This window comes from Heteronotia binoei, chromosome 7, assembly GCF_032191835.1.
Source record: "Heteronotia binoei isolate CCM8104 ecotype False Entrance Well chromosome 7, APGP_CSIRO_Hbin_v1, whole genome shotgun sequence".
Classification (NCBI taxonomy): domain Eukaryota; kingdom Metazoa; phylum Chordata; class Lepidosauria; order Squamata; family Gekkonidae; genus Heteronotia; species Heteronotia binoei.
In genome coordinates, this window is record NC_083229.1 from 26,346,418 (window position 1) to 26,834,004 (window position 487,587).

A 487,587-nucleotide genomic window follows, 5' to 3' on the forward strand; every position below is an offset into this window, starting at 1 on the left:
CCTACGGGACATTGGATCCTCATTTCCATGCAGCAGGACACGGATTCAGCTTGACAGTTATGGGATTCTCTTCTTAGGAAGACTCACCATTTTGGGGTGCTTTTGTTCAGAGCTTTCTTTTTGTAACAGGAACTCCTTTGCATATTAGGCTACACCCCCCTGATGCAGCTAATCCTCCAAGAGCTTACAGTAGGCCCTGTAAGAAGAGCCCTGTAAGCTCTTGGAGGATTGACTACATTGGGGAGGTGTGGCCTAATATGCAAAGGAGTTCCTGCTACAAAAAAGCCCTGTGTTTTGTTTTCGACAGATAATTAAAAACATTTTGTTTCTACCTAATTTTCAAGGGAAGACTGCTTTTGCCATTTATTTATTTGCATCATGCTCAGAGTTTTTTTGGTAGAAAAAGCCCAGCAGAAATTTATTTGCATATTAGGCCACACCCCCTGATGCCAAGCCAGCCGGAAATGTGTTCCCGTGTGTTCCTGCTTTTTAAAAAAGGCCTTGTTTGTACCTTTTCATCCCCCCTTCCTCTACTGAACTCAATGTAATGTACATTGTTTGGTGCTTCTCTAATAATTATTATTATCTTATGGCATTGTGTGTAGAATAGCCAGGAGATCCTATGGTTGTCTGGCAGCCAGAAGTTCTAGCTCTTTTATCATTATGCACCACTAAGTGGTGAGCTGGACTTGTTTTTAAGGCAAGAGACATTTCAGAGGTGGTTTGCCATTTCCTGCCTCTGTGTCACAGTGCCGGTATTCCTTGTAAATTGCCCATGCAAATACTAGCCAAGCCAAGACCAACCCTGCTTAGCTTCCAAGATCTGATGAAACTGAGCGATCCAGGCTACGGCTTGGACTCCTCTGTTTCAGCCTCACAACAACCCTGTGAAGTAGGTCAGGCTGAGCAAGAATGACTGGCCTAAGGTCATCTAAATAGCTTCATGGCAGAGTGGGGATCTGAACCAGAGTTTCCCAAATCCTAGCCCAACTCTGTGAATCATTACACCCAGGGGTCATTTTGTAGAAAAAGAGGTGCCAGAGCTCATTAGCACAACTCATTTGCATATGCCACACACCCCGGACATCACCGGAAGGGGTACTAAATTTTATCACCTCAGCATCTACCTTAAAATGCTTCTTGAATTAGAATTGTCACAATAAAACCTTACTCCCCAAATACTTTTAAAATTATTTTCTCCTGTGTGGTCACAGTGGCACGATGAAGATTTCCATTTGTCTGTTTGATATGTTTTGGTTATTTTCTACTTTTTTGTGTGGGGAAATATTAGAAAGTTTTTCGAATCTCAGAGTTCAGCAAAATTCTCACAGGGGGTTTGAGCAATGGAGCTCAGTATTGTGGGGAGGGGAGGAGGTTTTTTAAAAAAGAAAGACCACAATAAAATTTAGAGGTTCCGGAGCTCTGCTGCTGTGAGTTCCTGCCCAAACTGAGGCCTGATTACGCCCCTTTATTATTGTTGCTGAGGTCTGCTCATCACTTCATATATTTGAGATTATATCCTTATGAAACAGATGGTTTACAACTATTAGGGTACAGATAGGCTCTAATCTTCTTTAGTGTCCTATTTGTAACTACAGCACTTAGAGCTCATTGATTGAAAATTAGAGTTTAAAAAATGGTAAATCAATTTCTCCTGCACTGTACCTGACATGGCATGGTAGCAGTTGAACTATCTTTGCCGTCTACATGTCAGATCAATTAAACATTTTTTGTGGGGGGATAGGCACACAATCCAGCGCAGGATTAAATGCATTTAGCCAACTGAAACAAATGCCAGTAAGTATGCCTGCTTAATTCTGTGTTGTCCTAATTGCATAAACCGTTCGCTTTAAAACCCTGTCTCATTGAATGGAATCTAAGTGCAAGAGAAGGCAGAATAATGATGTGCGATTAACCCAAGTGTGGCAGTTTTTCATATTGAAGGAACAGCTACTAGTATGAAATTTGCTTTATTCCTCTTGCGGCCTCCCGAGCCAAGTTACACAACATTTCGGCAGTGATCACGAAAATCTGTTTTCATTTAAAAGCAACCAGCCCATGAGATCGAAGCACAACGCTGAAACTGTACCTGCTCCATTACAAGAAATTTAGAGTAATCCAGCTGTTCTGTCCTGATGTAAATGCTGTTCTCTCAGCAGTGTGTGAGTTCCCTCTTATGCAAAGCTGAGATCATGTTGAAATGGCCAGAATATTTAGGTGGGAGCTGATCCAATGGGTTTACCACACCAAGCTGGCGGTCTGGAGTGAGGCTAGTTTATGAGAAAGGCCCTTGTGATTGGCCAGCACTGAGCTGCTAGCATCATAAGAACATAAGAGAAGCCATGTTGGATCAGGCCAATGGCCCATCCAGTCCAACGCTCTGTGTCACACAGTGGCCATGAATGCCCACGAATTCTTGTATTGTGAGAAGGGGAGAAAAGTACTTCTTTCGCTACTTTCTCCATCCCATGGATAATCTTGTAAACCTCTATCATGTCACCCTGCAGTCGACATTTCTCCAAGCTAAAGATTCCCAAGCGTTTAACCTTTCTTCATAAGGAAAGTATTCCAAACCTTAAATCATTCTAGTTGCCCTTTTCTGGATTTTTTCCAATGCTATAATATCCTTTTTGAGGTGCGGTGACCAGAATTGTACACAGTATTCCAAATGAGACTGCACCATCGATTCATACAGGGGCATTATGATACTGGCTGATTTGTTTTCAAGTTCCCTTCCTAATCATTCCCAGCACAGCGTTGGCCTTTTTTATTGCAATCCCACACTGTTTTGACATTTTCAGTGAGTTATCTACCACGACCCCAAGATCTCTCTCTTGGTCAGTCTCTGCCAGTTCACACCCCATCAACTTGTATTTGTAGCTGGGATTCTTGGCCCCAATGTGCATTACTTTGCACTTGGCCACACTGAACCTCATCTGCCACGTTGACGCCCACTCACCCAGCCTCAACAGATCCTTTTGGAGTGCCTCACAATCCTCTCCGGTTCTCACCACCCTGAACAATTTAGTGTCATCTGCAAACTTGGCCACTTCACTGCTTACTCCCAACTCCAAATCATTAATGGACAAGTTAAAGAGCATGGGACCCAGTACTGAGCCCTGCGGCATCCCACTGCTTACTGTCCTCCACTGCGAAGACTGCCCATTTATACTCACTCTCTGCTTCCTATTAATTAGCCTGTTTTTGATCCACAAGAGGATCTGTCCTTTTACTCCTTTGTGTCCCTGAAACACAAGGAGTTTCCTAGGGTTGCTAGGTTCCCCCCTGCCCAATGGAGTCTAGGGAGAACAGGGACTTCAGTGGGGTACAATGCCTTAGAGTCCAGTCTGCAAAGAATCCATTTTCTCCAGGGGAACTAATCTCTATAACTTAGAGACAGGGCTTTTTTTTTGTAGCAGGAACTCCTTTGCATATTAGGCTACACCCCCCCCCCCCGATGTAGAGACCCTGTAAGAAGAGTCCTATAAACTCTTGGAAGATTGGCTACATTTGGGGGGTGTAGTCTAATATGCGAAGGGGTTCCTGCTACAAAAAAAGCCTGGCCTAGAGATAAGATGTAATTCCAGGGGATTCCCAGGTCCCACCTAGAGGCTGGCGTCCTTACAGCTTTCACACATGCTGAATAGCACACCTTCAATCCACTTGCAATGGACTTTAGCAATCATTTGCAAGTGGATGTTGCTTTTTACACAGTAAACACCAGTTGCAAAGTGGATTGAAAGTGCATTTTTCAGAGTGTGTGGAAGCGACCTAGGGTCGCCAGATGTGGTCATCATGCTGCTAGGGAGATCTAAATAGGGTGGTCCAGGAGTGGGCAGGGATGTCCTTGACATGATGACATCACACAGACGTGATGTCATTGTGTCAACAATGTCAGGGTGACACACTGCTTTTTAGACAAACTCTATTGTTAAAATTTGGGTTTAACCATAGAGTTTTGCCCCCAAATCAGAGCGTTCTTGTGCAACATTGCCAACGCGATGACATCACGTGGAAGTGATGTCGTCACATCGACATTGCTGTGAACTGTCGCTGTTTGGGGGCAGGGCTTCCCCTGATACCCAGCTGGCCGGCAGCAGGCAGAAGCCCCCCAATTTGGGGTCTGGGAACCCTACTTATATGACTTGGATCTAGTATGGTACAGTCTCTGGAAATATCTGGGGACTTTGAGGGTGGAGCCAGGAGACTTTGGGGGTGGAGCCAGGAGACATTGGGGCGGGGCCAGGAGTAAGGTTGTGACAAGCATAATTGAACTGCAAAGGGAGTTCTGGCCATCACATTTAAAGGGACTGCACACCTTTTAGATGCCTTCCCTCCATTGAAAATAATGAAGGATAGGGGCACCTTCTTCTGGGGCTCATAAAATTGGTCCAATCCTTTTGAAACTTGGAGGGTGTTTTGAGGAGGAGCATTGGATGCTATGCTGCAAAGTTGGTGCCTCTATCTCAAACAACAGCCCCCCCCCCCGAGCCCAGATACCTGCAGATCAATTCTCCATTATATCCTATGGAAATCAGTCTTTGTAGGGAATAATGCCCAGCAGACATTTTCCTCCTCCCCCTCCAACCCGCTTTCTGATGACCCTGAAGTAGGGGAAGGGTCTCCAAACCAGGGGATCTCCTGGCCCCACCTGGGGATTGGCAACCCTACTAGAAACACTTCGTTGAATCCTAGCCATGAAGACCCAGTAGTAATGTATGGCTGTGAGAGTTGGACCATAAGGAAGTCCAAGCGCAGAAGCATAGATGCTTTCGATCTGTGGTGCTGGAGAAGAATCTTGAGAGTCCCTTGGACTGCATGAAGATCAAATCCGTCAGTCCTCAGGGAAATCAACCCTGACTGTTCCCTAGGGTTGCCAATCCCTAGGTGGGGGCAGGGGATCCCCCAGTTTGGAGGCCCTCCCCCCACTTCAGGGTCATCAGAAAGCGGGGGAGGGGAGGGAAATGTCTGCTGGGAACTCTGTTATTCCCTATGGAGACTTATTCCCTTAGAATAGGGGTGGGGAACGTCAGGCCCGAGGGCCGTTTGTGGCCCTCAAGATTACTTGGTCTGGCCCTCGGGGAGCCTGAGTGGTGAGCATTGTGAAGGACTGCTGCTGGGGTATGTGGGTGCCTTTAAAGGTCTGCTGGGAGCAGCTGCAGTTCCCACATAAAGGGTGGCAGGGATGGGAGGTGGGAGCCAGCTACCACCAGTTCAGTTTGCATTTGATTATCCCAAATGGTGTGGCCTAATATGCTAATATTAGAGGATGTGGTCTAATATGCTAATGATTCCTGCTGGGGTTTTTCTACAAAAAAAAGCCTTGGATCTAGGCATTTGCCTAGGGCAGCTGACCAGGGGGGTGCGCCAAATTAGGCTTGCCCCACATGACTTCAAATAGAAAAAACAATTATTTGCATTAATTTTGCCAGCCTGAATTGTTCTCCCTCGGCAGAGCACTCTTTTTAAAACTGATAATTGTGTATGGCCCACGAATGATGCTATAAACATCCAAATGGCCCTTGGAAGAAAAAGGGTTCCCCACCTCGGCCTTAGAAAATAGTGGATAATTGATCTGCAGGTATCTGAGGCTCTTGGGGGGTTGTGTTTTGAGGTGGAGGCACCAAATTTTCAGTATAACATCCAGTGCCTCTCCCCAAAATACCTCCCAAGTTTCAAAAAGATTGGACCAGGGAGTCCAATTCTATGAGCCCCAAAAGAAGGTGCCCCTATGCTTCATTATTTCCTATGGAAGGAAGGCATTTAAAAAGTGTGCGGTCCCTTTAAATTAGATGACCTTGTTAACCGGTTTTGGGCATAGCCCTGAACCTCAAAACAATTTTCCAGGCAGAGACAGGTTGCTCAAAGCCAAAAGGAGTTTATTTCACTCTGCAGCAGTGGAGAGAGAGGCGTCACGGCTGGAGGCAATCTTTCTGCCCTTTCCGCCCAAGCTATTGCCTTTTAAAACTTCCCGATGCTCAGCCCCTATCTGTCCCTGTGACCAAACAGGTCATCGGCGCAGGGTGCACAATCTAAGCCAACCACGGCCGCAAGACAGCACTTTTCCCCTTATATGGAAACTCTATACACAGATACGTATTACTTCATTACCTTATCTCTCCTGAGTGAGTCAAATTTCACACTAATTGGTTAACTCTGAGGTTTTTCTCCTTGTGGAACCCACCAATTGGTGGGGCCCCCTCACAATCTGCCTAGTAATAAGATACGCATGCCCAAAAGCATCTTAAAGCATCCCGTCCCAGCAACCCCTCCCATTGCATTCCTGTAGTTCCCCTTATCTTATTTTCACCTAACGGTTTCTAGCCTCCCTTTGTGACTCATGATGCAAGATGCTTCCAGTTATGTAACTCTGTATTTCTCCCTTAGACTAGAGTTAAACAACAGCCTAGTGTTTTAACATTGTTTCTCTAGTCTGTCTTAATAATAACTGCATTCCCTGTCCTTAGCTTAAAAACTCTACGTGCACAGATAAGCAATTTACAAAACAACATACAAAAATTCCAATACACAAGAATAATATGGGTAACATTGGTTTTTCTATTTGGGGGCTTTCCTGAGTGAGCCAGACTTTGGCCTTAATTATTTTAACAGCCAGAACACTCTTTAAAGTTCATATATGCTTGTCACACCCTTGTTCCTGGCTCCACCCCTAAAGTCTCCTGGCTCCACCCCCAAAGTCCCCAGATATATCTTGAATTGGACTTGGCAACCCGACCGTTCCCTGGAAGGTCAGATGCTGAAGCTGAAGCTCAAATACTTTGGCCACCAAATGAGAAGGGAGCACTCACTGGAGAAGATCCTGATGCTGGGAAAGACTGAAGGCAAAAGAAGGGGGCAGCAAAAGATGAGATGGCTGGACAAGCATTACTGATGTAATTAACACGAATTTGAGCAGACTTCGGAAGATGGTGGAAGACAGGAGGGCCTGGCGTTACTTGGTCCATGGGGTCGCAAAGAGTCAGAATCGACTGTGCAACTGAACAACAAAAAGCCATGAAGAAGGGATTTGGAAAACTTGCTCATGTGTGCATTTCTTTGTATGATTATTTGTTCTGGAGACAGGGTGTGTGACAACACATGCAGAGAGAGTGACCTTAAATTTTATGATGTCTTACTTCTTGGTCACATTTCTATTGTTTTCCCAAAGTGGATAACCGGCATCTCTGAGATGAAGCCCACCTCACTGAACAGGATACACAGCTATATTGCAATATTTGCACGCCACACTCTTCAACAAAGTTCTCAAAGCGGTTTCCAAGCATCAGTAAAATGTAATATACCCACAAAATTCAATAAAGCCTAAGGCAATAAAATAGCAGCTTAAAATGAGACCTAAACGTTAGGTTTAAAGAAAACCCGCTGAAATGATAAAGAGTTCATTATAAGACAACTGGAAACAGCAATGAGGATCAAACATTTTTTAAAAAGCAAAATGGGGAGGCAGGAAGAGAAATGATAAATAGTTCGCTATAAAACAACTGGAAACGGCAATAAGAATCAACACTTTAAAAAGCAAAATGAGAAGACAGGAAGAGAAAATACAGCAACTGGCATAATAACAAATTCAGCAAAATCAGGGGTGGAATTCTAGCAGGAGCTCCTTTGCATATTAGGCCACACAGCCCTGATGTAGCCAGTCCTCCAAGAGCTTACAAGGCTCTTTTTTGTAAGCTCTTGGAGGATTGGCTACATCAGGGCTGTGTGGCCTAATATGCAAAGGAGCTCCTGCTAGAATTCCACCCCTGAGCTAAACTCAGCCACCTGGGAAGACCAAACTGCCCAACAGCTATATGGAGCTCTGTTCACTGTACCTCATTGCTTGTCTGAAGAAGCATGCATGCACATGAAAGCCTACATTCTGAATAAAACTTTGTTGGTCTTAAAGGTGCAACTGGACTCCTACTTTGTTCTAAGTCTCAACCTGGCAACAGAACTTCAAGATATTGGATACCAGGTGGTGAGTTACAGAGAGGGCATTCCACAAATGAAGTGACATGACAGAAATGGTCCCATCCTTACCAATTGGCTCCCTCGCCTCTCAAGATGGCGGACACACAGCAGGGTCTCTGATGAAGTCCGTAACTATTGGGCAGAATCTTTTGGGATAGGGGGGACCTGTATAAAGTGCACCACGATTTCCACCTCAATCGTCTCCAAAAGTAGAATACTCTGGCTGTGATCACACATACTAAATAATACACTTTCAATCCATTTTCGATGCACTTTCCAACTGGATTTTACTGTGTGAACTGGCAAAATCCAGTTTGAAAGTGCACTGAAAGTGGATTGAAAGTGCATTATTGTGTGTGCGTGATCACAGCTTCTGCCTGAGAGGTTCAGGCGGGTCGCTCCGTTGGTATGAAGCAGCAGAACAAAGTTTGGCCGTTTTCGCACTCACGTTTTACTGGCGCCACGACCCTCCTGACGCCGGCAAATCTGCATGGATTTCGCACCAGAAGCGCCGGCGCTCCCAGAAGCGCCGGCTACTTCCGTCGCTAAGCCAGCGCAAACGGAAATCGCAAAGATGCAGGAAAACGTTTGCGCTGGCTTAGCGACGGAAGTAGCCGGCGCTTCTGGGAGCGCCGGCGCTTCTGGTGCGAAATCCATGCAGATTCGCCGGCGTCAGGATGGTCGTGGCGCCAGTAAAACGTGAGTGCGAAAACACCCTTTGAGTCTAGTGGCACCTTTTAAGGCCGATCAAGTTTTACTCTGGGCATAAGCTTTTGTGTGCATGCATGCTTCCTCAGATTTGGCAACCCCAGTCCCAAGTCATTTCAGGTCAGGAAAATGGCACAGGGGAAAGTCTCTCTTTTAAGCCCTGTCTCTCCATGCAACATGGTTGCAATCCAAATTATACCCATGCCCGGGGCTTTTTTAGTAGAAAAAGCCCAGCAGGAACTCATTTGCATATTAGAACACACCCTCTGACATCACCATTGTTTCACACAGGACTTTTTTTTGTAGAAAAAGCCCAGCAGGAACTTACTTGTATATTAGGCCACACCCCCTGACGCCAAGGTAGCCGGAGCTGCGTTCCTGCTCAAAAAAACCCCTGCCCATGCATACCTGGGAAACTACAGAGCATATCTCTCAGTCCAACCCACAGACACCTCTAAGGGAAACATCACGTAACTAGGGCCCTGTAGACACAGACAAACGCAGAGAGATCACTGCCTTTTACTGGACGGCAGGGCTGGCTTTGCCACTAGGCAAACAAGGTGACTTCCTAAGGTGCTGGTCTTCTGGGGGCACCGAATTGGGCACCCCCCCATGACTCGGTGAAGTTATCAGTGCAGGGGGAGGGGCTCCAGAAGTTAGCCTTGCCTAGAGTGCCAGACAGTCTAGGGACGGCTGCTGGAATGGTATGGGGGAAGCTGCAGGGTAGAGAGCAGACTGCTGCTTTCAGAATGGATCAGCAGAACTACTGCCTACCATAGGAGCGTATTTGCTTCCCTGATATCCTGCTTGTACATTTGTAAAGAAACTAGATATTACAAAGAGGTTCTTAAGTCTCCAGTGCGCTGTCATCTGAAGGCAATTAAAATTTGTAGTGTTGCTCTTGGACTTGTCGCTGCTTTGGAGAGTGGGAAGTACTGAAGAACATTATATAATATTGCTAATTGAATCTGTTAGCACAGGAGTGTTTTCTCTGCAGACTTGCGGTGTTTGCAGAACAGATTTAATATGAGATACAAACACTGACTAATCGGTTCAAGATGTCTGCAGATCCTTCTCTTTCGTTTTCATGGGCTCCCCTGCCATTTGGCTCATATTTCTCACTTCCCTTCAAGGTTTCGTGTGTCTTCATCTGCTCTTTGAGAGACGCAAACCAAACAAATGAATCTCATTTTGGCTCATTGTTGTTCTAGACAATGGGCCCTAAAGATGTAAGTTTGTCATTTGAATGAACAGGTTGCTGATTGTTATACTAAACATGAATATTATTCACAGTGGGGCAGGCCACATCGCCAGCCAGACTATCCTTTTCTAGAAGTGGGTACCTGCCCCGCTCCACCACTGATATTATTGGGATATTTGGTGAATATAGCAGAGTTTTGCTTAGTCATAGACATGTGATACTAATAGGCTTCCCAACCCCCCAGCCCTGGTGGGGGATTAGGGTGACCATAATGTCTGAAGGCCAGCCAGGGACACCTGGGGGGGGGAAGGTAGGGGTGTGCGCGCGCGAAGCGCGTGTGCCGCCGGAAACAGGAAGTGATGTCACTTCCGGTGATGGCATGTCACCGTCGGAAGCAGGAAGTGACGTCACTTCCGGTGACGTCACTTCCGGTGGTGTCATGCCACCGCCGGAAGCAGGAAGTGACACCACTTCCTGTGACATCATTTCCCCGCGTCACCTGCCGGAAACGGGAAGTGACATCACTTCCTCTGACATCACTTCCCCCAAATGACATCATTTCCCCCAAATGCCACTGCCGGAAACAGGAAGTGACTTCACAGCACTTCCTGTGACGTCCCCAAAAATCCCCCAAATATCACCGCCGGAAACAATTTTGTTCTCAAATCCTGTATATACTTCATCAGTATATGGGATAAGGCACTTTCTCAACTGTGCTGCATAATGCAGCCTATTTATTTTGTCCTGTTTGCTCTATTGGCTCTATCTGCGCCACCTTCATCACTTTCGGGGTGTGGATCCCCCAGTGGGGTGGTCTCCCGACTCCCTCCGCCGGCTGTTTCTGATAGCCCTGCGCCCCCTCTTTCATTTGATATGTGTCCCGTGCGGGTGCCACCCTCCCGCCGGGAGATGCCGCAAAATGAGCCCCCTTGAGGCTTATGGCGGCAGGGCTCGGGGGAAGCGAGCTAGACTGCTGTTCTTTTGAGGGGTTATAGAGTGTTTCGAGCCCGTCCCTGTGGCATCGGTCTCATCGTTGTGGGACCCAGGGGGCCGGCGCAGCGGCCCGCCGAAGCAGCCTGTCACTAATAACACAGGTCGAGATGCAGGACAGGAACCCGGAAGTGACCAACAGGCTGCTTCAGCAGGCCGCTGCGCCGGCCCCCTGGGCCCTACAACAATGGGACCGATGCCACAGGGACGGGCTCGAAACACTCTATAACCCCTCAAAAGAACAGCAGTCTAGCTCGCTTCCCCCGAGCCCTGCCGCCATAAGCCTCAAGGGGGCTCATTTTGCGGCATCTCCCGGCGGGAGGGTGGCACCCGCACGGGACACATATCAAATGAAAGAGGGGGCGCAGGGCTATCAGAAACAGCCGGCGGAGGGAGTCGGGAGACCACCCCACTGGGGGATCCGCACCCCGAAAGTGATGAAGGTGGCGCAGATAGAGCCAACAGAGCAAACAAGGCAAAATAAATAGGCTGCATTATGCAGCACAGTTGAGAAAGTGCCTTATCCCATATACTGATGAAGTAAATACAGGATCTGAGAACAAAATTGCACCAGAAGACACAAACACAAAGCTCCCTTACACTGAATCAGTGCTTGGGTCCACCAAAATCAGTATTGTCCACTCCAGTCACAAACACAAAGCTCCCTTACACTGAATCAGTGCTTGGGTCCACCAAAGTCAGTATTGTCACATAAGAACATAAGAGAAGCCATGTTGGATCAGGCCAATGGCCCATCCAGTCCAACACTCTGCATCACATAAGAACATAAGAGAAGCCCTGTTGGATCAGGCCAGTGGCCCATCCAGTCCAACACTCTGCGTCACATAAGAACATAAGAGAAGCCCTGTTGGATCAGGCCAGTGGCCCATCCAGTCCAACACTCTGCGTCACATAAGAACATAAGAGAAGCCCTGTTGGATCAGGCCAGTGGCCCATCCAGTCCAACACTCTGCCTCACATAAGAACATAACAGAAGCCCTGTTGGATCAGGCCAGTGGCCCATCCAGTCCAACACTCTGCGTCACATAAGAACATAAGAGAAGCCCTGTTGGATCAGGCCAGTGGCCCCTCCAGTCCAACACTCTGTGTCACATAAAAATATAAGAGAAGCCCTGTTGCATCAGGCCAGTGGCCCCTCCAGTCCAACACTCTGTGTCACATAAGAACATAACAGAAGCCCTGTTGGATCAGGCCAGTGGCCCCTCCAGTCCAACACTCTGTGTCACATAAGAACATAAGGAGGGAGGGAAGGGAAGGGGAGGGAAGGGGAGGGAGGGAGGGAGGGAGGGAGGAAGGAAGGAAGGAAGGAAGGAAGGAAGGAAGGAAGGAAGGAAGGAAGGAAGGAAGGAAGGAAGGAAGGAAGGAAGGAAGGAAGGAAGGAAGGAAGGAAGGAAGGAAGGGGGAGGAAGGGGGAGGAAGGGAGGGAAGGAAGGAAGGAAGGAAGGGGGGAGGGAGGGAAGGAAGGAAGGAAGGAAGGAAGGAAGGAAGGAAGGAAGGAAGGAAGGAAGGAAGGAAGGAAGGAAGGAAGGGAGGAGGGAGGGAAGGAAGGAAGGGAAGGGAGTGAGGGAAGGAAGGGAGGGAAGGAAGGAAGGAAGGAAGAAAGGAAGGAAGGGAGGAGGGAGGGAAGGAAGGAAGGAAGGAAGGAAGGAAGGAAGGGAGGGAGGGAAGGAAGGAAGGAAGGAAGGAAGGAAGGAAGGAAGGAAGGAAGGAAGGAAGGAAGGAAGGAAGGAAGGAAGGAAGGAAGGAAGGAAGGAAGGAAGGAAGGGAGGGAGGGAGGGAGGGAGGGAGGAGGGAGGGAAGAAAGGAAGGCCGCCCCCGCCCCCCCCCCCCGCGCTTTCGGCCCCCTTACCTGATTCCAGGGCGGCGGAGAGTCCAGCGGCGGCGGCGAGTCCTGCGGGCCTGCGGCGGTGGCCTCGCGGCGAGGGAGGGAGGGAGCTGCCGGCGCTGGCCTCTGGAGGCCTCCAGGGACCAGCGCCGGCTGCTCCGCGGCTTCCCCGCGGCCTCCGCTGGTCCCTGGAGGCCCTCCAGAGACTCTGGAGGGCCTCCAGGGACCAGCGGAGGCCGCGGGGAGGCCTTCGCTGGCCGGCGCTGGTCCCGGAAGGCCTTCCAGAGGCTCTGGAAGGCCTTCCGGGACCAGCGCCGGGTGCTCCGCGGCTTCCCCGCGGCCTCCGCTGGTCCCTGGAGGCCCTCCAGAGACTCTGGAGGGCCTCCAGGGACCAGCGGAGGCTGCGGGGAGGCCTTCGCTGGCCGGCGCTGGTCCCGGAAGGCCTTCCAGAGGCTCTGGAAGGCCTTCCGGGACCAGCGCCGGGTGCTCCGCGGCTTCCCCGCGGCCTCCGCTGGTCCCTGGAGGCCCTCCAGAGACTCTGGAGGGCCTCCAGGGACCAGCGGAGGCCGCGGGGAGGCCTTCGCTGGCCGGCGCTGGTCCCGGAAGGCCTTCCAGAGGCTCTGGAAGGCCTTCCGGGACCAGCGCCGGGTGCTCCGCGGCTTCCCCGCGGCCTCCGCTGGTCCCTGGAGGCCCTCCAGAGACTCTGGAGGGCCTCCAGGGACCAGCGGAGGCCGCGGGGAGGCCTTCGCTGGTCGGCGCTGGTCCCGGAAGGCCCTCCAGAGTCTCTGGAAGGCCTTCCGGGACCAGCGCCGGCTGCTCCGCGGCCTCTCCGCGGCCTCCGCTGGTCCCTGGAGGCCCTCCAGAGACTCTGGAGGGCTTCCAGCGACCAGCGGAGGCCGCGGAGAGGCCTCCGCCACCGCTGCTGGCCCCGCGCGCGGGCGGGGAGGGCGGCGAGTGAGGGAGGGAGCGTCCCTGCACGTGCGCAGGGGCCCTGCGCAGGCGCAGGGATGCTCCCTCCCTCCCTCGCCGCCTTCCCCGCCGGCGCCCGCGGCCCACCGCCTCCGGGGCTGGCTAAACCGGGACCTTTAATGGTCCCGGTATAGGCAGCCCGGGAGCCGGGATTGGGTGGCCAGAACCGGGAATGTCCCGGGAGACCGGGACGGTCTGGCCACCCTATGGGGGACCCTGATATTGCAGCCTCCTGCCCCGCTCTCCAAAAATCCGGAAGGGGGGGTGGGAAACAGCGCAAATTTTGGTGCCACTCGCACTGGGCCAGTGAGAGAAAAGAACATGCAAACTGATCTGTTTGTAAAATGTGTGCCTTTAAGGCTGTGCAGGAAACAGGAAGGGCTTCATTGGAAAGGGTCAGTAATAGTTTCCATGGAGAACGGCCCCTCCCTTTCTTTTGTTTTCGTTTTCACAGCAAGGAAAGTTCTGCAGGAAGAAGATCTAGTAAGTATTTGTGTGTGTGAGAGAGGGAGGGGGCAGGGGATTCCCTGGTTTGGAGGCCCTCCCCACCTTTTGAAAGCATGGGGGGAGGGAAATGTCTACTGGGCACTCTATTATTCCCTATGGAGAACAATTCCCATAGGGAATAATAGGGAATTGATCCGTGGGTATTGGGGGCTCTGGGGGGGGGGCTATTTTTTGAGGTAGAGGCACCACATTTTTATAGCATCTAGTGCCTCTCCCCAAAATACTCCCCAAGTTTTGAAACGATTGGACCAGAGGGTCCAATTCTATGAGCCCCAAAAGATGGTGCCCCTATCCTTAATTATTTCCTATGGAAGAAAGGCATTTAAAAAGGTGTGCTGTCCCTTTAAATGTGATGGCCAGAACTCCCTTGGAGTTCAATTATGCTTGTTACACCTTTGTTCCTGGCTCCACCCCCAATGTCTCCTGGCTCCACCCCAAAGTCTCCTGGCTCTGCCCCCAAAGTCCCCAGATTTTTCTTTAATTGGACTTGGCAACCCTAGATACTGAGTGTAGTAAATAAATCTCCCAGGAAACATATTGGTGAAAAAAAATTTAGTTGAAGAAGAAAAAAGCCTGACCCAAAGAGTACTTTCCCTATCACAAATGGCCAGCTTGTCCAGCATCATGTGTGTGAGAGTATGAGGCATTGTATCTGTTATGTATTGCGTCTCACTGGGTTCTTGTTGCCTGAGCTTGAGACAGGCACTCCTTGCAAACCAAGATCCTGAAGCTTGGAAGAACTGGCCAATCAGAATGCTAGGCATATAACAACTTGTGACAAAGAGATACAAATGAAGGATTCTGGAGTGAGCCAATAGGAGTAATTGTTGCCTGCTAGTGGGGCATGTTTAACTCAGCCATAGTGTATATAATGAGTGAAGTGCCTGTGCTGTTTGTGACAGTTTCTTCTTGCAATAAAGTGTTCTTGGTTGATTCAGAGCTGGCTGAACTCACTTTATTTCAGTATATACAGGAGAGATCCGCAGAGACACGTGTCTCCGTGGAAGGCCACATAAAGATAGTGAAAAGACAAAGAGAGAGAGGAGAGCGGTCAGAGGGTAACTCCCAGGTTACAACAAAGAGAGACATCCCATTCAAGGAGATAGCACTTATAAGCACTCCCCCACCCATGTCCAGGCATGTTGAGTTGCTCCAACACATATATCATAACATGAGATGCAAACAATCTATGCTGAAGTCCAGTTTCTGAAACATTTGCTGCCTTTTCTTGAATGAAGAAGAACTGCACTATTTGGGGCATTTGTGGGCAAAGTTTCCCCCTGCTGGCCAGCTGGCCACCGGTAGGGAGGAGCCTACAAAAGTAGAAGAACCTCTGCCCGAACCAGGGGATGACAATCCTATTCCTATCCATTATTGCACCACATTTTGGGGCATTTGTGGGCAAGGTTTTCTCCAGCAGCAGGGAGGAGCCCATACATTATATAACCTGTTCTCCCCCACAAAAGCAGGGGAAACCCCCACCCAAGCAAGGGGGCTGGCAACCTTATTCCTATCTGATGAAGCGGCTTTTGAGTCTCCAAAGCTTATATTCTGGGAATCTTGTTGGTCTTTAAGATGCTACTGGACTCAGATTTTGGTCTCCATATGCCTCCCTGGATGACTTTGTCCTAGTCACTTTTTCTCTCCCTGGCCTCCCTCACAGGGTTGTTTTTGTGAAGATTCTGGTTTTGGTAGGGTTGTGGACAGATTGAGTAAAAAATTCATAAATGAGGATAAAATGGAGAACCACATTATAAACAGCTTTTGTTCCCAACTGGGGAGACAAGTTGTGACAACGTAACTGCTTTAAAAATCACCCCACTAAAAAGATCACCCTGTCATTGTTTCAGTTGTCAAAAATTTCCCTTCAGAAAATGGCACAGTAGGCACAGGTAAAGATTTAAACAACTTTTGGTTTATTTGAACAGACTGGCAGGGGAGGGAACCAATATTTACATAGGGTTTGGGATTAAGAATATGTAGGCAGACAGTTGAAACTAAACACAGAACTGCATATGAGTTTGCTGACTTCACAAGTGACGGTTTTACACTTAAAGTTGTTTGACTTTCACTAAAGGTATTGTAGATGTTAAAATGTTTCTTCTTAGAGGTTGCTTGGCACTGAGGTTAGATAGGGCAGCATAGCTCATGGTCACCTTATGGGGCGCAACAAGAAGCAGAACCACTCTGCTGTGTTACTTTATTGTTAAACATTTGGTGTGCATAGTAGTTCACTAAGAATTACCAAAGCAGTGCTACAGGATGCAGGGCTGGTGATTCAGGTGCCAACCACATGAGCCAACAGGGAAATGGTGACATCATTTTGCTTGGGTGGGGCAGGGGGCATCATTTTTCAGGTACATTTTTTAAAAAAGAGGGATAGATCCTCCTGACTCCAAAGCCCCTTCAGATCCCCAGGAGAACAGACAGCACAGTTTGCACAAAAAAACAGCAGCATCCGCCCTTTTCTCTGGCCACATTACCCTGTGGAAAAAATCACCTCGCTTCTCCTGTTGCTTTGATTGGCTGGCATTCTCTTTTTTAATTTCCGTCCCATCCATTTGTGGTGGTATTGTTGGCACGGCCGCAATAGCCGCTTTGTCTCTGAAAGAAGCCGGCTTTGGTGGAGCTCAAGGGTAGCTGGCTGGAATTGAGGAGGTGGCAAGGCGATTTATGGACCCCCCTCTGTTTCAGGTTGCAAGCTTTTCAAAACAAAAGACAGTCCTGGTTTGAGTTGTTCTAGGGAAAGGGCTAGCTGGGAGCTCTGAAGGGCAGCTACAATGAGCCATCCTATGGATGCTTTCACATGCAAATGTTACATGGGGGCATTTCTCAGATGTCTGTTTGATTTCTGCAAGATCCCAGATACAACTCCACAAAAGCTGGTGCTCTCTATATAACAGCTTCTTTCTTGGAGAACTTCTTGGGATGCCAGTCTCCAGGTGGGACCTGGGGATCTCCTGAAATGACAGCTCATCTCAAGAGTACAGAGATCAGTTCCCCCTGGAGAAAATGGATGCTTTGGTGGGTGGACTCTATGGCATTGTACCCCACTGAGGTCCCTGTCTTCTTCAAGATCCACCCACAAATCTCCAGGAGTTTCCCAGCCTGAAGCTGGCAACTTTGCCCCTTTACAAATATTTGACAGCTCTGAGCAGTCCATAGGAAACAGCCTTAAGCAATATTCACACTTGGACACAGCTATGTCCTGATTAAATCTGCCGCAAGTTCCCAAGGAAATGTCAGTCTTGTTTTATAGAAATGGGCAAACATGAAAGTCAACATTATAGAATCTCCATTAGTCAAACTTCTGCATCGGGTTCAAGACTATAATCCTATTTGTAACGTGATGGTTTGTAGGGAAAGGAGCACAGTGGCATAAAGCTTTCCTCAACATATGCAGCCAATAGTAAGAGTCACTGTGAATTTCCCAGCATTCCACGCCTCCCTTACCCAAGGTTTACAGACCACAGTTCTTGGAACCGAGAACACTATTTGAATTCATGCTAAAACTGGAGAGCAGAAACTAGGGTTTAGTCACTTCAGTCATGGCTATTTATAACATCTATTTGTAGAGGACACAGGTGGACTCTGACTCACTACACACAGTCGCTAAATATAGCCAAGATCCATCTTGGAAAATCCCATAATGAGGTCTCTCTGGTAACCCTGGATACCAGCTACGAAACTGACAGATGAATCCAAAATGCACTACACTTAGGTGGAACCTTGTGTTGTCAAGGGTCATGAGGCCAGGTGGAACAAGCCAAAAAGGCAGAGGGTGGAATACACTTGTGTTGAGCCATCCTTTGCAATTCCTCCCCTTTTCTTTTTCTGAGAACGCACCTGTGTTTGGGCTGCAATTGTGGTCGCTCATGCACATTATGTTTGCCAGGAAAGGGAGTTTTCTCTTACCCTTTTGACTCAAGGAAATGAAAAAAAAAATGAAGAATGTCTGGATGGTGCTTGCTTAGGGGATTGCTTGTTAGCTCAGCTCATCCTCACCTTTAAAATGTGCACAGACTTTGGCCTCTGCTGGTTTCCTCCCTGTCTGCATGTCAATACCCCACATCAAAAGCCATGAGATGCTTTTTCTTACAACCAACCCAAAGAATAGGAGTGCCAAACTTCACATAGGTGGCTGGAGATCCCCAGGGATTGCAGTTGATCTCCAGATGACAGAGATCATGGAGAAAACAACTGCTTTATGAACATATGAAGCTGCCTTATACTGAATTAGACCCTCGGTCCATCAAAGTCAGTATTGTCTACTCAGACTGGCAGCGGCTCTCCAGGGTCTCAAGCTGAGGTTTTTCACGCCTACTTGCCTGGACCCTTTTTAGTTGGAGATGCCGGGGATTGAACCTGGGACCTTCTGCTTACCAAACAGATGCTCTACCACTGAGGCACCGTCCCTCCCATTTTAGAAAGTGGACTCAATGGAATTATAACCCACTGAGGTCCCTTCCCTCCCCAAACCCCTCCTTCCCTGGGCTCGTACCCCAAATCTCCAGGAATTTGCCATCCCAGACCTGGCAACCCTCAGAAACACAAAACACTGTGCAAGGTTTATTCTCAGGCTGGATTTTAAGATCATAACTGTGTGTGTGTTTTGAACTCTGAACTTAAGGCTCCTTGCCTGTATGTTTTCCCCTTTTCTCTCTGCATTCCATTCTTCCCTACCTAACATTCCCAGTGCTGATTCCCTTTCTAGCCCCTCATTTGTTCCTGAGATGCACTGGAGGTTGCTTAGACAATCAAAAACGCTGAAGGAGGAGCTCTTCTCCATAGGGTCTACCCTATGCCCAGCATAGCTCTGTCAACCTCCAGATCTCCAGGCTACAGAGACCAGTTCTCTTGTAGAAAATGGCTGCTTTGGAGGGTGGACTCTCTAGCATTCTAATCCTCTATAGTCACCTGATCTCTTTAATGAGCACTGAACAACTCAAACATCTCATAAACAGATTTGCCCTGGGCTTTTTCAAAATCATGCATGCACAAAAGCACCATTGAACCAAATAGATCAGCCACCATTAATGTTGCTAAGGATCATTAATGTTGCTAAGGACTATATAGAGACTTGTGCGTCAGGGTCAGATCGGGGGGGGGGCAGATGGGAGTGCTTGCCCCAGGTGCCGATGGAGAGGGGGGGGTGCCAAATTGGGTATGGAGTCCATTGTATTCTATGTGACCATAAGATAGAATGGGCCCATAAGGAGGCGTCATTTTTTAATTTTGCCCCCCCCCCTCAAAAAACAAGTAGATCCAGTTCTGTTGTGCGTTTGTTTGTTTTGTTTAAAATGTTTATTAGCCTTTTTTCTTTCATTGTGGAGCTCCAGGTGGCTTACAACATAGATGTTTTGTTTGGACCCTCAAGGCATTTTGACAGCTTGCTTTTCAGGTGCATGCCGTCTGATGGGGGCTGAGACTTGCCACGAAGGGAGAGGTTATTTAAGTCTTCCTTTTGGGATGTTTTCCCAGCCTGAAGTGCCCCTGCAGAACCACTGTTTGCAGATCTCAATGAAGCCCACAGGAGATCATAAAAATGTCGCTTTTATCCAAGTAGGAAACATTAATCAGCTAGGGCAATTAACTGATTCATGGACTGGCAAAACATTACAGCTCAACTCCAGCTCTCCTTGAAGCTGTCCCCTCACACATCCTTATGCTGATTTAAGCAGGGCTTTTTTCCTGAGGGACTGCACCAGAATGGAGTTCTGAAACCTCTTCATGTAACTAATATTCTCAAAAAATATTTAAAAGTTCATGAGGGGCACCGAAGGAACATGATGCCACTTGTGATGTCACAAAAATATTCAAATAACATTTTAAGAATAAGATTTAAATGAGGGAAACTGCTTTATAGAATCATAGAATAACAGAGTTGGGAGGTACCCCCAGGGTCATCTAGTCCAACCCCCTGTACAATGCAGGAAATTCACAAATACCTCCCCCTAAATTCACAGGATCCTCATTGCTGTCAGATGGCCATCTAGCCTCTGTTTAAAAACCTCCAAGGAAGGAGAGCCCACCACCTCCCGAGGAAGCCTGTTCCACTGTGGAACTGCTCTGTCAGGAAGTTCTTCCTAATGCTGATGTTTAGCCATTGAGAGGTATAGCCAATGAGAATGTTTGCACGTACTTCCCACTCAGGCTAGGTGTCAATATGTATAGTGACCATTGAAGGAAAGCCCTAATAGGCTAATCCATATATTTGGGAGGTGGTCTGGGGGAAACCATTTGGTCAGTTTTATTGCCCTTTGTGTAAAGCCCTCAGATCTCCATGCAGTTAGAGTTTGGACTCAAGAGAGTCGAGATGTAGTCTAGAGACTAGATAGGATACTGAATCCTTCTTTTGTTTTCTAGAAATCCCAGTAACCCTTTCCTCATAGTAAAAGTAAACTACTTTATTCCTAAACTAAAACATCTGCCTGGCTTGTTTACGTGTGGTTCTCTCCACACAACTCTGCTAAAGGTATCTGTAAACCCCAACAGAACCAGAAACTCTTTTGATTTAATTTCAACCCATGGGTTCTGGTCCTACCCTCTGGAGCCACAGAAAATAATTCCACGCCATCCTCTATATGATAGCCCTTCAAGTGCATACATCTTTAAAGTAGAGATCGGTCTGTAGCGCATGACAATACTATTGTTTCAAAGAATCCCATGTGTTTCTTTCATTTCCCTCTTGAGAGTTCCAGCACCTCTTTTTCCAAAAAAAAAAAAAAAGCCCTGGATTTAAGGCATTTGTTGAAGGAGAGTTCCACTTGGGCTGACACTTCCTCAGCCACTCTAGCAATGGCTCCTCAGACAGAGCAACCCATTCCTTGATTCTAGATCAGGGGTGGCCAAACTTGCTTAACATAAGAGCCACATAGAATAAATGTCCGATGTTTGAGAGCCACAAGACAGGAAGGAAGGAAGGAAAATAGATGGGGAGGAGGGGAAGGGTGGTGGAAAGAAAACAACTTTAACTTTAAATGCATTCTCCAAACCGCCAGCTAGCTTGGCTTGGAGAAATGATTTAAAGAGAGAAATACTTTCTCCAAGCCGATCAATGGGGCATTGGGGGTTTTGAGAACCACACAACATGTGTGAAAGAGCCACATGTGGCTCCCGAGCCACAGTTTGGCCACCCCTGTTCTAGATGAATCAACTCCAGCCTGTCCCTGTTTTATTTTAGGTTTTTTTTTTAATCCAGACTGCCAGCAGAGAGCTCAGAACCCTTCCCTCAGACATGTTTGCCTTTCAGAAGTGGGGACTAGATAACATATGGAGCAGAGGTCCATCAGTGGCTATTAGCCACAGGGTATTGATGGAACTCTCTGTCTGGGGCAAGTGATGCTCTGTATTCTTGGTGCTTGAGGGGGCAACAGTGGGAGGGCTTCTAGTGTCCTGGCCCTACTGATGATCTCCTGATGGCACCTGGTTTTTTGGCCACTGTGTGACACAGTGTCGGACTGGATAGGCCATTGGCCCGATCCAACATGGCTTCTCTTATGTTCTTAAGTCATGATGCTTTTCTCATTGGGAAGCACTCAGACACGCAATCCACTTAGCAAGGGATTTAGGAAGACATGGTTTTCTGGCTGTGTCTCCTTTACGGTATAATCGCTGCATAGGATACTCCTCGGTTACAGCCACACAGCCGTTCTGAGACCCTCCCACCACAGAACACAATTAATGTTGTTTGTTTACATCTTCCTGGCAGTGGTGAATATTGTTAGGACCACCAAGGGAGCTCTAGAGACTATAGCAGTGCCGAAGAAGGAGTTATAATAGGCCCTGGCAGCTTCTGAAGAGAGCACGTTGTGCCAAGGTAGCCTCATTACAAACATTTAATTACAAAGACCACACATGCCAGGGAATATTCAATAAGGGGTGCATGACTAATTCTCCTCTATTGTGGGTTCCAAAGATTTTGCTCTTTCTCGGGCTGCAACTAGGCAAGATGCAGTAAACACAAACGCTTGCATTCTCAATAAAACTTTGTTGGTCTTAAAGGTACTGCTGGACTCCTGCTTTGTTCTTTCATATTTCTCCATTAGTTATCTTTTTTTCTAGGCTGAAAAGCCCCAAACTCTTTACCTTTCCCATGTATGGAAGGTTCTGGGGGGAAAAAACATGGGACTTACCTATGAAACATCTGGAAAGCACTGCACAGGGCTTTATAACACAAATGACTTTTCAGACTCTAATAAAATCCTCCACTGCATCTGCTGCAAAAGACACAGTTCTGCCCTTTATTGTGTCTGTGTTTAGTCCGTGGTAAACGAAAAAGAAACAGTGTTTACGGGCAGCCTCATAAGTCACGAGGCCGGTGTATTTTTTTCTCACTGGCAGCAACGATTTTACATGAATTTTTCTTTTGTAACATAACAAGGCAGATGGTTTCCCAAAACAATCCATTACTAGTAAGACATTTCTGATCACTGTTAAGCATAGAACGTCACTAGCAAAAATCAAACAGCAGCAACAACAAAGCCCCCTTTGTCAGTTCGTAAGACTGAATCACAAAAGTCTGGTAAGTGCAAACCTGCACAGACATTTGGATAGCTACATACCATGGCGATCTAGGGGCTAAAGTGTTTGAGTGAATGACTCGGCATGCCTGGACATTGGAGGGCGCTAAGCTCTAAGTGTTTATAGGTGCTATCTCCTTGAATGGGATGCCTCGCTCTGTCTTAACCTGGGAGCTGTTCTCTGACTGCTCCTCTCTCTCTTTCGCTTTGTCCTCTCACTCCTTCTTCACATGGCCTTCCATGGAAACACAAGTCTCTATAGGTTTCTCTTGTAAAAACAATGTCTTTATACTCCCACACATATGATGCTGGAAAGTCAGCCATTTGTATTAGGGTAAGTACTCTTAGACAGCCCCGTGGCCCAAAGTGGTAAAGCTGCAGTACTGCAGTTCAAGCTCTCTGCTCATGACCTGAGTTTGATCCCGGTGGAAGCTGGGTACAGGTAGCTGGCTCAAGGTTGAGTCAGCCTTCCAAGGTCAGAAAAATGAGTACCCAGCTTGCTGGGGGGGAAGTGTAGATGACTGGGGAAGGCAATGGCCGTTAAAAGTCTGCCGTGAAAACATTGTGAAAGCAACATCACCCCAGAGTTGAAAACGACTGGTGCTTGCACAGGGGACTACCTTTACCTGTTTAGCAGAGATATAAACTTTTTAAAGGGCAGACAAACACAACGAAAGATTTTTTTTTTTAAATTCTTAAATAAAACATACTTAAAACATTAGCACTTGTTGGCCTTAAAGGTATTTTCTTTGTATTTCTCCCATGGGATCCAGGGAACTGGGCAAAGGAAGCTCTGGATCTTTCCCTCCCTCCCCAGGGGACGAGGAGGAGCCTCAACCAATGGAGAAAATTGAGGCTTTGCTCTGCAGCACCTGTGTGATTGAGCAAGCCTTGCAAAGCAAGTTTAGATGCAGAAGGAAGCAAGAGAGAGGGAGAAGGAAGCAGACAAGAGCCAGTTGGTTGGGGGCCTGATAAGAGCCCTCCAGGGGCCTGATTCAGTACCTGGGCTGCATGTTTGACATCCCTGCAGGGCTTCCTCAGTGTACAGTGCTTCCTGGTGGTGGTGTTCTGGTTGGTGCGGCAGGCGCAAAAGAGGTGATGGGCCTTTTAAGAGTGGAAAGGGCCGACAGAGCACAGCTGGAGGATGAGGACTGGGGAAGCTTAAAACAGGGAAGTGACACCTGGGCTGTTGGCTGTTATTCGGAAGAATAAAGGCACGAGCACAAGCGTGTCTGGTCTGCTTATTCTGTCACAGTTGGCCTACGATCTGGGACACCCAGGTTCAAATCCCAATGTTGCCTTGGAAGCTTGCTGGGTGACCTTGGGCCAATCACCTACTCCCTGCCTAACTTACCTCACAGGATTGCTGTGAGGATAAAATGGAAGAGAGGAGAGTCATGTAAGTCATGTAAGACAGGGGATAAAGGTGGGACACAAATGGAGCAAATAAATAAATGACTTCTCAACACTAGACTAAACTTCAGTCTTGGCTCCTTGACTTGTTTTCAGGGAAGTGTGATGGCTGACCCTATTGTTGTGACAAACGGACACAAATTGCTGTTTTTAAAAATGCAAAGAAAAAAGGCAATAATTTGTACTCTGGTATTATTCTGAGTAATTGAGCAGTCTTTTTGAAACATTTTTATTGTTTACATTCAAAACATAAGCTACAAACTACAACAATCTCTAAATCATATATAAATACATAGATAACCATCTATGATTATCTACTACAATCATCTACATTATCCTGATCATACTTGAAATCAGGGCTTTTTTTTCAGCAGGAACTTTTTTCAGCAGGAACCCCTGATTTAGCCAATCCTCTAGGAGCTTACAAGGCTCTTCTTACAGGGCCTACTGTAAGCTCCAGGAGGATTGGCTACATCAGGGGTGTGTGGCCTAACATGCAAAGGAGTTCCTGCTACAAAAAAGCCCTGTTTGAAATATAAACATATATGTAAACACATCATCTATTTCTTCTTTATCATTACTTATACTTATTTAGAACTATCTTGAATATATTTTTAATCCTCTGTTTAATGTGTCTTTATTCTATCCTTCCCAATTATCTGACAGTTTATTATTACAGAAATACTGCCTGACTCTTTCATTTTCTCAATCTACATCTTGACTTAGATGTGTTCTTAATTTTCAGCTACATAATAATAATAATAATAATAAAAACACATTTCCCCATTGTTCTTGAAATTCTGAAACTGGTTTATCATATCTATAAGATGTCAATTTTGCCGTTGTCGCATATTCAGATAATTTCCTCTTGCTGCCCCCTGCAGGGGATTTATTTCCTTCTCTTGTGTCACAGGCATTGCTTACTCCAAAAAAATGCTACAGCAGGTTGTGATCGGCAGGCAATGCCAGAATACTTACTAATGGAGAGCACTAAGGCACCAAAAACCAAAACCCTAGCGAGACCAGTCCTATGCAGTTCTTGAGGAGGAAATAGTAACAACTTTTTAAGCGTTCACTATGCATCACAGACACAAATATTACTTTTGTGGTGCTGCGGATACTTGTGACCAGCTCTTGACTGGAGCAGTTTTGCAGCTGACTCTACCTGCTGGATCCTGAAACTCCAACTACAATGTATTTGGTCTCTTTAATAACACCCTTATTGCAACTCTCCGAGTCTCCATTTCTTCATCTTTGTGTGCTGCAGGTCTCATTTTGTAACAGGAGCTCCTTTGCATATTAGGCCTCACACCCTTGATGTAGCCAATCCTCCAAGAGTTTATAGGGCTCTTCTTACAGGGCCTACTGTAAGCTCTTGGAAGACTGCCTACATCAGGGGGGTGTGCTATTAAATGAGCCCTGAGGTGCTGATGAAGACTTTTTTCCTGTGTTTTCTTCATTGAGTATGCAATTGTTTCTGAACTTTTAGTAAATTGACCCTAAGTTTATTTTTCTTTAAGCAAAATAAAAAAAAGTTTAAAATTTCAGGATAAATTTTGAGTTATGGGTATGAAGGGAGAGAAGGAAAACTGCATTGAGATTTTGCATCTTTCTGCATATATTTGCCTAAGAAACTAGATGCTTTCCCTGCCCTTATGAAGATTTCGCTTCCCGTGACCTGGGAGGTAAAGGATAATACATGGCAACCTCCTCCCACTATTTGCACAAGTAAAAATCTGAAAAGGCATTCCTAAGATTCCATCCCCCAATAAAAAGAAGACAATAATGCAGTGCCAAGAAGAAGCCCCTCAAACCTCCAACATATGGAGCAGAGGTCCACTCCATCAGTGTATGTATATGGATGTACATGGATAAATATATGGAGCAGAGGTCCATCAGTGGCTATTAGCCACAAGGTATAGATAGAACTCTCTGTCTGAGGCATGTAGTGCTCTTTATTCTTGGTGCTTGGGGGGCAGCGGTGGGAGAGCTTCTAGTGTCCTGGCCCCACTGGTGGACCTTCTTATGGCACTTGGGTTTTGGTCACTGTGTGACACAGACTGTTGGACTGGATGGGCCACTGGCCTGATCCAACATGGCTTCTCTTATGTTCTTTTGTTCCTCTTTTTTGTTGTTGTTGTTGAGGAACACTGCAGCTGGTTCTTTTCAGCAAACAAGAACAGCATGCAGTAAGTCAGAAAAATGCAAGGTTCATGATCCGTTTTGGGACAGAACTGTATTTCTGTCAAACGCGATAACTCTAAAATCATACGGGGGAAAACAAGTGATTGCGTTTATCCACGGCACGAGAGCGTCGTCTGTTTATGCCTAATACAAATCTTCAAGGAATGGCTAGATCAGCTGCAGAATGACTTTTCCCAGATTATGGGACTTTGGGGAAATTTGCTGAAGTGCATCGTCAAATCACGAAACCCTGCAGTCTGCTATGCACGCATTAAGTTGTTCGTCTCTGGGAGAAGACTACGGACTGAAAGAATTTGCAGAGTTGGAAGGAAGCATAGCCCTTTGGCATCAGGGCCCACCCCACAGGAACAAAGAAAGGCTTGTTGTGCATCAGGATGCCAGGTCGTTGAGGGAGAGCAAAGCAGGGATTTCAGCATTGGATCAGTTTATTACCCGTGTTTTGGTCAAGAAGCAGCCCAAGTAGCCCAGCTTGGTCTAACCTTTTCAGGGCTTGGGAGCTAAGCAGGGTCAGCCATAGTCGGTGCTTGGATAGGAGCGGGGCTTTTTATGTAGAAAAGGCCCAGCAGGAACTCATTTGCATATTAGACCACACCCCCTGATGTCACCACTGTTTCACACAGGGCTTTTTGGTAGAAAAGGCCTAGCAGGACCTCATTTGCATATTAAGCCACACCCTCTCACACCAAGCCAGCTGGAACCATGTTCCTGTGCGTTCCTGCTAAAAAAAAAAAAGCCCTGAATAGGAGACCACCAAAGAAAACTTGGGAGAAAGGCAATGGCAAACCAGCTTTGTTCATCTCTTCCCCATAGTTGGAGTTGCTGTGCCTTAGTTTATTTATTTCTAAATTTGATTTCTCCTCCCCCCCACACACATACTTTTTATTGTATATTCAGTTCAGACAATTTCAAACATGGTATGGGTATTAGACAATTCAGCATTGTATCAGAAGCCTGGTGTGCAAAGGACAAACACTGATGAGTTTCCACTTCACCTTCTCAAGATCAATTGACAGGGCTTTTTTTTGTATCAGGAACTCCTTTGCATATTAGGCCACACACCTCTGATGTAGCCAGTCCTCCTGGAGCTTACAGAGCCTACTGTAAGCTTTTGGAGAACTGGCCACATCAAGGGGGTGTAGCCTAATATGCAAAGGAGTTCCTGCTACAAAAAAAGCCCTGGAATTTGATTTTTTTTTTACCGTCCTCCACCAATACTTGGGGCTCAGGGCAGTGTACAATGTTTGAATACAGTGTAATTAAAGACATGAATACAATTACAAAAATCATTCCAGAAGGCGCCTAGAAACCAATTATTCTTCCCCCAAAGGGGGCGTTGTTGCAACTCAGTGGCACATTCTCATTCTTATTCTTCTAACCAAGACAAGAGGAATGCGGGCTGAGTATGATACAAAAAAGGAACTCCCTTAGTGCAAGCAGTTTAAACATGTATTTGCAGAAGAGAGTCTCGATAAGTTTACAATTGCATACTTAGAACAAAGCATTTCCACATTTCTGTCTGTCTGAACCATAACCTGATTAATCCAGGTCAGTAGGAGTGTCACAGAGCACAGAGAAGGTTTTGAATGTCCAAAGATGTAACCAGAAAGGTACCTGATTTAGAGCTGTGAGCTGAAAAGCCTTTGATTGTTTCATCCTAGCAAAGGATGCTTCTGAATATAAGACCAATTGGTGAGGAGATGTTATAATGGCAGCTTTAGGTGCCAAATAGGAGATGCCCAAGAGCCCTGTGGCGCAGGATGGTAAGCTGCAGTACTGCAGTCCAAGCTCTCTGCTCACAACCTGAGTTTGATCCTAGTGGAAACTGGGTTCAGGTGGCCGGCTCAAGGTTGACTCAGCCTGCCATTTTTCCGAGGTCGATAAAATGAGTACCCAGCTTGCTGGGGGGAAAGTGTAGATCTGGGGAAGGCAATGGCAAACCACCCCATAAAAAGTCTGCCAAGAAAATGCCATGATGTGACGTCACCCCAGAGTCAGAAATGGCTGGTGCTTGCACAGGGGACTACCTTTACCCTTTTTAGAAGATGTCTTCCCATTTGCAGTCAGGCGTTCAAAATGAAACACAAGAGGCTTGGCCCAACACAGTAGAAATTAATCAGGGGTGAAAGGAGGTGAAAGGAGGTGAAAAGAACCCTCAGCCCATTACTAGACGTTACTGAACAAAGCTTATGTTGTACGAGTTCCAGTGCTCTTAACTTAGGATCATTTTGGAGAGAAGATTTTGCTGCCACTTTTGGCACACTGGCCTATAATTGAAGGAAATGTCGATACCGTACTGGCATCAAGCAATTTTTTGCTTATCAAATAAACTGTGAATACTGAGCCTTTAATGTTGAGCTTCATATTTGTACAAGCAATCAAAGCCGTCTGCATGGACCGAGACGTTTTGACTGAATCGTGGCTCCTGGCCACTTCAATCACACACATTACAGAATGCAAACCGAGAAGATCAAGAGGGCACTCCGTAAACACAAGACCCCTTTCTCTGGAATTCGGTTTCTTGGAGTCTTGCGCCAAGTTACCAAGGCCAGTGAACTTTCCTGATACATAGCTTGAAAAAGAACATTCTGGAAGATGGCCCTTCCTCTTAATTTTTGTCCCTGAGACTGCTCTGCAGAACTGAATTCAACCATATCGAGAGAGTTCTTGGATGAAGAACATCTGAGAAACTATTCGCTTTTCAAGAATGAGAACATAAGAGAAGCCATGCTGGATCAGGCCAATGGCTCATCCGATTCAACACTCTGTGTCACACAATGGCCAAAAAACCCAGGTGCCATCAGGTCCATCAATGGGGCCAGGACACTAGAAGTCCTTCCATTGTTGCCCCCACCCCCCAAGCACATGACATACATGTGAACTGCAAGCTTTAGCTTCTTAAGTAGACCATGGCTCTGGACTTGTAAATGAATGGGCTCCACTTAGGCAAAAGCCAAGTCTAACCAAGATACAGCATTTCTCCAGCTGGCATCTACGTTGGATTTTCTTTGTCTTTCATTAACATATTGTACATGGACATAGGTGTGATTCATCCAGCCTTCAGTCTGTAGTGACTATTTCTTGGTTGGTCCAATTGAAAACCTAATTAGCCCCTTTCCACATTACCTTAATTGTATGGGATTTACTCTTGGAAAGTGCAGCGCTGGAAAGGACCTGCATTTATCTCCTGGGTCATATGGAGCTGCTGTAATTTTTAAAGCGGTACAGGAAGAACAAGTATCGCAGCAATGGCTTCCGTGCTTCTAAATAGACACTGAAAAATGACAGCGTCGTTGGCACATCATTGGCAAATGCAACCTGAAATTTTCAAAGTTCCCACAAATGGAATATGTACTTTACGTGTTCAAAAAACAGAAGCCATGGTGCTGAGGGTTCTGCAGGGAGATTTCTGGAGGTTCAGAAAAACACAAATACACCAAATGTTGGAATCACCTGCCTTCCCCAAATCTCACCAGTGATGCCTGCACATATGCAACTGTTGAAAGAACTAAACCACCTAGAATCTGGGCACCCTATAGGGTTGTTAGAGTAACCACAAGCCCAGGACTTTTTTGGAGCAGGAGCACAGTTCTGACTGGCTTAGTGTCAGGGGGTGTAGCCTAATATGCAAATGAGTTCCTGCTGGGCTTTTTCTACCCCAAAAGCCCTGCACAAGCAGTGTTGGATATAGCAGGGAACTTTGGAGAAGGGGCTTTGTCTTCTTTGGAGAAGAAGCAAAAGGAACTTCTGTTTGATGAAACCACAGGTTACTTTTTTTTAAAGTGCTGTATTTAGATTCAAATACAAATGGCCATATTTAGCCTGGCAATTCACCAGATGGGGTGGGGAGAAGGGAATGGAAGAGAGTAAAGGAAGTACTCTGGGCCAGGACAGAGGGAGAGGGGGTAATCCACATTTGATTATTGATTGTGTTTCCTTATAAGGAGGACTCCTTAAATACCTGGTCAAGCATCCATTTTTCTCTTTCCTAGGTACTGTGGGAGGATGGTAGGGGGAGTGATGGGGAACTTCTCAACGGATGTCTACACCAGCAGCTGTAAGCCAGCAATCTCTGTTCCTGTTATGTTCTAGACTTGAAGTATAACAGAAAGTATATCCCACTGTAAAGCTGATAACAATTCTGTAAGAAATTGTTGTTTAAAATAAGACCCTTGATCACTAATAATGTTTCTGGGAAAGCCATGCACATGAAGAAAATGCTAAAAAAAGTTATCCAATGTTCATTTGGTTGTAGAACCCTGTAGCTCAGAGTGGAAAGCTGCAGTACTGCAGTCCAAGTTCTGTTCAAGACCTGAGTTCGATCTCAGCAGAAGCTGGGTTCAGGTAGGTGGCTCAAGGTTCGCTCAGCCTTCCATCCTTCCAAGGTCGGTAAAATGAGTACCCAGCTTGCTGGGGGGAAAGTGTAGATGACTAGGGAAGGCAATGGCAAACCACCCCATTAAAAATCTGCCAAGAAAATGTCATGATGTGACATCACCCCATGGTGATAATGATAATGGTGATAATGATAATGGTGATGATGATGATATTGGATTTATATCCCACCCTATACTCTGAATCTCAGAGTCTCAGAGCAATCACAATCTCCTTTACCTTCCCTCCCCACCCACAACAGACACCCTGTGAGGTAGGTGGGGCTGAGAGAGCTCTGAGAGAACTGTGACTGTCCCAAGTCACCCAGCTGGCTGTACGTGGAGGAGGGGTGGGGAATCAAACCCAGTTCTCCAGATCAGAGCACACGGTTCTTAACCACTATGCCAAACTGGTTCTCAGAATCAGAACATATTCCACTTCAATATTACACTGAGAATTTAAGCTAGTCAACCAGTAGTAAATCTAAAGTGCGCTGACCAGCTACCAACTGCAAGGGCTCCTTCTTCTCAACTCTTCTGCCATGTATGAGGTACTTTCCATTCAGATTTCAGACAAACTGAACCAAGAAATTGTCTGCCTAATTATAACTTCAGCTTTCTGTCTCTAATGTTCACTTCCATTGTACAAATTTCTTATCACCCACTTCATCTTTGGATACCATTTTGCTCTCTGCATTTCTTTGAGTTACATTCAGAAACTTATCACACCGATAACCCATTCTTAGTCTCCGGCTGATCTGTTTGCAATGTTTTCAGTTCCCTTCAGAGGCAGAGACTGGACCTTTGAACTGTATCCACTCTGCTAACCTCTTTAGAACAAAATCTGTATTATGCATTTTCAACTTCCCCAATGCACTGGTTTGATTTACGGTGCACTGAATTCTCAAATTAAAAAGATAACACAAATGAACCAAATTCCTTGGACTAGTGATGTAACCAAGCATCTCAGCTCTGACCTGGTTGGCCCAGGCTAGCCTTATCTCATCTAGATCTCAGAAGATAAGCAAGGCAAGCCCTGGCTAATACTTGGATGGGAGACTTCCATGGAACTCCAGGGTTGCTACACAGAGGCAGGTTTTTTTGCCTTGAAAACCCTACAGGGTTGCCATAAATCAATGACGACTTGACAGCACTTTTCACCACCCAAGCAGTTCAATCAGTTTTCTGCACATCATCAGGGAGGGACAGAAACCTAAACAAAAGAGGCTAATGCACTAATCCCTTCATTTTCCAGCTCAAATCAGAAGGGTTTTTTTAAAACAGAAAACATCCCATCTGTTGGCAAAATTGCGCCAATCGTTCTAGACCAGGCGTGGTCAAACTTGCCGAATGTTAAGAATCACTTGGGATAGATATCGAAGGAAGGAAGGTAGGTTTGGGATGTTTTCAGTTCTGTAAATTCTGTCCCTTCAGAGGCAGGGACTGGTCCTTTGGACTGTATCCACTCTGCTAACCTCTTTAGAGTAAAATCTGTATTTTAGGAAGGAAGGGAGGGAGGGAGGGAGGAAGGAAGGAAGGAAGGAAGGAAGGAAGGAAGGAAGGAAGGAAGGAAGGAAGGAAGGAAGGAAGGAAGGAAGGAAGGAAGGAAGGAAGGAGAGGTGGAAAGAAAGCAACTTTACCTTTAGATACATTCTCCAAACTGGCCAATGGGATGGTGGGGGCTTTGAGAGCCACACAGTATGTGTGAAAGAGCCCCATGTAGCTCTCAAGCCACAGTTTGGCCACCCTTGTTCTAGACATTGAAAATTATTTCTTGGGTGTTGTTTTCTCCACAAAATGCTGGACGAGGGTGCCAGTGTTATAGAAACCTATGGGATTGTGCCTTTTGTCCTCACCCCTGGCATTCACGCACTCAGTGGAAGGTTTGCAGAGAACTCTATGTACATACAAGAGTGCATGCTTAGAGTCTGTGCATCCAGTCTGGAACTTTCTTCTGCATGTTTCTGATCACATGGAAGACACTGCCTATGAATCTGGGCTCCCATTCCACTGAAGGCAGAGATCAGGGCCAATGCATGGCCACAAATCCATCCATACATCTTCATTACATACATGTAAAGAGGACTCCACTCTGTTCTTCTGCTTCATGATCCTTGTTCTATAGGTCTTTACAAGCTATTATGCATTGCCATTACCATAATCTTATTTTGCATACAGGAGTACTTATTCAATCATGAACACAGTCATGTGGAGTTACACATAATTTTTGGTTTGATGAACATTTAAATATTTTTATCCTTCTTTCCCTCCTGCATCCTGGGGCAGAATGCCATCTTGGGAGCAGAGATCTTGGTCATTTTTCTTCCCTGCCATTTTCCCACAGACAACCTCTTGCACCTGTGCTGTGGGAAAAGTAGAGGTACCTGTAATCCCCTTCCTCAGCACATGTAAACATGGTGGTGGTGTTTTTTAGTGGGAAAATGGTTAAATTGCCCCTCTTGCTTCTTTGCCTGGCAACAAGCAGCTCCAGTAGCAGTATATGTAAAAGAATTGGGAACCGTCTTCAAATGTTCATGAGCTAAATGTAGTGTGCAGTTTTGGCCCCAGTTCATCGCTAGCCATTACTGACAGTGGTCCATCATCAAAGCTAGAATTAAAAACATAGGAAGAGCCCTGCTGGATTAGACCAATGGTCCATCTAGTCCAGCATCCTGTCTCCCACACTGGTCAACCAGTTTCACTGGAGGGACAACAACAGGCATAGAGGCTGAGGCCTTCCCTTGATAAGAAATCTGAAGAGCCCTGTTGGATCAGACCAGTGGTCCATCTAGTCCAGCATCCTGTCTCACACAGTAGCCAACCAGTTCTTCTGGAGGGTCAACAACCAGACATGGAGGCCGAGGCCTTCGTAAGAGCATAAGAAGAGCCCTGGTGGATCAGACCAGTGGTCATCATAATCCAACAACAGCATATAGAGGCCAAGACTTTCCTGCCAATATTGCCTCCTGGCGCTGGGATTCAGAGGTTGACTGCCTTGAAAGGTTGAAGTTCCCTAGCCACCATAGTCACTGTTGTATCAGTCAGTTATTTCTGCTGTTTGTGATTTTTCCTCCCCCTCTAGTGCAGCTTCCGTTTCAGACATTTTTGGTATTCTATTCCATACATGGCCGGCGTGTGGGAGAATTTCTGTACAGTCTGTGCACGCAGCTGCAGCCACAATTGTCGTGTGGTTAATTAAATCTTCCACTTACAAAAAGTGGTCACAGAACAACTAAATGTAGTGTACAGGGTGTGTTCGGGGGCAATTTTGTCCCCAGGAGTATAACTTTCAATGAGCTCATTCTCAGGCTGTCTTGGCAGGGCTGACTTGATGTCCGTAAACAGAAAGATTATGGAGAGATTATAAATGTTCTTGTCAAAACAGACCTGTCCCATAATCAGGTAACCAAATTATGGCATCCGAAGCAAAACTTAACCGGAGATGAAAGAGGGAAAAGGGTGAAAGGGGGGGGGGGACCCAAAACCTCTCCCAGTTACCAAAACCTACTGATTGAAGCTTATCTTGTACAAGTTCCAGTGTTCTTGACTAATTTATAAAAAGAACACTTTGCTGCTTCTTTTGGAATCATCGGCCTATAATTGAAGGAAACGTCGATACTGGTATCGCTTATCAGATAAGTTCATAAATATCGAGCCTTTTATGTCAAGCCGCATATTTATACAAGCAATTAAAGCTGTCCGCATGGATGTAGGTGCTTTGAATCCCATTGCAACAAAACACTTGCCCGCTTCAAGAGTGCTCATTATAGGATGCAAACCAAGGCCAAGAAGATCAAGTGGGCATTTAGCAAACATAAAAGAGCTTCTCTCCCCACCTCTGGGATCTGTGCCTTTGGAGACTTGCACTGTAATGCGCCACGACCAACATCTAGATACATAGTTTGGAACAGAACGTTCTGTAAGCGCCCTTCTGCTAAGGGCTCTTTGCTCCCAAGTCTGTTCCGTAAAACTGTATTCAAGTCTCCACCATAAATCGAGGTCAACCACATCAAGAAAAACATCTGAGCAACCATTTGCTTCTCAAGAGCAAGAGGTCACACTTGACATACATGCAAACTCGTTAGATTCAATAATAGGTCACAGTGAGCTGGGAGGGGAATGGTTATTGCCAGGGGTGGAATTCTAGCAGGAGCTCCTTTGCATATTAGGCTACACACCCCTGATGTAGCCAATCCTCCAAGAGCTTACAGAAAAGAGCCTTGTAAGCTGTTGGAGGATTGGCTATTGGAGGGGTGTGTGGTCTAATACGCAAAGGAGCTCCTGCTAGAATTCCACCCCTGGTTATTGCCCAGGCGAAAGCTAAGATTAGTATTCCATAATGCATTTTATGATGCATCTATATGTACTTACTCTGCTTTTTGCCATCATAGACTTGGTGTATGGTTGCCAGCTCTGAGGTGGAAAATGGCTAGAGATTTGGGGGTGGAGCCTGGGGAGGGCATGGGGTGGGGAGGGCAGGGACCTCCTAGCAGTTCAGTGCCACAGAATTTGCCCTCTAAAGCAGCCATTTCCTCCAGGGGAATTGATCTCTGTGCTCTGAAGATCAACTATAATTCTGGGAATTGATCTCTGTAGTTTGGAAATCAGTCATTATTCCAGGAGAGCTCCCGGCACTACCTGGAAGTTGGCAACCTGACCTAGGTATGATTCACAGGGCCTTGGGTTTTCACTCTGTGGTGACTTTTGCTGGGCTTGTGCAAATGGAATTAGTGAAATGAGATACATTCCATATTACCTTACCGATACGTTTATTGCTTCTGGGAACAGCATAGTTGCCAAGCAAAGGAACTGTGTTGCCATCTCCTTACACGGAATGCAACATGTCTATAATAACTGGAACGGTGCAGGAATAATAAATTCAGCAGCAGCTCTTACTAGTATAACAATATTGAAAGGAGCCCCCAAGATAAGCAAGTGGTGTATCTGTTAAACATCTGGACCCAGTAATTGTCATCATTCTCTCATTGACTTGGATGGAAAATTGGAGGGGATCTGCAAATGACACAAAACTGGGAGAAACAGCTAATATCTTACATTACAATAGGCTCTACATTTATTACTCTTCACAGTTAAGAAACCTAATGACATAGACATCAATCTCCAAGTCTGATATCTTTATTGCCTTTGCTATCCGCCCCCCCCCCCCCACAAGCTGGACATAGATTGACAATTACCAGACTTGACCTTGTTATTCCTTTAACCTGTTACAAAACATTTTCAGTATTTTGCCTACTATATCACAGCACACTTTCTATATATGTAGGACCACTAATTCCATTTCATACTATTGTCTGATGAAGTTAGGGTTGCCAAGTTCCTGCGGGGGGTGGGGGATCTCCCCATTTGGCAGGCCCCAACCCGCTGGCAGGGAGGAGGCTGCCAGAGGGATCCCTGCTCCCCACAAGAATCCCTTCACAACACGGTGTGTACAGTGCCCGGAAGTGATGTATTACACCAGGCATGTTGTGCGGGGATTCACAGGGAACTCTATGGTTTCATGTAGGGCCGCTCTAGCAATTTGGGGGGGGACTCTGTGGTACCATAGAGTTTTCCCTGAACTGCTAGAGTATCCCTGTGTGAAACCATAGAGTTTCCCACAAATTCCTAGAATGTCCCTGCACGACGTGCCGGGTGTGATACATCACTTCCCAGAAATCCTGGGAGTTGCATTCAGTCACAACTTGAACAGAGGCAGCCGCAGAAGAGGTTAAAGTAATTTCAGGCTGTGTTAACAGAAGCATAGTATTCTAGCTGTGAGAAATTGTAGTTCTGTGCTACCTCACCTGGAATTCTGTGTTTTGAGCATCACATTTTAAGAAGGATGTAAACTGCAATGTGTTTGGAGTTCAGTGAAGGTGGTTAGGGGTCTGAAAGCCAAGTCTACCTGGGTAAATTTAGCCTGGAGAAAAGAAGAGCTGTCACATAGAAGATGATATGAACTTGTTCTCTACTTCTCCAGAGGGCAAAGTTAGATCTAAAGGGCTTAAGGGTAGATTTCTGCTAAATATTACAAGGAACTTCTTAAAATAAGAGCAGGAAGAGAATGGTGGGTTCTCCCTCACTACAGGTTTTCAAGTTCAGTCTGACGTGTGTTACAAATAAAAATGGCTCCCCATGCTGACTGTGTGATCCTTGGTCAGGCTGGACTGAGTGTGGGCCAAAAGAACATAAGAACATGAGCCAAAAGAGAAGTCAGGAAGGGGATTTTGCTTCTCCAGAACCTCTTTTTGGCCATAATTTTTTTGTGGGTGAAACCTTGCTTCAACCATAATTAGCTGCCCTTTAGTGATCTCATTCATATTTTCCCTGGTTTTAGTTATACCAGGATATATAAATGCCAATTTTCTAATTTATCTCCAACTTTATGGCCGTGTCTATACTATACCTTAAGACGTTATGTTATTTATACCCTGTAGTACTGTAACTACTCTGTACCACTTTCTTTCCTTTGTTTCCTGTCCCAAAGCAACTTGGTGGTGGTGTTTCTGCTTCTGGCCTAATTTTAAGCTGCTCTCTTGAGGTATGGATGGATTTCATTGGATTGTTGTTGATGATGGTTTGTAAACCATCTTGGATTCCCTCTTGGTTGAAAGGCAGTACAGGCTTTTAAAGAAATAAATACATCCAAATAAATCTTGAGGCCTCTATTGGGACCTTTTTTTAGTGGTCTCAACTATCAGTGACAGAGCTACCAAAAAACCTGTGGAGGAGGTAGGAATATAGGGTTGCAGCCAGTGGGGAAAATCCTGGGCCCTTTCCAGGATCTTCTGCTGCATGTGCTTTGCACATGCATCACAATGACATCACCTGGAAGCAACATCATCACATGGCCAATGCCGAGAGTAATGCTCTAGCTTTTGAGCAAAGCTCTATGGCTTGTAGCCGATTTTACAATAGAGTTTTGCACAATTACTAGATCATTGCCTCGTGACATTGTTGGCGTGATAACATCACTTCCAGGTGACATCATCACATCACCTTTCAGGCTAGTTGGTGGTGGGATTTTCCCCCACTAGCCAAGTGGCCAGTGACAGGGAAGCAGCCCACAAAAGTGAGGTTTCCCCCACCCCAGTGGGGGTCTGGCAACCTCACAGGAATATCAAGACATTCTTGAGGGAAATCATGAGTGTTGAACCAGTATCGGGGCAGTGATTGTCTGTATTTCTTTACAGACATCTCTATGCGCCCCCTTGCCCAGATTGCACGGAGGTATGGGCTGGGTTGCCATCAATATGCAGATGACACCCAGCTCTATCTATTGATGGGCGACCGGGCTGGTGATGTCCCTGCAAATCTGGACCGGGCACTACAAGCCGTGGCTGACTGGCTCAGGCTGAGCGGGCTGAAGTTGAATCCGGCGAAGACTGAGGTCTTTTGCGTGGGCCGCGGCGGACCGGGAGGGGAGATTACTTTACCGGCCTTTGACGGGGCGCCACTGGTACCGGTGCGCAAAGTCAAGAGCCTGGGAGTGCTACTGGAGTCCTCCCTATCAATGGAGGCCCAGGTAGCTGCCACTGCTAGATCCGCCTTCTTCCATCTTAAGAGGGCGAGGCAGTTGGCTCCCTTCTTGGAGCGCACCGACCTAGCAACTGTGATCCACACAACGGTCACTTCGAGGTTAGACTACTGCAATGCCCTCTACATGGGGCTGCCCTTGTACCGAACATGGAGACTCCAGGTAGTCCAGAATGCGGCGGCCAGGCTGTTGGAGGGACTACCACGGTGGGAACCTGCACGGCCTGGGCTGTGGAATTTGCATTGGCTGCCGGTTGTCTACCGTGTTCGCTATAAGGTGCTGGTTATCACCTATAAAGCCCTATATGGCTGAGGACCTGCCTACCTAAAGGACCGCCTCTCCCCATATGTACCCCGGAGAGCACTGAGGTCTGGTTCCCAGAACTTACTAACAATCCCTGGGCCAAGAGAAGCTAGGTTGAGGGCTACTAGGGAGCAGGCCTTCTCGGTGATAGCCCCTCGTTGGTGGAACGACCTTCCAGAGATGGTGCGAGCCCTGCGGGACCTGAACCAATTCCGCAGGGCTTGCAAAACATTTCTTTTTCAGTTGGCATTCGAGACAGAACCTGATTAACTAACGAGCAGACACTTAGCCATCTTATGTACATCAGGATTACAACATTTTAGCACCTATTTTATATGTTTTATCTATTTTAAATAACTTATTTGTAACTGATATTTAAACTGTTATGTTGTTTTATGTGAATCATGGGACTCCCATGTCTGTTATGCTGTTTTATGTGAATCATGGGATTCCCATGTCTGTTAGCCGCCCTGAGCCCGCCTGGCGGGGAGGGCGGGATATAAAAATAAAATATTATTATTATTATTATTATTATTGGTGTTTGGGGGGCAACAGTGGGAGCGCTTCTGGAGTTCTGGCCCTGCTGGTGGACCTCCTGATGGCACTTGGGTTTTCGCCTCCGTGTCACATAGTGTTGGACTGGATGAGCCATTGGCCTGATCCAACATGGCTTCTCTTATGTTCTCATCCAAGCATTTTTTCCAGTGCCATCCCAAGATCAATTCTATATTTCTGGTTTCACATATGGTCTGTTTAACAAATTATGCCATGTGACTCTGGAAAACTGAATACTACAAGAACTTTCTGTAAACCCGCTTGGCAAAACTGCACAACATGCTCCATCTGAGCTAGTCCTGCCTCATAAAAGTTATTTTTAAGGATGCGGTTAGAGCCAGGAAAGGTTATGTTTTGCCGCTGTTTGTTGATAGGACACTACAAACACTCCCTTTTATTTAAAATCCTGAATTGCCTCAATTATACAAGATTCACCTGCAGCTCACTGAGTCACTGTTCTCAGCTTTCTTGTCCTTGTTTTATTTTTTCAGATCAAAAGCTGGATTAAAGCATGGATCCATTTATAGGTTCAGTTATTATAATGACAGCCCAGATGGAAAATGGATTTATAACAATCATAGGCAAGACGGGAAGTCAAATTCTGAAAATAAGAAGACAGGAAGACAAACAGAGGCTTACTGGAGAAGATGGATAGTATTGAATCAACAAACAGTTTCTTCTACATGAAACGCTTCACCCCTGAACGGCATGTATCGGGAAATTCCAACTTCCACCATTCAAGCAGTTTCTCTATAGTTGAAAATAAAGAAGAATTTTTGTTACCAACATTGGGTTTGCATTTTGCAATCATTGATTCCATGTAGGAATGCCAGCCTCTAGGTGGGACATGGGGATAGCCCAAGAATTACAGCTCATCTCCAGACTATGGATGCTTTGGAGGGTGGGCTTTGTAGCATTGTTCCCCACTGAGGCCCCTGTTCTCCTTAAACTCTATCCCCAAATCTCCAGGAGTTTCCCAACCTAGATCTGGCAACCCTACTGCTCATCCCTTGTTGGTGGCCAAGGGAAAACTGACAACCCTAATTCCATGCTTAGACTATGCTGTGTGCAATGGCAAAATAAGGAATCTTTCCTTGTTCTAAGGCACTTTTGCATTACAGATAGGGCTGCCAGGTGTGACCCAGCAACCAGTAGGAGTTTGGGAGGGCAGGACATTTTTATTTTTGCTGACAGCAACCATGTGACATCATTTCTAGGGAAAACCCAGAAATGACATCACATTTCTCTAGGAATTTCTACAGCAGACAGCCATAGCTTCTGGGTTTTCCCCAAATGTTATGTCAGGTCATCTCCAACAGCTATATATATGTGTGTGTGTATATACACATACATATACACAGGGCTTTTTTTGAGCGGGAACACACAGGAACGCAGTTCCGGCTGGCTTGGTGTCAAAGGTGCCAGGGGTCGCTTTGTAGAAAAATAGGTGGTGGAGCTCATCCAGGGATTGTTATGCAGCTGCAACTACTATTCAATGGACAAGGTGGGAAAGAGGAGGTGGAACTGTCAGAAAGGTTCAGGAGCTGTGCTCCTGTGAGCTCCCGCTGAATCCGAGGCCTGGGTGTGGCCTAATTTGCAAATGAGTTCTTGCTGGGCTTTTTCTACAGAAAACCATGTGTAAAACAATGGTGACATCAGCGGTGTGTGGCCTAATACACAAATAAGTTCCTGCTGGGCTTTTTCTACAAAAAAGCGATAGATAGATAGATAGATAGATAGATAGATAGATAGATAGATAGATAGATAGATAGATAGATAGATGATAGATAGATAGATAGATAGATAGATAGATAGATAGATAGATAGATAGATAGATAGATAGATAGTGGAATATGCTAAACCCATATTCTGCTATATCTAATGTATTCTTTTTTATATTGGCAAACTGGAATGATGTTTATAATGTATGCTACATGTTAAAAAAAGAAAATTAGGTGGGCAGGAATGCCTCTGAGAAAAACATGTTCTCAGTTTAATCCAGGCTCAAGGAGCAATAGAGCAATTAACATGCTGAATTTATTGCCTTAAGAACATAAGAGAAGCCATGTTGGATCAGGCCAACGGCCCATCCAGTCCAACACTCTGTGTCACACAGTGGCAAAAAATTTTATATATACACACACACTGTGGCTAATAGCCACTGATGGACCTGTGCTCCATATTTTTATCTAAACCCCTCTTGAAGGTGGCTATACTTGTGGCCGCCACCACCTCCTGTGGCAGTGAATTCCACATGTTAATCACCCTTTGGGTGAAGAAGTACTTCCTTTTATCCGTTTTAACCTGTCTGCTCAGCAATTTCATCGAATGCCCATGAGTTCTTTCACGATCATTCTCCAATTCTGACATGTTACTGCCTTTCCCACGCAAATGCTATCAAATGTTAATTCAATTTGTTAATTTCACAGTTTCGCCATTGGATTCTAACTTGTACCAGTTTGCATTCTTAACCACTGCCCACCAGCTATATGTAATTCTGCTTACTGTACCCCGTTTCATTGTCTGATGAAGTATGCATGAGTATGAAAAACTCACATTCTGATTAAAACTTTGTTGGTCTTAAATGTGCTACTTTGTTCTATAGTGGGATGTAATTCATCAGTTCAGAAATGGCACCTGTTTATGTGATCGTGCTAGCTCATGTGATCCATTCTTTGATTCCCTGGGGATCCATGAGGAATGTTCCATGATGCTGGCTTTTGGCATGACATCTTCCCAACTTCCAGTCCCTTACTAATAGCATAATATCCCATGTCTGCAGAAGTGGAAGATATGTGCAGATGAGTCCCAAAGCATATCCAGCAGTATCCAGTCTTGAACTGGGTTCCTCTAGGTTGGGGTGGCCAAACTTGCTTAACATGTGTGTGTGTGTGTGTGTGTGTATACACACACACACACACATATTGGCAACTTTGTGACACAGAGTGTTGGACTGGATGGGCCATTGGCCTGACCCAACATGACTTCTCTTATGTTCTTAATGTAAGAGCCACGAAAAATAAATGTCAGATGTTTGAGAGCCACAAGACATGAATGCCAGATGCTTGAGAGCCACAAGACAGGGAGAAAGAGAGAGAGGTGGAAAGAAAGCAACTTTAACTTTAAATGCAATCTCCAAGCTGCCAGCTGGCTTGGCTTGGAGAAGTGATTTAAAGAGAGAAATGCCTTCTCCAAGCTGGCCAATGGAGTGGTGGAGGCTTCGAGAGCCACACAACATGTGTGAAAGAGCCACATGTGGCTCCCGAGCCACAGTTTGGCCACTCCTGCTCTAGGTTTTGTCATCATTAAACCAAATTAACATAACTTTGAAATAGAGCGTTGAAATATATGGCACTGAATAAGTTAAGAATAATAATTTATCATGCATCATCTCCCCCGCTTTTGTGAATAATTACTGCTAGATTAGACTGGCGACATCAGTTCCCATTTTCAGACTTCCCAATAACTGCTTACAAAACAAATGACATTGTTAATGTAAGTTCCTCCCGCTGTGAAATTGTGCACCGGGTGTTCCAGGGCGTAACCACCAATGCCTGGTTCATATTTAATGAAATCTTGGCAGAAGTTACTTCTTGTAGCTTTCCGAGAGTGGTTTTCACCGCGTGACAGATGATTGTGAGGTGCTGCTTTTCGTTCTGCTTACTTGAACTGCAAATTGCCTTTGCAAGAACGTAGTAGCACAATTCCACCTAGGCAACTTATCTGTAGAGTCTTTCGCTAAGACACAAGTGCTAAGACACATGCTTCCCAGGAACTCAGTGTGGCCCTTTCTACCCAATTATATAAAGGATCCACCAACCAGTCTCTAGTTCCTGTTTTGTTAGGTAATTTCAGCAGAGGTAATAAAACATCCCGTGCTCTCCTTTAGCACAATACCCTCCAACTCAGTGGCAATAGCATAATATGCCATGTCTGCAAAAGTAGAAAGAAATAGCTATGTTGCTTTGGTTTCTTTGGTGGTTAAGGTAGATATGGGCAGTCCATTGTTCATGGTCAGAAAAAGCCTAGCAGGAACTCACTTGCATATTAGGCCACACCCCCTGATGCCAAGCCAGCTGGAACTGCGTTCCTGTGCATTCCTGCTAAAAAAAAAAAAAAGGCCCTGTTTCTGGTCATACAAATTGGTGTATTACAATATGGATTTTCTTACATAATATTAAGCTCAAAATGTATTTATTTAACCTCCTTTTCCTCTCCAGGGGGGGTGTGGGTGGGGGCTCAAAGCAGTTTACAAAATCCAAAAATCCAATTTATATTTTTAAAAAAATTAAAACAAAACCAACAAGCAAATGAAACCATACTCCAAATCTTGGCCGGTCTTGGATCCAATGACCTGGCTCATTTCAGAGTCTCAGGCTGTGAGCCAGATACCAAGAGCCAAGAATTTGACTCTTTGTCCTTTGCTTCTCATCTCTGGCCACACCCAGGATAAATACCTGCAAGACAGGTGGAACAGAAGCTGGGCCCAGATCTCATTCAGCCAGCAAAGAGATGTTCCTGACTTTCCTCCCCTTATCATATCCATACATTTTTTTAAAATCTTATTCCTCCACCAAAGGGATCAGGACACCACTGAAGTTCTTTCCCATTTTAGTCTCACAACAACCAGATGAGTAGTGTTAAATGTCAGAAACTTGAATGCTGGCATTTGCTGTTTGAAAACAATCTTTACCTTTGTGTTGTGAAGCTTCCCTCCCTCTCCACCCACGTTTCATACCATTTGGATAGTAAATATCCCTTACTGTTAAATGATGGAAAGGAAGGATGATGTTTTAATGTTTGCTGAAGGCTTCCATGGCTTTTGGGTCTACTAACAAAATGTCACCATTTCTTGTGGGCCTCTTAAAATCTTACTGATAAAAAGCCAACAGCTCACACGCACAAAGTTTATCGCAAAAACATATAAACAAGAGTAGCAGTGCACTGATGTATTAAGGATGGAGACATATGTAATATTTTAAGATTGTTTTGATGGTACCATCATTCCCTGGAATACAAATGTACAACATATCCATTCTCACCGCCATGTCCAAGAAAACTGGTTATGTGGGTTTTCAGTACATTTCATGTTTTTGTTACACTGCAGGTTCATTAGATTTCAGGTGGAACTGAGTAAAACTGTATTCCTTTTATAAGGAACAGAAAGTCAGATGATACCCTAGTTGGAATAAGGATCCATTGGCTAGTGACCTTGACTGGAGACAGGACTTTTTTTGTAGCAGGAACTCATTTCCATATTAGGCCATATACCCCTGATGTAGCCAATCCCCCTGGAGCTTATAGAAGGCCCTGTACTAAGAGCCCTGTAAGCTCTTGGAGGATTGGCTACATTGGGGGAGTGGCCTAATATCCAAAGAAGTTCCTGCTACAAAAAAAGCCCTGACTGGAGGTAAGAAACAGATTTCCTCCCCAGTTCTGCAACTATTTTAAAGACTTTTGTATTTTAACAGCTATGAAAATAAGGAACATGTACTAATGCTTTTGTCGTTCCAGTATTCGTCTTGAATTTATTGGGGATCCAAAGGTACTTTGTCCATGCAAAATTCAGTGGATTTCCCAACGGAGCTTCAGACTTCTGTGGCACATCCTACCCAATTCCAGTGGATTCCATCCAACTCTCAGGGAGGGGCTGTGGCTCAGTGGTAGAGCGTCTACTTGGTATGCTGAGGGTCCCACGTTCAATCCTAGGCATCTCCAATTCAAGGATCAGGTAAAAGGTGATGTACAAGACCTCCACCTGAGATCCTGGAGATCTGAGTAGACAATACTGATTTTGATGGACCTATGGTAGCATTCAGTATAAAGAATCTTCAGGTGTGTTTGAGCATGTGTGCATGCATAAGTGTGTTTTCAGCTGGCACAGAGAGCAACAGAAGACAAGGGAGAAGAGAATAATCAATCACAAGGTTGGGGGTGGGGGCAGTCCTATCTCATATATGGAAGGGAAGGTGGCATGGTGTAGCCCAACTTTGACAGATTTTTGAAGTTAAGCAGGTTTGGTACTTGGAAGGGAGACCACCATGGAAGACTGCCATGGAAGCCTCTAGAGGAAGGCAATGGCAAACCACCTCTACTTCTCATTTGCCTTGAAAACCCTTTGCTGGGCCCACCATAAGCCACCCCCCACCCCCAGATATCGTTGTCCTCCTCCCTTAACTGTTAACATCATTTGTAGTTGAGGATGTTTCTCCATTGTCCCATTTTCTAGGATGCCAATAATAAATTAGGCTATTTCTTTCTTTCTTTTCCAATGAGATACAATATTTAGGTTTTTGCCAAAGCTTAACAGCAAAACAATAAATTCTAAAACTGTTATATCATTGAAATATCCTAGTAGGAATTCTTTCTGGGTCATGAAGTATTTCAAAACTTTTGGCAAGACCCTCTTTCCAGTGTTTAGTAAACCTCAGGTCATTTCCAAAAGATGTGAAAGTATTTTCCATTTGTTGTGTGCATCTTCAACAAACATCACTTAAAACTTTTATAATCTTGTGTACCTTGAGTATACTAGTACCATAGATACAGGGTTCTTAAAATAGGTTTTTTTAAATTGCATATTAATTTTTGGTACATTTTCTTCTAAATCTGAACATTTTCTTCATTAAACTAGGACTGATTCTGCACTCACCTTTCTCCGGGGCAGGCTTCTGTTTCTGGGAGGAGCAAACTGGTGATTTCACACCAGTTGCTCTGCACTGGCATTTGTGTGGGGCAAATCACGGGTTTGCTCTGCCCAGAAATGGAAGCCTGCCCCAGAGAAAGGTGAGTGCAGAATCACCCTAGAACACATATGTAGCCTCAGACCGTGCATCTATTAAAGTCCTGGAGAGCCAGTTTGGTGTAGTGGTTAAGTGAGCGGACTCTTATCTGGGAGAACCGGGTTCGATTTCCCACTCCTCCACTTGCACCTGCTAGCATGGCCTTGGGTCAGCCATAGCTCTGGCACAGGTTGTCCTTGAAAGGGCAGCTGCTGTGAGAGCCCTCTCCAGCCCCACCCACCTCACAGGGTGTCTGTTATGGGGGAGGAAGGTAAAGGAGATTGTGAGCCTCTCTGAGACTCTTTGGAGTGGAGGGCGGGATATAAATCCAATATCTTCATCTACCTCACAGGGTGTCTGTTATGGGGGAGGAAGGTAAAGGAGACTGTGAGCCTCTCTGAGACTCTTCGGAGTGGAGGGCAGGATATAAATCCAATATCTTCTTCTTCTTTTCATTGTCTACTCAGACTGGCAGTTGCTCTCCAGGATTTCAGGCAGAGGTCTTTCAAATCACTTCCTGCCTGGTCCTTTCAACTGGAGTTGAAAGTGATTCAACCAGGACTTTCTGCATGCAAAGATGATGCTCTACCGCTGGGTCATGATCCCTCCCAAAATATATCCTGTATATCTAGGGTTGCCAACTTCAGGTTGGGAAATACCTGGATATTTCGGGAGTGTAGTCTAAGGATGGTGAGGTTTGGGGAGGAGAAAGGTTAAATGAGGAATAATGTCACTTTCCAAAGTGGCCATTTTCTCCAGGGGAAATTATCTCTATTGCCTGAAGATCTCAAGCCACCACCATCTTCGACTTATTTGTTAAGTCAACCATATGTATATATTTGACTTGTTTGTTAACAGTGCCACCTGTTTTTGGTAAAAACATTACAGATTTCCCAAACCAGCCCTTTATTATGGAACAGATCTTCAATCAAATTTCTGCTTGCACTAGAGCTCTTGTGCAAGCAGAAAAGGACGAGGCAGACTATGGTAACTGCTTGTGCTAAGTCAGATTTATTGCCTCCCAATTGTGCAAGCTCTCCCACATAGGGTGGAAAGCACTAGATGTTGCACAACATGTTGTATAAGTGGCACCATGCAGTCTTTTTATGTGTTGCTGGGTCCAAACCATAGCCTGCAACCAGATACAACAGCAGATCATGGTTTGTAACTATGGGGAAAGGTCAGATTTGTGGGTTCACAATGAGCCACAAACTGTGCCCTCTCCTGATCTTGTTCTGTTGGCCCTCCTGGAACTTATCCACTTTATATTTTATTGATTATTCATGAATGCCCGCTGTCTGATTTTAATATCTTACATACGGTGTATTTTTATATCCAATTGTTGTTTTATTGTTGTAATCCATCCTGAGCCTTTGGTAAAGGGTGGAATAGAAATCTAATAAATAAATAAATATAAATAAGTACATAAAAACCAGGATTCTAAACCACAGTTTAAGCCCTGTCATTATCTTTGAAATCAGCCATAACCTTATACTGAATTCCACCATATTTCTTAATATTAATCTGCAAACTGCAGCAAATGTGAAAGTACTGGAACCATAAAAATGTTGCATTTCTTCCATTTTATCTTTCATGTCCTGATATGTAAAACCATCTTGCCTACAAAATTCCCAGTAACAGCCATATCAATCTGCAAATTAGCGAAATAGATTGCAACGTCAGGATGATAACGGACTTCCTTTACTGGTTTCTTGTAAGCTTGCATGCAAAATGGGATGAATGCTGGAAAAAAAGCAGCACAGAGATCCACCAAATATAAATTGAAGTTAATGACACGCTCAGACTCAATTTTACCTTAAACGTCTTCCAAGAATTTATTGCTAAATATTTTAATGGGACGAAGGATGAACACATAGGGGCCTCTTTTAAAAAAACTATTTCATTCCAGCTCTGATAATTGGAGTGTCAAATGTTAATAGTACAATCCATAGCCTAAATCCCGGTTGAAGCATCCAGCATGAATACTAGGCAGTTGCTGAGGCACTGAACACAAATACGATATACAACCAAATGGGAGATAATTACTCTTCGCCATGACAAAATCATCCATAATCCTTAGCATTTCTGACAGTGTTCATGGTAGATTAATACCCTGTACTCATTCATACATGGCCAATCGTTTTCAGAAAATGGGCACTGCCTTTTTTGCCAAAAAGGAAGGCTACGTGCCATGGTGGTACCATCTGGTGACTCCCATTACAATCCGTCTGTTGTATCAAAACAGGGAAAGTAAATACTTGGTTATCTTCAGTTTTTGGGCGAACAAAAGGTAGGCTTTTAGCATCTTTGGTTCCCTGAGCAGGCTGCCTCACCCATCTCTAGCAAGAACAATCTCCTTTGCATTATTTATAACTCAGACAACTGAGAATTTGCTCTTTGTAATGCATGCTTCAGCTATGGAGGAAAGAAATGTGAAATATGATGAAGGAAGGGAGTATAAAGGCATGATTAAGATTCCCTGTAAGCCTACCTGTGGGATCCTTTCTTGAATTGTTCCAATGTTTTGTTCAATCATTGCTATCCATGGGTGTGATAAGTGCCCTATGAATTAATGTACTTCCAACATCCTGTTGTAAACAGCCTTGCTCAGGTCTTGCGGACCGAAGGCCATGGCTTTCTTGATTGAGACAATTCATCTCATGTCAGGTCTTCCTCTTCTGCTGCTGCCTTCCGCTTTTCCTAGCATTGTTTCCAGTGAGTGTTGCCTTCTCATAATGTGACCAAAGTATGATAGCTTCAGTTTGGTCATATTAGCTTGTATTGAGAATTCAGGCCTGATTTGATCTAGAACCCATCAATTTGTCTTTTTCGTGGTCCACGGTACCCATAAAACTCTTTCCCAACACCACGTTGCAAATGACTTGCTATCCATACCTTGGCATTGAAACACTAGAGCAGTATTGACTCTAGGAAGGGCTCTGAGGAAAACTTCAAGCACTTTTGTCCTTTAGAGGATAGGGAGGAGCGGAAGGAGGAGATTGGATTTATACCCCACCCTTCACTCAGAGTCCCAGAGTGGCTTACAGTCTCCTTTCCCTTCCCCTCCCCACAACAGACACCCTGTGAGGTAGGTGGAACTGAGAGAGCTCTTTTGAGAGCTGCTAGTGAGCAGAATAGCTCTGAGAGAATTTGTGGCTGACCCAAGGTCACATCAGCAGGTGCATGTGGAGGAGTGGGGAATCAAACCTGATTCTCCCAGGCAAGAGTCTGTGCACTTAACCACTTCACCAAACTGGCTCTCCTAGTTCTTTTACCTCTCAAGTTCTCCCTGGCGTCTACGTCTTCCCCTATTCTGCTTTTTATATACAGCTCTCCAACATGTTTGCCAACATCCAGGTGAAGCATGGAGTTCTCTTGGAATTACAAGTGATCTACTAGAGAGATCCATTTCCCCAGAGAAAATGGCAAAGTCAGAGGATGGAGTCCATGGCATCACATCCCTGTTGAACCCCCTCCTGTTTCCCAACTCTGCCTCTCCAGGAACCACCCTCAAATCTTCAGGAATTCCCCATGCTTGAGTTGGCAACCTTCCAGCCATATTCATGCATGCATAGACCTTTATTTATTTATTTATGGGTAGGCCTAATGGAAGTTGGCATCTCTCTTCAAGTTTGTATCAACAATGGATGATAGTGATGTGTGCACTGAGCATGACCTGGCCAAAACCTGAAGGGATTTTGGATTAGCTGAGCTTCAGTTTTCTCATATAGGAATAGTATCACATCTCAATCATTACATTGAGGAGCACCATTGTAGTAGTTTCCCTTGCTGGTGCTATTGGTCTGTTATATTATTAGCACTAGCTGAAAGACTTGGGAATGGGTAAAATCGATAGCTCCATGCTGCAACCTGCATGTTTGGAGATGGACTTGCGGTTGTCCTCATAGGGTTGCCAGCTCAGGGTTGAGATGTTCCTGGAGGTTTGGAAGGTGAAACTGGGGAAGGCAGTGTTTGGGGAGGGGACCACAGATAGGAATAATTCCAAAGAGCTCTCCCTTCAAAGCAGCCATTTTTCTCCAGGGGAACAGATCTCTGCAGTCTGGAGATCAGGTATAGGGTTGCCAGGTCTATGGGACCATAGAGTTTCTTACCCAAATGCTAGAGCGTCGCCTGTGTGACATGCCCAGCAAGATGATGTCACTTCTGGGTGATCAGCTGTAATTCTGGGAGATCTTCAGGACCCAACTTTCTCTGTGGTATAGACTGAAGAGGTAGGAAAAATAAACCATGGGTGAACGTTGGTTGTTAGATGCAAGAAGAACAGTTGGGGCTGGACTCTGGAAGAATCCTTTCTGTTGCTGCATATAAGTTACTGGACATTGCTGACATTATGGTGGTAGAAAGGGCCATCAAGTTGCAACTGACTTATGGTGACCCTGTAAGGTTTCCAAGGCAAGAGATTAGGTGGTTTGCCATTGTCCGCCTCTGCATTGCAACTCTGGGCTTCCTTGGAGGTCTCCCATCCAAGTACTAATCAGGGCTAACCCTGATTAGCTTCCAAGATCTGATGAGATCAGGCTAGGCTGACATTGCACTTCCTGAGAATCTTAAGATAGCATTGGGAGGAAGCTCTCAGGTTTCTTTTGCTCAGAAACAAATGCTACTTATACATTATTGGAATATCCATCCAGACGTCATCAAACTGAGGAGGACTAATTTTTTTCTTATTTTTTGAAATAACATGGCAAGGAATTAAAACAATCCCATTCTATTTATTTTCCTTTTCTTGGAAAGGAGACATTTACAAAATCTGTATGTACAAATTATTTAATAGGGATTAAAGAGTGAGTGCATCTTTGACGCATAGGCAATCCTCTTCTACAAATCCACAGTCACTTCCACGTAAGGATAGGATTCCAGATCCCATATAGAAGGGCAGCCCTGTGGTATGGGAGGCAAAATTTTGGCAGTAACAGCTTCTTCCTCCATAGCCAGGGGTTTTTTTGTAGCAGGAACTCCTTTGCATATTAGGCCACACCCCTGTGATATAGCTAGTCCTCGTAGAGTTTACAGTAGGCCCTGTACTAAGAGCCCTATAAGCTCTTGGAGCATTGGCTGCACCAGGGAGGTGTAGCCTAATATGCTAAGGAGTCCCACTACAAAAAAGCCCTGACCATAGCTATAGGAAAACCAAAGTGGAGGCTACTGAGAATCATTCTTCCATGCCTCACTAGAAGTTTGCACACATCAACTCTCCGAAGAAGGAAGAAGAAGAAGAAGCAGAAGAAGCAGAAGAAGAAGAAGAAGAAGAGTTGGCCCTTCACTAGCCAAAGGAGTCTTGGAGTGGCTTACAATCACTTTCTCTTCCTTACTCCACAAGAGACGCCTTGTGAGGCAGGTGGGGCTGAGAGAGCTCTTTCTCCCAAGGTCACCCAGTTGCCTTTCAGTGGAGGAGTGGGGAATCAAACCCAGTTCTCCAGGTTACAGTCCGTTGCTCCTAACCACTATATCAAATTGGCTCTCTTTGCCAGAGATGCTTGGTCCCTTGATTCTCCTTAGTCTCCATCACTTGCTATTGGAGCAATCAATGGAATCAAACCCAGTTCTCCAGATTACAGTCTGCTGCTCTTAACTACTACATCAAACTGGCTCTCTTTGTCAGAGATGTCTGCTTGGCCCTTCGGTTCTCCTTAGTCTCTATCACTTGCTATTGGACAAATCAACGGAAAACACAGCAACCCATTTATTGGTACTGATCCACTGTGACTACTTGGGATGGCTAGCCATCGATACAGAAAACTCTGTGGCAAGTTTTATCTCCTTCCTCTCCCTCCTCAGACTCCACAGCTTCCAACACTTGGGAAGTGTAGGGAAGCTGGTTTGTGGATGGTAGTAGAATTCCCTTCCAGATCTTCACTTTGTAGAAATGACAATTACTTCATTATTTTTGTGAACTGGTGTTTATGAATCCTGGATTTTATGTAACGTGTTTATGGAACCTGTGGTTGTCCAAGTGTTTGCCATGCCTGCCACAGCACTGAGAATGTACACTTGGATTTTAATAGAAATGAATGAATGAAAGTTTCAAAGTTAGGAAAGTGAATTTTTAAGAAGTTGGTATTAACTGGTACATACACACAATTCTAAATCAAAATTTCCATCGGTTTCAGATACAAGTGATAGTCATCTCCAGAAGCCCAGCATTCAGGTATGGTTGAATCAAGAAATACCACCAGGCTTGTAAATTAAACACCAGGTTGCTCATGGCAAAAAGAGAAAAAAAAAACCCTTCCTCTGAGCAACTGAGTAAAAAGCTTTTGCATGTTGGAAGCCAACTGCCTCTTTTTCCTTTTCATCCATCTGCCAGAAATGACTAACAGAGGTTATGTGTGGGCCGGTGAGTGAGCAAAAATGTTTGCAAGCTAGCCACTTGTGGGCTTATTTACAAGGCTGAAATAAACTTGGCCGGGCCAGTCAAACCTCTCGTTTCTGAAGGACCATTTGAGCCAACTAAACAGAATGGTAAACAGTCCACAATGCAGACTGGCTGTATCAATGGGAGAAATGTAAGGTGCTAGGGCTTGTTTTGTAGCAGGAAATCCTTTGCATATTAGGCTACACACATCCTGATGTAGCCAATCCTCCAAGAGATTACAGTAGGCCCTGTACTAAGAGCCCTGTAAATTCTTGGAGGATTGGCTACATCAGGGGATGTGGTCTAATATGCAAAGGAGTTCCTGCCACAAAAAAAAAAAAGCCCTGTGTGGTGATATCTTAACCAGAATTGCATTCTTAGAAAGGTCTAACTCTGATGAGGACAGCACTGATGAGTTCCTAGTGCCATGGTTTTCATTGATTCCCTGTCTGGCCCTGATAATAACAGAGTTAGCATTCGAAAGACAGTTCCAGCAGGACGTTTGCCCAGAGCATGAATGCAGCTTTCCAATTTATGTTACAGTCAAATTAGCAAGCAGAATGCTGGATTGTCCAGTTCCTTCTTATGCCAAGGAGATGTGTTAACTCATAGTCCAGATGTTGCCACTCATGAGCACCACCACCCTTACCTTAAAATATTATAAATTGTGTGTACATAAATATTAAATATATGTACCCACTTAAATAAATAAAATCGAATTTGTACAGAGAAGTGTGTGTAGGAAGGTTGTGCGGGAGGTGCAGTGTCATTGGAGGAAAATGTTTTTAAAATGCAGCCTTATGTACATACTGGAAGTTCTTACTGAAAATGACAAACGGTAGCTCTAAGAATTACCTGAAACTCTATTATAAAACCACAAAGTTTCCAGTGATTCCTAGAGCTACCCTTCCAGTAAGAACTTCCAGTTCACAAGGCTGCATTTAAAAAAAAAAAAATCTACCACCACTCTTCTGAGTAATGTTGGGCAGTAGGACCTGGGGACATGAGATCCCCCTACCACCACTGGGGGCTTTGTAGTTCAAGGTATCTTGGAAATGGCATTGGCATTAGCCAATAGGTACTCAGCTTTTCCCTAGCTCAAACCAAGGGAAAACTGGTGAAACTATCCTGGCACACAAACACTGTGCTGCAGAACAGTTCATTTATTTGGAGACTGAAACAGCACCATCAAATGGCCTCCATGGTTTTTAGTGTTACAACTGTCATCAATGTATTTCATTTCATTCCCAATCTGTAAATCATCTCCGTTCCCAGTTTGGGGGATGATTAGTGGCTTATGTTAGAGCAGGGGTCCCCAGCCCCCAGTCCGTGGACCAGCACTGGTCTGTAGCCTGTTAGCAACCGGGCTGTGAGTTGCGTAATTATTTCATTATATATTACAATGTAATAATAAGATGACATTGGATTTACATCCTGCCCTCCCCTGCGGTTCTCAGAGTGGCTCACAATCTCCTTTATCTTCCTCCTCCACAACAGACACCCTGTGAGGTGGGTGGGGTTGACAGAGCTCTCATGGAAGCTACCCTTTCAAGGACAGCTCTGCAAGAGCTATGGCTGACCTGATGCCATTCCAGCAGCTGCAAGTGGAGGAGTGGGGAATCAAACCCGGTTCTCCCAGATAAGAGTTTGCACACTTAACCACCACACCAAAATAAAGTGCACAATTGTATCATTCCAAAACCATCCCCTCACCACCACCGGTCCGTGGAAAAATCGTCTTCCACAAAACCAGTCCCTGGTGCAAAAAGGTTGGGGACTACTCTGTTAGAGGATTATGATGTGAGTGAATATACGTAGACAGCTATTTTGTAGAAACTGCCCAGCAGGAACGCATATTACGCCACACCCCCTGATGCCAAGACAGCCAGAACTGCAGTCCTTTTGTATTGCTTTTGTGTTGACATACTCAAACAAGGGATATTGGCTGTTTATCTCATTAAACCCATCTTCCACTATATTTTAATGTATTTTTTCCCAATGGCAAACTAGAATAATATATATATATATATATATATATATATATTTATGTTACATGTTATAAGGTAAATTAGTTGGACAGGAAAAACTTCTGGGAAAGAAATGCCTTCTTTTTGACCCAGGTTTATTAGCAATAGAATAATTAACAGGCATTCTCACATTCTGACATGTTACTGTTTTATGGTTTCCCATGCTAATGCAACCCAGATCAAAGGTTTTCTGAATTTGTTAATTTTACTATTCTGTTATTGGATTTTAACTTTGTACCACTTGGCATTCCAAACCCCACCAGCTATATGTAGCTCTACTTACTGTACCTCATTCCTCATCTGAAGAAGTGTGCATGCACATGAAAGCTTGTGTTCTGAATAAAACTAAGTTGGTCTTAAAGGTGCAATTGACTCTTATTTTGCAGTCCTGTGTGTTCCTGCTAAAAAAAAAGCCATATGCGGTATATATATACACATATATTAACTGTACACTGTAGGAACAGGTAGAAAATATTGAAAAGAGGCTGCAGAGAAAAAGCCCTCTGTGCTGCAATTCGTTTTTTAAAAACTTAATTTTTAATTTATTTTAACAGTGCAATACATTAGAAATATTCAAAGCAATTCTAAAATAAGTAAACTCTTAAAAGGGCTTTTTTGTAGAAAAAACCAGCAAGAACTCATTTGTATATCAGGCCACACACCCCCTGATGTCAAGCCAGCCGGAATTGCGTTCCTGTGTGTTCCTGCTCAAAAAAAGCCCTGACTCCTAAACAAAAATGTATCCTTTAAAAGGTTTTCGATAGAAAATAAAATCCTTATATTTAGAAGTTAATTCACACACATATTCATAAAAACAAACCATTTCCCCATAAACAAGTTTGAAATCTGAGGATTATCCATCTGAATTAACTGAGTAACTAGTTTATCTTGTACTATGATGCCCCAACCTTTTGCAAACCAACATTCAAGAGCTGGGATTACCCACCCCCCACCCCGTTTTCCAACAACTGGGCCAAGGCCAAGCTTCAAAACGGCATTCCTAGCAGGCCCTTGGAAGATATTTTATACCTTTTGTACTAGGATATTTTTAGACTTTCGTTTCTATAACAGACAGGCTGCAAATAACTCAGTCTTCTGGAGGTGAGTCTGTTTCAGACTCCCCCTCTTTGCCCAAAAGGACAGTGGGTGGGAGACAGTAATTAGTTAACCCCCAGCTTGACCGGATCCTGGCTCTCCATCCTGTATTTTCTCCCCCCCCCCCCAGCCTGTGGTTAAACAGTGCATGAAATCATCAACTTTTAGAGAGAAGTTCCTTTTTTCAAGAAAAAAAAATCAGAGTGAAATTCATCTGGGGAGGGAATATCGCAGCCCAGGGTTTCCTGTTGCACCCACCATAGATAGATATATAAATGCCTGGGCAGTGATCGCAAGGCTGCTACAAGACAGGAGCACCTCCTCACTGCCTGGTTTCCTTCCCAGAGCCCTGAGGTTTTCAAAGCAACCACAATGAACAAGTTCCTGTGCTGCACGCTTGTGGTAAGTCCTTGCCCAGAGACAAATGATTTCTTTGGAACTGACAAGATCAGCCTGCCGATATCATTCTCTCTGTTCTCTGCTAGCTTTTGTCTTTTCCCCTTTGTTGGGTTTTGAGCTTTTTAGCACAATGGGGGGTTTGTAGCCAGGCTTTGACAACGAATGGAGTTTTTCCAGTTTCTGAGGGAGGGAGGACGTCAAGCAGACACATTTCGAAGGTATTGGAATCACGGAAATATTATAGCTCGGACCTCCACGTGAACATACTTATGCCACCACAAATGTTATAGCCTGTTTAATACTGTCAGCAAGAGACAAGGCTAATAGGGGACAGGAGCTGGGGTTGGACTGGGTGGTGCAGTTCCCCTAAATTTCTCTCTCAGTTTCACAAGGCTGCCTAATGCGAAGTCAAACCGCTGGTCCACCTAGTCCAGTTTTAACTCTAACAACTGGCAGTGGCTCTTCAGGGTCTCAGGTAGAAGTCTTTCCTACCCTGTGATCCTTTCAGCAGAGACTTCAGGAACTGAGCCTGGGACCTTCTACTCTGCTGCCGAACTATGGATCCTTTGTAGGGCGGGATATAAATCCAATATCTTCTTCTTCTTCTAAATCTTTGTGTGGCTGCTAACTCAAGTGCCGGCTGTCCCATGTTGGAGAAACCTCCACTCCCGGAGCTCATAGGGCTCGTAGCTCAGGGCCTACTGTAAGCTCCAGGAGGACTGGCTACATCGGGGGGGGGGGGGTGTCACCTAATACACAAAGGAGTTCCTGCTACAAAAAAAGCCCCGTACCACAACCATTGTGCGCACAAAGCAGTCTCCAATGTTGACTAGAATGGAGAAGATCTTGTCCGCATGGATTCCCGTTGAACATCTGTTTTATGAATTGCTCTGTTCTTTTTTGTGTTTCCTCCATTCTCAGTTGCCCTCTTTCTGACTTAAAAGTGTAGGTGAACAAGGAATCGCATGTTACCCCAGGGTACAGGCAAGCTATACTTCAAAATCTAACAACAAATTTTGAAATAGACCTTAGAAGACACAGCAGAAAATCTTTACCATGTGACTAATAAACCTGCATCTTCACATATATGTAAGAGAGAGGAGGAAAGAGATGGAATAGTTTTCAGTGCTGGTTTTAGCCTGTTAGTTTTGCTTCCTATGCACAACTGGTAGGTCATGCATTGATTGAATTATGGATGGCATTCATATAGAAATGGCTGGGATAAGAAGTCTTGTTGGTTCTCTGTTTTCATAGGGTCTGTATTTTCTGGATTTAAGCCAATGCGAGGATTTCCTGCTGAAATGAATAAACTTCTTTCTGGATTCCACATATTTTAACAGTGATTGGGGTGGAACCAACCAGAAGAAAGATCCCCTTTGACCACTTAAAAAGTAGGCAAAAGTTGTGGTAAACTGGGGAAGTTGGGTGAGATTGAATGGGAAAGCTGGCTGGATCCACACCTCAAAAAGGTTCAGGAGTTGTGGTCCTGTGAGCTCCTGCTGAATTCAAAGCCTGGATAGATGTATGGATTAAGCATGGTTAAAATGTATGGATTAAACAGGAGTCCCATCGAAATACAGTAGCTTTGTTAATATCCCATTGGTTTCAATGAAAGCTTTCAGTACATGCTTAATTTAAAATGCTTATATTTAGCTGCATTGTGTCTGTTATTTTTAATATCTATTCTGACCAGCCAACATGCAATCTATAGGGAACTCTTCTTTTGTAAAGGAGCAGGGCACTGTTATCTTAGGCTCTCCCAAAACATGGATTGTGCATTTTATGAATGCACTTCCAGTGACGTCCTGTTAATGACCGGCCTTCCATTGAGATGTTTTTGAGTCAACAACATTCATGAGAGGGCCATTCATTAATGGGGTACCACCAGAAATGTTTCCATTAGACTATTCCAGGTGGTGTGAGAGTTTGCACTATTTATAATTTATGCAGTTATAAGAATCAGCAGCCCCCTGGCTCCACATCAGGCAAAAATCCTTGTATGTATGTCCATACATATGTATGATAAATAAAAAGAGCTGGCTTTTATACCCTGCCCTTCACTACCCAAAGGAGTCTCAGAGCAGCTTACAGTCTCTTTCCCTTCCTCTCCCCAGAACACACACCCTGTGAGGCAGGTGGGGCTGAGAGAGCTCTGAAAGAACTGTGACTGATCCAAGCTGTCACCCAGCTGGCTGCATGTGGAAGAGTAGGGAATATATATACATATACATACATACACACACACTGTGTATATATCTTTCTTATTTACATTGTTCAAATTTGAGTTGAGCAGCACTTTAAAGACCATCAAGATTTCCAATGTATAAGCTTTCAAGAGTCAAAACTCCCTTCATCAGGTATAACAGAAGGACTTATGACGCTTGAAACTCATTTTGTCAGTCTCTAAGGTGCTTCTGGACTCGAATCATGTTCTATTGAAGACTAACATGGTCACCCACTTGAAATGTTCAAATTGTTAATTAACCTTTGTAAACCACCTTGTACAGAAAGGCAGCTTGAAAATGGCTTAATAAGTAAGTTAATCTTCAGAATGGGTGCCATGATATAAAAATTGTCCTTAATGTACAGTGTGATTTGTTTTGCCTTGATTTGAAGGCTGGTTGTCCCATTTGCTTACTAAAACTAAACAACCCGAAAGGTGTACTTGCCAGAGATTATCAATGGTCTTAGAACAGCTTTTCTCTCTCTAATACTTGAAATCCAACACCCAAGGCAAAACCTCTATATAGTGCATTTCTAGCAGTGTACGTTGCACTAATGTAAAAAAGCAAAGGTGCATTTCTTTCTACAACGTAAAGCCACTGCAAGAAACATGGCCAGCTGCTGCAAGAGCACTGGGTCTCCCTGTCTTGTCATTTCCCTTGGGTAAGGAGTGGGTGGATTCTTGGGGATTCCCTCAACCCCTTGTCAACTCAGCACTTTAAGAGAGCCAGTTTGGTGTAGTGGTTAAGTGTGCAGACTCTGATCTGGGAGAATTGGGTTTGATTCCCCACATGCACCTGCTGATGTGGCCTTGGGTCAGCCATAGCTATCACAGAGCTGTCCTTGAAAGGACAGCTTCTGTGAGAGCTCTCTCAGCCCCACCTACCTTACAGGGTGTCTGTTGTGGGGGGGAAAGGTAGAGGAGATTGTGAGCCGCTCTAAGACTCTGAGATTCATAGTGTAGGGTGGGGATATAAATCCAATATCATCATCATGTTCTTTTTCTTCACTATCTGCATCGGGCACTGAGAACTAAGTTTACTGGTGGTAGCAGGCAGCCTGAGGAAAATGATGACCTCTTTTCTAAAGTCGATTAAATAAAGGCTGCATCTTCCTACACTTAAAATTTGAAGCCACACTTCATTTTTAAAGGGGCCTTCATAGCTTCATACAGTTCACAGACCTCGTCCCCAAAGCAGAATGACATGAGTGCAAAATTTAGCATATGCAGAAATTCCCTAGTAATTTAACATACATTCCATTATCCTCATGTCCTCCCCAGGCCTGGTCCAGGTCCTAGCAATCAGATGTGACTTCTGTAGTCAGAACTCCAGTCCCAATTGTTCAATATCCATTCCATCAAACAAATGCCTGGAGGAGGGCAAAGAAGAATGTTCTAGTCTGGTACCTGAAGATTAGAAGATCAAGAATTGAGGACAGTTGGAATAACAGTGTTCCTAATGCTAGGGGGGGAAAAAACTACGATCTTTGCAGTAGAACAAAGTTTGAGCCCAATGACACCCTCAACAAAGTTTAATTCTTGGTATAAGTTTGCGTGTTCATGCACATCTCTTCACACACATCCATACAAAATCTTACATAAGAACATAAGAGAAGCCATGTTGGATCAGGCCGATGGCTCATCCAGTCCAACACTCTGTGTCACACAGTGGCCATAAAACCCAAGTGCCATCAGGAGGTCCACCAGTGGGGCTAGAAGCCCTCCCACTGTGCCCTCCCAGGCACGAAGAATACAGAGCATCACTGCCCTGGACAGAGAGTTCCAACAATTCGCTGTGGCTAGTATCTTGTACCCAGAATTAAACTTTGTTGGACTTAAAGGTGCCCTTGGACTGGTTCTGTTGCTTCAGACCAACACAACCACCCACCTGAATCTATCTCTTTGAGGTAGCCATTCATCTCACTTCTGAAGATGGAGGCACATCAACAGAGGCCTCAGCAGTCAGACAGATTCATATGGGAGCATATAAAGTAGCTTCCGCTTTGACTTTGGTCCATGGAAGAATGCATCCCCCCCATGATATTTAATGCACCCCTAAAAACTGGCCATTTTACAATCACAACTTCTAGACTGGAGCAAGGACAGAGTCCATGCTGTCCTTTGCCCTCTGTATATTGAAAGGTGGAAGATAGTTTACGAAATATTTCATGACTCCTTAGGGCTTGCAGCAGCATCTAGTGGATAAAAAGCTTAATATGACTCAGAAATGGATTACTAGGCATGGTCATGAGGAATCAGCTACAGCTTGCACCTCCATGTACGGAGCAACATCAGCTGCTTAAACCAAAGCACGAAGCCTGCTTAAACTCAAGCGCTGGCCTGATCCTATGCCTGCCTACTCTGAAGTACATCCCACTGTATGCAGTGGCATTTACTCCAATATAAATGTGTATTGGATTGTAGGCCGGTCTCTAAATGTACTAGTGAAAACAGTCTTCCCTCCACTTTCATAGTTAAAGATTTCACACACACAGCCTTATTGCAATCCCTTCCATAGCAACATAACTCAGATGACAAACTGTGAACTAGCCCCTGGTTCAATTCTTGCCCTGGGGCCTGAAGATTTCCAGCTTTTACAACTGGTTTCCACCTGGCAAACATCTGCTCCCCTGGAGAAAATGGCTGCTTTGAAGTGTGGAGTCTATGGCATTGCACCATGCTGAGGCCCCTCCCTTCCCCAAACCCCACCTTCTCCCAGACCCACTCCCAAAGTCTCCAGATCTGGCAACCTGACTTTCACGATCCTGGTAGACTAGGCTTCCCAATCCCCAGGTCTCAGCGGGGGATCCCCGGTTTTTACAGGCTTCTCCCCGCCCCCAGCCAGCTGGCCGCCCCCCCCCCCCCCACATTCACCATGTAGTTTTAGAGCTCCTGCAGGTCTGTTTTTAAAATATGTACCTTTAAGGCTGAGCAGGAAGCAGGAAACAGGAAGGGCTTCGGAGGAGGGCCCCTCCCTTTGTTTTGCTTTCATTTTCAGATCAAGTAAAGTTCTGCAGGAACAAGTCCCAGTAAGTATTTTTGTGTGAGAGAGAGGGAGGGGGCAGGGGATTCCCTGGTTTGGAGGCCCTCCCCCCCCCGCTTTAGAAAGGGAAATGTCTACTGGGCACTCTATTATTCCCTATGGAGAAAGATTCCCATAGGGAATAATGGGGAATTGATCTGCGGGTATTGGGAGCTCTGGGGGGGGGCTATGTTTTGAGGTAGAGGCACCAAATTCTTAGTATAGCATCTAGTGCCTCTCCCCAAAATACCCCCCCCCCCCAAGTTTCAAAACGATTGGACCAGGGGGTTCAATTCTATGAGCCCCAAAAGATGGTGCCCCTATCCTTCATTATTTCCTATGGAAGAATGGCATTTTAAAAGGTGTGCTGTCCCTTTAAATGTGATGGCCAGAACTCCCTTGGAGTTCAATTATGTTTGTCACACCCTTGTTCCTGTCTCCACCCCCAATGTCTCCTAACCCCCCCCCCCAAAGTCTCCTGGCTCTGCCCCCAAAGTCCCCAGATATTTCTTGAATTGGACTTGGCAACCCTATGGTAGACTTAGGCAAGCACTTACCTCTCAGCCTAGTATCTGCAATGTGGTGCTAATAGGGCCAAGGTTCTGTTACAGAGATAATGTATATAAAACACTTTGAACTCAAGTAAAGTTCTCCTTGCTTTTGCCTTGTGGCTTAACAGGTGCTTCCTGCAACTTGTATTAGGGCCACATCAAAAATTTGCATGCACATGAAAGCTTATACCCAGAGTAAAACTTGGTTGGTCCTAAAGGTAGCACTGGACTCAGACTTTGTTCTGCTGTTTCAGACCAACACAGCTACCCACCTAATCTAACCAGGATCTTGCATTTCTGCCCAGAATGTAAATAGTTAGCTCTATCTATCTGAAGGATGACACAAAGCAAATAGAACCTCCCATTCTTATATCAGTTGGGGAGTTCCATTTTAACAAAAATAATCCATGCCCCTCATTAAATTTCCTTGTGTTCTTATTAATTATAATCTTTCTAATAAATTATATTTTTACTTATACTACAATGTATTGGCTCCCAGCTCTTCAGTCCTAGCACACTGCATTGTTTTGTTTATTAATTATCTGTGATGTTCAATTTAGTTTGTTTGTTGTATCTCATAATTTAGCTTGCATCTCAGTAGGAAAGGCAAGCTATAAATGAAATAATAATAATTATTATTACTATTTATTATCTCCTCTCTCCTTTGCCCCTACCCCCGATGCAACATCTAGTAATCTGAACACGTAGCACTTTAATGACACACCATCGGGATCTGTAATTTGTTTTAATTTAACTGTTTTTTATTGATTTAAATATATGCATTTTATTTCTTTGTTTTACATTGCCCAGAGCCAAACGCTAGCTGAGATGGGGCGATTCATTAAGTTGAAACAACAACAACAACAACAACAATAATAATAATAATAACAACAACCACTACTACTATCATGAACATTATAATCAATAGTAATCGTTTACCAGTAGAAATTGCCATGACCCAATCAAATTAATTGATCATACATTCATGAATGACAAAAAAAAAGCCCATCAAATGAATTAACTTTTCACCATCACAAGCGGAGATGGCTCCTTGGCTGCTTCCATATGGAGCTTTTACTCAGGTTTTGTGTCTAAACTGGAACGAGTTCTCCCCTGATTATCTACCTGGAGAGCCAGTTTGGTGTAGTGATTAAGTGTGCGGACTCTTATCTGGGAGAACCGGGTTTGATTCCCCACTCCTCCACTTGCACCTGCTGGCATGGCCTTGGGTCAGCCAGAGCTCTGGCAGAGGTTGTCCTTGAAAGGGCAGCTGCTGTGAGAGCCCTCTCCAGCCGCACCCACCTCACAGGGTGTCTGCTGTGGGGGAGGAAGGTAAAGGAGATTGTGAGCCGCTCTGAGACTCTTCGGAGTGGAGGGCGGGATATAAATCCAATATCTTCTTCTTCTTCTTCTACCTTCCATGTGTTCCCAAAGCTGTATGGTATGATTTTTTTAGGGAAGATTGTTGTCAAAGCACCTTTACACACTATGTGGATGAGAAAAAGCACATTTGTTCAGGTCCCATCTGCATCTGCATCAGTATCATTGTCCTTCCCTTAAGTCCCCAGTCCCCATGGGTGCCAACACCTCCCCCCCCGCCCCCGGTAAGGGCTTTTAAAATCTTTTTTTTAATATACTACCTTGTTGCTTGAATGATCTCTCCACAAAACCTGCTAAAATAATCTCTTGCGGAAGCCTTTGCATTTACAGCTACTAGCGAAGGAATACAACAAATCATAGCCAGGTGGATACAGCCTAATTCATAAGACTTTTAAAACAGAGTAGACAAATTCACAGAAGATGGGCCTATGAGCCAGTAAGCTGCAGTGGTCCAAGTTTCAGACCAGGACTGGGAAGACCCTGATTTGAATCCTCATTCTGCCAGGGAAGCTTGCTGGGGTGACCTTGGGCCAGTCATACACGCAGCCTAACCTACCCCCACAAGGTTGTCATGAGGACAAATTGGAGAACAATGTAAGCCACTTTGAGCCCCTATTGAGGAGATAGGTAGGGTATAAGTGCATAAACAATACATTAACTACAACAGTTAAATGGAATATTAAGTTCAGAGGCGTTGTTTGGATCTAACCAGCTTTTCCATTAGAGAAAAAGGGAGGAGGGGACTCCTTTGACCAATAAAATGGCCATGCTGGGGATTGTGAGACCTGCAAGAATCAAAACTATGGATGACAGGGGTTTGGCAATCAGAAATAGAACTGGATGAGATTCAGTGAAAAAGCTGGCTGGATCTAACCTATTGTTTCTTAATACCTGAATGGAAGCAAACGGCAGGAGTGGGTCATAACTTTTTGTAATGTATGTGAGTTTCCATCGGGCAGTTTTGATTTGAATGTTGTTACGTTCTTGTAGAAAAGCAAACAGCAGAATGCAAAAGATCTGACTTTGGATCCCTTCCAGACATTGGCAGCGGTTTCCAAAAGAAAAACAGTCTTCCAGGATGTGTTTGGAATTCCAAATAGAGGCAGCTTTATCTGGTTCAGTAAATTCAAACATTCTTCTGTGGTCTATGTGAAACCTCAAAGGCCAAGACATAGAGCAGGAGTGGCCAACAGTAGCTCTCCAGATTTTTTTTGCCTACAACTCCCATCAGCTCCAGCCAGCATGGCCAGTGACTGGGGCTGATGGGAGTAGTAGGCAAAAAACATCTGGAGAGCTACCGTTGGCCATCCCTGACATAGAGTAATATTTCAAGATGCCGAAAAACTAGTTTTCTTCAATTACATAACAGCGTGACAGAAGGGAAGGAAGCCTGAAGGAATCTGAGCTGTCATTTGCGCTGTCATCTAATTGCTTGTGTTTCATTGGGGGCTTGCAGCAAACAGTGCTTTACCTGCTAGTTGAAGGTCACAGAATAGGTGGGGCATAATTTTATTTCCTTTTTAAATTCCACTTTTGAAAAAAAAAAAGAAAAAAGAGGCTGTACAAAACTTCTTTAGATTTTTTTTTAAAAAACCATGAAAACATGAAGAAATGTTCAAGCATAGCTTTTCCTCACACAGCTTTTATTATCCGCGAGCTCAGCAGATGTCGGGAAATGCTAGAGATAAACGTGTTCTCAGAGATCTCCTGATGAAGCTGTGTGCGAAATGCAGAGAGGATTTATTTTTTAGTATCCATATAACAAACTTTCACTTTCCCCCTGTCCTGTTGGCATTTGGCCTTGTCTTCTTGCCTCTGGAGGACTGGTGCTGGCCGCTTTGTTTTCTTGTTTCAAGCCTTGCTTTTAACAGAAATGTCACAGCCCCACTGCAGAGCCTGTTGCAGGCCATTTATAATATTGCTGAAGGGTATATGAAGGTCATTTCAATCCTGTCCTAAAGCTTCTCTCCGGAGAGGCGCTTGGCTTATCTCACAGCAAAGGTTTTCCAACTTCCTGTCTTCAGAGAGCTCTCCCCCCCATTAATTGGTCTGCCAAAGAACTCCTGCACACCTCCCGTGGAACCCTGTGTCTATTATTATACCATTCCTCAAAATACTCTGTAGGAACACGCAGGTTGTATGGTATCTTCTGTCTACACAGTCGTACTTTTTAAGGCCTCAGTGTTAAGCCTCAGTGTTAAGCACAGTAACAATGGTGATGTCACGGGAAAGGAAAGGAAAGGAAAGGCCCCCTGTGCAAGCACCAGTCGTTTCCGACTCTGGGGTGACGTTGCTTTCACAACGTTTTTACAGCAGACTTGCCATTGCCTTCCTCAGTCTTTTACACTTTTCTGCCAGCAAGCTGGGTACTCAATTTACCGACCTCGAAAGGATGGAAGGCTGAGTCAACCTTGGGCCGGCTACCTGAATTCAGCTTCCGCCAGAATCGAACTCAGGTCGTGAGAAGAGAGTTCAGACCACAGTACTGCAGTACTGCTGCTTTACCACTCTGCGCCACGGGGCCACTATGTGGCCTCATATACAAATCAGTTCCTGCTGGGCTTTTTCTACAAAAAAACCCCTGCCCAAGATGAAATGAATTGATTCTATAAGGAAGCCACTGCCCACCGTTCGCAAGAGCTGAGCAAGGCTGTTAACAATAGGACATTGCAGAGCTTTTTTTGTAGCAGGAACTCCTTTGCATATTAGGCCACACACCCCTGATGTTGCCAATCTTCCAAGAGCTCACAGGGCTTTTCGTACAGGGCCTACTGTAAGCTCTAGGAGGACTGGCTACACCAGGGGTGTGTGGCCCTCATGAATTCATAGGGTCACCATAAGTCGGAAATGACTTGACATCAGTTCACTCCAGTGTTCCCTCTAAGCTGAGTTAGCATGAGCTAGATCACAGTTTTTTAGCCTCCAGCTCACACATTTTTTTACTTCGCTCAGAAAAAAAAAGGCCCCAGAGCAAACTAATTTATGCAGTAGCTCACAACTTTAATGCTAGTAGCTCATGAAGCAGAATTTTTGCTCACAAGACTCCACAGGTTAGGGTTGCCAATCCCCAGGTGGGGGCAGGGGATCCCCTGGTTTGGAGACCCTGCCCCCGCTTCAGGCTCATCAGAAAGCGGGGGGAGGGGAGGGAAATGTCTGCTGGGAACTCTGTTATTCCCTGTGGAGATTTATTCCCATAGAAAATCATGGAGAATCATGGAGAATTGATCCACGGGTGTCTGAGGCTCTGGGGGGACTGTTTTTTTGGAGTAGAGGCACCAAATTTTCATTATAGCATCTAGTGCCTCTCCCCAAAATTCCCCCCAAGTTTCAAAAAGATTACACCAGGGGGTCCAATTCTATGAGTCCCCAAAGAAGGTGCCCCTATCCTTCATTATTTCCTATGGAAGGAACGAATTGAAAAGGTGTGCTGTCCCTTTAAATGTGATGTCAGAACTCCGTTTGTAGTTCAATTATGCTTGTCGCCCTCCTCTGGACCTATATTCTTCTTAAAATGTAGTGCCCAAAACTGAACACAATACTCCAGGTGAGGTCTTACCAGAGCAGAGTAAAGCGATACCATCACATCACGTGATCTGGACACTATGCTTCTGTTGATACAGTCCAAAATTGCATTTGCCTTTTTAGCCACCGCATCACACTGTTGACTCATGTTCAGCGTATGATCCACTAAGACCCCTAGATCCTTTTCGCACATTCTACTGCTAAGACAAGTCTCCTCCATCCTATAACCATGCATTGGATTTTTCCTACCTAAATGCAGAACTTTACATTTATCCCCGTTAAAATTCATTTTCATTATTTTAGCCCAGTTTTCCAGCCTGTCGAGGTCATCCTGTATCCTATTTCTGTCTTCTTCTGTGTTTGCAACCCCTCCCAATTTAGTATCATCTGCAAATTTAATAAGCGTTCCCTCTATTGCTTCATCCAAATCATTGATAAAAATGTTGAACAAAACAGGTCCCAGGACAGATCCTTGAGGCACTCCACTTGTCACTCCTCTCCAAGAGGATGAGGAACCATTCACAAGCACTCTTTGGGTGCAATCTGTCAACCAGTTACAGATCCACCTAATGGTAACAGGATCCAAACCACATTTTACCAGCTTGTCAACAAGGATAGTATGTGGAACTTTATCAAAAGCGTTACTGAAATCAAGATAAAGATAAATGTGTAAACTGCCCTGAGCCTGATTTCGCAGGGAGGGCGGGATTTAAATGGAATAAAATAAATAAATTATAACATTTACTTATTATTGCATATTGCAGAAAGGGAATAGCCGAACCCCTTTGCATTCTCACTTCCCACTTCCCTTTCCCCCTTTTTCTTTATAAACTGGATAAAAATATTTAAAATCTAAAATATTCTAGAAGCCATCACTTTATCTTAAAACTAAACAAAAGAAAATGTTTTTTGTCTCTGTTCTATTAGTTGTTGGACATCTCTGTGAAATGGACTGTTCAGGAGACTATCGCTGCTCCCAAGCATCCCTATTATGACCGTAGGACCAGACGCCGGTTGATGTGTGACCAGTGCCCTGCTGGGACTTACGTCAAAAAGCCCTGCACTGCGACATCACCGACTGAGTGTGCTCCGTGCCCAGAAGGCCATTATGAAGATGACTGGAACTTTGATGATGAATGCTACTACTGTAGTGAGTTTTGCCGGGAGCTGCAGTTTGAAGTGCAAAAATGCACCAGTACCCAGAAACGCATCTGCCAATGTGTTGAAGGGCGGTACTTCGAACTAGAATACTGCGCAAGGCACACAAAATGCCCTCCAGGGTTTGGAGTTGTTGAGAAAGGTAAGTGCCCATTGTCAAGACCTGAGTTGAGTGACTAGGGTTGCCAGCCTCCAGGTGGGGCGTGGAGATATACTGCTTTTACAACTGATCTCCAGTTGACAGGCATCAGCTTCCCTGGAGAAAATGGTTGCTTTGAAGGGTGAGCTCTATGGCAGTGTATCATGCTGAGGCCCTCCCTTCCCCAAATCCCAGCCTCTCCCAGATCCACCCCCAAAGTCTTCAGGTATTTTCCAACAAAAATCTGGCAATAGGGTTATCAAATCCCCTGTGGCTTCTGGTGGGGGACTTGCTTTGCATGTGCATAGCATGTGCAGCACAATGACATCACTCGCAAGTGACGTCATTGTGCCAGCAACTTTGCATTCCAGCCACTCTTGGAGCTTCCTGAAAAACTCTATGGTTTCCCCATACACTCTAGCAATTTGGGAGGAAAACTCTATGGTACTCTATGGTAATAGAGTAGAATTTTTGCTCACAAGTCTCTGCAGCTTAGAGGGAACACTGTACACGACCCCAAACCACACATTCACCATGCATGATAGCTTTGCTACAGGCTCTGTAAGCCTTCTGTTTTAGCTGCCTGAGCAGGACTGCAGAATACCCAAACACTATTGTGGAGCTTAAAGTTCATGGAAAGGAAAGTGCCCAGAAGAAACTGACGGGTAGTAAATTTATTGCGAAGCTTGTGGAAAAACAGTCCCTGTCCTCCTCACAGCTCTCTGGACGGTTGCCAAAAGTAATGTTGCTCAGCATGGCAAAATGTTCTGCTCTTACTGTAATGGGTAATTTAATGGCGGCAGCAAATTGCATTCTAATGAGAAACATGATGGATTGCACTCTTTTACAGGGACATTATCTGGGATGCAGTATTTATGGGTTATAACTAATAACATTTTTCATTTGGAAGAATGCCGTTTCAAGCCTCCGTGCACCTTGACAAACAGCAGAAGTGTTAACTGATACAGCACCCGGAGAGTAATTATAACAATATTAGTGTAGCAGCAGAGTCGTCGCAAATGTCTGGCAGTAATTAATTACCAGTGTCATAAATGAATACTCACAGAGAAGCCATTATCAATATAAAGAGAAGCCGATGACTATTCCCTTGCTAGGCAAGCTTGTAATACATTGTATTTCCAGAAGGGAGAAAGAGAGTAGCAATGGGATGTTTTTCTTTAAAGGCTGTATTTTCCACAGACAGAAATCCAACTCTAACACTGAAAAACACTTTTAAAATACTTAAAAGTTAAGTTTTCATCTACTGCCTCCCCCCCCCCCCCCCAACAACAACAAAGAAACCTTTATACGTTATCTCACAAGTGACTCAGTCCAGACTGATGCTATAGCTTAGTTGGGATAAGCAGAATTGCAGGCTACTTTTCTGCCAAGATGTGCAGCCTCCTGACATACTTTTTGCAAGGCACATTTTTTTTTCATATATCCTAACACTGAAAGAAATATTAGCTCGTAAATAGATAGAGTGGCTTTCCAGTGTTTCCAGGAGAATTCTCATAATTTGGCTTTTAAAAAATGCAAAATGCATCAACAAACTTCATTCAAATGCGAAATAAAATACTTTCGCCAAGGAACATTTCAGATGTGAAATATAAGGATATTTACATGGAGCCACAATGTTGTTTCCAACATAAAATATTAAATATATCCCTTTGATAATGACTTATTCATGCAAGTTATATCGCTTTGCAAGGTTAAGTCCTTGTAAAGAAGTAAAAGAAAGAAGGCATATTTATTTAGGTAATACAGATTGTGGGGAAAGTTACAATTTGTTGATCTTTCTCTGATTAAATGTCTACATGAGCAGCTGGAATCAGCCTTCACAGTAAAAATAGCCTCTCTGGGTGACCATTTTGAAGTATCTACACTGAAGACACGTCATTTTTCATTACTAAGATGCTGCCTCTTTCATTGGTCAATGATGCTCATGAGAAAACATTTGTATACTTGCTGAATAACTTAACTGATGACATTTAGCATTCCTAGAAATAGCTGTTCATCATTTACACAATATAATATCCCTAAATATGATTTTGGAGGAAAGGCAGCTTGGTGTAACCTGATCTCATCAGATTTTGAAAGCTAAGCAGAGCCGGTATTTGGAAAGGGAGACCAACAAGGACGATTCTGCAGATGCAGGCAATGGCAAACCCCCACTGCCTCTCACTTGCCTTGAAAGCCCATTTCTGGGGTTGACCTAAGTCAGCTCCAACTTGATGGCGCTTTACATGCACAACTATAATTTTGTGGCTGTGGCCAACCTAAGAATCTGAAAGAGAGTGGCATTCCCCAAACTGAACATCTATTAAGTTAGGAGAAAACTGTAGGGCAGCACCAGTCACGAAGAGATAGAAAATAAGGCAAAGGCCAACGGTGCAAGTATAAATTATATTTTATTACTCCACTAAAAATTCTCTATGCATTTCATCAACAGGCTTCTTTCAGGGGAATCTGTTAGTCTTTCAGTGTTCCATCCAACAAGAGTACAAGATCAGTTGCCTTATAATGATCTGTTGAGACCAGTTATTGACCAGTTGGCTACTCAGACTGGCAGCGGCTATCCAGGATCTCCCGCAGAGAATCTTTCACCTCACCTACCACCTGATCCTTTTAGAGGGAGATGCCAGGGGCTGAACCTGGGAACTTCTGCATGCCAAGGCAGATGCTCTGCCTAAGAACCACAGCCCCTCCCAAAGCTGCTATAACAGGTTGCATCAGAGGGCTTGATTAGGCATGCAAACAATACAGAGGAAATCAGTACAGTTTCTTCATTGTTACATGACCAGGGACTCTGATCATTTTGTTGCATGAAAACTGTCTTTTCAGATAGCTGTTGCATAACCAGAAAAAGCATTACTATGTTGTACAGCACTTTAGGGTTTTCCCAAAGCTCTATGGTAAAAACCACAGAGATCAGAGAAATTCCCAAACCATCACATGATGTAGTAATGTCACTTCTGGGTTCCACACAATGCCATTCTCCCCGCTCCCATTTCTTCTCAGAACCTCCAGTGCAGAGAGCGCCCCAAGGGGTTCCTCACCAATGCTGGGCAGCTGGCAATCCTAGTACCTTGTTTTGTGTATAGGTGAACTAACTGTGCAGTTTTTGTTATCCTATACGAGAGCACCTGCACGTTTATTATTAGATAAGGTGAGGATAAATCCAGAACAAAACTGTTAACAATTGTGAGAAAAATAGGCAAAGATTCAGGGGATAAACGATTCAGGGATCATGTCTGACAAAAAGAATTTTGACTCTCAGAAGCTGATGTTGTTGTTGTTCAGTTGCACAGTCGAGTCCGACTCTTTGCGACCCCATGGACAAAGTCACACCAGGCCTTCCTGTCTTCCACCATCCTCCGAAGTTTGCTCAAAATCATGTTAATTACATCAGTAACGCTGTCCAGCCATCTCATCTTTTGCCGTCCCCTTCTTCTTTTGCCTTCTGTCTTTTCCAGCATCAGGGGCCTCTCCAGGGAGTGCTCCCTTCTCATTTGGTGGCCAAAGTATTTAAGCTTCAGCATCTGACCTTCCAGGGAACAGTCAGAGCTGATTTCCCTTAGGACTGACTTTTTGAGCAGGAGTGCCAAGCCAGCAGGAATGCAGTTTCGGCTGGTTTGGCATCAGGGAGTGTAGCCTAATATGCAAATGAGCTCCTGCTGGGTTTTTCCTACAAAAAAGCCCCACATGAAACAATGATGATGTCAGGGTGTGTGGCCTAATATGCAAATGAGTTCATGCTGGGCTTTTCCTACAAAAATAGCCCAGCTGATACCCAGAAACTCTTGTTGGTCTGTAAGGTCCTGCTGGACTTAAAGTTATCTGTCCAACTGCAGACCAACACATCTGCTCTCTGAAACTATTTTCTTGTCCACGTTTTCTGAAAACGTATCTGTATATCTGATGAAGGGAACTTTGACTTTCCAGAGCTCATATCTCGAAAATCTTGTTGGTCCCTAAGGTGCTACGGGATGACTTGAATCGAGCTGCTGTACTGCTACAATCTGAAATTATCTGTATAAAGTATCTGCCAACGCGATCACTTTATCATATCAATTAAAGAAAATATTAATTCTACATTAGTTTTGTCTTATTAAATATTAGCATTGTATTCGGGGGGGTTATGCAAAAATGTAGCCAACTGAAAGGACAAGGATCGATATGTAATCTTCACTTGGTTACATTAATAAGCAATTGCTTACCTCTAAAATCTTTGGAAACTCATTTAGTGTATCCCGTAGCGTAATTTATCTATAGATTCATACTTTCATTGCTGCATTAAATCTATATCAATTAAATGCAAGGAAGGTGTTATTTACCATGGAAGTGCACAAATGTGCATAATGCCAAATTGATCGGGGGGAAAGTAAGAAGTGTTTGACTTTTATTACTTTTTATGCATAGAAAGGGGAGCTGGTCTGAATAGATTTAAAGCAAGATTGCCAGCGTTGTTGCTTCCAAGCTGTCTGTAGCATGAAATACAGGTCACCAGGTGCTTGGTAAACCTTTCATTTTGTGACTCCAGATGGGTGGCAGCAACAGGGGTGGAATTAAGCACTCAGCAGGCTACTATAACTCTTAGTTGACATGCCACATACTGCCCCTGAGAAGTGAACTTGGCAGCTCTGATTTAAGGGAAAAGAAGAATTCTGCTGAGTTAACTAAAAGATGGATTTCAATTACTTGACTGCGCAGTGGGAGGAGGAGGAGGAAGAGGAGAAGAAGAAGATATTGGACTTATATGCTGTTGTTCACTCTGAATCTCAGAGTCTCAGAGCGGTCACAATATCTTCTTCCCCCACAACAGATACACCCTGTGAGGTGGGTGGGGGCTGGCTGAGAGAGCTCTCGCAGAAGGTGCCATTTCAAGGACAACTCCTGCAAGAGCTATGGCCATTCCAGCAGCTGCAAGTGGAGGGGTGGGGAATCAAACCTGGTTCTGCCAGATAAGAGTCTGCACACTTAACCACTACACCAAACTGACTTGGGAAGAATGCTCCTTGCCCCAGCCATCTGAAAAACTTGTTTCTGCATGAACTTCAGGGTTGCCAGCCTCCAGGTGGAGTTTGGAGTCCTCCTGGAATTACATCTGATCTCCTGACTACAAAGGTCAATTCCCCTGGAGAAAATGGCTGCTTTGAAGAAGAAGAAGAATTGCAGATTAATACCCTGCCCTTCTCTCTGTATCAGAGACTCAAAGTGGCTTACAATCTCCTATATCTTCTCCCCCCACAACAGACACCCTGTGAGGTGGGTGGGGCTGAGGGAGCTCTCCCAGAAGCTGCCCTTTCAAGGACAACTCCTGTGATAGCTATAGCTGACCCAAGGCCATTCCAGAAGGTGCAAGTGGAGGAGTGAGGAATCAAACCCGGTTCTCCCAGATAAGAGTCCACACACTTAAGCACTACACCAAACTGGCTCTCAAGAGGTTTTCCCTGAAAGGGCAGCTTCTGGGAGATCTCTCTCAGCCCCACCCACTTCACAGGGTGCCACATTATGGCATTGTATCCGACTGAGGCCTTGCCCCTCTTCAAAGCCCCCAGGCTCTACCCCTGAATTTCAAGGAATATCCCAACATAGTAGCCCTCCATCTGTGGGGAGAAAAGCTGCTATTTATTAATTCTTTATCCATTCATTCACTTATTTTTATATATACAAACATATATCCCTCATTTTAGTAGAATTGTTGAGGAAGCTTACAATAACACCATTTTAACAACAAGAATATAACAATATAACATCAAACCACTCATTTGGATCCCAATGAGAATATCTGTCTTCAGAGAGCAACTCTTCTCTGTCCCCCATCCTCAGTGTACCCTTCCAAAATGCTGCTTGTGGGGGACCAGGAGATGCCCAAGGTGCAGCATGAATGGGAGTTCAAAGGTCACCAGCAAGAGAAGAGAATTAGTAAAAATCCCTTGTGATGTTTAGAAGGATCCAGCCCCTTGTATCCAAAACAGTAACCATGACTTTTTTTGAGCAGAAACGCAGTTCTGGCTTGCTTGGTGTCATGGGATGTGGCCTAATATACAACTGAGTGCCCACTGGGCTTTTTTGTAGAAAAAGCCTTGTGTGAGACAATGGTAACATCAGGGGGTGTGACCTGCTGGACTTTTTTCTGCGAAACAAGTCCTGACAGTAACTAACAATTACAACAAAAAGACATTGAACGCACCAAAGCCAGGATAAAATCCTCAAAGATCTAACAAAATCTGTGAGGTCCAAATGCCTGGTGAAAAAGAGTTTTTTACGGATATCTTGAAACTCTGAAGGGCGAGCAGCAGATGTACAGCCTAGGGGTGTGAATGTCAAAATCTTGCTGCTCCAGCTGAGGAACAGTTGTTGTAAGCATGTGGGCAGATTAACACTGAAAAAATCCGTCCTTGACGTATCCTGGCCTAAACTCTGGTAGCCCTTCAGTCTTCTGTAACTTTCTGAGCACCGTTTATCTTGGTCCTTCCAAGTCAATGCACTGTGGTGAATTCTGGATTTGCTAGGGTTGCCAACTCAGATCTGGTACTTGTTGTGAGATTGCGGGGGGCAGGAACAAACGATTTGGCACCATGCACCATGCCTTGGTGTGCTGTTGATAAACCATTTCCCCCCAACAACCTGGCAAGCAGCAGTGGGGGTCCAAAGTGTTCAGGACTGGAGATCTCCTGCCTTAGCAGGAACTCTAAGATCAATTCAGTTAGAATCTGGGCTGGATCTAGATGGCTTTTTCACTATTGAAAAAAGGGAGCAGCGGTCCCCCTTAACTATAGGGATGCCAGCCTCCAGGTGGGAACTGGGGATCCTCTGGAATTGCAGCAAATCTCCAGACTGCAGAACTCAGTTCCATTGGAGGAAACATGTTTTGGAGGGTGAACGGTATGTCATTGAACTCCATTGAGATCCCTGTCCTTCTCAGGCTCCTTTCCCAAATCTCTAGGAGTTTCCCAACTTGGATTTGGCAACCCTTCTCCCTCACCAGTGGCCAGGGGGAACATGGCAGCCCTATGGGACCTTGATAGATGGAAGCCATGTGGGAAACCATTGGAAGGGGTCATGGCTCAACGCAGAAGGTCCCAGGTTCAGTCCTCAGCATCAGTTAAAAGGATTAGTCAGTAGATGATGCGAAAGACCTCTGCCTGATCTTAGAGAGCTGCTGCCAGTCTGCGTGGACAATTCTGACCTTGATGCGCCAATGGTATGATTGGTATAAGTGGAAGGGGGTGCTGTAGTGAGGTGGGGAATGAGGAAAAATTGAGTGAAAAATTGGCTGGATCCAACCCTTTGATTTTTGCCAGTTAATCACTACAAAAGCCTACATCATTCCTCCTATTTTGACAAGTTTGGCGCATGTTCATTATATGAATGAGATATCATATTGGGTTGATGCCTGATGTCAATCTTTCACTTCCCCAAAGTATGCTTTTGAATGCCCCCTTTGGTAAAAACTGCCTACCCATAAAGATAAGCAAAAGACCTTTCCCTGGTATGCTAATTTTTCTGTCTCCAGTGAGGATTTGAGCATTCAAATAATGTGGTCACCCAGTTGTGTTTTGCAATTGATGGCTGTACCACATGGTATTTCTGGAAGTGTGGTTTCTCCCTTGCAAAAATCTGAGAAAGGGGAATTTTAAAACATTAATCTAGTTTTACTGAGACACAAATGTTCCTCTATAAAACATACCCTTTTGAAGATACACAAATCAAACAATTGTCTGAAGAATGGAAATCTATTTTTTTTTCAGTCTTTGATGTCTTCTACAGGGTAGGAAATCTATACATGAAGTCCTTGCTAAGTGTCGTTTTAAAAAACTTTGCTGTCCTTTTTCTTAAGGTACCCCTTGGGCCGACACTGTTTGTGAGAGGTGTCCAGAAGGTTATTTCTCCAGCGAATTTTCATCCACAGAGCTCTGCCAAAGCATTCAGGCATGGCGCGGAGACACGAAACAGGACGTGTGGCAGGGAGAAAAAGCCAACAAATCAATTCAACAATGCGGAATCGGTGCGTGTGAGATTTAAAAGGGGTAAAACTGAATGGCCCAGTCTAAGTTTATTTCGTCAGATCTTGGAAGCTAAGCAGGGTCAGCCCTTATTCGCACTTGGATGGGAGACCACCAAGGAAGTCCAGGGTTGCTGTGCAGAGGCAGGCAATTGTAAACCACCTCTGAAGGTCTCTTGCTTTGAAAACCCTACAGGGTTGCCATAAATCAGTGGTGACTTGAGAGCACTTTCTCCCACCACAGCAACTAGTGAAGATAGAAGGATGGAAAGATGATATAGATAGATAGATAGATAGATAGATAGATAGATAGATAGATAGATAGATAGATAGATAGATGATAGATAGATAGATAGATAGATAGATAGATAGATAGATAGATAGATAGATAGATAGATAGATAGATTGATTGATTCAGCCCTAACCCGGATGGCCCAGGTTAGCACAATGGGAAACCACCTCTGTATGTCTCTTGGCTTCAATTGACAACACTTTCCACCACCATATATACTCATTCTAAAATAATCCTCATCCTATCCATCCTAAAATGGAGCTTCAAGAGGGGATTGGATAAACATACGGAGCAGAGGTCCATCAGTGGCTATTAGCCACAATGTATTGTTGGAACTCTCTCTCTGGGGCTGTGATACCCTGTATTCTTGGTGCTTGGGGCGGGAGGCACAGTGGGAGGGCTTCTAGTGTCCTGGCCCCACTGATGGACCTCCTGATGGCACTTGGGGGTTTTTGGCCACTGTGTGACAGAGGGCGTTTTCCCACAGAGCTTACCTCGGAGCGACGTCCCTCTTCACCGCGCAGCGTCTGCGCGGATTTCCCACCAACTGCTCCGTATAACCAGGAAGTGCCGGACCTTTTGCGTCGCAGATGTAAACCGCTAAAAACCAGTTTACATTAGCGATGCAAAAGCCGCGGCTCTTCCTGGTTGTGCGGAGCAGCTGGTGGGAAATCCGCGCAGACGCTGCGCGGTGAAGAGGGACGTCGCTCCGAGGTAAGCTCTGTGGGAAAACGCCCAGAGTGTTGGACTGGATGGGCCATTGGCTTCTCTTTATGTTCTGCTAAGTGGACTATATGACTATCCAAGCCATTTTGATCGTGATATTTTGCACATATGGAGTTAGTGGTACCATCACACTGCACCGCATGGTTGGTGGCACACCATTGCCACATGTACCAAACTAAAACAATGCTGAGAATTTTAGCCACTTTTATAATTAAGCACTTGTGAAATTTCAGGGTAATTGGTCAAGTCCAATCAAGTTTTAAAAGCTCAGATATACTTATGACTGTTTTTCAGATGTATCCTTATGTGAAGAGGCATTCTTCAGATTCGCGGTTCCTACCAAACTCACCCCCGACTGGCTCAACTCATTAACAGGCAGCCTGCCAGGGAAGAACGTCTCTGCGGAAGCCTTAGAAAAGATTAAACAAAGGCACAGCCCGCAGGAACAGACTTTTCAGCTCCTGAAGTTATGGAAGCAGCAGAACAAAGACCACAGTATGGTCATGAAAATTACACAAGGTACTACTTCACGAAGCAGAACAGTAAAGCAACCTACTCAGAGCCAATTGACACGAGATGTTTGCCTCTGGCAATAATGTCAACAATGCCTCGATCATTACCCAGTCAGAGTAATGGGCTGTGGCTGAAATCTGAAGGACACTTTCCTGAGAGGAAGCCCCACTGAAAAAAAATGGGACTTACCTCTGAGTAGATCTGCTGAGTAGATTCCTAGCAGTATTTGCCACTAAAATCAAGGATCTCCATTTAAGAACATAAGTCTGTGCACAGTGCATTTATACCCACATATTCCCTGCTGCTAATTCCTTATTGCAGTTATGTGCAGAAACTAGCAGAGATTGTGATCGTTTCAGCGGGTAGTCATGCTGGCCCAAAGTAGAAAAACTAGACTTGAGTTTAGTAGCACTTAGAGACCAGCAAGATTTTAGGGGTGCGAGCTGAAATTGTGAGAATCCCAAACTTAGGTTTGGTGACCACACACTGGAGTTCAGTAGCAAAAGCTCATACCTTGGGTTTTTTGGCCACTGTGTGACGCAGAGTGTTGGACCGGATGGGCCATTGGCCTGATCCAGCATGGCTTCTCTTATGTTCTTATGTACCTATGGGGGTGGGTGGGAGTATATTAAACAGAGGAGAAGCATCTCATGGCATACAGGCTTCTTCTCACTATTAGCAATGGGCGTGGGATGAAGTACAAACTAAGTTGCCCTGGCATTTTCTAAAGGACCCTGGGATTTGTAGGTCTGCAAAGACCATTAATGGAATTATCAGCAACACCACAATTGGAGTATATTTCCCTTATGCCAATAAAGGTCTGAACTTGAAGTGAGTATATTTCCCAGTGTTCTCTTTGCTATTTTCAGTATGAAGGTAGATTTGCAAGAAATAACAAGTTTAAGCAAGGGTCTAAAACAGCCACAAAGCTGAAAGATTCTTATCCATGATAAATGCCAATATTCTGGCTTTCATCTTTTGCAGATATTGATCTCTGTGAGAACAGCGTCTCCAAACAGATTGGCCATCTCAATATCACTGCGGAGCAGCTCAACATGCTAATGGAAAATTTACCAGGGGATAAAGTTGGTAAAGAGGAAACTGAGCGTATTATGAAAGTGTGCCAATCCACAGAACAGATTCCCAAACTTCTCAGCTTGTGGAGAATAAAAAACCGGGACCAAGACTCCATTAAAGGTCTGATGTATGGAGTGAAGCACTTGAAAGCGTATCACTTCCCCAAGACAACAATTCAAGGTCTCCGGAAGGTGGTGAAGTCCCTCCGCAGCACCACCATGCAAAAATTATACCAAAAGCTATTCTCAGAAATGCTGGGAAACCAAGCCCATTTGGTGAAAGGGAAATTGGTGTAGTTTCCCCCAGTCTTCTTTCACCCTTCACTTGCTGCTAGTAGTAATAATTCAGTCCGGGGGTGGGGGACGTGTTTTGCTGTATTAAGCTTATTTATATGTTTACTGGGGTGGCTGAGAGCCACCCTGGACCTTTTGGATCAGTATTGTTATAACACTAAAATCCTGTTCTGGAATCCTTGTACAGCCAAAAGTCCCAGTGAATTCAGTGGGTGTGCAAATAAAGACAAATTCCAGAATAGGTTTGCACCTATATTTGCTATTTATATTCACTGAACTCTAGAATGTTACGTATATTTATTAATTTAAATTGCAACATTATGAGACTAAGGGCTGAAACAGATGACAGGTTACTAAGCTATGGTCTTAGCGGATGGTTGGAAGGTACCTGATATAGCAATCTTGCTACAGCTAAACTGGTCTGATTTTGGTCAATTCCTGGGTGGGAAACCTCCTTGGAGCTACTCCACCTTCTATTCTGTGATGGAAGAAAGGTGGGAGAGAAGCAGCTGCTGATAAAATATCTTATAGGGCGATGGTTTAAGAATCAAGGGCTCTCTTTAGAACCACCTAGGTTTGCCAACCACCAGGCAGGGCCTGGAGACCTCTGGGAATTGCAACACACATGCAGACTACAGAAATCAGTCTCCCAGGACAAAATGGCTGCTTAGGAAGGTTGGATTCAATGGCATTGTACTAGGGCTGCCAAGCCCGTGGTGGAGGTGGGGGGACTCCCTGCCCCCAGGTTGCTGCTAGAAGTGGTGGTGGAAAAATATTAAAAAGAAAAATAAATTCTCATCTACTTACAGAAAGTTCTTACCCCAGAGTTCCTGGTGATTCCTAGAGCTACCCAGAAGTGAAAAGGGCAGGTCTAAGTATCACTGGCAGCTCCGTGGTAAGAATTTCTTGTTTTACCATTGAGCTTCCAGCAATTCCTAGAGCTACTCAGGGTCTTTTTTGTAGAAGCCCAACAGGAACTCATTTTTATATTAAGCCACACCCCCTGATGTCACCATTGCTTAGCATAGGGCATTTTTGTAGGGAAAGCCCAGCAGAAGCTCATTTGCATATCAGGCCCCTGATGCCAAGCCAGCCGGAACTGTGTTCCTGTGCGTTCCTGCTTAAAAAAAAAAGCCCTGGAGCTACCCTTTTCACTCTCAGGCAAATTTAGGACTCTTGAGGATCTCTATGGTCTGAATTTCCTGTAAGTAGATGAGGCCTTTGTTTTCCTCTTGAATTTTTCTTCAGGGATGCTGCTGTCCCCCCACAGCCCTCCCACTGGTTGCCAGGTACAAACTTGACAACCCTACATCATACCCCACTGAGACCTGTCCCCTCCCCTCCCCTCCCTAGGTTCTACTCCCAAATCTCCAGGAATTCCCCAACCCAGAGCTGGCAACTCTAGTGCCACCATGTTTCAGACTAGGTGTAGTTATTCTTCAAAATCATCTATATTTCTGTTTACTGTAAAATGTATGTCAAGCAAGCACCACAAATGCTTTGAAAACAACATTCTCTTTGGAATGGCTTTTTTTGTAGAAAAGGCCCAGCAGGAGCTCATTTGCATATCAGGCCACACCCTCTGACACCAAGCCAGCCAGAACTGCATTCATGTGCATTCTTGCAAAAAAAAAAAAAAAAAAGTCCTGCTCTTTGGCAAACATACCCCAAAGGTAGGCCTTTGAATCTTGCTATATGACCTATCGCTGAAGTCTTCGGTCCTTTCTACAGCCATGAAATGGCAACGTGTGTATGGGCATCATGTGCAGGGGTGGAATTCTAGCAGGAGCTCCTTTGCATATTAGGCCACACACCCCTGATGTAGCCAATCCTCCAAGAGCTTACAAGGTGTGTGGCCTAATATGCAAAGGAGCTCCTGCTAGAATTTCACCCCTGATTATGTGCCATCTTGTGTACAGCTGCACGGAAACAAGATAATGCCCAATGCATTGCGGGGACAGAGCTGGAGCTGGAATGGCCACGAAGGATGATTTTTAAACAATATGTGCACAGCACATGAAAGGGGCCATAGCCAAGTAGCAGCTCACATGCCCAGTATACAGAAGGTCCCAGACCCTTGTCTTCAGCATCTCCAACTACAAGATCCCAGGTGGCAAATGGGAGGAAAGATCCCTCTCTCCAAGACCCTGGAGAGCCACTACCAGTCAGAGCAGGCAACACTCTTGCATCAGGAGCATCCTGTGCTGAAGTGGTCATTTGTTTTCCACCCATCCTCAAATCTAGAAAAGAAATAGGGTATACACTGTCTGTCTACAAGCTAAAAGGAATGAGGAGGTATATTTATAAGCCACACGCCTGTTACATTTCAAAAATAGATCCTCCCTTCATTCTTCTGTGGATTTTTAAAGATTGTTTCTTAGGTTTGTCTGTATAGGTTGTGATATCATTTGGAAGTAATTTTTCCTAACTTAGCCAGTTGTTATTTTTTTAAAAAAATAAAATAAATTAAAAGTCGCACAGTGAAACTGTATTGCTATCATTAAAGTGTAAAATGTTACATTGAATATCGTTTTAGAACATGAATGTACCATATTTAAATGATTGGTTTTCAGACTGGATTTTGATCATGTTTAATAAAGCTGTTACATTTTTTTCCAGTTTAGCCAACTGTCTGTTTCTTTGGTCATTGTCATCCAAAAATGAATGTATGTATTTGCTGAAGGAAATGTGACATGTCATTCTGATTAGATTAAGCAGATTGATTCTGAGGCGTTTGAACCAAAAGGCACTGGAGAATTTTAAAAAAAATGTTATCTCTGGGTAGGAAGAAATGGAAAACTAACAATATCCAAGATTTTGCTATAAGCCTCTGAATGAACAAACCTGCACAGTCTCATAGTCCAGGTGGGGGACTTCGTGGGAGGATATTGGGGGGGGGGCGGGATAAAGAGGACAAACTTAACCCCTTCAGTGCTTGCTCACTTTTCTCTTCAAATCCCACGTGAAGCAGCCTTATATGGAATCAGACCCTTGGTCTGTCAAGGTCACTATTGTCTACTCAGACTGGCAGCAGCTTTCCAGGGTCTCAGGCAAAGGTCTTTCACATCACCAATGCCTGGTCTTTTTAACTGGAGATATTGGGGATTGAACATGGACCTGCAGCATGCAAAACAGATCCTCTGCCACTGTTAAATACTGGGTTCAATGCATGAGGAGGCTCGTTGCATAGCGATTAAAGCTCTTTATTAGTGATACAGCAATGTTTATTAAGTGACTACAAACTACATCCAAGCACTCAGAACATGCAGCAATATATACAGTCGGGGCAGGGGAAACCCAGTCCCCATGAAACAGAGAACACCCTGTGATTGCACCCTTTTTTGGATCCTTCATTAGAATATGCATACTCATTGGCAGATCCTAGGATCCTCTGATACTGCCTCCCAGTTGGCCAGTTTGAATTATGCAGCCAATTGGGATGCAGATCATTGGATCCTCTCAGTCTATTGTGTTGCACCTTCAGCTCAGGACACAACACCCAACATGTTCAGGCATGCCTTCACATACATAACAGTCACTGAGCCATGGCCATATCTCTCCACCCAGTCAGGCTTACTTCCAGCCTCAGAGTGCCCAAGGGGGAGAACTTGTAAAAGGTTATACATGTGTTCTTGCCTGTTGAATCTCCTCTACAAATGACCTCCCCCATCCCCACGTCTTGATGGGAAAACACCAGATTTCCCTCATTCATTTATTTCATTTTACAAAATCTATATCCCACCTTTCTGCTCTCCTCGACATCAACAGATTGGCTAATGAATTAAAACACACATAGTAAAAATCACATCTTAAAAACCATTAAAACCAAAAAGAAAAGTGTCATTAAAATAATTAAAACCAGAGCTAAAATACCTTCAAAAACATAAGAACAACTAAAAGATTGGGTAGGCTGGAGAGATGGCAACTGTTGGGGACAGACGAGTCTCCCTGGGGATAGAGTTCCAGAGTTTTGGTGCCACGACAAAGAAGACCTTTTCCTGGGTTGCCACCCATGTAGTTTCAAAAGGCGGGACCATCTGAAATGGCTTCAAAAGAGGACTGGAGTAGACTGCAAGTTCATAAGGAAGCAAGTGGTCATTCAGTAAGTTGGTCCCAAACAGTATAGGACTTTAAAGGCCAACTAGGGATCCCAGTCCCCCATTGGAGGTAGGGGATCCCCTGCTTTGGCAGGCTCTTGCCAGCTGGCCGGCAGGGGGAAATACTGTCCCCAATTGACATTTTGACGGGACTTCCAGTAAAAACAGAAGCGCCATCCTTGATGTGAAGTCACCCACAAGTGACATCATCACACTGGGCATGATGCCCTGGGTTTTGAGCAAAAAACTCTGGTTTTGGGGCAAAAACTCTATGGTTTGAGGGCATATTTACCATAAAGTTTTGCCCAAAACCAGTGTCACCCCCCAATGTGATGATATTACATCTGGTGACATCATCACCATGGGGACAGCACTTCTAGTTTTACCAAAAGTTGTGCAAGGTTAAAGATGTCAGTAGCCCAACCAGCCAGATAAGTGGACCTGGAAGCCCTAAAGCCAACACCTTGAATTGTGCCTAGAAACAGCTTGGGAGCAAGTATAGATGGGCCAAGTCTAAAGTCCTATGGTCCCTGACCCACTCCAGTCAGCATCCTGGCTGCAGTATTCTGCTTCAATTGAGATTTCTGAACACTTTTGCAAGATAGCCCCACATAAAGTTTCTGAACACTTTTGCAGGGTTGATTGTTGTTCAGTTGCACAGTCAAGTCTGACTCTTTGCGACCCCAAGGATAAAGTCACGCCAGGCCCTCCTGTCTTCCTTTGCAGGGTAGCCCCACATAATGAGGGGAAGGGAAGGTGATTATAAGCTATACTGAGACTGTTTTAGGGCAGAGAAAAGCAGGGTACGAAAACCAACTTTTCCTCTTCTTCTACCTTGTTAAGTAACAAATTCTGTACTTACCTCCAATATCCCCAAACCGTAGGTGTCAAAACAAAGGCATTGCCACCTGGTGTCACTCCAATAAATCTGGGAGACACCAATGTGCAGTCGGTCTATGGGGGCCTTCTGAATGATGGTTGCACATGGTGCATTTCCTCTGGAAACTGCTGATTTGAGACTTTTTCCCAGGCAATGCTGGGCCTGGCTATCTCAAATGATTGCTTAGTCCCCAGGAAACGGCAGAAATGAGAGAGATAAAAGGCCATCTGCGGCTGGCTTAACCCCGAATGCATCACACATTATAGATGCCTCAAGATGTCTTTCTGAAAGCTTTAATAAAATCCATATTGATTCATTGTCACAAGACATTAAAGTTGCTTTCTCCCCAAACTGCACTGTATAATCTTCGGGGAGTTTTTAAACACTGTCTTGGCAGAAGGATGGATGTCTTTAGTGGGAAGTGACATTTATTGAAAAAGTGTGAGAAGAAGCGTGGAGGAGGTGAAGGTGCTGGGGGGGAGTTGGGGGTGGCAAGTTGAAAGATTGCTCCACTCTCTCAATCTTTCCTTTCTCTTGTCTAGAATGGTGCAAAGAGTTGTCTCAGGAGAAAGAGGTGTGGAATGGTAGCAAGGAGACATTCTGTGTAGTGTGAAGGAGATAAGAACCTGCTGGTTTGTTCAGGAGCAGAGAAAGGCCAACGGTTCAATGGAGAAACACATGCTTTGCGTGCCAAGAAGTTCCAAGTTCAACTTCTGCTTCAAATAAAAATAGTTCAGGCCTTGTCTACGTATGCAGCAGCATGAGGGGTAGATTTCTGAGGTAGTGTCATGGAAAGTACCACTTCAGAATACAGGAAGTGGATAGGGTTGCCAGCCTCCGGCTGGAGGAGGGGAATCCCCTGCCTCAGGGCCCCAGCCCCTACCACCGATCAGTTGGCCGGCAGGGGGACTGACCAGGAGCAGGAGGAAGGCCCAAGTTATGTTGCCAGCAATGTGGCAAAATCACTTCTAGCATGTACCAGAAGTGACACCATCACATGGGCGACACTCTGGTATTTGGGCAAAAAACTCTATGGTAGAAGCCATTTTTACAACAGCGTTCTTGCCCAAATGACAGCATCACCTGGACATTCCAATGTGATGACATCACTTCTGGTACACATTGCCACATCACCAGTGACATAGCCTGGACCTCCCTCTCATTCTTGATAAGTCCCATCTATCCCCCACTAGTGGCCAGGAGAGATCTGGCAACCTTAGAATAGGATCACATTTTTTAAAATGTTTCCCTTGTTGAAAAATTCTTGCAAGTAGAAAACTGGCATGAGAGGGGGAGAGTTGGTCCCCTTAACATGCTTCCTTCTTTAATATGCAAGGAGTGTTTGGTGGGCATTAAAAAGGATATTGCCCCTACAACAGATTCCAGGAGCACAGTCTACCTAATATTCCAGGATTCCTGCTATGGTTGCTAGTTGAGGGATGGTACCTGACAAGATACTTAAGGGGGTGAGGACATTGGGGGTTGGCACTGACATGATGTTATGATTTCACTTATAGCACAAAACTGGAAGTGATGTCATTGCAATGCTCCATGATTCAGCTGAAACTCTATGGTTCCAGTAAGCACCACCCATTTCTCCACAATCTCCACCTCTTCCCTCCATTATAATAGTGAAAGCAGCAAAACCAAGTTACCCACAGGCAGGGGTGTGTGTCTCTATATACTCAGAGAACTCCCCAGGTCTGAAGAAAAATATGGCTTTGTAAATTAAACCAAAGGTCAAAGACATATTAAAAAATTGGTGAGTGCTGAGCTTGCTCGAGGAAACAGAACATGTTGAGATCTGTTTAGAGTTAGTTAAAAGGAAAATGGTGGAGGGAAAATAGCTAGGGTTGCCAAGTCCAATTCAAGAAATATCTGTGGACTTTGAAGGTGGGGCCAGGAGACTTTGGGAGTGGAGCCAGGAGCAAGGTCATGACAAGCATAATTGTACTTCAAAAGGCCATCACATTTAAAGGGACTACACACCTTTTAAATGCCTTTCCTCTATTGGAAATAATGAAAGATAGGAGCACCTTCTTTTGGGGCTCATAGAATTGGATCCCAGGGTCCAAACTTTTTGAAACTTGGAGGGTATTTTGGGCAGAGGCTCTGGATGTTATGCTGCAAATTTGGTGCCTCTATCTAAAAAAGACCCCCCCCTCAGAGTCCTAGATACCCACTGATCAATTCTCCATTATACCCTGTGGTAATCAGTCTTCATAGGGAATAATGGAGTGACCAGCAGGCATTTTCCTCCCCCCACCCCACTTTCTGATGACCCTGAAGCAGGGAGAGGGCCTCCAAACCGGAGGATCCCCTGCCCCCACCTGGGGTTTGGCAACCCTAAAAATAACCTGTACAAACCCTTGCAAGTTCAAGTCACAGAAATGAAAAGGCGGAGTGTAAATTCTCTCCCCACCCCACCCCCTGCAGGCTTCCAGTTTGTATCTGTAAATGCCCTAATGAGGCAATCATGGCTTCCTTCATTTGTTTCAGTCCCAGCCCTGCTTCCTCCCATGGCTTGCTGCCTGGCTTACATAAATCCTGTCCAGTAAGGTAGGCGGGGAGAGGGGTAGAACGCAAAATTAGAAGAGGAACAAGTGCAAAGAAGATGTGGTGGACGTTTCCGTTCCCACGGCATCAGGGAATTCACAGGCAGGTGGCTCTTCCCTAGAGGCTTCATTTATTTCAGAGCAGTGCTCCAGAAAAAGAATCAGGCTACCAGACACATCAATCTTCAGGCAATTGTCTTAAAACGATGTGCAGATATCCCTTGTATTATTTTTACAAACTCTATATTAGGGAAAATTCCATTTTTTTGCAAAGCAGACAAACCAGAGTTCAAGGTAAGTTCAGAAGGGCACTTTCTTTAGTTGTCAGTACTTCAGTATTTTTAACAACTGTGGGGACCGGCCTTCCGTCCAGGGGGGCACAATTCATTTCCTGTTGAACTCCCACTACTGCTATTATCACAGCAGTGTCTAGTATTCATGGGTTAAAGATTCCTATATATAGGTACACTTCTTGGATATAGACATATGCATTATTTTTAAGTCTTATTTTTCAGGGGGAAGGGAACTTAATTGGAATTAATGTTATGTCTGTAATGCCCCAAAGGTATCAAGCTGTGTTTATCGGACATGTGCAGAATTATATTATTGTTTGTTTTCAGGTTTCTTGAAAAGCCCCCTAAATATAGTGTTAACCAAGCACATCTCTCTTCCAAGGCAATACTTATTTATTCCTTATATATACAGTGGGGCATGCATGTTTGGACGACATGTTCTTCCAAACTGCAGTAACGCAGAGTAGATATAAACATGGGATGTAGCAAATTAAATCATGCAAGAGTCTCTTCCAAACATTCAGTGCTTCCACAGGCTCCCACAGTTTATTGAGCATTTCTTCTTTGCAGAGTACAGTCTTCATCGGTCCTCCTAAGACTGTGCCTTTACTGTGGGATTGCATCTTCTGGGTATTCGTCAAGTAGTCTTTTGCACCACACAAAATGCACCAACCCCTCCTTCATAGTTTTCTGCTCTCATATCCCAGTATATTCCTACTTATGATTTTGCTTTTATAGCTCTACCCTCCTGACATAGAAAGGTGTAACACTGCTTAAGATTGTGCTGCTGCTTACCCAGAGTTGCCTCATTCTGTTAATATCATCTGCCCATTCTTCCTGGTTGTCTCTTATCTTGACTCCCCTACTAAGTATTACTGTGTTTTCGCCCTCCCTCACAGGGTTTCCCTTTATCTTGTTCTTTGTTAAACAGCCCCTTTTTCCTTTTTCTTCTTTGTTTTTCTCTGGTTGCCCTACCCAGTCATTTGAATGTGTATTGGTAAAAGCTGACCCCGCCTAGGAAACTGGGGGGAGAGACAAAAATCCCTCTTATGTCCTGTTTTGATAACCGCACCAGGGCTGTAGCCAGGATTTTAAAAGTCAGGGGGCCTTTTAAAAACTCGGGGGGACACCCTTTCTCATCCACTGTGGAGTTTGCCAATTCTCAGAAGCTTTCTGGGCAGGAGCAAAAGCTGGAAGCTCTGAAAGTGGACAAGTCAAGGCAGTCAACTAGGGTTGCCAATCCCCAGGTGGGGGCAGGGGATCCCCCGGTTTGGAGGCCCTCCCCCTGCTTCAGGGTCATCAGAAAGCGGGAGGAGGGGAGGGAAATATCTTCTGGGAACTCTATTATTCCCTATGGAGATTTATTCCCATATAAAATCATGGAGAATTGATCCACGGGTATCTGGGGCTCTGGGGGGGCTGCTTTTTGGGGTAGAGGCACCAAATTTTCAGTATAGCATCTAGTGCCTCTCCCCAAAATACCTCCCAAGTTTCAAAAAGATTGGATCAAGGGGTCCAATTCTATGAGCCGCAAAAGAAGGTGCCCCTATTCTTCATTATTTCCTATGGAAGGAATTGAAAAGGTGTGCCGTCCCTTTAAATTTGATGGCCAGAACTCCCTTTGGAGTGCAATTATGCTTGTCACAGCCTTGATCTTGGATCCACCCCTAATGTCTCCTGGCTCCACCCCCAAAGTCTCCTGGCTCCAGCCCCAAAGTCCCCAGATATTTCTTGAATTGGACTTGGCAACCCTACAGTCAACCCTAAGACTGGAGTCACAAAGGGACTGCACCCTGCATGCAAGCGGGGGGGGGGGGGGTTCCTTCCATCTCCGTCTCCTCAGCCCATTCCACACAGCTTCCTCTACCTCCTGCTCCTCCCTCCTCTTCACCTGCTGCTTTTGCTTCTTCAGTGCACTATGCCCTACTCAGCTCTCCCCGATCTGGCTGCTGCTCATGACAAAACAAACAAAAAAATGTCTGCACCCCAGAGGGCTCCCTGGAAGTTGGAGGGCCCAGCCTGGAAGTCGGGTGGGGGGGTGCCCCCACAGGCCCCCCTGTGGCTACAGGCCTGAACCGCACACAAAAGGCTGATGGTAAGTGAAAAATAACACACTGTTTTTATTTAACTTTTAGGTGAAATGATTGGGTAGAAATCAGGTATTGAATTTATGAGGCAAACAGACAACAGGAATGAGGTGACTATGTAAAAATAAATTCCAGATAACTTGTCACAGATAAGTAACTCTTTCTGTTATTCAGACAGGTCTTTAAAACTTGAGAGAGATTTCTTGGCGGTCTATGCTTATGTAAATAAGAATAAACGTCTTGGTATCAGATTCTAAAGTTGGTGAAGGCAGGAACATTCACACAAGTTCCAGCTTCCTTCCTTAGCCACTAGCTAGGAACCACCCCATTTTTTAGGAAATAATTCCCTCACACTTGTTAGGGATGGGCTATCCCTAACTCATTGATCTTTTCCAGTCTGCTTCGCTCTCACTGTTAACTATCAGCTCTCAACTGCCACTCCTAACGGACTCTCTCAACTGAAGAATTCCATTTGAATCTCATGTCACTCAAGGTTCTCAGACCAGGTTGCAGCATTAACAATGTACTGTCCATCACAGTCACATTCTCTTCTTATTAGGGTTCCCAGCCTCCTGCTGGGGGCAGGGTTTCCCCCAGTTCCAGGATCTCCAACCTGCTGCATCAAACTGGCCAGTGGGGGGAGCCCTGCCTTCAAAGAGCACTGGCGTGCTGGAAGCGATGTTATCTATGATAATTATAGAGGTCTTTCCCCAAATGCTAGAGTGTCCCCCACAACATGCCTGGCATGATCACTTCTAACTTAAGTGACATCATTGTGCTGCATACAGCGCACACAAAGAAAATTCCCCCTCCAACAGCTAGGTAAGACCTGACAACTCTACTTCTTCTTTCAGTCTCAGCTGTGCATCTACCTTTTCTGTGAAATCTCCTTTATTAATCTTCTGTAAGCTCCCCCCTTCCCCATATAGTATAGCACAGTGTTTGAACACAAGGACATACGAACCCTACTAGATTGGACCAATTTCCATCTACTCCAGCATCCTGTCTGAACCATGGTCAACAATTTCCTCTGGAGGTCCAACAACAGGGTATAGATGCCAAGGCCTTCCCCCAGTGTTGCCTCTTGACTAGTTCCCTCTAAGCTGAGTTAGTGTGAGCTAGCTGACACATTTTTAGCCTCCAGCTCACACATTTTTGTCTTAGCTCAGGGAAAATGGCCCCAGAGCAAACTAAGACCGATTTCTCACTTGCCTTACACCACTCTCACATTCCTCTTCTCAGCAGCGCTTCCTTCCGATTTCACACTATCTGCCCCGGGACTGCAGCTAGCATCAGCTTTTTTGCATGACAAACAGAAACTAGTTTTAGAGGTTTCTGTTTGCCGCGCAAAAAAGCCAACACTAGCTGCAGCTCCAGGGCAGATAGTGTGAAATCGGAAGGAAGCCCTGCTGAGAAGAGGAACGTGAGAGTGGCGTAAGGTAAGTGGGAAATCAGTTTAACTTATGCAGTAGATCACAACTTTAATGCCACTAGTTCACAAAGTAGAATTTTTGCTCACATGACTTCGCAGCTTACAGGCAACATTGCTCTTGACACTGAGGTTCAACGGTTTATTGCCCCAGAACTTGGAGTTTCCATCTAGTCACCAATATTTTACCTCAGAATCCTGTATATCACAATTTGATATATTTCTAATGTTTGTAATTTAAGCAAATTTCAATAAAATAAAACTCTTTGTTGGAAAAAAAAGTCACTACTTATTTATGGTGACCCCAGCAACGGGCTTTCAAGGCAAGGGAGAAGCAGAGGTGCTTTGCCATTAGCTTCCATTTTGGTGTAGTGGTTAAGTGCATGGACTGTAATCTGGGAGAACCAGGTTTAATTCCCCACTCCTTCACATGCACCTGCTGGTATGATCCTGGGTCAGTCATAATTCTCTCAGAGCTGTTACTCTCAAGAGCAGTTCTTGAAGAGCTCTCTCAGCCCTACCTATCTCCCAGAGAGTCTGTTGTGGGGAGGAGAAGGGAAAGGAGATTGTGAGCCACTCTGAGACTCCAAGGGAAGGATGGGGTATAAATCCAATCTCTTCTCTTCTTATTTTCTCTTCCTCTGCAGAGTCTTCCTTCCCATCCCTTCCTTCCCTGCTTAACTCCCATGATCTGAGGAGATAAGACTATACCATGCCACCTTCCTTCCTACTTAACCATCCTACCATGATCTGAAGAACATAACAAATTGTTGTAGATATTGCAGAAGACTAAACTAGACAAGACTAAAGTAGACTAGATTAGACCAGAAGGTCTAAATTGTCTTTCGGCATCCAAAGAGTACGAGAGAGAAAGAGAGAGAGAGAGAGAGTGTTCAGGTTAAATGTTCAGTTCTTGCCACAATTTTGCCAAACTGAAATAAGAAGTCTGTTATACTGTTGGCTAACCTTTTTAAAAAATCTTGCTTATTGCATAAGCGTATAATTTTGTTTACTAAAACAAGAGAGTAAAAGCTATCATCAACTCATTGTTACTGGGCCAAAGTCAAAATTGTATTTCTACCAATGGATCAACGTGATGTCCTTTTAAAAGATCATTCTGTTCCAGCTGCTACAATGCTGTTTATCTGGTGCACCTAATTATATATTGTAACCTGCATCTGGAGAGCTGGTTTGATGTTATTATAGCTTCTTCACAGACAAAACAAAAATATTGGCTTAAACATACCCGTTGAACAAAAGTGAGCACCTTTTAGATTTGCAACTGATTAAAAAAAACACAAATTCAAATGAAAAATTTGACACAAGCATATGCTCACACAGAACAGCTGGCATGACAGAATAGGATCAATACATGCAATGTTATCATTGTTTTGGCTTTTTAGGGCTTGATGGATCATCAACTTTTTGGTGATCCATGTGAAAAGAGATCACTTATATAACACTGCAATTTTTTTACACCACCAAACAGCCCATCTTTAGATTGGTGTGCCCAGGGCTTATTTTGTAGAAAAAGCCCAGCAGAAACTCATTTGCATATCATGCCACACCCCCTGATTCCAACGGCGTTCTTGTGCATTCCTGCTCAAAAAGAGCCCTGGGTGTGCCAGATTCATACAGGGGAGATATGCGGACAAATTCTAAAGCAGGGGTGTTGAACTCATTTGTTATGAAGGCCAGATCTGACATAAATGGGACTTTGTGGTACCAGGCACGTGTATCATGAAATGTAATGCCAGGTAGCAGAGATATAAACTTTATAAAAGATACAGAGAAAAACAAAGATTTTTTACTTAAAATACAAACATGCATAAAACTCTTGCAATATTTTTTTTTAAATAAAAAGGTGGGGAAACAGTGGGACTCGGCAACGCAAGTTTAAAAATAAAACATAAAGAAAAAGCACAAGGATCACAGCAGAAACTAAAAATATAAACCAAAAACATAAAATGCTTTGGGCTTAGGAAATGGCTGGGCATTGCAAGCTTTCCCCCCTGCCCCCAGGTCTATGAAGATTGGCAATGGCTCTTTAGTATATTATACATTGGATTTATATTCTGCCCTCCACCCTGAATCTCAGAGCAGCTTACAATCTCCTTTATCTTCCTCCCCCACAACAGACACCCTGTGAGGTGGGTGGGGCTGAGAGGGCTCACACCAGCTGCCCTTTCAAGGACAACCTCTGCCGGAGCTATGGCTGACCCAAGGCCATCTCAGCAGGTGCAAGTGGAGGAGTGGGAAATCAAACCCGGTTCTCCCAGATAAGAGTCCGCGCACTTAACCACTACACCAAACTGGCTTTCTCCCTTTGGCTGTGGGTTCCCAGGTTAGAGTACTCACTAAGTACCAGTTCTCAGGTCCATTCAGCAGAGACATGCTGACTCAAAGCACCAATCCATTATTTGTGAGGTCACACAACTCCAGCAAGGAACAGCTTCTAACTAGCCATAAATACTGAAAAGTGAAACTGAACTCCACTCCACTAAAATACATTGCAGCACAGATAAAGCTGCAAGGAAAACACAGAATGAATTTTCCATTAAGGTCTCTGTCCCCAGATAGACTACTAGTATATCTGGGTACAGAGACCTTAATGGAAAGTCTATTCCACATTTTCTTTTGCAAGCCCAGAACTGCTTCTCTCTTCAGCCTGCAAAGACAAGGAAGGAGGACCTGGGAACTATAGCAGCCTCAGAGCTTCAAAGGGTGAGGACAGGAAGGGGTGGGAGAGAAAAGAGCCCACAGACCTGATTAAAGCCCTGGGCAGCCCAGTTCTGGCCCATAGGCCAGATATTTGACACCCCTGTGTCTATATTTGTGTCTTTGATCTGAAGCAATAAGGGACTATATTTGATCTGAAGCAATAAGGGACTATATTTGTGTCTTTGATCTGAAGCAATTATCCTTTATAAATAGTTGACTGATATTTAGGGGCAGGTTTCACATCAAGACTTGAGATGCAAAGAGGAAAAAACATGCAGTTTTCACAGGTTCCAAGGGTTTACTAAATTCCACCCTCTTCTGGAAGCACTAAAATAGCATTGATACCCCATCAGCAAGTAAGTGAATGAATAGCCCAGTGAACCAGTAAAACCCAAGCTTCTTAGATTCAGTTTGGTCAATGGGTGGCTCATAGGATCTGTGTGAAAGAATTAAATTTCAAAACACTTACAAGCTGCAGAACAAACTTCCTGGCCTTTCATTATCTGAATATTATAGCAAGTTCAGGTCTTTTTTAAAGCAGGAATGCAGCTCTGGCTGGCTTGGTGTCATGGGGTGTGGCCTAATATGCAAATAAGGCCCTGTTGGGCTTTTTTCTACAAAAAAGCCTTGTCTGAAACAATGGTGATAAAAGCTTAGTGTCATGGGGTGTGGCCTAACATGCAAATAAGTTCCTGAAACAATGGCCTAATATGCAAATGAGCTCCTGCTGGGCTTTTTCTACCAAAAAAGCCCTGAACAGGTTGCTTTGTTCACAAAAATCTGAAGCTCTGATACATGGATATTTGGACATTGAGTCATAATGTTTTAAATCTTGAGAACTTGAAGAATTTATTGCTTATATTTAGCTCTTGTATTTGTTGCTCTTACAGTATACCCCTTTAACTTTCTAGAATAGTATACCCCTTTAACTTTCTGCATTATTAGTATGTATATACTAACCATTTGATGTTTTGTTGTTGACCGCTAATATTTCTTAACACCTATTTAGTAAAATTTATGTGTGTTACATATGACACACACACACACACACACACACACGTAAATAGGTTCAGGTAGATAGCCATGTTGGTCTGAAGCTGCAGAACAAAGTTTGAGTCCAATGGCACCTTTAAATTTTATTTTGGGAAGGGCTTTTTTTTAGCAGGAATGCACAGGAATGCAGTTCTGGCTGGCTCGGTGTCAGGGGGTATAGCCTAATACACAAATAAGTTCCTGCAGGACTTTTTCTACAAAGAAAGCCCTGATTCTGGGTATAAGCTTTCGTGTGTGTGCACACTTCTTTAGATACAAAAATACCATGGTATTTGAAGAGGTGTGCATGCACACAAAAGCTTATACCCAGAATAAAACTTAATCTTGATCTTAAAAGTGCCACTGGACTCAAACTTTGTTTCACTTGCATACGTGTTATTGTTAACTAGCTGTGCTGTTACTATGGAATTTCAGCAGCTGCTGCCTCAGCTGGTTGTGTGGCTTTCCCCTGCTGCAAACCCAGCTGCTGCTCTTCCCGCAAGTACCTGCCTTTTGATTTTTGCTCATAGAACATCAGCTGTAGAAGCAAATGCTCACCGGTTGTTTGAGGAGTCTTTTGGGAAGGTCAGATTCCATGTGTAACCCTGATCCCACAAGGCGGCTCAAGAGTTGAGCTATCCCATTTAAGGGGGGAAAGGCACAATTTCCCCAGAGCCATATAAGGGGAAAAAGGTACAATCTTCCCAGAGTGATTAGAGGGCCTGAAGTAGCAGGTAGTTTACCTCAGAAGCCTCTAGCTGTACTATAACACCATACATTAATGCTTTAGAGGTGACAGGAAACTTCTGGAAGGAAAAAAGGGGTCAGAAAACATTAGGGTTGCCAAGTCCAATTCAAGAAATATCTGGTAACTTTGGGGGTGGAACCAGGAGACTTTGGGGGTGGAGCCAGGAGACATTAGGGATGGAACCAAGATCAAAGCTGTGAAAAGCATAATTGAACTCCAAAGCGAGTTCTGGCCATCACATTTAAAGGGACGGCACACCTTTTCAATTCCTTCCTTCCATAGGAAATAATGAAGGATAGGGGCACCTTCTTTTGGGGCTCATAGAATTGGACCCCCTGGTCCAATCTTTTTGAAACTTGGTGGGTATTTTGGGGAGAGGCACTAGATGCTATACTGAAAATTTGGTGCCTCTACCCCCCAAAACAGCCCCCTCCAGAGCCCCAGATACCCGTGGATCAATTCTCCATGATTTTCTATGGGAATAAATCTCCATAGGGAATAACAGAGTTCCCAGCAGACATTTCCCTCCCCTCCCCCTGCTTTCTGACGACCCTGAAGTGGGGGGAGGGCCTCCAAACCGGGGGATCCCCTGCCCCCACCTGGGAATTGGCAACCCTAGAAAACATATCAATGCAGAGCAGAGCTGCAAGTCCATTAAATGTCAAAGGACTGGCTTGACTAAAGTCAGGAGCAACTTGTGAAACTCTGGATCTGCTTGGGCATAACAGACCTGAACTCTTTTATGTTGATCATTGTTCTATACATCTTACTTATTGTTCTATCTAACATTTTCTGTATGGAAAAAAGGAGATAGTTTCAGAGGGTAGCTATGTTGGTAGGATTGCCAGACTCCAGGTGGTGGCTGGAGATTTCCTGGAATTACAGCTAGAATCCAGCTGATTGAGATCTTTCACCAGTCGCGGATTAGCGGGCGGGGGGGTGGGTGGGGTGGCGGTACTCATACGGGAGGGTTACTCCTTCCGGGCTCTCCTGGCCCCAAAGATCGACGGTATTGAGTGCGTTGGCCTTGCGTGGGATGTCGGGGAGAGGTTGGCGATCTGGCTGGTGTATCGTCCGCCTAACGCACCGGCCAGCGCCTTACCATCCCTGATGGAGGCGGTGTCCGGCTGGGTGTTGGAATACCCAGGGCTTTTGGTCCTGGGTGACTTCAATGTCCACGCCGATGACGCGGCCTCCACTCAGGCGATGGACCTAGTGTCTTCCATGGCGACACTGGGACTCTCCCAATTTGTCATGACTCCCACGCACCAGGCTGGGCACACATTAGATCTGATCTTTGCGACCGGGATTCTAGTGAACGAAATCGAAACGGAGGCGATACCATGGTCGGATCACTTAGCCCTCAAGGCTCGTATGGAGACGCTACCACAACCCTGTAAGGGCGGAGAGCCTATTTTGGCTCGCCCATGGAGCCTGATGGACCCGGAACGGTTCCAAACGGCTCTTCGGGACCCTTGGCCCCCTCGCGATTCCCTTGATGCCCTGGTTGATGCCTGGCAAGATCGGCTATCCGGGGCAATCAACGAGATCACACCCCGATGTCCTCTGCGTCCTCGTTCAAGGCTGGCTTCTTGGTATACCTTGGAGCTACGCCGGCTGAAACAAGGACTCCGACGACTAGAGAGGCAGTGGCAGCGCACTCGTGGCGAAGCGGCGAGAACATCCTACAGAACGCTTATGAGGTCTTATGAGATGGCAGTCAAGGCCGAGAAGAAGAAGTACTTCGCGGCCAAGATTGCGTCTGCAAATTCGCACCCGGCACAATTGTTTAAAATAATTGGACACTTAACCACACTGCCCCAAAGCAGACCAAACATTAGAGAATTGGAAATAGGCTGCGAGGCTTTTGCAAAAAATTTTGCAGACAAAATCACGTCGCTCCGTCGCTCCAAAATCACCTTGGATACAGTATATGAGCCCGAGGCCCCGTGCCTGTCTTCTGATTTAACCCTGGATCACTTCGACCCACTCAGCCTGGAGGAAGTTGATGGAATCCTCTCCTCTGCGCGCCCTACAACTTGTGATTTGGACCCATGCCCCTCCTGGCTAATTAAATCCTGCCTGAGGGAGCTTGAATGTCCTTTACGGGACATCATAAATAGATCCCTCTTGGAGGGGCGTTTTCCATCATCTCTAAAAGAGGTTTTGGTCCGTCCCCTCTTGAAAAAAAGTACAGCAGACCCGGCCGAATTGGCAAACTACCGGCCGGTCTCTAATTTACCGTTTTTAGGTAAAATCATAGAGAGGGCAGTGGCGTCACAGTTGCAGAGCTTTCTGGATGACGCTTCCATCCTAGACCCTTGCCAATCCGGCTTTCGCCCAGGTTATGGGACGGAGACAGTACTGGTCGCCCTGGTAGATGATCTTCAATGGCATCTGGATCGGGGCGGTGTGGCGGCGCTGATGTTGTTGGACCTGTCGGCTGCGTTCGACACAGTCGACCATCGGCTACTGACCCGCCGCCTCGCCGACGTAGGGGTGAGGGGGTCTGCCTTACAATGGCTCTCCTCCTTCCTCGAGGATCGGGGACAAAGGGTGGCAATTGGGGGCAAGCGGTCCCGGAGGCGCACACTGGACTGTGGAGTGCCTCAGGGGGCAGTTCTCTCACCAATGTTATTTAATATCTATATGCGCCCCCTTGCCCAGATCGCCAGGAGACATGGACTTGGGTGCCATCAATATGCAGATGACACCCAACTCTATCTGCTAATGGACGGCCGGCCTGACTGCGTCCCAGAGAATTTAGACCGGGCCCTGCAGGATCTGGCAACTTGGTTGAGGAGGAGCGGGCTAAAATTGAATCCAGCGAAGACAGAAGTCCTTTGTCTAGGTCGGGGCGCTCGGGGAGGAAAATACCTCTCCCTGTCTTCGACGGGGTGCCGCTAAAAGCGGCGCACCGGGTTAGGAGCCTGGGAGTTTTACTGGAGCTTGCACTATCAATGGAAGCCCAGATTGCAGCCACTGCCAAGTCAGCCTTTTTCCATCTAAGGCGGGCAAAGCAGTTGGCTTCCTTCCTAGAGCGCCAAGATCTGGCAATGGTGCTTCATGCAACGGTCACCTCGAGACTGGATTACTGTAATGCCCTCTACATGGGGCTGCCTCTGTACCGAACCCGGAAGCTGCAGCTGGTGCAGAATGCAGTGGCCAGACTGTTGCTAGGGCTTCCTAAATGGGAACACATACAGCCTGGGCTGCGCGAACTGCACTGGCTGCCAGTTATATACCGGGTTCGTTACAAAGTGCTGTTTATTACCTTTAAAGCCCTATATGGTCGAGGACCTGTCTACCTTAGGGACCGTCTCTCCCCATATGAACCCCAGAGAGCACTGAGGTCAGCCGGGAAAAACTTGTTGACTATTCCCAGACCGAGAGAGGTGAAGCTGCAATGTACCCGTAACCGGGCCTTCTCCTCTATAGCTCCGAGCCTATGGAACCAACTTCCAGAGGAAATGCGGGCCCTGCGGGACCTAGAACAGTTCCGCAGGGCCTGCAAGACCTTCCTCTTCCGACTGGCTTTCGCTGATGAAAATGGAAATTGCTAAGGAAACCGCCATCATAAAAGCAAACATAGCATTAGCACTTTTACTAATTTAATTTAATCTAATTTTAAAATTTAAGAAGATTTTTAATTAAATGTTCATGTTGTTTAAATGTAATTGTATCTATTTGTATAGTTAAACTTGAATTGTGTTGTTAGCCGCCCTGAGCCTGCTCCGGCGGGGAGGGCGGGATACAAATAAAATTTTGTTGTTGTTGATGTTCCCTTGGAGAAAATGGCTGCATTGGCAGTTGGTCACTATGGCATTATACCTGCTGGAGCCCTTCTCCTCCCCAAACTCCACCCTCCCCAGCAGTGTCCCCCAAATCTCCAAAATCTTCCCAACCTTGAGCTGCATTGGTCTGCAGTCAGGTTACCAGCTCCCAGGTCCTGTGCTTTTGGGGGCTTGGGGGTCCAAACAGGGACATTGCTGTATGACATCCAGGTCTCATTTTGGGCAGGAGCTCACAGGAGCAGAGCTCTGGAACCTCTAAATTTTATTTTCTTTCTTGCCCCCCCCCCCCAATACTTGCTTCTGAGCTCCATTGCTCAACCCCCCTGTGAGAATTTTGCTGAAGATCTGACAAACTTCTAAATAGTTTTCCCCACGAAAAATGGGAAAATAATCAAAACATATAAAACAGACAGATGGAAATCTTCATCATGCCACTGTGGTCACATAGGAGAAAGGAATTTTAAAAGTATGATGGGAGTAAGGTTATATTATAACAACAATTATAATTTAAGAAGCATGTTAAGGTAGATGCTGAGCTGATATAATTTAGTACACCTCCCGGTGATGTCAGGGGTGTGTGGCATATGCAAATGAGTTATGCGAATGAGTTGTGATAATGAGTTCCAGGACCTCTTTTTTACAAAATAACCCCTGGCGATGTCCCTGATGTGACGCTGGGGATATTCAGGTATTTGGGAAAGATCCCCTAAAGAATTTTGTCCAAATACCAGAGCGTCCCGGTGAGGCGCACCCCCCCCCCCCGAACACCCCCCAAATTCCTCTGACTGGACGGATGAGGGGACCTGGCAACCCTAGTCTGCGTATAACACCTAGATTCGAATCCGGCAGCACTTTAGAGACCAACAAGATTTTCAGGTAGGGTTGCCAATTCCCAGGTGGGATCAAACCAACAGAGTAATGTGGTAATGGAAACAGGAAAGAAAGCCCATAGGCATCCATGTAAACAAACCCCCAGATTTTCCAATTATTTTATACAATCAAATATCCTCACAGAATCATACAATACCAAAGGTGCAAATATAAGACACACCCATACACGAAGTCCATATGCTTATAACAGTAGTCTATTTCTTTGGAATAAAAATCTTTGTAATAGTTCCTTAAAGCTGGGACTCCGAGACGTGGTGTGATGAGCCGTGAAGGTGGAGTCCTGTGCTCCAAATCTTCTTGTAGCCAATGTAGAGATGACAAGCAGCAAGGCAAAAGAACGCAACAGGGATGCGCTTGATGCCCTGTTTCACAATAGGCTTCTGCGAGCTGCATATACAAAAGGTTAAAGTTCACTAGCAAATAGATAAGTAAACAATTTGAAATTTACAAACACGTCAGGCATTCCTATACATACCTTCAAAACATTTTTACAACTTATGTGGGAGACCAACGCTCTAACTGGTTTCTTTTTTGGATACTTTGGTCTTTAAGCGCAGTGATAATACGCTGGCAGTGAAATCTTATCGCAAATCAATAGATAAAACCATGCCTTTAAGATTTGACTCGTATCATCCTAGTCATCTGGAAAAAAGTTTACCTCTTTCACAACCTATATGGACAAAACGGAACTCTACATGTCTGGAAGATTTTGAAACCGAAAAGAATAGAATTTGTAAACAGTTTGAAGCTCGGGGATACTCAGAGTGTACTTTGCAGCTTGTAGAAAAGTTAACAATATGCCAAGAAATGCTATGTTAACCAAAGACACTCGCCAGGAGGGGGCAAACTCAAGGGTTAAAGATAAACTGACCAGTGCATTTCAATTTTCTCTACTTTCTTTTTCTATCCAAAACACTCTTAAAAATTTTGTTTCTTGTTAAAAGACTTACCTGGGTGTAGTAATTTTCCAAAAATAGGATACCGCAGGACAAAAAACTTATCCAGCACTTTGGTGAGATCTGACTTTAAGATCTTTCCTACTTACGTTGGGGGGGGGGAGGGCACCATAAATGCGGGACATGCTCTGCTTGCCCTTTATCTTTGGAACTCAGAGAGTTTCAACATCCAAGATCAGGTTTTAGAGTTAAATTAAAAGATACAACAACATGTTCAACTAAAGATTGTATTTATATAATTTTGTGACCATGTCCAAAAATATATTGTGGAAGCACCAGACAGGCGGTACGTACCCGCGTCTTGGAACATAGGTCCCGTGTGAAGAATTTTGTGCCTGAAGCTCCTCTCAGAACATTTTTGTGATTTACATCATGATCCAAATGATCTTAAATTTTTTGTGTTGGAAAAAATTCCCGTTTGGCTTTATGGGAAAGTGGATATGCATAAGTGGCTTTTGAAGCAGGAAATGCGATGGATTTTTAAATTAAACTCCTTGGTTCCCAATGGATTGAACAGTGATTGGAATTTGTTGTGCTTTTTGTAATCTTATAAACTTTGTATTGTGATCTGTGGGAAATACCACTGTAGATATTTTAAGAGAGCATTTGATTGATTACACCTGTAGCTCATAAGTGTAGTGGATTTTGTTATTCGAAGCCGTCTTTGTCTGCAGAATAGTTGGAGCATTGGATTCCCTATTGTGAAACAGGGCATCAAGCGCATCCCTGTTGCGTTCTTTTGCCTTGCTGCTTGTCATCTTTACATTGGCAACAAGACGAGCACAGGACTCCACCTTCACAGCTCATCGCACCACGTCTCGGAGTCCCAGCTTTAAGGAACAATTACAAGGATTTTTATTCCAAAGAAATAGACTATTGCTATAAGTATATGGACTTCGTGTAAGGGTGTGTCTTATATTTGCACTTTTGGTATTGTATGATTCTGTGAGGATATTTGATTGTATAAAATAATTGGAAAATCTGGGGTTTTGTTTACGTGGATGCTTACAGGCTTTCTTTCCTGTTCCCAATCCCCAGGTGGGGGCAGGAGATCCTCCGGTTTGGATGCCCCCCCCCTGCTTCAGGGTCATCAGAAAGTGGGGGGAGGGGAGAAAAATGTCTGCTGGGAACTCTATTATTCCCTATGGAGATTTATTCCCATAGAAAATAATGGAGAATTGATCCGTGGGTATCTGGGGCTCTGGGGGGGCTGGGTTTTGAGGTAGAGGCACCAATTTTTCAGTATAGCATCCAGTGCCTCTCCCTAAAATACCTGCCATGTTTCAAAAACATTGGACCAGGGGGTCCAATTCTATGAGCCCCAAAAGAAGGCACCCCTATCCTTCATCATTTCTTATGGAAGGTAGGCATTTAAAAGGCATGCAGTCTCTTTCAATGTGATGGCCAGAACTTCCTTTGGAGTTCGATTATGCTTATTACATCCTTTCTCCTGGCTCCACCCCAAAGTCTCCTGGCTCCACCCCCAAAGTCCCCAGATATTTCTTGATTTGGACTTGGGAACCCTATTTTCAGGGTATAAGATTTTGAGAGCCAGAGCTCCATTCATCAGAAGAAAGAAGATATGTTAAGTCTGCTTATTGTTATCTTCAGGGCTTTTTTTGTAGAAAAAGCCCAGCAGGAACTTATTTGCATATTGAGCCGCACCCCCTGATGCCATGCCAGCTGGAAATGCGTTCCTGTGTGCTCAAAAAAAAGCCCTGGTTATCTCCATTAATATATGTGTCACAAGGCGGGATCACACTGTCAACTGCTTGAACTCCCTCGATTCCTTAATTGAAAAAAGGATTTCTTTTGAGATCCCTCTTTGAATTGGAATTAAATACAGGTTACACATGGAATGCCAAGTGCAGTCATATCTCGGCCAGCATCACTCTTACAACAAAGTGAGGAGGGGGGGTAGGGTGACTTTTAAAATGTTGGCAATAGTAAAAGGAAAGTGGGTAGATAAAACAAACTCTTTAATTCACAGGCCCTTACTCAGAGGCTTCCCGTCAGGCATGGTTTCCTCTTTATTTAGAATCAATACTAAGTAAGGAAAGTATAAATATATAAATCGAAAAGCTGCTCTTTCTGTGGGTGTATTTGGTGGCCAAAGTAAATTGTCTGAGGTTTGGAAAGGCCGCATGTGTTTGTTTTGCAATTGCTCTAAATTTCACAAGTGTTACAACGCTGCACCGTGTTATCCTTAGAAGGAGATATCTCCAGATTGTTCGAAGCACTGGAATACCCATCAAACGCACCCTCCAAGGGCAGAACTCACCCTAAAATGAACTCACCCTATGCCTGGTTCATGTCCAGTGAAAAGTTCAACACATTCTGAATTTCACAGTCCTAATCCACACCATTGACTTTTGTGGCAGAAGTCAGAAACTCACTAACTTTGTGCCATAATAATACACAGGGAGTTTTCTAATAGTTTATAGAGGAGAACAAGCCATGAGTATCGATGAGTGATGTCTAGTGTTGTAGATCTCCAAGTGGATGGTCCAATAAGAGGTAGTCACTCCAGGTCCCCAAACACTTCCTGTCTGCCCATGAGGCTCCTGGCACTTGTTTATATAACAGCCCCTTGTTGGGCTCTGAGTTACTACTGAAGAAGACACCACTTTGGGTATCACTCTATCTACTTCTGGTGGCCATAGCAAAATCTCTAGCACTAGAGTTGCCAATCCCCAGGTGGGATAGGCAATAGAAGTTAAACAACTACTGTGATGGTAAACAAAGACTATAATAACCAATTAAAAAACTCTCATATATTTTAATGCTCAACATTTTAAAATTTACAAACTTCATATCATAATAAATATTCATTCATATATTTCATATTATAAATTAGGCACACTTCATATTCCAATAGAGGTCCAGTATTAACATTTCCATATTGCAAAAAAGTCATGTTTCATATTGTAAATTAGGCATGCTTCATGTTGTTAAAGAAGTCCAATATTAACATAACCATATTGCAAAAAAGGGTCCATGAGCACCCGGACATAGGCCTATTTAATCAATAGACTTCCTCAGGAGTAATGTCTTTCTATGTTTTTTCAGGAGTAACAGCCATTAGTACTGACCCATGTTCATAATTCTTATTACATCTTTACTCTCAATTTGGAATAAACCAAAATAATGGCAGAACAAGATAGCACACAGCTGAATGGAACCAAACAGTCAAAAGTAAATATTTCAGTGAAAAACTTACCACTACAAAGTACTTAAGTGTGTACATTTTTCATATAGGAGCCACAGCCAGTTCAAACTGATACATTCAACCAGATGCTACGAGCCTTCTGGAGTTTGCTGGCCTAAAGCTTCCTTGAATATTATAGGAACGCTGTTCTTTAGATGGTCATATGCTCTTATTTTCTTAATGATTAATATATTTTTTTACATGAAATAGATTTATAATAATGCAATTAGGTAGAAGAAGGAGGAGGAGGAGGAGGAAGATATTGGATTTATATCCCGCCCTTCACTCCGAAGAGTGTCAGAGCAACTCACAATCTCCTTTACTTTCCTCCCCCACAACAGACACCCTGTGAGGTGGGTGGGGCTGAAGAGGGATCTCACAGCAGTTGCCCTTTCAAGGACAACCTCTGCCAGAGCTATGGCTGACCCAAGGCCATGCTAGCAGGTACAAGTGGAGGAGTGGGGAATCAAACCTGGTTCTCCCAGATAAGAGTCCACACACTTAACCATTACACCAAACTGGCTCTCCACATATAAATTCATATACATAATACATTCATTCTCAGAATAACTTTGTCACAGTAGCCCCTTGATACTCTGTTTTGCCTAGGAGTTGAGCTCTAAAGTCTGCCAGATGTCCAAGGTACACAAATATTTACAGTTTCAAAGGGTAACACTTAGCACCTGAGAGACCAACAAGGTTCTGGGGATATGAAGAAGAAGAAGAGACTCAGAGTGGCTTACAATCTCCCATATCTTCTTCCCCCACAACAGATACCCTGTGAGGTGGGTGGGGTTGAGAGAGCTTTTACAGAAGCTACCCTTTCAAGGACAACTCCTACGAGAGCTATGGCTAACACAAGGCCATTTCAGCAGGTGCAAGTGGAGGAGTGGGGTATCAAACCCAGTTCTCTGAGATAAGAGTCCACACACTTAACCACTACACCAAACTGGCTCATACCTCCCAAATCTTGTTGGTCTGTAATATGCTAAGGGATGCCCTGACCTGGATAGCCCAGGCAAGCCCAATCTCATCAGATCTCAGAAGCAAAGTAGGACCAACTCTGGCTAGAACTTGAATGGGAGACCTCCTTGGAATACCAGAAGTTGAGAAGCAAGGGCAGGCTTTATTCAGCCGCCTCCCTGAATATCCACCAGTAGGGATCAGTAACCAGAGATCCTCATGACTTCCAGGTACACACACATACACACTCACATACACATAAAAATAGAAATGGAAAAAAAGATGCTAAGGGACGAGAATGCAATTATTTATGATAACCTTGGTGTCAGCTGTATTTATTTTTCAACCTTTATGAAAAGTGGTGGGGTTGTTCTGATGGGCATCCTGTTCCCTGGCTTCTTCCACCATTCAGCATTTTGGAACCGGCATAAAATGTCCATCTTGTGTGTGTGTTTAAGGTCTTTATCCAAAAATGCATGCCAAAAGTTTTGTGGATGTGGGGGCCTGGACCAACCCCTTAAGTTTCATATGAGTCACAGTCAATGTTCTCAGAGGCAGGAAAGATTAAAGTCCTACCAAAGCTTTTCTTTTTTTCCACAATTGCTTTTCTGGGAGACAAAAGGGAACTGAAACAGTCATGCTAACCCAGAGGAGACCAATATAGTAATGTTCTTTGGTTATTCCTAGCACTAATAGCCACTTGAAAGCCTTTTGTCGGAACTTCATCTCAAGGACCAAAGGGAAAGGAGAGGAAATAAGAAAAAGAGGGCGCCCACGGAACAAAGAACGCTCCTTGGACTGAGCTGGTTGTCTGAGTCAAGTCAGAAGAGAAACGTAATTAGTTTTTCTTGCATTGCCTCTATGGAAAATGTCACACAATGATTTTGAGCTTGGGCGGGTTTGGGGATAACATGAGTTTATTCTATTGTAAGGACACTGCTGTTCATATACTTTGGGGGGGGGGAACGTACTTAAAGGTACCTTTTAAGGCATCTCTCGATATGGTACTCATTGCTGTGCGAACAGATTACTGCAAAGATACTAACTGGCATCTGCAGGAACAAGCTGAACTCTAATCTCTAGGCACTGCATCCAAAAGTTTTCCTTGGCTGCCCCCCTGTCTGCCACCCAGCCCCTGGTCAGTCATCTGGGTGGGTCAAGTATTGCCTTGCCTTGCAAGCCTCACCCACCCTGTCCAGGCTCTCACACTACCTGCGGTCCAGTGGATGTGAGCAAAATATCTGTCCCTGTGAGTAGCAGACACAGTGCCGGAATAGCTTGAGATTAAACTGCTCTTTATACGTATGTAAGCAGGGCCAGCCCTAGACTTTCTGGCACCCTAGACAAGGCTAACTTCTGGTGGTTCTAGGGTTGCCAAGTCCAAGTCAAGAAATATCTGGGGACTTTGGGGGTGGAGCCAGGAGACTTTGGGGGTGGAGCCAGGAGACTTTGGGGGTGGAGCCAGGAGACATTAGGGGTGGAGCCAGGAGCAAGGCTGTGACAAGCATAATTGAACTCCAAAGGGAGTTCTGGCCATCACATTTAAAGGGACGGCACACCTTTTCAATGCCTTCCTTCCATAGGAAATAATGAAGGATAGGGGCATCTTCTTTTGGGGCTCACAGAATTGGACCCCCTGGTCCAATCTTTTTGAAACTTAGGAGGTATTTTGGGGGGAGGCACTAGATGCTATACTGAAAATTTGGTGCCTCTACCCCAAAAAACAGCCCCCTCAGAGCCCCAGATACCCGTGGATCAATTCTCCATGATTTTCTATGGGAATAAATCTCCATAGGGAATAACAGAGTTCCCAGCAGACATTTCCCTCCCCTCCTCCCGCTTTTTGACGACCCTGAAGCAGGGGGAGGGCCTCCAAACCAGGGGATCCCCTGCCCCCACCTGGGGATTGGCAACCCTAGGTGGATCCACTTGGCTACTTGCAGACTTTAATTCTGGGTTCTTGTCATAATAGCAAGTCATATCATTGGATTGTTATGTGGCAGAAGGTTACTGTCAGAAAGTTAGGAATGTGGTTTGATGACATATGACATAAATGGAAATCGTGGGAAGTGGCCTTGTTTTAAGCAGCAGAATTTTCTATGTTGTTAAAGCTGGCATTATTACTTTCAGAAAGGTAGCCATGCAGATCTGCAGTTGCACATTTTGATTCACATTCAGTACCTCCTTAGACAACAAGATTTTGTGGGGTCAGAGCTTTCAAAAGACAATGCTTATATACTTTGAAATTTTTGCTGATCTCTAAGGTATTACTGGACTTGAATTTAGCTGGTATTACCAGCGTTGTCGATACATTTAGTTATTACTGCCAAATGCGTTTTTAGCAAAATCCAAAGCATCCCTAATCAGAATATAACCAAGGAGCTTACAACCAAAAATTTGCAGTAAGAGAAACTACAAAGGGAGGTAGTGGTGAGGATTAACAAGGGAAGAAAATAGTATGTACATTTATACATGGTCGTGGTTTCCCAGATGTTATCTATCCAGATACTGACCTCTCTCAGGGAATATCTGTAACCCCAAAGGAGATAGGAATCAAAGCATTCAAAAACTGAAAAGTGCATCAACGCTGTTTAGTAATCTAGTGAAGTGTGACTATGACAATCATTGCAAACCCACATTTCCAAACAATGGGTGTGTTCACACACATAACACACAACACAGCTGCTTTGCAACTGGAGTGTTACTATACAAGAATAGCAAAATCCAGTTGCAGACTGTTGGCGTGTGAAAGTGCCCAACATTGCTGTAAGTTTTGCCCTGGCCTAGATAACCCAGGCAAATTCAATCTCATCAGATCTCAGAAGCTAAGCAGGGTCAACCTTGGAAAGTACATTGATGAGAGACCTCTTTGGAAAACCAGGAGCGGGAGGCAGAGTCAGGCTGTAGCAAGCCACTTCTCTGAACGTCCTCTATGCCCTAGTAGGGGTCACCAGAAGTTGCCATGACTTCCAGGCAGGTGCACACAGTAGAAAGTTAAAATGTTGCTGCAAGTTTTGCAAAAACAGGTGTTATTTTGAATAGATTGTATCACCAGATTTTTTTTAAAAAAAAAAAACAAGGGGCTGACACTTGTGTTAAATCACTGAAAACTATGCATTCCTGGGCCATGGCAATCTGATCTCATTGCATCCGTGCTTAAAAGGGATGCTTCCAAACCCATGCAGACGCAGCCAAACCCAGACCACTTCCTAGATCAAATGGGCCCTTTTACGTAATGAAATGATGGGCTCTGCCTTTGTGCCTGCTGTCCTTTTCCATGGGATGATCATATCTGGGCTTTGTTTTTGAACTGTATAATCATGGTCCACGTGCCATTTATAACCACCAGGATGTGGCGCAGCTTTGGACAATATCCATGTTCCAGTTCTGTCGCAATAACCTGATAAAACGGTTACAATCTGAAAGCAGTTCAAAGCATTGATGTTGTTTCTAAATTCTGCTGTGGCTTCCCCCACCCCTTTGTGGATTTTCATGGATGCATCTGAAGTTCCTGTCTTCTCTTTCCCCCTACCAACAGCAGGGGTTCGTATCAATTTTCTTTGGTGGCTACTGGGGCGTGACTAAGAACTAGGTTTGAGTCCAGAAAGGAAAGGTCCCCTATGCAAGCACCAGTCGTTTTCGACTCTGAGGTGATGTTGCTTTCACAACGTTTTCACGGTAGACTTTTTATGGGGTGGTTTGCCATTGCCACTCACTGAATTGGGATGGAATCATATATGAACCTATAAAGACTGTCCAGGGCTTCCTTATACAAAACCAGACCACTGGCCCATCTCACTCAGTACTTTCTCTGACTGGAAGCAATTTTTTGGAATCTCAGCCAGAGAAATGTCTTTCTCAATACCTGATTCAGATGGGTAGCCGTGTTGGCCTGAAGCGGTAATACAAATACCGTTTTCGCACACAGCTTACCTCACAGTCACAATCGTGTTCCTTCCGCAGCGTCCAGTCAGATTTCCCACCATCTGCGCCAGAGTTACAGGAAGTGCTGCAGCTTTTGCGTAGCAAACGTAAACAGCTAAAACCCAGTTTACGTTTGCTACGCAGAAGCTGCGGCACTTCCTGTAACTCCAGCACAGATGGTGGGAAATCCAACCAGACGCTGCGGAGGGAACAGGATTGTGACTGCGAGGTAAGCTGTGTGCGAAAACGGTAAAAGTTTTACTCCGGTGGCACCTTTAAGACCAACAATGTTTAATTCTAGGTGTACACTTCTTTAGATCTGAATTGAATCAAGCAGATGAAGTGTGCATGCACATGAAAGCTTATACCTAGAATTAAACTCTGTTGGTCTTGAAAGTGCCTCCATCTGGACTCAAATTTTGTTCTATTTCTCAACACCTGTTACCCAGGATCCTTCTAATTCAAGATGTCAGGGATTGATCCTGGTAGCTTCTCGATGTAGAACATGAGCTTTGCCACTGAGCACCCCTTTGATGTGCATCAGAATACAAGAAGATGAAATATCTTCTGGTTTGACTCACATCTTGTTTACCAATCACAAGCAGGGACTTTATTTTTCAATGATCAGTTCTGTATCATGAAGCCAGTTTGGTGTAGTGGTTAAGTGTGCAGACTCTTACCTGGGAGAACCGGTTTTGATTCCCCACTCCTCCACTTGCAGCTGCTGGCATGGCCTTGGGTCAGCCATAGCTCTGGCAGAGGTTATCCTTGAAAGGGCAGCTGCTGTGAGAGCCCTCTCAGCCCCACCCACCTCACAAGGTGTCTGTTGTGGGGAGAGAAGATATGGGAGATTGTGAGCCGCTCTGAGTCTCTGATTCAAAGAGAAGGGCAGGGTATAAATATGCAATCTTCTTCTTCTGGTAGAGAACTTTTATAAACCTGATCCTTTTAACTGGAAATTCCTCTTTGCAGAAGCTGTTTTTCTATTTTTTTTTTTAAATCACAAACCCAAAAATACTATATGTTTGCCCATAAGGGGAATTGATTCCCAGCTCAGGCAAGAATGTGACTGAAATGTTGCTATGGAAATGGACATCAGTGTTGTTGGGTTTTTAATTCTGGCTTTGTCAATGAAACATTCCTTCAGAAAGGGTCAGAACAACATACAAAAGCACCAGTTAAAAAGCATTCTTTAAAAATAATGGGCCAAAGGTGCTTGAAAAGACATTCTACAGCTTGAACATTCAAAGCATCAATGCCATAAAAAACATGACTTCGTCACAAGAAAACCCAGCTTCACCCCAAATTCTAATTCTATTGGTTAGTATGTTAGTTAGGCAGTGTGGTATAGTGGTTAAAAGTGGCAGACTCTAAACTGGAGAACAGGGTTTGTTTTCTGACTCTTCCTCCATATGAAGCCTGCTGGGTGAACCTGGGACAAATCACAGTTTTCTCAACTCTCAAAGCCCCACATTCCTCACATGCCTGTTGTGGGTCAAGGAAGGGAAGGTGATTGTAAGCCCCTTTGGAGACTCCTTAAGGTAGAGAAAAACAGGGCATAAAAACCAACTCTTCTTCTTCAACCAATGGGTCTATAGCTAGTCGGAGCCTCAGGCAATTACTATCCAGTGCAATGCTGGATTAAACCCTTCGGAGGCCCTTAGGCGGTCAAAATTTTGCAGAGCCCTTCACAAATCTTCTCAGAGGGAGCACCTGCCCCGTGGCCCCTGCTGCAGCCTGCAGGCACCTTCTCAAAAGCCCCTTTGACAAAGCTGTGGGGGAGAGGCAGAGAGGCAAACTTGGTGACGATGCCAGCAGCAGCCGCACCAGGCAAGTTGGGCAAAGAGTGGCTCTGTTGCTGGCTGCGCGTGCAGGCTGGGAGGGCTGTAAGTGGGGAGCGGGGGGGGGGGCAGGGGGAAAAGCTGGCCCGGGGCCCCTAAAGGCATGGGGCCCCATAGGCCAGTGCCTACTTGGCCTAATTGTTAATCTGGTCCTGGTGCAGTGTTCCGGAACCCATTACAGACAGAGGTTCCAGGTACTCATGTTGGGGAAAAAACCCAAAGCCAAACCATGAAATACCTTTGCAGAAAGACAGCATGCGACCATGCAGTCTGACTGCCATCTACTGGCCAGTCCTTGTTCTCATGATGTCATCTAATGTGACATGATGCTGGAAACTGAAGTAGCTATGAAAAAGCCCTGACACCACTTTTCTTTCTTTTCTTTTTGTTAAAAAGAGCATCTATAGAATAGGGCAATTTAGGACAAAGACATAATGAGGAGGAAGGATATGCTTAATATTTCACCACCACCACTTACCACTTCTGCACTCAAAGTCAAGTTGCAGTCCTACCCACAAGGATAACTTATCTAAAGGGGGGGGGGGGATAACAGATCAGGAAAGGGTTAAGCACCTTCCTTTCAATATTGCAATTCTACCGCCTGATTTAAATAGGATGCTTGCCAAGGAGAAAGCATTCACCCGTGGGATTTTGCACATCCACAACACCTTGTTTAAACTGTTGCTACCTGTGCAAAGCTCTCCTCTCCCAAAGCATCTTTTCTTTTTAAAATGCACCAACTGTTAGAGTAAATAGTGGTCTGTCCCTTCCAATGGAGCCATTCTTTACCAAGCGATGCTACTTCCATGTCATGAAAAGATTCTGCTGCCCATTTCTACATATTAAGCCTCTGTTAAAGAGAGAGCTCATTTTTCTTCAGCCCTGTTGGCAGTCCTAGCAGCACTCTGTTACACTTGTTGGGAGTGTGATATAGAGAGAGCCGTTATCCTTCTTTTGGAGCTAGAAAAGTCCTGCTGGTGAATTGCTGGGGGTAACCTGAAATGATGGGGCTTCTAGATGTTGTGGTGGGAGAGGGCTGGTATGATATAAAGTGATCTCATCAGATCCTGGAAGCTAAGCAGGGTCGGTACTTGGGGGGGAGACGACCAACTTTGCAGAAGAAGGCAATGGCAAGCCACCTCTGCTTCTCACATGCCCTGAAAGCCTCTTGCTGGGGTCGCTGTAAGTTGGTTGTGGCTTGATCTATATACACAAATGTTGTGGTTCATGCACCTGAACCCTGACATCAAAGTCACCCAAAGAAAAAGACAATATAAACAGGGAATTCTATACTTCCCATAAGTCTCTCTACTTGGATAATGTGTCTGTTTAATGGACAGTGTACGAAAACATTCTTCAGTCTCCTTTGGCAAGATATAAAATGCCTTGTTTATTATTTCTATCTATGCGCATTCTCCACTTGGAGATTTTGCACAGTGAACGGGGAATGCACAACGTCTCAGGCAGATCCAGATTCTCTGACATCATCGGGACACTGTGCATATCGACTGATTTGTTTATTTATTGGTTAGCTGGTTTCAGTAATTTATTGCATTGCTTCCCCACCCCAGCCAGACAGGCAGCTCACAGCAACACCAAATTGAAATAAACACCATTTTAAAGACCAAGTACAATTACTAAAGGGAAAGATCTAACACAAAACCACCAGCACCTCTGATGGTCAGCTCACTTAGTGGCCACACCCAGGATTTATATGTGCTAAAAGGAAGGAGGGGAGTGGAGGCAGCATGGGATAGCCTGATTTGATCAGATCTCGGGAGCTAAGCAGGGTCAGAACTCGGAAGAGAAAAGGTCAAGGAAGGCTCTGCAGAGGAAGGCAATGGCCAATCACTTTCCTCGAAAGCCCCTTGCTGGGGTCACCATAAATTGGAAGCTAAGCAGGGTCAGTACTTAGATTGGAGACCACCAGGGAAGGCTCTGCAGAGGAAGGCAATAGCTAACCACCTCTGCTTCTCACTTGCCGTGAAAATCCCTTGCTCCAACCCTTTACAATCCTTGCCAGCTATTTCTAGCCTCTTGTCCGAATTTGGTAGGTTGTCTGGTCTTTGTGTTAATACCTCCAAATCAATTCTTTACCCAATCGATCTACTTCCTCTTTCTAAAAAAGCCGTAGCTTCTAACTATCCATTTCACTGGGTTAAAGAAACATGGTCATATTTAGGTTTGAAAATTCTGCTAAATCTCCCTGACCTGTTGAAGGTAAATCATCGCACTACTATGTCAGATGTTTCCAAAACCCTAAAGCAATGAGACAAATTACATTCGTCTTGGATGGAAAGAATTCAAGTCATTAAATCTTTTATTTTCCCGAGACTTCTATACTTATTCTGGGCCCTCCCCATAGAGATACCTCAGACCACTCTGAGATCCTGGCAACAATCACTGACTGCTTTCATTTGGAATTACAAAAAAGCCAGAATAAAAATAACTACTATGTGCAGGTCCAAGGCAAAAGGAGGAATGGCGGTTACAGGCATTATACGCTATTACAAAGCTACAATTTTGTCTCAGCTGGTCAAATTACTATACCACCATCCTCCGCCCCCTTGGGAGTCTATAGAAGAGGCTCATTTTTCTCCTCTCAAATACTATGAAATATTATGGCTCAAGAAATCCGAACGGCCACTTTGGCATTTTGTAAATCCTTTTCTTAAGGCTCTCTTATCCATTTGGGACTTCGAATGTTTTTATTTAGCGCCGGGATACTCTATCATTTCTTCCCATATAGGCCAAAAATGGTTTCCCCCAGCTCAGCTACCATCCTCTTATAAAATCTGGAGAAGCTCTTCAAAAGTTTTTCTTTTTGATCTCCTCTCCACCTCAAGACAAGTTTTACCCAAAGATAAATCAGACAAAAAACTAACGCCTTCACCATGGTTTGAATACTTCCAAATCAGACACTTACTTCAAGATCTTAGAGTGAACCAGTCCATTTCTCGTCCCTCGACAGATTTTGAACACCTGATCCTTCAACTGCCTAAAAACAAAACAAAACAAAAGGTCTCATCTCACGGCTATACCAAATCCTTTTAACTAAACTAGAATTCTCTCCACCTTCATATACTATCCTTTGGCAAAAGGATTGTAATGTTACAATTTCCTCAGAACAGTGGGATTCCATCTGGGCTAGTGAAACACTTCAATCCAAAATTATAAACATTTCTCAACAAAACTATAAGTTAATTGCTCGCTGATACCATACACCTTATCAACTCTCTCATATATCGCCCCATGGATCCTCTGATTGTTGGAGGGACTGTGGCTTCAAGGCATCCTATATTCATTGTTGGTGGGACTGTCCAAAAATCAAATCTTTTGGGTCACTAATTTGTACTCACATTTCTTCCTTAACAAATATTTTAATACCCGTTACTCCAGAGGTAATACTTCTTAAACTCTGGTCGGGTATACAACTAACTACTTCTAAAAAATCTTTAATTGTCAAATTATTAACAGCTGCAAAAACGACGATCGCACAAGCCTGGAAAAACCCATGTAGCCTGTCACTTGACTCTTGGGGCGTTTTCCCACAGAGCTTACCTCGGGGCGACGTCCCTCTTCACCGCACAGTGTCTGCGCAGATTTCCCACCAACTGCTCCGCATAACCAGGAAGAGCCGCGGCTTTTGCGTCGCTAACGTAAACTGTTTTTTAGCGGCTTACATCTGCGACGCAAAAGGTCCGGCACTTCCTGGTTATGCGGAGCAGTTGGTGAGAAATCCGCGCAGACGCTGCGGGGTGAAGAGGGACGTCGCTCCGAGGTAAGCTCTGTGGGAAAACGCCCTTGGTTTCTTAAGATTTGGGAACATATTGCAATGGACAAAATTCAGGCAGTCTTGGATCAAAACGATCCCCTCCAAGCTTACACCAATTATGTTGCAATATGGCTACCTATTTTGGAAAAACTAGATAGCGATCCATTTTATATCAACTCTCTTACCAAAAGTTTGATGTACAAAGATCTCTTGTTGTTGTAAGTCTCCTTTTGATGTATCCTTTCCTCTTGGATATTCCAAGATCCACTATAGCCAGTTCGTTATGAGCATACCATTTCCTTTTCCCCTTTGTTGTTGTTGTTATGCTATTTTTTGTATTGTTACATTTTACAGACTGACCTGGATCATATCTCAGCATTAGCTGTGGTACACCAATGATAAGTTTGGTATGTTTCGGCTATATACTGCTGTTTGCTAAAACTATACTCACCTTATATTTGTAAGATCCTTCTTACATTAATAAAAATATTGAAACTTAAAAAAAAGAAAAGAAAAGAAAATCCCTTGCTGGGGTCACCATAAATTGGAAGCTAAGCAGGGTCAGTACTTAGATGGGAGACCACCAAGGAAGGCTCTGCAGAGGAAAGAAATGGCTAACCACCTCTGTTACTCACTTGCCTTGAAAATCCCTTGCTGGGGTTACCATAAGGCTTGGAAGCTAAGCAGGGTCAGTACTTGGATGGGAGACCACCAAGGAAGACTTTGCTGAGGAAGGCAATGGCCAACCATCTCTGCTTCTCACTTGCCTTGAAAGCCCTTCACTCGGGTCACCATAAGTCAGCTACAACTTGCCCGTACTTAACACACACACACACACACACAAGGCAGGAGAGAGTAACACAGCAGAGATGTGCAGCTGGCAGTGTTTCTGTCTGGAGCTCTTCCGTAATGCATTAACCAGGCACAAGGAAATATTATTTACATAGCAAGTAATTCAAATGTGGTATTTGTCTATCTGTGATGGCCCCATGGAGGATGGGTGTATTAGAGGAAGTAGACCTCTGAACCCCAGTGCCAGCAGGAAACATCAGGGGAAGGCCTCTATGCCTTGCTGTTGGATCTGTAGAAGGACTGGCTGGCCACCATGTGAGACTGGAGATCCACCATTGCTCTGATCCAGCTAGGTTCTTCTTACATTCTTGAGGCCAGGGGTGGAATTCTAGCAGGAGCTCCTTTGCTTATTAGGCCACACACCCCTGATGTAGCCAATCCTCCAAGAGCTTACAAGGCTCTTTTTTGTAAGCTCTTGGAGGATTGGCTACATCAGGGGGTGTGACCTAATATGCAAAGAAGCTCCTGCTAGGATTCCATCCCTGCTTGACATTGCTGGCCAGGATCCAAGGGCAACGTTGGATGCCCAGGCTGAAGACCAATGTGATCTGGAAGCCTTCAGATTGCACCTCCCCCTTGCTGATCCTTTGTTTTGAAATTCAGCCTCCTGGGATGTCTTTCATTCTTTATTTTTTTTTAAAAAAAGGCCAAAGAAGGCCAAAAAAAGCCTGCGTGTCACAGGCTGCTTACGACTCGGGCCTGATTTTAGGTATCAAAGTCACTTCCCCTTCTCTTTTCTCCAACTTGTTTTCCCCCTTGGACCACTTGCCTGGCTTGGCATGCCACTGCAACATAAAAAGGGTAGTTAAAAATAACTTGGGGAGAGCGGGATTGCCATGGAGCGACGGGTTGGAAAAATATTGACATTTGAACAACTTCAGACTAGAAAATCAATAATGCATGCTGCACTTTGGCATGTGTTGCGGGGGGCGGGGAGTACTAACTTCATATAAATAGGATGCTATTTAACGATGGCAAAAAGTATCAATAGTATTTCTTTTTGCCCGGAACGGCCTTGGTTTGCCCAGCTTTTCTTGGGAGGGCCAGAGTTGACCTTTGCTGAGTTATTAGTTCTGCGAGGGGTCTGTTGTGGGTTGCAATCAGAACGAGCAAAAGGCCCAAAAATCAGATAAGAAGAGAGTTTATCGATTGGAAAACTCAGCAGCAGCTCAGAGGAGAGCCCTGACAAGCTCCTAATAGTGAGTTTCCACTGCGCCCCAGAAGCCAACGACAGGAGAGCTTGCTCCGTGCATCAAAGGGAAAAGCTGCAGGAATTCCGTTGCGACCTGGTTACCGAAAGCAGCAGCCTCATCAGCATGGGAGTGACAAAATGCTTAGAGAAGAGCTCCCATTGAGAAGATTAAACATTCTTTTCTCACTTTGAAGCTGGGCTTTGCGGGGATATGAGCTGGTCAAAATGCTGGTTCTCACCAGCAGTGACTGAAAGTTTTCCCCACTATCAAGCAACCAGGCCTGGCTTAAGTCCTGGATGCCCAGGCTAAAGTCCAACCTGATAATTTCACACACATCTGGGGAATGGACGGGTCATTATGGCTCAGTGGCAGAGCATCTGCTTGGCATGCAGAAGGTCCCAAATTCTACCCTGGCATCTCCACAGTGGTTGATGATGTAAAAGGCCTCTGCCTTTGAACCCTGGAGAGCTGTTGTTAGTCAAAAATAGACAATACTATTATACTAACCTTGATAGACATATAGCCTGGCTCAATATAGAGCAACTTTGTGTGTTCTTGTAAGGAAAAGGGCTGTGGCTCAGTGGTAGAACATCAGCTTGGCATGCAGAAGGTCCCAGGTTCAGTCCCCAGTATCTCCTGTTATAAGAACCTGGCAGTAGGTGATGTGAAAGACCTCTGCCTGAGACCCTGCAGAGCTGCTGCCAGTCTGAGTAGGTGATACGTTACTGACTTCAATGAAACAATGAGCCAATTTGGAATCGACTGATGGCAGCTTCATATGTACACATGTCTCATGGCAAAGGACTCTACTGTCAAAGATGGATTCTACTGAGGGCAAACTGGTGGTCAAGGCAGGAGGCAGACAGGCATATGGGAAGCCAATGGGGTATTGTAGGCTTGGACAGAGAAGGCCCCATTGAGCTTCATGGCCTTGGACCAGCAATCAATCTCATAGCCAGTTTGGTGTAGTGGTTAAGTATGTGGACTCTTATCCAGGAGAACCAGGTTTGATTCCCCACTCCTCCACTTGCACCTGCTGGAATGGCCTTGGGTCAGCCATAGCTCTGGCAGAGCTTGTCTTTGAAAGGGCAGCTGCTATGAGAGCCCTCTCAGCCCCACCCACCTCACAAGCTATCTATCTGTTGTGGGAGGAGAAGATATAGGAGATTGATAGCTGCTCTGAGTCTCTGATTCAGAGAGAAGGGGAGGGTGTAAATCTGCAGTCTTCTACTTCCCTTTGCCTAACCTACCTCACATGGTTTCTGTTGCCCCAGTAGGTCAGGCCAGAACCAATGGGCTGAAATTAAATCAGAAAGTTTTCAACTAAACATTAGGAAGAACTTCCTAACAGTGAGCATGGTTCCTCAGTGGAACAGGCTTCCTCAGGAGGTGGTGGGCTCTCCTCCTTTGGAGGTTTTCAGGCAGAGGCTAGATGGCCATCTGACAGCAGTGTGTATTTGGCAGATCATGAGAAGGGGGGCAGGAAGGGTAGGATCAGTGCTTCGTTCTCATGGCCCTTTCTTACACATCTAGGGAAATGCTGATTGCCACTTTGGGGCCAGGAGGCAATTTTTCTCCAAGTCAGTACGGCCAGGGGCCCTGGAGGGTTTTTGTCATCTTCTGGGTATGGAGCAAGGGTCACTGGGAGGAATTCCCTGCATTGTGGGTCTGGGTCTGAATTTCCTGCATTGTGCAGGGAACTCGCCTTGGGTGGTTTTAAAGTTCTGCTCTGGTCTAATCCACAATCTCTATCAGCTGCTTTTAAGCAGAGATGCTGCCAAAACTTGAATGGCCATGCTTGGAACATGAGCTTCATAATGCTCACTTGCCATATGAAGGTGAATAGGTGACCCTGGAGGTCCCTTCCAACTCTATGATTCTACGGTTGCATTACGGATAAAATCAAGGAGGGAAGAAAAGGTATGTTACCCTGAGCAGGTTGGAGGATGAAAGGGATAAAAATGGCTGAATTGATTGATTGGTTGGTTGATTGGCAGACCGAGGAGTCTGGCTTGAGAGTAGGGGTGTGAATTCGGTTATGCCGAACCGAATAGACTGCCGAATACCCCCTGATTCGGCCGTATACGGCATTGTATATTTCTGAATCAAATTGGAAGGCATTATATGGGAGCTGTATACGGAATCAATATTTGGAAGTATACGGAACTCAATGTAAAAGGCGGGAAAGGAGCTTCTGCAGTCTCAGGTTGCCTCCTTTCCCGCCTTTGGAAGCCTTTTCCCGCCTCTCCCATAGCCTCCCTGGGATCAGGGAGGGAGAGGGAGGGGGAGAGGAGCCCCAGCAGCCAATCCAAAGTATGCATTTGCAAAATGCATTGCAAATGCATGCTTTGCAGGGCTGTTGTGTAGCTGATGGCTGGGCTAATCCCACAGCCATCAGCAACATTGTTGTTCTTTTGTTTACTTGGGTATCCAAGTAAACACTGTTCTCTGGCCAATCACAGAGCAGTGGTATTTTTTGAAACTGCTCTGTGTAGGACCAGAGAGTCTGCCTGGCTGGACTCCATTCCATTGCTGCTGTGTTGGTGTGAGGGAAAGATTGTGCTGTGCTGGCCCTTGGCCTCAGCTGCTGCTGCTGTCTCTCAGCCTTGCCTGACCTGCCTGGAGAAGACAACTAAGGTAAGACAGTCTTGGGGTTCTTGTTTTTATTTTAGTTAGGATAAAAGTAAAAGGACTTTTTAAGACTCAGAGTCCCTTTACTTATGCAGATTTGGGTGGGTAGCTTATTTGGGATTAGGGGGTTCTGCTGGGGGTGGGGGCCTGGGGTGGGGAAATTACCAATTTGCCTGTATCTTACTTTAGTGAGAGGACTTTTAAAAGTGCAGTGTGCTTTTACTTTTCCTGATTTGGGTGACTTGGATTTCTTGGGGTTAGGATGAAAGTTTTTTTGGGGGGAGGGGTTGGTTAAGTACCTGTATTGTTAAAAGTCAGGGTTTTTTTTTTACTGTTTTAAAAGGATTCTGTGTTTGATTTGTTGCTGCTGTGTTGTGCTGCTGTTGTTCCTTTTCTCTTCTGGTTCTTGGGGGGGGGGGGTGCTGTTTGGCCTAATTTTTATTGTTAATAAGTTCAGTTGTTTAACAGTTGAGTTTGTTAACCTTTTCTCAGTTGGATTTATTTGGATCTGTTGCTGTTGGTTTTGCATCCTGTCCTGTTGTCCCTTTTCTTGGTTCTGGTTTGTTTTTGTTTGGGTTTTTTTTGGGGGGGGGGTGTTGACTGATTTGGCCTGAGGTTTTTTATTGGTAAAAGTTGAGTTCAATGGCCCATAGGGTATAATGGTGGGGTAGGGGCACCCTCTTTGGGTGCTGCTGGAATGGGAACTCCAGCCCAATCTTTTTGGGACTTGGAGGGTTCGTAGGGGAGAGTCCCCTGCAGGTCTCCTGCAAATTTCGGGATTCTCCCTCAACCCCCTCCCCTCCAGGCGGCTTCCAATATACCCTATTTTGCCATTGATGTCAATGGCCCATAGGGTATAATGGGGTTGTATATTCGGAAATAGCTGTATATCTCCAGTATATACGGTTATTCCGAATACTGGTATTCAGAAATATATGGTATTCCGAATATTTTGGCCCTGTATATTTCCGAATCCGGTTAATTCCGGATTTTTTTTTGCACACCCCTACTTGAGAGCGCAGACAAATGAAGTAGAAGAATTCTGCAATTGGATTTACTGACACCTTCATTTTAACAAAAGTAGCAATGTGGCAAATTCAGTTATTAATCTGCTTATGGCTGCTAAAGTGAGCACTCATTCTTTCTGGAAACCTGCTGATCAGCCTTCACTGAATGACGGGCAGGAGAGAATATATTGGTTGTTCTCATGTCTTTGCTGACATATTTCAAGAGAACTGGGAGGGGGAGCTTCAGGCAGATAAAGAAAAATGAAGTTTATTGGAATAATAATTTTCAAGATAATATCTACCCATATATATATATATATATATGATCTATTATAGATACTAAATGCTATAGATATTCTGGGAGTTATTTATTCTGCGTATAAAATGGATAGCACTTGTGTTTGTTTTTCTTACTTTAGTATATATTATAGTCCTATATTTTTCAAAGTTTACAATAAAAAAATAAAAATAGGATCAGCAAACCCCTCTAGGCTTAAATCAGAAACAACTCAGAAAGACTGAACTGCTTCTGGAGGAAAACACCCTTTTTTCAGAGAGCTCACCATTTGCTGGTAATGCCTGAGCCTTTCCCCTGTTTGGTGTAGTGGTTAAGAGCACGAACTCTAATCTGAAAGAACTGGGTTTGATTCCCCCCTCCTCCACATGCAGCCAGCTGCGTGACCTTGGGTCAGTCACAGTTCTCTCAAGAGCAGTTCTCTCAAAGTTCTCTCAGCCCCACCTACCTCACAATAGCTCTGCTGTGGCTAGAGGAAGTGAAGGAGATTGTAAACCAGTCTGAGTGAAGGATGGGGTATAAATTCAATCTCTTCCTCTTCTTCTGTGCCCCCAGCCATCTAGATCCCACCAACGCCCCCAACCTAACCACCTCACTGGCCATTTACTCTGTGGTCCCTCCTGTTGTGCTCTGCTTTAGGAGACAGGCAAGGAGTAGGGTTGTGTCTTGCTGCTGGAATCCCAGCTTGCAGGCCTCTGGCACCTTGCATCCAGTAAAGATGCAGCATCCAAGTAATTTATTTATTTGCTTGTTTGCTTGATTTATTACCTGCCTTTCTCCCCAGCAGGTACCCAAAGAGATATACATCGTTCTCCTCCCCTCCATTATATCCTCACAACAATCCTGTGAGGTAGGACATGTGTGACAGGAACAAGGTGACCTCAGCAAGCTTGCAATGGCAGCATGGAGATTTGAACCAGGGACTACCAGATCCTAGTCACTCTAAGTACTACACCATACTGGAGAATACTCCCCTGGGTTCTCCTTTCGGACACTGAGCTCTGGTTTGCTTTTAACAATACTTCTACCTGCTCGGAGTTTCCGGGACTGGGAAAGATGAAAAGCTAGAGACGGTAAATATGAAGAGAGGGAGGGGGAGAGAAAGGGTGAGTGATGGGCCAAAGGTGCTAATTAGTGCCAACCGTGATGGTAATCATCACCCTGACATACAGAACAACCTCATCAGTCTCCGTGGCCTGTGGGTCATCTAAGCCATTAGATGTCGTTTCTTGTTAAAGTGCTTTTCTCAGACAGCTAAATGTGAGATGCACAAAAAATCCAGAGAACCAGAGTGACCATTTCCTCCATTTTCAACGGGTCTCACTTTCAAAAGGATATGAAGGGAATATGAGTGGGTGCAGAGGAGTGTGACGAGGATGGTCGGGGCAGGACCTGGAGATAGGGTTGCCAGTCCAATTCAAGAAATATCTGGGGACTTTGGGGGTAGATACAGGAGACATTGGGGGTGGATCCAGGAGCAAAGTTGTGAGAAGCATAACTGAACTTTAAAGGGAGTTCTGGCCATCATATTTAAAGGTACTGCACACCTTCTAAATGTCTTCCCTCCATTGGAAATAATGAAGGATAGGGGCACCTTCTTTCGGTACTCATAGAATTGGACTTCTGGCCCAATCTTTTTGAAACTTGGAGGGTATTTTGAGGAGAGGCATCGGATGCTATGTGGCAAATTTGGTGCCTCTACCTCAAACAACAACACACACACACACACGGAGCCCCAGATACCCATGGATTAATTCTCCATTATACTCTATGGGAATCAGTCTCCATAGGAAATAATGGAGTGCCCAGCAGACATTTCCCTCCCCCCCCTTTCTGATGACCCTAAAGCGGGGGAGGACCTTCAAACCAGGGGAATCTCCTGCCCCCACCTGAGGATTGGCAACCCTACCTGGAGACCAAGACCTACGAGGAATGGCTGAGGGAGTTGGGAATGTTCAGTCTGGAGAAGAAGAGGTTAAGGGGGAAACACGATTGCTCTCTTGAAGTATTTGAAAGGCTGTTACTTAGAGGAGGGCAGGGAGCTGTTCCTGTTGGCAGCAGAGGAGAGGACTCACAATAATAGGTTTAAAATACATTACAAGATGAAAAGTGCCAGCTGGATATTGGGGGGCGGGGGTGTGTGGATTTACATTAAGAGCAGTCCATCAGTGGAATCAGCTGCCTAGGGAAGTGGTGAACTCCCCCTCCCTGGCAGTCTTTAAGCAGCGGCTGAAAAAAAACACTTGTCAGAGATGCTTTAGGCTCATCCTGCATTGAGCAGGGGGTTGGACTAGATGGCCTTCCAGCTCCGTGGTTCTGTGCTCTTGGAGACATGACAAAATAATATCTGGAATTTATATAGCACTTTAGAGTACCCATAGTACTTCACATTCTTAAATTCAATAATCCTTACAACAATAGGTCTGTGTTATTAACCTAAGCTGCAGATGATGGACTGAGACAAGCCCTTTCAGACATTGCAACCACATATACCAGGAGCTCCATGGTGCAGAGTGGTAAGCTGCAGTTCTGCAGTCCAAGCTCTGCTCATGACCTGAGTTCAATCGCGGCAGAAGCTGGGTTCAGGTAGCCGGCTCAAGGTTGACTCAGCCTTCCGAGGTCAGTGAAATGAGTACCCAGCTTGCTGGGGCTAAAGTGTAGATGACCAGGGAAGGCAATGGCAAACCAACCCATTAAAAGTCTGCCGTGAAAACGTCTCCATGGAAGATGCCATGACCAAATTTTTAAAAGATTGGTTTTTTAAAAAAACCTAGGTGGGGCAGACCAGTCCTCTGGGTGGGGCATTGTACCCAGCAGCCTCACTCAAGCTACCATCCTTACTCTTGAAAAAGAAAGACAGCTTCCCCAGCGTGCTCCACTTCCACACTTAGGAACAAAGTTCAAAGTTATCTGGGGAGAAGTTGTCCCATCTTTTCACAAGACTGAGCTTTTGCAACATGCAAATATATTTAATTTTAACAGACTGATAGAGTAATTGCTTAAAAAGCAAGAGACAATATAAGAAAAATCATTTAATCACTCAACAGATGTAACAGATGTATATATCAGTAATTAAATACTTAAAATTTAACAACATTAGAGAGCCCTGAGCTTAATAGCCTGTACGGTGAACAAAACCATATAAAGCAGATGTACTGTCCCCCAAATTAAAACACCTTTTTTGGTTCCTCCTAATACTTTTCTGTCACTCTGCCATTGTTAATAAGCTTCTGCTGATGCTCCATCTCATCGAGAACATTAATCCTTTGACATAGGACCAATTATTACTAAATTCTGTCCAGGAGTTAAATTTCCAAATCAGTATTGAGAACTCCAACCAGAGTTTAGCTTGACTTTCTGGTCATTTCTTTTAATGGGCTTCACTCTGGAGTGAATTATGGTCTGTGATTCTTCAGCAAAAAAAAATAAAAAAATTAAAGCTTGGTTTGATGAGATCAGAGAGCTGAAGTTCTACAAGTTCCTCTTAATGCAGGCGCTATGAACACATCTGGCCATAGTCGGCTGGCGTACAATACGTTCTGAAACCTTTTATTAGTTGTATTAATTTTATTGTTTCCCAGCATTCTCTCTCTTTGGTCAGCTTCTCAGAAACAGTCAATGAGGGCTACGTAAACCAGTGTGGGATAATGGTGAGAGTACTGGTCCAGGTCTGGTAGGGTTCCCAGCCCCTTGAGGAGCATAGAGGATTCACTCCCCCCATATAGGAGATACATAGCTGGGGGCAGGGGATCCCCCAGTTTGGAGGCCCACCCCCCTGTTTCAAGGTTTGAAGAAAGGGGGGAGGAATGTCTGCTGGGCACTCCATTACACCCTATGGAGGCCAGTTCCCATAGGGTATAATGGAGAATCGACCCATGGGTATTGGGTGCTGGGCACTCCATTATACCCTATGGAGACTAGTTCCCATAGGATATAATGGAGAATCGGTCATGGGTATGGGGGGCTGTTTTTTGAGGTAGCATCCAGTGCCTCTCCTCAAAATAACCCCCAAATTTCAAAAAGATTGTACCAGAAGGTACCCCTATCCTTCATTATTTCCAAATGAAGGGAAGATATTTGAAAGGCAAACGGTGCCTTTAAATGTGATGGCCGGAACTCCCTTTGGAGTTCAATCATGCTTGTTACACCCTTGCTCCTGGCTCCACCTCCAAAGTCCCCAGATATTTCTTGAGTCAGACCTGGCAACCCAACCCCATATGATGCTCCCCACTGTTGCTCAGCTGGTGTGTGTGTGTGTGTGTGTGTAAAATGGTGCCAAAGCATCAGGAGCATCCCAACTCACTGATGCCACTCCCTGTGTACCCTGAAGTGACATTAATGCATCCTTGGGGGCTGTCAGGGATGCTGTGGTATTTTGGTAAAATTCCACAATTAAGCTCTATGGCCAGTTCTCCTGTGCATGGGGAGTGACATCAGCCCATCACTAGCAATGTCAGCATGTTGTCAGCAGGGCTTTTTTTTGTAGCAGGAACTTCTTTGCATATTAGGCCACACCCCTCTGATGTCGCCAATCCTCCAAGAGCTTACAGCAGGTCCTGTAAGAAGAGCCCTGTAAGCTCTTGGAGGATTGGCTACATCAGGGAGGTGTAGCCTAGTATGCAAAGGAGTTCCTGCTACAAAAAAAAAAAGCTCTGGTTGTCAGTGGGATCTCCCCACCATCAGGTAAGTCCCTCCTGCTTCCCACTGGTTAGCAGTTCTAAAGTCTAGGGAAACCTGGGTTTGAATCAACATGAACCTCACTGGGTTCTCGGGGCCTCTCCGTCTAATCTACCTCACATGGAGGTGTGGTTGTGTGGCTAAAATGGAAAGGCCAAGGAGAAGAGAACCATGAACACTTCCCTGTAAGGTGAGATGAAAATATAAGGTCATAGCCTCCATGCCCTGTTTTTGGCCGGGGGTTGCCAGCCTCCAGGTGAGGCCTGGAGATCTCCCACTTTTACAACTGATCTCCGGCTAGCAGAGATCAGCTCCCTTGGAGAAAATGGCTGCTTTGGAGGGTGGACTCTATGGTATTATACCCTGATGAGGTCCCTCCCCTTCCCAAACCCCACCCTCTCCCAGATCCACCCCCAAAGTCTCCGGGAATTTCCCAACACAGACCTGGGAACCCTACAGCATCACCAGCTGCAGTGGCTTAGGTTGCCAGTAAGTTCTTTCCCACCCCGCACTGGTTGCCAGGAGCTACTGGGCAACCCTAGTTATAAATATAGGAAATAAATGAATGTTAAAAACTGCCTTTGAACCATCCACTTTCAGACTACAGATAAAAACTCCAAGCCTGCTGACACGTGCCTGAACTCTGTGGCAATTACACATGTGAAAGACTGGCTTGCATATCTCATTGAACTTGGAGGGCCTTCTTTGAAAGCAGTGGTGGAGTTCTAGCAGGAGCTCCTTTGCACATTAGGCCACACACCCCTGATGTAGCCAGCCCTCCAAGAGCTTACAAGGCTCTTTTTTGTAAGCTCTTGGAAGACTGGCTACATCAGGGGTGTGTGACCCAATATGCAAAGAAGCTTCTGCTAGAATTCCACCCCTTCTTGAAAGTAACCACACCTTTGCATTGGACTGTAAGTGCTTCTATTCATTCTAACGAAACAAATGATGCTGCCAATAATTTGAGAACCTTCCAAAAGCTCATCAGTCCCTCCAGTTCCACTGCCTGTCTTCAAAATGAAGGGAGCATGTGTTTACAGAAAGAAACCAATTTGGCCCTCGTGTGTTTTATGATCATCAGGAAAAAGAGGTAATTGCCGTTAGGCATGATATACCAGGGGAAGGAAGAGAAGACCATCAGAAGGTGAGAATTCGTTCCAATTCTTCCTCCTGCCCAGCAACACAGTTTTAATAACCTTCCCCGTTTTGGGTCCCCTAAAGCAGACAACTCTCTAATATCACTCTTCCTGCAATGGAGAGTCCAGATTTGAGCGGCAAGGAGCAAAAAGAGACAGAAAAATATTCTTGAGCTCATTTCTCCTGGGGAGGTCCAGATGGCCAGTCTAAAAATCCAATCAAGAAAGGCCCCCAGCGCCGATGGCTAGCAGGCATATTTTAATAAAAATTTATCCAGCCATTTCCCCCCCTTCCATGTTGGCAGATCATTTAATTTGAGCTTGGAAGAGCAATCTGTCACACAATTTCGGTTCATTTCTGTCACAGATCATGAGGATGCGCCAACAAACTTGGAGGCCAACTTGTCAGAGTTGTGTCTGTGCTTTTTTAAAGTGTTCCCAGACAGTTACGATTCTGTGATTTAAGTTGTCTCCGTTGGTTTCTTTAATGCCCCTAAGCACAGCAATTGTGTTCTTCAGGAATTCACTTGTGTTCTTAAGGAATTAAGCCTGATTTAGAGGGCGTCCCATGACATAGGATTGCCAGGTGACCACTAGGAGACTAGGTGAGATGGGGACATAAAGGGGACATATGGACACTAGTGTGATATCGCTTTTGGGAAAACCCAGAAGAGACACCTCATCTCTCTCAGAAATATTAAAAACTGTATGATAAAATCATAAAGATTTTGGCAATTCCTAGAAAGGACTGATATCCTTTATGGGGAAAACATAGATGTGATGTATCCTCTAGGATTAGCCAAACAAATCTATAGATTCCATAGTTTCCAGTGATTCCTCTAGAGGAATACCATTGCTTCTCTGTTTTCCAAAAGTGACATCACACGGTTGCTGAATGCTGACAATGATTGAGAGTCAGTGCGGTATAGTGGTTAGGAGCGTAGACTCAAATCTGGAGTCTTAGGTTTGATTCCCCACCCCTTCAGAGTGTGAAATGCACACTGTGTGAAATGCACACAGTTCTCTTGTGCAGTCTTATTGATTCATTCATTTCCTGATCTCTTCAATGAGCTTTTGTGGAAGAACTTCTCTGTGAATTGTGTTCCTGTGATAATTAGCAGGGGAGAGATGATGATGTTACATTTCCCATCTTGGATACCAAAATGTACTTACTGCCACTGAGCTGCCAAGGTTAGGACTGGATCCAGTGCCAAAGGAAGAAGGAGAACAGGTAAACAGACAGAAGGCACCTTGAGTCAATAGCAGAACAAGAAGGGATAAGAGTAGATGGTTGCCAATATCTGAGTGAATCTTTGACCACTAGATAACAAGTTGGTAGGTATCAGGGCATATTTAGCTCTGTGCTATGGACGTGCATTTTTAATGTTTTGCATTTTCAAAAAAATTCCTTTACCTTCATTATCTGTTATTATTTTTCAGTTGTTCCGTTTCTTTTTGTTTCCATTATTTTCAGTAATACTAATAGAAAACATTTCTGGATGCAACTTCTTTGTTCTCCACCCAGTAGATAGACGTTTCAGGGATCTCTCTCAGTTTAACTTATCTCACAGGTAGGGTTGTCTGCTCCACATTGGGAAATACCTGGAGATTTTGGGGGTGGGGCTTGGGGGAAGGGAGGGACTTATACTGCTATAGAGCCCACCTTCCAAAGCAGCCATTTTCTCCAGTTGAACTAATCCCTGTTGCTTGGAGTTGTCATTTCAGGAGATTTCCAACCACAACTTACAGGCAGGCATCCTTAGGACTGTTGTAAAGATGAAACAGATTGTACTGGTGCTGCTTCCCCAGGAGGCAAGGGCTGGGATTCGGCAAGGCAAGTCAGAGGCAAGGTTGCAGAGAATAACCAAAGTCCAGTCCCCAAAAATCAAAAATTCCAGAGAGCAGGTTTACCAAAGTCCAATCTAAGGTCACATAGCTTCAGGCAATGTCAAAGTCCAGCCAAGGTCAGGAGTTCCAGAAAAGCCAGTTGTCAGGTCCAGTTCAAGGTTACAGAGGTCTGATAACAGTTGGTAGCAAAGTGCACTTGTAAGGTCCACAAACTGCTGCTTCTGTTGGCTGAATTTATAGCCAAGTCTTAATGACCTAAACTCCCAGCCAGTTCCTTGGCAGTCATCCTGAAACTACTCACTCAATTCTTCAACTGACAGCTGATAATGGGCCTTGAGTCTAGACCAGGGGTAGGGAACAGTGGCTCTCCAGATGTTCTTTTGCCTACAACTTCCATCAGCCCCAGCCAGCATGGCCAATGGCTGAGGCTGATGGGAGTTGTAGGGAAAAAATCATCTGGAGAGCCACTGTTCCCTACCCCTGGTCTAGAAGAAGAAAACTGCAGATTTATACCCCGCCTTCTCTCTCTAAATCAGAGACTCAGAGTGGCTTACAATCTCCTATATCTTCTCCCCCCACAACAGACACCCTGTGAGGTGGGTGGGGCTGAGAGGGCTGTCACAGCAGCTGCCCTTTCAAGGACAACTCCTACGAGAGCTATGGCTGACCCAATATCATCCAGCAGCTGCAAGTGGAGGAGTGGGGAATCAAACCCAGTTCTCCCAGATAAGAGTCTGCCCACTTAACCACTACACCAGACTGGCTCTCCTCCTGTCTTGCAACTCTAAGCATCTCATGTAGTATTGAATAAGTAGTAAACAGAAGTCGTATAGAAGTCATATGAGTCACATTTAAATCACAATGATTTTATAAGTCGCTACAAGCTTTAAGACACGTTTTACAATGACAAAGTGCTAGTGCAAAAGTTTGGAAAGTCTTCTGGACACATTTAAAGTTGTGAGTAGATGTCTTGAGAGACCCTCAGCGTGGGTAGCCAGCATATTCTGCACATTTCAATGAAACCACATCTTCATCGAGGAGGAGTAAGTTGGACAGTTCACCAGGCATTCATTGTTGAATGCCTGGTGAACTGTCCAACTTACTCCTCCTCGATGAAGATGTGGTCTCATTGAAACGTGCAGAATATGCTGGCTATCCATGTTGAGGGTCTCCCAGCCAGGACGTCTACTCACAACTTTGAATGTGTCCAGAGGACGTTCCAAACTTTTGCACTAGCACTTTGTCATTGTAAAATGTGTCTAAAAGCTTGAAGAGACTTGTAAAATAATTGTGATTTGAATGTGGCGTATATGACTTCTATATGACTTCTGTTTACTACTTATTCAATATTACATGAATTGAATATAAATTGTATGAGTGATTAGAATGGCATTAGAAATTTGTCACAAGTTTGTCTTCATTTCTGGACCTACAATGAATGGCTGAGAGCCGGCTGCAGGCAGCTCTTCATCTGATGAATCTAGACAGACTTATGACCAGGGGTCGTTTTGTAGAAAAATAGGTGGTGGAGCTCATCCAAGATTCGTTATACAGCTGCACCTACTATTCAATGGACAAGGTGGGAAGGAGGAGGTGGAACTCTCAGAAAGGTTCAGGAACTGCACTCCTGTGAGCTCCTGCTGAATCCGAGGCCTGCTTATGACACAGATGGAAGAGACTGTACTAACTCCCTTGGAGAAATGACGAGAAAGAGATAAAATCCCTGCTGTGAGCATATTAGGTGGCTTCAGTAGGATTCCAACCTTTCCCTATCAGGGTTCCTGAGGCATTTCCAAATTAATAATAATAGCTAATATTGATTGGCATTCATTACAAATTTAGATTGTAAATTCTTAGGAGCACAGAACTGTCTTACTTTTATTTAAGGTTATGAAACACTGTAAAATATTGTGTCACGGGTGTCACTGTATAAATCCATATTACAGTCACCTCACATTGCTCTGTTGCACAGACACCAATCTGTTGGCAGAGTCTCCTCCAAATGGACAGGGTGCATATCTGAAGATCAATCCATCAGATATCAGTGCTGAAGTATAAATAGAACCTGGGACTTCTTTTTTCCTTTAGCGCACTCTAGAAAGACATGAAATTGCTTTGCAAGCCATCTCTCAAACTGTAGGTCAACCACCTCTGGCACAGACTTTGAGAAATGGCTTCTCCCACAGAATATTTCAAAAATTAATGCCTGCCAGTGTCAGGGAAAATGGATAATTAACCTGTGAAATTTATGGCTTCAAAATACCAAAGTCAAAAGTTTAGTATCATTAAGAATGGACGATCCACTGATGTGGATAATAAAATTCCTGTGCTGAACACACAAACTCATCTGTGTCAGCGGATATACCAAAACTAACATCATGGGCATTTGAAGGGCTGATCCATTTTACACTTATATTTCTCACAGGTGCAGATTAAACAATTGGCTCAGTGTGCTATGGGACACTCATTAATTAATTAATTAATTAATTCATTCATTCATTCACTCACTCAAATATTTATAAGGCCACCTTTCTCCCAGATAACTGAGATCCAAGGTAGGTTTTTAAAATGCTATTTACTTTATTTGTAGTCCATCTTTCTCATCGAGTCTCTAGGCAGATTACATAGTTTAATCCCATGCAATCAATAGGAAGAGACATCTAATAAGCAATGCAATAGGACTAGGATTTCAAAAATCTGCAACAAAGCACAAAGTATTAGACATGATAGGTTAAACAATGCAGGAAATGGTTTTATGGAAGTACAAAACAATGCAGCGGATTCTACCCCTGTCCTGCCACTTCACTTAGCAATGTATTTGCTCAATACAGTATTGAGGTGTCCAATATTTCACCACCTCACAGCATGAATATCTTAATCCGACCCAAACAGAAATGGAAGGCGCTCAATAACATCCAATAGCGTCACAGTAAACAGTGCTAATCAAGAAGGAATAATAACGGCATCTAGGGATTAAAATTGTATATGTTGAGATGTTTTAATAACTCATTATGATTTTATTGTAATTTTATGTTGTTTTAATTGATGTTAGCCGCCCTGAGCCCATCAGGGGAGGGCGGGATACAAATATAATAAAATAAATAAATGTTTATTCATTGGTTTATTCAGATATTTTTATCTCACCTTTCCTTTGGGCTCAAGTTTTGAATCTTCCTCAAGACTAAGGAGGCTGTTATGTTAGAGGAACAGCCCCTTAAGTTGGAAGAAGAGCCACTGAAATTGGAGGAAGGCTACTTAGAGGATGGTTGGGTCCAGGGCTGTGAGAACAGGATAATACATGCAGCTAACAGATAATATGTACTGTTCATCATGATAAAGTCCACAGTACCATTCCTTTTATAAGAATGACCTTTTGAACAATTCTGTTTTATCAAAGATTTCAGGTTTTCACGGCTGGTAACATCATTAGGGTTTGTAGAATCTTTCGGGCTCAAGTGCCGTGTTCTACTGGAAAACGTTTTCCTTCCAGACGTGTCGTTCTCAGCTGCGGATGTTCTCCGCAGCTGAGAACAAAACGTCTGGAAGGAAAACTTTCTCCAGTAGAACACGGCACTTGAACCCGAAAGATTCTACAAACCCTAATTCTGTTTTACATAGTTTGCAGAAACATGAGCCTTTGAAAAGTTCCAAGAGGCACACCAGATTGAGTTTCTGGGCAAAAATATGATCAATAATCAATCAGGGCCAGCCCTGCCACTAGGCAAACTAGACGATTGCCTAGGGTGCCAGCCTTCCGTGTGACTCAGTGATGTTATCAATCTGGGGGGGCGGGGGGTTGGACATCAGAAGTTAGCCTTGCCTAGGGTGCCAGACAGTCTAGGGCTGGCTCTGAATTCAATGTAGGGAAGAAGAAGAAGAAGATATTGGATTTATATCCCGCCCTCCACTCCAAAGAGTCTCAGAGCGGCTCACAATCTCCTTTACCTTCCTCCCCCACAACAGACACCCTGTGAGGTGGGTGGGGCTGGAGAGGGCTCTCACAGCAGCTGCTCTTTCAAGGACAACCTCTGCCAGAGCTATGGCTGACCCAAGGCGCCATTCCAGCAGCTGTGAGTGGAGGAGTGGGGAATCAAACCCAGTGCTCCCAGATAAGAGTCTGCACACTTTACCACTACACCAAACTGGCTCTCAAAGGCTTACGTCAAGGATCTACAGCTTCTTAACAATAAAGTAGGTTTTAAAAAAGAAAATCAAGTGGTATTTCTTAGTTCTATTTAAGTCCCATGACCTTCGTTGGAGGAATCAAATTAGTTTGAGCTTTTTACTTTATAGATTTTTATGTGTATATGTTTGCATTCAAGGTTAACTTCTTGCTCGATTAGACATGAGCAAATGCTAGCAGAAAGCAAACGCAGTGGTGTGTAAGTAAAATAGCACGTGCAGTCAGAAATGTTAAGGACTTTGTGGTTAACCAAAATTAAAAGCAGTATTTTTTTTTAAAGTCCCCGTAATAACATAGAAACCAAGTGTCTCATTTCTTCACCTGAAACACCCATTGAGCAATCTTGGATATAAATACCTGATAGAGTTGTAATTTGCTACTAACCATTTTTTTATCGCCCTGGATAAGTAGGCGATTCTTTTAGCAGAAGATATGTTATACTACATTGTAAATGTGAATAGAAGGCTAAACTAGATGTAATAGCACAGGGGTGGCCAACGGCAGCTCTTCAGATGTTTTTTGCCTACAACTCCCATCAGCCCCAGTCAGCATGGCCAGTGACTGGGGCTGATGGGAGTTGTAGGCAAAAAAACATCTGGAGAGCTACCGTTGGCCACGCCTGTAATAGCAGATGATCCACTCATCTCTATACTAGCCCAGCTGTGTATGTAGCCTTTTTTGGAGAGAAGATCCTACTTGTTAGGTGGAAAAGGAGCCTGGGGGCGGGAAGAACTGAACCACCTTTGCATCTTCCACTTACATCCCCACAGGTACCTTCCCCTTCAAGCCAGGGCCGTATCCAGGATTTAATGTTTGAAGGAGCCCTCAGCAGGATTTGTTCTTTGAGGGGAGGGGGCACCCAGTTTGGTGGTCTTGGGCTCTCAGCACTGTAAGCTGCCTTGAGTCCAACAAGCTAACCCCCCTTCGCCTGGGCAGTCACAGCAGCTCCACTCCCCCCCACCCCTTTCTTATATGCCCCTCTTGACTCTACCCCCCTCCCACCCCTTTGCTCTGCACACTGTGTTAGGAAAGGGGAAAGCAAAAAGCAAAAACACCAGCAGCAATGCTACTACATACTTAGAATGGCAGTGAGCAAAGGGGACAGATTGGGGGCCCTCCAATTGAGGGGCCATATAGTTGGATGGGGGGGGGGCTAGAAGGATGGGCTTGGCCCCTCCTGGGCCCCACTGTAGCTATGGGCCTGCTTCAAGCTAGAGAAAGTCAAAGGCTGCAATCAGACGTACTAAATCATGCACTTTAGATCCACTTTCAATGCCCTTTCCAACTGGATTTTACAGTGTGAACTGGCAGAATCCAGTTGGAAAGTGCAGTGATAGTGCATTGAAAGTGTATGATTTAGTGTGTGTGATCGCAGCCGAAGTATACATGAAGAAGATCAAATCTCTCTTAAAGGAAAATAATAGCCGCGTAGAGACCCAACTCAGATCATAGATGCAAAGGTTTAGCTTTTCCACTCCTGCATGTTTTGTTAATCAAAACTCCCTTTCCCATTCTTATTAGCTATTTAAAGGGGGGGAATTCTCTCTCTTTTGCCCATGTTCATGGAAAGGACAGTTTCAACTAGCAAAACTATGTAGAATCACTCCCCCCCCCCATTCTGTGTGGTCCCCACATTGCTGTAACTGCACTTAAAATACTTTGGAAGATCTTGTCACATATCTCCTTGTGTCCTGTCCTTTAAAACTCTTCAAATAGGAGCTGGATGAGCACAAAAGTGCCTAGAGGGACAGGCTTGTGCGGGTAACCATAAGTGTTATCTTTCCTTACTTATGTACCCCACTGGGGGAAGGTTCAGGAAGAGGCAAATATTTCAGTCTATATTGTGTCTCATTTGGGTCCCACAGTCCTGGGCATGATCAGGAACACAGAAGAATTCACAAGAACTCCATGTGCCATTCAGAGCTCCATGCATGGAGGTGCAGAGATTTCCTGTGCTACTCGCAATCACTGCAGTGCCTTCCAGTGTCTGGAAAGACCGTTCCAAGGGTCATATGACCCACACATAGGAACAGCAGCAGGTGAGGGCTAGAAGGAGATAAGCATTATTAAGATCTGAAGCTAAGGGGCTAGGTAGATCAATGGAGAGCCCCATGGTGCTGAGTGGTAAACTGCAGTACTGCAGTCCAAATTCTGCTCACAACCTGAGTTCGATCCTGGTGGAAGCTGGGTTCAGGTAGCTGGCTCAAGGTTGACTCATCCTTCCATCCTTCTGAGGTCGATAAAATGAGTACCCAGCTTGCTGGGGACAGGGCTGGCATGCTCACTAGGCACATTAGGCATTTGCCTAGGGTGCTGAGAGAGGGCGCCAAATTGAGCTCTCCCCCCCTTCCCGGCACCCAAGACACCCAAGCCTAATTGCTTTCCTGCAGTCAACAGCTTGCTGGTGCAGGCAGGCCACCCTTCTGCCCGCGCACGCTCAGGAGCAGTGCCAGCCTCCTGCTTATCCACCTCAGTGGGCATCGCAGTAGGGCATTCTCTCTTAATAGAGAACAGGAAGAGGCTTCACTCCCCCTCCCTTTCTGTTCCGGAAAGGAGGGGGGAGCGAAGCCTCTTCCTGCTCTCTATTAAGAGAGAATGTTCTACTGCAATGCCTGCCAAAGTGGGTAAGCAGGAGACTAGCATCGCTCCTCTGAGCACACTGGGGAGGGGGGCAGAGGCCGCTGGCAGGCCACCTTCCCCCCCCCCACATGCTCTGTTGCACCACCACAGAGAAGAGGGAAGGGGGCCAGCCCAGGGGTGCCCCTGCACTCCACTTACTGATCAGCATTGCCAGACAGGCCCAGTGTTGAGCATGACCACAGCATGGGGAGGAGGTCACGTTTAGTTTGTTCCTGTGGGTTTTCAGATCTCTGCCATAAAGGCAAGGATCAGAGCTTTTTTGTTGTTGCAGGAGCTCCTTTGCATATTAGGCCACAACCTAGGCTTCCCAACCCTCCCACCCTGGCGGGGGACCCCAGGATTCACAGCCTCTTCCCCCGCTGTCCAAAAAACGGAAGCTGGGGGAGGGGGGAAACGGCGCCAAGGAGCATGGCGACCCGTGAGTTGTCCGGACACAAGACATAAAAGGACACGCCCGGGTCGGCGTAGAAATCCATCCTCCTCTCGGTCTTTTTGGTGGCGATGAGCTCGAAGGGGGTGTTGGAGCACCATTTATCCGCAATGTCCGCCAGCTGCTGGAAATCCATCCTCGCCTCCTCCTGCCCTGGCTGCCTTCAGCCTCCTCCCTTCCTCCTCCTCTCTCCTCAGCGGGTGACTGTATCCAATTCCACTCCCCTCTCCCTCTAGGAAACTGGGCACTCGGCCCTTCGGAGGAGGGGGAGGCAGGACGGGGCTTAGAGCTGGGGGGATGCTCCAGGCGCTCCGCCGGCACTTCGGGCTGCTGTCGCGGCTCCCGGCCTCAGCATTACTTGCAAACTTCCATGTATTGTTTACATGTTGGGTGGCCCGGGCGGCAGGCTGCCTCGCTCGCCCTCTTCTCTCGCTCGTTTCCCCCGCCTCCTGCGGCCACTCTTCAGCAGCCTGACATTGATTCAGCGTGGCTGCGTTGCTGTCAGTGTGGGTCACTCGGCGGGTATGGGTAAAAGCTGGAGCGTGGCGAGCCACGAGTCCGGGTCCTTCTGAGTCTCAGAAGGACCCGGACTCGCGGCTCGCCACGCTCCTGGCCTGCCTCCACCCTCCCCTTCTCTGATTTCAGAGATTGGGTGCTGGGGCGGGGGGGGGGGGAAACAAGCAGCTCCGCAGCCTGCCCCCCTCAGCCTTGGTGGGTTGGCCGCTGGAGAGAGGCAGGCAGCGAGTGGCAGAGGAGGAGCTCTGAGGGAACCACGCCCGGCCTGCAGGACAGGGTGGAGGAAGGCCGTGCGGGCAGCTGAGAGCTGAGTTGCCTCCCGCTCTGCCAGACGGTGTGGACCCTGGTGGGCTTCTTTTCCCCACAGCGATGCCTTCTCTGCTGCCGGCCTTGCTGCTGCCCGCCGCCTATTCCGCCCCTTTGCCGGCAACTGCTTGGCACACGGTGGGTGGGGATGAGGTTTCTTCAAAGTCTGGGGGGGGGGGGCGAGAGTTTGCAAAAGGTGCCCCTATCCTTCATGATTTCCTATGGAAGGAAGGAATTGAAAAGGTGTGCCATCTCTTTAAATGTCATGTCCAGAACCCCCTTTGGAGTTCAATTATGCTTGTCACAGCCTTGATCTTGGCTCCACTCCTAATGTCTCCTGGCTCCACCCCAAAGTCCCCAGATATTTCTTGAATTGGACTTGGCAACCCTACCACAACCCCTGATGTAGCCAATCCTCCAAGAACTTATAGAGCTCTTAGTACAGGGCCTACTGTAAGCTCCAGTACTTACTCCAGAACTCAGGTTGTGTGCAGCCTGATATGCAAAGGAATTCCTGTTACAAAAAAAGCCGTGACAAGGATCATCTGCCTGGCTATGGGAGAGCCATACCCGACAAGAACGTGCAGCTGGAATGAGCAGAAGGCTCAGCTTGTTGGCTTTACTGGGAGATCCTCTGTGCGAGAAGCGTATTGATTTCCTCGCTTCCAGCTTGAAGGGAGATGAGCTCAATTTGAAATCAACGGAGACACCTTTGAAGTAACCTTGGTGGAACAAGTGGCTGTTATACATCAGCCTAGAGAGTGCGCTTGACAAGAGAGTGTGCACTGGCTTTGTCTGATGCTCTTGAAATGGGCAGGCTTGAGTGAATCACCTGGAAATGCTCAGACATAGATCACTTGAAGAATGAATGTCGTCAAGCTCGGTATCCTTGTCCAACTGCGCTTTTAAAAAAAATAAATAAATCTTTGCTGCAAAGTCACCCGTTTGCACCACTCTGAAAAAACTTGGTCAATATTATCAGCTTAATTCCCACTGTCTCTGAGGTCTCTCCAGGCAGGCTTTGAAGGGTGGCATGAGTATCAAAAAAGCCAGTTCAGACATAACTCTGGTTACACAAAAGCTTGTTTACTAGCAATGCAGAATGAGTGAAGCTGGTCTGTTGAAAAGGATGGTCCTTGCCCTGACCTGGATAGCCCAGGCAAGCCCAATCTTGTCAGATCTCAGAAGCTATGTAGGGTCAACTCCGGTAAGAACTTGGGTGGGAGACCTCCGAAGGAACACCAAAAGTCAGGAGGGCAGGGGCAAGCTATAGTCAGCCACCTCTCTGAATATCAAAGAATCATAGCATTGGAAGGCGCCATGCAGACCATCTAGTCCAACCCCCTGCTCCATGCTGGATCAACCTAAAGCATCTCCAACAAATAATCATCCAGCTGCGTTTTGAAGACTGCCAATGAAGGGGAGCTCGCCACCTTCCTACGCAGCTGCCCCCATGACCCCAGTGGGGGGTCAGTTACCAGAGGTCGCCATGACTTCCAGATGCACACGCACACACACACAGGGACATAAAAATACAACCCCCCCCCAAAAAAAGAAAATCAAAGAAGGAAAAGGATTGCACTAGAGATCATATGTAGGTTTGTTTGGTTGTGTTTGATCCACGATGCCTCACCCACACATGGAAGCCAGCCTCTAATGCCCCATCAAGTGACATTTCTATAAAGGTAATAGTCCTTAATGGAACGGTTCAGAAAGGGGCTTATAAAAGGAAAGGGACAGTGAACTGTACCACTATGTATAGGGCATACTATCAGTTTGCTGTCTGTATTATCTTTCTGCTGCTACATTTTCTTTCTGCTAATGTAATACCATTTTTCCACATTGCCTCTAATGCCATAATGCCATTTTTCTGTATTTTGTCTGCATTCGGAATCATGTCTAATAATCTGTGCTCATTTCAGATTTCTGTAATCCTAGTCCTACTCCATTGCTTATGAGATGTCTCATCCTACTGATTGCTTCCATTTACACTGTGCAATCAGCCTTAAGTGGGCCATGAGCACGGTTAAGTAAACTCTGAAAATTTCCAAGTCTGAATGAGCTATCAACCTTCCATCACTCAAACATAATGCTTTTTAGCTCAGTTGGTTCACATTTTTAGCAGCAGCCATCTAGCAGTGAAAGATGAAGACATGTTCATGCATGTGTGAACTGTGGGTAAGCATGGCAAAGTGGATCATGTGGAAGAGGAGGAGGAAGAAGAAGAGGAGGAGGAGCTGAATTTATACCCTGCCCTTCACTCGGAGCCTCAGAGTGGTTTACAATCTCCAGTTTGGTGTAGTGGTTAAGTGTACAGACTCTTATCTGGGAGAACCAGGTATGATTCCCCAGTCCTCCACTTGCAGCTGCTGGAATGGCCTTGGGTGAGCCATAGCTCTGGCAGAGGTTGTCCTTGAAAGGGCAGCTGCTGTGAGACCTCTCTCAGCCCCACCCACTTCACAGGGCATCTGTTGTAGAAGAGGAGATTGTAAACCGCTCTGAGACTCTGATTCAGAGAGAAGGGTGGGGTATAAATCTACGGTCTTCTTCTTCTTCTCCTTCACTACACACAACAGATACCCTGTGAGGTAGATGGGGCTGAGAGAGCTCTGAGAGAACTGCTCTTGAGAGAACAGGTCTGAGAGAACTGTGACTGACCTAAGGTCACCAAGTTGGCTGGATATGGAGAAGTGGGGAATCAAACCTGGTTCTTCCAGATTACAGCCCACACTCCTAAACCACACTCCCTCTGGGAAGGAGACCCATGTCTGAATCCCCTCTAGCCATGGGTGACTTTGGGTCAGTCACACACTCTCAGTCTAACCTATTAAAACTGGGCTGTGTCAAATTGCCCCCCCCCCCCGCAAGTCTTCTGAAAATTCTTCTTCCAGCTTTTCTAACCTGACTTAGAATTCATTTTTCTTTTTCTTCCAGGCTGAAAAACCTGCTCAAAGGACAATGGATCACCCCCTCACCAGAGGAGTAACTGACAATTGATCTATAGCTGGACAGTTAGTGGCTGTGGAAGATAATTGCAACGTTGCGAAGAGGACACTGAGCTGAAGCTCCTGAACCATCTGATGTTGAGTGTGAAGGGTTAACATGAAATCCAAGCTGAGAAGAGAAACTGGCAGGCAGATTGTCAAACATGAGCAGCTGGAATGTCTCCAACTGCATCAAAAACAAGGACAGAGGGCAAAAAAAGCATTTGAAGACTGGGAGGGAAAAGGTTGAAAAAACTTTGCATCAGTGTGGATGATAACGTTGAGCAACTGCTGCGGAGCATGAATTGGGGGAAATTAATTCAGTAAGGGCATAGTCAGTTGGGAGGCAAATGGGGTACCGCTCAGCCCCAGACCTGGAGAACCCATTTTTCTATTATGTGAATCTACAGAGTGGGGGGACTCCATATGAATGGTGGACTACAAGATCCTGCCTACACACCTTCTCTGCACCAGCCTTTGTACCCTTCCTTTGCCCACTTGCTTGGATGATACGGTCAGGGGTGGAATTCTAGCAGGAGCTCCTTTGCATATTAGGCCACACGCCCCTGATGTAGCCAATCCTCCAAGAGCTTACAGGGCTCTTGTAAGCTCTTGGAGGATTGGCTACATCAGGGGTTTGTGGCCTAATATACAAAGGAGCTCCTGCTAGAATTCCATCCCTGGATATGGTTTTTACAGAGTTGGTTCCAGGCTCCTCAGATTCAGATATCTCTCTCTGCAATAGGGTTGCCAAGTCTGACTCAAGAAATATCTGGGGACTTCGGGGGTAGAGCCAGGATCAAAGGTGTGACAAGCACATTTGTTCTCCATAGGGAGTGCTGGCCATCACATTTAAATGGACTGCACTCCTTTTAAATGCCTTCCCTCCATTTGGAAATAATGACGGATGGGGGCACCTTCTTTTGGGGCTCATAGAATTGGAACCTCGGGTCTAATCTTTTTAAAACTTTGGAGGTGCTTTGAGGAGAGGCATCAGATGTTATGCTGGAAAGTTGGTTACTCTACCTCAAAACACAGCCCCCCCCCCCCCCGAGTCACAGATACCCACAGATCATTTCTCCATTATACCGTGACAGGACTTTTTTTGTAGAAAAAGCCCAGCAGGAACTTATTTGCATATTTGGCCACACCCCCTGGCATCACCATTGTTTTGTGCAGAGCTTCTTTGTCAGAAAAGCCCAACAGGAATTCATTTGCATATTAGGCCACATCCTCTGGTGCCAGGCCAGACGGAACTGCATTCCTGTGCGTTCCTGCTCAAAAAAAGCCCTGCCCTGTGGGAATTGATCTTCATAGGGTATAATGGAGCTTTCCTTCCTCCCCCCCTTCCTCCCCTCGCTTTCCTTCCTCCCCCCCTGAAGCAGGGAGAGGGCCTCCAAACTGGGGATCTCAGAAGGGGTGGATGCGTCCAAATGATGAGGTTGCTTTCAATAGCACTGGCGGTCTGGGCAGAACACAAAGGAATGTTTTTATGGTTGAAATTTCCACTGGAGGAAAACACCGCTGTTCAAGAGAGAAGATATGAATCCATTCTCATTTTGTGTCCTGATATCAGCATGCAAACCATGTGCCATTAAAAGGCTGGTGTTGTGATAGGCACCATTGAACTGCTATTTAAAACATAATAGGGTCCCTTAAATCTATGGGATTACCGCTGGTCGCCAGCATGAAATTTTTATTGCTGTTAATACATAGATAGGAGCCATCCCTTCCAATGTAGGGGTGTAAAGTAAATCAGGGCCGCTAATTTTAATGATTCAAAGACCTAAGCAACATAGAGCTGCCAACAGACTTTCATAAATAGCTCTTCAAAAAATTTTTTGTCATGAGGATGGCCAGAGCTCCTAAAAGTCAGCCAACTGGGTCTTTTAAAGGCTACCTGTAAATATAACAATAAAACCTTCTCTTTGCAAGAGCAAAGAAAGACATCATGCAAATAAAAGGAAGCCAAGCATAAATGATTGCAGTCTTGGAATAGTAGTTATATTAGCTAGAAGTATAACTTCACAACATAAAGCCACAAAATCTAAATTAGCAGGTTCAGCATAGTGGATCGTATGAGAAACCATGGATTAGGAATACGGTCAGTTGTTGAAACCTAGGAAACTTCTTTCAAATGCCCTGCTGTGGAACTAAAGAGAAACCAGAAAGATGAAAAATAAAATGCATACACAGTAAATTAGTATCCAGCTACATTTGCTATTGTATTTTAAAGGCAGGATTCTGAGTCAGGAAATTGAATTTCTCAGTTTAGCTGTAAGAAAAGCCGCATTTGGTGAGTACCACAGTGGATCAAAACTTGATTTCATTATCTGAGGAAGGGTTCATAAACACAATAGCTAGGCTTACTATTTAACTACTCATTGGCAGGTAAAAACCCCATTCTCAGCCCCAATTCCCTCACTCTCAAAAAACTGAGTGGTGGGAGGAAAAAAAATGACAGGAAATCAGTTTCCAAAAATTTTCCCATGTCTCTATGGTCTTTACCCCGGAGATCAGGGGAAATTCCTAGAGCGTCATCTGATAGTAACATCACATTCTCTCCAAACTACACTTTCCCCAGGCACCACCTACATTATATTCTGGCATTTGCCAAGGCAGTGCTGGCTACTCTACCCATAGTGGCTATTAGTCACGGTGACTAAATGAGACCTCCTTAGGCTTCCCAATCCCCAGGTCCCAGCGGGGGATCCCCTGGTTTTACAGGCTTCCCCCCTCCCCCAGCCAGCTGGCCAGCGGGGGAAGCTCCACCCCCACAGCCATTATGCACCTCCAGGAACGATTCCCATAGGGAATGATGGGGAATTGATCCGCGGGTGTCAGGGGCTCTGGGGGGGCTGTTTTTTGAGGTAGAGGTGCCAAATTTTCTGTATAGCATCTAGTGCCTCTCCCCAAAATACCTCCCAAGTTTCAAAAGGATTGGACCAGGGGGTCCAATTCTATGAGCCCCAAAAGAAGGTGCCCCTATGCTTCATTATTTTCTATGTAAGGAAGGCATTCTAAAAGGTGTGCTGTCCCTTTAAACGTGATGGCCAGAACTCCCTTGGAGTTCAATTATGCTTGTCACACCCTTGTTCCTGGCTCCGCCCCCAATGTCTCCTGGCTCCACCCCCAAAGTCTCCTGGCTCCACCCCCAAAGTCCCCAGATATTTCTTGAATTGTACTTGGCAACCCTAGACCTCCTTGTTCATTAGACAGTGATCCTTGAATACCAGTATTGGGGAAAACCACAAGGCCAGTTTGGTGTAGTGGTTAAGTGCATGGACTCTTATCTGGGAGAACCGGGTTTTATTCCCCACTCCTCCACTTGCAGCTGCTGGAATGGCCTTGAGTCAGCCATAGTTCTTGTAGGAATTGTCCTTGAAAGGGCAGATGCTGTAAGAGCTCTCTCAGTCCCACCCACCTCACAGGGTGTCTGTTGTGGGGGAGGAAGATAAAGGAGATTGTGAGCCGCTCTGAGACTGAGTGGAAGGTGGAATATAAATCCAATATCTTCTTCTTCTTCGACTGCTGCTTCATGCTTTTTGGCAGGGAGATGTAGAAAAATTAATTTTCTATAGTCCAGCTCACATTACCAAGTTCAGATAGCCTCATGGTCAGATTATATGCCAGAGGTCATGTGAAAAGATGGTCATGTGAAATGATTTGAAAGGGGATACAGATTCGTGGAGAATTGGTCAATCTATAGGTACTTGCCAAGCCTCCATTTTTATAGGTAGTAAACCTCTGGATACTAGGAGGCAACATCAGGGGAAGACCTTAACCTCTACGCCCAGTTCGTTGGTTCTCCAGGCTAATTAGCTGGCCACTTTGCTAGTCAAGATGGATCACTGGTCTGATCCAATAGGGCTCTTCTTCTGCTTCCATTTGATTGTAGCACTGACTGACGCTGACCAGTCTTAGAGGAGAACAGGCAAGGTAGCTGCTCTTGGCCATGAGTGGAGGCAGCAGCAATGGAGACTGCTGTGGGTAGGTAGATGGGACAGGAGATGGAATGGAGATTGCTGCTGCACAAAATCATGGCAGACCCATGAAAGGGTCTCCCTCTCCTAACGATAAGTGATACCCATTGAAACCCTCTTAAAAAAAAAAGTCCTCTAATTTTTTATTTTTGCAAAAACTGTGAAGGAAAGACCTCTTCCAAGAAAAAGCACCTCCTCCACTTCAGATTCAAGCATGCCAGATGTACCAAGCTGGCCATCACATCTGGCTGGCTTCATCTAGAGAGGATGCCCTGCAGTTTTCAATCGTCCTTTGAGGCACGGTGACGCAGAAATCGAAACAGGCATCAGGTCCCTCATAAGCCGCTCTGTCTCTCATTGCTCAACCAACCAGATTCAGATTGGCACTGTGCTAAATTTTCTTTCCTGAGTCCATTAGGGATGTCAATCTCCTGGGCTCACACAGCACCTGCCATATAGTTCTGCAATATTCCATTGGAGGAATTGCTTTCTCCTCTGCACGCAGCATCTTGTCGCTCATAGCCTGTGGGGATTGACAGATGGGAACTCCACCACGGCGCACATGTGTCCACTTCTGACAAGGACAGAACGTTAATGTTCCCTGTTTTGTTTTGCACTAACCATGGGAGCCAGCATTTAGTCGAATGGCTGTGTCTCTGTGGTAGAGCATATGCTTGGCAGGCAGGAGGCCCCAGGTTCAATCCATGACATCTGAAGCTAAACAGTCCCGGGAATAGGGGCTTTTCCGCTTGAGATTTTTGAAAAACAGCTGCCAGAGAGTAGACAGTACTGGGCTTTGATGGGACAGTGGCTTGAAGGTATAAGTTAGTTTCATATGGTTGTTTCCTAGTATACTGGGAGATGTATGGATTTTAGTATTATGAATTTCCTTGAATAGTGAGATTTTCAAAGATGGTGCTTATCAGTTTTAATTTAATTAATTAAAGTTATTTTTTTTTGGTTTATTCCCCGCTGTATCCCGCAAGCGGGCTCAGGGCAGCTTACAATATTAAAAACTTTACAGCAAGATTAAATAAACCACATCCAAGCTAAACAATATCACAACGTCATAAAGCCACATATAGGCTGGTAGTATTCAGCATAATTTGAGCACCTAGGTAGCAAGGTGCTGGGGGAAGCGATGACTTCAGGGGACACCCACTGGATCCATTAAAAGCCTGGCAGAAGAGCTGCATCTTACAGGCCCTGTGAAACTTGAATAAGTCCCGCAGGGCCCGGATCTCCAACAGGAGCTCATTCCACCACGTAGGGGCCAAAAAGTCCCTAGCCCTCATTGAAGCCAGTAGGGCATCCTTAGGACCAGAGATCACGAGAAGATGTTGTGCAGCTGACCTCAGAGCCATGGGGGGGGGGGGGCAGGGCTCGTATTTATTTATTTATTCGATTTATATCCCGCCCTCCCCACCGAGGTGGGCTCAGGGCGGCTTACAACATAAAATCTAAAACAATAAGATTAATAAATATTAAAATGCATATACAATAATTTACAATAGTTAAAACAGTAAAACAAGAAAAAACAGTCTTACAGTTCGGTTCTATTCTCACAGTCTTCCTTCGCAGTTTTTAAATACCAGTTGGCTATATGCCAACCGGAAGAGAACCGTCTTACAGGCCTTGCGGAACTGCCCAAGGTTCCGAAAGGCCCTCACCTCCTCCGGTAGCTGGTTCCACCATCAGGGGGCTGTGATTGAAAAGGCCCTATCCCTGGTTGACTTCAGATGGGCCTCCTTCGGCCCGGGAATTACTAGATTTTGGGAACCAGATCTGAGTACTCTCTGAGGAACATGTGGGGAGAGACAGTCCCTAAGGTAGGTAGGTCCTAGGCCATATAGGACTTTAAAGGTAATAACCAGCACCTTGTAACGAGCCCGGTGTATTATTGGCAGCCAGTGCAGTCCCGGGAGCCCTGGCTGAATGTGCTCCCACCTAGGAAGCCCTAATAACAGCCGAGCAGCAGCATTCTGCACTAGCTGCAACTTCCGGGTTCGGCACAGGGGCAGCCCCATGTAGAGGGCATTACAGTAGTCACTCGAGGTGACCGTTGCATGGATCACTGTTGCCAGCTAGCTGTGTTCCAGGAAAGGGGCCAACTGCCGCACCTGCCTAAGATGAAAAAATGCGGACTTAGCAGTGGCTGCTATCTGGGCCTCCATTGTCAGGGCAGGCTCCAGTAGTACCCCCAAGCTCCTGACCCTGCGCGCCACTGTCAGTGGCGCACCGTCAAAGGCTGGTAGGGGAATTTCTCTTCCCAGACCACGCCGACCCAAGCAAAGGACCTCTGTCTTCACTGGATTTAGTTTCAATCTACTCAGCCTGAGCCATCCAGCCACGGCTTGCAACGCCAGGTCCAGATTTTCTGGGACATAGTCAGGCCGGCCGTCCATCAGTAGATAGACCTGGGTGTCATCAGCATACTGGTAACAACCCAACCCATACCTCCGGGCAATCTGGGCAAGGGGGTGCATGTAGATGTTAAACAACATTGGGGAAAGAACCGCCCCCTGAGGCACCCCACAATCAAGCGTGTGTCTCCAGGACAGTTCACCCCCAATCGCCATCCTTTGTCCCCGGCAATCAAGGAAAGAGGAACGCCATTGTAGGGCCAACCCCTGAATCCCCGCGTCGGTGAGACGGCAAGTCAGCAACCGATGGTCGACCGTATCAAATGCTGCCGATAGGTCTAACAGCATCAGTACCACTGAGCCGCCTCGATCCAGGTGTGGATGGAGGTCATCCACCAGGGCAACCAGCACTGTCTCTGTCCCATGGCCCAGGCAAAAACTGGACTGGTGGGGATTGAGAATGGAAGCGTCCTCCAGAAAGCTCTGTAACTGCAATGCCACTGCCCTCTCAATAATTTTACCCAGAAAGGGTAAATTCGAGACCGGCCAGTAATCTGCCAATTTGGCCGGATCTAGTGTCGATTTTTTCAGGAGAGGGCGGACCACCGCTCTTTAAAAGGTGCTGGAAAACACCCTTCTGTAAGGGATCTATTTACGATATCCTGTTCAGGATATCTGAGCTCCCTCTGGAAAGTTTTAATAAGCCAGGAGGGGCAAGGGTCCAGATCACAAGTTGTAGGGCGTGCAGAGGAGAGGATCCTGTCAACTTCCTCTAGGCTGAGAGTATTGAAGCAATCCAGAACACAACCAGAAGACAGCCACGGGGCCTCGAGTTCACATACTGTCTCCAATGTGACAGGAAGGTCATGACGGAGCGATGTGATCTTATCTGCAAAAAAATTCGCAAAGGTCTCACAGCCGATTTCCAATTCCTTAGAATTTGGTCTGCCTTCTGGCAGCATTGTAAGAGTCCGAATTGTATTGAACAATTGTGCCGGGCGTGAAGTTGCCGACGCAATCTTGGCCGCAAAGTATGTTTTCTTTGTGGCTTTGACTGCCATCTCATAGGACCTCATAAACTCTCTATAAGATGTTCTAGTTGCTTCGTCTCGAGTACGCCGCCATTGCCTCTCTAGTCGTCTGAGTCCTCGCTTCAACTGCCGCAACTTCTGGTTATACCAAGGTGCCAGCTTTGAGCAAGGGCGCAAAGGGCGCCGAGGTGCGATCTCATCGATGGTTCTGGAGAGTCTGTCATTCCAAGACTCCGTCAGGTCATCCAAGGAATCACCAGGAGGCCAGGGATCCCATAGAGCCATCTGGAACCATTCTAGAGCCATCTGGCTCCGCCGGCGAGCTAAAATACGCTTGCCGCATAAATGGGCTTGGGGTGGAACATCCACACGAGCCTTGAGGGCGTAGTGGTCCTACCGTGGCACTGCTTCAGCAGTGATATCATCCACTGAAACTCCCGCCGCGAAGATCAAGTCTAACATGTGCCCCGCCTGGTGAGTGGGCATTGTAACAATTTGGGAGAGTCCTAGTGTCGCCATGGATGACACTAGGTCCATCGCCTGACTGGAGGTCGCGTCATCGGCATGGACATTGAAGTCACTCAGGATCAAAAGCCTTGGGTACTCCAATGCTCAGCCTGTTGCGGCCTCCATCAGGGACAGTAAGGCACCAGCTGGTGCGTTAGGTGTTCGGTACACCAGCCAAATCGTCAACCCCTCCCCAACGTCCCACGCCAGACTGGCACATTCAATGTCCTTAATCTCCGGGGTCAGGAGAGCCCAGAAGGAGTAAGCCTCTCGTATGAATAGAGCCACCCCTCTTCCCTGCCCGCTAGTCCGTAACTGGTGAAAGACCGAGTATCCTGGGGGGGGCATCTGGGAGAGAGCTACGGTCTCTCCATCGCGCACCCAGGTCTTGGTCACGCGAGCCAGATCCACATCCTGCTCAAGCAGGAACTCCCGAGGGTAAAGGTCTTATTGTTTATGGACCTGGTATTGCATAACATCAGTGACGGAGGCGAGTAGTTCAACCTGGCTCCACTACCTGCCACCATTGGGATGGCACGCAGGCTGGAAGGGGGCCGAGCACTATCATGTCTCGACCTTCTTCCCTTATAATTCTGCCTGTTCCCACCGTCATAACTTCCTCTCTCCAAGAGTACTGGAATCCCCAGGCCAGTCATCTCCTGCTGGTGTCCACCACAGCCTCAGACTAGTTGTAAATAAGCTGAGTTCACCACCCTACTCCCTCCCCAACCCTTCCTTCTCCAGCCAATCAGTCAATTCCCAATTAAAGCTGACCTGCCAATAGTATCTAATAGCCATTTAACTAAAAGCCCCCACCCCGCAGCCTACCCAGCCTACCCCGAGGCCTATGGGGAGAGGCGGTCCCAGAGATTTCCTTCCGATGAGGAAGCATAGAGACCTTCAGCCATTTGCTTTCTTTGCAAATGTACAAGTCAAGTATTTTTGTTGGGAGCAGCTTTGGTACCCCGCATCAGGTCTCCCGGAGAGAGTGAAACCCTGCTCTCCAAGTTTCTTTTGTATTTAACTGACTCCCAGCTTCCTCTTTGTGTGGGCTCATGTGCACGAGTTTTGGGAACAGACAACTGCCAGCATTTGCTTTCTAAAGATCAGGCCTACAGGGTCTCAGTTTGGATCAGAACCAGACTGCAGCTGGGAGTTAAGCTTCCAAACCATGGCAGTTTCCTGAGAGTGGCTCCTCAGGTCTGTTTCAGATCAGGAAAATGACACCGAGAGAGAGAAAGACAAATTGTCAGTGTGTTTAGGGAGGCCAGGTCTGCTGCTTTGATGGGAGACCTCCCACTACCCCTGCTGGCTCTGCCCCCTGCCACTTAGATGGGCAGTGGGAGAAAACTGCTGGAGGAAATGAGGAGTAATCAATGCCACTCAATGCCATGGCATCACTTCCAGGGCAACCTAAAATTCAGAGTGGAGAGCGGGATATAAATCCAATATCATCATTGTGTTGGGCAATGTTCTTAACATTTGCTCAAGTGGGGCAAATGCATTGTGACACCACCTTCAAGTAGCACCAGCAGTGATGCCATGGCTTCACAGAGAGGCCATGATGCCACAGAGGCCCTCCCGCCCCTAGGGTGAGTCTCTCACCAGTTGCCAGCCTTGGGCTGGCAAGCATACCTCAGCCCCTTGTGTGCGTGCCAAAAATCAGACTTCTATCTCCTGTATAATTTTTTTTTTTTTACAAAATGTATACCCTCCCTCCCTTCCTGCCCTCTTTAGACCATCAAGACATATGAAGCTGCCTTATACTGAATCAGACCCTGGGTTCATCAAAGTCAGTATTGTCAACTCAGACTGGCAGCGGCTCTCCAGAATCTCAAGCTGAGGTTTTTCATGCCTACTTGCCTGGACCCTTTTTAGTTGGAGATGCCAGGGATTGAACCTGGGACCTTCTGCTTACCAAGCAGATGCCCTACCACTGAGCCACTGTCCCTCCCCAAGACAGCTTACTGCCTCCTCTCATTTGGGAAGAGCAGCTGAGTTGGACTGGATCACCTTTGACCACACAAAAGACTATGCAGGGGACCACTGGAGCGGCATGGACAAAACCATGTGGGGTGGAATCAGAATCACAGAGTTGGAAGGGACCTCCAGGGTCATCTAGTCCAACCCCTGCCCAATGCAGGAAACTCACAAATACCTGCCCCTAAATTCACAGGATCTTCATTGCTGTCAGATAGCCATCTAGCCTCTGTTTAAAAAACTCCGAAGAAGGAGAGCTCAGCACTTCCTGAGGAAGCCTGTTCCACTGAGGAACCACTCTAATGGTCAGGAAGTTCTTCCTAATGTTGAGCCAGAAACTCTTTTGATTTAATTTCAACCCATTGGTTCTGGTCCTACCTTCTTGGCCCACAGAATACAATTCCACACCATCCTCTAGATGACAGCTCTTGAAGTACTTGAAGATGATGATCATATCACCTCCCAGCCACCTCCTCTCTAGGCTAAACATGCCCAACTCCTTCAACCTTTCCTCATAGGAATTGGTCTTCAGACCCCTCACCATCTTTGTCACCCTCCCCTGGACCCATTCCAGCTTGTCTATATCCTTCTTAAAATGTGGTGCCCAAAACAGAAAACAATATTCCAGGTGAGGTTTTATCAGAGTAGAGTAAAGCGATATCATCACTTCATGTGATCTGGACACTATACTTCTGCTGATACAGCCCAAAACTGCATTTGCCTTTTAAGCCACCGCATCACACTGTTGACTCATGTTCAGCGTATGATGCACTAAGACCCCTAGATCCTTTTCACACATACTACTGCTAAGACAAGTCTCCTCCATCCTATAATCATGCATTGAATTTTTCCTATCTAAATACAGAACTTTACATTGATCCCTGTTAAAATTCATTTTGTTAGTTCTAGCCCAGTTTTCAAGCCTGTCGGGTCATCCCGTCTCCTGTTTCTGTCTTCTACTGTATTTGCAACTCCTCCCAATTTAGTATCATCTGCAAATTTAATAAACATTCCCTCTATTCATCCAAATAATTTATAAAGATGTTGAATGAAACAGGTCCCAGGACAGATCCTTGAGGCACTCCACTTGTCACTCCTCTCCAAGATGATTTAATTTAATTTAATTTAATTTGCGATTTATACCCTGTCCTATCCCGCTAGGCAGGCTCAGGGCAGCTTACAACATTAAAACATTACAGTAATAATAAATAAAACATGAGGATGAGGAACCATTCATAAGCACTCATTGGGTACGCTCTGTCAACCAGTTACCAGTTACCTCAAAAAACAGACCTGATGGCACTTTGTACCACCACCAGAGAACTTTCCCACACTGGTGATCCCAGTAACACACACAGGCACAAATATCTCTCTTTGTACAGTACACAATTAACTTTCAGAAGACTTAGAGATAGATATTGCTTTAGATGGCATAAAAGAGGATCAGAGAAACACAGGAAGGAAGGGGCTATAGAGCTACTATCCATCTGAGACATTAGGGTGTCTAGTCTGGTACTGACCGAGTTTGGGTCCTTTTCCATCATGGCTCCCACTCTAGGGAATGGCCTCCCTGAAGAGGGGAGGAGAGCCGCCTCACCGGAAATTTTCAGGAGGCCTTGCAAGGTTGATTTGTTTACCACAGCTTTTGGTGGGTTGTGAGCAGTGGGTATCTCTTGGGAGAGGGAAGGAGGTATCAGGGGTTTGTCACTTTATTTTGGCTTTAACTACAATGTTTTAATTATTACTGTAAACAGTGGGGTATAAATATTTAAATAAATAAATAAATTACATATCTGTGTGACAGGAAGTCGCCCCTGAGGTAAAGTGCAGTGTTGCCAGAGAGGCTGACAGAACTATAGACCCACAGTTAGAAATTTTATCATGAGGAACCAAGGGTAGACTGGGGGGAGTAAATAAATCTGTCACATCTCCAGTATCCTAGACTCTCAGAATCCTTTAGTGGTGCTTGATGATGTCATGTGTGAAGGTCCACTGATGTCACAGGCTCGAAATGGGTGATGTAATGTTCCACAAACATCTAGGTACGTAACTCACAGAATTTGTGGGTCATTTCAGTCACACGGCTTTGAAGAGAAAAACTCTTTGCCACGCTAAAACTTTAAAAAAAAAAGATGTGAAAATTAAACTATGTGTGTACCACAAAATGGAGTTGGCCTGTCAGTGCCTGATTGCTGCCTCCCCTCTCCCATGTACATGCATAGTACTTATCAGAGGCAGGCTTGTGTAGAAGAAAGCCATATATTCTGTAATATAGCATACTAAACTATCCAGGGGGAAATGATTTGCTTCTAATGATACCATGAGTCCTTGGTTAATTTAATTTGCATACCAATATTCTTCTCTCAAGTAATAAGGCTTGGGGAATGATTCAAAATTGGGTTCAGAAAGCTTGTGGGGGGAGTAGATAGTTCTGGTGTTTAAACCTACTAGAGCATTATGTCTCTTCGGTCTTTCGGCACTAATCCCATATATTCAGGGAAGGAGTGACAGGGGATTGACCATGGTTATTCATTCTTCAGTGCAGCCGGAAACAAAAAAGTGATTAAAAAACAGATACTGGTCTGAGTGAAAGTGGGTAGTCATTTTTCTGATCTTGCAAAGAAAAAAGGCAACCCTCAAATTAATATAAATCTCACTCTGATTTTCTATCCAGTGTTCTAATTTGTCACCATGGACATTAAAAGAGGGGGGGGGGGACCTAAAGAGCTCTGGCAGAAAAAGATTTTGCCTAGAACAGTTTTTCCAAGCTTCAGCTGGTGCATCAGTTGCATCCATTCCTGGGTCAGTCAGATCTAGCCACAGTGATCCATGCCTTAGTTACATCTAGACTGGACTACTGCAATGTGCTCTTGGGGCTACCCTTGAAGAATGTTTGGAAGCTGCAACTAGTGCAGAATGCTGCGGCTACACTGCTGGTTGGGGCCAGCTATCAGGAGCATGTGACCCAGTGGTTACCAATCCACTCCCAAGCCCAATTCAAGGTGTTTTTGTCCTTTAAAGCCCTTATATGACTTGGGGCCAGGGTATCTGAAGGGCCATCTTCTCACATATGTTCCAACCTGGGAATTAATATCACAAGAAGGGTGCTCATTTGGTGAGTACATGAGATAGGATCTTTTCAGTGGCAGCCCCAAAATTATGGAACCACCTGCCCAGGAATGCCCACCTGGCCCTAGGGTTGCCAGCTTCTAGGTAGGGCCTGAAGATCTCTCACTTTTACAACTTTTTACAACTTTTACAGCTCTCCTGGAGAAAATGGCTGCTTTGAAGGGTGGACTCTATGGCATTGGACCATGCTGAGGCCCCTCCCCTCCCCAAACCCCGCCATCTCTCAGATCTACCCCCAAAGTCTCCAGGTGTTTTCCAACACAGACCTAGCAACCCTACCTACCTACCTCCCCCTTTCAATCTTTAGGACACAGCTAAAGACTGTTTTATTAAGATTGCGTTTGATCAAAGCAGTTCTAAATTGCTATTTTTAGTTTTAGTCATCTTACCTGTTTTTTAAATGTTTTGTATTTATTTTATTAATATTGTAAGCCATCTTGAGCTCCATAGGAAGAGAGGAGGCTAACAAATATTTTAAATAAGATCAATATGTGATGTCTCTGCCTGAAGCTGAGACTATGAACTACTAGTTTGCATTCCTCTGCCAGAAGGGAGAAGGAAGACATAGATATCCTTGAACGTTATCCCTTCCCTTTCTGAGACACCTCGGGACAGGAGGCAATAAAAAGGGTTTGATTCGGGCCAAACGTGACCTTTCTGGATTAGGGGGCAGGCCTGCAACTTAGGTTGCCAACCTCAATGAGGTACACAAAATATACAAGAGTTGCTGTAATAGCACTACAATGAAAAAGTTCTCACAATAATGTTTATGCATGAGAGTATAATTTTCTTCACAATAAAGTCAAATAAAGAGTCCAAAAGTCCACAGTAAAATTAAGTATAAGTTAATTTTACTTAATTTTACTGCGGACTTTGGACTCTGTATTTGACTTTATTGTGAAGACTATTGTAATAAGTAAAATTGTGGTGTTTGTATTCCTTGAAGAATGGTATGATTGTCTTAATAAGACACAATTATGAAGCAGAAAATTATACTCTCCCCATATGTTCCCCAGAGAGCACTGAGATCTAGTTCTCAAAATCTTTTAAAAATCCCTGGTCCAAGAGAGGCTAGATTGAAAACAACGAGGGAGCAAGCCTTCTCAGTAATGGCCCCCCGATGGTGGAATCAACTTCCAGAGGTAGTGCGAGCCCTGCGGGACCTGAACCAGTTCCGCAGGGCTTGCAAAACCACCCTCTTTCAGCTCGCTTTCAAGATAGAACCCGGCTAAACTGACTTCTAGCCATCTAACCATCTTATATATGACTGTGAATTGTAGCACCTTAATTATTAATTATTAACATATAACAGCCGTTTTATCTAATTTTATCCTAACTTATAATGGTAATTTAATTGTATTTTAATTTGTCTTATTGTATTGTATTGATTATATTTTACTGAAATCATGGTTGTTCCATGTCTGTGAGCCGCCCTGAGCCTGCCTTTGGCGGGGGAGGGCGGGATACAAAAATAAATTTACCTTACCTTACCTTACTCATATACACATACATTATTGCGAGAACTTTTTCATTGTAGCGCTATTATAGGAACTCTTGTATATTTTGTGTACCTCATGGAGGTTGGCAACCTTAGTTGCAGGCCTGCCCCTAATCCAGAAAGGCCACATTTGGCCCGAATCAAACCCTTTTTATTGCCTCCATTTGCTGTAATCCTTCTGATGTTCCATTTGCTGTAATCCTTCTGATAATTGCAACCTCCAGATGGTGGCTGGAGATCTCTTGGCATTACTTACAACTGATCCCCAGACAACAGAGATCAGTTCACCTGGAGAAAATGGTCACTTTGGAAGGTGGTCTCTATGGCATTACACACCATTAAAGTCCCTCCCTTCCCCAAACCCCGCCTTCTTCAAGGTCTGCCCCCCTCCCAATATCACCACCCTGAGCCTGCTTCGGTGGGAAGGGCGGGATATAAATAGAACCAGGGAACTCCTTTGCATATTAGGCCACACACTCCTGATGTAGCCAATCTTCCAAGAGCTTACAGGGCTTTTAGTACAAGGCCTATTTTAAGTTCTTGGAGGATTGGCTACATCAGGGGTGTGTGGCCTCATATGCAGAAGAGTTCCTGCTACAAAAAAAGCCATGAACAGAACTAAATAAATAAATCTCCAGGTATTTCCCAACCTGGAACTGGCAACCATAACTGTAACCCACTCCCAGAGAGCCTTTGGGCAGTGAACAGAATACAGTCACAGAATACTTCGGGAAAACACTGGAAGACGATGGCTTCCATGTTTGCACATACACTTAGGATAAACATTAAAAGATGGGCTGTCATGCTTGTGTGTATCTAAAAGCATCTGGCCGGTCTCTGTTAGAAACCAAATGTGGGACTAATTAGGTCTTGATCTAGCAAAGCAGTCCTTATGTTTTTATGAAAGGCAACACAGCCCAGTCCTGTCATTCAGAAAATCTCTTAGGATGAGACATTTTAAAGCTTTCTTTTCTCCAGATGAACTACACTCATTTTCTTGACATCGTCATAGTAATGAAATACGATTAGTACCAAGTGCCCTAGTCTTGATGCGCAGATAGCAAAAACAGATTTTTTAAAAAAGGTAAAGCATATATTACGGCATGGCGGGGGGGAGAGACAGGAGGCAATTTGAAGATGCAGCCCAGAGAGGAGAAATGAACAAAGAAAGAATTGAAAGCATCGCTGAAATTATATTGGAGCATCGTAATCACAGATGGCTTACCTTCAGGGAACCGGTATTCCTAAAATGGACTGACCTTCCCTTAATTATACATTAAACTACTGACAAGGTGACCTGAGTAGAAATAGGATACATAATTATTTTTCATTTTTTCTTAATTAAAGTAAAATGACAATCCATTTATATTTCAGGATTCCCGCTCCCCCCACATCTCCCCATTAACAGTTATAGGGGAGAAATTGCTTCAATGAATGGGCCTTTTATGTCCTTGAAGAGATCTTCTGTTCAGTGAAAATGCAATTTGTCCTAAGGTGCTCTAAGAGTTTGATTAATTAAAGGCCCAGAGCATGGAAGTGTATGGAGCGCACATCAGTAAGAGAAACAGTGATGAGCTTTGCACTGGGTTACCTGAAAAAAGACCATACTGGCAAGCGCTGTATGAGTTGTAAATGGTGATTCTATTTTAATTAACACCTGAGCATTTGCAATCTTTTACACTCAGGGAACATCTAGCAGCCATTGGGTTGGATCCAGCCAATTTTTCACACAATTTCTTCAAATCCCTATTCTTTCTTTACTACAGACTTCATGCCACCTGGCCTTTGTCCCATGCTTTCAACCCCTAGAGACTGGTGGGACAGAACGGTATAGCACACCACTGTGATGTCAATTCTGTTTTGTAACCAGAAGCAATGTCACCATCTCAAAGTATGCTAGGGTTGTCAAGTCCAATATCTGGGGATTTGGGGGTGGAGCAAGGAGACATTGGGGGTGGAGCCAGGAGACATTGGGAGTGGAGCCAGGAGACATTGGGAGTGGAGCCAGGAACAAGGTTATGACAAGCATAATTGAACTCCAAAAGGAATTCTGGACCTCACATTTAAAGGGACCACACTCCTTTTAAATGTCTTCGCTACATTTGGAAATAATGAAGGACAGGGGCACCTTCTTTTAGGGCTCATAGAACTGGAACCCCAAGTCCAATCCTTTTGAAACTTGGAGGGTGTTTTGAGGAGAGGCAGTGGATGCTATGCTGAAAAGTTGGTGCTTCTACTTTAAAACACAGCCCCCCCTCTCCCAAGCCCCAGATAGCTGCGGATCAATTCTCCATTATACCTTATAGGAATCGGTCTCCATAGGAAATAATGGAGTGCCCAGCAGATACTTCCCTCTTACCCACTTTCTGATGACCCTGAAATGGGGGGAGGGCCTCCAAACTGGGGGATCCCCTTCCGCCACCTGGGGATTGGCAACCCCTAAAGTATGCTCTGGAATTCACCTGAAATTCTATGGTTTTTATAATAGACAATTCCTAGAGTGCCCTGCAACATGGTGATGTCACTTTTGGTTATGCAGATGAGAGTGATATAGTAATGCTGTCTGACACTGTGTGACCATCTCTACTCACTGCGGCCAACCTTACCATCCTATCTTCAGCATACTTTTTAAAGATGGCGCCAGGGGGGCTTTTCCTGCCTCTTTCCACAATGGAAAAAAGTGGTTGGATCTAATACATCTTAATTACAGGTGGCACATCCAGAGAGCTTCTCATGGTAAGCTTCTGAAGCATGTTTTTGAGCACTGTACCTCCTCACTTGTGACTTTTGCATGGTTGTAGTACATGTGCAGTCAGGATTCAAGTATGCATTTTGCCTCTTTCAGAGGGCAACTATGGTATTGGTTAAGATAGCATGGAAAGCATTCTCCCCGTACACAACGTAAAAAGTAACAACAGAAAAGAGCTGTTCTTCCTCAGCATATGCCTTCAGCCTGGAGTTTATTTACTGATGTTTCCTAGCTCCTTCCAGCCTGTCTCTGTTGTCTGCCCATAGCCACCCACCTCCAATATATCTGTCTGCCCCGAGGCCTTCCTTCAGAGCAGTGCCCTCCTGTTGACATATCTGTTCCTTGCAGAGACCAACCATAAAGTGATGAGGTGGGTGGAAAATCTTAGATAAAAAGAGCCTAGGGCATCATAAAACCTGCTGCAACATGTATTTCTGGTTTGGAATCCATGTTATCAGATGCATGAAATGCATCAGTAGTTGTGCTTATATATGTACAGAGAAAGAAAAAAAGGCAAAGTTTAAACTCAGTTTAAAAATATACCGTAACATGCCTCCTTTCTCCTTTGCCCATATTCTCAGAGCCTGACAACCAATGAGAGGGTGAAGGTGGCAGTGATATGAGGAGGATATGTTAAGTTAGTGACTTCACTTCGGGCTTTTTTTGTAGAAAAAGCCCAGCAGGAACTTGTTTGCATATTAGACCATGCACCCAGATGTCACCATTGTTTCAAGCCAAAAACAATGGCTTGTTCCAATAAACAGAAAAGGCTTTGATCCTGCTCAAAATCAAGAATGACTTACTCTTTATACAAATTTTGTATCATTGCTTGCAACTTGAGAGCATCATACCAACTTTAGAATTGACGTTTCGGAACCAGATAAAAGAGATATAATTGGCTTGCTCCATATAGAATTGGAGCAACAATGATTGCAACAATGAGTGAGTTTTAAGAGTATATGTCCCTGTAATAGCTAAGTTGAATAATTTAAAGTTTTTTATTTCATCCTTGGGTCCTAAAAATGCACCATATTTTTGATATTTGTATTTTTAAGGTGCTTCCTTCAAGAAGCCTCAGTGCGTGTTTTGGCCAGCAATGAAATGGAAGGCTTTGGACATGCTTTTAGTAAAAAGAACTGGCTTACTCCCTCATTATATACAGCTCAAGAAGTGGAAGATAATATCAATACTGATGAAGTGGCAACACGAAACGCGTCTATTATTGTAACTAGTTATTGTAGTAACTAGTAACTAGCACTGCGATCAGGGACAAAAAATCTGCTCTCTGCCCCTGGCCCAAAAGAAGCCAGGCTATGTGCAACAAGATCCAGGGCTTTCTCGGTGGCAGCACCAGAACTTTGGAACACCCTCCCAGAAGCTATAAGGGCCCTGCGGGATTTGTCGGCGTTCCGCAGGGCCTGTAAGACCGAACTGTTTAAACAGGCTTTTCTGGTTGACTGAAAATGGGCTGCCACCGGACATCCTACAGAAGCTGGCGATCATAGTCAGAACCCAATACCGCCAGACTGGACTGAGACAGCGCAAATAGTTTTAAATTGATAAGTGAATTATGGTTTTATATGTTTTATGGAATTGATTGTTTTTATGATGTTGTAAGCCGCCCTGAGTCCGCTTGCGGAGAGGGCGGAATATAAATGTAAAGTAATAAATAAATAAATAAATAAAATTTGTATGCTGTACTACTAAATTACTATGGGATCTGTTGAAAATGGTTTAATTGTTTCTTATGGTTGTTACTGTGGATTTTTCTGTCAAATATATTTGTAAATCCTCATTTGGGGGCAGGAGATCCACCAGTTTGGAGGCCGTCCCCCCGCTTCAGAGTTATCAGTAAGCGGGGTGGGGAAAATGTCTGCTGGGCACTCCATTATACCCTATGGAGACTGGTTCCCATAGGGCATAATGGAAAATTGATTCATGGGTATCTGGGGCTCAGGGGGCTGTGTTTTGAGGTAGAGGCACCAAATTTGCAGCATAGCATCTGGTGCCTCTCCTCAAAATAGCCACCAAGTTTAAAAAAGATTGGACCAGGGGATCCAATTCTATGAGCTCCCAAAAAGATGCCCCCATCCTTCATTATTTCCAAATGGAGGGAAGGCATTTAAAAGGTGTGCAGTCCCTTTGTGATAGCCAGAACTCCCTTTGGAGTTCCATTGTGCTTGTCACACCCTTGCTTCTGGCTCCACCCCCAAGTCTCCTGGCTCCACCCCCAAAGTCCCCAGATATCTACTGAGTCGGACCTGGCAACCTTAATTCATGGAAGTATCATTTGGGCCACAAGGGCCAGAAATGTCAGAAGATTAGCAATGTCATTCTTATGCAGCATTGGGTTGGCTCCATTTCAGTGTCAAATGGCATATAATATGGGGGCTTAATGACACAGCAAAGCAAACTGCCTTCCCAACTGCACAAATCAAAATAAATTGGATTATTTCAGAAACAAGATAATATGATTTTCTGGAGAAAAGGGCAAACATAATTAAAATTATTTCTACTCCAAAAATTCAGTCCTCATCACCAGCACTGCTGCTGCGTATTCCCAATGCAATTTTTATTCTAAGTCAGGAGGAAGATATCCGTGCGCCCTGAAAACTAAGTTGACCGTGGAATAGTGAGCATGTTGCTCTGCGAGGTGGAAGGGGTATAAATTAGATGCAAAATTTTGATTGTATCAGGCAACATCCCATCTTCTTGCTGCATTATGCGCACTGGGACAACCAGCAGTGATGTTTTGACATTGGAGACTAATTACTAAATCTTAAATACAGTGGTTAAGCCCTGATGGGAAAACATCCTTGCTTGAGGGATACCGAGACTTCTTTGAGACTGTAGGGTAACAGATGCTCGAGAAAGTCATCAGAATACAAATGTTATTTCACTGTTCAGCAAAATTAATTCCCCTCCTTTTGTTAGTTTTTAAACTGTCGCGCATGAATAAAAACAGAATTACAAGATATAAACAGAGTACAACTTTCAATCAACACATATAAATAAGAAAAGGAAAATGATTGATGGGAAAAGGTTGGAGGAATACCTTCACTGTTAATTTTAATCCTGGTTTGCAAAGAAATTATTTAATTTCCACAAGAGAAGGATGGCTAGATGGGATAGCTGCTGCCCTGTCAGAGGACCCTGGTGGATGAGGCTGAAAGAGCAGGGAGGAGGGTCCCAGGAAGACATTGGTTGAGTTGCTGTGATGTCATGGAATGTCCTGGGAGATCCTGTTTCCACTATGGTTTTCTGTCAATGGGAGAAAATTAATCTAAAAAATGGCAGTCAGGCAACAATGTGACATCAGTGTTGGATAAAACCTGGAAATGGCATCAGTCCTCTCTAGGAATCGTCAGAAACTCTTATGATTCCTGGAGAAGTATGATGTCACTTCTTCTGGAAGTGACATCACACCACCATTGATGGTGTCTCCCCAGGGTCATTTCATAGAAAAAGAGGTGCCAGAGTTCATTAGCACAACTCATTTGCATAACTTATTTGCATATGCCACACACCCCTGACATCACCAGAAAGTGTACTAAATTATATCAGCTCAGCATCTACTTTAAAATGCTTCTTGAATTATAATTGTCATAATAAAACCTTACTCCCATCATACTTTTTAAATCACTCTCCTATGTGGCCATAGTAGCATGATGAGGATAAGGGAGGGGCGGTGGCTCAGTGGTAGAGCATCTGCTTGAGAAGCAGAAGGTCCCATTTTCAATCCCTGGCATCTCCAAAAAGGGGTCCAGGCAAATAGGTGTGAAAAACCTCAGCTTGAGACCCTGGAGAGCCGCTGCCAGTCTGAGAAGACAATACTGACTTTGATGGACCAAGGGTCTGATTCAGTATAAGGCAGCTTCATATGTTCATATGTCCATCTGTCTGTTTTATATGTTTGTCGCATCTTAGAGTTCAGCAAAATTCTCACAGGGGGGTTGAACAATGGAGGCCAAAAGCAAGTATGGAGGGGGGGGGGTAAGAAAGAAAGAGCACAATAAAATGCAGAGGTTCCGGAGCTCCGCTCCTGTGAAAGGAAAGGAAAGGAAAGGAAAGGAAAGGAAAGGAAAGGAAAGGAAAGGAAAGGAAAGGAAAGGAAAGGAAAGGAAAGGAAAGGAAGGGAAAGGAAGGGAAAGGAAGGGAAAGGAAAGGTGCCCTGTGTAAGCACCAGTCCTTTCCCACTCTGGGGTGACGTTGCTTTCACAACGTTTTCATGGCAGACTTTTTACGGGCTGGTTTGCCATTGCCTTCCCCAGTCTTTTACACTTCCCCCCCAGCAAGCTGAATATTCATTTTACCGATCTTGGAAGGATGGAAGGCTGAGTCAGCCTTCGGCCGGCTACCTGAATCCAGCTTCTGCTGGAATCGAACTCAGGTCGTGAGCAGAGAGTTCAGACCACAGTACTGCAGCACTGCTGCTTTACCACTCTGCGCCATGGGGGCGCTCCTGTGAACTCCTGCCCAAAATGAAGCCTGGTGCCCCCTCATGCCCACCCCACCCCCAGTCTCCTTCTGGTTGCAAAGCTGTGCCTGGCAAACCTATGGGGTCAAAATGTAAGAAAGAGTTGCATGGATGCAAAATGCAGTGATCTGAATCTGACTTGTGCTTTCTGCTTCTTTGGGGATGATAGTATCTTCTGGTAACAGGTGTTACAGTATAGAAAAATCAAATACAGAAGTACACTTCAGCATGTGTATATTGACAGCTGATTAAGTAAGATGGAAACAAAAGGAGGGCTCACCTTTGAATAAACAGATTACATTAAATCTCTCTGCAAACATTTCCAGACTGCCTTGCACTTGAGGGCTTTAGGACTGGGGTGTTTAGTGGTTAATTGCTCTCCCACGGTGATGGTGGTGGAAAGTGATATCATATCGCAGCTGATTTATAGCAACCCATATGGTTTTCAGGGCAGGAGATATTCAGAGGTTGTTTTGCCATTGCCTGCCTGTGCATAAGCAACCCTGGACTTCCTTGGTGGTTTCCTATCCAAATACTAACCAGGGTCAACTCTTCTTAGCTTCTGAGATCTGATGAGGTTGAGGTAGCCTGGGCCATCTGGATCAGGGCTTCTCCCATGGTACAGAAGAGTGAATGCTGGAAAGAAGAATCCCCCCCTTCCCCCAATCATATTAGCACCCTGGAAAATTGGTAGCATTGGGAATTCAAGGGTTTGACAGGAGAGAAGAATAACTCCTCTGAAACTCTTAAATGGTAAGGTGGGAAGAGGCCAGAAGGATTTAGCATGTAACTGTGTGAAGCTGGGAAGACACATATCTGTGAGACATATATGTGTGAATAAGGCCGCTTTCGTTGTTTCCTCTGAGGAAGCCAGGAATAAGAGAAAGATCCTGGTGGAATATGTTCCCCTTAGAGATCAGGGCCCTATCACACCAACTACCTTTCTGTAGGGCCTGTAAAACAGAGCTGTTCTGCCAGGCCTTTGGTTGAGGCAACAGGCGTCCATAGTATTATTTATTTATTTATTCCGTAACTTATATCCCGCCCTTCCCACAAGTGGCTCAGGGCGGCTTACAACAAATAATAAAACAATAAAATCGGAACAAATTAATACATTTAAATTCAAACATTTAAAACCTAAAAACCTTAAAATTTTACAATTTACATTAAAACTGTGCAGTATAATCACAAAGATCTAAGATCTAGAAAGCTTAGCCTTCCCAAGCCTCCCGCCCTGGCGGGAGAATACTGGATTTTCAGCCTCTTTTCCCGCTTTCCATAACTCTGGAAGCGGGGGGAGGAGGGGGGAATGGCGCCAAGGAGCATTTGCGTCGTCCGGGGAGGAGGTGCTGAGCCTGGCAAGGGAAATCTTGAGAAGGGAGGCTGGCTCGCCAGCGAGCGGGTGGAGGTGGCTGCCGAACGCAGGCGGGTCTTGACGGACTCCAATGCCCGATGCTTCTCCTCCTCCCTTCCCTTCCCACCCAGCCCCGTTGCAGCAGCCGTTCTTCCTTTTCGCAAGCTGCTTCCCGCGCCCAGTCAGCTGGCTGGGGGGGGGGGGGAGGAGAGAAGCCCCGCCTGCAAAGGACCATGTGCCTTTGCACCTCCGGAGGCTTGATTGCAAGGCTCCACTTTGGGATGGTGTGACTGCTGCTGTAAAGAAGCTGGCAGCAACTCGTGAGTAGAAAGGCCAGTCCCTCGCTTCAGTTGCCAGAAAGGGGGGGGGGGGAGGGAGGAGGAGAGGGAAACGTCTTCATTATTCCCTATGTGGAGATCAATTCTCATAGGGTATAATGGGGAATTAATCTGGAGGTTTTGGGGGCTCTGGGGGAGCTGTTTTTTGAGGTAGAGGCACCAAATTTTCAATATAGTATCTAGTGCCTCTCCCCAAAGTACCCTCCAAGTTTCAAAACGATTGGACCAGGGGGTCCAATTCTATGAGCCCCAAAAGAAGGTGCCCCTATTCTTTGTTATTTCCTATAGAAGGAAGACATTTTAAAAAGTGTGCTGTCCCTTTAAATGTGATGGCCAGAACTCTCTTGGAGTTCAATTATGCTTGTCACACCCTTGTTCTTGGCTCCGCCCCAATGTCTCCTGGCTCCACCCCCAAAGTCTCCTGGCTCCTCCCCCAAAGTCCCCAGATATTTCTTGAATTGGACTTGGCAACCCTAAGAAAGCTACATTTGTCTAGTCAGGCGTAGGCTAACCGGAAGAGGGTCGTCTTACAGGCCCTGCGGAACTGAGTAAGATCCCGCAGGGCCCTCACCTCTTCCGGTAGCTGGTTCCACCACATAGGGGCCGTTGTGGAAAAGGCCCTGTCCCTAGTTATTTTGAGGCGCACTTCCTTGGGCCCGGGGATGGTGAGAAGATTTTGAGTCCCAGACCTCAGTACTCTCTGGGGAACGTGTGGGGAGAGACGGTCCCTCAGGTAGGCAGGTCCCAGGCCATATAGGGCTTTAAAGGTAATGACCAGCACCTTGTACCGGACTCGGTATATTATTGGAAGCCAGTGCAGAGCCCGAAGACCCGGCCGAATGTGCCCCCATCTTGGGAGGCCCAATAACAGCCGGGCCGCGGCATTCTGCACCAGCTGCAGTTTCCGGGTCCGGCACAGGGGCAGCCCCATGTAGAGGGCATTGCAGTAATCCAACCTCGAGGTGACCGTAGCATGGATCACTGTTGCTAGGTTGTCGGGATCCAGGAAGGGGGCCAACTGCCTTGCCCGTCTAAGATGAAAAAACGCGGACTTGGCAGTGGTCGCTATCTGGGCCTCCATATTTAGGGACGGCTCCAGCAGCACCCCCAGGCTTTTGACCCTGTCCGCCGGCCTCAGCGGGACACCGCCAAAAGCTGGCAGGGGGATTTCCCCCCCCCGGCCCCCGACGGCCCAAACAAAGGACCTCTGTCTTCGCAGGATTCAATGTCAGTCCACTCAGTCTGAGCCACTCAGCCACGGCCTGTAATGCCCGATCTAAGTTATCTGGAGCGCAGACCGGTCGGCCGTCCATAAGCAGATAGAGCTGGGTGTCATCAGCATACTGGTGGCACCCCAGCCCATACCTTCGGGCAATCTGGGCAAGAGGTCGCATATAGATGTTAAATAACATCGGGGAGAGAACCGCTCCCTGGGGCACCCCACAGTCGAGTGAGCGCCTCCGGGATAGTTCCCCCCCAATCGCGACCCTTTGTCCCCGACCTTCAAGGAAAGAGGAAAGCCACTGCAAGGCCAACCCCTGAATCCCTGAGTCGGCGAGGCGGCAAGTCAGCAACCGATGGTCGACCGTATCGAACGCCGCCGATAGGTCCAACAGCATCAGCACTGCCGAGCCACCCCGATCCAGATGCCGTTGAAGGTCATCTACTAGGGCGACCAACACCGTCTCCGTCCCATGACCTGGGCGGAAGCCGGACTGAAGTGGGTCAAGGATGGAAGCGTCCTCCAGGAAAGTCTGTAACTGCCTCGCCACTGCCCTCTCAATGAGTTTGCCCAAAAAGGGCAGGTTTGAGACCGGCCTATAGTGTGCCAATTGGGCCGGGTCTAAAGATGGTTTTTTTTAGGAGGGGACGGACCACCGCCTCTTTGAGTGGCGCTGGAAAAAGCCCTTCCGTTAGGGATCTGTTTATGATATCCCGTATAGGATATCTGAGATCCCCCTGGCAAGATTTAATAAGCCAGGAAGGGCATGGGTCCAGTTTACAAGTTGTTGGGCGGGCAGATCTGGCCTCCCTTGTATTCCATCTTCTGTTGGGCCTATTGATGTATCCAGGATTTTTTTGTAGCAGGAATTCCTTTGCATATTAGGCCATACCCCCTGATACTCCCATAACTTACAGTAGGCCCTGTAAGAAGAGGACTGGCTACATCAGGAGTGTGTGGCCTAATATGCAAATGAGTTACTGCTACAAAAAGCCCTGGATGTATCATTGGTTCCAGCCTCATCTGTACTATGGTTTGATTAGTTTGGCTACTGCCTGAAATTGACTATTTTATTTGTTTAATTGTTTTAATTGTTTTACTTTATTGTTAACTGCCTATTGTTTTATTGTTATTATTTAAATAGTTGTACTCCAGCCTGAGCCCGCTTGTGCGATAGGGAGGAATAGAAAATAAGTGCTACAAAACTGATCTTCTGCGACCTGCTGCATTAGGTTTTAATGTCCAGTGCTGGGGAGCAGGGAGTGATTAATAAACAATCTGAGGGTCATTAAGCAAAGAGATGCACCTCTTAGGCATGTGAGAATGGAATCCCAGTCCCTGGGATTGCCTTTTTTGGTTTGGAAATGTGCTATAGACAATAGTGCACCGTGATTGAGCCAAATCATGAACAATGGTTTTTAGTATCTTAATGGATCAATATCTCTCTGCGTTTTCCTCACGGCAGTTTCTGACTCTCTGAGCTTATCATGTTGCCAATGAATACCTCTCCAGTGGCCCATTATATCTTCATGACTATCAGGCTTGGATGTCTCTGCTCCTGCCTCTTCTTCTGCCAGCTTGCTTCTTTCCCCCAACCATTCTGCAACTGGCCCCAAATTGCATTTCATGAGTCTCAAGTGTGTTGTAGGTACCAGCTGCTCATAGACTCAAGATGGATGCTGCTAGAAAATGAGGTCAACAAAATGGAAGGGTGCATTTGGTAACTATGCACCCTGGAACATAATAATTGCCTGTATAGCTTGAAAATGGCTGAAAATTGGTAGATTTTTGTATCAGCATTGGGAATGTAAGTATACCCCTAAATTGCTGGGATTAACTCTGTTGTGTATGATGTGTGTTTCTTGTGCTGCTATCTAGGAGTTCCTGCCAGGCTCATTGGAGCCTTTAGGACTGAGCTTGGGGATAAAGGAACAATGGGCAACAGGATCCAAATCCCTGCTCCCCTGGTCCAATCACCGTCCCCCTGCTGGTTCAAATGACCCAAGGACTTCCTAGCGCGGGAACTTGGGACTGTTGTTCCAGTTCAGTAGTCTTTAGTTTAACCGTTGCCATGCTGTAACAGAATAAAGAGCTTTGATCACTACAACTGTCTCTCCACTATATTACAAACTTCACATTAGTTTAAAAGATGAAATTTGGCATATAAGGCAGTGGTTTTCAGCTTTTCATGTGTCACTCTTTCAAAGAACATGAGCCTCACCAGGATCCGGCCCATTATCTCCTTCCGAGAATCTACCTGCCAAATCTCCAAGTATTTCCCAACCCACAGTTGGCAACCGTAGGAGACTGAGGACCAGTGAGAACATCAATGTTATGAAAACTCTGTGTCCCACTGGTGGTACATGTACCACTGGTGGAGAACCACTTGTCTAATGTAGCTTAGTCTGCAGTTGAGCCGGAGGTTTTTTTTTATAAAATCATACACAGCCCTGTACTAGATGGGATTATGTCATGGAAAAATGGCTCCCATGCAATTGCAGTTGTGTGTGAAGGGCATCCAAGACATCTGGTGTGCAGTGTACTAGAAGTCTAACTATTGGATGATTGCATCTCTTCCATGAAATGTGCAACGTGAATTTTGTTCCAACATAAAAAGCTGTCTCCATGTCAGCTGCAAAGCTGAAATATGAATACCTAGCCAAAGACACTGGAATTATTAAAGAAATATTTTGAAAATTGAACATTTTAACATCTGATAGTCAAAACTTGGGCACACAGTCTGCAGTTGAATCTAGATAAAGGGGAGGGACGGTGGCTCAGTGGTAGAGCATCTGCTTGGTAAGCAGAAGGTCCCAGGTTCAATCCCTGGCATCTCCAAAAAAGGGTCCAGGCAAATAGGTGTGAAAAGCCTCAGCTTGAGACCCTGGAGAGCCGCTGCCAGTCTGAGAAGACAATACTGACTTTGATGGACCAAGGGTCTGATTCAGTATAAGGCAGCTTCATATGTTCATATGTTCATAGATCAAAGAAAACCACCCATGGAATGGAACACTGGCCTCTCAGACTGTCCATGGTTTAAGAACATAAGAAGAGTTGGATCAGATCAGTGATCCATCTAGTCCAACATCTTGTCTCACACACTGCCCAACCAGTTCCTTTGGAGGTCCAGCAACAGATCATAGAGACTGTGGCCTTCCCCTGATGCTGCCTCCTGGCACTGGGATTCAAATCCTGACTGCTCTTGAACATGGAGGTTCCTCAAGTCACCATGGCTAGTAGCCAGTAATAGACCTATCCTCGATGCATCTGTCTAATCCCCTTTTAAAGCCATCATTGCCTGTGGCCATCACTATTTTCTCTGGCAGCAAATTTCACATTTTAATCTCTTGCTTCTCGTACACACATACACACACAACATGTATTTACAACTTCTGTATTTTTAAGGTTATTGTTTTGTTTACATTGTAAGGCACTTTGAGATCCATACAGTAGAAAGGTGGCTAAGAAATGTTTTAAATAAATATAGAAATATTAGTAGGTATAAAAAACCTTTTATAAAAAAGTTACAAAAATGTAGGGTTTTTTCCCTCCCAGAAGCACGACAATATATATTGCTGAGAATCTTTCATTCTAAAATGATGCACACATAATTTCTTCTGCAAGTATCCTCACACTTTTACATATCTACATATCTTTCCTGCATTAAAATCTGGATTTTATAGTGGTTCTTTCCCCCCAGAATCATTGTGGACTGCTAGAAATAATACCTTGAACTATTTAAAAGCAGTGCAGATGATGTTAGAACTTGCTGTGTGAAGACATTAGGAAATGGCTCAAAGAGCACAATTATGGAGGATCTGAAGTTGAAATTAAAGTTAAAAATACTTCTGTGATTAGAAAGAGGTCCCTTTAAGACAGGGGCAAGCTCAACAAGGTGTTCAGAGGACACTGATAGAGAAAGGTCTTCTGGGTTTCCTGATGGAGCAATTAGAGAAAGACAGGCTGGCAACAGATATAAGGGAAGTTCTGCAAGGGAACAGGGGGGTGGAAAAGAGGTTGATGTAGACCAAGGATTTCTGTTACTAGGAAATCCTACTGACCCATGTCAGGGTTCCCAGGGCTGGACTGAGCATGAAGCAGGAGGAAGTTGAATGGCGAGTGAAGGTTCCAGTGGTTGGCTCAGGAAAGCTGGAGGTAGAGTAAAGGCTGGGGTTTGTCTCTGTTTACTCACTTGTGAACTATACCCCAGTTGAAGAGGAATAAAAGAATGCGGGTATACTAACTGGTACTGACTGTAGTTGTGACAGCTTCCTCAACAGTTAATGTGTAAGTGCAAGATAGCTTTCCTTTTAAATTAAACACAAACATATTGGCTTTAAGGTAAGGCCAGTGGCCTTAACTTGGTAATATAACCAACAGCATGGCTGTGTCATAGATGGGAAAAGTGGGCAGTAAGAAAAAGATTGCATTAGTCATGTATAATATATTACTCCCACTGTACTACATGGCTGGGCTTCTGGTGAGGATTGGAGAGTACTTGAGGATGTTATGGTTGCTTTTTAGCTACAGTTATAGCCCAGCTTGGCTTGAGCTCACCAGGACATGGGAGCTAAGCAGCTTAGCCCTGGAGACTCCTTGGATGGGAGACCACCAAGGGAAAACTGGGATTGCTGCAAAGAGAAAGGCAATGAGAAACCACCTCTGCTCATCTCTTGCCTTGAAAAGTCCTGGGGTTGCCATGAGTTGTGACTCAATAACATATTCTTTTATTCTCTGTTTTGGTCCATTAATCCTCCCTTACCCTTTGACTGCTAGGGCCAATTAACTCAGCAAAGGGTTTACAACTGTGAAGACTTACTTGGGAGTAAGCATCATCAAAAATGTCTTCCCTAATAAAACTTTTAAACTGGAAAAATGGTAGGACTCACATACTTTTGAGTAGGCGTAAAGACCCACTTTCTCCAGTTTTGACCAAATGGTAACTGTCTGGAGGGTCTCTTTGGGCTCCAAAGTAGGTACCTGGCTTCCATGGGGTGAATGCAGGGGTTTTGGGGGGCAAGAATGCACAGGAAGGCAGTTCTGGCTGGCTTGGCATCAGGGGTGTGTGGCCTAATATGTAAATGAGTCCCTGCTGGGCTTTTCTACAAAAAAGCCCTGTGTGAAACTATGGTGTCATCAGGGTTTGTGGCCTAATATGCAAATGAGTTCCTGCTGTTTTTTTCCTACAAAAAAGCCCTGGGTGAATATTATATAACATGTGCTGAAACACTCTCAGGGGGTGTTATTTGCCCTACTGGCTCTGTGTGTACAGATGGTATACACACAGGTTTCCCCAACAGGACAAAAAGAGCTGCCACTGTTGGAAAAATGGCACGAGCCAACCTGCCCTTGAGCACTGCAGTCCCCATCCTTATCAGACCCTTGCAGCAGACCTGGGAACTGAGTGACTGGCAGGGAATTTTCAGCACATCTGGTTGAAAGTTCTCATGGTGGATCCAGATGTGATCCAAGGAACCAGTAATGTGTACATGGGGGAGGTTGGTAGAAAAAGCTCAGCAGGAACTCATTTGCATATTAGGCCACTCCCCTGACACCAAGCCAGCCAGAACTGCGTTTCTGTGTTCCTTAAAAAAAAAAAAAAAAGCCCTGTGTACATTACACATTGTTATATCCTGAGATCTAACATGAACTTGTCAAACTTAAGAGAATTAGGGGGTCACATTGTAGGCAGGGCATCTTGAACATGATGTTTTGGAAGAGAGAACATGACTTAAATGCCCATAAAATGTTGGCTCTTCTCTTCTGTGCTTATCTTCTATTACTGGATCTAATTCTGGATCTAATCCAGATAGCTTGCAATGTTGAACTTTGAACTGGCCTTTTTTTAGTTTGACTTTCTGGTGCTGGTAGGGTATGTAATAATGCTGAAATGAAAGATTTGATTGTATAATACAGGCAAACAAGTTGGCAGAGTCCAGACTGGTGTGGGAAGTTTAATTTTAGACTACCAAGTTGTAAAGCCAGGCAGCTAAATTGTGCTAAAAGGGTATTATTGGAGAGGCCCCAAATCAGTCATAATCATATAGAGATAACCTCAACAGTCCATACAATAAGTAAATATCCGCATAAGGGCTTTTAATATCACATGATAGAGCAACAGGAAAATTTGAGAATTTAGTTTTTTAAAACATTTTTTGGAGGTATAGAGAAATGAAAGACATTAAAATCTCAAAAGAAGTTATAACAAAATAGGCTCTTTGTATTTGTCCTGAAAACCTTGAAGCTAAAATAAGTCCCGTAATTTCATAAGAATACAAAATGGCAAACAGGCCTCTTTGCAAATAATTGAGTTTAAAAAGGGCTGCTTTGAGAACTGGAGAAGAGAAATGGCTTAAAACAAGAAATGGCACTGTGTGTTCTTTGACTTGTTCCAAAATAGTTCAGTCTTTGTGTCTGCAACTTAAAAAAAAAAAAAAACCAGCAAAAACTGAACAGCGCAAAATAGAAGAAGGGACATTCAAAGCATGTCCCGCTAAAGGGCAAGTGCCCCCTTCGCCAACTATACTGAAAGGCTGATGCAACATTTGGAGAAACGTTAATGTCAGCTCAGCAGGTCTCAAAAGTCCATCTGGGTGCTTGCTGTAATGCTAATGATGGATCCATTCCTTGCCCCTAGCTAATATTCTCAAAGGTCTGGAGTAATCCCAGGCTAGTAAGCCTCAGGATTCACAGCGCAGATGTGGAACCAGAGAGCAGCCTAAATATATTGATGTATTGGACCTAGAGTTGCCAGGTCTGACTCAATAAATTTTGGGGGTGGAGCCAGGAGCAAGATTGTGACAAGCATGATTGAATTCTGCATTCTGGCCATCACATTTAAAGGGACCATTTAAATTAGAAATAATGGATGGATGGAGGCACTGCTGAGATATTAGCTCCAATTGGATGTCCAAGAACACTGAATGCATCCTAAATTATATGGAATTAGCACCAGCTTATTTAAACTGCTTTAAACTGTTTATTTTTATGTTTAACAGTTTTTATTGTTATTTTATTATGTTTGTGAGCCGCCTTGAGCCTGCTTTGGCGGAGAGGGTGGGATATAAATCAAATAGAGAAGAAGACTGCAGATTTATACCTCGCCCTTCTCTCTGAATCAGACTCAGAGTGGCTTACAATCTCCTATATCTTTTTTCCCCACAACAGACACCCTGTGAGGTGGGTGGGGCTGAGAGTGCTTTCACAGCAGCTGCCCTTTCAAGGACAACTCCTGTGGTAGCTATGGCTAACTCAAGGCCATTCCAGCAGCTGTAAGTAACTAAACCTTCTTTGGGGGCCCATAGACAGGGCCAGCTCTGCCACTAGGCAAACTAGGTGATTGCCTAGAGCACTGGCCTTCTGAGGGTGCCAAACTGGGTGCCCCATGTGACTTGGTGATGTTATCACTGCAGGCGAGAGCGCCAGAAGTTAGCCTTGCCTGTAGTGTCAGACAGTCTCAGGCTGACCCTTTTCGTAGAATTGGACCCCAAAGAAGCAGAAAGCACAAGTCAGATTCAGTTCACAGCATTTTGCATCCATGCAACTACGCCTTCTTACATTAAGACACCATAGGGTTGCCAGGCACAGCTTTGCAACCAGGAGGTCCATCAGTGGGGCCAGGACACTAGAAGCTCTCCCACTGTTGCTCTCCCCAAGCACCAAGAATACAGAGCATCACTTCCCCGGACAGAGAGTTCCAACAATACCCTGTGGTTCATAGCCACTGATGGACCTCTGCTCCATATGTTTATCCATATGTTTAAAGAATGAGGGATTCTGTAAGTGCTGGATAATTCTTCTTGGGGTTCCAATATGAACTGGGAAACTTGCTGAAGGTTATTCCAAACCTAGGATTCTGGAGGGTATGAAATTATTTAGGGTTCCTGTTGGTTTTGCTTTCTGTCTTAATGCAACGGCTACTTTTCTGAGGTTGAGATGAATTACCTTGTACAATACACTCGACTGAGCAGCTGCATTATGCATTATTTCCCCCTTTCAAAGAGTGCTGTTTGCGAGTTCATGCTTGGATCACCCCAAGCACAGCAGGCAAGTAAAAAATTGCTGGCCTGTCACCTTCCACACAGTTGCTCTGAGCAAACATGCTTCGTCCCAGCCCTCCCGCGTACCTATGATTGTTTGCAAATAAGCACAGCGTCGAGAACAAAGCTAATGCTGGGAAAACAAGGAGAGGTATTTCTGCTTGGGTACCACCTGCATGGCTTCCAAGGGAGGTTTCATGCAAGGAAAATATCAGTGCAAATGTTTGTGTGGAGAGGAAATCTAGGACTAAGAGATGAGATACAGGAATGCTGAGATACAGGAAACTTAGAGGGACAATGCCTTTCCACCCAATCAGGGTCCACAATGCAGGAAACCTAAAAAAAGCCCAATAAAACATTCGAGCAATTAAAAATACAATAAAATTATTAAATGATTCAATTAAAAGCACATAAGCTGCACTTGGAGGGCCAATAACTGTTTTGGGAGTGCACCAGATGAAACACAAAAGTCTTCATCTGCTGGTGAAAGACACCAATAGAGAGAAACAGACGAATCTCCCTTTGAGTGGGAGTTCCAAAGTCTTGGTGCCGCTATGAAGAAGGCTCTTGCGTTAAGCAAGTTTGACCACCCCTGTGCTTGATGAATAACAACTTATTTAGCGATGGGGAATGTCATCAAGTCATGGCTGACTTAAGGTGACCCCAGAGGGTTTTCAAAAAAAGAGATGTTCAGAAGTGGTTTTCATTGTCTGCCTCTGCGTCATAACCCTGGACTTCCTTCCATGTACTAACCAGGATCAACCCTGCTTAGTTTCTGAGATCTGATGAGATGGGCAAGGATCCATCCTGTGCTGCGCGAACTGCACTGGCTACCTATTGAGTACCCGATCCAGTTCAAGGTGGTAGTACTTACCTTTAAGCCCTGTACGGCCAGCGGCCAGCATACCTTTGGAACCGCCTCTCCGTGTATGAGCCCCATAGGTCTTTATGATCAGTGACCCAACACCTTTTGATGATACTCGGCCCCAGAGATGTCTGTCTGGCCTTGACGAGGGCCAGGGCCTTTTCAGCCCTGGCCCCTGCCTGGTGGAATAAGCTCTCCAGGCCCTGTGGGATCTACTTCAATTCCGCAGGACCTGTAAAACAGAGCTCTTTTGCCAAGCTTTCAGCTGAGGTAGTGGACGTCACTTGTTATTGGCCTCCCCCCCCCCCCCCCGCCTTCCATTCCATCTCAGTGCTATAGGACCTGCTGGACCTGGACAATAGGCCATGTTTGTGACACAGAATTTACCATTTTAGTCTCTATTGTTCTGAAATTTTAGATTTTAAATATTTTAATTGGTTTTACCTGTTGCTTGTCTTTTATGATATAACCTGCCCTGAGCCTGTTCTACCGGAAGAGTGGTCTAAAAATCAAATTAAACAAATAAAAAAAATGTTGTGAGCTGTCCTGAGCCCTGTGTGCAGGGAAGGGTGGCATATAAATCGAAACAATAAATGAACAAATATTTAAATGTATTTAATTTTACCTATTTGTATTATTTATAGGCCACCTTTCTCACTGAAAATTGGGTTAGATAGCACAGTAGAAATCAATGAAGTCAATAGGATAAGACTTCCAATAACTAGTGTAATAGGATTAGAACTGCGTAAATTAAAGTCACGTGAAAATCTGAAATGAAAGAAGGAATGAGGCATAAGGGGAAATGGATGTCTGTATCAGTTATTCAAGGACATCTTCAGCCCCCTCTTGAAGATTAGCAACCATACTCCAGTCCAGCCTTGTGCACCTGCTACCTACTAAATTAGGGTCACCAGATGTCCCCTTTTTTAATCCTCTTTTGGGTTGGAAGGTTAGGAATATTCTTTTTTGTTGTTCAGTCACACAGTCAAGTCCGACTCTTTGTGACCCCATGGACAAAGTCACGCCACTCCCTCCTGTCTTCTACCATCCTCCGAAGTCTGCTCAAATTCATGTTAGTAACATCAGTAACGCTGTCCAGTCATCTCATCTTTTGCCGTCCCTTTCTTCTTTTGCCGTCTGTCTTTCCCAGCATCAGGGTCTTCTCCAGTGAGTGCTCCCTTCTCATTTTGTGGCCAAAGTATCACAGTTTAAGAACATAAGAACATACAAAGAGCCCTGCTGGATCTGACCAGTGGTCCATCTAGTCAAGCATCCTGTCTCAGAGTGTGGTCGACCAGTTCCTCTGAACAGCCAAGAACAGGGCATGGAGGGCAAGGCCTTCATAAGAACATAAGAGCCCTGCTGGATCAGACCAGTGGTCCATCTAGTCAAGCATCCTGTCTCAGACAGTGGTCGACCAGTTCCTCTGAACAGCCAAGAACAGGGCATGGAGGGCAAGGCCTTCATTAGAACATAAGAGCCCTGCTGGATCAGACCAGTGGTCCATCTAGTCAAGCATCCTGTCTCAGACAGTGGTCGACCAGTTCCTCTGAACAGCCAAGAACAGGGCATGGAGGCCAAGGCCTTCATAAGAACAGCCCTGCTGGATCAGACCAGTGGTCCATCTACTCCAGCATCCTGTCTTGCACTGTGGCCAACCAGTTCCTCTGGAGGGCCAAGAACAGGGCATAGAGGCTGTGGCCTTCCCCTCATGTTGCCTCCTGGCTCTGGGATTCAGAGGATGAATGTGCCTATGAATGTGGAGGTTCCCTTCAGTCATCATGGCTACTAGCCATTGATAGACTTATCCTTCGCAAATCTATCTAATTACCTTTTAAAGCTGTTTATTCCTATGGCCATCACTACATCCTCTGGCAGCAAATTCCACATCTGAATCACTCTCTTAAATAGTGGGGGTTTTTAAAATGAGATTTGTCATAGTGATGACTTTTTTTGAAGTAGTCACTTGGAAAATATAGATTCAGGTGAATAGCCATGTAGGTCTGAAGCAAGTTTGAGTTCAGAACAAAGTTTGGGTCTAGTGGCACTCCAGTGGTACCGTTAAGGCCAACAAAGTTTAATTCTTGGTATACGCTTGTGTGTGCATGCACACTTTTTCAGTCGGGAAATATATTTTCTTTCTTTGCTGTTCAAAATATGGTAACCCTATTCTAAAACAAATAGATATAATTTATTGGTTTATAGATACCTGAAGGGGCAAAGGGGAACCATTTACGGTTGCCAGTTCCCAGGTAGAGGCCGGGAATCCCCCAGTTTGGGGGCCCTCCCCCCGCTTCAGGGTCATCAGAAAGCAGGGGGGGCGGGTAATGTAGGCTGGGCACTTAATTATTCCCTATGGAGACCGATTCCCATAAGGTGTAATGGATAATTGATCTTGGGTATTTGGGGCTCTGGGTTGTTGTTTTTTTTTTTTAGGTAGAGGCACTAAATTTGCAGCATAGCATTCAGTGCCTCTCCCCAAAATACCCTCCAAGTTTCAAAAGGATTGGATCAGGGAGTCCAATTCTATGAACCCCCAAAGGTGCCCCTATCCTTCATTATTTCCAGTGGAGAGAAGACATTTAAAAGGTGTGTTCCCTTTAAATGTGATGGCCAGAACTCCCTTTTGAGTTCAATTATGCTTGTCCCAACCTTGTTCCTGGCTCCACCCCCAGAGTCTGCTGGCTGCACCCCCAATGTCCCCAGGTATTTCTTGAATTGGACTTGGCATTATTACCCTCCCCCTCCATGACATCTGCAAAAACTCTAATGTATTGCAACCATTTTGCAGATTAGCAGCTGCAGTGGCTATTAGCCACTGTGTGTGTGTATATATATTGGCCACTGTGTGACACAGAGTATTGGACTGGATGGGCCATTGGCCTGATCCAACATGGCTTCTCTTATGCTCTTATGAATGCACCTGGAAGATAAAGGGGCTCTTTTAGCTGAGTGAGATTCCTCCCCCCCCCCGCGCTTTGCTGAGGCAATCAGCGGTGCACTGCGCGCGCACCCAATACTGCCCTTTCCAGCACCTTAGCCTCTACCTGTCTCCTCCTTTAGTTTGACAAGGAAGTCCTCAGTCAAATAGCCCTATACTCAATCTCACCTCGTTGCATTTCGGGATTTGTAGTTTTCGTCTCTTCGCAGGCCGCCCTAAGTGGCAGAGGCGCGACAATGAGGGACTTGTTCTTTCTCCCCAGGGCACTGCTCATTCCATTCAGGGTGTGTGCGTAGAGGGAACTGCCAGCCTGGACATCGTGCCGTAGCCTGACAGGACTAACCCCCCTCACCAAAAAAACTACATTTCCCAGCCTGCTAAGGGGGACGGACTACCCCCCCCCCCCCTTTCTTACTGCAGGTTGATCGTCTTGGCTGCAGATGAGCGAAAGAGAAAACGGTGGAAAAGAGAAAGAGAGAGAGAGAGAAGGAAGGGAAGGAGGGGGTGGGGAAGAGGGAGGAGGAGAAGCACCTCTTGGCTGGCGAATTATGCATGCACTAAGCGAGCTCTGAGAGAATGGCTGTGGAAGGTAAGGGCTACCTTTTCCCTTTTGCAAAGCCAGGGACGCCCCCCTGCTCTGGCGGGCGGGCGCCCCACCTTCCTCCCGCACCTGCCTCCATGTCTCCTCCTTACCTGAGGGGGACGAGAACGGAAGAGTCGCTGGCTAGAAAGGGTGAAGGCATCAATCAGAGGGGGAGACCTGGAGGGGGGAAAGAGAGAGCGAGGAGGAGGAGAAAGCGGCCAGCATAGATTGCTTTTGCAAAAAAAAAAAAAAAACCGCACAGGGCTTTGCAGAGAGACATTTGCATGAATGGGCACTGGGCTGCGGAAGGATATGGAGAGGAGCTACCTGACATCAGCCAGAGAGGGACCAACCACTCTGTTACCCTCATCCCACCATTGCATGGAAGGTTGGACCTGCCCACCTGGCTGAGGGATGCTCATGGCCAGCCTTCTCTTTCCACCTACAAGGTTTCACTCCACTTTCTTTGAAAGCAAGGTTTATGGTCAAGAAGGGTCTATGCAGACTGCATGGTTGATTCTCCTCCCCCCCTTCTGCCCTGCCAATATATATGACATGAAGTCTTGCCTCTCCTTTAATTTCCTCCCCAAATGTGAGTGTTTTAGTGCATGATCCTCAGCCTTGTTTGGGTTTATGATTTATTTTTTTTACAGTGCTTCTGCAATGTGACAAAAAGCAGGGGTCCCCAACCTTTTTGAGGCTGTGGGCGCCTTTGGAATTGTGATCCAGCGTGGTGGGCACAGCTGCCAAAATGGTAGCTGTAAAATGGCTGCTGCAGGAGGCGGAGTCGGCTATGAAAGGTTGTTCCAGCTTTACCTTCAGTTTTACAGTTGAAGATCCTTTTGCTATGCTGGCAGCTGCTGCCAAAGCAACGTTTTGAAAAATCTGCATGACCAATCAGAAGCCTCAATGGGCAAAAGCCCCAATTGGCCCCACCCACTTTCTGAAAACACTTGACAGGCACCAGAAAAGGTGTTTGCAGACTTCCTGATGTCCATGGGCACCACACCATGTTGGGGACCCCTGGACTAAAGTATTCTGTAATTCTTATTTTGTTACCCATCTCTCCAACTGCAGCTTAAGTTGAACTCCAGAACCTGTTTTTTAGTGCTAAGTTTTAAACAAACAAAACACTAGTCTGAATGTGTGACGTTTAAGAAGGGTGCTGTTGAACATGTACAGAGGGCCACTTCAGTTAGGGGATGTGGCTTTCAGCCAGGTCTATGCTTGGATCCTATGCAAGCCCAGCAAATAGGGTTGCCAGGTCCAGGTTGGGAAATACCTGGAGATTTTGAGGCTGGGGTTCGAGAGGGGAGGGTCCTCAGTAGGGCACAATTCCATAGAGTTCACCTTCCAAAGAGGCCATTTTCTCGAGATGAACCAGTCGCTTGGAGATCAGTTGTAAAAGCAAGATATCCCCAGCTGCCGCCTGGAGGTTGGCAACCCTACAACCATGCAGCATAAGCAGCAGCATTGTTCTCTTGCACAGCAGTGTTTCAGCCCCTCCCATTGTGTCCCCATGGGTCAGTGGACCTTCAGGAGCACCCTGGAGGTTGACATGTGAGGCTACAGTGAGAGAGGGGAATTTATGAAACTGGCCTTCTTTCCTAATGGCATTCAAGGTAATGTATGAAGGGTTTCCAGAAGTGTCCCATCTAGATACCTAGAGGAGAGGCCTTGGCTCAGGAATAAAGCATCTGCTTGGCATGGAGAAGGTTCCATCTCCAGTTAAGAATGATCAAGCAGGAGGTGATATGAAAGGCCTCCGCCTGAGACCCTGGGGAGCTGCTGCCAGTCTGAGTAGACAGTAGTACTGACCATCATGGACTTCTGTCATTAGACTTAGCCTCTGAAGATTTTGGGGGTGGAGTCTGGGGAGGGTATGATTTGGGAGGGAAGGAACCTCAATAGGGTGCAGTGCCATAGAGGTCACCTTCCAAAGAGGTTGCCTTCTCCAGGTGAACCAATCTCTATTGCCTGGAGATCAGTTGTAAAAGCAGCCATACTATTGGATCCGTACTATGAGAACTAATATATGCCCAGGGTCCTTTGTAAACAATGTGGTGCTGGGTGAGGTGTATTCAGGGCTTCCTCAATGGACAGGTGGAAAGGTTTTCTCAGGGTTGAAAGCCTGAACACCATTGGGTTATCTATCTATTTGTTTATGGCTATTTTTAATCTTAAGGAGCTCAGGGTGGCACACAACGGTTTCCCCTTTTCCATTTTACCCTCGCATCAACCTTGTGAAGTAGTTTAGGCTGGAAGAGAGTGAGTGAGTGAGTGGCCTAAAGTAATAGTGGGAATTCAACCCTGAGGTTTTCAGGTCCTGGTCCAACTTTTTAACCATGATGCTGAGCTGACCTTGGCTTCATTGCAGAGGTTCCCACCTTTGTGAGTCCACAGGTACCTTTGGCATTCTGACTTGAGGTAGTGGGCACTGTCACAAAATGAAGAAGAATTGCAGATTTATACCCCGCCCTTCTCTCTGAATTAGAGACTCAGCAGTTTACAATCTCCTATATCTTCTCCCCCCAACAACAGACACCCTTTGAGGTGGATGGGGCTGAGAGGGCTCTCACAGCAGCTGCCCTTTCAAGGACAACCTCTGTGAGAGCTATGACTGGCCCAAGCCCATTCCAGCAGGTGCAAGTGGAGGAGTGGGGAATCAAACCCGGTTCTCCCAGATAAGAGTCCATGCACTTAACCAGTACACCAGCTTTCTGAAACTGGTGGCTATAGGGGGTGGAGCCAGCCACACAGAGGAAGCCCAAGTATAGGGGAAAAGAGGGGTAATTTAAAAGATACACAGGGAAGGAGGAGTGAGAATAAAACTTGCAGTGTGGTAGTAGTTGCTGCTGAAATGCTATTTTAATCTGCCACAGCCAACTGGATCTCCATTGGCCAATCAGAAGCCCTGCAGGTCAAGAACTCCACCTGGCTCTGCCTGTTTTCTAAAAATGTCTCATGTTTTTGGTACCATGCTGTTTCCTTTTCAAAGAAGGGCAGAAGGTGGAGGGAAAAGCCCTTGAATGTTTAACCTAATATATAAAAAATTATTTGAACTTTCTAAAATGAATTTACCTTCTCTTTCTGTCACTAGTCATCCAACCCTGTGAGAGAAATGTCTGAGAAAGACCAAAACAATGTTCATTTTCTATTCTTTGAAACCTTGCCTTGTTTAGTGTTTTATTAATTCCCATATGCCCAAATACATATATTCACAACACCATACATATTTTTCTCCGCTGCACAAAATATGTCCTCTTGATTTATTTTCTCAGAAACCCTTTTGATTCTCCCTTTCCAAGATCTCTCCCCAACCTGCAACCCTTCCCGTATACTTGTAACAACCTTTAAAATATAAGAAGCCCCAGGAACCTGGCATTCAAGTTCTGGATTTTGGTGTTGCTCCCACAAAGGAAAATAACAGAGGGATCTGTCCTTTTGAAGCCTGAAGACACCTTTATCGTTGATACTAATTTGTTAATTCCACAGCTCTTACAAAGATTGAGACAGCCTACAGAATTGATTAAAACCGTAATGCAAAATGATACAATCAATTAAAATAAACCCAAAGAGTTGCTTTTGCCACACCCAAGGGCTTTCCAAATCCCTGTGGGATTTTGGACTGTTTCTTCTTTGAAGATTAAAGCAGTGTACTCGCATGCCGTATTACAAAGAACCTTCAAGCATCGAGGTCGGGGTGGCTTCTGTCTGCAAGCCCCAAGGCCTTTAAGCATTCAGAACCAGTTGCTTGGTTCTGACGATCCTGTCTTATGAAAATAAACAAGAGAAGAATTAAAGGAGCCGCCAGATAACAGTAAAAGCAGCAATACTGTGCATAAAGGTAAAGGTAGTCCCCTGTGCAAGCACCAGTTGTTTCCAACTCTGGAGTGACATCGCATCATTATGTTTCCACGGCAGACTTTTTATGGGGTGGTTTGCCATTGCCTTCCCTATTCATCTACACTTTCCCCCCAGCAAGCCGGGTACTCATTTTACCAACCGCGGAAGGATGGAAGGCTGAGTCAATCTCGAGCCGGCTACCTGAACCCAGCTTCTGCTGGGATCAAACTCAAGTCATGAGCAGAGAGCTTGGACTGCAGTACTGCAGCTTTACTACTCTGCGCCATGGGGCTCCTCAAATACTGTGCATAAGCCAGTCTAAAAACAGACATGTGTAAAAGAACATTACTCTTTTCTTTTTAGAAGTGATACTCATCTGAAAATTAAACTGTTTAGAAAAACCCTTTAAAATCCTACTTACTGAAGAAGAAGAGTAGGTTTTTATACTCCCTTTTCTCTACCTTAAGGAATCTCAAAATGGTTTACAATCTTCTTCCGTTCCTCTCCCCACAACAGGCACCTTGTGGGGTAGGCAGGGCTCAGAGTTCTGAGAGAAACTGTGACTGACCCAAGTTCAACCAGCAGGCTTCATGTGGTAGAGTGGGGGAATCAGGGCTTTTTTTTTTTGTAGAATAAGCCCAACAGGAGTTCATTTGCATATTAGGCCAAACCCCCTGGCACCAAGCCAGCCAGAACTGTGTTCCTGTGTGTTCCTGCTCAAAAAAAGCCCTGGGGGGGGGGGGGGGGGAATCAGCCCAGTTCTCCAATTTAAAGCCACTGCCGCCCCCACAATCTAGAGGGACGCATCTCCTAGGAGAGACTGTTCCATAGTGTCAGGGTTGCATGAGAAAAGGTAGTTCCATTGGATGGAAACCCATAGAAGAGACATGCCTTTGATTATCGCAGCGCCAGCTTCACGGCCTCACTAGATCTCTAATTTTCAGTCTCTTCGGGGTATTTTACTTGTTTCGATGGATGGGACCACTGCAGCTTTGTGGTTTTTCTCACACAATATAGGCTCACGAGAACTTGAACTTAAAACCACAGATTTATTGTTACAAACAGTCTTAAACTGGGGATATGGGAGATATTTACACAGGTTACTATTTTGTTTCAGGCTTCACGATTACTTTTTCTTTTGTTTTGAGTCTTTCACCGTTACACAGTTCACCTTCAACTCCCTCTCCACCTTTTGTCGAGGTCTGGCCTCTTGGGATAGATGTGTCTAGTCACACCCCTCGACTGAAGACTCTTCTCTCAGCCCTTCTTGGTGTCTCTGACCCACATCTACTCCCTCAACCTCCTCACTAGGTCTTTAGAGTAGTTTCCTGGTGTCTGCGACCGTTCAGGTCTTTAACTGACTCACACACACACACACAGCCCTCTCGGCTGGTTAGGTCAAGCTGGCAGTCTCTGGAAGACTTCCCCGTCTCCTCATCCAGCTTCTTCTCAGGATCAGCTTCTTCTCAGCCTCTCTCAGGCCCGAACTGACCCTCTCAGTCTTTCTGTCAGGCTCCCACTCTGACAGACTCCTGACCGAACTCCTGCCTCAGCAGTCTCTTGTCACCAACTCACTTTTTTCCCTCCCTGAGAGCTCTGAGCACTTAGCCCCCACCCTCAGGTCACCTGACGCAGCCCTGTGCGTCTTCAGTTTATTCTTAACCCATTGCTTTCCGTCACACATGCCTTTGATGGCCATAGATATACATATTTTCACTGTTCTTGTTTCCACTTCTAAAGAGAGTTTTAACTGTAGTGGAGTGGCCACTTTCTTTAGCAGCAGGCCTGAAATTGTGAAAACAGCAAGGCTATTAAGCATTCTGAACAGGATTTCTTTGTATCCTGTTCAGAAAGCTTAATATCCTGAACATCTCCTGATTTCGGTGGGATAAAACAGTGCTCAATTTTCTGTAAACAATACCTTTTCTGTAGCGGCCCTAATAGCCCAGGCTGACCTGATCTTGCTAAGCAGGGTTGGCTCTGGTCAGCATTTGGATGGGAAACCTCCAAGGAATACTCGTGTTGCTATGTAGAGGAAGGCAATGGCAAGTCACCTCTGTTCATCCCTGGCCTTAAAAACCCCACGAGGCTTCATGGCATGGCCACGAGTCAGTTGCAACATGATAGAGGATTTTACTTTTAGTAAGTTGTACGCAGGGCTTTTTTTGAACAGGAATGCACACAAATGCAGTTCCGGCTGGCTTGGTGTCAGGGGGTGTGGCCTAATATGCAAACGAGTTCCTGCTGGGCTTTTTCTGCCAAAAAAAGGCCTGGTTGTATGTACAAGTGTATTCCATTGCAACCAGTGAAATGTAGTGCCAGATATAATGGCATGTACCTGAAATGATCTCCATTGCTTAGTTACTCCATGCTTGAAGGTTTGTAATTGAAGGTGTGAAAGGGCTTCGTACAAAAAAAATCTCTTTTATGGAGAAATGGAACATAAGAACATAAGAGAAGCCATGTTGGATCAGGCCAATGGCCCATCTAGTCCAACACTCTGTGTCACACAGTGGCCAAAAATATATATATATATACATATACACACACACACACTCTGTGGCTAATAGCCACTGATGGACCTCTGCTCCATATTTTTATCTAAACCCCTCTTGAAGGTGGCCATGCTTGTGGCCGCCACCACCTCCTGTGGCAGTGAATTCCACATGTTAATCACTGGAAGTACTACCTGTGATGTTTGATTTGTGAAATCTCAGTGTGACATGCAAGCAGGGGTGGAATTCTAGCAGGAGCTCCTTTGCATGTTAGGCCACACACCCCTGAAGTAGCCAGTCCTCCAAGAGCCTACAAAAAAGAGCCTTGTAAGCTCTTGGAGGATTGGCTACATAAGGGGTGTGTGGCCTAATATGCAAAGGAGCTCCTGCTAGAATTCCACCCCTGCATGCAAGTGATATGCACATATGTTCCTTTGATGCCAGGTCAGTGTAGCTGTGGCACAGGGGTCATTACATTACAAAGTTACCTCAGCTTTCTGGCAAAAAATTGGCTGCTTTCCCATTTCACCTGGGGACAAGTTAGTTCAGAAAACGTACCTTATTTCCTGGTTGCTTGAATCCATGTGGTAATAACGCTCCTTACTAAAGAGTAACAGGAACTGTTTTGGGTTGACATTCAGGTTCCTGTGGTAAGACAAAAATGTTTATAGAGAAACTTGAGATGTTAGAGCAGTGATTCACAATGTGTTGTGCTTTAAAGCAGGACTCATGATCATGTTGGATGCAACGTCCACCAACAATTGAGCAGAGAGGCCTGGCCTGCACACTTTAGACCTTTCCTCTCTCTGCTAATATTTGAACTGTGATATAATAAAAAACAAGAGTCCCACTGGATCATAGCAGTGGTCCATCTAGTTGAGCACCATCTCTTACTCAATGGCCGACCAATTCCTCTGAAGGATCAACAACAGGGCGTAGAGGTTTCCCTGACATTGTTTCTTGTGGCCCTAGTATTCAGAAGGTTATGGCATCTGAATGCAGAGGTTCCCTTTAGTCCCCATGGCTAATATCCACTGATAGATCTGTCCTTGAAACTGTTGAACCCTCTTTTAAAGCTGCTTATGCCTGTGGCTACCATTGCATCCTCTGGCAGCAAATTCCACATTTCTTTTTTCTTTTTACCTAGCCCACCTTGCAGAAGGCGCTGTGTCGGGGGAGGGATCCCAGAGTCAGGGCTTTTTTTTGTAGCAGGAACTCCTTTGCATATTAGACCACACACCCCTGATATAGCCAGTCCTCCTAGAGTTTACAGGAGGCCCTGTAAGCTCTTAGAGGATTGGCTACATCAGGGGTGTGTGGCCTAATATGCAAAGTAGTGCCTGCTACAAAAAAAAGCCCTGCCCAGAGTCATCACAGTTGCCCAGAAAGTACTGAGCAGTGTTGGGTGGTGGGATGTTGGAAGCAAGATTAAACTAGATTATCTTGTAGTTACAAGAAAGATTCCTATCTGTTACTCTGGGATGGAGACATTACATACACTTGAGTGTCAGTTAATGTGTACCTCCAGTTTTAATCCAGAGGAAAGCCCTGGTGTTTGAGATACTATCTGTTTGGAAGACATTGAACTGGACAATAAGTTCTTTACGTACAATATGGACAATACATTATGCATGGGCAGTGTATTATGGTGCTGATATGCTCAGCTTTGCAATTATAGGAAGAGATTGGGGTGATTATCTCTAAAGGAGATACACTCAGCGTTGGTGAGGTGTTTGCAGTTCCTGTTTTACATTTACAAAAGGATTATTTGGTAGGCGGTTGAGGAGAAGTGTATAGTCAGTCTTTAAATACAAGTCCATTGAGACAGGAGCAGTGCCAGGCTACAGTTATTTTTAGGCCTTAGAGTTTCAACAGTGTTCCTTTAACGGCTTGCTTCCTTCAAATCGGAATGAAAGAAATAGGTCAGAGCCAATAACGGAAAGCATTTTGATCTGTGTTGAATATTTGCCGCCCCCCTGCCTCTCCTTTTTGGTTTGTGTATAGGAGAAAAGAAGTTGTCTGGGGAGATACGTTTGAATATGTGTATTCTTGCTCAAAATGTGAGCCAGGCAAAGATAACTCAGTAGGGTATTTGGTACAATTAACTCCATGAATTTTTGTTGTTGACTGTCAGCGTAGGAGATACAAGCCCTATAAGAATGGCACTGGAGCTCAAAGTGAATTGCAGTGGGCGTTGCGATGGTATGTAGGAAACCTGCACAGGGCTGTCAAAGGAATTCAGGCAGAAGATGGAAACTGTATTCAGATATCATGCTGAAACATGGACCGTTTTCACACACAGCTCACGTCGCAGTCACAATCCTGTTCCCTCTGCAGCGTCTGGTCGGATTTCCCACCATCTGCGCTGAAGTTATAGGAAGTGCCACAGCTTTTGCATAGCAAACGTAAACCGCTAAAACCCAGTTTACGTTTGCTACGCAAAAGCCGTGGCACTTCCTGTAACTCCAGCGCAGATGGTGCGCTCCTGTAACTCCGGCGCAATCTGACAGATGCTGCGGAGGGAACAGGATTATGACTGCGAGGTAAGCTGTGTGCGAAAACGGTAATGATGTTATCAACAGTGGTTAGTTGTGATGTGTTTTGTTAGTGGGTTCCAAAGCCAGATTTCAAATTGTGGTTTTGTAGCTGGTTTCTTTTTTTTTTTTTTTTTAATAAAAATTTTTAAGTTTATTTCACCAAGGTGCATGGACAAATTACATCAAACAAGAACAAAACCAAAACATGACATACAATACATACATAGAAACATTCCACCCTTCTCAGACATCCTAAAAATAAAGAAAAAATCCCTCCACCCCTCAAACATACTCCCAAACATCCCGGGAGCGATTGGAGATTAAATTATTCTATTTCTATTATTCCAATATCAATCCTTTACTTTTAACCCAGCAGTAAATTGGTTCCCAACTTTCTTTACATTTTAAAATATCACCATTACGGACTCTAATAGTCATCAAATCCAGTTCCGCCGCTTCGGTAAGTTTAACAATAAATTCTTCCCTTGACGGAATTTGCGGGGATTTCCAGTACTTAGCAAATAATATCCTCGCAGCAGTAACGATATACATCAATATCTTAATTATTTTAGGTGGAAAATCTTGCCTACATACATTTAGAAGATATAATTCTGGTGAGTGTTCCAATTTAATCTTTAGAATTTTTTGGGTCCAAGTATGTATTAAAGCCCAGTACTTTTTGGCGCGCTCACATTTCCACCATATGTGGAATAGTGAACCTTTAGTTTTTTTACATTTCCAACATTTATTGGAGTAACTGGGGTATATCTTAGCTAACCGGTCTGGTGTCAAATACCACCGATATATCATTTTGTAGAGATTTTCCTTATACAAAGCCGGGGTCATTAGTTTAACATTTCGCTTCCATATTTTCTCCCAATCATCTAAACAAATATTAAATCCAAAATCTCTTAACCATTTTATCCATGATTCTTTTACCTGCTCTTCCTGCATTTTTTCTCTTAGTAACCATTCATATATTTTAGAGATTAATTTCTGGTCTCCTTGCATAATTTGATCAAAATCATTTAGTTTCTTGGGGAATCCTCTTTCCTTATCTTTTTGATAACATGATTGTATTTGACATTTCAACCACCAGTCAAGTTGGGTCATTTCTTCCATTTTTAAGTTCTTTTGCTTATCTAATAGACTTTGGTAATCTAATAAGTTTTTCCAATTATACAAATTGGGGTGTGTATGAGCCTCAACCGGCGATAGCCATAATGGAGTATAAGAGTAATATTTTCTAATTTCCATCCAAACTCTATATAGGGATTTTCTTATCTCATGTCTCCAAAACAAACTGTTTGGAGGCGGATTCTGATACCAAAGATATCCATGCCATCCTTTCCCCAGATCTGCCCCTTCAATGGCTAATGTCCTCTTATCTTCCAATGTAAACCACTCTTTCAACCATACAATACGACAGGCTTTATGATATAAGTTCCATTCTGGTAGAGCAAAACCACCTCTGAGTTTACTGTCCTGAAGTATTTTTAGTCTGATCCTAGGTTTTCTGTTTTGCCAGATAAACAATGAAGTTATTTTATTAATCCGTTGGAAGAAGGACTTCGGCAGCATAATAGGAATCATTTGGAAAAGGAATAGAACTCTTGGCAATACGTTCATTTTTATGGTTGCGATTCTCCCTAGAAGCGATATATGCAAATCTTCCCAATTTCTTAAGTCCTCTTGAATTTCTTTTATTAATTTTTCGTAATTGTCCCGGTACAAGTCTTTAAGCTCATTAGTCATTTGAATTCCTAGATATCTTACTTTTTTCCCATATGTGAATTCCGATAAAGCTTCAAATTGGTTGACTTGCTCCTTATTCATATTCTTTGTAAAAAATTTCGTTTTTTGCAAATTGATCTTTAGTCCCGAAACTTGTCCATAATGTTTAAATGTTTCTTTAAGTTGTCCGATAGAGAGATTGGGATCTTCTAAGATACATAACAAATCATCCGCGAAGGCTCGAATCTTCAACTCCTCTCCTCTAATTTTAATCCCTTTTATTCCATCTTCGTCTCTTATTCTTTGCATTAAGAACTCCAATGTTACTATAAATAATAATGGTGATAGGGGGCAACCCTGTCTTGTGCCCTGCGCTATGACAATCGAATCTGTTTGAATATTATTAAAACTGATCTTTGCATTCTGTTCCGTATAAATGGTTTCCACCAGTCCGCAAAAAAATTCCCCACAACCTACTGCTTCTAATGATTTCAAGATGAACCTCCAATTTACATTATCGAAGGCTTTTTCAGCGTCCACAAATATTAATGCCACTTGCTTTTCAGGGTGTTCTTTATAATATTCTATTGCATTCATTAAAAATCTTACATTTTGCTTCATTTGCCTATTTGGAACGAAGCCAGTTTGGTCTTCATAAACAACCGCACTAATAATTCTTTTGAGCCTATTCGCCAGTATAGTAGCAAAAATTTTGTAGTCACTGTTTAACAGCGAGATAGGCCTATAGTTTCTAGCCTCCGCTGGATCTGTACCTTCTTTGTATATCAATGTAATAAAAGCCTCTTTCCATGATGCTGGGATTTCATGATTATTTTGTGCGTTCTCAATTACATTTTTATACAGGATAAGTAGTTCTTCTTCAAAGTTTTTATAGAATTCTATTGGAAGACCATCCGGCCCCGGTGCTTTATTCAATTTTTGATGGTTGATCGCCTCCACAATTGTAGCTGGTTTCTTAATTACAGTTTGTAGTAATTGTGGCCCCATGTGATGATTAAATTCGCAAATCACAGTTTGTTGAGTGGCAGTTCCCACTGTGGCTGCTGGGCCTAGGCTTCCCAACCCTCCCGCCCTGGCGGGGGACCCCAGGATTTCCAGCCTCTTCCCCCGCTCCCCAAAAAAATGGAAGCGGGGGGAGAGGGGGAAACGGCACCAAAAAGCGTGGCGAGCCGCGCCATCTCGGAGCGGGGGGTGCCGCTGCGCTGCTGCCGCCTCTTCTCCGCTTCACCGTGGCTGCTCCTCCGAGATGGGCTCAGGCTGGGCCCATCTTGGAGGAGCAGCTGGGATGGGGTGGGGAGGGGGCGGCGGCGACACAGTGGCATAGCCCGCTCCACTCCTGAGGTGGAGTCAAAGGGGGGCCAGGAGCGTGGCAGGGAGGGGGGCGGGAGAGAGAGTGTGCCGCTCTAGGCTGCGCTCGGAAGTGCCTCCTCCTCTTCCTACTCGGTCTCTGGGGCAACGCCAAGTCAGACGCCTTAGCTTCCCGCCCGCCACCTTCTGGCGCGGCCTCCTGGGGTGGGGGGGAGGAAAAGCAAGAGGGCCACTCTAGGCCGCGCCCGGAAGTGCCTCCCCTTCCTGCTCTGTCTCCGGGGCAACGCCAAGCAGAGGCCTTCGCTACCCGCTCGCTCGCCCTCCACCCGGCAGCTGCTGGCTTGGCCTCCTGGGGGGGGGGTGCAGCTCCCAGGGAGGGTGGGTGGGGGTGGCTTCTTGCCTGCCCCCTGGGTCCACTTGGGGTGGGGGTGGGGCGCTGGTGGGTGGGCTGCTGCCATGGCTGGTCCTGCCGCCGCCGCCATCCAGATTGGGGACCAGCTCATCTTGGAGGAAGACTACGACGAGACCTACATCCCCAGCAAGCAAGGTGTCCCCTCCTCGCCCTGCCCAGGGGGTGGGGGTCGCCCGAGGGGTTTTTTTTGAGGTAGAGGCACCAAATGTTCAGTACAGCATCTAGTGCCTCTCCCCAAAATACCCCCCAAGTTTCAAAACGATTGGACCAGGGGGTCCAATTCTATGAGCCCCCCCAAAAGGTGCCCCTATCCTTCATTACTTCCTATGGGAGGAAGGAATTGAAAAGGTGTCCCTTTAAATGAGATGGCCAGAACTCCCTTTGGAGTTCAATGTTGCTTGTCACAGCCTTGATCTTGGCTCCGCCCCTAATGTCTCCTGGCTGCACTCCCAAAGTCTCCTGGCTCCACTCCCAAAGTCCCCAGATATTTCTTAAATTGGACTTGGCAACCCTAGCTGGGCCATAGAGATTTATTTATTCGATTTTTAGCCTGCCCTTCCCTTAGAACAGGCTCAGGGCGAGTTACATCATAAAAGCAGTCAACAGTAAAAACAGTAAAACACTAATTTAAAATATACAAAATCTAAAATTACAAAGACTAAAATGGCAGACTCCACCTCACAGACATGGCATATTGTCCAGGTCCAGCAGGTCTTGTAGCACTGGGTTGGAATGAGGGGGAGAGGCTGGTAACAAGTGATGCCTACTGCCTCAGCTTAAAGCCTGGTGAAAGAGCTCTGTTTTACAGGTCCTGTGGAATTGAAGCAGATCTTGCAGGGCCTGGATCTCCAGGGAGAGCTCATTTCACCAGGCAGGGGCCAGGGCTGAAAAGGCCCTGGCCCTTGTCAAGGCCAGATGGATGTCTCTGGGAGCGGGTATTACCAAAAGTTGTTGGGTCACTGATCATAAGGACCTACAGGGCTCATACAGGGCGAGGCAGTCCCAAAGATATCTGTGTGTTTTCCCTGTTGGAAGAGGACACAAGAAGCAGATATACTTGGAAATTAGGATTTGTTCCTTATGATTGGCAGAATAACCAAGTAGATTCAGGGAGATGTTGGTCTGAAGCAGCAGAACAAAGTTTGAGTCTAGTGACATCTTGAAGACCAACAATATTTTATTCAAGGTATAAGCTTTTTGTGTGCACACGAAAGTTTATAGCTTGAATAAAACTTTTGTTTGCCTTAAAGTTGCCACTGGACTTTAATTTTTTTTTTCAGAATAACCAAGAGTTTATTGCATTAATAGTCATTATTTGAATATTGTTCATCCATAGACTGGGGAGTGGACAGGAAAGCTTGAAAGGTACAAAACCAGTCAAGCCTGTTGCTGAGATAAGGCCTGACCTATAGGTATTTACAGTGATGTGGGCTGTCTGGGAAAATTTGAATTGGAAAATTTTCTGGGAATTTTCCCCCAGAAAATTATCCCATTCAAATATAAATAAGTAATTGAAATATTTAAATTATATTAGGAAACTTTTATTAATGTTAACAAAAGAAGGCAAAAATACTATGTACAAGCCCTGTGGTTTGTCATGTTCGTATCTCACGGTTAGCCCATGTAATCTGATTGATTTGCTGCACAAGAAACTGACAACTGTAGAGCTACAGACTGCATATGTGGGGTGGAAATCCCCCACCCCTCAGAAAAATATAGCATTGGACAATTTTTTGTTTTGGAAAATTTTCTGCCCCACATCGCTGGGTATCTTGTAGCCAGGCCAGAAGGAGGCCAATGGACTTGCCTGCATTTGTGGATGATGGAAGAATAATAACAAGTTTCTCCGCCTTCTATCTGCAGTCCAGAATAGTTTGCCGAAAGATCAGAACGTCCATAATTTTAGTCCTTTTTGCTCAGAAGGGCCCCAGCAGGTCCTGCGTGAGATGGTTTTCTTCTTCAGTAAATTCCCTATCATTTGTATTGTTTTCAGACCTCTTGTGACATTGATGTTTTGCATGAAAGAATAATGAAATGAGCGTGTTGGCTGTGTAGATCTCTTGACAAGTGATTAAAATCAGAAGTTTTAATTCTCCATTGTCCCCAAGCTTTTTGAAATGATTTCAGCAGCCTAAATGAGGTTTCAAAGGCAGTAGGGACCTGTACAGCCACGCACACCCTTCCCACACCGCCTACGTGCACCCACACCTTATATTTACATTATATAGCTACAAATAACTCTTGGAGAAAGGGAAGTCCCTTCTCTCCACCGGTTCCTGCTGCCTCTGCTTCTTGCTCCCTCTCTCCACCACTGTTTTCTCCCCTTCCGATCTGCTGCCATAGTCAGAGTCTCTTCCCCACCCCTGCCTCTCTTTAGGGCTGCCAACTCTGGGTTGGGAGTTGGAGCTTGGGAAGGGACCTTAGCAGGTACCATGCCATAGAAGGCCACCCTCTGGTGTAGCCATTTTCTACAGGGGAACTGATCTCTGTAGTCTGGAGATCAACTGTAAAACCAGGAGAGCTCCAGACCCCACCTGAAAGGTGGTAACCATATCATTCTTGCCCCCATCTCCATTTCTCTCCCCCCCCCCCAATTCCACTGATTTGGGGTTTTTTTCCTGCTGCTGCAGCAATGTCTAGTGGGGTTGCTAGGTGGCCTCCAAAATGGCAGATGTGACGCAGCATTATAAGAGCTCTCCCTTTCCCTTAAACTGTGATGGGTGGTGGGGGGGACCAAGACAGTCAAATGTGGGTGCAAACTAAGGCAAGGTGACTTATTTCTTTAATTAAAAGATTTGTAACTAGCCTTTTCTCATGGTTCAAGGAGTGTAAACTGTATAAAACAGTATCTGTTTTTTGTTGCCTCCATTCATGTTGCTCCCCCTCTGTGTGGGATATTTGAGAGTTGTTTTGGAGGTGCCGAAAGCGCTTTCCTAGTCAAGTCACACTCCACCTCAGGCTAAGAACGATGAATTTGAGCTCTCCTCTACTTTCTCCTGTACTTGCTTATAACAAGTGTATTAATTTGTCATCCTTGTCTGTCTTCCTCAGCTTAACAGCTTCTTTATTACTTTATTCTGTGCTTTTATTAGGTGTTGTCTGGATGTGTTTTCTTTTGGGTGTAGAACATGCAGTGATGACTAACAACCCCGCCCCCCAGCTTTATGAACAACCATGTTGTAGAAGTGGCAGAGGGGTCTCTTATATGGAGCTTCCTCACAACATTGTCCATTTATTGGGAGTTTTCTCATCATTTGTCCTTGGTTTCTCAAATCATCTTTGATAAGATTTCTATCCACAGTGAGGGAATGGTAAAAATAATTTGGTGGAGCAATACATGGGTTTATGCAAAATGACCGTGGGAGTAGTGTTTTTTTTAAAAAAGAATTAATCTTAACAGTTCTCTTTTGGTCTTCACATGATGATTTTCATCTGGTTTGGGTGCCGAACTGTGGTTGTTTCTCTCCGAGCGTCGTCACAATATTGCAGTCAGTGTGTTGCCTTTCCTTGGTTACCTTGTCATTCCTCCATACTTTCTCAATATCAGATAAAAGGTTATTTGAGAAAAAAGAGAAAATCACCGTAAGATGCTGTCTTGAAGAAGCTCAGAACTGGCTGCATCTGAGCACCCAAACCACAGGAAAACCAATATATGAAAGACCCAAAGGAGATGGTTTTGATGTTAAGGTGCTGAAAAAAGCCCACACCATGGCCATTTGATGTACACCAAAATATTAGCCCCTCCAGTCTTTTTTATCCATTCCCTCATCTTGGGCTGTCTGATTTGTCATGAATAGAAACTGGGCTTTCTCAAGTGAGGATGACTGAAATTATGGAATAGTCTTCCTGACACTTTACCTCAGATCTTTCCCTCCTAACTTTTAGGGAACCATGCATAACCTTCCTGTTTTGGAGAGACTTCCTGCTTATGTTTTTTGAGGGTCAGTGACTCTTTCAGTCTGCAGTTAAGTATATTATTGGCAGATGGCTGTAGTTAAGATTTTGTGAATTTATTGATTTGTTTTCTGTGGTGTTAAGTGTTTGCCATCCTGTATTTTTATTGAACTCACCTCTTGTTGTTAGCAGCCTTGACACTTTTGAAAAGGCAAGGATTACACAGTTGAGATTAAAAGATAAAAGTGGGCTGTGTTGTCTCCAAGAGAGTTGTATACTTGTTATCAACAATAATATGTACAGAAGGTAAGAACTGAAAATGTTGAGTGAATGGGTACAGGGGGTGGGTGGGTGAGTGATTTTGAAGAATACCAGTATGACATTGACTTTTAAGGAAAATTTCTGAGTCTGGTTCCTTTCATATGATTTGCAAAGTGTTAAGTAAAGGTTGTCTGTTCCGCACTTCAGCCTCTTGTGTCATCGTTCTGTAAAGTTTGTAGCAGCAAGCTAATTCACTGTTGGCTTTTTAATAAAAATAGCTTGGAGAGTGGGATGTAGTGCAGTGAATAAGCTGTAGGAGGTGAGGAATTATTCTTTGGAAAGGAATTTGCAATCTTAGTGTCCAATATGTACAAGAGTTATTGAAGGCACAAAAGAAAGAATCAACAACTTGGTATGAATGAAGGGCACTAAAGAGCCAGGAGTTAAAAATAAAGCCAACAACCAGGACTTTTTTTTTAAGCAGGAACGCCCAGGAACGCAGTTCCGGCTGGCTTGGTGTCAGGGGGTGTGGCCTGATATGCAAATTAGTCCCTGTTGAACATTTTTTCCAAAATCCCTATGAAAAACAATGATGATGGCAACTCATCGGACGGTGGCAACTCAGGGATTCCTGGAGGACACTTCCGCACTGGATCCATTCCAGTCCGGCTTTCGACCAGGTCATGGGACAGAGACGGTTCTGGTCGCTCTCATAGATGACCTCATGTGACATCTGGATCAGGGCGGCTCAGCGGTGCTGTTGCTATTAGACCTGTCAGCTGCTTTTGATACAGTTGACTATCAGCTACTGACTAGCCACCTTGCCGATGTGGGGATTCAGGGGTCCGCCTTATAGTGGTTGACCTCCTTTCTCCAAAATCGGGGACAAAGGGTGGTGATAGGGGAGGAAGCATCCCAGAGGCACTCTTCTCAGTTGTGGGGTGCCACAGGGAGCGGTCCTATCCCCGATGCTATTTAACATCTATATGCGCCCCCTTGCCCAGATTGTCAGGAGGTATGGACTGGGTTGTCATCAATATGCAGATGACACCCAGCTCTATCTATTGATGGGCGGCCAGTCTGACTGTACCCCGGAAAATCTAGACCTGGCTCTTCAAGCTGTGGCTTCTTGGCTCAGGCTGAGCCGGCTGAAGCTGAATCCGACAAAGACGGAGGTTCTCTATCTGAGTTGGGGTGGTCCGGGGGGGAGAGGTTCATCTGCCGGGTGCCATTAATACCGGCCCCTAAGGTCAGGAGCTTGGGCATGCTCCTTGAGTCCTCCCTTACAATGGAGGCCCAAGTAGCAGCCACTGTTAGATCCGCCTTTTTTCACCTTTGGCAGGTGCGGCAGCTGACCCCTTTCCTGGAGCACGACGACTTAGCAATGGTGATCCATGCTACGGTCACCTCAAGAATAGATCACTGTAACGCTCTCTACATGGGGCTACCCTTGACGCTAACCTGGAGACTACAGCTAGTGCAGAACGCTGCGGCGCGGCTGTTAATGAGACTCCCTCGATGGGAGCACATTCAGCCGGTGCTGAAAGAGCTGCCCTGGCTTCCTGTTGTGTTCCGAGTTCGTTTTAAGGTGTTGGTACTGACCTTTAAAGTCCTTTATGGTCAGGGACCTGTCTATCTGCGGGACTGCCTTTCTCCGTATATCCCCCAGAGAGCACTGCGTTCAGGAACGAAAAATCTACGTCCATCCCTGGACCAAAAGAAGCCAGGTTGCGTATGACACGAACCAGGGCTTTCTCGGTGGCAGCGCCAGAACTCTGGAACGCTCTCCCAGAGGCCATAAGGGCCCTGCGGGATCTGCCTACGTTCCGCAGGGCCTGTAAGACTGAATTGTTCCGACAGGCCTTCGATATCTAACTGAGAGAGAGCTGCCACTGGACATCATATAGAGCACCATGTAGAGTACTGGTGGTCACCACCGAATTTTCAGAACCGCCTATATTGTATTATATTAATACAGGACCATGAAATGGTTTTAAATAATTTAAATATGTAATTATGTTTTATATGTTTTATTAGTTTTAATGGTAGTAATGTAATGTTGTGAGCCGCCCTGAGTCTGCTTGCGGAGAGGGCGGTATATACACACACACACACACACACACTTGATCTTAGCCAAAAGGCCGAGAAGCGGGATATAAGCTTAATGTAATAAAATAAATAATAATGTAATGATACCAGGGGGTGTGGCCTAATGTGCAAATGAGTTTCTGCTGGGCTTGTTCTACAAACAAAGCCCTGCCAACAACCATTTATTTTTAAAAATCTAATTTAGTTTAGAGTTTGTGATGCCTACCTCCAGATGGGGCCAGGGGATCTCCTGGAATTACAGCTCATTCCAGACTACAGAGATCAGTTCCTATGGGGAAAATGGATGCCTTGGAGGGTGGACTGTATGGTATTGTACCCCACTAAAGTGCCCAGGCTCCATCCCCAAATCCTCAGGAGTTTCCCAACCGAAATCTGGCAACTCTAACCCCCTATCCTCATCCTGTGGCTGGGGGGAACCTAGTAACCCCATTTAGTTGTATGCTAGATTGTAATTTGTTGTATGCTAGATCGTAATTTGTTATTATTGCTGCTGTTATATGGTATAAAACCATTAAAATCAAACCTCCCTCCCGTGCATATGTCATTAAAACATCTTTTAAAACAGTTTAAAACAGAATCTTTCGGGCTCAAGTGCCGTGTTCTACTGGAGAAAGTTTTCCTTCCAGACGTTTTGTTCTCAGCTGCGGAGAACCTCCTCAGTGGCGTTGCAGCTGGAGCAGGCGCTCTGACCTTCTTGGCTGCTGTGCATTGAGTGGGCCAGGGCTGCTGGAGAGCTGCTATTTCTAGGCTGGAGGGGGTGTGATGAAAGGGCAATTGGTTTGTGGATGTGCCCATTGTTTGGTGGGGCTTCCTGGAAGGGTAGTGTTCACAGAACAACCAGCACATTACACAGAACAATCAGCACAATCAACAACCATCTTCCTTTTCTTCACACCCCTTCCAACCCTCCCAGCAATTAACACAGAACAATGGTCACATTCAACAGCCAGTTTCCTTATCACTACCCTTCCAGGAAGCCCCACCAAACAATGGGCACATCCACAAACCTATTGCCCTTTCACCACACCCCCTCCAGCCTAGAAATAGCAGCTCTCCAGCAGCCCTGGCCTCACTCAATGCACAGCAGCCAAGAAGATCAGAGCACCTGCTCCGGCTGCAACGCCACTGAGGATGTTCTCCGCAGCTGAGAACGAAACGTCTGGAAGGAAAACTTTCTCCAGTAGAACACGGCACTTGAGCCCGAAAGATTCTACAAACCCTAATGATGTTACCAGCCGTGAAAACCTGAAATTTTGAGTTTAAAACAGAGTTAATATATACACAGAATGAGCCATCTTAAGGTTGGAGATAATTGCTACCGAGTTCCGTGGCTTTTATGGATAGGGCTCTTGCATAGATGAGCTGCAATATGACCCAGGTTGCCTTCTCACAAACAAATGATGGGCAATTTTCTGGAGTATCAATGTGAGACTTTGTCAGTGTCCATCTCTGAAATACACTTGAAGCACCAGGTAGTTGCTGTTGATTTTTTGTTAACCAGGAATAAGGAATATAAAATGATGCTGGGAAGGGCTGACGGGCATGTGATACAGCACCCTTACCGAAGCCATGCACTTTTGGGGCTGGGCAGTGTCCGGATGGGAGACTTACTGGCAGGGCTTTTATTGTAGAAAAGGCCCGGCACGATTCTTTTGCATATTAGGCCGCACACCCCTGATGCCAAGCCAGCAGGAACTGCTTTCCTGTGCGTTCCTGCTGATAAAAAGCCCTGCTTACCAGGATCCCCACACCACAATATAAATGAAACCTGTGACATCTTTGCTGTCTAAGCATTGCTGTTTTAGGATACTGGAAGCCTTCACAGCGTTCATATGCTTTGGGTCTCAGTATCTTCAAAAAATATGTTTGTTGTGGCAGAACGGGAACTGCTAATCTGGAAAGAACAGATTTGTTGAAAGAAATTTGGAATAACGCAATGTAGAATGTTTGACAAACCCCTTACATTGCTGATCCGTGATGGCATGTTGCATTCGGCGGGGAAGCGACTTGTATTTTTTTTTCCTGTTTACTTTGCTATGATTTGGGCTCTGGGTGACTATTGCCAAGTCTCTTTGTGCTTTTAATTAATGTGTTTTACAGTTATTGTAATGAGCCATTTGCCTCGTAATTCAGATTCCACGACCATGGAAGCAGACGCCTGGTGTTGATATTGTTTTAGCATTGCCTATTTCAGTTAGCCCCCTGCAGTATCTGTATCAAGTGTGGTCATGACGGGATCATTCAGTCACACCCAGTACAAAAATGCAGTAGATTTACCTGCCCCTGAAATAGCGTCTTGGGTGCTTTAGATATCGGCACACCCAGATCAGGAAATACAGATCAGCTAGCTAGCGTGAATAGGCTAATGAGTGGCTATCTCTGTATTCCCCATACTGGTTTTCTTCAGTCTGTTGCTCATTCTAAGCTGTTCAGGGCAGTGTACATGCTCTCCCCTCCCATTTTATCTTCATAATCACTCTGCGCAGTGTTCCCTCTAAGCTGAGTTAGTGTGAGCTCGTTCACAGTTTTTTAGCTTCTGACTCACACATTTTTGTCTTAGCCCCAGAGCAAACCAATGTATACAGTAGCTCACAAAGTAGAATTTTTGCTCACAAGACTCCACAGCTTAGAGGGAGTTTTGCCTGCGAGATAAGTTAGATTGAGAGACAGTGAGTGGCCTAAGGTCACACTTTAGTTTAGTTTATTTGTAATTTGTATCCCGCCCTTCCCACCAGGTGGCTCAGGGCGGCTTACAGCATATAAAATCTAACATAAGAATATAAAAATGTAAACATTCCACACAGTTTACATAGTTAAAATTAAACATTTCACATAATTTACATAATTAAAACATTAAAAAAACATACAGCAATCCTATAAAAACTACACTCAGTATCAAGATTTCAAGTGCCAGTTAGTTGTAAGCCAGCTGGAAGAGGACTGTCTTACAGGCCCTGCGGAATTGAGTGAGATCCCGCAGGGCCCTTACCTCTTCCGGCAGCTGGTTCTACCAGGAAGGGGCCATTACGGAGAAGGCCCTATCCCTAGTCAATGTCAAACGGGCTTCTTTTGGCCCGGGGACAACAAGGAGATTTTGAGTTCCCGATCTCTCTGGGGAACATGTGGGGAGAGATGGTCCCTCAGGTAGGCAGGTCCTAGGCCATATAGGGCTTTAAAGGTAATGACCAGCACCTTGTACCGAACTCGATAAAGTATTGGCAGCCAGTGCAGAACCCGAAGTCCCGGCTGAATGTGCTCCCATCTTGGGAGCCCCAATAACAACCGGGCGGCGGCGTTCTGCACCAACTGCAATTTCCGGGTTCGGCACAGGGGCAGCCCCATGTAGAGGGCATTGCAGTAGTCCAACCTCGAGGTGACTGTTGCATGGATCACCGTTGCTAGATCGTCACGCTCCAGGAAGGGAGCCAGCTGCCTTGCCCGCCTAAGATGGAAAAATGCGGACTTGGCAGTGGCTGCTATCTGGGCCTCCATCGTTAAGGAAGGCTCCAGTAGTACCCCCAAGCTCTTGACCCTATGCGTCGCAATCAGCGGCGCACCGTCAAAAACTGGTAGGGGAATTTCCCTTCCCGGACCCCGACGACCCAAGCAAAGGACCTCTGTCTTCGCTGGATTTAGCCCCTTCTCCTCCCTTGAATAAATTTATTTACTTTAAAAAATATTTTTAGCCCACCTTTCCCTTACAGCTCAAAGTCACTTACAGTTCCAAGATTAAAAATATACAACATACAATAAAAAACATTTTAGTTTCCCCACCCCCAAGAAACTGCCTGTCACTTAAACCCCATTAAAATCTCTCACAAATAAAACAGCCTTACAGTGCCTCCTAAAAATCTCTACTGACAGCATCCCGTGAAACTTCTGAAGGTGGCAGCCGCCATGGAGAAGGAATGGACTCTAGTACAGGGGTCCCCAAGCCTTTTGAGCCTGCAGGCACATATGGGATTTTGAGAGAGGGTGTGATCACCATCCCTAAAAAAGGCTTCCATAGGAGGCAGAGCCAAACCCCAAATGGTTTCCACATGAAGTGGATCCAAAGATGATACCTCCCTCCTCACATTCATGTGAAGAAATGTGACTAAGAAACCCCCAAGTGCTTATCATAGCTGCTGATCCTCCAGTGGGAAATCCTTTTATTTGAATGAGGGCAGCCAATCACAAATGCTGTTTTACAGTAGCCCCACCCACTTTATGAAAAACTTCGTGGGCATCATGTTGGGTCACCCAGTTCTACTAGATGCTCCTTAAGTGAGGAAACAACTAGAAGATGGCAGCCAGAAGGCTGAAGCTGGTGCAGAGGGAAATATGGAGAGAGGAGGACCTTCAGATTTATGGCCTTTGGGCTCTAAAGGGGCCACCAAATTTGTTACTGCATAGCAGAGTCACCTTACCTGGTTTCCTGCACCTCCAAAGTGACCAGGACACCTGGAATTTTCTGTTAAGGCCAGGCCTCAGATTCAGCAGGAGCTCATAAGAGCACAGCTCCTGAACCTTTCTGAGGGTTCCCCCTCTTCCTCCCCACCTACCTTGTCCATTGAATAGTCGGTGCAGCTGCATAACAATCCCTGGATTAGGAGAGCAGGTAGCCTGCCAGCCGTGCTCCCAGCAGCCCTCATTAACCCCTGAAGAAGCCCGCACCACCCTTTCTCCACTTCTTATGTGATTTTGAGCAGCATGTGGCTTTCTGGCCTTTTGACTGGCGGGGGGGTGGGGGTGGTGGTGGTGGTCCAGGAGAGCCCAGGCTCTCCTTTCTTGCATTGGGTTGATTTTGGCTGGGGTGTGTGTGGCATATGCTAATGAGTTATGCTAAGGAGCTCTGTCACCTATTTTTTTTACAAAATGACCCCTGGTTATGGCTATTATAAGTCCAGGGAACATCATTCTGATGAATTGACCTTTTGGCCCTTACCTTACATATATCGTGAGCAATGATCAGCACAGCAAATTACCTAGTGTATTCCTCATAAATAAGCCTTGGAAGCTTGGCCGTGATACATCAGTTAGGTACTTCCACAGTACTTGGACTTAATTCTGTAGAGCTTGCTGTTTCCAGAGTTTTTCCTGCACATTCCTAATGGGTTAGGAGCAAAGGCATCCTAACCTGGTTCAACACATGCAGGAGGAACCAGGAGGCAGTGCAGTGGCAGCAGGGCTATTTTTGAGCTCAAATACCCAGGAATGCCGTTCTGGCTGGCTTGGCATCTCGGGGTGTGGCCTAATAAGCAAATGAGTTCCTGCTGGGCTTTTCTACAAAAAGCCCTGCGTATGAAATAATGACATCAGGGGATGTGACCTAATATGCAAATGAGATCCTGCCGGGCCCTTTCTACAAAAGTCCTGTGTGAAACAATGGTGACATCAGGACTTGAGGTGTGGCCTAATATGCAAATGAGTTCCTGCTGGGCTTTTTCTACCAAAAAAAGGCCCTGGCTGGCAGAATGCCAGGCTGTGTGATATTTGTGCTGTTAGATTCTGCCCGTTTATGTGCTGCTGAAAAAGAGAGAAGAGGTTCCCTCCTGACCCCTTAACAAAGCTATGCTGAGGATGTTGGGACTTGGATGAGCCAAAAATCTTGTGGAACAGGGACTGTGTAAAAAGGTGAATTGTGTGAGACGGAGTGCTTGAAGTTTACTGGATATAACTCATGGTGCCGTAGTTAAAGCGGAAAGTTAACTTAGTGTCCGTAAGTTTTTGCAGCTTCTCTTAAAGTGAAAAGGTTTCTTTTTAAGGAAGCACAGAAGACACATTCACGAAGCAGAAGAACAGTCACAAAGAGAAGTTCTTTCTTTGCAACAGAGGGATTCAGATCTCTTTCTTTCAGTAGTCACTGTGTACTGGGTCTGCCAGAGTTAGGGGTAAGAGGTTATATTATCTCAGTCTTCATCCTTCAGCATGCATAATAGGAAGCTTTTTCTGCACCACAACCCAATCAGCCCACACCCTCGAGTGATTCAGAATAAACCCAGATATTTATTTGGCGTGTTTTATTCTCTCCTTCTTTCAAGGAACTCATGGTGGTGCACATATCCCATGTTCCTTTTTCCCTTACAACAACCCTGTGCAGTAGGCTGGGCTGAGAGAGAATAACCAGCCCAAGATGAAACAGTAAACTTAATGGCAAGTGGGGACTTGAACCCAAGTCATCTCTGTCCTAGTCCAGCTTTCTAACCATTCCACATTAAAGAGCCAGGTTGGTGTAGTGGTTAAGAGTGATGGATTCTAATCTGGAGAACTGGGCTTGATTCCTCCCTTCTCCACATGCATCTAGCCGGGGGTGACCCTGGATCAGCCACAGTTCTCTCAGAGCTGTTCTCTCGAGCAGTTCTCTCAGAACTCTCTCTGCCCCACTTACCTCACATGGTATCTATTGTGGGGAGAGGAAGAGGGGAGATTGTAAGCAGTTCTCTCAGAACTCTCTCTGCCCCACTTACCTCACGTAGTATCTATTGTGGGGAGAGCAAGAGGGGAGATTAAGCCACTCTTGAGACCCGAGTGAAGCTCATGGTATAAATCCGATCTCTTCTTATTCTTGGTCCAGTAAAGGAGGGCCAAACAGTCCAAACATCTACTGGCTGATGTTGTACATCTCCCTTCAGATGCAACCTCCTTTTCTAGGATAAAGAGTTGTAGTCAGTAGCAGGAAGTGTGGGGAGGGACCATGGCTCACTGGCAGAGCATCTCCAGTTAAAAGGATCAGGTTTATAAATGTTCTCTACCAGAAGAAGACGACTGAAGATTTATACCCTGCCCTTCTTTCTGAATCAGAGACTCAGAGCGGCTTACAATCTCGTATATTATCTTCCCCCACAACAGACACCCTGTGAGGTAGTTGGGGCTGAGAGGGCTGTCACAGCAGCTGTCCTTTCAAGGACAACCTCTGCAAGACAGCTGTGACTGACCCAAGGCCATTCCAGCAGGTGCAAGTGGAGGAGTGTTGGGATCAAACCCGGTCCTCCCAGATAAGAGTCCGCACACTTAACCACCGCACCAAACTGGCTCTCCAGAGATACTGGAGAGCTAAATAGTAGTCAGCACTGACATTGACAGACCCAAGAATCTGATTCAGTGTAAGGCAACGTCATGTGTTCATGTATGTGTATCCAGGAATCTGGGCCATCAGTAAATAGACACAGGAAAGGGACTGGGCCTTTCACTACCGAACAGCTCCTTCCAAAATGTCCCATGGCACTTGACATGCAGACTTAGTTTGTAGGCTGCCAGTTGCTGATCCCTTGTTTAGGGAGACCCCGTCCTCTCTATTTATAATCCATGCAGTGGTCACCTCCAGGCTAGACTACTGTAACTCACTTTATACTGGCCTATCCCTGAGCAGCCCCGTAGCTATGGCTCAGTGGTAGAGCATCTGCTTGGCATGCAGAAGGCCCCAGGTTCAGTCCCTGGCTTCTTTAGTTCGAAGGACCAGGTGATGGGTAAGAGCTCTGTCTGAGACCCTGGAGAGCCACTGCCAGTCTGTGTGGACAATACTTTGACGAACCAAGTGTCTAATTCAGTATAAGGCAGCCTCATATGTTCATGTGTCCCAGATTCAATCTCTGGGACGTCCACTTAAAGGGGTCAGATAAGAGGTGATCTGGAGCATCTCTCCCAGGACCCTGGGGAGCCTCTTCCAGTCAGAGTACATAACACTGACCTTGTGTCTGATCTTTGGTTTATCAGCATACACACATGAATGTACATAAAGTTGCCTTATACTGAATCAGACCCTTGGTCTTTCATGGTCTTGTCTACTTTGATTGGCAGCAGCTCTCCAGAGTCTCAGGCAGAGGTCTTCCACATCATGTCCTACCTAATAGGAGATGCCAGGGATTGAACCTGGGACCTTCTGCATGCCAAAGATGCTCTACCACTGAGCCACAGCCCCACCCATAAGGCAGCTTCATGTGTTCAAACCAATCCGCCTTGTTCTTCATAACTTGGGATCCCAGCTTTAATAACGTGGCTGCGTTCCTGGTCCAGGTTGACAGTAAACTATCTCAAAAATGTGTTTTGAGGTGGAATTCTAGCAGGAGCTCCTTTGCATATTAGGCCACACACACCAGATGTAACCAATCCTCCAAGAGCTTACAAGGCCCTTTTTTGTAAACTCTAGGAAGATTGGCTACATCAGGGGTGTGTGGCCTAATATGCAAAGGAGCTTCTGCTAGAATTCCACCCCTGGTTGCCGTTATCTCAAAATAAGCAATTGTAGGACTAAGCATTCTGCTAAGCATTCTTAAATTTAGCAAGATGGAAATGCTGTTGCTATCAATTTGTTAGCACTCCCTGTTTTAGAAACCTGTGTGTGTCACGCTATCCCAGAGAAAATGGATACTAGAGCATGCAGCAGATGAGAGAAGCCGCTAACGGTAGTGTAATGGGAAGTGTCGGGAGTTCTCAGGTGGCTGAATCGAGGTGTGCTTGAAGTACAGAATTGTGAGTGCACTTTTAACAAACCCGTCTTTCCCCTGTGAGGTTTGGAAAGTCAGAAGTCTCTGCAGTTCTTCCTTCTCAATCTGTTTATCATTTAGCCCAAGATCAATACTCCTAAAGCAGAATAGATTATTTTGTTTATTTATGTACTTATTTAGCCTGTTAGTGTGATTTATATTTCCCAAGATGGTTGGGTCATTGGGTGACTTGAAATAAAGTGTATGTCCCTCCCCCCCAAATAAAGAAACTGATAGTTCAGTTTAGCCTTATCTCATCAGAGCTTGGAAATTAAGCAGGGTCAGCCATGGTTAGTATTTGGATGGGAGACCACTATGGAAGACTGGGGTTGCTACTCTGAGGAAGGCAATGGTCAACCACTACTGCTTATCTCTGGCTTTTAAAGAACTGGTTTGGTGTGGTGGTTAAGTGTGCAGACTCTTATCTGGGAGACCCGGGTTTGATTCACCACTCCTCCACTTGCACCTGCTGGAATGCCCTTGGGTCAGCTGTAGCTTTCACAGTTGTCCTTGAAAGGGCAGCTGCTGTAAGAACTCTCTTAGCCCCACCTACCTCACAGGGTTGTGTGTGTGTGTGGGGGGGGTGGGATGGGGGGTGGGATGGGGGGAAGAAGGTAAAGGAGATTGTGACTGCTCTGAGATTCAGAAGGTAAAGGAGATTGTGACTGCTCTGAGATTCAGAGTGTAGGGCGGGATATAAATCCAGTATCATCATCTTAAAAGCCCATGGTTCTGGGGTTGCCACCAATTAGTGGTGACTTTTGATGGAACACAATTCTCCTCCTCTGTATTTATACATTTCTCCCTGGTAGGAACCCAGTGTAGCCTACAACCTTGTTCCCCCCTCTTCCATTTTATTTTCAACGCAACCTTGTGTGGTAGGTTAGGCTGAGAGAGAGTGAGTGGCCCAAGGTCACCCAGCAAATTCTATGGGAGAGATTAGTTTTTTTAAAAAAGCTTCCTCCCTCCTTACACTTTTAGGCAGCTGAATAAGCAGTAATTTCCAATTGCATTTCTGTAGAATTATGCTATTTACCCTAATGTCCTTCAATAAAATTTTACCATGGTCTAAGACCTTGTCTGGGGTCAGTTTGTGATTTCTTGAATAATTGCAGGTATGAATTCCAAGAAGCTGGAATTCAGTCTTTGTGTTCATGTTTTATGCTCTGGAGCAGGGTTTCCCAAACTCTTCTTTCCCGTGGCCCGATTATTTTTACACTTCTCCTTCGTGGCTCACTAAAATTTGGGGGTGGAGCCAGGAGACTTTGGGGGTAGAGCCGGGAGATAGGAATGATGTCATTTCCTGTGGTGTCACTTCCAGGTCAAGGGCCAAGTGATGTCACTTCCAGGGCACACTGAACCAAAACTCCCACCAAAACCAAAACTCCACCTTTTCCTGTGATGTGGTGTGGTGGTTAAGTGGTTTATACCCTGCCCTTCTTTCTGAATCAGAGACTCAGAGTGGCTTACAATCTCCTATATTATCTTCCCCCACAACAGAGACACCCTGTGAGGTAGTTGGGGCTGAGAGGGCTGTCACAGCAGCTGTCCTTTCAAGGACAACCTCTGCAAGACAGCTGTGACTGACCCAAGGCCATTCCAGCAGGTGCAAGTGGAGGAGTGGGGGATCAAACCCGGTTCTCCCAGGGCACTCCCCCAAACCTGCCTCTTTTTCTGAAGTAACTTTGTTTTCAGAAAAATCTCTCTCATTCCTGACCCTGCAAATGGGAAACAGTACTCTGGAGCATCCTACAAATAACTAATGGGTAAAGGAGCAGGTTTTTGGGTGCGTCTAGGTTCTTAACTAAATGATGATGATGATGATGATATTGGATTTATATCCCGCCCTCCACTCCGAAGAGTCTCAGAGCGGCTCACAATCTCCTTTACCTTCCTCCCCCACAACAAACACCCTGTGAGGTGGGTGGGGCTGGAGAGGGCTCTCCCAGCAGCTGCCTTTTCAAGGACAACTTCTGCCAGAGCTATGGCTGACCCAAGGCCATTCCAGCAGGTGCAAGTGGAGGAGTGGGGAATCAAACCCAGTTCTCCCAGATAAGAGTCCACACACTTAACCACTACACCAAACTGGCTCTCCAAATCTAAAATCCAAATCTCTTGTAACTGGAGCTGGTTCTTTAACTTTTGTATCGAAGAATTCTTCAGTTGTTAACAGAAATCTCATTAGACTTGGAATCTTGGGTACATCTGCACTCTTCCTCCCTCCTCACCCAGTTCGCTCCCAATTCTGTTCCTATGGCAACATCAACATTAACTACATTTGTAGTGTTTACACACACTGCTCAAGATTGGAATAAACTGCTCCTATTTCCTCTTGGGTTGCTCCAGATAATAGATCAAGATGGGTAGCCATGTTAGTTTGTCTGTAGCAACAGAAAAGAGCAAGAGTCCTGTAGCACCTTAAAGACTAACAAAATTTGTGGTGAGGTATGAGATTTCATGAACAGTGACTCATGAAGAGGACTGCAGATTTATACTCCGCCTTTCTCTCTGAATCAGAGACTCAGAGCGGCTTACAATCTTCTATATTTTCTCCCCCCACAACAGACATCCTGTGAGGTGGGTGGGGGTGAGAGGGCTCTCACAGCAGCTGCTCTTTCAAGGACAGCTCCTGAGATAGCTATGAATGACCCAAGTCCGTTCCAGAAGCTGTAAGTGGAGGAGTGGGGAATCAAACCTGGGTCTCCCAGATAAGAATCCACACACTCAACCACTATACCAACTGAAGGCTCATGCCCCCCTCAGATTTTGATAGTTTTTAAGAAAATGCACCAGTATATTCTAATGAGGTGCTTCCACTCCAAACACTCCTATGAACTCAAAGGGCTGAGTCCATAGGAATTTTTGGAACGGAAGCACCTAATTAGAATTTTTGGTGACATCATGGAAGAGAGTTCTCAAAAACAGAGATAAGTAACAGGACCCCAAGATTCGTAGAAATACTAGTCTCTTGAGCTTTACAGCCACCAATAAGAGTCCTTGACCTGAAGAATTTTCCGAAACAAAGATAAAGAAATCCAGAACCTTCACCCGTGGACACATAATAAGACTGTACTTTCGGAATTTATAGTACCTTGCGTACTGGTACATTTTCTGGAATTGTTTGGAGGTTGTTATTCTGAGCCCTTTTCTTTTTCTTGAGTGTAGTATTGTATGAGCGTGGTTTATAAGCTTGATGAAAGAAGACAGAGTTGATGTAAAACAGATCTAATTGTTTGTAAATTCTTTATTGTACTGTATTAGTCACAGTCGTTATGCTTGTTGCTGTTGTATCCCGTGTCTCCTTTGTGTAGTTCTTTCACATCACTTACCATCTGGTCCCTGGGGAAAGGGTCATGATTACTGCGGGGCCCCACTCCCATCCCTCAGCAAAGCCCTGAGGATATGCCTGGACCTACCCAGAGGCTGAAGGGCAGGGAGAGGGTCCCTTTCAGAGGCATGTGCTCAAAATAGAATCTTCCCAGTGCAGCTTCTGGGATTGGTGGGGAGTCTGAGAAAGAAAGATTCCTGACTTGCTTCTCTCTCTTTCCCTAACATGAGTGCCCCAGTAGGCTTACTTTCTCTTTGGGGGGCTGTGGATCCCACAAAAGCAGTAAACCAGGCAGTCATTCCTGCCCTTCAGCAGATGTGATGTGGGCTTGGGGCCCCTCGTGCTGCCTGAGTGATGGCTGTCGTCATAAAACTGGCAGCAATGGCTTCCACCAGGAGTCCTTTTGTAGAAAAATAGATGGTGGAGCGCCTTAGCATAACTCATTAGCATATGCCTCCCCTTGCCAGCCAAAAGCAACCTGATGTAAGAAAGGAGACCGCAGGTGAGCGAGGCATGCTTGGGCTGGTTAGAGATCCAGCCAGCCCAAGCAGGCCTCGCTCACCTGGGGCTCTCCTGGGCTGCCCCCTCAGTCAAAAGGCCAACAAGCCACCCGCTACCGAAAATCACATAAGAAGTGGGGAAAGGGTGGCGCAGAGGTTAATGAGGACTCCTGGGGGTGTGGCAAAGCTCATGGGGGCTGGCTGGCTGGCTGCCTGCTCTCCTAATCCAGGTATTGTTATGCAGCTGCACCTACTATTCAATGGACAAGGTAGGTGGGGTGGAAGAGGGGGAACCATCAGAAAGGTTTAGGAGCTGTGCTCCTGTGAGCTCCTGCTGAATCTGAGGCCTGGCTTCCTCTTGGAGAGCCAGTTTGGTGTTGTGGTTAAGTGTGCGGGCTCTTATTTGGGAGAACCGGATTTGATTCCCCACTCCTCCACTTGCACCTGCTAGCATGGCCTTGGGTCGGCCATAGCTCTGGCAGAGGTTGTCCTTAAATCCAATATCATCATCTTCTTCTCTTGCTGGGCAGCTTGTTAGTGGGCACTTGCCCCCAAATAGGGTCCATCCCAGCAGGGGCCCCCAGGGCAGTTGTCCTGCTCGCCCTGTGGCTAAGGCCACCCCTGGGTCAGAGGTTTGAGGCTGGGAATTTTACTTTCACAAATGAGGTTTTTCTTTGCAAATCTTAGGTGATTAGATATGAGGGAGCACTGCAGTGGATTGGGTAGAAGGCTGCAGAAATGGGCACAACAGACGTAGGCTGGGGATTTTCTCGCTTTAATTCCGTATTGCAGTTCTCTGCCAGGGCTCTTCAATTTCCACTCCCCCTCAGTGAATTACTAACATGAGCAGAGACTGTGAACCTCTTTGCTGGAAATGGAGAGAAAGTGGCTCATTAATTATATGGGTAGCTGTATTAGCAAAGCAGACATCATGGGGGGGCAAACCTGGGCTGTAGTTTATCCAGTTTTAAAGATTTTTATTAGTTTCCAAGAAAGAAAAGGGGAAAGGGGAAATGGAAATAGAAAAGAAATAATACATCTTTCAATAAGAATATAGTACATTCTGGGTGTATCATTAAAATCAAAAGTTTTTACAGTATTGTCTGTTTAACATCACATCCTCATGTCACATATAAAATATTGTACATATTGTAGGTCCTCGCTTAAGCTCTCTACTTTGGATTGTATTTCTAATATATGTTAAAAGGTAATAATAGCAGTTCACACCAGTAAATCTTAAGTATCCAGCCAGACATATGGCTTCTCCCAGTATTTTCTTGCTTACCTGGGCTGTAGTTTTAACTGCGAGGCGCCCGCTCCCTCACTGGGTGCTGTGAAAGCCTTTTGGTCTGTTTGCAAAGGTGTTGAGCCCTTTAGCTTGGAGAAATGATGACTAGGGGTGACATGATAGAGATTTACAAGATTATACACAGGATAGAGAAGGTAGAGAAAGAACTAAGTCCTTTTTTCCCTGTCTCACAATGCAAGAACTCATGAGCACTCGGTGAAATTGCTGAGCAGTCAGGTTAGAATAGATAAAGGGAAGTACTTCACCCAAAGAGTGATTAACACATGGAATTCACTGCCACAGAAGGTGGCGGCAGCTACAAGCATGCACGGCTTCAAGAGAGGATTGGATAAACATATGGAGCAGAGGTCCATTAGTGGCTATTAACCACATGGTATAGATAGAACTTTCTGCCTGGGGCAGTGGTGCTCTGTATTCTTGATGCTTTGGCGGGGGGGCAATGGGAGGGCTTCTAGTGTCCTGGCCACACTGATGGACCTCCTGATGGCACCTGGTATTTTGGCCACTGTGTGACAGAGTGGATTGGATAGGCCATTGGCCTGATCCAACATGGCTTCTCCTATGTTCTCTTAGCTCTCTGTGTGTCTGTGTTTTGTACTCTGAAAATTCAGATTCAGTGGTAGAGTTGCCAGGCTAAGCCTGGTATCTAGTGAAGAGGCTGAGGGCAGAGCAGTGGATATTGGAAGTGTTGCTGAATCACTTCTGGGATAGCTCTAGGAATCACCAGGAATAAAAAAACCCTGTTTTTGTGGTAGACCGATGGTCTTGTATAAGGCAGTTTCATATGTTCAGAGTTAGGGGGAAAGGCTTAAGGCAGAGAAGAATCTTCAAATTATACTTCCTAAACTGTGCAGTGGGAGATAAATACAATAAAATACGGAAAATATCAAGACCGCTATATCTGCAATATGTATTACAGAATAGAAGACAAGGTCCTGTGTTGGGCAAGAGTGGAGAGAAGGCTGAAATCCTGCAGGGATCTCACACAAAGCTGCCTTGTACTGAATTAGACCCCTTGGTCTATCAAAGTCAGAATTTTCTATTCATATTGGCAGCGACTCTTCAGAGTCTCAAGCAGAGGTCTTTCCCATTACCTACTGCCAGAACTTTTAACTGAAGATGCCGGGGATTGAACCTGAGGCCTTCTGCTTGCCAAGCAGATGCTCTACTGTTGAGCCACAGCCCCTCACATTGCATTCCATTGGCATGTCTGTTGTTTGGACCAGGGTTACCCTGCGTTGGGAGTAATAGCTGAGGTTTGTACTCTGGTTATGTGGGGAGAAAGAACAGGAGTAGCAAAATCTGTTACATACAATGAATGGCTAATTTCCCACTAGCCTTACCTTGCTCTCACTCTCCTCTTCTCCGCGGGGCTTCCGTGGGATTTCACGCAAGCTGCCTTGAGGCTGCAACTCACTGCACCTCTTTCGTGCAGCAAACAAGATCCTCTAAAAACCAGTTTGTTTGCCGTGCAAAAAAGGCGAAGCTAGTTGCAGCCCCAGGCAGAGAGTGTGGAATCCGACCAAAACCACATGGAGAAGGAGTGTGAGAATGGCATAAGGCTAGTGGGAAATCGGTCAGTCATTCTGGTGTTCATGGAGGATGGAATTTGATGGCTTTTCTTAGCTGCCTTCTAGCATGCAGTTTCTTAATGCTGCCCTGCAGAAACCACTGAGACCCTTTGTGTGTTACCATGGCCGTGCCTGTGCATCTCTTCTGTTCCTCTGTGTGATGCTAGCACGTGATGGAAAGTTAGGAATGAGCAGCCCAGTCTATCTATGAGATGGCCATTATTTCTTCTTCTTGATGCTGGACGCTCATTGCAGTTCTCTTCCTTCCCTCACCCCCCCCCCCCAGCTATCCATTGCAGCCTAAATCCAAATGGTATCGATCTCTCTGTCCACACGGAAGGCATTAACCTGCAGCTTGAAGGCGAGAGGGTGGAATCGTCCTCGCTCAAGAAGGAAAACTCGTCGAAGTTGCCTGAGTCGAAAGGAACACCAAAGAGGCAGCAAATTGAGCCAGAAGCATCTAAGGTAGGCCATTTGACTAAATTAATTAGTCCGTGAAGGGAATGGCAGGCAAAGGTTTTCTTAAGAGATGCTGTACAGAAAGGGAATTGATAGAGACAGACCACTGCCAGCAATCCCTGTGTAAACCATGCACACATTTATGCTAATGCACTAAAAAGATTGCACAGGGAACTCTTGTGTATATTTATTATTTATTGTGAGAACTCACATTTGGCATTTCCTAAAAAAGGACCCACAACAGCCAGTCTTTGGGCTGCAGAAACATGTTATCAATGGCACTGTTGCGTATTTTCAGTTGTGCAAAGAGGCTGTCTTACAGGCAGGAACCCACAAGAAAATCATGGGGGAAATCCTTCACTGGTCCCTGCTTTGCCGCCTAGTTTCAGATACCTCTCCCCAGCCACCTTTCTGGCTTATGATACCTGTCCCCTCTTACCCCTCACTGCAACCTCCTCTTTTCCTTCTATACCCTACTTCTCCTCCCCATTGTCCTCCTGCTAACCCCTCTTTCCTTAGTCTGACTTCACCGCTCCTATCCCCTGCTTGCCTACCTTGTTACCCCTTTCAGTTGGTTGGCAGGAGGCACTATAAGCACCACTGCCTGCCTTCTTTTGGGGCTCCCCTCCCTGCCTCAAGCTGTTCATGTGGTGGTGTGCTGGTGAAAACAGCTCGTCCTCCCATCACTCTTCCGGCTTTTCTGGGCTCCAATTCACCCATCCCCTGCAACTCTGCCTGACCTCCCCTTCTGTCTCTATCAATTCCCTTTCTGTACAGCATCTCTTAAGAAAACCTTTGCCTGCCATTCCCTTCACGGAGAGCCAGTCTGGTGTAGTGGTTAAGTGTGCGGACTCTTATCTGGGAGAACCGGGTTTGATTCCCCACTCCTCCACTTGCACCTGCTGGAATGGCCTTGGGTCAGCCATAGCTCTGGCAGAGGTTGTCCTTGAAAGGGCAGCTGCTGGGAGAGCCCTCTCCAGCCCCACCCACCTCACAGGGTGTTTGTTGTGGGGGAGGAAGGTAAAGGAGATTGTGAGCCGCTCTGAGACTCTTCGGAGTGGAGGGCGGGATATAAATCCAATATCTTCTATCTTCTTCTTCTTCTTCCTCTATTTACCCTTCAGTGCTCCTCGGTTAAGCCCATAAGCTGCCTCCATTTTTTCTTTTCAAATCTCCCTTGTCAGTACATAGCCCCAGTCTGCTGATTTAAGCATCCACAGATGGGCCATGTTGAGACTTAGACATGTTGATGCTGCCTCTGTTGATTTCTTGTTCTGATACATTCGGCTTGTTAGATATAAAAAGTTGCCAACTCCAGGCCTTGCATAAAATCTTGAGAAAAGCTAGGAACAGTAAGCAGTATGAACAATGCCCTGATTCATTAGAGCCAGTTTGGTGTAGTGGTTAAGTGCGCGGACTCTTCTCTGGGAGAACCGGGTTTGATTCCCCACTCCTCCACTTGCATCTGCTGGAATGGCCTTGGGTCAGCCATAGCTATTGCAGGAGTTGTCCTTGAAAGGGCCGCTTCTGGGAGAGCTTTCTCAGCCCCACCCACCTCACAGGGTGTCTGTTGTGGGGGAAGGAGATAAAGGAGATTGTAAACCGCTCCGAGACTCTGATTCAGAGAGAAGGGCGGGGCATAAATGTGCGGTTTTCTTCTTCTTCATTAGCTTTGTACACATGTAACAAATAATTTGTGAACAGTGTGCCCATGATTTTTCTTTGTGTGCATGTTGAGCAATTCTTTCGTTGCATTGACTATGCTGTTTTAAATCTCACATTTATCCAGGTGCATTTCCATGGTTTTATATTTAAAGTGAAAACACACTGGTTTAAAGTGGGGTGAGAATTGTGGGTATCTTCCTCCAATCTGGAGTCATGTCTGATCCTAAGACGGTGTCTTTCTTGGACTGAGGGACTTGGATGTATTAACAGCTGTGCCTGTCAGCCAGCTGTATTGGAGAAGGGGAAGAGGGCCCAATGCCTCCTTTCTTTCTCTTCCATGAGCAGGCCTCCACATAAGAACATAAGAGAAGCCATGTTGGATCAGGCCAATGGCCCATCAAGTCCAACACTCTGTGTCACACAGTGGCAAAAAATTTTATATACACACATACACTGTGGCTAATAGCCACTGATGGACCTCTGCTCCATATTTTTATCTAAACCCCTCTTGAAGGTGGCTATACTTGTGGCCGCCACCACCTCCTGTGGCAGTGAATTCCACATGTTAATCACCCTTTGGGTGAAGAAGTACTTCCTTTTATCCGTTTTAACCTGTCTGCTCAGCAATTTCATCGAATGCCCACGAGTTCTTGTATTGTGAGAAAGGGAGAAAAGTACTTCTTTCTCTACTTTCTCCATCCCATGCATTATCTTGTATCTCCACTCATGCAGGAGGCAAAAGAGGCAGTCTCACATCCATCCCTCTCCAGCCACAGAAGTCCCTCAATCTTGGGAATAAATTTTCCCAGGATTGAAAATGGCTTCACAGGTGAGGGGAGGAGAGGTAAGATCATTGGTGCTTTTGGCTGGTTTGTGGGATCAAAGCTGTTAGATCAGGGCCAATTCCTCACTGGTATCAGCTCCGCCTCCGCTCTTCTTCCTGCACTGGCTCAGGCAATAGATTCCCCACTCATTACTCTGCGGGCGTTGTGGTGACTTCCTATTACTGTCGCAGCAACAGGATGCTGTTTTGGAGTTCCAGTTGCCAGACGGGAGTAGGAAATAGCCCCGAAGCAAGAGGCACCATGGGAGTGACTGGTGGGGAATTGATGGCTTGTGCTGATGCAAGGAGGAAGCGTAGGGACAGAGCAAATGCCAGTGAGGAATCAGCCCAAGGGCGTCCAGACTGTGGCTTGGGAGCCACATGTGGCTCTTTCACACATGTTGTGTGGCTCTTGAAGCCCCCACTGTCCCATTAGCCAGCTTGGCAAAATTTTTCTCTTTTAATTACTCTCCATGCCAAGCCAGCCGGCAGCTTGGAGAATGCATTTGAAGTTCCTTCCTTCCTCCCTCCCTCCCTCCCTCTGACGTTCATCCCTTGCAGCTCTCAAACATCTGATGTTTTTTCTGTGTGGCTCTTAGGTTAAGCAAGTTTGGCCACCCCTGTATTAGTTCTTCCTTTGAAACGGAGGTCTGTGCATTCATGCAGGTTGTACATTGTAATGTGTGTGCAGGCCTTTGGGCAGCGTTGCATGTTCATCGGAGACCCCTGATGTGTCTGCCACTCTGTGGATGATCTTGATTTCTCAAAAGCCCAGTATATGGATTTTTTTGTATGTAAAGGTGAGCTTTGAAGTATGTGTGTCACAGGCAGAGACAAAAACAGGCTCTACATAGCCTGTTAAAATTGTTCAGATATCCACCCTGCTGGCATGGATGTAAAACAACAGACTGAAGGAAAACGGAGCTCTGCTTGGAAAAGCATCTGGCAGCTTGCAGCTTGAATTTCATGTGCATAAATATTTGAGTGTTTTCCCTTGCTTTTTTAGTAATATTAGTTGGTTATGAGCTAATACAGGCCTTATGCTGGTTAACATCAGTTTGTGCGTATCTTGAACATGGTTTTTCCACGATTTGAATCTGTGCTGTTCATGCCTCCTGGTTCTCCAACTACTTGGTCCTCCATGCCAGCCTCAAAGGGGAGAGCATGGCTGACATAACAGAATTCTGAGTCACTTCATACACTCAACGGATTTCTCCCTGATGCGATGGCAACACCCAGAAGTGACATCATTGTGCTGGTGATGCTGGGTGCAATGCTTTTGTTTGTGGGCCAAACTCTATGGTTTTTTGCCTTCAAAACCACAGAGTTTCCCCAAAAACCAGAGTGTCACCAGACAACATTCCCAGCGTGATGTCACCCCAAAGTGACACCATTATGTCAAAGAATGTACCTGTTTGGGGGTGAGGTTTTCCCTGCTAGCCAGCTGGCTGGTGGCAGATCAAAGCTCCCAAAAGTGAAAGAAACCCTGCTGGGACCTGGGGGCTGGCAACCAATGGGTTGAAATTAAATCAGAAGAGTTTCTGGCTCAACATTAGAAAGAACTTCCTGACAGTTAGAGCAGTTCCTCAGTGGAACAGGCTTCCTTGGGAGGTGGTGGGCTCTCCTTCGTTGAAGGTTTTTAAACACAGGCTAGATGGCCATCTGACAGCAATGAAGATGCTATTAATTTAGGGGGAGGTGTTTGTGAATTTCCTGCGTTGTGCAAGGGGTTGGACTAGATGACCCCGGAGGTCCCTTCCAACTCTATGATTCTGTGATTCTGTTATTCTAACTCTAGGGCAAAATGTAGACAGAATTGAAACAAGTGAAATTTATACTTTTAAAAATAAGCTCTGGCTGCACTCGCAGAAAAATGTTAATTTTGCATTTTGCTTTGTATCATATCGTAATTTATGCTGTATAACAATAAAATGTTATTTTTAAAAAAATAAGCTCTGGCATATAAGACACTGAAATAAAACAGAAATAGAGTTTTAACTAATATGTTTCCTAACTAAGATGGTGAAAGCTATGCAGGACAGGATGCTTAGTATTGAATCTCCTTGAGGTGTTATGTCAAAGTTTCTGAAGAGCAACGTTCCACCTTCTAGATGTGTTGAGAATTTCTGTATGGAAAACAAAGTTTGCAGTAGGGAACTTGTTTATTTTTGCTGGAATGATTGCCAGCATTTAGGGTTGTCAAACTCTAAAGGTAAAGGTAGTCCCCTGTGCAAGCACCAGTCGTTTCCGACTCTGGGGTGACGTTGCTTTCACAACGTTTTCATGGCAGACTTTTTACTGGGTGATTTGCCATTGCCTTCCCCAGTCATCTACACTTTCCCCCCAGCAAGCTGGGTACTCATTTTACCGACCTTGGAAGGATGGAAGGCTGAGTCAACCTGGAGCCGGCTATTTGAACCAGCTTCTGCTGGGATCGAACTCAGGTCGTGAGCAGGGGGCTTTAACTGCAGTACTGCAGCTTTACCACTCTGCACCACGGGGCTCTGTCAAACTCTAGGTGGGAAGAAAAGGAATATAACCATGGAAAAATTACTAATTACATTAATATACATTCACTATGCATTTGAGATACAATACCAAAACAATATCATAAACAGTATGAATCCTACCAGTGGATTCATACTGTTTATGATATTGTACTTAAGTTGTTTTGGTATTGTGATGATGATATTGGATTTATATCCTGCCCTATGCTCTGAATCTCAGAGTCTCAGAGTGGTCACAATCTCATTTTCCTCCCATCCGCTCCCCCCAACAACAGACACCCTGTCAGGTGGGTGGGGCTGAGAGAGCTCTCACAGCAGCTGCCCTTTCTAGGACAACTCCTGTGATAGCTATGGCTGACCCAAGGCCATTCCAGCAGGTGCAAGTGGAGGAGTGGGGAATCAAACCATGTTCTCCCAGATAAGAGTCATCATCACATTTTATTTATATCCCGCCCTCCCCGCCGAAGCAGGCTGAGGGCGGCTCAGAGTCTGCATACTTAACCACTACACCAAACTGGCTGTCAAATACTGTATCTCAAATACATCGTGAATGTATATTAATGTAATTAGTATTTTTTTTTCATGGTTATATTCCTTTTCTTCAACCTCTAGGTGGGGCCTGGAGATCTCCCAGAATTACATCTGATCTCCACACTACAGAGATCAGTTCCCCTTGAGAAAATCGCAGCTTTGGAAGGTGGACTCTGTAGCTTTGTACCCCTCTGAGTTCTCTTTCTCCTCAAGCTCCACCCCCCCTAATCTCCAGGAATTTTCCAACTCAGTGTTGGCCTCCCTACCAGTAATACTGCATGATGTTGGGTCTGCTGGGATTTCAGGTCATTAGGTGATCAGTCAATAGGGCAACTCAGGTCTGTTGGCCACAGTTGGAGTGTAGCTGGACCAGTGGTTTTTCATGTGGCCCAAGGCAGAACCTGGATTTCATCTTGGTTTCTGGCCTCGGATTTACCGTCTTATAAATCCTCTTGCTTTAATGAGATGGAGATTCCTTTTTAATTTATGTAAAACCCTTATGACAAAATGCAGTACCATATGATGAACGGACTCCTGTGATTATCTCTAGCTCCTCTAATTAAGTCCCTTCTAGGTCTAATATTGCCATTCCTTACCTCTGGGGTTCATCAGAAATATTGTCAGTGTGGGGTAGGGGGGGGAACATGCTAGAGGAATATTTTCTTCTTTCATTTTGAATTGGTTTGAGTTTGAGGACAGGCAATTTTCAGCTAAGGTTCAAGAGCGTGCATCATAGTCCTGACCTGGATAGCCCAGGCAAGCCTAATCTTGTCAGATCTCAGAAGCTAAGCAGGGCTGATCCTGGCAAGTATTTGGATGGAAGACCTTTAAGGAATACCAGGGCTAGGAGGCAGAGGCAGGCTATCAAGCTTCTTCTCAGAACATCCTCCATGCCCCAGTACAAGTTGCCAGGCATTGGCATGGCTTCCAGTCATGGGCACACATGCATGCATGCACGCACACACAGAAAGAGCATGTGTCATGGGTCCATTGGGCACAGTTAACCCTGAAGGGGCAGAGGACTCTTCAGAAGAAGAACGGGCATATGAAGAAGATCCCAGGCTGCAACCAGTTACAGACAGCCTGATAGAGGAAGCTGCTTCTACTAGTGTGATAGAAGATGATGATGATGATGATACTGGATTTATATCTCGCCCTATACTCTGAATCTCAGAGTCTCAGAGTGGTCACAGTCTCCTTTACCTTCCACCCCGCCCGCAACAGACACCCTGTGACATAGGTGGGGCCGAGAGAGCTCTTACAGTAGCTGCCCTTTCAAGGCCAACTCCTAGGAAAGCTATGGCTGACCCAAGGCCATTCCAGCTGCTGCAAGTGGAGGAGTGGGGAATCAAACCCAGTTCTCCCAGATAAGAGTCCACACACTTAACCACTACACCAAACTAGCTCTCAGTATCCCAGTGGTACAGCCCCATGGTTCAGTATCAGGGAGCATCCCAACATCCACCTGCCCGCTCTCCTGTCTCCAGTATTGTTGGAGCCTAGGCAAAGATGGGTTCAACATGAGATGCTGGAAAGATGGTGGAGCGCACAACTGGCAGCCATGCGACCCCTGAATCCAGACAGTGAGGATGGGTGCATGCGCACCTGCAGGATACAATCCAGCTGCAAGATGAATGTCTCTGTTATAAAGGGCAGAGAGAGGGGGAGACTGGCTGGGGACATGACGTGCCACTTTACTCCCAACCTCGCCGCCCCTGACCTGTGAACCTGTATTTGAACTCTGATTTCTGGATTTGTCCATGAATCTGTTGCTGCCACCACCAAATTACCTACAATCAGGGGTTGTTTTGTAGAAAAATGGGTGGCAGAGCTCATTAGCATAACTCATTAGCATATGCCCCCCCAGCCAGAAGCAACTTGATGCAAGAAAGGAGATCTCTGAGCAAGCGAGGCCTGCTTGGGCTCTCCTTGGCTGCCCCCCCCCCCCAGTCAAAAGGCCAGCAAGCCACCCGCTGACCAAAATCATGTAAGAAGTGGAGAAAGGATGGTGTGGGCTTCTCCAGGGGTTAATGAGGGCTGCTGGGGGCATGGCAAAGCCCCTGGTGGATGGATGGCTGCCTGCTCTCCTAATCCAGGGATTGTTATGCAGCTGCACGTACTATTCAATGGACAAGGTAGGTGGGGAGGAGGAGGGGGAACCCTCAGAAAGGTTCAGGAGCTGTGCTCCTGTGAGCTCCTGCTGAATCTGAGGCCTGCCTACACTGGGTTTGAAGTGGGAGCTAGACTCTGAGCACGCTATGCCAGCTGTGCCAGTGCCTCATCTCAGTCACTCTCCCACTTAGCTGCCCTGCGCTGTGCATGTCCCGGGGCAGCATGGCAGCATTTTAAATTGACAGGACACTGCAGCTTATTGCAGGATTAACTTGTGTGGCAACTATATTATCCACTGTTGTTCATACTTTTTTCTATTCTTTCACTCTCCCCAATTACCCCACATATGTTTCTTGAGTGGGATTGGCCTCTCCAGCTTCTGTGGCTCAATTATGTCCTGAGAAGTTCTGTTGCTGATTTCTTCTAAGATCTAAACTGAGGGTGTCGAATTCATTTGTTATGAGGGCCGGATCTGACATAAATTAGACCTTGTCAGGCCGGCCTACGTGTGTTGTGAACCGTAGCCCCTGATAGCAGAGATATATAAACTTTATGAAGAACACAGACAAACACAAAGATTTTTTTTTAAAAAAAGCTTTAAATAAAACAAAAGATTAGCACTCTTGCAATATTTTATTTAACAGTCTCTGATAACTGAAGGAAACGAGAGAGGAAGAAGGAAGCAGACTTGCTTGGGGGCCTGATAGGAGCTCTCCCGGGGCCTGATTTAGCCCCCAGGCCACATGTTTGACACCCCTGATCTAAACTGTTCAGAAAGTTTCAGCCTGCAGCCTTGGACCCTTTCTGTGTCAAATAAAAGAAATGGAAGGAGTCCATGTAAACAGAAGGTATCTTGTGGGGCAGGATATCCTGTTCTGACAGAACTTCTTAGCTTCTGTATACAGAACTCCGCACTTGAGCTGCTTTCCTGTGGGGGACTGCATGTGTTTACTTATTGAAAAAAATGTGTCTAAGCAGAAAGCTTTCAGTGTGATTTACAGATGAATTACTGTTCAGAAAATAAATTCAAATCCCATTAAAACAGCTAGTGATAAACTGCTGACAGTGGTTCGCAACACATTAATAGTAAAAATTTCCCAATACAAGAACATAATAGTGCCTTGAGCACAGGAGTAGTGTGCTTTGGGTATTGTAAAAGACAACTGTAAGCTCCAACAAAAACTAAAATAAAATTGATGTGTGCTGTACTCGAAAAGATGATGACCCTGAATGTAAAACGACCCACTTAAAAATGTTAAACATGAAAATGTGTTTATTAATTCCCATTACTGTAATTATATGCAAATGTTAGAAGACTCCCTCTTTTTTTGATGGCATATCTGGGAAACCCCAGCCTTGCATTTGAGTAAATGCTGTATTACAGGCAGGGGTGGAATTCTAGCGGGATCTCTTTTGCCTATTAGGCCACACACCTCTGATGTAGCCAGTCTTTCAAGAGCCTACAAAGAATAGCCTTGTAAACTCTTGGAGGATTGGCTACATCAGGGGTGTCTGGCCTAACATGCAAAGGAGCTCCTGCTACAATTCCACCCGATGGCAAGGTTGCCAATCTCCAGGTGGCACCTGAAGACCTGCTATTACATTTGATCTTTCAATGACCAGAAGCATTTTCCCTAGAGAAAATGGCTGCTTTGGAGTGTGGACAGTACGGCATCATACTCTTCTGAGTTCCAATCTCTCCCCACACCCCACCATTCCCAGGCTTCAAGCCCCAAATGCTCCCAGATATTTTCTAACTCAGAACTGGCAATCCTATACATTGGCATACCCAATGTGCAAGCCATTATGTGGAGGTATTTATTTAAAAGATTTGTATGCCCCCCTCCCCAGAGCAGTTTGAAGTGGCTCTGACCTAAAACAGTAGAACAGAACTGAGCAGACCATAATCAATAAACAATAAAAACCACAGCATTAAAAAGCAACTAAAAACAACTAAAAACAAGCTAGGGTATAAAAGCACATGAAAACAGAGCCATCTAAAATGATACTGATAAACCAGTCCTCAGTTCCATTAAAACTGGCACAAACAATAAAAACTCTGGGTAAAGAGATATGTTTGGCCTGTCATCTAAAGAGAGTAAAGCATTCTAATGGCAAGAGGACAATACTGTAAAAGCCCTGTTTCTGGGCTCCATATGCCTTACCTCTTAAGGCAGAGGCACAGAGCAGGATTTGAGAAAAGGGCCTCAACTGGTAGGTTGGACAGCGTAAGAGGAAGTGATCCTCTGGGTCGGATGTCCCCAACCCCAGGGCCATGGACTGGTACCGGTCCATGGCCTGTTAGCAACCAGGCTGTGAGTTGTATAATTATTTCATTATATATTACAATGTAGTAACAATAATAAGACGATGACATTGGATTTATATCCTGCCCCCCACTCCAAATCTCAGAGCAGCTCACAATCTTCTTTCTCTTCTTCCCCCTCAACAGACACCCTGTGAGGAGGGTGGGGCTGAGAGATCTCACAGAAGCTGTCCTTTCATGGACAGCTCTTGGAAAAGCTATGGCTGACCCAAAGCCATTCAAGTAGCTGCAAGAGGAGGAGTGGGGAATCAAACCCAATTTTCCCAGATAAGAGTTCACATACTTAACCACCACATCAACATCAAGTATCATCCCAAAACCATGCCCTCCCCCCGGTCCGTGGAAAAATTGCCTTCCACAAAACCGGTCCCTGGTACAAAAAAGGTTGGGGACGACTGCTCCAGGTACCCCAGCCCCAAGCCATGTAGGGCTTTGTAGGTAAGAACCAGCACTTTGAATTGTGCCTGGAACCAAATGGGCAGCCAATGTAGATCTATCAGTGTGGGGCCGATATGATCCCTTTATCCAGCATTGACAGTGACCTGGGTGCTGTGTTCTGTACTCATTGATGTTGCCAGAAGGTTTTCAGAAGCATCTCCATGTAGAGTACATTACAGTAATCTAGCCTGGATGTGATCGGAGTATGGAACACCATGGCCAAATCACACTTTTCAAGGAAGGGCGTAGCTGGTATATCAGCTGAAACATGTGCTATAGAGGAGACTTGCGCCTCCAACCATAGGTCACTCTCCCCATGTTACCCTCCCACATTCCAGCAGCACCTGCAAGCTACGAGTCTGCTTCTTTAGGGGGACTGCAGGCCCCCACAGGACAGGCTGATTATTCAGCCCTTGAGTGGTTTTGCCATTGACCATCCGTACCTCATTCTTGTCTGGACCACGCTCCAGTCTGTTGGCCGTCATCCTTCCCATTAACTTCTCCAGGCATCTGTTCAGGACTTCCATTCCACAGACCCAGCTGGCTCAGCTGTTAAGGACAAATAGAGCTGGCATCTCCTTCCAGATCCCCAGACATTCTCCCCCAGTGCTTTCATACAGAAGTTTAATAGCATGTGGGACAAGAGGGATCCCTGTGGGATCCTGCAACCAATGCTCCCTCTAAACTGTGGAGTCTTGTGAGCAAAAATTCTACTTTGTGAGCTACTGGCATTAAAGTTGTGAGCTACTGCATAAATTAGATTGCTCTGGGGCCATTTTTTCCTGAGCAAAGACAAAGATACGTGAGCCGGAGACTAAAAAATGGTGAGCTAGCTTACACTAACTCAGCTTAGAGGGAACTCTGCTGCATCATAAATGCGATGGGGCTAAGGTGCGGAGACCACATGCTGGAGTTGGTCAGCCAAATAAAAGCAGAACCACCAAAGCTTTGGTGTTCTTGGGGACTTACTCCCCATGTGTCTCTCTCAGTGAAGGGTCATGGTGTTCAAGGTTACAGTACTGGACAAAGTTCAAATCCCCATTCAATCATAAAAGTCCCACATGAGTGAGTCATTCACTTCCAAGTATATAACTTAAGTAAATATAATTTGTGTTCTTTTGACGGGGGGTGGGGACACCCAATGACTGTTTCAGGAAACAGGGGGAAACCCCTTTCTCCAGGGCTGCTCAGCTGTGAAGCAGTAATGGTATAGGCCAGGGGTGACCAAACTGCAGCTCGGGAGCCCCCATTGGTCAGCTTAAAGTAGGCATTTGTCTCTTTAAATCCCTTCTCCAAACCAAGCCAGCCAGCAGCTTGGAGGATACATTTAAAGTTAAAGTTGCTTTCTTTCCACCTCTCCCTCCCACATCCCTCATCTATAATCTCTATCCTCCTTTGTGTGATAACCCCTATGTTGTTATGTTCGCCCCACCTTCAGTTCTCTCCAGGCTGAAAACATCCAGTCGCTTCAGCCTTTCTTCATAGAGTTTGTTTTTCCTGATCCTAACCATCTTAAGTGTCTGTAATATCTCCTATTTTTGAGGGAAATGATGTACCCATACTTCATTTTAAAACTTTTTTTAGTAATTGGGGTGTCTTGCAGAGACTTGTTCCAGACGGCAGGTTTCTAGCTCATGGGGAATTGTCCCAACCAGGGGTTTTTTTGTAGCAGGGGAATCCCTTTGCATATTAGGCCACACCTCCCTGATATAGCCAATCCTCCAAGAGCTTAAGGGGCTCTTAGTACAGGGCCTACTGTAAGCTCCAGGGCCTGCAAAACGGCACTCTTCTGCCACGTATTTTCATAATGGCAACACCTGCAGCAATGGGACAGGCCCATAAATACTACTAGTGAAGCTATCTCATCACGCCATGGCCATCCTGGAACCTCTTAGAACATCTAATATTGATCATCTAGCTGCTTACCACCATTAGAATTTTAATTGTTGTCTGAAACTATTGTACTAGCACCAGTTGATGTTTTAATAATTGTTCTTACGTTTTTATGTTCTTACCGTTGTTTTATCTTGTTTGGTCATGCTAATCTGATTTCGTGACCCTTAATCTGTGAGCCACCCTGAGCCTGCCTTTGGCGGGGAGGGCGGGATATAAAATAAATAAAGTTGGCTACATCAGGAGTGTGTGGCCTTTGCATGAGTTCCTGCTATTAAAAAAGCCCTGGTCCCAACAATTCTGCTACCTGAGAATGAGTGATTTAATCTTCAGTATCTTTATATGTATAACAATACTTATGTCCACACAGAATTAATGGTTTTTTCATGGCTTTTTTGGAATTAAAAGTATAAAAAGCACAGAAACTGGATTCCATTGTTGCACTTGATACCAAAGACATTTTGTCCTCTTGTACAGTGAATCTTGGAATAATTAGATTTCTTTCGTGTAGTCCATTAGAGCTAGAATTACATTTTCCCTTTAAGAGGTAGTTGGATTATTATTATATCTGAGCTAACAGCCAAGTAGCAGAGCTCTAGGGGGAAAAAATAGCAAAATTATATTTTTAAAAAACAGCAGTGATCTGATGTCTTTTTGTAGACAAGTTAGTTTAGAAGTCAGCATATTATACTTTTAGGAGAAGAAAGGGAAAAAAAGTCTGTAATGCTGCTCATTAATGCTTTGGATCCTTCTAATGGTTCCCCCCTATATAATTAGTTATAGAAAATGACATCAGCTGTCATTAAGGAAATGACTAAAGGAAGCTAACAAGCAGATGGAAAATTGTAAGTCCATTACTTTGGGGCCAAATTAATTGCTGAAATGGCTAACTGAAGATCATAGATTCTTTTAGACTGCTAGATAGTATGAGGTAACTAGGCCAATGTTGATACATTTGCTTGAGGGTTAGGTAGGATGACATGGATTATAAGCCCCATGCACCAAATCTGACTTTCTGTCTACTTCTTTGTACATCCTGATAGACCATATTATTGACAGGTGAATAACAGGATAACTGCCTTCTGACACTCTAAAGTAGGGGTGTCAAACATGCTGCCTGGGGGCCGAATCAGGCCCTCAGAGGGCTCCTATCAGGCCCCCAAGCAACTGGCTGTCCTCTGCTTCTTTCTCCCTCTCTCCTACTTCCTTCTGCATCACAGCTTGGTTTGCAAGGCTTGCTCTATAGTACAGGAGCTACTGGGTTGCCAAGCCTCCAGCTCAGTTTCTCTCGCCCTGTAGATCCCCAACCCACCAGCCCACATTGGGTCGGCAGGAAGAACCTCCCTGAACATCACTGGCACGATGACATCACCCAGACATGATGTCATTGCATCGGTGAAGTCGCGTGTCGGCCACTCTAGGCATTTCTGGGAAAACTCTATGGTTTTCCTGGATGCTCTAGTGATGTGGGAGGGAAAACTCTATGGTACAAATTGGTAAAGCGTCCAGGAAAACCATAGAGTTTTCCCGGAAATGCCTAGAGTGGCGTGATGCGATGGCACCACAGGCAAAAGGCATGCGCAAAGCAAGTCCCCTGCTGAAGCACGCAGGGGACTTGGCAACCCTAGGGGCTACAGATCAAAGTCTCTATTTTCTCTATTGGCTGAGGCTCTTCATTTGGGGGGGTGGGAGAACTTGCTTTGCCAGTCTCTCTGAATTGCACAGTAGATCCAAGCCTCTCTCCTTTCTTTTGGCTGAGGTTCCTTCCCCTCCTGGTCCCCTGGGGAAGGAAGGAAAGAGCCACAGCTTCCTTTGTCCAGTTCCCTTGATCCCATGGGAGAGAGACAAAGAAAGCCCTTTTAAGACCAACAAGTGCTAATGTTTTAAGCATGTCTTATTTTACGGGTTTTTTAAAAAAAATCTTTAATTGTATGTGTCTGTGTCCTTTATAAAGTTTATATCTCTGCTACCTAATCTGAAATAGGTACACATACAGCCTGGCCCGACATCGCTTGGCCCAACAAGGTCTAATTTATGTCAGATCTGGTCCTCATAACAAATGAGTTCTACACCCCTGCCCTAAAGATTGATGAAGGCTTTTGCTGCAGCGCATTTCAGAATGTGAAGAGTTGAGTTCATGGTGCTATACTTAACTGGACTTCACTGTGATCAGCAGAGGTAGGGCTACTGTATACTGTGTGGAATTCCTTGGCACTGGAGACAGAGAATTGGGTAGTATGACTCCTTTCCACCAAGTTTTCTTCCAGCCAATGTTCCCTCTAAGCTGAGTTAGTGTGAGCTAGCTCACAGATTTTTAGCTTCCAGCTCACACATTTTTGTCTTAGCTCAGGAAGGATGACTCCAGAGCAGTGTTCCCTCTAAGCTGAGTTAGTGTGAGCTAGCTCACAATTTCTTAGCCTCCAGCTCACATTTTTGTCTCAGCTCAGGAAAAATGGTCTTAGAGCAAACTAATTTATGCAGTAGCTCACAAATTTGATGCCAGTAACTCACAACTTTAATGCCAGTTTCTCACAAAGTAGGATTTTTGCTCACAAGACTCCACAGCTTAGAGGGAACATTGCTCCAGAGCACAATAATTTATGCAGTAGCTAACAACTTTAATGCCAGTATTTCACAAGACTCTGCAGTTTACAGGGAACACTGCTTCCAGCAAAGACAAACTTCCTTCAACAAAATAAAGGACTTTTCTCCATCAAATGTGTCCTTTCTCCATCAGAAGTCAGAGAGAGCCAGTTTGTTGTAGTGGTTAACTTTGGGGACTCTTATCTGGGAAAACCAGGTTTGATTCCCCACTCCTCCACTTGCAGCTGCTGGAATGGCCTTGGGCTGGCCATAGCTATCGCAGGAGTTGTCCTTGAAAGGGCAGCTGCTGTGAGAGCCCTCTCAGCCCCACCCATCCCACAGGGTGTCTGTTGTGGGAGAAGGAGATAAAGGAGATTGTAAGCCACTCTGAAACTCTGATTCAGAGAGAAGGGCGGGGTATACATCTGCGGCCTTCATCTTCTTCTCCTCCTCCATTGAAAGAAGGCTTCCTCTCTTGATGAAGAGACGGTTCATCTCGGAGTCTCACAAAAATGTATGCCACTTTTCTTAGCTTTTAAGGTTATTTGTTTTTAGGCTGAAGAAAGCTAACAGGAGGAAAAGTTGATTCATTTGAAATGTTGTGGTTGGAGGAGAATTTTATGGATACGATGGATTGCCAAATGTCAAATAACTCTGTTCATGACCAAATCAGGCCTGAACCTCTTCCTAGAAGGTAAAATGACTAAACTGAGGCTATTGTACTTTGGTCATGTTATGAGAAGACAAGAGTCACTGGAAAAGTCAATCATACTGGTGGAAGTTGAAGGCTGCAGGAAAAGAGGAGAGACAACATGAGATGGATTGAGTCAGTTAAGGAAACCACAGCCCTCAGTTTGCGAGACGTGAGCAAGGCTGTGAACTAGAGGACATTTTGGATGTCATTAATTCATAACTTGAGGGCCTTTAACGCAAGGTTCTACAAGAATTATTAATTCATATTAATTTGCTATCACTCAGCTTAATAATTGATGTCAGTCCTTAGCCATGAAATCCAAGTCCAGTGTTTTGAAAAGACAGGAAGGCATTCAAGATTGTTCCTCAGAGAAGCTGGAAGTAGAGCTTGAATATATTGGGTCAGATCCAACTAGATTTTCCACTGGTGGAAAAGGAGAGAAGGGGTCCCTTTGACCACCAAAAAGACAATGCTGGGATCTGCCTAGACAAAAAGCATGAATGATGGTGGTGTAAGTAAAGAGGGGAATTGGGTGAGGCTGGGTGGAAAAACTAGCTGGATCCAACCCTCTGAGTGGTACATAGTAAAAATCTGCACCAAGGTCATCCAGCTCCTGTACCAAGAACTTCTGCAGTCTTCATAAATTAATTGTTTCTCCTGTTCATGCTGAAGAGCTAAATGTAACACGGGTCAGGTGGAATCTTCCTCCCATTGGTTCTGGAAGTTTCAGCAGCACCTGGATATGTTGCAGTCTAAACTTGCTTGTTTTAAAAAAAAATGAAAATTCCGACTTACCAGGTGCTAAATTCACCTTGCTCCTGAGATGGACAATCTGTGTAAGTAGGTTTCCACTTGAAAAGTGATGCTTATATGAGTATAAGGATGTACAGTTGAACTGGGTGGGTGCATCTTTTGATATAGAATGGGATGCACACTCAGGATCACTGGCTGTTGTGTACATCTAACTGTGTGTAGTTCTAGGTCTGAACCCTGACCCAGGCTAGCTTGATCTCATCCTATCCTGGAAGCTAAGCAGGGTTGGCCTTGATCAATATTTGGATGGAAGACCACCAAGGAATATCAAGGTGGAAAAGCAGAGGCAGGCAATGGCAAACCACCTCTGAACCTCTCTTTCCTTGAAAACCATATATCTGAGCTAGAGTTTCACATCTTGTCCCCAGACAAGACATCTTGTCTCTTATTTTGGGCATTAATGCCATGAGAGCTTTTCTTAACCTTCTTTCCTTGATATGGTGAGTGGTATACATCAGTGCTATGAGACTGCAATGCTTTTACCTGTAGGTCTTTTAGAAATGTCACTTGGACTGTATTTCTAGACCTGGTATAAAAATACTTGCTTTTCTTCCTTATGCTGGCAGTGGTGGAGTTAGCCCAGATGGATGGGACAAACTTAAATCTTGCTCCTGCAGCCACAATGCTTTCTCTCTTTGAAACAAAATCGGAACTACTGCTTATGCTAGTTCTAGCTTAGGCTATGGACCTGATAAAAGGAAGTACTTCTTCTCCCAAAGGGTGATTAACACATGGAATTCACTGCCACAGAAGGTGGTGGGGGCTACAAGGATAGACAGCTTCAAGAGGGGATTGGATAAGCATATGGAGCAGAGGTCCATCAGTGGCTATTAGCCACAGCGTATTGTTGGAACTCTCTGTCTGGGGCAAGTGATGCTCTGTATTCTTGGTGCTTGGGGGGGGGCACAGTGAGAGGGCTTCTAGCCCTACTGGTGGACCTCCTGATGGCACCTGTTGTTTTGACCACTGTGTGACATAGAGTGTTGGATTGGATGGGTCATTGGCCTGATCCAACATGGCTTCTTTTATGTTCTTATGACCTAGAGATGAGCAAGAAGACACATGCTCTCTTTAAAGGTATTTTAGCAGCTTCTCTTGCTCAGAGGGTTTGGTTGGAGGAAATAAAAACCAGAGGTCCTGAATCTCTGTACGAAGCTACCACTCCAGAGGTTTTAGAATCTTTTCAGCTCGGTTTGGTGTGGGATTCTTTTGCCTATAAATTTCAAGGTGACATGCCTTCTTAGCAACACATTTTCTGCTCTCTGTATTTTTTTTTAAATTACTGTAATTGGCTCCTTGTAAGCATTCTCACTTGGAACGCTTTGCTTTTCCTTTTAGGTATTGCGCATAATTGTCTCAACTTCTAATTGTAGTTGTTTGTCTTGCTTTTCAGTTTGGCTCAGTTAGAGCATCAGAACAATGGGGTAGGAGAATGTTTCTGGTAGAGACATGGTTTAGATCAAGGCTGGCAACTTTTTTCTAATGGCTTCATGAATTTCCCCCCTAATGGTTTTTTTAACACATCGATAATATAGCGTTATTTGTATGACTGTGTTGAAATCACCAGTGGATTGTAGCATGCACAAAATACTGCATCTGGGATCCCCAACCTTCCTAAGTACCTTTGGAATTTAAGACAAAGTAGTGAGCAGTACCCCAAAATGGCTGCCTCAGGAGATGGAGTCAAAGCTCCAGTGGCTGCCACAAGAGGCAGAGCCAAATATATCTTTTTCCTCACTTTGCAGAAGCATCTCAGAAGGGGAATACAAAGAAAACACTGAGAGGGAAGGAAAGGTGAAATAAAAGATGTCATGATCCTAGGCTGAGTGTGGCCTTCAGGCTCCAGGGAAGCCTGTATCAGAGTAGCTACAGGGCCATTTCTCAGGATTCCTTCTGTCTCTCTGATTGGGTGGATAGCAGTTTTGGAGAGACTTGCCCAGTGGAGACCAGAGCAGTGGGACCTGGAAGGAAGGAAATAAAGAGCCAAGCTAGAGAAGTGGAAGTGTTCTCTCTGGAGATGCTGCAGTTAGGAAGGTTCTCTCTGGAAAGGCTGGGGTTGGAGAGAAGTTCCCTCACCCAAGGGGTGGTGAGTCTGTTGGCATTAGAGAAAGAGAACATTTAGTTAGTTGTGTCAGGGCTGTTATTTTCTTTTCATCACCTTTATTGTTTCTCCCTTTCACTGTTGCACTAATAATTAAAACTCACTTCTTGTTTTGAGCACTTACAACAAACTTATTATTATTATACTGCCTGGGTCCTCATGATGCTTTGGTCACGGATAGAAGGTGTTTTGTTAGGAAGGAAGATGGGGTGGGTGGGTGCTCAGACCTTTACCAGAATGGTGGCAGCCAGTAGAAGGCCCTTCCTGGACCCCTGCTTGTAACAGAAACCCAGGGAATAAAAAGAAGAAAAACCTGAAGGGGGAGTGGAACCTCAAGCCTGGATGCTTTCTGGTCTTCCTGATCATCCAGTGGTTGCTGGTGCTATTGCATCCATGGAAAATCCTTTAATTTGAATGAGGGCAGCCATTTGAATGAGGGCAGACCCTCATTCAAGGATGATATAGTTCAGAACCCTGAACTATATCATCCTTGGCTTGGATCCTGTGAACCACAAATAGAGAAGAGTTGACAGAAGAGGTGTTTGTCACTTCTTCCCACTTGAGAAAGTGCAAAGGCACTGTGGCTCAGTAGCAGAGCATCAGCTTGGCATGGAGAAGATCCCAGTAGTAGGTGATGTGGAGGGCCTCTGCCTGAGTGCTTGGAGAACCACCGCTGTAGATGGTTTACCTTAGGGACCTGTTTACCTTAGGGACCGCCTCTCTCCATACGTTCCCCAGAGAGCACTGCGATCCAGCTCACAAAATCTTCTGGAAGTACCTGGGCCAAAGGAGGCCAAACTAAAAATAACCAGAGAACAGGCCTTCTCTGTAAAAGCACCCCAGTGGTGGAACCAGCTGCCGGAAGAGGTGCGGGCCCTACAGGACATTAGCCAATTCCGTGGGGCGTGCAAAACCGCCCTCTTCCGGCTGGCCTTCCAAGATGAAACCTGAAATGAACATCATGCCATCAATAGCATCAACAACCGAGTTAGCAATAAGATAAGATTATTTTAGATTGATTTTAGATTTTTATTATGTAAATTTAATGGTAAATTTTAAATGGTACAGAAATGTACAATTGTTTTATTGTTTAATATGGCTTTTGCCACACTCTGTAAGCCGCCCTGAGCCTGCCTCGGTGGGGAGGGCGGGGTATAAATAAAATTTTATTATTATTATTATTATTATAGATGATGCTGTCCTGAATAGATCAGTAGTCTGGCTCCACATAGGGCAGATTAATGGAGTCCTTTGAGTTTCCCCTAAAAAAGTCAACAACAAGAAGCCTTTATTGGCATAAAACAGATTTAGGAGTACAAATAACAATATAAGTAATATACAATCCTGGATAATAGAGTACGCAGGGGAGCTAATGTACATAAATTGAGTAAAATGTATGTAATTTCAAGTTTAACAAAATTAAATGCATAAAACAAATAAGATATGGTCATTCCAGAGCCAGTCTCTGTCGGATTTCCATGGCCTGTTGAAGAAATTCGGCAAGCGTTAAAGTTAACTCAGAGCAGGTGTCATTTAAAAGTCTGTAGGCTTTGCCTGAATCAGCACAGCTCAACATATCTGCTAAAATATCTTTCAAACACCTACGACGAATATCATCATAAAGGGGACAATTCAATAATACATGGGAGATAGTTTCGATACATTTGGGATTACAAAGACAATGTCTGGCAGAGTAATCAATCCTGTTAAATCTGCCAAATAAAATAGCAGATGGTAATGCTTTGCTTCTCGTTAACGAGAAAGTACGCCATTGTTGTGGTGCTTGCAGAGAGGAGAAATATGACGCTAATTTCCCTACAGAAAGAGGAAGTTCAAAATTCAGCGGGGAGCAAGTTTTGTTGGCCAGGCTATATAATGTTTGCATTTCAATATCCAAGATTCTAAGCTTAAGTTTCAAGAATGCATCTTTTAGGGATAGCATAAAATGTGAATCTGTATCAATGCCCATAAACTTAGTTTTCCTCTCAATAAATACTAACCAATTTCACATATTGGATTCTGAGAGCAGTTGATATAGAAGGCTCTCTGAATCAGAGTAGAAATGTAGCCGTAACCAATATTTAAATAACATTAGCCATGCTTGTGTTTCCACAAGATTCATCCCTGTTTCTAAACATAGAACTGCATATGGTATGCACTTCGGGAATCCCAGGATTTTCCGTAGAAATTTTGATTGGACACCTTCAATGTTGTTGTCCAAGGCTGCGATCCAAACTGGGACCCCATATAAGAGCTGTGGTATCACTTTAGCCTTAAAGATTTTTAGCGCAGCTGGGACAAACTGATTGCCTCTACTATAAAAGAAGCGCTGAGTAGCTGCAACGTTAACATTGACTGACTTAATTATACAGTTACGGTGATTAGTCCAAAGTGAGTTATATTGGAAATGAATTCCTAAATATTTATAGTATTTTACTTGTTCCATCTCTTTGCCACCTATTGACCATTTAATTGGTTTCCAAGATTTGGAAAATACAACAATTTTAGATTTGTCATAGTTCAAAAGGAGCTTACTGTAGTTAAGGAAAGTGATACAACGGGCAAGCAAGCATTTTAATCCAATTCTGGAACAAGATAGTAAAACTGTATCATCCGCATATAAAAGTAAGAGAACGTGTCTGGCACCGAGTTTTAAAAAATAAACCCTAAAAAAGTCATGGGATGCAGTGTAGGGAGTGTAGATGGAATGGGGAAATCGCCCTTCCTTGTGCAAGAATGGGTAGAACACCACTTTTCCCCTTGCAACTCTAAATCTCTCTGCACCAGGTCCCATGCTACTTTATTTATTTATTTAGATTTCTATCCTGCCCTCCCCGCCAAAGCAGGCTCAGGGTGGTTTACATATTCATTTATAGACATGAAATATAAAAATGCAATTAAGACATAAAAACATAAAATCATAAAAATATTAAAAACATTTCGAGTGCTATTGATCTTAGATGGTAATCTGTTTAATAAAATGGATGGCTGCCTATTCTGTTTTGTATTAAGTTTAACTATTCTGCTGCTCCAGCTGGATGTTCTATATAAAAACCGATCTTAGGTTCATGCTAGAGGTGGTCCAGGTGTTTCAAAGCCTGTTTCAGAAGGCCCCTCAGCTTTCAAAAGCAGCTTCTCGGGGGGGGGGGGCTGACTGGGCTTCAGAGGGAGGGTAAAAGGTAAAGGTAGTCCCCTGTGCAAGCACCAGTCGTTTCTGACTTTGAGGTGATGTTGCATTATGACATTTTCACGGCAGACTTTTTATAGGGTGGTGGGGAAGGCAATGGCAAACCACCCCGTAAAAAGTCTGCCGTGAAAACGTTGTGAAAGCAATGTCACCCCGGAGTCGGAAACGACTGGTGCTTGCACAGAACTACCTTTACCTTTTTTTCCCCATTGCCTTCCCCAGTCATCTACACTTTCCCCCCCCCAGCAAGCTGGGTACTCATTTTGCTGACTTTGGAAGGATGGAAGGCTGAGTCAGCCCTAAGCCAGCTTCCTGAACCCAGCTTCCACCAGGATCGAACTCAGTTTGTGAGCGGAGCTTGGACTGCAGTACTGCAGCTTACCACTCTGCGCCAGGGGGTCCTTCAGAGGGAAGGAGAAGACAGCAAAGGTGTGTTTGGTGAACTCTGTTCTGGTTGGGGTTCATGTTTTGTACTTGGGTGGGGGCAACTGAATACAAATAAGAGAACAGTCAACCAGCACTGAGGCAGGTTTGTTGGTGGCCTCCTTCTGTGTGGTTTGCTCCTGAGGAAGTCCACCCGCTCAACTCTGTTAAATCAAGATGGTAGCTGCATTAGTCTGTTTGTAACAGTAGAAAAGAACAAGAGTGCACTAGCGCCTTAAAGACTAGCAAAATTTGTGGCAGGGTAGGAGCTTTCGTGAGTCACTGCTCACTTCTTCAGATATAGGGCAGATGGACTCACATTCTAGCCGAATCTGAAGCTGAAGAACTGAGCAGTCGTGACTCATGAAAGCTCATCCCCTGCCACAAATTTTGCTAGTCTTTAAGGTGCTAGGGCACTCTTGCTATTTTCTACTGTTACGAACAGACTAATGCAGTTTGGTAGTCTTTAAGGTGTTATGGGACTCTTGCTCTTTTCTACTGTTACGAACAGACCAATGCAGTTTGGTAGTCTTTAAGGTGTTATGGGACTCTTGCTCTTTTCTACTGTTACGAACAGACCAATGCAGTTTGGTAGTCTTTAAGGTGCTATGGGACTCCTGCTCTTTTCTACCACTCTGATGAAGTTAGTAAGGAGATCAGTGGAAATTTTTCTCTTTTGCCCAGTTTGTGGCAGCTGAACCTTGAGAGCTGAGAGCCAGTTTTTAATACTGCAGCCTCCTCCTTTTATAGCCTGATGCTTTAATTAGTAATCGGTTGAATTGTTCCTTTTTCATTGCTTTATTGAGGGCTGCTTGGGAGGTCTTGGCAGAAAATCAAAGTATAAATCCAAAACCAAATGTAGTGTGAAAAGCATGTATGTGTAGTGTGTGATGTTTAAAGAAGTGCAAAAGAGGGAAGAATCCTTTCCCAGCAGACATTTCAAAGTATTTAAAAGAGATGCGTGCTGAATTTCATATATTTGCTTCCTTCTCCTTTGATGGACTGTGTGTATGCTTTGTACTTTGTAGGTTCTGCCAGTTTCATGTGAATCTGCACTCAGGTTGTGTTCACAACAATAGATTTTCTCTCTCTGCCTCTTTCTCGTAGTCCTGCGAGAGGGTAGGCATCAGCTATAAGGGCAATAGACCATCTGGAGTCTGACCTGGTCCAAAATGGATTTTAATTCACCCTTAATCTATGTTGTTGTTCCAGGAAGTCTCTGTTGTTCTCTCTTGTCCAGATAGAGAGCAAGAGCGACTCCTGGAAATGCCATAAACAGTACTGGGGCAAAAATTGCTATAATTGGCTTTTTAACTTTACCTATCACTGTTATCAGTTTTTTGAATTATTTATTAGGCTGGCTTTCGCTTCAGCTGCCTTCATTTGATGATTTTGGATTATTTTACTGCATTATGTGGGATGCATGATCTCTCCAACCAACGGAGTGAAATATAAAACATGAAATGAATTGTGGGCCCTCTTTGTAGGATACTGAAAACTATGTTTCCCATGATACCTATATGGAGTAGTGGGCTTGGAGTATCAGGTATCAGAAGTCAGGCCAGACAGAGTCATTCAGTCCAAAGGACAGGGTTCTAGAAATCAGGCAAGGCAAAGTTGTTTAGTCCCAAGGTCAGGGCTCCAGAAAGTCAGCCAAGGCAGAGTAGGTACACACTGTGCCTCTCTTGGCTGTTTTTATAGCCATATGCCTAAGGGTTATGCTGGGGAATAATCCTGCGACTACTCATCTTCATTATCAGCAAGCAGCTGGTGTCAGGCCAGGTGGTGTGTACATGGTTGTCTCTCTTGTAGCTCTGTTCTTAGCCTCTGTTTGCGGTGCTCTAAGGTATGGGTGATAAATTGGAAGGCTGGAAACGACCAACTGAGTTTCACCTGGAGGGTGTCTCAGACTGACAACAGCTCCCCAGGGTCTCAAGTAGTGATCTTTCTGTTCACCAACTTACTACCTGGTCCTTTCAGTTGAAGGTGCTGGTAATTGAACCTGGGACCTTCTGCGTACCAAGTAGATGTTCTACCACTGAGCCATGGCCCACCCCAAAAGCTTGCATTGTGAAGAATGAAAATCTTTGTCCGGGGGGGGGGGGGGCACACCTAAGCAATGGATGCAGTCTGCTGGAGCAAACAATTAATGAAAGGTCTCTTCCTTCCCCCCCACCCCCCCAAAAAAGCATGGAAACTCAATGTAAGGAGAAATTCACAAGTCTGTGGACAGAAAGCTTTACTAATGTTTTCAAATTTGAATTTCCTCTGTATTAAGAATGTAGTGTGGTGGGGGAAGGAATTAATATTTGGTAGAGAAAATAGGTTCTGTAAACAGCAGTTGGATACTGTAGTTGTGCTGTGAATATTTATTGCATTGCTGCAAAGGTGCTTGGGTAATTCATATTAAAAAACCAGAGCTATTAGCTGCTTTGCAACCGGTATGCAGACACGTCTCCAAGTATTTAATGGCATAATTGCTTTAATAAAGGAAACAGGCAGAAACGTGTGTGTGTATTTGGCAGGGGTGGGGTGGAAAAACTCTGACATCCTGATGAAGGGAAATTGCGTATTTGGAAAAGGAAAAAAAAATTAAAATGCTTCCAAAGAGCAATCTAATGCTTGAAACTGGTAAGGTGTTTAATGCTTCACTGATTGCGCAGCAGCCCCTTTGAGAAGATTGTCCAATCTGTGTTTATAACAATAACTTCATTAATCTTGCCGGTTCGCTCTCAGGAAACGTCTGACGTGAAATGGATTAGCAGTTACCCTCGCTCTCATCTGACATTTTGGGGAACAGGGATCGAGGGTGCGTCTCATGCTCTGTGCATAAATGGGCACAGTGAGAGTCTGCAGATATGCTGAACCTTTCTTTAATGGAACTGTCGGGGGCCAACGATTGTGGGGAGACGGGGAGGGTGGCGAAGCCCGCTGCTTGCTCCACTGCTCTTGCTTTGGGGAACCCCTTCCCCTAACCTTGGCTTTGTGGCAAGAGAAGCAAAGACTCCTGTGATGCCCCAAAGTGAAGGAAAGCATAGCCAGAAAGCCTGTGAAGTGGGGGAGAAATATACTTGGCAGTAAGCTGGCCCATGAGAATATGTATGCATGATGGACATTCTGGGGCTTGTGCTCCAGATACTCTGGAAAGCTTTGGGCTCATTTTCTCTCTTGGTGTTTACTGGGCCTTGTAAACCCACCTCCTCACCACCTGTGTATCCCAAAGTGTCACATGCGGGAAATTAGAACATAAGAAGAGCCCTACTGCATCTAGTCCAGCAATCCTACCTTACAGTGTCCAAGCCAGTTCCTCTGGATAGTAAACAACAGGGCAATAGCGGCTGAGGCCTTCCCCTGATGTTACCTCCTGGCTCTGGGATTCAGAAGTTTACCACCTTTGAATGTGGAGGTTCCTCTTAGTCATCATGGCTACTGGCCATTGATAAACTTATCCTCCATGAATCTGTTATTTCACATCTGGATCTACATTTTACCAGTTGAAGGATGTGGCTCAAAAGCAGAACACTGTATATCCAGAAGACCCTGAGTTCAATTCCTGGACTCTCCAATTAAAGGGTCGTGAGTGGTAGATGTGGGATGGACCCATAGCATCCTGAGACCCCCTGAGAGTTGCTGTCAGAGTAGATGATACTGAGCTACATGAATCAACATGCTACCTCAGATATGCTGGGAGGAACCAGGGCTCAGTGGCTGAGCATCCATCTAGTTCAGATCCCCATGCTGCTGGATGACTTTGAGCCATTCAAATTCTCTTGGCCTAAACTATTGCATATAATTGTTGTAAGACTAAAATGGAGCTGAGAACAGCTTTGATTCCCCAATGGGGGGAAAGTCAAGGTATAAATAAATGGTGTACGCTTTTATTTTCAGTGGGAGGAAAACCATTTTTTCTGTGCCCCGGTAGTTCTTGTGGCATCCTAAAATCTCTTTGCCATAAGCATAGTCTAATCCAGGGGTGTCAAACTCATTGTTTATGAGAGCCAGATCTGACATAAATGAGACCCTTGTTGGGCCAGGCCATGTGTGTCGTAAAGTACAATGCCAGGTAGCAGAGATATAAACTTTATAAAGGACACAGACAAACACAATTAATTTTTTTTTAAAACCTTAAAATAAAGCATGCTTAAAACATTAGCACTCGATGGGTTTAAAGATGTTTTCTTTGTATCTCTCCAATGGGATCCAAGGAACTGGGCAAAGGAAGCTGTAGCTCTTTCCTTCCTTCCCCAGGAAACCAGGAGGGGGAGGAGCCTCAGCCAACAGAAGGAAGAGAGACTTGGCTTAGTAGCTCTGCTGTGCGATTGAGCAAGCCTGGCAAAGCAAGCTGTGATGCAGATGACAGCCAGTTGCTCAGGGGCCTAATTCGACCCCCGGTCCACATGTTTGACACATCTAATCTAATCTAATCCTAATCCATTCTATTTATTTACTTCATTTATGCCCCAGCTTTCTCTCCAGTGGGGATTCTAAGCAGTTTACATCTTTCTCCTCTCCTCTGTTTTATCCAGTGAGGTGGATTAGGTTGAGATTGTGTGACAGACCAAAGGTCACCTGGCAAAATTACAAAACAGATTGAGGATTCAAACCAGAGCCTAGTCTGACCCTCCATAAAAGCTCCTGTTACTCCATCTTGTTACAAACAAGCTGCCTGTTATACGACTGCTCGACCATGCCTGAAACAACATTTTCTGCCTTTTCTCTCTGTCCCCAATTTATTTTTTTTCTTTTCATGGAGTATCCACTTAAAAAAATTTGGGGGGGTGAAACTGAAAACTTACGTGCTTGTTTGAGGTGTTCTAGCTGATCCTAATCGAAGGACTTCCGCTACTTGTTTTGGTATAGTGTGTAAAGCAGGCCTTGAAAGTACACAAACAACAATCCAAAATCCATCTGCGTCAAACAAAAGAAAGCTTTGTCAAATAAGGGTAAAGCTCCAAGTTTTAAAGCTGAAATCATGATATTTGACAGCTCAGTGCGTCATTGTTTTTCCAGTGGCATTTTAATACTGGGGAAAAAGCTGTAAAACACTGTTTTAGATGTTTGTGTTCTTTATTCTTTTACATAGAAAAACAGAATGATTGATAGTCTTTGATTATGCAAATGACAAATGGCTACTTTGGAAGACGGATGAACTAGGAAATGATTGTATAATCTCAAAAGCAAGGATACAGTGGCAATTGTATGTAGGGCGTTTTATGCTACCAGCTATTATCCTTGGTTTACAGATATGTCATTTCATCCTCCTTTCAGATTTCAAAATACCCTGGTGTCATATCATGTGTCATTGTGTTTACTAGCGAGTTGATGAACTGACCAATCTTCCTGAAAATTATGGGGAAATAGGGCTTTCAGTGGGTTAAGGAATGGGGGCAGCTTGCAACAGACCCTCTAACTTCAAATTGGGACATCCTACTGCAGTCAGTGACATGTAAGACTTAAGGATTTCAAAGATTTTCCGAGTGAATTGTGCTTGTCCAAACATCTCTATGTTGACTGAGTACTTGCAAGTTGTGTGTGGACTGGGTGACTTTGTTAGTGCATCAGAAGAGTAGGAGACGGAGGAGGAGGAAGTGGATTTATACCCCACCCTTCATCCGGCATCTCAGAGCATATGAACATAAGAACATAAAAGAAGCCATGTTGGATCAGGCCAGTGGCTCATCCAGTCCAATACTCTGTGTCACACAGTGGCCAAAAAAACCAGGCACCATCAGGAAGCCCACCAGTGGGGCCAGGACACTAGAAACCCTCCCACTGTGCTCTGCCTCCCCCCAAACACCAAGAATATAGAGTGTCACTGCTCCAGACAGAGTTCCAATGATAAGCTGTGACTAATAGTCACTGATGGACCTCTGCTCCATATGTTAATCCAATTCCCTCTTGAAGCTGTCTATGCTTGTAGCTGCCACCACCTCCTGTGGCAGTGAATTCCATGTGTTAATCACCTTTTTTGGTGAAGAAGTACTTCCTTTTATCCGTTCTAACCCGACTGCTCAGCAATTTCATTGAGTGCCCACAAATTCTTGTATTGTGGGAAAGGGAGAAAAGTACTCCTTTCTTCTTCTCCATCCCATGCATAATCTTGTAAACCTCTATCATGTCACCCCTCAGTCGATGTTTCTCCAAGCTAAAGAGCCCCAAGCGTTTTAACTTTTCTTCATACGGAAAGTGTTCCAAGCCTTTAATCATTCTAGTTGCCCTTTTCTGCACCTTGCAATCTCCTTCCCTTCCTCTCCCCACAACAGACACCCTGTGAGATAGGTGGGACTGAGAGAGCTCTGAGAGAACTGCTCTTGGGAGAACAGGTCTGAGAGAACTATGACTGGCCCAAGGTCACCCAGCTGTCTGCATTAGGAGGAGTGGAAAATCAAACTGGGTTTTCCAGGTTTGAGTCCACCATTCTTAATCACTACATCAAACCTGCTTCTGGCAGGTGCAAATGTGATTTTATTTCTGTACTTGCATGCGCCTTCTCTCTCCTTCCCTTTACATACTTACTGCAATTGCAGGTTTCTTTGTTTTGGAGACCTTTAGTTGAGTTTGCAGTTTGCAGTTTGCCATGATGTAAAATTCGGGACCCTGGGCAACCTGGAGTTTCCCATCCATAAACCTAGATTGTGGGGTCAGACAGAAGAAAAAATGCTTTCAAGAAGTGACTGGGAACCGAAAGATAGAATCTGTGCTGTTGCTTAACTCATCAGTCACACACTCTCAGCCTAAGCTACCTCACAGTATTGTTGTAGGAACAAAAATGGAGGTGAAAGAAAATTTTGTAATCCACTTCAGAAACTCACTGGGGAGAAAGGCTGGGCATAAATGAAGAAAATAAATACAGGCGACCACCCATGCCTCATACTGGATCAGACCCATTGGTCTATCAAGGTCAGTATAGCCTACATAGATTGGCAGTGGCTCTCCAGGGTCTCAGTCATTCACATAAACTACTGTCTCATAAGAACATAAGAGAAGCCATGTTGGATCAGGCCAATGGCCCATCCAGTCCAACACTCTGTGTCACACAGGGGCCAAAAAATTATATATACACTGTGACTAATAACCACTGATGGACCTCTGCTCCATATTTTTATCTAACCCCCTCTTGAAGCTGGCTATGCTTGTAGCCACCACCACCTCCTGTAGCAGTGAATGCCGCATGTTAATCACCCTTTGGGTGAAGAAGTACCTCCTTTTATCTGTTCTAACCCGACTGCTCAGCAATTTCATTGAATGCCCACGAGTTCTTGTATTGTGAGAATTACCTTCTCCATCCCATGCATAATCTTGTAAACCTCTATCATGTCACCCCGCAGTCGACGTTTCCCCAAGCTAAAGAGTCCCAAGCGTTTTAACCTTTCTTCATAGGGAAAGTGTTCCAAACCTTTAATCATTCTAGATGCTCTTTTCTGCACTTTTTCCAATGCTATGATATCCTTTTTGAGCTGCGGCGACCAGAATTGCACACAATATTCCAAATGAGACCGCACCATCGATTTATACAGGGGGCATTATGATACTGGCTGATTTGTTTTCAATTCCCTTCCTAATAATTCCCAGCATGGCGTTGGCCTTTTTAATTGCAATCACACACTGTCTTGACATTTTCAGTGAGTTATCTACCACAACCCCAAGATCTCTCTCTTGGTCAGTCTCTGCCAGTTCACACCCCATCAACTTGTATTTGTAGCTGGGATTCTTGGCCCCAATGTGCATTACTTTGCACTTGGCCACATTGAACCGCATCTGCCACATTGACGCCCACTCACCCAGCCTCAATAGATCCCTTTGTAGTTCCTCACAATCCTCTCTGGTTCTCACCACCCTGAACAATTTAGTGTCATCTGCAAACCTGGCCACTTCACTGCTTACTCTCAACTCCAAATCATTTATGAACAAGTTAAAGAGCATGGGACCCAGTACTAAGCCGTGCGGCACTCCACTGCTTACCATCTTCCACTGCAAAGACTGCCCATTTATACTCATTCTCTGCTTCCTATTAATTAGCCAGTTTTTGATCCACAAGAGGACCTGTCCTTTTACTTCATGACTCTCGAGCTTACTAAGGAGACTTTGATGAGGAACTTTATTAAAAGCTTTCTGGAAGTCAAGGTAAACAACATCTATTGGGTCTCCTTTGTCCACATGTTTGTTCACCCCCTCAAAGAAATGTAACAGGTTAGTGAGGCAAGATCTTCCCTTACAGAACCCATGCTGAGTCTTCCTCAATAACTCGTGTTCATCAATGTGTCTACTCATTCTGTCCTTGATAATGGTTTCTACCAACTTTCCTGGTATTGAAGTCAGGCTGACTGGCCTGTAATTTCCCGAATCTCCTCTGGAACCCTTTTTAAAGATGGGGGTGACATTTGCTACCTCCCAGTCCTCAGGAACGGAGGCAGATTTCAATGAAAGATTACAGATTTTTGTCAGAAGATCCACAAGTTCAACTTTGAGTTCTTTCAGAACTCTTGGATGTATGCCATCCGGACCTGGTGACTTATTAGTTTTTAATTTGTCTATCAGTTGTAGGACTTCCTCTCTTGTCACCTCTATCTCAGGTCTTTCAACTCCCCTTCCAATATAAGTGGTTCTGGAGCAGGCAAACACTTCTCATCTTCCACAGTGAAGATGGAGGCAAAAAATGCATTCAGCTTCTCAGCCATTTCCCTATCCTCCTTCAGTAATCCTTTGACCCCTTGGTCATGCAATGGCCCCATTGCCTCCCTGGCTGGTTTCCTGCTTCTAATATAGTTGAAGAAATTTTTATTGTTGGTCTTTATGTTTTTTGCAATATGCTCCTCATAGTCCCTTTTGCCTGCCTGATCATAGTCTTACATTTGATTTGCCACTGCCTGTGTTCCCTTTTATTAATCTCACTTGGACTAGCTTTCCACTGCTTAAAGGAGTCCTTCTTACCTTTTACAGCTTCCATTACTTTGTTTGTTAACCATGTCTCATCCCCTTTCACTGGAGTTGATAGGGATTCAACCTGGGTGGGGCTTTTTTGTAGCAGGAACTCTTTTGCATATTGGACCGCACACACCCCTGATGTAGTCACTCCTCCAAGAACTTACAGAGCTCTTAGTACAGGGCCTAATGTAAGTTCTTGGAGGACTGGCTACATCAAGGGTGTGTGACCTAATATGCACAGGAGTTCTTGCTACAAAAAAAGCCCTAAAACTGGAACCTTCTGCATGTAACACAGATGCTCTGCCACTGCACAGCCCCTCCCCAGTTAGTCACACCCAGGTTTGAAACTCCAATCTGCCATTGGAGCTAGCTGACTTTAGGCCAGTCCCTCTTTCTCAGCCTAACCTACTTCATAGGTTTGTTGGGAGAATAAAATTGAAGAAGAAGAAGATGAGCAGCCATGTTGGTCTGAAGCAGTAGAACAAAACAGGAGTCAAGTATCACCTTTAAGACCAACAAAGTTTCATTCAGAATGTAAGCATGCACACTTCTTCAGACGAGGGGATGGGCTCCAGTGAGCAGAAATACATATAGCTGGTGGGTTAAGAGTGTAAAGTGATACAAAGGATCAAATGGCAAAATAGTGTAATAAACAAATTGGAAGACCATTTGGTCTGGATAGCATTTGCGAGGGAATTTATTACACTATTTTGCCATTTGATCCTTTGTATCACTTTACACTCTTAACCCACCAGCTATGTGTAGTTCTGCTCACTGTACCCCATTCCCTCATCTGAAGAAGCATGCATGCATACAAAAGCTAACATTCTGAATAAAACTTGGTTGGTCTTAAAACTTGACTCCTACTTTGTTATATTGAGAAGGAGGGACATTTTAGAACTGCTTTGGATCCCCATTGAGGAGAAAAGCAAGCTAAAAATAAGCAATTAGTGAAAGTGTGGTGGTGGTGGTAAAGATTCTTCATACCAAGCCTCAAGAGATGTACTCCTCACTAAAGTATGGTAAAGTTGGAACTGCTGGGTAACTCACGCCCCCCCTCCCCGGTAGTACTGAGATGACTGCATGAGGTGGTTGTTCTACAGTGGGTAGTTAATATAAAAAAGTTTGATCAATCTATAGATTTTGGAAGCCAAATATGAAAGTAAAACAAATATGTCTATCTAGTTCAGCAGATAATGATTATGAAGTGTATACATCCAGGAACCAAAACTTAATGCACTATTAGGGGAAAAGTGTTATTAAGAGGTTGTTTGTCATAGTTTAGGATTGTGCTTGGACCAGAAAGAGAGCTGTCAGGCTCTCTGTGGGTCTTGTGCTGATCATAGTGCCTTTGGTAGGCTGCACCCTTTTGTCTTTAGTTGATCAAACTTCAGTTAAGTATCCTGATTTCTCATTTTAAAATTGCATGTTGGCCTCTTTCCCCCCGTTTCCTCTAATGTCATGTGAATTATAAATCTCCCTGGACAGCTACTCCCTCTGATTGGCTGAGACTGAAATAAAGGCTTTGAATCCATCGGAAATCACCTTAGCCAAGAGATTCCAGGGACTTCCTCTTTTTCTGGTTCTCTCTTAAATTAAAAAAGGTAAAGGTAGTCCCCTGTGCAAGCACCAGTCATTTCCAACTTTGGGGTATGTTGCTTTCACAACATTTTCACAGCAGATTTTTTACGGGGTGGTTTTGCCATTGCCTTCCCCAGTCATCTACACTTTCCCCTCATTAGGAGCTTTTAATAAATTAGGGTGCAGCCCAAATAGCCCAGCTTAGCCCGTTCTTGTCTGAACTTGGGAGCTAAGCAGGATCAACCATAGTCAGTACTTGGATGGGGAATCAGCACGGAAGATTGGGAGGAGGGCAATGACAAACCACCTCTGCACCTCTCTTGCCTGGCACGTCCCATGGATGGGGTCATCATGAGTGGTTGTCTTGCCAACAGCACATGGCCAATCCTGCTTAGCGCCTGAGCTCCGGCAAGAACTGGGCTATTTCCAGGAAAGGAAGGTGAAGGGGAAAGGGGTACTTCTAATAGCATGGGGCTTTGGTTCTAGAAAGAGCCATATGGCGCAGAATGTTAAAGCTGCAGTACTGCAGTCCTAAGCTCTGCTCACGACCTGAGTTTGATCCCCTGGCTCTAGGTTGACCCAGCCTTCCATCCTTCTGAGGTCGGTAAAATGAGTACTCAGCTTGCTGGGGGAAGGTGTATGACTGAGGAAGGCAATGGCAAACCACCCCATAAAAAGTCTGCCGTGGAAATGTTTTGATGCGATGTCACCCCAGAGTCGGAAATGTCTGGTGCTTGCACACGGGACCTTTCCTTTTTCCTTGGTTTTAGAGCTAGAAGTCAGGGAGCTAACCATGGTGCTGATATTCCAACCTACACGGTGCCTGGATTGTTTTATTTCACTTTGGATAAGATCTGTAAGCACAGAACATGTCTCACACTTTGTCAACCACAATGTATGCAGATTAGAAAGTTTGTAGTTTGCTTGCTTTCTCTTCTACTTTCTAATTGCCATATTTTCGTGAACAAATGCCTAAGTTCAAGCGATTTCACTGAGCTCATTCCAATAAAGATTGCTCCATACTGCCTCTACAGCTGGATTGGAATCAATAGTTACGTCTAGACTGAAAACAGCTGAAGATCCTTGGGGTTCATTCAGCAGCATGTTGTATAGATTCCTGCCAAGGCTTTTCTCTCTCTTCCTTTTTCTCACTTACCAATATTTTGTATCACTCTGATGTAACTAAGAGAATTAATGGGGAGGGGGGCTTTCTTACTCCTTCTTGCTGGGTTTGTCTTGATTCTCAGTGGCTAAGATTACTGTAGGAAAGGAGGATCATGGGGACCCATACTTGTATTAAGTGTGGTGTTAAGAGGGCAGACCCTGTGGATTGAGGGACTGCAACAATTGATAGTGAAAGGAAGTAGAACACAACTTTATTAAATGGACAGGCTTAACTAACTATATGCTTTCAGCCAGAGGCGTCAAACTCATTTGTTATGAGGGCTGGATATGACATAAATGTGACCTTGTCGAGCTGGGCCATGAGCCTCATAAAATGTAATGCCAGGTAGCGGAGATATAAACTTTATAAAGGACACAAACAAACACAACTAAAGATTTTAAAAAACTTAAAATAAAACATACTTAAAACATTAGCACTTGTTGATCTTAAAGGTGCTTTCTTTGTATCTCTCCCATGGGATCCAGGGAACTGGGCAAAAGAAGCTCTAGCTCTTCTTCCTTCCCCAGGAGAGTGGGGAGCCTCAGCCAACAGAAGGAAGAGAGGCTTGGTTGAGCTCTGCGATTGAGAGAGCCTGCCAAAGCAAGCTCTCTCTCTTCTCCTTCCTCCCCAAGGGAGGAGCCTCAGCCAATGGAAAAATTAAAGACTTTGCTATGTAGCTCCTCTGCTATTGAGCAAGCCTGGCAAGGCAAGCTGTGATGCAGAAGAGAGAGGGAGAAGGAAGCATGAAACAGCCAGCTGCTCAGGGGCCTGTTAGGAGCCCTCCGGGGGCTGATTTGACCCCTGGGCTGTACGCTTGATGCCCCTGCTCTTGGCTTTCCCTCCTGTCTCCTCAAGAAGTGCTTCCTGTCCAGATTTCCCTTGAACCCATGAACCAGGAACTATTTCCACTGGATGTATGAGCATATGCCTTAATTTCTCCCAACTAAGGAAATGGTTTCCATTCACTTGGGGGAGAGGGTGAGGGAGTAAAGTAGCACGATTGTGGTGAGGGCAGAATCTGCCATCGGCTACTGACTCTGGTGGCCCTGGGGAAAAGGTAGCCCATTGAAAGTCCTGACAGAATCTCGTGCTTCCTTGCTTGAATGTCTAAATAACTCTCAAATGCTATCAAGTTAAAAATGAAGGTTGAAATGGAGCTTGCCAAGCATTTGATTTTCTTGACAAGACTGCTCAGGTTGCTGTGACTTAATGCTGTCTTTAGAAATGTTCAATGTCAGTTAGCAACAGATAGCACACACAAGTGAGATGGAAGGTGGATTCAGGTTTCTATCAAGAAGGTGAGCAGATGTTCAAAGGAACTAGGAAAAGGAAAAAATAACATTTGTTTACTATATATGTTTTTGTGACCAAATGCCAGATTTGAAGACTTATCCATCGTTTCCATTGGAGATTGGTGTTATGTTGAATATGTTACGCAGAACAGAAATATCTTTTTTTGCATCTTAATTGGTCAAAAGCTTTAAAATAATAAAGGCCACCCCTGCTGGTGATACACTAACTGCAAATTTAAAAATAAGATATGATGCTTTTGCTCACTCTGCCATGTATCACATTTGAATGCAACGCTTCCCTTTAAGGAGCACAGGGCAGTGTCTATTCCTTTTCCATTTTATCCATATGACAGTCCTCTGTCACAGAATGGATGGAAGAGTAATGATTGGCCCAAAGTCAAGCACCGTCAAATGATAACTGACATACGGTGACCTTATAGGGTTTTCAAGGCAAGGAGTGTCCAGAGGTGGCTTCTGATTGCTGCCTCTGTGTAGTGACCTTGGTATTCCTGGTGGTTTCCGATTTAAATACTCACCAGGGCTGACTTTGCTTAGCTTCTGAGATCAGACTAGCCTGAGCCATCCAGGAGGAGGAGGAGGGAATGGGCGGACATTATTTTGGAGGCATCTACATGCGTTTACATACCAGGAGTAATACTAGCACTTTTTGGTCATTGTAGGGTAGGTCCTTCCCCATTGTTCAGAGAAAGTGGCTGTCCTTTCCAGGAAGCCACCTGGTATAATCTCTAAATAATGGTAATAACAGTATTTTTTAAGTCCATTGAACTCAGTGGCGTTGGACTAACATAGCTGTTTCTGCACTGCAAATGTGCTTATTGATTGTTAATGTTACTACTTGGGAGCCAAAGATCCTTGAAAAATAAAGGGCTTGTCCAAACCAAAAGTCTACAAACCATGCCATCTTCATCTTGTAGGCCCGTCCCAAAACACACACAGGAAGTGTCCCTTTAAAGCCGTTCACACCTCCTTTGCAAGGACTTGCCTTATACTATGAACATCATGAATCTGGAAGGTTATTTTTGTTTCCTCGTGTTCTTTCTTGATAAAGAGATTTTTTTTAATTATGCAGGAGCTGAATTGCTTTTCCTCACCACCTATTTCCATTTGGTATGAACAAAATTATGTATTGCATTGTGACCATGTAGTGAATTTCCCAGGAAGAATTACTGCATTGTTCAAAATTACAATAAAATGCAGCGATCCTTGACTCTCTAGTTTAATTTTGCAATTGGTTAGCAAAGTGGTATATGTCCTTTTGCAGTGAAGGACCTCTTTGTGAGGCAGGAACAAGATTAATTTTAGCCTAATTGCTATTCCTTTGTGAGATTCGAACATTCATATTGCAGTGTCCTTTTACAAATGTATTTGAAGCCTTTTGTAATATTTAGCTATTCATTTCTCCTCCATCACTCACCTCACCAGACTTGGTTCAGGTGTGCCTTGGAAATGATGTGCTTTTTTTTTTTTAAAGCATGTCCAGAAAAAGCTGTGACTGAATCTGGTTTCTAGTCAGAGAGCTGGTTCATGTTCCACCTGCTACTCTTGAGTTTGACTGAATTGATTGCTGAATTGAGTCTGAAGTAATCCAATTAAGCGAGCAAAGAATTACATGACAAGCGTTGCCATCTATATTTGCTTATCTCAAAAAGAGGCTGAGGCCTCCCGGTGATCAACAAAAGCAAGCGCAAAGGGGTTGATTAATTTCCCTTCGCTGTTATTGTCAATACATCCAAGTAGGAAATCAAATTTTGTGTCCTTCAGAATCTAGCATGTCAATTCTCTCCTGTCTCTTCACTTTCTCCCAGCTGTTGTAGCAATAGAGGCACAGACCCAAAAGCCTCTGGCAATCTGCTCTAAATAGGGGTTGCGATTCTAGGCAAGCTCAGGCAAAACGGCCAGTTCTGTATTGTCGGATTCAGCATCCTAAGAACATCTTGTTCCATCGATTTTTTAAAAAAATTGTCTTTATTAAACTTGCATCCTGTGCCACAGTCATGAAGTGGTTTATAATAATATACAAGAAAAATGCCATATGGTGGTTCAATGGAAGAATATGCCATATGGTGGTTCAATGACTTTGCATGCTGAAGGTCCCAGGTTCAGTCCCTAGCATCTCTGGTAAAAATGATCAGCCAGAGCATCTGCTTGACAAGCAGAGGGTCCCAGGTTCAACCCCCAGCATCTCCAATTAAGAAGGGACTAGATATGGGGTGATGAGAAAGACCTCGTCTAGCTGCGGTCCTGGAGAGCTGCTGCCAGTCTGGGTAGACAATTCTGACCTTAATGGACCAATGGTCTTATGCAGTATAAGGCAGCTTTGGATGTAAAAACCATAACAAGGGCAATGAATAAAATATTCCAGCTTAAAGGTTGGGGGAAGGCTAATTTTAGTAAAAAGCTTTCTCAATCAAGGTTTTCAATTGCCACCTGGAGGGTACCGAGTACACCTCTCTAGGCCGTGGATTTTATTTATGGACTGCTGCTACTAAAGTGGTCACAGACTTGGAGCTGTTCGGTGTATTTCAAATGGCATTCCCAAGAGACCTATCCTGAAAGATCTGTCCATAAGGTGGGAAGATAAATACAGGAAGAGGCATTTCTGAGCTTTTCACTGAGTTTATGGGATAGAAGTATTTTAAAATAAAGAGGTAAGAACTTGACCTTCATGGTGGAACTGAAAGTTCTAGGCAGTGTAACCAACAGTGCAGTCCTAAGAAGAATGATGCCCTTCTAAGCCCATTGCCTTCCGTTGGTTTGGAAGGTTGTAACTCTGCTTAGGAGTGCGCTCTTAGGGGCTGACGGAATGGTTCCTGGTTCAAATCTCATCTTAGCCACAAATTCACTGGACTAGCACGAGGTAAACAACTGCTTTAAGCCTCTGCTAAAACACCCTAGTTTATGGAGACAAAGTATGCTAAGTTCTCTAACCATTGAAAGCACTATACAAATGCTAAAAATTATTGGTACAGTGTCCTGTGAAACTCTACAGCCAGATATGAGTTTGATAGCATTTTTGAGGTCTTGGGTGTAGCTTCAACACTTCGTTGAGTTATCTGATCTCAGTTTATGTTTGGTGGTGGGAAGTGTCACCAAGTCATAGTTAACTTATGGTGACCTCATAGGAAATGAGCAGAGGTTGTTTGCCATTACCTGCCTCTGTGTAATGGCCTTTGCCTGCCTCCTTTCCAGTCTAGTGTTAACCATGGTGGGTCCTGCTTAACTTCCAAGATCTGATGAGATCAGGCTAGCCTGGGCCTTTATGTTTAGCACAATAAATTCTGCATACGTACATATATTTGCATAAACTGTGCAGGATTTTGGTTTCACGTGTAGCCAGCGTTCCCTGTAAGCTGAGTTAGTATGAGCTACTTCACAGTTTTTTAGCCTCCAGCTTACACATTTTTGTCTTAAGCTCAGGAAAAATGACCCCAGAACAAACTAGTTTATGCAGTAGCTCATGAAGTAAAATTTTTGCTCACAAGACTCCACAGCTTAGAGGAAGTATTGCTTGAAGCTATGGTTTTTTTTTAAACATAGTCTGTACTCAACTCTAATTATAAATCTTGTATTTCCCATTCTGTCATTATGTAATTATATGAATAATAATGGAACATGATAGCCACTCTAACAGGACCATTAACCTTTGTTTTCGTGTGACATAAATTTCTTCTGAATGCAGCACAGCTGTGAGATCTGTATCATGCCACACGTTAGAAAATTTTGGCTTTTGATAAATTGAGGAGGATATCAGTTTTTCATGAATAACCCCTGTGGATTTATACGACTCACATTATCACAAATTAAATCTGGTATGTGATCCATTCAGATCTTACATTTAAACACACACAAAAAAAACTTTTCTCAATGTTTACTTCCAAGTAATATCCTCACTAAAAATTTATTAGAGAGTTGGGTTACATCAGGAATTCTCTGGGGAAGTGGCTTCTAGATTATATATTATTGTCTCTCATTGTGTAATAATAAATCCCCAGACTCTTGATTGCTTTTCTCAAGAGTTTCTTCATACATTGTTTAGGGGGAAAAATGGTGATGTTATTATCAATGCACTTAAACTCTGAGGGAAAAGACTTCCCATATTTGATTTCATGCACAGGCTGTATTCTTAAACTCAGAATTCATCCATGTGTGCATCTTGTACTCAGGACCATGTCATCAGTGGAGATCTACATGTTGAGATTCAGTGTCCCTCCTTTTGCTCTTTGAAATTCTCGCTGCTCACTTGGGTGTATGGAATTTGTACCTAAAAGTGGAGATCTACCGCCTGCAAACTCTACAGCAGTGTCCAAATAGCTAGGAAACCAAAACAAGAAGTTCATTACCTGCTAGCAAAAACTTCAGCACTCTCAATTTTTAAAAAATGTTTTGGGACTGAGTGGTGGTGTTTGACGAATGTGTTCAGTTGTCCAGTAGTAGAAATGTTCACAGATCCTTTGGTAGAGACCTCCAGAGTGGCTCTGCAATTAGGCTTGCTCACTAATATGGTGCTCTTATGCATAATTAAAGTATAGTGTATTTTTATATTATCACTGCATGTTTAGCTGTAGTGGAAAAAGCACCAGAAAGTGACCTGGGTTCAAGTCCCTACCATGAGTTTCACTGGTTGACCCCTGGACCAGTGACCATTTCGCTGCTTTACCTAGCTCATAGGATCATTGTGAGGACAAAATGAGATAGCTCTTTGGTGGGGAGGTCAGAATACAGATCTGAGAGATGATAATAAATATTGCATTGGATCCAGCTTTCTTTTTTTAATTCAGTCTCATCCAGGCCTCAGATTCAGCAGGAGCTCACAGGAGCGCAGCTCCTGAACCATTCTGAGGGTTCCTCCTCCTCCTCCCTACCTTGTCCATTGAATAGTAGGTGCAGCTGCATAGCAATCTCTGGATGAGCTCCACCACCTGTTTTTCTACAAAGCAACCCCATGTCTCATCTCATTCCACTTTTTATTACAGATTCCATCTTGCTTGGCTTTTGTACATGCAGTTCTTCTGATCTTCAGCATGGACTTTTTGGGTGGTTAAAAGGGGCTGGCTTCTGCATCCCTTTTCAACAGCAAAAACACTGATCAGGCGCAACTCCTTTTTTTGTCTTTCTGATGTGCTAAACAGGCTCAGCCTGTTGCTGCTCTAACTTCCTCTAAGCCGTCTTTTCAGAAAACTTGCTGGGGAGGGGAAATCAAATCACTATTTGCTTTTTCTTTTCACGCTTCCTTTTGAAAAACAGAATACCTGATTTTTCAACCGAAGCACATTCCCAAACACAAAATATGCATTCTTGGTTGCTGAGGTTTGTCTATTGACAAACCTCTGTTTAAAAACAACAACAACAACAACCTGAATTACAATATGTAAAGCACATTATTGTTTGCTCTTCTGGCATTCTCCTTCAAATCTTTACTGTTCTGAAGTGCAGCCATCTTGGGTAAAGAGGGAAGTGGCAATAAATAAAGATGTGGAAATGGTAGTGAATACATTGACCTTGGAAACTGGCAAAGCTTTGACGGCAGACTCTGTAAAGCTGCTGAGATCCCTTGTAAAGTCACTGTAGAAACTTTCTGTGGTTATTTAAGGGCTTGTGCGAGATTTGAGTGCTAATGTTCCCGGCCCCTGAAATATGCGACCAAATAATGCCTTAGCTATCATTTTAATTTTTTTATTATTATTTTTGAGCCTGTGATATAACTGCTTTCTGCTTTGCACAATGGAACAAACAGAGCATGAAATTAAATGTCACATATTAAATCTGCTGATTTAACTTTTTCCCCCACTTTCTCCCCACCCCCTTCCTTGTTTGCTTTTGGTGTGGTCAATGCCACGGTAAAAAAAAAGTGGAATCTGTACAAAGGCTGTGTCGGTGCAGTTCTGAAAATGAAGTTAATATAAAAATTGGATTTAAGAAGTAGATTTAGAATGAAAAAATAAAATAAAATTAGTTTTGGAGCAAAAGCACTGGGGGAAAGATTGGCTGGGTGCTGTTGCATCATTTCATAATTTTCTTTTTTGTATTTTTGTATATGTATGTGTGTCTGCACCTGGAAGTCATGTCGACCTCTGGTGACAGACCACTACAGGGAGCCTGGAGGATTTTCAGAGAGGTGGCTTAATGGAGCTTGCCCCTGTCCTCCCACCTGGGTATTCCAAGAAGGTCTCCCATCCAAGTACTAACCACAGTCAACCCTATTTTGTTTCCGAGAGATGATGAGATTGGGCTATCCGGATCAGGGTCATTTCATAAAAACTGAAGGCGTCAATAGTGTCTGTGTGAGGAGCCCCGTGGAGCACAGTGGTAAGCTGCAGTACTGCAGTCCAAGCTCCGCTCACGACCTGAGTTTGATCCCGGTGGAAGCTGGGTGCAGGCAGCCGGCTCAAGGTTGACTCAGCCTTCCATCCTTCCAAGGTTAATAAATGAATACCCCACTTGCTGGGAGTGAAGTGTAGATGACTGGGGAAGGCAATGACAAACCAGCCTGTAAAAGTCTGCCAAGTAAACATCCTGATATGACATCATCCCCATGGGTTGGTGATGACCCGGTGCTTGCACAGAGGGCTTCCTTTACCTTTTAATGAAATGCTAAACATTGAAGATAGTCTTAAATGACTTTGGCTATAATCCCACACAACATTCTGCATTGAGAGCAGTGTACTGTCACAAGTTTATACCAGCCGTTTCTGTTCCCCTGCTTCTCTGGGTTGCCGATCTTCGAAGTGTATTATGACTCTGACTGCCATTCAAGTTCTGCTGATTCTTTCAAGCGTTCTTTTGGCCTCCTTCTTGCACTATCTGTTTTTGCTGTTTCTAAGCCTGTAATAGTCTTATGAGCATGACCGAAGGCACAAACTGAGAGTTGCTGGACCTGTGAATTCACCTGCTACCCCCGCTCCTCCCCAGTCTGGTTTTGTGCACCTACTTTCTTTTTCTTCACTCCTTTCTGTTCACTTTCTTCCACAAACTCAACCCACATGCCCCCATTTTGTTGAGCCCAAAAGAGGGGCAATGCCTTAGCTGGGGGTGCAACAGGAGGGAAACCTGAAGGAACATCTAACTTGGTAGGGAACGCTGTTTCTAGGTGCCTGCACAATGATCCCTGGCAAAACCAGAGTGGCAAGAGGGCGGCTCCAGACAGGTAGTTTCTAGACTTCCTCTTGGAGCCTGCATCCAAGGTGGCATCAACCCTATTTACTGCATGGCATTTAGGGCTGCCAAATGAATATGTTAGTGTGTGGGAAAGTGTCCACTACCAGACGCCAGGAACTGTAATCTCTTGAGTTCATTGAATGCACTTCAGGGGCTAACAGACCTTACACTTTGGAAACCACCCCTGGCCTTTCCCCCTGTTTCCTGGCTACAGAAATTTATTTATTTTGTTGTTTTAGTAAATTTATATTCCGCCCTACCCTGTGGATGGGCTCAGGGTGGATTACAGCATAGTCAAACATTTTAAACTTTAAAACCAGTAACATCAGTACATTCAGGGCTTTTTGGGTAGAATTAGCCCAGCAGGAACTCATTTGCATACTAGGCCACACCCCGAAAATCACTGTTGTTTCACACAGGGCTTTTTGTAGGAAAAGTCAGGCAGGAACTCATTTGCATATCAGGCCATAATCCCTGACACCAGGCCAGCCGGAACTGCGTTTCTGCTAAAAAAAAAAAAAAAGCTCTGATTACATTAAAAAAAAATATAGCCACGGCAGTGCTTCGGAAATGGGAGCTATTTCAAACTTAAAAAGACAAGATTCTCCTAAGAGTGAATGAATCGATGCAGCCTGTTTTTTTTTTTTAAGAAGCTACAAGACCCTGAGGAGAAAGACTGAACATTGTAAACTTTTTCCTTGACAAGGGTTTAAAGAGTCCTCCTAGGCCATAAGTGGCTTCTAATATGTATTCTTGACACTTGAGAAGCAATTTAGCACTAAGAACATATTTACACTTAAAGTGAAAAGGCTTGGCCCTTTCTTCTTGTTAAGGGGTTGTTAATGGATAGTATTTTCAAACATCAATAGCCTCTGCACTGGATCCTTTTGTATTTGAGATCTTTATAAATAAGGATGATGTGTATGCTAAACTCACAGGCTTATTATAGGTACAGGGAAAGAATTAAAGCAATTGTTGTAATGGCAATACAATAAACCTTTTAGACAACAACTCAAGTATGTGTGATTGTTATTTTTGATTTTCCAAATATATTCTTTTAGTACAACCATCCAAATATACATACATACAAAAATTAAATTCCACCGGATCTAGGGACATAACAAAGTCTTCATAAAACATAAATGCAATAAAAAGGTAAAAGTAGTCTCTGGGCAAGCACCAGTTGTTTCTGACTCTGGGGTAACATCGTATCATGACATTTTCACAACAGACTTTTTATGGGGTGGTTTCCCATTGCCTTTCCCAGTCATTTACACTTTCTCCCCAGCAAGCTGGGGACTCATTTTACTGACCTCGGAAGGATGGAAGGCTGAGTCAACCTTGAGCCAGCTACCTGAACCCAGCTTCTGCCGGGATTGAACTCAGGTTGTGAGCAGAGAGCTTGGACTGCAGTACTGCAGCGTTACCACTCTGCATCACAAGGTTCTTGTAAATGCGATACAACATTATGAAGTGCAAAAATCCACATGGGATTTTTACATATTAAGCTCGTTCCGAAGTGTCTTCCTCAGTGGACCGTCAGGGACAAAGGCATCACTTAAATGCCCATCAAAACCCACTGCATCTCAATTACTGATATCACTGCTGTGTCATGGGGTCTGATCTGCTCCTGACTAATCTGAATTTTTTGATGAACTTTAGTGCCCTTCAAAGAAACAAATCCATTTGCTTTGGATTAAATAGGGAATAGATTTGGGCATATCTTGAGATATGATTGAGAGTCAGCATGTGTCATGAGCCATCCAGGGCTCAGCACTAGTGAGGACTCCTCAGGAGAAGAGGAGCTCCATGTAGCCAGCCTTGAGTTAACAGAAGATGACCAACAGGAAGATGCGTTGCAGGCTTGTCAGCTAATAGCTAGTGCAGAGCCACTGACACCCTACAGCCATGATCCAGCAGGTTATCCTCAGTTGGCCATTTCCAGCCCACCAGTATCACCTATACCACCAGGGGTGTCAAACATGCGGCCCAGGGGCCAAATCAGCCCCCCAGAGGGCTTCTATCAGGCCCCTGAGCAACTGGCTGTCATCTGCTTCCTTCTCCCTCTCTCTTGCTTCCTTCTGCATCAGTTTGCTTTGCCAGGCTTCCTCAATTGCACAGGTGTTACAGAGCAAAACCTCTATTTTTTTCCCATTCAGAGCAAGAGGTGTCAGTTATCAGAGACTGTTAAATAAACAAAATATTTCAAGAATGCTAATCTTTTAAGCATTTTTAAAGTTTTTAAAAAAATGTGTTTGTGTCTTTTGTAAAGTTGATATCTCCTCTACCTGGCATTACATTTTGTGACACGCATGGCCTGGCCCAACAAGTCTCATTTATGTCAGATCTGGCCCTCATAAGAAGTGAGTTTGACACCCCTGACCTATACCCTTAGAGAACAGCAAACAAAGGCTGAGAACAGAGTTACAGATAAGACAGCAAAGTGCATACCTGCTGGCCCAACACCATAAGAACATAAGAGAAGCCATGTTGGATCAGGCCAATGCTCATCCAGACCAACACTCTCTGTCACAAAGTGGCAAAAAAAAAGAAAGAAAGAAAGAAAAACCATCTAGTGCCATCTAGAGGTCCACCAGTGGGGCTAGAAGCCCTTCCACTGTGCCCCTCCCAAGCACTAGAATACAGAGCATCACTGCCCCAGAAAGAGAGTTCCAACGATAAGCTGTGGCTAATAGCCACTGATGGACCCCTGCTCCATATGCTTATCCATTCCCCTCTTGAAACTGTCTGTGCTTGTAGCCACCACCACCTCCTGTGGCAGTGAATTCCACATGTTAATCACCCTTTGGGTGAAGAAGTACTTCCTTTTATCAGTTCTAACCCGACTGCTCAGCAATTTCATTGAATGCCCATGAGTTCTTGTATTGTGAGAAAGGGAGAAAAGTACTTCTTTCTCTACCTTCTCGATCCCATGCATAATCTTGTAAACCTCTATCATGTCACCCCGTAGTCGACGTTTCTCCAAGCTAAAGAGCCCCAAGCGTTTTAACCTTTCTTCATAGGGAAAGTGTTCCAAACCTTTAATCATTCTAGTTGCTCTTTTCTGCACTTTTTCCAACGCTATGATATCCTTTTTGAGGTGTGGTGACCAGAATTGCACACAGTATTCGAAATGAGACCACACCATCGATTTATACAGGGGCATTATGATGCTGGCTGATTTGTTTTCAATTCTCTTCCTAATAATTCCCAGCATGGCGTTGGCCTTTTTTATTGGAATCGTACACTGTCTTGACATTTTCAATGAGTTATCTACCATGACCCCAAGATCTCTCTCTTGGTCAGTCTCTGCTAGTTCACACCCCATCAACTTGTATTTATAGCTAGGATTTTTGGCCCCGATATGCATTACTTTGCACTTAGCAACATTGAACCTCATCTGCCACGTTGACGCCCACTCACCCAGCCTCAACAGGTCCCTTTGGAGTGCCTCACAATCCTCTCTGGTTCTCACCACCCTGAACAATTTAGTGTCATCTGCAAACTTAGCCACTTCACTGCTCACTCCCAACTCTAAATCATTAATGAACAAGTTAAAGAGCATGGGGCCCAGTACTGAGCCCTATGGCACCCCACTGCTTACCATCTTCCACTGCGAAAATTGCCCATTTATACTCACTCTCCGTTTCCTATTAATTAGCCAGTTTTTGATCCACAAGAGAACTTGTCCTTTTACTTCATGTCTCTTGAGCTTACTGAGGAGCCTTTGATGAGGAACTTTAGCAAAAGATTTCTGGAAGTCAAGGTAAACAACATCTATTGGGTCCCCTGTGTCCACTCCAGCTGCTTGCTGATAATGAAGATGAGTAGTTGCAGGATTTCTTTTAAGTAACTGGATGTAAGCATGACCCTTAGGAGAGGGGCTATGAAACCAGTTAAGAGAATCCATTAGGCATGGATGCAATGTGTGCGATAGATGCTAAACCACTGACTCTGCCTTACTTAACTTCTGGACCTCTCACTTTGGACTGAATGACTCTGCTTTGCCTGACTTTTGGCACCAGATACTTGGAGCCTGCAAGCCAATACAGGATGGTGTAGTGGTTGAATTGTTATAGTAGGATCTGAACAACCCAGCTTCGAATCCCGACTATGCCATGGAAGCTTGCTGGGTAACTTTGGGCCAGTCACACACTCTAGACCTAACCCTCACAGGGGTTTTGTGACAATAAATGGAGGAGAGGAGAATGATGTAAGCCATTTTGGTCCCCCATTTTGGAGAAAGGTGGTATATAAATAAAGTGAATAATTCCTGTTCATTGCTAATTCAGTTTTCACAACAGTGTATTTATGAAGGTCACTATTATTTTGTGATATGCATTTCAAGTAAGCAGAGGTGTAAAGACAGTAATATCTTGATATTGCAGTAGTGATGATAGATGTTTAAGTAGTTCTAGATCAGGGGTGTCAAACATTCAGTCCAGGGGCCTGATGGGCTCCTAACAGGCCCCCGAGCAACTGTCTGTCATCTGCTTCCTTCTCCCTCTCTCCAGCTTCCTTCTGCATCACAGCTTTCTTTGCCAGGCTTGCTCAATTGCACAGGAGCTACAGAGCAAAACCTCTAGTTTCTCAATTGGCTGAGGCTCCTCCCTTGGGGAGGAAGGGGGGGAGGCAGAGTTTGCTTTGGCAGGCTCCTTCGATTGCATAACAGCTACTGAGCCAAGTTCTCTTCCTTCTATTGGCTGAGGCTCCTCCCCCTCCTGGTCTCCTGGGGAAGGAAGGAAAGAGCCAGAGCTTCCTTTGCCCAGTTCCGTGGATCCCATGGGAGAGATACAAAGAAAGCACCTTTAAGATCAATGAGTGCTAATGCTTTAAGCAAGTTTTATTTGAAGTTTTTTTAAAAAAAAATTTTTTTTAATTCTGTTTGTCTGTGTCCTTTATAAAATTTATATCTCTGCTACCTAATCTTCAATAGGTACACACTTGGCCTGGCACAACAGGGTCTCATTTATGAGATCCGGCCCTCATAACAAATCAGTTCGACACCCTTGTATACAGCTTGCCAAAGACCACTGGATACAGGGAGGCATTTACATACAGTTCTTCAGATTCTGTTAGGGGACAACAAAATCTGTATTTATTATTCTGCTTGCATGAAACCTGAGCAATAATTATTAAAGGCAAATAGCATAGCTTGATTAAAAAGAGGCTTAGATTTGATGTAGTTGAAGGAATATTTGCTTGTAATGGCATCATTGGAACATTTTCTGTTGTTTAGCTGACTTGAAGAATTTACAGGTTGGGTGCAGAAAATTGAAAACTTTCAAGAACATTAATTTTTTTTAAAATGGGAATAGCAGTGAGAAGCAGCATGACAGAGAATTAATGGCTGAATCCTGGAGAAGACACACATTAGGCAAAGAAGGAAATGGATGTTTGTCATTTGCTAGATGTCATCAGAATCAATTATTTGTCTTATATGGCTTAGCCACATGGTGTTGCATCACAGACAAACTAGAATTTTTACTTCTTGTTATCTAAGTTCCTATAATGTTTAAAGAGAAAAGAGTTTGATTTTTCAGTACTGATGATTTTTTAAAACCCATTGATTAGCGAATATGCAGGAAGAAGAAGAAGTTGGGTTAGCATTGGACCGCAGCATTCACTCAACCACATCATGTCTAGTGATCACTGCCCTTGACCAACAGAAAGGAGAAATGAGGGGATAGAATTGTGAGCCCTGATTAATTATTGGTTATAATAGTCAAGAAGGTTTCTAGTTCTACGTAACTAGCATTTGTCTTCTGGAAGATTGTTTTTTCTAAGCAATAGACTGGATTAAAAATGTGAAGGTGCCAATATCACCTGGTTACCTAGACTATTAGTCCATCACAGTCAGTATTGTCTACTCAGACTGGCAGTGACTCTCCAGCATCTCAGGTGGACAGCTGCCACGTCACTTACCACCTGATGCTCTACCACGGAGCCATACTCCCAGCATTAAAGATTTGCTTTGCTGCAATAACTCTCAAAGGCTTATGAGGCAGTGTGAAAAGTGTCCTGTGCTAGGCAGGTAGATTATCCGTAAAATTCTAGAACAAAGTAGGAGTTAAGTAGCACCTTAAAGACCAACCAAGTCTTATTCAGAATGTAAACTGTCGTATGCATGCATACTTCTTCAGACGAGGGGATTATGGTACAATAGGCTGAAATACATGTAGCTGGTGGGTTAAGAGTGTAAACTGATACGAAGCTAGGATCAAATGTCAAAACAGTGTAATAAATTGGAAGACAATTTGGTCTAGATAGCATTTTCTTACACTATTTTGCCATTTGCTTCTAACTTTGTAGCAGTTTACACTCTTAACCCACCAGCTCACTGTACCCCATCCCCTCGTCTGAAGAAGTATGCATGCATACGAAGGCTTACATTCTATATCAACTGGATGTTTGTGTGTTTCTGGCAATAACCTGGGCCACAATGTTTCAGTGCCCTTCACTGAGGGCACTGCAACTCTCTCTCTCCCACTGTAGCCCCTCGCTTCAGTCCCCACATAGTTTGTGAGGTCACCTTTCCCCTCAGGAGGAGCATTTTGGGGAGCTCAGTGGATCTGAAGAGGCAGAAAATTTCCATTGCATTAGCAGAACTCCACTGATGGTTCGTTGTATCTAATTCAGGTTAATGAGTTATTAGACTGGTTTCAAACTGGCTTGAGGTGGATCTCCCTCTTGTGGAATGTCTTGAGGGTAGCCATCTTAAATTGGAGATCCACCTGCCATTTTACCATTCTTGCTCAGTGTGCAGTTGTGGCTGGATGAGTCCAGTTTTTTTGCTTGAAGCCAATTTAGACTATAACCCAGAGAAGATGCAGATCTAGAAGTCTTTATAGATGCATACACACACCCCAAGTTTCAAAAAGATTGGACCAGGGGGTCCAATTCTATGAGCCCCCAAAGAAGGTGCCCCTATTCTTCATTATTTCCTATGGAAGGAAGACATTTCAAAAGGTGTGCAGTCCCTTTAAATGTGATGGCCAGAACTCCTGTTGGTGTTCAATTATGCTTGTCACAACCTTGCTCTTGGCTCCACCCCCAATATCTCCTGGCTCCACCTCCAGAGTCTCCTGGCCCCACCCCCAAAGTCTCCAGATATTTTTTTGACTTGGACTTGGCAACCCTAATTAAAATGTATCTTTTCATCCAAGCTTTAATTAAGAAGAGTAAGGTTTCTCAACTTTAAGGAGTCTCCAAGTGGCTTACAATTGCCTTGCCTTCCTTTCCCCTCAACAGGCATTTTTTGATATTTAGTTGATTTTAATTTATCTGGCCTATCAGTGGGAGCCATTGGCTCAAAGCTGTTGGGCTACAAGAATGGATTAATTAAAGAAAGAATGTGTTCCCTCCAAACAAGATGCCGGTTCTAGTCATACATGTTTACTTCACATGGTAGTGTTCCAAGATTTTAAGAAAGATCGTCATTGATCTTCCATTGTTTCCTCACACTTATGTTGGCCTTCCAAATAATCTTAAAATATGTTATTTTAGTTAAAAGGCATTCTATTCCAAATTTTACATTGTCAGTGAAATAGATTATTTTATTCTCAGTACTTTGCAATGAAAATTCTGGCTAGAGTTATCACAGTAATTACGAAATGCAATTTTTTAAAACTGTTTTTAAATAGCTGGTCCCATATTTTTCCTTAACCTAGTGAATCCCCATTCTCCTGTTCCTTTAAACCACTGTAACATAGCTATTAAAATTGCTGAAGGATAATACTGGATAAAATTAAGGAATACCAAACCATTTCATTGTATACTCTGCCACATTATAGAAGCTGTATTTTGTGGTGCTTTATCATTTAAGATGGATTTATTACCAACCCCCGCAGTTTCCTGTAAAAGTTCCTAGGGATAACAAGAAGTATGTTTATGAAAATAAATAATATTCTCAGAAGGATATTCATTTTAATCATGGCTGTCCTACCAAACTGAGGAAGTTTCAATGGAGCTTAATACCTCCAATCTAAATTCTGTTTGTTTCATCAAAGGACTTAAATTATATGCTACCTTCTAACTGCAGAATCGGAGGCTAAATATTATGTCTCCTCCGTTTCCCGCTTTGAACAGCCTGTATATTTTGATTCCTTTGTTCAGTTAATAATATTCAACCTTTCAAGGCTTAAGCAGGGCGGGCTCTGCCACTAGGCAAATTAGGTATTTGCCTAGGGCACCGGGCTGGGGGGGGGTGCAAATTGGGCGCTTTCTCCCTTCCAGTGCCCTAGGCAAATGCCCCAGTTGCATAGCAGCCAGCTAGCTTCACTTCACCTCCCTATTGGAAGGGAGGAAAAGCCAAGCCAGCAAGCCGGTGCAGAACTGCTGACTTTGCTCCTTCTCCCTTCCAATCGTGCACCTTCACATCCCTTCTTGGGTGCCCTCCTGCCCTACTTCACTGTGTGGGCGGTGGGGTGCAGCACTGTGGGGCACCGCCATGGAGGAGGGCAGGGGGGAAGGGGGCAGGCCTCTTTAGGACACTGTGCACCCTAAGGCTGACCCTGGGCTTAGGACTCATCTTTAGCATCAAAACTATAATAGCACGGGCCTTACCAAACTGCAAGCATTTGACAGGAAGTCCTGTTATATCAGAGTGACATGGCTGGAGGAGGAGGATCTATAGCATCATTAGCTGGGGAGTGCAACTCTGTGCTGAAAGTCATTGGTGGACTGAGTGATTGAAAAGAATCCTCTCCACCACCAAGTAACCTTGCTTCATTGCTTCTGAGCATACTTTAAAAGCAGTAGGAGGTGTGGTGCCCTTGCTGACTACATATGTACACTAAAAAGCAACCAAAATAATGGCAGTTGTCGGAGGGCTTGCAACATGACCCATCTGAGGGTCTCGTTAGGGTTGCCAATATCCAGGTGGGGTCTGGAGATCTCTCAGAGGTGCAAGTGATTTCCAGATGACAGAGATCCACTCCCCTAGAAAAAATGGCTGCTTTGAAGGGTCTCTTGAGGATCCTTCTCAGCCATTCTCTTCTCTGCCCTTGGATCCAGATGGCTTCTATCTCCCCGTTTTCTACCTCAGAAAACTCTTTCCTCTAGGCTTCCCAACCCTCCCGCTCTGGCGGGGGGTCCAGGATTTCCACCCTCTTCCCCCGCCCCACCCAAAAATGGAAGCGGGGGGGGAAGGGGGGGAAACGGCGCCAAGGAGCTCGCTCGGCTTCTGGAGGCGGCGGCGAAGGGCTTCTGGAGGCGGCCACCGAGATTGCGCGCCAGGTGGTGAGTGCCAGGCAGGAGGGCGCGCACGGGACCGGGGTGGGCCTCCCTTGGGTGGCTGAGCTCGGCCATCTCACCTCCTTCCTCGTCTACCTCGCCAAGGCTGCCGGAGCCGGGGCAGCCTGGCGTGCGTCTGCCGGCTTTCCAGCGGGCGAGCAAGGAGGAGGCGGCTGGGATGTGCGGGGATGAGGCTGGGTGGGCGCCCACACGGCTGCTCGGAGGCACGGGGCCTCGCCTTTCAGAGCTGGGAGGAGGAGGGGGGGGGATGGGACAGCCTCTGGGTTCCCTGCGAGGACCCCGCGAGGACCTAGCTGTCCTGGATGAATGCCCATGTCCTCAACCCACACTTCCTAGGTCACACTGTGACAGTTCCCCCCTCCCCGTTCTTAGGACATGGCTGAGAAGTGTTTCAATAACACTTCCTTTGAAAAATAATCCATCCCACTCTGTTTTTTTGGAAAACTGGGCTGTCGACAGAACAGGAAGAAGTTAATTACTGTCCAGGGGGGTGTGGGTGTGAGTTCCCAAAAGTTTGAAAAAAATGTTTAATTTTTCATGAAAGAGAAAAGGGCTCTGATCTCTGTTGGAATCCCTCCCTGTTTACACAGAGGTTTCTATTAGCAGAGTCAACAGCGAGACTCCTGATAGCTTCGTCTCTGGGGGAGCTGTTTTTTGAGGTAGAGGCACCAAAATTTTAATATAGTATCTAGTGCCTCTCCTCAAAGTACCCCCCAAGTTTCAAAACGATTGGAGCAGGGGGTCCAATTCTATGAGCCCCAAAAGAAGGTGCCCCTATCCTTCATTATTTCCTATGGAAGGAAAACATTTTAAAAGGTGTGCTGTCCCTTTAAATGTGATGGCCAGAACTCCCTTGGAGTTCAATTCTGCTTGTCACACCCTTGTTCCTGGCTCCGCCCCCAATGTCTCCTGGCTCCGCCCCCAAAGTCCCCAGATATTTCTTGAATTGGACTTGGCAACCCTACTTTCCTCAGAACTCTTCCTCTCCCCCGGACTCTCTTTTTCCCTCAGGACTGTCCTTTGGCTCCCCCTCAGGAACAAAATGTCATCCCCTCCAAACTCCAATAGAGGACCAAATGCACAGTTGGCTATATTGCTCTTTCTTGTCTATTTTGAAAAGTAAGGGAGCCACTCATGAGTCCCTCAGACTGCTCAGTTGATTACCGCCAAGCCAACAGAACTGTCAAGGACTCCATATCCGTACGAATTGCTGGTGCCAAAGTTATTATGGATTCTGAAAGGGCTGGGTTTTTTCCTTCAGGTGAATGTCTGGAGAATATGGTTGTCTGCCTCACCAGTGCAGAAATTGGCCAACCTTGCTCTTTGCCGAGTATTTTTGGCAGAGACCCAAGATATTAATGTAGCTGTCATTAGACCCTGAAAGGCTGAGCGTTCAGAATCCGTTGTTGGGGAAAACATCACATTTACTTTCCAGCTTAAAGAGCCTTAATTAAGATGACATTCCACGTTCTGTGATTATCCAAATTGTTGCCCGAGTTACCCTTGATGATATTTTCCCACCTGTCACTAAACTCTGAAATATGCCTGATACCCTGAGCTTGTAAGTGCTGATTTATTAATTGCCAGCCATATGGAAATGTGTCAGCGTAATATCTCCTTTATTATTGACTACTTTGTGCAAAGTGGAACGCCTGCAGGTAGAAAGTTTGCATGAAACATTCTGGTACAAGGTGATGCCTTGAATACTTGAGTGCATATCAGGCCTGACCAAATACCTGTTTTCAGTGCAGTTTCCTTTTTCTTTGTCTTTCCAGTCTAACATTGTGAAACTGACTAAGCCGGTAGCACTGTGGACCCAACTGGATGTGTGCAAGTGGCTGAAGAAACATTGCCCAAATCAGTATCAAATCTACAGTGAGTCATTCAAACAGCATGACATAACTGGTAAAGTATGCAATATCAGACATATTTATTGCTTTAGAATTTGTGTGTTTAATCCCTTCCCCTTGTAGTTTTGTATCAGCGGACAAGTTTGATAAAATGCATCTTGAATTATTTGTCAGGCTTCGAGCAGTGAGAGATTAGGAAGGCAGAAAGAGCAAATGCAGCAAATGTTATGTGAAGGGCTGGTTCTTGGGAAGTGTACAGCAAGAGTGTGTTATTGCAGTTAAAGACTTGTGGTTTTAATTGCTTTGTTGTTTTTAATAATGCAGGCCCACTTTCAGAATCTGGCTGAAAGGAAGGGTATAGATAAATGAAATCAGGGAATTCTGATCTAGTGGGACTGTGGCTCTGAGAAATCAAGAAGTTGGTGGTAAAGCACAATTGCAGAATGTCCCAAGTTCATTCTCTTAGCATCTTTAGTTAAAATGGTTGGCCACTGTTTGAGACAGGATGCTGGACTAGATGGATTGCTGGTCTAATCCAGTGTGGCTGAAATTTCATCATAAAGACTCTAGGAGCTTCTGATTGTGCAGACTAACGAATGCAAAACTGAACATCCCAACAGAGATCCCATGCAACTATGTAACTGTGGACTTAAATAAAGTTCTGCACGTGTGTTGTTAGTGCTGAATGCAGATTTTAAATGGTTGGGTGTTGGCTGGTCCCCAAGAGTATCTTGAGCCAAGCGAGAGAATCCATGCTAACATGCGCCAGAAAGTTTGAGAAGAGGGGCAGTCTGGTTTTGTGTGGAATGTGTGGGAAGTGCAGAAGCAGCAGAGGACTGTCTCATACGGCTTCTGATTGATAGGGGGCAGGATAGAAGTAACAGGTCACTTGGGGATGGTCACTGCACCTGCATGGTCACTGCATCTGCATGGCATGCAGAAGGTCCCCCCAGGTGTGTGTATATAAACTCAAGATGCCAGGGATTGAACTGTGAATGTTGTGTGTGCCAAGCAAATACTCTACCACTAAACTGTAGCCTCTTCCTATAATATGAATCTCTGGAAGCCACGTCAAAGAATTAACTAATATGGTCATCCAAATACTCCCAGTTTAGAGATAACCCAGCAGCTCCTGATTGGGCAGCTACATTATTGACAGTTGCCAGAGGAGGGTGACGAAGATGGTGAGGGGTCTGGAGACCATGTCCTATGAAGAAAGGTTGAAGGAGCTGGGGATGTTTAGCCTGGAGAGAAGGCGGCTGAGAGGTGATATGATCACCATCTTCAAGTACTTGAAGGGCTGTCATATAGAGGATGGTGTGGAATTGTTTTCTGTGACCCCAGAAGGTAGGACCAGAACCAACGGGTTGAAATTAAATCAAAAGAGTTACTGGCTCAACATTATGAAGAACTTCCTGACAGTTAGAGCAGTTCCTGAGTGGAACAGGCTTCCTTAGGAGGTGGTGGGCTCATCTTCCTTGGAGGTTTTTAAACAGAGGCTAGATGTAGATAAAAGATGTAGACAAAAAGTAGAGACATCACCCTGCCAACAAAAGTCTGTATAGTCAAAACGATGGTATTCCCAGTAGTAATGTATGGCTGTGAAAGCTGGACCATAAGGCCGAGCGCAGAAGAATAGATGCTTTTGATATGTGGTGCTGGAGAAGAATCTTGAGAGTCCCTTGGACTGCAAGAAGATCAAATCAGTCAGTCCTAAGGAAAATCAACCCAGTCTGTTCCCTGGAAGGTCAGATGCTGCAGCTGAAGCTCAAATACTTTGGCCACCAAATGAGAAGGGAGCACTCTCTGGAGAAGACCCTGATGCTGGGAAAGACAGAAGGCAAAGGAAGAGGACAGCAAAAGATAAGATGGCTGGACAGTGTTACTAATGTGACAAACATGAATTTGAGTAGACTTCGGAGGATGGTGGAAGACAGGAGGGCCTGGCATGACTTTGTCCATGGGGTTGCAAAGAGTCAGACTCGACTGCGACTGAACAGCAAAAAAAGATGGCTAGAGGCTAGATGGCCAGGACTAGATGGCCTTCAAGGTTCATTCCAATTCTGTGATTCTATGATATACACTACCATTTCTGTAGAGTGTGAACAACAACTGGCACCTGGCTTTAAAGCAACAACAGGCACCCTTTAAAAACATTTCTAGGATCCTGGTTTAACCAGGCAGCATGTTGAATTGCAGTGTACAAATTGCAGATCAAATGCCCACATGTGGAACTTCGGTATCAACCTGTCTTCTTCTTGGAGGCCAGACAGTTCACATATTCATCAGCAAGCCATCATCTGTAAAGTATATATTGACGAACAATTCCAATTTTATTAACAGAAAAAGAAACAAAGGTTGCTTTTGCTGACCTTTCCCAACAGTGATGCTCTAGAGACTTGTAATAATTTTCAGTTCCTCAAGGGGGAGCTTGCACACAAATTTAGCAAGCCAGTTTTTAAAACGTGTGTGTGTGTGTGAGAATGTGTGCCTGTGTTGTGCTGTTTGTTCGGGTCACTCTGTAATGAAATCCTGCCTTAGAGAATGAATTGCAATTATTCAGAGAGCTATAATTTAATACTGGAGATGCGTTTTATCCCCATACCTGTCAAAATGTTTGAGTTCCAAGAGACAAGGGCTTGTTGCTCTGACCATTGTAGCTACATTTGCTTAGATTCTAGTCACTCCTCTTCCTTTTCTCTCTCCCCTGCCTCTTTTTGTTTTAAACTGCTAAAAGCATTATTTTCTGGTCTGAAGTTTCCCAGGGTGGCAAAACTAGCTTCTTTCACAGCTTTTGTGTGTGTGTGAGAGAGAGAAGGTTGGGAGGGGGGAGCTTTCCCTTATTAAACAAAATTCCTTAGGAAATAGAAGCCTCCTCACACCATTCATTAGGACCAACTTAAAATGACGCAGATCAGTGTGCAGGCTTTTCAGTTCACCAGAATTTCTCATCGGGAGAATATTTAAGAGAGGAAGGGAAGGTGGATGGCTGGGAGAAGAAAAAAGATGTCTCAGACAAGGGGTGTCCAAACTGCAGCTCAGAAGCTACCTGTGGCTCTTTCACATATATTGTGTGACTCTCAGAGCCCCCACCGCCCTGTCAGCTGGCTTGGAGAAGGCATTTGTCTCTTTAAATCACTTCTCCACGCCAAGCCAGCCAGCAGCTAGAAGAATGCATTTAAAGTTGCTTTCTTTCCATCTCTCCCTCCCTCCCTCCCTCCCTCCCTCCCTCCCTCCCTCCCTCCCTTCCTTCCTTCCTTCCTTCCTTCCTTCCTTCCTTCCTTCCTTCCTTCCTTCCTTGTCTTGTGTCTCTCAGTCATCTGATGTTTTTTCTATGTGACTCTTACATTAAACAAGTTTGGCCACCCCATCTCAGACTGTGACCTTAAGGCCTTATCTTGTCAGCATCCTCTATATGCAGATTTTAGATGGTGCTGGTGTCAGGTTACAACCTTGACTTTCTTTGAAGAGGAGGCAAAAAAGAAAGAAAGAAGAGGAAGCAGGTAATGTGATTGACTGCTGATTTTTGTATTTTTGATGGGAAAAGATGTGAACCCACAGACCAAGCAGCCATATATTTCAGTAAGATTTTGGCCTCCATAAAGGAAATCTGAAACTACCGTGGAAATGGCCACACTTTTGTTGTTGAAGAAACAGAAGGGAAGAGCAAGGCAGTTGTAACTATAAATGCATGCCTCCTTTCTGTACTAGGGTTTCATTGCATTTTGCTTTTATGTTTGTTTATTTATGTCCTGCTTTTCTCCCAAATGGGGACCCAAAACACCATTCTCCCCTCCTTCATTTTCTCACAACAGTAATACTGTGAAGTAGACTAGGATGATAGACTATGACTGCCCAGGCTTACCCAGTGAGCTTTCCTGTTAGAAGTGGGGATTTGAACCCGGGGCACCCAGGATCCTGGTCTTGGCACCACGCCAGCTCCAGTTGCTTGCTGAGTAATAGGAAGCAGAGAGTGAGTATAAATGGGCAGTCTTCGCAGTGGAGGACGGTAAGCAGTGGGGTGCCGCAGGGCTCGGTACTGGGTCCCATCCTCTTTAACTTGTTCATAAATGATTTAGAGTTGGGAGTGAGCAGTGAAGTGGCCAAATTTGCGGATGACACTAAATTGTTCAGGGTGGTGAGAACCAGAGAGGATTGTGAGGAACTCCAAAGGGATCTGTTGAGGCTGGGTGAGTGGGCGTCAACGTGGCAGATGCGGTTCAATGTGGCCAAGTGCAAAGTAATGCAAATTGGGGCCAAGAATCCCAGCTACAAATACAAGTTGATGGGGTGTGAACTGGCAGAGACAGACCAAGAGAGAGATCTTGGGGTCATGGTAGATAATTCACTGAAAATGTCAAGACAGTGTGCGTTTGCAATAAAAAAGGCCAACGTCATGCTGGGAATTATTAGGAAGGGAATTGAAAACAAATCAGCCAGTATCATAATGCCTCTGTATAAATCGATGGTGCGGTCTCATTTGGAGTACTGTGTGCAGTTCTGGTCGCCGCACCTCAAAAAGGATATTATAGCATTGAAGAAAGTTCAGAAAAGGGCAACTAAAATGATTAAAGGGCTGGAACACCTTCCCTATGAAGAAAGGTTGAAACGCTTAGGGCTCTTTAGCTTGGAGAAACGTCGACTGAGGGGTGACATGATAGAAGTTTACAAGATAATGCATGGGATGGAGAAAGTAGAGAAAGAAGTACTTTTCTCCCTTTCTCACAATACAAGAACTCGTGGGCATTCGATGAAATTGCTGAGCAGACAGGTTAAAACGGATAAAAGGAAGTACTTTTTCACCCAAAGGGTGATTAACATGTGGAATTCACTGCCACAGGAGGTGGTGGCGTCCACAAGCATAGCCACCTTCAAGAAGGGGTTAGATAAAAATATGGAGCAGAGGTCCATCAGTGGCTATTAGCCACAGTGTGTGTGTGTGTGTATATATATATATATATATATATATTTGGCCGCTGTGTGACACAGAATGTTGGACTGGATGGGCCATTGGCCTGATCTAACATGGCTTCTCTTATGTTCTTATGTTCTTATCATGAGCTCACTTTAGTTCTTGGGCCAAGTGCAAGAGGACAGGATTTAGTCTGTGGGATGAAGGTTCCATACCCTGTTTTTAAAGTTTTGTTCCAATACCTAAAAAGCAAGGGAGGCATTTTGCTGACCATAACTAAAAATGCCTCTCCTTGGAGGAGCCGGATTCTTAAAATAGTTACTCAGGACAGCGTTCTTTGGAAAGTCCAAAGCAGCCCGGGTCCTAGTTTTAAATATTATTGCAGAATGTCTTTTCCTCTAGTATCGTATGCATGCAAAATAATTGTCCACTGGAGCGTAGCTGGAATTAACTTACTTTAGAACTTCGTGCCCTGACCTGGATGACCCTGGTTGGACTGGTCTTGTCAGATTTCAGAATGTAAAGAGGGTCTGCCCTGGTTAATCCTTAGATGGGAGACCACCAAGGAATTCTAGGGTCACTGAAAAGAGGCAAGCAATGGGAAACCATGTCACTTGTCCACTGTCTTGAAAACCCTATGAGGTCACCAGGGCTTTTTTTTTTTTTTGAGCAGGAATGCACAGGAACGCAGTTCTGGCAGGCTTGGCATCAGGGGGTGTGGCTTAATATGCAAATGAGTTCCTACTGGGCTTTTTCTACAAAGCAAGCCTTGGAGGTTGCCATAAGTTAGCTGCAACTTGTAGTCATTTTCCACCTCTGAGGCCCCAGATTACTGTGTCTTCTGTTCCCATTTCATAATGCATTCATATGTTTGAGAACCAACACAAGAGTTTCAGCACAAAGAAATAGTGTCCTTTTTATTTTCCTGCATATCTACAAAATTGCCAATAAAGACTGGCAAAAAAAAGAAAGAAGCCATATTGATTTTCTGCATCCACCCTCAGGATTGTAGAGGAAACCTGCCGATTAGAAAACGGGTGATCTTGAAACATACCCCCCTTTTGAGCTGTTTCAAACCTCACCCCTTCCCCGAAAGAATCAATGGCTGTTGGGGGTGGGGGGAAGAACTCAGCTCTCGGATATGATCACTGGATGTAACAAGATCAGCAAAAGGATTATGAGCAGGGCTTTTTTTGTAGCAGGAACTCCTTTGCATACTAGGCCATACCCCTCTGATGTAGCCAATCCTCCAAGAGCATACAGGGCCTATTGTAAGCTCCAAGAGGATTGGCTACATCTGGGGTGTGTGGCCTAATATGCAAAGGAGTTCTTGCTACAAAAAAAAAGCCCTGATTATGAGCATGTTGGCGGAGTTAAATTTGGAAGAACTCTCTTACCGTTTCAGTCATTTAACACCTTTCTAAGAACCTTTAAGATTTTAATGAAGTTATTTTAAGGTGGGTTTGTACACTTGGTGCAGGGTGCTGTTTGACAGTCACAAGGCTGGCTCTTGTTGAAACTTATTATTCAAACTCATCCTTGATGTTATCTTCTGATCTCCCCCTCCCCACTTTCTTATTGGAGTTTTAATGAAATCAAGGTTACTTCAATAGGAATTAAGCCATCAAGCACATAAGCCCAAAGCCTCACACATGGTAACTTAATGCTCATTTTGCTTGCAAAGGTTTAATTCTACAAGATCTGGTATTTGAAGTGGGGGATGAGACAAAAGAAGACAGGGGAGCCAATCTTTTCCTTCGACTTTATTTGGAAACGCTACTTAGCCGGTTTCTCAAGGAGCGTAACTACAGGTAGAGTCGCTCATATTCCACCCTGCCCCCCCGCCAAATAACCTGCCAGAGATGAGAATTTTGTTGGCAGAATTTAATTTCTCTTCAGCAGGCAATACAGGACCCAGCCTTTTGGAATTTGATCTGTTGCGAGATCAATAGCTATAGATGATTTGTGTCCTACAGGAGGCCCTGCTGGAGCCAGACAAATATGAACTCATTGCAACTGTGGCAAATTGATATGACAGAAAGTGTTAAGGGAGAGTCCACAGCAGAGCCAGTTAATTGGGGGCTGCACACTTGAACCAGGAGCTCAGCCCACAGATGGTGCAGGAATCTTTTTCCCACAACCCATCTTGGAATGAGAGTCCTACAAGCATTCCTGCCTCCTCTAGTTTATTTATTTACTGATTGACTTCATTTATCCCCTGTCTTTCTCCCTAAAGCAGCTACCAGTGTTCCTCCCTTCTCCATTCCATCCTCTCTGCCATGACTGGAAAAGGAAACCGATGGGGTGGCCAGCAGAATGCCTGGCTGGGCTTTGGATCAGGCGGGCACCTCTGCTGCTTCTTGCTCTGCCTCTCCCTACGTTTACACATGTCCCCTTCAGGCCTCCTGGCCCATTGTTGGCCTGTGTGCCCTTAGCTTCCCTTATTCAGTTGTGCTCCCACTATCCTGGCCTTTCCCTGAGGGCCAAACAAGACCATTGTGCACCCCCAAGCCTGCCTCAGAGACAAGGTGCCATTTTAGAACTTCTTGTCTTTTAACTTTTAAAATTGCTGGGGGGGGGGGCAATCCTGTTGGGGACCACAGGTCAGGGGGGTGAGGGGCTCCTGCTTCCCACTGTGCTGTTATCAAGAGCTGAATTTCAGTAGGCTTAGACTGGAGAAACTCTACGTACATACATATGAAGCTGCCTTATATATTTTGGGGGGTATTTTGTGGGGGGGGGGTGTCAGAGAGAGAGAGAGTCTGTATGCACCTGGAAGTCGTTTATTTTATTTTTATTTCATTTCATTTGTATCCCGCCATCTCCTGACAGGCTCAGGGCAGCTAACAACGGTTAAAACAACATAGCGTTAAAACAACGTAGTGTTAAAAATAGAATCACAATAAAATCATTAAAAACATTTCATACCGTTTCAGTTTCACTCCCTAGAATCCAAGACGGCGTGATTTTTTAGTTCTTATTTAGCACTACATATAATGATGTTGTTAGATGTTATTTGGCTGACTGATAATAATAATAATAAGCTTTTATTTATATCCCACCCTCCCCGCCGAGGCAGGCTCAGGGCGGCTCACAAGACATGGTGTGAACCATGATTACAATAAATACAATTCATGTAATAAAATGCAGTTAATAAAATACAGTTAAAAGACAGTTACGTAAATAATTTAAACTGAGCCCTGCTGGGGGCCTGGAGGGTATTCAGGGAGGCGGCTGAATAAAGCCTGCCCTGGCCTCCCGACTGCTGGTATTCCAAGGAGGTCTCCCATCCAAGTACTTGCCAGAGTCGACCCTGCTTAGCTTCTGAGATCTGACAAGATTGGGCTTGCCTTGGTTCGAGTCAAGTCAAGTTAGGCTTTATTGGCATAAAATATATAGATATATATATCAGAGCGAATTGGTTAAAAAAAAAAAGATAAAATGGAACTATTGCCTACATATACATCAGGAAAAGCATAAACTGTTTCTATGAGATCCTCTGGCGTGCCTTTAAAACAGAATAAAGAAACTTAGCCACTTTCTCAGTGACACTAGATGAAGTATCGTTCGAAAGACTATAGACCTTAAGCGCATCAGAACAATCAACCATGCTAGCTAAAAGAGAATGTAAATACTTGTGACGAAGTACAATAAAGGAGAATATGAGTAACTGACCCCACACATTTTTGCTTACAGAGACAGTATCTGACAGAGTAGGCCGTCTTGTTAAATCTGCCATATAGAATGGCAGAGGGCATGGCGTTGCATCCGGCAAGGAAAAAAGCTCTACGCTGCTGTGGCACCTGTAAGACGGATAGATATGAGGCCATTTCCCCAGGAGAGATCTCAAAACTCAGTGGGGAACACGTTTTCTTAGCCAGACTGTATAGGTCTTGGTGCTCAATATCTAGCAACCTGTTTTTAATTTTGTTGGACTGTGGTGGTGAAGGACAGCATAGACAATAGTTCTAGGGATAAACCCATTGCTTTTATTTTTCTCTCAATATGTGCTGACCAATTTGACAAATTAAATTCAGAGAGCATTTGAGAGATATAGCTCCCCGGTTCAGAATTGTAGAGCAAGCGTAGCCAGAATTTGAAGGTCATGAGCCATGCACTAGTGCCAAAGTTGCCATATATTGAATCAGATCCTTGGTCCCTCAAGGTCAGTATTGTCTACTCAGATTGGCAGCAGCTCTCCTGGGTCACCTCCTGAAGATCCTTTTCACCAGAGTTGCAGGGGACTGAACCAGTGAACCTGGGACCTTCTTTGTGCCAAGCAGATGCTCTACCAACTGAGCCACGGCCCTTCCTTCATTTATAGCATTGTACTGTTGCTTTTCCTGCTTGCCAAAAGGAGCTATTGACTTTCTCTCTGCTGCATTTCAGCACCACCACAACCACCACCACAAATGATGACAGGATGGGGTCAAATCCTCTACAAAATGCTGATTCCAACCAGGCTCCTCAGTTTTATTTATTTGCTCAGTTACTTCATGTATAGTCCACCTTTCTTTGTTGAGGCTCAAAGCAGATTACACCATTAAAAACACCACAGTGAAAACAATGTAAAACATACAGCCAACAGTGAATAAAACTGGGTTATAAGATCAGAGGCCAAAGCCCTAAAGCAGTATAATAAATACAATACAATGGTGTAATGTGTTCAAATAAGTAAGAAAGATGACTAGCAAAATTTGCAAATGAGGCACTAAAAAGATGGAATATTGGGTATATGCGAGGGACAAAGCAATGGCAGTTGTTTAAAAATTTTGCACAGCCTTCAAACACCTAAAGGCTTCCTGATTCATCTTGCCCAGGTAAAGGCAGGAGAGCCATTTTGTGTGTGTATTTGTGTGACAGTAGCCAGGATCCTGCTTATAGTCTCCATGGCCGTTTTCCCACTCACGTTTTACTGGCGCCACGACCATCCTGACGCCGGCGAATCTGCCTGGATTTCGCAACAGAAGCGCCGGCGCTCCCAGAAGCGCCGGCGCTTTCCGTCGCTAAGCCAGCGCAAACGTTTTCCTGCATCTTTGCGATTTCCGTTTGCGCTGGCTTAGCGACGGAAGTAGCCGGCGCTTCTGGGAGCGCCGGAGCTTCTGATGCGAAATCCAGGCAGATTCGCCGGCGTCAGGATGGTCGTGGCGCCAGTAAAACGTGAGTGGGAAAACGGCCCATGAGTGGAAGGATTTCTCTTTGTGGGAGTGTGATTTCTCCCCCCCTTGTAGCAAAACCAAATACCCCACCTAATGCTACTCTTAGGGAATAAGGGTCCTTCCCAGCAATAGCTTGCGAGGATCCAGTGCCTGCTGCCAGATGCAAGAATCAGTGATTGTTACTCCCTTGGTGCCCCTGTCTTCCTTGGGTGGAATTTTTAGGGGTTTTAGATCCTTATGAGCTACTTTTTGTTCCAGACAGAGGGAAACCAACAAACAGCTCAGTCAACTTCTCTTATCATACCATGTGGCAGATCTACCTTCTGGCTCAAGAAATTGTAGGAGGGGCAGCCATATGGAAAGATTCAACACATAGTAGCCAAGTTCTGACAAGTGAGAAATTGCTCCAGTTTGGTTCTGAGGAACTGCATAGCTCTCAGAAGCAGCTGTTTTGGGGCTAGCTCAGGGATTGTCCATATCTGATGGCCGTGACTTGGAAAGTCCTCTGAGGCATGATGGGAAACATAAATCCTCCCAGTTGAGCACCGTATAGCTGGCAGTTTTATGGGAAATTCTCTGCTTTGAGACTAGAAAATTGCATCTCCAAGGAATAAACAGAAAGACCTCAATTTTGTTTGGTTGCCAATGGTTTACTTCACTGAAAGGAAAGTTTTGAGTCCAGTGGCACCCTTAAGACCAATGAGGTTTATTTCTGGGTATAAGCTTTCATGTGCATGCACACTTCTTCAGATACTTATACCCACAATTAAACCTTGTTGGTCTTAAAGGTGCCACTGGACTCAAACTTTGTTATGTTGCTTCAGACCAACATGGCTGCCCATCTGAATGCATCTTCATTGAAAAGTACCTTTTTATTCATAGTTTTCGTCTTGATTCAGAAACCCATGACTTTGGCTCAGTGCTCAGGCAGAAAAGCATTTCTCTCATGAAAACTTCCAAGAAAGCAGGGATTAAGTTTTCATCTCTTAATGACCGCACTTCCCCTCTTCTGACACATGAAATCCCACAGGTAGCAAATGTTCAGGCACTTTAACTGATGTATTACTGACAACCACTAATCTGTTTGATACGGGAAGCCCAAGAAACAAAAAGCAGGTCCTGAAAAACTCCCAAGGAGAAAAGGAGGCATTCTTCACCTGTCAGTGGAAAGGAAGGGCAGTTTTCAAAGGGGAGGGAAAGAAATTTGGTGTGCTTTTAAATGGAAAAGGCAGAAGGCAGAAGCAGACAACAATCATTGGGAAAGGTGGAAAAATCATCAGCATAATTTCTGTAAATGCTATTAAGGGTTTTTTTTTAAAACTTTTATGCATTCAGTATTTTTTTCAACTTGGATGTATTTTGAGATAGGGCTTGTTTCAAATTGCCCTGTGTGCTACTATCCTACTTGTCCCAAGTACATTGAGTGAGTGTGGTGTAGCAGTCAGACTGTCCAACTAGGACAAAGAAGACCTTAGGGGACTCATTCCCACTCAGACATGAAGATGCCTTTGGCCTAGCTGATTTTATTATCCCCATCTATTTATTTGTTACATTTTTATCCCACGCTTCCTGTAAAAGATTTCAGGGTAGCGGACATTATTTCCTTTCCTCCATTTAATTTCATCTCTGCACACCACACCCTCATTACAAATCAGGCTCACACTTGCCTAGGAAGTGTTGAACATCAACACATGCCTCTTGTCCCAACCTGGATTTGGCCCTCTGGGAAAATATAACATGTAGTTTGGCTCTTAAGGGAGCAGTGATTCAGGAATCCCACTCCCAGCCAATTCAAATTCTATCCTTGCCACCAACTCACTAACTCACCTGTATGGTCTGGGAGTGGGACCAACATACCTTAAGGACTGCCTTCTCTCATATGAGTTTACCTATTCACACCAGTCATCTTTGGAGGCCCTGCTTTGGTTTTCTCTGCTAGATCTGTGGCAACCTGAGAAAGGGCTTCCTTGGTTGTGGCACCAAAACTTTGGAATTCCCTTTCCAGGGAAATTTGCCTGTCTCCCCCTATTGGCTCAGGGGGGTAGCCATGTTGATCTGAAGCAATAGAACAAAGTTAGAGTCCAGTGGCACCTTTAAAACCACCAAAGTTTTATTCCGGGTGTGGTGCCATTGAACTCTAACTTTGTTCTCCTTGTTGATGTCTTTTACCAATGGGTGGAGACGTTTCTGTTTATTTGGCATGCCCCCCCCCCCCAAAAAAAGAATTGTTGGCCCTTCTCCCTGGGTCTGATGATATATGTGTATGTGTTTTATTAAATTATTTTATAATTTTAAATGTTGCTTTTAATTCTTCTGGTGTTTTAATGTTCTCACACTTGTCACCTTGGGGACCCTAAGAACTGGAAAGGCAGCAAAAAATGTTTTAAAGAAATATAATACTATGTATTTGTTATCAGTGCTTAGAAATATGTCCTTTTCACAAACTTTGAGGCAGGTATGGAACACAGGGGAACTCAGAGATATATCAGGGAAATACCACAGGCGTTCTGGGATATTTCATGTTTTTCCTTGGTCTCTCTGAGAGACCACAAACACATGTACAAATCATACATCATCCTACAAAGGGTTATGCTAACTTACATTTCAAATACGAAAACAAACGGTCCCTTCTTGCCCCCCCCTCCACTCTGGTCTTTAGCTGAAATGTACTTTGAGCTTCCTATATTTAAATAAAAAGTACATAATCTCGAACAGCAGGATCTCATTTTTTAAATTTGTTCTGGAAAGAACAACAAATCCTTCAATCATCATCCAAGGACTCACAATTTCTCTGTTTTTAGATATGAATATAAAAGACCTTCTGGTCCATTTATGTCTATATTTGTTACAGCCCAGACACTTCTATACTACTGTACTCTGCCTGATGTTTATTTCGTTTTCCAGTTTGTTGCCAACGATATTTTGGCAGCTGTCAAAGAACCAGAAGCAAAATTCTGAATGTGGCATGCACATTAAATCTTTTAGGCATTCTTCCGGAGCCGAGTAGTACTTGACTTGCATCCAGATCCACACCTTTCAAATAAGATTTCAACTTGTCAATATCCTTTCTGCTTTTGATTTCCCTGTATTATAATAATAGGTATTGATATGTAAATAACCTATAAGCCTTGCTCAATGATAATTACTAATTTCAGTGGTGCCAGCATTATCTTGGAAAGGGCACCATTATTATCCTGCCATTGGTGTATTCACAAAGTCTATGGGCTTAGTCAAGAACTTTATTCAGTTGAATGTGGACTCAGACCTTGGGAATCTGTCAACAAGAAGACCCTGAAGTGGATGGAAAGGTGGTGGGCATGCAGGGAATTCTAGCAGGAGCTCATTTGCATATTAGGCCGCACACCCCTGTTGTAGCCAATCCTCCTGGAGCTTTCAAGGCTCTTTTTTTGTAAGCTCTTGGAGGATTGGCTACATCAGGGGTGTGTGGCTTAATATGCAAAGGAGCTTCTGCTAGAATTCCACCCTTATGTGCATGTATCTGTGTGTAAAGTGCCATCAAGTCACTTCTGATTTATGGTGACCCTGTGAATTAATGACCTCCAAAATATCCTATTATTAACAGCCTTGCTCAGGCCTAGCAAACTGAGGGCCGTGGCTTCCTCGATTGAGTCCGTCCATCTCATGTTGGGTCTCCCTCTTTTCCTGCTGCCATCAGCTTTTTCTAGCATTGTTTTTTTCCAGTGAGCCTTCTCTTCTCATAATGTAACTGCAGTACGATAGCCTCAGTTCAGTCATTTTAGCTTCTAGAGAGACTTCAGGCTTCATTTGATCTATAAGCCACGTATTTGCATTTTTGGTGGTCTATAGTAACCATAAACCTCAAACATCACATTTCAAATGAGTCAACTTAGTAATGGGCCGAGGTTTGAGCAGGAACACACAGGAACGCAGTGCTGGTTGGCTTGGTGTCAGGGGGTGTGGCCTAAGACGCAAATAAGTTCCTGCTGGCCTTTTTCTGCAAAAAAAAGCCCTGGTAATGGGGAATATCATTACACGAATTAACTTGATTTTGGTCTCCCCAGCAATACATCCTTATACTTAAGCAGGGCTTTTTTTTTGTAGCAGGAACTTCTTTGCATATTAGGCCACACCCCTCTTATTTAGCCAATCCTCCAAGAGCTTACAGAGCTTTTAACACAGGGCCTACTATAAGCTCCATGAGGATTGGCTGCATCCGGGGTGTGTGGCCTAATATGCAACTGAGTTTCTGCTACAAAAAAAGCCCTGCACTTAAGTATGTTTTTCTAGCTCCTTCATGCTCTTCCCAGTCTCAGCCTCTCTCTGACTTCTTGGGTACATTCTCACTTTGGGTTGATGATGGAACCAAGGAATAGAAAATCCTTAATTTCAATTTGTTCATTATCAGCCTTAAAGTTGTGTAAGGCCCCAGTAATTATTACTTTTGCCTTCATGATGTTCAGCTGTAATCCTGCTTTGGGACCTGCTGCTTTAATCTTCATCAGTAGAGGTTTCAAGTCTTCACTATTTTCTGCCAGTAACAGAGTGATCTGCATATATATCTCAGATTATTAAAGTCCCTTCCACCGGTTTTCCCTTCACCTTCATCTAAATCTAATCCAGCTTTCCTGGCTAAATAAAATCTGTTAAAGGAAGCTGAACTCTACCTAGTCATGATACTTTGCTTTCCCAGTCATCAGTGTCATGCATGGATTATACTATTTGTGGATTCTTTTAAATGTAAACTTTATATTAACTGGAAAAGGACATTTCTGACTCAAATATGTCGACATTACTTATTAGTGTGATTATTGCATTTATATCTCACATTTTAGCCTAAGTTCTTGAAGTGGCTTTAAAAAATATTAAACTCTCCATAAAACCAGGGCTTTTTTTGAAACACACAGGACTGCTGTTCTGGCTGGCTTGGGATCAGGGTGTGTGGCCTAATATACATATGAGTCCCTGCTGGGCTTTTTTCTATTAAAAAGTCCTGTGTGAAACAATGGTGATGTCAGAGGGTGTGGCCTAATATGCAAATAAGTACCTGCTGGGCTTTTTCTACAAAAAAAGTCCTGCATAAAACAAGGTATAAAATGACCCCAAAAGTGAAAAAATGCACTGAACGTCAGTAGCTGCATTTGTAACTAACCTGTGTATTTACTACTGGCTATTAAGAAGAAGAATTGCAGATTTATACCACGCCCTTCTCTCTGAATCAGAGACTCAGAGCAGCTTACAATCTCCTATATCTTCTCCCCCCACAACAGACACCCTGTGAGGTCAGTGGGGCTGAGAGGGCTCTCACAGCAGCTGCCCTTTCAAGGACAACTCCTGTGATAGCTATGGCTGACCCAAGGCCATTACGACAGGTGCAAGTGGAGGAGTGGGGAATCAAACCCGGTTCTCCCAGATAAGAGTCTGCACACTTAACCACTACACCAAACTGGCTCTAAGCCTGGGGAGAAAACTGCTTTCTACTCAATGCCTAATGAACATTAATGTAGGTACCATAAGTTGGGGTTGGGGTTAATTGAATGGGGTACCACAACCAAGATGGACTTTTCCTTCATAGCTAGTCACTTAACCTCAGAAAGGTGAAGGCTACCAAGAACAAAACTTTTGATCTTAAGAACTTGGCACTGGTCATTGGATGTCCTATCCTGTTGATTGTACTTGACTTACAGCACACCTTGAGTCTCAGTGAGAAAGGGGGACTATAAGTGCCCAGATCTCCAGGGGGAGCTCATTCCACCAGGCAGGTGCCAGGGCTAAAAATGTAAATATAAATAAATAAAATAAATAACCTAAATAACTAAATCAAATAAAACTGGTCAGGTTTGTGTGGGAACATGTAGACCTTCATGCAGTGTAGTCCAAGGCCATCAAAGCTTTACAGGTCAAAACCAGCTCTATGAATATTGCCCTGGTAAGCAATGAACTCCGTTGAGATACAGCAAGATGGGTAGATGCCACGCCTATTACCCTTCTGCATATCCCACCTAATTCAATCTCGCCTGCTATTTTCATTCACCTGCTATTGTCATTCTGCATCTGAAATCACTCTGCTCTCCAGTTATAGGGACAGATGGACTCACATTCTAGCTGTATCTGAAGAAGTGAGCAGTGACTCACAAAAACTCCTACCCTGTCACAAATTTTGTTAGTCTTTAAGGTGCTACTGGAGTCTTGCTTTTTTCTACTGGTACTCAACCAAGAGCCAGTATGGCGTAGTGGTTAAGTCCACGGGCTCTTATCTGGGAGAACCAGGTTTGATTCCTCACTCCTCCACATGCAACTGCTGGAGTGACCTTGAGCCAGCCACAAGTTCTCACAAGCTGTTCCTCTCAAGAGCAGTTTTTATCAAAGCTCTCTCAGCCCCACCTTACCTCACAGGGTGTCTGTCATAGCAAGAGGAAGGGAAAGGAGATATGCAAGCCGCTCGGAGACTCCTTCAGGTAGTAAAGGGTGGGATATAAATCCAATCTCCTCCTCCTCTACACAGTGCTTAAGACTTGTGCAGCCTTGTTTGTTACCACTTCTTTCTGATTCTTCCCAAAAGTTTACAAACCAAGTGGTAAATTATAACAAATAAATAAATAAAGGAAAGGAAGGAAGGAAACTCGATTTAATTCTTTTTTCTAAATCTCATTATGGTTGAAGGCTGATTTAAGTTGTTTATATGTAATGCGGGATTAAAGAATGTGCAATTAAGAATATCGCTGAATATCCCCAAGAATACCTAATTGCCTTAGCATAAATAAATATATACTGATGAACAGAGAATAGAAGCTATTTAGTTGATGCAGAGTTTTTTTAAAAAAAGAAAACCTACAGAAGGCTTTGTAATTACAATTGTGAAAATTTAATAAGCAAGTTGTAATTTTAATAAAATCACAGTCTGATTGAAGCCTGTTAACCACCTGTGGCTTGGCATCTTCCACATTTATGCAAATGAGATGCAAATGTATGAGTTGGCTTACTTGCATGTAACGAGCAAGCACACATTTTTGGGAAGCCCGTGGGATGAAGGGTAGATATGAAGTCTGAACGGCTTTGATATTTGCTTGCTTTAGCCCTCCTTTCTTATTTATTTATTTAATTTTATTTTTAGCCCGCCCTTCCCGTAGGACAGGCTCAGGGTGGGTTACATCATAAAAACAATCAACAATAAAAGACCAATTTAAATATATAACATCTAAAACTACAGAATGATTAAAATGGCAAGTTCTGCCTCACAGACATAGCATGTTGTCCAGGTCCAGTAGATCTTACAGAACTGGGATAGAATGAAGGGGGGAGGCCGGTAACAAGTGACATCCACTGCCTCAGCTGAAAGTCTGGCGAAACAGCTCTGTTTTACAGGCCCTGCAGAACTGAAGCAGATCCTGCAGTGCCCAGATCTCCAGGGGGAGCTCATTCCACCAGGCAGGGGCCAGGGCTAAAAAGGCCCTGACCCTCGTTGAGGCCAGATGGACGTCTCTGGGGCCGGGTATTACCAAAAGTTGTTGGGTCGCTAATTGTAAAGACCTCCAGGGTTCATACAGGGAGAGGTGATCCCGAAGGTTTCTCCCCAGGTGGGGGACCTACAGCAGCTTACATTGTTCTCCTGTCCTGTGTTTTATGCACAAAACAACCTCTGAGGAGGTTAGGCCAGGGCTTTTTTTGTAGCAGGGACTCCTTTGCATTTTAGGCCATGCATCCCTGGTGTAGCCAATCCTTCTGGAGCTTACAGTAGGCCCTGTACTAAGAGCCCTGTGAGCTCCTGGAGGATTGGCTACACCAGGGGTGTATGGCGTAATATGCAAAGGAGTTCCTGCTACAAAAAGAAGCCCTGGGTTAGGCTGAGAAAGACAGTGGCCCAAGGTCACCTAGTAATCTTTCCTGGCAGAGTAGGGGTTCAGACCAAGTTCTCCTAGATCCTAGTCCAACACTAGCCACTACACCACACTGTCTTGTTGATGCCAGAGAGGATGCCCACCCTGGGACAAGATTATTACAACTCACAGCCTTCTTCCTTGTTTCCCTAGAGAGCAGAAGGACCTGTTGGTAACTGAACAGCAATAAAGCTATGGAGGTGAAGGACTAATTTTCCAGAGGGGGGGATTGCGTGGGGGGGTGGGGACGGAGGACTCTTCCTGCTGCACGGCAGATTTCTGCCATCCCTAACCCTACCGTAATGCTGCTTTTAATTTTCCATTTCTATTAACATCAATTATTAACCTCATGAATATTAACAGGCAACCTCAATTTAGTATTTTTAATATTATTTAGTAAATTGAAAGAAAGGAAACGGAGGACCTGCAGAGTTGTGGAGAAATTGCTTTGTGAACTTCTGCTGCCTGAAAATTAAGTTTGCATTTGTTTAGAGCTGGGAGAATGGAACTAGGTATGTACGAGACTAGCAGGACAATCCTTGGCAAAGTCACACCCTTCTGAGCCCATTGACTTCAGAGGAGTTAGAAAAATATAACTCTGTTTAGGATTGTGCTATTGAGCCTGGTTCACATGTCTGTGGGAGGGAGGAGGAGAGCTCTTTTTGTAACAGGAACTCCTTTGCATATTAGGCCACACACCTCTGATGTAGTCAATCCTCCAAGAGCTTACAGGGCTCTTAGTACAGGGCCTACTGTAAACCCTTGGAGGGTTGGCTACATCAGGGGTGTGTGGCCTAATATGCAAAGGAGTTCCTGCTCCAAAAAAAAAAGCCCTTGGGAGGAAAACAACAGTGAGGTGGCAAGGCTCTGAATGGATTGCACCATTTGAGACTGTAGGGGTGAGTGGGTTTCAGCTTTGAAAGTTCCTCCACATAAAACACTCCATGGAAATAGCAAATATAGCAGAGCCAGGTGAAAGGTTATATTTGCTCTCTTTTGCCTGCTGTGCCATTTTTGTTTCTGCCATAGAAGATTGGATTTATACCCCATCCTTCACTAGCCAAAGGAGCCTCAGAGTGGCTTGCAATCTCCTTTCCCTCCCCATCCCCACAACAGACACCCTGTGCAGTAAGTGGGGCTGAGAGAGCTCTCCCAGAACTGCTCTTGAGCAGAACAGCCTTGAGAGAAGTTGTGGGTGACTCAAGGCCACATCAGTGGGTGTATGCGGAGGAATGGGGAATCAAGCCCAGTTCTCCCGGATAAGAGTCTGCAGACTTAACCACTACACCAAACTGGCCCTGGGCATCAGGTCCGCATGCCCAGGGCAGCCTGTGAAGCTGAGGCTCTGGAGCATTTGTGAGTGGGTGCCTTGGTAGCTGCCTTCACTCAGGATATGCTGGTGCCGCTCCTGCCATTACTGGTTTGAAGCAATCTGCTGCATGATTTATGATCGTCTTGAATAATATGGTGTCGATTTGACCAGTAGCTTATCCTCTCAGAGTGAGTGAATACATTGGATACGAGGCACAGCTTATCGGCAGCACTGGATAAACATGGAGTCTCTCTCTGCTGACTTGCCACCAAAACATGTCAGCGGGTTCACTCCAGCCATCTCAGAGAAGACCTTCCAAGCTCTTGATTTGATTGGGGATACCATCTCTGCCCAGACCTGGATGACCTAAGTTAGCCCGATCTTGTCAGCCCTGGTGTTAGCATTTGGATGTGAGACCCCCAAGGTAGTCGAGGGTTGTTACGCAGAGGCAGGCGAAGGCGAACCACCTCTGTTCGTCTCCTGCCTTGAAAACCCCATGATGGACTGCCATGTCTGCTGCAGCTTTTTTCCACCTCCATCAATCTTTTTGTTTTGAATGGGCTCTTTTTCTAGCAGGAGTTCCTCTGCATATTAGGCCACGCCCCCTGATGTAGCCAATCCTCCAAGAGCTTACAAGGCTCTTAGCATACAGGGCCACACCCCCTGATGTAGCCAATCCTCCAAGAGCTTACAAGGCTCTAACCCTACTTTAACTCCAGGATGATTGGCTACATAAGGGGGGCATGGCCTAATATGAAAATGAGCTCCTGCTAGAAAAAGAGCCCTGTAAAAGCAGCCTGTGTTTTGAGGGGGAGGGGGGAAGTCTAACAAACCAACTGAGGATAATTGTTATACCTCTCCAGCTCCTATCTACCTGTTTACATAGCATATGTATGTTTATTGACCGTTTTGTGCATCCAGGAAATAGATTTGTAAGTGGACATGAGGATAAGTAATGCTGATTTATGGTCTGCCTGGTAAAGTTTCAAATTTGCGCTTAATTTGTTTTGTGGGTCGGCTCGGTCCTTCCTGAGGACTCTAAAAATGGCTGTCTCGCGTTTTACTGTACATTTGCAAAGCGGCTGTAATATGATTTGTGTTTGAATTTATATTTCAGATGGGAATTCAAGTTATGGCTATTTCCTCCTTTTAAAATCATCAGGTTCTCCTGAATATGTTCAGCTGCAAAACAGAACTGGCTTAGCAGTCTTTTATACCCAAGACTTGTAAAGAATCAATATAGTTCCCATCAGAACAGTAAATTACTTACTGAACCACTTCCAGTAATCATGATGTACAATTTCATATTAACTCTTCCTCTTCTCCACCCAGACGGTCTTTGATGGTCTCAGACGGCTATTTTTTCCCCCTCCGAAAGAGCAATGTGTTGAAAATGAAAAGTTAATTCATTATATGTTCAAGGTTGGGTTTACCATTGTGCTGATCATTCAATAAAATAGATTCTCCCGTCCACCTGGGGTCCTTGTCATGATATAATTATCCAAGCATGCAGTTACTGAGCGTGGGTCCAGACAGGAAGCAGGTGTGAGAACTGGTCTCACCAGGGCTTTTTTTGGGAGCAGGAACCCTTTGCATATTAGGCCGCATACCCCTGATGTAGCCAGTCTTCCAAGAGCTTACAGTAGGCCCTGTAAGAAGAGCCCTGTAAACTCTTGGAGGATTGGCTACATCAGTGAGGTGTGGCCTAATATGCAAAGGAGTTCTTGCTACAAAAAAAAAGCCCTGGGTCTCACAGATCATACCATCAAATGACTCTGCCACAGATAGCCCTGACTAGTTGGATCTTGTCAGAGCTTGGGACCTAAGCAGGATCAGTACTTGGATGGGAGCAGGGCTTTTTTTGCAGCAGGAACTCCTTTGCATATTAGGCACACACCCCTGATGTAACCAATCCTCCAAGAGCTTACAGGGCTCTTAGTACAGGACCTACTGTAAACTCCTGGACTGGCTACATCAGGGGTGTGTGGCCTAATATGCAAAGGAGTTCCTGCTACAAAAAAAGCCCTGTCAATTTTTAGTAGTCTCTGCTCAGACTGGCAGCAGTTCTCGAAGGTCTTAGGTGTAAGGCTTGCACATCACCTCCTCCGTAATCTTTTTAACTGAAGATCCCAAGAAATGAATCTATGACTTGCTACGTGCAAAGCAGGTGATCTGTCTGTGTTTCTAATTATCAGCTTTTATGGTGTTTTTGTATTTTTATTTTTGTAAGCCACCTCAGCCAGGTTCTTTAGAGGAGTGGCATAGAGATTTCTTAATTTTTCAAAAAATGCATTGCTGCTGAGCCATAGCTCAATGAAGCTTGCTGGGTGACATTATGCCAGCCAACCACTGTCTCTTAGCCTAAGCCTAAGCCAGAGGTGGCCAAACTGTGGCTCGGGAACCACGTGTGGCTCTTTCACAACATCGTCTGGCTCTCGAAGCCCCCACCACCCCATCAGCCAACCTGGAGAAGGCATTTCTCTCTAAATCATTTCTTCAAGCCAGCCAGCAGCTTGGAGAATGCATTTAAAGTTGCTTTCTTTTCTCCCTCTCTCCCCCATCTATTTATCTTCCTTCCTTCTTTCCTTCCTCCCTGTCTTGTGGCTCTCAAGCATGTGACATTTATGTCTGGTGGCTCTGAAGCATCTAATATTTATTCTGTGTGGCTCTTACATTCAGCAAGTTTGGCCACCCCTGGCCTAAGCTATGTCATGAGTTGGTGGTTGTGAATATGTATAGGAGAACAACATGGTAACCCACTTTGGATCCCCACTGGGAAAAGCAGGGCATAGCTATTTCAGTGAGTAAATATTCAGGAAGCAGGCAAATGCATCTTGCACTGTTACATGCAGCAATGTGCAAAATGGTTTCTACACAGGGCATCTCTCCTCGTCCATGCACTGTGTATATAATATAAACACGTGCATTAAGTAAAACTAACCCTGTTTTTATTATTTAATTGTTTTTACTCAGAACAAATAAAGTGATTTGGCCATTAGAGGGGGAGGGAATCTGCTAACTAGCCCAGAGGAAAACAAAACTTAAGCCCAGCTCTCCAGGTTTTGTTCCCCTTTGTGTGGCTAGATACCATCTTTAGATGCACACCCATCACAGTGATTTGCAGTGCAGACCATTGAATTCCATGGACTTAGAAGGGTGTAACTCTGCACTGCTAGTTCTCCCCCCACCCTGTCACATAGCCAAGAGAATGTCATGTAGATCTTATGGTATAGATGTAGCAGTGCAATCCCAACTTTATTTACTTTATTTATAGCCTACCTTTCTTCCTCTTAAGGTGAATTGAGCAGAGTAAAACAATGCAGTCAAAACGAGAAAGGCATCCAGCAAACAATGCAATGGGGATAGGATTGCAAAATTTAAAAACAATGCAAATCAAGCATAACATGTCATAAACAATGCAAAAAATGGAATGAGAAAAGTCAGAAGTAATATAGTAAGAGCAAGACCATATATACAATAAACAATGGAATAGATTGCAGTCCCGTTCCCTTTATTAAGAAACTGCCTCCATTCCTTTAGCCTAGAGATGCCAGCCTCCAGGTGGGACCTGGGGAATCCCCTGGGCACAGTGGGAGGGCTTCCAGCCCCACTGGTGGACCTCTTGATGGCACTTGGTTTTTATGGCCACTGTGACACAGAGTGTTGGACTGGATGAGCCAATGGCCTGGTCCAACATGGCTTCTCTTATGTTCTTAATTACAGCTCATTTCCAGACTACAGAGATCAGTTCCCCTGGAAAAAAAAATGGATGCTTGGGAGGATGGACTCTATAGCACTGTACCCCACTGAGGTCCCACCTTCACCCCCAAATCTCTAGGAGTTTCCCAACATGGGTATCCCATCCAAGTGTTAGTCAGGGCTGACCCTTCCTAGCTTCTGAGATCTGAGAAGCTTAGGCTAGCCTGGGCTTACCCAGTTTAGTGTGGTAGGAACTTAGCCTAGAACATTCTGCATGCAAAACATGTGCTTTGTCAGTGAGCACATGCAGCCCGTCTGTAGCTCACTACGTGTGGGCATAGTGGGGTTAGCTGATGGTCACTTCCTTCCACTGGGTTAAGAGGGCAATCTGGTTTTCTGTGTGTTTTTGGGGGCCCTTGGGGATAGGGTAATGGTCGGGTTGCTGCTCCCCCCAGCTAGGGATAGGGATTGAGTGGGTTATTTGGACTGGCAGTGGAGATGTAAATATCTTGAGACTGCCAGATAGCATTGGATAACACCACCATTTTGCATATGAGTTGGGCTTACCACTTGGCCACACTGCAAGCTTGCAGTATGGGCTCATTCTTGGGGTCCCAAAAGCATAGGGCTCCAACCAGCAGGACACTTGACGCCTGCACCCTCTAAGATCATTTCCTAAAGGGGTCTTCCCTGTTCCCCATAAATTCTATTTTCCCATCATAAGAGAAGACAAGAGAAGCCATGTTGGATCAGGCTAGTGGCCCATCCAGTCCAACACTATGTGTCACACAGTGGTAAAAAAAAAAAAAAGTGCCATCAGGAGGTCCATCAGTGGGGCCAGGACACTAGAAGCCCTCCCACTGTTGCCCCCCAAGCATCAAGAATACAGAGCATCACTTCCCTAGACAGAGAGTTCCATCTATACCTTGTGACTAATAGCCACTGATGGACCTCTGCTCCATATGTTTATCCAATCCCCTCTTAAAGCTCCTCTTACACTTGTAGCATTAATCACATCCTAGGATCGGAAATGACTGGTGCTTGCACAGGGGACTACCTTTACCTTTTTGCATATGTCCTTTATGTAGTAGAAGTGAATGGACTGGAGCCAACTAAACTTCTTTATCCCCCTACCTCCCTCCTCCCCGCTTCTGGTAGCAGGCTTCTAAACCTAGATCTCCAGAGCTGAAGCTAATTAACACTCTGTGCAAACAATGGATGGGCGGAGGGGCGTCCTACACCATTGTGAATCATATTGTTTCACAGGGGATAATATTAGTGATGCTGGCAGGTTTTATCTACTAGAATAAGGACATTTACAGCATGAAGAATTTATATTCATTAAATGTAAATCCTTGGGTAATTTCTCTTCTTTCCTTTTTTTTGGATCCAGGCCGTGCGTTGCTGAGGCTTACAGACAAAAAGCTCGAGCGGATGGGGATTGCTCAGGAAAGCTTACGGCAGCATATTTTGCAGCAGGTCCTCCAGCTGAAAGTGCGGGAGGAAGTCCGAAACCTTCAGCTGCTGACACAAGGTAAGGGGAAAGTTTCAACAAAGAAGGCCCACCGGAGGGGAAAGCAAAAGGTTGTGCCGAGACAGACAAAAATGACTTTGATGTTCTGCAGTCCAAACTGCAGTGCAGAGGGGCCTCGCGGGGTCTCCCCACCTTCCTGAGGAAGAACAAAAGGCAAATAACAAGAAACCGATCAATAGGTGAATTAGGGGCTACCTGTCTGTTACAATGACAGCAATTATTGTTAGTCTGCTGTTTCCCAATAGTAAAGAAAATCCTTCTTAAGACAAACTGCAAAAATTCACAATTACTTTATGAACATCAGATGCTGTTAATGGTTTTTATCTTACATACGTTGAGGACTAGATGCTTATCATCATGCCTGGCTGCTGCCCAGGGTTGAATTTTCTCTTCTTCTGCATAGTTAAAATGCATTACTATCCCAGTCATTGCATCATCATGTTTGTTCATTGCCTGATCCCAGCTCTTTATCATTGAGCGCTGCTAGTGGAAGCCGAAAAATCACAGCGTGGTAATGTCATAACATGGTAAGTGTGCTTAAATGTTATAGGCAAAGTTATATGCTGTTTTCAATGGCTACTCCGGGTCTTGGATAATGATGTATTGGGGCACAAAGTTTTGCCCTGAATGAGGTTTGCCAGCTTGTTTCTCAAAGTGAACATCTAACTACGTGGTCATGAAATGTTTTATTGGGGGGGTTATATTCAGTCACAAAGTCACAGATGTGGAGTATCTTTGAGTTATGCAGCTGGTAACGGCACTGGTGCAACTGTAATAATGAATATCAGTGTTTGCCTTTGTACAAGGAGAGTAGTGCTGGATTGATGCAGAAGAAGCCTGCTGTATTTTACTTGTTCCATGGGTTGAGGGACTTTTCTGCAATTACATTTTTTTGCTTATGTGCTCCTGTTCCTTCGGGGGGGGGGGCGGTTTCCTGTGCTACACATCTTCTGCTCCCTCTAGTGGCCAATTCAATTTTATATTGATGTATGTATGGCATATCTCCCTGTGGATTTAAACTGCATTTTTTTTGTGCCAGACAGAATGCAATGTAGTATTGAATTGACCACTAGAGGGAGCAAAACACATGCAGAACAGATCCTTCCTTCAAGCAACAGAAACACCCAAGCTAGGGAAATGGGAATGTGGAAAAAGTCCAAGGAAGCTGCCAGGAGGAACAATTATGCTGATCAAAGACAACCATGGATTACTTTTCCTGGAGAGTTTTAGATTCATTTCAAGTCACAGTTAAATGCTGGGTATAGAGGGTATCCCAGTCAGATTCAGTGGGATTCAGGAATTCTTAATAATAGTGAGGGGTTCTCTTTCAGAGCAACTAGATTAGAGTCCAGTAGCATCTTAGAGGCCAACAACATTTTCAAAGTATGAGCTTTCAAGAGTCAAAGCTTCCTCCAACTCTAAGGAGCGAATGGACTCAAATCTAATTGTTCTACTGAAAACCAAGATGGCCACCCTGTGAAACTATCTTTTTGAACAAGGTATTGTGTCTCAGTATTCTTCTAGGTCTCGGCAGGCATTTGCATTGCCTGCCTGATTTTCCTTGCATTATAAATTCTCCTGTTTTGGGTGACCAAATTTGGAATCTTCCATTTTCTGTCATTGTGTTTGTAGCCATATTGATCCCTGGCAGTTCTGCAACTGTCTTGGCAACTGCTCGTTTAGCCGTCCTCGCCAGGAGGAGATGACAACTTGTGATGGACCAAGTTGAATGTAGCATATGGAGACTTCTCTAAGGGATTCAGCTAATCTGTTCTTGTGGTTTTGTTAGGAATGCAGAAACAGGAGTGGGAGGAAATGGAGGGGAAGATCAAGCACCCAGCAGGCCACAAGCCAGGGTTGACAACCTGTGTTTGGCTTGGTTAGTCACAAGCTGGGCAGGTCTCAATTAAAGAAACTTCATTCTCTCCTCTTCACCCCATGTGCTCTAAGACTAGGTGGTGCAATCAGATCCTGATGTATTTGCATGGCTACTATCTATCATTATCAGCTGGTATTCTCAAATGTTCTTCCATGGAGCACAGGACTCTTTGATTTAAACTAATGGTTCAGAAAATGGGGGACATAATAAGTAGCTGCTTTGGAAGGCATAGGGCTGTCCCCCGGATCTCTGCCATTCCCCCCGCCCCCACCTGTTCAGGCTAAGAGGCACCAGGCTGGATTTACTTCTTCCTCTACACCTCTTGGAATGTCATGGCTTTGTATGCTCTGTGGTATGTTGAAGGCTCACAGTGCCTCTTTTCAGCTTGGTGCTTCCTTCCAGGCAATGCTTCCTCTAAGCTGTGGAGTCTTGTGAGCAAAAATTCTACTTTGTGGGCTACTAGCATTAAAGTTGTGAGCAGGGCTGGCCTTGCTGTTAGGCAAACTAGGCAATTGCCTAGGGTGTCAGCCTTCTGGAGGAGCCAAATTGGGCACCCCACCCCCCCAATGACTCAGTGATGTTATCAGTGCAGGGGTAGAGCACCAGAAGTCAGCCTTGCTTAGGGTGCCAGACAGTCTAGGGCTGGCCCTGGTTGTGAGCATAAATTCGTTTGCTCTGGGGCCATTTTTCCTGAGCTAAGAGAAAAACGTGTGAGCCGGAGGCTAAAAAAACAGTGAGCTACTTCACACTAGCTCAGCTTAGAGGGAACATGGCTCCTAGGCCAATGTAGCCAGATGATCAGTTTTGAATTTTCAGTGCCTCAAGAATTCCTGGGCTTTGTTCAGGACTTTTGTACCTGGTTAATAGAAGAAGGAGCAAGAACGGAAATGCCAGCAGCTGCCATGTCTTCCTCTTCCTCATTTGTGGTATCCAGGCAGCCTGATCTTATAGTTTATGAATCTTCCACATCTGGTTCCCTGGAAGTGATTTTTAATCACCTTAGGGACAAGGCTATTTATGAGCTTGATAGATTGTATATTAGGCACACATCTCAGAGATCGCTCACCTCAGCTGCGTATTATAATCCGATCTTCCCATTTCAGAACTATCCATCCTCACAAGGTGTTTTGATTGGTGGGCTTGGGAAGCTATCCATCACTCACGGTACATTCGGGGTATTTTATTTGTAGCTTGCCGGACCCGTGGTTCAAGCTTCCTAGTAATGCAGTATACAAGGAGGCGAATGAACTAGTAAACTTTGTAATCAGTTTTTAATATCTGCAGGACCCTATCCTAAATAAGAAATGTGGTTTGTCTGGTAGCGCAGTCTCCCGTTTTCCTGTCAACAACCGTGGGGTGGGGAGGGAAGCGGTACATGCTAGAAGAAACATGAACCATAAATGGTTGTTTTTTCCTGCTTTGATGGAAACTCACTGTGACAAATTATGAGAATCCCTTTCAGGTAGGCAGCCTTTAGGGATCCAATTCTTAATGTTAGCTCGCTTAGCGAAGTTAATGCTGTGCCAGTCAAGGTCACGAATTGCCCATAAGACTGAGATTGGGGTCAGTAGTTCACCGTCGCCCTGCTGATCGTTCTCGTTATAACCCCCAGGGTAGTCCATGGGGAATTGCTTGACTAAGAGATATTGTAGACTTGTCAAGGAGGTCTCTCCAGTGGTCCTACTCTTCACTGTCTCAGCCAATTTAATTTGCGGTGTCACTCAGCTGAAGTCAACCCTTGAAGGACACCCGCGCTTTGTTACCAAGGGACTTGATGTGTCACTCTTCAATGTTCCAGCTTTATCTTCTGGCCAGTTGATTATACGCAGGAAGCCTTGGGCAAAAATGTCTGGAATCCAAAGTAGTGAAATGCTGTTTTAATGTTACAGAAGGACTGCTATGTCTTTTGAATTTAACTATCTGCAGCCTCTTCTGCAATGCTCAGGGTGGCTTACTGTAATCAAACAAAAAAGGTCCAAGTTTGTACAGGTCACTTCCGTGAAGCTTAAAACAGTAGAACTTGTAAGAAATGCAAAACAGCACATTTAACTCAGAATACAGTTGTCTCTGCCAACCCCACCAACAGACATCAGCAAAAGCAGGAAGCCATCCAGTTCTGGGGTAAAAGGTCTGCAGTTATCATTAGCAGGTATTGAGTCTTGGATCTGAAATACATATGTAGGTGCTGTCAAGTCACAACTAACTTACAGAGGCCCCAGCCTAGGACTTTTCAAGGCAAGCGAGAAGCAGAAATGGTTTTCCATTCCCTTCCTCTACAGTGTTGCATGGTGGTCTCCCATCCGAGTACTGGCCCTGCTTGGTTTCTGAGATCCAGTGAGATTGGGCCATACCATGCTACCTTCCCTTTCTGGGTCCCAGATATATAAGAACATAAGAGCATAAGAGAAGCCACATTGGATCAGGCCAGTGACCCATCCTGTCCAACAGTCTGTGTCACACAGTGGCCAAAAAACCCAAGTGCCATCAGGAGGTCCACCAGTGGGGCCAGGACACTAGAAGCCCTCCCACTGCTGCTCCCCCACAGCACCAAGACTACAGAGCATCACTGCCCCAGAAAGAGTTCCATCAATACACTGTGGCTAATAGCCACTGATGGACGTCTGCGCCATATGTTTATCCAATCCTATCTTGAAGCTGACTATGCTTGTAGCTGCCACAACCTCCTGTGGCAGTGAATTCCATGTGTTAATCACCCTTTGGGTGAAGAAGTACTTCCTTTTATCAGTTCTAACCCGACTGCTCAGCAATTTCATTGAATGCCCATGAGTTCTCTTATTGTGAGAAAGGGAGAAAAGTACTTCTTTCTCTACCTTCTCTATCCCATGCATAATCTTGTAAACCTCTATCATGTTACCCCTCAGTTGATGTTTCTCCCAGCTAAAGAGCCCCAAGTGCTTTAACTTTTCTTCATAGAGAAAGTGTTCCAACCCTTGAATCATTCTAGTTGACCTTTTCTGCACTTTTCCCAATGCTATAGTATCTTTTTTTGAAGCGCGGTGACCAGAATTGAAGACAGTACTCCAAATGAGGCTGCACCATCGACTTATACAGGGGCATTACCATAAGGAAAACCGACGAACAGGTGGGAGCTCTTGCCTGAGGTGCTCTACAGTGATTTGGAAGTTGTCTTTGCTTTGACTGACTTGTCACTTCTGGAACTTCATGATTGGATTACTGCAACACACTATACGAGGTGCTGCACTTGAAGATTACTAGTGTAGAATGCAGCCCCTTGCTTTCTTGTAGGGCTTAGCCACAAGGCACACACCACCCATTGTGACGTAGTCGCAGTACCTTCCTGTTTGCCTTTAAAGTCCTTTGGGATGTGTGATTTACGTATCCAAAAGCCTGGCTCCCCCTGTATCTATCTATGTAGCACCCTGGCTCCTCATAGCAATTTTGCCTCAGTCTCCCTACCCCTTGTCCTTACCTTTGTCTGTTCCTGGGCTTCCCCCGCCCCCCACACCAATAAAAAGCTGCCCTTGTGTTATGAAACAGATTACCAGGGGAGGTTCCAAAGGCATCAACCTCAATGGCCTTTTCCTAAGACCATTCTTTCTCAGCAGGTTATCTCCGGAGAGGCAATTTTCAGCTGAACTCAAAGAGAATTTATTCTTTCTGGCAGGCCATCCGTCTAACGTTGCTCTCTTTGGGAGTGTCATTGAACTTTCAAAACAATAGTGTCATTTTTGTACCTTTTTAAAACTTGGGGTTGTTCCTGTGGTCACATTTACCGCTTGCTTCCAGCCGTGTAGGAAAGGCAGGATCTACATGCTTAAAATAAATACCCCAGCCATGCCTTAAGGCTTTCCAAAAGACTTGGAGGGAATGGGCCCGTCTGGATTGATTTTTTAGAAGTTTGTTCCACAAGGTGAATAAACACACAGCCACGGATGGTTATAGTGGCCAACAATTACTAAGACTATAGTACAATACAATAATGTGAGAATAGGTGAGAATACACAAATGCATAGAGACAGACAAAACTCTCAAAGAGTGTATTCATGGAAGTACAGGGAGTCGACTTATAGCTCCTCCTTCGACAAATCTTCAAGCAATGGGAAGCTCTACTCCATTTTCCTTCAAATCAAATAATCCATGAACCACAATTCATACAGCTTCACAGTTAATCAGTATCAACAATCTCTTCCATATAACACTAAAGTAATCTTGCAATATTTCATCCCGGGACATATAGTCTCAGCTAACTTCAAGCAGGCACCAGCTCAGAAATGGCTTAAGGTGGGCAGAGCAATGGAAAATGTTCTCAAGCATGCACTAGCTGTTTGTGGCAGTACCACAAGGGGGAATTTCTGGACCCAGGAAAGTTAGCATGCAGTAGGGTTGCCAGCCCCTTGGTGAGGCTGAAGATCTCCCACTTTTACAATTGATCTCCAGCTGGCAGGGTGGACTCTATGGCACTGCACCGTGCTGAGGCCCCTCCCCTTCCCAAACCCCACCCTCTCCCAGATCCATCCCCCAAAGTCTCCAGGTATTTTCCAACACAGATCTGGCAACCATCGCATACAGGTTCATGTGAGAAGAGGTGATCCTTCAGATACATTGGTCCCAGGCCATGAAAGGTTTTTAAAGCTTTCTGTTAGCTTTTTCCTCAACAGGAGCTTGGGGGTGGGGGTGGTGACATGAGGGTAAGTGGTGTTGTGTACACCATGATGTCACTTCTGGGGAAACCTGGTAGTGACGTTTTACAGCACTAGGTTTCTGTGGAAATTTATGATAAAATTATAGTTTTCCCAGCAATTCCTAGAGCTGTCCCATGTCACTTCCAGGTTTTCCCTAGAAGAAGATGATATTGGATTTATACTCTACCCTTCACCCTGAATTTCAGAGCAGCTTACAATCTTCTTTATCATCCTCCCCCACAACAGACAACCTGTGAGGTGGGTGGAGCTGAGAGGACTCTCACAGCAGCTGCCCTTTCAAGGACAACCTCTGCCAGAGCTATGGCTGACCCAAGGCCATTCCAGCAGCTGCAAGTGGAGGAGTGGAGAATCAAATGTGGTTCTCCCAGATAAGAGTCCGCGCACTTAACCACTACACCAAACTTAACCACTACACCAAGCTGGCATCATGGTGTATGCAACACCCCTCCCTCCCCCCCCCATTTTTCTCCTTGGAGCATTAGCAGGTAACAAGGTGCCACCAGACAGTCTGGCAAGCTTACCCTGTCCTGTTCTTTGCTCATTATCGACTCTTGCACTGAAGCTTTGCTTTGTGGAAAACAATACTAGCCAAAGGGAAGGGAAATTTCGCTCTCCTTGAGACAGTTGGAATGATAAATTGAAGAAGGCAGCTTTTCATTTCTGTCAAAATCCAGCCAAGGCTTGTAAGTGGCTGCATCCACCTCCAGTCTCGGAGTGTGTATTCTTGAATCCAGATGCTGGGGTCAGAAATAAGAGACCAAAGGAGAGTTGCCAGCTCTGGATAGGAAAACTGCTGGAAATTTGGAAGTGGAGCCTTGGGGAGGGATCTCAATGGGATATATTGCCATGGAGTCTACCCTTCAAAGCAGCCATTTCCTCCAGGGAAACTGATCCTTGTGGCCTAAACATCAGTTGTAATTTCAGGCAATCTCTAGGCCCCATGGGGAGATTGGCGATCTTGGTCCAAAGGCCTGGCTTCTAGAATTTATACTAGGCCTGGATAATCAAAGGTTTTCATACTGCCTACCAGGGGTGGAATTCTAGCAAGAGCTCATTGTGTCTTAGGCCACGCACCCCTAATGTAGCCAGCCAATCCTCCAAGAGCTTACAAGGCTCTTTTTTGTAAGCTGTTGGATGATTGGCTGCATCGGGGAGGAGTGGCCTAATATACAAAGGAGCTCCAGCTAGAATTCCGCGCCTGCTGCCTACCAAACGGATGTTGTACACGATCCTTTCTTCTTGGAGAGCTCTGAGGCTTGATACACAAGTTTAGGGAATTTGCTAGACCAGCCCCCTCCACCCCCCAGGCTTTGGGCCAAAACTGTACATGATAGTGCCCTCATGGTGAACTTGAGGATGATGCCACTGATCTTAAAATGCTGTGAGGGGCCTGAGCCTTGCGGTGAGCTGTGTCACTCTTGTTTTCTCCCTGTCTGCACCTTATCAAGTGCCAAAATTCCCCCATGCCAAACCCTCCTCCCCACCCATGGCTATTTCAGCACTTGAAAAGGTAAGGGGTGAGGATGAGTTCTTCAGGCCAGTGGCATTTTAAAATCACATTAAAATGTCAGTGGTGTCCTCATGGCAGCCTTGGACCACAAGGCTCCTGATACCAGCTCTGGAATGCCTGTCACATCCCTCCCTGTTTATATAGATGCAGAATGTCCTTCCTGCTTAGCCACTTCTCTCTATCACTAAATTTACATAAATGTTCTCAGTGTTTTCAAAATGCTTCCATGAATGTGAAAATGCAATGCTATTGTATATTGTCTAATCTAGGGATGGCCAAACTGTGGCGCAGGAGCCAAATGTGGCTCTTTCTCATGCCTTGTGTGACTCTCAAAGCCCCCACTGCCCCATCAGCTGGCTTGGAGAAGGTGTTTGTCTCTTTAAATCACTTCTCCAAGCCAAGCCAGCCAGGGCTTGGAGAATGCATTTAAAGTGGCTTTCTTTCTACCTCTCTCTCCCTCCCCCATCTATGCCTTCCTTGCTTCCTTCCTTCCTTCCTTGCGTCTTTCCTTCCTGTCTTGCAGATCTCAAACATCTGACTTTATTCTATATGGCTCTTAAGTTAAACAAGTTTGGCCACCCCAGGTTTAATCCCTTGTACTGCAAAATACATGCTTATTGCTGCATCAGATCTCTTAAATTCTGTTCCACTTATGACAATCCATCACTCTGGCGCAAGGGCCCTTCCGCTCATGCATGTTCTTCCGGAGTCGTCATGTGCCTCAGAGGGAAGAACAGGTGTGTATTTTTTTTAAATTTAATTCCTGTGTGCCTCTCTTTCCTCTCCGATGGTACCCAAAGCAGCTTCCGTCATTCTCTCCTCCATTTTATCCTCCCAACAACCCTAAGAGGTAGGTTAGGCTGAGAAAGTGTGACTGGCCCAAGGTCACCCAGCAATGACCTTGGCGCGAGTGGGGATTTGAACCTGGCTCTCTCAGATACTAGTCAGACACTCTTAACCCCACTACAGCACACTGGCTCTCATGTACAGACTAGTGACCCACAAAAACAATGTTGAACTGAGTTTATTGTTCCCAGATTGCTCTTCTTGTCATCTGACCTAGAATGTACCTTTTCTTTGGAAAGGGTCATCCATTCCCACCTCTACGTTCTCAACATGCTCATTTATGGCCAGTTTCCCACAGCCCTGGTTATCACAGGGCATTGGTGACGAGCACATCCACAGCAATTTCCTGCGCGGAGCTATCGGGGATCAGAGGCTGGGAATAATATCTTTTTTAAAATACGCTGTGATGAATGCAGTCGCAGACAGAGGAAGCTGTGATTTGTTTATTTCAAATATTTATAAGCCCACCTTTCCTCCCCGACAACTGAGGAGATGTGATGAATAAGTTTGTCGCTTGCTGATTACCCCTCTGGTGCTGATGTGATTGGCACTTCCCAGTTTCGCTTCTGTTAATTCTGGAAATTCACCTCTGAAAGGTGCCATTAACTACTTGGTTCCTGTGGCTGGCTTCCCAGACTCCCTTCCGCATTCGTCTTTCTGGCCTCTGCTTGTCTGTTCCAACCTGTTTCCTAGTATCTTCTGCCATTCCCTCTTTAACAGTATCCTCCTTCTACTTATTCAAGGAAATCTACATATCACAGATAGGCTTTTATGCAGGGCCTTTTTGGTAGAAAAAGCCCAACAGGAAATTAGTTGCATATTAGGCCAGACCCCCTGATGTCACCATTGCTTCACACAGAGCTTTTTTTTTTAAAGAAAAAGCCCAGCAGGGACTCATTTGCATACTAGGCCACACCCCCTGATGTCACCATTGCTTCACACAGAGCTTTTTTTAAAAAGAAAAAGCCCAGCAGGGACTCATTTGCATACTAGGCCACACCCCGTGATGTCACCAGTGCTTTACACAGGGCTTTTTTTTTTTTAGAAAAAGCCCACCAGGGACTCATTTGCATGTTAGGCCACACCCTCTGATGCCAAGCCGGTTGGAACTGTGTTCCTTTGCGTTCCTGCTATATATTTTAAAAAGCCCTGTTAGGCAAAATAATATAACAGCAATAGAATTTCATGAAAAGGGCTTCTCAGCTAAGCTCAAGTATATATGTTTACTGTCATCTTCCATGCCCGCTTATTCTGGTAGCTTTACAAAATTGGATCCCTGGGTACGGTGGGAGGTCTCACACAGAATTATTGGCAAAGGAGGGGGGGTAGGGTTTCAAATCCCGGTTGGGAAACGTCTGGAGATTTGGGGATGGAGCCTGGGGAGGACTGGGACCTCATTGGGGTACAACATCATGGAGGCCACCTACTAAAGCATCCATTTTCTCCAAGAGAAATGATCTCAAAAAGGATACAGCATTGGAGAAAGTCCAGAAAAGGGCAACTAAAATGATTAAAGTGTTGGAACACTTTCCCTATGAAGAAAGGTTGAAACGCTTGGGGCTCTTTAGCTTGGAGAAACTTCAACTGCGGGGTGACATGATAGAGGTTTACAAGATTATGCATGGGATGGAGAAGGTAGAGAAAGAAGTACTTTTCTCCCTTTCTCACAATACAAGAACTCGTGGGCATTCAATGAAATTGCTGAGCAGTCGGGTTAGAACGGATAAAAGGAAGTACTTCTTCACCCAAAGGGTGATTAACATGTGGAATTCACTGCCACAGGAGGCAGGTTAGATAAAAATATGGAGCAGAGGTCCATCAGTGGCTATTAGCCACAGTGTGTGTGTGTGTGTGTATATATATATATAATTATTTTTTTTTTGGTCGCTGTGTGACACAGAATGTTGGACTGGATGGGCCATTGGCCTGATCTAACATGGCTTCTCTTATGTGGTGGCAGCGACAAGCATAGCCAGCTTCAAGAGGGGGTTAGATAAAAATATGGAGCAGAGGTCCATCATTGGCTATTAGCCACAGTGTGTGTGTGTGTGTGTGTGTGTATATATACATACATTTTTTTTGCCACTGTGTGACGCAGAGTGTTGGACTGGATGGGCCATTGGCCTGATCCAACATGGCTTCTCTTATGTTCTTATCTCTGTAGTCTGGAGATGAGCTGTAATTCTGAGAGGTCCCCAGGTGCCACCTGGAAGCTAGCATGATATTTGCCACCTTGCTGTTCTCAGACCTAACTGATATTGGTCTGGTAAATGGCTGGATGGGAGACCTCCTGGGAATCAGAATAGAGTTGGAAGGGGCCTCCAGGGTCATCTAGTCCAGCCCTCTGCACAATGTAGGAAATTCACAAATACCGCCCCCCCCCCCTGAGTTTTTAACAACTCAAGGTCACCTGTTAGGGAAAAAAGAGATGTGGGGTATTGAGTGCAATTAAGAAAAAAATTACCAACATAGTCTAGCCTTCTTTCCTGTCCCTGAAGACGAAGAAGAAGATGATGATATTGGATTTATACTCCACCCTTCACTCAGAGTCTCAGAGCGGCTCACAATCTCCTTTACCTTCCTCCCCCACAATAGACACCCTGTGAGGTGGGTGGGGCTGATAGAGCTCTCACAGAAGCTGCCCTTTCAAGGACAACTCCTAAGAGAGCTATGGCTGACCCAAGGCCATTCCAGCAGCTATAAGTGGAGAAGTGGGGATTCAGACCTGGTTCTCCCAGATAAAAGTCTGCACACTTAACCACTACACCAAACTTGCAGCTCCCAGACAACACTGCTGCTCCTTGTGCAACTACCTCTCAGTGTCCCTGTTTTACAGGAACCAGGAGCAGCATTACTGTCCTGGGGCAAGCACCTGAAGCAGACAGGTCAACTCAGTAGTGAGGAAGGCTGCGGGAGTCACCCTGGGAATGCCTTCTGGATGCATGGAGAACTTCCGCTCTCCTTTGATTTTGCCAGTTTTCAGGTGTGGCCTGGAGATCTCCCAAAATTACAGCTCATCTCCAGACTACAGAAGTCAGTCCTGTTGGGGGGAAAAGGGCTGCTTTTCTGTGTGAGCTCCGTGTGATCCTGTTCTCCACTGAGGTCCCTCTCTTTCCAAATTCCACCTTCCCCAAACTCCTCCCCTAAATACCCAAGTATTTCCCAGCCCAGAATTGGACACTTTGCTGGTAGAAGATCTGGTGGAAATGCTTTGTGATGACGTAATCTGTTTCAGTGGCTTCATGTTTTGTTGGAGGGGATCAGGAATTCCTCAGGCTGATGTTTTCGAAGGTCGCCCTATAGTTTAGCACCAAACAGAGCTGGTTTTATCCACAAGCTAAGTAAACTATAGTTATGGGCATCTGTATACAAAAGAATGACTAAATTATTGGGTTTTGTTTGTTGGTTGGTTTGGTTTTGGCAATGCTATAAGACCGTCAAGGCCTCAGCGTGTCTTAATCTGTCCCTGGCATCACATCTAGTCCCCCCTTTTACTTATCATTTCATTTTGTACCTTTTTGGTTTTGCTGTAAGACAAACAAATGCTGAGGCTTGCCAAGGTTTCTCTCTATTCAGCTTTACTTTGATTACAAGTTGAGGGTCCACAAAAGTCATGGGGGAATAGGGTTGCCAGTCTTCATGAGGCTCTCCTCCTGGTTTAGGTCATCAGAAAGCAACGGGAGTGGGTGGGAATTGTCTGCTGGGCATTCTAGTGTCCTGGCCCCACTGATGGGCCTCCTGATGGAGCCTGGTTTTTTTGGCCATTGTGTGACACAGAGTGTTGGACTGGATGGGCCACTGGCCTGATCCAACATGACTTCTCTTATGTTCTTAGGCCTGTGGCAGCTCCCAGTGTCTGCCACTGTGGCAAGGCCTGAGGGTGTTTTCCATGCTCTATTGCCACCACAGCTGCAGCAGCAAGTGACAGGTCCTTCTCTAGGATTGCAAATGCAATCTAGTTCTCTAGGATTGGAAATGTGCTGTCCGCACATGCTCAGACAATGCTTTGTTTAATTCAGGGGGATTTAAACCTCCCAGTGGTTTGTTTAAACTTTTCAGTTAACTTTTTGTATAAACTTGCAGAAAAATCTGTTTAAGATAAGCGTGGCCTTGATCTGCGGGTTTAGTTATGCACAGATAGGATAGCTAAACCTGCAGGGTTTATCCACAGGGTTTAGCAGTGCTTGGGAAATAGATATATAGGTTCATGTAAACAGGGATGCTGAGACTAAGCCAGTTGTTTGTGGGAGAATTCTGCTGAGTAGCACACACACACTTTTCTCTCACATCAAGCTTTAAGGGCAGAGGCCTGCCCTCTTCACCTCAATGCGTTTGTCTGCAAGACATCTACTGAGGTCACTGAACTTATTTGACAAAAATATCTGCAGGTTGTCTCTCAGGGAGAGCGGGAGGGCAGGCGTCACAACCATCCTTCATTTCTTCCCTAATCCCAATTCATAGGAAGCAGCAACCTGTCTCGCACAGTGTCTGTGACGAGCGGCACAAAACTATTTTTGGATTTTCATTGCTAGCAGAGCTCTGGGCTAAATCACACAACTGGCGCGTCCCTTTGCTGAGTCGCCGCAGCTTCATGTGTGGGCTGGTGTGCTTTGTTGAGAGAAAACACTCTTTGTCGGGGATCTGACGCTGTTGCTCAGGGCTGAAGCATATTTGGGCTCATGTTTTGCATTCCCTTTTTTGTTTGCTTCTGTTGTCGAATTCGTGCATTCTGTTTAGCTTTTTAAAGCAGCTTTGGTCGGCGTTTGCCGTGCGGGTTTTACATGATGGCGTGTTTGCAAAAATTAAATTAAAAAGAGAAGAGAGAGGCAATAGTGCAGGAATGTCGCAACAACGCAAGGGGGGCTGCCCAGGAAAAGTCATGCCATTTTAAGTCCCATTGGTTTCAGTGGGAGCGATCTAAGGACGTCCTTAATTCTCCCATTGAAATTGATGAGGCATGAAACTGCACCATTACGACCGGGTCGTGCCCCTACACACGCACTACACCAGATGTATTAATGCCCACTTTATTCAGCATTGGACATCTTTTCATATGCTCTGTCCAGTTTGTTTTTAAGAGGAGTGGGCTTAGAAATCATCATAATATAAACTGGGAAACCATCAAGAATAAATGGATTAATTCGTCAAATGGCCACTGGATGTCATCAAATCCAAAACCGGCATTGAGTGGGTGGTTAGAGTCCCAGACTTGGTTCTGGGAAACTCAGGTTGGAATCCCTATTCTGACTAGGGTGGCCAAGTCAATTCAAGAAATATCTGGGGACTTTGGGGGTGGAGCCAGGAGACATTGGGGGTGGAGCCAGGAACAAGGGTGTAACAAGCATAATTGAACTCCAAAGGGAATCTTGGCCACCACATTTAAAGGGACCACACACCTTTTTAAATGCCTTCCTTTCATAGGAAATAATGAAGGATAGGGGCACCTTCTTTTGGAGCTCATAGAATTGGACCCGCTGGTCCCATCTTTTTGAAACTTAGGAGGTATTTTGGGGAGTAGCACTAGATGCTGTGTTGCAAATTTGGTGCTTCTACCTCAAAAAACAGCCCCCCTCAAAAAGCAGAGAGTGATGTAAGGCATTTTGGGTCTCTACTGGGGAAGAAGGTAAGGAATAAGTGGAAAAAAATAAGATCTGCTATATTAGGTTCAGAAAGGGTCAGCTCCTTAGGGGCAGGGCTTTTTTTGAGCAGGAATGCCCAGGAATGCAGTTCTGGCTAGCTTGGCATCAAGGGGTGTGGCCTAATATGCAAATGAGTTCCTGCTGGTCTTTTTCTGCAAAAATAGAGAGCCCTGGGCACAGGTATGGAGGGATGTCATCATGACTGTGTATCAGCACTGTGTATCCCTGCCATTACTTTGGGTGGAGCATCTCCCCACTGGGAAATATAACTTATTTCCTACCATTCCTGCACTCTGTGGCAAATTCATATGGCTACATCCAGAGCCGCATGAGTGGCTATGGTATTTGGGAGGGACTGTGGCTCAGTGGTGGAGCATTGGCTTGGCATGCAGAAAGTCCCAGGCAGTGTTCTCTTTAAGCTGCAGAGTCTTGTGAGCAAAAATTCTACATTGTGAGCTACTGACATTAAAGTTGTGCATAAATTAGTGTGCTCTGGGGTCCTCCTTCCTGAGCTAAGACAAAAATGTGTGAACTGGAGGCTAAAAATCTGTGAGCTAGCTCATGTTAACTCAGCTTAGAGGGAACACTGGTCCCAGGTTCAGTTCCCAGTATCTCCAGTTGAAAAGATCAGGTGGTAGGTGGTGTGAAAGACCTCTGTCTGAAACCCTGGAGAGCTGCAGCCAGTTTGAGTAGACAAAATGGACTTCGATGGGCTGATTCAGTATAAGGCAGCCTCACGTGTTCGCGTGCGCATTTGCTTTATAAAATCACACAAATCTCCTTGCCTTAGAAAATTGCATGAAGACAGGCAAGCAGCAGGGAAGTCTCTGTGGAAAGCTGTCACAGGGACTATGGCTAAAATAAATTCATTTTGGAACAGGCCACAAGATCCTGGTCGGATCCAAAATGGAGCCAGCGAAAGGGCTTCACATTCTGACATTCCAGTCCCTCTGAACTGACCCAAACTTCTGAAAGTTTGCCACCTCAGATCCAGTTTGGGTTGCCGTATTCTTATCTTTGTTTTGAGGGGGCATTTTTATGTGCATGTGTGTGCACGCACCTGGAAGTCATGGCGACCTCTGGTGACTAACCCCTACTAGGGGCACAGAGGATATTCAGAGAGGTGGCTGAGTAAAGCCTGCCCCTGCCCTCCTGGCTCTGGTATTCCAAGGAGGTCACCTGCCTTCCAAGTACTTCCCCGCTGCTCCTCCACATGCAGCCAGCTGAGTGACCTTGGGTCAGTCCAAGTTCTCTCAGAATTCTCTTGGCCCCACCTACCTCACAGAATGTCTGTTGTGGGGAGAGGAAGGGAAGGAGATTGTAAGCCGCTCTGAGACTCCTTCAAGTAGTAAAGAATGGGGTATAAAAACCAGTTCTTCTTATTCTACATTGGAGTCTAGTAGCATCTTAGAGATGAACAAAATTGGGACAGGGGGGTTGAGCTTTCAAGACACAAAGCTCCGTTTGCTGACTTGGGTCTGATGAAAGGAGCTTTGACGTTTGAAAGCCTAGAATCCCCAAAATTTGTTCATTTCTAAGAAGCTGCTAGGCTCTAATCTAGTTGCAAGCTAGAAGCAGCAATGCTAATCTGGATAGTCCACAGAATCATACAGTTGGAAGGGACCCCCAGGGTCATCTAGTCCAACACCCTGCACAATGCAGGACATTCACAACACCTCTCCCTAAATTCACAGGTTCAGCATTGCTGTCAGATGGCCATCTAGCCTCAGTTTAAAAACCTCCAAGGAAGGAGAGCCCAGCACCTCCTGAGGAAGCCTGTTCCACTGAGGAACTGCTCTAACGGTCAGGAAGTTCTTCCTAATGTTGAGCTGGAAACTCTTCTGATTTAATTTCAACCTGTTGGCTCTGGTCCAACCTTCCGGGGCAACAGATAACAATTCTACACCATCCTCTATATGATAGCCCTTCAAGTACTTGAAGATGGTGATCATATCACCTCTTAGCCACCTCCTCATCAGGCTAAACTTACCCAGCTCTTTCAGCCTTTCTTCATAGGACAGTCTCCAGACACCTCACCATCTTCGTCGTCCTCCTCTGGACATGTTCCAGCTTGTCTGTATCCTTCTTGAAATGTGGTGCCCAAAAGTGAGCACAATACTCCAAGAAGCAGTAGGTTCATGTGTTTGTGTGAGATGTGAAACAGTAATCCTAAACAGTCGTGGATATTTGTTTTTCCACTGGAGGGAGGGGAAGTTTAATTTGTCAGCAACATCTGTCCAGTGTAGTGGACTGAGTCTGGGGCTTTGGCCATGGATTGAATTCTTAATCAGCCGTCAAGCTAGCTGGATAGCCTCCGGCACCTCCTCGTCTCTCAGCCTAACCTGTGAGGATAGAAATGACATAACCAATGTGCAATACCACCTGAGCTCCTTGGAGCAAGAGCAGGGAAGAAATGGGATAAAGAAACCGTTGAAATAAATAATCCTCTAAGCTGGCTTTTTGCGATTTCTTCTCATGAAGATCATTCATTCCTTCTGCCACAAGTGTCGGAGCGCCAGTTTTTGACACTCGCCGCAGGAAACTTGGAGATGAATGTGTGGGAATAGTATAAGCCATTCATAAACTTGTTAAATAGCCAACTTTAAAAAAAAAAAAACCCTCAAAGTTCATTTGCAAGCAGTATTAGTTTGCCCACCTGTTTTTCATCATCCGTTTTGTTGACATTTTTGAACTTCAAGGTAGCTCAGTGCCTGTATGGTATTCTCTCTCTTTCTCTTTACCTTTCGTAATCCTGACTTAACCTTATCCATTCCCTAAAACCAAGTAATTTCCTGCAGAGTCTGAAGGATCACATGTGAAGTTGCTTATACTAAATCAGACCACGGGTCCAAAAGGGTCAACATTGTCTACTGAGACAGGCAGCAGCTTTCCAAGGTCTCAGGTCAAGGTCTTTCACATCACCTACTACCTGATCGTTTTAATTGGAGATGCCAGGGATTGAACCTGGGACCTTGTGCTCTACCACTGAGCCATGACCTTCCTTGTCCTTGCAGCTGCTAGCATGGGTTAGCATGCAGATGTTTCTTGTGTCATGTCCCAAGCCAAACAAGGACCACAGTTTCTCAGGGATGTGCATGCAAATCTAAATATCCCTACAGATTTTTTTGACTATGAGCCATCATCTTTTCCATTGAAAGAGTTCAGTAAATTGTTCTGTGCATTAGTTCCCTGTCATACAAACACCTTTATCAGGGCATAGACAGGGTTCTGAGAGGGAGGGGGCAACATCAGCTTGAGGGGTCCTGACTGGGGCTCTCCGAGAGCCAACACAGTAGACTTTAGCTTTCCCTGGAATGCCTCTGTTTTGCCCTTTCTACTGCAATCTCTCTATCCCTTACTCTTGTTCTCACCCCCCTCCAACACACACACAGAGCAAGAGTGAGGCAGATGCTAGAGGGGATGGCTCAGTTTCCTCTACCTGCCCCCTTCCTGCACCTCCCTAACTAGCCAGCCTCACACTCTGAGCTGGGAAGATAGCATGTGGTGGTCTTTCTTCCTTGTACCGTGAAAGCCATGGCAGCAGCCAGTCTGTCTGTTGTCATCCTCCTTGCATGATCTACCTTGCAAAAAGCCTGCCGTTTGCAGGTTCCCTGTCCCAATTCCTGAGCTGCATAGGGAAGCTTCTCTGCCAGAAGAACAGGATTGTCATCTGATAACTGAGCCCCTAGTGGGAGGCAGTGGAAGAAGTGGTGGGGCGGGGGAGGGCAGACTTCACAATTGTCTCATGCCTAGAGGTGCCAAGTCCAATTCAAGGAATAACTGGGGATTTTGGGGGTGGAGCCAGGAGACAGTGAATGTGGAGCCAGGAGCAAGGTTGTGACAAGCATAATTGAACTCCAAAGGAAGTTCTGGCCATCACATTTAAAGGGTCTGCACCCCTTTGGAAATAATGAAGGATAGGAGCACCTTCTTTGGGCGCTCATCGAAATGGTCCCCTTGGTCCAATCTTTTTGAAACTTGGAGGGTCTTTTGAGGCGAGGCATTGGATGCTGTGCTGCAAATTTGGTGCCTCTACAAAAAACAGCCCCCCAGAACCCCAGATACCTGAAGATCAATTCTCTATTATACCCTATGGGAATCTGTTTCCATAGGAAATAATGGAGTGCCCAGCAGACATTTCCCTACTCCCCTGCCCGCTTTTTGATGACCCTGAAGTGGGGGAAGGGTCTCCAAACTGGGGGATTCCATGTCCCCACCTGGGAATTGGCAACTCTGCTCATGCCCCAGAGAAAAATATGATGGAGGAGGCAGGGCTGTTAAGACTCACATTGTTATGCTGGAGAAGTGACGAAGTTTCCATGTAGTTGCTTAGAATGATCATCCCAGGGAAAAGATCAGTGTCTAAAAAGCAGTGGGAGGTCCAGACAAGGTTGCTAGCTGACCTAGAGAGAGGGTTGGTTTGCTCCTGTGCCTTTAGTGGCAGCCTGACCTATAAGAAATCAGCAAGGGGACTTTTGACCAAACTGAGTGTTATGTATTGAACATAAGTAACCAGACCTCATGGCGCTCGCGACTAAAGGCAACCGTTGGGTCCCCAGATGGCGCTCGCCTGAGGCCCCGCCCACCAAGATCTGTGGTGGGAAGTTTGACCGACCAGGATTGGCCTGGTCGGATGAGGGGGCTGTACCGGGCAATGTATATAAGTGGGGCCCGGCCCGCGTGCTCTCTGTCTTGTGTGATGTACTACTAAATAAACTATGTTGCCTTCAAAACGTCTCGGTTCTCAGTACATTACACTGAGCAAACACTTAGTACAGGGCCTGTTCCTGCAGTTCAAGAAGCCACGAGACGCACAGGAGAAAGAGCTAGTAAGAAAAAAAACTGGCAACCCCCAGATTTGAGTGAGGATAATTTCAGGAGATTGTATAGGCGGGAGGGTATATTTGGTGCTGGTGAATGGAAAAGGACGGATGCCGGCTGGATTTTGGGGGAGTGGGAATCAGGGAGAAGAAGTGAGGGATGAAATTTAAGGCTGCAGTCTTGCTGATGCGCATATTTGCATGCCAGTGACCCTATCACAGTGACCCTAACAAGGACAGGAGCCAGCTAACTGGAGCAAGGCCTAGGGATAGGGAATGTGCTTGGTTTTTTAAAACGCAAAACTCTGGCTAGGAGAGGAGGATGGGGTGGCCTCTCTGTGTTCTCTCCTGCTTTCTTTGTCTTTCTGCTTAAAGAGGCAGCAGCAGAAGGGGAGGAGAGAACCGGAGCCAGTTGGATCTCACAGTATCTAGGGGCCAAAGTTGCTTTCTAAAGTTAGTGCAGATGCAGGATTCTGATCGCCTGCCAGGGCTCGTTCTTTGTTTCAGAAACGAGAGGCTTTGGGGGAAGAAGAAAGTGCTTGCTAAGAAACGGGTGCTGTGGCGCCCATGAGTGCCAGCTGCAAAATAGACTTATTAGCTCTAATCGGCTTCTCCCTTCTTTTCCAAAGCAAGTCAGCGAGACAGAGAGAGCTTGAGCTTGCAGAGTACCATGAGCTAGATTTCTTCAAATTTGTCTCATCTCATTTAATGTTGACAGCCCAACCAAGAGTTATTATTCTATTCATGGATGGTGGCAGTAAGCCAATAACATTTGGTGGTGAAGAAGGAGAAGAGGAGGAGGAGGAGGAGATTCAGTTTCAAGCTGTTCTCTCAAGAGCATTTCTAGAAAGATCTCTCTCAGATCCACCTGCCTCCCAGGGTGGGAAGGGAAAGGAGATCATTAGATGCTCTGAGACTCTGAGTGAAGGGTGGGCTACAGGGCTTTTTTTGTAGCAGGTATGCCTTTGCATAACAGGCCACACCCCTCTGATGTAGCCAGTCCTCCAAGAGCTTACAGCAGGTCCTGTAAGAAGAGCCCTTTAAGCTCTTGAAGGATTGGCTGTATCAGGGGTGTGTGGCCTAATACGCAAAGGAGTTCCTGCTGCAAAAAAAAAAAAAGCCCTGATGGGGTATAAATCCAACCTCTTCTCTCCAGAACAGTGATCATCCCTGACATGGGTGGTCCAGGCAGCCCAATCACATCAAGTTACAGAAGCAAAGCAGGGTCAGCCCTGATTAGTACGTGGATGGGAGACCAAGGTTGCTATGCAGAGGAAGGCTGAAGAATAGTACACTCCTTCTATCTGGGATGGTCATCCTCTTCCACTGAGCATGCAGCTTTGGGAGGGATGCACATGGAGCGGTGAGGGAGGTAGAGGACACCCGCCTGGCCAGCCAGATCAGCTGAACCAAGCCTGGTGATCAATGGGGGGACAGATGTCGCAGCCGGATCGGCCTCACGTCCTGCAGAGGAAGGCAGTAGCAAGCCACCTCTGCCCATCTCTTGACTTGAAAACCCTATGGGGGCACCATAAGTTGACTGGGACGTGACAGCACTTTCCTGTGTTACTTCTTTCTAGGCAATGATCTAGCATGCATCATATCTTGGTCTTGAACCCACATAAACATAACTTATCTGCTGCCTGTTGCCAGGAGTCATTTTGTAGGAAAAGAGGTGCCAGAGCTCATTAACACAACTAATTTTCATAACTTGTTTGCATATGCCACACACCCCTGATATCACTGAAAGGTGTACTAAATTATATCAGCTCAGCATCTATCTTAAAATGCTTCTTGAAGATGAAGAAGATATTGGATTTATATCCCACCCTCCACCCCGAATCTCAGAGTCCCAGAGCGGCTCACAATCTCCTTTATCTCCCTCCCCCACAACAGACACCCTGTGAGGTGGGTGGGGCTGAGAGGGCTCACACAACAGCTGCCCTTTCAAGGAAAACCTCTGCCAGAGCTATGGCTGACCCAAGGCCATTCCAGCAGCTGCAAGTGGAGGAGTGGGGAATCAAACCTGGTTCTCCCAGATAAGAATCCACACACTTAACCACTACACCAAACTGGCTCTCTTGAATTGTAATGGTCATAATAAAACCTTACTCCCATCATACTTTTAAAATTACTTTCTCCTATTTGACCTCAGTGGCATGATGAAGATTTCCAACTGTCTGCTTTGTATGTTTTGGTTATTTTCCCATTTTTTGTGGGGGGAAATATGAGAAAGTTAAGCAAAATTCTCATGGGGTGGGTGGGGTGGGTTGAACAATGGAGCCCAGAAGCAAGTATTTATGGTGGGGAGGGAGAAAGAAAGAGCACAATAAAATTTAGAGGTTCCAGAGCTCTGTTCCTGTGAGCTCTTGCCCAAAATGCCTGTCTGTTGCTCCTTTTCCACTGTCCAATGGTGTCAGTGGAAGAAATATCCCATCTTTCCAGGGAATGAGCTGCCACCGGATTTCTGTATATCTTGTTCTGATCATCCCTAGAATGCCCAGGGGCGGCACACTGTAACTTGACAGACTCGCCGCAGCGGTCATTGCAAAAGACTTCGTGAAAAGCAGCGTATCCTGTTGTCAAGGCTAATGCATTAGAATTGCTTCAAGCACAATTCAGTTTCACTGTAATGGAGAATGGATGGCCGTTAATGACTAATCTGCCGGCCATTAGGGCTGCATGAAATTATTATTCAGAAGTCTCTACCCAGTCCCCTAATGCAGAGGTAGCTCCAATGTTGAAACAATGATTATATCCAACGTTCCCAGCAAACGAGAAGATTGAAAGAATTATGTGCGGTCGCATAAAGCACTATAGAAGAAGAAGACGACGACGGCATTGGATTTATATTCCGCCCTCCACTCAAGAGTCTCAGAGCGGCTCACAATCTCCTTTATCTCCCTCCCCCACAGCAGACACCCTGTGAGGTGGGTGGGGCTGAGAGGACTCCCTCAGCAGCTGCCCTTGCAAGGACAACCTCTGCCAGAGCTATGGCTGATCCAAGGCCATGCCAGCTGGTGCAAGTGGAGGAGTGGGGAGTCAAACCTGGTTCTCCCAGATGAGAGTCCGCACACTTAACCACTACACCAAACTGCCTCTCTTTGGTCATTGGTTTTCAAGATTTCCAGCTTGAAGGAAATGTTTGTGCATGGAATTGGCTGCCAAGAAACCCCTGAGCGTTAGTCACAGCGTTCCTGTGTCCTGCTTTTGTAGGGCACAAAACTCTGTCAATGCAGGGTGCAGCAAGGGAGTGGAAAGCATAATCAGGGGCACCATTTCCAGGGGAAACCCCGATAAGCATCTGAGAAGCCCCAGGGGTTCTCCAGAACACAGTTGGAAGACCTCTGCTGTGCTGTACTGATTGGAATGATCTCATTTGAGCCAGGTGTTTTTCAGCAAATTACTCTTGGACCACAGAGCAGTCAGCACATCACTTTCAGCATTCCCTGATGATGGAATCAATGAGGTGATGCATGGAACCTGATGTAGGCATTAAGAGGGGCTGGGCTGTGAACTTAGCTGAAAATACAAGAGAATGTCAGAGGTTCAGGTGGGTAGCCATGTCGGTCTGAAGTGGAAGAGCTCGATTTGCCTCCATTTGCACCTGAGAGATCAACCAGATTTTCATAGTAGAAGCTTTGAGAGTAAAACTCCCTTCATCTGCTGAAAATCTTGTCTGTAAGGTGCTACTGGACTTGAATCTGTTGGTAACAAAGACTGGAATGGAAGGCATGGAGAGTATGGGGAAGTGTTTCTGATTCCTTTGTTGAGGCAAAAAATGAGAGCTGTTCATGGTGTTTGGGGGACGAAGAAGAAGATATTGGATTCACAATACCGGGGTTCGTTACAAAGTGCTGGTCATCACCTTTAAAGCCCTATATGGTCGAGGACCTGTCTACCTTAGGGACCGTCTTTCCCCATACGAACCCCAGAGAGCACTGAGGTCAGCTGGAAAAAACTTGCTGACCACCCCCGGACCAAGAGAGGTGAAGCTGCAATGCACCCGTAATCGGGCCTTCTCCTCTGTAGCCCCGAACCTATGGAACCAACTTCCAGAGGAAATGCGGGCCCTGCGGAACCTTGAACAATTCCGCAGGGCCTGCAAAACTTTCCTCTTTCGACTGGCTTTCGCTGATGAAGGAAGTGATTGCTGATGAAGGAAGTGACTGCTAAGGATTACCGCCATCATATAAAGAACAAACAGCACTAGCACTTTTATTACTAATTAATTAATCAATTTTAAACTTATTAGAATTTTAACGTTAAATGTAACTTTGTTGTTTTGTTGTTTTTGTATAATTGAATGATGTTGTCAGCCGCCCTGAGCCTGCTTCGGCGGGGAGGGCGGGATATAAATAAAATTACCTACCTTACCTACCTACCTACATCCCGCCCTACTCTCTGAATCTCAGAGTCTCAGAGCGGTCACAATCTCCTTTACCTTCCCTCCTCCCCACAACAGGCACCCTGTGAAGTAGGGGGGACTGAGAGAGCTCTCACAGAAGCTGCCCTTTCAAGGACAGCTCTGTGAGAGCTATGGTTGATCCAAGGCCATTCCAGCAGCTGCAAGTGGAGAAGTGGGGAATCAAACCCAATTCTCCCAGACAAGAGTCCGCATACTTAACCACTACACCAAACTGGCTTTCAGAAGAGTCTACCTATTTTCATGTTTGTATTCTTCGTCTTCATCTTTGTCTTCTCCTCCTCCTCCTTCTTCTCCTCCTCCTCCTTCTCCTCTTCCTCTTCTTCCTCCTTCTCCTCCTCCCACAATTTCCAAAATATAAAGCAATGACTTCATTTATTTATACCCAGCCTTTCTCCCCAGCGGGGACCCCCAAAGCTTCTTACATCATTTACCTCATTGTTTATCCTCACAACAACCCTGTAAGGTAGGTTAGGCTGAGAAAGTATGACTGGCCCAAGGTCACCTATTGAGTTTCCATGGCACAAGTGGAATTTGAATCTGGGGTGTCCCAGATACTAATACAACACTTTACCACTACATCACACTGACTTGCCTTTAGACAGTATTATTTCAGTAAATGATGAAAACAGACATATCCTGGGCTGGACCTGATTCACTGGGCTTTGTTCCCAGGATAACTCGCAGGCTAAGAACCAAGAGCTCACATTTTCCACCCTTCCAGGCTATCAACGTGCCATTGTGTCACAGATTAATGGGGTTTTCAAGGCAACAGACAGGGCTTTTTTTAAGCAGGAACACACAGGGATGCAGTTCCAGCTGGCTTGGCAACAGGGGGTGTGGCCTAGTATGCAAATGATTTCCTGTTGGGCCTTTTCTACACAAAAAAGCCCTGTGTGAAACAATGGTGACACCAAAGGTGTGGCCTAATATGCAAATGAGTTCCTGCTGGGCTTTTTCTACCAAAAAAAGCCCTGGCAATAGACATTCAGAGGCGGTTTGACATTGCTGCCTCTGCATAGTGACCCTAGTATTTCTTGGTATTCTCATCCATTTATTAGTCAGGGCCGACCCTGCATAGCTTCTGAGTTCTGACAAGATTGGGTAGCCGGGGCTATCCATGTCAATCCCCAGGGTAAGTACCTGCAAGTAAAGGAGCTTTTTGGCTTTAAAGGTAGCAACCAACATTTTGCATTGTGCTTCAAAGGGAATAGATAGCCAGTACAGCTGGCAAGATGTGTTCTTAGTCTTTCCCGCTGGCCAACTGTCTCTCTGTTGCATTTGCAAAGTGACTGTAGCCATGAAATTAAAAGACGTTTGCTCCTTGGGAGGACAGCTATGGCGAACCTGGGCAGTATAATAAAAAGGAGAGACATCACCCTGCCAACAAAAGTCCGTATAGTCAAAGCGATGGTTTTTCCCAGTAGTCATGTATGACTGAGAGTTGGACCATAAAGAAGGCCAAGCGCAGAAGAATAGATGGTTTTGAGCTGTGGTGCTGGAGAAGAATTTTGAAAGTCCCTTGGACTTCAAGAAGATCAAATCAGTCAGTCCTCAGGGAAATCAACCCTGACTGTTCCCTGGAAGATCAGATGCTGAGGCTGACGCTCAAATACTTTGGCCACCAATTGAGAAGGGAGCACTCACTGGAGAAGATCCTGATGCTGGGAAAGACAGGAGGCAAAAGAAGAAGGGGACGGCAAAAGATGAGATGACTGGACAGCGCTACTAACACAGATTTGAGCAGACTTGGGAGGATGGTGGAAGACAGGAGGGCCTGGCGTGACTTTGTCCATGCCATCGCAGAAAGTTGGACTTGACTGTGTGACTGAACTTCAACAACAAAAATTTAAAGACCAGCCCCACATACAGCACATCGTGGTGGTCTAATCTGGATGTGATCAGGGCATGGATAACTGTAGAAGGACTTGTGCTTTAAACACAAGTCATCAGTCCATCTGGCCTCATATAATCTATTCCAACGGAAAATGGCTGACCAGGTTTTTGGGAAAAAATGGTTTTCTACCCCTTCTGCCTAAGACCCATAAATGGGAGATGCCATAGTACGTCCCTCCTTGATTTTGCTTAGACCTAGACTGTGTATGAATACTTACTGTTTTAATGAAAAATTCTCTGTGTGCGCGCCTTTGTTTGTAATATATGTACATGTTCATGTCTAATAAGATTTTGAGATAATGAGATTTCTTTTACTAGATTTTAACCATAAGGGTAAATACCAGCTTTATTTCCATCCCTTTGAATTAGTGCAAATATTTAATATGTTTCGCTAAAACAGTAGACTTTAGAAAGTGGGAAATCTTTTTTTCTCGTTCAGAACTCTTTTTCTTTATAAATGAAGCCTTGTTTTTAACTTCAAAGCCTCCATTAATACATGAAGGTCATGGTTAAAACATTTCAATATATTTATTCGTAGTAAATCAATTTCAGTTAACTCAATGCAAACCTTGACGGGAAAAATTCCCTGCTATTGATCTGAAGGAGGAACCAATATCGTTGAAATTATGAATTCTTGCTGGACCTGTCATAAAAGGGGCTAGTCTGGAGCCCGTGCTTTATGATCATGTCAGATTTGAAAAACAAACAACAAATCTCTTCCTTGTATGAGATGCTGTGGATCTGTATGCATCTCAGCAGTAAAATGGATTTCATAACACCGTTGACTGCTGGTGTATAGATGAACAAATGAAGCTTGCGCTGTCAGATGAAGCATAAAAGCCATTAGCAATACACTTTTTATTTGAATAGTGAAACATTAATTTTTGAAAGTATGTTTCCCAGGGGATTCTGCAGAAAGTGAATGTGGGAAGAAAAGATGAAAACAGAAATTATGTGTTGTTTGTGGCATTTTTGGCCACATGTGTATGCGTGTATGTAGATTTTGCCAGGTGTGTTGGACACACCCAGGTGGTCTTTCTTTCTTTCTTTCTTTCTTTCTTTCTTTCTTTCTTTCTTTCTTTCTTTCTTTCTTTCTTTCTTTCTTTCTTTCTTTCTTTCTTTCTTTCTTTCTTTCTTTCTTTCTTTCTTTCTTTCTTCTCTATATTGGCAGGGCACTTGACATCAAGTTGTTGTAAGGATAAAATGGAGGAGACGAGAATAATGTAAGCCATTCTGAGTCCCCTTTGCAGAGAAAGGCAGTATATAAATGAATTAATTAAATACATAAATCTTGAGGTCTGAGAGCTTAAGAAATAATGTTTGGAGAAAACTATTTTGTACGTATGTGTCTGCAGAAGGCAAAACGATAACTTTCTCCATCTTTTCCCATCCCCATTTGCCACCCAAGACCAAAGCAATCTGTGAGCTACTGATGACAGCAGCTACCATTTGCTGTTGTGATCCAAAGGAGGATAAAGTTTCTAGTGTTCTGAAATGGGAAAAGGGTTTTGTCATGATAGCAGTATAGGACTGTTACTAGTGGGAATGGAGGAGAAGTGTAGCAGAATATCAAGGCTTGTGGTTGCCAGGTTGACCGGACAGGCCAGAAAGAGGGACATCATCCAGTTCTTCAGTAGGTAAGCCCAAGTTAGTTTTTATGTCCTGCTTTTCACTACCTGAAGGAGTCTCAAAGCAGCTTACAATCACTTCCTTTCCTCTTCCTACAACAGACACCCTGTGAGTAGGTGGGTTGAGAGAGCTCTGAGAGAACTGTGACTGGCCCAAGGTCACCAGGCAGGCTTCCAGTGGAGGAGAGGGGAATCAAACCAGGTTCTCCAGATTAGAGCCCACCACTCTTAATCACTATACCACACTGACTCTCAGGGGTTCAGGAGACTACCCTGGCTTATGAGTGGCTCAGACTGGGGACCCAAAGCTGAGACAGCAGTTCTGTATCAACAAAAGGCCCCCTGTTGATCCCCCAGCCATTCAGCTGGGCTAGTATATGGTTGAACCCCTTCCAGTCACAATGAGGATGGCACTACAGAGTGGCAAGGACTCAGGCCGGCAATTCTTTCTATCTGTGAGCTGCCCCAGAGGGAGGGAGGCTACCTGGGTCTTGCTTCCAGATTACCCAGTGCCCACCTGCTGGTGACTACAACAAATGCAGTAGCCGCTGGCATTGTGCACAAGGACTGTTGGGAAGAATTTGAAGACTTTGTGTCTTGTGATGTTCAGCCGTTTGAATATTGTTTTGTCAGTCGTGGAAAGTGCTGTCAAGTCTCAGCTGATTTACAGTGAACCCGTAACATTTTTAGGTCAAGAGATGCTCAGAGGTAGATTGCTGTTACCTGCCTCCCTGTCACAGGACTTTTTTTGAGCAGGAACGCAGTTCCGGCTGGCTCGGCCTTGGAGGTGTGGCCTAATATGCAAATGAGTTCCTGATGGGCTTTTTAAACAAACGTCTGTGTGAAACAATGGTGATGTCAGGGAGTGTGGCTTAATATGCAAATAGATTCCTGCTGGGCTTTTCTTACAAAAAAAGTTCTGTGTGAAACAATGGTGATGTCAGGGGTGTGTGACTTAATATGCAAATAGATTCCTGCTGGGCTTTTCTTACAAAAAAGTCCTGTGTGAAACAATGGTGATGTCAGGGGGTGTGGCCTAATATGCAAATAATTCCTGCTGGGCTTTTTCTACCAAAAAAGCCCTGCACAACCCTAGTATTCCTCAGAGGTCTCCCATCCAATTACTAGCCAGGTCCAAACCCTGCTTAGCTTCCGAAGTCTGATAGGATCATGTTGCAGTACCTTTACTTGTAAAGTGCTTGGTATATGTCTTGGTTCCCTGGCCAACGCATGGTCTTTCTGTGTCATAAATAAAACTTTTTATCCGGCTTCATTTCCCAACTCACTTCCCTTCTTGTATTTTTAGTTCTGGAACCAATTTCCAAGTTTAGGATCATCCCCCATCTTCCTTTCTTTTCCCTCTCTTGGCACATTTGTCTCAAGTCTTTTTTTTTTTTTAAAGATGTTTCTTTTGTGGAACATTGCCCAGAACTGCCATGTAGAGATAACAAATTAGAAAGAAAAAAAAAACCTGAAATAAATTTGCAGAAGTAAAAGATGTTGAATTCCCTCGTTAACAGCAGTTAGATCATAGACAGACTCTGGGCAGCCTTTCACAAACTGCCTGACAAACAGCTCATTTGCCATTAAACGCCAAAAATTTCAGCCTTGCTTGTCTACATTTTGGAAACAAAATCCATACTGAAACACCTAAGCCAGCAATTTCACCAGCCCCCCCACCCCTCCAGTCAAACATTAAAAAAAAATCCCTTAAAGAGAAAGTCAACCACCTGTGTCTCTAAGTGTTAAGCATTTTGGGGTTTGACAAAGTTTCCTCCACTGCCAAGAGAAGCCTGAGAGGTAGCTTGTTTATTTTTAGGCACCTGTTCAGTTCAGACTGTAGCGGAATCTGCTATTTATTCTACCCAGCTGCTGATAGCCATAAGGAATCTTTGGTTTTGGGTGCAAAAAGCTCCCTAAAAGCCATTGTACATATTGCCATGTTAGAATTCTGGACTATATCATTAAAGATTGCAGGTAGAGGGGGTATTATTTTTGAACGCTTGCCCCTGTGAAATGTTCAAGGGGAGGGCTATACAAAACTTTTCTCTCTACTATGTTAGCATGCCACACTCAGGGAAGTTTGGTGCACTTTGTGTGTGAGAGATTTTTTCTAATGAGGGAACACTTAAAATGGAGATTTTCTTGCCACCTGTAGACCGTAGTGGTTCCACCCAGACCTTTCACCAGAATGTACCGCTACTGTCTGTATTCCGAACGACTTTTAGGCACATTTCCATATTTGGCAACTGCACTGTGAATTACACGGAAACTCCACATGGCAATCTCTTTGTGTGACAATTGTTGCTTGCATAGCATATTGATCTCATTCAGGGGTCCCCAGAGTTTGATAGAAGCAGCTACAAAATGGCCACCACACAATGGCTGCAGCAGGAGCCAGAGCCAGCCACAAAATGGCTGCTGCTACAGCTTACCTTAACTCACATGACGGTCCTTAAGCTGTAGTGACAGCTGCTACTGAAGCAACATTTTGAAAAATCTGCGCAACCAATCAAATAAATCTCCAACAGCCAATCAGAAGTCTTGCTGGGCAAAAGCCCTATCTGTTCCTGCCTGCTTTCTAAAAACAGTTCATGGGTGCCAGGAAAGGTGTTTGCAGGTGCCATGGCGCCCACGAGCATCACATTGCAGACCCCTCTGTCAGTTCCTTGAGCATGGTTTTGAGTGCTTCTCCTTCCTTTTTCAATGTCATTTCTGGAAAGTGTAGACCAGTATGCAATTGCAGCCAGTCCCAGATTTTGAAGGGGCCCAAACAGAGACTGCCCAAAGGCCTCCTTCCTGCCCACCCATCTGTATAGTTAACACCTGCCTGTGAATTCCTTCCCCTGGCCACTCATAAGAGATCTCTCTCCACCTGCACTGACAGCCACACACATGTCCTATTCCCAATGGTGCTGGGCAGCGTATGCAGCTAGGAATACCACCACTTTTACTGCCTGGACACTCTTCCCTGGCATGCTAGGCACCATGTGCGCTGAGAAGTGTGGGTGACAGGGCGCTTGCAAGCAGGCAGGGGAAGGATGTGTGTGCAGGTGGCAGGGGAGGTACACTGGTGCGGGATTAGCAACAGCAGGGTCCTCCAGAAGCCCTGAGCCCCAGCAGCTGCCCTACCTCAGGGTACACCCTAAATGGTTTGGGACCAGCATATCTGTGGGATTGCCTCTCTTGAGCTCCCTGAAGAGCATTACACTCAGCTAATGACAACCGGTTAATGATCCCCAGCCGAGAGAAATCTGGCTTTTCAAGACCAGACAGGGCCTTTTTGGTCCTGGCCCCAAGCTGGTGGAACTCTGTCTAGTGAGACCAGGGTCCTGTAGGACCTGAAACAATTCCTCAGGGCCTGCAAGATGGAGATGTTCCACCAGGTATATTGTGGAGGATAGCAACGGTTAGATTTATTTATTTATTTTTATTTTATTCCATTTATATCCTGCCCTCCCCGCCAAGGTGGGGCTTACATAGACATGCATATGCATGAGTAGACAGAATGGTGTGATATTAAAACCATAAAACATAGAATAGTATAAAACATAAAATAGGTAAAATATTTCGGTGCTATGAAATATTTTGCTAGATGAATGCTGACCCAATATTACAGCACTGTTTCCCCTCAGACATTCCTTCCAGATAACACACTGTAGATGTAATGTTGTGTTGGTTTTTATAGTTATTATTGTAAGGTTACATTTTAACTATTTTATTATGTTGTAACCCACCCTGAGCCCTGCAGTGCAGGGAAGGGCGGGATAGAATTTTTTTTTAAATTGATGGAATGGTGTTTGGGAAAACAGCATTCTGTCAGTAACAAGAAGGAGACCATAGAGAAGAGTGTAGAACAATGGGAGACCATTGTTTTTACAATAAGAACATGTTGCTAGATAGACTTATCAGTATGATGCATCCTGGACTAGTTGTACGTTCTTGTGTGTACAGTTTGGTGTAGTGGTTAAGTGTGCGGACTCTTATCTGGGAGAGCCAGGTTTGATTCTCTCCTCCCCCACTTGCAGCTGCTGGGATGGTCTTGGGTCAGCCATAGCTCTCACAGAGCTGTCCTTGAAAGGGCAGCTTCTGTGAGAGCTCTCTCAGCCCCACCCACCTCACAGGGTGTCTGTTGTGGGGGAGGAAGGGAAAAGAGATTATAAACTGCTCTGGGACTCTGAGATTTAGAGTGAAGGGCGGGGTATATAAATCCAATATCATCATCTTCTGCTTCAAATAAAGCACCATGAATAAAAACGAAAGAGGCAAATGAAAAAGAGACTTAGAGGGAAAAGATCTGAAGCTGTACAGCAGCACTCAAAACTGCAGCATGGATTGATGTAAATACAAACAGGCATATCCTCTGAAAACAGTCCTGTGAGCAGCAAGCCTTTGAGGTGAAGAAAGATCAGTGGTGGTGAGGATTGAACTTGTGAACTTTTGCTCCAAAGCCAACATACAACATCTATATAACCAACAACATCTAAAATGTGTTTAATGAACCTTTGAGACTATTATAATAGTGTTCTTTTCAGGATCCTGTGGAACATGTCCTGCTGTTTCATAGGGCAACGTTTTGGAGAGAAATGCAATTTTTTTCATCTTTGAAACAACAACAAAAACCCTCCCACAAACTTGCTAGCTGTTAATTTCGACTCATGTCGCCTGGTTTTTGGAGTATGGGAAAGATTAAATGACAGATCTTTATGTGCTTTTCTCCCTGCCATATGGAATCATATACAGAGTGCTAGATTCTTAAATTGGATTCATCTGTGTATTTGGCTCCAGTCCAGTTTTATATGGCTGTGGGACAAAACCTGTAAATCCAAGGGAGTTTTTTATGGGGTTGGAAAGAAATCTGGCAGATGCTGTTCTTCTAGCCTCAGAGTTGTGGGCCGTACCACATAGGGCATTTGTGGAAGGGAACTGAAATAAATCCTCATGTGGTTGAATAAGCTTGTGCACAGTTTTCGCAAAAGATGGCACACAAGTTTGTTTTTTTCTGCACTCAGGCAGGAAAAGTGTCCAATATGAAGTAGCCCCTAGAGCAGGGGTGTCAAACATGCAGCCCAGGGACCGAATCAGGCCTTCGGAGGGCTCCTATCCCCCAAGCAACTGGCTTTCATCTGCTTCCTTCTCCCTCTGTCTTGATTCTTTCTGTATAACAGCTTGCTTTGCAAGACTTGCTTAAGCACACAGGAGCTACAGAGCAAAACCTCTGTTTTCTCAATTGACTGAGGCTCCTTCCTTGGGGAAGAGGGATAGCTTGCTTTGCCAGGCTCTCTCAATCGCACAGCAGAGCTACTAAGCTTCTCTTCCTTCTACTGACTGAGGCTCCTCCCCCTCATCCCCTGGATCTCATGGGAGAGCTACAAAGAAAGCACCTTTAAGATCAATGAGTGCTAATGTTTTAAGGTTTAAAACAAAAACAAAATAACCCCGTTTAATTGTGTTTGTCTGTGTCCTTTATACAATTTATGTCTCTGCGACCTGATCTTAAATAGATACACACATGGCCTGGTCCGACATGGCCCGGCCCACCAAGGTCTCATTTATGTCAGATTCAGCCCCCATAACAAATGAGTTTGACACCCCTGTCCTAGAGGCCTTGCGAAAAGTCACTCTTTCATATGCCTTCCCGAGCCCTGTATGTGTCCTGGAGCCCTGACCTGGGGGGACAGACTACCTTGATCTCATCGGATCCTGGAAGCTAAGCAGGGTCGGCCTTGCCTGGTAGTTAGATGGGAGATCACCAAGGAAGCCCAGAGTTGCTACGCAGAGGCAGGCAATGGTGAACCACCTCTGAATGTCCCCTGCCTATGGGGTTGCCGTAAGTCAGATGTGACTTGACGGCACTTTCCACTACCACCAAGCTTAGCATTGTGTGAACCTGTGTTTCCCACAGCCAAGAAGAACATTCTGTTCACTGAACCAGTTTTGCACATGATTCAAAATGGATGTTGGTTCCAGCAGCCCTGGGTTCACTTGCTGTGTCTGCCGTGGTTTCCTTTTGTGGTCTCGGTCGTGTCTCTGCTGCCTGAACTATAAATTTGCAGATGCTTACAGAGAGCTCCCCATTTTCCCCAAGCAAGTGACAAATTGGTGGGGAAGCCTTGGCTGCTTCCGCTTCCCACCTGTGGAATTCAGGAACACTGAACAAGCTAAGAAGAGAGGCTTTCCCAATGGCTCAGGATGCCCACCTCCAGGTGGGACCTGGGGATCCCTTGGAATTACAGCTTATCGCCAGACTGCAGAGATCAGTTCCCCTGGAGAAAATGGCTGCTTTGGAGGCTGGACTTTTATCCCGCCCTCTCCGCAAGCGGAGTCAGGGCGACTAACAATCAATTCAGACATCTACAATTTCAATTTAAAAACGATATAATACAATTAAAAAAAAACATTTGAAAAACATTTTATGGTGCTGTTCAGTTTCAGTATAGGCGGGATCTTTCTTTCCTCTAACAGTGTTCCTATAATGGTCGTAGTTCCTCAGCAGTGTTCCTCTATGGCATTATACCCCATTGAGGTCCCTGTTCTCCACAAATCTGCAGGAGTTTGCCAGTCTTGAGCTAGATGACCCTGGAGGTCCTTTCCAACTCTATGATTCTATGACCCTACTTAGCTTCTGAGCTCTGACAAGTTTAGGCTAATTTGGGCTATTCAGTATCCCCAGTTTTCGGGGGGGGGGGAGGGTTAAAAAAAGGATGAGATCGTAGGTTATATGAAATACCTCTGCCTGAGACCTTGAAGAACCTCTGCTACTCCAAGTAACCAATACTGACCTTCAAAACTTTTTAGTAGCAGAACTCCTTTGCATATTAGGCCACACCCCCTGATGTAACCAATCCTCCTGGAATTTACAGAACTGTGAGCCCTATAAGCTCTTGGAGGACTGGCTACATCAAGGGGTGTGGCCTAATATGCAAAGGAGTTCTTGATACAAAAAAGCCCTGCCAACCTTGTTAGACCAAGGATATAACTCAGTAGAAGACAGTTTCTTGTGAGTATTCATGAAGAACAGTAGCAGCTCAGTGGATGGATCCTTTCCTGAGGAGACTGAATGCCTGGGAAGCTTATGTGCAGTTACTTATTATTATGCCTGAAGGCTTAAACGTGCTGCTAATACATATCTATATAAAATGTTCTACTGTGACACCATTTTGATTCCTCACTTGCCTTAATGTGTCTTTTTTTATTACCTTAGTTTCATCTTGATTAATGGCATGGGGGCATTATTATGTTACATAGCTGTTAAATGTCAACCTAAGATAATTGGTTCAGAAATCAGTAAACTGTATTGCATGTATGTACTATGGGCCGCAAGTAGGAAAACATGAGTGAAGCATGATCCAAGGCACAGTTACTCACAAGGGGACCCCTGCTATAGAAGTTCTAACATTTGAGAAGCATCTGTTCTTGGGCTAACTTACAGCCAGTTAAGAAAGTTTGTTTCAGATCTTAAATATCCTTTGCCCAGTAGGATATTTTTGCTTTGATCTCATTTTCCTTTTCTTCTTTTCTTGCAACTGGATTTCTTGCTGCCGTTTGCAAGGTGTATTCCTTGAGAATTCCTTGTTATCTGCTGAGGTTTCTCTCCTGTATTGAAGTGACACTGCAATACAGAGGTTTGTTTCTCTTAATGGCTTTTTAACTTCAGAGTTAATACTAATTATTAGGGTCCCACGAGGAATTCTGTGTGTGAATGATGGGATGGCAAGGAGGAGGAGGAGAATGATGATGATGATATTGGATTTATGTCTTGCCCTATATTCTGAATCTCAGAGTCTCAGAGCGGTCACAATCTCCTTTACCTTCCCACCCCCTACAGGCACCCTGTGAAGTGGGTGGGGCTGAGAGAGCTCTTGCAGCAGCTGCCCTTTCAAGGACAATTCCTAAGAGAGCTATGGCTGACCCAAGGCCATTCCTGCAGGTGCAAGTGGAGGAGTGGGGAATCAAACCTGGTTCTTCCAGATAAGAGTCCACACGCTTAACCACTATACCAAACTGGAGAGAGAATTGTGAAATCCCTAAGAGCCAGATCTCCTCTTCTACAGCAATGTAAACTCTCAGATGCCTTGATTAGGCTAATAGCTCCATCTCTCTCTGCCCCTCCACCCTTTATTCCAAGACTGTTCTTAGTCTATATTGGATAGCGCTGCCAAACTCCAGGTGGAAGCTGGAGATCTCCCAGAATTACAGCTGTTCTCCAGGCAGTTCCTCTGGGGGAAAAAATGGCTACTTTGGAAAGTAGACTATGGCATTTATACCATGCTGAGGTCCCTCCCCGCCCTTCCCCAAACCATGTCCTCTTCATGTTTTGTCTCCCATACCTCCAGGAATGTCCTAACCTGGAATTGGCAACCAGCTTGTTGTGGTGGTTAAGAGCATAGACTTTAATCTGGGAGAACTGGATTTGATTCCCCACTCTCCACAAGCATTTATTGGGTGACCTTGGGCCAGCCACAGTTCTCTCAGAGCTGTTCTTGAAAGAGCTCTCTCAGCTCCACCTACCTCACAGGGTGTTAGGATTGCCAGGTCTGCATTGGAAAATAACTGGAGACTTTGGCGGTGGAGCTGGGAAAGGGTGGAATTTGGGGAGGGGAGGGGCCTCAGCATGGTACAATGCTATAGAGTCTACCCTTCAAAGCAGCCGTTTTCTCCAGGTAAGCTGACTTCTGTCAGCTACAGATCAGTTGTAAAAGCAGGAGATCTCCAGGTCCCACCTGGAGACTGGAAACCCTATGAGGGTGTCCACTGTGAGGAGAGGAAGGGAAAGGAGACTCCAAGTGAAGGGTGGGGTATAAATCCAATCTCCTCCTCCTAGTAAGATCTATTTACTAGGATGTGCCGCGGTATGTAGGAACTGTGACTGCCAGTCCTAGTGTTAGACACTAAACCAAGAAGTTTAGTGTTGGACACTATGCCATAAACTGTTAGAAAGAACAACAGGGAGTCTGGAAAGAACATCTCTCTCTCTGTGTGTCTCTCTCTCCTTCCCTCCCTGTGTGTGTGTGTGTGTGTAGAATAAAGGAATGAAAAATTTCCCTGATGCATACCCAATTTCCTGATTTCATCTAGAGCAGGGGTGTCAAACATGTGGCCCGGGGTCTGAATCAGGCCCCTGAGCAACTGGCTGTCATCTGCTTCCTTCTCTTTCTCTCTTGCTTGCATCACAGTTTGCTTTGCCAGGATTACTCAATCGCACAGCAGAGCTACAGAGCAAAGCCTCTCTTAAATAGGTACACACATGGCCTGGCCCAACATGGCTCGGCCTAACCTGACATGACCCAGCCCAACAAGATCTCATTTATGTCTGATCCAGCCCTCATAACAGATGAGTTTGACACTCCTGAGAGAGTATCCTTCTCAATCAGTGCAACAGTCCAGCAAAACAGGGCCAATCCCCCCATTTTCCTCCCTTTTCTGCGACTCTTAACTGCTCTCATTATCTTGTGCCTCTTGGGTTGCATTCAGCTCTCATCAGACTGGCCTAGTGTCCAGTTTTAAACATGACACCAAGCTGACTTTCCCATTATTACTCTCACATTGCAATGCAGAATTAGAATGTGCATGGCAGCCGGAGTAGTACCAGATTAAGAAAATCAAAGTTCATGTCACTATTTACATTCTGCTAAACTGAATGGAAAGCAAATTCTGAAAAAGACAGCATATGTTCGCCTTGGCCTTTATTTTAATAGAGAAAGCAAGATTGGAACACTCCAAATACGTACCACGTATGATGGGGGTGCTCATACCATCAATTACTGCTGCAGAAGCCAGGTATTCTGTGTAAGCTTTGGAAAAAGTCAGAAGTTTTAAACCCAAACAATAATTAAATCGGAGGGCCTGACTACTGAAACCCAGATATTATCTCATTGGAAAGCCAAGCTTATTCCTTGCAAATGCATTTTTTCGCAGCCAAATTGAGGTTCCCATGCCAGCCCATATGTAAGTTAATAGGCACTTTCCGGTGATGCTTTCTGCAGAACCTATTGAATTTTTAATCATATCTTTAATTTGCTGTTTACATTTTTAGCCAATTAATATGTACATATGCGTGTGTGCAGACGTGCGCTCTCTTGAGATGGAAAATAAGAGAGGAAAGTAAGTGTAAAACTTTAAGCCTCGATATGCCCTGTCAGATCTGGGTGTCAAAGAGAGCCAGTTTTGGTGTAGTGGTTATTATCTGGGAGAACCAGGTTTGATTCCCCACTCCTCCACTTGCAGCTGCTGGAATGACCTTGGGTCAGCCATAGCTCTCAAAGAGGTTGTCCTTGAAAGGACAGCAGCTGTAAGAGCTCTGTCAACCCCACCTACCTCACAGGGTGTCTGTTGTGGGGGAGGAAGCTAAAAGGAGATTGTGACCACTCCGAGACTCTTGAGATTCAGCGTATAGGGTGGGATATAAATCCAATATCATCTTCTTCTTCAAAGCTTTTGCTGAAATTTATTAGCCCATAATAACACTGGAATAACTGATTTATCATCAGCACATTACAGGTTTGGAAAGTGTCTCTCCAAATAGGAAGGAGCGTGTCAGCTTTTCCCTTCCAATTTTCTTGGAGTGCTTTCTTATTCTTAAAACCAATACAGATGTTACTGCAGCCGTTGGCCTTGCCAAATCACTGGCTCACATGAGTGGAGAAATGATTTTTCTAATAATGAAAGAGAAGGGAGACCTGCATCCAAGAATATTTCTTTAGGAAGATTTGGAGTGATTTCTCTTATTACACAAAAACAAACCTAGGCTTGATGTGAAACATATGCTCAACAGGAAGCTGCAGCCAGTCTGAACTGCTTGATAAGTAGGGTTGCCAGATCTCTCACTATGTGCAGAGACCTCCTGCTGGAAACTTCCTGTTCCCACCGCTGCTCCTTTGGGTTTTCCCTGGAAGTGACATCATTTCTAATTCTTTCCTGGAAGTGATGTCACGTTGTACAGGAAGCCAATGACCCAAGTCCCCTCCCCTATCTCTTGCCAGCCACTGACTGGCAACTCTACCAATAAGTGTACCAATAAGAAATATATTTGTCACATTCATGTTATATTTTTAGATAAATGGCTGAATAAATCTGAAGTGTCTACCTTAAAAATGTTGTGGCCTTCACCTTCTTTCCTTCCATATTCTCTCTCTCACTCATCATCACCCCCATCCCACCAGAGCCACAGCATTCTGAAGTATATGAAGTATATGAGTAGCTTTCAATCTGCAACATCAAAATCCCAATTGCGTATATTGATTTTTTCACTAGCAAATGATTTCCCCCTAAGATCTTGCATTCAAATACTGGAGTGTCTGAATTTTTCCAAAAAAATGTCCAAAGAATAAATGTTCTCTTTTTAACGCAAGCATTTCTTCATTTGCAAAGCAGTACAGTTTCACACACACACATGTGTGTGCATGAAATAAAGAGACCAGTTGCTGTGGCATAGGAAATGATGCATTTGGATGCTATCAGTCTGTTCCTTGGTACCGGAGCCAGAAACGTAGACAGCAAGATCTACATTAGGTCTTGTGGTTCCTAAAGATAGTGCCGCTTCTGGAGGATGTAACATGCCCACAAAGGAGGAAACCCCAAAATAACATCTCTCGGCAGCTGGTAAAGCCTCAAAGAATGGGCTTCCGGAAGCAGAAGGAAAGTATTTAAAGAAAGAAGAATTTTAGTCTCTTGAAACAGCTAGTCAGAACAGAAAACGTTAAGAAGTTTTTGTGTGTGTGTGTGTGGAGTGTGTGTTTTGTTTTGTTGCCTTTGTATACCGGATGAGGAGAAGAAAACATATTGGGTATGTGTACACCTGCACAACTGTGCGTATCTGCAAAATTTGTAATCTGCTAAACTCAGTATATTCCTTGGCCCCTCAAAGGTTCCATAAAAATACCAAAGGAAAATTGAACGTTGCACCTCAGCTCTCTATGGACATCTAAAGAATCTCTTCAACATTCTATATGCGCTCCTTTCAGAAGCATCTCTTTTTTTTCTTTAGCGGGATCCTGACTCCCATAACAGGAATATATGGTGTCCCTAATGTTTTAAATCACTATAATGTATGAGAAAAGACCAATGTAAAAATAACATCCCAGCTGAAAACTGATCAGTTGCAGCTTAGAAACAGTCAAGCTTTGGAACACCCATAGGTTTTGTTAGGCTCAAAGCATGCTTGCAAGAGGGGAAGAAAAGTCAGGGCTCAGGGCGTTGTCTCCAGTATGCTTCACAACAGAAGCGAAGCAAGACCATTATGCTCTGCATCCAATAAAAGGTTAGTAGCCATGACCTGTTTGAAGGTATTTAAAATTACGGAGCCATGGAACAGGAGGTTTGTAAAATGCTGATTATCTTGGGATACTCATGAGCAGGCCTCAGATTCAGTGGGAGCTCACAGGAGCACAGCTTCTGAACCTTTCTGAGAGTTCCTCCTCCTCCTTCTGAGAGTTCCACCTCCTTATCCATTGAATAGTAGGTGCAGCTGCATAACAATCCCTGGATGAGCTTCACCACCTATTTTTCTACAAAATGACCACTGCTCATGAGAACAAATGGAGAGTTTATCTGTGAATTTTCCATTAAGGATTAGTGATGGCTGGCAGAGCTTCTCACCCCTTTGGTCTTGAGGAAGAGGAGGAAGAGATGAGAAAAAGAGTTGGATTGATAGCTTACTACATGAAGGAGTCTCAGAGCGTCTCACAATCTCCTTCACTTCTTCTCAACAGGCAACCTGTGAGGTAGTTGGGGCTGACAGAGCTCTTTTGAGAACTGCTGAGAGAACAGCCCTAAGAGAACTGTGACTGGCCCAAGCTCAACCAGCTGGCTGCATGTGGAAGAATGGGGAATCCAACCCGGTTCTCCAGATTAGAGTCTGCAACTCTTAACCACTGGCTCTTAGGGAACAACTCTCAATAACTGCTGGTTGGTTGAAATTCCCATGGCTATGTTTACACAGTCCTATGGAGTCAGGGTGGACTGGCTGAGTGTGAGTTACTTGGAAATGGGGCTACTGAGATTGGGTGTTTGAAGGTTGTCATGTTCAAAGCTTACGATTATTTAGTTGTTATGGGTCAGGTCATATGGCTAGTCCTTCTCCAGTAGATAATTATTTCATCTGATGGAGAGGGGGTTCGTCTGATGGAGAAAGGCATTTGTTGAAGGAAATCTTGTTCTGTTGAAAGAAGTCTTGGTGGAAGATAGTCATAGGATCTAAAGCTTATATTTATTTCCCACCATTCAACTCAGAAGCCCTGAAGATCTCACATCTGAGGTTTGATTGCAACCACACCTATGTATGGTTACGGGGCAGAGGTCTGGGGAACGTCATGCCAGCTGCAAAACATCTAGCTGAGCTTTTGTCTCCTTCCTGTCTGCAGGTATAAGAGCCCGAGCTTGGCCAGAGGCCCAAACCTTTTGCTATGAACAAAAGGCAACCTTGCTGGGTCTCCTGTGATAGTGGGAGACCTCCAAGCAAACCTTCATTTTGCATGCCAGCACTTGAAATGTGGAGAGGATTGGACAATATGCTAGCATGTCAACAGCATTTCCGGTAAAACCCGCAAGTGACACCATGGGCTTTCTAGGATTTTTCAAAAACTATGATTTTACCATAGAGTTTTTGAAAACCCTGAAGCCATTTCTTTCTGTATGAATTCAACAAACTTCTTGTTTTTAATCAAATTAGGATACATTCTCCATCCAGATTTTCTCTCACTACTATTCATTTCACAAACCAAAGGGCAATGGTCTGCAATAATTGAGGGGAGAATTTCTACCTCCTGGATTGTTTTAACCATGCCAACTGAAATCCACATCATGTCAATCCTTGACCAAGAATTGTGCCTGTTTGAAAAATACGTATAGTCCCGTCTATTCGGGTTTAAAGTGCGCCAAATATCTACCAAACCAAAGTCTTCAACCATTTTAACAAAGTTTTTGGGTAGAGTATTGCTTCCTTTCTTTTTATTTTTCTTTCTGCCACTATTCCATAGACTTCGATCCAAATGTGGGTCATTTACTGCATTAAAATCACCTATTATGCATATGTTTTCATATTCACAGTTTCTCACCTTATAACATAAATCTCTATAAAATGTGCCCTGCTGATCATTGGGTGCATAAACATTTATTAAAAGAAATTTTTCCTGTTGTTTAACAATTTCTATGCCCTGAAAACGTGCATCTTTCGCTTCAAAAATTAACTCCGCTTGAATGTCACCTCGAATAAATGTTACTAAACCTCTTTTTTTTCCCCCCTCCTCAGAGGTACATATAGCTTTCCCCAGTCCTTTATTAAGTAACAAATGTTCGTCCTTCTTTTTTATGTGGGTTTCTTGTAAACAAATGACGTCTGCCCTGAATTTTTTAAGTTGGATGAACACACGTTTCCTTTTCTGCGGGGAATTTAAGCCGTTTGCGTTTACTGAGATAATCTTCATTTTATTTATTACAATTTATTTTTAATATTCTTATCACTCTGTCCACTGAGATTTTTTCTTTTTCTGTAACCTGGTTTCTCTATATGAACTTTCCTCTTCTTGACCTACTTCTCCCTCCTTATTTTTTTCAAGTGAATACGCATGATGAGCTGTCGCACACGACAGTTTGGGAAACAAGTAAGGCGTATTTTAGAGGATTGGTCATCAACTTTTTAGCGAATAAGAGACGGGAAGATGCTAGAGCAAGGATAGAGTTGACTGACTTAATTAAACAAAAGGAATCTCAGTTAAAGGTAAACCCCTTACAAAAGGAAATTAAAGAAGAAGTTAGGAAACTAAAACATAAACTTCATCTAACCATGCTGGAGGAAATGGAAAGGAAAATAGCGTACTCCAAGCAACAATATTTTGACAACGCAAACAAGCCGGGAAAGTGGTTAGCTTATAGAATCAGAAAGGAAAAAGAAAAAAAAATAATTAAAGTGTTAAAAGATAAAGAAGGAAGATCTAGATCTCGATTGGAAGATCTAAAGTCAATAATAAAAGACTTTTACACAGACTTGTATAAAAAGGTGGATATAGCTAAGGAAGATCAGGAGGCTTACTTGGCTAAAAAGCCTTTGATGAAGATACCGGAAGATAAAATAAAAATTTTAAATGAATCAATTGCCATGTTCGAAATAGAAGAAGCCTGGTCTAAGTTAAAGAAAAACAAAGCGGCAGGTCCTGATGGTATTCCTGCAGAATATTACATTACCTTTAAAGATTTGTTAATTAATCATTTTAAAAGCTTAATTCAGGAGGTCTGGTACTCTGCAAAGTTACCGGAATCCTGGAGACATAGCAATGTGACGCTAATCCCCAAATTGGACGGTCAACCAGATGATATCAGATGCTACCGTCCAATATCTCTATTGAATGTAGATTATAAAATCTATTCTTTAATTCTGGCTAATAGGCTGAAAAAGATTTTAAACAGTGCAATACATCCTGATCAAACGGGCTTTTTACCATCCAGATATATAAGAACAAATATTCGTATCCTTGCTAATGTCATGGAGTATTTGGACTTATGTAGGGATAAGCAGGTGGCCTTTATTTTTGTCGACGCGGAAAAAGCGTTCGATAATCTCGATTGGAATTTTTTGTTTGAAACTTTTAAGAAATTGGATTGTGGAGGAGATTTCGTGAAAAATATCCAAGCAATTTATGATAAACAGTCAGCCAGGATAGTGGTTAATGGAGATTTAACGGAAGAGATAATACTCGAGAAAGGCACGAGACAGGGCTGCCCGCTATCCCCTCTCCTATTTATACTATCTTTGGAAGTTCTAAATAATTTGATCCGGGCAAATGTTAAAATTAAAGGAGTCAAAGCGAAAGGAGAGGAATATAAAACCTTGACATACGCAGATGATATGGTTTTAATTCTTCAGGACCCCTTAGACTCAGCTGAAGAGGCTCTAAAGGAATTAACTGAGTATGGTGAGGTAGCAGGTCTAAAAGTTAACAAACAGAAATCGAAAATTTTAACGAAAAACGTGTCGGTCTTAGCATCTCATGAACTTGAGAAGAAGATGGGCTTCAAATTAGAACAAAAAATAAAATACTTAGGTGTAGTTTTGTCAAACAGATGTAGTACTATATACGAAAATAATTTTATACCGCTCCTAAAAGACACGGAAACACTGTTGAAAAAATGGAATAATCTAGGATTATCCTTTATGGGGAGGGCCGCTTTGATTAAGATGTGCATACTGCCTAAGATTTTGTTCTTGCTACAAATGGTTTGTTTCGCTGTCAGAAAGCCGTTCTTTGTTAAAATTACTCAGCAGTTTAGATCCTTTATCTGGCAGGGTAGGAAACCCAGAATCAGATGGAAAATTTTACTCGACAAGAAGCAAAATGGAGGTTTGGCTCTTCCGGACTTGGAAGTCTATCATTTAGCCTGTTCGACTTTATGGTTAAAAGAATGGATACTTTTAGAGAATAAACGTATACTAGCGATAGAAGGATTTGACCTCCAAGCCGGTTGGCACGCCAATCTCTGGTATCTAAGGAAACCTCAGACTTATTTTAAAAACCACCTGATTCGGAAGTCTCTTTTAGTAGCTTGGTTCAAGATTAAAAATAAGATATACGGGGATAAAACTCCCAGATGGATCTCACCTGTAGAGGCTTCTGTGCAGCCGCAACTATGGAAAGCTACAAGTCCAACTAGATACATTGACCTTCTCGATGACAAGGATAAATTAAAAAATAAGGAGGAGTTAGCTATTCAGGGAGTGAAGATAGATTGGTGGGTAATGGTATTGATCACTGCTAAATATAATAGAGATAAAATTTCAGGATTTACAAGGCAGAACTTTGATTTTGACAAATTACTACTGTCAGGCCCAAATAAAGCAATTAAAAGGGTATATAACTATATAGTACAAATGGAGTTAGAAGATGAAGCGGTCAAGGAGGTAATGACAAGGTGGGCTAAAAACCTGGAGAAAAATGTTATGATAGACCAATGGGCCATCCTATGGAAAAATAATTATAAAGTAATTAAACCGGTTAGTTTTAGGGAGAATTTTTTTAAAATGTTCCATAGGTGGTACCTTACCCCTCTTCAGTTGAGTAAAATTAAGCCTACAATGTCACCGAAATGTTGGAAATGCGAAGTAGGGATAGGCACGTTTTTTCATTGTTGGTGGACATGTGACTCCGTAAAAAAATACTGGGTTATGGTGTATAACTTATTAAGAGAGATATTGAATGTAAATATACAATTTAAGGCAGAGATAATGCTCCTGTCACTGGTTAGGGATAATATCCCACGAGAAGATGAGTATATTGTAATTTATATTCTAACAGCTGCTAGAATTTTATTTGCTAGAGTCTGGAGACAGAAAGATATACCTCAACTGGACGAATTAATACAAAAAATTTTAAATGTCGCCGAAATGGATATCTTATCCAATATGATAAGAGGCTTACCTAAAACTGATGCAATTAAGAAATGGGGAAAATTCTATGATTGGTTTAATAAAGATAATTAATGAGGAAAGAGTTTCTAAGATAAGATAGATATGGGAAAGTATTTAGGTAATTTAACGAGGACGAAAGAAAGCTCAATGATATTGTATTCCACAATCAACCTCAATCTGTATAATGTATCTTGTAATTATAATACGTTCAAACACAAATAAAATGGTGAAAAAAAAAAGAAAAAAAAAGAAAACCCTGAAGCATCAGTCACCTGTGGTTTTTATTGGAAGTGATGTTGGCACCAGCTTCATGTTCTCAGAGTGCCAGGCATCACCTCCATTTTGCTCCCAGAGGTTTCCAGGTGCCACCTGGCAACATTACCCTCTTAACCTGTGGCTTGCAGCCTGTGGCCATTATTTGTAATGCCCTGTAGGATTCCAGCTGGCTCAGGATTCATTTTTTTGCTTTGTCATTTAAATTACATTTTGTGTGTTTCGGTTCTTTATTTAAATTAGATATATCCCATCAGGCCTTTTTTTGTAGGAAAACCCCCCAGCAGGAACTCATTTGCATATTTGGCCACACCCCTGACATTGCTGTTGTTTCGCACAGGGCTTTTTGTAGAAAAGCCCAGGAGGAGCTCATTTGCATATTAGGCCACACCCCCTGAAGCCAAGCCAGCCGGAACTGCATTCCTGTGCGTTCCTGCTCAAAAAAAGCCCTCTATCCCTTCCTTCCTTCCTGTGGTGGTATGGCTTTATTGACCATAGCCTTAAGTCTAACCACATTAAGTAGCTTGAAGGTGCCCCTGCCTACTAAACAGATAAATACAAATGAGTAGCTCTAGATTAAAGAACCCTGTGGTGCAGAGTGGTAAACTGCAGTACTGCAATCCAAACTCTGCTCACAGCCTGAGTTCGATCCCAGTGGATGCTGGGTTCAGGTTACCGGCTGAAGGTTGACTCAGCCTTCCATCCTTCTCAGGTCAGTAAAATGAGACTCAGCTTGCTGGGGAGAAAGTGTAGATGACTGGGGAAGGCAATGGCAAACCACCCCGTAAAAAGTTTGCCGTGAAAACATAATGATGTGTCATCACCCCATGGGTTGGTAACGACTCGGTGTTTGCACAGGGGGCTACCTTTACCTAGCTCCAGATTACAACCCATCCCCATGCACCCAGTTTTGTTTTCTCAGGAAATTATGTAACCTGTCTTTCTTTTCAGCAAATACACAGGACAGCTTACAGTAAAGAGAAAACATTGTAAAGCATCAAGCAAATCGAAAGAATGATGCACAAGCAGAATTTAGAATGGTAAAACCAACTATAAAACAGTGCTCAAAAAAGCAGAAAATCAGTAGCAGATTAAAATGTATAAAGCATGATAAAATCGCTAAGCAGAATTAACAGCGACAGATAGAAACCATCATGGGCTATAAAAATAGTTCTGAAGGTCTTTCTGAGCCAATAAGTTTTTAAGGTTTGGGGGAAGGCTATCAAGGTAGAGGAGAATCAAACCTCTACAGGGATTGAACCTCCTTAGAGTTTCAGCTACATGGAGGCAGGGCAGCCAGAGGGGAGAAAGGATATTGCTGCGGATGTTAATATCAGTGGTATTGCTTGTGTTTCCCACGTGGCCAGCCGTGCTGACGCTGTTCAGCTCTTCCCAGAACAGAGTAAACCTACTGCCTCCAGCAGCCTTTTCATACCAGCCTCCAAAACTCTACTGCGAACCAAAGTGCACAGCTTCTTGACATCAGTACCAGTTAACCAAAATCCACCTAAAACCTAGTCCCATGTCTAACCACAGTTAAGAGATAATTTAGCCAATATTCATGTCATGCCACACCAGTCCAGGTTTTCTCACTCCTTGCATGGGTTTTTTTTTTTTTTTTAGTTTTCAAGGGAGATATAACTTGCCAAAACTGTTGGTTTTAATATGTGGGATTTTTTGTGCTAGAAATTTGTTTCTGGGGAACTCAATAGCCTGGCCTTCCTTCAATGGCTAGACAGTTTGTAATCTACCTAAAGAAGGCCCTGTTTAAGTCTTTGGTGGTTTTCTTTTTTCTTGGGTTTTTTTTTTAAATTCAGCTGATCTAGATTCACCTAGACATGGTGACATATTTTCAAAATACTCACTTTGAACACAACTTGGGATAGCTAGTTCTGTGTGACTTGAAAGCTTGCTTTCTCCATTTCATTTTATTATTTTATTTACTTCATCTACAGCCCAGCTTTCTCCCTAAGACTTGAGGCAGACTACATAATATAGAGAAAGTTCAGTCCAACAGCAAACAAAGCAATAGGATAGGATTATATAATTGGAAAACATTGCCGGTGGGGGGGGGGGGGACACACCTGTGCTGAAAGTGGGCTACAAAGGTATAAGGCAATGCTTTAAAATCAGGTGCTACAGGGGTGGAATTTTAGCAGGAGCTCCTTTGCATATTAGGCCACACACCCCTGATGTAGCCAGTCCTCCAAGAGCTTACAAGGCCCCTTTTTTAAGCTCTTGGGGGATTGGATACATCAGGGGTGTGTGACCTAATATGCAAAGCAACTCCTGGTAGAATTCCACCCCTGAGGTGATGTATGCAATAAACATTGCCATAGACTGCAATCTTATCCCCTTATAAAAGTGGTCTTCTGAGCTGCCCCATTTTACTATCCCTTTATAAAAATGCTGTCTGAACATTTCGGTTTTGTACATTCTGCAAAGTGATAGAAGTGAGGGGCCCTTCCTTGACTTTCTCAGGCAGGCCTTTCAGAACATCAGTTTAGTTAAACAACTTCAGCTGTGTGGAGGATCCTGCCAAGAATCAGTAAACGTGAGGGCCTAATTTGTGGTGTTGGGTTTTAAATTTAGGTTCCCTAAATGGGCAGAGATTCGTTTTTCATGTTCTGACATCGTGGTTCGTTTGCCACGCGTATCATTTCTGTTACTCTCACTGCTGTGGACTGTTGTTTAGATACTTCCTCCTGTCTTCTTCTCTCCCTTTTTTTTTTGCATTGCGCTGTTCCTTCCTCTTTCCCTGTCAGTCATGGTCTGATCTCAACTCTTTCAAATGTTCTCTTAAGTTTTAACTCTTTCCTGGATTCACATGCTCTCCTTCCCTTGCCTATCTTGAATTTCTGACCTCACTGTCTCTGCTACCTTAAAAGCAGAAAACAGTCATCCTGTGCTTCAGTACAACTCTTAGGGTAAAGCACACACGATTAAAAATCCACATGGAATCATTCTCTCCCGCACACCACATACCACCACAATTGCACAGGCATGTGCAGTTGTAGCAGGAAAATAACGAAGCCCCTCACATTGCTTGGTTTGAAACGAGGTATTTTACTTTGACATCAAAGTGAACTTGTCGGCATAAGCCCAAAAATGACTAAGTTAAAATCATCAGCCTTCTGACCATTTTTATTCATCCCCAAAACAAGCAGACAAGCCCCCTCTTATCTAATTCAAATGCTCCACCTCCTGCTTTCCTTCCAGTAATTTCTTGTAGTTTTCCACTGCTCTGTCCCTCTGCTTATCAGCAAGAAGCTCCTTCTCTGCGGGGCCCTTGTTATCTTGGATTCACACCCTTAGCCTGTCTGGTTTTAACAGTTTAGCAGAAGCTCCTATGAGGGGCCTCTTAACAGTCACTCTAAATGTTGCATCAGACACTCTCTTTTGAAGGCACAACCATATTTTCAATTATTATTATTATTGAGGTATTCATTAATTATTCAGGGGTCCCTCTTCACAGTCAAGTCTCAACAAACTTATGGTGAGCCCAGCAAGGGGTTTTCAAGGAAAGCAAGAAGCTGAGGTGCTTTGCCATTGCCTTCCTCTGTAGAGCCTTCCTTGGTGGACTGCCCCTGCTTAGCTTCTGAGATCTGACGAGATCTCGGAAATACTGATCCTGCTTAGCTTCTTAGATCTGATTACCTCAGGCTATACCATTCCATTCCACACAGCCAGTGTGGTGCAGTGGTTAAGAGCAGCAGACTCGAATCTGGAGAACTGGGTTTGATTCCCCACTTCTCCACATGAAGTGTACTGTATGACCTTGAGCCAGTCAGAGCTCTTAGAACTCTCTCGGCCCCACCTGCCTCAAAAGGTGCCTGTTGTGGGGAGAAGCAGGGAATGTGATTGGAAGCTGCTCCGAATGTAGAGAAAAGTGGGGTATAATATCCTACTGTTCTTTTTGTCGTCCTCCCAGAGGGACTAGATGAGGGGAGGTGGGGAACAGAGTTCTGTAGATACTTCAGTCACATTTTCAAAAAGGCTAATATGGAACAGCTTTTACACAAATGCCATTACCATGTGAAGATTACAATAGCATGGTTCAGCATGGCCAAATTGGCTGAGTGTACAAGGGAGGACAATCTCTTAGCTAGCTGTAGCTAAACAGAAGTTTTCTTTGATACAACTTGGACTCATTTCCTCAAGAGTAACAGGAGGTCCAAGATCACCCTTGTTTATTTAGTCAGAGAAAAATGACCTGATCTCCTCTGAAGCAGGAAGATCCTCAGCTCAGCCCATGCCAATTCTATCTTGTCTTGAGTCAAGTTATACAATTGGTTGGATCCAGTCAGGGTATTTTTTTTCCTGGTGAACAAGGAACGAGGGGACCTGCTTTTGATAACCAAATTATGTTAGGTATCTCAGGACCTATGTATACAAAAGCCATGTGGGATGGGGGTTGTAATAAGGAGGGGAATTGGGTGAGACTGTGTGAAGAAGCTGGCTGGATCCAACCCAATACAATCTCCCAGAATTTGAATTTTGAACAATAATCTCAACCATCTTCAGTCATCTGAGTCTTTGCTAGTTTCTGATTCTTTCTCCTGAATCCCTTGCCCTACTGGACTGTTGGTACACATCGGACACAATATTGCACCTGTGGTATTTCATATTATCTTGCTCCACTGATGGAAAAATAACATCTTTTAAAATATTCTTCAAATGTTATCACTGCAGTTTTAGGCTCTGAGGTATTTACTAATGCTGACCATTCTTGGTTGACACCATCTGCTGGTGCCTCATTTTGTGACACAGGCATTTCAGTTTCATGAATTTTGACCAGCTGTGACTTCTCACAACAGTGAAGTTTCCCACTGTCACTGAGAGACACAAGGGCTGCCAGAGTTTCATGCTGGAAGAGTGGTTGAAAATCAAAGCGCCTTTTCTGGCAGGAGGTGATGGGTTGAGAGAACAAATTCAAATCTTCCTTCATAGCTTTCTTCAGGGCTTTTTTTTTTTTTTGGTAGAAAAAGCCCGGCAGGAACTCATTTGCCTATTAGGCCACACACCCTGATGCCAAGCCAGTTGGAATTGTGTTCCTGTGCATTCCTAGTAAAAAAAAAAAGCCCTGGCTTTCTGCTGTGGGTCAGGCTGGTGTTTCAAGGAAGGACATCTTGTTCCTCTTGATGTGTGTGTAAAGTGCTGCCAAGTCACAGCCAATTTCAGTGAACTGAAAGGGCTTTCAAGGCAAGAGACGCTCAGAGGTGGGCTGCCATTGCCTGCCTCTGCATAACAACCCTTGACTTCCTTGGTGGTCTCCCATCCAAGTATTAACCAGGGATGACCCTGCTTAGCTTCTGAGATCTGGATGGGATCAGACTAATACAGGACATGCAAGCTGGGATATCCTTGATAGGCTGACAGAAGGAGGTTCCACGTTCTTTGTATCATACCAAGTATGCATTTAGTTGAACTTTTGTCTGCCTGTATTGTAATGCATAAGAATCACCTGAGCAGAGTTGTGATTTCTTATTCATCCACTAACCGGCTTGCTTTAGGGCTAGCAGCTACCCACCACGATGGTGCTTGATGCCTTCTCCGTCACACCAGTTCCTTCTCCATCGCTTTTAAAGATTCCTGCTCAGTTTTGATCTATTGGGCTGGATCAATCCATCTGCCGTGCTACATATTCTCCCAAAGACTTATGAATCATGACGTTGGTCTTGTGAAACTCAGTCGCCACCTCTGGATGCGTTTCCCCCAAAGACTGATTGATTGACTGATTGATTTCAAACATAAAGAGTTTGGATCAGAGGAACACAGTTTTTGTACCCTTTTCTTTTGACCTTGGACAGTCTATTGTGTCAGCATATGGTGTGATTTTTATTTCCTTACTGAATTTCTGTTTCCTTGATTTCTTTTCATTTTTAACGCAGCTCAACCAATCACCATAGACCATTTTAAAGCCCATGTTTGGTCTGCATGTATCACGTGGGGAGGAAGCTGCAATTACCGTCCTCCCTGACAAGAGTTCAAGAGCTAAGCTTACAAGCACGAGGCAGCAGAGGGAGCCTGAGCTCAAGTTTGTGGGTGGAGAATTCCATTTAAATATAGATTTGAGGGTGATGGCAGAAGTTACCTACAGGGAAAGAGAGAAGCTGGGAGCAGAGGGAGAAGAGGCAGGGCAGTGACCTCGGAAGGCTAAGTAACTTCATTTCTTATGGGCAGAAACGAGGCTCACAAAGTCCCTTTTCCCCGTAAATGGCAAAAACTGGAAACTTATATCAGAAAAATATCTCCATTCCTTCAGGTTTAAATGAGGACCTTGACCTAATGTCTTGTCGACATGATATCTATGTGAAGATAACGTCATTTCCCCCCTGATATAATAGTTGCCAGTTCTTGCCATTATGTATTTCTTGCGGTTGCATTTTGGTTTATCTGGACTTGATTTGTGATGCTATAGTGCTGGTTGATTTTATTACAGCACACTGCTCCATTTTCCAATTAAGCAATTTAACGTTTTAGTTCTGTGTAAGAGCAATTAGCTTCATTTGGTTCTTCTACACTTCGGCAGAGGCTTTTGTGCTATCTGCCACCCTTTGGTGGTTTTAATTTTTTTTCCCCCAGACCCATCCTTATAACAGCTTTGCATCTTTTGTTTCCTGCAACAGCTCTCAAGTGATGTTTTCCTTCCCTCCCCCCATCTAGAGTCTTTGGCAATGAGATCTTTAGTATGGGGATCAATTTCTTTTTTAAGAGCCCTGCTGGTGATTAGAAATTGAATTTGAGGGGTGGGGGGGCTGAATCTTATCGTCCACCATTTCCTTGCAATGGGTTACCAGACTGCCTTATCAGATGCTGGGAGATTTTAAAGGTAGTGCCTGGGGAGGGTGGAGTTTAGAGGATGTGACATCACTTTGGGATGATGCGCTAGGCATTTCTCCTAATATATGTGGTTAAGATCATAGAGATGTGGAGAAATTCCTGCATGATCACTACGGAGGCCATTTTCAAGCCATTTTTTCCCACTCCTTAATTTCTCAGGGGTGGAGAGTTGGGCAGAGGGTGGGAGCTTACCCATTCCTGGTGGGCAGATGGCAAGCTAACCATACATCAAATTGATCCGTATCACTCCAGCCATTTTTCTGAAATGCATCTGTTTTGCAAGGGCAGATGTTTAGGTTGAACCTTGCAGACAGTAATCCCTCTAAGCTGAGTTGTAGTGAGCTAGTTTACAGATTGTTAGCCTCCAGCTCAAACATTTTTGTCTTAGCTCAGAAAGGATGGCCCCAGAGCACAATAATTTATGCAGTAGCTCACAACTTTAATGCCAGTAGCTCACAAAGTAGAATTTTTGCTCAAAAGACTCTACAGCTTAGAGGGAACATTGCTGGCAGAATACAGCCGTGTGCTCATAAATACCAGCTGGGTGGCAATTCTTCTTGCAAAGCCACAAGCAATATAAAAGCTACAAGCATTTCTCAAGTTGCAACAGGTGTCCATGGGCACAGTTGTGTTGCACAGCCCCTGGAAGAACCTTGGAGTAATTAGACTGATGCAGAACGCAGCATGCAAATGTGACCTTAATGTCGCTTCATCTTCTGTATAGTGACCTTTGAGATATTTGAAAGCCGCTTTGTTACTGCTTCACCCCTCCCTCCCTTTTTGGTCAAAACATAACTTACTTTTTCCAACTTCTGCTTGCATCGCAATGCCTTTTGGTTGTTAATTGGCTGGCCTCCGTAGCAGTAGCCAGCTGTTAAGAGGCAAATGGATGATGTTCACTTTCTGATGTGTTTGTTTGCTTTGTGTCGAAGTCACTTCATAAGGTTGTTTATTGGGGAAAATATTAAAACAGCAAAATGCATACAAACACAATGAAAGCATTATCATTAATAAACCATAATAGCTATATATCAATGCCTTAGTCTAATAATAAATATATTCCCCTAAGACCTGGTTTACCCAGGACGGGGACTGTGGCAGAAGAGAGATGGCAGAAACCAGGTGTGGAAGAATGAAGTTGTAGGTGAAAAATTGCATCCTGCAATTGTTTCCTGATGCTGTTCCCTCTCTCCAAATGGAAAACAGTATCACAAGCAACAAGAGGGAATAGAACTTTTATATTTGCACTGATTTCCTTCCTTCCTTCCTTCCTTCCTTCCTTCCTTCCTTCCTTCCTTCCTTCCTTCCTTCCTTCCTTCCTTCCTTCCTTCCTTCCTTCCTTCCTTCCTCTGCACCCTGAAATAATGCAGTATCCTACCACTTGTAGGTTTCTGCCAGCTCATTCTGCTTGTGTGAACTAGACTTTTTTTTTACTAAGTTTCCAAAAGATGAAGCGAGAGCTGGTTAGAGAGGATTCTTCAGGCAAGGTATTTCACAAATGGGGATATTGCTACTGTGATCAACTGCAGTTGGCTCGTTCTGTTCAGTGACCCTTCTTCCATATAAGACAGTTTTATTTTTTAGATGTTTCCATAGGTCTTCTCTCATGTCTATGTTATTAATGTCATCCCAAGCAGACTGTGTTCATGATTACTTGTGAACATACATCAGCACATGAAAGTGCCCTATACTGAGTCGGAACATTGGTCCATCAAAGTCACTATTGTCTCCTTTGAATGGCAGGGCCTCTCCAGGGCTCAAAGTCTTTCACTTTACCTACTACCTTATAATTTGAATGGAAGATTCTGGGGATTGAAGAGGAGATGTTTGCATGCAAATCAGATGCTCTGCCTCTGAGCCGCAGCCCCGACTGTATAGGAATGATTGTATAGAGAAACTGATCAATGTCTTAACCTCTGGCCCAGCATCCCCATACACGTATCCTAGGGCCCTTTTTGCGCAGAGCATTCATGTTAGCATTGCCAGCTCCAGCCTGGAAAATTCCTGGGGGTTTGGGGACAGTGCCTGTGGAGGAAGAACTTGGGGAGGGATTAACCTAGAATCTGTGGTATACCATAGAGCTTGCCCTCTTGCCCAGCGAAGACAGAGGTTCTCTGTGTGGGTCGTGGCGCTCTGGGGAGGGAAATATCTCTCCCGACCTTTGACGGTGCGCCGCTGAAGGCGGCGCAGCGGGTAAAGAGCTTGGGTGTTTTACTGGAGCCTTCGTTATCAATGGAGGCCCAGATAACAGCCACTGCCAAGTCAGCATTCTTTCATCTGAAGCGGGCGAGGCAGTTGGCCCCTTTCCTAGAGCGCCGGGACCTAGCAACGGTGATCCATGCGACGGTCACCTCAAGATTGGACTACTGTAACGCCCTCTACATGGGGCTGCCTCTGTGCCGGACCCGGAGATTGCAGCTAGTGCAGAACGCGGCGGCCAGGCTGCTGCTTGGCCTCCCAAGATGGGAGCATATACGGCCGGGGCTGCGCGAACTGCACTGGCTGCCGATTGTATACCGGGTCCAGTACAAAGTGCTGGTGATTACCTTTAAAGCCCTATATGGCTGAGGACCGACCTACCTGAGGGACCGTCTCTCCCCGTATGAGCCCCAGAGAGCACTGAGGTCAGTAGGTAAAAACAGATTGACCACCCCTGGGCCAAAAGAAGTTAAACTTCGGACTACCTATGCACGGGCCTTCTCTACCGCGGCCCCTTCCTTGTGGAATCAACTCCCAGAGGAGGTGCGGGCCCTGCGGAACCTTGATCAGTTCCGCAGGGCCTGCAAGACCACCCTTTTCAAACAGGCATTCATGAACGGCTGACCAAGTCCACAAAGAAACATCAAAATGGTCCAGTCTGGAGATCCGCCATCATTCACAAACTGACAGGCATAGCGTCGATTAATAACGGTACTGTCAGATCTAACTTAATGTTTTTAGACTTAGTAACTGTTTTAACTAATGTATTAATCGGTTTGGGGTTAATTTAATGTTTTGTTAAATGTATTGTTGTTTTTTTGCTGTTAGCCGCCCTGAGCCTGCTTGGCGGGGGAGGGCGGGATATAAATAAAATTTTACTTACTTACTTACTTACTCTTAAGTAGCCACTTTCTCCAGGGGTACCAATCTCTGTAGGCTGGAGATTAGTTGTAACTCCAGGAGACCTCCAGGCCCCACCTGGTAGCTGGCAACTCTACTTCATGTGCACATCCACAGATAAGGCCCTTGAAGTTCTGGGGACTGGGAATGGACTTCAAGTGCACCCTCAGTCATACCCACCACTGCCACCATCACAACATGGACACCTTAATTTCTCCATTGAGGAAGGTGGTGAGGGGTCTGGAGACCAAGTCCTATGAAGAAAGGATGAAGGGGTTGGGCATGTTTAGCCTGGAGAGGAGGTGGCTGAGAGGTGATATGATCACCATCTTCAAGTACTTGAAGGGCTGTCATATAGAGGATGTTTTCTGTTGCCCCAGAAGGTAGGTCCAGAACCAGTGGGTTGAAATTAAATCAAAAGAGTTTCTGGCTCAACATTAGGAAGAACTTCCTGACAGTTAGAGTGGTTCCTCAGTGGAACAGGCTTCCTCGGCAGGTGGTGGGTTCTCTTTCTTTGGAGGTTTTTAAACAGAGGCAGGGTGGCCATCTGACAGCAATGCGGATCCTGTGAATTTAGGGGGAGGTGTTTGTGAATTTCCTGCATTGTGTAGGGGTTGGATGAGATGACCCTGGAGGTCACTTCCAACTCTGATTCTGTGATTCTATGAACGGTAGAACAGAACCCCGGTTCTGTTGTCTTTCATATCAATCCCACCTTCTCAAAAGTAGCTGCCTAACACTTGCAGTTTTGGAATCCATCTGCAAATTTAGGAAGGGATGTTCTTTCATTCAGTCAGTGTTATTAGTCAAAGCTGTCACTAGTACCTCTTGAATGAGAACAATCATCCATCTCAGCTGGGAGTAGCTTCTCTGATTGGCAGCAACCCTCAGAGATTTCCCCCAGCCCTTCTGTCTGTGTTTCTTTTGATGGGAGAAGCAGAGCTGGAATTAATGTGAAAATTAAAGAAAGGGCAGTAATGTAGAGTGTTTCAAGCATTCAAAGCACTTGCCATTCCCTGTCTGATAAACAACAGCTCTGTCAAATAATCCAGTATAATGATACACATATTTATTAATGTGCTTTACCTGTACCCTACTTTTTGTCCCCCAGGGGGCTTCCAGCCTGGTTCTTTCTCCATTTAACAAAAATCCTATGAGGCAGGTTAAGCTGAGAGTGTGTGACTAACCCAAGGAAGGACATCCAGCATGGCAGAGTGGGGATTCAAATCTGGGTCTCCCAGATCTTAGTCTGATATTCTAACCACAAGATCATGCTGACTGTGCTGCTGATGGGTGTGGGTGGAGCAGGCTGGGGTAAAAGTGGTTTGCCTCAGATCCCTCAAGTGAGCCGAGCTTTATGGTGACATTTCTTTATGGTGAAATCCTTTGCATTGACAAATGCAATGAAAACCAGTTCAATTTATACCAGAAGTGACTCTGATGACCAGATCCTGCTGCCTCTTAACCAGTGAAGGACTCTTTAGGCTGATCTTCCGATCCTGTCAACCAGTGCATTTTCTGGCTTGCACTGTGAGGGGACTGGAAGTGAGGTCACTGCAGGCAGTGGCTGGCAGCTCTTCAAGCTTCTGCCATTCAACAAGAGAGGGGCACCTATTCCATCCCCTTCCTCTGAGTCATAGAGTGCCATATTCCTAGAACAATGAGCAGATTATCAAAGATTTCAGGTTTTCACAGCTGGTAACATCATTAGGGATTGTAGAATCTTTCGGGCTCAAGTGCCGTGTTCTACTGGAGAAAGTTTTTCTTCCAGACGTTTCGTTCTCTGCTGTGGAGAACATCCTCAGTGGCATTGCAGCCAGAGCAGGTGCTCTGACCTTCTTGGCTGCTGTGCATTGAGTGAGGCCAGGGCTGCTGGAGAGCTGCTATTTCTAGGCTGGAGGGGGTGTGGTGAAAGGGCAATAGGTTTGTGGATGTGCCCATTGTTTGGTGGGGCTTCCTGGAAGGGTAGTGATAAGGAAACTGGCTGTCGAATGTGACCATTGTTCTGTGTTAATTGCTGGGAGGGTTGGAAGGGGTATGAAGAAAAGGAAGATGGTTGTTGATTGTGCTGATTGTTCTGTGGAATGTGCTGGTTGTTCTGTGAATTTCTGTGAATTGAGCAGATTCTGTTTCTGTGTTACTTGTATGGGCATGTATTTGTTCTTTTGGCGGAAGAGAGACTAGTAGAAAGTAGAGTTGCCAGCCTGCAAGTGGGGCCTGGATCTCCAAGGATTACAGCTGATCTCCAGACAACAGAGATAAGAGCTCCCCTGGAGGTAATGGTGGCTTTGGAGAATGGACTGTGTGGCAGTATATGCCACAGAGGTCCTTCCCCACCTCTGGGTTCTCTCAGTTTCCAGGAATTCCCCAATGTGGAATTGGCAACCCTATTAGCAAAACACTTGCCCTTGATCTCCCTCTTCCTTAGGGATCCCTTGTCGTCCCCCACCCCAGAGCGGCATTGCAAGAGGATGCACATTTTGGACTGCAGCAGATGTGGGGGAGATTGAACCTGTTTGGTGTAGTGGTTAAGTGTGCGGACACTTATCTGGGAGAACCGGGTTTGAATCCCCACTCCTTCCCTTGCAACTGCTGGAATGGCCTTGGGTCAGCCATAGCCCTGGCAGAGGTTGTCCTTGAAAGGGCAGCTGCTGTGAGAGTCCTCTCAGTCCCACCCACCTCACAGGGTGTCTGTTGTGGAGGAAGAAGGTAAAGGAAATTGTAAGCTGCTCTTGAGACTCTTGAGATTCAGGGTATAGTGCAGGGTATAAATCCAATATCATCATCATCATCTACTACTACATCCCTTGTGTCAGTGGAAATTGTCGGGGGATCCAACCCTATAAATTAGACAGATGTGTTCTTCAGCCCAAGTTTCCTGCAGTCACTTGTTGAAACTAAAAGCTCTCAGACTTAAAGAAGCTGAAAGTTGGAATCTAAAGAGAAGCAGGGAGCTTTCTAGTCTTGTAGGTCTTAGCTAATTCAGAGGCTGCCATTATCCAATTTCAGGCGGTCCTATTCCCTTGCATGCCTGAAGATGGCTGGCTGACTCCTGAGCACAGATGATCTCCAGTAGCTTCATTAGCAGCATTCTGCCTCAGCCTGTGAGAGACCAAGTGCTGGGATCAAGCCCCAGAGGCCCTGACCAAAGAGTCACAGGCTTGCCACTGTTGTACTCTCATTTGTTTCCTCCCTTTGCATTCACATCCGCTGTTCTATTATAATGCAATTCAAGGTGTTTCAGTAGGATTCCTGGGAGATCTTGCCTCTAGGATCAGATGGAAACTTGCTTAGCTTTTGCAAGGTTTTTTGTACCTCGTGTCCTCTTTCTCTACTCGGAGACCTTGTATTGAGACAGTGAGAAAATGCCATTGAGAAGGTGAGAAAAGGGACAGATGCTGTTTTTATTTTCCTGTGTTCTATTTCCCTCTCTGTTTATTGAATACAAAGATGGTTATGTTAAGTTAATCGTGGCGCTGCTTCTTGCGTTTCAGCCTCTGAGTGGCATCGTGTAATACGGTCTCCCCCTCCACTCTTTTTTCCTGAAGAATGAGACGTTTGACCACAATTACCATTTTTTAAACGTTAGATAAAGCACCTTGCTGTCCATTACAGAAAATGATTTATTAATACATGGGGGCACCCTGTTGGAGATGCAGTGTCTGGCTAACCAATGAGACATGGGTAATTGCACAGGATGAATCCTGCAGAAACAAATCATTGTTGACATTTAATATAGACGGCAACATTTCGATGCAAAATGCTATTTCTGTAAGAACACACAGAGATGCCTGATTTCTAGGGCATGTTTTCCTTCTTTCTCACCCCACGATGCTATGCTTTCCTCCATACAAATCAGGAAGTGGCATTTTCCCTTTCTGTTGTTTGGCTTTTGTGTGCATTTGCTACCACCTTATAAAAAGAGGGGCACCAAAGAAGAGGTACAAGGACTCCTTGAAGAAATCCCTTGGCACCTGTCACATCAACCATCACCAGTGGTCTGACCTAGCCTCAGATCGCAAAGCATGGAGGCACACCATCCACCAGGCTGTCTCTTCCTTTGAGAACGCACGCATAGCTGGTCTTGAGGACAAAAGGAGATTGAGGAAGAATCGCACTGCTACAGCATCAACCCCAAATCAGACTTTTCCCTGCAGCCACTGTGGCCGGATCTGCCTGTCCCGCATTGGTCTTGTCAGCCACCAGCAAGCCTGCAGCAGACGTGGACTACTGCACCCTTCCTAAATCTTCGTTCGCGAAGTCAAGCCGAGAGAGAGAGAGAGAGAGAGAGAGATAAAAAGAGATGTGTGAACCTCTTCCTTTTCTAGGGAAGCTCAGAGGGCAGGATTTTTTTTTGTAGAAAAAGCCCATCAGGAACTCATTTGCATGTTAGGCCACACCTCTGACATCATCATTGTTTCACACAGGGCTTCCTTTGTAGAAGAAACCCAGCAGGAACTCATTTACATGTTAGACCACACCCCCGATGTCATCATTGTTCCACACAGGACTTTTCTGTAGAAAAGACCAAGCAGCAGAAGACGACAACATTGGATTTATATTCCGCCCCCCACCCTGAATCTCAGAGTGGCTCACAGTCTCCTATATCTTCTCCCCCCACAACAGACACCCTGTGAGGTGGGTGGGGCTGAGAGGGCTCTCACAACAGCTGCCCTTTCAAGGACAACCTCTGCCAGGGCTATGGCTGACCAAAAGCCATTCCAGCAGGTACAAGTGGAGGAGTGGGGAATAAAACCTGGTTCTCCCAGATAAGATTCCGCACACTTAACCACTACACCAAACTGGCAGGAACTCATCTGCATGTTAGGCCACACCCCCTGACACTAAGCCAGCCGGAACTCTGTTCCTGCTATTAAAAAAAGGCCCTGTCAGGGGGTATGGCCCCACTCCTTGGTCTTCCTATATGCAACCCTGTAGTGTTTTCAAGGCAAGAGGTGGTTTGCCATTGCCTGTCTCTGTGTCGCAGCCCTGGACTTCCTTGGTGGTCTCCCATCCAAGAACTAACCAGAGCCAACCCTGCTTAGCTTCCAAGATCTGATGAGATTGGGCTGGGGCCTGGGCCTAGGCATCTAGATCAGGGCTCATCCTGAGACCCACATAAGTCAAGACTCTGGAAGTCCCCACGGGGTTAAGGCCTTCCTGATGCCTTGTGACATTGGCTGTTCTTTGAGACCAATTCCATCACCGTCCATCATTTGTGCTGCCTCCAGCCCAGAGAAACTTTCATCCCACCTGCATCTGTGGGCTGCCTAAATAGACTGGATCCTAAGTTGTGCGCATACAGTTGCACCAGAGCAGTGGTTTTCAACCTTTTTACACTTGGGGTCCGCTAAGGCAGAGATAAAAACCATAGAATACAGCTGAAATTTTTAGAGAGCAATATTTTATTCAAATAAAGCTAGTGCAAAATCTGCTGTTGCTTCTTTGCAAGAATACTTGATAACCGTGGCTGCAGTGTGGTTTTCAAGAGACGAAGGACTGCATTGACATCCATTCAGTTTCTCTGTTTGGTTTTTATCAATGATAGGGCTGAAAATAAAACTGTGCCTCCCTCCAGCTGGCCCATCCCAGCGGCTTTGGCAGGGGTGGGGTGGGGGGGTTGTAGAGCCCAGTAGTCCCTCTAGCCCACCTCCCTGTGAGGCAGCCAGTTTTGGGAACCTACTCTCAGGACCCTTTAAAACTTATCCCAAGAGGGAGGCAAAGCTCTGCTACCTTCCCCCAAGGTTGCTGGCACCCAGGCCCGTAGCTAACCAGGGGCTCATGGGGCCTGGCCCCATGACAGTTTTGGAGGGCCCTCACCCCTCCCCCAGCTGCTGCCTCCCTCTGCGTGATTTAAATCACGTGGGAGGGGCATCCAGGAGCAGCTGCTGCCCCTCCCATGCCATTTATAGGGCCCAGAAATCAGCTGATTGGTGGGGTCTAAATTATGCAGGAGGGGTGGCAGGAGCAGTCACCAGCCTCCTGCATGATTTAAAGGACCCCCTCCTCCTGCACCCCCTAGCTATGGGGCTGCTGCCACCAAACTGGGTATTCTTCCAGGGCCCAGTCCACCCTGTTCCCTCTAAAGGCTCAAATATCCCCAGATGCGCAAAAGATATCTTAGTAAGGCCAAAGGGCACTGGCCACTTTTGCAAGCCACAGACATATACTCCCAAAGCAAGAGTTAAAATAAGATTTATTTTGGGTACACAGGTATCTTCCCAACACCATGCAAAGAAAATAACAAAAAGCTTTAAAAGCTGACTTATTACCTTGGCCCTCTGGCCAATTGTATGTAGATAAAAGTCCAGAGCTTCACAGGCACTCCCCTCTGGGACTGTCTAGCCAAATCTTCCAAGATTTACCATGGTTCTCTTACTGACCCTCAGGTCACTACAGTCCCTTGCCTAAGCAAGCTAACCAGGAGGAGAAATCTCCTTCTTTTACCACCCCACAGACCCCTAATTAGCAGTCAAGACCTAATGCTTTGCAGCTGGCTGTTCCACCGGGCTGTAAACAGAAGATGGAAGATCCTGCAAAAACGTAGGTCAACTAAAACTTAAGCCCTGGCACTACAGGGGGGGAGAGTGGGGAGAGTTTTGCGCAGGGGTGGGGAGATGCAGCTCTGACTTCTTCCTTTCATGGACTAGCAGGAATTTCTGACAGACTGGCACCCATCCATGGACCAGTGGTTGAAAACCACTGCACTAGAGGAATGCAATTTCCTCAACTCATCTGTTTCACTGCAGCCTTCTGTGCCCTCTGAAACTGAGCTTCTGAGTGTCAGTGGGTCCACAGATGTAATGTAATGTAATGTAAAATTTTATTTATATCCCGCCCTCCCCCGCCAGAGCAGGCTCAGGGCGGCTTACAACATTTAAAATGAACAATACAATAATAAAACATTAAGAACACATTAAAACCAATCAGTGATTAAAACATTCCTAGACTAACAGTGGCGGTAAGCATTATTAATTTAGCAGTAAACATTGGTACCATCATTAATGAACGCCTGTTTGAAGAGGGCGGTCTTGCAGGCCCTGCGGAACTGATCTAAGTTCCGCAGGGCCCGCACCTCCTCTGGGAGCTGGTTCCAGAGTTGTGGGGCTGCGGCGGAAAAGGCCCGAGTGCGGGTGCTTTGCAGTTTTACTTCTTTCGGCCCAGGGATATTCAGTTTATTTTTGCCTACTGACCTCAGTGCTCTCTGGGGCTCATATGGGGAGAGACGGTCGGTCCTTGGCCATATAGGGCTTTAAAGGTTATGACCAGCACTTTGTACCGGATCCGGTATACAATCGGCAGCCAGTGCAGTCCGCGCAGCCCAGGCCGTATATGCCTCCATCTTGGAAGACCAAGTAGTAGCCTGGCTGCTGCATTCTGCACTAGCTGCAGTTCCCGGGTCCGGTATAGAGGCAGCCCCATGTAGAGAGCGTTACAGTAGTCCAGTCTTGAGGTGACCGTCGCATGGATCACCATCGCTAGGTCCTGCCGCTCTAGGAAAGGGGCCAACTGCCTCGCCCGCCTCAGATGAAAGAATGCTGACTTGGCAGTGGCTGTTATCTGGGCCTCCATTGATAATGAAGGCTCCAGTAAAACACCCAGGCTCTTCACCCGTTGCGCCGTCTTCAGTGGCGCCCCGTCAAAGGCCGGGAGAGATATTTCCTTCCCCAGAGTGCCACGACCCACCTGGAGAACCTCTGTCTTCGCTGGGTTCAACTTCAGCCCGCTCAGTCTGAGCCACGTTGCAACAGCCTGCAAAGCCCGGTCCAGGTTCCCCGGGGCGGAGGCGGGCCGGCCGTCCATTAGTAGATAGAGCTGGGTGTCATCTGCATATTGATGGCAACCCAGCCCAAATCTCCGGGCAATCTGGGCGAGGGGGCGCATATAGATGTTGAATAACATCGGGGAGAGAACTGCTCCCTGGGGCACCCCACAATCTAGTGTGCGCCTCTGGGATCGCTCACCCCCAATTGCCACCCTCTGTCCCCGACCCATGAGGAAGGAGGAAAGCCACTGTAAGGCCAGCCCCTCTACCCCTATGTCGGCGAGGCGGTGAATCAGCAGCTGATGGTCGACTGTATCAAATGCAGCCGACAGGTCTAGTAACATCAGTATTGCCACACCGCCTCGATCCAGTTGCCGCTGGAGGTCATCCACCAAGGCGACCAGGACCGTCTCCGCCCCATGGCCCAGCCGGAAGCCAGACTGGCACGGGTCTAAGACAGAAGCGTCATCTAGAAATCTCTGTAGCTGCAACGCCACTGCCCTCTCGATAATTTTACCTAAAAATGGTAAATTAGACACCGGTCGGTAGTTTGCCAATTCGGCCGGGTCTGCTGTAGATTTTTTCAAGAGGGGGCGGACCAAGGCCTCTTTCAGAGGCGTTGGAAAATGCCCCTCTAGGAGGGATCTATTTATGATGTCCCGTAAAGGACATCTAAGCTCCCTCTGGCAAGATTTAATCAGCCAAGAGGGGCACGGGTCCAGATCACATGTTGTCGGGCGAGCGGCAGAGAGAATTCCATCAACTTCTTCCAGGCTGAGCGGGTCGAAGTGATCCAGTGTCAAATCTGAAGACAGGCGCGGAGCCTCAGATTCACTTACTGTATCTAATGGCTAGAATGAGACATAGAAGGAAACAGCTTAGGACCAGTGTTCCCTCTAAGCTGAGTTAGCGTGAGCTAGCTCACAGATTTTTAGCCTCCAGCTCACACATTTTTCTCTTAGCTCAGGAAAAATGGCCCCGGAGCAAAGTAATTTATGCAGTAGATCACAGCTTTAATACCAGTAGCTCACAAAGCAGAATTTTTGCTCACAACACTCTGCAGCTTAGAGGGAAGATTGCTCAGGACTGACCCGAAATGGGACATGCACTCTAGTTACCAACTCTGAAGGTGCTTCTATTGAGCCGGCTGTTGGTGCGAGTGTGTGTCTTTGATACCACTTGCTTTTGTGATGGCCAAGCTGTGTTAGCTCCTGACTGTCAGGGAGATGCTTAGAAGAAACCTCTTTGCGGCTGCCTAACAACCAGGGTACATTTTCTAATATTCCCAGAATATAAGAAGATGGCTGAGCATCCAAGAAACCAACCTCCCTTGCTAGGGTAGATCTGAGAGGGAAGAAGGAGCAGTACAGTCAGTCTGGACACTTAAAGATATGAAGTTGCTTGATACAGTTGGTCCATCTTGTCTGTTTTGACTGGCAGTTGCTCTCCAGGGGCACAGAAAGGTCTTCCCCAACTCTTGCCACCTGTGAAGCTCTTAACTGAAGATGTCAGGGATTGAAATTGGGGTCAGGCTCGGTACAAGTCAGCCTCAGAAGATTATATCCTTATTGATCAATAGGTTTGCAGCTACATTCTGAAATTTCCAAAGTCTTCACTGGCAACCCATCCTTCACCCAGCATGTTATCTAACGTGCAAGCAGAGTACAGAAGAACAAAACTGGGACTGTGCATTTTCAGCAAGAGCTGTACGTGGTGAACCATCCAAAGGTACTTCATGCCAGGGATGTCTCTTGGATCTCCATCTGCATGGCCAGACCTAACCCCCCCACCCCCATACCATGACAAAGAGCACAACCATGGAAGAGGAGGAACTGGGGAATAACCAGCTAGTTAGCAGCAGCCAAATAACAGCTCACTGAGCTTGTTCTCTTCTCTGCACACAGGTATACAGAACGCCTCAGCATGCCCAGGGGCAGGAGCCAAAGTGCTCTTGTCCTCTGGTTCTTAGCCTGAGGGTCAAGCCCAGAGTTGGGCAGATCAGCCAGTGTAGAGAGAAGACTTGCTTGATCACTGGAAGTCTCTTCCCCCCTCCTTGTCTGGTTTGCTGTTTTCTCTGAGCATTGTTAGCTACTTTGGGCCCCTCCGGAGAAAAAAAGGAGAATACAAATAAGCTAAAAATAAAAGATAAATAAATAAATAAACCACCTCTGGAAGAGACCAACGTGGCAGGCCAAAGGAGAGTTACACTGTTCTAAGCCCACTTGAATGGGTTTAGGAGAGCGTAACTGCTTAAGAATGCACTGTGAGAGGCACAGAGCTCTTCATTTTTATGATGCCAATGAAGTAGCTTAAACTGCAAAATGGGAGGCGGCTGAGTGGGTGTTTACAAGCCTGATCCATCCAACAAATGACCTGTATTAACAAACAGGTTCGATCGACAGTCAGCCGACGGAACATGCAAGACAATGAGTCTCTCTGCTATTAACGCACCGTGGCTCTCTGACTGTAGGGAAGCACGAGGATACAGCTGCCAAAGAGTGATGCGAAATTAAAGAGGGAATGAAATGTGTGATCTTATTTAATCACACCTGGTGCTTCAATTTTTCAATAACAGCACCCTGCTAGACTGTGTCAAATCACTTTTACAAAGAAGGAGAAGAAATGACGGCGGAATGAAAATTAACTATTTCGCTGTCCTCGTTGCTGAGGCTGAGGCGACGCGAAGCAAGGGGAACGGACGGCTTCGGATATTGGGGCCCAGGTTCACCAAGCATTCTATGAACCTCATGTCACTAGAATTCAAAGACACGATGGCCGCTAAGGAGAGAAATGCGGATACTGCCTTGAGTTCCTTGGAGGAAGGTGGGCTAAAAGTAACTGAGGTAGATAAACAGATGGAGGTGTTTCCAAAATAGATATCTACTAGTTATTATCTCAGGGTTGCTGTTCAGGTATAATAATCCTTCTCCCAGAACAAGACTATTGGGATCAGGGCTTTTTTGTAGTAGGAACTCCTTTGAATATTAGGCCACACACCCCTGATGTAGCCAGTCCTCCTGGAGCTTACAATAGGCTCTGCACTAAGAGCCCAGTAAGCTCTTGGAGGATTGGCTACATCAGGGTGGGTGTGTGGCCTAATATCCAAAGGAGTTCCTGCTACAATAAAAGCCCTGGTTGGGATACCATTAAAGGGGTTTAATTTTCCCCTGCCTATTATAGCCTTGAAGGAGCATCTATGCTAGACTCTTCATAAATCTTGTCCCCCAAGACATGCAGAGGTACCAAAATCTGAAACTGGGGTTCTTGATTCTAAGTTGTGGAGGTGGAGATTTGTCAATTCCACCCTCCTCCTGTAGATTTCCAATTTGCCCAGCCCGCCTACTGCATAAATTACTTTGCTCCGGGGCCATTTTTCCTGAGCTAAGAGAAAAATGTGTGAGCTGGAGGCTAAAAATCTGTGAGCTAGCTCACGCTAACTCAGCTTAGAGGGAACACTGGTCCTAAGCTGTTTCCTTCTATGTCTCATTCTAGCCCTTGCCCCCTTTTGTTTTGCTCAGGCAAGCTCATCAGATCAGAAGGAATATCATATCAATAGGGACTTGCAAGTCTTGGAACCTCTTGAGCTGAGGCTGACATTGACCCCCAAAACTCATCTATGTACTTGTTCTCTTCTCTACCTTCCCTCCTCAGTGGGAACCCAAAGCAGCTTACATAATTCTTCTCTCCTTCATTTTATCCTCATAACAATGCCGTGAGATAGGTCTGCTTAACATCGCTAGTTCTAGCAGCAACCGTGGTTGGAAATCTCCTGTCTTAGGTATGGCTGCCCACAGTCTTATCCTGTCAGGTAGTATTTACAGCAACATATTTACAGTTCTTAGGTTGTGGATAGGGTCCCTTCGGTGTGTGTTTGTGTGTAGGGGTGGAACCTCTGAAGTGGGTTGCAAAATTTTCCGGAAGGGATAGGATTCCAAAGGAGGAGGAGCCTTTCTCCTGTCGTTGGCCAAAACACAGGTAGGCTGAATGCCTTTTTCCTAGTGGTAGGTTCTCATAGAGTCATGTTGGTTGATGTGTGACAACTGTCTTTAAAATGTCTTCATTCTACCCTTCTTTCAAGATCTGTTGGGGATGATTCTCAGCAATCCTGTGCAATAAGTTCGGCAGAAAACTTTGGTGTTCAAAGCTGTCCAGGTATTTGAGTGAACAGGTATTTGAACCCAAGTCTCCCCAGTCCCTTAATCACTCTGGCCATCCTTAAGGGGAGGAGTATTGAAAAGTCGCTCATGTGGAAAGGACAGTACACATGGACACAGGAAGCTGCCGTGGATCCCTCAAGGCCCATAATTGTCTGCACTGCCAGGCAGGTCCCAGCTAGAAGGTTTTCTTACATCTCCTCCTGCCTGATCCTTTTAACTGGTTATAGAACCATGGAGTTGGAAGGGACCTCCAGGGTCATCTAGTTCAACCCCCTGCACAATGCAGGAAATTCACAAATACCTCCTCCTACATTCACAGGATCCACGTTACTGTCAGGGTCATCTAGTCCAGCGCCTTGCACAATGCAGGAAATTCACAAATACCTCTTCCTACATTCACAGGATCCACATTGCTGTCCAATGGCCATCCAGCCTCTGCTTAAAAACCTCCAAAGAAGGAGAGACCACCACCTCATGAGGAAGCCTGTTCCACTGAGGAATCACTCTGTCAGGAAGTTCTTCCTAGTGTTGAGCCAGAAACTCTTCTGATTTAATTTCAACCCGTTGGTTTTGGTCCTACCTTCTGGGGCCACAGAAAACAGTTCTGCACCATCCTCTATATGACAGCCCTTCAAGTACTTGAAGATGGTGATCATATCACCTCTCAGCTGCCTCCTCTGCACACTAAACATGTCCAGCTCCTTCATCCTTTCTTCATAGGACTTGGTCCCCAGACCCGTCAACAATTTCATCGCCCTTCTCTGGACCTGTTCCCGCTTGTCTTTATCCTTCTTAAAATGTGGTGCCCAAAACTGAACACAATACTCCAGGTTGGGGATTGAACCCTGGTCCTTTCCGGGATATGATGCAGACACTCTGTGCCCCCGATTAGATTCTTAGGCCATGATAAGAGGTACTCGGGTGCAGTTCTTGCAGCTAACTCAGAAGAGCTCTTTTATTCCAAGCTCCTTTTTTGTTACCCGCTGTTAAAGCAAAGAGTTTCTCCAGGTGGAGAAGCTTGATCCAAAGGTGAGATTCCAAAGAAAGTAAACCCAGCAAGGGGCATACATTATTAAATTAACAGAATAGTTTTCTTCAGGGGAGGGGGAGTTGAATAAAACCATTTGACCTTTCTTTCCCCGCATGAAGTAAATTAAGCTACAGTTCTATCATAACGGAGTCCCGTAGCAAATGTGTAATTTGGCTTTCATGTAAGGAGCACTTTTCTTAACTGTTTATTTCTGGCTCCTGCCTGGGAACTATGGGAGTTTTCGACAGTGCCTCCCAACCTTGAATGTTTCTTTCTGGATTGGTGCTGCGTAAACAGGCAGTTGTTTCTGTGCAGAGCTTTTTATCTCTCAGGATTTTATTTTAATGTAATGGTCTGGTTTTTGATTGATTGAATGACATGATCAAAATAACTGTAATAAAATTGCTGTCAAAACTCGTATTCCCAAGGCTCAGAATTTAAGCTTTGGTGAGTCGTGATGCTTGCCTTCAATAAAGCCTTTCTCTGACTCTGGATATGCATTCCGAACCAGAGAAGGGCTCATATTCTACCTTCTCTTTCTAAATTCCCAACTGGCAGGCTTTAAGAGCCAGCTAGTAACCAAGTGGGCCATGATCCTCTGCTTTCCCTTCCATCTTCCCCCCATTCCTTCTGTTTTATCAGTGGCCAAGGCACTCAGATGCATCCTGGGAAATGTAGTCCCCTGAACGTATGAAAGCTATTTCAATAGCATGTGGCGGATGCTCTGGAAACAGTGCCTAAGGTACCAAGTTGGTGGGGAGGAGACTGCTTATGTGATTGGCTGCTACCATTGTACTACAATCTTTCTTAGCCACCTCTGCAGGGAGGACAGCAATAGTGGTAAGATGCAGAATTCAGGGGAGGTGGTTGAGGTGGTGGTGGCTTGTGAGGCTTGTGAGACTTGGGTTCACCAGCATCCCCTTTGGGGGAAGGTTGGTGCTACAAGTTGGTTTTGCACTTCTCAGAGCCTGCAAAGTCCCACACCTTTGCCTTATCCCTTTCACTTTATCCCCCCCCCATACGAACATAAGAGAAGCCATGCTGGATCAGGCCAATGGACCATCCAGTCCAACACTCTGTGTTACACAGTGGCAAAAAACCCAGGCGCTATCAGGAGGTCCAACAGTGGGGCCAGGACACTAGAAGTCCTCACACTGATGCCCCTCCCGAGCACCAAGAATACAGAGCATCACTTGCCCCAGACAGAAAGTTCCAACAATACGCTGTGGCTAATAGCCACTGATGGACCCCCCCTCTCCTCTCCACAGTTTTCCCACTCAAGGTTGCCAACTCTGGATTGGAGAATGCCTTTAGATTTTTGGAATGGAGTTTGGGGACTGTGTGATTTGGAGAGGGGAGGGTATATGCCATAGAGACCAGATTCCAAAGCAGCCATTTTCTCCATGGGAACTGATCTCTATCACCTGGAGACCAGTTGTAATTCCAGGAGCTCTCCAGCCACCACTTGGAGATTGCCAAGTAGAGAAGTCCCATTATGCTCTACTTCAACTGGCATTCTGGCCCTGTATAAAATCTTAGCAGCAACAGCCTTGCAGATCTCACAGAAGGATCCTGTCTCTCATGAGAAATGAGTCTTGTGAAAAGTCAGAAGTCAGCCAAGGCTTTACTTGAGGCCTGTGTTGATTTTCTCCAGCTCTACTGGCATTAAAGTTGTGAGCGAGTGATTAGGCTGCTGCAGAAATGAGTTTGCTCTGGGGCCATCCTTCCTGAGCTAAGACAAAAATGTGTGAGCTGGAGGCTAAAAAACTGTGAGCTAGCTCACACTAACTCAGCTTAGAGGGAACACTGCTCGTAATAATGGTTTTAAATTAAGGGATGGAGAGGCTACTGCAGAAATGAGTTTGCTCCGAGGTCATCCTTCCTGAGCTAAGACAAAAATGTGTGAGCTGGAGGCTAAAAAACTGTGAGCTAGCTCACACTAACAGCTTAGAGGGAACACTGCTCGTAATAATGGTTTTAAATTAAGGGTTGGAAAGGCTGCTGCAGAAATGAGTTTGCTCCGGGGCCATTCTTCCTGAGCTAAGACAAAAATGTGTGAGCTGGAGGCTAAAAAACTGTGAGCTAGCTCACATTAACTCAGCTTAGAGGTAACACTGCTTGCAATAATGGATTTGAATTAAGAGTTGACTGGATATTAGGAAAAACGTTTTTACAGTCAGAGTTGTTCAACAGTGGAATCAGCTACCAAGGGTGGTGGTGAGCTCCCCCTCACTGGCAGTCTTTAAGCAGTGGCTGAATGAAGTCAGGAATGCTCTAGCTAGGCTGATCCTGCATTGATCAGGGGGTTGGACTAGATGTCCTGTAGGGCCCCTTCCAACTTTGTGAGTCTATGAGCTGCAAGTCTCAGTAGACAATACTGACTTTGATGGACCAGTGGTCTGATTTAGCATAAGGCAGCTTCACGCAGAAGGTCCCAGGTTCAATCCCAGCATCTCCAATTAAAAGGACCAGGCAATAGTTGATGTCAAAGACGTCTCTACCTGAGAACCTGGGGAGCTACTAAGAGTCTCAGTAGACAATATGGACTTCGAAGGACCAAGAGGCTTGATTCAACATAGAGCAGCTTCATGCACCGCCTGACTCCCCCTTGATCTTGGCCTTGCCTTAACGTAACAGAAGCCACATCTGATTCTACAATCATTCTTTTCTCTGGAAGGAGGACAGCAACATTTCATGGGGGAGGGGTGTGCAATTACATTGTTCTTATGGCTGAAGTTCAAGCTATGAATCTGGTAGACTGTTGGACAACGATGAATCTGACAAATTAAGCTTCCATGGTAAGGATAGGAGACCAAGGCTGCTGAGGGAGGGATCACATTCCTTAACGCTGCAAGACAGTCTGTGCTGCAAGCCATTAGGCCAGCATAAAGCTGCTTGCGCTAATGTTTTAAACATTGTGTTTGTATCGGATTGGATTTTATTGAGTCTATGATCCGGAAACAACATGTAATAGCTATATGCATTGCACAGGTCTCCAAGATCCGTTGCAAAGACTGTGCTGTGGCTGCAAAGTCCATGCTGTGGCTAGATTGGTTCTCCTGGGTCTTGTCTTATCATGCTGCTGCATCATGCATCCTGCAGTACACAGAAACTGTAGACACTGGTTATTATAGAGAAATTAAATGCAACATGATAGAACAATGATTCTCAGAGTCTGGTGCGGCCAGTCCTCCCCTTGCTGTGAAACAAATGATTTGGAGATTTGAGCTTCCCCAGGTGAAGCTGTAGCAAGAAAAACCCTCACAACCTGACACAAGTGTCAAGGGATGAATTCCCTTTCTGCTTCGGCATGTCAGCCTGCTAAAGGACTGCCTGGATCTTTTGCCTCCCAGAGGTTTCAAACCACACTAGCAGCTGCTGCAGAGGGTGGCTTTAACTAGCGTGACCTCAGCTTGAGACTCAGCAAATGTGCACAGTGAACGCTGGAAGGAAATAAAATTAAAAAATGAAAGCAGAATTCCATTGGTAATTGTTAGGAAGTTTGTGGAACAGTCTAAGCCCCCCCCTTCCGAAACAAAAGAAGGTGCACAGCTGTTTAGTGGGCAGATGAATGTAATCTAAACTTGATGCTAAATCCCTGCCAGCACAAAATGATTTAGGGCTACCCTTGACGGCAGAAGACCCCTCTCATTAAATTCATGTTTGTCCGAGGCATATATAATCACTTGGAGAGGTCTGGTTTGTTGAGCAAAAGACGGGTATGAATGTGTGTGTTATGTGCCTTTGAGTCGCTTCCAAATTACGGCGACCCCATTAATTAATGACCACCTGTTGTTAGTCTCGCTCCAACCTTGCAAACTTAATTCAGTAAGTCCAGGGCTTGCTTTGTAGAAAAAGCCTAGCAGGAACTCATTTGCACATTAGGCCACATCCATGGATGTCACCATTGTTTCACACAGGGCTTTTTTGTAGAAAAAGCCTGGCATGAACTCATTTTCATATTAGGCCACACACCCTGATGCCAAGCCAGCCAGAACTGCTTTCCTCTGCATTCCTGCTCAAAAAAAGCCCCGAGTAAGTCCATCTCATGTTGGGTCTTCCTGGAGGGAGTTCTAAATTTTCATCTTATCTCTGCATAATCTGTTACCCCTTGGCCATACTCTGTTTTCAGAAGAGAGCCTGGCTCAGAGAAAAGCCTTGAAGAAAGAGGCTAGAATGGAAAAAGCAGTGAGAGTGGTAAAATTTAGTTTCCACTCTCCTGCCTGTTGGTGTAGTGGTTAAGTGCAAGGAGAACTGGATTTGATTCCACACTCCTCCACTTGCACTTGCTGGAATGGCCTTGGGTCAGCCATAGCCCTGGCAGAGGTTGTCTTTGAAAGAGCAGCTGCTGTGAGAGCCCTCTTAGCCTCACCTACCTCACAGGGTGTCTTATGTGGGGGGGAAGATAAGGGAGTTTTGCCTTTTTTGTGCAACAAACAGAAACTGGTTTTTAGAGGATCTTGTTTGCTGCTTGAAAGAGGCAGAGCTGGTTGCATCCCTGGGGCAGAAGTCCCACTGAAAAGAGGAGAGCGAGAGCGGCATAAGGCTAGCGGGAAATCGGCTTGAGTCTCCCAGTTCTTAGTGCGCCGTTGTAACCACCACACCACATTGATCTAAGAATACTGGAATTTTTGGTCATCTAGGGAAAAAAGAAACCAAGGCAGCATACTAGAAACCAAGAGTTCTGTACAGTTTCCTGCTTGGCCCATTTTGTATGTGTTAATTATTGCATCATAATCACCCAGCTCACTCCTGGTTCCTGACGTAAAATGAAACATCACAGTTTTCCCCATATAGTTACAGCCATAACTTATAAATCCAACCTTTGTGATCCTTATCCTCCTGCCACCGAAGTCCCCATTGGGACTGACCATCCACTTGCTCTTCTCAGATATTCCCAAGACCAGGTTTAACAACAGCTGTCCAGAGGAGCATGAAGTATCCAACATTTAGTCGTTGAAGGATGTACGTCTTTGCAATGCCTTGGGACCTCTTCCAGTAATGTGGAATCCAACAACAGCCATGTTAAATCTGACAGCCCGGAGACTGTTCCATGTGGAAAGCTGGCAGTATGGAGTTGTTGTTGTTGTTCAGTTGCACAATCGAGTCCAGCTCTTTGCGACCCTATGGACAAAGTCACGCCAGGCCCTCCTGTCTTCCACCATCCTCCGAAGTCTGCTTAAATTCATGTTTGTTGCATCAGTAACACTGTCCAGCCATCTCATCTTTTGCCGTCCCTTTCTTCTTTTGCCTTCTGTCTTTCCCAGCATCAGGATCTTCTCCAGGGAGTGCTCCCTTCTCATTTGGTGGCCAAAGTATTTGAGCTTCAGTTTCAGCATCTGACCTTCCAGGGAACAGTCTGGGTTGATTTCCCTTAGGACTGACTGATTTGATCTTCTTGCAATCCAAGGGACTCTCAAGATTCTTCTCCAGCACCACATCTCAAAAGCATCTATTCTTTTGCGCTCGGCCTTCCTTATGGTCCAGCTCTCACAGCCATACATTACTACTGGGAATACTATCGCTTTAACTATACAGACTTTTGTTGGCAGGGTTATGTCTCTACTTTTTATTATACTGCCCAGGTTCACCATAGCTGTTCTCCCAAGTAGTGTCATCTGCATATCTGAGGTTGTTGATGTTTTTCCTGGCAATCTTAATTCCGGCTTCTGCCTCATCCAGGCCAGCATTCCACATGATGTACTCTGCATATAAATTAAATAAGAAGGGTGACAATATACATCCTTGTCGAACTCCTTTCCCTTTTCTAAACCAATCAGTTGTTCCATATCCCATTCTGACAGTTGCTTCTTGACCCTTATACAGATTTCTCAGGAGACATGTGAGGTGGTCTGGTACTTCCATCTCTTTAAGGACTTGCCACAGTTTGTTGTGATCCACACAATCAAAGGCTTTAGCATAGTCAATGAAGCAGAAATAGACATTTTTCTGATACTCCCGTGCTTTCTCCATAATCCATCGAATGTTGGCAATTTGATCTCTAGTTTCTCTACCTCTCCGAAACCCAGCTTGAACTACTGGTAGTTTCCGATCTACATACTGCTGAAGCCTAGCTTGTAAGATCTTTAACATGACTTTGCTGGCATGAGAAATGAGTGCAATGGTGCGATAGTTTGAACATTTCTTGGCATTACCCTTCTTTGGGATTGGAATATAAACAGATTTTTTCCAGTCCTGTGGCCACTGTTGCGTTTTTCAAATTTGTTGACATAATGTGTGCATCAATTTAACGGCGTCATCTTTTAGGACTTTGAATAGCTCAACTGGGATACCATCATCTCTGCTTGCTTTGTTGTTAATAATGCTTGTCAGTTGTTCTGGTCACCTTTTGACTTCCTACTTTGGCATTCCAGTCCCCTATGATGAGGAGGACATCTTTTTTTGGTGTTAATTCTAGAAGGTGTAGTAGATCTTCATAGAACTGGTCCACTTCAGCCTCTTCTGCATCAGTGGTTGGGGCATAGACTTGTATTACTGTGATATTGAATGGTTTGCCTTGGATACGGACCGAGATCGTTCTGTCATTTTTGAGACTGTATCCCATTACTGCCTTCCTCTCTCTCTTGTTAGCTATAAAGGCCACACCATTTCTTCTACGGGACTCTTGGCCACAGTAATAGATGTAGTGATCCTCTGAGTTAAATTCACCCATTCCCGTCCATTTTAGTTCACTGATTCCCAATATGTCGATGTTCAGTCTTGCCATCTCTTGTTTGACCACATTACCTTGATTCATAGATCTTAGGTTCCACGTTCCAATGCAGTATTGTTCTTTGCAGCATCAGACTGTTCTTTCGCCATCAGACACATCCACAGCTGAGTGTCCTTTCAGCTTTGGCCAGCTGCTTCACTCTTTCTGTGGTTACTTGAACACTCTTCCCCAGTAACATACTAGGCACCTTCTGACCTGAGGGGCTCATCTTCCAGCACCATATCTTTTAGCCTTTTGTTTCTGTTCATGGGGTTTTCTTGGCAAGGATACTGGAGTGGTTTGCCATTTCCTTCTCCAGTGGATCACATTTAGTCTGGGTTCTCAGCTGTGGCCTGTCCATCTTGGGTGGCCCTGCATGGCATAGCCAACAGCCTCATTGAACCACGCAAGCCCTCTTGCCACGACAAGGCAGGAGTCCATGAGAGGGGCAGTATGAAGTAGCTTGCCTATAATCTTCACCGAATTCCTCAGGATGAAGAGCGTACGTTATCTGTGCAGAGATTGGCTGGCAGCTGAGAGGGCAGCACCTCCTACAGTTTCCCACAGCTGCTACTGGTATCCTTGGTTGAGTGAGGCTTCCTGGTGGAGCTCAGCAGGGGGCCTGCTGCTAAGCCTCCCAGCTGAGTGCTGGTTTTGTGGAATCTGACCCTGCACCTGTTCTTCTTCTGAAAAGGTGGTAGGGTTTAAAGCTGAGAGTCAGATGCAAAGTGCACACAGACACACACCAGCAATAATTAAAAAACATAGAAAGGAAGGGGGGGGGCAGTCCTTAATGCTAGCTGAGTTGCAGCAGACATAATGAAGTGCGGAATGCGCTGTTCCCAGCCGGTATGCCATGCTGCTTTAATTTACAGAATATATAATTATGCGGCATTAAAATTTTAGGACCTTAGTCTTTGACAAAAATTGAAATGAAAACAGATGAATGCATGAGTCAGAAAGACAATTACTGTGATCGGAATAGCTCAGTGTATAGAGTTGTCAGCGTTTTCATTATTTTGAGACTGCACCCAGATGATCTTTGCCCTAGTAAACATTCACTCGCTTATTGCAATCTGGGGCGGGCGGTTTGCCTAAAGTGGGAAAATATAATGAAGGGGAAGGCTGCTGGCTAATTTCCATACCGTTGTTACATGTAATTAGTGCGGGTTTGCGCATCGCCAGCATGAGGATAGTGGAAACTAAGCCACAGATGGTACTTGTGAGATGCATAGCTCAGGAAAACATGCAGCAGTCTCCCTCATCTATTGATCTTTTTAAAAATGGGAGGGGGCCTTCTTTGCATCAGTGTCCTGGGCTTAAGGTTGCTGAGGTCATCTAATGTCCTTAACAGCAAGGAATTTTCTTGGAAGGTCAGGATTTTTCAGTGCCTTGCCTTCATCAAGGGCATGCAGTACCCAGGACCACCCGCATGCGAATAGATAAATTTTGTTTTTTAAAAAAACAAATTTTATTTAAAAAATCTATTTGGTGGTAACATTCTGAACAATAAAATATAGTACTGGGTTATACAGTTACATCAGGAAATTAGAATGGCCAGACAATAATATAATTCAAATATAATTTTACGATTGTAATAAATCTATAGGATAGACATGACTTGGAAAATTGTTCCTTGACACCATATAGTCCAATCAAGAAAACCATATTGATACAAAATTAGAGGTACAATTTTCATTATCAAAGTGCTGGTTATTCTCAGGGAGCCCGTTCCACAGAACTGGAACCATGATGGAAACGGCCTGGGCTCTTGCTGATGCCAGACGGGCCATTGTAAATGGTTGACTGCAGTCAGGGACATATGGAAGGAGACAGTCATTCCATTATGTGGAACCCAGGTCATGAAAGGCTTTAAAGGTCATAAATAGCAACTGAACTCGGAAACAGCCTGGCAGAAACGTAGCTGTTTCAGAATGGACAATATAAGTTTCTTGGCAGTTAGTTCCTGACAATAGTCAGGCTAGTGCATTCTGGACCACCTGTAGTCTTTGGGTTGTCTTTAAGGTCAGTCCCACATTGCAGTAATCCAGCCATGAGGTTACAGAAGCATGGATCAGTGTGGCCACCTCAGTTGAGTCTAGGTAACAAGAGTTGCTGAATCAGATGCAGCTGATAGAAGGCTAACTCAAATTACCTGCTCTCCTTCGATTCCTGTGAATAACAGGTTTCTGATCACCACAAGTACAGGAACCCCAAGCAGACTGTAATAATTCAGAGGAGGAGGAAATCAGATGAGAGATGGGTGATTGGGAGGCAGGAAGAGCCGCTTATTTCTTGTCTCCACTTCTGGGTAGTACCTTCTTCCAAAACATTCCCTGTCCTGGACAATAGAGATGCTCTCTGACTAGACTTCCTATTTATCTCAGTCTCCAAGTCTGGTAATATCTAGACATCTCAACATGATTAGGTTCTTATTGTGGACAAGCACAACAGAAAACCTCTCTTCGTGCAAAAAATCAAAGGCAACTAGACCAGTGTATATCAACACTCCATATTCAGTATAAATAACATGTCCATACAAATAATGAGAAATCATACAGTACCACAACAAGCCACTCTCATTCCTACTGACTCTTTCTTGGTGAACAACGTTCACACCAATTGATGGTCTTAGCTGAAGTCCAACACTCATAAAAAAATGGTCCTTAGGTCGTTTCAAGGCTTAAAGCTCTTTTTCCAGGGACCGTCTGTTGTCAGTGTACTGTACAGTAGGTAAGTGGTGTCAAGATACACCTTCCGATACTCTGTATGTCTCAATTCATTTTGCCTTTTTCATTCATTTATAATGCATTATGCTGAAATATCTCTGCTAATTTCATTGACATCTGTTCTCCAAATTGCTCAGTTTTCCACTGATTTAGTTGCTTTTACACTGGTCTAGTTGCCTTTGATTTTTTGCATGGAGAGAGGTTTTCTGTTGTGCTTGTAATAGTTCCTCTGTGGTCCTGATAGCCCGTCACATAAGAACATAAGAGAAGCCATGTTGGATCAGGCCAATGGCCTATCCAGTCCAACACTCTGTGTCACACAGTGGCCAAAATACACACACACACATACACACACACACACACATATATATATATATACACACTGTGGCTAATAGCCACTGATGGACCTCTGCTCCATATTTTTATCTAACCCCCTCTTGAAGCTGTCTATGCTTGTAGCCACCACCACCTCCTGTGGCAGTGAATTCCACATGTTAATCACCCTTTGGGTGAAGAAGTAGCATAGTAGCTACTAGAAGTAGAAGTAGTATAGTCACATAGGTTCTTATGTGGAGCAGCTCTTCTTGGCCTGCTGATGGTCCAGTTTTCCTTCTTGGAAGATTCATATAGCATTGTGGGGGTCTCGTGCAACGCTCCTTTGAAGCCCTTTAGGGAGTTCTTTTAGGTACCGAGTCTTAAAAGTCTTATTTCTTATAGCTTGTGACATCTGCTAGAAGATCTTTTGTGTTAGTGCTGTCATCTCATCCAGCAGCATTCATAAAGAGAATGCTATCTCAAGAACCCATTTAACCCTTTTGCCAAGAGTAAATCCACTCTGTCACAGACCTTATCAAATATATCTTCCATCATTTTGTTCAAGATCGCAGCTTCCCAGAGAGATGAGATCCTGGATGCAAGAGGAACCCTTTGCATTTACATCTATAGAACAAAGCATAGGAAGTCTAAGTCTCTTTTCATAGCTTTTCACCTAATCCCAAGGGATAAGAAGGTCTCTAAAACATGCCTCAGCCATGTGCCTGTCTTATCTAGCAGGTGCAGAGAATGATAAATCCTGCTGGCATTACAATTTGTTCTCTAAAAGACATAGCAGTGATCTTTCTTTGGTGTACTTTCTCTGGGAGATATCTGCAAGCCTGCTGCATGGGCTAGTACAGCTTTCAGGCACTAGGTTTTGCCTGTTTAATCCTATCATTAGAAGTAGTCCATGTCACCCTGGTGGGAACACTTCTTTGGACATCCCATTTGCCAAGGGTACCCTTTCTCTTTTCAATGAGAACATTGAGAAGTCAGATCCTACCAGCTGTTCAGTTGGATCTCACCTGGTTCTGCTTACCTGGCTCTTCACTTTACTGCAGCCATTGTTGCACATGGTCTCTTTCTACACATGTCTCATCATGATCCCTGGTACATCCTTATGTTGGTAATCAAAAGGTACTTCTCTTTTGCCGGTGGAAAAGCTAATAGCCCATAACACCATGGTTTCTTTTACTCACAGGGCTCTTGAGTTTGATGGCATGTGAAAATGTATACTCTATCATTCTGTTCTCTCTTATGTATATAGTTAGTAGCAGTGGTGAAATTCTAGCAGGAGCTCCTTTGCATATTAGGCACACACCCCTGATAGCCAATCCTCCAAGAGCTTACAAGGCTCTTTTTTTTGTAAGGTCTTGGAGGATTGGCTACATCAGGGGGTATGGCCTAATATGCAAAGGAGCTCCTGCTAGAACTCCACCCTTGATTAGTAGACTCTACATTTGTTGTTTCCATATCTGCCTATTGGTCTGTCTAAAGTTAAAGTCTTCAATGTGAAGAAGATAATTGTCTACTGGCCATGGAGGAATCTACAAGTTGTCCCTGCATTCTATCCCGATGGAAGGAATCATTCACCTGCCAAGGATGTTGTAGCTACCTGCTTCTAAGTTGAAGGAGCAATCTCAGCATTTGCCCTGGGAGGCGAGACAACAAGGATCCACTCTATATTAGGGGTTCTGCAAGGGAATGTAGACTTGCGGGATGAACACACAGTCAGCAGAGAGATACCTGGCCCCACCTGTGTCCCCAAGTGGCCACTCCCATCAATAGAAGGCACAATCACCTCTGATGAGGCCAGCTGTATCTCCTTGCTCTCTGAGAGAGGTAGGACTTTCTGCCTTAGCCAAGGCAGAGCTCTCCCTTTCAAAGAGTTTCTGATGATGTTGTTTGCTGTGATCAGTCAGCCAGCTCTGGGCCTACACCATTACAAGATGGAGCAGGTTCATAGCTTGGGAGTTCTTCTGGATCTTGGACTATGCCTGAAGATCATGACATGTAGTTCCTTTTATCAGTTTGGCTGATATGCCACCTATGCACCTTCCTCAAAAAGCACCACCTGGTCACAGTGATCCATGCGCTGATTATATCCAAATTAGATTTTTATTTTTTCCCACCAAGTCAGAGCCAATTTATGGCCACCCTGTTGAGTGTTCAAGACAAGAGATAATCAGAGGTGGTTTACCTTTTTCTGCATCCGTATCATGACCCTGGTGTTCCTTGGTGCTCTCCCTTCTAAATACTGACCAGAGCTGACACCGCTTAGCTTCTGAGATCTGATGAGATTGACCTAGCCTGAGCTTTCCAGGTCAGGGCCCAAGTTAGATTACTGTAATAAATTCTGGAAACTTCAGTTAATAGTATGGATGCTGTGTTTCGTTTTGTACCGTCAAGTCTGGGATAGAGGCATGTATAACCTCTATACTGGCTGCCCACCTGTTTCTTGGCACAATTCATAGTGCTGACTCTTGCCTTTAAGGGCCTACAGTGCTTGGGACCAGGGTATTTGAAGGACCACCTCCTCCCAATACTGGCCCGCTCACCAGGTAAGATCTTCCTCACAAACTCTGCTTTTGGTGCCCTTGCCTTCACAAGGAGAGCAGGTGGCAACTAGAGACAGGGCTTTTTCAGTAGTGGCACCATGCCTGTGGAATGCTCTTCCACAGAGAGCCAATTTGGTGTAGTGGTTAAGTATGCAAGACTCTTATCTGGGAGAACCAGGTTTGATTCCCCACTCCTCCACTTGCAGCTCCTCCACTTGCAGCTGCTGGAATGGCCTTGGGTCAGCCATAGCTATCACAGGAGTTGTCCTTGAAAGGGCAGCTGCTTTGAGAGCCCTCTCAGCCCCACCCACCTCACAGGGTGTCTTTTGTGGGGGGAGAAGATATAGGAGATTGTAAGCCGCTCCGAGTCTGATTCAGAGAGAAGGGTGGGGTATAAATCTGCAGTCATCTTCTTTTTCCTCTTGAGGCTCATCTAGTGCCATATTACCCTTTTTTAGGCACCAGGCCAGGCCAAAGGTCTCTGTTTACAATGTTTATAGTCTGCTTTTGCCCTGAGCTGCTTTTGCCCAGGCTAGCCAGATCTCAAAAGCTAAGCAGGGTTGACATGAGTTACTACTTGGCTTAGAGCACACCAAGAAGTCCAGGGTTGCTAGGCAGAAGAAGATGATGTCAAAACATCTCCGTTTGTCTCTTGCCTTGAAAACCTATGAGTGGTTGCCTACAACTTGAGAGCACTTTCCACCAGTGTTGTCTCCTTTTATCCTGTTTAAGGCCCACTTTAAGAAGCTTCAAGTTTTTGGTTATTTGGGGCTCTTTCTCTAGTTTTGAATGCTGAGTTTTAATAACTTTTATGATGGTTTATGTTTTTAATTTAATTTTGTAGGGCTTCTTTGGCCATTTTCCCTGGAGAGACGGCACAAAAACTTTCCAAATAATGACAAGCATGCCCATTGGCCCTTCTGTTTGTCCACGATGAAGGATTCAGTACCTACCATCCTATCTCTTCTTTAAACCCTCCTCTTGCAAGCAATAAACAAGCCCTCTTCCCAGCTGACAACAATGATGATGGTACACCACAAATTAGGACCTAAACAAAAAGCCATGTTAATTTCAAGCTCCATTAGAAACACTGGCAGAAGAAGGGAGGGAGAAAGGGGGAGGGGGAATCAATGCTTCCTAAATGGGAAAAAGGGCATGAGAATTGGTTGGGGTACAGACTTTTGATTTTGCAGGTAGAATTCAAAGGATTGGCCGAAATGATAAACACAAATGGGAAGTTTATTGACGGGCATCATGAAGGATGCCTGGGCAGGGATCAATTTGGGTCGGAAACCAGAAATATACCGCCGGGTGTCTGGCAGGATAGAACCGTTGCCAGCTTGCCTGTGCTCCTGTTCTTGCAAACAGATTTTATGGACAATCCAGGGACGTTTATAGTCTTGGCGCTGCATACGTGAAGGGCTGCTCTTTTGAAGAACACCACAGTCAGATTTTGCTCTGACGTTTCATTGCCACAGCCTGTTCTCGTATAAAAGTCCTCAGAGTCTTTTAATCTGGGTTTAAACAGTTTGTCCTCCTTCCAGGACGAAATCTGTAAAAGGCATTGTGCCGTTTGATTATTCATTGACACGACAGTGGAGCGAGGGACGGAGTCTGCTTTTGGCAATCGGTAGTTTTTCATAGCTTTGAGAGAGAATGTATTTATTTCATATCCAGTGCCAAGGGTTTTTTAAAATATATATATATGGGCTTCTCGGCTTACATATATAAGTACAGCCCAGTTCTTGCCAGGATCCAGTTTCTCAAACACGATGCATGTGTATAATAGCTTTGTCTGTTTTGAGCGATCCCAGAGAAGGAGATGGGATTCACATGCTTAATTGACTGTGCAGTTGAAACTTGGTTTGCGGGTGGTTGTACGGGAGGGGGGGAAGCACGGTCATTAGGAACTAGATTAAGATGGAACTATAGAGTTGTAGAACATCCTTGCTCTGAAGGAGGTCCACCATACTCACTTGAACCTACCGCAAAATTAAGAGAAGAAGAAGATGATATTGGATTTATATCCCACCTTCCACTCTGAATTTCAGAGTCTCAGAGTAGCTCACAATCTCCTTTATCTTCTTCCCTCACAACAGACACCCTGTGAGTTAGGTGGGGCTGAGAGGGCTCTCACAGCAGCTGCCTTTTCAAGGACAACCTCTGCCAGAGCTATGGCTGACCCAAGGCCATTCCAGCAGGTCCAAGTGGAGGAGTGGGGAATCCAACCCGGCTCTCCCAGATAAGAGTCTACACACTTAACCACTACGCCAGATTGGCCACCAGTTTGAGGTGGTCCCTTCTCCCCACTTGCATTGACTTCTGGTAGTAGGTCAAGGACCTCCTCAAGAGCTGTGATAGGATAGGATAGGTTGGCATTTTAGTTGAGCTACAATGCATACAATTAATATTTCTGTGGTAAAAATAGGAGGGAGAGGCGTGACATTCTTTAAAACCACAATGTGTTTAAACTTTGGTGAACTTCAAGTGTGCTATCCAATTATGAATGGCATTTTGAACTGGCTGTAGGGAACTCTGTATTCCAGAGTCAACCCTACTGTGTTAGCTATGAACTTTAAATGTGACGTCCAATTAATCTAAGAGAGTTTTACGTTGCAGAGTTAAGGTTACAGTTTTGGGCACTGGATACTTTTGGATAGGTGCTCTAGACATTTATGTAGGTGTTTAAAAGAAAAGTAGCTTAGATGCAAGCTTGGCTGAGATCTGTGTTTGCACAGAATACAGACTGCACTGTTCTGTGTGGCTATGCAGTACAGTCTCCTGTTCTGGGAATTGTGCTTGTTCGGGATTGCTTTAGGGCTACTGTTTTTATTGAGAGTGATCTACAAATCATGGTGGGAATTCAGGAGAATGGGGTGGTCCCTTCTCCCCACTTGCATTGGCTTCTGGCAGTAGGTGAAGGAGAACTGTTTTATCTTGCTCACCTCCCACCCCAAGGATAAAATCCTAGATTTCTCCCCTTGGCCCTGAAAAAAGCAGCATACAGCAAAGATAAATCAAACCTAACATTATGGAGTTGCCTAATGGCCATCAGGCAGAAAAGTCTAGTCCAGAGCTGGCCAAACTGTGGCTCAGGAGCCACATGTGGCTCTTTCACACATATTATGTGGCTCTCAAAGCCCCCACCGCCCCACTGGCTGACTTAGAGAAGGCACTTCTCTCTTTAAAGCATTTCTCCAAACCAAGCTAGCCAGTGGCTTGGAGAATGCATTTAAAGTTAGTTGTTTTCTTTCTACCTCTCTCTTCCCATCTATTTTCCTTCCTTCCTTCCTTCCTTCCTTCCTTCCTTCCTTCCTTCCTTCCTTCCTTCCTTCCTTCCTTCCTTCCTTCCTTCCTTCCTTCCTTCCTTCCTTCCTTCCTTCCTCCAAGGAAAATAGATGGGAGGGGGTGGGAGAGAGAGGTGGAAGGAAAGTCAGCTGCTGTCTGGCTTGGCTTGGATAAGTGATTTAAAGAGACAAATGCCTTCTCCAAGCTGGCTGACAAGGTACTTTGGGGGCTTTGAGAGCCACACAATGTGTGTGAAAGAGCCACATGTGGCTTCCGAGCCACAATTTGGCCACCCCTGGTATAGCCTGATCTCGTTGGATCTTGGAAACCAAGCTGAGTTGATACTTGAATGGGAGACATGCTTCTCACTTGCCTTGAAAGCCCCTTGCCGAGGATGCTATAAGTCAGTTGCGACTTGATGGCAGGTACGTACGTACTGATGGGTGGGGCAGTGGGTTAAAGATTAAGTCCTTCTGAGATCAATGAGACTTCAGGTCATCAAGACTAATTAAGATTTGAAGTAATATAAAGTGAGTCTTAAACAGGACTGATTCCAAGTGGGAAGCCTGTGGCTGTACAAACAATGCTGCTAATATTTCCATGGACTTCCAAAATGTCATTCATATATAGTTCCTTCCAAATCAAACTAAACCATCTCCAGCTCCTCTTTGGAGACTATACCTGGAACAGCTCCATGTGGATCAGGTGTCAGTGTGGATTATTTGTATTATTTGCCAACGGCTGTTGAGGATTTCACGTCTGATATTTAAGCCAGGAATTGTAATTGCAGACTGAATAACCTTCGGGAAAATGTTGCAAGTATTCTTGCAGAAAGTAAGTGTTGTGCTGGAACCCAGATGCCCTCTCCATCTGTGTGTAGTAATAATAATTCAGGACGTGCCAGAATTATTATTACCATTTATTAGGTTTCATGAAATAACATTGGCAAAAGGACCTTACAAGTAAATTAAGATCAGGAAAGCATGTATTGGTAAGGAGGAATCTATACAGTCCATGAGCTGGCGTGTGACGTAGTCTGAGGGAGCACCAACCTGGGGCAGCATCCATTTTGAGATCTGTTATATGAACATATGAAGCTGCCTTATACTGAATCAGACCCTCTGTCCATCGAAGTCAGTATTGTCTACTCAGACTGGCAGCAGCTCTCTAGGGTCTCAAGCTTTCCATTAACACCTATTTGCCTGGACACTTTTTAGTTGCAGATGCTGGGGATTGAACCTGGGACCTTCTGCTTACCAAGCAGATGCTCTACCACTGAACCACCGTCCTTCCCAATTTGTTATGGTAAACATTAACATTACAATCCCAAGCAGTTTAGAAGGGTGTAGCTCTGCTTAACAGAGCTCTGTAACTCTGTGGTAACAATGGGTGGCCTAAGCTAGCCAAGTTTCATCAGATCTTGGAAACCCAAGCTGGGTCAGCCCTGGTTAGTGCTTGGATGGGAGACCACCAAGGAAGTCCAGGGTTGCTATGCAGAGGCAAGCAATGGCAAACCATCTCAATTCATCTCTTGGAAAAACTGACAATGTCATCATAATTTGGCTTCAGTTTGGCAGCGCTTCTACCAGGGCTTCTGCTTAAGACTGTGAATTGGATTGCCCCACACTTCTCTCTCATCTGAGAGCCAGTAATGTTTAAAAGCAATGGACTCTAATCTGGAGAACTGGGTTTCATTCCCCACTCCTCCATCCAGATGAAGCCTGCTGGGTGACTTTGGGCCAGTCACAGTTCTATCAGGACTCTTTCAGCCCCACCTACCTCACAAGGTGCCTGTGGGGGATAGGAAGGGAAGGCGATTGGAAGCCATGTTGAGACTCCTTAATGTGGAGAAAAGTGGAGTATGAAAGCCAACTCTTCTTCATTATCATAATCTAACAGTTTACATAAGATTCTCATATCTGAGTTGGGAAATTCCTGGAGATGTGAGGGACAGAACCTAAGGAGCGTGGAGTTTGGAGAGAGAAGAGAAGAGAAGAGAAGAGAAGAGAAGAGAAGAGAAGAGAAGAGAAGAGAAGAGAAGAGAAGAGAAGAGAAGAGAAGAGAAGAGAGCTCAGCAGGAATGTAATGCAATGGAGTCCACCCTCAAAAGTTGCCATTTCCTCCAGGGGAACTGATCCCTGTAGTCTGGAAGTCAGTTATAATTTGGGGCGATTTCCAGGCCCCACCTGGAGGTTGACAAGCCTGAGTTTGAAGCAGCAAACATTACAGGGTGGGGTCTGATGAAGTGTGAATGCACATGAAAGCTTACATTCTGAATAAAACTTTGTTGGTCTTAAAGGTGCTACTGGACTCCAACTTTATTCTGTTGCTTCAGACCGACACAGCTGCCCACCTGGATCTAACAACCAAGGCTTTTTTGGTAGCAGGAACTCCTTTGCATATTAGGCCACACACCCCTGATGTAGCCAATCCTCCTGGAGCTTACAGTAGGCCCTGTACTAAGAGCCCTGTAAGCTGTTGGAGGATTGGCTATATCAGGGGTGTGTGGCCTAATATGCAAAGGAGTTCCTGCTACAAAAAAAGTCCTGCACAACGGAAGTGAGAGGTGGAGGAGGAAACAACAAGGGATGAACATTAGGAAATGTAGCAAACAGGCCTTTTAAAAAATCATTCAGGGACCAGGGCATTTCTAAGGACTATGCGATACACAGTAAAATGTTTGAGTCACATTAGGCCTCCTTCTAGATATATTTAGGGCCATGGTATGGAGGTAATTGTAGCCCAACTGAATGGTATGCGTTGGAAGTATCATCTGCCAATTTCCTTTTGAGCCAAAAGTCTTCCTCCTAAAGGAAGTGACATCATGGCCCCCTGTGGCACCAAATATACCACTAGATGGCGTCCTTTGTTCTTCACATGCTAATCTGCATCCTTCAGCCACACCATCCACCCAGGTGTGCAGTGCTTGAAATTAATTTCTGATTGATTCCTTGACATTGTAATAATCCCACAGACTGCCTCCCATGATACAAAAGATGTGCTAGTTGAAACAAGCAGAAACAAATGGTTCTTTAGTGTTTCTAAACTCTCCCCACTTGTCTCCCGCCCTCCATTGTATTGTGTTGATTATTCATCCCTTAAATTAGCCTCCATGCTGAAACCAAGTTTCATTCCCCTGTTTTAAAAACCTCCTTACTAATCGCACCTATGTAAAAATCCAATGAATTTGTTCTTCACAGCTCATTGTAAGCCTTATCCTTTGTGCTCAGGTGTGAAATTGCCCAGTAATTTTTTTTTAATGTCTCTCCTCTCCACTTTGTCTTTGGGACATATTTACATCCTTTGAAACATCTGTATTTGAGCAGCCTGACTCGCTGGAAGCTAAGCAGGGTCCCGTGGCGCAGAGTGGTAAAGCTTCAGTACTGCAGTCCGAACTCTCTGCTTGCAATGTGAGTTCGATCCCAGCGGAAGTTGGGTTCAGGCAGCCAGCTCGAGGTTGACTCAGCCTTCCATCCTTCCAAGGTTGGTCAAATGAGCACCCAGCTTGCTGGGGGGGAAAGTGTAGAGGACTGGGGAAGGCAATGGCAAACCACCCGTAAAAAGTCTGCCATGGAAACGTCGTGATGCAACGTCACCCCAGGGTTGGAAAGGACTGGTGCTTGCACCTTTACCTTTTAAGCAGGGACAGCTGGGGTCATTGTTGGGCTGGGAGAAAAAAAAAATCCAGGATTGCTATATAGAGGAAGCCAGTGGCAAGCCACTTCTAAATGTCTCACATCTTGAAAACCCTACGGGGAAACCAGAAGGCGTCTGCGACATGACAGCATCTTCCACCACCAAGCAGGGTTAGCCCCCGGTTAGTACTTGGATGCGAGACCACCACGGGAAGACTGCAGTTGCTATGCAGAGGAAGTCAGTGGCAAACCACCTCTGTTCCTCTCTCACCTTGAAAACCTCATTAGTGGTTGTCGTAAATCATTCACAGCTTGACAGCATTTAATTTTTATGATTGTTTGTCTCTGAAAGCCTGTGTCTGGAGGCAGCCGCAGCTTCCTCCTGCTGTTTGTACCCGGTATCTGGCATGTCAAGGTGTGTTGCCTCTGAGCACGCAAACATTCATTCCCCACCCTTTGGTTTGCAGCCTGTATAACAGACAGCAGTCTCCTCCTGAGTCCAGCATCTCACCTTCAGACTGAAGCTGCGCGTATTCCTTGTAGTGGAGGAAACATCTGTTTGACCTATTCAGGTCTGATGTCCTGTTTCCTATGACCCTGACCACTCTAAGATACTAATTTTAGTCTGTGCATCAGCCTTAATACAGGTCAAGTGAGCAATTATCTGCGTAAAACTGTATAGAATGCTACAAATCAATGACAAGCGTTTCCAAACATCAAGATCAGCCAGGAAGGAGAAGAAACAAAGGGTTCCTCCCACCTACTTAGTGGTAACATCTGGTTCATAGCTTTTGAAGTGGACCAAAAGTTGTGCAGTTTCCCATGTGGGTGGGGATTGTTTACTATTCCTAGGACGGAAGGAGACCTTTTGGTCCTGGACAGCCTGCATGGTGCCATCTTCAAATGCCCAACTTCACATTTCCAAGAAGCCATGACTTATTATTGACTGAATAAGGAAATGCTGTCTCTTCCTTCAGTTTGTAGAGAAAGTGCATTATGAATGCTGCTCAGAATTATGGCTTGCCTTGTGGGGGTAACGTCTAAATTTACAAGGCAGAGTATTTTTGCTGCAATCTCCATGTAGTCCCACATACAAGACTGTGCGCAGACAGGAGTTTGGAGCCTGAAAGAGCCTGTGAAAATACTCTGCGCTCTTTAGTACCTTAAAGACCAACAAGATTTCCAAGGCATGAGATTTTGAGAGTCAGAAGCCCACTTCATCAGATACCTTGAGTGAAATACGAAACTGTTCCTATTCTTTGATTGCTCCTTTAAAGAAAAAAATGCTCGTGAGGATTTTGTTGGATGTTTTCCTAAAGTACACTTCAAGGCGCTAGTGTAAATGCAAGAAAATTCAGGCTTGCAGATTCATAGGCAGGGCTTTTTTGGTAGCAGGAACTCCTTTGCATTTTAGACCACACACCCCTGATGTAGCCAATCCTCCAAGAGCTTACAGGGCTCTTATTACATGGCCTACGTAAGCTCCAGGAGGACTGGCTACATCAGGGAGTGTGGCCTAAGATGCAAAGGTGTTGGATAAAAATATGGAGCAGAGGTCCATCTGTGGCTATTAGCCACAGTATATTGTTGGAACTGTCTGGGGCAGTGATGCTCTGTATTCTTGGTGCTTGGGGGGGGGGGAGTGCAAAGTGGAAGGGCTTCTAGCCCTGCTTGTGAACCTCCTGATGCCACATGGGTTTTTTATTTTTGTTTTTTTGGCAACCGTGCGACACAGAGTGTTGGACTGGATGGGCCATTGGCCTGATCCAACATGGCTTCTCTTATGTGACACAGAGTGTTGGACTGGATGGGCCATTGGCCTGATCCAACATGGCTTCTCTTATGTGACACAGAGTGTTGGACTAGATGGGCCGTTGGCCTGATCCAACATGGCTTCTCTTATGTGACACAGAGTGTTGGACTGGATGGGCCGTTGGCCTGATCCAACATGGCTTCTTTTATGTGACACAGAGTGTTGGACTGGATGGGCCGTTGGCCTGATCCAACATGGCTTCTCTTATGTTCTTATTATGAGTTCCTGCTGCAGAAAAAAAAAAAAAAGCCCTGCTCCTATGTCACCTAAGTCGACCAAGTTTCTCTGCAGTCAGTTTGTGACTGTTTGTGTTGGTCAGTATTGGTCAGGACATCTGTACACACACTATCTTTCCCTCCATTTGGATCTTCCTTTCGAATAACCAAGTCCCAATCCAGCTGTTGTTGAGCACGCTCACCCTGAATTATCTTTCTCCCCCCGCCTTCTCCACCCCCCCCCTCTCCTATCAAGTCATAGCCAACTTATGGTGACTTCATGGGGTTTTCAAGGCAAGAGATGTTCAGAATTGGTTTGTCATTGCCTGCCTCTGCATAGCAACCCTTGACTTCCCTGGTGGTCTCCCATCCAAGTACTACCATTCAAGCCCTGAGCCTGCTTCGGCAAGGAGGGTGGAATATAAATCTAAACAAACAAACTGGGCTGACCCATCTGACAAGATTAGGCTCACCCCAACCATCCATGTCAGGTGAATGTGGGAGAAGGCCTGTTTCATCCCGACATGTGCCCACCAAAGCTTCCTCTAAACTGTGGAGCCTTGTGAGCCAAAATTCTACTTTGTGAGCTACTGGCATTAAAGCTGTGAGCTACTGCATAACTTAGTTTGCTCTGGGGCCATTTTTCCTAAGCTAAGACAAAATGTGTGAGCCAGAGGCTAAAAAACTGTGAGCTAGTTCCTATTAACTCAGCTTATAAGGAATACTGGTGCTCACCCATTCACATATAAACATCGCTTCTATCATTAACCAAGAAGAAGGAACTCCTGTGGTTCTAACAGAAAGCTTTCCCCAGTCTCCCTAAGCACCTTGTCCATTGTGGTGAGAATTACTGTACCCACAATTCCCTGGGCTTTCCCAAGCTGAAGATGGAAAGGGAGACAGTTCTTCAAAGAGAACGCAACTCACATCCAGTTACCTGAACCCCCTAATTAAGTAATTAGCAGTCCCGTTCATGGTATGTGCTGCCAAGTCGCACCTGACTTGTGACTCCGTAGGGTTTTCAAGGCAAGAGAAAAACAGGCGTGGTTTGCCACTGCCTGCCTCTTTGTGGCAACCCTGGGCTTCCTTGGTAGCCTCCCATCCAAATACTAACAAAGACTGATCCTGCTTAGCTTAGCTTCCAGGATCTGGTGAGATTGGGCTAGCCTGGGCTATCCAGCTCTGTCCTTAAAAAACAAAATAGTGCTGACACATGACTAGTGATGTCAGCGGGGCTTTTTTTGTAGCAGGAACTCCTTTGCATATTAGGCCACACACCCCTGATATAGCCAAGCCTCTTGGAGCTTACAGTAGGCCCTTTACTAAGAGCCCTGTAAGCTCCTGGAGGATTGGCTACATCAGGGGTGTGTGGCCTAATATGCAAAGGAGTTCCTGCTGCAAAAAAGTCCTGGATGTCAGAATATGCAGGGCCGAATTAAAATTAGGCCAAGTAGGCACTGGCCTATGGGCCTCCATGCCTTTAGGGGTCCTGGGCTGGCTTCTCCCCTCCAGTTTTTCACCTGCTTGCAGTCCTCCCAGCCTGTACATGCAGTCAGCAACTGAGCCACTCTTTGTCCAGCTTGCCTGATTCAGCTATTGCTGGCATCATCGCCAAGTTTGCCTCTCTCTGCCTCACCCTTGCAGCTTTGTCAAAGTGGCTTTTTAGAAGGTGCCTGCAGGCTGCAGCAGGAGTCGTGGGCAGCGGGGCGAGCGCTCCAACTCTGAGATAGTTTGCGAGGGGTCCCCAAGATTTTGACTGCCTAGGGGCCTCCATGGGGATTATTCCGGCGCTGAGAATATGTACTTAAATATGCCTCCCGTCAGTACTGGATTAAACCCTGTGGAGGCCCCTAGGCAGTCAAAATCTTGGGGGACCCCCTTGCAAATTATCTCAGAGTTGGACCGGCCGCCTCGCTGCCCATGGACCATGCTGTAACCTGCAGGCACCTTCTTAAAAGCCCCTTTAACAAAGCTGCAGGGGAGAGGCAGAGAGAGGCAAACTTGGTGACAACACCAGCAACAGCCACACCAGGCAAGTCGGGCAAAGAGTGGCTCAGTTGCTGGCTGCACGTGCAGGCTGGGAGGGCTGCAAGCAGGGGGGGAGCCGGCCTGGGGCCCCTAAAGGTGTGGGAGCCCATAGGCCTGTGGCTACTTTGCCTAATTGTTAACTCGGCCCTGCCTGCCATTGAACTGAAGTTCTGTGTGTGCTCAGATGCTCATTCTGATGTTCCTGGTCTGGCACGTGCAGAATCCTGTTTAGGCAGGTGAAACTACTTAACGGGATTGGGGCTGAACACATTTTGCTTGTGCGGGGCTCATTGCGTGAGTAATGCAAGCATTGCTTGGTGGGCAGGATTCTTCCTCCCCCCCCCCCTCCCGAACTTCTTTCTAAGAGTCTCTTAATGAATTAGGATGTCATATTGTGAAAGTCTCTTCTCGGAAGCCAGCCTTCGTGGCTTGTTGAGTAATAATGTTTTCGGTGGCGCTTTAGGGCACGCAGAGAGCTCACTGCTGGGTCCCCCCAAGCCGGTTCTTTAACAAAGTCCTTTCCTCTTATTGCAGGACAATTAATTTTTATGTTTCATTTACGGATGCTGGCACAGCCTTTGGTGTGTGTGTGTTTATAATATTTGTTGAAAATTGGTTCACAGCAACGTTTTTTGTTTCCTTTTTTAAAAAATGCAATAAATACGATGGCTGGAGGGGGTGGAGAGAATAAAATGAAGGCGCTCATGTGCAGCAAAAGTCTTCGGGTGGAATTTGGAGAAATTCACACGAAGGGATGTTTCATGACTCCGTCGTCCTCAAGGGAATAATTATCCCCTTTCCCATCCCATTGTAATCTTTTCTGATGGTACCACAGAATGTCAGCTTCAGTGTAAGAGCCAAAGCGGATTCCACCCACCCCTCCATTGCTATAATAACTTCATAATATACACTAGTTCGTTTTAAACAGTTAAATTTTTTGCAGTGACATGGCTGGTTACATATTCAGATTTGGAAAGGGAGAAAAAAATACCCTGCAAAACTTACATGCCTTGAATTTCAATCTCTTTCCCCTTTCCTTACCACCTCTATTAATTTCATATATCATTCTTTAAATGTCATCAGCACTGTTATGAAATGCTGCAGATAGTTAATATTGCCAGTGTTTTAATGTGAACACATTGTGGTTATGCACCCAAATGCATGACTACAAAATCCTTCTAAATCTCTCTCTCTCTCACACACACACACCAGGGGTCATTTAATAGAAAAAGAGGTGCCGGAGCTCATTAGCACAACTCATTTGCATATGCCACACAGCCCTGACATCACCAGAAGGTGTACTGAGTTATATCAGCTCAGCATCTACCTTAAAACGCTTCTTGAATTAGAATTGTCATAATAAAACCTTACTCCCATCATATTTTTTTTTCAATTCCTTACTCCTGTATAGCCACAGTGATATGATGATGATTTCCATTTATCTCCTTGGTATGTTTTGGTTATTTTCTCATTTTTTTTTGTTGGGGGGGGGGAATAGTAGAAAGTTTGTAAAACCTTAGAGCTCAGCAAAAAATGGAGCCCAGAAGCAATTGGCGGGGGAGGGTGTGGATTAGAAAGAAAGAGCACAATAAAATTTAAAGTTTCAGGAGCTCTGCTCCTGTGAGCTGCTGCCCAAAATCAGGCCTCGCACACACACATGCACACACACAAATGTACATGAGGTTCCTTGCTTTTCTGCCCCTCCCCAATCAGCAACCTTTCCTAGGGAAGAAACCCAGTCCATTTCCATTTGAATAAGCCCATCACAATTTTAAGATCATTGTTCTCTGGCCAAGCTAAGGGCAGTCGACTTCAAAGCCGCATCGGCTGGGTGCATCTCCAACCATATACCTGCAATCAGCTGCTAAAGCTCATAGACTACCTTGAACAAGGAGGTTCTGTGGTGCAGGTAGAAGGGGAAAGCCAGGGTCTAATATTTAGTGTCCTGGCCCGATTGGTGGAGGCAGAGTGTTGGACTGGATGGGCAATTGGCCTGATCCAACATGGCTTCTCTTGTGTTCTTATGTACTAAACCCCTTGTTTTTACCGGCTACGCAGGGAATGCAAAAAGCTGGTATTTGTTGAGCCAGGGCAAGCCAGACTATAGGTCTGGTAAGCTGCTGTGTTGGTTTGGTGTTGGCCAAGCTGTATTGTTCCTTTGTAGATGTGTCACAAAGTATTGCCGCCTGTGCCTCTCACAGGATGTGTTTAGTGGACTGGCCATCTGTTAAGGTTAATAGTTTGCCTTGGTGTGGTAGACACCAGCAATGACAACCTTAGGGCATCTTAGTCGTGAAAATTCAGCCCATGGAGTAATGCATAATATATTGGACCTTTTACTCTGTTCATATCTCAGCCATGAAGTTCACTGGGTGATTGTCTGCTGGTTGTTATAGACTCAAGGAGGGGCCCTGGCCTAGTGCTTAGAGCAGGGGTGTCAAACATGCAGCCCGGGAACTGAATCAGGCCCCTGGAGGGCTCCTATCAGGCCTGTGAGCAACGAACTGTTGTCTGCTTCCTTCTCCCTCTTGCTTCCTTCTGCATCACAACTTGCTCTGCCAGGCTTGCTCAATCGCACAGGAGCTACAGAGCAAAGCTCCTCCCTTGGGGAAGAAGTGGAGGAAGGAGAGCTAGCTTTACCAGACTCTCTCAATCGCACAGCAGAGCTACTGAGCCAAGCCACTCTTCCTTCTGTTGGCTGAGGCTCAACACGACAGTGAGGTGGATTAGGCTGAGTGTATGTGTTTGTCTATGTCCTTTATAAAATTTATATCTCTCCTACCTGACATTGCATTTTATGACACACATGACCCATCCTGACAAGGTCAAGATCTGGCCCTCATGACAAATGAGTTCGACACCTCTAGCTTAGAGTATTTGCTTTGCATCCAGGCCACAGGTTCAATCCCAGGCATCTCCAGCCAAAAGGGTCAGGCAGCAGGTAATGTGAAAGACTTCACCCTTGGAGATTCATTACCAATAAAAGTAGACAATACTGACCTTGCTGGATCAGTGATCTGATTCAGTCTGTCAGCTTCATGTGTTCCCTTGCAGTTGCTTCCTGACGGGAAAGTCCAGGACTGTTTAGGTTTATCCCACTTCCTATTGCCTCTAAGGGCATGAATCAGTATAGCTCTGGAAGGAACTTATTCATACGTCTTCCCATAATAGGCAATGTCCCATTGCGAGAAAAGAGGGGAGGGAAGGAATGGGGATGATTCATCTCCATCCGACTGGAACTCTTGACTACATTTCCTTCCATAGAAAGGTAAATGTATTTAAGATCTCTGGAGGTAATTCTTTCCTCGGCGCGCTCGAGAGATATTTCTCTGCTGGGAAACAATTAGTCGGTGGATTTACTTCTGCCTTGTTTTTCTGTTTCCTGCTTTGCTCCCCCTGCGATGCAGAGGTTGCTTTATGAAGGACTAGGGATTAGCCGTGCAGCGGCCTAAGATGCACAACCAGAAAGGTAGCAATAGCACAAGTCGCTCCAGCTTCTGGTGGCAATCCACCTGCTATTTACCTTCGAGCAGTCTCACCTTCCCGGTGATGAAAAAGGAGGTGATTTGCCACAGAGCCCTCATGACCCCCTCACTATGTAACGTAATTTTCTCTGCTGTGCTTGTTGCTATAAAACCAATCTATTTTTACGGCTGTCTCCATCTGAGATATTTCAGGCTAATGAAACAGTCCAATTTGTTTGGGGTTATCCATTTTCTTTTTTTTTTTAAAAAAAAGAAACTCCAGGAGGGGAAAATACGGTATTCTCTTTCACTTTCTCTCTTTCTCCCTCTCCAAAGAATTTAATGCAAGCACAAAATCTAACCAGCCATTTCTGTCAAGATGCCGTTAAGGGGGCACTGGAGCCATATTATCCCAAATGAAGATGTGTTGCCCCAAAGAAGAGCAGGTGATATGTATGTTTTAGAAACACAAAGTGTTCTGTCTGAGGCAGGGGGGAAGCAAATTAATAAACTTTGGAACTACAGAACTGCCATGTCTCTCTCATAATAGATGCCACTGGATAATTTGACCCCAAATCCTCTCTTTCTTCATAAGCAAGGAACAGTGGAACCAGCTAAAGGCTAATTGGCTCATGCTGCCTGTTTCTGAAAGGACAGAATCTTAAGAACTGACCAATATTTATCTTCCAGTGGTCATCCAGATGCCACTGGGGCCCCCAAGAAGACCATGAATGGGATGGGCATCTTCTGTCATTCATGTTCAGTATCTGGCTTTTCATGAGTGGTATATCACATTTGCACCTTCCTTCCTTCCTTCCTTCCTTCCTTCCTTCCTTCCTTCCTTCCTTCCTTCCTTCCTTCCATCCATCCATCCCACCCTTTGTCCCATAAAGCATTTATGAACATTTTCAAAGCTCTTCCCGCCCCCCATTTTAGTCCTGCAGAAACCCTGTTAGGTAGGCCAAGCTGAGAGATATTGGTTGGTGCAAGGGTTTTCAATGGTTTGTGGCAGAGTGCAGGTTTGAACCTGTGACTGATTTCATACTCACCTTACGCCGCTCTCACATTCGTCTTCTCAGCGCAGCATCCTTCCGATTTCCCACTATCTGTGCCGAGGCTGCAGCAAGCACTGCCATTTTCGCGCAGCAAACAGAAACTGGTTTTTAGCGGTTTCCGTTTGCTATGTGAAAATGCCGATGCTTGCTGCAGCCCCGGTGCAGATAGTGGGAAATCAGAAGGACGCCGCGCTGAGAAGACCAACGTGAGAGCAGTGTAAGATAAGTGCAAAATCAGTCTGTCTCCCCACAGGGTCCAGCACTCTGACCACTGGCCCTGTCTTTCGTGGCCAGGGCTTTTTTTGAGCAGGAATGCACAGAAACACATTTCCATTGGGAACTGAACTTGGGACCTTCAGCATGGCAAATCGGTGCTTTGGCATGGAGCCACAGTCCCTACCATGGCCTTAGGTGGCAAATGTTTGCAGGTAACATTAGAGAGAAGACTACCAGTTACTTATTGATCATTATACTTTTGCTGTGGCTGTTGGAATTTATTTTAAAGGCAGTAAATACTAGTTCTCAATTGTGTTTTGTAGAAAATTTCTGCATGGAAGGCATGCACAGAAACAGAATCTCTCTCCAAACTGTACCAGACTCCAGACAAAACTCTTTATTTTGGCCTACGGTTTTCAGTTTTCTTAACTAATTGGTAACTACATCCTTCTGCTTTAGCTTTTTTAAAGTTATTAAATTGTCGACATCTCGTACTAGTCTAGATTTATTTCCCTGTTTCAGTTGCAGTAATAAATAGGCAAGTTCAGCTGAGAAAGTAACACCTTAGGCTCATGAGCACTCTAGACAAACAGTTTGACTGAGGCCAAGACTATCATTTCTCGTTCAGATCTCCAAGTTCCAATGTGCATGAAGAGCTTTGATGCAAGCTTTTGATGCTTCCCCGTTCACTTCAGTGTTGGGCGATATTCCATGTGTGCACTCAGATGGTATGAATGGGGAAGCCCTTGCTTTTATGCCGAGCTCTGTCTGGGAGCCTTGTGTGTGTATAGTGCAACCAGGAGAAGGAAAGGAGCTGACTGGATTTGGGAAGCGAAAGTAGTGGGGAAATACTAAAGCTGCAAGGATGGGTGGGAGGAGGTTTAGGGTGGACAGGCATCAGAAATACTGTCACATGGGTCTTGTAGCCCCAGATTCTGAATTCTGTGAAGGAGGAGGAAGAGAAGATTGGATTTATACCCCACCTTTTGCTAACCAAAGGAATCTCAGAGCAGCTTACAAATCTCCTTTCCCTTCCCCTCCCCACAACAGACACCCTATGAGGTAGGTGGGGCTGAGAGCTCTCCCTGAACTGCTCTTGACCAGAACAGCTTTGAGAGAACTTGTAGCTAACCCAAGGTCGCATTGGCAAGTGTATGTAGAGGCCTGGGGGATCAAACCTGATTCTCCCAGATAAGAGTCTGTGCACATAACCACTACACCAAACTTAACCACTGCACAAACTGCGCTTGGTAACATGACCCATCCGCAGTGAAAGCTGACTTTTGCTACCTGCAGGTGTAAGGGAGAGAGACCTGACTTGGATGGGTCACGATGCCCCAATCTCATCAGATGCTGGCAGCTAATCTGGGTTGGCCCTGGTAAGTATTTGGATGGGAGACCAGCTGCAGAGTCCTATGAGCAAAAATTCTACTTTGTGAGCTATTGGCATTAAAGTTGTGAGCTATTAGCATTAAAGTTGTGAGTTACTGCATAAATTAGTGTGCTCCGGAGTCATCCTTCCTGAGCTAAGACAAAAACGTGTGAGCTGGAGGCTAAAATCTGTTAGCCAGCTCACACTAACTCAGCTTAGAGGGAACACTGGAGACCACCAAGGAAGCCCAGAGTAGCTTACACACAGGGGTCATTTTGTAGAAAATAGGTGGTGAAGCTCATCCAGGGATTGTTATGCAGCTGCACATACTATTCAATGGACAATGAGGTGGAACTCTCAGAAGGAGGAGGTGGAACTCTCAGAAAGGTTCAGGAGCTGTGCTCCTGTGAGCTCCCACTGAATCCAAGGCCTGCTTACACAGAAGCAGGCAACAGCATACCACTTTTGAACGTCTCTTGCCTTGAAAACCTTATGGGAGTTGCCATAAGACAGCTTGCAACTTGATGGCACTTTCCGGTGCCACCAAGGATCATAACTTTGTTATTCTCTTTTTGCAAAATTTATTCTGCCTTTGTTGATTCTTTAAGTGGAGGGGGGGCAAGGAGCTGTTCTGAAGAATGCCAAAGACAACCTCCTTTCATCCCTAGACATCTGATGAACCACAAAGGGATTCTGCCCCCCCCACACACACACACTTTCATCTTTCTGCATTTGTAAGGGTGGAAACTTGCATTTTGAAAATGCAATCGGAATTGCAGAGGAGGGGCTGAATTCTGTTGTTAGTGCTGCATTCACATAGAATTGCAGCATATATGTACTGTGACTTTAAGGTGATTTTAGTCAGCATCTTTGAGATCTCAAACGCTTTAGGGATGCTGTACTGTGGATCATATTGTGCCCGCTTTGAAGAGGAAGTGGCTTAACTGGATAAACATCTGTGACCATTCGGTCTGTGGTTTCCAGTGAATAAATCTGTGGCTTTAAATGGCAGCTGCTTAGGCCATACAAATTAATATCCCACCAGTGAATCCCAAAGATGGAGGTGTGTGCTGTGTTTGGATAACAACTGGAAATGGTGTGTTTAGGCATAATTTTGTTCTAATCTCAATATGCCTGGCAGTGTATGTTTTTCTTTTAAAAAAAAAATTGTCCTTTTTCTTGTCTAATTTCCTAAATGTCTCCTTCCTTTTTGTTGTTGAAAATATGGTGTCTGCTGTGACAAGCAGTATTTTCCCCCCACCTTCCTTCTTATCGGAGACTTTCTGAGCACTGAAGATAAGAACACTTCAAGGACTTTTCTTTGCTCACCTGTATTAAAGAACAGGAGCGATACAGTCACAGGGGTTGAGTGGAAATTGCATCTGCCACAGTAAAAAAAAGAAAGAAAGAATGGATGAATCAGGTCCTACCACAGTGCTGTTGCCTTTTCCCAGTGACCAGAATTCTGGAAAGGCTCTGAACCACACAAAAAACACACGCGACACGAAAATATGCAAATGAGTTGACAATTGCTAGTTCTGTTCTTTGTATCTTTTGCTGCACAGATGAACTGAAGCATGAGCTGAAAGCTGAACAAAGCAAAACTCAGGGGTGGAATTCTAGCAGGAGCTCCTTTGCATAATAGGCCACACCCCCTGATGTAGCCAATCCTCCAAGAGCTTACACAAAAGAGCCTTGTAAGCTCTTGGAGGATTGGCTACATCAGGGGTGTGTGGCCTAATATGCAAAGGAGCTCCTGCTAGAATTCCACCCCTGCTTCCACTTAATTGGCAGGACAGAGAGGGGTTGGCCCATAGTTGGGGTGACTGAAAGGGGAGTTTAAGATGTTGCTAACATTTAAGGAATTAAAAAAAATAATGTAAGAAGAGCCCTGCTGGATCAGATTGGTGGGCCATGTAGTCCTGAATCCTATTTTGTACACTGGCCATCCAAGTTATTCTGGAGGGCCAAAACCAGAACATACTGCTGAGACAGTCCTCTGATGTTGCCTCCTGGCACTGAGCTTTGGAGGTTTATTACATCTGGATGTGAATGTCCCTTTTAGTCACCATGGCTAGTAGCCACAGATGGACCTCTCATCTATTAGTGGACCTAGTCCACCTTTAAAGCCATCTGTGCTCATGGCCATCACTGCATCTACTGGTTGAATGCTTGTTGAGTGAAGAAGTGCTTTCCTTTGTCTTGAGTCTGCTGTCCACTAACTTCACTGGGTCACCACATGTCCTAGCACTATGGAAGATGAAGAAAGAGCACTCTCTACCTCCCACCATCCCTACACAAACAAACATTCACACACACAATCTAAGAATGCCATGTTATTCCTTGCTCCCATTATGACAACCATAAATATCTGTTCTTGAAACCACTTATCCGAGATTCTGAGGATTACACTGGGAACTTCATAGTCCAGAGTCTGGCAGATAATGTGTTGAACTGCTTAGGAATGGGTACACCAAGGTGCATGGTCTTATATCAAACACAGAAGAGAGAAATTACATGAAATTACAGTCCCTATAATTAGCATGTGGTATGAGCAAGAGAGCATTGCCGATCAGAACCAAGGTCCCTCTAGGCTGTTTTACCCCAGTGGCCAACAATATGTCCCTGGAAGCAGGGCACAGAGGCCAAAGTTGCCTCCTTGTTGTTCCACCCCAGCAACTGGCATTCACAGGCACACTGCCCCTGAGCATGGATGCTTCATCTCGCCATCATGACTTGAGAGCCATTGTAGTGTAGTGGTTAAGAGCAGTGGACTGTAATCTGGAGAACCAGGTTTGATTACCCGTTTCTCCACATGCAGCCAGTTGGGTGATCTTGGGCCAGTCACAGTTTTCTCAGAGCTCTCTCTCACAAGGTGCCTGCTGTGGGGAGAGGAAGGGAATGTGATGGTAACCCACTTTGAGACTCCTTTAAGGTAGAGGCAAATGGGTTATAAAAATGGTCTCTCCTTCTTCATGACGAACAACCATTGATAGAGCCGTCCTCCATGAAGATGCCCCAATTTAAAGCCATCTAAGCGAAAAGCTGTTGTTACATCCTGTGTCTGTGAGTTTGGTAAGCCGCTTTTTTGTGTTGTATGAAGAGTCTCTTCCTCTTGCCCTCCCAAATCTGTTGTCCTTCAGCTTCACCTGATGCCTTAGCATAATGGGAGATGGAGAAAAGTTCTCTTCAGCCACTTTTCACCATCCTTCATAATTGTTTAGGTCCCTGTTAATCATACGCACCTCACAAAAAGCCTCAAACTCTTCAATCTTTCCATGCAGAAGAAGTATTGCAACCCCCCTTGATCATTTTCTCTTCCCTTTTCTGCATGGGTTACAATATCTTTTCTAAGATGAAGTGACAAGGCATTCCGGTACTCACTGTACATCTGTGCACTTGCATCATGATACTATTTTCTCCTCCTATCCTAATAATCATTAGCATAGAATGAAATGTTGGGAAAGGCTTGTTCCAGTGTACATTTTAAGAGGCCAGACATTTCTGCAAATGCCCAGTTAGTTGTTGTAGATTTTCTGGGCTGTATGGCCGTGATCTTGGCATTGTGAGACCTGACATTTCACCAGCAACTGTGACTGGCATCCTCAGAGGTATAACCCAGAAAACTGGAGTTCTCTCTGGGTAGACCCCAGAGATCCTGATTGTGAACTAGATCCTGATCATGAACTAGATCAGGGGTGGCCAATGATAGCTCACCAGATGTTTTTTTTTTGCCTACAACTCCCATCAGCTCCAACCATTGGCCATGCTGGCTGGGGCTGATGGGAGTTGTAGGCAAAAAACATCTGGAGAGCTACCGTTGGCCACCCCTGAACTAGATCATTGGTCTGTCAAGATCAGTATTGTCTACCCTGACTGGCAGTGGCTCTCCGGGATATCAGAAAGAGATTTTTCACATCCCCCATCGCATGATTCTTTTAACTGGGAATTGAACCTGCGACTTTCCTCATGAAGAGCTGAGGCTCGACCACCAAGTCACAGCTTCTTTGCTTGACGATAACACTGGAATTGGGTGGCAAACACTGTTTGCATCCCAACTTACTCTTTTCAGTGCTACTTCAGTCCAGTCTAGGGAAGAGACATTCAGACAATCCATAAAGGAATCTGACCTCAACAGAAAGTGCATGGAGGGGTGTTGGGGGATGTTAGCAGGAAAAGCCCAACAATGGCATCCTCCCTTGGGCCAACGTAAAGTGCTCTGTTCTTAACTTTTCGGGCCTCTGTGTTTTGGAAAACAAATTAAAGCTAGAATAACTGAAACATGCTATCAAGAATCAAAAGATCAACTTGAGGCTTCATCGAGTTCCATGCAATTATTTCTTGTTAATGTCAATTGGGGTATTGATGGCAATGTCGTAACCAGTAATTATAACCCATAAACAGTATGTTGGCCTGCTGACTGCAAGCTAAGAGACACACGGAACACATAATTATTTATAGTCCTACCCAAAGTGTGAAAAGTTGATTTGGCAAAGGCAGTAAAATGTGGTTCAGAGGTCTTTGCCCCACTGTGGTTTTTTAATTTTTTAAAAAATATTATGATTATTAAGAAGAGTTAAAATAAATGAATGGTTTGTAAACAATGGTACCTGCAGAGGTATCTGGTAAGCCTGGCCAATATTTCTTTAAAAATTGGTTGCCATTTCTCAACTAAGTCAGTTCGGTTTGAAATATTCTCATGCCGAAGGGGTAGCATTTGCGATTTTGTGAAACTTACAGTATTCTAGCAACTTAGATTGCCACTGTTGTAGAAGAAGATGATGATGATACTGGATTTAAATCCCGCCCTCCACTCCGAATCTGAGTCTCAGAACTGCTTACAATCTCCTTTATCGCCTTCCCCAACAGACACCCTGTGAGGTGAGTTGGGCGGAGAAAGCTCTCACAGCAGCTGCCCTTTCAAGGACAACCTCTGCCAGAGCTATGGCTGACCCAAGGCCATTCCAGCACGTGCAAGTGGAGGAGTGGGGAATCAAACCTGGTTCTCCTGGATAAGAGTCCACACACTTAACCACTACACCAAGCTAGGGATAGAATCTTTTTTGCCAACAGGAAGCTATGAGTGCTTTAGCAGCAGTCAGCATCGCCATAATGAGTTATTTGGGAATCAATCTGTATTCCCAGATACTGAGAAGGACAGCTTCTGGTGACCTTGGGATATCATACCCCATCTGCTCCTTAATTTGGTCTATAATTATATTCCAGAACTTTTGAATTTTAGAACATTCCCACCAGCAATGAATCAGGGAACCCCTTGCGGCAGATTGTGAAATGGATAGTTGCTGTTAACCTAAGAACATAAGAGAAGCCATGTTGGATCAGGCCAATGGCCCATCCAGTCCAACACTCTGTGTCACACAGCGGCCAAAAAACCCAGGTGCCACCAGGAGGTCCATCAGTGGGGCCTGGACACTAGAAGCCCTTCCACCGTTGCTCCCCCCCCCAGCACCAAGAATACAGAGCATCACAGCCCCAAACCTTATGCTGTTCTTTATTCATCAATAGGGACAAATATATTTAATAATTTCTGCATTTGTTCAGCAGGCTATGTTGTGTCTGCATGGAGGACAGCCTCTTCCTATTTATATTTTATACTGCCAATTTATTTGTTTTTTTTTTAATTTTCTCTTGCATAAGAGTTGAATGCATTTCATTTAAAGCCGATCTCACTTAGTTGGCCTTGGAGCAGCTAGAACGTACCTTATCAGATGCAAACTGCCCACACTTGGGCAAGTGCACAAGGAAATGATGGAGGAGACTCAACAAGAATGAAACTGATGTTTATGTGGAGCACTGGGTCAGATCTGCAGAGATATCACTGAGGAGGGTAGAAGATGATGAAAAAAGATGATATTGGATTTATACCCCACCATTCACTCTGAATCTCAGAGTGGCTCAGAGTTTCCTCAGTTACAACAGACACCCTATGAGGTAGGTGGGGCTGAGAGAGCTCTCACAGCAGCTGCCTCTTCAAGGACAGCTCTGTGAGAGCTATGGCTAACTCAAGGGCATTCCAGCAGCTGCAAGTGGAGGAGTGGGGAATCAAACCCGGTTCTCCCAGATAAGAGTCCGCACACTACACCAAACTGGTAGAGTCAAATGCAAGCTAGGTGGTGTGCTGAAAAGTCCATCTGTGGGAAAGCTTGAGACAGCAGGGCGAATGGAGGAGAGAAGAGTGATGTAAGCTGCTTTTGGTCCCCATTGGAAAGAGAAGCAGGATATAAATAATAAATAAATAAGCAACAAAACAGAGGAATGGGCAGAGCAGTCAGGTTTCCAGGAAGAAAGTATCTGGAGCTTTATATGCAAGGCCCAAATGCCAGTCATGACCAGGAAGTGTTGCTAGCCAGGCCAGGAGGGTAGCCTAGGGTGAGGAGGCTGCAGCCATTATTGGTCCATCAAGGTCAGTATTGTTCAACTGGCCGTAGCTCTCCAGAGTCTCAGGCAGAGGTCTTTCAGATTATGTAGAAGAAGAAGAAATTGGATTTATATCCTGCCTTCCAGTCTAATCTCAGAGTGGCTTACAATCACCTTTATTTTCCTCCCCTGCAACAAACACACTGTGAGGTAGGTGGGGCTGAGAGAGCTCTCACAGAAGCTGCCCTTTCAAGGAAAGCTCTGCAAGAGCTATGGCTGACCCAAAGCCATTCCAGCAGCTGCAAGTAGAGGAGTGGGGAATCAAACCCAGTTCTCCCAGATAAGAGTCCGCACACTTAACCACTACACCAAACTGGCTCTACTATCTGATCCTTTAACAGGAGGTTCTGGGGATTGAACCTGGGGCCTTCTGCATGCACCTGACCATACATTCATATCTGCCATTGAGCCATGACCCCTCCCTATTGAAAGGACGTTTGGGCATTCTGGAAGGGTGTATGTACACATTGCCTCTACATTGCCCTTTGTTTAAGTGAAGTCTAATTTCCATTTAATTTTTCACTGTGAGTTTCATGGCTCTGACAGGGCTTCAGGCTCTTGCATCCTGACTTGGAGGGTTCCGCTGCCGGGTCCCTGGCACATTCCGTCAGTCCCACAAACGGCTCCAGCAGGGCCTCAAGTAGTATTAGTTTTGTCATTTTGGTTTCCTGACCATCATTGTTATAGCTGTTCCATATTAAACGCAACTGCTTGAGGCTGCCAAGGGGCTGTTTCAGACTAAGGGTCCTTCTAGAAGGACTCGCGATGGTGTAATTGCTCTCAGAGGAGGAGATCGGATGACATTTGGCTTAGCGAATAGCTCTGAAGAGGTTTCCAGAAATAGGCACAGTGGGCTAGACAGAAAGTGCTTCTTCAGTGGCTTTCGGCAGCTAGTGGCTTCTAGCTATGGAACAGGGATGCTTCTGGAGAAGGATGGGAAGGAAATGGTTGGGATATAGCTGTCCAAGAGTTTTTGCAAAGATGAGAACATGGAAGGCTATTTTGTTTGCTTTCAGGAGAGGAAAGAATGATATTTTCTAGACTGGCATGGGTTATCTGAGTTCATAGCAACTCCCCAGGTACAACTTGTGTATTTATGAATCAACCAAGACAGCGACTTTGTCCTAAGTCTCTAGCATTGTCTTCTGAGAATGAAGCTGATCTTCTACAAAGTCACACCATTAAAACTTCAGTTTGATGTAGAGGTTAAGTGCATCATGGACTCTTATCTGGGAGAACCGGGTTTGAGTCTCCACTCCTCCACTTGCAATTGTTGGAATGGCTTTGGTCAGCCATAGTTCTCACAGAACTGTCCTTGAAAAGACAGCTTTTTGGAGAGCTCTCTCAGCTCCACCTACCTCACAGGGTGTCTGCCATGGGGAAGGAAGGTAAAGGAGCTTGTAAGTTGCTCTGAAACTCTGACATTCAGAGTGAAGGATGAGATATAAATCCAATATCCTCCTCCTCCTCCCCCCCTCTCATGGGAGATTTGGAGAATGCTTCTCATGCAATCCTACCCTCCTCCTAAAATCAGGTTGAAAGTTCCCTGTACTCAGGAAGTTCCTGACTTGGATAGCCTAGGCTAGCCCAGTCTCAACAGATCTAGGAAGCTAAGCAGATGTTGGCCCCGGTTAGTGCCTGGACGGGAGACTATCAAGGAAGTGTGGAGTTGCTACACAGGGGAAGGGAGTGGCAAACCATTTATTTTTCTTTTCCTGCCTTGAAAACCTTATGTGGTTACAGTAAACATCAGCTGTGACTTGCCGGTACTTTCTCCCACCTGTCAGAAGGCTAGCTTAATAGGAGAATATTGTATGACCTTCACTGCGGTTGTGGAATATCTTTGGACCCACTTCATTTCCAGTTGCTTTTAGACAACAGTGCAGGATCCTACTTTTGTACCATTATTGGGACAGTTCATCATTTTGAATCCGCGTTAACCCCCCATTTTCATTCTGAATCTTGGTGGTGTTTTATTTATATATATTTTATTACCAGTTGCTCTTCTTGCCTAATACCTTGAGTGTTTTTGTAAGTGGCTTTGAGGAATTCTGTTGAAACGTCATATTCATAAGCTGTCTGGCAGCAACTGGAATGCGGGCTAATTCTGGAATTGTGCACATTTTTCCATCTGTCTGGAATGCGGGCTAATTCTGGAATTGTGCACATTTTTCCATCTGGGTTTGGGGCCTTCCTTCTTCCTATTATTAAACTTCTACCGCTAATACAGGGCTCTGCTCAAAGTGATTCCCACCGCCCCCCCTCTCCCCTTACTCCAAGTGTTTCTTTTCTGGCAGTGAAGCTGCTGCTCAGAATTGCATAGCTGTTCAGCTGAATGAGTCTGAAGTGTGTCTGCACTTAAGAGGAGGCACAACAGCTGGAGGAAGTCAAGTTGCACCTGACCATACATTCATATCCAGCCTTGTGGAAGAAAGCGTGCAGTGTGCGGAGAAGCTGAGTGCAGCAAGTGTGTGTTGGGGGTGGCGGGGAGGGAGCAGACCAAAAATGGTGTGATTTGCAAGCCTCTTGTATTTTGCCTTTCCCGGGTGTTTCTTTCAGAAGATTTTCTTGTTTCTCCCAAAACCTCTGCAGTGTACTATGGAAATTTAAGATGGGTGGTTAGGAGACCAGAACACATCCTCTCCTTGAAGGTGGGAGAGAATGGAGGAACACAGGAGTCAAACCATTGGTCCATCTGGCTCAGTATTGTTTGCTGTGACTGGCAAGAGCTCTCCGGGTCTGCTGCAGAGAAAGATCTTTCTGCAGAGAAATCTTTTAACTGGAAGTGCCAGAGAAGATGATGATGATATTGGATTTATATCCCGCCCTCCACTCCCAATCTCACAGCGACTCACAATCTCCTTTATCTTTCTCCTCCACAACAAAGACACCCTGTGAGGTGGATGGGGCTGAGAGGGCTCTCACAACTGCTGCCCGTTCAAGGACAACTCCTGCGAGAGCTATGGCTGACCCAAGGCCATTCCAGCAGCTGTAAGTGGAGGAGTGGGGAATCAAACCCCGTTCTCCCAGATAAGAGTCTGAACACTTAACCACTACACCAAACTGGCTCTCTGAAACTGGTATCTGAACAAGTGAGCAGTGAATTTTGTTAGTCTTTAAGGGGCTACTAGGCTCTTGCTCTTTTCTACTGTTACAGGCACAGGTACGAACCTTGATCTGTGTCCATAGAAAGTACCACATTTAGCCCTACAGAATGGCAATCCATCAGCCTGGTGGGAAAAGTTGCACAGGTACAAACTGACATTATCTTTCTCACCAAATGCAAAAGGATCACTATGGTATCTACAGAAGGCAACAGTGACTCACGAAAGTTCATACCCTGTCACAAATTTTGTTAGTCTGTACGCTGCTACAGGACTTTTGCTCTTTTCTACTGCTACAGACAGACTAACGTGGCCGCCCATCTTGGGATATTCTGTACACAAAGCAAGTGTCCTACCACTGAGGTCCTCCTCCATTATTACAAGGGATCCTGGATCCATGTTGATGCACAGCGCATTACTGAGAATATGAGTATTAGTATGAATCAGAGCCATCTCAGTGAGCACTCTAAACCAGGCTGCTGCACCTTGCACAATTGTGAGTGCCCTTTTTCAGGTTGTAATGGCTGTGTATATCATCGTTAGCTTCAAGCCCAGCCCTCCATGGAGGGAAGGGAGCTTCATACAATCATCCTCACACAATCCCAGCCTGCCATTAGCCTTGCATGGTCCCAGAAATGACCATGTTGTGGGCATCGTGGTGACCATAAGGAGGGTTGGGTGATATAGTCAGGAACAGAGCAATGAACAGAGAAGTGGAATAACTTCCAAGTCAGAGGTTGGATTCTGCCAGTTTTTTATCTGGATCTTAACCAGTTCTGTGATATAGTGGGTTCAATGCAATGAAGAGGAGAGGTGGTAGTGATCTTTATTAGGTACAGCCTAGTATAGGGCTGCACTCAAAGACTGAAGAATGGGACCAAAGAGGCCAACTATATATAACTCAGGGTTCCCACACAAGCATGTTATTGGGCCATTCAAACCAGCAGGGGGGCTGTGATTGGAGCAGGGCAGCAGGGATTTGGATCCTGCTGCCCATTGTTCCCAAGTCCTCAAGCTCCGTTCTAATGGCTCCAATGAGCCAGGCAGGAACACCCATATAAGTCTTCACTTGAGTCCTCATACACAACAAGTTCCTCTCCTAGTCTTGTGTCCAGGCAGATCCCATATTCCCCAGCATTGCGCTGGTCATTTCTTTTTCACCAGCTGAAAATCTGGCTGGCTCCAACCAAAAGGCTAGAAGTATAATGCTGATATGGAAAGCATTAGTTGGTAATGACACAAACTTTGGACCAGGGTGGATCTCTGAGATTTTGGAAAGGAACGAAGAGTTTAGGCTTGGGAGGAGAGTTCATCAGATTTGAATGTCACAAGAACTATCTTAAACAGACCCTCCTAAGCCCACTGACTTTGATGGATTTAGAAATCCGTAACTCCTATTAGGATTACTCTGTTAGTGTTTCATGTGTTTAGTTTGCTTCTTCTTCTGCTACTTCCGCTTCATCCAATTAGCACTTTCCCCCCTACCCTAAGGAATTGTCCATCACCTAATGGGGCTGTCCATTCTCAGAGAATGGCTATGCAGGGAACTTTTACGTTCAGTGTGAGTGGCGGCAAAGGAGCAGGAGGACTTTTAGAACGAGAAGCATTTCAAAACTGTGGAAAACCTCCATGCCCCATTGGTTTGCAGCTCAGAGGGCATACAGTAGATTCGTTGTTTAAAAGGTTTTTCAAGGAATAGGAGCCGTGGGAGTGTTTTACCTTCTGTCGAAAAGTCTTTAGAAGGATGCAGCCAAGTCAAGCACGAAAGATGCAGAACCAACTGTCCCTTAGCACACACTGGTTTGGACGCTGGCTCTCTCTGACCTTGAGCAGGGCATATTTGCCCAAGACATTTAGATAGTTTTCATCAGCCACTTGCACGGAAACCCCAAATGTGTCTTTCAAAACTCGTTGAAGTTCATTTTGAAGCCACTCCTTTGAGAATTATTTTTAGATCCAGGATGAATTCATTTTGCCAGGGGTTTCGTGAGCAGGAAAGAGCGCTCGGGTTGAATTCCGCCATGCAATAGTGGAAGAGAAGTTTTACTTAGAGCACTTGTGGCTGTGCAAGACACGGTATCCTGGAAGATCAATAGCTGAGTTTCCATTTCCTTTCTTTAAAAATTATTTGATTCATTTGTACCTCCCCTTTCTCTCCAGTGGGGATCCAAAGCTGCTTCTGTCGTTCCCTTTCCTCCGCTTTATCCTCACAACAACCCTGTGAGGTAGGTTAGGCTGAGAGACTGTGACTGGTCCAAGGTCACCCAGTGAGCTTCCATGGCACAAGTGGGGAGTCAAACTTGGGTCTCCAAGATACTAGTATGGCACTCTTAACCACTGCACCACATTGACTTAGTATGTATTCCGTTTTCCAATCAGTGCTGTAGTGTACAGAACTCAGAAGGCGTAATGTTGTCAGATGCGGCCATTAAAGTCCAGTTGGGAAGTATGATATGCATCAAAGCAGGTCACTAAATATTTTTGGCTAAACATTACGAAGCACTTCCTGACAGTGAGCACAGTTCCTCAGTAGAACAGACTTCCTTGGGAGGTGGTGGGCTTTCCTCCTTCGGAGGTTTTTAAACAGAGGCTAGATGGCCATCTGACAGCAATGCTGATTCTTAAACAGATTGTGAGGAGGGCAGGAAGGGTAGAATGTTTATTTCTCATGGTCCTTTCTTACACACTGAGGGAGATGCTGATTGCCACTTTGGGGTCAGGAAACAATTTTTCGCCAGGCCACTTTGGCCAGGGATTCTGGGCATGGAGCAGGGGTCGCTGGGGGTGTGGGGGTAGGTAGTTGTGAATTCCCTGCATTGTGCAGGGGATTGGACTAGATAACTCTGCAGGTCCCTTCCAATTCTATGATTCTGTGGTGGGGGAGGGGAGTTGTTGCTGAACTATACCTTATACTGTGTCTTCCATAAGCGGAACCATAAGACGGAATACAGTCCAGTTAACTTCAGTGCAAATGCCACTCACACCAACTTTCTTGTTTTTCTGCCTAGGTGAGAGCTTTTGTGTAAAGGGAAACATTTTTTGGGATCCCATTCCAGTTCTGAAGAAACTGGTTATCTGGGAGGAGTTGCCGCTCAGTGAAAGAACCTCTGCTTTGCATGCAGAAAATCCCAAGTTCAGTCCCTGGCATCTCCAGTTGAAAGTATGAGGTGGCAGGCGATGCCAAAGACCTCAGCCTGAGAGCTGGAGAGCTGCTGCCAGTCTGAATAGACAATACTTGAGGGGCCAATGGCCTGGTTCAGTATAAGACAGCCTCATATGTGTTCACGAGAGCCAGTTGGTGTAGTAGTTAAGTGTGTGGACTCTTATCTGGGAGAACCAGGCTTGATTCCTCACTCCTCCACTTGCAGCTGCTGGAATGGCCTTGAGTTAGCCATAACTGTCACAGGAGTTGTCCTTGAAAGGGCAGCTGCTGTGAGAGTCTTCTCAGCCCCACCCACCTCACAGGGTGTCTGTTGTGTGGGGAGAAGATATAGAACAGGGGTGGCCAACGGTAGCTCTCCAGATGTTTTTTGCCTACAACTCCCATCAGCCGCAGCCATTGGCAAAAAAATCTGGAGAGCTACCGTTGGCCACCCCGATATAGGTGATTGTAAGCAGCTCTGAGCCTCTGATTCAGAGAGAAGGGTGGGGTATAAATTTGCAGTCTTCTTCTTCTTCATGAGAGTAGTAAATGTCAGGCTTGGTCTGTGATAGGTCAAGAGTCAGATGGTAGGGCTACAAAGGGACTCTTTCTAAGGTGCTGTCTTAAGATATTGCATAGACTCTGCCTGTCAAAACAGAGGATACTGTGTTAAACCCATCCCTGGTCTGGCTTAATAGCTTGCTGTTCCCTATCACTTTGATTGGTACATGGTCCTTGTAGTAGGATGTTGATAATAGTCCATAGCAGTGTTCCCTCTAAGATGAGTTAGCGTGAGCTAGCTCACAGAATTTTAGCCTCCAGTTCACACATTTTTATCTTAGCTCAGGAAGGATGACCCCAGAACACACTAATTTATGCAGCAGCTCACAACTTTAATGCCAGTAACTCACAAAGTAGAATTTTTGCTCACAAGACTCTGCAGCTTAGAGGGAACATTGGTCCATAGCGGGACATTTTTTGTAGCAGGAACTCCTTTACATATTAGGCCACACACACCCTGATGTAGCCAGTCTCCTGGAGCTTACAGTAGGCCCTGTACTAAGAGCGCTGTAAGCTCCAGGAGGATTGGCTACATCAGGGGTGTGTGGCCTAATATGCAGAGGAGTTTCTGCTACAAAAAAGCCCTAGTCTGTAGGCACATTTGATGAAAGTTGCCCACAAATACATTAATTGGTAACGCAGGAATTTAATTGGTAACATAGGAATTGGTAGTGCATGAATTTAGGCCTGCATCCCAGTATTTCTTTTTCCTGTTTGCGTTTCCTTCTTGCTCTGCCTTCTGTTGAGTTAAAATATTCTGCTTTCCTTTAAAAGAACGATTTTCCTTTTCCTTCCCAAGGTCATCAGCATCTCTGGCAGAGCCTTAGAATTTTTCTAAAAGAAAAGAGAGATGCAGAGCATCTCTTGGATGACACAGACATCTGAACTCCCATCTTTCAAGTTCCCAAAGTCCTTTTTAATAGTAGATCTTGCTTATTTTAATGAGCCTCATTATACCTAATTTGTTCAGCTCTCTCGTGTGCTGCCATATGGGCTTCAGTGGATACCTAGTGAAAATGTATTTATTGTCCCATAAAACATATATAAAGATGTCAAATGCATGTAATTAAAGGAATTGTCTTTTGAGATATATATTTTATCAATTAACCACCTGGCATTTGCTAGCCAAATCTTCATCAGCTAGCTGAGGCAAGGTGTCATGAAGCTATGCGTGGTAATGGGCAAAAGCAGAGATTTGAAACGCCCATATTATGCATGCATGGAAATGAATTCCGTGCTCTACAAGCCGTAAATACATGTTTTCCTGTTCCGACCAGGACTGGCCCTGCCACTAGGCAATTGCCTAGGGTGCCAGCCTTCTGGGGGCACTGAATTGGGTGTCCCCACGACTTGGTGATGTTATCAGTGCAGGAGGGTGCCAGAAGTTAGCCTTGCCTAGGGTGCCAGACAGTCTAGGGCCGGCCCTGGTTCCGACCAAGGCTGTGTGAAGAAGTAACAGAAACTTGTGCGTGTATAAAGTGCCATCAAATCACAGCTGACTTGTGGAGTCCCCTCATGGAGTTTTCAAGTTAAGAGGTAGTTCAGCGAAGGTAGTCTTCCTCTGTGGACTTCCTTGGTGATCTCCCATCCAACTACTAACCTGGGTAGGCCCTGCTTAGCTTCCAAGATCTGATGAGATCAGGCTAGCCTAGACGCCCTGGGTCAGGGCTAATAGGAGCTCACAAGTCAGTATTTCACACAAATGTGCCGTCAGTTTCTTTATGCTGGAAACTATTATGAGGACCTTTCTTTGGTTTTGGACAGTAGATGTATGCATCCCATTTTCAGCTTCTCTCAAAAAACAAAATCTGGGAAACTTGGAAGCATAAACATATAAACAGGATCCTTTCAGTGCTTTATAGACTAACACTTTTTTTAGCAGAAACACACATGAACACAGTTCCGGCTCGCTTGGCATCAGGGGTGCAGCCTAATATGCAAATGAGTTTCTGCTGGGGTTTTTCTACAAAACCCCCCCCCCCCCAATTCTAAGACAAGTTTTACTTGGATCCCACTTATCTGATGCCACCAACCCTCATCAGCACCGTGGGTTGGATCCAGACAACTTTTTCTACTCAATTTTGTTTAATTCCCCTTCTTCTTATAGCTCCTGTGCCACATTTCCAAAGAGGCAGCATGATCCCCAGTGCAGCCTTTTTAGTGGATGGAGGAAGTTGAATCCAGTCCTATATCTATGAATCCATTTCAATGTTTCTATGGAGAAGATAGGTCTTGACCAGTGTTCCTGCTAAACATGAGTTAGTGTGAGCTAGCTCAAAGTTTCTCAGCCTCTGGCTCACACATTTTTGTCTTAGCTCAGGAAAAAAGGCCCCAAAGCAACCTAAATTTATGCAGTAGCTCACAACTTTAATGCCAGTAGCTCACAAAGTAGAATTTTTGCTCACAAGACTCCACAGTTTAGAGGGAATATTGGTCTTGACATGTCCCCTCCCTTTTGTGTCAGTGGAAAGAGGTGGTTGAATCCAACCCCATATCTGTTGATCCATCTCAAAAGCCCTGTGAAAAGCACAGGTCTCTAGACATTTCCAGAAGGCCGTTAGAGAATCAGCAATTCTCGGTTGCTGATGGAGGAATGGCTGCAAAAAAGCCCTTTCTCCTGATGCCCATTCGCTGAGACTGGCTCTTGAAGGAAGGCACCCTACACCAGTCTCAAGTCTTGGGTCTTAGGAGAGTTAGGTTCCACAGGGCTTCTCTTTATTTTTCCTGCAGTGAATTCATGCCACTATCCCTCTTGGATTAATTGTAAAATTTTAGTTTTGAACGTCCTGTGGAAATTCCCTAAAGAAATTTTACCCTCCCCCTAAATCCATCACTATGTATTTTGTTATTCATAAATAATGCTTGCATTCTGACTCGAGCCTGTGTTAAAATGCTTCAGATTAATAAATAAGCCTCAATATGTGCCTGGCCGATTTTGGAAATGCATCTTCCCATAGGAGGCAAACTATGGAAACGGCAATAGAACAAAGTTTGAGTCCAGCGGCACCTTTAAGACCAACAAGGTTTAATTCAAGGTATAAGCTTTCATTCACCTTGTTATGTTCTGAATGCTAATGTCCCACAGCGTGAGCTGAAACAGTATAATCCTCACAATGTAATTTTATGACATCCATTTGATTATAGCGTTGGCACACATCTGATGTGGTAAGCCCTGGTACACAGGCATGTCAAAGCAGACTAAATTGCCAGGCATTCATCCTGATTTCCTATCATGTTGAATTCATTCTTAGAGATAAAAAGAATGGAAATCCAAAAATTCATTGGCCGTAGCCTCCCCTACCCACCATGAGAGCCTTGGATTCATGTAGGCACGCTGAAAACAAGGGATTATCATCCTGTAACTTTATAAACCAGGGGTGGCCAACGGTAGCTCTCCAGTTGTTTTTTGCCTACAACTCCCATCAGCCCCAGCCATTGGCCATGCTGGCTGGGGCTGATGGGAGTTGTAGGCAAAGAACATCTGGAGAGCTACCATTAACCACCCCTGTTATAAGCTAAAAAGTAAACTGGGAATTCTTAAAAGAATTCTTTTGTGTTACTTTTTCCAAGGGATACCTAAAATTTGCACTGAGTGGCCCCTCTAAGATGAGTTAGTGTGAGCTAGCTCACAGTTTTTTAGCCTCCAGCTCACACATATTTGTCTTAGCTCAGGAAAAATGGCCCCAGAGCAAACTAATGTATGCAGTCGCTCACAACTTTAATGCCATTAGCTCACAAAGTACAATTTTTGCTCACAAGACTCCTCAGCTTAGAGAGAGCATTGGCCACAGAGGGAATGGCTTGGATGACCCAGGACATTCCAGTCTCATCAGATCTTGGAAGCTAAGCAGAGGCAGAGCTGGTTAATTCTTGGATGGGAGACCACCATGGAGCGCCAGGGCTGCAATGCAGAAGAAGAAGAAGACTGCAGATTTATACCCCGCCCTTCTCTCTGAATCAGAGACTCAAAATGGTTTACCATCTCCTATATCTTCTCCCCCCACAACAGACACCCTGTGAGGTGGGTGGGGCTGGAGAGGGCTCTCACAGCAGCTGCCCTTTCAAGGACAACTCCTGCAATAGCTATGGCTGATCCAAGGCCATTCCAGCAGGTGCATGTGGAGGAGTGGGGAATCAAACCCGGTTCTCCCAGATGAGAGTTCGCACACGTAGCCACTACACCAAAGAGGCAGGCAATGGCAAACCACTTCTGAACATCTCTTGCCTTAAAAACCATACAGGGTTGCCATAAGTCAGCTGTGACTTGATGACGCTTTCCACTGTTACCATATATTATTTTCTTACTTGCACACTTACCTCTCACGTTTCTTCTGCCAAGCCTCCAAGGTAGCTTACAGGCACCGAATGAACAGAATTCAGTTGTATTGCATTTCTTGGCCTGACCCATTTTTATTTACTTGTCGGTATTGTTTTATTGTTTTAATTGTGAGCCACCTCAGTCATTTTCTATAGAGGTTGAATTTTCTAAAGAAATAAGCCATGGGCAGTTGTAGCAACCATAGCAGGGAACAACAGCTGCAAAACACAGGCAATCCATCCATTAAATGGTACAGTATGAAACATCCCAGAAGGTAAAGAGCCTGGGTGTTTTACTGGAGCCTTCATTATCGATGGAGGCCCAGATAGCAGCCACTGCTAAGTCAGCATTCTTCCATCTGAAGCGGGCGAGGCAGTTGGCCCCTTTCCTTGAGCGCCGGGACCTCGCAACAGTGATCCACGCAACGGTCACCTCAAGACTAGACTACTGTAATGCCCTCTACTTGGGGCTACCTCTGTGCCAGACTCGGAGACTGCAGCTAGTGCAGAACGCGGCGGCCAGGCTGTTGTTGGGACTCCCAAAACGGGAACATATACAGCCGGGGCTACGTGAACTGCACTGGCTGCCGATCATATACCGGGTCCAGTACAAAGTGTTGGTCATTACCTTTAAAGCCTTATATGGCCGAGACCTGCCTACCTGAGGGACCGTCTTTCCCCATATGAACCCCAGAGAGCACTGAGGTCAGTTGGGAAAAATCTAATGACCATCCCTGGGCCGAAGGAGATTAAATACCAGAATACTAGGGCACGGGCATTCTCAATCGCGGCCCCTACCCTATGGAACCGACTCCCCGAGGAGGTGCGGGCCCTGCGGAACCTTGATCAGTTCCGCAGGGCCTGCAAGACCGCCCTTTTTAAGCTTGCACACCTGGACTGCTAAGAAGATCGGTAATTAAGGATCCGCCAATGCGGTTTGAAGACCTATACCGCTGAATAACTGTACTCATTGGATTGGTTTTAATGTTGTTAAGTTTAGTGTTTAATGTTTTAAACTGTTAAATTTAAAGGCTTTTAACTACTGTATGTTTTTATAAAATTTTGGTAGCCGCCCTGAGCCTGCCGAGGTGGGGAGGGCGGGATATAAATAAAATTTATTATTATTATTATAAGGGGTCATTTTGTAGAAAAAGAAGTGCTGAAGCTCATTAGCACAACTCATTTGCATAATTCATCTGCATGTGCCACACACTCCAGACATCTCCAGAAGGTGTACTAAATTATATCAGCTCAGCATTGAAAGCCAGTTTGGAGTTGTGATTAAGTGCATGGACTTTTATCCGGGAGAACCGGGTTTGATTCCCCACTCCTCCACTTGCACCTGCTGGAATGGCCTTGGGTCAGCCATAGCTCTCGTAAGAGTGGTCCTTGAAAGGGCAGCTGCTGTAAGAGCTTTCTTAGCCCCACGTACCTCACAGGGTGTCTGTTGTGTGTGGGGGGGAAGGTAGAGGAGATTGTGACCTCTCTGAGAGTCTGAGATTCAGAGTATAGGGCGGGATATAAATCCAATGCCTCCTCCTTCTTCTACATTAAAATGTTTCTTGAATCATAATTGACATAATAAAACCTTACTCCCATCATACTTTTTAAATTAGTTTCTCCTATGTGGCCACAGTGGCATGAGAAAGATTTCCACCTATCTGTTTTATATGTTTTGGTTATTTTCCCTTTTTTTTGTGGGGAAAAATATTAGAAAGTTTGTCAGATCTTAGAGTTCAGCAAATTTCTCACAGGGGGTTTGAACAGTCGAGCCCAGAAGCAAGGGGATTTTGGGAGAGGGGATAAGAAAGAAAGAGCACAACAGAATTTAGAGGTTCCAGAGCTCCACTCCTTTGAGTTCCTGCCCAAAATGAGGCCTGCCTGTAACGATGTAAGTGTCATGATTAAAATGTTATAGCAAGTATTATGATTGGCGCAGGAGACACCAGTTTATGTTGTGGTTTACTGCTGCCGAAGAGTTCAGAAATGGTAGGAAATATCCTCCGTTTCCTCACCCAGGCAGTAACACCAAATGAATTATGTCTGATCCTTTGAAAGTCCGTGTGCAAAGGATGGTGACATGAGAGGACAAAGAAGGTCACATCTTGCACACTGGTCGTCTCTTGGTAAATGATTTAGCCATCCACGCACATTGCCAGATTTACTATCAGTGCATCTAATTTAGGGGTTTGGGTCCTCACTTTAAATAACTGCCGGCATGACTTGAATATCTTTCTGCATAAGCTGCAGAAATAGTTACAGCTTTTGTGTGTGCATTCCCAGCGGTTATTTGAGCTACAAATGACATATATCCGCAAGCTCAATAAAATCCTTGTGTTCTGGTCTTGTATAGTCACATCACGGTCTAGAAGAGCGATATGCCCTCCTTGTGGCGTCAGGATGGGATGTCTGACTGTAGGATGAGACAAAATGGTTAGTTAGAGATGTGGGCCAAGATTATTTCTGAGAAGGAATTTTGAATGGGTCATATGGGTGTGGAAAGGAGATGAGATAGCAAGACTGGTAGGTCCAGGACACCAGGAGAGACCGGAATGCGGCAGGAACGAGAAAGGGAGAACGGATAACAGAGTCTGCGGACTAAAACAGAGATGACTGGACAAGACACCAACACGTTACTGGCTGATGAAGTCATATCTGGAAAGAGTTGCTGCTACAAGATCATTACACATATCAATTGCATTGGGTGGTGTAAAGGGTTTTGTTTTTAAAAACATTTTCCCCAGAACTCTGGGGGCCTTATCCTATAAACCTCTGCAAGCTTCATAAAGGAAGTTGAAGAAGTCAGTACTTTGAAAAGAGAATTGTAGTCACAGAGTGCTAGACACTCGTTGTTCTTTCAGACAGTTTGGAATCAGATGTTTTTCTAAAAGCAGTGACACTCCTTTACTATTGCATTCTGGCTTCATTGTGTATATTTTTGTTTGTTTGTTTTCCGCCTTTCCCCTTCGCTTTTCTTTTCTAGGAAGTTAGTTCACCCTGTGCATCCCATGCATTCTATAAGCTGAGATCTTTTGAACTCGTCAGTATGTGTTCTCTATGTAGGGAGCTTATTTTGCAACTTTTTATTTTGATCATATTGTCTTGTCGTATCTACCTCTTGAACTTCGCCTGTCTGAATCTGATTTTAGGATAATGGTATCGATGTGCTGTTTTAGGTTTTTGTCTGGGGGGAGGGGGGGGAGTTAAAGGGCTAAGATTTTGTGAATATTTGACTGCACCTGTTGTATATTGTTTTTAAAAGTTTAATTTAAAAAAGAGAATGCAAGAATGGGTGGCCACTACTGAGAGCCTTCTTCTCCAGGAGTTATAATGCAAATGTTCTAATTGCCATAGGATAAAAAAAATCACTGCTGAGGTAAACCCCCTCTATGCATGTTGATTGTTATATTTACTATGTCATGTGCAAAGGGCTATAGTAAGTGTGGGTTGAGTTACACACATGGTAAACATGCCCCCCATAACTAAGCGAGCTGACTTATGAGCTATGTAAATGGTTTTTTAAAAAGCCTCACAGATACTTGGCTACATGCTAAAGATATGAATTCACATCTTCTGCATGAAATCTACAACTTGGACATTACAGCAGTGGTGCTGTTTTCATCTTCAGGCCATTCAGATTTTGGATGGAAAGTAGAAACTTAAACCCTTCATCTGGCCACTTTCCCTCTCAGTTAATTTTCTATCTGGCAAGAGTTGGAGTGGAGGCCCCAGGGTTGGTGTCGTCTGACTTGCACTTCTCCTCATTCCTGATAAACCCCTCTGACAGGTAGAAGAGAAGAAATCAAGAACAGAGTCAAGGAAGTAATTCTATACAAAGGCAGATCTTTGGGAAAGTTCATGTGCTTGTACATAGCCAGGAGAGACTGTGGTTCTCCAACCATAGCCCCTCTGTGGCTTTGTCAGAAAGTATGATGCAGTGATCATCTGGCAAGAAATTTATTCTGGTGAAACCCAGAATTGCTCAGAATCAATTACCTGAACCCTGGAATCTCTGATTGTGTGCCTTCCACTTTATCCTCTTCCACACTTCTAACTTTTTTGAAGACTTTATTAGAGCAATCCTATGCAGTCTCTCCCTCTCCCTCTCTCTCTCTGTCTCTGTATTTGTGTGTACACACACACACTTTTCCATACCCAGGCAGTTCAGCAGAAACCCTTCCCTTGGCAGTGGGTGGCTATCAATGTTCTCTCTAAGCCATGGAGTCTTGTGAGCAAAAATTCTACATTGTGAACTACTAGTATTAAAGTTGTAAGCTACTGCATAAATTAGCTTGCCCTGCGGCTATCTTTCCTGAGCTAAGACAAAAATGTGTGAGCTGGAGGCCAAAAATCTGTGAGCTAGCTCACACGAACTCAGCTTAGAGGGAACACTGGTGGCTATGTTTGTGACCATCAAAGTTCATAATGGCAAGTTGCAGCTGACTCAGTGTGGCTCCACCCATGGGACATTCCAGTCAGGAGACGAGCAGAGGTAGTTTGCCATTGCCTTCCTCTATGCAGTGATCCCAATCTTCCCTGGTGGTCTCCCATCCAGAGATGACCTTGGTCCGCCTTGCTTAGCATCCATGCTCTGATAAACTCGGGCTGAGCCAGGGCTATTTGGACTGTTCCAAAAAGAACTCTATAAGGAAAAATTCTGAATCCAAAATATTAAGCAATTTAATGGCCAAAATAGGTGAGGTTTATTAGTATCTTCACTTTTTGAAAAGCCAACTAGAAGTTCTAGGCAACTGCCTTAAATATAACCTGCTGTAAGTTGTTGGACTACACTGCCTGTTCTGGATCTATTTGATGAACAATGAACTTTACCATCTGGAAAACTCTTATGGGCTCTGGCCTCTCTTTTCTCTTCAGTTATATTGTGCCAGGACACTGTGAAATGATTTTTAGAACGCCATTTTGTTTTTAGGATTCATGATCATTTACAGTTTTATAGTTGGCTTTTTTTGTTGCTCTACTCTGCTTGTATTATGTTGACTTAGAAGCTTGCTCCAAATGTTCATCTGTTTGAAAAACTTCAATATATTCGTTTGGATCAGTTAGATCCACTGTCTGAAGAACCTGTTTTTAGGGAAGGTCTTCTCATTCTGGAAGAAAAATTTACCACTAGCAGAATAGAGCTGCAGGATCCAACTGAGTTTCAATAAGAGATGAACTTGTGGCCATTTTGGTTCTGTGATGTCAGTGCTGTGATTCCTGCACTCCATCCACATTGTATATGCTGTTTTCTGTGTCCTAAACATCTATTGCCCTGACCTGGAAAGCCCAGTCTTGTCAGCTCTCAGAAGCTAAGAGGGTCACCCCTGATTAGTACTTGGATGAGAGACCACCAAAGAAGTCCCGGATCCCTACACAGACAAACCACCTCTGAATGCCTCTTGCATTGAAATCCCCACCAAGGGTTGCCATGTCAACCATGACTTGTCAGCACTTTCCACCACCAAACATCTGTCAAAGACTGGCACAACAGCATGTGCCTGATTGTCCTGAAAACCACCCAGACTCCCAGTTATGTACAATAGCAGAAAACTGATGGGCACGATAAGCAGGCCTCGAATTCAGCAGGAACTCGCAGAAGCACAGCTCCTGAACCTTTCTGAGGGTTCTACCTCCTTCTCCCCATCTTATCCATTGAATAGTAGGTGCAGCTGCATAACAATCCCTGGATGAGCTCCACCACCTATGACCCCTGACGATAAGTCCAGTTGAGCTGTAAGATATGCAGGAAACTAGGAGGTCATCCCATGGCACCTGGATATCTTGTTGTGGGCTCCTTCTGTGGCCTTTATTTTTGCTTTTTTTCTATGCAGCAGAGAGTTGCTTGTTCCCTTCCATGCACTTTATAAAGAGGCAGAAGCAACCAGAGTTATCCCCCTCAGTGTGTTTCGTGTGCCTGTATTGTAGGGAGGGGGGCATAAGGGTGCTAAACCGAATTGATAAGGGTTTTGGCAGGCCACTAGCAATTATCATCCTGACCATATGGTATTTATTTGCCATCTCATCCTAATTAATCACCTTATTTCTGAGTCGGAATAATTAAAGCTAAATCTCCTCACTTATTTTTAATCCCACCGGCACTGCTAAACTGTGCACTGCAAACACCTTCGTCTTCTCCACTGCAGGTTGCTGGGAGCTGTTTCCTTGCTTTGCAATTATGCTCTCTCTTGGAAATGTATGAACTCAAAAAATATGAATCTCTCTCACTCTCTCCCTCCATCCGCTCAGCTGCTTAAACAGGCAGATGTAGGCCTTGGCCTGTGACCATAGGTCCAGCTTTTCTAACATGCTTGTGCATGGAAGGATTTCTGTACAGGAACACATTACTTTCTTGCTTCCCCTCCACCTGCTGCAGCTCGGAATGTCCCCTGAAAGGCTGCTGCTGGGGTACAGGGGAGCCCCCAAGAGCATCATGAGGGAGTTGGAAGGCTGCTGTGGGGAGCCAGCAAAAATCACCACCCACACACACACAAAACCACATTTTTGACATTGTCCAACCCACTAGATGTGAAATGCTCTAGCCCAGGGGTTTTTCACCCTATGGGCCCATTTGGAATTGTGATACAGCATGGTGGTTGCAGCAACAAAATGGCTGCCACAAAACAGCTGCTACAGGAGGCAGAACTAGCTGCAAAATGGCTGCCACAGTTTAACTTCAGTCACACAGTGAAGATCCTTATGTTGTGGTGGCAGCTGCCGCCAAAGCAACATTAAAATGGCACGGCCAATCAGAAGCCTTGCTGGGCAAAAGCCCTCCCTGTCCCCACCTACTTCCTGAAAACATTCAGCACCAGAAAAGGTGTTGGCAGGTGCCATGGTGCCCTCAGCCACCACATTGGGGACACCTGATCTAGTCTCTTTTTAAAAAATGCTAAATCATTCCTATAGTTAGAGGCTATGTTGTGCAAGCATGAACAGAAGCCATTTGCAAAAGCTGTATGCAGATTTCAAAGTAATTAAAACTCGGAGACTGCCCACTTGGCACTGTCTTTTTAATTGATAATAAAAAAAGGAGATCAAATAGTGCATCCTTTGTAACCGAGCTGATAATTACCCGCACTCCCTTTGAAAGTCTTGGATCCGTTGGATTTCATCATTAAACTAGTTGTTTTTACAAGTCAGTGATTAACTAGTGGTTGAGTCAAATTCACAAAGAAAAGCTTGCCTAATACAAAGCTGCCAGCGGGTCTCATTAAATAAAATAAATTACTGTGTGAGATGACAGAAAAACAAGTTTTGTGTTGTTTGGGGGTATTTTTTTTGTTCCGTGGCACGGGAAGCCAGAAATACACAGAAATGGTCAACAATAAGTTGTTGCAGTAGACAGGGAGAAAAGATTAAAGGCAAAAGATGTGTGCAGCTCTTTCTACCTACAGTTTCTGTATTACTCTGGTTTGTGAAAGGTATAGTGTTCCAGGGACTTGTTTTGGGACTCTGAACTTCAGGGACTGATTGAGGTGTGCCTTGCCCCCAAACTCAACCAGCTTAGAAAGTTGGGGAGAGCTCAATGGCAGAACTTCAATTTTGCATGTAGAAGGTCCCAGGTTCAGTCCCCTGCACCTCCAGATGACAGGCCATCAAGCAGCTGTTTAGGGGAAAGGCCTTTCTCTGTTCAAGACCCTGGGGTAGTGAGGGGTAATTTCATTGGGTGCCCACAAGTTCTTGTATTTTGAGAAAGGGAGTAAAGTACTTCTTTCTTTGTAAGAACATAACAGAAGCCATGTCAGATCAGGCCAGTGGCCCATCCAGTCCAACACTCTGTGTCATACAGTGGCCAAAACACAGGTGTCATAAGGCGGTCCACGAGCAGGGCCAGAACTCCAGAAGCCCTCCCACCATTGCTCCCCAAGCACTAAGAATGGAGAGCATCACTGCCCCAGAGTGTTCTATCTATACCGTGGGTAGCCATACTGTGGCTTAGGAGCCATATGTGGCTTTTTCACACATATCATGTGGTTCTCAAAGCCCCCACCACCTCGTCAGCTGACTTGGAGAAGGCATTTCTCTCTTTAAATCACTTTGCCAAGCCAAGCCAGCCAACAGCTTGGAGAATGCATTTAAAGTTCAAGTTGCTTTCTTTCTTTCTTTCCTTCCTTCCTTCCTTTCCTTCCTTCTTGCAGCTCTTAAACATCTGGCATTTATTCTGTGTGGCTGTTATATTAAGCAAGTTTGGCCACCCCTGATCTATATCTTATGGCAAGTGTTCCCTGTAAACTGAGTTAGTGTGAGCTAACTCACAGATTTTTAGCCTCCAGCTCACACATGGCCGCAGAGCACAATGATTTATGTAGTAGCTCACAATTTTTATGCCAGTAGCTCACAACTTTAATACAAGTAGCTCATAAAGTAGAATTTTTGCTTACAAGACTCTGCAGCTTAAAGAGAACATTGCTTATGGACCTCTGCTCCATATGTTTATCCAGTCCCTTCTTGTAGCTGCCACCATTTCCTTTGGCAGTGAATTCCACGTTTACTCTTTGGGTGAAGAACTACTTCCTTTTATCTGTTTTAAGCCTACTGCTCATTAATTCCATTGAGTTCCCACGAGTTTTACTGAGCAATACTGAGCAAGATGATCTGAGTGAGTAAACGGCATCTTCTTATGATCAGCATGAATGTTGCTGTAAATGTTTGCTCTCTGCATGGGGGAGTACACATTGGGCACTGGACAGGAATTCTCACTTCATGGCCAAGTTCACATCCCAGAACGAAATCTTAACTGAGAAGAGTCTCTGTCTGATTCCGTATAAGGCAACTTCATGGGGAGGGGCTGTGGCTCAACGGTAGAGCATTGGCTTGTTGAAGGTCCAGGTTCAATCCTTGTCATCTCCAGTTAAAAGGACCAGGTAGTAGGTGATGTGAAAGACCTCTGGCTGAGATCCTGGAGAGCCACTGCTGGTCTGAGTGGACAATACGGACCTTGATGGACCAATGGTCAAGTCAAGTTTATTGTTACAGTCAGAAATCAGCACACTTAATTCATACAAAGCATTTAGCTACAACGTGGAATAAAACCATCAGAAGCATTCATAAACTTGGATCTGTGACTATAACAAAGAGATAGGATCAAACAGCCATCAAATTCATTTAAAAATTAGCTAGGAAATTAAAACTTAGTCTATCTGCCTCATGTTTTACATTCCTTGAGGACCTGGGCAAAGAATCTGGCCACCTGTCTTGTTGTCTGATGGTTGTTGTCGGACAGGAGGTAGTCGAGTTGACCAATGGTCTGATTCAGTATGACGCAGCTTCATGCAGAGCTTTTTTTGTGGCAGGAACTCCTTTGCATATTAGGCCACACACCTCTGATGTATCCAATCCTTCAAGAGCTTACAGGGCTTTTTTACAGGGCCTACTGTAAGCTCCAGGAGGATTGGCTACATCAGGGGGTGTAAGATGCAAAGGAGTTCCTGCTACAAAAAAAGCCCTGTGTATGTGTATTTCACAAGCTGCTTTTTGTGGGGAAGGGAAAAGAAGGCAGTAGTACCTTGAATAGAGAAAAACAGCTATATAACCTGACTCTTCTTCTCATGACTCACATCATGTATAAAATCCAGAAGTGTTTAACTTATTCTTTTCTCTGTAAAGGTGCAGGATTGAGTGAGAGACAGTGCGTATGCCCAAGAGTCTTACCAGGCTGAGATCTCTCCCAGGAAAGTCGCAAATGAACAGAGCTAGAATGTTCTTATTAATTGCTTTTGAACGCTGCAGTTGGTGTTTTGTGCTTGAGGTAGTTCTGGAATAATTGAAACAGCTGGGGAAAAAGAAAAGAACAAGAACTAGGAGGCAAGGTGGGCAGCAGTACTCTGGAGACAGATGTGAATATAAATAGACTTACAAAACCCAAATAAATAAACACAATGTTGGCTTCTCTCGTTTAGCTGCTGTGATCCAGTGGGACGGTATCGATTCTTGCAAGCTTAGATCCCTCCATTTTATCCTATTAAAAGCTTTGGGAGAGGGGAAAAAAAAAACAATTAAAAAACTCAACGCTCTCGGTCTTAACGCTTCTGTGATGCTTCAAAGAGATGAGTGAAATTTGCATAATAAAATCACCCCAAAATGGAAAGCATGCAATATTTGATATTTAAAGTAGTCCGATCTAAAGCTTTGAGCAGAGGTATGAAAGGTTAATAAAAACCCACCTGTACAGAATGCAAATTATGGCGAATGCTAAAACGTAAAACAAAACGATGTTCCAGTCTGTCTTCCTGTCTTATCCTGCAGATATGTATTCTCAACAGAGCATGATTTTTTGAATCTCCACCAGACATATTAAAAGTGGGGCTCATTAAACGTTAGAGAGCCAGGAATCTCGAATCTGGTTTCTGCGCTGGGGCACAGCCCAAGGACATAGGAAGTCAGAGCAGAGAGGAAAGTGCAATTCAGCATGTGCAGAGCATCTTAATGCTAAGTGACCACAGCCAGCTTTTCCATACTAAGATCAGGGGTGTCAAACTCATGAGGACCGGATCTGACAAAAATGAGATCTTGTTGGGCCAGGCCATGTCGACCGGGCCATGTGTGCACCTATTTTATATACATATATATAAAATGTTTAAAATGTTAACACTCCTTGGCCTTAAAGATGCTTTCTTTGTATTTCTCATGGGATCCAGGGAATTGGGCAAAGGAAGCTCTGGCTCCTTCCTTCCTTCTCCATGGGGCTGGGGGGCGGGGAGCCTTAGCCAATAGAAGAAAGAGAGGCTTGGCTCAGTAGCTCCACTGTGCCATTGAGAGAGTCTGGCAAAGCAAGCTATTCTTCCCCCTCTTCCTCCTCAAGGGAGGAGCCTCAGCCAATGGAGAAAGCAGAGGTTTTGCTCTGTAGTTCCTGTGCAATTGAGGAAGCCTTGCAAAGCAAGCTGTTATGCAGAAGGAAGCAAGATATAGGGAGAAGGAAGCCAATGACAGCCAGTTGCCCGGGGACCTGATAGGAGCCCTCTGGGGGCCTGATTTGACCCCCAAACTGCATGTCTGAGACCCCTGCCTAAGACGGTTTCTGAGCTGGACGGTGTCTCTTGCAGGTTCTAGAAGGGAAAGCACTGCAGGGGTCGTGTGACATGACTATGAGGAAGGACTGAAATCTTTTAACCTGTACTTTGTCATTGATAAAAGTGGTGAATGACTGAAGTCTTAAGCCTGTGCTTTTGTAATTAATAAAAGTGGTGAGACTATGCAGCGCAGAATTGCGGTTAACTGCAGAAAACATTTTGGGATGCAGAGAAATGCCCTTTTCCGTCTAAATCTAGCGATTCATGAATGTAAATACGAAACTGCTGGGGAAGATATCTTTAGCACAAACATAACCCTTTTATCAGACGAAGCCAACATGAAAAACTAGATTGATTGGCAGTGGGTGGGGGGGAAGAAACCACACGACTTATGCTCATCCCCCACCCCCAGCCCAAGAAGTTTAACTGGAAAGTCTGGGTGGACATCTGAAACATTAGTCGGTGATTCACTCTCTGTTCCCCAGAGAAGCAGTTGTTTGCAAGTTAAAAACACACTGTGTGTGTGTGTGTGTGTGTGTGAGAGAGAGAGAGAGAGAGAGAGAGAGAGAAGGGCCATAAAGTTGCAGTCAAGTTATGGTGACCCCAGCAAGGGGCTTTCAAGGCAAATGAAAAGCAGAAATGACTTGGCATTCCCTTCCTCTGCAGTTTTTTTGGTGTTCTCCCTTTGAAGTACTGGCCCTGCTTAGCTTCGGAGAACTGCAGAAATTGGGCTATAGCACCATGCCACCTCCCCTCCCATTTAAAACATTACTGTTGACAAAACACAGTTGGTCTGGTACTTGTGGTGTGCTCTTCAGCAGTGACTTGACCCCATGGAAACCAGTCATCCTCTCCAGTAAGATGCATAGAGTAGTAGTAATTGCAGCTCAAGCAGTAATACAGTAAGAAGGTTGTATCCAACCAACAATGAAATCGGAGGGTGGATGTAGTGTTCTGGTGGATGTAGTATTCCTCCCTTGCATTTTTTTTTCTCACGATAAGGAGTCTGATGGGACACTCATGTATGATGAGTGATAGGTTATGTGTCATTCAGAATATCATGTTTCCAAGATCAAAAGGGACTGTGTGAGGTAGTTGGTTGGGTACAATTCAAGAGTTAGTTTAAGCAAATAACCAGATAAATGTTAAGAAAAGGGAGGGCCTGGGGCTCAGTGATAGAGCATCTGTTTGGCATGTAGAAGGGCCCAGGTTCAATCCATGGCATGTCCAGCTGTAAAGGATCAGGTAGGTGGTAGGTGATGTGAACATCTTTAGCCTGAGTCCCTGGATAACCCCTGTGAGTGTGAGTAGACTACTGAACTTGATGGGCCAATGGCATGATTTGGTATAAGGCAGCTTCCTGTACTGTGTGTCAAAAAAAGAATATTTTATGTTTAGAAAAAAACCTGTTCTGAACCTTCTAACCAGTAGCTGTCCTATTTTTAGGTCCTGAGACGAAGGCCACACATGGCTTTACAAATTTCTATACAACAACCTTCATTGCTTCTTCCTGGCTTCTAGTAAAACTTTATCCCCAGCTTATATTTGCAATGTCACTCCGAGTTAGCATGAATGATGCCAGTTTGGTGTAGTGGTTAAGGGCATGGACACTAATCTGTGGGAACTGGGTTTGATTCCCTGCTCCTCCACATGCAGCTGCTGTTGTGGCCTTGTGTCAGCCACAAGCGCTCAGCAGAGCTGTTCTCTCAGGAGCAGTCCTCTGAGAGCTCTCTCAGCCCCACCTACCTCACACAGTGTCTGTTGTGGGGACAGGAGGGGAAAGTGATTGTAAACCACTCTGAGACTCTGAGTGAAAGGCAGAGTATAAATCCAGTAATCTCCTGAATATAATACAAGCATAGACAGCTTCAAGAGGGGAATGGATAAACATATGGAGGAGAGGTCCATCAGTGGCTATTAGCCACAGTGTACTGTTGGAACTCTCTGTCTGGGGCAGTGATGCTCTGTATTCTTGGTGCTTGCGGGGGGCCCAGTGGGAGAGCTTCTAGTGTCCTGGTCCCACTGGTGGACCTCCTGATGGCACTTGGGGTTTTTTGGCCACTATGACACAGAGTGTTGGACTGGATGGGCCATCGGCCTGATCCAACATGGCTTCTCTTATGCTCTTATAATATACAGTATATTTCTCTGGTAGCTGAGGCAGAGGCACAAGTGTAAGAAGTGTAATTCTGCCTTTACCAGTTTGACTGCATTGCCCCTAAATTTCAGAAATCTCAACAACCAAGCTCCACCCAAGTTATGCAGATTAAATATCCGATGAGCAGTCAACTCTGCATGTTTCTCACTTCTAGGTGGCTGCATATTTGAGAATTACCATATCCTAAAGGTTTACACGAACATGGGTTAGAAATATCAGGTCAGCTTCTCAAGAAGGTGCAAGAGGAGAATTTGAAATAGAACGTGGGTGATTATAATTGAAATGTGTTTTCCCCAGGGGATCGTATCACAACGGGTTTCTTCCTTTTTCTCTCTTTTAATGAAAATTCACTCAACTGGATATTTAGCTAGCCCAAGGAAAAAATTTCCATTTGTCGTTTATGATGGGTAGGCTATCTGTCCTGTAAGTAGAAGATACCATATCTCAAAATGAATCAGGATGCTGAATACTTATCACTTGACTCTTTATTAACTTCCTCTCTTTCCCTCTCCACCCCACCCCCACGCTACCCTCCCACATGGCAACTGTCAAACTGCATTTAAAAACTGTGCCCATGACTATCAGGGTTAAATACCCAGCTCCATATTTCTAGATGAAAATACGCTTTTGGCTTTAACTTGGTTACTGTAATCGTTTGTCTGATTAGCCAGTTATTAACTTGAGAACTTTAAGTCTGACCCTGGTGAGTTAGTTGTTCCAGGTCTTCCCTTGAAGATCAGTCCTTTTAACTGTGGGTGTGGTCTGCTTCCACCCCCTTCGGAATATCATTTTAAGCTACAGAATGCTCTTTTGTGCTGTTTTTATGCCGACAGTTTTTATCCTGTGAGCTTTTAAGTTTTTGCTTGTGTTTATGCTGCGAGTTTTTAATTTTGTGTTTGTTTTCGTGCTGTGTTTTAACAACATCTCTCAACACTGTGGTGATCTGATTTTATTATACCATTTAATTTTGACAGCTCCTCAAACAGGTCTCTGGCAAGATAGCGGATAAATTCTATAAATAAATAATATAATACTGGATTCCCCATAATAGCATGCCCATTACAGGTTTTACATGATTTGATGTAATATTCTCAGAACCGAGTGAGTCTTAAAAGAAAGAAATCCTTGGTCTGCATACTAACTTCTCATATTCAAAGCCAGAGTGAAGGAGAAGAGGATTAGTATTATCACTTTTCAGGGTCCTGCACAGTTCCATCCTTAACAGTGAGCTGGGTGTTGCAGGGTTCAAACTGGGAGCCTGGACAGTGATACATTAGCTCCCTGTGAAAATGAAGTCGCTGTTCAGAGAAAGGCATTACACGCTATTCTAGGAAGGCGTTTGACATAGCAGCCCATGGTACTGCTGACCTCAGAAGTCAGGTGATGCTCAAGGGCCAGTCTGGTGCTGTGCTTATGTCAAATGCCATCATGTTGCAGCTGACTTATGGTTATGAAAACCATAGGGTTTTCAAGGCAGGCAAGAGATGAGCAGAGGTGGTTAACCATTGCCTTCTTCTGCATAGCAACCCTGGAATTCCTTGGTGGTCTCCCATCCAAATGCTAACCAGGGCCAACCCTGCTTAGCTTCCAAGATCAGACTAGTCTGGGCCATTCAAGGCAAGGTGCAACTGACTCTCAGATCTGCTGCCTTACTGCAGTCTGGATAATATCTATGTTGCCTTCAAAGTATCCCTGAAATGTATTGCATACTACTTCTTTTATACCCTGCCTTTCTCCCCAGCGTGGACCCAAAGCAGTTTACACCATTCTTCTCTTCTCCATTTTATCCTGACAATAACTTTGTGAAGTATATTAGGGTTCTCTGGTCCTCTTGCAGCACAGGGGATCCCTTGGTTTCTGGCACTCCCCTCTGGCACTGGCCAACTAGCTGACAGGGGAGAGTGACAGCCCCAAACATGATGTGCCAACCTCACCCAGAAGTGATGTAGACATGTTGGTGACATCATGGGATGACACTCTCGTTTTTTTGCAAAACTCGGTGGTAGAATTAGCTTCAAACTATAGAGTTTTGCCCCCATACCAGAGTGTCATTCCCAGCCAATATCACTGACATGCCTACATCACTTCTTGTGATCACTACATCACTATAGGACCACTGTCAGAAGAAAGAAAGATCCCGCCTATACTGAAGTTGAACAGCACCATGAAATGTATTTTAATTGTTATTTTATTGTTTTAAATTGTAATCATAAATGTTTTGAATTTATTGTTAGCCACCTTGAGTCCGCTCGCAGAGAGGGCAGGATAGAAGACTAAAGTAATAAATAGATAAATGTCGCATTTGGAGCAGTCATTCTCCCAGAGCATACCAGTAAGTCCCCCACCAGCTTGTTCTTCAGACCTAGCAACCTTATGTGTAACTGACTAGCAAGCTTCCGTGACAGAGTGAAGATTCGAACCTGCATCTCCCAGATATGAGTCCAACACTCTGATCATTACACCACACTGGTTCTTGAGTGTTTGAAGGCTCAAGCGTGAGTGCTTGAGAGACAGCAGTTGATTCCTAGCCTACTTCTGGCTCCTCGTATTCAAAGCCTCAAAGTTTCAGAAGGAAGGGGAAGAGGATTACTGTGATGGCTTTTCAGGGTCCTGCACCGTTTCATCCTTAACAGTGAGTTGGGCATTGCAGGGCTCAGATTGGTTGCCCTGCCAGTGATGCATTAGCAGGTTTTCAGCTATTAGCAGATTTTCAGCTATTCATGCTGGCATTCGCCCGGGTAACAGCTAGTTTAGAGCTTGTCTGCCGGGCTTTTGCATCTGCCCGTAGCCCACCTGTCTCTCCATCTGTCTGCAAGATACTTTTGGATAGGTACTTCAGCTTCAGCCTGGGCCAGTGGCAGGGTCTGTTTTGGGCAACATCAATTTTTTTTAAAAAAAATTCTCATTACAGGTCTCAGCTTACTACATGCCGATTCTAATGCTGCTGCTGCTTTTCGAGTTGAAATATAAAATCATTAATCATTTTTGTATTTTTAATTTGGTGAGAGAAGTTTTGTATAGGAAAAGGAGAATATAAAAATTCAACAATGTGGCAACATGTTGGTCAACATTTGCTAGTATTTGTTTAGAGTTTGTAGTAACAAGGACTGCAGTTTTAAATCGGATTTGGAATGGTATGGCATAGCCCAGTCTCCTCAGATCTCAGAAGCTAAGCAGGGTCAGTACTTGGACAGGAGACCACTAAGGAAGATCTTGCAGAAAAGTGCCAACCACCTCTGATTCTCACTTGCCTTGAAAGCCCCTTACTGGGGTCAACATAAATTGATTGCAACTTGACGTCACTTAGGTATGCTCAGTTTCAAATCAAGCTTGCTCCAAATTTGATCATCTGGAATTCTGCCCGTTAACATTTTTATGTGATAAGAATGGGAATGGTGACCTTCAGACTATGATCTGGAAGACCCAAGTTCAAATCCTCAGTCTGCCATGGAAGCTTGTTGGGTGACCTTGAGCCAGGGAACGCTCCTTAACAGGCACTTGGGTTTTGGCCACTGTGTGACACACAGAGTGTTGGACTGGATGGGCCACGGGCCTGATCCAACATGGCTTCTATTATGTTCTTACGCAACGGTGCCATATTAGAAAATTATTGCACATTGAGAGTTTGTTCCAGGGATTATGTCAAACCATAGATTCTTAGGCTAGGTTTATTTTAAAACTTTTTTAATCCAATGGAAACCACTTGGAACAGCTTCCATGATGTTTTTACCTCCTGCCATAATATGTAGCCCTGATTTTTACACACACACACACACACCAGCACAGAAATTTCTACTGTCTTTGCCAGGAATAGACCTGCATCCTCAGGAGAAAAATTACATGGACAGAGGTGCACACATTACATTGTTGGGAGTAAGGCTATTTTAAGAAGTCGCCTTGCCATATACCCCACCCTTCACTAGCCAAAGGAGTCTCAGAGCAGCTTACAAATCTCTTTTTCCTTCCCCTCCCCACAACAGACACCCTGTGAAGTAGGTGGGGCTGAGAGAACTCTCCCAGAACTGCTCTTGAGCAGAACAACCTTGAGGAACTTGGCTGACACAAGGTCACATCAGCAGGTGCCAGTGGAGGAGTGGGGGCTCAAACCCGGTTCTCCCAGATAAGAGTCTGCGCACTTAACCTCTACACCAGACTGGCTCTCAAACATAATATAGCCTTCAATTTCCAAGCAGGAATCTGAGCCAGTACACCACTGTTGTTAGGGAGGAGTTACCAGTAGGAGAGACTCTCCTTTATAGTGCTTGATTTTGCTAAGAATTTGCTGTGTGATTCCCCCTGCCCTCTAGTAAGAACTTCCTGATTCTTTTCACCTCTCTCGCCTGAACAGACTTCTTATTTATTTATTTTATTTTAGTAAATTTCTATTCCGCCAATTCCCAGTAGGGCTCAGGGCGAAGTACAACATATAATAAAACAATAAAATACAATAAAAACATTTTAAAACAGACAACTCAACAGCACTCAGATTGCCATGACATCACATATTGTCCAGCCTAGCCATCTCACATTATGATATCTCATAGGGATGGCAGTTTTTATTCCAGTTCCTAGCACAGATGACAGTGCTGGCTGGGGAGGCCAACCAGATCAAGAATAGACGCCCACAACCTCAGCTAAAAGCCTGGCGGAGCAGCTCCGTTTTACAGGCCCTAGGGAAGGCTAATAAGCCAGGTAGGTCTAGTTGAGCCCTAGTTGAGGCGAGGCAGGCGTCTCTTGGACCAGGGACAGCCAACAGATGTTGGGAGGCCGAATGTAACGACCTCCTGGGCATATATGGAAAGAGACGGTCCCACAGGTATGTTGGTCCCAGGCCACGTAAGGCTGTAAATGTTAGCAGATCCGGTACTCAATGGGCAGCCAGTGCAGACTGCGGAGCACCAGCTGAATGCCCACCTGTAAAGGTGGTGCAGCCAGCAGGCAAGCTGCCGCATTCTGCACCTGCTGCGGTTTCTGGATCAGTCTCAAGGGTAAGCCAGCATAGAGCGAGTTACAGTAGTCTAGTCTGGAAGTGACCATTGCATGGATCACTGTAGCCAAGTCCTGGGGGGATAGATATGGTGCTAACTGCCTGATCTGCCAAAGATAACAAAAGGCAGACCTGGTGTCATGGGTGCTGGGGACCTTTCAGAGGAAGTTGAGTCTGATGAGGAAACTGTGCCCCTGCCACCTGCACCAGTGCCCCTGCCTCCTGCTGGAGAAGATCCCAGCCCCCCTGCCTCGCCCTCTCGGGTGGCTCGTGTGCGTGACCGCCTCCGGCAGGACCTCAGGGATCGGAGGAGGGCGGCACGCTCACAAGCAAGACGCTCCCTGAGCCCTGAGTTCTGAGAGGATTCTGGCCCTTCTAAGAGCAAGGATGCTTGAGTGGTAACAGGATCCTGGCTGCCTCCCTGAGCCAGCAATTAGCCCAAACGGGCAACAGCCAGCAGAGGGCTATATAGCTGTGGGCTTTGGGAGGAAGCTTTGTGGAAGCAACTAGTCATCTCCCTGACATTCTAGCATCCACGCCGGCTTGACTTTGGTTCCTGACTCCCTGACTTTGGCTTTGGACTTCTGGACTCCCTGACCTCGGCTTCTGGACCTCAGACCTACGATACTTCTACAGTGATTCGGATTTGGCGCCTCGGACCCTCCTGCTTACTGGCTACAGACCTCGGACTGCCTCTGGACTTTGCCTGACCCGGCCCCAGCCGTGACAGATTGCTTCCACCGACAAACACCCACTCCACAGGATGGATGCTGAAGCAAGTGAAACCACAGAACTACTGGCTGCGCTCCAAGCCCAGGTACAGCAGCTAACACAGGCAGTAGTGCACTTGCAGCAACAACCTGCGGCCAGTGCTCCAGCCAAGTGCCCAGTTCCCCCACCTGACAGATTTGGGGGTGCCGTGGAAGAATTTCCTGCCTTCCTAGCACAGTGTCGGCTGTACTTTGAACTGAGAGCACGGGACTTCCTCAATGACAAAACCAAGGTGTGTTTCGTCATCAGTCTGTTAAAGGGGCAGGCGGCCAAATGGGCCACACCCTTGCTGGTCGCGTCCTCTCCCCTACTGACTGATTACCAGGGGTTTGAGGCCCACCTGTCTGCTGCTTTCTCAACCCAGTCCAAGCAGCCACAGCCAACCGGAAGATCAGGGCACTGAAACAAGGCAACTCCTCGGTGGCTCAATATGCCACTGAATTCAAGCTCCTGACCCAGGACTTGGCGTGGAATGAGGCTGCCCAGATGGACCAGTTTACTGAGGGGTTGGCAGAGGAGGTCCTGGATGAACTGGCCAGGGTGGAGCAGCCACCCACACTCCAAGAACTTATCACCCTCTGCCTCCGCATCGATGGCCGCCTGGAAAGTCGCCGCCAAGCCAAGACCAGAGGGCGCCAGCTCCCTGCGCCGTGCTACCTGGCTCCTCGCCCGTCCCCAGCTAGTACCAGCACCAAGGATGAGCCTATGCAGCTTGGAGCTGCTCGACCCCGCCTGACCCCAGAGGAAAAGACCAGACGCCGCACGCAGAATCTGTGCCTCTACTGCGGCACGGCAGGCCACTATGCCTCTGGCTGCCCTGCTAAGCATCGGATACCTGGACCTTCGCTGCCACCGCCGCCAAAAGGGCAGCCCCAGGCGTAAGTGGACCCCCCAGCCTGGGGCGACTAGCTGGGTCCTCCGAACAGCGGGCTGATACCCCAGGGCCATTCCTGCTACCAGTCAAACTCCGTCTGCCTGACGAACGCTGGCTGTTCGTGTATGCCATGCTGGACTCGGGAGCGGCCCACTGTTTTATAGATGCCGCCTTTGTGAAGCAGCACCAGATCCCTGTGCAGACAAAAGGGATTCCGTCGCTGGTGGAGGCTATTGACGGGCGCCTCCTCCGTTCTGGCCCCGTCACCCAGGAGACCTGTCCCATCACCTTCCACGTCCAGCAGCACCAAGAACAGCTGCGGTTTGATGTCGCCCGCATGCCTCGCTTCCCGCTGATTCTAGGCCTTTCCTGGCTGAAGCTGCACAACCCCATCGTGGACTGGGCCCAGCAGGAACTACGCTTCCGAGACCCATGCCCCCATCTGACTCCTCCCACCACTCTAGCAGCCGGCATCCCGAGTGGTGGTCCTCAGCTCCCTCAGAAGTATGTGGACTTTGCTGATGTCTTCGAAGAGACAGGAGCTGATCAGCTTCCCCCTCACCGGCCCTACGACTGTGCCATTGATTTGGTACCTGGGGCACCACTCCCGGTGGGGCGTCTGTACCCAATGTCGGAGCCGGAGTTGGCAGCTCTGCGAGACTTCCTGGACAAGAACCTGAAACGCGGATTCATCCGACCCTCAACCTCTCCCCTATCTGCTCCAGTGCTCTTCGTGAAGAAGAAAAGTGGGGAGCTCCGGCTGTGCAATGACTACCGGGCCCTGAACAAGATCACCATCCGCGACCGGTACCCTCTACCACTGATCCCTGAACTCTTGGATCGCCTAAAGGGGGCCCAAATCTACACCAAGCTGGACCTCCGTGGAGCGTACAATTTGGTGCGCATACGGCCCGGAGACGAATGGAAGACCGCGTTTGGGACCCGATACGGGCAGTACGAGCACCTGGTAATGCCCTTCGGACTGACCAACGCCCCCGCTGTCTTCCAGAGGTTCATGAATGACATATTCCGGGACCTGCTCGACCGCTTCGCGATCATATACCTGGATGACATCCTAATTTACTCCCGCAATCCTGCCCAGCACGCCGAGCACGTCCGCCAGGTCCTGCAGCGCCTACGAGCCCATGGTCTCTACGCCAAGCTGGAGAAGTGCGACTTCGACCTGCGCTCCGTCGAGTTCCTTGGGCACATTGTGTCACCGCAGGGGATCCTCATGGACCCGAAAAAAGTAGAAGCGGTCCTGACCTGGCAGGCTCCTCAGAATCGCAAAGACCTGCAGCGGTTCCTCGGTTTTGCCAACTACTATCGGCAATTCATCCCGGCCTACGCATCCCTGACCACACCCCTGACTCAACTACTCCGCCCCAAAGAACCCTTCCACTGGTCCCCAGAGGCCGATAACGCCTTCTCCACCCTGAAGACTCGCTTTGCCACCGGGCCACTCCTGAGATACCCCGACCCCCAGCTTCCCTTTACGGTGGAAGCTGATGCCTCCAACATGGCCCTGGGAGCAGTGCTGTCCCAGCGCGAGGAGCCGTCCCAGCCACTCCAGCCCTGCGCCTATTACTCGCGGCAGCTCACTGCTGCAGAGAGGAACTATACCATCTGGGAGAGGGAGTTGCTCGCGATCAAGGCGGCGTTTGAGGTTTGGCGACATTACCTCGAAGGGGCTCGCCACCCTGTTCAAGTGCTCACCGATCACCGGAACTTGGAACACCTCCAGACCACCCGCCGTCTCAACCAGCGCCAGATCCGGTGGTCCCTATTCTTCTCTCGCTTCGACTTCCGGATCTCCTACATCCCCCATACCCAGAACCGGAAAGCAGACGCGCTCTCCCGGAAACCAGAATACGCCCCTGCCTCAACTGAGACCGCGCCCGCTGCTCCAATCCTGCCGCCCTCAGTATTTGCAGCCACCTCCACTTCACCAGCACTCGTGGAGGACATTCGGGCTAGCCAGGCCAATGATCCCTGGGTCCAGCAACACCTCCAGGCTCTCCAAGATGACCCAACAGGGGAGTTCACGACTCAAGGCGGCCTCTTGCTACACCGCGAACGCCTCTATGTGCCGCCCGGGCCCTTGCGGGCAGAAGTGCTACGCCTGACCCACGACTCGTTACCCGCCGGGCACTTTGGACAGCATAAGACCACCCACTTGCTGACAAGGGAATTCTGGTGGCCACGAGTTCGCGCTGATGTTGCCCGCTATGTCAGCTCCTGTGACGTCTGCCGACGGGCCAAAGACATCCCAGCCAAACCCTCAGGGTTGCTGCAGCCCTTGCCCACATCTTCAGGACCCTGGGATACCATCTCGATGGACTTCATCACGGAACTTCCACGCTCCAAGGGTCAGACTTGTATCTGGGTGGTCGTCGACCTATTTACCAAGATGGCCCACTTCGTTCCGTGCCCGAAACTCCCCACAGCTCAGGAGACGGCCCAGCTTTACCTGCAACACATCTTTCGTCTGCATGGACTCCCAGCCCATCTGATCTCCGATCGGGGCCCTCAGTTCTCCTCTCGGTTCTGGCAAGCCCTCCATTCCAGCCTGGGTACTCGAGTGCACCTGTCCTCAGCCTACCACCCACAGACAGATGGCCAGACAGAGCGCACCAATGCCACGCTAGAGCAATATCTCCGCTGTTACACCTGTTACCAGCAGGATGACTGGACCACTCTATTGCCCCTAGCGGAGTTTGCATACAACAACGCGGTCCATGCATCCACCCAAATGACCCCGTTTGCTGCAACCTACGGGTACCACCCTCGGTTCTTCCCAGCGATCCTACCACCCACGAATGTCCCCGCCGTCGATGCCTACCTGCAAGAACTCCGTGCCAGCCAAGACTTGCTCCGAGAGCAGCTACAGCAAGCCAAGGAGGCATATAAACGGGCTGCAGACCGAAAGAGGCAAGAAGGCCCTCCAGTGCAGCCGGGGGATCAGGTGTGGCTCTCAACTCGCTACCTGCGCCGGCCTGGTCGGTCTCACAAGCTGGATGCACGGTTCATTGGACCCTACCCCGTCGTTGAACAAATAAACCCCGTCGCCTTCAGGCTCCAGTTGCCACCCCACCTCCGCATTCACCCCGTGTTTCATCGCTCCCTCCTTGTTCCGGCTGCACCCCCTGACCCAGCTCGGACTCCTTCCCCACCGCCGCCACCACCAGTGTTGGTGGATGACGAGGAAGAATATGAGGTGCGCCAGATCCTGGACTCCCGGTACCATCGTGGAGGCCTCCAGTACCTGGTGGACTGGGAGGGATACGGCCCAGAAGACCGGTCTTGGGAGCCCGAGGACAATCTTCATGCCCCGGACTTGGTGCACCAGTTCCACAACGACCACCCCGACCTTCCAGGTCCCTCGACGGAGGGGGGCCCTGGGGGGGGGGATAGTGTCATGGGTGCTGGGGACCTTTCAGAGGAAGTTGAGTCTGATGAGGAAACTGTGCCCCTGCCACCTGCACCAGTGCCCCTGCCTCCTGCTGGAGAAGATCCCAGCCCCCCTGCCTCGCCCTCTCGGGTGGCTCGTGTGCGTGACCGCCTCCGGCAGGACCTCAGGGATCGGAGGAGGGCGGCACGCTCACAAGCAAGACGCTCCCTGAGCCTTGAGTTCTGAGAGGATTCTGGCCCTTCTAAGAGCAAGGATGCTTGAGTGGTAACAGGATCCTGGCTGCCTCCCTGAGCCAGCAATTAGCCCAAACGGGCAACAGCCAGCAGAGGGCTATATAGCTGTGGGCTTTGGGAGGAAGCTTTGTGGAAGCAACTAGTCATCTCCCTGACATTCTAGCATCCACGCCGGCTTGACTTTGGTTCCTGACTCCCTGACTTTGGCTTTGGACTTCTGGACTCCCTGACCTCGGCTTCTGGACCTCAGACCTACGATACTTCTACAGTGATTCGGATTTGGCGCCTCGGACCCTCCTGCTTACTGGCTACAGACCTCGGACTGCCTCTGGACTTTGCCTGACCCGGCCCCAGCCGTGACACCTGGCAACCATCGTAATCTTGGCCTCCATGGAAAGGGAGGCATTCAAGGTCACTCCCAAGCTCCTCACCTGTTGGGCTGGCACCAATGTAGCACCGTCCAAAGCTGGGAGCCCAATGCCCATACCCACCTCGACAGGTACAGGACCTCCGTCTTAGCTGGATTCAGATTCAGCCAGCTCTGTTGTAACCACCCAGCCACAGCTCCCAATGCCTCGGACAACTGGTCAGGGGTGGCAACTGACCGGCCACCCGTCAACAGACAGAGCTGGGTGTCATCAGCGTACTGGTGGCAACCCAGCCCCAAACCTCGGGCAGTCTGGGCAAGAGGGCGCATATAGATGTTAAGTGATATTGGCGAAAGAATGGCTCCCTGCGCCACTCCACATGTAAGCGGATGCCGCAAGGAAGTCTGCTTGCCAAGCACCACCCTTTGTCCCCGTCGAAAGGAGGAAAACCATTGTAAGGCCACCCCCCAATCTCCGGCGACAGCGAGGCGGTAGGTCATAAGGTTGTAACTGATCATGTCAAATGCTGTTGACAGATCAAGAAGTATCAGCAGTGCTGACCCGCCTTGATCCAGATGCCGTCTTAAGTCATCTGTGAAAGCAATTAGGACAGTCTCCATCCCATGGCCCGGGCGAAAGCTGGACTGGGTTGGGTCCAAGGCGGATGTCTTATCCAGGAAAACCTGTAACTGCTCCGCCACCGCTTTCTCAACTACCTTACCCAGAAACAGTAAATTCAAAACTGGGCGGTAGTTGGCCAAGACACCAGGGTCTAATGATGTTTTTTTCAAAAGCGGACGAACCATTCCCTCCTTCAATTTCTCTGGGAAGGTCCCTGCTGAAAGGGACAAGTTGACAATATCACCCAGAGAATCCCTGATACCATCCCGACTGGCTTTCACCTGCCAGGATGGACAGGGATCCAGGGGGCAAGTGGTAGGCTTCACATCAGACTTCTGGTTTCCTCCTGTGAATAATCTAACCATTGTTCCGTTCTGCTTCAGCATGGCTTTCCTTGCTCTCACATGCTTTGTTGCTTGATTGTTACTCTGTTACTCTATTTTGTCTGACTTCCCTTATCCCCTGGAACAGGGTTCCCTTTAAGTTGAGTCAGTGTGAAACAGCTCATGGATTTTCAGCCTCCGGCTCACACACTTTTGTCTTAGCTCAGGAAAAATGGCCCAGAGCAAAGTAATTTATGTAGTAGCTCACAACTTTAACGCTAGTGGATCATGAAGTAGAATTTTCACAAGGCTCCACAGCTTAGAGGGAGTATTGCACTGGAGCTTCTGGTTTGAGACCGTACTTCCACGACCTTGGGACCCTCTGTCCTACAGGCACTGATTATTCCTGTAAATCAGTCATCCCAGTCTAGTTCACTCCTCTTCATTGATAAAAAATGGATTGCTGAAAGTGATATCACTCTCATAACATTATACCAGCACTCTAAATTTAGTCATGAATGCATTTGGGCAGTGTTCTGTAGCTGTCTGTTTCTGCCTGCTTTTGTTAATGTTCTTGGCCTAAGTTCCTAGCGTTCCTTGAATGGAGTCTGACAGCGCCATTTACTTTTTCGGGTACTGCTGATGCAATCTTATCCAGTAAGATGTGAAGAGTCATCAATCACTGCGGAGAGCATTCACCACAGCGAGTTTCCACAACAGACCAGAGAGGGGGAAAAGAGGAGTTGGAACCCACTGAGCCCCCCCGCAGGGCCCAATGGTGTTGCCAGGAAGTGACTGCAAAGAGAAGCCTCACACATCCTGGTAGGTGGTAGTCGACATATTAGGGAGCTGCGGCCCAACATTGTGTGAAAAGTATCGTGGAAGGAATGGTAGTTTGATGATCCAGAAGGTTCCAGATTCCAGTCCCTGGCATCTCCATTTGAAGGGTCAGGTAAACTAGGATTGCCTGCCTCCTGGAATTACAGCTGATCTCCAGACTGCTTTGGAAGGTGGACCTGATGGCAGTATACCCCGCTGAACTCCCTCCTGTCCCCACTCCCCAACCCTCTCCGGCTCTACCCCCCTCCCAAATCTCTGGGAATCCTCCCTAGGAATTGACAACCCTACAAATAAAAGGTATGGAGAAAAACCTCTCTCCATCCAATACACTAAACACTGTCAACCTACATGGGTTAACAGCCTGTTCTAGATTCCGTATAAGGCAACTTCATATGTTGCCTTGAAGAGATGAGGTGTGGTCCAGTGTTTCCCCGAGTTCAAATCTTGTCTCTGCCACAAAACCCGCCAGAGGAACCTCATCTAAGAACATCAGAGAAGCCATGTTGGATCATCCCTAACAAGTGTTTGCCCAGCTGCTGCTTAAAGACTGCCAGTAAGGAGGAGCTCACCACCTCCCTAAGTAGCTGATTCCACTGTTGAAGAACTCTTACTGTAAATAATTTTTTTCTAATTTCCAGCTGGTACCTTCCCGCCCTTCATTTAAACCCATTATTGCAAGTCCTCTCCTCTGCTGTCAACAGGAACGTCTCCCCGACAGCCCTTCAAAGACTAAAAGAGACCTATGGTTGCTCACTTGCTTTTGCACATCTCTGTGTGGCCATGGGGACTTGATTTTTTTTATTATTTTAACTGAAAGCTGAGATTTCCAGACAGCTGAATTCTGTGGTCCTGTTGAAATGCAGTAGAAACGAACACTTGCCACATTCTTTTGAGAATAGGTTGAGATTGTTTTGGCCCCAAGGCCTCTAATCATTGAGTTATCAATAAAAACAGTGACAGAATAACTTCTTGTGAAGTTTGTGTCTAAGATTCCTGAAGGAGCTCTGAGCTTTCTATACACAGGAAGTTGTTTTAGTGGTTGAAATCTCTCTCGGAATAATATTAAATAGCTATCAGACCTAAATTGAATGCTAAATTGGATTGGTAGTACCGCGAGACGGAAAGCAAGGAAGAAACGTGTCACCCATGGACGTATTGCATGGCACTTTAAAAAGTTGAATTAGACAGCATTAACTGCATTTCTGCTTTAGCGATAAAGAATTACATTGGAAAATGCAGAAGCCATTGAGAACAAGTGTAAGAGAAAGAGCCTTAAATTAATTGGTGCTGCAGGAAAGAACGGCTGACATTGAAACAGCTAATAACTAATAATGGAAGGACTTGTTGAAAAGTTTGTTCCACCCTTGAAAGTGAGGAAAGTGTACAGAATACTAAGTGGATCCTCTTGCTTAGGCTGTGGTTTTATAGAGGCCTTCATGCAGCTGCGCCCCACGATGCAGAGTGGTAAAGCACTACTGTGGTCTGAACTCTCTGCTCACGACCTGAGTTCGATTCCGGTGGAAGCTGGATTCAGGTAGCTGGCCCAAGGTTGACTCAGCCTTCCATCCTTCTGAGGTCGGTAAAATGAGTACCCAGCTTGCTGGGGGGAAGTGTAAAAGACGGGAAGGCAATGGCAAACCACCCCGTAAAAAGTCTGCCGTGAAAACGTTGTGAAAGCAACATCACCCCATAGTCGGAAATGACTGGTGATTGCACAGAGGACCTTTCCTTTTTTTTCATGCAGCTGCCACTTTGTGTGTGCCTGTGTGTGTGTGTGTGTGTGTGTGAGAGAGAGAGAGAGAGAGAGAGAGAGGAGGGGGGAGGACTTTATAGAGATCTTCGCACAGAGGTTTCCTCTTGTGAGATGGAGGCTTTATAGAGGCCTTCATACACTGGCCTCCTTATGCTTGTGATATGTAGGCATAGTGCCTCTCAACAAAGTCAGTCTACTCCAGCTGTCCCCAACATGGAGCACCTGCTGATATTTTTCCTGGTGCCCGCCAAGTAGGGCTGCCAAATTCCCGGCAGGGACCACTGGGGGGATCCACGCCCCCCCAAAGAATCCCATCACTGAGTGGCGTGTGCAGCACCCAGAAGTGGCGTATTACACTAGGCAAGTTGTGCGGGGATGCTCTAGGCATTTGCAGGAAACTCTATGGTTTCACATGGGGGTGATCTAGCAATTTGGAGAAAAACTCTATGGTACCAGAAAGTTCCCCCCAATTGCTAGAGCATCCCCATGTGAAACCATAGAGTTCCCCACAAATTCCTAGAGCATCCCCTGCGTAACACGTCCAGCACGATATGTCACTTCTGGTTAACATCATCACACCGTGTGCGCTGTGTGCGCAAGAGAAAAAACCGCAGGGGGACTTGGCAACCCTACCACCAAGTGTTTTTAGAAAGTCAGCAGGGTCAGGTGGGGCTTTTGTCCAACAAGACTTCTGATTGGCCAATGGAGATTTAATTGGGCATGCAGTTTTTTTTTTTTAAACCATTGCTTTGGCGGCAGCTGCCAACACATCACAAGGATATTCAGCGTGCCAGCCATTTTGTGTCCGGCTTCTCCTCTCATGGCAGCCATTTTGTGGCTGTGCCCACCATGCTGTGTCAGAATTGCAGAGATGCCCAGAGGCTCAAAAAGGTTAGGGATCCCTGGTCTGCTCTGACTGGCAGTGACTCTCCAGGCTCTGAGGTAGAGGACTTTCACAACACCTCTTGCCTGGTCCTTTTAACTGGGATGCTAAGGATTGAACCAGGCGCCATCTGCGTGCCAAGCAGATACTCTACCACTGAGCCACAGCTCCTCTGTAAATTTTTGCACCACTGGATCAAAATTCCACTTGGAAATGGATATAGTAAGTACATCTGTCTACAAAGACGCAAAAGAGAGTCAAAGGGGGAAGGAGGGAACAAAAGGAGAAAAAGGAAATGACTGTGGGGCTTCAGCAATACTTTAAGGATTTGAGCTATTTTGTGCAGGGCTTTTTTATGGTGCAATAAGCCCTTTGATGCTAGACTTTGCTATCCAGGATGCAGTTGGACTTATTCGCTTGCAACTAGGAAGGAAAAGTACTAGGCAGGGATTTTATATATAATTATGTATGTAATAAACCACTTTTATATTTTCAACAGTGGCAGCTAACGGAGAACACCCATACGCTCTGAACTAGCAATCTACTATTTTAAGATAGCCCAGAGCAAGTTAATTTTAGAGTTAGTGCTTTGTAATTTTAACTAGAGCATTGCATCAGTGGAGGATTTCACTTTTACAGAGCTTTAAGAAGGGCCGCTGCCTGCAGTTCATGGTCATAGAACTGTCTTCCTCCCCCTCCCCACACACACACCTTTACGTGTATGTACTACCTGGATAATTGAATTCTGGTAGGTGAGTCCTCATCAAAGATGTGAATGAGCCTGATGTCTGACACAGATCCCTCCAAAATACATCATCTTTAGTATATAATCTTGATCGGCACAATGTTGTTTAGCTTAGGTTGCTTTCTCATCCTGTTCTGACAGAATTCTTCAACAAGTCTCCGCCACTGGTCTCAACCAGGCCTGGCTTGTTGAGTCAATCAGGTACTTACATGCAAAGAAGTTCCTAGCTAGGCACACTGGAGCCAGTGGAGAAAAACAAAGGTTCTAAGTAAGCTGTTGACTCTGTTAATAAGCATGTAGCTCTACCGTTTTACCAATGCATTGACTGATGAACATTAATGCCGTCAAGTGCTCTGAGCTCTCAAAAAAAGCATTTCAAAACTGCTGAGTCAGAGCTGAGCTCAGCTTGGGGACAGGGTTGCCCAATTGGGTTGGAAAATTCCTGGTGATTTGGGAGCAGAGCCAGTGGAGGGTGGGTATAATACCATAGGGCTCATGCCCTATAATACCATAGGAAGAAAATTCTCCCCCAAAAGCTGTTTTCTCCAGGGGAACTGGTCTTCTGGACATCAGTTGTAATTACGGAAAATCTCCAGGCCTCACCTGGAGGTTGGCAGCCCTAACTGGGGATGACTAGACACAAATCAGGACCAAGAGTTTGTATTCTACCACTGAGAATCAGCACCTGAAGTACAGCTGCTCTTTTGTTGGCTACTGGTTATTTCTGAGGTCATTTCCAGGTCCATTAGTAAAGCTTCCAGCCTCCAGGTGGGGGTTATTTATTTATTTATTTATTTTATTTATTTAAGATTTGTATCCCGCCCTTCCCACAAGTGGCTCAGGGCGGCTCAGGGTTAGAGATCTCCCAGAATTACAACTGATCTCCAGACTACATAAATTGCTTATTATTTATTTAAAACATTTTGCCACTTCTCCTGGACAAAACAGCCGCTTTGGGAAGTGGGCTGCATGGCAATATACCCCGCCAACATTCCTCCCCTCCCTAAATCCCACTGTCTACCATCAAAGCTCGAAATCAGATTTCTGAACCCAGAATTGACAGCCTCTAACCATTAGATACGCCCAGGGCTTTTTTTGTAGCAGGAACTCCTTTGCATATTGGGCCACGCACCCCTGATGTAGCCAATCCTTACAGGCCAGGGCTCTTAGTACAGGGCCTGCTTTAAGCTCCAGGAAGATTGGCCACATCGAAGTGTGTGGCCTAATATGCGAAGGAGTTCCTGATACAAAAAAAGCCCTGGGTGAACCTGAAGGAATTAGTTGCAGGCCAAATGAGTTTCATAGTTTAAGCCCTGGAATCCCTGAACACAACCCTGAATTTAAGAACATATAAAGTTCCCTACCAAGTGAGACCATTTGCCCAAGACAAATCAGTGTTGTTCTCTTCTCCCTGGCACTGACTCACAGGCAGGCAAGGGTCTTCCCCACCCCCTGTGGAAATCCTTTCATTTGGAGATGCCAGTGTTTGACAAAGTGGGTGTTCTACTCTGGAAGCTGGCAAGCTACTTTGAATCATAGAGTTGGAAGGTACCTCTAGGGTCATCTTGTCCAACCCCCTGCACAATGCAGGAAAGTCACAAATACCTTCCCCACCACCACCCCCGGTGACCCCCTGCTCCATGCCTAGAAGATGGCAAAAAACTTCCAGGATCCCTGGCCAAACTTCATCCTTCACGCACACAGTCTAGACTCACTTCCTTTAGAAAGGCCTTTTCTGAACTTGTAATTTATTAAATTTACAAATTTAATAAATTGTAGACTTTTGAAAGGCTTGCGATAGACCTTACCGATCAGTAAACAAAGCTACTAACACACATCTCAATAACGAAGGAGAAAGCCAAAAATAAAACCATTCTCTGTTACAACAGCTGAACGTGTGAATTTTTTAAAAAAGAAATGTGCCCTTAACTTTGAGCGTCACCTATTAAAGTTGCCCACTGCTGATCAATCAGCAAAAACTTCCATTGATTACTCTACCGATTAAAGCTTGTTGCTTTAGTTACAATTTTAGAAAGGAAGCTGCGTGAGCCTACTGAGATTCTAGCATAACAGATCTCTTGTGGCCTAAGTATTTGTGGTGGTTCCTTCCCAACACTTTATCCTCTTCCTCTACTACAGCCGTGCCTTCACACAGGTGCCACTTAGTTACTCAGGTTGGCTATAACAGGAGCAGGGGAAGCTTGCCAGTGGTTTTCTTCAACCAGAAAGTGGAGGATCATTCTTGACACTTTCGCAATGTCACAGAGTCCTCTGATGTGGTCTCCCATTTCCTGGTAGGAGCTGAGGGGCTAATGGGGGGTGCTTTGTTGATGCTAAGTGCCAAGGCCAGGCCTGTTCCAGATGAGTTTAGAAGCTCATGAGTCCAGCCAGATGGGCCATGGCTCACAAAGGCATTAAGTCACAATCCGTTCGTAAGATACCACAGAATCTTTTTTTGGCTGCAGTTACAGTGGTGGCTTTGCCATTGATCTGAAAAAGTATGCAGTGCTCAGCTTGTGTGGCACAGCTAGGCTGTTGCTGTTTTCCTGTTGCTTTGCTCTGTGATTATTTTAACATGCCTGAATATTATTATTTTTTTCTTTAGTAACGGTTTGTGTTTTAACCACCCGTTTCCACAAAGCTCGTTCCCAGAAAGAGAAACAAAAGCAGATGAATGGCTGTGATCTGAAGCTGTTCGCTGTTGTGCCAAATCATTTTAAATCTGTTTTAAAAGTGCAATTGCCTTCCCACCTCATTGTTCAGAGAGCAACCTGCCTGCCACACACATCCCTGCACAGAAAATATAATGAGTTCAAGCAAACTTTCCCCCTCAATCTCATCTTTTCCCCCTCTTTACTACTACTGCCAGTACCACATGAGCTTTGTCCATGGAGGTCCCATGACCCCCAGGGTAGCCTTTTAGATGGTTAAAGGGGACCCCTCCTCCCCCTTTTCACCAGTAGAAAAGCTGCTTGATATATAAGGAGTGGAAGGATAGAGTCCCACTAAAATTCAGGCTAAATAAATATTAGCTTCTAAATGATAGCCATTGAAGAGCTCACAAACAGATTGTGGATTAATGGCCGTGTTTAAATCTGCTGTTTAAAGGAACTTGCCAGGTGTGAGCAAATGAGGCCAAATTCAACTTGATGCCGTGTCTATAAAACCAAATGGAGAGCCAACCAACTAACGTACTTAGGTCTGCGTGCCAGTTTTGCAGACGCAGAGCATCTGAACGTTGGGCTTCTTAAAACTTTTATTTCATTGCTTGAAAACCCACTCCTCAGTTGGAAGATTTGAGTACAGCTGGATTCTTGCATTCATCAATCCTTCTCAGACTTCTGACACCTGAGGCACATTTCTCTCTTACACCCTCCTGCCATTACTTTTAGCATGAATAAGGATAAGAACTACTTGTCTTCAGAAGAGGGCACCTGTTATCTCTGCATGAGTCACTGTGCTGCACACACTCATGCAGAAACATAACTGTTAGCCTTTTCATGGAAATTAATAATTCTGCAGTGCCTGTACACCAAACTGATTAAATAATGTGACCATACCTGATGTGCAGATTGACATACTTCCTAGTAGAAGCTGATTGAAAGAAAGCAAAGCATAAGCCGGAACTCCTGCGTAAATACAACAGGCAGCCTCTTCTGTGGAAGGGGTGGTAATCTGATCTCCCAGAAGACTTTAATCTTGCAAATCATTTGTTTCACATGGCACGCACCAACCGGGAACTCCCTCAACTGCTAAGAGCCATCTTGCCTCCTTGCTTGGTTCTTTAGTATATTTCTTTAGATAATTTTTTTAAAAAAACATGTTGTATTAGCATTTCATTCCTTTCTGTGATACACTTTGGGCAACATTTGTTGTAAAAGTAGGATACAAATATTTTAATTCAATTCTTAATAGCACTTTACTCAAATGTAGGGCTAGTCCCCCCCCAAAAAAATATGACTGAGTAGTTATCTTACATTTGCATACCAGTTAGAGTTATGTCCAATGATCATCTGATTTGCTGAGTGGGTATAACATTTTTGGGCGGCCATCTTACATTCAGAGTCATCTTCCTTTTGAGTAGATACAACATGTTACAGTTGTCCTGCCTTTCCTCTAAGGAGCTCAGGTTGACCTATGCAATTCTTCCTTCTTCCATTTTGTTCCATTTTGTTCTCTTATGTATAGGCTTCCCAAACCTCCCGCTCTGGCGGGAGACTTCTGGGTTCGCAGCCTCATCTCCCGCTCTTCAAAACTCTGGAAGGGGGGGTGGGGGGTGGGGGGTGGAGGGGGGGAGAACATACCTTTAGGCTTCATGTTGTAGAGCTCCTGAGCCGTTTGCAAAATGTCTGCCCCTTTAAGGCTGGGCAGGAAGCAGAAAGGGCTTCTGAGAACGGCCCCTCCCTTTCTTTTGCTTTCGTTTTCACAGGAAGTAGAGTTGTCCGGAAGAAGATCTGGTAAGTGTGTGTGTGAGAGAGGGAGGGGGCAGGGGATTCCCTAGTTTGGAGGCCCTCCCCCCCTTTAGAAAGCGTGGGGGGGAGGGAAATGTCTACTAGGCACTGTATTATTCCCTATGGAGAACGATTCCCATAGGGAATAATAGGAAATTGATCCGTGGGTATTGGGGGCTCTGGGGGGGGCTATTTTTTGAGGTAGAGGCACCAAATTTTTAGTATAGCATCTAGTGCCTCTCCCCAAAATACCCCCCAAGTTTCAAAACGATTGGACCAGAGGGTCTAATTCTATGAGCCCCAAAAGATGGTGCCCCTATCCTTAATTATTTCCTATGGAAGAAAGGCATTTTAAAAGGTGTGCTGTCTCTTTAAATGTGATGGCAAGAACTCCCTTGGAGTTCAATTATGCTTGTCACATCCTTGTTCTTGGCCCCACCCCCAATGTCTCCTGGCTCCACCCCCAAAGTCTCCTGGCTCCACCCCCAAAGTCCCCAGATTTTTCTTTAATTGGACTTGGCAACCCTAGTTATGTAGGTTAGGCATGAGGCCCAAAAGCAGTCAGTGAGCGAGTGAGGATCTAGCCCCATCAACCAGTGCTCTACTCATTGTGCCACACTGTATTTTACTGAACAGCAGAGCTTTAGTTCTGGAAAAAGAGGTGCAGGAACTTTCAAGAGAGAAATGAAGGAGAAACACATGGCTGCCCCTCTTGAACTTTAAACATTTTTTGAGAATTTTGTTTCCACAAAGAGGTTCTGGAACTCCATTCCGCCATATTCCCTCAGGAAAAAAAGCCCCATTGAACAGAAATCTTCCATGCTGAGCAGAACAACTCTCTGCACACCTTTGATGACTTCTGCCTGTGGGATCAAGGTTTAGGGAACCGGCAGGATGGAGCGAGTCCTTTGGTGTTTGCATATCCCCTGTTCAAGGCCATTGGCTTGATTCTTCAGGACAGGGACAAAGTTTATGCCAATCGGGTATAAAGTGAAAATGAGTCACAGGAAGGGAATTCTCACTAGACAAGTCAGGACAGAAATACCGCTCTCCCTGGAACAAATTGCATTGTTTGATGACCCTCTGCTGGAAAACTGTTTTTCCCCTTTGTGCCTGTTGAACTTTTCCTTTTAAATCTTGGCAGTCGCCCTGCTCTAGCTGCCTGCAGGCAGAAGGTGGCATTCACTATGCCTGAAAGAACTTGCTTCTTTCTGACGGAGGACTGGGGCAGAGAACATCCTAATCCCCAGACTTTGCCCATCGCTTGCTTCCCAGCCCCTTGGCCCTAAGGGCCATTTAACAGCTCACCCACGATCATAAATTACAGATTCAGTCAGATGAGGGGTCACAAAATGCAAAGGTTTATTGCCCAAGAAACAAACAGTTTCCCTAGCTCCCCATAGTGCTCTCTGACTCTTGGTGTCTGAAGCTCCTCCCCTTTAGTCGGCAGGGATCCTCTGTAAATGCCTGTCATCTATGAGCCAGTTTGGTGTAGTGTGCGAACTCTTATCTGGGAGAACCGGGTTCGATTCCCCTCTCCTCCACTTGCACCTGCCGGAATGGCCTTGGGTCAGCCATAGCTATCACAGGAGTTGTCCTTGAAAGGGCAGCTGCTGTGAGAGCCCTCTCAGCCCCACCCACCTCACAGGGTGTCTGTTGTGGGGGGAGAAAATATAGGCGATGGTAAGCCGCTCTGAGTCTCTGATTCAGAGAGAAGGGCGGGGTATACATCTGCAGTCTTCTTCTTATCAGGATGTGTCTCTAAATAACAACAACTGCATCCACAGTTATAGATTCTCCCTCAGAGTTCTCTGCCAATGACCTGGTGTGATCTCACACACGGCCCGTTACCTACGGCTCCAGGTGTAGCTCAGTGCAGTTCCAAAAATGGCTGCTTAAAATAGGGAAATGTAGCCTTTAAGTTAAGATATATCGGTGGGATGCTAGAATAACCAGGCTGTGCAGGAAATGGCAGGCAAAGGTTTTGATGAGACTAAAGGGCTTTTGTTTTTGCCCTGGCCCAGGATGGCCCGCCATGTGTTTGACTCTTTTCAGAACTCAGAAGAGATGCAGGATCAGGCCTGGTTGGCTCTTGGATGGGAAGCACACACACACCCCCCCCAAGGAAGTCCAGCGTTCCTTTGCAGAGGCAGGCAATGGCAAACCACCTTTGTTCATCTTTTGCTGAGGAACCATTAATGGGTCACCAGCAGTGCTTTTTTTGAGCAGAAATGCACAGGAATGCAGTTCCAGCTGGCTTGGCATCCGGGGGTGTGGCCTAATGTGCAAATAAGTTCCTGATGGGCTTTTTGTAGACAAAGCCCTGTGTGAAACAGTGGTGCTGTCAGGGGGTGTGGCCTAGTATGCAAATGAGTTCCTGTTGGGCTTTTTTCTATAGAAAAAAAGCCCCGGTCACCATAATTCTGTTGCAACAGTGGTATTTTCCATTACCAAAAGTTGTCTTAAAGATGCTGTGCGGAAAGGCAAATAACAAATGGGAGCAGCTGCCGAATCCTAGCATGAACCACGCACAGATTTAAGCCAGCCAACTAAAATAAACAGACTGGTCACTACCATGTATATCTAGTGTTTATTGTGAGAGCTTGTATGTGCCGCTTCCTAAAAAAGAATTCTCCGCAACCAGTGTTTGGGCTGTGGAAATGTCACGGGTTAACATTAGCCAACATAACAATTACCAGTAATATTAAGCTGCCCATTTTTGGTTACGCGAATGGACTTTATCATCGTGAGTCTTTATTGATCCCTTGCTCTGCGTTTTGACGTCGTTCAGCTCCGTAATTGCAGGAGATTGCTGACCCCTGGTCTAATGAGTGAAGTTTGAAATGCTGGTTCACATCATTGCTCATCTGTGAGTCACTGAGCAGCCTTGATCAAGGGCCAGTTCATACAATAATTTTATTGCACAAGCGAGCAGCGGCTGTGAATAACCTTGGACACACATTAACTTGGGGAAAGTAATATGTGGACCGAACAATGACAGCCAGCCTCGGCAGCATGTATACGTGCTAGGCACTGTCAAGTTACTTCCAACTTTACTATGACCTTATGAATTAATGCTTTCCGAAACAGGTCTTGTAAACTGAGAGCCATGACTTCAATCCATCTGATGTTGGGTCTTCTTCTTTTCCTTGCAGCTTTCAACTTTGCTTAGCATTATTGACTTTTCCAGTGACTCTTCTCATAGAGACTAAAGTACAATAGCCTCAGTTTAGCCATTTTAGCTTCTAGGGAGAGTTCAGGCTTGATTTGGTCTAGAACCCTCTTCTTTGTCTGTTTTGGTGGTCCACAAGCTCTGTAAAACTCTCCTCCAACACCACATTACAAAGGAATCTACTTTCTTCCTGCCAGATTTCTTCATTGTCCAACTTTCACATCCAGACATAGTAATGGGGAATGCGGTCATGAATTAACTTGATCTTGGTCACCAGTGACCCATCCTTACATAAGGTTGCCAGGTCTAGGTTGGAAAATACCTGGAGACTTTGGGGGTGGATCCAGGAGAGGGCACAGTCTGGGGAGAGAAGGGGCCTCAGCAGGGTATAATGCCATAGAGTCCACCCTTCAAAGCAGCCATTTTCTCCAGGGGAGCTGATCCCTGCTAGCTGGAGATCAGTTGTAAAATCAGGAGATCTCCAGGCCCCACCTGGAGGCTGGCAACCCTATCTTTACACTTAAGGATCTTTTCTAGCTCCTTCATGGCTGCCCTTCCCCGTTTCAGTCTCCTTCTGATTTCCTGGATGCAGACTCCCTTTTGGTTGATGACTGGGCCAAGGAATAGAAAATCTGGAACACTTTCAAATTCCTCATCATCAGTCTCAAAGTTGTGCAATTCCCCAGCAGTCATGACTTTTGTCTACTTGATGTTCAGCTGTAATCCTGCTTTGGCACTTTCTGCTTTAACCTTCAGCAGTAGTAGTTTCGAATCTTCACTGCTTTCTGCCGATAACGTGCCATCTGCATATCTCAAATTGTTATTGTTTCTTCCACCAGTTTTCACTCCATTGCCATCTAAATCCAATCCAGCTTTCCTGCAGCATAAGCACACCAAAAATAGCCTTGCTAGCTAGGAGCATCCAGCCCAGAATCCTGTCTCTAGCAGTGGCGAGCTAGGAAGCTGACAAGCTCCAGGCACCAAGGCAACAGTTCCCTGGGGAATGTTCGTCCCTGCTGAGCCAGTTTGGTGAGGTGGTTAAAGAGTGGCAGACTGTAGTCTGGAGAACTGGGTTTGATTCCCCACTCCTCCACATGCAGCAGTTGGGTGACCTTGATTCAGTCACAGAGCTCTCCCAGCCCCACCTACCTCCCATGGTGTCTGTTGTGGAAAGAGGAAGGGAAGGAGTAAGCTGCTCTGAGACTCAAAGTGAAGGGCAGGGTATGAATTCTCTTCCTTCTCCTTCTCCTTCTCCTCTTCCTCTTCCTATTCTTCCTCTTCCTCCTCCTCCTCTTGTTCTTGTTCTTCCTCCTCCGCCTCCTGTTTGGCAGGCTCAGTGCTTCTGACCATGGGGCCTCCATTTGCCGTCATGGGTAATTTGGGAATTGGCAGTTGCCACGCTGCAGTTAGAAAGATTGTTGTTAGAATGGCACGAGTTGCTTCCAGGTGCAATCTGCAATGGCCAGGTTTAAGCATTACCTTTCTCTGTGTGAGTGCATGCCTAGAAAGTTTGATGTAGGAGTTAGAGTGTCAGATGAGGACCAGTGTGTTATCACTATAGAATTCTAGACTAGGGCCACTGTAGTGTAGCAATTAGGGCTAGGATGCTGTAACAGGACCATGGAGACCCAGATTCCATTCCCCGTTCTTTCATGTAGCTCACGGATGAACTTGGGCCAATCATTCTCTGTGTCAATCTCACCAGTCTCATATGGTGGTTGGGGAAGAGAAGGGGAGAAGCCTACACATTGCCCTGAGCTCCTTGGAGGAGTGGCAAAATAAATATGTCACTGGCAGACAAAAGAAGAAGATGATATTGGATTTATATTCCGCCCTCCACTCAAGAGTCTCAGAGCGGCTCACAATCTCCTTTACCTTCCTCCCCCACAACAGACACCCTGTGAGGTGGGTGGGGCCGAGAGGGCTCTCACAGCAGCTGCCCTTTCAAGGACAACCTCTGCCAGAGCTATGGCTGACTCAAGGCCATTCCAGCAGCTGCAAGTGGAGGAGTGGGAAATCAAACCTGGTTCTCCCAGATAAGAGTCCGCACACTTAACCACTACACCAAACTGGGTCTCCAGACAGGACAAGGGGGTGGGGGGGAAGGCAGTGTGATATAGCCCTATCTCAGAAGCTAAGTGGGTTGGAAGGGAAACCACCAAGGAAGACTCTGCAGAGGAAGGTGATAGCAAACCACCTCTGCTTCTCACTTGCCTTGAAACCCTTCGCTGGGGTTTCCGTAAGGCAGCTGTGACTTGATGGCACGTTACACACAGATTGGAAACAGTTCATGTGTTGTCCCCTAAAAAAATATGCTAGAAAAGAGCCTCCAGTTAATGCTGAAATTGATGTACATGCTGGTTCTGCTCATATTCAGCGTTCCTTTAACTGCCACATGCAAACATGCTAAAAATCTATGGCTGCTGCTGTTTTTTAAAAAGTGTAAAGCAGATATCTTTCTGCCGCGGCGAGATAAACTTGCCAGGCAATGCTTGATGAAATCTCAGGTGCTGTTTCTCGCCATGACAGATGAGTGGCGCTTCCAGTGGGGAAGAAAGGTCTTCAGCAGTGTGTGGGTTCTTCCCGTTGCACCACATGATTAGAAGAAGCAAGAGACATTATATGAAATATCCAAATATATTCACTAGGCGACTAGCTGTAATGGTTAGAGCAGAGATGTCACTCATTTGTTATGAGGGCCGGATCTAACATAAATGAGACCTTGTCAGGCCGGGCCATGTCTGTTCCTATTTTAGATTAAGTAGCAGAGATATAAACTTAATAAACGACACAAACACAAAGATTTTTTTTTTTTACAAAAAAAAATTAAAATAAAACATGTTTAAAATATTAGCTCTTGTTGGTCTTAAAGGTGCTTTCTTTGTATTTCTGCCATGGGATCCAGAGAACTGGGCAAAGGAAGCTCTGGCTCTTTCCTTCCTTCCCCAGGGGACCAGGAGGGGGAGGAGCCTCAGCCAATAGAAGAAAGGGAGGCTTGGTTTAGTAGCTCTGCTGCATGATTGAGAGAGCCTGGCAAAGCAAGCTCTGCCTCCCCCCTTTCTTCCCCAAGGGAGGAGCTCAGCTAATGGAGAAAACTGAGGTTTTGCTGTATACAATTCAGCAAGCCTGTATGATTCAGCAAGCTCCTGTGTGATTCAGCAAGCCTTGCAAAGGAAGTTGTTATGCAGAAGGAAGCAAAAGACAGAGAGAAGGAAGCAGACGACATCCAGTTGTTCAAGGACCTGTTAGGAGTCCTGTATGGGCCTGGTTTGGCCCCCAGGCCACATGTTTGACACCCCTGGTTAGAGTAGCCACTTGTAGCTCTTCAACATTTATTTATTTATTTATTTTATGACTTCTATCCCGCCCTTCCCAACAAGTGGCTCAGGGCGGCTTACAACACAGGAATCAAACATAAATAGACGTTAAACATAGAGCATTTAAATTTAAACATTAAACCTTTTAAAACATAGAACCATTTAAAACATTGGGGGCAGCAAACATCCAGTATAACTACGCTCAGTTTCTTGTACCAGCTAGTCATAGGCCAGCCGGAAGAGGGTTGTCTTACAGGCCCTGCGGAACTGGGCGAGGTCCCGCAGGGCCCTCACCTCTTCCGGCAGCTGGTTCCACCAGGAGGGGGCCATAATAGAGAAGGCCCGGTCCCTTGTCGATTTTAAGCAGGCTTCCTTTGGCCCGGGGATATCTAGGAGATTTTGAGTTCCCGATCTCAGTACTCTCTGGGGAAAATGCGGGGAGAGACGGTCCTTCAGGTAGGCAGGTCCTAGGCCATATAGGGCTTTAAAGGTAATAACCAGCACCTTGTACCGGACACGGTAAGCTATCGGCAGCCAGTGCAGGTCCCGGAGCCCTGGCCGAATGTGCTCCCTTCTTGGGAGCCCTAACAACAGCCGGGCCGCGGCATTCTGCACTAGCTGCAGCTTTCGGGTTCGGCACAAAGGCAGCCCCATGTAGAGAGCATTGCAGTAGTCCAACCTCGAGGTGACCGTGGCATGGATCACTGTTGCTAGATCGTCACGTTCCAGGAAGGGGGCCAACTGCCTTGCCCACCTAAGGTGAAAAAACGCGGACTTGGCAGTGGCTGCTATCTGAGCCTCCATCGTTAAGGAGGGCTCCAATAGTACCCCCAGGCTTTTGACCTTGTCCGCCGCTATCAGCGGCGCACCCTCAAAAGCTGGTAGGGGGATTTCCCTCCCCGGGCCCCGACGACCCAAGCAAAGGACCTCTGTCTTCGCTGGATTTAGCCTTAGCCCGCTCAGTCTGAGCCACCCAGCCACTTCCTGTAATGCCCGGTCTAGATTTTCTGGGGCGGAGACTGGTCGGCCGTCCATGAGTAGATAGAGCTGGGTGTCATCAGCATACTGGTGACAACCCAGCCCGTACCTTCGAGCAATCTGGGCAAGGGGATGCATATAGATGTTGAATAACATCGGGGAGAGAACCGCCCCCTGAGGCACTCCGCAATCAAGCGTTCGCCTCTGGGATAGGTCACCCCCAATCGCGACCCTTTGTCCCTGACCTTCGAGGAAAGAGGAAAGCCACTGTAAAGCCAACCCCTGAATCCCCGCGTCGGCGAGGCGGTAGGTCAGTAACCAATGGTCCAACAACATCAGCACCGCCAAGCCGCCCCGATCCAGATGCCATTGAAGGTCATCCACCAGGGCGACCAACACCGTCTCCGTCCCGTGACCCGGCTCTTCTGAACACCATTCACCAGTGCAGCACCCACCTAAAGTTACCATTCCTCAAGTGGGAGCAGAGATCCCCTTGCCTCCAGCTCCTGTTTCCCACCACCACTCTGAATATTGGTGAGGAAAAAATTTCTAAATGGCCAGCAGGCTGACTTTGTGATATTACTTCCAGGGGGAGACCCAGAAGTGACATCATGCCTCTTGAGGTAAAACCATAGATTTTTTTTCAGCAATTCCTAGAGAGACTGATGTCACTTCTGGGTTTGCCTAGTGGTGACATCACACTGTTCCCAATGACTGCCCCCCTCATGTCCTCACTGTTCCCCAGTCTGCCTCTGGTTACAGGTCTGGGCCTGGCAGCCCTATACCAACCATATGCTTCAGCAGGGATGGAATTCTAGCAGGAGCTCCTTTGCATATTAGGCCACGCACCCCTGATGTAGCCAATCTTCCAAGAGCTTACAAAAAAGGGCCTTGTAAACTCTCGGGAGGATTGGCTACATCAGGGGTGTGTATATGCAAAGGAATTCCACCCCTGTGCTTCAGGAAGGTGATCAAGAGGGGGTGTGGTTGGCAGTTGGTTCCCACCTTGAATCAGCTGCAACCAGAGAAACAGACAAACTAGAAATGTCCCTGAAGTGCAGGCGTCATGCTAGGGTTAGCACAGAAGTAAATTAGACTCATCAGTTGATGGTAAAGGTGAAGTAGCTCTTCAACCTACCCAATGAGTACCACTGGATAAGACTGGGTGAAGTGCCATTGTTTTGTGCACCTTTTCGCCTCAGTGGCACCCCTGGGCATGAAAGAGCCATACTCCACACCCTCCTCCAGGAAGTCATGTTTCTGCACAGATGCACAACATGGCAGCACGCTTAATGGCAGGGCCGGCCCTACCCCTAGGCCAACTAGGTGATAGGGTGCTGGCCTTCTTGGGGCACTAAATTGGGGGCCTCCCCATGTGACTCAAGGATGTTGTACAGGGGCAGGAGTGCCAGAAGTTAGCCTTGTCTAGGTGCCAGACAGTCTAGGGACGGCCCTGCTCAGTGGTGATCACTGACGTCGAGGGTCCCTCAAAATCTGGAGCCAGCCCTGCATGGATCATACCTTGTCCTCATCTGCATCTTGTAAAAAGACGATGATGTTATATCCCTCTGCGGCCTTCATTGAATTTGTTTTTGCATCTGGCGTTCAGTCCTTTCAAAAGCCGCCGGGCAGATCATCTCACCTGACAGCCTTAAAGGCTTCTTGTGTTTCAAAAGAGGGAGGCATCTCTCCAAAAAGCTCCTTCCTTTTCCAGAAGGGAATTTCAGAATGCCCTTCGGTAGGCTGCAGCCGCATGCAGCAGCAAGTCCGCTCTGCTGCTCCTCGTGAGAGGGCCCAACCGCCTTAACTCTGCAAGTACAGGGTGTTCACCCAGCGGTCGCATGCAGCGTAATGGGAGCCAACACCCAGTTTGTTGTTAACATTTTAGAAACGATTCCATTCCAGAAATGACTTAATCCAACGTTGTCTTCCTCCCCACTCCGACTCCCCCTCCCCCCGCTTCCTTGCCCTCTCCAAGCGCTTTGTTCTTTCTTCTAGTTCAGCGATGAGTCAAGAATGGGAAGCAAAGTTGGATTCAACGTTGCTTAAAGGCAAGGTGTGCCTTTTCTTCTTGGCACTGGCAGAGGTACCCAGGATAAAAAGAGTCACTTCTCATAAAAAGGGAAGGCTGGTGAATCTCATGGAAGGCCTGATAACATCTCTGGGGCTTACCCAGGCAAAGCAATTAGAGGATTAGAAGGAACAAACATACCTAGATGCCTCTTAGTCATGATGGATGGAGTTGGGGAGGGAGTGGTCAGGTCAAATTGTAGGTCTCTAATAAGGTTCTGAGGACCATAATCAGTCAGCTTTGTTCTGTCATGGCAATCTCACTTCCTCTTTTTGGAAAGAAATGTTTCTAGTGCCTGAGAGTTTATCGAGGCAGCTGCCCCTACCATTTTGGGAAAATGTAAACCTTGCAGATTTTTATTGAGCAGTGCTGGGAAGGCATGCTAGGGATGTAAGTACACTTGGTTCTTTTGCTTGATGGTAACCGTGAAAGTATCTCTCTGCGACCTGCCAAATGAGTACCACTGGGTTAGAGTTGCAGAGGATCTGATGCCGAGGGCCCCCCAAAATCTGGAGCTGGGGGTGTGTGTGCAAAATCTGGTACTGAGAGCCAGTTTAGGAGAACCGGGTTTGATTCCCCACTCCTCTACATACACCTGCTGATGTGATCTTGGGTCAGCCACAAGTTCTCTCAGAGCTCCAGGGCAGTTGTGGGAGAGCTCCCTCAGCCCCACCTACCCCACAGTGTCTGTTGTAGGGAGGCGAAGGGAAAGGAAATTTGTAAACTGCTCTGAGACTCCTTTGGCTAGTGAAAGAGTGGGGTATAAATCCAATCTCCTCCTCCTCTCCTCCTCCTTTTCTTCTTCTAAAGCAATATTTATTAATTTAGATTTCTAACTTACACACATCCCAAATATTTGAAAAAATCAATTTTTCCAACATAAGAAGAGCCCTGCAAGGTTAGACCAAAGGTCCATTTTCTCCATCATCTTATTATTTGGAGTATTCAGCCACCAAAAGGCATGAAGGCAGCATCTTCCCCTTCCTTCTGCTTTCCCAGAAGTTTGTGTTAAGTGGTATACTGCCTTTGATCAGGGAGGTTCTTGTTAGCCACTGGGGCTAACACTTGCCCTCTATGAATTTCTTTAATTCTCTTTTTAAAGCTATTTAACCCAGACTCATCAAAGTCAAGAAACATGATGCATGAAAGGAGATACTGGCATCGATCCTTTATGCTCTTTCCTGGAAGCAAGCCCCATTGAACACAATGGGGCTTACTTTTGAGTAGACAGGCATTAGCTTACACTGTAAATATTCTTTGGGAAACTTTTTAAGACCTGGGATCCACTCAGCTGCAAGCATGTAACAGGAAGTCACATGACATCAGAGTCGCACAACAGGAAAAGGAGGAGCAGAGTTGACCTCATTGGATCACGGATAGGAGTCTGGACAACAGATGAAGAGAACGAGAGACAGGAAACACCAGGAGGTACATCATGGTGACAAGCAAGCCAAGGGTCAGAGCCAGGGAAGAATTCCTACAATTTGAGAAGGGTCCAGTGGCTCAGTGCTAGAGCTTCTGCCTAGTATGCAGAAGGTCCCAGGTTCAGTCCCCAGCATCTCCAGTCAAAATGGCCTGGCACCACCTGAGACCCACTGCTAATCTGAGTAGACAATACTGATCCTGATGGACTGATGGTCTCATTCAGTATGAGTCAGCTTCCTGTGTTTATTTGACTTTGCATGTTGCTCCTGTCATTATGCTGTCAAAGACAGGTAGGAGGAACGACACCCATGCTCTCTACATATACAATCCAGCACAAAGTTCTTCCAAAAGGCAGTAAAATAAATGTCTTGACTCACTCTGCCATTGCCCTGAAGGTCAAAGATGAAACACCAGAGGGCTGAAACTTTAAGAACATAAGAGGAAACCATGTTGGATCAGGCCAATGGCCCATCCAGTCCAACACTCTGCGTCACACAGTGGCCCAAAAAAATAATTATATATATACACACTGTGGCTAATAGCCACTGATGGACCTCTGCTCCATATTTTTATCCAATCCCCTCTTAAAGCTATGCTTGTAGCTGCCCCCATCTCCTGTGGCAGTGAATTCCACATGTTAATCACCCTTTGGGTGAAGAAGTACGTACTTCCTTTTATCCATTTTAACCTGACTGCTCAGCAATTTCATCGAATGCCCATGAGTTCTTGTATTGTGAGAAAGGGAGAAAAGTACTTCTTTCTCTACTTTCTCCGTCCCATGCATCAACTTGTAAACCTCTATCATATCACCCCACAGGCAACGTTTCTCCAAGCTAAAGAGCCCCAAGCGTTTCAACCTTTCTTCATAGGGAAAGTATTCCAACCCTTTAATCATTCTAGTTGCCCTTCTCTGGACTTTCTCCAGTGCTATAATATCCTTTTTGAGGTGCGGCGACCAGAACTGCACACAGTACTCCAAATGAGACCGCACCATCGATTTATACAGGGGCATTATGATACTGGCTGATTTGTTATCAATTCCCTTCCTAATAATTCCCAGCATGGCGTTGGCCTTTTTTATTGCAATCGCACACTGTCTTGACATTTTCAGTGAGTTATCTACCACGACCCCAAGATCTCTCTCTTGGTCAGTCTCTGCCAGTTCACACCCCATCAACTTGTATTTGTAGCTGGGATTCTTGGCCCCGATGTGCATTACTTTGCACTTGGCCACATTGCTCATATGCCACCGTTCTCCACTGCAGTATTGAAGTCAGACTGACTGGCCTGTAATTTCCCTCTGGAACCCTTTTTAAAGATGGGGGTGACATTTGCTACCTTCCAGTCCTCAGGAATGGAGGAAAATTTCAATGAAAGATTACAGATTTTTGTCAGAAGATCCACAAGTTCAACTTTGAGTTCTTTCAGAACTCTTGGATGTATGCCATCCGGACCTGGTGACTTATTAGTTTTTAATTCATCTATCAGTTGTAGGACCTCCTCTTTTGTCACCTCAATCTGACTCAGATCTTTCAACACCCCTTCCAAAATTAGTGGTTCTGGAGCAGGCAAACACTTCTCATCTTCCACAGTGAAGACAGAGGCAAAAAATGCATTCAGCTTCTCAGCCATTTCCCTCTCCTCCTTCAATAATCCTTTTACCCCTTGGTCATCCAAGGGCCCCACTGCCTCCCTGGCTGGTTTCCTGCTTCTAATATATTTGAAGAAATTTTTATTGTTGGTCTTTGTTTTTTATGATATGCTCCTCATAGTCCCTTTTTGCCTGCCTGATCACAGTCTTGCATTTGATTTGCCACAGCCTGTGTTCCCTTTTATTAATCTCACTTAGGGTGCATTCACACTTCTCTAAATAACGCAACTGGATTTTTGCTGTTCTTACACAGTAAGAATCTAGTTGCAAAACGCATCATTTAGTGTAGTGTGAACGCACCCTTAGACTGGTTTTCCACCGCTTAAAGGAGTCCTTCTTACCTTTTACAGCTTCCATTACTTTGTTTGTTAACCATGCAGGCATTTTCTTATACCTGTTTGTGCCTTTCCTAACTTGTGATATATATTTTATCTGAGCTTCTAGGATTGTAGTTTTAAATAGCCTCCAAGCTTCCTTAACTTTGTCCACTGACCTCCGGTAATGTAAACCAACTCTGCATGCTTTTATCAGCTTGGACTGATTTGCCAACTACTCCCATTCCTGGAGCAAGAAGAGGTGACCACTGCAGTGCATGTACTAGCAGTCTCCCTATTAGACTCTTCTGGGGGTGGGGGGGGGGGCAGCCCAGATCAACAGAAGTAAGCATGGTCCTTCCAGCCTGATTGTAGTACAGGCTGGCTTTGAGTGACTCTCACTGCAATCATATAGAGAGTTACTTCAATGGATTTACACCGAAACAGCTCACCATAGGATTGCAATGTCAGTGTTCTTGATGTGGGAACCACCCCGTTCCAGCACCAATCCAGGAAAAAAAAACTGGCAGAAACATTAGACAGGGAAGGCAAAGGTGCCACTGTAGAAAGTGTGGATCTCCCTCCCCCCCACACACACACACTCCATCATCAACAGTGGGAAGGGTACCTTGCAGGCAGTAAGGCAACATAGAACAACTGAACTTGCCTTGTGAGAATTACCCCTGTTGTACTAAAGAACCCCAGTCCAGATCTCTTTACTTGGGAGAGTCAGCAGGACCCATTAACTAGCTTGTACCAGGCCCATCCTTGAAGCTTGTGTTTCAGGGTCCAACGGGCTGAGCCAGGTAAAACAGTGACTTACCTAAGAACATAAGAAAGGCCATGTTGGAAATGTAAGAAACATGAAGGTTCTTTTTATCATATGTTGTGGACTTGTGGAAAAGCGAAAAAGCTTTGGCAGATGATACAACAAGAAATATCTAAAATTTTGGGATATGATTTTAAGAAAGTGGCAGAGACTTTTCTGTTGGGACTACAAATGGAAAAATTTTCAAAAGAAGATAGAACTCTAATCTGGTACTTGCTCTCAGCTGCTAGGACATTGTATGTGCAGTTATGGAAGCAAGAAAAAATACCAGAGAAATGGGACTGGATCGTGAAAGTTTTATCATGGAGTGAGATGGATAAACTAACAAGAACTCTAAGAGACTATGATTTGGAAGTGTTTAAAAAGGAGTGGAAGAAATTTAGAGGATATATAGAAAAAGAGTGGAACTTAAAAGGACATTGGACATTTTTTTAATAATGAGTATAAGAAAAGGGAGAAATTGAACTTTGATTGGTTAAGGGTACCATTATAAGTGAAATCAAGTATATAACTTCGGCGGGAGTCTAGTAACGGAGGGAGGGGGGATTAGAAAATATCATATGGGTTAGGGATAGTAATGACATAAACAGATATTGTAACCATATGTTATTAATAAATTGTTTAAAACCAGAAAGGCCATGTTGGATCAGGTCACTGGCCCATCCAGTCCAACACTCTGTGTCACACAGTGGCCAAAAAAACCAGGTGCCATCAGGAGGTCCATCAGTGGGGTCAGGACACTAGAAGCCTTCCCACTGTTGCCCTGCCACCAAGTACCAAGAATACAGAACATCACTGCCCCAGGGGCACTGGGGCTAATAGCCACTGATGGACCTCTGCTCCATATGTTTATCCAATTCCCTCTTGAAACTGTCTATGCTCATAGCTGCCACCTGTGGCAGTGAATTCCATATGTTACTCACCCTTTGGGTGAAGAAATATCTCCTTTTATCCATTCTATCCTGACTGCTCAGCAATTTCATTGAGTGTCCATGAATTCTTGTATTGTGAGAAAGGGAGAAAAATCATTCTTTCTCTGCCTTCTCTGTCCCATGCATAGTCTTGTAAACCTTAGTCACCACTGACTTTTTTCGGTAACTACAAAAAGTTTTGAAGGCAGTGGCAGTGAATTCCATGTGTTAATCACCTTTAAGGGACTTGTACTTACATAGGCCCTGACCTGGATAGCCTAGGCTAGCCTGATCTCATCAGATCTCAGAAGCAAAGCAGGGTCAGCCCTGGTTCGTATTTGGATGGGAGACCACCCAAGAAGTCCAGGGTTGCTACATGGAGGCAATTAATGGCAATCCATTTCTCTTCCTCTCTTGCCATGAAAACCCCTGCAGCTTGAAGGCACTTTCCACCACTACCATACATAGATCTGTTGAAGAACAAAGTCATGTGCTCTAGAGGCCTGTGTGAGGAGACACTGACAAGGACCTTCTCCTAAGCCAGCCTAGGCGTCAAGCAACGCAGCACATGATCTGAAGCTGCCGTTGCTCTAGGATGCGACAACAAGATTAATTTCTGTGTTGCCTGCAGGGAACATAGAGCACTTGTCTTGGATGCTTACCAGTAGATTCCCAAACTACGCACAAGTGGTGGTTCTTATCTGTAAAGCCCTTTATGGTCTTGGCCCAGGGTATGTGAAGGAATGTAATACATATCACCCTATTAAGATCTGCCACTCCTGGTGGTCCCACCTGATATTTGGCTGGAGGCCACCTCCAAACAGGATTTCTCACCATTGGGTTTCTGTCTACACAACCAGCTTCTCTGGAACTGGGCGCCCAATACTTTTACAAGAGCCCTTGGGCTGGCTTTCACCACCCAGGTCTCTGGTAATTAGCACACCTGGGAGATGCTGGCTGTGCTTTTAGTTCTTTATCTCTCTGTGTCATTCTTTGGGTAAATATGATGTTATCGTTTTATTATAAGTCATACTTTTCTACGTTCCTTTCCTTGTGAGCATTTGCTAAAAAGCAAGCCAGAAATCCATGGAGAGAGGGGAGTAACCTTTCTTGGCTTCATTTCCTGCATTGTGGTTCCGATGAATCTTATGTTCAACAGAGACACCAGTTTCCCAGTTTTGGAACACAGGCTGTGGTATTGTTCAAAGACGTTGAGTGGAAGTGAACAGTTAGGCAAACAGTATGAACCTGCGCGCTCCCTTTTGGCAAGAATAACTGGAAATACCCAAGCATAAACATGATCCAGCGCCAAATGCTCTTCCAGAGGGGGTTTGGGAACTGGCATAGCATAGCAGAGAAGAATGCACACTAATTCGGAAGAAGAAGACGACTGCAGATTTAAACCCTGCCCATCTCTCTGAATCAGAGACTCAGAGCAGCTTACAATCTCCTATATCTTCTCCTCCCACAACAGACACCCTGTGGGGTGGGTGGGACTGAGAGGGCTCTCACAGCAGCTGCCCTTTCAAGGACAACCTCTGTCAGAGCTGTGGCTGACCCAGGGCCATTCCAGCAGCTATAAGTGGAGGAGTGGGGAATCGTACCCGATTCTCCTAGATAAGAGTCCACACACTTAACCACTACACCAAACTGACTATCCAGAAGTCCCAGTCACATATCTGCCAATCACTTTGAGCACTGCAAGTGCTATCAAAATGGTAAGCATTTTAGATGTATATGTATCAAAACATCTGCTGTCAAATGCAGTATAGTGGTTAGAATGTTGAGTGAGGACAGAGACACACATGGATTTCTTTAATGAGCAGATAGGTAGTTCTGTATCTAGAGCCCAGCTACACAGTCAGCCTCAATACATGGTGTCTCTTCCTGGTCAGTATGAAGCCTGTAGATGGGTGGAAGGTCTATATGTCTGAATACTTAGTCACAGGGCTTTTTTTGTAGAAGGAATTTGCATATTAGGCCACACAGCCCGATGTAGCCAATCCTCCAAGAGGGCCTACTGTAAGCTCCGGGAGGATTGGCTACATCAGGGGTGTGTGGCCTAATATGCAAAGGAGTTCCTGCTACAAAAAAAAGCCCTGCTTAGTTATATATATATATATATCTTCAACAGAATAGCTGTGTCGATCTGCAGTTGAAACACAAGATTCAAGTCCAGTAGCGCCTTTAAAACCAACAGGGGTATAAACTTCCAGAGGAGTAGGAAAAGAGGAAAATCCAACATGAGATGGGTTGACTCAATGAAGGAAGCCTCAGTCAAGGAAGCCACGGCCCTCTTCTTGCAAGACCTGAGCAAGGCTGTTAACCAGGGCTCACTTTGTAGCAGGAGCTCCTTTGCATATTAGGCCACCCCCCCCCCCGATGTTGCCAATCCTCCAAGAGCTTACAGGGCTCTTCTTACAGGGCCTACCACAAGCTCCAGGAGGATTGGCTTCATCAGGGGGTGTGTGGCCTAATATGCAAAGGAGTTCATCCTACAAAGTGAGCCCCGCTGTTAACAATAGGACATTTGTGAGGTGATCAATTCATAGTTTGCTGTAAGTTGGATGTGACTTGACAGTGCTTTACACACACATGCACACAAGTTTTTGAGAGTTAGAGCTCCCTTTGTTGGTTATCTAATGAAGGGCTGTTTGACATTTGAAAACTTATGCCCTGGAAATCATGTTGGTCTTTAAGGTGCTACTGGACTCAATTCTTGCTCTTCATATATATAGAAAACAAGTAGGGCAGGGAGAAGGGCTGCCGGTTTACTGTATGCAAAAAATCATTTACATGGGAGAGCATTCAGACCTGCCATTCCCCCTATGCCCCCTGTGCAGTTTGATGTGGTACAATCCAAGCAGACCTTTGGTTGCCCCAAGTCCTGGTGACATCCTCTGCTTTCCAATCCCAGCATGCACTGACATGTGCCACTCTGGGCATCAGGGGTCAAGCTGTACTCCAGGGGTGGCTAAACTGCAGCTCAGGAGCCACATGTGGCTCTTTCACACAAATTGTGTGGCTCCAGAAGCCTCCAGTGCCCTGTCAGCCGGCTTGGAGAAGGCATTTGTCTCTTTAAATCACTTCTCCAAGCCAAGCCAGCAAGCAGCTTGGAGAATGCATTTAAAGTTTAAGTTGCTTTCTTTCCACCTGTCCCTCCTGCCATTTATTTTCCTTCCTTCCTTCCTTCCTTCCTTCCTTCCTTCCTTCCTTCCTTCCTTCCTTCCTTCCTTCCTTCCTTCCTTCCTTCCTTCCTTCCTTCCTTCCTTCCTTCCTTCCTTCCTTCCTTCCTTCCTTCCTTTCTCCCTCCCTGACTTTTGAGACCTATAACAGCAGGAGGAATCCAGGAAATACTGATGTCATCATAACCGAATAGCGCCAAAACGGCACCTGCCGTTTTCAATTGTTTTTATTAATTGATTGATTTTATTATTATTAGGTACCAATGTGTTAGCCTTTTATTGTTAATATGACTAATGTTGTAAGCCGCCCTGAGCCTGCCTTGATGGGGAGGGCGGGGTATAAATTTAATAAACTAACCCCCTCCCTCTCTCCTTCGTGGCTCTCAAACATCTGATGTTCATGTCCTGTGGCTCTCAGACATCTGATGTTTGTTCTATGTTAACAAGTTTGGCCACCCCTGCTCTAGTCACTCCAAAGTGGAAGCAAGCGCCTCTCCATCCTTCGCCCACCTGTCAATTGCACTCAGCAGTGCCACAGAGATCGCCCCTGTCACAGAGCCCTGCGCGTTGCAAGAGGAGACTGAATGCTGGAACGGTGCCTCCCCAGAGAGCAGGAACCCCTGAAACAACATATTCATTTATTTTACTGAGAAAAGGCATACGCAGCCTCTCCAGATACTGATTGAGGCAGTTTTCTTTAGCTCCATTCCTCAATTGCACAACAGTTCGTTCTCAATTATATTTAATCAGAGGAGTGTTAATTAGGGGGAAAAACAATTACATGGGGAAAAGAGCAAACCGAAGCAAATCAGAAGGCGTTCACCACCTGCCTGCTATCCGGCTTCCAGGCAAAAAGCCACTGATCTGCTCCACACCTCTGGATGTATTCCTAGCCTCATGTCCTCCCCCCACCGCAAACCCTTGTTAAGCTGATCATTGACACTCCCATTAAATGTCCACCATTAGTAAGGAGAACCTCCATATTCAGAGGTTTTCTTTTTTTCTTTTCTTTCCTTTCTTTTGTTATTTTTGTATTTTGTGTGTTTGTGTTTGCACCTGGAAGAAGACAACGGCGACATTGGATTTATATCCCGCCCTCCACTCAAGAGTCTCAGAGCAGCTCACAATCTCCTTTATCTCCCTCCCCACAACAGACACCCTGTGAGGTGGGTGGGGCTGAGAGGACTCTCACAGCAGCTGCCCTTTCAAGCACAACCTCTGCCAGAGCTATGGCTGACCCCATAGGCTTATCCAATCCCCTCCTGAAGCTTTCTATGCTTATAGCCACCGCCTCCTGTGGCAGTGAATTCCATGTGTGCATGTGTGTGCCTATGCCTGCAAGTCATGCCAACTCCTACTGGGATCTGCAGGACATTCAGAGAAGTGACTTTTGATAGCCTGCCTCTGCCTCCTGGCCTGGTATTCCTTGGAGGTCTCCCATCCAACTACTTGCCCGAGTTTGACCCTGCTTTGCTTCTGAGATCTGACAAGATCAGACTTGCCTGCACTATCCAGGTCAGGGTGATATAGATACTTTTCTTGACCATAGTCAACTGAATAAAGACTTTGCTTCTACTGAGCTTAATTTGCTTATTTGGACCTCTTCTATTGGGCCCCCCAAAATAGTAGTTTCTCTGTCATCCTCCATTGTCAGTACCCATCTAGGTCTATTTGCCAAGGACAGGAAGATGACAGATGTGTTTATTTTTATCCTCTGATAGCTCCTTGCCCAGCTGGGGAAGCTGGAGAAAAGTATCGGGTATTTGGAGGACTTGTTCAATCTAACCCTGTAGAGATGTGTGTGAATTCCTGGAGGTGCCAGAAATACTTCATGCAGACATCACAAACATAACTGTAATTTCTTTGTGGTGTGAATGAGTCTGAAGTCTGGCTTTGAATCCTAGTTTGTGGGCAAGAAACAACCCCCATTTCTTACAATGCTGAAATTTGGAGGCCATAGATAATGCTGGTTAGAGCGAAGCTATCTGTAAACTAGGAAGCCATCAGCTTCAGGTCCATGTGTAAGGGAAGTGAAGAGCTTCAGAATTAAGAGGGCTTGTTCCTATGCAAGCCCTGTGGTGCAGAGTGATAAGCTGCAGTACTGCAGTCCAAGCTCTGCTCACAACCAGAGTTCGAGCCCAGCAGATCAAGGTTCGGCTTGGAAACTTTAGGCCAAGTTAACCTGCTTCTGAACAAAGAGGTAATATCAGTTGGAGTGCAGCTCTGTTGCTAACTCAATACCGCTCAATATCTGTTGCTACAAAGGAAATGGCAGGACACTTTAGAGTGGATGGTGTGTGCTGTAATTGAAGCATCAGCTGTCAGGCTATATGAACAATGTGTATTTTGTGATGCATTAGCCTTGCTTTGTTTGCTGTTACTCAAGGAATTCAATAATTGATAATGAGCATTCCAGTCATTAGTATGAATTAGCCAGGTTCTACTGTACTAGCCATCGAAAACTGTAATTTCTCTCTTAACTGGAAAGGCATTATTTAGTAATGTTTTGGAAATACCGCCTTACTCATGGTCCATTCATGTTACCACAGATAATGGGCCTGAGGATTTTGGTGGAGGTATCGCTAAAAGAATAAATCAGATTCATCCAAGAATTCACCCAAATGTTTCAATTATTGTGAATATTCTCAGTCCATGGACAGGAGCCCTGCTGCCTGATTTATGGCTGAAAAAAAGAGAAACCTCCCAGCCCCAGAGCACAAGAGCTCTCAGTTACACTAATAGCTTGTTACTTCATTCCCTGCCAGTAATTTACACCTAGAACCATAAAGCTGGGAAGACTAAAATGAGAAAAACTCTTCCTTTGGGACAGGAAGGGACTTGGGAGGAAAAGACAGGAAGGGGCTTGGGGGGAAAAAAGAAAAACTATTCTAATTATGGACTGAAAGAAGAAAGGACTGTTCCATTTGGGGCAGCTCTTGAGATCAGCACCGTCATGGTGGACTAAGGTTTCCCCTAGGGACTCCATCTTGTCCCCGAGGGAGAGGACAATGGAGAGAGGTCCCAACCTGGAGATCCAAGGTAATGATGAACTCTGACTTATCACAACTTTAAGCCTGTCCTAGATGAAGCACCATTTAGGAAGTACCAAGAGAAGGGAAAGAGGACAGTGTGTTTTCTTTGTTCCCTTGCTAAGCCCGAAAACTTTTAACAGAACATGTGTAGTATTTGTTCCTTTATTAAGCTCTCTTATATTTTGAGCTCTCTAAGTCTCATCACTGTAAATGCTCCATATGTCCAGCTATCTGAAGTACAGTAGCAGGGATGGACAGTAGCTCACCATTCCTGAAACACGATAGCTCTAAAGTACACAGTTCCAATAGGTCTCCTTCACACATGCTCATAGAAATATAGCGGTAGATGCTGCAACTTGGTAGGGCCTCTAAATGGCAGCATGGGGATGGAGTGTTGGACGTATGACTCTGTCTGGCAGGAGACACACCCTAAGAGTCATTGGTGACAGCTGGTGCTTACATTGACACCCTTGGGGAGCTAAAGGAAGGGGCATGTCACCAAGTGGAGACTCATTGGGGAGGCTGCAGGGTTCTTCCGGCTTCCTGGAGGTCCAGTCTGAAGGAACAGGAAAGGGCTTGTGAGCCCATTCCTTCACAAAGGTCAAGTGAAATTTAGAGAGCAAAAAGTTGGTTCACAACAATAAGAAATCTGAGCTGGAATTGAAGGGTAGTTGTCAAAGCCAGAGAAACCTGGCACAGAATGCTTTTCCTCTGACCAGTTCCATTTTACATGTTTAAACTCCATACATCTTCCACATCCAGGGGTGGATTTCTAGCAGCAGCTCCTTTGCATATTAGGCCACACACCCTTGATGTAGCCAGTCCTCCAAGAGCTTACAAAAAAGTGCCTTGTAAGCTCTTGGAGGATTGGCTACATCAGGGGTGTGTGGCCTAATATGCAAAGACACTCCTGCTAGAATTCCACCCCTATCCACATCACATAAACAAGGTAGGTTGGTGTGACCTTGTGATTTTGTTTCATTTATGTGAGATCTTTATATCCTCTTTTTCTTCCCAGTGATGCTCAAAGCACCTGGCAACATTTATTTACTTTATTTAAGAACATAAGATAAGCCATTTTGGATCAGGCCAGTTGCACATCCAGTCCAACATTTGTGTCACACAGTGGCAAAAAACAAACAAACAGATGCTATCAGGAGGTCCACTAGTGGGACCAGGACACTAGAAGTCCTCCCACAGTTGTCCCCCAAGCACCAAGAATTCAGAGCATCACTGCCCCAGACAGAGAGTTCCCCCTGTACCTTCTGGCTAATAGCTATGGATGGACCTTTAATTTACTTATAGTCTCCTTTTTTCACTGGGACTCAAGAGGGATTGTGACCATTGTGCCATCTGGTTTGACCCTTAGAATGCATGACTGGCCCAGCAAGCTTCCCTGGCAGAGTGGGGATTCAAATCTTGGTCCTCTGGATCCTAGCCTAACACTGTTCACAGTGGCGTAAGGAGGGGAGGGCGGGTCGCCCCAGCTCTGGGGGGCCCCTTGGCAATGCCAAGGGGCCCCTCAGAAGCCGGCTGCACTCGCTGCCTTCCCCGCCCGCGCGCGGGGCCCGGCAGCGGTGGCGGAGGCCAGAGAAGCGGCGGCGAGGCCGCTGGAGGCCCTCCAGCGACCAGTGCCGGCCTCTCCGACGCTTCCCCGGCTCCGCGACCGCCGCAGGGCCCCGCGCGCGGGCCTCCAGTGCAGGCGGAGGCCGGGGAGGGCGTCGGAGAAGCCGGCGCTGGTCGCTGGAGGCCCTCCAGCGGCCTCGCCGCCGCCGGCCTCTCCGCCGCCCTGGAAGCAGGTAAGGAGGGCAGGCAGGGAGGGAGGGGGCCGAAAGCGGGGGGGGGGCGGCTGGCGGGAGGGGGCAGCCTTCCTTCCTTCCCTCCCTCCTTCCTTCCTTTCTTCCTTCCCTCCTCCCTCCTTCCTTTCTTCCTTCCTTCCCTCCCTCCCTCCTCCCTTCCTTCCCTCCCTCCCTCCTTCCTTCCTTTCTTCCTTCCTTCCTTCCCTCCTTCCCTCCCTCCCTCCTCCCTTCCTTCCCTCCCTCCCTCCTTCCTCCCTCCCTCCCCCCTTCCTTTCTTCCTTCCTCCCTCCTTCCCTCCCTCCCTCCTCCCTTCCTTCCCTCCCTCCCTCCTCCCTTCCTTCCCTCCCTCCCTCCTTCCTTCCTTTCTTCCTTCCTTCCCTCCTTCCCTCCCTCCCTCCTCCCTTCCTTCCCTCCCTCCCTCCTTCCTCCCTCCCCCTTCCTTTCTTCCTTCCTCCCTCCTTCCCTCCCTCCCTCCTCCCTTCCCTCCCTCCTTCCTTCCTTCCCTCCCTCCTTCCTTCCTTTCTTCCTTCCTTCCCTCCTTCCCTCCCTCCTTCCTTCCTTCCTCCCTCCCTCCCTCCTTCCTTCCTTCCTTCCTTCCTTCCTTCCTTCCTTCCCTCCCTCCTCCCTTCCTTCCCTCCCTCATTCCTTTCTTCCTTCCTCCCTCCCTCCTTCCCTCCTTCCTTCCTTCCCTCCTTCCCTCCTTCCCTCCTCCCTTCCTTCCCTCCCTCCTTCCTTTCTTCCTTCCCTCCCTCCCTCCCTCCTCCCTTCCTTCCCTCCCTCCCTCCTTCCACCCTCCCTCCCTTCCTTCCTTCCTTCCTTCCTTCCGTCCGGGGCTCTCAAATATCCGATGTTCATGTCTTGCGGCTCTCAAACATCTGACCTTTATTCTGTGTTGCTCTTTTGTTAAGCAACTCTGGCCACCCCTGGAGTAGACAATACTGACTTTGGTGGACCCAAGCACTGATTCAGTGTAAGGGAGCTTTGTGTTTGTGTCTTCTGGTGCAATTTTGATCTCAGATCCTGTATTTACTTCATCAGTATATGGGATAAGGCACTTTCTCAACTGTGCTGCATAATGCAGCCTATTTATTTTGTCCTGTTTGCTCTGTTGGCTCTATCTGCGCCACCTTCATCACTTTCGGGGTGTGGATCCCCCAGTGGGGTGGGCTCCCGACTCCCTCCGCTGGCTGTTTCTGATAGCCCTGCGCCCCCTCTTTCATTTGATATGTGTCCCGTGCGGGTGCCACCCTCCTGCCGGGAGATGCCGCAAAATGAGCCCCCTTGAGGCTTATGGCGGCAGGGCTCGGGGGAAGCGAGCTAGACTGCTGTTCTTTTGAGGGGTTATAGAGTGTTTCGAGCCCGTCCCTGTGGCATCAGTCCCATCGTTGTGGGACCCAGGGGGGCGGCGCAGCGGCCCGCTGAAGCAGCCTGTCGGTCACTTCCGGGTTCCTGTCCTGCATCTTGACCTGTGTTATTAGTGACAGGCTGCTTCGGTGGGTCGCTGCGCCGCCCCCCTGGGTCCATTATGCAGCACAGTTGAGAAAGTGCCTTATCCCATATACTGATGAAGTATATACAGGATTTGAGAACAAAATTGTTTCCGGCGGTGATATTTGGGGGATTTTTGGGGACGTCACAGGAAGTGCTGTGAAGTCACTTCCTGTTTCTGGCAGTGGCATTTGGGGGAAATGATGTCATTTGGGGGAAGTGATGCCACAGGAAGTGATGTCACTTCCTGCTTCCGGCAGGTGGCGCGGGGGGGAATGATGTCACAGGAAGTGATGTCACTTCCCGTTTCCGGCAGGTGGCGCGGGGGGATGATGTCACAGGAAGTGATGTCACTTCCTGTTTCCGGCGGTGGCATGCCGTCACCGGAAGTGACGTCACTTCCTGTTTCCGGCGGCGTGCACACGCGTAGGGGGGCCCACATAAATCTTGGGCCCCGGGCCCCGAAAGCCCTAGCTACGCCCCTGACTGTTCACACTGGCTTCCATGTTCTTTCTTGGTTTTTTGTTGGGATCTGAAAGCTTGCTTCCAAACAAGTATGGCTGATGATTTTATGTCTTCCTGGGAGCAGTAAGCAGTGCTTCCCCCAATCTGAGAGCCAGTTTGTTGGCTGCAACATCAATTCAGGGAGACCTGGGAGTGCCTTGAATTTCCTGTTCTTCCACTTTCGTGTCCCATTTTAAATAAGATTTAATTTTTTTTGCATGAGAAGAAGAAAAGGAGGAGGAGATTGGATTTATACCCTGCCCTTTACTACCCAAAGGAGTCTCAGAGCTGCTTACAATCTCATTTCCCTCTCGGCAACAGACACCCTGTGAGGTAGGTGGAGCTGAGAGAGCTCTCCCAGAACTGCTCTTTGAGCAGAACAGCTCTGTAAGGACTTGTGACTGACTCAAGGTCACATCAGCAAGTGCATGTGAAGGAGTGGGGAATCAAACCTGGGTCTCCCAGATAAGAATCCTTGCATTTAACCACTAAAGCAAGCTGTCAATATATCTGCCAGGTGGGTGAGATGCAATAATTGTACTTCAAGGACGGCAGAGATGTAGCAGAACAGGAAGCAGAACACGTGTGTACTTCCTTCCTCCTCTCTACTCATGTTCTGTATGTAAGAACACAAGTAGGACAAGGTGAAGCTAAATCCAGGCAAGACAGAGATAATGCTGGCTGGGAAGGCTGATGTGTTGGAGGGACAGCAGCTACTTGTTTTGGATGGAGCGGAGTTGGCATTCATAGAACAGGTTAAGAGCTTTGGGAGCTCATAAATCCAGCCTTGCTGTTTGAAAAAGCAGATTGGTGCAGTGGCCAGGAGCGCCTTCTGTCTTTGACTCAGCTGACCTGGCTTCCTAATCTATGCTTCTACAACCTACAGGTTTGACTACTGTAAAATGCTCTTCATGGGACTGCCCTTGAAGGCAATCCGCAAACTGCAACCCATTCAGAATGTAGTAGCCCAATAATGTCAGGGTTAGCCAACAAGAACACATCTTGCCTAATTTGAAAACAGCTTCTGAGTTCCATTCAAGTTGCTGTATAACTTGTAGAGCCTAGATTTGCCAGCTCTCAGTTGGGAAATACCTGGAAATTTTGGGGGTGGAGCCTGGGGAGAGGAAGGACCTTAGCTGGATATAATGCCATAGTCCACCTACCAAAGCTGCCGTCTTGGTCACCTGGAGAGCAATAGTAATAGTGGGAGAGCTCCAGATGCCACCTGGAGGTTGGCAAGAGCTTCTTATCGCCTAAAAGTCACATACTCTGAAGGACTGTCTCTCTCCATATATTCCTCTGTGTCATTTACAATCCTCTACCTCAGGGGTGTCAAACTCATTGTTATAAGGGTCGGCTCTGGCATAAATGAGACCTTGTCCAGCCATGTGTTTTCCTGTTTAAGCTTAGGTAGCAGAGATATAAACTTTATAAAGGACCCAGACAAACACAATTAAAGATTTTTTTAAAAAAAAATATGCTTAACACAATAGCACTCATAGGTCTTAAAGGTACTTTCTTTGTATTTCTCCCATGGGATCCAGGGAACTGAGCAAAGGAAGCTCTGGCTCTTTCCCTCCTCCCACTCCAGGGAACCAGGTGGGGAAGGAGCCTCAGCCAATAGAAGGAAGAGAGGCTTGGCTCAGTAGCTCTGCTGTGTGATTGAGAGAGCCTGGCAAAGCAAGCTCTGCCTCCCCCCCTTCCTCCCCAAAGGAGGAGCCTCAGCCAATAGAGAAAACAAAGGTTTTACTCTATAGATCCTGTGAGATTGAGCAAGCTGTGATGCAGAAGGGAGCAAGAGAAAGGGAATAGGAAGCAAATGACAGCCAGTTGCTTGGGGGCCTGATAGGTGCCCTCTGGGGGCCTGATTCGGCCCCTGGGATGCATGTTTGACACCCCTGCTCTATCTGTTGTCTTATGGCTGGCTGTCCACTTAAGGTTGTGCCCTTAGCATTGACCAAATCCTGGTCCTTTTCAGCAGTGGCCCCCATTTTGTGGAACAGTTTCCCTGAGGAGGTTAAGGGGGTGCCATGCTTAAGTTTTTAGGAGTCACGGTAAGCCTCTTTTATTTGCAAGGGCTTTCAAATGAGTTTTAGCTGCAGGTGGTTTGGGGGAATTGTTAATGGGATTTTATTGTATTGTTTTTAGTTTTGATTTGGACTTGTAAGCCACTATGAGCCACAGGGAAGAGGCAGGATCAGACCCTGATTAAAACAAAAATGTTTGCACCCTCTGGCAGAAGACAATCCCCGAGGAAGACAAATGAGTCTCTCTGGAGTGGGAGATCCAGAGTTTCGGTGCCATGACTTAGAAGGCCCTGTCTCAGGTTGTCAGCTGTTTAGCCTCAAATGATGAGGGCAGCTGAATCAGGGCCTCTGAAGATGACTGGAGCAGGCAGGGAGAAGGTGGTGCATAGTATACACTGACTTCAAGCTGCATTGGACTTCTATGAAGAGCTTGTTATAATGAAAGTGACTCGTGATGCTTCTGAAGTGATGGATGCCCTTGGAATTTTGGCAGCTGAGGTATTCAGAGCCAGTTTTGTGTAGTGGTTAAGTGCGCAGACTCTTATCTGGGAGAACCAGGTTTGATCCCCCACTCCTCCACTTGTAGTTGCTGGAATGGCCTTGGGTCAGCCATAGCTCTCGCAGGAGTTGTCCTTGAAAGGGCAGCTTCTGTGAGAGCTCTCTCTCAGCCCCACCCATCTCACAGGGTGTCTGTTGTGGGGGGAGAAGATATGGGAGATTGTAAGGTGCTCTGAGTCTCTGATTCAGAGAGAAGGGCAGGGTATAAATCTGCAGTTCTTCTTCTTTTCTGCCTGTATGGTTACTCTGGCCCAACTTTGGAAGCCTGTTATGGTATGGAGAAGTTAATTTATTTTCAAAATGACATATCCTTTTATACCAGGGGGGCCAAACAGTGGCTTGGGAGCCACATGTGGCTTTTCCACACACATTGTGTGGCTCTTGAAGCCTCCACCGCCCGGTCGGCCAACTTGGAGAAGGCATTTTCCTCTTTAAATCAGTTAGGCAAGCGAAGCCAGCTGAAAGCTTGGAAAATGCATTTAAAGTTAAAGTTGCTTGCTTTCCACCATTCCCTCTCTTTTCCTTCCCCTCCATCTATTTGTCTTCTTTTCTCCCTTCCTTGTGGCTCTCAAACATCTGATGTTTATTCTATGTGGCTCTTATATTAAGCAAGTTTGGCCACCCCTGTTTTTTTACCTTTGCAGCTGATTTGCCTGGATTAAACTCAACTCACTGAGCCCGTCAGATGTTTAAATCCTCTGAAAGCAGAGCTGATTTTCTGTTCTTGTCATGTGAGGTTTTTAATGCCGCTTGTATCAAAAGATAAACTTTTGGAGGAATAATTTAAAAATCCCATAAACTTTCTTGGACACCCAAGTCCACTTTTCTCTCTTTATGGACTGAATTCCTGGCATTACTTTAAATATAGAGGCCTGTCAAGGTCTGTGTTCCTTTGGTAAACATGGAGCATTTGTCAATTTCACCCTCACCCTGAATGCTAGCAAAGAATCCCGACTGACATTAATCAAAATGTGAAGTGATGAAATAGCTTAAGATTCTGGCACTTTCAATAAAAGCTACGAGGCATAAATGGTGTATACAGGATATACACATCAGGGACGGAGACAAAGCATGAGAAAACATTCCCTTCATGGTGTGCCTCTGTACAAAACTCAATAGAGTCCTAAGTGGTGGTATACCACTCTAAGCCCAATGACCTCAGTGGACTTAGAAGGATGCAACTCTGTTTAGGATTGCACAGTTAATCTTTCTGTTGGAAGCAACATGGGTATGAAGATGATCTCATTCAGGGGTGGAATTCTACCAGGAGCTCCTTTGCTTATTAGGCCACGCACCCCTGATGTAGCCAACCCTCCAAGAGCTTATAAAAAAGAGCCTTTTGGATGGAGCGGAGTTGGCATTCATAAAAGGAGCTCCTGCTAGAATTCCACCCCCGACTATTCAATGATAACCTCACCTGAATTTGCATGTGTGGTGGGTGGCTCATTTGTACTTTTTGGCAGAAGAATATCCCAAACACAGTGGAAAATGGCAGGCGGAACACTGACCATATGCAAGCTGTGGAGTTTGTTTGAAAGAATTGCCACGTTGGTCTGCAGTAGAACATCTAGATTTGAGGCCAGTAGAAACTTAGAGACCAACAAGGTTTTTCGGTGTAAACTTTTGAGTCAAAGTTCCCTTTGCCAGGAGGACAGGGGGTAACTGAAGACTGGTTGGATGTCTTTGCAGCAGTCTGAATAGCCCAAGTTAGCCTCAAACTCATCTGGGTTGGCAATGGTCAGTACTTGGATGATGGACCACCAAGGAAGACCAATACTGCTAAACAGAAGAAGGCAAAGGTAAGCCACCTCTGTCCATTTCTTGCCTTAACTCTGCATAGGATGGAGCCGAAACAAAGCAACCGTTTCAGTTTGTTAGCCAAACGTTTGCTGTGGAGGGAGATGCCCACTCAAAACGGTGCGCCTTGCTAATTTCACTTTTCTTTGTTAATTGGCACTTCGTTTATTTTCGTCACACATTAATTCCAGTCTTTTAAAGTAGGATTGCATCACACAAGTTAACCAGATTTGACAATGTGCAAACTTTTTGGAAAGCAGAATAATTGTTCCGGAAGTCACTTCCAACAGCAAATGCAAAGTGGAAGATTTGCTCATTTTCAGCAATGGATTGTGTGGCTGAGGGCTAGCAGAGCTCTGTGGCTTCGAGAATAATCTTTGAGACAAGCAATCCCTAGTTAAACCTTACCTATATCAGAAATCAGACAAGGCAGAAGTCGGTGGCTTAGCATCTATAGTATGTGTTGTGCCCATGCCTAACAGCCTCTCTTGACTGGTTTTATAGTCCCACATTGAAGTGCCATGCTTGCAATCAGTAGAGCTAAAGCAGCCTGCTCAGGGACTGCTATAGTGAGAACTTGCCTTTCTCATCCTGGTTAAGGGCAAAACCTATGGCAGGTCTTTTCACTTAAACTAGATCAGCCATTAGAGGCTGGATCAGACCTCATTTTGGGCAGAAGCTCACAGGAGCGGTGCTCCGGAAACCTAATACTTTCCCCCCACCAAAAATGGGAAAATAACCAAAACATATAAAGCAGATAGGTGGAAGTCTTCATCCTGCCACTGTGGCCACCTAGGAGAAAGTAATTTTACAAGTATGATGGGCGTAAGGTATTATTATGACCATTATACTTCGAGAAGTATTTTAAGTTAGCTGCTGAGTGGATATAATTTAGTACACCTTCCAGTGATGTCCAGGGTGTGTATGATATGTGCAAATGAATTGTGCTAATGAGCTCTAGCACCTCTTTTTCTACTAAATGACCCTTGGGTAGGGTATCCAATTTTAATAGCAGAACAGGCTTATAGGCCAGGTGGTAGTGGACTGTTAGACCCTCGCCATCTATCTGGCCTACCCCTCTTCCCTCATTCCTTCAAGCTCTTTTCTTGAGCATTGAGTACCAACATCAGAAGTTGTTTTAGCTGGGATAAAAGTACTGAGGAAGAGAGGTTCTGGAATCATAGTATTAAAAGTTGGAAGGGGCCTACAGACCATCCACACCAATGCCCTGTGCCAGGCAGGATGACCGAAAACATCCCAGACAGGTAGGCAGCCAGCCTCCACTTAAAAACCACCAAGAGTGGGTACCCTCCACTTTCAAGGAAGGAGAACCCACCACATCCCTGGGCAACCAGTGCCACCCCTGATCATTTTTTTTAAATAAACACATTATTATGGGGACGTTAGAAACATACACAGAAAGGATTCATCTCCTGTTGCCAGTATGACCCTTTATTGGTCTGATTGTATGACCCCCAAACCAAAACTGGATTAAGAACATAAGAGAAGCCATGTTGGATCAGGCCAATGGCCCATCCAGTGCAACACTCTGTATCACACAGTGGCCAAAATATACACACACACTCACACTGTGGCTAATAGCCACTGATGGACCTCTGCTCCATATGTTTATCCAATCCCCTCTTGAAGCTGGCTATACTTGTAGCCGCCACCACATATGAACATATGAAGCTGCCTTATACTGAATCAGACCCTTGGTCCATCAAAGTCAGTACTGTCTTCTCAGACTGGCAGCGGCTCTCCAGGGTCTCAAGCTGAGGTTTTCACACCTATTTGCCTGGACCCTTTTTTGGAGATGCCAGGGATTGAACCTGGGACCTTCTGCTTCCCAAGCAGATGCTCTACCACTGAGCCACCGTCCCTCCCACCTCCTGTGGCAGTGAATTTCACATGTTAATCACCCTTTGGGTGAAGAAGTACTTCCTTTTATCCGTTTTAACCTGACTGCTCAGCAATTTCATTGAATGCCCATGAGTTCTTGTGTTGTGAGAAAGGGAGAAAAGGATTCCCACCCACTGCTTTACATGCGGTCCATCTGTGTTTCCAGCATAAACAGAACGGTCTGTCCTCCATCTTAACTAATTTGACCCTGACTCCCTCCTTCTCCTGTGCAAGCAATCAACATTTTAAAGAATGTAAACAGCATTGGGCTTCCAGAGGGTGTATGTGTGTGTGTGATTGTTTGTGTGACTGTTTGTGTTTAATGTGGAAGTCCCACAAAGGTTTAAGGCAGGGATAGGGAACATTGGCTCTCCAGATGTTTTTTGCCTACAACTTCCATCAGCCCCAGCCAGCATGGCCAATGACTGGGGCTGATGGGAGTTGTAGGCAAAAAACATCTGGAGAGCCAACGTTCCCTACCCCTGGTTTAAGGGGACTGGGAACTTTGAAAATAAATATCTCAGCGGAGTTCACAAGGGGTGTGAAATTGAAAGCGGATAAAAGCAAAGCTGAGGAGAGAGCAAGCGTTGTCCTTTGTCATGCTCATAAAAGTTAATGCGGAGTGAAAGCCTTAACGTGTACCATAAAGTAATGCTGTGCCTTGAAGATTGCACAAGGCCTCTCTCTCTGTGCTGGGAACCGCCATTTGCGGCAATGTATTTGTGGAGCAAAAAGGGCCAGTAAGCGTTTGATGGCAAAGTCAGCGGTTTTTTCCCTCAAAGGCTGCAGAGGAACTGCCAGCCCCAGCCATAAATTTCACCCACCAAGGCAAAGTTATTTCTGGCTCTCCTGATGGCCCGTAATCGCCAACAAGCAAGTGACAGGAGAGTTAAAGTTTGCCTCCATGAATTGAATAATGCTAAATCTCTTTGAAAGGTATGTTGTTACTCAGAGCCTCTGTTTAAAAAACCTCCTTCAATAGTTTTGTACATGCTGGGCAACCTCAGAGTTTGACCTCTGAAAACTTGGGTATGTTTCCCTCTTGTGCTACGAACTTGCTTTAAAGGGTGATTTTGTTTACTAGGGTTGCCAGGTCCAATTCAAGAAATATCTGGGGACTTTGGGGGTGGAGCCAGGAGCCACAGGGGGTGGAGCCAGGAGCAAGGTTGTGACAAGCATAATTGAATCCAAAGGGAGTTCACATTGAAAAGGACTGTGTGTCTTTTAAATGGCTTCTCTCCATTGGAAATAATGGATAAGGACACCTTCTTTGGGGACCCCTAGAACTGGACCCCCTGCTCCAATCTTTTTGAAACTTGGAGGGCGTTTTGAGGAGAGGCACTGGATGCTGTGCTGAAAATTTGTTGCTCTACGTCAAAAAACAGCGCCCCCCCCCCCCCCCAGAGCTGCAGATACCCGCAGGTCAAATTCTCCATTATACCCTAAGGGAATTGGTCCAGTCTAGGGTGTAATGGAGTGCCCAGCAGACATTTCCCTTTCCCCACACACACTTTCTGATGACCCTGCAGCAGGAGGGGGGCCTCCAAACCAGAGATCCCCTGCCCCCACCTGGGGATTGGCAACCCTACTTTAAATCGTGATTTTGTTTATGTGAAAGTTGTACTTTTTGATCCTGCATTGACCCGACAAGCAGAGGCTTCCTCCTCTGTGGGCAGTGCTGTGCCCCGGATGCTCTGCTTGGAGATCTTCAGGAGGCTTTGCGAGGCCTGCCTATTTGCCAGGGCTTTTGGGAAGGGTTGAATGTCAGACATCTCTTAAGGGCAGGTGAGAGATTCGGGGTATGCTATTTTATTTTTGCTTTCAACTGAAAATGTTTTTTAACTGTTATTGTCAGCTGCTTTGGGACGTGAGGAAAGGTGGGCTATAAATATTTTAATAAATAAGTCAAGCGAGAAACACTGCCTACCATTGGGGAAAAGTAGGTAAGCCCCTGCTGGAGTGGAATGAAGCATATGCATTGGCATGCCCATGTGCAAGCAGGTGTTCAATCCCCATTCCTAAGGAGACCGTGCATCCCTCTCACATCCCCCTCACAGTTTCTGTGCAAAACTAGCTGAGAGGACAGGAAAAGCCGAGGAGAGAACAAAAACCGTCTTCTCCTTTTCATGAATAGTCCTCAACAGGGCTCTTTTTTTTTTTTGTAGTAAAGGCCCAGCAGGAACTCATTTGCATATTAGGCCACCCCCAATGTCACCATTGTTTCTCACAGAGTTTTTAAGAGAGAAGGTCCAGCAGGACCTCATTTGCATATTAGGCCACTCCCCCTGACACTAAGCCAGCCAGAACTGCGTTCCTGCTAAACAAAAAAAACCCACCTGGGCCTCGATCCAGATATATGGGTTTATTGTAAAGGCTTTTTCTGTGCAACATATTAAGTTAATGCAAGGATGTTTGGCCGGGTGCAACATTCAGTGTAATAATATTGTTCATGCATTATTTCACCAGTTGCATTCATATGACCAATGCCTTCTTTGCCTGCCTTCCAGTTAGGGTTGCCAAGTCCAATTTAAGAAATATCTGGGGACTTTGGGGGTGGAGCCAGAAGACTTTGGGGTGGAACCAGGAGACATTAGGGGTGGAGCCAAGAGCAAGGCTGTGACAAGCATAATTGAACTCCAAAGGGAGTTCTGGCCATCACATTTAAAGGGACGGCACACCTTTTCAGTTCCTTCCTTCCAAAGGAAATAATGAAGGATAGGTGCACCTTCTTTTGGGGCTCATAGAATTGGGCCCCCCTGGTCCAATCTTTTTGAAACTTGGGGGGTATTTTGGGGAGAGGCACTAGATGCTATACTGAAAATGTGGTGCCTCTACCCCAAAACACAGCCCCCCCAGAGCCCCAGATACCCACCGATCAATTCTCCATGATTTTCTATGGGAATAAATCTCCATAGGGAATAATAGAGTTCCCAGCAGACATTTCCCTCCCCTCCCCCCGCTTTCTGACGACCCTGAAGCGGGGGGAGGGCCTCCAAACTGGGGGATCCCCTGCCCCCACCTGGGGATTGGCAACCCAGTAGAAAGGTTTACTCTGCCTGGGCATTTTTCTGCTGTTAGTCTCACTAGCTGGAATAGCTGGCCGGAAAAAGCCTAGAGGGCGTCTTCTTTACTGAACGGTTAAGAGGTGCTCCCTAGTGCCTCTTGTAGTTGTAAGGTTGCCAACTCTGCGTCAGGAAATATCTGGAGATTTGGGGGATGGAACCTAGGGAGGGAGGGGCTTGGGGAGGGACAGGATTTCAGTGAGTTATGAGCGTCTACTCTCTAAAGCAGCCATTATCTCCAGAGGAACTGATTTCTTTTGCCTGGAGATGAGTTCTGAGTCCATGTGATCTCCAGGCCCCACCTGGAGGTTGGCAAGTCTAGATAATTGGCATGCTTAGGTTTGGGGGGGGGGGGTTGTCTGGCACTGCATTGATTGTTTTTGATGGCTGTAGTTGAATCTGTCTGTATTATATATGCATAGCATCTTTTGGGGTTTGGCGTGTTATAAAAAACATCAAAAGAAAACAGAAGAGCAGTGGCACGAACAGCATTTATTTCAGCGTGAATTTTCGTGAGCCAAAGCTCGCTTCCTCAAATGCAATGAAAAAAAGGGGGGGGGGGATTCTTTGTAGAAATACTTTGAATAAATTAATGCATTTTACCAGGGCAGTTGAAATTGGTGCGATGCACATTGCTGATGCTTCAAGTTTGGGTAGACAGGTGGTAAACTGTGTAGACATTCCTTTGACCGATTCCGCAGCCTTGGACCAAGCTCATTTTGGAGCCTAAGGCATTGTCAGCCCGACAGCAGTAATAAAACCAAACCCAGCTCTTGCCATGGCCAGCAAGCGAGAGCAGCATGCAGCATGCTCGAGATGTCTGCTACAAAGAACGTGCGTTGTGCCAAGAACAGGGTGTTAAGGAAAGGGTCAGCCTGTACTACCCACCCAGAACATTCCAAGGAGTTGGTGAAACCATTCCTTTGGTTTACGCTCGGCTGGAGCTGTTGCTGGGGAAGGTTGAACAAATCAGAGGAGTCTAAATCTCACCGGGAATGTGCTTAGTCTTTGCATTGGACTGTCAAATCAACAAGAATCAAGAATGCTCTCAGGGGAGAGGAGAAGGAGGAGGGAAGCCCCCTTTGCTAGGCCAGTGGGAGAGAGACATCTGGATGACCCAGCTCACGATGATTGCTGATGTAACCTTTGCAAAAAAAAATTGCTTCTTTTAAGCATTTCTATGTCACCTCTTCCCCAACTCAGCATCTAAAAGACAGCAAACATGAGGCCATTTTAGCAGTAAAACACTGCAGCCATTAAAATGTTTATGATAGACTGACTGACTGTTGGGGTCCTTCCATTATTTGGATACTTATACTAATCATTGGGTATCGCTGGACCTTCTTCTAAGTTGTTCATGATATATGTTTATTTAGACAATAGAAGAGTTTTTGGTGTACATTGCTTTATCAGTGGATTGATATTGCACAGTTCTTTTTCTCTCTGTTCGTACACTGTTTTGCCACTTTGTTTTGCCGAATGGCAACAGCAGGCTTGATTGGATCAGGTATGATATAAAGAGGGGTAGTAGGCATGAAGATACCATCATTGGTAATGAGACTGGAAACCTAAGTCCCAATTCTGTCCAGGAGGATTCAGTCCAGGAGGTTGCAAAGAATAAATGACATAAGTCTGACATTAGAAACCGCAACATTTAGTTGCTGCTGACCTCAGCAGTGCTCTTACAAAGGAGTTTCAAAGGGAGATTAGAAAGAGAGACTGCCGAATTGCAATTGATAATGAAGCTCAAGACAATGCATCCTCCAGGACTGAATTGAGACCTAGCTTTCTTGTCTCATTACCAATGTGTGCTATTATCATTTGGCATCTGAAATCACTCTGCTGTCCAAGATATAAGGACCAATCAAAGAGTTCTAATTCCTAATTTTTGAAAGAAATTAAAATCCAGATAGGAACAGAGAAATCAAATCTTTTTTAAAAAAAACCTTCAGAATAAGCCAAAATATTTTTTTTCAGAATAAGCCAACACTTCTCCAATGTAAATTGTGCGTGTCAGAAGAATCCCACCCACCCACTGACCCACCCATCCTTTAAGGTGCCCTCTAAATGGTTCGTGCAAGTTGGTACTTCTTCCATGGGACTGCATCTCTAATGTGATGACATCACTTCCTTGCGATGTTACCCACATTGGGGAGGACGTCCCCCAAAGCCACAGGCCAGGACCTGGCAACCCTACTCAGCTCATCATTCTGACATGGGCAAGAGTCCTCCATGCTAAATGGCTTTGGTAACAGGGACGGCATTCTTATTGCAAAACCAGATGTTCCAAAGACAGGAGCACAGATTGCCAAATAGCCTAACATCATCAAGGGCAAAACAAAAAAACAAAAGGCCAAGGTGCTCTCTTCATCTGCTTTACCTTTGTAAAACTGCCAAAGGGTTCTCTTTGTCATAATCCACAAAAGAGCGGGGTGGGGGCGGGGGGGGGGTTTCCACAAGTAGCGTTGATGAGAGCGATGAGTCATTTGTTGCTCTAATTACAGGAGGAGATTGTGTGTGGTTTACTAGAATATATTTTGGATTAGTACATTTTCAATTGCTTCTTGCGCGAGCCAATCGCGCTTCGCAGAGCAGCTGCAATAACCTCCGACTAATTGGCTTTACAGAAGGCTACCTGCTGCGAGCATCTGCCAGGACTTTCTTTCTCCCAGAAATCCTTCATCTCTTGAGTTACAGGCTGCCCATTTGATTGCCGGCCTTGCAAACAAGGAACTCGTTTCCCAGATCTGTTAAAAAAATTGGGATTTAATATTCCATCCGAAAACTCAACAGACTCATTTTGATTTGAAAAGAGAGGAGAAAAAGTGGCTAACCTTTTCAAATCTAACATTTTTTTTAAAAGCTAGGCTTTTAAGGTGCACCTGTGCACCTGCACATTTTCATGTGATCCAAGCTTTGATATAGGACAAGTGAGGGTGCCAATCTCCAGTGGAGCCTGAAAATCTCCCAAAATTGCAACTGATCTCCTGACTACTCCTATTGTGCTCCGAGTCTGTTTCAAGGTGTTGGTATTGACCTTTAAATCCCTATATGATTGGGAACCTGTCTATCTTCGGGACCGCCTTTCTCCACATGTTTCCCAGAGAGCACTGCGTTCAGGGACGCAACATCTATTGTCCATCCCCGGACCAAGAGAGGCCAGGCCGTGCTCTACATGGTCCAGGGCCTTCTCAGTGGCAGCACCTGAAATGTGGAATGTACTCCCAGAGGCCATAAGGGCCCTGCGGGACCTCTCTCAATTCCTCAGGGCCTGCAAAACTGAATTATTTCAACAGGCCTTTGGTACCTGAACCAGGAGAAGACTGCCACCCTACACTACTGAGAAATTGTGATCACTACGGGATCACTGTTAGTAAAGGATGATCCCGCCTAGGTTGTTGCTTAACAGCACCATTAAATGTTTTTAAAATGTTTTAAAAAGTTTTAATTGTATTTATTGTTTGAAGTTGTTGAACTGATCGTTAGCCGCCCTGAGTCTGCTCGCGGAGAAGGCAGGATAGAAATTTAAGGTAATAAATAATAATAAATAAATAATAATAAAATCAATTCCCCTGGAGAAAATGGCTGCTAGGGAGGGTGGACTTCACAACACTGTATCCCTGCTGAGCTCCCTTCCACTCCTAACACCCCACCTTCCATCCCCAAATCTCCAGGAATTTCATCACCAGGGCTTTTTTTGTAGCCTGAACTCCTTTGCATATTAGGCCACACACCCCTGATGTGGCCAATCCTCCAAGAGCTTAGAGGGCTCTTAGTACAGGGCCTACTGTAAGCTTCAGGAGGACTGGCTACATCTAGGGTTGCCAATCCCCAGGTGGGGGCAGGGGATCCCCCGGTTTGGAGGCCCTCCCCCTGCTTCAGGGTCGTCAGAAAGCGGGGGGAGGGGAGGGAAATGACTGCTGGGAACTCTGTTATTCCCTATGAAGATTTATTCCCATAGAAAATCATGAAGAATCGATCTGTAGGTATCTGGGGCTCGGGGGGGGGGGCTGTTTTTTTGGGTAGAGATACCAAATTTTCAGTATAGCATCTAGTGCCTCTCCCCAAAATACTCACCAAGTTCAAAAAAATTGGACCAGGGGGTCCAATTCTATGAGCCCCAAAAGAAGGTGCCCCTATCCTTCATTATTTCCTATGGAAGGAAGGAATTGAAAAGGTGTGCTGGCCAGAACTCCCTTTGGAGTTCAATTATGCTTGTCACAGCCTTGATCTTGGCTCCACCCCTAATGTCTCCTGGCTCCACCCCCAAAGTCTCCTGGCTCCACCCCCAAAGTCTCCTGGCTCCACCCCCAAAGTCCCCAGATATTTCTTGAATTGGACTTGGCAACCCTAGCTACATCGGGAAGGGGGGTGGCCTAATAAGGAAAGGAGTTCCTGCTACAAAAAAAAAAGCCCTGTTCACAACCCAGAGCTGGCCACCCTATGCAGAGGTAGTTGCACCATGCTGCATTACAACTTCTAATCATGTGTCTCTTCGAAGCTTTGTTTGTCAGTCTGAGAAATGGTCTAGCAAAAGAACGTGTTTAGTCCTGCTTCTGGAGCAATTCATATTTCAAAGTTCTTGTTCTTATGGTTGTGCTTTTAATTAGCTATAGTTAAAAGTGCAGCTATTAACACTAGAAAGCTGGGTTGCTGCAGAAGCCGCATTTTATGCTGAATATCTTGGCTTCCAAGTCCCTAGTCCTTATGACTGCCCCTTTTATCTGTGGCTAATTAAGAGGCCATCCAATAAAGGCCACGCACTGGAAAGCTGAGTTAGTCAAGGAATTGAATTTTGTGCTTCTTCCTTTCCGTTTTCTTATTGCTAATGACATGAATTAATTTTCTTTATGTCTAATTAAAAGGGACCAGGCTATCACAACGAAAGTGCATCGTGAGCTGGAGCAGCAGCCGCTGCTCTCTGTACCTGGCGTAAAACACCAACGTTGAGGGCTCTGGGCATTTGGTATTCTGCAAACACAGAAAAAGCAGAGTGCTGATTTCGTCTTTTAAGAAGACACTGAGAATGTCAGTGCAAATCTGTGTTCCCAGCTTTGTTATGTTGTTATGCTGAGCTATTTCAGAGAGGATGACAGTAGCCCACAACATAGCCTTGCCATGGGATGATGTGGGGAAAAGCTTTCATAGGTTATAAGCATCTGCTTGGTTGCCATATTTAAGATCCAAAGCCTGGAAAGAAACACCTGGACTCCTCCCATAGTTTGTGGCTTGGCTTGTTTGCTTGAGTTCTCTATAGTTCATTTATTTATATCCTGCTTTTCTTCCCATCATGACTTAAAGCAGGGGTGGCGAAACTGTGGCTCAGGAGGTGATGATGATGGTGATGATGATGATGATGATGATATTGGATTTATACCCTGCCCTTCACTCTGAGTCTCAGAGTGGTCACAATCTTCTTTATCTTCTTCCCCCACAACAGACACCTTGTGAGGTAGGTGGGGCTGATAGAGCTCTCCCAGATGCTGCCCTTTCAAGGACAACCTCTGCGAGAGCTATGACTGACCCAAGGTGCAAGTAGAGGAATGGGGAATCAAACCTGGTTCTCCCGGATAAGAGTCCACACACTTAACCCCAACACCAAACTATCTCTCGCTGAGCGATATGACCCAAACATTTTACTGTGTATCACATAGTCCTTAGAAACACCCTGGTCCCTGAATGATTTTTTAAAAGGTCTCTGTGAGAGCTATGACTGACCCAAGGCCAGGGCTTTTTTTGTAGCAGGAAGCCCTTTGCATATTAGGCTACGCCTCCCTGATGTAGCCAATCCTCCAAGAGCTTACAGACAGTAGACCTTTTTTTCTGCCAAGGGCCATATGGATATTTATAACATCATTCACGGGCCATTAAAAATTATCAACTTAAAAAACAGTGCTCCGCCGAGGGAGAATGATTCAGGCTAGCAAAATTAATGCAAATAATTGTTTTTCTATTTGAAGTCATGTGGGGAGAGCCTAATCTGGCCCACACACACACACACACACACACACACACAGTCCGCCGCCCTAGGCAAATGCATAGGTCCAGAGCTTTTTTGTAGAAAAAGCCCAGCAGGAACTCAGTAGCATATTAGACCACATCCCCTAATATTAGCATATTCGGTCACTCACTTATTAGCATATTAGGCCACACCATCTGGGATAATCAAGTGCAAACTAAACTGTGACAGTAACTTTTCCAGGACCTGCAGCAATTCTGGCTGAGCAGTCAGGCCCCAGGGAGACTGCTGCACAGTACATTTGGGCCAAGTGATCCCTGCCTGGCCCTGGGGAGGCTGCTGCACAGCGCAGCTGGGCCCCACGATCCTCGCTGGCCAGCCAGGCCCCAGGGAGGCTGCCACATGGCTCAGTTTGGTCCAGCAATCCCTGAGGGCCACACCAAGTGGCCTCGAGGGCCGTATACGGCCATTGAGACGGAGGTTCCCCACCCCTGCAGTAGACCTTGTAAGAAGAGCCCTGTAAGCTCTTGGAGGATTGGCTACATCAGGGGGGTGTAGCCTAATATCCACAGAAGATGATATTGGATTTATATCCTGCCCTCCACTCCGAAGAGTCTCAGAGCGGCTCACAATCTCCTTTACCTTCCTCCCACACAACAGACACCCTGTGAGGTGGGTGGGGCTGATAGAGCTCTTACAGCAGCTGCCCTTTCAAGGACAACCTCTGCCAGAGCTATGGCTGACCCAAGGCCATGCCAGCAGGTGCAAGTGGAGGAGTGGGGAATCAAACCCGGTTCTCCCAGATAAGAGTTTGCACACTTAACCACTACACCAAACTGGCTCTCCTGTAGGAGTTCCTGCTACAAAAAAAAAGCCCTGCCCAAGGCCATTCCAGCTGGTGCAAGTGGAGGAGTGGATGAATCAAACCTGGTTCTCCCAGATAAGAGTCCGCACACTTAACCACTGCATGAAACAGGTTAGGCTAAAAGAGAGAAGGTAACCGGTCCAAGGTCACCCAGCAAGCTACCATGACAAAGTCAGAATTTGAACTCCCAGAAACTAGCCTGACACTCTGACCGCTGCACTGTATTGCCCTAATGACTATCCTCTGGTCCAGTGGAGAGAACAAGCTGTAGAGTCCTGTGTCATTTCCATCCTGCTTTCCCCACCACATTGTGGAGTGGTTTGGGGCCATCCTTGACCTCGCGTATCGCAAGATGCGGCTTATTGGCAATTGCTTTGTCAGAACAATATGCAATAAAAGAAATTACATGCAGCAGTATCTGGATTGATACACAGGAGGCAAGGTTTGGAAATGTTGTTTACCAGCAGCATGGCCTCCATCCAGGAAGCTACAAGCGGCCCCCTCTCCTGCCCTCCCATCACTCCACAGCTCAGTGAAAAACCAGAAATCAAGTTGTACCTTCGCCTTAATGGGGCCCTCGGGAAACTACTGGAACTGGGAGCCATCCTTGCCCCTGCCCTGTCTTGGCAAAAATCCATATCTAGCTTGCGAGAGTAACTCCCTGAACACTGTCCTTTGCAGAGCATCTGTTCTCTGGCTGGGATCCAAGGCTCCTCTGCTCCGTATTTTATTTATAAGTGAACCTTTGAGTCCGTGTAGAACACCTGTATCCAGGGGGTGGGAGGCACTTTGCAGAAGAGAAGAGAAGCATCCACGTTGCACTGCCTGCTCTGAATTGGCAGCCGCCCTCACGCTGGCTGTCGTCTCCGTTGCTTCTGCAGTTAGGAACTTGTCTCTTTGTCGAGCTTTGTCGAAGGGAAGCAGCAAGACGCAACAGGTCAAGATGCTGGGATCCTGGGAGTCCTCCGGGGGAACATTAAGGCCGCTTGTTTTTCACTTGCCAGAAGGGATCCTTTGATGGCGTTGGAAATGGCAAATATATCGCCTGTCGCTTAGATCTGTTGCTGGATATATCTGTTACTGGATATATTGCCAGTCACTTGGATCTGTTACTAACTGCTGTCCCTCCCCTCATATTTATTAAAAGTCAGAATACCAGAATATGCATTTGGCATTCTTCAACTCGATCTGCTTTATCCTCCAAGCAAAGGTGGCGGAGTCCGCACTTCATCAGGACTCTGGGTTTTGTTACAGTGGTGTTGGCACCTCATTAAAGAAAGCGAATGTATCTGCAAGAAACATTGCATCATGCAGATATGCCCTTTGAATCAGCCAAGGTGCTTACTCATGAATAGGCTCGTTCAGGGTTGGGCGTTCCAGCTTGCTTTAACAGACACCTTCCTTCTAAGTTGGCACAGTTGGGAATAAGAATCCAGCCTTGAGAAAGGTTCAGCCCATTGCAAAAAGTGGACCTTGAAAGGCAATCAGACTGCTCAGCTATAGCAGGAGGGAGGGAAGGGCTGTGGCTCAATAGGAGAGCATCTTCTTGGCATATAGAAAGTCCCAGGTTCAATCCCTGGCATTTCCAATTAAAAGTTCAGGTAGTGGAAGATGCAAAAGACTTCTGCTTAGTGCCCTGGAGAACAGCTACCAGTCTGAGTAGACAGTGCTGACTTTGATAGTCCAGTGGTCTGATTCAGTATAAGGGAGCTTCATGTGTGTTCAATAAGACCATAGAAGTTTAGGAAGTTGCTAGAGTGTTGACCTTGAAGTCACTTCTGTCTATGCAACTGGAAGAGATGTTGCTGTGGTTGAGCAATACCTAGCCCCATTTCCAAAGCTCCCGGGGGTTGCTGGCCAAGGGCTGACCCTAGTAGGGACATTGCCTGATGAATGAATTGAAAGCTGAGGTAGCAGAGCTGCTGAATTTAAGAACATAAGAGAGAAGCCATGTTGAATCAGGCCAATGGCCCATCCAGTCCAACACTCTGTGTCACACAGTGCCCCTCCCCCCCAAAAAAACAGATGCCATCAGGAGGTCCATCAGGGAGGCCAGAACAGTAGAAGCTCTCCCACTGTTGCCCCCCACAAGCTTTCAAGTGCCCAAACACCTTCATGTATATTATTACCCACTCCGTATGGTAGGTGAGAATTGTTATGACCATATTACAGAGTATCACTGCCCCAGACAGAGAGAGTAGGTAATAATATACATGAAGGTGTTTGGGCACTTGAAAGCACAGTATAAATTATAAATATTGTGTACTTAGTGAACTAATCAATTAAATATGTATGTTTGTACATATATGCATAAAACAATGGGTTGGATCTAACCTGCTCTTTCACTGACCTAATTCCTCTTCTTACATATGATGAGTTGGATCTGGCCAGTGTTTTCACTCACCTAATTCCTCTCCTTACATATAAAAGGTTGGATCCAGCCAGCTTTTTCATTCACCTAATTCGTCTCCTTATTGTAGCTCACATCCACATGGCTTTTGTCCATGATCCCCAGCATGTCTTTTGACTGTGCCATCGGAAAAGCTGATTGGATCCAACCCAGTAATCCTGAAGATGGCATTACCACCTGGAGTTTTCGTCTATACTTGCATTCAAAACAAGTAATATCTTTTAAAAATCTGCTGCTCTGTAAAATGGAGGTGGGCTTTTTTGTAGCAGGAACTCCTTTGCATAGTAGGCCAAACCCCCCTGATGTAGCCAATCCTCCAAGAGCTTACAGGGCTCTTAGTACAGGGCCTACTGTAAGCTCCAGGAGGATTGGCTACATCAGAAGAAGAAGAAGAAGAAGAAGATATTGGATTTATATCCCGCCCTCCACTCCGAAGAGTCTCAGAGCGGCTCACAATCTCCTTTACCTTCCTCCCCCACAACAAACACCCTGTGAGGTGGGTGGGGCTGGAGAGGGCTCTCACATCAGCTGCCCTTTCAAGGACAACCTCTGTGATAACTATGGCTGACCCAAGGCCATTCCAGCAGGTGCAAGTGGAGGAGTGGGGAATCAAACCCGGTTCTCCCAGATAAGAGTCCGCACACTTAACCACTACACCAAACTGGCTCTCTACATCAGGGGTGTGTGGCCTAATATGCAAAGGAGCTCCTGCTACAAAAAAAAAGCCCTGGGTTAACCAATCCTAGAATTTTTTTTCTAACTCCATTTAGGACTGGCCTGTTATTGATGTTGCAGTTTTTACAATAAATGAACCTGCAGTGGTTCAGGCAAGGCTAAAACAGGGCAATTTTGTGATGGGGTTGAAAGAAGAGAGGCAATTGGCTACTGATGTGTGGGGATTTTGAGCCATAAAAATGGCATGGTAGACCCTAGGAAAGGAAGGAGATTGGCTGAGAAGCAAGCCTCCCCCCCCACACACACACCCCCATCAAATGTGGACATATACCATAATATTTATTTATTTAATTCAATTTATATCCCGCCCTCCCCGCCGAGGCAGGCTCAGGGCGGCTCACATGCTCATGACTATACATGACTATAGACATATGATAAACATAAAACAATTTAAAACACAGAGATTAACCATTCAGGTGCTATGATCTTAATTATGTTACCCTGCTTCTCTAGCTAGATGTTCTCCATAGAGCAGATCTTAATGGTCCAAATGTTCTGTGTGGAGCAGATTGAAAGAGGTAATCCAGATATTTTCGGATCGCTGTAGTAGCCGATGATCTAAATTGTGAATGCCTGGTGGAAGAGTGTCATCTTAAAGGCCTTGCGGAACTGTACGAGCTCTCGCAGGGCCCTGACCTCCTCAGGGAGCTCATTCCACCAGTGTGGGGCTACTACAGAAAAGACCCTAGCTCTAGTTGACATGAGCCTGGCTTCTTTAGGGCTGGGGATCAAAAGCAGGTTTTTTGAGCCAGACCAAAGTGCTCTCCGGGAAACATACGGGGAAAGGCGATCCCTAAGGTAAGCAGTCCCTGGTCATATAGGGCTTTGAGGGTAAGAACCAGCACCTTGAAACGAACCAGGCATGCACTGGGCAACCAGTGCAGTGCTTTTAGCACCGGTTGGATGTGCTCCTGTAGGGGAAGACCTGTTAGCAATCTGGCTGCAGCATTCTGCACTAGTTGCGGCTTGCAGGTGTGAGACAAGGGCAGCCCCATGTAGAGGGCATTACAGTAATCCAATCTTGAGGTGGCCGTAGCATGGATCACTGTCACTAAGTCGTTGCGTTCAAGGTAGGTGACCAGCTGCCTTACTAGCCGAAGATGATAAAAGGCTGATCTGACAGTAGCTGCCACCTGGGCCTCCATATTTAAAGAGGGATCCAGGAGTACCCCTAGGCTTTTGACCATGGGCGCCAGTGTAAGCGGCACCCCGTCGAAGGTCAGTAATAGGACCTCGGATCCTGGACCGCCAGGACTTAGGTTCAGGACCTCTGTGTTCGTCGAATTCAATTTCAGTCGACTCTGCCTGAGCCACCCTGCTACAGCTTGAAGTGCCATGGACAGATCTTCCAGGGAGGAGTTGGACTGGCCACCCATCAGCAGATAGAGCTGGGTGTCATCTGCATACTGATGACATCCCAGCCCAAATCTCTGGGCAAGGGGGCTCATGTAGATGTTGGACAGCATTGGGGAGAGAACTGCCCCTTGCAGCATACCATAAACAAGTGGGTGCCATCGAGACTGTTCCTCCCCTATCGTTACCCTTTGTCCCCAACCCTGTAGGAAGGAGGAGATCCACTGTAAGGCCAGCCCCTGTATCCCAGCATCGGCAAGGCAGCAGTTCAGTAACTTATGGTCAATCGTATCAGTACCGCTGAGCCACTACTGTAATAGACTACTGTATTTGACCAGACCTCTCAAATCACTTTCTCAGGTGTGTTTCATTTCATTGAAACTGTAGGTTTCGGTCTTCCGTCTTCACTAGTTCAGGCAATAACCTGGGAATGGAGCTTAATGCATGCAGAAGTATCTGAGTACTTGCAGTGTTTGAACACCTGAACACATAAATCTGCCTTATACTGAATCAGACACACCAAGGTCAGTATTGTCTACTCAGACTGGCAGCCATTCTCTGGGTATCGGGCAGAGGACTTTCCCATCACCTACTGCCTGGACTTTTTACCTGGAGATGCTTGGCATTGCACCTGGCCACAAGAATAAACAGCTTTAGAAGGTTCATGAAGAATGTCTATCGATGGCTACCTGCCATGGTGGCTGAAGGGAACCTCTGCATTCAGAGGCACTAAGCTTTTGAATCCCAAAGCCAGGAGGCAACATCAGGGGGAGAATGGCCTCTATGCCCTGTTGTTGGCCCTCCAGAGGAACTGGATAACCGCTGTGTGAGACAGGATGCTGGACTAGATGGACCTCTGGTCTGATCCAGTAGGGCTCTTCTTATGTTCCTATGAAGGACTCAGCCTCCATGCCCTACTGTTGGCCCTCCAGAGGAACTGGTTGACCACTGTATGAGAGAGAATGCTGGACTAGATGGACCACTGGTCTGATCCAGCAGGGCTCTTCTTATGTTCTTACGAAGGCCTTGGCCTCACTGCCCTGATGTTGGCGCTCCAGAGGAACTGATTGACCACTGTGTGAGACAGGATGCTGGACTAGATGGACTGCTGGTCTGGTCCAGCAGAAGTCTTCTCACATTCTTATATTCTATATGCAACACAGAGGCTCTTCCACTGAGACAGGGCCCTGCCCTATTTGGAGACTAAGAAAGAAGCACCACCATAAGAATTACTTGTAAACCAGTGTTGCGTACTGATCGTAGTGGTGGCCTAGGATTTGGGCAACTCAGCTTCAAATCCCCACTCTACCATGGAGGTTTGCTGGGTAACCTTGGCCTGATCCCTCCCACACTGCCTGACTTACCTTGCAGAGTTGTTTTTGTGAGACTATAATGGAGGATGGGATAATGATAAGCTGCTTTGGGTTCCTATTGGACTGAAAATCAGAGAAACAGTGATTGGGAGGGGAGACTCAGTGGAAGAGCTTCTGCTTTGCATGTAGAAGGTCCCAAGTTCAATCCCAGGCATTTCCCGTTAAAAGGATCATTCACGGAGCTTTTTTGAACAGGAACACAGTTCTGGCTGGCTTTGTTTCAGGGGGTGTGGCTTAATATGCAAATGTGTTCCTGCTGAGCTTTTTCTACAAAAAAGCCCTGTGTGAAACAGTGGTGATGTCAAGGGTGTGGCCTAATATGCCAATGAGTTCCTGCTGAGCTTCTTTGTAGAAGCAATAGTGACATCAAGGGTGTGGCCTAATATGCCAATGAGTTCCTGCTGAGCTTTTTCTACGGAAAAAAAGCCCTGATCACGCAGCTTGCGATGTGAAAGATTTCTGCCTGAAACCCTCAAGAGCTGTTGCCAGTATGAGCAGAAAACACTGACTATGTTAGACCAAGGTTCTGATTCATCATAAAGCAGCTTCATGCGTTCATGTGGTCACTGAGGGCATCTCTCACAGGAAACCACCATTTTACATTTAGATGATAATCTGTGTCATTCCTTAAAACGTACTACTAGCAAAGGTGGGGCCCAGCAATAAAATGGAGGCCTGTTGGATCGGGTGATTATAGGGTTGGTATACCAGGCAGCCTGTGTGAGTTCCAGACAGACTGGCAGATTTCAAGGATCACAAATGCAGTTAATATCAGGTTGGGCTGTGATGCTGAATCCTGGCGGGTGGGGAGGGGGCGGGGGTGAATCTGTGAATCATCCATGCAAATAGTCCCAACTTGATTTGCTTCCAAGGAAGTGATTCAGTGATTTGTATTGGATATCTCGTGGGAGGGCAGACAAGGTGGGAGTGTAAAGGTGGAATAGTAAATATGTCTGGGAGCATTTAGTCCGAGCACTTGTATAATTTGTCCAACACAGCACTGACCTTTTTTTCCCTTTCAGCCGCAAGTGTACATTGTAATTGCCTTGCTTTGAGGTAAGCATCTATTTTACAGTCTTTTTTTATTATTTTCAACAGCCTCGATAGAGAGTTCTCCGTAAGCATCGCCAGCCTCTAAAGCTGCTGTCCTGCCAGACGATACGAAAAGCGAACTTTCCCCTTTGCGAGAAAAACAAAGCGTAAACAACAGAACTGCCAGAAAAAGGCGACGGACAAGAATTGGAAAAGTAGCCGAAACCTCGAATGGCATTGTCGCTCTGAAAAGTCCTGGTTTGCTTGCAGAATTCCGTCGTGGCGTAGCCTGCCTCAACGCTCACTTCTTCCAGCTGGCCATTGGTGGCCCCTTCCCGCTGCAAAACAACTGCCGGTTGTCATCACTGTGCATAAAACTTTGTGCTCCTGCAAGGGGGACTCTCTGATGTCCTTCACTAAAAGTTGCTTTTCTTCTTCTACTTTTTTTTTAAAGCATGGTTACTACTGAATTATCTTATTGTATGCAGATGGCATGATAGGGAGGGGGGAGAAAGGGGGAGGGAAACACCAGCTCTCGCACACTCAGTAGCAATGTTCACAAAAGTCCTTACACACTGATAGGAATGTAAATGAATCCTGTACATGTTTAGTAACACAACTAAATGTTATCCCCCCGTCTTACTAGGATGGCTTTCCGTCTGTGGTCTCTGCACAGGTGTGCTTGCAGGTATGATAGAAGTTATGGGAATGTCTTTGAGAAGATAACCTGAAATGTTTCAGGGGCTGTCACTGAGATTGTAATCGAAGTGTAGCTCACAACATGTGTGTCTTCGCCAGTTTGTGCAAGGTTGGTTTGCTCACTTGCCTGGAAACTATTTTGGCTCTTTTGGCACTTGATTTACACTGGTAGTCAGATGGGAGCACGTAAGCATCTTTGTTGGACTTGCCATTAAACTGCAAGGAGGCACAGACTTCAGTTGTATTGTTGCATGTTAAATAATAGAGGAAAAGAAAATTATCAAGGTAAAACATCCTCTTTTTTTTGTGAGAATTCAGCTATTTTTGCCATGAAGAAAGATGTAACATTTTAAGAACAGTAGACCTGGTTTTGAAGGGTCTTCACTATATTTGGTATAAATCTATCTTTCCTGGGGCTAGCTGTGAAAAGCCAGTTCTGCAAGTTTGCTGCAAAAGCTAACTTTGCAAAGCACTGATTGGCTAGTGTCAGAAAGTCATTGGTACACCTTTCCTCTCCAGAAGTTTTACAATTATTTTTAATTGCCTGAGAACCTTTGATTATTTCTATCTTGTTTCTAATAAGAGAGAGAAGGTGAGGGATGATTATATAGATCTATATGTGCTTCTTTTTAAAAAATCATTTGAGGACAGAAACCACACCTGAAGCAGCAAGACTGGCAGCTGATCCAGTGTTTGACTTATTAGTTATATTTGTTGCCAAGATAAATTTCAAAGCTGGGATCACACTGTGCATGGGGACCCTACTATGGCCACTATTTAAATGTTACACCTGTCTTCAATCTTAGATGCTGTTTGTTTCCATGGTTATGAGTAAAAAGACTTGGAGGGGGGAGAATGGTCTTCCTTTCCATGCCTATTCCACTTTCTCCTTCCTTTTTTGGTCCTGAATGGCTATGGAAGAATTTTATGGATGACATTGCTGCAACTTTAGGAGACAGTTCTGCCATTGTAGTTAATGGTGAACAGCTGCCAAGGCCATGTCTTTGGAGGACTGAAGCTCTGAGAAGCTCCCCTGGTTGCTGGTTTCTGCCATTGGCTCCAGATTGCCCCCTCCTTCAGACCATGTATGAATTGTCCCCAAATTCTGTTCAGTTGGCAGCTCATTGGAGTCCATGCATCTTTAGTAGGGTGTTGGGGGCCCTCAGAGCATTCAGAAGGGACATCCCTTGGGTTTCATGAAGCTGTTGTGTTTCAGGTCATTTCAAACTATTCATTTTTGCAGATAAATCTCTTTGCCTTGCTCTCACAGGCTATTGTCATAGCAAGAATTGAGGTCAAGCAACACTGTTCCCTTCCAATGTTAACTATAACTGGCTTAAGACTGTTGCATACTAAGTGGAGTATCACTCTCCTCTGTTCGATTTCTGTGTTGCCCAGATGTCACATGTTGTGGCTTAATTTTCATCCTTGACAATGCCAAGAGAGTGTGCTTTCAGCCGAGTGTCTTGCTTTTAGTTCTTCTTGGAAACAGGACTCTTACGTAGCAAAAAGACTTATGATAGCATCCATAAGAAACTAAATGGTTGATCCTGGTAGTTCCCAAACTAAGGATTATGGGAATCAACAATCAGTCCCTCTCCAGTGTGATACGACTCTGCTATTGAGAAGTTTTTCATACACCTACCAGTATAACAAGCCTTTGTATCACGCATCTTGGGTTTCTCGATGCGACAAATAGCATCTGGAATAAGAAACCAGCAGTTATCTGAGTTCCCATGTGGACCTTGATCCACAAATCTGTTTTTCTTTTTTAAAAAATCACTTGCCATTCACGCTGCTGCTTGCATCACTAGTCTAGTTTATGGCAGCAGTTTACGGATTAGGCGAAGCACAAGTATTTGCACGTTTGCTAAACCACAAATCACTTTATTGGTGCATTTTTCAGGGTGTGACATCAAATTCTATAGCTTATCTGGCCTGAAGGAGAAACTGAAGTCCATCCAAATGGCCAACTTGGTTATAACTTGCAATCAAGACAATAAACTATTCACTGAGAAAGGACATCATTTTCTTAATATAGTTGTGAGGTGCTATGTTGGCTGGCCACATTTTTGCTCATTTTAATTGGGTTTATTCATTCGTGATCTTGTTTCTCAGATTTAGTACAGTCGATGGTATGTGAGAGTGAGCCTTTTTTTTTTTTTTTTAAGTGACCCAATACATGACATGTAAAATGTGAAGAGCATCATTCGGGCATAGCGGTACAACCTGCAACAGCTGCCAGATTTGCAGTAGGAAAATCTGTGCAAAGCCAGATGTTTGCAGGGGGATGGGAGATAGAAGGGGAATGAAATGATGTGGCTAAAAGAACAGCACCAGAGAAGTAACTAATTCCACTAGTGTTACACATGATAACTGCTGACAAGTGCTCCTCTAGGGGCCCATGTCTACAACGAGTGCCTCTGATTATTTCCAGTACTAATGCTCTTACAGCTGTGGCGCCTAGTGCTCATTTCTTATGCCCTCCCTCCACATTTTTATATTTGCACCAGCAGCAATTGGTTCTGCCTAAGGTCTCACAGAATCATCAACATAGTTTCAGGTGGGTAGTCAAGACAGAACAAAATAGGAGTCCAGTTTTATTGGCCTTTGGAAGGCTACTGTGCTCCGGTTTTGTGGAATCGTCAGTCTCCCTTGATCGGGGCTTTTTTTTATAGCAGGAACTCTTTTGCATATTAGGCCACACACACCCTGATGCAGCCAATCCTCCTTGAGCTTAAATAGGCCCTGTAAGAAGAGCCCTGTAAACTCTTGGAGGATTGGCTGCATCAGGGGTGTGTGGCCTAATATGCAAAGGAGTGCCTGCTACAAAAAAAGTCCTGCCCTTGATCTTCTGTTTGCTGACTCTTAGCCCTGACATGGAGAGCCCAGGCTAGCCTGATCTCATCTGATCTCCGAAGCTAAACTGGGTCAGCCGTGGCTAGTATTTGGATGGGAGATCTCCAAGGAACATCAAGGTCATGACATGAAGACAAGCAATGGCAAGCCGCCACTGAATGCCTCTTGACTTGAAAACCCGACTGGGTCGCTATAAATCAGCCGTTACTTGATGGCAAAATTAAAATGAACTCTTGCCTTATGAAAATTAAGAGTCCTGCCAGGTCAGATGGAAGGTCCACCAGGACCAGCAAGCTGTTTCCA

The 487,587-nt window shown here is 45.3% G+C and overlaps 2 protein-coding genes across 6 annotated transcripts; both read left to right on the plus strand.

Annotated features, from left to right (window-relative positions):
* Positions 1–55,657: 55,657 nt before the first annotated feature.
* Positions 55,658–78,912, plus strand: TNFRSF11B (TNF receptor superfamily member 11b). The gene is made up of 5 exons (XM_060243280.1): positions 55,658–55,776; positions 67,400–67,772; positions 75,616–75,783; positions 77,093–77,317; positions 78,296–78,912. The coding sequence occupies exons 1-5, from the start codon at positions 55,747–55,749 to the stop codon at positions 78,682–78,684; spliced, it is 1,185 nt and encodes a 394-aa protein (XP_060099263.1). The 5' UTR covers positions 55,658–55,746; the 3' UTR covers positions 78,685–78,912.
* A 96,499-nt stretch (positions 78,913–175,411) lies between these two features.
* On the plus strand, positions 175,412–484,716 carry SAMD12 (sterile alpha motif domain containing 12). Of its 5 annotated transcripts, none has more exons than XM_060243285.1 (5): positions 175,412–175,638; positions 209,709–209,887; positions 263,147–263,276; positions 287,553–287,693; positions 483,793–484,716. In XM_060243285.1, the coding sequence occupies exons 1-5, from the start codon at positions 175,626–175,628 to the stop codon at positions 483,813–483,815; spliced, it is 486 nt and encodes a 161-aa protein (XP_060099268.1). In that variant the 5' UTR covers positions 175,412–175,625; the 3' UTR covers positions 483,816–484,716. The 5 variants fall into 5 exon arrangements, with proteins under 5 accessions (XP_060099268.1, XP_060099270.1, XP_060099266.1 ...); XM_060243287.1 differs by having other exon boundaries at positions 263,147–263,246; XM_060243283.1 differs by lacking the exon at positions 483,793–484,716 and adding an exon at positions 399,032–399,384.
* Positions 484,717–487,587: the final 2,871 nt, after the last annotated feature.

Coding starts and splice junctions, on each gene's coding strand:
- TNFRSF11B (XM_060243280.1), top strand. CDS start 55,747: ATGAACAAGTTCCTGTGCTGCACGCTTGTG. Junction 67,773..75,615: donor GTTTGGAGTTGTTGAGAAAG/GTAAGTGCCCAT, acceptor CTTTTTCTTAAG/GTACCCCTTGGGCCGACACT. Junction 75,784..77,092: donor AATTCAACAATGCGGAATCG/GTGCGTGTGAGA, acceptor ACTGTTTTTCAG/ATGTATCCTTATGTGAAGAG.
- SAMD12 (XM_060243283.1), top strand. Junction 209,888..263,146: donor TTGAGCCAGAAGCATCTAAG/GTAGGCCATTTG, acceptor TTGTCTTTCCAG/TCTAACATTGTGAAACTGAC. Junction 287,694..399,031: donor CCTTCAGCTGCTGACACAAG/GTAAGGGGAAAG, acceptor TTCCTTCCCAAG/GTCATCAGCATCTCTGGCAG.